Below are 511,232 nucleotides of genomic sequence, written 5' to 3'. Positions count from 1 at the left end.
TACACACCCAGGCGTAGCAACTGAAACTCAGGGCCCCAACAAAGAACCCAGGTCCATGCACATCATCCATCTTGATGTTTTTACAAAGCAACCTGACAGTCTGGGACGGCATGGTCCATTGCTCCAGGTGCACTTTAGTTAGTCACTTAAAATTGTTAAGTCACTTTAAAAAAAGCATTCTAATGGCCATATTGCCAGGGGTTCCCCAAGGGTCAGTAGTAGCTCCAGATTCTCTTGGAGATAGCAAGGAACAAGCAACTGGGTCTGTAAATGTTAACTCTTCCCACAACGTAACCATTTCCTCTAGCGATTGTAATAAGTCCACAATCGCCCTAGTGATTTCAGGTACCATTTCTGGATTTTCTGCCCTGTAATAGTTTTTGTGTCAGCTTGGTAATCTCTCACCCAGGCCACAGCCTGATACCCTCTCCATGGGAATGTAACCTATTTGATAGCTATATAAAGACATTGTGAATAACTCTCTTTTTCCTCTTCCAACTCCCCTGATTCCTGCGATTGGCTTCCTAGGACTGGGGAGCTGTTGGAGGCCTGCCAGGTCCCTTGCCTTGGGACCACCAGCCGGTGATCTTCCTGTTTCATGTACCTCATTCATCAGTTAGCAGCTCTCTGAGTGAAGAAGTGTCTTCAGTTAGCGTCTAATTCACGGACTAAAGTTGGACTGGGCTTGCCCACTCTGCAGCGATGGGGGCCATTTTCTTAAAAATACATGTCAAAAAAATACATTTCTTTCTTAATATAAATTTGTTTTATACCTATATGAGTGCCTTGGTTTTGTTTCTCTAGAAAACCTAGCCTAACACAGTCCTATTTCTGGTTGGCACACATGACATTTTAATTTGATAGCCTCTCTAGTGTAATGTTTGGAAGGGCTTGTCCATCCTGGTGGCATAGTGGTTACACATTTGGCTACTATCCACAAGGTCAGAAGTTGGAAACCACCAGCCAATCCACGGGAGAAAGACAGCTTTCTACCCCCGTGAACAGTGACAGTCGATGGAGCTCACGGGCAGTTCTGCCCTGTCCTGTAGGGTTGCTATGAATTGGCATTAACCTGATGGCTATGAGTTTGTTTTGTTTCGGGTCCATCCCTGTAGCTTTTCTTCTGTAGTGTTTTACTGGCTAGTCTTGCAGATTTTCTCCCTTGAGTTAAGCATCAATTTGTCTATTTCCATTGAAAACAATGTTAAGTATGGGAACTCTTCAGGACTGGATCCAGAATCTCCCTGACCTCCGTGGTATGTCAATAGCAATGACTAATGGCCTCTTTTCTCTAGGCAGCACCTCTTTGACAACAGTCTGGGAAGGAACTGATGCTTCAGTGCACGGGAAGAATTTCTTCTCCCCCAGTGTAACCTCAGTTTGGGTCTTAGGCTTCTCATCTCATTGGTACATTCAAATGATCCAAGGGCAAGCTCTTTTACTTAAAGTCAGCTGATTCTATATTTAATCACATTTTGCACAACACCTTGATTAATATTTGATTGAATAACTGGGTACTATACCCGGTCCTTGGGTGGTCACGCAAATGGTTTGTGCTTGCCTACTAACCTGTAGGAAGCAGCAGCATTGAGGAAGAAGAGCCTGGTAATCTGCTTCTGTGAAGAGTACAGCCAAGAAAATCCTAGGGTTGTGTGTGCCCTGTCTGACCTTCGCCTACCCTACACACACACACACACACACACACACACCCCACCCTACCACCCCTGGGGTCAAGCACATAGGGAACACAATAGAGCAGCAAGGGAAGCAAAGCAATGAAGTCCCTGAGGTATCTCAAAAGCAGACTTTAGACTTGGATGGCAGGGCTAGGCACCTCATCAGACTCAATCAGAAAATATTCATAAGGGCCAGAGACAGAACTGGAGCTATTTATAGACCCCCCCCCTTTTTTTTCTCCTTGTCTATCCATATAAGGTAGGCAAGATAAGCAATCCAGAGGAGAAAACAATGGGACCAATGGTTCAAGGGAGGGGGTGAGGAGGGGGAAGCCAACAAACCCAGAGAGAAGGGAACAACAGGAGATCTAAAATTGATGGCAAGGAGGATGTAGAACAATGTAGCTGAAAGGAATAACTGAAAGCCATTTGAAGGTTCAACATGATAGTGGAACAGGAGGAAAGTAAAATGAGATAAGAGGAAAGAACTAGGAGGCAAAAGACATTTACAGAGGTATAAATATAGGCATATATGCAAATATATTAATATATAATGATAGGGGTGTGGGAAACAGATTTCTCCCAAGGTGTCTCCCCAAATACATGCCGAACTTAGCTGTTTGCTACATATGGCAAATGACTATACACTTGGAGGTCAACAGAAGAATGTCAGGGGTTATTCTCACTCTAAGGGTTATCAGCCATTTAGAGCAAGCAGGCAACACTGTTTATCCCACAAGTAGGGCCCACTCCCTTCTGACAAGGATAGTAGTAAATTGTTTCCCTGAAGGGGTACCCTGGGAGGTCAAGCCCACCCAAGGGTGACCAAAGTTAGGACGCCATCATGAATATACGGTCCGCCCTTCTTGTGACATGTATATCCCTAGTCCCTCCCCTTCCCATGCACACCCCTTCCTATGATGTGTATTCCTATTGTACTGCACCTTCCTGTGTTGTGTGTTTACCTGTAATCATGCCCCCCTAAGTAGATATAAGCCTTGGTTAGCAAGAAAAGGGGGTCTTGGGCCCACCTCACCTCTGGCCCTCTCAGCCCACACTGTGCGTGGACCTGGAAAGATCATGGCCATCCAGGAGGTGAGCATGCTACCATGAAATGTGTCTGTCTTTACTCTCTCTCCTATCTCTCATGCTCTATGACTTTATTGTAATCTTTATATAGCTCAACCATTCAACTGCACTTACTGAACCCATAATTAGTTGTGGCCTTTTCTCCCACATAGGGGTACAGGTCTATGTACATATATTTATGTATTAAGTATCAAGGTAGCAGATGGACATTGGGCCTCTACTCATGTCGTCCTTCAATGCAAGAACATGTTTTTCTAATAACCTGGCATTCTTTGATGCTCACCTTCCCCACATAATTGCTGAAGTCAAAATGGGTGCATAAGCAAATGAAGAAAGCTGGTGGTGCCAGGCTATTAAAAGATATAGTGTCTGGAGTCTTAAAGGCATAAGTTAAACAAACAGCCATCTAGCAGGGAAACCACAAAGCCCACATGGAATAAGCACACCAACCTGTGTGATCATGCATCAGGAAACCCAGAACAAATAATCATATCAATGCAAAAGAGAGGGGTTGGAGTGGAGACCTAAAACCCATCCAGAGCCAACTGGACAGCCCCTCACAGAAAGGTCACAAGCCATCAAGGGTGCAGCACAGCATGGATGAAACACACAACATTCTTCCAGTTCTTTAATGCTTCCTCTCCCCCTCCTCCCACCCCACTCACCACCACCACCACCACCAGCCACTATCATGACCCCAGCTTTAACTTATAAATTCAGCTAGACACTGGTACAGATAAGAGCTCTTGACACAGGGAATCCAGGCCCGATAAACCTCTCAGGAACAATAATAGGAGTAGTGATATAATGAGGGTAGGGGGAAGGTGGGAGGAGAAAGGAGGAACTGATCAGAAATGAACAATATATAACACACCCCCGGGGGACGAATAACAGAAACATGAGACAGTGGACAGTATTAAGATATGAAAATAAGATGCTGGGAGAGTGGAGGGTGAGTGGGTTGGAAAGGGGGAACTGATTACAAGGATCCACATGTGACCTCCTCCCTGGGGGAGGGACAGCAGAGAAGGGGGGGAAGGGAGACTCCGGATAGGGCAAGATATGACAAAATAACGATGTATAAATTACCAAGGGCACATGAGGGAGCGGGGAGCGGGGAGGGAGGGGGGAAAAAAAAAGAGGACCTGATGCAAAGGGCTTAAGTTGAGAGCAAATGCTTTGAGAATGATTGGGGCAGGGAATGTATGGATGTGCTTTATACAATTGATGTATGTATATGTATGGATTGTGATAAGAGTTGTATGAGTCCCTAATAAAATGTAAAAAAAGAAAAGAGGAGGGAAAAAAAAAGAAAATGATTAGGGCAAAGAATGTACAGATGTGCTTTATACAATTGATGTATGTATATGTATGGGCTGTGATAAGAATTGTATGAGCCCCTAATAAATTGTTTTTAAAAAAAGATATGAAAATAATAATTTATAATTTATCAAGGAGTCACAAGTATGGGTGGGTACAGAGGAAGGGAAAAAATGAACTGATACCAAGCTCAAGTAGAAAGAAAAATTTTTTTAGATGTAAGAGATAGCTTTATATAAAAGAGTAAATGTATATTAAAAAAATGTCCTCGCCCAGTCCAGATCAAGTCCGATATTAGCCCATGTGTCCAATACCAATCTCTAAAGTCCTCTTCAGACTCACGAAATACATGCAATGACACTGAATCCTGGAAGATCACAGGCCAGTGTTTTGGAAGTCTTCTGGATCCAATGGTGCTGTAAGCATCTCAGCACTGGCAGGGGTCTCCATGTGGCTCCTCCAGTTTCCAGGGAATGGGGTCTATCAGCATGGTGCCATGTGTCTTGTCAGTAGAGCATCTCCAAGGGAGTGAGGAGAGAGAGAGAGAGAGAGAGAGAGAGAGAGAGAGAGAGAGAGAGAGAGAGAGAGAGAGAGAGAGAGAGAGAGGTGTCTCCTGCCTCCAAGGAGGAAGATGAAGAAAATGTTTTTAAAATGATAGTGGCAACATATGTCCAAATGTGCTTTACACAAATTGACTTATGGATTGTTTTGTTTTTGTATGGATTGTTATCAGAGCTGTAAGAGTTCCCAATAAAATGATTTATTAAAAGAAAAAGAAAATCCAATGGAATAGTTCTACTCTGTAACAAGGAGTTGCCATGAGTCAGGATCAACTAGATGACCACAGGTTTATTTTTCTGGTTTCTATGGCCTAACCAAGTTGACACATAAAACTAACCATCACTCCATAGAACTGACAAAACCTGTCACTATTTCTGTTTACTACTAAAGTGACATTACTCAATGGCAGTTATACAAGTTCATAATTTACTCAACTTGTCCGGTTTGAAAATGTAGAACTCTTGATTCTATTATTTTTTAATTTGGAAATTTTCAACAAACCATACTCTTCCACATAAAGTATATGACTGTATAGTCATATACTCATAGTATATGACTTTAAAATTATATACATAACATGCACAGAAAATACACAACTGACCCCCCTGTGCCATATTGTTCTCATGTCATGAGAGTATATGTCATGACAGTATTGAAAAGTTAACAGCTGTGACTTCAGTGTTGTTATGAGCCGGGTCGTACAGACTTTACCTTTGAAAGGAACTAGCTCTCATGTCTACACCTGTCTCTTTCCATCTCCCTGTCATGGATTGAATTGTAGGGTCTGCCAGTTATGTAAGTGATGCAATCAGCCATTTGATGTGATCATTGGATCTGATCCAAGGGAGTTACCATGGGCTGTGGCCTGCATCACCTTTTATCTTACGAGAGACGTGAACAGAGAAAGAGCACCCTCGGCACTACCAAGAAAGAACTTCTTAGACCAACTGGAAGATTGATGCCAAGACACAGCGTAGCTCTCTAAAGGATGCTGGGATCACAGATGTTGAAAAGAGACAGGGACCCTCCCCTAGAGCCAACACAGCTCTCCCTAGAACTGGTGTTTGGCCAGCGGTATGATCATAAGGTGTCATGAAGACTGGGTAACAGGCATCAGGAGATCCATAACAAACAAATAAAAACATTATTGAGAATGAGGGGGGTTAGGGTTAGGGTAAAAAAAAAAGGAAAAAAAGTAGAGAGAATGAGGGGGGTCGGAGCAGAGACCCAAAGTCCATCTGTAGACAAGGGAACATCCCCCACAGACAGATCCCAGGGAAGGGATGAGTCAACCAGGGTTCAGTAAAGCACCGATGGAACACACAATATTTCTCTGATTCCTTGAGGATTCCTCACACCACCCCCCGCTATCATGACCCCAGTGCTGCTTCTTACTCTGGACCAGATCGGGGCATGTGCACAGGTATAGATAAGAGGAAAAAACTCACAACACAGAATCCAGGAACAGGACTGGGAATAGTGATACCAGAAGGGTAGGGGGAAGGATAGGAGAGAAGAGAAGGGAGAGCCAATCCTAATGATCCACACATAATCAATCACACAGTTCCCTCCAGGGGAAAGAACAACAGAAACCACGGGGGGGGGGGGCGGGGGGAGACAGTGGTCAGTGTGGGATATGAAAATAATAATAATTTATAATCTATCAAGGGGCCACGGGGTGGGGGGGAGCTGATAATCAAAGGCTCAGTAGAAAGTAAATGTCTGGAAAAGAACGATGGTAACATGTACAAATATGCTTGATACAATTGATGCATGGATTGCAATAAGAGTTGTAAGAGCCCCAATAAAATGATCTTTTAATATAAAAAAAATAGTACTGGTGTTTGGACTTAGAATTGGTGATGGCCCTGAATTTAGACTTCTCACTGCCTAAACTGTGAGAAAATGTCTGCTTGTGAAAGACATCCACTTGTGGTATTTTTGTTATAGCAGCACTACATAATTCACATGTTCTCTCTGACCATCTGCGTTCAATACTCCTAGCCCAGTCCCCATCTCCTTCCCTGTGGGATCTACTACCTTCTATTTAAGAGGAAGTACTTCCTTTCTTCCATTCCTGCTTGAATCTCCCCAGCTGCTTCATCTCAGGCGTGACAGACTTTTTGAATGACTGCAGAGTGGAGAAGTGGGCTCTGGTCAAGAAGCCGTGGGTGAACTGAATCTGGCTCAGTTTTTCCCAAACAAGAATTGATTGATTTCCTCATGGACTGATTGAAAGATGAGTTTGTAGAACTTGATTTATTAAGAAATAAGTACAAAACCCCAAAGCAAACCCATTCCCTTACAAGCCCATTTTGATTCGTGCTGGTACCATACAGAGCTCCTCTGCAGGGCTTTGGGGTTTGCTTGAGAGTAATCATTACAGGAGCTGCTTGATAAGCCTTTCTCTGTGACGCTGCTGGATGGGATCAGATTGCCAACCTGAAGGTTAAGTGCAAACCCTCTGTGCTACTCAAGGAGAAAGAAACAAATACGTCATTACTTTTATTCAAAGATAGTACAAGTTACCTCGATTGTGATTTTGCCCTCAACATTCTGATGAGGAGGGCATTGACTTGCAAGGATCATGTCACTAGGCACCAGGCTGCTGTCCGCAGCACAGTTGGAAGTTCATCCCCAAGATCCGTACCACGAGAAAAAGATGAAGCTGTCTGTTCCAGTAAATCTTTACAGCCTCAGAAACCCTGCATCTGATTGCTGAGAGTCCCAATGGACTTGATGGCAGTGGGATTGTTGTTGTTATGCTAATTAGCAAGGATACACTAAGGCAGTCTCCATAAATATTTGCTGAATTAACTGTAACTGACTTTCCCTTACAGGATGGAGAATCATGGAAGGTCTTTGAAGATCAGATGTCTATCTTGTGGCAATAGAAGATACAAGTCTTCAAAATAAACGTGCACATCTCAAAATAGAAAGTTCATGCATCCTAATGGAAAAGATCTTGGATGAAAGTGATTTTACACACACACACACAAAGCCTCAACTTTACTGCCAGCAAGTCACTGTCGACTCCTAGCAACCCTATAGGAAGGATAGCAGAGAACTGCCCCAGTGAGGCTTCCAAGGAACGCTTTACAGTGTAGAAGGGACCAGGTGTCAGGCATCAAAGAACAAAGAAAAACCATATAATTGTGTGCCCACCTTCCTGATATGATGGCTGAAGACAAATGTGTGCATAAGCAAATGTGGTGAAGAAAGCTGATGGTACCTGGCTATCAAAAGATATAGTGTGTGGGGTCTTAAAGACAAAGGCTTGAAGATCAGAAGAAACAAAGCCCACATGGAAGAATCACATCAGCCTGTGTGACCACGAGGTGCCAAAGGAATCAGGTGTCAGGCATCAAAGAACAAAAAAATCATATCATTGTGAATAAGAGCAGTGGGAACCCAAAGCCCATCGGTAGGTAATGGGACACCCCCTTACAGAAGGGTCATGAGGAGATGAACCAGTCAGCGTGCAGTGTAGCAACGATGAAAAAACCAACTTTCCTCTAATTCTTAAATGCTTCCTCCCCGCCTACTATCATGACCCCAATTCTACCTTACAAATCCTGCTAGACCAGAGGTTGTACACTGGTACAGATAGGAACCGAAACACAGGGAACCCAGGACAGATAAACCCTTCAGGACCAGTGGTGAGAGTGGTGATACTGGAGGGTGGAGGGAAGGTGGGGTGGAAAGGGGGAAACCGATTATAAAGATCTGCATATAACCTCCTCTCTGGGGGATAGACAACAGAAAAGTGGGTGAAGGGAGACCTCGGAAAGTGTAAGATATGAGAAAATAATAATTTGTAAATTATCAAAGGTTCATGAGGGAGCGGGCAACGGGAAGGGAGGGGGGAAATGAGAAGCTGATACCAAGGACTTCAGTGGAGAGCAAATATTTTGAGAATGATGAGGACAACGAATGTGTAAATGTGCTTGATACAATTTATGTATGTATGGATTGTGATAAGAGTTGTATGAGAGACCCCAATAAAATGGTTAAAAAAAAAAAAAAAAAGCCCCGTCGTTCTCCCGCGGAGCAACAGGTGCTTTCAGACTGCTGATCTTGCAGTTAGCAGCCCACTTTGTAGCCACTTATGCCACCAGGACTACTCAAATTGAAATCACGGTTATAATGCCGCAGCAACTAGCACCCACTATAGTTTTCTGCTAATGGGTTGATGCAGCAGACTCGTGCCGCTCGCGATCTGGTCGCTTTTTACGAGGCGCTCTGGAGGGAGGAGTCTCTCCCGCGGAAGCCCGCAGCGAGGCTCCTTTAAGACAGTCGGGCCCGCTGGCCCCGCCCCTCGTACCTGCGGCGCGGCCGGGCCAGGTGAGCGCGGTGGAACCACATCTCCCAGCGGTCCCCGCAGGGCCCCCGCGCCTGCGCACTGGCGGTGAAGGGCGGCCCGCCGCGGTCCCGCGCGATCCGGCCGCCTGGCCTCGCCTCAACTCGCCTCGCCGCAGCCTGGGACATGGAAGGGCTCGCGGCCGGCCGTCCGGGCGCCCCCGAGGTCGAGGGGGCCACCGCGACGCCGCCCCCGCCGGCCGCCTCCCCGCCGGCCCTCACCCCCGCGCCCGCCGCCAACGAGGAGCGCCCGCCGCCTGTCCCCGAGCCGGGGGCTCCGGGCTGCTCGCGCTCCCGGCCCCCGCAGCTGCTGCCCGAGCGCGGCCTGGGCCGCCTGCGGGGCGGCTTCGAGGATGAGGACGAGGAGCTGGAGGAGGAGCTGGAGGAGGAAGAGGAGGAGGAGGAGGAAGAGTTGAGCCACTTCTCGCTGAGGCTGGAGGGGGGCCGGCCGGAGTCGGAGGATGAGGAGGAGGTACTTAGGAGGTGGCCTAGGGGGTCTCCGGGTGCGGGCCCGCGCTGCCCACCATCTGCCGCGGGGGCTCCCTGCTCCCTCCCTCTGCGCATCGGGTCGCCGGGAGCCGGCGACCAGGACACTGTCCGCGAGCTACGGCCCGCTTCTGCAGGGTGTTAGGATGGTGCCCCAGCCACGGAAGGGTTGTAAACGGGTGTTAGCGCCCACTTCACACAGCCAGCTTGCATCAGCGTATTCAACGTGAGCACCAGTGTCTGGAAGCCACACACCCCGCCCCTAAACACCCAAACCCACTGCCATCTGGGCGATCCCCACTCATAGCGACTCTAGTCAGGCGTTCAACACCAATACTGACAGCCCCATCCCGAGCCTGAGCTGGATGGTGGGTTTGAACTCACCACGGTGCTGTTAGCAGCCCCGCGTCTCCACAGCACCACTACAAGCTCCATTGCCTTCGAGTTGATTCCGACTCACACCCACTCAATAAAGGGTTTATAGGAGCTTACAGCCTCATCTTTCTGTCCCTGAGCAGTGAGTGGATTTGAATCACTTGCCTAGTCCTGAGCACTCCAGGGTCTCCCAAGTAATTCATAAAATAGGAAGCCCCCCCCCCCCACTTCCTGGCACTATACATTATATCCTTGCAAAGGAAATCTTTTTGAAACATGTTACTGTAACTTCCGCACGGTTGAGGGAAAATACTATGTTTGCCACGGGAGTACACTGTTTCCCTGTGGCGAATTGGCAACACATTGTTAATAATGACTTTGGTAATGATGGTTTAGTCTAAGTCTCTCTCCATTGTCTTTGCAGCGCCTGATTAACCTCTCTGAGCTGACCCCGTATATCTTGTGTTCCATCTGTAAAGGTTACTTAATAGATGCTACTACCATTACTGAGTGTCTTCATACCTGTAAGCATGCAGATCATTTTCTTGTATATATTTTCTATTTTAGAAATGCCTTGCAAGCATCCTAATGAAAATGTATGTTTTCCCACAGTTTGTAAAAGCTGCATTGTGAGACATTTTTACTATAGCAACAGATGTCCAAAATGCAACATAGTAGTACATCAGACACAGCCTCTTTATAACATAAGGTAAGAGGACTATCGATGGAACAAGTTTTAAGTATACTTTTTCTGAATGCTTGCAGTTCTGTAATTGGTAATAAATTCTTGGTCAATCTTAAAATTAGAAGACAGGGTGCTACTTATTATTTTAAGAAATATGCATTGAGCACTTACTATATACCAGGCACTGCACTATTTGCTGGTGACTTACTATTATGGTTAAAATTATTAACTTTTATTGGATTAGGTGGAGCTTTGTAAGCTTTTTTTAAAACGAGGTACAGACCTTTTTTCTTGCGTATTTTAACTTCATCACTCAAAATAATAAGGCCAGTTTAGACTTGTCATTTGTGTATTAAACTAGTACTTGAAGCAACTGATTTCCCTTTAGAAAACTCTGTCATGGGTTATTGTGATTTAATACTTTTCTATTGCTGAGCATCAAGTGGTAAGTTTGTGGTTAAGGGAAGAAAAAATCCAACAAGTAAATATATTTCATTAATTCAGCAAATGCTGTTACATTTTTACTACTTACACAGAATCTACAGATATGCAAAGATGTTTAAGAGACAGGCTCCGCCTTCAAGCTCACCTTGGCACAGGGGCAGGTGGGGTGAAGCATAATACAACACAAGTGGAACAGTTGAGTAAACGACAGTATTCAGGGACCATCCACAATTACTTGCTAATTTTTAATTACTTGAGGTTCTCTGGGGTGAGTTATATTGTAGACCTGAGTGCATCCGAAAAGTAACTAACCAGAGAAATGAAAAATCCATTCTTAAGAGAAGGCATCATTTATTACCCACAAAAGCATCATTTACTTTGCCCAAATGCGCTTTCTCAATTCTGAGGTATTCTCCATCCTTTCCTTTTACTAGGTTGGACCGACAGTTACAAGACATAGTGTACAAATTAGTGATCGATCTAGAGGAAAGTAAGTTTATTTTACTCATAGTTGTGAATCCCAGAATCTCTGCTGGTTCCAGTAGTTACATTTTAAGTGTAATTTAGTCTGTGTTTTGTCATTTTTTAGGAGAAAAAAAGCAAATGCATGATTTCTATAAAGAAAGAGGTCTAGAAGTGCCTAAACCTGGTAAGTTTGGGTGTCTGCCATAACATAGCTACAGATTAAAAATGCTAATTTGTTAAAAGAAACAAAACTGATTTGATAAGGTTTCCTTCCTTTTGGGGTTCTACCTGATGATTGCTAGTTATTGTATGATCAAGAAGAGAGGTTTTGAAGATTCTGTTCAGGTGGATTATTTAATGGTGTACAGGAATTAAAGAGAGAAAGCTCTATAACTAGATGACCTGAGTTTGATCTCAGCTCTACCATTTTACTAGCTGTGTGACTTTGGCAAATTAATATCTCTGATTCTGCTTTTACAGTGTAGGGGTAATGGTAGGTAATTATAACACTTCATAAACTTGGAAAGCTATATTGAGTAACATAAGCACTTATAACAGTGCCTTGCACATAGTAACTGCTCAAACATTAGTTTTTAAGATGATGGTGATATCTCAGTATGGAAGTCAAATTCTACCATTCTGGTCCTTTTCTTGATATGTGGGTGCCTTTAAATCCAGTTTGTCAGTTAAAAAAGGCAGTGGGTGGGGCAGTAGTAGTACCACTTATGTGGAGTCCCTGGGTGGTATGAAAGGTTTAGAGCTCAACTACTAGCTAAAAGGTTGGCAGTTTGATTCCACTCAGAGCTACTTCAGAATATAGGCCTGGCAATCGAATCTGCTTCTGAAAGTTCAGCTGTGAAAACCCTATGTGGCAGTTACCTTATGAAGTCAGCATCACAGTCACGTGCACCCTAGCATGGAAAACCAACCAAACTCACTGCCATCAAACTTATCGGGACATGTAGCAGCACTACAAGGCAGTAGAACTGCTCCTTAGGGTTTCCGAGAAAGTATGGAGCAGACAGCTTCATTCTTCTCCCTTCAGGAGGCTACTTGGTTTAAACCAGTTTCCCAAAGTGGGTGATACTTCTGGAATGATCCAAAGGGTCTGCAAAAACAGTGATCTACACGTTATCCTGGATTATGGGCCAAACAGTACACAAGTTTTTAATTGCCTTTTCATTGTTCTTACTCAACAGTTTTTTAAATCATTTAATTAGGGGCTCATACAACTCTTATGACAATCCATACATGCATCAGTTGTATAAAGCACATTTGTATATTCATTGCCCTCATCATTCTCAAAACATTTGCTCTCCATTCAACAATTTTTGTTCTTACTCTTTTTTGGCTCTGAAATAGCTGTTCCGCAACCAGTTCCTTCAAGCAAAGGAAAATCTAAGAAAGCCCTGGAATCAGTGTTTCGTATTCCACCTGAACTTGACATGTCTTTATTACTGGAGTTCATTGGGTGAGTACCCTAAAAACCACCTCTTAATCTTCAAATAAACCTGAATTATTCTTATGTCCCTAGAAAAAATAACTATGAAATATTTCAGACATAGCAAAAGGTATAAAAAGAAAAACAATGAGGTTTGCATGTATCAAACTATCATACTCAGTGTCATCGAATTGATTACAACTCATAGTGACCTTATATAACAGGAGAAATTCCCCTGTGGTTTTCTGAGACTGTAACTCCTGAAGGGAGAAGCAAACCTTGTCTTTCTCCTGAGGAATGGCTGGTACTGTCATACTGCTGACCTTGTGGTAAGCAGCCCAACATGTAACCACTGCACCATCAAGGCTCCTACATAACAAGCGCTAGTTTTAAAGGATACGTCTATAGTTCACAGAATAAAATGCCTTTTTGGAAAACATAGCTAGCCTAGTTTGTGTCACTGAAGACTACTTCTCGAGTATTTCTTCCTTATTACATCTGGGTCGTGTATATCATTCATTGAATATCTCACTTGTGGCATGCTATATTTATCTCTTTACCTTTTCATCTTGTGGCAGTACTAATACTATGAACTCATAAGAGACAGGAAGCTTTTTGAACACTGCTATGGAGCCCCAGAATTTACTAGGTAGTGGAATATGATGATAATGAAATTAAGATCTCTTTGGAGGAATGAAAAGAAACTTAAGTAATTCCAAAATTTAAATCAATAAGTAGATTTTAATTTTTTTTAAATAATGACCTTTTCTACTACTATGTAGTACCAAAACCACAAGCCCAAACTTTTTGCCATTGAGTCGAGGCCAACTTCTGAGAGTTCCATGCTTACTGCCTTGGTTGAAAAGTGGCGTGCTATTAATCAAGGTTAGAAAATACAGGACAGCTGCCACTATTAAGTGCCCTAGTGGCACAGTGATTCAGCAATTACCTGCTAACAGATTGGTGATTTGAACTCACCGCCCTCTCTTGGAAGAAGATGTGGCAGTTCACTTCCATATAGATTTATAGCCTCAAGAACTCCATGGAGCAGTTCTGCCCTGTCCTATAGGGTCTATGAATCGGGACTTGGGTGCCGCTCATTTACGTCATTCTCTGAGCAGAGCAGATACCCATATTTAAGCATGACTGACTTTACTAATGAGTGAGTTCACATCAATGCTCAAAGAGTTATGACCACTTCCCAGAGTTGTTACATTATGAACACTGTCTCTAGGAGATTGAAACAGTAAGGAGATCTGTATTTGTCTTAGTTCTACTGTTTTTAGCTTGGCAACCTTGAACAAATTACACATTTGTTTACTCTTAAGATACTTGTTTCTGCCCTGCTAAGTGTAGTGCTCAGATTTTAGTTTCAATATGTCATTCATGGTTTCTGATAGAACTTTCCATATTCTCACAGCTTCAGCTTCCCTCTTTGTAAAATAAGAAGATTGTGCCTGACATGTGTGATGGATATTCTGTCTCATAATGTTGTCCATTATCTCTTTCCAAATAACGTATGAGGTAGGGGGGACTTTCTAATGGCCAGGAGTTATTTTGAAGTCAGCCCTTGCCAGAGTTAAATCCCCAGTTTTCACAGGCTGCTGGGGTCCATAGGAAGCTCTTTTCATTGCAGGATGAGTGGAAGACGAGCTTCAACCTGATGTGGCAATTTCAGTCCAGCTCATTATTCTGCATAAACTGGAAATTAGGGGGGAAATGAAGCAGGTTGAACCAGTGGAGAGTAATTTTTCACCCACTGCCATATGAACTTAGTTCTCCTCCTTTAGTTGGATATCCCTATTTTGTGATTTTGTGATAGTTTCTTCTTTTTGTTCAATTTCCCCATGGAAAGTAGAAGATTATAAAAGAAGTAACTGCAGACAGGTAATATAGTATACAGAAAGAGCATAGACTTGGAAGAGTCTAACTGAAGGTATATATACTTTGAGAAGTAGCTTACCCTTTCTGATTATTAGCTTCTATTTTGCTAAAATGGAGATTATAATAGCAACTCACAGGATTATTGTAAGAATGAGCATATACTATTCCTAAGATGAGTAAATTATTACCAATATATAAGTATTGAAATCTTTCAGGATTATTCAAAACCAATGGTAAAAGTAGGCCATGGTGCTATAGTATATACACAATTATCTGCATATGAAAGAGAATAGTTTCACATGAAATACGGCTGCCAAAAGTTGAATGCAATCTTCAGCTCAATATTTAGTGAACTGAGGAAGCAACACCCCACTATTCTGTTTTTGTCTGACTAAGGTATTGTACCTTATTCTGAGTATAACATTTTATGAGCATACTGGTAAACAGATATATTTAGAGCAATAAAAGTCAGAAAACCATGTCGTCATAAGTGGTAATGGAAGGAACAAAACATCTTTAGTCTGGAAAAGAAAGAAATCATAAGCCCCTCAAATTAACATCAACTCTTTAAAGGATTATCACATAAAAGAAAGATTGTATTTAATTGACATTGTATCAAAATGCAAAAATAATACTAGTAGCTATAAGTTACAAAGAAACATTTGATTCAGTGTAGGCAAGTAATTTCTAACAAAAGTTGACCATAATGGGATGGGTTGACTTGCTTTCTCTCTAGGTATTCAGGCAGAAATTATATACCCATTTGTCATGTATTCTATAAAGATGATGCTGATATTAATGAGTGTTCTATAGCTAATTTGAATATTTATAGTATTACAACATGAATATTCCATTAACAAAGTGGTAGGAAAGAAAGCTTAAGGGCTTTGGTATTGAGCACAGCTGTTTCGATCCCATTGTTACCATTCAGTAACCTTAAGCAAGTTATTCAACTTATCTGAGCCTCATTTCCCTCATCTGTAGAATGCCTAATTTGCAGTCTGTTGTAGACTAAGGTGAAATGAAAAACATGCAAAATCTATGAACATCTAATATGCCTAGTATATAGTAGATTATAATAGCCCACCTTTTTTAATCATAATATCCTTATAAGAAATCTTACCTTATAAAGGAACTCTTTTAAAGGTTACTATAAGGGAAAATATGTTGATTATGATGTTTTTAAGAAGACACATTTTAAACTGGAAAAATAAAAAGAGGAGAATCTAAATATTAATATACTTTTGAATTCCTGAAATTCTTGAAACCCACTGTCATCGAGTTAATTCTGACTCATAGTGACTGTCCACGACAGAGGCAAACTGCTCTTCAGTGTTTCTGAGGTTGTAAATCTTTACAGGAGTAGACACCTTCATCTTATGGTTAGTGGATTTGAACTGTCAACCTTGCCAGTAACAGCCTAGTGCTTAGCCCAGAGTGCCACTGGGAGTCCTAAATATTGAAAACTAAGTAAAATATTTTAGGGAGTTGCCTTAGTCTTACCACTAGGTGGCAGAAATGACAATTTTAGTTCATAAGGAATTTTATGTCAGTACCTGAAAATTTTCAAATAAATCAATATTCTTCAGATCTTTATATTATTTCCCCATTACATAATTGAACATAATTAAAAATATTAAATATGGATTAATTTTCTTCTCATTTTTCAGTGCTAATGAAGGCACGGGACATTTCAAGGTATTTTTGATTTTCATTTTTATTCATTTTACAAAAGGATTGTATAACACAAATGTTGAGTCAGATTAACAATCATAAGGAGAATGTCTTCAACTACAATAAAGACTATTATGTGCATAGAAGTTATTGAATTAAGAATTGAACTTAATAACATTCTCTTGTAATAGGTTTATAAGGAAGGAGATTTATTAAATAAAGGTTTATTATTAACTCAGAACAGTGAAGAAAAGACATGAGAAACTTAAAGCTCTAAAAGTCAAATGCTGTTAATTTGGTGATAAATGTTTCAAAGCATTTTTATCTAATCCCCATTTAGAGTTAATAAGAGCTTAAAAATTCTGTTTGCATGTAATATTTTTGGCTCAGGGAAACCTGCCTAATTTGTTATTTCTATAACTTACTGAGATTTTAGAGGTCAGAATGAACTTTGTAACAAACTTAAATTCAGAATTGTCTGAAAGTCACAGCTGCCTTTGTGCAGTGTGGCGACTATAGGATGAGCCACTCAGGAAAGGGTGACTTTTTAAGGGGGAATCAGGCTATTTCACAGCTACTTGAGATTGGAAATATGTGGTATAAGGAGTTCAGTAGCTGATCTTTCAGATTTTCAGTGGCTTTGTCCAAGTGCATGCTAAAAATTGGGTGAATTTTATTTGGGTATACTGTTTTTTGTTTTAGAAATAACACCGGTTTACAGATATGAATTAAAGCAGAGAGAAAGATAGATACTTCTTTGGATGAAGTATGTTATAGAGCCCCCCAGATATCAGTATGATAAAAGGAAAGCAATGTTAAGTCTCTGGTTTTTGAACCCTTAAAGTGTAAAACATCAAACTAATGGGAGAAAAAAGACTTTCTGTTTCCAAAAAGATTTTCAGTCTTGGAAACTCACAGGGGCAGTTCTACCCTGTGCTACAGTGTTGTTAGGAGTTGGAATTGACTCCCTGGCAGCGAATTTGGGAGTTTGTTGGTGACAGACCTTAGGAACCCTCCATAGTCTTATGGTGGGTGGGAAAGTGACAGGTACATTTCTGTCTGGTATAGCTAGCTACTGAGTCATAGGCTCCTAAAACCAAAGTGCTTGACATGATTGGAAGTGCGCCTCAGAAATATCTCCCAAAATCTTCTTCAGACCAACAAACAGATTGGTTTAATTGGTAAATGATGTTTACTCTGAGCATTGTGCTCTCTTTGTAAAACTATAAGGGATGACACTGACAATGGCATCTCAAAGGATTAAACAAAAAACTTAGTGAGCAGTGGGTGTTTGTGAGTGGAGGAAGAATAACTCAGAAAAGGAGAGTGAAAATAGTCATACAACTTGCAGTTAATCAGTGTCACTGAATTGTATGTGTAGAACCTCTTGAATTACCATGTTGTGTTGAATTATGTTTTTCTATATATATTCTTGACAGCAACAAAAGAAAAAAATGATTAAGATATAAGAAATAAGGAATGAATCCTAATGCATGCAACCATATGAGTGAACTTTGAAAACCCAATGCTAAGTGAAATAAGTCAGAAACAAAGGGGTAGATATTAAATGATCCCACTTCTCTGAAATGTCTAGGCTAGGCAAATGCTAGCACCGACACTAAATTCGTGGTTACCTGAGGCTAGAGGGAACAACCAGGAAATACTGCTTATCAATACTGAGCGTCTGTTTGGGGTGATGAGTAGTAATGGTGGTTGTGCATGGTGAATGTGATATGGATTTTGGGGGCGGTTTTTTTGGAGTTGTGCATTAAGATGGTTAAAGTGTCAAATTTTGTTATATTTTTGCTAGAATAATTTTTTAACCGTTTTATTGGCCCTTCTACATAACATGTCATTCAGTAGTTCAGTCATATCAAGAAGAGTTGTACAATCATTAACCACAATTTTAGAACATTTTTTTCTTGTGCTCATTATGATTTTTGTAATTAAAAAAAATTATGGCAAAACCATACACAACACCCCTACCTGTGAGGACATGGTGTGGTCCAGACACTTCCTCCTCATTGATGGAGCCGGTGAACCCTCCTGGAAGAGCTTGGCTGGGACTGGGGTGGGGGTGGGTGAGCGTGGGCAGCCAGACTGCTGACCCCAGAGCCCCAGCAGGAAAGCCTGGCCTTGCCCACATGTGGGCTCCCCTGAGTGGTGGCAGGGGCCACCTCTCAGTGTAATGTCACAGACAGTCCACCAGGGGACTTTCACCATCCTTACCTGTACCTGACAGGGTCAGAACCTTCCTGGGCACCTGACACAGGCAATGGTTCCTCATGCTGTGATGTCCCTTGAGGGGACAGGGCTTTGCCACTGTCCCTCTGTCTCCTGCCCAGGGGTGGAGGCAAGGCTATGGTCTGGCGGAGGTGTCAAGGGCACCCCAGCCTGCACTCTGTACCTGGTAGGACACTGAGAGCAGGCCTGAGGACCAAACAACCAGTGTGTGGGTGCTGGCCCGTGTGCCCATGCCCGAGAGCTCAGCCTGTCTGGTTGTAGCCCCATTTGTAACCAAAACAGATGCTCCCAGCTGTTAAAAAAAGATAGACAAAAACATTTTCACAATAATTTTAAAAGTGTATATAAGAACCAAGAATGTCATCGTGAAAGGCAGCAGAACTTTTAGATTAAAAGCATTGAAAGGGACATGATAACTAAATGCAAAGTATGGTTTTTATGATCCTGAGTTGAAATAGAACAGTTTATAAGTTCTTATTAGAACAACTGGAGAAATTTAAATAATGACATATATAGTCGCTAATTTTAATTAATGTTAAATTTCCTGAATACTTATATAAATTGATAATTACATATGTGGTAGTTATGTAGGAGATTGCACTTTTTCTGAGATCCCTGCTTATGTATTTAGGCAAAAAATATATCAGTGTCTAGTAATGACTCTCAAATGTCAAAAGGTTAGAAGTGAGGACTGAAAGAAAAATAATTTTTTATCAAATATATAGTCAGTGTTCAAGCTTTTATTTGTCATAATTGGTAAGTCTGAACTTGAGTCCTTTTTTTCCCATTGTAACTGAGCTAGTTGTAGTTTTTTACAGATTAGCGTTTGCTGTTGCATCACCTGTGGTGTAATTTAACATGTTCTATCTTCTGTTTTTCCCACAAACTGGTAGTTAAGCCTGAGTGGTGGTGAGATTCAGGTTTGATTTGGGAGGAGCCAGACCATTTCCTACGTGGTGGTGGTTTATTCTATCAACGTTGCTGTCAAGTAGACTCTGACTTTACATGCAGCACAAAGTGGTGCTGCCTACAGCATTCTCTAGCATTTGCCTCAGACTGTACAAGAGACTGCCGCACCTTTCTCCATGTAGCAGAGCAGCTCATGGATTCAAACTGTTAGCTTCTTAGCTAGACTTTATCATGACTCCTTTCACCAGAAAACACATTGTAAGGTTAGCAGCCATGGGTGCGCAATGTTAAAATCCATCAATAAACTGGGGCGTGGAAAGTGTTGCTTGAAACATCACTTCATCTCTTTAGCTGCTTAGTGGTGTGCTCATAGAAAAGTCAGGATAAATGTTTCCGTTTCCCCTTGATGGACCACTTCAGTGAGGTAGTTCACTAGCATACTCCAGTTGCAGCCAATTAGGTTTTCGTTGCTGTTTTGATTTAGTTTATTGTGAACTCATGGGTTTGAAGATATTTGTAGTTTAATCAGTGTGTTATTATCATTGTTCAATTTACTCTCATAGTTTTTTTGGTTTTTTAAATTCATTTTATTAGGGGCACCTATAGCTCGTATCACATTCCATCCATTCATCCATCCATTGTGTCAGGCACATTTGTACATATGTTGCCACCATCTTTTTCGAAATATTGTCTTTCTACTTGAGCCCTTGGTATCAGCCCCTCATTTTTTTCTCTCCCCACCACTCCCTCCCAAAGCCTTGATAATTTATAAATTTATTATTATTTTTTCATGTCTTTTTAAAAATTAATAAATATTTTTATTGGGGCTCATACAACTCATCACAATCCATACATACATCAATTGAGCAAAGCACCCTTATACATTTGTTGCCCTCGTCATTCTTTTTTTTTTCTTTTTTTACATTTTATTAGGGACTCACACAACTCTTACCACAATCCATACATATACATACATTAATTGTATAAAGCACATCCATACATTCCCCGCCCCAATCATTCCCAAAGCATTCGCTCTCCACTTAAGCCCTTTGCATCAGGTCCTCTTTTTTTTTTTTGCTCCCCACTCCCAATGTGCCCTTGGTAATTTATACATCGTTATTTTGTCATATCTTGCCCTATCCAGAGTCTCCCTCCCCCGCCTTCTCTGCCGTCTTTATCCCAGTGAGGAGGTCACACGTGGACCCCTGTAATCAGTTCCCCCTTTCCAACACACTTGCCCTCCGCTCTCCCAGTATCGCCCCTCACACCCCTGGTCCTGAAGGTATCATCCACCCTGGATTCCCTGTGCCTCCAGTCCCCATATGCACCAGTGTACAACCTCTGCCCTATCCAGCCCTGCAAGGTAGAATTCGGATCATGGTAGTTGTGGGGAGGATATTTTTTCATGTCTTACACCTTCCGATGTCTCCCTTCACCCACTTTTCTGTTGTCCATCCCCCAGGGAGGGGGTTATATGTAGATCATTGTGATCAGTTCTCCCTTTTTCCCCCACTTTCCCCTTACCCTCCTGGTATGGCTCCTCTCATTATTGGACCTGCCTCATGATAATTCTATGCACTAAATACCTGCATTATCTATATTTTTCCATTAGAAAGACAAAGGTTTAGCAGTACTCACCCCAACACTTGTAGCTAGAACATGCAGAAGTGGAGTGTGAACTCAAGCAGCCTGTCTCCAGCAAAGTATCATGTACTTAACACCTAGGCTGTTTGCTATGTGTAGGACTACAGGATAGCTCTATATGATCAGGAAAGGGCTTAAGAAACCAAACTACATATTAGTAAGCTGAGTGCTATTATCCGGGGGAAATTGGTACCCTTTATGGACTCTGCTTTGTCAGTGTTATTAGTTGCTGTTAAGTCAGTTGTCTCTGCTAGTGCTAGAAAACATTGCTCAAGTTTTCCTAAAAGGTAGTCTTTGTTTAGGATGCAAAAAAAGACTTGTTTTAGGGTACAGTCTCAAATATAATTTAAGAAAATTTATTTTTTGTTTTAATTTTTACTAAATCATTTTATTGGGAACTCTTACAGCTCTTATCACAATCCATACATCCATCCATTATGTCAAGCACATTTTTACTGTGTTGCCATCATTCTCAAAACATCTGCTTTCTACTTGAGCTCTTGGTATCAGTTCCTCGTTTTTCCCTCCTTCCATCCTCCCTCCCTCTATTAAGTCTTTCAAAGAGACAAAGACAATACTAGGACAAAGACATCATCTGGATGAGGGAGGCCATTAGTACAAGGTCATAATGGCATTCAGGGATTCTCTGTCAGGATGATAGTTAAATAAAGCATGGAACAAAGGAAACTCACATTGATTCATTAATTAGTGGCAGATCAATACATGACAGTTACAGGTAGACCTGTAGTATCTGAACCAGGACTGTGTTTGGGACAAATACATTGTTAGATAAAACTTAGAAGATTGGACCGATGCAATCAGGACACAACTTGACTCATGATTATGTGACCCCCAGTACTGTCCATCAAGGACACAACCAGGCATGCCCTAAGGCAGCCCCTCCCTGGGTTAAACAGGGGCTGGAGAAAATGTACTTTCCAGTGCATTCTATGTGGGGTCTCAAAGGATTTTAGGTTTCCACAGTCATCCATAGCCTCCTACAAATGGGGTGCTCAGAATTTAAGCTGTAGGCTACCTTTTAATTACCCTAATGGCCTCCAATTTTCATTTGTATTAGATATTAGTATCTTAAATTGCCACTGGGAAAGAGTGGCTGGATAAGCACTAATGTTTTATTTAAACTGAGTTTGTTGCCAAAACCAGGTTGTTTTAGGTATCTAATATTGTATGTTCTTTTTTTTGTTTGTTTGTTTTTGTTTTTCTCTCTGTTTTACAAGTGTAAATTCATTGCTTGGGTTGAATAAGTAATTTTTATTCTGAGCTTTGTTTTGGTTGCGGTACTAAAATAAATCATATTTGTGTTTATAAAGATATATTGATATATTTCTCAAAGAAAGGAAGTTAATTCAAATTTCATAGTAAATTTTCTTTCATAAGCCTCCCTGCATTATCTTTTTTTTGCATTATCTCTTTAAATAGTTTTATTTCATGGCATTATCTTTGCTATACTACTTGACATATAATTTGTGCATTTAAATTATATATTTAATCTGAAAATAGTTTTATCTATTAATTTTGTAGCCACTGGAAAAGAAGTTTGTCCGAGTTTCAGGAGAAGCAACTATTGGGCATGTAGAAAAATTCCTCAGAAGAAAAATGGGTCTTGATCCTGCATGTCAGGTACAGTACATAGATGGAAAAGGTCAGCTAGAGGTGTAAGATTCCCCTTACCATGTTGACAAAATAACTGGGGGAGCTCACGCTGCAACGCTTGTCTTCCGATACTGTAGACATTGTAAATAGAATTGAGTTCTGGCACAGGTTATTTTAACCCCCGGCTCTGACTTCTTGGCTACTTTTCACTGCCACTGATGGCTAGTGAGTCAAAGAAAAGTTTGAGTTTTGAGAAGTAATAAGGAGCGTCAATGGCCACAAGTTCCGGTTCTTTCTCTTTTGATGAGAAAAGTTGGAGTAAAAGATTATTTGTCTACTTCTCTTTAGGAGCATACTTGCCTTATTGTTGGACTTGTTCACATGTAACAAGCAAGCTCAAAGATCTAGAAAAGGGAAATTATTTCTGTCTTTATATAGAATCTTTTTCTTTTCTTTTTTAATCATTTTATTGGGACTCTTAAACTCTTGTTACAAGCCATACATCAATTGTATCCGACATATTCGTACATAGATTCCATCGTTCTTTTCTAGACAGTTACTTTCCATTGAGCCCTTGGGATCAGCTCCTCTTTTTTTCCCCTCCCTCTCCCCGCCCCCAATCCATTTTTCTTTAAGGATTGAAAAAGATCTGCTATTCAGATATATATCTTGTTGCTCTAAGACAAACCTCAAACTTCATAATTCTGGTTCTGAGGACCCAGTGAGAAATGACTCATTTATATATATGTACTTTTTCATTGGTTAAATTTAAAATGGGTTGTTATTCTCCATCACTGTAAAATTTCTTAGGATAACATAATGCCATGTTTGCTTTGATTAAGTAATGTTTAAAAATAAGGAAAAAAAGAAACAGCAGTCTTGGGGTAGGGGGTGGGGTTAAATAATGGGAAAAAATTTAATGATGAAAATTAAAAAAAAAAATAATGAACATTTGTAGTTTTTTTTTTAGTACCAACATATATTGGTGCTAATTATATATTAGATATGAGAGGGTTCAAAGGTTCGTGGATAAATTGAATTAAAAGATCATAGAATTCTTCTAGGAACATTTGGAAGCCGCCTTGTATATATTAAATTCAATGAAATTGACTTCTTGGTGGACTTGAGATAATGCTTGTACTTCATGGCAACTGAAAATTAATCTATTTTGTTAGGCATAGCATGTCATTTTGGAATATGTGTATGTGTTGTACCTGTACACATACATTTCAGAGCCACGTAAATAATGAATTTGCCTATAATGTGCATAGCACATACAGAAACCTAATGCTCAGGGGGTTGTGTAGTTTGAGAGAACCATGCTGTTTGTATGAGACTGTGATACTTAAGGATAGTCTTAGTCTTTTGGTTAGAAAGAGATTACTGTTTAGGGAGACCTAGACAAAGAATTGTGAGCAATCCCTTAACCTTAACCGTCTGCCATTGTTTAGAATAACTAAAAAGTAGTACTCAGGAGGACCCCCTTTAGGTTATAGACTACTTTCCCCTGTGACTAGATATGAGGGGACACCAAAATGTTTCTGGGAAAACCATTATTTTTGGATAGCATTTTCCCCACGAACTCTTTAAAACCACCTTCTATTGATCAGAACACTAATAATTTACATTTACAACTCTCACTTTGTTTGTAAGCTAGTTTTATTGTGTAATAATACAGGGTTTCTTTATTCCTTATATCAGAATCCCAAGGTGTCGAGCATTTTGAAGTGGAATTTATCTCAACTTTCCATTTTCTTGTGTCGTTGCCTTCTCTGTCATTGCTCTGAGTCAGTAGCCCTCCTCCGATCAGCTGCTTGAGGAGCCCTGGTAGATTATTTGTTGGACTGCTAACGGAAACTGAAAGCAGCTCTGCTGGAGAAAGTGAGGCTTTCTACTCCCATAAAAATGTGCAATCTCAGAAACCCACAGGGGCAGTTCTAGTATGTCCTATGGGGTTGTTATGAATCGGAATCAATTAGATGGTAACTGAATTTCCAGGCACCTTTCGTTTTGGAATGCATGCTTTGAGGAGTCACATAGCTGTTGTACATTAACTCACGTTAATACAAAAAACAACTGTTGACCATGAGCCGGCAAACAGCACAGTAAGATTCGTTAAGTTTTAGGCCAGTCTCAGGATGCCTTGGTTGACTAACAAGATAACAGGGCCTAGTTTTTAATCACCAACAGGTATATAAGAAGACTCAGCATTATCTGGCCCTTTTTAGGTGACATCTGCACCCAACTTGCCTGTGTTTGAGCAATGTAGCAAGTTATATAAATTTTGTAGAGACTACATTCATAAAGTACCTTTGGCTAACTGCATTTTGCAACGGGGATTTTTCTAACTACAATAAGGAAAATAATTTGGGTTACCCATTCCTCTCCAAAATTCACTGCCATCAACTTGATTCCAACTCATAGTGGCATAGTTGGGATATATGTCGAACTGCTAACTAACTCCAAGGTAAGTAGTTCGAAACCACCAGCCACTCTGCAGGAGAAAGATGAGAGTTTCTACTCCTGTAAAGAGTTACAGTCTCTAGCTTTGCGCAGTGGCAATATCGTAGCCAGTGAGGTTTATCCGAGGCGCGATTATTAAAAAAAAAAAAAAGAGTTACAGTCTCAGAAACTCACAGGGGCAGCTCTGCTCTATGAAATGATGTATCCCTACCATTCATTTATTTATCACTCATTGAGCATCTGTATTCTTGGCCTAAAGAGTACAAAAATGAAACAAAATTTGTTCTGTCAGAGGACTCCCAATTTTTATAGGGAAAATAAATGACAGACATGGTGGGTACAAAAACAGAGAGAGCATAAGAATGAATGCTCTGGGGGAGTCAAGGGACATTTGTAGATAGGAATTTGCCAAATGGACAACAGGAAAAAAGAACTTGCTGGCAAGGGAAAGAGTAAGTGTGAACAAAGTAGAATATACTAGTGTGGTTTATAAAGCACATTCAGTGAAGAAGTCTTTCTTGGAAGCTCTACTGTGATCTTGCTTTTTGAAAGATAAAATTTTCCTTCCTTCATAAGACCACCATCACAGTCTGGTTCCTGCTGTGAGATCTGGAAATAGCATAGTGTGCCCTCAACTGGGACTGACACTGTAGTTGCAACAATAGTCTCAACTGGCATGGTGCGGGGTGGTTTCAGTGGTTCAAGCCTAAGGGTAGCCAGCACTGGAAACGATGCTATGGATTCAGATAATATGAAGAAAGAAGCAGCAGGACTTTGTAACTGATTCCATGTGAGGAGAAAGGAATCGGGCTCTATTCTAGATTAGAAGATGGAGAGGTTTCGCCCTAAGTAGGAGCCCAGGTGAAGCAGAGCCAGAATGGTTTCAGCTGCTAACTGAAAGGTCGGCATTTCAAACCTACCATGACAAAATCTCCATGACAAAATTCTACTCTGTCCTTAAAGGGTCACTATGAGTCAGAATCAACTTGATGGCTGTGGGTTTGTTTTGGATTACTAAATAAAAACATTAGGAACTTCAGGTAATTAAGTGATTGATATTTGTAAGATTTTGAAGACCTGGCCCCATTTTAAGTGCGTGAGAGGGAGTGCTTTGTGTGAGAGGTTTGCATTTCTACCTTAATAAGTAAGTGCACTGGAATTGTAAAAAATATACGACAATCACATTCTTCCTGGAGAATATTATTTAGAAGTGGTATATCTCAGTGCTTTGGCATTTCTAAAGAGCTGAAAAGACCTTATGATTGTTTCATTCATGAAGAATTCCTTCAGTGTGAGCTTTAAGGGAGTTTAATGCTTTGACTGGTGTGGCGTTGTTAGAGAATAAAAGCTTCCCCATTGGATTTTTTTTTAAGGCATGCATGCATGCCTTTTTTTTTTTTTTCAAGAAAGAGAAGTTTATTAAGGAACTAGACAACTAGCAAAAGTAAAAGCAAACCCGGGTTTGGGCTACAGCATGGCCACGCAGGGTCCAACACTGCAGCCGGCATGCATGCCTTTTAAAAAAACATTTTATCACAAAGCTTTCTTTTAAATCTACCTTCCTGTGCCTTGTATGTTGGGTATATTGAATGGAATTTAACTTGTCAGAGAGTCAAGGAAATGGTATCCCTTACACTCTGCTGTTGTACTGCTGTGTCCTCTAACTTGAATTCTCTTTCCACTTTGCCTTTCTTCATGATATTTTTTCAAAACCTCTTGAGAATTATAACCTAGAAATAATTGTGCTAATTTTCCTTCTTTTTTTTTCAGATGAGCTTTGAAGCAGAAGTAATATGACTTCTGTGTTTTCCTATAGGTAGATATCATATGTGGTGATCACCTGTTGGAGCAGTATCAAACTCTAAGAGAAATCCGACGTGCAATAGGTGATGCAGCAATGCAGGTAGGTCTCGGGCCTTTGCCTGACAGGCACCTTAGGCAACAAAAGGGAAAAGTTGCATCACATCATGATTTTAAAATAAATATTTCACATTTCCTTAAATTATCTGGACTATATATAAGTATTTCTAAGATACTAATATTTATCGAGTGATTACTGTCTGCCAGCCCTGTGTTAAGTGGTTTATATGGATTGCTTGCCTAGGGCTGGGGCAAGTGACTGTTACTGGGTATGGGTTTTCCTTTTGAGAAGATGAAAACGTTCTAAGCACTGATTATGGTGATGATAACAGAATTTTGGAAATACTAAAAAATAAATAATTGAATTCTATTCCTTAAATGGGTGGTTGTATGGGATTTGAATTATATCTCAATAAGGTTGTCATAAAAAATAAATAAAGAGCCTAATCTTTGTTGGAAAAAATTAAAACAGTGGTTGCTTTCAGTGGTGGGGACAAGTATTGACTAGGTAGAAGCAAATGGGAATTCTGGGGCCGGGTGATGGGAGTGTTCTATCTTGATAAGGTGTTTGTATTTAAGCAGATATATTCATTTGTTAAAGCTCATGCATTTCATTATATGTAGATTAAGAGTACGTTTCAGATTTCATGCTGATAGTTCATCATCTCTATAACTAGCCCAGTTTCTAATGCAAACCAATTTGGAAGGCTAGGAGTATAACCATTATAACCGTCATTGTGTATAAGTCACTGTGAAAATTATTTTCATAATTTTTTCTGATACTTAAACTTTTTTTTTTAATCTCAGTTTTTATCACTTTGGTAAAACTTGTCTAATTGAATATTCATTGGATATGTTGCTCCAAGGCTAATAGTCTCTCTGACCTGTGAGACTATAGGTTATAATAACTATCAATTTTTATAGTAGCAAAGGTAATTGGCAGTAAAATAATTAAGTGCTTTCAGTTTTTAAAGATCCTGTCATGATTTTTTATGTGTCTTTTAAAAACAAGGAAAGAGGTTGTTGGTAAAATTATTGGTGTCTGCACTAAAGTGTGAAATGTTCTGCAGTACAGGCCACCTAGACAGAATGAGATGAGTGAAGTGGGTTAGAATTTAGTGAAGAAAGAGTCTTCGAACTGTTTAGCAGAGAATCCAGGACAGATGATCCCTTCCAGACCAGTTCTGAGAGTGGTGATACTGGGAGGGTGGGGTGGAAAGGAGGAACCATTTACAGGGATCTACATATAACTTCCTCCCTGGGGGATGGGCAACAGAAAAATGGGTGAAGGAAGATGTCAGACAGTGTAAGATATGACAAAATAATAATTTATAAATTATCAAGGGTTCATGAGGGAAGGGGGGGCTAAAAATGAAGAGCTGATGCCAAGGGCTTAAGTGATGCGCAAATGTTTTGAGAATGTTGAGGGTAAGGAATGTGCAGATGTGCTTTACACAATTGATGTGTGTATGCATTGTGATAAGAGTTGTATGGGGCTGGGCGGGGCGCGGTGAAAAAAAAAAAAGAGTTGTATGAGCCCCCAATAAAATGACTTAAAAAAAACTGTTTAGATTGGAAAGTGAACCAAAAACCAGGTTAATTGAGGAACAACACATTTATAATCAAAATTGCTTGGAGCTAACCGAAAGACAATAATAATGAGCATTTCTTGAGCTCTTACTATGTGACACATACTATATTCTAGGTGAATTTGAACATGTATAAGCCTCAATAACCTTAAGAGTGAAAAACCGCCTTGATCCCCTTTTTTTCTTTAAATTTTTTTTCTTTTTCAAACTAAGGCTTACAGAAAAATTGCAAAAATAGTACAGAGAGTTCCTGTATAGATGTCACCCAGCATGCCCTTATATGCCACACATCCTGTGTTGTCAGAATGCAGTTATCAAATGTAAGAACTTAGTGTTGCTATATATTACTAACTAAACAACAGGCCTTTTTAGGATTTCACCAGTTTGCTCCATAGTAGCCCTTTTCCGAGCTGACTTGAGGACACTTTAATAACAACTCTGGACAGATTCTGAGAAGACGCCAAGTTCTGGAGCTAAGGTAGTCCACAGTGCAAACACAGCCCTTGTTGATAACCTAAGTTTCACGAAATATCCTTTCTACATGAATAATTGTCCAAGACCAGGCAGACATTATAGGCTATGGCAAGAACTTGACATTTTAATTGAGTGAAATGGGATGCATATGAATTATAATATTTCCAAAGAATATTTAAAATATGACGGACTGCCAGAAGAACTATCAAATCTGTCTTAGAGAAAGTATAATGGTGCCAGAACATTCCTTAGAAAAGAGGATGATGAGACTTTGTGTCATATGCTTTGGACATATTATTGGGAGGGACCATCATGCTTGGTAAAGTAAAAACCAAACTCAAACTTGTCATCGAGTTGATGCAATTCATAGTGACACTGGGATAGGATGGAGCTGCTTCTTGTGAGTTTACTGTAAAGCAGTGGTTCTCAACCTTCCTCACGCTGCGACCCTTTAATACAGTTCCTCGTGTTGTGGGAACCCCCAACCATACAATTATTTTTTGCTACTTCATAACTCTCATTTTGCTACTGTTATGAATTGGGCAACCCCTGTGAAAGGGTTGTTCGGGGCCCCCCCCCCAAAGGGGTCGTGACCCACAGGTTGGGAACCACTGCTGTCAAGGGTTAGCAAAAAGGATGAAGACCCTAAGGAGATGCTTTGACACCGTGCCCACCACTATGGGTTCAAACACGACGGTTGAGAGGATGGCAGTGTCTCGTTCTGTGAGTCCAAGCTGACTCGGCAGATCCCAACAACACAGGTGAGAAGCTGAAGTGACAGGATCTGACCCACTGACTGCTTACAATTAAGAATATTACAAATTGAAAGAGAGAAAATAAATATACACACACTGCAGTGGGTTAAGTATTGGGTTGCTAACCAAAAAGGTGTGTAGTTCGAATCCACTAGCTGCTCTGATAGAGGAAAATGAGATAGCTTGCTTCCTTAAAAATTTATAGCCACACACACACAAAACAATTATAACCTCTGAAACCCTATGGAACCATTCTATACTGTCATATCCTATAGAGTTGCTATGAGTCAGAATCATCCAAACGGCAGTGGATTTTGGAGTAGAATACACACAAATAATTTACATAGTCATAAGCATTATTTAAAATAAATAGACATTGAGATATAAACTTATACGTAATCTCATTTCATAAAATGTGATTTTATATATGCTTTGAACTGATTCTGAGACCTTGGAACAGTTTGTAATCTGTTTTCAGTTTTTTATATCTCTGCATGTCAATATACCGTCTTAGAAGTATTTTTCCTTTTGGAAACATTTCAAAATTTAACTTGTAAAACAATTTGTATGTTTGTACAAAGGTTAATGCAATCTTTCTATTTGTGTTATAATAAATTAACTAATTTTGATTAGGTCAGTCTAGAACAGATATGGCCCATAGGCTAAACATGGTATGAGATAATACTTTGCTGGGTTTATTCTAGGTTTCAAATATTTTTCATTTAAATTCTCGTTGATTTACCACTAGTTGCCAACATTCCATATTGGCTCATATCCTTACCTCATGTATTCACTTACTATATATTAAGCATTTGGATTCTAGAATCTGGCAAGCTTCCTCTGGAGTTGCCAAGAACAGAAGCCAGATTGCAGTGAGTTGAGTAGTGAATGAGAAATGAGGAAGTGGAGCCATGGAAAAAACTTTTTTAAAAAAAGAGAAAAAACAGGAACAGCTAAAGCTGGATTAGAAATGCTAGGCTCCCTTCCCGTGTAGTCTAAGTCAAAACCATTGCCTATGGCAACTTTTCCAAATTTGCCTTCCGTGTTAGCTAGTTTTCCAGTCCATATGAGATAAGAATAAAAAACCATTCCTTAAAGAGGTGAACTGCTTGCAAGATGCAACCTTCAAAAGAGCACAGAGAATTAAAACCTGACACCAAGAGAGGAAACCGAAACTCACAAAACCAGATTAGAGGGTTCAAATACAAAGCATCTGGAGACATTTAGTAGTAAGTTGTCCTATAATCCCTGAGAATGGCACTGTGATAGCATGTAGTCACTATAATTACTATTCTTAATTATGTGCTGAGTCATCAAGGAAAGGCTAAATTGTATTGAACAATCTTTACAGAGAAAAGAAATAAATGATGTATTATAAACTTTCATTAAATAGTCAAAAGTTTCAAATTGTCATCACTTAGAACAGTAGTGAGTGGCATTTGCGTGGAAATGAATACGAGTGGTACCCCAAAAAACCCAATTTTTTTCCAAAACTATGTATTTAAATTTTTTTACAAAACAACCTTATTACCATCAAAGTACTCTCCATTAAACTTAATACATTCATCAAATCTGCAATTAACATTCTTGGAAATATTTTTCAAACTCATCTGTTTGGGTGGCTGGCAGCACCTCCCTTGTTTTTTTTCTTCACCTTTTCTATGTCATCAAATCGCTGTCCTTTCATGTTCTTGTTCATTCCCAGAAACAAAAAGAAGTTTCATGAAGGGATGGCAGGTGAGTCAGGTGTGTGGGCCAAGAGAGGCATACTGTTTTTTGCCAAAAACTGGGGCACAGAGATAGCTGCCTGAGCAGGTACATTGTTGTGGTGGCAATACCTGTGCCCCGTCTACCCCAAAGCAGGACTTTTTTGTTGCACACTGTTAGGCAATCTTTTCAGAACTTCTAAATAGAAAGCCTGATTAACAGTCTGACCTGGTGGAACAAACTCCAAATACATTAGCCTCCTCATATAAAAAAAACATGAGCATCATCATGATCTTTTATTTTCGCTCAACGAGGTTTTTCTTGGGAGGTGGGGGGTGAGGTGACAATGGTTTCTTCCACTGGCTTGATTGATGTTTGCTTTGGGGGTTAGAAGAATAGCACTCTGTCTCCAGTAGTGATTTGTAAAAAAAAAAAAGTCTGGGTCACTTTGGAGCTGTAAGTACAGCATGTTTCCACTGGACACTCTTTCCTGGCCAGTGAAAACCCGAGACACAAAGTTTACAGGGACCCTTTCCATTCCAAAACCTTCTATTATATTTGCTGAACCAAACTCCAGATTACTTCCCCATCTCTTCAGTGGTCCGTCCTATGTCATCAAGCACAGGGTACAAATTTTGTCAACATTTTCTCCCTTTTGGCAAGTTGACAGATGTCTAGAATGAGGTTTGTCATCAATTGACATTTTACCTTTTGAAACCAGAAAAAACACTCATACACTTGGGTTATTCCCCTAGTGTTGTCCTTGTAAAGTGTGTTCAGCGCACAGCATTTTCTGGGACATTTTTCCCGAGCAGGAAACAAAATTTCATAGCTGCACACTGTTCTCTTAAATCGGCCATCACAAACAACAAGGTTCGAGTGAAACTTTTTATGAAAAAATTCCGTGACCAGAGAGAACCTTCCCAGGTGACACCACTGGGTGCGCTAACTCAGAGTAGGTTGCATAATGTTCCCCTAGCGGGGAAAAATGCGTACTGTGAAAGCTCTGCTGGGTGGAGCTTTGTTCTGTTTTTTTTTTGGGGGGGGGGCGTGGTACCCTCTTATATTTAATTTTTTGTGGATCCCTGATACTTTATGATAATTGAGTCTTCTTCAGGAGAATCCCGTGTCTTGGTAGTCTGTTACGAAAGTAGTCTGAAGAAGTGAAGGTGTCTTTCTTAGTTTTTATGGAGAACTGTCTAATCATAAATTACCCTGGCAAATATGGTAGTTTCAGAACTGATTCCTGAGAATCAATTAAAAAGATACATTGACAAGGAACACGTTTGGTGATGAAATGTGTAAATAAGTAAGTATACTTATTTCAGAATCTTTATTTAAGTAAAATTTCCCTTCAGCATGGAGCTATAAAAATGTAACTAGTTTTAACTTGATCCTTTACTAATTGTTTTTCAAATAACTGAAAAATACTTTTTTTTTTTTTTTGCCTCCTCAGGATGGTCTACTTGTCCTTCATTATGGTCTTGTGGTTTCTCCTCTGAAAATAACCTGAAAATTCTAGAAGTATTTTGAGGAGGGAAACAAAGTGAAGAGGCTTCTTCTATAGAACTGCATCTCACCAAAGATTTTTATGAAATATGTATTGCTACCACTTTGTGCTGTTTGAGTTAGAGTTTACCTATTTTCAGCACCAAGAACAATAGCATTTATAAATACAACTTAGACTTTGGAATGCACTATTTTACTACAGACTGTATATAAAAAAATATCCATAGCTCAGGGGTAAAATTTTACACATTGCATTTTAAAATTATATTTGATTTAAGAAATTTGGCATTGATTTTTGCTTCCTTTTCTCTGAGGCAGATCAGTTACTGTGTTCTTCATTGAGCCATAGCCCTTTCAAGTTGGTGACTGGGATTCTGCTCTCAGGGATGGTATCACTGGTCAGTCATCCTTTGGAAAGAAGTATGCTCTGGAGCTGGATATGCTAAACCCTCTTTAACTCCAGGATATGATTTCAGACAAGATCGAAACTATTTGCCAATTTTGCATTTTTTCTATCTTAGTTTCAACTTAAAAAAAATGCCAGCAACACTACTAAATGACTGTTACTGAATTCTACGATGAATGAATTAGCATCTTGTGTGAAGAGAATGTCTCCCTTTTTTTTTTTTTGAGGTCTCCCTTAAGAAGACATATGCACCATATTAGAAGTTTTCAGTGTAGTAGGGCTTCTTTAAGATTCCCTACACCAAGGTGACTCTGCTCTATGTCAGTGTGGTCACCACATTTTGAGTACACAATATGGTGTGGATCCCTTGTAATGGCACAGATTCTTCAAGTAGTAAATGATAGATGAATCTGAAAAGTATACAGACTATGTTCTTGTTCATTTTAATAATTTTCCCCCAGTGGCGTATAGAAGAAGGATGTTTGTGAGCCCCCTCTCTTGCATGCAAATATTTATTGTAAACATTATTTTGCCTAAAGTAATTTTGATGGGTTTCTTTTATGCTTTCTAAAAGAAATATTTTGTAGGCCCTATTTCACAACAAAATTTTCAATGGTTATGAAACTGGACAAGAATTGGCAACTGTTTTATAAATTTGTTAATTGTGTATAAATCTGTTCTAACAGATAAAATTATTTTAACCTAGTTTGAAATACTAGTTTTTACTATTAGTTTGTATACAAATAACTAAAATTATTTAAAAGTCAGTTGTCTGCAGAACTTCCAGCCAAAACGGCGTTTTTGTTGTACTATGCTATGCCTCTACATCAAAGATCTGAGAAAAGGAGTTCTGGAACCCTGAGCATCAAGTAAAGGGATGAAGAATTAGATTGAATACTGATTGGAAGAAGAAACTGAATGAAAACAACAAGAAAAGATGGAACAGAAGAACATTGCTAGCTGTCCCAGAACAGCAAGGCCATCTTGAGCAATCCTAGGTGAGGAACACAGAAGCAACTTCAATGCATGTCTAATAGGACATAGATGATTGACAGTGTAGAAATATCTGAAGTCGAATAAGGTCCTAATAGGTGGCTGCAGCCAACAGGAAGCATCCAGGAGCCCTTGTCCAGTGACCAGAGAAGCAGGTTCTCTCTACTCAATGCTCCTGGCGCTAAGCTGCATACAACCCCTCATTCCTGTAGTGCCAACTGCCAGGAACCAAGGTATGACTCTTCTAAGCCCCCAAGTTTTCTTCCTACCTAACCCCAATTACTACTCCTCCACTTCTTTTCTGTCCACCAACCCAGCCAAACTTCCTCTCCTTGCCCAAGAGACACCACACACAAACTTGCACTAGACTGACATTCACCTCCCCCTCTCCCTTTACTGTGTGGAAGGAGACAAAACTATCCTCACCAACCAGCCCCATCTAACATACTACATCACCAAATGCCACTGTGTAGCATCACTGAATCAGTGACAAAGAGCAACCAATGCTTGTCCAAGCCATCCTTAACCACCTGCAGTATCAGTGAAACATGTCCACATACCCTGCCACTGTCCCATACCTGTATATTGAAGCTAGACTGTATGTTTGGATGCATCACAAACATTTAAAAATCAGGACACAGAAAATAAACATATGAGGGTAAGTAAAAAGTATGTATCTCTACAAAATCTTAAAACTTTATTATAAAACTATGAAGCTATTCTTGACATATTCTCCATCTAAGGGTGAAAAAATTTTAAGGCAGTGTTTCCAACTTTTCCAGAGAATTCTGTCCTTTCAGTGTACACCACGTCAAAGCATGGTTGGGCATCCTCAAGGCGCTCAAATTGTATTCTTTTGATAATATCTTTGAGCTTGGGGAACGGAAACACATCTGCAGGGGCATCTTCAGGGCTGCAGGATGGAGGGTAAGGCTCCTCCAGTGCAGGTACGTAGGACCACCACTGCTCCCCTCGGAGAATGAGCCAGGCATTGTGGTAGTGGAGAAAAGGTTCTCATCACGCTGATCTGTTCTTAATGCAGTTTTCATTTTTCCTAAAAGTTCCTAATAAGGCTTTATGATTGCCCTATGTCCTATAAGAAAATCTATTAAGAATTCTCCCTTTAGAATTAAAAAAAATTTTTTTTTTCAAAAAACCAATCAGACTACCCTGAGTTGACCTTTCTGCCCTCAATTTAACTGGCCTACGAGGTCGTCCTCGGAAGCCACTGTTATGATTGGACCTTTTTTTCTTGAACGCATCCTAGTGCGACTAAGACAAGTGTATTGCTGAGGGAATCTCTGCAGTTATACACTGATGCCAGAGGCATGTTTAAAATTTTCTGTTTGAAATAAACCCAGGCATGTTTGAGCGTTTTTTTATCTACTCACATTCCATAAATGAATATAATAACACCCTAATTAATATCTTGGAAGCAACAGGCAACATCAAATTGAAGAATCAGGACAAAATGACCAAAATAACTAGAAAACCATCTGAAAGAAGAAATGGTAGCAGTACTACCTGTTAATAAACCCAGAAGACAAAGAACAAAGATAATTGGAACTATACAGAAATAGTAACTAGAACTTAAGAAGGCTGACACTAAATGGTTTTAAACAGAATGCATTGGAAGTACAAAGTGTAACAACCTGCAAGTCAGAATCAGTGACAGGACAAATCCCTAGGCACCAATCTGTCAGAGGAACAATGAAGAGGGTCCAGGTACTATATGGGATACCATAAAAAGGAGTAATTTACCCCCTAAAGAAGGAACAATGCACATTGATTGATCATTCCAGAACAGGAAGAGAACAACAATGAAAAAATCCAGAGAATCTTCAAATATTTTCTGGCAGAAAACATCTTTAATATGAAAGATGAGATGTTCATATAAGAAGCTCAGTAGAAGGAAGCACCGTGTAGTCCTGCACCATCCTCACAATTGTGTGCTTGAACGCATTGCTGCTACAACCTGTGTCCATTTCATTGAGAGCCTAACCTCTCGCTGACCCTCTGCTAAGCAGGATGGATATCAGTTTTATATGTATAGGTCCTTAAGCCAGGAGGTCATGAGAAATGGACGCTACCCTTCTCATTTATTTATACTTCTGTGCATGGCATACCAGGTGAACCTTACGTGAGTTGGATTTGTTTAGATAGGCATGTCTAAGAATCTGCTGCTGAAGAAATCCCAAAACTTTAATCCTTATACAAATAATTTTCGTTATACTCTGCTGAGCAGTTTATAACTAAAGCATGTCATTGAACCAGAAGGACATATCTCAGACTTACATGGAACCGAGACCACATGCCTCATTGGGAGAGAGAGCCATGTGTGGCGGTCAGTTAGTAATCAATGAGGAAGCAGGCCTAGAGACCCCTGGAAGTCTCGAAATTTTTCTTTGTAGCCTCAGCTTTCTCTATTTTGTTACATTCAGGATCACCAGGCCATAGAAGCGCATCCTGCAGTGTGACTCACTGTGGTTTTTTTTATCATTCCTGTGTGTGTGTGTTTAAATGTTTGCAAGAAGATTACTATGCCCTTGGCTTGTCCCCCACCTCTGCTTAGGAAGCTTGAAATAGCAGACCATAAAACATGAGGACAATCAGATCGTTTTCTAGGAGATCAATAGAGGAGGACAGCACCCTCGTGATCTACATATTAATCACTTTATCCTGTAAGGACACGCAGCAGAGCATGGCAACGTAATAAAAACAGCCTTTTGTTTGGCTGGATTCAGGAGCATTCATCTGATTAGCAGGTGGCAGGTCCATTTGTAATATTTGAAAATAGTTAGATACAGGATGACATGAGCCTAACCTGTGCGTTACATCTGACCCGGCAGCAAAGTCAGCAGTGTATGTCTTATAAAGGAAAGTAAAATTTCACCTATGAGCTCTGTTTTAAAGGCCTGCAATCTCTGTGTTTTTTTTTTCACTTTTATATTACTGTATTACCTTTTACTTACACCCAAGTAAGCGTTCTTGGGTAAAACCTCAGATGTTTTTACCCAAGCTCTTAAAAGATGTTTTGATAATACAGTCATAAAAATAAAATAAATATTAATAGGAAATCAGTGAAGCATGCTCATAAATAAGCAACATTTCCTGCTCTTTCTTTTCCAGGGAGACTTCTGACTTTTTTTTTCTCTGGGCTCTGTTTTGAAATCAATACCTCGCTTTGTTAGAGCTGGCTTATGATGTCCTGATGAGACTTCTAACTGGGATAGGCCCCGGGTGATTGTACACAGCAGCCTCAGATGAAGCAGAAGGCACAGGAGACTTCTGGAATTCTATTTCTCTGATAGCTTATTATAAATTCCATACCAATGAATTTTTAAATACATTTTAAAAATGGTTTCATTTTTGCCCTTTGAACCATGAATGGTTGCCTAAAGATGAAGCTTTCTGCTCCCTTAAAGGTGTGGTTTACTCTCCTATAGTGTCTCTGAGTTGGAATCCATCTTGCAGTGGGTCGGTTTTCCTGACATGGCTGAAATCCTTTCGCCGGTGCTATAAAATGAACTCTGAAGCAGCCCGTGTTTATCCCTTGAGAAACTGTCCATTCCCTCATTTTTAGGCCCTTGATGCTGTGCTACAGAATTTCTTTGCAAGAATGTAAGAGAAACTCCCCCTCCTGTTTCATAACATGGAAATAACACCCTGCTCCCACCTAACTTTTAGCAGAAGCAGAGGTGACTCGTGGTTGGATAGGCTCAGAGCCCAGTTTTGAGTTGCCTCTGCCTCTGCAATGCAGAAAGACAGAAGGTGCAGGAAGCCTGCAAAGCATAACAGCTTGCTTGGACTTGGCATTGCCAAGAGTTTCTGGGACACAAAAGCTTTAAGGGAAACCTATTGAAAAACAACACGAAATTAAATGAGCTGGTGCCAGGGGCTTAGGTGGGAAACATTTTTTTTTTTAGAATGATGAGGGTAATGAATGTACAAATGTGTTTTATACAATTGATGTATGTATGGATTGTGACAAGAATTGTATGAGCCCTCAGTAAAATGATTGAAAAAAAACCAAAATGAAAGATTTCTACTGCAAGTGAAGCAGCTTTGTTTTACTTACAGAGGTGGGGGCAGCACAGGGAGAACAACAAATCCTGTGGAGTCAGATAGGATTTCAGATTCGGGTTTAACCTTGTCCTTCTGAAGCTCTATTTCCTCATTTGTGAAATACAAAAACTACCCTCATGGAGTGGTTGTAAGGTTGAAATAGTGTTTACTGCTTATTATAATGCCTATTACATAGCTAGTAGATACTGAATAAATTAAAGCTGTGAAGCCCTATAGGTTAGGCATTGGACTGCTAACTGAAAGGTCAGCAGTTCAAAGCCACCAAAAGAGGTCTGCTTCCATAAATATTTACGAGCTAGGAAACCCTACATAGGATTGCTGTTAGCATTGACTAGATGACCAGTGTTTTTATTGCTGTTAATAAATTTTTTTTGCTGTTAATTTTTATGATGCAGAGAATCTCATTGTCTATGAATCCGAGAAGTTGAACTTCATGTCATTTGAGTTCTGTGTAATGAGCTTTCCCACAATTTAAGGGGCTCATTTTGTTGTCTGGTTTGATCACAGTACTTGATGCTTTCTCATAATGCGTCTTCTATGCTGCCAGTTGTTCCGACTGTAATGATTTATCAACTCGATAAGAAGCTTTCAATATCTTTTATAGATGATTTCATGTAGTGATGATGCAAGAAAATAGGAGAAAGATACAAACGAGCCAAGTTACAGGAGGGCCCATAAACCAAGTAGAATTATTAGAAGCAGCAGCCAATATATGTACTCAAGTTATGTATTGCGATGATTGTTCCAAAGAGGTCCTAAAAAGAGCCAGTTTTCTAGTGCAAGACTCACATCTCTTCTTACTAGTGGTACCATCAATATATCTGAGTGTCTTTCGAGTACTCAGCTAGTTGAGTTGAAGAGCACGGTACTGTATAGGATTGAACAAACCCAGCCTCAACCATCAGCTGTGAGTTAAATCTGTCTCATTTTCAGTCTCTATTTTTGGAAACTGGCCTGGCCTTAAGGAATTTCAGCTTGACACCCATGAACTTAGGGATGTGTGTGTGTGTTCTTTTCGGAGGAGAGAGTTCATAGCTCTCTAAGGGATCAGTAACCCGAAAAGTTTGAGAATAACTTCATTAGGGAAAAACTATCATTCCTGCCCATGATCTGGGTTCTCCAGTGGTAGATCTCATTTCCAAAGAAGGAAAAGATCCTTATTTTGAATTCTGTCCTGTATCTTCTGCCAGTGCGTTCTCATATGGTGTGCTTACAGCCAAGGTATTTTCAGTCACCTCATACACATATGAATGTTGGACATTGAATAAGGAAGATGGAAGAATGGATGCATTTGAATTTTGGTGCTGGTGAAGAAGACTGCAAAGTACCATGGACCGCTGAAAGGACAGGTCTGTCTTGGGAGCGGTATGGCTGAGCACCTTAAAGGCAAAGACAGCAAGACTTGGTCTTACATAGTTTGAGTGTATTGTCAGGCAAGATAAGTCCCTGGAAAAGGACATCTTCCTTGAAAGAGGGACAGAAAAGAGCAAGGCCCTCAGTGAAAAGGATTGACAGTGATTACAGCAATGGGCTCAAGCATAGGAACAACTAAGGATGGCGCAGGACCAGGCAGGGTTCCATTCTCTCGTGCACAGGGTTGCTACTGTGGGTTGGAACTGACTCAATGACACCTAACAATGAAATCATGCTGCAGGTGCATAATGGACTGCCCTTCATACTTTGAATGGCTTCCTGCTTCCCTTGCCATGAGATTAACTCACTCTGCACTGCGTGCTGCCAACAAGACTATCTGAAACCAATGCAGGCAACAGCCCCAAGGCACAATCCAGAGAACATCTACAATCCAGGGAACATCTCCTATCTGTGGGAAACAGACCCATGAAGAGAGTGTATGCCTGCAAACTTGACGCGCATAATTAAGGAGTTTGGGAGGCAGATTCTGGCGGAAAAATGCCTTCACATTAGGGAGTTGGAGATGCATCCCAGTCATTCTGGGTTATTCCCCACAATGCCCCCCCCCCATAGTGATGCCAATTGTTACATGACTGTACCTGCCAATCATGTATGCCTCTAATACCTCCCTATTGTGTGCACACCCTGAGATCGTCGCCCTCCTAATACGTGTATTCCTCTAATACAACCTCTTACTGTTAACTGTGTGTGACGTGGCTTCCATGCCTGAGATTATATAAGCTTGCAAAAGAAAATGTTCCTCCCTCACTTTGGTTCCGGTGGCCAGGGGAGAGGTGCACACTTGCATGCTTTGTCTTGTCTGATGTTTCCTTACCCCTGTTACACCACCACCCTCTGGAACCCATTGGAATGTGGAGGCTGGTCCCCAAATATCTGAATTCTTTGGAGGTATAGTTCTTTGACCCAAAGCAGTGCCTCCCTCTGAAACCACAAATCACAGAACATACGTGTTGGTGAGATTCGTGTGACTTTTATTTTTACTAATGTCTTACAGTATGAGTGAGGAGTAAAAGAGATGGGGCAAGGGGAGAAAGTTTCTTTCAAGTTCCTTTAATTATTGAGGCATGTGCTAGAGGAAAAGCATCCCGCCCGTTTCCCCAGCTCTCCGTGGAGGTGTGTAAAGGACACAGGAAACTAACGGGTGGGAGTGACAGCTGACAGAGGGCAAGCCCTGCATTGATCTTGGCACGAGGAAGACTGGGCAATGCAGATGCCATACAGCTGGGGCGATGAGGTGGCTCTCCATAAGCTACTTCCTAGCAGGTGAGCAGGGACCTCGGCAGCCCTGCTTTGTTCTTAGCGCCGCCTCTTCTCTGTCAGAGGAGACCCCTTCAGTAATGCTGCGATGTGGGAAGTGTTGGGAAAGGACTCTTAGAAGAGACTTCATTTTCTGTATCTGCTGGTGCTATTGACTGACCCGAAGTGGTTTTATTTTTTACTTTGGGGCAGTAGCATTGTGTCCTGGTGATAAACATCCTATACTTTTTTAAAGGCGCAGGAGAGTGAAGATAGGGCCTTGACTAGTGGAAAGGGGAGAAGGTGGCTTCTAAGGGTGAGAATATGAACAAGCTACTTCTACATCGCCACAAATGAACTAACACAGATAGGTAAGTAAGACATTGGCCTTTTCCATCCATAGAAATACTCCTAACTACTAAACCTAGGATCAGCTTAATCATCGCTAACTATCATTGTGCTAACTTTACAGTGAAAAGCTATATTAGTCGTCTTTTTTCCCTCTAATTAAATGGATTTAAATAAGCGGAAAACCTAAGATCTAGGTATTCTTTTAAGAATTTCATGTTTGAGGACAACCCTTAAAACTCATCATTGCCATTTTTCTTAACCTACATGATTGGAAGGATATGACATGGGCAGGACTAAGTCATTACACGAATCAGAGAAATGGTCAACATGCATCTAATTTTACCCACTGAGTGAGGAGCACTCAAGGGGGTGGGGCTTAAGCTCTTGTTAACCTAAATGTGTTCAAAGGGGAAGAAATCTACAGGGTCCCCACACCCCCCTCTTCGTTCATTCTCTGAGTAGAAGTAAAAGGTATACAGAATTGAGGTGGGGGTGGAAGGGAAAATGTCCATTAAGCAAACACCTTATTATTTGGGAACGGGTTCTATCAGAGTGGAGTTGGGTGTGAACCATAGGTTTATCTTTGGCAGTGATCTGATGTTTTAGGTCTCTAAAGTGAGGTTATAAAGCAGGGTGAACGGCTGGGTATAGTGAATGAATGTAGGTTATAATTGCCATTCGCAGCAAATGACTGATGATCACAGATTTAGCACCTGGGTTTGTACTTCCTCTGCACCTGAATCATCTAACGCTGTGAAGCCTGAGCTGGAGGTGAGATTGTGAGATTCTTGGGGAGCTCTTCTGTGATGCTCCAGTGCTACAGCTTGCTCCAATCTAGGGGAGAGTTTTCTACTAGAGAATGTATTCAATACTAAGTATGAAGCCTCGAAGACGTTTGATAGTGGCGATAGGTGTTTTGGATCAAGAACAAGCTGTTTAAAGAGTCAAACGCATATTCCCTCTTAAGCATGGACTTTTGTTAAAGCAAATGAATTATATTTTTTGGTCTGAAATGGTGCTTTCTTCTATATTTGATTTCTCGGTTTTCTTAGTAGCTATGACTGTCTCCTCCAATATTTCTTCGAAACTTTCCCCTATCTGGGAGGTTTTCTTTGAGGCCACCTTAGATGCCTCCTCATCTTCCTTCTCTTTCTTAGTGGATGAGACCTTGGAGGTTGCAGAGCTGAGGATTCTAGGTGGGAGCAGATAACTTGGATTGGGAAGCGGATTCAGCCCTGAAATGCTTAAGCCACTGGTACTAAAACGGGTCTCTTCACCTTCCAACAGTTTCCTGTAAATCCAACAGAGACAAATCATCAGGAAGTCAACTTGCAACGTTTTAAAAGTCTCCTCCACCCTGCCCAAAAAGTTCCCATGTATACATGTGTAGGTACATACATTCCTAAGTGTACACACACATAGCCATCCTCAGCACCATCTGTATTTAAGGCACTGGCAAAGGGAAGCATTACAACTCCCCTTGGCCACATCACACCCATAATTGGCACTTAAGAGTCTCAGAAACTCCAGGGAGAAGTACTTTTGCTAATTAACACCTTAAATGCAACAGGGATAAGGAGGGCAGAAGTCCACACGGAGGGAGAAATCGCATCCTTCTTGATTTTGAGACTGGTACTTTTCGATGTAGAGTGGAACAAAAGGAAGGGAGCCAACAATAGACACTAGAAAATGACGCTGTTACACACAGTAGGCTTTTCTCAGCCTGGCCTGGACACAAAAGCACAGTCCCAATACCTGCTGCTCATATCCCATTTAAAACATCAGAATGTGCCGGGGAGTGTAAGATAAGATATAATAATTATTTATAAACTATCAAGGGACCAGGGGTGGGATCGGGGAGGGAGGGGGGTGGGGGGAAAAAACGGGAAAACGAGCTGATTCCAGGAACCCAAGTGGAAGGTGAATTATGAGAGTGACGAGTGCAACGAATGTATAAGGGTGCTTTGCTCATGTGATGTATGTACAGATTGTGATAAGAGCCTTATGAGCCCCAATAAAAAGATTTTTAAAAATAAATAAATAAATAGAGATTAAAGTGTTAACAATTAAAAAAATAAATAAAAATAAATAAATAAAAAATCAGAATGCATACAAGAAAAGAAGAAAATGTTCTAAAAATTGATTAGCATGATGTCTGCACAACTCTTTAATTTTTATTTCACCCTCTGGGTTTAAGCTATTTAATTATATGATATGTAAATTATGTCAATCAAACTTGAAAGTAAAAATAAAAAATTATTTTTTTTTAAAATCAGAAACTCAAGACTCTTAAATAGGTCCTAGAATTTTGTGTTAAGAAGTAATCATATACATATGTTCTTGACACAATGGATGTATGTAAGGATTGTGACAAGAATTGTACAGAGCTACCCTACAGGGCTGTGTAAATGGTTCCTGTGAGTTTCCAAGATTCTAACTTTTTACTGGGAGTAGAAAGCCCTGTCTTTCTCCCAAGGAGTGGCTAGTGGTTTCTAACTGCTGGCCTTGTGGTTAGCATCCCAATGAGTAACCACTACACCACCAAGGGCTCCAGCACTGTCCCAGGTAAATGGATCTACTTGGAAGGATAAGCATGCCTTTTGCGTACCTGTAGGCTGCTATCTCAATGTCAAGGGCCATTTTGACATTGAGCAAGTCCTGATATTCCCGAAGGTGGCGAGCCATCTCACTCTTGGTGTTCCTCAGGTCATGCTCCAGCTGCCCGATGCTGTCCTGGAAAGTGACAATTCCAAAGTATTTAGGCCAAACGAGCGGAGACCATCATGATTTCCCCAAGGCAAGGGTTTTCAATCCTGACCACACCTTAAAACTTAAGGAATTTATAAAGTGCCCCTGGAGTGTGGTGCCAGCATCTACATTTTCCCATGAAGGTCGCTAGGAGATTCTGATGGAGGGGGAGGGGTGGGAAACACCGTGTCTATCTTCTCAGCTGAACAGCAGGGCTATTTTTTAAAATTTTATTTCCTTTCTCCCGGCTTGTTGCACTAATACTAAATAACTCAGTTGCTGCCCACCCTTTCAAAAACCCAGGGCCTCCACTCAGGGCCTGGAGAGCACCGCAAGGACAGCAAGTCTGTGCCTCCACCTCGCCTGCAGGCTCTCCTGGAAGCCTGGTTGGTCCTCAAGGATTTTATCAAACGCCTTTTACATGATGACTTACGGAGGCAGCTAACCAGCACTACAGGGCTGTTTTTTTTCTTTTAAAGTATTCAAATGGCCAGCTGAGGATAATTAAAAAAGAAGAAACTGGGTCCATATAAGGCTTTTGCCCCAAATTCTCCCAGGTGTAAACTCTGGCATGAAAAAAGAAAGAAAAAGGCTTTCCGTCCCTGGTCCTAGAGCAGCCAGAACATTTCTTTTTACAACCAAGCAGATCCTCTCGAACCTGCTTAAGCCCTTCCAACGACTTTGGGATAAAATCCAAACTCCTTAGTAAGATCTAACCACTGCATCCCTCCCACCTCAGCCTGCTTCACCAACCCTGAGGTCTTTCGAATGGAAAACAAACCAAGTTCCAAGTTGTCCCAGGCCCTTTGGGTTTGCTGTTTTCTCTGCCTGGCCTGGGATATGTAGTAGTGTGTCTTAGTTTAAATGTTCTTGCCTCAGGCTGATCTTTCTCCAAGACCTTCAATTTAAAGCACACACCTCCCACCCCCACTCCCATCAGATTATTTTTGTCTTGAACCAAGGCAGCCGCTAGCCAGCACGGGGCCTCTGGGCCCATTGGAAATCTGTGCTCCCACAGGAAGACAAATTAGAAGGCACCCACTGGCCAGGGGTCACTTTGTTCTTAGCGCTGATCCAAGATCTGAAATCATTTTGTTCCTTGTATATTTTCTGCTGCCTTCTTCTAGAACCTAGTTTCTTAATGTCAGCACTGTTCTTGGTTGGATGGTGGTGTCCTGTGCATTGTACCTTGTTTAGCAGCATCCTGATTCTCTTACTAGGTAGATAACAGTAGGACCTTCCCTACCCTGGCCTCCAGCTGTGATGTCCACAAATGCCTGCAGACCAGACATTGTTAATGTCCTCTGAAGGACCACAGCCATTCCTGGTTGAGAACTTCTGCTCTAGAATGTTCATTAACATGGGAACAGGGACAGTTTCCGTCTCAGGCATCTCTGGAATCCCAGGATCCAGCACAACACACAGTAGCTGCTGAATGAATAGTTGAGTGAATGACTGGTACAACCTAAACATTTCCTGTGACCTGAAAAGGCGGGCGCAATTAACTCACATAATTGAGCTGCATGTTGCATAGGTGAAGAGCATGGTGACTTGGAAGTAGGTTTATGAAATAGTGGTGCAAGTAAATATGTCAGAAACTTCCAGAAAATAAGTCCTCGGGAGGTAAGAGGTAGGGAGGCCTTGTAATGCCCATTGTGTAGACCTAGATTCGACCATGGTGAAGGGCAGGGCTGATAGATCATGGGGTAGAAGAAACTCCCAACTCAAGATAATTGCAGAAAGAATTAAAATTCATACCACCTACCTGTTCCATAAATATCAACAGGAATGCAGCAAAGGAGAAATTCAATTGACTGATGGGAAGAGTGTAGGGGATGGCAGGAGGTGGTGAAAATGCATTCTGCTGAGATGGAAATAGTTGCTATGATAGAAATAGTCCAAGTGTCAAGAGATTATAGGGGGCTTAAAAGGATTTTCATTAAGACGGTTTCCATGGTGGCTGCTAGTTGAGTATAAATTAACCTCCAAACAAGCCTATTCTTTTTGGAGTAAGGCAGGAGAAACAGTATTTGAGAAAAAGAGAATTTCATCATGATCTAGGGTTGCATTTCTTGCCCTGCCTCCAATCATCAACATACCTCAGTTTCCTAAAATTTAGTTTCATTAAACCTTACATTTGTGCATATGGAAAAGATTTTGTTCTTTTCTAAGGTGCTCTGACACGTTAGGAGTCCATTGTCTCGTTAGATAAATCGGGATTAGAATAGCACTGACAGGGTGTGTTCAATAAATGTGACGTTTATCATTGCAAATATCATATATGTGGTTTTTGCATGATAGGGACAGCCTTCTGGACACACACTTGTGAGTTAGCGGATTCCTAGTGATCCTGGTCCTTAGCCATCCTCACAGTTATGTTTGAGTCCATCCGTGTAGCCACTGGGTCAATCCATCTTGTTCAGGCAGGGCCTTCATCTTTTGCACGGAATCTCTACTTTACCGAGCATGATGTCCTTCTCCAGGGACTGGTCTGTCATGATAGCACAGCCAAAATACAGGAGACAGAGTCTCACCACCCTTGCTTCTAGGGAGCATTTTGGCTGTTTGTTCCTTTGGCAGCTCTGGGTACTTTCTTTTAAATATGGAATGCTTCACGAACTTGCGTGTCACCCTTGCACAGGGGCCAGCCTAATCTCTGGATCGTTCCAATTTTAGTCTAGGTGCCACCGAAGCGAGCACCCAGGGTACTTTCTATGTTCTTCACCAACACCACAATTCAAAGAAAACTCAAAAACGCAACACAGAATAAAATTTTAATATTGGCTCCCATTGCCAAGGGGCGGATTTCAACAGTGACTACTTTATAGGGGCAAGTAGAACTGCCCTGCAGGAATTCCAAGGCTATGATCTTTAGCCTCTCTGCCAGTAAAAGTGGTGTGTACTACTCTTACGCAGTGCATTAAACACACTGAAACTTTTCTTAGCAATTCCAAGTAACGATATGATCAATATTTTTCCCTATAGTTTAATGATGTCTTTTTATGTCAGCTGTAGCAGTATACTGAAAAGTGTACTAAGCTGACATTTCTGCCCTACCCGAGGGCCATGTTTGTGGTCACGTGCCCAGCGGCGCCCTTTACTTTGTCATGGACAATGGTTATGAATTGGAATTCGATTTGCAAGGTCAATAGTTGGAGACCACCAGCTGCTCAGTGGGAGAAAGACTGGGGGCATTCTACTCCCATAAGCAGTTACAGTCTCAGAAACCCAGGCTGGCTGTGTCAGCATCAACCAGATGGCGGCCGGTTGTTGTTTTGGGCGGTGAACTGGTCTGAGGTACTCCTTCCTGTCAGTGTGATTCAAAGGTAGACACATTCCATCTCGTTGGCAGGTTCATTCGGTCCTTGTTCAGAAAGTACGCTGGCTTCAGTGCTGTTTCCTGGGGAGCCAGTTCTATCTAGCTAGGTGAAATGTCCTTGAACTTCACGGTACTCATTTCACTAAGCCCTTAATTTGTAGATCAGAACGAACAAAAAGCACGACTTTGCCCTTTTTAGAAGGCGCTGGTGCTGCCCCGCAGACTACAGCTCTTCAAAGTCTCCTCTCTTTGTTCTCTCCTCCCCAGCAGGCCTGGCCTACCATGCCCTTCCCAAGTCCTGCCCAAGATGGCCTCCGGCTGAAGCCAGCCCCGCCCCGCCCAGCTCAGGCCGGGCCCCAGGGACTGCGGGAGGGATGCTGCGAGGCCCACCCCAGCTGGGGTCTCTCCGCCGGCGAGCGCCTAAGCCCCACTGCGGAGCATCTGCTGCCCTTCCTTCAGCTGCAGGGAGGCAGTCCTGGGGGAGGAAGCGGCCACGCCCGCGTCTGCCGTGGAGAGCAGCAGGACCTGGGTGGACCTCATCATAGCACTGAGGGGGCCTGCAGCTAGAAGACACGGAGTGCCAACGGTCTGCGGGACAAGGGCATCCGGACTGCCTGCTCAGAAGAATGAAGGGGGGGGGGGGTGCGGAGAGGTTTCCCTAAGAATCTACCTGGTGGTCCCTTGGTATACCTTCTTTTTCTTCTTGGAGCTCCAGTCTTTGTTCCTGGTTTCCTCCATTTCCCCGCCCACTACACCCCCACCCCACCCACCACTTCACTTTAAGAGGGTGCATTGTCTGAATTCCTGACAGCAGTTTTATAGTAGAAAAGGCGTTTTAAGTCAGAGCATCCCCCAAATCAGGCTGCAGACCAGCAGGGATCTAGTGCTTTTTTTTTTCCATTTTAAATGCTTATCCCTGGGTCCCACGTGTAAGTGAGTTGCAATCTTTGAGAGTGGGTTGGGAATCGTTTTTTTTTTTTCATTTTGTTGTTTTTTTTTTTTAAGCCCAAGAGCTCTCGTTGTGACACTGTGTTTAGGAATTATTCATTGTAGTGCAGTTTAATTGCAGTACAGGTGACACCCAGTAGCTAGAGGGGTAGAAAAAAGAAAAACAATCCCCCTTCCCGCAAAAAAACAGATGAAAGTTAAAAATAATTAAAAAACAAACAAACATGGCTTTCCCCCCGCTGATTTCTAATTTCAGACAGGGGTCTACCAAGCAATGGATTTAAAAGCAGCCACTGTCACCCCCCCCAGTCCCCAAGGGGCAAGATCCCTCCTGCTATTTAATTAGGTTGTTCGCCAATCTCATATTGGGGAGAAGAGGCCAGACTTGGCTCGGCTCCCAGGAGAGCATTAACCAACAGTGATCTTGATTGCTCAGCAAGGTCTTTCATGGAAAGCTGCAGCTTTCTAAGACCAACTACAGTTCGTGGGGTGGGGCCCACAAGCCCCCAGTGAACCTCCACAAAATGTCTTTAGGCATCTTTTCAGAGATGGGGCTTTAAAGGCAGTGAGGTGGCCAAGCAAGGTTAGTAGCCTCCAGCTTCGGCTGGCTGCCTCTGACTTTTGAAGACAATAAGCTCTACACCATTTCTCCTGATTAGGTCTCTCCCAAGCATCATGGTGTATTTACTATGTCACCTTGAATCCCTCACCTCATGCAGGCTGTTTGTTCTCTGGGGCAGGCGGGGAGGTGGGAGGTATATGACTTTGATGGGGCCTTCCTCTGCCTCTTAGAAGGTGGCAACCTTGTAAAGAAACACAGGTCTCCGAAGCAAAAGAAAGAACAGCCTACTGCAGTGCAAGGGGCAGGGGTGGGGTGGGGTGAGAGGGCAAAAAATCACTGGCTGGATCTCCTCTGTTGAAGGTTTTTAGTTGAGTTTAGCTTTTTTGTTTTTAACCTTGGTCAGCATGGCTGGAATTACCAGAGAACAAATAGAAGACATTCCTGTGGCTCAGACCTTCAGGATGTTGGCTGAGGTGGTGAGCCCCACTTAAGCCTTAGCTCACAAGGGTTATGAAATAACTGAGGGCCTCTTCCTGTCCTACCAGCAGGGCCACCAGGCTCCACCTAGCTTCTGCTGGGAGCAGCACTGCAGAGGTGCAGATGCCGCAGTTGGGGTTTTTTTTGTTTGTTCCCTGCAGACCATGACTCAAAAGCCCTACTATTGTCGGACACTAGAAAGCCTTTTAAAGCAAACAACACAAGCCAGACAACACAGTCCCTACCTTTTAGCACGAAAGAGCTGTAACAAGCGAATAGAGGACATGGCAAAGTCCTCTTTCATTCTCTGCCATTCAGATGGCAGATATGGGCCAGGTATCCTTTTTGTAGAAATACTGGCTAGCCCTCCAGAAGACCACCTGGGCTCATCCTTCCAGAGGCTTCCAGAAGAAACCATGAGAAGCTTCAATTACGCAAATGTGAATCCTTGGGATCACCCAGGGGATAGGCCACATAGCACAAAAGCTTGGGTTACACATTTGGAAGCAAAATAAAGGCGTTTAGTTGAAGGACTACCAAACTAGCTAAAACAAAGGGTTCAAAGCAAGCTTTCTCCCTTCGTAAGGAACAGCAGATCTGCACACCAATGATAACTTGATAATTGTTTAGCTCTTGACTAAAACACTACTCTTGAGATACCACCCCCTTGTTAGTTCTGCTAATGGTAAGTACCCCATCTTATTAATTTCATCAAATGTTCACCCTAGTGAGAGTGAATTACTGCAAGTTTCTGAAATCCTGGCATCTTATCTAATGTAGCTTTCAGTTCCAATGTCTCCCGCTTGCTCTTGTGCCCTTGGTGGCCATGAGCCTGGAATGTTCTACAATGCAACTGATGATATATGGGCCTTTGTTGGGAAAGGAAAGGGGCGGAAGTGTCAATCAATACTGGCACAGTAGCTTAGAACACAAAGATGGAAGGAAAAAGAAGTGGCCTGTAACAAAGACTGACTCCACCTCTGTGATTAATCGCATGCACTTAGGATGGAAAAATGTTTAGGAAATGGGAATTTTCAGCTGCTGCACAGTGTAAATGGTTTTTGTTAAGTGCTAAGTCATCCATGAAAGTGAACATTGCTGCTGTCCACCAGGTGACCTTTGATTGCAGGTAGCCGAGGCTGATGTGTTCATATTGCAGCAGGGGAGGGAAAAATCAAAGCAGTTAATTGTCTAGAAAGCTGTAACTGGGACATGGCACTGGAGAAAGATGGAGAGGGAAGGGAAAATGGTGGGGGGGAGAGTAAGGAGGAAGGAAGGGGAGAGGGAGGGGGCGGGGGTGCATTTGCGATAGAAAGACCAGAGGGTGGTTCATTAGGCGATCAGCACCATGGACAGTGCCAGGTGACTTTCACTGTGATAATGCAAGCACAAGCTTCAGTGTCGGTGTGGGTGGGCGCTGGGGGACTGCGGGGGGGGGCGGGGGGGAGAGAGAGTTTGTCCCTTTAATGCCAGTTCCAGGTCCCAGAGAAAACATTGCATGATCCATCCAAAACGCCACACAACCCAGATAGCACCGCTGATCGCGGAGTGGTTGCAGTCTGACTCGGTTGGGCTTCCTGGCACTTTGGGTGGGTGGGGGGCTGTTCCCCAGGCCGCCAATGTGTGTGCACGCCCACCTGCTGCCGGGGAGGCCTGGGTTCACACAATCGTTCTCCATGATTCTGAAGAGCAGGGGTCCTGGCCTCTTTGTTACAGGGGCACAGATAGGGGCGCCAGGAACAGGGAACAGAGCTCTCCAGCCCCGAAATGAACGGGGAGAGACTCCAGGTCCTTTTGTTGGCCAACACCTCCCATCAGGGATCCTCCCAGCTTCTCTCCTCTCCCTTAGGTTCCCGGGCGGAGGAGACACGCGGGAAGGGGCCGGAGGACTGGGCGCCTTACCCTTTTCCTTGGCAGCACCGCAGCGCTTACCTGGTAGCCCACCACCTCGGCGCTGTGCCGTTCCTCCAGCTCCAGGATCTGCCGCTCCAAGGACTCGTTGGCCCCGCGTAGCCCCTCAATCTCGATGGTGCGCGCCTGCAGCTGGCGACGGTATTCATGGATCTCCTCGCGGCTGGCCCGGATGGCCTCAGTGCTGCGCGCCGCCTGCTCGTTCAGGTTGGCGAACTTGGACTTGTACCATTCCTCGGCGGACTGCAGGTTCTTGGCGGCCAGGGACTCATACTGGGCGCGGATCTCTCTCAGTGCCGAACTTAGGTCGGGCTTCGCCACCGCCACGTCCACCTCGGCCGCGGCCTGGGACGACGCCTGCAGCGTTGCCAGTAGCTCGGCCACCTCTTCGTCGTGCACCTGACGCACGAAGGCCAGCTCGTCCAGCAGCGACTCCACCTTCTTCTCCAGGTCTAGGCGGGCCAGCGTGGCGCCGTCCACGTCGCGCTGCTGCGCCTTCAGGGCGCGCTCGGCGCCCTCGCGCCCCCGGCTCTCCTCCTCGCAGCGCGCCCGCAGCCGCTGCACCTCCTCGGCCAGCCCGTCGCGCTCCAGCAGGGCCTGCGCGCGCGCCGAGCTCGCCTCCTCCAGCTGCGCGCGCAGTTCGCGCAGCTCCCGCTGGAAGAGCTCGCCGACGCGCGACGGCTCAGCGTGGCGCTGCCGCAGCGCGGCCAGCTCGGCCTCGAGTGCGCGGTTCTGGGTCTCTAACTGGTGCACCTTCTCGATGAACACGGCAAAGCGGTCGTTGAGGCCCTGCAGCTGCTCCTTCTCGTTGGTGCGGATGATCTTGTACTCGTTGGTGCGCGCCGCCGCCTGACTCAGGTCCAGCCCGTCGGACGCCGGCGGCCGGCGGTAGGCCAGACCCAGGCCGAGCGAAGAGGCCGACGAGCAGGGAGCCGAGGAGGCCACATTGCAGCGGGACAGCGACTGCGAGCGGAAACTGCCCGCGCCGCCTACCCCGGAGAGGCGCGCAGACAAGCGGGAGCTGTCCCCGAACACCTTGCGGTAGGAGGAGGAGGCGCACAGGTAATGCTCGGAGCCTGAGCCGAAGCTCATGGTGCCGGGATCAGGATCAGGATGGGACTGGGCGTGCGGCAGCAGCCAGGCAGGGCGAGGTGCGCAAGGCGGGGCGAGCGGCGCGGGGTGCGCACGCTTTTAAGGCGCGGGGTAGAGGGTGGGGGACGTGCGGCCTGGGCGGTGCGTTAGAGGCGGAGCTCCAAGGAAGATGGGGGCGGTGCATCCCTGAGCGGGGGCGGGGAGGCGCAGAGACTACCGCAGCTGCGCGCACGACCGACTTGGGGCTCTGGGACCCGGCCTTCTGCGGAGGAGCTATCCTGTCCCCAGTGCCGGTCCCCAGGAGTCCACGAAAATGGACTGCTCTAGAAGCCAGTTGTGCAGAGAGGTGTCAAACGACCGAGGTTTCCCATATGGACACCACAAAGTTCTGTCACCGCCCTTAACCCTGGCCTCCCTTCTCCCCTCCGTCCACTGGGAGGTTCGGGTTTTCTGGGAAGTAGCCCCTCTCGCCCATCCCTACCTACCCCGGAGAGAGAGACCCGAGTGAGACCCTACCCCACTTCTTCAGTCAAACCTAAGGCTCCCAGGGCGAAGCTTTGTCTTCAGCCTCTGCAGGCTCGGGCTTATGGGGCTGAGGGGAATGGGGCTTCATCAGAGAGCAGCTCTCCCAACGGTCCTCTGCAGCCCTCGCCCCCCTCCCACCGCCCGGGGTGCCCAGGGCGGGAGGCCAAGTGGAAAGTCCGAGATGCCCGGGGTGGAAAGAAAGGCAAGATAGGTAAAGAACATGAGTTGCGCAAAGTGGGGAGGAAAGGGGCCAGGACTGGAACCGGAAGCACCGAGGATGAACAGGGTTCCTTGCCCGCACTGCAAAGCTCGATGCAGAATCGGGCTGCAAACCGCAAACGGTGGCGAAATTGTGCAGGTTGGGGTTTGGTTTTGTGTGTGTGTTGTTGTTGTTTTAAAATATTTTTGTGTTTTGAAATATTTTAAAGTGAACAAATTTGGACCGCAAGGTCTCATCTAAGAAGAAACTAGATTTAGGGTTACTTCTAAAAAATGGGAAAAGCTGGGGTGACCACCCCGGGCAGAGCTAAGTCACCCCTAAGGAGCGCTGACAGCATTTGTAGAAGTATCCTCGCAATGGCACCGACGTCCCCACCATATTCTACTCATACTACCCACCTTCACATGGCCCTGTCGGCATTTGACAGAAGCCCTGGTGGCACGGTGGGTTAAGCTTTGGGTGGCAAACTGCTAGGTCAGCAGTTAGAACTCACCAGCCTCTCTTCAAGGCACAAGATGAGGCTTTCTGCTCCAGAAAAGATTCGCAGACTCTGAGACCCACAGGGCAGAGAGATCTATGGTACGCTATCCTATAGGGTTAGTAGTGAGTTGGTTTGTTTTGAGCCATTTACATTTCAGGTGAGATCTGGCTGTTTGTACAAAAAGAGGTTGGTGAGAACAGATTAAACTCTAGGACTGGGGAAGGGCCCTGGTGACTGTCCTTTATTTGCCCAGGTTGGAGAAGGGCGGGTCAAAGTATCAGGAGTGGAATGATGAAGACTAAGCAGGGGCTGGGAAGTGCTTGGTGTGGTGTCTATACTCTGCCTTGGCCGTATAGCCTAAACTCGTCCTCAGAATGTGGGTAGGGCTTTGGACAGAGAGCAAGGAACTCTTTTCAATAGATTACAGAATTCCAGACTGGAAGCCTTCTTTGGTTCTGGAATGTGATGGATATAGTTCCAGGATACATCTAAGGATGCTCTATTTCACTTCGTGGCCTTAAATGTCATCTAAGACATGCTATGAGAGGAAGAGGGAAAGAGAGCTCACTGGGACTTTGGTGCATGGCCCTTGTCCTTATTTTTGGTGTCATGGAAGGTGGCTGGGCCTTGCCACAGCCTCTCCCTTTGAGACCTCATCAGAGACCAAGGCTGGAGTTGGAGGGATTCAATTGTGAGGTCTTTTAGCCTCTTGTTAAAGACCAGGTGAAGTCAAGGACAGAGGGTTCAAATACTAGAGAACAACTGTTGAAACACTGCTAAACAATTCCTGCCGTTTTGCATAGACTTTTCTGCTTCTAGCCACTCTTCCAGGTGTCCTTTATGCCCATCTTACAGTTCAGAAACTGAGGCTCAAGTGTAGCACTCTGCACTAGCAAGCAAAGGCCAGAGCAGACATGCATCCTTTCCACCCACTACACAATTCCACTCCTTCGAGGAATGAAATTCTCCAGTCTCACTAATCTCTATGTGATCATAACAGGGTTTAGTGGGCCCAGAACAGTTTGGGCCAATAACAAGTTAGCAGGTTGGTTTGTAATTGAAAGAACACTGAACTCAAGAGTCAGAGGGGCTGGGACTGACTGACAGCTTCTGCCGCTTACTGAGCATATGGGATAACACCACCTTCCCCGCTGAAGTCCTGAGAGATTGAGCGGGCTGATGCATCTGAAGGTACTTTGTAAGTTGATCCATTATGAGTTCTTTTCATTTTCCTCATTCAGATAAAAGGACACTGGCCTGCATCCATCACAAATAGAAGATGAGTTGGGTTTAAAGTTGGGATTGCAGGAATCTGCCCGCCACAGCCTGGCCCAAACCTCTAAGCCAGTGGTTCTCAACCTTCCTAATGCTACGACCCTTTAATACAGTTCCTCATGTTGTGGTGACCGCCCCCAACCATAAAATTATTGTTGTTGCTACTTCGTAACTAATTTTGCTACTGTTATGAATCGGTGGACTCCTGTGAAAGAGTTGTTCGACCCCCAAAGAGATCATGACCCACAGGTAGAGAACAGCTGCCTCAGCGCTTCCTTGGGAGAGAACACAGCTCACGTTAATTATCTTAAGATTTCTTTTATGTGTAACCTCCTCTCTGGGAGATTGGCAAGGGGGAGGCGGGTGAGGGGAGACGCCGGGGAGTGTAAGATAAGATATAATAATTATTTATAAACTATCAAGGGACCAGGGGTGGGATCGGGGAGGGAGGGGGATGGGGGAAAAAAAGGGAAACCGAGCTGATTCCAGGAACCCAAGTGGAAGGTGAATTATGAGAGTGACGAGTGCAACGAATGTATAAGGGTGCTTTGCTCATTTGTTGTATGCACAGATTGTGATAAGAGCCTTATGAGCCCCAATAAAAAGATTTAAAAAAAAAAAAGAAAGAAAATGATTAGGGCAAAGAATGTACGGATGTGCTTTATACAATTGATGTATGTATATGTATATGTATGGATTGTGATAAGAGTTGTATGAGCCCCTAATAAAATGTAAAAAAATTAATTAAAAAAAAAAGATTTCTTTTACTTCTAGCCTATAGTTCTCAGGCAATTCTAATGTGGAACTTAAATAACCACAGGTAATTGGAAGATTTTTACTTATGAAGGGTTATAGTTCCAATCCCATTTTAACCATGCTACTCAGAATTACTAAAAGTCATAAAAAGTCCCACCTTTTTTCCATTCCATCGACAAGAGAAGCAGTACCCCAAAGGCAAAAGACACTGAGCAGAAGAAAATGAGAAGGGGGGAAAAAAAGGAAATGAGGCAAAAAGTCTGAATAATCCAATATAGGGATAATGGTCGTGGGTTATACTGTGCATTTTATGAACAACTTACCTGAGATTCCAAACTGAGCGTCCTTTGTGAGACCTATACCTACTTGCCCTCCATTGGGATCCCATTCCACAGGTGCAGATGTTTCATTTTAATAATTTTAGCACAGGCTGCCCTTTGAAGGAGTGATCTTGGCTGAGCCTCAGTCTGTAACTCCTTCCAGCTGGCTGGGTTTCCTTAGAGAGTGCCCTGCTGCATTGCCAGTAGTGTGCCTTCATCTTCCTCTAATGCCAGACTTGGGTACCACAGACACATGAGTCTGGCTTCCCAGTTTTCCCACATGCCACATCCTCTGTAGCCTCTGGCGTTACTGACCACCCTCTTTGCTTTCAGGGACACAGCTCTTAGCCTTCTGTTACTCTTCCCTCGTAGACTCTTGATTTTAAAGGATAAGGTCTCCCAGAGCCAGGAAAGCTTGTGGTAAAACTCTTTCCCCAAGAGCTTTAGTTTGACATCGTGGTTCCCCCTAGCCATGCAACCTTAAACAAATCACTTTTATTTGTAGAGAATTAATTTCTTCACCTGTACAACTGCAATACAATCATGTGTCTCATTGGTTCCCTAATTAGAATTGCCTAGAAAAAAAATTCAGGCCCAGTCTTAACTCCAGACCCACTGTGTTGAGACTTAAGAACCCTTGACCCATCTCTCTGGAAATTACTTTGGAGGATCAAATTAGATAATTACACAGTATACAAACCCAAGTGTATTTACTTAGAAAGGTCAATAGTTACCCGGTGATAATATTTATACAATGGGATACTACTCGGCATGAACACATACAACAACTTGGCTAAATCTGAAGGAAATCATTCTAAATGGGGAAAAAAGCACTAACCTCAAAAGATTACATATCATGCGATTGATTCTGACTTATAACAACCCTATATGAACTCCTAATATATAACCCTATATATAACTCCTAAGAATATTTGCCTTACATTGAAATGGTTTAATACACACAAGAAGGTGCAAAAAGAGTACTGAGTTCCCATGAATCCTTCTCCCAGCTTCCCCTGTGCTAGCATGATACATTATCTAAACCCAAGAAGTTGACATTGACACACTTAATTCCACTATATACCTTATTCAAATTTCACTAGGTTTTACATTCTCGCACATCCTCTTCTCTCAGTGTATAGTTCTATGCATTTTTAACAAATGAGAGGTTTGAGTAACTGGACTACTCCGTCATCACCCAAAACACCCTGTAATTCTTTTTTTTTTTTCTTTTAAGGTGTGCACTTTTATTGAACTGGTCAATTCAGTGTACAGGTAAAGCCCTGGCTCCTCCAGAACACCCTGTAATTCTTTACAGGAGCAGAATGCCCTATCTTTCGCCCTTTGAGTGCAGCAGGTGAGTTTGAACCGTGATCTTGCTGTTATAATCCAATGCTTACCTGACAGCACCACCAGAGCTACATTTATATAGCTTTCTTCAAATGACAAAATTAAAGTGATGGGAAACAGATGCATGGTGGATGGGTTAGGATTGGGGAGCGGGGGGGGGGGTGACTATAAAGGGGTAAAGGAAGGAGTTGGTTTTCCCAGGAGAACTCATTTGCTCAGCACGCTTCAGGACCATGGACAGCATTCCACCTCCTTGCGTGGCTCAGTCTGGTTGCCGATTTTTATACTTCACTGGATATCAAAACGGAAAGGAGTCTGCGAAGCCATTTGGTCCACCCCCTGCCTTTTGATGATGTCGGGAGAGAGGATCCCAGTCCTGCCAGCAAATGGGAAAAATAAAACAAAAAACCCACTGAAACCTATTGCTGTTCGGTTACTCTGATTCCTAGTAACCTGACAGGACAGAGTAGAACTGTCCCAGGTTTTCAAGGAAAGAATCTATGGAAGCAGACTTCCATATATCTTACATATTTTTCCTGCTGAGCAGCTAGTGGATTTTAACTGCTGACCTTTCAATTTGCTGCTTAACCCCTGCACCCCGGCACTCCTTTGATAACAGCCTCCTTTTCGTCTCCCAAACAGGCATAGCGAGAGTCACGTTCAAAAACTATTTATGTAATGATTTAGTACATATACCTTATTTATTCATAACTTAGGTTTTAGAGTTCCCATTTTGCAGATGAATAAATTGAGGCACAGAGAAGGTAAGTAACTGCCCAAAGAAACTCCGCAAGAAATTGGCAGCCATAGTTCTTGAACCTAGTTTCCTGGCTCCAGTCAGGTGTTCTGTCCATCACACTGAATTCTTAATAGCTCCTTGGACAGAGCTGCTGTCAGGGCACCAAAAGTAATGAGAAAGGTTAGGTAAGCAACGGTGTGTGGAATTAAGGAGGATAAGGAAGCCTGGTGGCATAGTGGTTATAGGTGGAGCTGCAACACCCACAAGGTCAGCAGTTCAAAACCACCAGCCAGCTCCCTCCGGAGAAAGATGGGGCTTTCTACTTCTGTACACAGTTACAGTCTTGTTAACTCACAGGGGCAGTTCTTCCTTGTCCTGTATGGTCTCTGTGAGTCAGTATTGACTCAGTGGCAGTGAGTGAGTGAGTGAGTGAGTGTGTGTGTGTGCGTGTGCGTGTGTGTGTGTGTGTGTGTTTCAAGCTCAGCCACATTGGGTGGAACTCTGATAATGGCCACATGCCTGGCCTTAGTGAGACCTAAGTACAGCTTGGAATATGATCAGCAGAGCTCCCCGACCACCCTTTCTCATGGCTCACAGTGGCAGACTGTGCTGTTTGCTGATAGGCAGCCATTATGTCAATTATGAATACACTGTTTCCACATCTTCTGTCTGGTCTGGCACCACCAACTAGCTCCCTACCTTATGGGGAATAACCTTCAGGCTTTGACTGACTCTGGATTTCTGTCATCTCAGTGATAGTCCATCTTTTCTCCCTCTGTGCCCTTCATCTCCAGCTTCCATGCCAGCTGTCACATGTCCTCTGAAAACTCCTGGTTCTGTTTTCTGATGGGCTATATACTCCCCAGTCATCTCATGTCACCCTACCTCACAAGCCTCTTGTCCACCTACATGCTGACTTCCCTTGAAGCAGGGTTCTTTCCCTGATGTGACCAGCTTTTGTCACGTGAGGTAAGTCACATGCCACCGAACACCCTTCCTGGTGGTGAAGACCTGTGCCTATTGGTAAATGGTTGGGAGCGTGGGAGGGAGGCAGGTCCCCAGAGAGTCATTGACTCCATCTCTGTCCCAGGCTGCTTTCTGGCTGCCCATGGTACCTCAGCCCTGTGGCCTGCATCTCCTTCGGTGATTTGTGAAGAACCTATGTCAGAGTTGTGTGTTCTACAGGGGTTTCTGCACTTATTTTTGGATTATGCAAATAATCATCATATGGTGGTGTGTAGTTTAGAGCTGCTTGAAAGATTCCTAGCTTGCACTTTCTGAATGGTGGGATTTCTCTCAAGTCTGAAAAAATCTGTTTTCAGTTCTCTTGCCAATTTTGCAGTCACAGGAAGACCAACATTCAGAATTAGTAATCACTGCATACTGAGCTCTTAGCAAATTCATGGCAAGGGTACCACCACCTGTGTGTTCTAGGAGAAAGGACTGCCCATTCCCAGGTCTCCAGCTGTGGCAGAGTGTGTGGTTGTTGTTAGGTGCTGTTGAATTGTTTAGCCACTGCATATGTGCAACACAACAAAACAGTGCCCGGTCCTGTGCCATCCTCACAATCGTTACATTTGACCCCATTGTGGCAGCCATCTGTCTCATGGAGGGTCTGTTTCCCACTGACCCTCCACTTTACCCAGCACGATGTCCTTTTCCAGGGACAGACCTCTCCTTATAACATGCCAAAGTATGTGAGACGAAGGCTTGCCGTTTTTGCTTCTGAGGTAACTGCCGAATGGATAAATGAAAAATATGGTCTACACATACAATGACATAGCCTTTAAAAAGGGATCAAAGGGGAGGGGGAAAACGAGGAGCAGATATTAAGGGCTCAAGTAGAAAGCAAATGTTTTGAGAATGATGATGGCAACAAATGTACAAATGTGCTTGACGCAATGGATGGATGAGTGCACTGTGGTAAGAGTTGGATGATCCCCTAATAAAATGATTTAAAAAAGGAATCAGATGCTGCCCCTTACTGCAGCATGCGTGGGCCCTTTAAGCACCAAGCTAAGTGAAAGAAGTCAGGCCCAAGAGGGAGGACACTGTGGTTCAATTATGTAAAGCATCCAGACTAGTCAAGTCCCTGGAGACAAAAATCAGACTAAGTGCCCCAGGGAGATGGTCAATAGGATCTGTTTCCATAAATTAACAGGAAGGTGTCTAAAGAGAGCCAAAGGTAGATTAAAAACAAAACAAAGAAACAAAAACCATAGATCCAGCAGGAGTAGGTTTTGGGCTAGTACTAAATCCCAGCTCCAATTTAAGAATATTTAGTTCTTATATCATGGCCCTGCTCAATATTTACTCGCAGGAAGGGAACACAGAAGACATGGGTGCTATAGCAAAGTGTGGTGAAGAAATCAGATGGTGCCCAGCTATCAGATAAAATTGTTATCTGGGGTCTTAAAGGATTGTTTCCAAACAAACATCCATCTAAATGAGATGACAACTAAGTCCAAATGAAAGGAGCACACCAACATCAGTGACTGAAGGATTGTAAATCATATAATCCGAAGCCGAAGGAGGGAATAGTATGAGAGCCTAAAATAGGAGAATCTGGTTTGCAGAAAGCTATGGGTGACAGTGGGAGCCCACGATACATTTGTGAGATCTACCTAGGAAATAAGCCTGCAGTGATTTCCCTCTATCCAAAATAGAGGGCTGGGGAGACACTGGTTACCAAACAGTTCATTGGAGAGATGACTATAGGAGATTAAAACGATAAACCTGACTTGAATGGTAAAACCTTGCCAGTTGATCTCCCCGCTCTGATGCACGTAGGGCCTGATCTGGTCTTAAACAAATTTTCTGTACTTTTTGCTATTGTTCATAGTAGGGTTTATTTCAGATGTATTTTGTCATTGCAGTGTGTGTGGGGGGCTCTTGATTTTGTTGTTGTATGTTTTCCTATTTTTCATTATATGAACCGCAGGACTGATAAACCTATAGAGACAGCAAGTCGAATAAGGGTTTCGGGGGGGGGGCGGATACAGTGTGGGGAGGCCTAAAAGGAAGCTGATGTCAAGGAATTCAAGAAGGAAGAGTGTTTTGAAACTGATTGTGGTAGCTAGAGTACAATACTGTTTGATGTGACTGAATTATGGAATGACAAGATATCTGAAGTAGCTCCCAATAAAATTTTGGGAGAAAAGTTCTAGAAAAAAAATAATAAAGTAGACTCCTAATGTTGCCTGGGGCTAAGAGGAATGGGATCCTGTGGGGGTGATTGCTAAAGGGCATGGGCTTCCCTGGAGGAGGGTGAGCCCCTGCTTGGCAGCACAGCATTGTTAATAGATGGAACATTATTGGGGTGTATGATTTTAGAATGGTGAATTGTGTGTTTTAAATATTTTATCTAAAACAAAAAGTCCAGAGATCATGTACCGCGTGGCATGATGCTCTCAGAAGGACCCTTCATCTCTGTGCTGGACCTGCCGCTCAGAAATGCATGAACATCAGTCTGGTCTGTAGAACGCCCTGGACAAACAAACCTAGGCCGAGGAAGGTCCTGCTTTGGCCCAGTAATCTTCCAAAGTATCCAGACTGTGACAGACAAGGAAACGCGGAGCAACTGTCACAGATCAGGAGGAGACACTTTTACTAAACACAATGTGGTGCCCAGGGTTGGCACCTGGAACAGCACAGGGACAGTACTGGAAGAGTTGGTGGAACCGGAAGCATGCCTGTAATTTAATTGATGGTATTATACTAATGTTAGTTACTTAGTGTAAGATCGATGTACATTAGTATTAGGGGGAGATGGGTGACAGGTATGGACACTGCCTTTGAAACTCTTCTGTAAGTCTAAAACTATTTCAAAATAGTCTTTTTGAAAACAGAACCACCCTGAAAGCCCGAGGTTAGCCACAGGGACCTGACTGGGTGGGGCTTTAGGCACTTCTCTAAGTGAAGACAACAATCCCACTGGGAACAGACTTTCTGTGCCCATTGTTGAGACACCTGAATCCAAGAAGACCTGGTGACTGCAAACTACAAGGTTGGCAGTTCAAAGCCACTAGCCACCACGAGGGTGGGGGGGTGGGGGGAAAAGAAAAACCAGACACCTGAATCCTCTTTCACCACCCTCAGTTATATCAGCCTCAGGCAGGGAAGGAGCCACCCACTGCTGCAGGGCAGGGTTATAGAATGGCATCTTTTTTTTTTTTATTTGCAGTGTAACAGAAGCCCAAAAAGGCAGGAAGAAACTAACACAGTAATAGAAGTAGGGATTGAGACGCTAACTCCTCTTTCAAGGTCACCATTATCAATGTTTCTCCGATGGATTGAGGTGGTCTTGAATAAGGTTCACTGACTGTCCAGGAGATCTAGAGGACCCACCTGGAGGAGAAGTGAAGCTGGGATTGGCCACCCCCTCTGTGTGTTGTTGGGAGGAGGGCTTGAGGGGGGGCCTGGCACCACATGGTGGAGGCTGGCATCCCTGCTGACACAGCCATTTCCACCCCACCCCAGAGCAGTTGCCAAGCAGGCAAGTGTGACCTTGGAATGGTGCACAGAACATCGCAGGGATCCAGAGCCGCAGGCCACTGCAGGACAGGCAGGATGTGTCGGGCTGTGCGGGGCTCATTTTCATCACCGCCCCTTGATGACAGAAGTGGCAGCTGCCCCAAGCAGGTCCTCTGGTGAATGGACCTGCCTTTAGACATTTGTCCTTGAAGCACTTGGAAACACAGTGGATTTGTTGGGGTGGAGTGTGCACCAGGGATGCTGGACACGTCAAGGGATGAGAATGGCGATCAGACTTTCTGCTCCCTGCCATATGGGGCTCAGGCTGGCTTTGTTTTGGACAGTGGAAGAGCTGTGACCTTGTTTGTGCCCCCGGCTGGTGATTCAGCTTGTTTCAGGTCGGGCTGGTTACATAAATCAAAACTGGGCTTCTGAGACACAGCTGCTTTGTGTCTTTTGTCCTTATTTCTTGCCATTTTTCTTTGGAGAGGGAGAGAGAATACCAAAGGGTTTTAGAAGGGCCCTTGTCCATCAGAGGAGACTACTTCTGCACCCCTGGAGTCTGTATTCTGTAGAACAGGACTGTCCTCTCCCAAACACTGCTGACGGGATAGTTAATGCCCACCCTCTCCTTTGTTGCATCTCCTCAAATCTTCACAGGTGGGCACAAGGACGGAGTGTTCTGGAATGAGTGGTTAGCTGTCCGTCATCGCTCCTGTTCAAATATCTTCACTGTAAAGAAGTTAACTGAATGGACAGTGCCTGCTCTGACTTGTCATTAATGACTTGGTGCATTTAAAGGAGTCCTTGACATCAGTATCAGGACATCAGTCAAAGGCTTTCCTTTCTCTGTCTCTTCATTAAAAGCAATGTACTCGCTCAAGTAAAAATAAGTTTAAAGCCATAGGGAGGTTATACCTACTTGTTCACAGACCTAGTTGGAGTTAGGGCTTTTATTGAGATTTAGAGCAATAAATCTCAGACCTAGCATCCATCTAATTTTGTAAAAAGCAGTATATTTTGTCCAAATTTTTTTCAGGGGTGTTGCTGATGCCATCACCAGAGTGAAGCAGCACTCATCTGACTAGCATCTCCCTGCCTGCCTGCCTGCCTGCCTCCTCCCTGGGAAAATGCTACCCTTAGGGTTTGGATGGTTGACTGCTCTGAGGGGGACATCCCAGGCATTCCCGCTCACCTTACCAGACCTGTCTATAGTTCGGCTGAAAGTTGAACCGTGGGGCAAATCCAGTCACAGGCCTGAAAGGTGTCCAAGGTCACAGTTCCTGAAGTTCCTTCAGTCTCTGTGAGGCCACTAAGCCTGGTCCCTTGTGATTATGAGTTTCGGTCCACATTTGTCTCTCATTCTACCCGGGACCTCCCTCCTGTCGGGGTCGCTTACGGAGCTGGTGGCGTTGCAGCTGGACGCCATCTGGGTCATGGACGCTGGGGGTGTGTGGTCTCCAGTCTTTTGGACAGTTTCAGGGGTCTGATTTTCTTCACTCTGCTCTGTCCTTCCCCATGTGGGGGCGGCAATTCTGTATTCCACCGTTTTAACTTTTATTTCACGTTTTTATGTTGTTACAGTTTTCAGGAAAGAAGTCTGGCGGCACCGTGGTTAGGCGAGAGTTGTGGCAGTCTGCTTCCATCGAGATTTACAGCCTTGGGAACCTCTGGGGCAGCTCTGCAATGTCCTGTAGGATCCCTTTGAGTCAGCACTGACTCAAGAGCAGTGAATTTGAATATAGTTTTCAGATATTTAAAAAATTCCTATGCGCAATTTTCACTCTTTTTAACAGTTGTCATTCTCGCAGTTTGATAGTTCAGTCCTTTCAAGAAGAGTCTCACAATCATCACCACATGGAAAAATTTCAAAACAAGCAATCAAATTGACGTGAAGGAGCTTAGGCAAAGTGGACACCCCACATCCACCCGTAAGATAATTGGTCAATTCCTCACAGAAGGGCCACACCACGGGAGGGATGGTATGTCCAGGGTGCTGTATAGCACTGATGAAACACATAACTATCCCCTAGTGCTTTAATATTTCCTCCCCTTACTATGATGGTCATAGTTTTACCTCGTTAATCTGTGAGACCTGAGCATATTCATTTGTATAGTATAATTATGGTCGTTCAGTGCATGAAATCCAAGATAGATAAACCTTGCAGAAACAGTAATGGGTGTAATGATTCCCTTAGGATATGGAAAGGGAAGGGGAAGGGAGTAAGGGGGGAACTGAAAGCAATGATGACTATATAACCCCACTTAATGGGAATGAATAACAGACTGGTAGGTGAATAGATATATTGGATGTTAAGATAACAGCTATACATATTATATAGATATATATGTATATCTATATAATATTAAGGGTTCCTGTGGGGAAGGGAGGAGATAAAGGAGAGCTGATATCAGAATTCAAGAAGAAAGAAAATATTTTGAAAATGATGGTAGCAGCAATTGTACAATTGTGCTTGATTTAATTCAACTGTGGATTATTATAATATCTGTAAGAGCTCCCAAAAAGAGTTTTAAAAAATTGGAACATTTGCTAACTAGAGCACGTACTTCCACTCCCACCTTTAAAGAAAGTTAAAAGATAGTTTGTTGTTGCCACTGAGCATTCCCGGCTTTTATTTTGAATACTTGTAACCTTCAAAAGGGTTGTCAGAGTAGCCCGTGAACCCCTGGAAGTCCTTCGCTTGGATTGAGCTTTGTCACTTTGTCACCATCACTTCAGCTCTGCATGGACACACAGATGGCCATGCCGACACACGTGTATGTCTTTGCTGAACCGTATGAATTAGCTATTGACTTCATGATCCTTAACAACTAAATACTTGATGGAGTATCTTCTACCAACATGGGTGTTCTGCTACATAGACCTAACTTATGATCACTCTTGGGAAGTTTAACACTGATAGGATGCTATATCTTAATTTGCGATCCTGTTCAAATTTTCCCTGTGCACCCTTTTAGTTGGTTTTCGTTGGGGTTTTATCCAAAGTCCAATTAAGGATCACATATTTGCATTTTATTTTATGTATCTACAGGTTGTTTTTTTTTTAACCTTGATATTTTTGAGGCAGCCAGTTGTTTGGCCCTATCTGAGTCTTTCCTCGGGTTTAGATTCAAGTGAAATATTTTTAGGAGAATGTTGCATAGTTGACATGCCTTCCTTGAGCAGCACAGTGGCAGACATCAGGTGCCAGCTACGAAAGCGCTACCTTTCTGGTAGTAATTCCTAGAAAGGACAGGTCCTACCAGCTACTGTCAGGGAAGAATCTGGCTGGCTGCTTTTAGGGGGACGGGAGAGTGACTCACACACAGGTTGAACACTTACTCTATTGCAGATATCTGGGGCTGTTACATTTCACGTGGATTCTAAGGCATAAGTAACTGCTCAGCAAATGAATTATTCAAGAAATTAGCCAAGTAACTGCTAAGTTTGTTCAGTAACTGGTAAAGCAAGAATTTAATAGAGGTCTTATTCTAAGACCCACTGTCATTGAATCGATTCTGACTTGCCTAGTGATGCCTATTGGACTGAGCAGAACTGCTCCTTAGGGTATCAGAGACTCTAAATCTTGATGGGAGGAGACAGCCTCAACGTCACCACCACCCCCCCAGGAGTGCCTAATGCAGTGGTTCTCAACCTTTCTAATGCCACAACCCTTTCATACAGTTCCTCACCTTGTGGTGACCCTCCCAACCATAAAACTATTTTTGTTGCTACTTCATAATTGTCATTTTGCTACTGTTATGAATCATCATGTACATAGCTGATATATAGTATAGGATATATTTTTATTGTTGCAAATTGGACATAGTTAAACAAAGTATAGTGACTAATCACAAAACAATATGTAATTATATATTGTGAAATATTTGTGTGTTTTCTGATGGTCTTAGGTGAGCCCTGTGAAAGGGTCATTCAACCCCCAAGGGGTCGTGATCCACAGGTGGAGAACCACCGGACTAATGGGTTTGAATGGCCTATTTTGCAGTTAGTTGACTGATGCTTAGCCCACTGTACTACCAGGTCTCCTTGTCTTACCCTAAAGTCCTTGCCGAGTCAACATGTGCTGAAAGCCATGCTCAGAAGAAGGTGGGGTATCTTCCCATAGGCCATCCAGCCTGAGGCCATGAAAATACAAGCCTGTGTGTCCCCATTCACTGAGCCCCACTCAGGGCACCTTGGCCCTGCACAGGTGATTTTAATTCTTTCTCAATCCATTCTTCCAAGCAGGCACTACCCACCTGCAGGCGCTGGCACAAAAGAAGAATTCTCCATTTTTATCAGATTCACCTGGGTTTCACACACTAGCTATTGGACCTTGGCCAAGTCACTTAACCTGTTTGGAGCTCCGTTTTGTAATTTATAAAAATGAAGTCATTTCTGAATTGTAGTGGAGTTGCATCAGGATTATCAGGAAGGTTAGCTGGGAGCATTATGAAAAAGTATCCCGTGGCCCGTTTTAAGCCCACTGCCATCGCTAGTAAGGGACCCATAGCAACTCTATATAGGGTTTCCGATACTCCTGCCCTTCTCCAGAGCAGTGGGTGGTGGGTTTGAGATTTGAACTGCCAGCCTTAAGGTTCCAATGCTTACCCAGGAGTGGTACATTAAAAACTTACTTCTTGCTCTGGAGACCATGGAAATTATTGAAAAAACCAGGAGATGACAAAACAAAACAAAAACCTCACTGCTGTGGAGTCCATTCTGATTCACAGCGACCCTGTAGGACAGAGTAGAACAGCCCCTTGGGTTTCTGAGGCTGTAAATCTGTATGGCAGCAGAAAGCCTCCTCTTTCTCCTATGGAGCAGCTGGTGGGTTCAAACTGCAGAGCTTGTGGTTATCGGTACAACACATACCCTCCAGGGCTCTGAAGCCAAACCCAACCTACTGTCATCGAGTCCATGCCAACACATAGCAGTTCTACCTAAGGAACCTATAAAAACTCTGCCGTAGGGTTGGTTCAGACTCATGTGACTGGACAGGGTAGAGTTGCCCCTGTGGGTTTAGAAAGCCTCATCTTTCTCTTGGGGAGCAGCTGGTGGTTTTGAATTACTGCCCTTTCAGTTAGCAGCGCAACAAGTAACCACAACGCTGCCACTGCCTGAGGAACCAATAGGCATACTATCATTTCGGACTCATAGCGACCCTATGGGCAGCATGTAATCAAGCTCAGGTCGTGAGTACCGAAGGAGATCTGAAAGGATTCCAAGTACGGGGTGGATTTCACATTGAGTTCCAGCGTGGTGCAAAGGGTTAACCCCATCTGCTAACCACAAGTTTGGCGTTTAGAGCCCTCCCAGAGATGACCTGAAATCAAATCCCGAGCCAATGAAAAGTCTCAAAGCACATCCCCCCCTCCCCCACGGGGTCACCGTGAATTGAACAGAGTGGACAGCGATTGGCAGCGGAGGCTGGAGGCCAGGCTTCTGCGCTGCTAGCTCAGGCCTATGTAGAGGGGTGGCCAGGGCAGGAGGTTCGGCACACAGGTAGAGCAAGGCTAGAGTGGGAGCACCGGCCGGTGCCTACCTGAAGAAGGCCCACAGGCCGCGCCCATCTCCGCCCCGGGTCCCAGCCCTGTGATCGACGCAGCGGGAAGGTTTAGACCAGTGAAGTGCAGGGACCTAAGGCGCACTTTCCTTGTATCAAATGATGATACCACGGAGTGGAATGCGACGGTAGGATCCAGGGAGGCCGGAGTTGGGCGGGTCTAGAACGATTGCGGTTTGAATGAGCCTCGGGTCCGGAGGCGGAACCGAAGGCTCCGAAGTCAAAGGTAGAGAAGGTCCACTGTCCTGAAGCGGGTGGTCCGGGCTGGAAAGAGTTCGAGATGACAACTGCGTTTGATGGGAAGCGGCAAAGCTCCCTGGGGCCAGGACCCCGGACTCTGCGCGGTTCCAGGCCCCGCCCCTGCCTGTAGCCAATCAGCTGTCAGGAGCGGCGGGGCGGGCGGCTCGCGGCCGCCAGGGGGCAGCACGGCACCGGAGCTTGCAGTTCCACGGGCTCATTCACGGTTTTCTCCGGTGGTGTTTTGAGTCCAGGAATGGTAAGTTTAAAAATAATAGGACAACCTGACGTTCTAATGTTTGTGGGGCACTTGTGTGTGTGTGTGTTTATCCTTTTTAAAAATCGTTTTATTAGGGGCTCATACAACTCTTATCACAATCCATACATACATCAATTGTGTCAAGCACATTTGTACATTCATTGCCCTCATCATTCTCAAAACATTTGCTCTCCACCTAAGCCCCTGGCTGTGGGCACTTTTTTGAGGAGCTTGCAAATGACTTCTCCATTAGTGATGTCATCTAATAATCTGAGAGCCTGTGGTGTTGCCTAAGAGCCAGACTTCCTCCTCCTTTGCCCTGAGCCCATCCTATAAAAGTCCTGCCCAATCCGGAAAGGCTGTGCCTTTGTCAGAAACCAGCCCACCAAGGGCTGAGACCATGAAGGGCTCAGTGAACCACGAAGGACGCCGACGGAAAATGACCACCCGGAGCGTTCATGATGCGGATAGGTCGAGACCTCGGCGTGTGTTTTCCACCCCAGAGGGGCCAAACGCATTCCCCATTTCTGTACATTATTGATAATTAATAAAAAGCAGTGGTGGAAGCCAGGTGGCAAAGTGGGCTGTGTATACACTGAGTGGTTTGAACCCACCACCTGCTCCACTGAAATAAGATGAGACTTTCTCCTTTGTTCTTTGGGTCGTTATGAATCATGATCAACCCGGTGGCAATGAGTTTGGTGATACACGTATATTTCAAAAAGTTCATGAGCACATACAGTTTAAGAAAGCAATGGTAACGACTAACACTTTTTAATAACGATGTTAAATATTCATTGTGATCGTTCTTTGATTTCAAGATAGTGATGCCACGTGCCAGAGTAGAATTTAAAAGCTACTTTTTCAAAGCGTTTACAATTTCGTTAGTCATTTAATCTAATTCTTAGACTCACCAGTGAGGTAGGTACTATTAGTATCCCATTGAACAAATATTGTCATCACTTGGTCTTTCCCCTACTCCGCTACCCCTGGACACGATGTAGGCCATGGCCTTTGCCTAGCCTAGTCCTTGACGTCCCACAGAGTGAAGCAGGATGCCTGGAAAGACTGAAGGCTTTGGAATTTTCCTGGAGCTGATATGGGCACTGTGACTTATCAGCTGAGTGTTCTTGGGGCAGTTGCTTAGGCATTAGTCAGCTTTTTCATTCTCGAAATACAGATAACCATTGTCCCTTCCTCTTGTTGGATACAGTTGAGTTGGTTTTCGATGCATAGAGATCCCTGGTGACAAAGTAGAAGTAGCCCGGCCGGTTTTCTGGGCTGCTTCCTGGCGGCAGATGGCTGCTAACTGAAAGATTGGTGGGACCCACCAGCCACTCCCAGGGAGGAAGATGCAGCAGTCCACTGCCATCCAGGTTCTCAGCCTTGGAAACCCCATGAGGACAGTCCTACTCGGTCTTGTTGGGTTGCTATGAGTTGGACTCTTCCTGACCCAAAGGGCAACATTTGCCTAAATGCCGAAGCTGGTAGGCAGGAAGGGGCAGGAAAGAAGGAGGAATAGACTCGGGCAACCACGGAGGAAGTGGGCAGAGTGCTTTTATTACCCAAAGGTTTGCACCTCATGTTGCAAAACCGGTTATGTGTAAATTGGTAAACAGAAGCTAATTTGTTCTGTAAACTTTTACCCAAACCACAACAAAACAAACAAAGAGATTAACCTAGGATATGGCCCTGCCATGTCCTTGAGAGCCCTCCTGAGTTCCAAGTTAAGGGAACTGGTGCTGTCAGTCCTTGCTCGTGGGATCAAATAGGTGGGTCTTAGGCTGGAAGTTTCTCTTTCCTGTTGAATTGTTTAAACTTGAGCTGTATCCAAGCAAAAATAAAATATTCAGCTTCTTAAAAAATGATTTGTTATTATTTGCACATAGTAAGGTGCTCGGAAAATAAGTGAATGATGAGTATATCCTGAGGGGCCTGGACGCTGCTTCTGGCCCTGGGGTGGGTATGGGGAATGAGCCGTGGGGACTGGGGGCGGTGGTGTATCCTGCCTCTTTCTTCAGAGTTCACGGACTGGTAAGATTCCTTTGAGTACAAGTCCAGAGGCTTACAAAAGAGGAAGCAGAAGCCAAGGAGAAGTAGTTTGTGCAAGGTCGCTCCTTCATATCCATCAACGAGGAAGTGACCCTGCCAGTCAGTCAGGTGTGGCAAGGGCCCCTAGCAGAGTCAGGCTTGGGTGGTTGTGTGGACATCTGGGTAGCTGGTCCCAGGCCCCTCCCAGGAAAACCATCAACTACATCAAGTCCCTCCCATTCCCAGGCGCTCACCTCTGCCCCTTTTTCTGCAGGAGGGACCCAGAAGCTCTGGAAACTGAGAAATCAGCATTTTCCACCAGCCACTGGGGCAGGGGGCAGGGGGCAGGGGAAGAACTGTGGCATCCTGCCACAGCTTCGCCTTTGGTTAATACTTACTTTTTCCCTTTCCTGAGTCTGGAGACCCAGGGGAATCTGGCAGCAGCGGGCAAGGCTCTGGGGTGGTGAGGAGCCTGTGCCGGTTAGAGATGACTCAATACAGGTCTGGAGCCTCAGCGTCTGAGCAGGCCATGAGCCGTATCACCTGTCTGTCCATGCCCTCCAGTGAAATGTGCTTCCCCAGGGTTCCAGGAATGTCTTGGCAGCCCCCACTTTGCTTGGGGTCCTTGGTATTTTTTTTGGGGGGGGGGTCCTTGTTGCTTGCGCTTTCCTCTGAAGGATCCCCTCATGTCCTGCGTAGGTTGTCAGACTGTGTCAAGACTGGTTATTTGGCTCCTTCACTTGTTGGTAAACTCCATAAGGACGTCGGATGTTTTGTTTTTTAATTCCCAGGAAGAAGGCATTGGTGATACCAGGAAGGTGGAGCGAAGGTAGGGTGGAAAGGGGGAACGGATTATAAGGATCTACATATAACCTCCTCTCTGGAGGATGGACAACAGAAAAGTAGGTGAAGGGAGACGTTGGACAGTGTAAGATATGACAAAATAATAATAATATAAATTATCAAGGGTTTAAGAGGGAGGGGAAAATGAGGAACTGATACCAAGGGCTCAAGTAGAAAGAAAATGTTTTGAGAATGATGATGGCAACAAAGGTACTCAATTTGCTTGACACAATGGATGGATGGATGCATTGTGATAAGAGTTGTGTGAGCCCCCAATAAAATGATTTGGAAAAAAAAGAAGGCATTTCCTGCATGATGAATGGATGGATGGATGGATGGATGGATGGATGGATGGAGGCCAACCCCTCAGTCTAACCCAGAAAAGTCTACTTAAGCCACGGGTAGAGCCAGGATTTATCACATGGGTTCCTACTTCAGTTTTCATCTATTCTGCCAGTTTTGTCTTCCTTTACTAGTTTGGCAATGGTGATGATGGAGGTTAGCTATGAATTAGGACTTGAACATATTTTTAAAATGTATTTCTGTGGGAGGCTGAGGAACCACTTTCTCTTGACCTCTTTAAGGATAGACCCAACCAGACTTATCCCCTGAGGATCAGCCTTCTCAGAATTCTTGCCATCTTATCTCTAGTGACATCATTGTCTCCTCAGGTCCAGCTCCTCCTGGAGCGATCCTGACCCTTGTCCTGGCTTTTCCAAGTCAGAGATGCCTCTAGGCCGGCACTCCTTGTCTTTACTGCTACTCCCTGCCATCGAGTGGATTTCCACTCCTAGTGACCCTGTAGGACAGGGTAGAACTTCCTCCGTGGGTTTCCAAGACTTGTAACTCCCTGCTCTCTGACATCATGGATCCAGAGCCCAGGAGTGGTCTTTTTTCCTTCTGGCCACGGGGAGGTATCTTCCCTCCTGTTCAAGGCCAGTTCCTCACCTGGGCACTGGGCTCTATCCCTTCCTGTCCCTTGGCACACTGCACCATTATCATCCACTCCCTGCCCTCTCTCTGCAGTCTCCTCTCTGACTCTTTCCCTGGCACACATAAACAGAGTCATAGCTTCTCCCATCTCAAAAAGGCACGTCCTTTAGCCACCAGCCAATCGTTGCTTCAGGTTTCCTTCACAGCCTAAGGTACATGAGTGGTGCAAACAGTTTGCACTTGACCACACTCCTAAACATTGGCAGTTAGTACTTAGAGCCCATCCGTGGCTCTGCAGAAAGGCCTGGCTACTTGCTTACATAAAGACTGTAGCCAAGAATATCCACTGGTTCTTTCTGTGGCCAGTTAAAAATTGCAATTAATAGTGACCTTCTAATTGCAAAACCCAATGAACAGTTTTCAGTTGCCGCCTTGCTCACCCTTCCTGTGGCCATCGGACCAGTGGAACCCGTGCTTCCTCTGATTGCGAAGCTCTCTCTGCTCTGCCTTCTTCCTCTGCTTGTTGTCAAGGGTCAGTGTTTCATACATTCCCATGAGCAGCTCTTCTCTTGTCTTATTTATTCTCTCTGATGTTTCATAATCTAAAGGGCACCGCGTCCTATGTGAGACTACAGCATCTCTGAGCCTTAGTGAACTGGGGCGGTCACAGAAAGTGGTGAGTGCATTCAAAGGGCCCAGCTTGGAACAGGGCACTCTGTTTTCATAAGGGGTGGTAGTGGTTTGGCATTCTGCCATCATCACCTTCCTTCGGGGCCCTGGCCAACCTCAGAATTTATCTAGACCGCCAGGCCTCTTGTCTATAAAATTAAGCACTTGTATTCAATGTATCAGAAAGGACATGATTTTGGTCACCATGCTCCTATTCCTCATTAGACCTGGTCAGTCATGACAATGCAGTTTGCTTACAGAGGGTTTATACATCCTGAGAGATTATTTCTCAAAATGACATTTCAGACTAGTCTTGATCAATTGACCAGAACAGGAGTTGGCCCAGGAAAAGTGTCCCTCAGGGCACCAGACAAAGTGGTGTTTGTTAGGTGCCATTGAGGCAATTGTGATTTATAATGTCCCCAAGTCACAATAGAACTTGACACTACTAAGTTCTGGGCCATCCTCGCAGTCACTGCTTTGCTTGAGACCCTTGGGCCATTCTATCTTATGGCAGGTCTTCCTCTTTGGGCTGACCATCTGCGTTACCAAGCACAGTGACCTTCTCCAGGGGCTGATTCCTCCTGATCTCCTGTTCTCTGCTTGCAATTGTGATACATCTGGCATCAGCAATGGTATCTCGTGTTTCCTATCTGCTTCTGAATCAGGCTTCAGTTGGATTTTTGGCAGTTCCCTGTTGATATGCAAATGCAACTATTTTTAAATGACCTTAAGCAAACATTTACTTGTGTGTGATATTAATGAGATTGTTTAACTGTTTACAGTCCAGGGGTCCTCAAACTTTTTTTGGGGGTGGTTTCCTCAAACTTTTTTAACAGGGGCCAGTTTGCTGTCCCTCAGACCTGTTGGAGAGCCGGACTATAGTTTTTTAAAAAAAAATATGAACAAATTCCTATGCACAGTGCACATATCTTATTTTGAAGTAAAAACATAAACGGGGCAAAAAACACCTGGTGGGCTGGATAAATGTCCTCAGCAGGCCGCATGTGGCCCATGGGCCATAGTTTGAGGACGCCTGGTTTACAGTCTGTTGGATCACCCTTTTGGGAATAGGCACATGGATGGATCTCTCCCAATCTGTTAGTCTTCCACCTTTCTTGGTCTAGATCAGTGGTTCTCAAACTTCCTAATGCTGCGGCCCTTTAATACAGTTCCTCATGTTGTGGTGACCCCCCCCAACCATAAAATGATTTTTGTTGCTACTTTTTAGCTATAATTTTGCTACTGTTATGAATTGGGCAACCCCTGTGAAAGGGTTGTTTAACCCCCAAAGGGGTCGTGACCCAGAGGTTGAGAACCACTGGTACTACAGCTGAATGCGTGCTTCCAGCATCGCATCTGTTTGCTACAACATCTCCACTGGTATTTGGTCAACTCCTGAAGCCTTGTTTTTCAGGAATGCCTTCAGTGCAGCTTGGACGTCTTCCTTCAGTACCATCAGTTTGTGATCACACACTATCCTGGAAAAGAGATGGTAGGAAAACAACACGTCTCTGTAAAATTCTGTTTTTCTCTGTCTGTAAGGTGGAAGTACTTGATCTTTATTTAACTGGGCTGTACATCGGAATCACCTGGGAAGCTTTCCTAACTACTGATGTCTGGCTCCCCCCCCCCAAAAAATAAAACACACACACACACAAAGCCCGATTTAATTGCTCCCAGGTACAGCCTGGGTGTTGGTATTTCTTAAAAGCTCCCCTGGTGATTCTAATGTTCAGCCAGAATTGATAACCACTGGTCTAAGGTTTCTTCTTGATGTAACACAGTAGAGAGTTGAGCTGCCAGGATTCCCAGGAGGCCGGAGAATGGAATGTCTCCCAGCATTCTTCTGTCACCCCTAGCTTAGCAGGGAACAGTTATTGACCACTGACCACGCTGCCCTCCAAACCTGTGCGCGGATTTCTGTGTGTTTAATGCTTAGGAGCACACTCGTCCTGCAGTGACCTCAGGGGACAAGGTGCAAAGAAAGAGAAAACCTTGGCTCTCTCTCACCCCTCCTGCTCTGACCTGAGGCTCCGAAGTCTAGGTGCCCTGCAGACCGACTGAAAGAAAGGGTGGACGGAGAGACCCTTGGCATAAACTGACCAGGGCATGTGGGGCCCTGATTGGAACAGTCCTGGGCTGAGACTGACAAGTGCTCCTTCCTTTCTTACCCTATAAAGGTGCTTTGAAATGGACAGATCTTTAAGGGGACAATAACACTAATGAGGTTGAGTAATCAGCCATTTGAGATCAAAAGGGACCATTTACCCAAGGACATGGAAGGGTTAGGAAAGCAGGAATGGAACCAGGAAATGGAAGAAGGAAGTGGGATAAGTGATGTTAGTTGTGGAGATCGCAGATGAAACAAAGTGTGTCTGGATTGTTGAATGAAAACTGACTTCCTCCACTAATCTTCACTCATGTCACACACACCCATAACAATTTTTTTAACTCATTTTAGTGGGGGCTTGTACAATTCTTATCACAATCCGTACATACATCCATTGTGTCGAGCACATTTGTACATTTGTTGCCATCATCATTCTCAAAACACTTGCCTTTCTACTTGAGCCCATAATATCTGCTTCTCATTTTCCCTCTCCCTCCCCACTACCCCCCACCCCGTGAACCCTTCATTGTTCATATATTATTATTATTTTGTCATATATTACACTGTCTGCCGTCTCCCCCCACCCTCTTCTCTGCTGTCCCTCCCCCAGGGAGGAGGCTATACGTAGATTCCTATAATCAGTTCCCCCCAAAATTTCTTAATTGGGTCACAATAACACTGCAAAGTATTGTTGTGAGGATACGATAAGATAGTAAATAAAGTAAAATATGCCTGACCTAAAACTCAATAAATAATAGCTATTGCTTTTCTTTTTTTCTTTAGATTAAAAAAAAAAGTGCTTTGAAACCCCCTTCGCGGCCATTACTCAGTTGATTCCCAAGACAACTGGGGGAAGCACAAAGCAAGTGCTGTGGCTTGGAGGGTCACGACTGCAAACCAAATCGCTGCCCTCGGGTAGATTCCGACCCGTAGCAATCCTGCGGGACAGAGTGGAATCACCTCATAGGGTTCCCAAGGCGGTCCTCTGTTACGAAGCAGACTGCTACAGCTCGCTCTCTCTCTCTGTCTCTGCCTCTCTGTCTCTCTCTCTGTCTCTCTCTCTCTCTCTGTCTCTCTCTTGGAGCAGCTGGCTTGAATCACTCCCCTTGAACTTACTGGTTCAGCACATAATAGCTTAGAGATCCCCAGGTATACAGAAGAATTACTCAGACTCTGATTCAGTGGATCTGGGTTGGAAATGCAAATTCTCAGCTGGGTGGCAAACTGGAACAAACTAGTTCAAAGCCTTATTGCAAACCAAGGTAGCTCAGAGTCCTTGGAATTAGAATCAAAACTCAAAATGGCCCCATAAAGAGCTAGGGGAACCACTAACATACCTTCTTCCAATTCCCACCTACATGTCACCCTTCCACCTCTGCTCTGGGATCCTTAGCAAACGCCTGCCGCTTTGCTGGGTCACTGGTGATGGGGGGATTCCGGTCCAGCCTCACCCTGGTACTGAGAGCATGGTGCCTCCAGGAACATTCAAGAAGGGTCTATAGAGCAATGATGGCCAAATGCTGGATCATAGATAGGACCAGCCCTTGTCTACCGGCTCAAAGTGAAATGAAAAGCAAACCAAAAACAGATGGGGTAGTGAGTTTTTTGGGGAAGTCAAGCTGAATTAACTTTTAAAAGCCCTGCTTTTATTCAGAGATTTATGTCCTTCCTAGTTTTATTTTGGACCTACAACACTCTTTCATAAGGAACCCACTGCTAGCCAGTCAGTTCCACCTCACAGTGACCCGAGTGGAGTCCCAAACCAAACTCTGCCAGGGAGTCGAAGTCCCAAAGCTGCTCCACAGGGTTCCCAAGGCCCTAGGTCTTTGTAGAAAACCAACACATCTGTTCCTGAGGAGGGGCTGGTGGGTTTGAACCCCTGCCTTTTGATCAGCAGGCCAACACTGAGCCCACTGTGTGTGTGTGTCAGGAAACCCAGGATAAATGGGATTCCCTGGTGGCACTGTGGGTTAAGCATTGGGCAGCCAACCCCAATGGCAGCAGGTTGAACCCACCAGTGGCTCCACAGGAGAAAGATGGAGCTTCCTGCTCTGGTGAAACCCTCAGAAGCAGTTCTGTTTTGTACAGTTGGGTTAGCTGTGAGTTGGACTGGACTCAATAGCAGTGGGCTTGGTTTGGGTTTCCATATAGCAGTAAGAGTAGATGATAGCGTCTCTTCCTGGCTGAAGTGGTAGAGCTGAAAGAGGACCTCATTATCTCAGTCCCCCAAATAGCTTTAGACATGTTATCAGTCCTGGGACAGACCCCCCACTGACCACTTTGGGGGCCAGGAGGAAATCCATGTGACCCAGGCTCCTCAGAGGAGGAGGCCACAGAGCGAGCCTCATCTTGAGATGCGAGCTTTGCCACCCTTGAGTTTTGAGTGGCCGTGAAAGTGCCATTGCTGGGGTCAGCTGAGGGACTGGACGAGAACGTCACGCAGCTAAGTCCTCTGTGCGCATCATTGCGGGTCTGGAAAGCCGACTCCGGTGCGGGAAGACCCTCACCATGGTTATGGGCTATAAGGAAATCTTGATACACATTCTCAAGACTGAACACTGTCCCTCCAAAAAAACCCCATAAAGGAAATGTCATAAAGTTGCTACCCTATAAGATGAATCATTCCTCTGCCTGGCTATTCCCTGCGCCTGGAGGTTTTCTGTAGATAAGATCAATCAGGTTCTGTAGCCCAAAATCCACCTAAAAATGTTGAAAACCCTCCTCTGACATCTCTTGCTGGTCCTGATCATAGATTGCTCCTCTGGGGAAGGCTCAGGGGCATTCATTTGAGGTCAAGTAGCACTAGGTCAAGATGATATTTCACCTAATTGCTTGATTATTTTGTTACCTGCTTATGATGTTACCCATTGACTATGTGTAATATGTCCATTGTATGATGTGTATGTCTTTTTAAAGAAATGTAAGCCCCATTATATATACCTATTGGAAAATACATTCAATCTCTTGGCCCTGACACAGGGGCAAGAACCCTCTGTGCTCTGCTGTCTGTCTGTCTGTCTGCCTGTCTTATTTTCCATAATCGCAAAGTCGCTCCTGAGGACCCGTTCGACAGTGGGGACCCCCTTGTCCCACACAGTGCCACTTGGTTGTATTTAGCAAACATTTCTCTGGTGATTCCCAGAAGCCCAGCACTGACAAGCAGGGTCTCATTTAACTCTCATCAAGCCTTTGACGTGGATGCTAGTTTCCTCTTGACGCCCATTTTAAAGACCAGGACACCAAGGCACGGAGCGATTAAGAAACTTGCCCAAGGTCACAGCTGGTTGGCAGCAGAGCCAGGAGTTGAAATCAGGGAGAACCTGGCTTTGGAATCCATGCTCTTAATCCCTGCACCCTGTTGCCTGCTTAGAAGCCATTTAATACCTCCATGGCATGTCATGATCTATTTTCAGCCTCTGATTCCAGAGAGAGAAACGGCCTGTGAACTAAGCTGCTGTGAGTGATGCCTCTGCAGGCCTGTCCACACCACCTCTAGGAGGACCGGAGGGGGCAGAGTAGCCCTTTGGCAGAGCCTGCCAAGGCAGCCACAGTCAAAGCAGTGAGCTTTGAGGTTAGCAAGCTTGGAACCTGAGGCCCTGCAAAGGCCTTTGGAGAGGCTGTTGTTTTTTTTTAAGACCGGGCGAATAGAAGCGGAGCCCTAGCTGTGGCAGTGTGTGTTGAAGCAGAAGTGAGTGTGGGGCCGGCCTTCCCCTCATCCCTCAGGCAGTGTCCCGTGACAGACCAGGGTTTCTACAGAATCTTAATTTCAAAGGTGCTTTGTAGACAGAAAAAAAGAAAGTGTCTTGGTTAAGTCAATGTAGGCAAGCGTGGGTGTGCTATCTCCTCCTGGCTCTGTTGGTCACGGTTGTCTGTTAACATGAACAAGGTCTCTGGGAAGGGTGGGGAGGGGCCCCCCTTTTTTCTTTTTAATCATTTTACTGGGGGCTCGTACAACTCTTACCACAATCCATACATCCATCCATTGTGTCAAGCACATTTGTACATGTGTTGCCATCATTTTCAAAACATTTTCTTTCTTCTTGAGTCCTTGGTATCAACTTCCCATTTTTGCCCCCTTCCTCTCACCCCCCTCCCTCCCTCTCTCCCTCCCTCATGAGCCCTTGATGATTTATAAATTATTATTTTTCATGTCTTATACTGACCTGACCAATGTCTCTTTTCACCCACTTTTCTGTTGTCCATCCCCCTGGAAGGGGGTTATAGCTAGATCATTGTGATCAGTTCCTCTAGTCTTTTTCCCTGCTGGTATCACTACTCTCAATATGGTCCTGAGGGGTTTATCTGTCCTGGATTCCCTGTGTTATCAACTCTTATCTGTACCTTTGTACATGCTCGGGTCTAGCCAGATTTGTAAGGTAGAATTGGGGTCATCATAGTGGGGAGGAGGAAGCATTAAAGAACAGAGGAAAGTTGTATGTTTCATCGTTGCTGTACTGTACCCTGACTGGCTCATTTTCTCACTGAGACCCTTCTGTAAGGGGATGAAGGAAGGGCCCCTCTTAACCCTTTTCTTTTTTGTCTTTTCATTTTAATAAATCACTTAATTGGCGGCTCTTACAGTTCTTGTAACAATCCACACATCCACTGTATCGAACACATTTGTACAGATGTTGCCATCATCATTTCCAGAACATTCTTTCTACTTGAGCCCTTGGTATTAACTCTTCTTTTTCCCCCACCCTCCCACCCTCTTGAACCCTTGATAACATAAATTATTTTTATTTTTCACATTTTACACAGTCCACTGTTTCCCTTCACCCACATTTCTGTTGTTCGTCCCCCTGGTGGGGTGGGGGGTGTTGTATGTCAATCATTGTGATTGGTTTCCCCTTTCTCCCCCTACCTCCTCCCTACCCTTATAATATTGTTACTCTCATTATTGGCCTGGATTCTACCTTACAAATCTGGCTAGACCAGAGCATATAAACAGGTACAGATAGGCGCTCTCAACATACTGTCTGTCCCCCAGGGAGGAGGTTATATGTAGATCCTTGTAATTGGTTCTCCCTTTCCAACCCACGATAAATTTTATTTCTATGATTTCCTGTTCTATATATTTAAGTGGAATCACACAGTATTTGTTCTTTGAGTCTGACTTATTTCACTTAATGTAATGTGTTTAACGTTCACCATGTGGCAGCCTGTATCAGAACTGCATTTCTTTGTGTGCATGAAAACGATCGTGTTATGTAAGCCCCATATTTTGTTTATTCATTCATCTGTTGTTTCATTGCCATCATTCTGACCCTGACTCTTCTGCCTCCCTCTTTCACATACAAGGACCGCAGTGATTATATTGGGCACCTGGACAATCTAGACTTCTCTTTCTTACATTCAGATGACTAATAAAAACCTTAGTTCTACTTGACCTTTAATTTCTCTTTACCATGTAAGGCAGGTGTCCTCAAACTATGGCCCATGGGCCACATGCGGCTTGCTGAGGACATTTATCCGGCCCACTAGGTGTTTTTGCCCCATTTTGTTTTTTTTTACTTCAAAATAAAATATGTGCAGTATGCATAAGAATTTATTCATAGTTATTAAAAAAACTATAGTCCAGCCCTCCAGCGGGTCTGAGGGACAGTGAACTGGCCCCCTGTTTAAAAAGTTTGAGGACCCCTGATGTAAGGTAACATGTTTACAGGTTCTGGGGATTAGGCCATTGGTCTGTTTGTCACACCTTGCTAAGGAATGAGGTGCAGATCCTAGAACTTAATCAATCCCTCGTCCTATTAGAAGGGGCTTTCCTTCAGCAAGGGGGCCATAGTGACTCAGGGGTAGGTGCTTAACTGCTAAGCAAAATGTCAGAGGTTCAAATACACCAGCTGCTCCATGGAAGTCTGATTCCATAACGCTTTACAGCCTTGGAATTTCTATGGGGGAAGTTCTCTTCTGTCTTAAAGTATCTCTATGAGTTGGGATTGACTTAACCAGCATGGGTTTAGTTTGGTTTTGGTTCCTTCAGATGGTTAGTATTTGACAAAAGAATTAGTTGAGAAGAACCTTATGTATTTGCTAAAAGTAAAAGTAATAAATTCAACTACCATCATTGAAATGAGAGATTAAAAAAAAAGAAAAGAAATGAGAGATTTATTTATTTCCAGGAGGATACTTGTGACAATAGGAGAGACACAGACCTCAGACAAGGGAGACTCGTGAAACATCCTGGCTCTCAGAGAGGGCAGCATATTTATGCCAATGAAGTACAGTCGGTGAAGTCTAGCATTTGACACCTGATGCGGGGCCAAGAAAAGAGATTAAGAGGCCTGTGCTCTGAAGGCAAAGTGACACAAGATTTTTAATACCTTGTCCTATAATCATGAGTCAACTGGATAATTTTGCAGTACTCAAAGGTGTGGTCCAAATGGCCGCTGGCATTGACATGTCAGACAAGGGACTAATCTCTAAAATCTATAGAACACTTCAACACCTCAACAAGAAAAAGATAAATAACCCAATTAAAAACAAATGGGCAGAGGACATTGACAGGTCACCAGGGAAGAAAGGCTCCAGATCCCTGGCCACCTGAGAGAGGCGAATCAAAAAGAGGACACCACTTCACCCCAGCCTTGATGGCCAAGCTGAAAGAAAAAGCAAACCACAACATAGCAAGTGCTGGCGAGGGTGCAGAGAGATTAGAACCCTCATCCATTGTAAAGTAGAACGAGCACTGTGGAAAGCAGTATAGCGCTTCCTGAGAAAGCTGGGGAAAGAAGTGCCATCTGACCCGGCAACCCTTTACTTGGTATACACCCTAAAGCAGCGGCTCTCAACCTTTCTCAGGCCGCGACCCTTTCATACAGTTCCTCATGTTGTGGTGAGCCCCCAACCATAACATTATTTCCGTTGCAACTTCATCACTGTCATTTTGTAACTGTTATGAATTGGCCGACCCCTGTGAAAGGGTCATTCAACCCCCCAAAGGGGTCGCAACCCACAGGTTGTGACTTGCTGCCCCAAAGGAATAAGGAACACATCACACGCAGATATATGCACACCCACGTTCATCACAGCACGATTCACAATAGCAAGGAAATGGCAACAGCTTGAATCGTGGAAGAATGGGTAAATAAACTGGTACATCCCATTGTGTAATGGGACACCACGTAATGTTAATGAATCATGATGGCTATGGAACATCTCATGACGTGGATGGAACTGGAGGACATTACGCTGAGTGAAATTGGTCAATCACAAAAGGACAACTATTGTATGAGATTTCTGTTATTTTTTTAAAATCAAGAATGGATTTTTATACCAAAAGAAACAAGATGATAGTTACTAGGGGCAAGGATGACAGGGAAGGAAGGGGAAATACCAGGTGGGGAACCTTCTTTCTGCCCAGGGACATTTGGAAATGGGTAACCTCATTCGTGGGCTATACGGATCAAACATTTAATTAACCCACCCTTAATGTGGTGGCTGGGAAGGCTCCTCTTTGGTGAGGCGTGTAATGTTAGCTGGTATACATGATTTCAAGGGCCTTCTGTAGCCCCAAGGCTGGATGCTCCCCACCCCTGGGTTAGAGTAGACATTAACTTTGATGAAAGGGAAGATATTACCTGACAAAAGGGAAAAAAAACTGGTGGAAACAGGGTAAACCATTGGGTGGTGTAATAAGTTTTTGAATACCAAAATGATGGATCTATAAACCGTCATCTAATACATATGTGCGTGCGCACACGTTAAAAAAAAAAGACCCTGGAGTTTAACCAAATAGGAAGAGATAAAGGAAGTCAGTTGTTGCCTGGGCAGCAGCAACAGGGGGGTGGTTCGGATTGGTTGTTGCCATGGTTACATTGATTGCTGGCACTAGCAAACAAAGTCCACAGTTAGCAATGTCGGAGAACACATAAATCAGAGCTTGTCTAAAACGCCAGTTTCCAGGCCCTGGGTCCAGAGGCTGATTCAGAATGACGGGACTGAGTAGGGTCTGGAATCTGCGTTTTAGGAAACACCTCAGGTAACCTTTATGCCCAATGGAGCCTGAGCACCATTGATTTAATGAAAATCCCTGGTTTATTTTGGGTTGAGACATTAGCCTCTTTGGCTAAGGAACCAGGCTCATTGTCTTGCTTATAAAGGACCAGTCTTAGAAGGATAAGTAGACATACTGTCTCAGGAATTTATAATGCAAAACTCCCAAGTTTTGTATGTTCTAAGTGTTCAGATAGGCCTTTTAAGAGTAAAGATTTCTTATTTTCAAGAAACAATTATTAATGTCTCAGCAGTATATAGTGTCATTTTATACTGTAGATATTGTACTGAATATCTACCCCTGGGAGATGTGAATCTATATCTTTGGGAAGCACAAAGTTGATTTCTCAAGATTATTTGAAAGACTGGAGTAGGACTGCAGGAAGAGGTTGGCATGAACTAGGATGAGAGAGGATGGCTAAGCAGTCCCCCCACCCCCAGTAATGCCGCCGGCACTATGAAGACATACCCTTTCCTCTTGAGCATGGAGGGACTGCCGTCATACTGGACCAAAGCCACCGAAAGACCACTGGCGAGAATATAGGCTTCTTGTATTTCCTTGAGGTTGACCAGTTTGTTGTTAGGAGGTGTTGAGTTCATTCTGACTCAAAGGGGCCTTACGTAAAATGGAATGAAACACTGTCTAGTCTTATACCATCCTTATGATTGTTGTTATGTTTGAGTCTACTGTTTCAGCCTTGGTGTTAATTCAGCTCATTGAGGGTCATTTTTCCCCTCCCCTCCCCCACCCTATCTCTCTCATGAACCCTTGATAATTTATAAATTATCATTATTTCATGTCATACAGCTACCTCTGTCTCCCTTCACCCATTTTTCTGTTGTCCATCCCCCTGGAAGGGGTTATATGTTGATCATTGTGATCGGTTCCCCCTTTCTCCCCCTACCTTTCCCCTACTCTCCTGGTATTGCTATTCTCATTATTGGTCCTGAGGGGTTTATCTGTCCTGGATTCCCTGTGTTTCCAGCTCTGATCTAGCCAGATTTGTAAGGTAGAATTGGGGTCATGATAGTGGGGGCGGGGTGGGGAGAAGCATTAACAAACTTCAGCAGTGGTCCTCAACCTTCCTAATGCTGCAACCCTGTCAGACAGCTCTTCATGTGGTGGTGACCCCCTCCCCAACCATAACATTATTTTCCTTGCTACTTCATAACTGTCTTTTTGCTACTGTTATGAATTGGGTGACTCCTGTGAAAGAGTCATTCGACCCCCAAAGGGGTGGCGACCCACAGGTTGAGAACCACTGTGCTAGAGGAAAGTTGTCTGTTTCCTTGGTACTAGACTGCACCCTGACTGGCTCGTCTCTTCCATGTGACCCTTCTGTGAGGGGGTGTCCAGTTGTCTGCGGGTCTTCTTCTTCACTGACCCACCACCTTACTAAGCAGGATGTCCTCCAGGGACTGGAGTGTATCATTGTTCTGCACCTGGGTTAAGAGCTAACTGGTAGATTCTAGTGTATGAAATCACATATTCAAAGTATTGTTTTCAGATGAACTCAAAGTATAGGTAGATAGTGACTTACTACTTGTCAGCGGACACTCGACTGCTTACCTAGCATCCTTCATCATTTCTGTCTAAAACTCCAGTTTTGTTCAGGTGTTCTCACCATTCCCACCCCAGGGACAAAATCTAAATCCTTGGTACCCAGTTTTTCTCCCTCAGAGCTGGTGGTTTCGAACTGCCAATCACGTGGGTTGTAGCCCAACGTGTACCCACTACACCACCAGGACTGCTTTCATACTCACTAGGCTGCTTCTAATAAAAGGCAATAGCAAGTGCTGGTGAGATGTACACATATGAATCCTCACCCAGTGTTGGTGGGAATGTAAAACAATGACGCTGCGGCTGCAAGCAGGTTAGTGGCCCCTCAACAAATTCAACCTAGGACTAGCATATGACACCACAATTCTTCTTCCAGGCATATACCCCAAGAATGGAAAACAGGGACTTAACCAGAAACATGCATGCTAATGTTCATAGCAGCATTATTCACAATATAGCCAGGAGGTGGAACTAATCCAAGTAGTCACCCACAGAGGAATGGATGAACCAAACGTGGCCTTTACCTACAATGGAATAGGAATCAACCATGGGAAGTTCTAATACATGTTATCAGATGAGCTTTGAGAACACTGTGCTAAGTGAAATAAGCCAAACACAAAAGAGCAGATAGTGTATGACTCCAGCGATGTGACGTGGAGAATTGGCAGTTTCAGAGACGGGAAGTAGCTTAGAGGTTACCAAGGACTGAGTGGAGGTTTGAATGAGAGTTGTTGCTTAATGACTAGCTTCTGTTTGGAGTGATGCTGTTGGAAATCGGCCATGGTGATGCTGCTTCCCTGGTAAATAAACGCGAGTGACACCGCTGAACAGCATGTTTAAAAATGACTAAAATCGCACATTTTATATTAATACGTATTTTACACCAGAAAAAAAAAGTAAAGCAAAACAAACAGCCATTGCGAACAAGTTGTGGTTTTTCTCTGAATTGTCCTATGCCTTTCAGTCCCACAAGTGTCCATATCCAAAAAAACCCCAATTTTGTTAAATCAGTTTCTGTGTGCATTTCTTGTCTGAAAAACAATGTTTGCTTACCTTCCTGTTAGCACCGATTGTTTACTGCGGGTAATGTGGAATTCCAAGATGGGAAAATAAAATTAGGGACTCTTTCACTGACTAATGATAGAAAAGCCCAAACGGACACGTACTTATGGACACACACTTATCCAAGAACCGGCTTTGGGAACAGGCCTTGAATTCTGACATTAGTTTGCTGCCCTCTTTGGTCCTGACACAGGAGCGACTTGACCTGTGGGATGCTCAGCCAGGCTGGGTTTTGATGTCACAGTGAAGAGGCGTTCTCAAACCAGGCTGCTGGTTTCCATTTGAAGCCCTACCATTTTAGCACTTGCTTTGATGAACCTTTTGTGTGCTGAAATCGACTCTACGGCAAAGGGTTTGGTTCGAAACCTCGGCTAGGTTGGTTGGTGATATATCGGGCCGACCCAGAATCAAATGAGTGGTGTTTTACTCAGGCTCCTGTTCCACGAGACACAGACGATTTCTTACAAGGTTCGAAGACAGGGGTGTGAGGATGAGAGCCCAGGTTTGTTTCTTAATAATTCAATAAAAAATAATTCAATCAAGGGAGAGTAGAGGGAGGGTGGAGTGGAAAGGGGGAACAGATTACAAGGATCCACATATAACCTCCTCCCTGGGGGGGTGGACAATAGAAAAGTGGGTGAAGGGAGATGTCGGACAGTGTAAGATATGCCACAATAATAATAATTTATAAATTATCAAGGGTACATGAGGGAAGGGGGAGTGGGGAGGGAGGGGGAAAATGAGGAGCTGATGCCAAGGGCTCAGGTAGAAAGCAAATGTTTTGAGAATGATGATGGCAACAAATGTACAAATGTGCTTGACACAATGGATGGATGTATGGATTGTGATAAGAGTTGTATGAGCCCCCAATAAAATGCTTTTAAAAGAAGAAGAAAACAAAATCCACTTATCATCCACATATCTCTGTCTTTTCAAAGGGGTATAAGGACAGTGGAGGCCCCACAATGAATCAGACCTGGGCTCGTCTGTGTGCCTCCCCGTGGGCAGTACAGACACTGCTGCACCCCTCCGCAGCCACAGCCTAATGAAGAGGGGCTGTCACACCGACACTGACGGGGTGTAGCTGGGGGGCAGGGGGGGAAGTAACTGATTTAGACTGAGGAGATGTGTACTGTCTGAGCTGAGAGCTTAATGGCTAGGAATTAGAAGGGGAGAGAGAAGCAAAAAGAGCTTTTCCACTTTAGAAGAAATAGTACATGCAGGGCAAGAAGGGGACTCAGTTATCTTGTGAATTGGAAAATGGCAATTTAGGGGGAGACAAGCGAGCAGGGAGGAAGTGGTCTGACCCTAGCCTTTCTGTCTCCTCAGGAACCCAGTGGTCTTGAAAGCCTGAAGCTCTTTGTGGGTCACTCACTGGACATGGGGCTTCTAGTGATCCACCTTGTGTTTTGATTGACTGGCTAATTGCCTCAACAGATGTTCAACAACTCGAAGAGAAAGAATCTCTAATGTGTACCATCTGGTAGGTGTTCAGTAAATGATTGTCCTGTAACACCAGTAACCCAAACCCCACTGCTGTGGAGTCTGGAACTAGAGTGTGGGAGCCAATGTATTCTCCGACAGGCTTATATAATCACCGGGCAGGCAGGCCACGTAGTACACATACACAACAGGAAGGGCATGTACTAGAGGCATACACATGACAGGAAGGCACATCTATTGTTAAGGTGGGCAGGTTCTAATGTAAAGATGGCAGCTTAACCTTGGATGTTCCTGCGCTCTTCTCCAGGGGAACAATCTTTGATCCTTATCAGAAGTGGGGGGGGTGGCTCTAAGATGGAAGTGGTGGTGATTGTACAACTCCCCTTGATGTGATTGAACAATTGAATTGTTCAATTGTATGATATGTGAATTATGTGCAAATAAAACTGTTGGGGGAGGGGAAGAAGGGAGGAGGCCACTCTTAGGGTGGGCGGATGGAGAATAGGGTCTGATTGCTTTGGGCCGCAGACAACCTTCAGGCAGGGAACCTTCCTTCAAGCACATAGTTTAAGCAACCATGAGCTTGTAAGAAGCATTTTAAGATTGGCACTATTATGGGGGGACATTGTGGGGAATAACTGTCAGTCAAGAGAATGTGACTCGAATTCATCTCCAACTCAGGAGCGTGAAGGCCTCCCTCCACCAGAGTCTAGGCCTCCCAGACTCCTTGCATAGGACCACAGAGAATGTGTCCAAATACACTTTCTCTCCCTTTCTCAATGTCCCACACCACTTAGATATAGGGACTGAACTATTGGACACGAAGGGGAAGGACCATCATCCTGGGGGCATCTAAGGTCAGTCGGCAAAACACAGTTCATAATAATACTGTTGTACATTGTCATCTGGAGAGAACTGCCCGGGGCACTATGAGCTTGTAAATGGTCATCTAAAAAGCAACTATTTTATTGGTCTCTTCCCACCTGGAGGAAAAAAGATTGAAGAAATTAGTCCAAAGGACAAATGGCCCAGATGAGCCACAGCCTCCTCTAACCTGAGACCAGCCTGACTACTGTTCATGTTGACCAGAACCACAAAAGAAGGTCTCAGTTGCTATGAGTAACCTGAGGGACAAAATGCAAATTTTAAAAAAAGACCAGACTTCCTGGCCTGAAAGAGACTGGAATAACCTCTGAGACTACTGCCGTTAGCCAACCTTCTACCTTGACACTCAAGATGCTCATAGGCGCCATCTCTCAGCCAAATATTAATAATGTGCTCCTACCTGCTTGTGTGATCAAACGATGAAAATAGCAAAATTCAAATATGATGGAAAAGCATCAGAGCTAAAATTGTGAACACCCAATTTACACCTGTAGAGCACAGTGGGAGCCCCAAACCCATCTGCAGAGGATCTAGTCAGATATCTGTTCAGATTAAGCCATTGGCAAATCCCCATTAGCCACAGGAACAGCCTTAATATCAAACATCGATCACTGTAATCCTGATAATGCTGGATCAATCTTGATACTGGGTTAGTTGACCTCCTTCTAGACCCAACCTGAATTCGTTCAAGGTGCAAGTATCTCTTGCTTGTTTCATGACAAAAATTTCTTCCCTGGCTTTTAAAATATTGATGGAGGTCTTTTCTTTCTTACTCATTGTGTGAATGTTTATCTTGATATTACTATTGTTTTATCCTTACCGCTTTATTTCATTTTTGTTCTTTATTGTTTCTGTTGGGTTTACCAATTTATGAAGCACAAAAGGAGTGGAAGCATAAAGATGCGAGGGTTTGGTAGGGGATGTAGCGGTAGGGGGATTTCGGAAGCAAACAATGAAGGTGGGAGGGGCAGGGAGCACTAAAACAAAATATGATTACACAACTCATTTTCAAGGCGATTTAATCATGGGGGGAGAGAAAAAGTTCTAAAATTGAATGTGGTAATGACTGTAACATTTTTTATGTGATTAAATGATCGAATTGTATGATATGTGGAATTGTGCCAATAAAACTGTAAAACAAACAGACTATGCTCAGCTCTACAAGAACCAAAAAAGGACATTTGCCCCAAACCAAAATGAGAAGGCAGGGAGGAAGAGGAAAACCGGGGAGGCAATGGAGAGTGCAGATGCATTGCAAGGATCACAACCAAGGGCATAGATTAGTGCGTGAATTACCGTTTTTGCTAATATTTTAAAATTGTAAAATTCTCTCCCGCCGCCTCCTTGCTTTCTCTCCTCCCTCGTGTGGACTGCTTTCTTTCATTTCAACATATGCGTGCGTTGTGGACTGGAAAACGAATGCGAGGTGTAAACTTTCACCCGAAGCACAAGAAAATGTTCAAGAAGTGATTAAATGGTTGTGATAAAGGTTGCAGATCTTGCCTCGCTCACACTCCAAATTCCTAATGGCGCATTTTCAACAGGCATCCAGGAGGGTTTCCACTTGACTGTGCGGCACTCCTTTTCACGAATGTACGAGGTAATTGAGTGGCTAGTTGCATTCCATCCACTCAGACTGTGACTCTGCTTACTGCCCCAGGCCTGTGTGACCCTCTCCCGACCATAAAGGGGACCTACAACACCCTGTCACCCTTTTTGCCACATTCTCCCCTTTGCTCTATGCTCTTTCCAGTCTTCAGATACACAACAGCCAGCCTCACTCAAGACTCTTGCTGCACCCACTGCTCCCACTGTTAGAAATTTTCTACCCACCAGACAAGACCCTCCACATTTTGCCCCAGTCCTTTTGGCCCTGCAGGTCTCAGCGGAGAAATGTTTCCCGATCCCCGCCACACGCGCCCACCCCTGCCCTGCCTACCACACCCCTTCTTCTCTCTTTCATAGCCTCTTGTACTTTTCCTGCATAGGGCTTATCAACATTTTCATAACAATTAAATGTTTATTTAAAGTTCATCTACCCAAGCCATTAGCAAGCTCTATAGGGGCAGAAATTCCTGTCTGTAATGTTCAGTGTTAGTCACGTGGTAGAGATCAGTGCACATGTGTGCTTATGAACAAATGTCGGTGCCCCCAAGTCTTTCGAAGCCACCCTGAATCAGATGTTTTGTAGACAGAGATTCCCTGATGGTCTTCACAGCGTCTGCACTGGGATTACATCGCAGTGCATTTTGACCCAGCGATGCTGGGGAACAGGAAGGTGAACCAGTGGTGGGACCCTGACCTGGCTGATGAAAACTGCGACAGAAAACGGCCTTGGGGAGAGATTCTGGGGAAAGAAGAGGATGTTTCCAGGCCCTGGGGCAGGGCATTGAGTAACACTTGTGTTTCTCTGAGAGCTTCTGCCAAGAAACAGAAAAAGTGACTGATGAGTGACCTGTAAATGCTGCTCCCATTCTGGGTGACTCAGAGTGTATGAGATTCTGGGGAAAACACTGTCGATCAGACAAGTAGAGCAGCCATGTGGGTGTCTGCACCGGAAATTAGGTGAGAGGTCATCTAGGACCACAGTGGGCGACCTTTCTTGCCAAGCAGTAGTCAGGTCTCCAACTGATGTTGAGATAGAGACCCCTAACAATCCCCCATTACCTCCTCAGGCTCCCCAGACTGATGAGAAAGTTGTTTCATAAATTGTCCTGCCTTAGTTTATCCGTGAAAGTTATACCACCAAATGATCTGTCCTTTTGCTTGCTTTAGCATTTTTCAAAAATAAGTTTTGGTTACAAAAGTAATAAATGAATACATTTATCTCCTCACACATTACAAATAAGCCTAATACTCCCTTTACCATGAACCCAGTCCAGCCTTCACACCTATCCTGAGATAACCTCTGAAATGCGTTTGGCACGTTCACTTGCAGATGTTTCAAAAACTCTTTTACAAACTTAAATGCATGATTATGTTAGTCTGGGTACATTAGAGAAACAAATCCACAGAAACTCATATGTACAAGAGAGAGTTTTATATAAAGTGTAAGTGCACATTAAGAAAACATCCTAACCCAGTGCTGCCCAAGCCCACAAGTCCAACATTAGCCCATATGTCCAACACCAATCTACAAAGTCCTCCTCCATCTCACAAAACACACGATTATGCTGACCTCAGGAAGAAAGCCGATTCAGTGAACATGTAAGCATCTCAGCGCTGTCAGGGGTCTCCACACGGCTGCTCCAGCACCCAGGGCTGTATCAGGGTAGGTCCATGTGGCTTTTACTCAGGGTTGCCTTGCAGAAGTGAGACTTGCCAGTTGAAGTAGGGAACTGGTTAAGGCAGCTGCACCTTGGTCTGACCATCAGAAAGCAAGAGACCTGAGAACTGGAAAGGCGAGGCTCACAGCCATTTATCTCTCCACCCTCCTATTAACCCCACAAGTTTATTGGCCAGGTTGGCACAATAAACTTTAACTATCTCAATGATAGAAGATAATAGTAGGCTAAGTCTAGGCTTTAATTATTTTTATTGAGATAATTTTAGATTTACAGAAGAGCTGCAAAAATTGTATAGAGAGATTTTTTTACTATATCCTCACTCAGCTTTCCCTAATATTAACATCTCATATAACCATGGCTAAATGATTAAAACTAAGAAGTGGACTGGAGCTTAAATTCTGAGACCCTCCATTTGCAAAAGGATATGAATGGCAGCAACAGCCCCAACACTTGTAGAGGCCACATGTAGATTAAGCCTTTGTTGAAAGATTTCTGATCATTAATCAAGGATGTTGATAATTTTGCCCTCAGGCCGAATGCTTTGGGGAGTAGATTTGCCTCCACCTATCCTAGCTAGTCCAGGGAGGGTCAGGCTCTCTTAGGGACTTGTCTAGGTGTGTCCCTGATGCAGGTCATAGTACTGGGGAAGGTACAGTGAGTAGCATAGTCATGTCCTCTCAGTTTGGCCCTGACTGCCTTGGTCAGAAAGCCCTGGGACCAATCTTGCAAGCCTTTCTTGATGTATTGATCTGCCACCAATCATGTTTTTGTGACACTTCCCTCCCCTCTCCTCCTATAGCCTATTTATCTAGTATCTCAATTGTGACCCTAGGATGCCACTCCAACCTAATGCGGGTTGATGGTCTCCCTCATCCAGATATGTCTGTCTTTGTCTCTTTTAAGATGTAATAAAGGCAAGCTTTCAATTATATTTGAATTGGGATCTCTTTTATACCCTAAAACAGTAATCAACACTGGTACAACACTGGTACCACTGAATTGCAAGTCGTTATTCAGATTTCACCAGGTTTCCCAATAAGGTCCTTTTTAAATCCAGGATACCACATTGCATGTAGTTTCCTCCCACCTGTGACCCTTTCTGTGTCTTTCCTTGGCTTTCATGATCTTGGCACTTTTGAAAGGTATGGGTCCAGTATTTTGTATAGTATTTTGCTTCAATTTGGGTTTATCATATGTTTGCTCCTGATTAGACTGAAGTTATACATTTTGAGGAGGAATTAAAAATACATAGTATGCATACATATATGATATACATATATATCTATATATATCTGAGGGGGGCCAGCCTCCCTACAACTGAGTGGGCCCAAGGGGCAGTTGTGTGATTGAGGGGTAAATAAAAGAGGCATCAAACAAGATAAAGCATGTAAGGGCTCACCTCTCAGTCATGACTTCAGGGGCCAGGTCCACGCAGAGAGGACGACTAATGGAATCTCCTGCGTTTATGTAATCTGGGGCACGCAGGCCACAGTAAGCACCTGCGTAACAGGAAGTGGGTGTGCAATCGGCACACGCGTAACAGGACACAAACCTTAGCTCCCCCGTCCCTGCCAATGCACTTGGTTTAAAAGGTAGGATACATACAATTTTATGATAACTTCTAACTTCTATTTCCTTTTTCTATATCCCCTGACACATGTAATAGATGAGAGGCTCAAGACCTCTCCTTAGCTGACAGGGCTGAAACTGGGTCAAAATCACCAGAGGGTAGTAATTCCAGAGCACTTACTAAAAAGACTGGAGTTTTAGTTGACTGCAAGCTCAGTATGAGTCAGTAGAGTCAGTGCCAGGAGCTTTACTGCAGGATTGCAAGGCAATTAAGTCCCATAACACAGTGACAGTATTGCTTTTGCTCTGAGTCACCATGCCATTTGGGTAAGGCATGGGACACATGTGCTACAGGAGTCTTAGTAACCCTCCAGGTGGAGGTTACCCCAAACTGGCTGATAGCCAGTTGATTCTACCCATAGGACAGAAAAAAACAGCCCCATAGGGTTTCCAAAGCTGTACGCATTATGGAAGCAGAGGGCTGGTGGGTTTGAACCCTGACCTTCTGGTTAGCAGGCAAACTCTTAACCACTGTGTCAAGAAGGCTCCTTAGGAGGAGGGCAAAGACCTTCAAGACCAGGGCAGAGGAACAATAATGGAAGGAATGGGACACACTGATCGCAAATAAAAGAAAACCTTAGGCAGACACAGGGGCACATCTAAGTTATGGTAGGTATGGCATGTGTCGCCCTGGGTGCCACTTGAATGGGACTGAGTAGTTTCTGTTAACCCTGCCCTGCCTAAAGCCCTCCCTCAAGCACCAGACACATCCACTGGGCAGTAGTGAAGGGGAATCTGAGGAGGGAGCTTTCCCATGTCTTAGTCCAAGGGGGTTCCAAAGGAGGCACAGCACCAATACAAGGTGCCTGGCTGAGGCAGCCAGACCAGAAGGAGTAAGATCTGGGGCACCAGGGGCATTTTAGAGATTGTTTCAGAAGCTGGCTGTTAGCTTTGCTGGGCCCTCTCGACAGAAAGGACAACCCAGAACTCCAACCCATGTTAACTCTTAGTGACTGTGGGAAGTAAAACTGCTCTTTAGGAATTCCATGGCTGTATGTAAATCTTTAGGGAGCAGAAAGCTTCAGCTTTCACCCACGGAACTTTAGGGGATAAGAATTCTTCAAATATCTGAAACTACAAGGTTGAAGAGAGATTATACTTGTTTATTCTCTAAGGCTCAAGAAGGCTAGGACCTGGGCCAGGAAGTAGAAGCTTAAGAAATAATCTCTAACTGGTCAGATGTCATCAAGGAATTCCATGTTCTGGAAACAGTGGGCTTTCTGTTATTGAGGAGTCTGCCCACAGATGGGGTTAGTGATGGCGGTAGTAGAGGGTATTTAAAATAAAACAAACCAAAACAAAGCCATTTGCTCTCCAGTTGATTCCAACTCCTGGCAGCATAAGGATACAGAGTAGAACCCTCCCTAAGGGTTCAAGGTTGTGACCTTTCCATAAGTTGATTGTCTTTGTTCTACCTAGGGGCCTATTTGGGATCGTTCAACTAGCTATTTTTGCTTTAATAATCAGGTGCTTAACTGGTTGTTCCACCCAGAAGCTCCTCTCTATAATGGAAACTAACATTTATTGAATGCTTACTGTGTCCTAGGACTGTGCTAAGCGCCTTACCTTGTTATGTACACCCTCTGATGTAGGTTCTCTTGTTAGCTATCCTGTGTGTGCCCTGGTAAGGGAACCTGGGTATAGTGAGGTTAGGTAACTGGCCCCAAATCCCGCAGTTGAGAATGGCTGGAGATGGAATTCTACGCTGCCCTCCTGACACACTCCAGTGCTATGAGTCAGAATCAACTGGAAGGCAATGAGTTCGGGAGTTTTTTGGAATGAGATTCAAGCGGGATAAGGGGTCTGGACGGAGAGGTCCGGAGGTCCCGCCATCCTTTCTCAGAGAAGGGAGAAAGGATGGATGCTCCTTCCCCCTAAGGGAAAGCTGTGGGGAGGGAGCACAAACACCCCTGAAGTCCCTGGGCAGAATGCCAAGGGCTGGAGCCCTCACAGACACGGAAGGGTTGTCAACTTGCGTCACCGCACAGCTCAGCAACCACCGATGTTATGTCGTCTGACAATCCCCAGACCCCTTCCAGGGACCCAGGCGCCAGCCGCGATCGCTCCGCCCTTCCGCAGCGCAGCTAGGGAGCGTTGTCGCGGCCCCTCTCTGCGGCGGAGCGAGGGGACGGAACAGCGCGCCGGTCCCTGGTTGGGCGCGAGCTGGGGGCGGTGCCCGGGCGGCGGGGGCGGTGCCCGGGCGGCGCGGGCGGGGAGGGCGCGTGGCGCGGCGGCTGCGGCAGTTGCGCGTTGGGATTGCAGCCGTGCGGTGGGGCCGGTGAGTGCGGCGGGCCCCGCGGGCGGGCGGGCGAGCTGACGGGAGCGAGGAGGGGGCGGGCGGGCAAGCCAGCGAGCTGAAGAGGGAAGGAGGGAGCGCGGGCAGGCGCGCGACCCCGAACTGGAGCCACCCGCCGCCGCCGCCCCCGCCCCCGTCCCGCCGCGCTCAGCACCTCCGGCCCTCTCCTCAGCCGGATCCCCCTCCTGCGCGCCCGCGGGCCCGCACGACCCCGCTACCCCAGGGTCGCCCCCGCCCCGGGGAGCCCCTTCCTCCCCGTGATGGCGACGCCCCCGGCCACGTCACGCCCGCGCCATTGTCTCCCGGACGTGGGCTCGTTCGGAAGCTGCCTTAGCCTGGGGAGCGGGGCTCAGCGCCGCCTGAGGACCCCGCGGCGGACGCTTCCGCTCGCCCCTCGCCCCTCGCCCCTCGCCCCTCGCCCCTCGCCCCTCGCCCCTCCCGCTCGGCCCCCGCTCGCCGGCGGACGCTCCCTCCCTCAGCGCGGATGCTTTTAGCGGCCCGCAGTCGAGCCCGCCTCGGCACGCCTCTCGCCGGGCCCTGGCTCGGCTACCCTTTCCCGCCCCCCGTGCTTTCCCGGGGACTCTCGGGACCCCCGGGTGCCCTGTGGGAGGAGGCAAGGTTGACAGCGAATTAGGAGCGCACCCCCAGAAACAGCCGACTTGGGAGCTCACACTCGCCGGCTTCCTGCACTTCCTCGAATTGCGGGCGCACGTCGAGTTGCCCACGACCCCCCCACCCCCCCGAGTGAGATGCGGATCTGCGGCCTGAACCGCGAGATCCAAACCTAACGTTTGGGGGTTTGACTCCGGTAGGCCACCACGTTCCAGAGCAGTCGCTAGCTTTTGGTGCTCGGTTCCGTGGGGGCTCCCGCATTCTTGCAGCCTGCGTGCGTGGACGTGTGAGAGTTGTACGCTGAAAGGATTAGTCACCATTTTGCGGGGGGGGGGGCGTGCTCGCCCGCCCCCGGGTGCACAGGTTCTTGGTGCGTGAATGGCACTTGCGTCTTCAGTGTAGGGAGAGCGATTTACCCCTTTTGCTGTTTATAGGGAGTGAATGCAAAATCTAACCATTGTGTAAAACAAACTATGAAACTGGTATTTATCACGGACACTTAAATGAGGAAGGGTTTACGTCTTCAAAATATCTGCAACCACGCCTTCACCAGTGATTCGAACTCGTCCCCAGGAAGAGATTTGGCCTCAGGAGAGGCCACATCCAGTTAGACACAGCTAGCGAGTAATTGAAATCCGAATTTCAGGTGTTGGGCTGACGTGAGCCACACTCAGACACAGCTAGCAAGTAATTGAAATCCGAATTTCAGGTGTTGGGCTGACGTGAGCCACACTCAGTTAGACACAGCCAGCAAGTAATTGAAATCTGAATTTCAGGTGTTGGGCTGACTCAGACACAGCTAGCAAGTAATTGAAATCCGAATTTCAGGTGTTGGGCTGACGTAAGCCACACTCAGACACAGCTAGCAAGTAATTGAAATCCGAATTTCAGGTGTTGGGCTGACGTAAGCCACACTCAGACACAGCTAGCAAGTAATTGAAATCCGAATTTCAGGTGTTGGGCTGACGTGAGCGCACGCAGGCTTTAGGTGGGAACTACAGTTCATTGCAATGGCAGCCACTCTGTACAGCAGTATAGGTTGTGGCATTGATTGCACCAGCCCAGATATTAGAATTTAATCTGTAAAATGAGGAAATATTTTGCAAGGTTTCCTTCCATCCCATATGAGAAATTGGATGATTCCGTGATAATGAAAGTTTACAATCACCTACAAGTTGCCAAAAGTGTAGAATTACAGGGTGATGGTATGATATTCTGGAAGCCTTAGGATTGATACCCAGGTGCATCTTCTCAAAGGAAGCCAAGTGACAAAGGAAAGGCACTGCTCCAGTTTCATTTTCCTACGATTTCATGAGGAAAGAGAGGAGAGCATAGTACTTAAAAAAAAGAGTTTTTATTACTCAAATAACTTACAAAAAGCTCCATTCAATGAAATAGTTTAAAAAAAGATCCCAAGCCATAGCTCTTTTAAAATGATTACACACATGCTTTTTAATAGTTATAATTACTGCCCGCAATACTACTTAGAACTTGCACTCACATTTATCTGCCATCCACAGAGCTGTATAGTTTTTCCACTTTCTGTTTATGAAGACCCTGCTACTGCCGTTTTATTGATTCTGATGCATGGTGACCACATGTGTAGAAGTACTTGGTCTTGTGGAAGCAGATTGCCAGGCCTGTCTTCCAAGGGGCATTTAGTACTCAGCCATTTTCACTACTTAATTGTTTATGCCCAGCAGTCTTCAGTAGTGCCTGAGACACAGGCTCTCAGTAGATTTTTGTTGGAAAGATGTGATATTCTGAACAGTTTTGATAACCCCTAACAAAGGTTAAATCTCTCCAGCCATATGTTAAGTGACACCTGGGCATTAAAGGTAGTATTTAAGTCAGGAGGTAACCATGCAACCTTGTAGGATTTAAATGAAGCCTTAGAGAATTTCACTGTTTTCCTTGAATAATAATACAAGTTTCACAGTTTTTCTTGAATATAATACAAGCTTCACAGGTCCGTGTGGAACTAATCTCAAGGAAAAAATTGGCACAATTACTAGCATACATTTTTTGTTATTTTCTGTTGCTTTTTTGGTTCCAGAGGGGAGAGATTACTATAAATTGAAGGATCAGGGAAAACAAGGGGAAGATGATCCTGGAAAGTAAGGAGAATATAAAACTATGCTAAAGTATATATGTTAAGGGTATAATGAATATACCTATTCCTCACTATCAACTAGTGTGTTATCTGACATTTTACATTTAAGACTAGTAAAAAGATCTTGTGTAACTCTACATCTGGCAGTAACAAATACTGAGATGCTAGGCTGTGATGGTTAAGATTATGTGCCAATTTGACTAAGCCTGGAGTCTCAGTGATTTGGTAGTTTTTTAATAATGTAGCCATCTACCAATTTTGGTCTCATGCTGTCATCCTTCATTTTTGCACAATGCAGATTTTCTTGTTACATCAGGTCTTAGAAGCTGACCTTGTTGGTAAATGAGAACTGGGTAGATTTTACTCTCACTGTAGGCAAGGGTTTGGTGGAGAAGAATGATGTAATAAAACTGAATAGGGAATTTTTGTAGGTTGCTTATAAGATATGTTCCCTGGATTCCTAGCAGATAAAGCAGAATTAATGAACTTTTTAAAATGAGTTTTTTTTTTTAGTGAATATTTAGTATTTGGGGGGTTTAATTGCTAGGAGGGTGGAAACCCCCTTCTCCTCCTCCCTGTTTTAGACTGAATACTGAATTAACAAAACCTCCTGCCATCCAGTTGATCCCGACTCACGTCTGCTTGACTATGTCTGCCACACACAGTGTTTCTATGGCTGTAAATCTTCACGTCAGCTGCCAGCATCATTTTTCTCCTAGAGTGGGTGGTGGGTTTGAACAGCAGATGTTGCTATTAGCAGTCAGACATTTATCCAGCAGCAGCACTAGGACTGCTTGAATGCAGAATTAATTGGATTCAATTGGAGAGCGAGGAGGAGCTAGCTTTTGAGGCCTCTGTTTATTGGGAAGCTTTATCAAGAGAGTGAGATGAAAAACTCTGCTATGTCAGAGTCGACTTAGAGAGACTGAAATCTGTTTTCTGAAATGTAAGGGCTTTGTTTTTTTCTAACAGCATTAAGATGTTGGTTATTACCATGTTTTCATTTCATTTGGCCCACTAGAATATATATTTTAAAAGCTCCTTGGTTCAGCTTAAGTTTATTTAAATTTTAAAAATATTATGAAGTATTTTAAATATATAGAAAGCAATATAGTGATCAGTTAATGTATCTACTACCCAACTTCTTTATCAAATCTGAACAGTTAAGATTGCCATATTTACTTTGGATTTGGGGAAGGATATTTTTTAATTATTGTGATCTTAATATTTTCAGGTTTTAAAATTAAATTTTATATTTTTCCAGGTGACATTTTTAGTAGTCTAGTGTACAAATCAGTCACTATAGAGTCCTATCAACACCACTATACCACTTTTTTTGACTATGCCATTTCTAAACGGTTTTAATCACCTGAAACAGAAACAAGGCATTTTTTTTTCAGCAGTAGCTCTTGCTGAATTGTATGTTAGTACTGTTTAATTTTTTTTGAAGAATCACTGAACATTTTTTATAGGCAGCAGTGCCATGTTACATTTTCAACTACAAGAGGAAACCACGCTGACTGCTTGCTATCAAATCAATGCTGACTCATAGTGACTCTGTAGGACAGTGTAGAACTGCCCCTGTGGCTTTCTGGTAACATCTTTACATGATTAGACAGCCTCATTTTTCCACCAGGGAGTGGTTGGTAGTTTCAGGTTGCTAACCCCCCTCTATTCTAACAGCAGTTCTAATTAAACAAACCTGCTGCCTTCCAGTAGTTGCCAAGCAGAATTTTACCCCTATGACTTTTCAGAAGCAGATCGCCAAGTCTTTCCTACAAGACACCTCTGGGTGGCTTCAAACTGTGACCATTTGGTTAGCAGCTTAGGCCTTAACCATTTGCACCGCTGAGCTCTCAATTTCTCCACATCCTCTACGGCACATCAATCTTCATTTTTTCGAACGGTAGGGTAGCCAACCTAGTGGGTATGAAGTAATAACTTCATTTTGGTTTTGATTTTCATTTCCCTGAAGAAAGTGTCCTGGTGATGCAGTGGTTAACTACTTGACTGTTAGCCGAAAGGTTGGCAGCTTGAACCCCCCATATGCTCTTCAAGGGAAAGATGTAATCTGCTTCAGGGAAGATTTAGTCTTGAGAACCCAATGAGGCAGTTCCACTCTGTCCTGCTGAGTTGCTACTAGTTGGAACTGACAATGGGTTAATGATTAATGATTGACTATTTTTTCATATTCTTCCTGGCCATCGGTGAATCTTTTTGGGAAATATCTCTTCAAGTTCTTTGCCTGTTTTTAAATTGGATTTTTATTGTTGAATTTTTTTGTTTTAATTTGTTACTGAGACACAATGTACAGCAAACACCAATCAACAGTTTGCACATGTAGGATCTAGTGACACTGAGTTCATTTTTTCAAGTTATGCAGCCATTTTCACACTCCATTCTTGCATTGGTCCTCCCCCACTGATACAGCTTCATTGTCCTCTCAGGTTTGTGAGGATTCTGCATAACTAGGTAGTGGTTCATTCATTCACCAGCACCTTGTGAATCAGAACTAACTCAGTGGTACCTGACGACAGCAGCACAACTCAGGCTTCTTGTTGAATCCTTCATATATTCTGACTGTTAAACCCTTACCAGATAAGTAGTTCTCAGATATTTCCCTCCATTTCCATACGTGTGCCTTTACTTTCTTGATCAAGCTTTTCCATTCATAAAAATTTTTATTTTGATGTTCAATTGATCTGTTTTTCTTTTGTGGTTTTAAAACAAAGAATCCATTATCAAAAACAAGGTGTGGGGTTGGTGGTGTGCCCCCACCAGCTGCCCCTAGGGGATCCACATGAGGCTTTCTGTACCCTTACAGATGTTTAGCCTTGGAATCCCACAGGCTTCCCCTGATTGTTAGTGTGTGTTATGGGTTGTGTCTATACTTCAGATGTGTGCTGTAAATCCTGATCTCTATGTTGGTGGTTATGATTCCATTTGCAAATAGGTTGTGTCTGCTATGTTACTGAGGTAGAGTCAGTGTAGGGTGTATCTTGAGTTAGTAGCTTTTGAGATATAGTCTAAGCCAGCCAGTAAGCACAGGTGGGGTAAAAGATGGCATGCCTATTTATTCTAAATTGGCTTTCAGTAAATTGCTTATATCTTTAATTTGTTTTTCTGTTGAGCTTGCCTCTTCCATCATTGATTTATGGCTCTTTATATACTATATAATAATCTTTGAGTTGCGGTGTTGCCAATATGGTTTTCTTTTTTTTTTTTTTTGCCAATATGGTTTTCTTATGTAAAAGTTGTACATTTTTCATCCCAATGTATTTTGAAGACATTCCTACGGGAATGTGTAAAGCTCAGTGACTCCTTGTTCCAGTTCTACCTTTTTCAGAGTAGAAGAAATAGAAGTGATTATTGTATTTTTACACAAATAATGTGCATGTTATGCATTTTCCAACATATAAAAACTATAGTAGCATGCTTATGAAAGTACTTTGAGAGGAGGGCATGGTTGGCCAAAAAGATGTAGTGTTTGTATTTTTTGTATAAAAATATAGTATCTCATTTACTCAGCCATGAAATTACTTGTTGAAGCTATGTTTTGAACTTAGGCAGTGATGGCTTCAGAATTCACACTCCTTAACAAATGTAGTCTTTACTGTCCGTCAAAGTATTTAACCTTTCTGTTTCTTTCTTTGTAAGATGTGGATGATAACATCTAGTTCACAGATTATTGTAAGATGCCAATTATTGTATATACTCGAATATAAGCTGAGTTTTTCAGCACATTAAAAACATTTTTTATTATGTTTTTGTAACATTTTAATTATAACATAAATCCGTGGACGAATGTGACAATTTGGTTACATTTTAAAATTCAGCACATTTTTAATGCAGTTTTTGTGGTAAAATTAAGTGCCTCGGTGGATATTCAGGTTGTCTTATACTCAAGTATATACGGTAGTTAAGATACACACATACACACACATACGTGCATATACAAAGAAGTTTCAGAAGTTCATGGTTAAAAGGAGTGAGAAGATAATGAAATGTTTTCCATGAACTTTAAAAACAAAGAAACAATTTTTTGTTGTAAACTGGGGAGCGGGGACATTTAAGATCAAATTCAACAGTTTAAACTACTAATCACACTCCCTAATAGTCACCCTTCATCTGCTCCTTGCTTTTTCTTCTCCCTCTTGCAGACTAGCTTCTGTTTCACCTTAGTTAATATCTGCCCACAGTCTAGCCCATTGCTTTATCTTCCCTCCCTTGCTTTGTTTCCTTGGCAATTTCCAAAGTCTTGCTTTTGGTATAAAAATCTTTATTTATCCGCCCTCCCCCATAACAGACTACATCTTTATATAACTGTCAAATCACATCATTATATAACTACCAAATTATATAACTAACATAACTTCCAAATTACATCATCGCCCTCACTTTGGCAGCACATATATAAATTAATTTACATCATTACGTAACTGCCATACCATCAGACTCATACCCCATTCAGGTTCACACATAATCTTAGCCATCATAGTCCATGTTACTCTCACTTGGCACCTTTGCTTTCATTTACTACCAGATCTACATTGTTAATGCACAAAATATCAAGTAGTAGATTTTTATTTAACTCTTAAAATTAAATGCAAAATGTTGGAAGCAATAATTGATAAATGAGTAGGTGTAGTGTTTAATATGATGCTTTCCATATTCTCTGTCAGCACTATAATTCAGATGCATCAACTCTTCAGTTTTCCTTATTCAGTGTCCACATACTTAGGAAGCAACTTAACATCTTGCTTTTCAACATTTTAAACAAATGTACAACTTTTCAACATTTAAAAACAAGTCATATTTACCCAATGCAGTGCATTGTTTGTTCTTTTGACTGCTGCTTCCATGAAAATGAATTGTACCAAGAAAACCCCAAACATAGGTATATTGGAAAAAGTACAACCAGACTGCTCTTTAGAGGCAAAGAAAGGGAGACTCTCTCCTATACTTTTGACATGTTGACAGGCAAGATCAGTGCCCGGAAAAGGACGTTATGTTTGGTAAAGAAGAGGGGTAGTGAGAAAGAGGAAGGCCCTGGACAAAATTAATTGACATAGTGGTGGCAGCAGTGGACTCAAACACACGATGCCTTGTGAGGCTGGTGCAGGACCACTCTGTTTTGTTTTGTGTAGGTTAGCTGCAAGTCAGAACAGACTTGTCGGCACAGTACCTAACAACAACGGTGTTTACCTGAAAGTGCGCTTTCAATAAATGGTACTAGCATTTTGCTACATTAGCATTATTAAGGCATGAAACCTATGTATTTAAAATTAAGTAAAGTATTGCTACTAGACTTCCAGTTCATAAAGATGTGGAATTATTCCAAATAAAATGCGTTTAAATTTATCTCTGGGAGCAGTGAATGGCTACAGCCAAGTTCTCTCAGAAATACACTTATTTTAATCTCATTATCAAAGCAAAACCAAACGTATTGCCATCAAGTGAATTTCGATTCATAGCAATTCTTCTAAGAAGTTTCCTAGGTTTTATAAACATCTAAACATCTATGGGAGCAGACAACTTCATCTTTCTCTCTCGGAGTACCTGGCGGGTTTGAACCACCATCCTGTGGTTAGCATTTTAATGTTTACACAATCCCTTTTACCTTAAGGGAATAAAAAATCCAATAGAAATGGTAGCTTATGGGGGGGGGGGAATCTACTGAAGGGGGATAAACTTGATCAATTTCCTCAAAGAACACAGATGATGATGGGGACTGATTAGGAAGAAGTCTTAAGATAATTGAAGGGGGACAGGGGAAACCAACGGCAATGATCCACACATAACCCCACCCCACCCTCTCCAAGGGGAAGAACAACAGAAAACATGGGAGAAGGGAGACAGTGGTACGTGTGAGATGTGAAAATAATTATATTCTACCAAGGGGTTATGGGGGAGGGGGAGGAGCTGATGTCACGAGCTCAAGTAGAAAGAATGTTTTAAGAATGACAGGGCAGTGTATGTACGAATGTGCTTGACACAATGGATGGATGTATGGATTGTGATGAGTTGTACAAGCTCCCAATAAAATGATTTTAAAAAGTAAATGTCTAGAAAAGAATGATGGCAATATATATGCAAATATGCCTGGTGCAATTGATTTATGGATTGTAATAATAGTTGTGAGAGCCCCAATAAAATGATCTTAACAAAAGAAATTGAAAATTGCATTGATTGAAAAAAGGCCCGAAAAGTGGTACCAGAGAATTTTTTCCCCATCATCTCATGACAATGTACCTGCTTATTCTTTGAAGGTAGCAAGGGTTGCCTCTGAGAGAATTTCCTCGAGAAATCTTTATCCACCCCACAGCCCTAATAGTGCCACTCCATGCTTCTCTCTGTTCTCCAAACACAGTTAAAAGGGAACTGAGGTGAGTCCTTCGGAGATGTCCAAACCTGTTAGGACAGTGGATATGAAAGAGTCCATCATTCTGCAGACGAGGCTTTAAGAGAAAAGATAAAAACTAAAAACCAAGTTGAACCAGCAGGAACTCTTTGGTAAAAGAATGAAATAAACTTTGGTAAAAGTTTTGAAATAAAGCAGAGTTTTTTTTGGAATCATTTTACTGGGGGCTCATACAACTCTTATCACAGTCCATACACACATCAGTTGTATAAAGCACATTTGTACATTCGTTACTCTCATCATTCTCAAAACATTTGCTCTCCACCTAAGGCCCTGGCATCAGCTCCTCATTTTCCCCTCCCTCCTTGCTCCCCCTTGAAATAAAACAATTTCACCTGGTTTTTTTTTTAACAATAGGAATATTCAGGATGATTACAAAAGGAAGAGTATTAAATGTCGACCGAGAGTAAGCACTGCTTAGGGTTTTTTTGTACCTTTATACTTTTGAAAGACCTAAATCAAACACACTATGAGTCAATTCCAACTCAGAGACACCCCATATAGGACAGTCAAACTGCCCCTCTGGGTTTCCAAGATTGTAAATCTTACAGGAACGGAAAGCCTCATTTTCATTTGTTTATTTAAGCCACTTGATTGATGGCTATTAAAGCTCTTATAACAATCCATACATCATTTGTATCAAGCACATTTGTACATATGCTGCCATCATTTCCAAAACCTTTTCTTTCTATTTGAACCCTTGGTATCAGCTCCTCTTTCCCTCCCTCAAAAAGCCTCATCTTTACTCTTCTAATCATTTAATATATCTATCTGTATTTTTTACATGCTTTCATTCTATTGTTTCATTGAATATATTGTTTGAAGTATGATATTTTAAAAATGTACAATTAGCAGTCTTAATACACTGATACAGAACAAATATATAACATTCTTCTGTATGAAATGGCAGAAATAAAAATTATTGGAGCGGTATCAGCAGCATGCTCAGAGAGCACAATTTAATTCGGGTTACTTTTGTATGCTTTCCAATCTTTAGGAACAGGTTAAATTTATATTTTTAGTTATAGTTTCAGACCAGAAGAAGGAGCATGTTGATTCTTGAGGAAGAGAAAACATTGTCAAGGCAACAGGTACTGCATTTCTTGACAAGATCTCTTCTCATCTGTGTTATTTTCCACTGGAGAACAAGGAACCTTTTGTTCCAAGGCTTGATGTTGAAATGTGAGCGAAATATTACAGGAATTAAGCCAAGAATCTTAGGTTTTTTTTAAACCTAGAGTAAGATTTCACAAAAATTCAGTTAGATCTCTAGAAGAAACTTGTGCAGCTGGACGTTTTTAGGCTTACAGAAAAATTAACTTAGTAGACCTTCATTTAACTAGTATTTTAAGCACTGAGTGTATATCACATCTGTTGGGGGTAGGAATGTAGCAGCAAATTAAACAAAGCATTATCTTCCTGAAACTTACATTTTAGCAAGAGGGACTTACGGTATGCAGACTGTCAAATATGTCGGGAAATGATAAATACAATGAAGGAAAAAACTGGATATCTGCAGCTGTCTGTTGCCTTTAGTATGCAAACTGAGTGCTGGCCTTTGACAGGAAAATAGTACAACTTGGGACAAATGATTTAAGAACTCTGGTGAAGATGAGATTGAAAAATGGACAAAAACTTCATCATGAATTATTTTTTAAAAAGTGAATCTTTCAAAGCAATCTTAACACACTTGTTTTTTTTAATTGGGGGTTCATACAGCTCTTATTACAATCCATCCATCCAACCATTGTGGGAAGCACATTTGTACATTTGTTGCCATCATCCTCAAAACATTTTCTTTCTACTTGAGCCTTTGGTATCAGCTCATTTTTTTCCCTTCCCGGCCCCCTCTCCCCCATGAACCCTTGATAATTTATAAATTATTATTTGCAATCTTAACACAGTTTTAAAGAGTTCATTTTTTGGGGAAAATGAACATTCCTTCAACTTGAAATATATAATTATTAAGTTACAACAAGGAGTCTTGGTAGTGCTATGGGATAGGCATTGACCTGCTGACTGCATGGTTGGCAGTTCAAACCCACCAGCCCCTCAGGAGAAAGTTGAGGTTATCTGCTTCCTTAAAGATTTACCACCTTGCAAACCCTGTATCAGGTCAGTATGAATTGGAGTTAACTCAATGACAGTGGGTTTGGTTTTAAAATTTGAGAGCAGTAAGCTTAGCATGAGAACGACTGAGTGTAAAACATGCATTCTAAGTTTTGCATTTCAGATGCAAGAGAAACATTCCAATGAAGTAGTAAAACACTTTATATTTAAAAAAAACACTTTATATTTACTTACTGGCATTATTACCCTGTCACCTCTGTCGACTTACATTAGTGGAGCCATTGAAAGTCATGTGCTGAGCACTTTACCTGACTCTTGCTGTGTACTGTGTTATAAAGTGTTCCTCACTTTTTCCCAAGTGATTTACTGACATGATTTGAAATAAAAATTTATAATGGATTTGTAAGAGCGCCTTTGTCAAGAGATAAATCTCATTGCATTTTGTCTTATAAAAATAAATCCTAAAAAAAAAAAAAAGTCCTAACTGCTGTTTACCTATTTTAACTTGGGCGCGAAGGCTATTACTGTTGTTAGTTGCTATGGCCCATACAGAAAAATACAGGTAAAGGAATACGATTTTCTTAAACTGTTACTGACAAACAATTCCTTGTACGAGCAGAGCTTTCCTTTGCTCTTGTCTAGTCACACCAGCATTGCTATAAGAAACTTTTAATTCTACTCGGAGAATTTCTTGAAGTCAATCTAATTAGTGCTTAACTGTGTACTTCATAGTGACAATATAATTAAGGATGATAATTTCTAAAAGTTCCAATAAATAAGTAAGCATTTCATTTATCACATCCTTGCAGTGTCTGAATTAATAGTTTTTCCAGTTCAGCAGTGACCAATTCTGTATAAAAACTCAAAGCCTTTATTCCTTTCTTATAGTAGGGGTACAATTGGAATAATTATTTGTTCCCAGTATAAAATATTCAGCCTGCAAGTTGTATCTACTGATTAACAACTGATATAAACTAAAAAAGCATTTAAAATGTTATTTCACACTTAAAAATATTTCAGAGTCAATGAAACATACAACTTTCCTCTAGTTCTTAAATGCGCCTTCCCCACCCACTATCATGATCCCAATTCTACCTTACAAATCTGGCTAGACCAGAGGATGTACACTGGTACAGACAGGAACTGGAAACACAGGGAATCCAGAATGGATGATCCCTTCCAGACCAGTGGTGAGAGTGATGATACAGGGAGGGTGGGGTAGAGAGGGGGAACCGATTCCAGGGATCTACATGTGACCACCTCCCTGGGGGACGGACAACAGAAAAGGGGGTGAAGGGAGACATCGGGCAGGGCAAGATATGACAGAATAATAATTTATAAATTATCAAAGGTTCATGAGGGAGGGGGTTGCGGGCAGGGAGGGGCAAAAATGAGCTGATGCCAGGGGCTTATGTGGAGAGTAAATGTTTTGAGAATGATGAGGGTAGCGAATGTACCGATGTGCTTTATACAATTTATGTAGGTATGGATTGTGATAAGACCTGTATGAGTCCCTAATAGAATGATTAAAAAAAAGACCCAAAAAGAAAAAAAATTTCAGAATCAAAGCATATACAGTGGCCTTTACCACTACCATTATCCTCCCCCAAAGAACGGAAACTTAACTACAGGCACCTGCCCCAAACAGGAAGCAGAGTAACAAACTGTAGGGAAAGTTTGGTTAGCAATCTGCAGTGGATATCCTTTCCCTTGAAAATGTGCATCAGTGAAACAGTGGTCACCTGTATTAAAGCCACTATTTTAAAACCACAATCAAATGAAAGATTTTGCCCCTTCTACACTTAACCTGTTAACCCAAATATTAAGAAGTGCTAAGAATCAGACATGCATGTCCTTTTATCATGACTTTTACTCAATATTGTGCTGGATGTCTTTGCCAAAGCTATCAGACAAGAAGGAAATTAGAGGGAATCAAACTGGCAAAGAAGTAAAACACTTTTTATTTGCAAATGACAAGATCCTATAAGTAGAAAATCCTAAAGACTGCAAGAGCATTGTTGGAACTAATTCAGCAAAGTGACGGTACAAAATCAACATACAAAAATTAGTTGAATTTGCTTTATGCTAACAACTCTGAAAAGGAGATCAGGAAGACGATACCATTTACAATATCTGAAATGAAGTCTCACCATCAAAATACTTAGAAATAAACCTAAAAGATGAATTACTTCGAAATAAATCTAACCGGAGAAACAAAAGGCATGTACACAAATAAAACACTACTATAAGAAACTTACATAAATTATGAATATACCTGTTCATGGATAGGAAAACTTAATATTGTGAAAATATCAATGACTGCCCAATCTACAGATATAATGAAATTCTGAACCAGGTTCTAATTTGGTGTATTAATTCTTTAAGGGGTTGGAAGAACTAATCACCAATTTTATGCAGAAAGTCAAGAGACTTTCCCCTGTATAAGCAAAGCAGTACTACAGAAGAACAAAAGAGGAGGCTTCTCACTTTCTGATCTCAAAACCCTACTGCACAGCCAAAGTAGTCAAAACTGCTTGGTATCCACTTACAAAGAGATCTTTGACAAAGGACTGAAACATTAGACAGGGATGAGACAGTCTCTAACATGGTGCTGGCAAAATAAGACTCATCTCACACCATTTACAAAACAAACTCCAAAAGGTGGTCAAAGACCTAAATGTAAACCCTCTAAAAACCAAACTCCTCCCATTGAGCTGTGCCTATGATGTTTATTCATAACAACCTTACAGGAGAATTGCCCCTGTGAGTTTCTGAGACTGAAATTCTGTGGGGGTGGGGTGGGGTAGAAAGCCCTGTCTTTGTCCCTTGGAGCCACTGTTGGTTTTGAACTGCCAATCTTTGGTTAGCAGCCAAACTGTAACCACTGCACCACCAGACCTCCTTATATAAAGCCTCGTACTATGAAGGTCATCGTGAAAAAACGGACAAACTTAAGGACCCTTCATACAAGGCATAAATACACGGTCAAACATGGAAAGTACTATTTCCCTGATGGGGAACTGGACACCGGTCTCCCATGTGACAGGCAAGGATACTCACCACTATACTAATGAGGAAGAAGAAAATTAATTGAACTATGGTGTTGGTGAAGAATATTGAAAGTTCAAACCATGGACTGCTAAAATTTGCACAAGCAGATCTGTCTTGGAAGAAGTACAGCCAGAATGTTCCTTCAAGGCAGGCATGACTAGACCTTATTTCACATACTTGGGACATTTATCAGGATAGACTAGTCCATTGGTAAAGTGGAGGGACTCCAAAAAAGACGGCTTTCCCCAAGATGAATGGACACAGTGGCTGCTACAGTGGGCACAGGCACAGTTGTGAGGGTAACGCAGGACCAGGCAGTTTTTCATTCCGCTGTACCCTGGGTCACTGTGAGTCAAAATGACTGAACTGCACCTAACAATAACAAACATGAAAACCAAACGGCTGGACACAAAATAGACGATGGACCTCCTAAAAATTAGACAGTTACAGGCACTAAAGGGATAAAAAGAGAGTCCACAGACTAGGTAAAAAACCTTGACTGACATGCCACACAAGGGACAAATTCAGGAAAGAACCACCTCAACAAGAAAAAGACAACTGCAATTGAAAAATGGGCAGGGACAATAACACACGTCACTAAAGACATTCATGCAGTCAGCAAACATAAGAAAAATGTTTGAGATCTTTAGCCAGTCAAGAGACGCAAATCAAAACATCTCCACCACATTCTAGCGTTAATAGCACAGTCCAAGAAAACAAATGCGAGCTAGTGTGGAGAGAATCATGCAACCACTGGAAAGTGGTGTGGCTCCTCTGTCTCAGCAAAACTTGTATTTAGTATCTATCCTAGAGAAACAGAGCCATGACAGGAGTTGGTATATGCATCAGATTCATAATAGCAAAAAGATGAAAGCTACCTAAAATACCAGTGGGAGAGTGGACAGGTAAATTTTGATACACCAAATTGAAAACCATGTAGTGTTAAAGAATAAAGAATCTGAAACACCTCATTACATGGATGAGCCCTCAGAACATTCTGACTGAAATTAGTCAATCACAAAAGGACATATTGCATGAGACCACTATTAAGCGTCAAGAAAAGGTTTGCACACTAAAACATACGTTCTGTGATGGTTATCAGGGATGGGAGAACAAGACAGGGAGAAAAAGGCACTGGCTAGAGGTTAAATTCACTCACTGCCATTGAATTGATTCTGACTCAGAAACTCTAGGAGACAGCAGAACTGCACCTGTGAGTTTCCTGGACTGCAAATCTTTTGTTACTAGGTGCTGTCCAGTTGGTCTGAACAACCCTATATACAACAGATAGAAACGCCGCCCCGTCCCATCCTCACAATTGTTTCTATGTTGGAGCCCGTTGTTGCAGCCACGGTGGCAATCCATCCTGTCGAGCACCTTCTTTTGCTGCTCCTCCTAAAGGAGTGTCGTGGGTTTCAAACTGCTGGCTTACTGTTTGGGAGTCCAACACCGAACCACCATGCCACCAACACACTGCCCGATCTTGTGCCATCCTCACAGTTGTTCCTATGCTTGAACCCATTGTTGTAGCCACTGTGTCGGTCAGTCTTGTTGACCTTCCTATTTTGCTGTCCTACTTTACCAAGTATGATGTCCTTCTCCAGTGACTAGTCTCTCCTGACCACATGTTCAGAGTATGTAAGATGACCTTCCACGTTCTTTGCTGCTAAAGAGCACTCTGGACATAGTTCTTACAAAATAGATTTGTTTGTCCTTTTTGCAGTCCATGGTACTTTATTCTTTGCCAGGACTACAGTTTAAACTCATTCTTTGATCTTTCTTTTTGAATATCCAACTTTCATATGCATATGAGGCAATGGAAAATACCATGGTTTAGTCCCTCAAATAACATCTTTGCTTTTCAACACCCTAAGGAAGTCTTGTGCAGCATTTAACCCAAGGCAACACCTCTTTTGATCTCTTGACTACTTCCATGAGCATTGATTGTGGATCCAAGAAAATATCCTTGACAACTTCAATCTTTTCTCCACTTATTATGCTACCAGTTGTGAGGAGTTGTGTCTTTTTTACATTGAGTCATAATTCATACTGAAGGGTGCTTCAAATCATCACTGTCAGCCATCAAGGTGGTGTCATTTACATATCTCAGGTTGTTAATAAGCCTTCCTCCAATCTTGATATAATTCAACTTCTCTGATTATTAGCAAAAGGCTAGAGTTTAGATAAGTTAATTTGGCTGAAGGAAAAGGCAGCATACAGTAACAGGGAGCTATCCAAAAACTGATGAAAGCAGAGCAAGGCATTGGGAGGTCTGCAAGAGTTCAAAGCCACCCAGACTAAAGGAAAGGAGGGGGGAGAAAGGAGGAACTGATCACAATGATATCTTTATAAAACCCCCTCCCAGGGGGGATGGTCAGCAGAAAATTGGGTGAAGAGTGACATTGGTCAGTGTAAGACATGAAAAAAAAATACTAATTAGAAATTATCGAGGAGGAGGAGTGAAAGGGGCGGATGAGAAGCTGATACCAAGGGCTCAAGTAGAAAGAAAATGTTTTGAAAATAATGATGGCAATAAATGTACAAATGTGCTTGACACAATGGATTGTGATAAGAGTTGTACAAGCCCCTAATAAACTGATTAAAAAAAACTACCAAGGGAAATATTGTTATATACATAATCTTGCAATAAGTGGATAGAAACATAGGCTGAGTGGGATGTACAAGGGTGTTTTTTTACCCCCAAAAGCTATGTATTTTAATTTTTTTTTTCACAGAACAACCTTATCACCTTCAAGGTACTCTTTATCACACTTAATACATTTGTCAAATCTGCGATTCCATTCTTGGAAACATTTTCAAACTCATGTTTGAATGGCTGACAGCACCTCCCTCATTTTTTTTTTTTACCTCCTTCATTTTTTTCTTCACCTCTTCTACGTCCTCAAATTTCTGCCCTTTCATGTCCCCTCTGCATTCACAGAAACAAAAAGAAGTCACAAGGAGTGAGGTCAGGTGTGTGGGGTAAGAGAAGCATGCTGGGTTTTTTGCCCAAAACTGGTGCACTGAGATGGCTGTGTGAGCAGGTCCATCGTCGTCATGGCAGAACCAGTGCCCCATCTGACACAAATCAGGCCATTTTTTTGCACAATATTACACAATCTTTTCAGAACCTCTAAATAGAAAGCTTGATTAATAGTCTGCTCTGGTGGAATGAACTCCAAATTTACTATCACTCAACATGTCATCCATTTGGGAAATTGACAGACATCCAGAATGGGGTTTGTCATCAATCAACATTTCACCTCTTTTGAAACGAGAAAACCATTTGCGTTTCTCCCTCAGCGCTGTCCTTGTGAGCTGTGTTCAACCTCACAACAGTTTCTGCAGCATTTTTTCCGAGCCAGAAACATAATTTCACAGTCACACACTGTTCTCTTACATCTTAAGCCATCACAAAAAGCGAGGTTTGAGTTCAACTGCTTTTATGAAAAAAATTCACTGTGACCAGAAAGAACCTTCCTAGGTAATGCCACTGAGTGCATTAACTCAGAGTTGCGCGATGCTCACCTAGCGGGGCCAATGTGTACTATGAAAACTCTGTCCAGTGCAATTCTTTTTTTTGGTATCCTCTCATATATACCTGACTACATAGAGATTTGGCAGGGCATTTGTATACTTGTATTTTCCTTTGCTAACTATATCCAGGAATGTGGTAGAGGATACGAGGGGCAAAGTTATGAAAGTTTCTTAGATGTAACCAAGCATATTGAGGCAGTGAGTTGCTGGGCTTAGGGGCTCATGATTATAGTTTCTGGGGACACTAAGGTTAATGGTCATGGGTATAATTCACAAAGACAATCTTCTTCCTACTTTTGTGAGTAGTGACAGGTTTTAAAAACTCATGAGCAGTCATCTGAAGCGCAACTATTAGTCTTTTCCCTTCCAGAGGAGAGAATAATGTTGAAAATGGAAAGACATAGGGATACAATATATTACTATAGCTCAGTTATCAAGTAATTGAGCTTAGTATGTTGGACAATTGAAGAGGATGCATGCATTCAAACTTGTGTTTTCACAAACTTGCGTGGTTTCAGCCCCTTTTTGAGAACCTAGGGCTAAGTCAGTAATTATCGGTAGTCATGCTTAATGATTTGGAAGTGATATATATGACTCTGGATAGAAGTTACCATATGTGATTTCCCCTCAATTTACATGCTTAAAAATGTAATATTTTTAGTATACTGTATTCACTATATTTTGTGGACAATTATATCAGGCAGCTTGCAAACTTTGTATTTTCCTAGTGTTTTTAAAAATTGATTAACACTATACACATATAAATATTAAGCTAGCTAAATGCTTTTCTTTTCTAGAGTTCAGCATACATTTAAGATAAAATGACAACCTCCTGGAGTGACCGGTTACAGAATGCAGCAGATATGCCTGCTAACATGGATAAGCATGCCCTGAAAAAGTATCGGCGAGAAGCCTATCATCGGTAAGTGTTTGTCTGTGTAATCCTCAAATGACTCTGTGAAGGTGGTACTTACTGTCTTCATTTTACAGGTGATGAAATTAATTGTAGTTCAGGGAAGTATTTTGTCCAGGATCATTTTAGCTATGTTGTGATTCAAACCCAATCCAAAGGGTAGACTTGTAACCACTGACCATTAATCATTATATGATATCGCTGCTTTTATCTACTGTAAAGTCCTCAATAGCAGAAAGTCTTCAGCTGCTAAAAAAATTTGCCCCTTAATTAAATAATTTTTAAGCAGACTTTCAAGTTGTGCCTATTGGCTACTGTGTTTTCATTGCGTGTTAGATTGAGTGTGGGTAACTGGATGTGTTATCAACCTGTGGGTCACGACCCCTTTGGGGTTTGAATGACCCTTCCACAGGGGTCGCCTAAGACCATTGGAAAACACATTTCTGATGGTCTTAGAAACTGAGACACCGCTCCTCTGTCCCCAGGTGAGTCCGCTCACATGCAGCTACACACACATATGAGTGTTACCCATGCTACACCAGGCTTCATGACAAAATTTCATTTATTTGTCATTAGAAATATTTCACAATATATAATTACATATTGTTTTGTGTTTAATCACTATGCTTTAATTATGTTCATTTTGTAACAATGAAAATGCATCCTGCATATCAGATATTTACATTATGATTCATAACATTAGCAAAATTAGTTATGAAGTAGCAGCAAAAAATAATTTTCTGGTTGGGGGTCACCACAACATGAGGAACTGTATTAAAGGGTCACAGTATTAGGAACGTTGAGAACCACTGATTTAGATCTTATGCTCCCTAACTTATTTGACTTATCACCTCCCCTTTTCAGGAGAAAAAAAACATTCAGCACCCCATCCTGGCAATTAAAAACTTTTGTTCTGTAGTCCATAATCCAGGATAAAGAATAGGTTTCTGCTTTTGTAGTCTTCTTGGATTTTTCCAGCACCTACCCTTGAGCATCTCCCACTTTGGGGTAACATGCTATAAAATTTCTTTCGAAGTTTAAAATGTGTTTTTATTAACTTAATCTTTTAAAATAGATTCCGTTAAATGCCTACTTCTGCCTAAATCTTAAGTAGCTGAGATAGTTGGAGGTGAACATTATATTGCTTATGGTGCCTTTGAGTTAGTTCCTACTCATAGTGACCCTGTGCACCACAGAAGGAAACATTTCTGGTTCAGTAACATCCTTAAAATTGTTATGTTTGAGCCCATTGTAGTAACCATTGTGTCAATTCATCTTAAGGTTCTTCCTCTTTTTCGCTGACCCTCTACCAAACCTGGTCTCCTGATAAAATGTTCAAAGTATGTAAGGCAAAGTCTCACCATCCTTGCTTCCAAGTTGCATACTGGCTGTACTTCCTCCAAGACTGATTTGCTTGCTTGTTTTTGGCAGTCCCTGGGCTCTTCAATATTCTTTGCTAACACCATAATTCGGGTGCCTTAGTTCTTCACAGGTCTTCTTGATTCAGTGTCTGCCACTTGCATGCATATGAAGCAATTGAAAATGCCATGGCTTGGGCCAGGCGCACTTTAGTCCTCAAAGTGACATCTTAGCACTTTAACACTTTGAAGAAATCTTTTGCAGCAAATTTGCCCCATGCAATGTGCTGTTTGATCTCTTGACTGCTGCTCCCATGAGCGTTGATTTTTTTTTAGGCTCAAGTAATATGAATCTTTGATAACTTCAATTGGTAGGCATTGTTTCTTTTTAGGCAGAAATGAGAAATTGACATTTTCATTATATATATACAATAGAAAGAATCGGTCTGTACTAGGCCCATTTCTCTCTTCCACCCAAGTGGAGTTGCTAGTGGTTTTGAACTGTCGATTTTACAGTTAGTAGCCCAATGTTTAACCCAGTATGCCTCTAGGGCACTTTCGTTGAAAACACACTCTCTCTCTCTCTCTCTCTCTCTCTCTCTCGTTTATTGTATCTCAACCCTATAGGACAGAAAAAACTACTCCATAAGGCAGGCGTCCTCAAACTGTGGCCCACGGGCTACGTGTGGCCCGTTGAGGACATTTACCTGGCCTACTGGGTGCTTTTGCCCCGTTTGTTTTTTAACTTCAAAATAAGATATGTGCAGTGTGCATAGGAATTTGTTCATAGGTTTTTTTTTTTTTTTAAAACTATAGTCCTGCCCTCCAAGGGGTCTGAGGGACAGTGAGCTGGCCCGTTTGAAATGTTTGAGGCCCCTGCTATGGTTTCCAAGGCTGAAATCTTTATAGAAACAGACTGCCGTATCTTTCTTTGCCAAAGCCTTTTGTATGTTGGAACCACTAGCATTTTGGTTAGCTGCCCAGCATTTAATGCACTGCACCTCCTTAATAATAAGTAGCATTAAAAAGTTATTTGGGGGGGAGGTCGTGGGGAGGGAGGGGAAATTGAGGAACTGATGCCAGGGGCTTAGGTGGAGAGCACATGTTTTGAGAATGATGAGGACAATGAATGTACAAATGTGCTTTACACAAGTGATGTAGTGTATAGATTGTGATAAGAGTTGTATGAGCCCCGAATAAAATGATAAAAAAAGTTATTTAGGAATTCCTGAAAGTTGGTAACAACTGATAAATGTTCTGTCTCTGGCTTTATAGGAAAGAGAAATGGATAATGCTCTTAAAATCTTAACTGGATAGATGGCTAAATTTACTTATATAGGAAACTACAAGTCCTAAGTACTTACATTAAAAAATAGTTAATATTGTTTTGAAAGTTAATACATCAACAGTGGGTTAATAAAGCAGACTGGTGATGTTTTCCTGGAAGGAGGCATTCCTACATATTAGGCTATCGTTGCTCTTTAAAAGACATTATAGCTTTCCATCAAGGTGTGAATGCCTCAAAGGCAATCATTGGTTGCTGAGGATCCTCTAGCTACCTCAGTGGTTCTCAACTTTGCTAATGCTGTGACCCTTTAATACAGTTCCCCATGTTGTTATGACTCTCCCCCCCAATCATAAAATTATTTTCATTGCTATTTCATAACTGTCATTTTCCACTGTTATGAATTGGGCAACCCCTGTGAAAGGGTCATTTGACCTCCAAAGGGGTCGTGACCCATAAGTTGAGAACTGCTGCTCTACTAGGTGTACGACATGTTACTAAATATAGCATGTGGAATAGAATTTAAAACAGTGTTTACACAAATTAAACACATGACATATATATTTTGAAGAAACTATTCTATATATGCTGTTTTGTTAACTGCTGTTGAATTGGCCCCAAGTTCTGGTGCCCCTACCCATAATGGAAAATAATGTGCAATCTTGTGCCATCCCCATAATCAGTTGTGAATTGGACCATTGTATAGTGGTCTCACTGGCTAAATGTTGAGGGTAGATTATCAGGCCTTTATTCTTAGTCTTAGTCTGTAAATTCTGCTTAACCTGCTCAGTATCATAGCAGCATAAATCATTGCCAGAAGTGAGAGCACCGTGTGAGGCACATTTACCAGGAATTGAACCCAAGTCTCCCACATCTAAAAAATACACTTATTTCCATTGAGTCAATTCTGACTTACAGGGGCCCCATAGGACAGACTAGAACTGCCCCTGTTTCCAAGACTAGCTGTTCATGAGAGTAGAAACTACTTAATCTTTCTCTCACATAGAAGGTGAGAATTCTAACTACTGAACCACCAACTCTTAGCTGTAATTTTTATCATTTTTAAGTTCAATTCTTTGTTTAGTTTTTGTTATTAAAAAACATTTTGGGAATGGAAGTGTTGTTAACAAGTTCAGGGACAAGGGAACAACAAGTGATTCAAAATCGGTGGCAAGGAGGGTGTAAGAGGCCTGTAGGGCTTGAGCAAGGGTAACTGAGAGGAAATGCTGAAATCCAAATCGAGGCTGAGCATGATAGTGAGACAAGTTGAAAGTAAAAGGAAATAGAGGAAAGGACTAGGAGGTGAAGAGCATTTATTGAGGTCTAGATGAAGTATGTACATATGTAAATTACTTATTTATGATAATGAGGAAATAGATCTATGTGCATATGTTTATAGGTTTAGTGTTAAGGTACCAGATGGACATTGGGTCTCCACTCAAGTACTCCCTCAATGCAGGAACACTGTTCTCCTAAACTGGCATTCCATGATGCTCACCTTCTGGACACAATCGCTGAAGACAAATGGATGCATAAGCAAATGTGGTAAAGATAGCTGATGGTGCCTCGCTATCAAAAGATAGCGTCTGGGGTCTTAAAGGCTTGAAGGTAAATAAGCGGCCATCTAACTCAGAAGCAACACATCCCACATGGAAGAAGCACACCAGCCTGTGTGATCATGAGGTGTCAAAGGGATCAAGTATCAGGCATCAAGGAACAAAAAAATCATATCATGAATGAGGGGGAGTGCAGATTGGGAACCCAAAGCTCATCTGTGGGCAACTGGACATCCCCTCACAGAAGGGTCCCGGGAGGAGACGAGCCAGTCAGGGTGCAGTGGCGACAATGAGGCATACAACTTCCCTCTGGTTCTTAAATGCTTCCTCTCCCTCACTATCATGATCCTAATTCTTACTTTACAAATCTGGCTGGACCGGAGGATGTACACTGGTACAGATAGGAACTGGAAACAGGGAATCTAGGACAGATGAACCCCTCAGGACCAGTGGTGAGAGTGGTGATACCGGGAGGGTGGAGCGAAGGTGGGGTAGAAAGGGGGAGTCAATTGCAAGGATCTACATATAACCTCCTTCCTGGGGAATGGACAGCAGAAGGGTGGGTGAAAAAAACCCCCACACATTTGGTTAGCACTTAACATTTTTAAGAGAGGAAACAAGGGCTAGAATTATGTAGTGAAAAGATAGCATCTAATAAACATCAAATGTCCTAATTTTATTTAATGTATCATAGTCTGAAAGCACTTCTAACTTGTCAGGGGAGCCAGCCCCTAGCAAATAATCATGGGTCCGATAGGCACAATTGTATAGCTATATGTAAAGATTATTTTAAAAATTACAGTAAATAATAAGAGAAATAATAAGATAATAAGAGATAATAAGAGAAATAAAAGAGTAAAATAAAGGAGTCAGACACATTTCATGGTCGCATGCTCACCTCAGCCATGCTTGGTGGTCCACTTGGGGATGGGAGAAGAGAGGAGGAAGAGGAGGAGGAACATGGAATGAGGGAGAGGGAATGAGAACTGGAGGGGAGAAGCATCTTTATTTTGGGGGCTTTTATAAGTAGCCATTAGTCATGCATATTCAGGAGTTACATATGTCACAAAGTGGGTGGTAATCACAGTAAAGCCCCTAAGCTCACAGGTAAGGAAATGGCAATACCTGCTTTGGGGGGACAGGCTGAGCAGTGGCAGGAGATAATCAGGGACATCTGTCTCTAGTCTACAGGGAGACAGAATCAACCCTGTGCCACTTTAAAAGAATCTGGGGAAAGACATTTAAAGCAGGATAATCTGCTTGGACCTTACCTCTAATTTAGCTTTCCAGATTCTGTTGTAAGTCACGGAATGCAGTCTTGGGCATGTTTCCCTCAGTGCTGGTCTCCCACACGGACTCACCTGGAGTGATAGTTCCTGGAAGATTGACTCACCCCCTGCATTCTTCACTTAGTAGACCGAAGTCAGAAACAGTAGAAGCATTATTTTCAAGGGTTTGAATCTTTAGGTATTCTTAAAATAATTTTTTAATGTAAAATTTGAGTCATTAAACTCACATGTGTTTGAATCTTTTAAGTAAATGGGAACTAGTTTGAAGAAATCAGCATTATATTCAGTTTTAAGGTTTTCTTTGGTGGTAAAGTGTGTGTGTGTATATATAATATCATTTTCCTTTTCAGTAATTTTTTATGTACAATTTCATGACATTTACATTTGCCATGTTGTAGAACTATCTTGGCTATCTATTTCCAAAACTTTCCTACCTTTAACAGAAACTCAGTGCCCACTTAAGTAGTCACTCCCATGTTCATTTCCTCCCTGCCCCTGGTAACCACTAATACACTTTGGTCTCTAGGCATTTGCTTCTTGTAAATAATTCATGTAACAGGGACTAAATACTGAAGGGGACACTCTGTCCTTCATCATCTGACTTAATACTCCATTGGATATATATACCACATTTTGTTTATCCTTTCTATTATTGGACACTGAGGTTTCCACTTTTTAGCTGTTATGAATAGTGCTGTACCGAACATTTGTGTATAAGTATCTGTTTGAGTCTCTGCTTTGGAATCTTTTTGGGTTTTTCTCCAGGAGTGGAATTGGTAGGTCATTCTGTGATTGTTCATTTTAGCTTTTTGAGGAATTGTTTTCCATGGTGACTGTGCCACTTTACAATTCTACAAGGGGTTAAAAAAATTTTTAATCACCTTATTGGGGGATTGTACAGCTCTTATCACAATCCATATATCTATCCATTGTGTCAAGCACATTTGTACGTATGTTGCCATCATTTCAAAACATTTTCTTTTTACTTTGTGGTAGTTTATTGTGCCAACCTGCCTGAGAAACACATGTGGGGTTAATTAAAAGGTGTAGGGATAAATGGCTCAGTGAGCCTTGACTTTCTAGTTCTCAGGTCTCTTGCTTTGTAATAGTCAGACCAGGGTGCAGTTGCCTTGGCCAGTTCCCTGCTTCAGCTGGCAAGGCTCACTTCCTGCAAGACATCCCCAAGGAGAAACCACATGGACCTACCCTGATGCAGCCCTGGGTGTTGGAGCAGACATGTGGAGACCCCTGCCAGTGCTGAGATGCTTACACATTCACTGATTCGGCTTTCCTCCTGCAGTCAGCATCATAGTGTGTGTTTTGTGAGATGGAGGAGGACTTTGTGGATTGGTGTCGGACATATGGGTAATGTTGGACTTGTGGGCTTGGGCAGCACTGGTTTGGGATGTTTTCTTGATGCGTGCTTTTATGTATAAAGCTCTCTTGTACATATGGAGTTTCTGTGGATTTGTTTCTCTGATGTACGCAGACTAACACATACTTGAATCCTTGGTATCAACTCCCCATTTTTTCCTTCCCCACCCCACTCTTCTTTCCTCCCTCATGAACCCTTGACAATTTACAAATTATTAGTTGTTGTTTTTTCATGTCTCAAACTGACTGATGTCTCCCTTCACCCACTTTTCTGTTGTCTGTCTCCCAGGGAGAGGGTTACATGTAGATCATTGCAATTGGTTTTCCTTTTCTCCTGCCGTCTTCCCCTTACCCTACTGGTATGGCTACTCCCATTATTGGTCCTGAGGGGTTTATCTGTCTTGGATTCCCTGTGTTTACAGATCTCCATCTATACCCATGTACATGCTCTGGTTGAGCCGGATTTGCAAGGTAGAATTGGGTCTTGATAGTGGGGAGTTAGGAGGAACCATTAAAGAACTAGAGAAAGTTGTATATTTTATTGGTGGTATACTACACTCTTCTCTTCCTTGTGACCTTTCTGTGAGGGGAGGTCCAATTGTCTACAGATGGGCTTTGGGTCTCTGCTCCCCACTCCCCTCATTCACAGTGATAGGAATTTTTTTGTTCTTTGATGCCTGATACCTGATCCTATCAACACCTTGTGATCACACAGGCTGGTGTGCTCCTTCCATGTGGACTTTGTTGCTTCTCAGCTAGATGGCTGATTGCTTATCTTCAAGCATTTAAGATACCAGACGCTCTATCTTTTTTTAAATCATTTTATTGGGGGCTCATACAACTTATCACAATCCATCCATCCTGTCAAGCATATTTGTACATTTGTTGCTATCATCATTCTCAGATGCTATATCTTTTTATAGCCGGGTGGGCACCATCAGCTTTCTTCACCACATTTGCTTATGCACCCACTTTGTCTTCAGCGATTGTGTAGGGAAGGTGAGCATCATGGAATGCCAGTTTAATAAAACAAAGTGTTCTTGTATTGAGGGAGTCTTTGAGTAGAGGCCCAATGTCCATCTGCTGTCTTAGTACTAAACCTATAAATCTGTGCACAAGGTTCGATTTCCCCATCCCCAAATATAAATATATCTACATGTGTACATGCTTGTATTTATACCTGTATAAATGCCCTTTGCCTCCTAGTTCTGTCCTCTATTTCTTTTTACTTTCATCTTGTCCCACTATCATGTTGGGTTACATTACCCTTAAGCAAGCCTTACCAGGCCTCCTACTACCCTCCTTGCCATTGATTGACATTGATTTTGGATCACGTGTTGTTCCCTTGTCTCTGGGTTTATTAACACCCATTTCCTTTCCCCATCTCTCCCTCTATTGTGGTTCCCTACCTCAACCACCAGTCCTGTTGTTGTTTTCTCCTCTGGATTGTTTATCCCGCCTGTCTTATTTAGATAGACATGCAGAGACAATTATAAGCACAAAAACATGACAGAACAAGACAACAAAAGAAAAAAACAAAACAAAACAATGACACCCCCCCCCAAAAAACGCCTATAGTTTAAGATTTGCAAGGGTCCCAGGGAATGCTGAAGGTGGACTTTGGGACCAGGGCGTGGTACCCCAACAGACTGGACTAGAAAACACTACGAAAGGTCAACAAATAATCCTTGAACTAACTACAAGCTTTTCTGGTTGTGTTTTGTTTTTTGCCAGTGGTTTGTTGTTGTTTTGTTGTCTGTTGTTACTTGGTTTTGCTCTGTCTTGTTTTTGTGCATGTTATTAACTCTGCAGGTCTGTCTAAGTAAGATAGGCTGGATGAACTATCTGGAGGAGAAAACAATGGGACCGACAGTTCCGAGGGGACATGGGATGGGGGTGTTGGGGGGACAGGAAGTGGTATTAACAAACCCAGGGACAAGGGAACAAGTGATCCAAATTGGTGGTGAGGTGGGTGTGGGAGGCCTGGTAGGGCATGATCAAGGGTAATGTAATGAAGAGGTATTGCTGAAACCTAGGTGGGGACTGAGCATGATAGTTGGGCAGGAGGAAAGTCAAGGGAAATATAGGAAAGAGCTGGGAGGCAAAGGGCATTTATAGAGGTCTAGATAAAGACATGTACGGATGCAAATATATTTATATATGAGGATGGGGAAATAGATCTATGTGCCTATATTTATAGGTTTAGTATTAAGGTTGCAAAAGGACATTGGGCCTCCACTCAAGTACTCCCTCAATGCAAGAATACTTCTATTAAATTGGCATTCTTTGATGCTCACCTTCCTGACACAAACGCTGAAGACAAAGCAGGTGAACAAGCAAATGTGGTGAAGAAGCTGATGGTGCCCACCCGGCTATCAAAAGAGATAGCGTCTGGGGTCTTAAAGGCTTGAGGTTAAACAAGCAGCCATCTAGCTCAGAAGCAACAAAGCCAACATGGAAGATGTACACCAGCCTGTGTGATCACCAGGTATCGAAGGGATCAGGTATAAGATATCATCAGAACAAAAAAATCTTACTATAGTGAATGAGGGGGTGGATTGCAGAGTGGAGACCCAAAGCCCATTTGTTGGCTACTGGAGATCCCCTTGCAGAGGGGTCTAGGGGAGGAGATGAGCCAGTCAAGGTGTGATGTAGCAATAATGAAAAATACAACTTTCCTCTAGTTCTTAAATGCTTCCCTCTCCCCCCCACCCCACTATCATCCGATTTCTACCTTGCAAGTCTGCCTACACCAGAGGATGTACACTGGTACAGATAGGAACTGGAAACACAGGGAATCCAGGGTGGATGATACATTCAGGACTAGCAGTGTGAGTGGCGATACTGGGAGGGTAGAGGGAGAGTGGGTTGGAAAGAGGGAACCAATTACAAAGATCTACATGTGACCTCCTCCCTGGGGGACGGACAATAGAAAAGTGGGTGAAGGAAGACGTCGGACAGGGCAAGATATGATAAAATAATTTATAAATTATCAAGGGCTCATAAGGGAGGGGGGAGCGGGGAGGGAGGGGAAAAATGAGAACCTGATGCCAAGCGCTTAAATGGAGAGCAAATGTTTTGAGAATGATAAGGGCAATGAATGTACAGATGTACTTTACACAATTGATGTATGTATGGATTGTGATAAGAGTTGTATGAGCTCCTAATAAAACGATTTAAAAAATAGTTTAAGGTCTGTTTGTTGACCTTTGGGAATGTTTTCTGGTCAAGTCTAAGGGTATGCTAGTTCCTGGCTCCAAAGTCAATTTTTGGTATTACCGAGGGACTTCATTGCTCCCCTTGCTGCTCTGTTGTACGTCCTTAGCATTTCAACCTGGTGTGGTGGGGTCAGATCGGGCATAATTCATGTGCCTCCTAGTGCTATGGGTCAGTGAGGGCCATCAGGTCTCATGGTGGGACCAGACCTATTGTCCTCTGTCTTCATTGGCTGCTCTGAGCAGAAATACTGTTCTCAAAGTTTGGTGGGCCGGGACGTGTTCTACTCCCTCTCCTTCCCTCTTCGTTCCAGGGTTTTTAATTAATGACATTTATTTGAGTTGGTAACTTACTGTTTATCATTTACCATAAACTATACATATGCGATGCTTTAGAATGCCCTTTTCAAAGAGACTAGTCTTGCTTAATAAATAAACATTTTAGCACCCAGCTTTTTTCTTGCTTAATGCTAGTCTCCTAAATTCTAATATGGAAATTCAGGCTCTGTGTCATTATTTAGAAACTGGTCTTCAGAATGTATGACTCTTGTTCCTCCTCTATTTCCTTATTGTGGTTGTTGAGCTGTCTGGGTTGAGAATAATCATCATGTCAAACTCTTCCTTGGAAGATGCCTAGCTGATTGGTCAGGAAATGGGCTGAGCTATGCAGGTGTCTTAGTGGCTTGAAGGAAACAGGCTAGAAGTTACTCTCTATGAGGATACTTGTTTAACACCTAGGATCGGATAGTGATCAGTATAGATATAAATTTGTTAATAGCCAAATCCAAAAATGGAACAATTAGATTTTTTATCTCTTCTCCCTGTTGACTGTGCTGAGGCTGCTGAAACCAGGTATTTGGTTTTACCATTTTCAAGTTTGGATGATTATAATACAACTATTGGCTTTCTCTTTATGAATACAGCTTGTGAATTTAGCAGTAATAACATGTTGAACAGAATTTTGATATGTAACTGGCTTGTGAATATTTTGTTAAGCTGTCTTTTGTCCAGTTATGAAAAAATTATAATCGCTTTGTATTTAGTTCTGTGTGTGTCTCAAATTAATTTTTAAATTGGAATTTAGGTCTCCAATGCCATACCAACCTTTATGTAAACCTATTAAATAATAACCTCGTCTCAAATCAGTAGATTCATTATTCTTACGTATGAAGAAAACGGAATTTATATACCTACATTATTTTATATATATTTTTAAATACCTGTAGCTGGCACACTAGAGTTAGAAATGTTTATGTTTTTTTAAACCTTAAGTTAATAGTGGGGCCAAATTATATATGAAGAATAGCCAGATTAGTTAACTTTAATATTTTCTGCATTTAAGTGCTTTGGGATGTCACATGAATACCATTCAGCTTTTTAGTTGTATCATCACTCAAACCGATTAACCTGTTATTTTAGTATGTGAACAAACCCTCAGAAAAGTTGTTAAAATTCCCATGGTGTTTGTTTTCTATTGTGGTATTTAAAATATTCGCAGTTCATTATCTATAGTGATAATGATTACATTCTTCAAGTTAATATGCTTTCCAAATTATTTTACCATTGCTAACACAACTTGAACGTAATTCAACAACCTCTAAAGAAAAATTACTCCTTTCTTCCTCTTGACCACTAATTAGCTTAAGTTTCTGTGTATGTGCTTGTTCTGTATAAATGAGATCCTATAGTATTTGTCCTGTATCCTATTTCATTCAGTATAATGCTTTGTAGGGTCATTCATGCTGTAGTTATGTATCAGGACTTTATTTCTCTTTATGTGCACATATTACCCCATTTTGTTTATTCACTCATTTGTTGATGGACATTTCAGTTTTTTTTCCATTTGTCTCATAGAAAGTGCTGCAGTGAACATAGGTGTATAAATGTCTGCTTACATTCCTCCATTCTCCTTTTCTCGGTTTGGGATTGCTGGATCATATGTTCTATTTGCACTATGTCCAAATTTTTGAGGAACAACTAAACTGTTTACCACTATGAACATTTTACATTGACACCAGCAATTGTTAAGGCTTTCCATTTTCCCACAATCTTGTCAACACCTGTTATTTTCCTTTAAAAAAATCATTGCCATTGTAATGGGGGGTGGGTGGGAAGTGTTTACTCACTGTAGTTTGATTTACATTTTTCTAATAACAATGGAAGTTTGGTGGCATGGTGGGTTAGTGCTCAATTGCTAACAAAAAAGTGGTTTGAACCCTCTAGTGGTTGACTGGTACAGGGAAAAGTGTGGAAGTCTACATCTATAAAGGTTACAGCCTTGAAGAGCCTGTGGGCAGTTCTACTCGTTCAGCCTGTAGATTCACTGAGTCAGAATTGACCCAATGGCAGTGCTTTTTTTAATGACTAAGGAGGTTAAACATTTTTCATGGGCTTGTTGACCATGGCCAGATCCCCAGCCAATATCCTCTTTGGTGAAATATCTGCTAAATCCTTTGTCCATTTTCAATTGAATTCTTTGTCTTTTTATTGTTAAATTGAAGACTTTAAATGTATATATGGGTGTGTGAGAGTAAATGTATCAGACTCGTACTGTATATTTGATTCTTGAAAAAATTTTCCCTAATCTATAGGTTGTTTTTCACTTTCTTGATAAAGTCTTGATGAACAAAGTCAATAGCTATTTTTTAAGTTTAAAATCGTGTAGAAAATACAGGTCCTCTTTTGAAAAGGATGATGGCAACATATGTACAAATGTGCTTACACAGTGGATGTATAGATTGTTATAAGAGTTGTAAGAAAAAAAAGTAAATAAAAATTGCTGTAAGAGCCCCCAATAAAGTGATTGGCAAAAAAGAAAACACAGGTCCTCAGGAACACGAGTCATGTTCCTTAAAGAATGTGCAACATATGAAGCATAAGCGTAGACGTATCAGAACGGTGTCAATGTGCCAGTCCGATGTCTTTATTGGGGTTTCACTTTGCTAAGGAATGATAGGTGAGGATTCAGGGACTGTGCAGATTATCCTCTTACCTATTATTTCTCAAGATATTCTATCCATTGAATGCTGTTCAGCAATAAAGAAGAATGATAGGCTGGTATTGATATGCTCAGCAACTTGGATGGAACTCAAGGAAATTATGTGGAGTTAAAAAAAATCCCATAGAAATTGTTTTGGAAATGTTGATGGCAACATATATACAAGGGTGCTTAATACTATTGAATGATGGATTGTTGTAAGATTTGTAAGAGCCTCCCAATAACATGATTAATTAAAATAATAATACAGCTCTGTCTAGCTCACCTTAAAAAATCCTTAAAGGTTACATATTCTGTATGATTTCATTTTTGAAAAGACAAAATTAGGGCATTGATAACAGATGAATGGTTTCCCAGGGTAGGAACTGGAGTGACTAACGGGAGACTGGTATGGCTGTAGAGATCTATGTAGTGATGGAATTGCTTTTTATCCTGACTGTGGTGTTAGCTTTATGATTCTACATACGCACACACAACCATCCAAGAAACACACGTGTAAAACTGGTGTTATCTGAGTAAAATTGATAAATTATATTAATGTCAGTTTCCCCATTTGTGATATTTAGAAGAAACTGTTTAAAGAGTACAAAGGAGTATTAATTTAAAAAATTTTAGACAGTTTTATTGGCACTTAATCCACCTCTGACACAATTCAATATTCTAATCACGTCAAGAAGAGTTGTACCATTATTACCACAATCAATTTTAGAACATTCTCTCTCTCTCTCTCTCTCTCTCTCTCTCTCTCTCTCTCTCTCTCACACACACACACACACACACACACACACACACACACACACACACACACACACACACCGCCCCCATGGCTAAACCATTTTTAAAATAAGTGTGTAATCACCATTAGCTATGGAGAGTGCTCCCTCCCCCCTTCCACATACATTGTTTGCTCCCCCAACTCTATCACCCTCCCGTCTCCCACCCCACCCCGACCTCTACTATAAACACTTGCATCAGTTCTTATCTTGCTGCTCTATTCCTGTGTTTCAAAAACTGGAAAACTCAACAGAAACCGAAAACAATAAAGTGGTAAGGATAAAATAATAATAATAATACAGAGATAAAAATCAAAATAGTGGGTAAGAAAGAAAGACCACCGTGAATATTTAAAAGGCCAGGGAAGGAATTTTTTTTTCTTTTGATAGCTGGGCACCATCAGCTTTCTTTCTTTTTTCCCCCCCCATTTTATTAGGGGTTTTTGGTCACAAAACAAGCAAGAAATACTCTTACTTGGGCTGTGATAATTTTTCTTTTGTCATGTTTGAATTTGTTATTGTCTTCTTTGGATCACACAAGCTAGTGTGTTTCTTCCATGTGGCCTTAATTGACTCCTCCTCGCGTAGAGGGCTGCTTGTTTGAAGACAAGCTTTAAGAGCCCTGACATCATTCTGGGCACCGTCTGCTCTCTTCACCACACTTTGCTGGAGCACCCTTACCTTCAGTGATCATTTCATAAAGGCGAGTATTGAGCAGGGCCATGTTATGAGAACTAACCTCTTGGGTTGGGGCTACAGTCAGTGGGGGTCCATAATCCATCTGCTTGTCCCTGGGATATGCATGACTCCAGTTTATTTAGGCGATTGTATTAACATATTGCGAACAGATCCTGAGTTTACCCCGTGTTTCGCGCGTCATCTGTTATGGACGGATTACGAGATAACTCGTGAAGCAGCACGAACCTGTGTTCATTTCAAGCAATAGAAAAAAAATTTCCTACCAGAGCCTGTAGAGTTTGCGCTGCCCATGGAAAAAGAAGTGAAACCAGGTATACGTGCAAAATTTTCAAGGTACCACTTCACAGAGAAAAATGTTATACAAAGTACCATACATTAAAAAAGTACTAGTAACCTTTGTTTATAGGTCCTATGCTAATTACAATATATGAAATAATTGTAACTGTTTAGGATAAGGTCTCCACATCTAATCAAACCAAAGGGCTAGGACAAAATTTTTGCCCAGTGTTTCAGGGATGTGTCTGCATACTGTCTTTGTTTCTCAATGTGGTTGTCTAGTATAGTTGTAGAGTGTAGTAACAATAGTACATTGCATGACAAAGAACATAACAAATGAACGCTGGGGAACACAGAATATATTTTTTGTTTGATATACTGTATTTTTTACTGTTTTTCAAAGTAATATGGATTATGTTGATTATTTTTACAAGAAGTTTATAATTTCATGAAGATTATAGTTCATAAAATAATGTTCCGCATACATTGCAAAGTATTGTCTCATAATGTGAGACATTTTATATTCAAAAACTGAAAGTTATAAATATCATTAAGAAGTTGATGAGATATAAATCCATTTATGGTTTAATGCAACAACAAAAAACCTAGCAGCTGAAAGAATACCCGGCCACTTGGGTAAGTTGGCAAAACAATATCCGGTCTTTAATATGTAGAAATTCAAAATCCATAAGACCCACTACCCCAACAACAGCAACAAACCAACCAGCAGAAAACAGGAGACAAACAAGCAAAGTAAAGGCAGGGAAACCCAAACCCCATCAGAACAGATACATAAATCATTGTCAATCATCCCCCTGGGGTGTAAGGCAATTGCACTTGTAACATTAAATCTTTTCGTATTATTTTAACAATATATATATATTTTTTGCGTCTACTCCAGAGCCTGATTTAAAACATACTGTGAAGGACTGCTGCCATCAAATCAACAATATATTTTTATTTCTTAATTACTGTATGTGATTCTGGAATTATCTCAAAACAAAGTTTAACAATTTTGTGTTTATAAACTTTTATATCACATATATTCATTATCTTAAATACAAGTTCTTTATGATATGCAGCGATAATCTCTGTGGAGCTGCTAGTTCCTTGAATTTTATTGTTCAGAAGGTGGCTGTCCTTACTGTTCGCTGCTTTCAAGTTGGCCTCCAACTCATGATGGCCCATGGACACACACTGCCCATGGTTGCAGGTGACAGTCACGCTCCATAGGGTTTGCACTGGGTGAGTTTTGGAGGTAGATTGCTAGGCCTTTCTTGTAAGTTTGTGTTAGTCTGTAAATTCCCCTGAAAGCTGAAAGGAAGGTGGTGACTGTGTTAGGTGTGTTGGCTGAGAAATGACTTGACTCTCCCACTTGAAAGTCAAGACTTCTACTACTGAACCACCATGACCCTCAAACCAGTTACTGTCAACCCTGACTCATGGTGACTGCATGTGTGTGTCAGAGTAGAATTGTTTTTCATGGAGTTTTCAATGGCTAATTTTTTGGGGGTAGATCTTGCTTGTCTTTTTTTCTCAGGCACCTCTGGATGGCTTCAAAACTTTCAACCTCTGATAAGCAGCTGAGCACTGTAACCATTTACATCGCCGTGAGATTCCCAAAAGAAGTTAGGAAGAGAGAGAATAGAACAATTTAATGAATTCTTCCTATAAGTACGAAACTTGCTTTGAGGAAATTCATATCTAGACAAACCACAGTCGTGCTAGGCAGAGCAGAGCTTTCGTAGGCACATTTTCCTGCTAGGCGAGCACTGAGCAACTCACTCTGAGTTAGTGCACCCAGTGGCATCACCAGGGAAGGCTCTCTTTGGTCACAGTGAACTTTTTCATAAAAGCAGTTTGACTCGAACCTCGCTTTTTGTGATGGCTGGTTTAAGAGAACAGTGCGGCTGTGAAATTTTGTTTCCTGCTTGGGGAAAAATGCCACATAAACGGTTTTGATGTTGAACACAGCTTACTAGGACAGCATTTTCTCATTTCAAAAATGAAATATTGATTGATGACAAACTGGACATCTGTCAACTTTCCAAAAGGACAAAAATGTTGAGTGGTAGTGCATTTGGAATTTGTTCTGCCAGGTCAGACTGCTAATCAAGCTTTCTATTTAGAAGTGCTGGAAAGATTGTGTAACAGTGTGCAACAAAAAAGGCCCGATTTGTGGCAGACAAGGCACTGGTTGCGACCACGACAACATACCTGCTTACACAGTCATCTCAGTACACTAGTTTTTGGGCTAAAAAAACAGAATAGCTCCCTTGCCCAACGCACTGACTTGCCTGACCTCACTCCTTGCAACTTCTTTGTTTCTGTGGATGCAGAGAGGGGACGTGAAAGTACAGAGATTAGAGGGGGTGAAGAAAAAACAAGGGAGGTGCTGTCAGCCATCTAAGCAGATGAGTTTGAAAATGTTTCCAAGAATGAATCACAGATTTGACAAATGTATTGGAGAGTACTTTGAAGGTGATAAGGTTGTTTTGTAAAAAAATTTAAATACTGAGTTTGGGGAGTGGTTGGGGTTTCATTGGGAGGAGGTACCTCCTTGTATACGTTGGACCTTAAGGGCTCTTTTTTGGTATGGCTTCTTATAGTCAACATACTATCTTAGAGATTCATCTATATTTTATATCACATTCAATTTTATTGCTCCATGGTATTCCATTATATCAATATGATGCAATTTATCTATTTTCTGTTGATGAATTTTGTTCTTCCCTCCACATTTTTAGTTATTAAAGTCATATATATTTAATAAGTACTCCCAGAAGACCAAACAAACCTATCTTGGAAGAAGTACAGTCAGAATGCTCCTTAGAAGCATGGGTGGTGAGACTTTATCTCACATACTTTGGACATGTTTTCAGGCGAGACCAGTCCCTGGAAAAGGACATCATGCTTGGTAGAGGGTCAAGAAAGAAGCAGATCCTCGGAGATGGTTTGATACAGTGGTTACAGCCATGGGTCCTGACATAACAACTTTGAGGATGGTGCAGAATTGGACAGTGGTTCATTCTGTTGTGCATTGGATCCTCATGGGTCAGACCCAACTTACTGGCGTCTAATAATAACAACAACATCCTGAATATATACAGAACCTTTAAAACCCAACAATGTAGAAACAACCCAATTAAGATATGGGCAAAAGACATGCCACTAAAAAGGATCTACAGGGTGCCTTTGAGCACAGGAAAACAGCTACCTTCATTAGCCTGTGTTAGGTGCTGTTGAGTTAGCTCAGATCCATCGGGACCGTCTGTACAACAGTGAAACACTGCTTGGCCTTGCCCCATCCTCGTGTTAGGTTTGAGCCCACTGCTGCAGCCACTGTAGCTGTCCATCTCCTGAGGTTCTTCCTCTTTTCACTCTTCTAGGTCACCAAGTGATGTGAGGGCGGTGTCATCTGACCTGCCGACGATGTAGTGAGGAGGAAGAGGAGGATCATCAATATTAGCTGCCCAAGGCTTATGCCTTTGAGGCTGAGGGTATACTTGCCTCCAACCTCCAACCTCCAACCATCCCTCACATCACACTCTTCAGCTGTGTTCAATAATTCATTGAGGTGGTAACATAGAACTCACAGGCAATACTCATTATTACAGAGTTTATTAAGGAAGTTAACATTGTAATTTAGGTGAGAAATGCCTTAGGGTGCAGTTTCTTAGTCAAACATTTTCTTTGCTGTGCCCACACACAGGCCTCTTTCCCCTTCTTGACCTCAGCTACATAGTCCTTGGCCTCTGCCCTGTTTGGACAATATTATAAAGCTCTTTCAGTGCTGCCAAAACATGCTGTAAAGGCACAACACTCTGCTATCAGCCTCAACTGGGGAGCAATCAGCTGTAGCTCCGTGAGTCCTCACAAGCCCACGTCACAAGTCTTGCCTAAAGACACTCAGCTTTGTTTGTTACCTGGGCTTCTCATGCAACATCCTCTGGCTCTTGTCATTGCTGTTGCTACTTCAGTGCTGCTCCTCTGGTGTCACAGCTCTCTTGGATCAGGGAAGTCCAGTGTGCAGGGATCTTGAGGTCTAAAGGACATGCTCCATTCCTGGTTCTTCCCTCTTGCTGGTAGTGAGATCTCCCTTCCTGCTGCTGAGATGGTTGGTTCATCTTATGCCCAGCAGGAATGCAGTCATTACTAACCTTGACTGTCAGTATCTTCCTCTTACCTTCTCTAACCCAGACCTGTGGGGAAAAAAGTCATTTGGTTTGGTGAGTGTTAAGTTTATCGTAAAAGACCCATATTAATAATTCTCTGCACTGCACCAAGCATTATGTCCCTTTAGTGAAACACAGTTTAAAACCATGTTGAGATGTTACCATATGGCAATTATAACAGCTGAATAAAGAGTTATGACAATACTAAGTGTTGCCAAAGATGAGCAACGAAAAGATTCATGTATTGCTGGTGGGCAGACAAACTGGTATAGCCATTCAAGAAAACACTCTGCCAATGTTTTTAATAATGTTGTACAGATTTACTATGTAATCCAGCAGTCTCATTTCTAGATATTTATCCTAGAGAAATAAAAACATGTTCACCCGAAAACTACAAAAATGTTTGTAGCACCTCTAGTCATAATTACTGAAAATAGAAACAGTCCAAATGTCTTTCATTGAGTGGAATGCATTAAGTAAAACGAAAGATATTCAGGGGGAGGGAGGTGGAAGAAAGGGGTATCTGATATGAGGGGCTCAAGTGGGAAGAGAATGCTTTGAAAATGTGCAAATGTGCTTGACGCATTGGATTGTGGTAAAAGATGTAAGAGCCCTCAATAAAAGTATTAAAAAAAGACATGCAGATTATGGAATACTATTCAGGAAAAATGAACAAATGGCTGATACACATAACAACTGGATGACTCTCAAAGCCATAATTCTGAGTTAAAGAAATTCATCTCAAAAGGTTACATACTGTTATTCTATTTACAAGACTTTCTTAAAAGGATAACTCTTTATGGAGAACAGATCACTGGGGACGAGAAATCAGCCAGTGGGTGTATATGACTACAGAGAAATTAGCAGGCAAGTTTTTCCAGGCTATTGAATTGGTTAGATTATAGTATGTCAGGATGATGGTTATTACATGGATATAGAAAGATATTAAAATTCATGGAACTATTCACCCAAATGTGAATTTTACTTAACTTTAGTTATGAAAAATGATTGCTTTTTAAAAAATAAACATTTTTAGGGGGAAGGTGGGGGGAGGAGGATAGGAAGAGGGGACCAGTTAGGATGATCAACACATAACTCACCCCCCACCCCACGACGAATGACAGAAACCATGGGGGAAGGGAGACAGTGGTCAGTGTAAGATATGAAAATAAAAATTTATAATTTATCAAGGGGCATGGGGTGGGTAGGGGAAAAGGAGCTGTTATAAGGGCTCAATAGAAAGTAAATGTCTAGAAAATAATTATGCCAGCATGTACGATTGTGCTTGATACAATTGATGTAGGGATTGTTACAAGGGCTGTAAGAGCCCTCAAAAAAATTTTAAAGAATAAACTTCTAAAAATCATTTTTGGGCCTCCTACAACCCTTATCACAATCCTCCGTCCATTATTGTATCAAGCACATTTGCACATTTGTTGCCATTTTCATTTTCAAAACATTTTCTTTCTACTTGAGCCCTTGGTATCAGCTTCTCATCAACCCCCCTCCCTCATGAACCCTTGATAATTTAGAAATTGTATTTTTTTTTCATGTCTTACACGGCCTGATGTCTCCCTTTACCCACTTTTCTTTTGTCCATCCTCCTGGGAGAGGGTTTTAGGCATATCATTGTGATCAGTTCCCCCATTCTACCTCCCAAATTCCCCTAACCCTCCTGATATGGCTACTTTCAATATTGGTCCTCAGGGGTTTATCTGTCTTGGATTCCCCGCGTTTCCAGCTCTTATCTGTACCCTTGGTCCAGCCGGATTTGTAAGGTAGAATTGAGGTCATGATAGTTTTGGGGAGGAAGCATTAAAGAACTAGAGGAAAATTGTATGTTTCATCGGTGCTGTATTGTACCCTGACTGGCTCATCTCCTCCCCAGAATAAACCTCCTTAACTTTTTTTTTTTTTTTTTTGGCATATACACTAATTTCTGTTGGTTTCTGTTGTTAGGTGTTGATGAGTCAGTTCTGACTCAGGGACCCTATGTACAGCAGAATGAAACACTGCCCAGTTCTACACCCTCTTCACAATTGTGTTCGAGCCCTCTGTTGCAGCCACTTTGTCAGTCCATCTTGTTCAGTGTCTTCCTGTTTTTGTTTTTGCTGATCCTGTACTGTACAAAACCAAGCAGGATTTCTTTTCCAAGGGACTGGTCCTTCTTTCCTTTTTCTGCAAGTCCACACACAGTATGCCCAATATTCTTTGAGAATACCATAATTTTATTTATTTGTTCATTTATTTATTTTTTGAGAATACCATAATTTTAAACGTATCAATGAAATATTTCAATCTTTTATTGTGATGATGTCTATTGACCTAGTTTTGAGGAATTTTTTTTTTTCTATATTGAGTTGTAATCCATACTGAATACATCAGTCTGATGTTCATCTTCAGGTGCTCCAAGTCCTTTTGACTTTAGTAAGCAAGGTTTTATACTGGTAATAAGTGTTTTTCCAATCCTAATGTGCATTATTCTTTATATAGTCCAGCTTTTAAAATTATTTGCTCTGCACACAGAAGTATTGTGAAGGGATACAACCTTGATGCACACTGTTCTTGCTTTTAAGCCATGTAGTACCCCCTGGTTATTTTCAGACAGCTGCTGCTTGGTGTACACAGGTTCGTGAGTGGTTTCTACCTAGGATTGGAATTTCTATACTATCAGGTAAGCATGTGCTTAGTTTTAGTAGACACTGAAAATAATTTGCACTGATTTAAAATTCTGTTAGCAATATATTTTAAAAATGTGTTTTTGGTGAATGCTTACATAGCAAGTTAGGCTGAGATTGTACTGAGATTGTTCAGTGACACTGGTTACATTGCTTTTACAGGTTCAACATTTTAATTTTCATTCTGGTTCCATTTGCATTAGCCTAGTTTTCCTGATACCCCCTTACCTTCTCATCTTTGGTTTAGAATAAATATCAATATTTATTGGGAAAATTATGATGAATATCTAGTGACTTCTCCTTTTGGCTTTAGTTTGCATTTTTATGATTAATTATTAGGTTAAACACCTCTTAATATACTAGCTAGCAATTTTGATATCCACTTCTGTGATCTGCTTAAGTAGTTTGCCGATTGGATTACCTTTTTAAGTAACAAACTTGTGTAAACATTCCCCTCTAATTTCAGGACGTATGCAGGACCCTTGTGTCAGTCTGGGTTGACTCGAGAAATTTATACACCATTAGGTGTAAGAGAGAAATTTATATCTAAAAGAAATTTATACGTTAAAAAATGTCCAGCCCAGATCCATAAGTCCAATTTTAGCCCATATGTCAATACAAATTCATAAGTTCCTCTTTAGACTCACACAACCATGCAATGACATTGAATGCAGGAAGATCACAGGCCAGTGGGTAGAAAGTCTTGTGGATCCAGTGGTGGTGGAAGCAACTTAATGCTGGGGTGGGTCTCTAAGTGCCTCCGCCAGCTCTAGGGCTCTGGCTCTATCAGCATAGCTCCATGTGGCTTGTTCACAGGAATGTCTCAATAGGGAATGAGTGTATATGGTTTCCAGTGAGCTATTTTTCTCTGTGGCGCCTCCAAAATGAGGTCATGAAGCTGCGACCCTATTGACAGGCTAGACTCCACCCCTTCACAAGTTGACAGGAGATTGTCACAATTCTAAAAGGAACCCTGTACTGATTAGTAGTCAGTGTATATTTTCCTGCCTTTCTGCCAGAACCTGGTAATCAATAATCTATTTTCTCTGTCTATGGATGTATATATTCTGGATAGTTCACATAAATATAACATGTGGCCATCTCTGTCTGACTTCTAGCATAATAATGCTTTCTAGTTCATTCATGTTGTAACTTGTGCTAGTACTCCCATTCCCTTTATTTCCCCCTGTCAAACAATCCGTTGCATACTACATTTTGTTTTCTTCATTTATTTATTGATGGGAACTGCTATAGTTTATTGTGCCAGCCTGGCCGATAAACACAAATAGGATTAACTGAAGGGCTGAGGCATAAATGGCTCGGTGAGCCTCACTGTGGTTGTTCTGTGCCTCAGTTTAAAGGGGTACACTACCTGTGGGATGCCTAGCCTGTGGACTGTGTCGCTGTAAGTTGAGGTCCCTCTAAGCCCACACGATTGGAATGTTCATCTCTGGAGCTGGGGACTGACAGTTGATGACAGTTGGGGACCTTCCTTGCTGTTTGCTGCCTGGGGATATATAGCCCAGCTCTCTCTACAAAAGGGGACTGGCAACTGGCAGCTCTCAAGCCTTAAAGGACTGCTAGTGTCTCACTGCTTTATAATTTAACTGTTAATTTCTTGTATTATCTATCTGTATATAATTTAACGGTTCATTTCTTGAATTATATATCTATCTTTATAAATATATTTATATATAATTACTAGCAATCTGGTTTGTCTCTCTAGAGAACCCTGTCCAATACAGGAACTATGATAAGTTGCTTTAACTTTTTGACTATATTGAGCAATGCTGCTGTTTTGAGAGTGAATGTTTGGGTAATGCTGCAATGAACATTGTCTGCGGATCTGTGCTTTTCCTTCTTGGGTATATGACCAGGAGAGGGATTGCAGGGGCAAAGGACAACTATGTTTAATTTGTCAGAGTTAGAATTTATGTAAAAGGTATATCATAAGTGTTCCGCCTTGTTCTTTACATATTTCTCCCAAAATTGGTCGGTAATTAACTTTGTATTTCATTTTGGTTACCCTGTTTGGGGCATAGTGAATTTCTTGATTTCTGGACTAATCTGTGATTGGTTTTATAATTTTCATATATTGCCTGCGCTCTAGTCTTTTCTGAAACTCTAATATGCATATGTTAGACTTCACACTTCAGTGTCTCTACCTCTCTTCTTCCTTTTGTATTTTTCATCCTTTTTAAATTTTCTTCTCTCAATGTCACATTCTGAGTGGTTCAAACACACCCAGAGGCCCCTCAGAAGAGAGACCTGTCCAAATGCTTCGGAAAGGTACCAATAACCCCGGGGAGCCGTTCTCTGCACACATGGGGTCACCTACTCAACGGCAACTAACTATAACCTTACAGTTTACTAAGCCTCTTTGCAGTGGGTCTGACTTTTTTAATCTTTCCATCAATTTTTTTATTTAACAGTTTTAAAAATTGTGAATCAAGTAGGGTTTTTATATTTTAAATTAACAATTTCATCTATTAATGTCTTCAACAGTTTAAACTACTTATCAACCTCTTCTCCCCCAATAGTTTACCCTACAACTTTGGTTTTGTAATTCATCAATTTGGAATTTTACGGCGTCTCCCCCACGCCCACCCCCAATGGCCTTCAACATAGCAACAACTGTAAGGATGACACAGGCCTGGGAGCACTTTGTTCTGTTATACATAGGATCCCTTGAAGTTAGAAGTGATTTGACAGCACTTAACCAACAGTAACAATACAGTGATTTGCCCCAGAATTTAATATCTTTATTTTTTCATGGCCAAAAGTATTTAGATAGTACATGACTAAATCCTTAGTGTACAATATACAGGCAATACAGAAATCACATTGTGTGAAAACTCCCCTTTATACACCTTTCTACTATTACTCTCCTTCCCCACAGGTTAATTACTCACAGCGATTTGTGATTTGGAGATCATTCTTCAGTTCCCATTATATGTATTGAAACACCACACACACACACACACACACACACTTTAATGTAAATCTCCTAATCATTTTTTTATTCTGACACACATAGACACATATACATACACACACACACGTTTCTTTTAATTCATGCTATAATGTCTTAGACCTGTGTCTAACCTAATAAATCATTACGGGTCTGGTAGGTGCAATTGTACGACAATAATAGTAAAGATTATAGTAAAGTCATAGAGAAATGGGAGAGAGAGTAAAATGAAGAAGTCAGGCACATATCATGGTAGCATGCTCACCTCATCCCTGCTTGGTGGTCCATATGGAGATTGGAGACAGGTAGGCAGGAGAGAGCAAGTTACTGCTAACCAAGGCTTATATATTTTTAGAGGTGTGCGTGCCTCCTAATTATAGGCAAAGACATATGTCACAGGAAGGGGTTGTACAATAGGCAATACAAGCAATAGGAAGGGGATATGCAATGTACATCCGCGTAACAGGAAGGGGATGAGCTATGGGTGTACACATGATAGGAAGTGGAGGGACTAGGGTATACATATGACAAGAAGGGCAGATCCTGGATTCATGATGGCAGCCTCACCTTGGTCACCCTTGAGTGGGCTTGACCTCCGTGGGCTCTCCAGGGAAACAATTTACTACTATCCTTATCAGAAGGGAGTGGGTCCTACTTATTGTGGGATAAACATTGGTGTCTGCTTGCTCTGGATGACTGATAACCCTTAGGGAAAATGACTCCTGACTTCTGCTGACCTACAAGTCTATAGTCATTTACCATGTGTAGTAAGCAGCTAGGTTTGGCATATATTTGGGGGATACAACTTGGGAAAAATCTTTGTTTCCCATAGAGCAGGCCCTCAACATCACTGTCTTGGACAAGTACGGCTCCTTGCTTCTATCTTGTTGTCTCAAATTAAAATTTTTTGTTTATATCTTTGTTTTATTGACTATGTCAAGGCATTCAACTGTGTGGATCACAACAAACTGAGTAAAATTGAGAAGAATAGAGATTAAAAACCCATGATTGTGCTATGTGAAACTTTTACATGAACAAGAGGCAGTTTGAACAGCAAATTTTTAAATCATGTATTACTCTGCTTAAAATGCTTCACATTGAGTGTGGTGCAGGGTAAATGTTAAGTCCTTTAACATAGTAAAGATCCTCTTGAGACTGCAGGGGAGTTTGGTGTTGGTTTTGAAGGGTTGGATTGCTGACCTCAAGGTTGGTGACTCAGGCCCACTGTACCTCTGGTAGAAAGACGAGTCTGCCTGCTCCCATAAAGATTTACAGTCTCAGAAATCCTAAGGAGCAGATCTACATTTCTTTATAGGGTTATTATGAGCCAGAATTGACTTCATGGCAGTGGGTTTAGTTTTTTGGTCTAGGACTGATCCTTCCTTTCTGCTTTCATCTTGAGCCTTTCTTTTCCCAAATTCTGTTTCATCATCTTTGAACGGCATCTAATATTTTCTTACCCAATGTCATGTCTTCATGTCTGTGTTTGCATTTTGTACATACTTTCCACCCCTATTACCCATGAGCCAGATTAGCACCTGCTAGTCCATTTAACAGTGTTTATATAAGTCAAAACCTAGGGGGTTAACATTTTGAATTATTCCATTTAATTTCTTTAGAATCATAGAAACTTCTGTAGATCACCATTTTCTCATCTATGTGATTGGAGTAATTTCTACCTCTGATTTCATAGTTACTGTATTAAATGTAGATATGTAAGTGTCAGCTTTAAAGCACTGTGGGCAGCTTAAAAATAACCCCAAACTCGGACATCCTGTTTTTCACTAAGTCTTGGTTGAGAGGCTGTAGACCTGCCTCTCTGCTGTGCATCTCTAATGTTTCAGTTACAACTTTGTGAATGGACTTCTTCCACTAGATTTAGAGCTTCTTACTGTCATGTTTATCTACCAGGTATCTATGCATCTGGTTTGTAGACATGTGGGAAACAAAGATTTCTCCCAAGTTGTCTCCCCCAAATGTATGCCCAAACTTAGCTGCTTGCCTACCCATGGTAGTACACTTGGAGGTCAATGAAAATAGGTCAGAGGTTATTCTCCCTAAGGGTTATCAGCCATTTAAAGCAATCAGACTGTATAGTCTGTCACACCCTAACTAGGGCCAACTGCCTCCTGGTAACGATAGTATTAGATTGTTTCCCTGAAGGACAGCCCAGGGAGGTCAAGCCCACTCAAGGTGACCAAGGTTAGACTGCCATCATGAATCTAGGGTCTGCCCTTATTGTCACATGTCTACCCCTAGTCCCTCCTCATCTTATTACGTGTACCCCTCCCCCCAGCTCATCTCCTTCCGGTCACGCTTGTGCCTGTTGTACAGCCCCTTCTGTGACGTTTGTCTTTACCTGCAATCAGGCCCCAGAGATCTATAAGCCTTGGTTAGTAACAAATCGCTTCTCCTGACCGCTCATCTTCCATCCCCACATGTATCACCAAGAGGAGCTGAAGTGAGCATGCTACAACTACTATGATATGTGTCTGACTTCTTTAGCTTACTCTTTCCCATTTCGCCATGACTATACTATAATCACTGCTTTTTATCGCCCCACAATTGTGCCTGCTGGGCCTGTGATGATTTGTTAGGGACTGGCTCCCCTGACACGGACACTCAGTCACTACATGTTGGGTGGAGGTTGACAGCTAATCACCTTCAGGAAAATGCTTTATTTTTGGTGTAGGACCTCCTAGAAGTGTGTGCCCTGTATGCTCAAATGAGAATTTTTGTCTTTTTTATTGCAAGGAGTAAACTCATTAGTAATTGTATTTATCCCCTCTGTACTGGAGGCTTCTTTCCTGATGCCCTGAGGCTCTGGAACTGTGATGTCATGAGCTGAAAACCCAGGGATACCATGGGAAATTAATATGCTTGGAGTGAGACAATTTTTAAAAATACTGTTTGTGTTCTTGTAGGTAATGAGTTTAGACAGTCAGTAATGGAAGCCCTTCAGTTATGTAAAATTTGAGATTTGGATTTTTAAAAAGTATTTCCCAAGAGTATCAGGTAGGAGGGTGGGTTGGGGGAGGGTCAAAAGGGGGAAGCACTAGGCAGAGGGTAGACAGTGATAACTTTGGGGATGGGAAAGGTGGAACATTGCTAGAGGGAGATGGAAAAAGGAGTGGGAAGGGCAGAGCATTAAAAGGGTAAATGCAGAAAACAATAAGTTCTCCTGATAAGATGACAATAAAAAATGGTAAACAAAGAAAAGAATGAGGGGGGTCAGAGCAGAGACCTGTCTGCAGACAATGGAACATCCCCCACAGAGGAGGCGGGTCACAGGGAAGGAAGGCATTTGTCAACCAGGGCGCAATAAAGCACCAATGAAACACTATTCCTTTGGTTCCTTGAGGTTTCCTCACCCGCTACCACCATGACTCCAGTATGCCTCTCACTTTGGACTAGACTGGAGCATGGACACAGCCGTAGATATGAGATATGAGCTCTCAACACACGCAAACCAGGAGTAGGAATGGGAAGAGAGATACCAGATGGGGAGGGAGCAGGGGGAGGTGGGAGGGGAAAAAGGGGGAACTGCTCATAATGATCAACACACAATCACACCACCCCTCTAGGGGGAAGAGCAAAGGAAACCGTGGGGGAAGGGAGACCATGGTCGGTGTGAGACATGAAAATAGTAATACTTTATAATCTATCAAGGGTCACGGGGGGGGGGGGGGGGGGGGGCAGGGGAGGGGAAGAGGAGCTTGACACCAAGGGCTCAGTAGAAAGTAATTTAGAAAAGAATGATGGCAACACATATACAAATGTGCCTGATATAATTGATATATAGATTGTAATAAGAATCGTAAGGGCCCTCAATAAAATGATTTTTAAAAGACTGAGTTTAAAAAAATGGTCAAATGAACAAAAATATGGAAAAAGACAAAATTAAATTCATAAAAGAAAAAATAATAATTTGATATGTAAACCCCTAATTCACAATTAAAAAAATATTGTTCAGGTAATGCTTGATGATTCAGTCTCTCACCCTACCTCTCCCCTTCTAGAGATAAAGAACTCCAGTAGTAAACAAACACACACACTGCCAGGTTTGTAGTGTTTAAAGAGTTTTACTGCTTACCAAGAGGTTATCAGTTCAAACTCACCAGCTGCTCCACAGGGGAAAAAAGTTAGCCAGTCGGCTTCTGGAAGATTACAGTTTGGGAAACCTGTTGAGGCATTTTAACTCTGTCCTTGATGGCAGCGAGTTAAAGATGAGAGAATCCCAGGTGTCGGTTAAAGTCATTATTCAGGTTTCATAGTCAAAAGAAGAGGCACTGGTATTTAAATCTAGCTCTGTCTTCCAGTGGCCATGGTACATCCATTACATCATACTATTCAAAAGAAGCTGAAAAGACTTAGTTTGATTTTATAGTATTTATTTTAATTCCTTTATGAACATGTGCATATTTTAACCAATAGAAAGCATTATGGTAAGATGTTTAGGTAATAACTAAAGGGAAAGGACTTTTAAGATTTAAATTTTGACTTTAATAGTATTTCTTTGAAGTATGGATGTTTTATTTTCAATTTTAGTCACCACCAGGAGGATTATCTGCCATCTCCATGCTCCTAGACTTCAGCAGACTTGTTTATTTCTTCCCCATTGCATAATCCCTATGCATTATGTTGGTCAGAAGGCAAGAATGCTGCAGATGTTTTTCTTCCAAACCTCAGCTTGCTCAGAGATTTTAAATAAACATTTAGAATGTTCTGTACTCAGCCCTCATAGCCAAAAGATTTTCACATTTCTTTTCACAGTTCCATTTTTCTAGTGATTGAGTAAAACATATTTGTGAACACAGATGTTTTCCTTAAAAGCAGTTAATGAAATCAGGGGGGAAAAGACTTCAGTGTGGAAATACTTTAGGTTCCTCCTGTAATATGATAATCTCAAAAATACTTCCTTCTCATGTACTTCATGCTGGTTTTTTTTTTTTAAAGGAAGGAAATAACTAAACTGATCATTAAAATATCCTGTTGATCCCTCCCATTCCCTAAGAGTAAACTAAAAATGATTTGGGCCAACTAGGACTGCTCGACCAACGGACCGCTCGATGCTGTGAAACTCACATTGTTTGCGTACTGGTGGAGGGCCTCATTAGGGGGTAAATTTGCTTTTTCTGTGCGTTTGCCAGTAGCGATTCCTGTCTTTTACAGGAACTTGCCATTTGGATTGTCTCCTTTAAACAGTGCAAACTATTAACTGTTTTTTCTTACTCTCCATTAAAAAGAATACTCTTGAGTTCTAAAGCATTTGAAGCTGAAGATATTGGTCAGTGAGATATTGCCTGGTTAGGCTTCGGCTTTGTGCCCGATTTGTTGGGCCTCTCAGGGCCCGAGTTCTCTGTGCTTTAACAAATGAGGTACAGTTCTCAAGAGGATCAGTGAAGCTTGCTTGTTGATCCTGTATTCTCATCCAGAGGAAGTAGATCTCTAAGCATGTCTAAGGAAGGGTAAGTGAGTTTATTATTTTTTCTCCTCCTTTCTAAGCCAAGAGAGGTGCGCTAGTCATGAGTGAAAATTAATATGCAAGGCTGCCAAACAGAGTGGAGTCAGAGGCAGAGACGGAAAGATATTTAGTTCAAAGTTTACAGTGTTTCATGTGTAATCTCTACAGTTAGGATTGCTATTTTGAAAAACAGCATCAAGGAATGAAAATGTTCTTATTTGGTAAGGGAATGTTTATGAAGATTTGTAGGAAATGGTGGCTAACTAGAGGATTTACGTAGAACTGAGAGATGCTTAAAATTCTAAGGCATAATCTTTATAAATTGTATTTATAGAAAACAATGAGAAAGATCTAGGTAAAAGCAGCATGTGATTTTTTTGTTGTTTCTTTGGGCAATGGAGGGAAAAAATAGAGTAGAATTCCCTGTTCCCCTTGGCTTTAGATTTTATTTATTTATTTATTTTTACATGATTTTCTCCTGTGCTTTACAGTCTGCATTGTTAACAGGCTCTCTTTTTGGCCAATATATACAGGGTCATTATGCTCTGGCATTGATTTGATGACAGTGAGCGTAGATTTTTGGTTTACGTAGGTGGCGACAATTAAGCTAATGATTGCATACTGCTTATTACCTATTGCCAGCCTTCAGATACCACTAAATTGGATTAATTTTAGAGAGGCATTCCCTTGGTTAAATAGGACATAGATCCCTCAAATAAAATATTTTAAAAATATGGTAAATTTATATTTTCATTTCAGGAAGCTCTACATTTTCTAGTTCTTTTGTTGTACAAGAAATTTTAAAGTGGTTTCAGAATTGAATTTACAATGCATTTTAATCTAATCATAAGTTGATCATGAGCAAAGTAAAATTAGTCTAATTTATTGAGGTTCTTAAACTTCATTTTTGAATAAAGAGGTCAGGATACTAATAGTCTTACATTTAAGTTTCAATATCTTATGCAATCATTTAAAATTTGAGGTTTCATTTAAATATTACAAAAGGACTATCTTAAAATTTTTTCTTTGTTTTGTAGAGCTTATACAAAGCAATCCAGCAGTTTCTGCAGGTAGAATATAGTGACATTGATGTTGTTCTTCAGGTTGTGCAACTTTTCTCACGCTTCTAAGTTTTCCATCCTTCAGTAAAACACCCACTGTTCCCTTAAGGTTCTTGTCTGATTTTTTAAAAATCATTTTACTGGGGACTTATACAGCTCTTATCACAATCCATACATTCATCCATTGTGTCGAGCACATTTGTACATTTGTTGCCATATCATACTCAAAACATTTGCTTTCTACTTGAGCCCTTGGTAGCAGCTCTCCATTTTTTTCTCTCCCTCCCTCATGTCTGATCTTTTGAGTTGCATTTGCCAATTTGATTTTATATAGATAATTCTTAAAAGCATAATGCTCAAGAAGACTTTTTCACAAGTTAAACTAAGAAGGCTTCAGAGGGTATTTTTGGTTTAAGGTTTAAAGATAATCTCAGGGTAGTAACTTCAGGGTCTCTCTACTTCTCGCGACTCCAGAACGTTTTAAGAGTCCATGAAAATTCAAAATTCAGTTTTACATTTCTTCCCTTTTGATCAGGATCTTCTATGGACCTTTTAACCAAATATTCAATAATGGTTATTGATTATGATTCAAGAGTTTTACAAGCCTCCAATAAAATGATTTTTAAAATATTCAATAATGGTAGCTGGGAATCCATCCAGTTGTTTTCATTTTTCAATTAATTACCGTATATTCTCGTGTATAAGGCGAGTTTTTCAGCACAAAAATGCCGAAAAACTGGGTTTCGGCTTATTCACGGGTCAGTGATACCTCAGCGAGGTGTAACATCTTGCGGGTGATTACTGTTCCTTCGCTGTTCATTCAAAGCCTCGCTGACACTGCAGGGCTTTGAATGTTTGTTTACTCACATCTAACCAATCAGAGCTCCAATTCGCAGAAGCATCTGTAGTGATTCACTTACGCCAGTAGCTGAACTGGTAAGGATGTGTGTCTTTGGCTGCATTCAGTCTCTCCCCTCTGGTCTCTGTGTTAATTCACATACTGCATTTCTCACCCTAGGCTTATACTCGAGTCAATCAGTTTTTCTGGTTTCCCAGGTAATAATTAGGTACCCTGGCTTATACTCGGGTCAGCTTATATTTGAGTATATACAGTAATCTTTTACATTTTATTATCACAACTCTTATCAAAATCCATACATGTACATACATCAGTTGTATAAAGCACATCCGTACATTCTTTGCCCTCATCATTTTCAAAGCATTTGCTCTCCACTTAAACCCTTTGCATCAGGTCCTCTTTTATTTTCCCCTCCCTCCCCGCTCCCTCCTCCCTCATAATTTATAGATTGTTATTTTGTCATATCTTTCCCTATCCAGAGTCTCCCTCCCCCCCCCCTTCTCTGCCATCCATCTCCCAGGGAGGAGGTCACATGTGGATCCTTGTAATCAGTTCCCCCTTTCCAACCCACTCACTCTCTACTCTCCCAGCATCGCTCCTCACACCCCTGGTCCTGAAGGTATCGTCGTCCACCCTGGATTCCCTGTGCCTCCAGCCCCCATATGCACCAGTGTACATCCTCTGCCCTATCCAGTCCTGCAAGGTAGAATTCGGATCACGGTAGTTGGGGGGAGGAAGCATCCAGGATCTGGGGGAAAGCCGTGTTCTTCATCGGTACAGTAATCATTTTTAACAGTTTTATTAATACATGTTTGTTTTGGCTTTTTTAGGAAAGGAGACAGTTTTTCATGGAGGCAATTAGCCTTATATACTATATCCTGTTTTACGGCTCTCTTTTTCTTCTGAGCCTCCAATTTTTTTGTGTGTGCCTTTGATAGCATTGCAAGCTTTTGAAGTCCCTAGAGCAGTGGTTCTCAGCCTTCCTAATGCCTCATGTGGTGGGGACCCCCAACCATAGAATTATTTTCGTTGCTACTTCACAACTGTAATTTTGCTACTGTTATGAATCTGGCACCCCCTGTTAAAGGGTCATTCGACTCCCCCAAAGTGGCCATGACCCACAGGCTGAGAACTCCTGCCCTAGACCATTCTGCAACATTCTTGGAGGGTAGAACAAAGTATTAACACATTACTAAGTCAGTTTATTGGATAACCCATGAAATCATGACCCTAAGCTTCCGAAACAAGGAACCAAATGCCGTGAAGTGCTAGGCTATACATGAGCAGCCTCAGCAGTACCCTTTTGTTGCTAATGTATCACACTGCTTTGCCAATCAACTTTTTTCACACATACAACTTAACAACAGCAATTACAGTGATTAGCTTACAGTCCTATCTTAATCAATGCAATTTCTCTGTCAATGTTAACCTTCCTTTTCCTCCTCTTTCTATCCCTAGTAACCATGAATAAATTGTGATCTTTGTACATTTGACTTTTTCTGTAAGTAACATCATATATTTCTACCACGTTTTTTTTCTTCTTCCAGCTCAGTGGTGTTTCATTATATGTATGCACCACGTTTGTTTATCCAGTCATTCGTATGTAGGTGGTTGCGATAGTGTTGCAGCGGACACTGAGGTAGAAGTCTCTTTTTGTGTGTCTGCTTTCAAGAGCTAGGAGTGGAATTGTTGGGCCATATGGTAGTTCTATTTTTAGTGTTTTGAGGATCCGCCACACCGTTTTCCACAACAGCTGTATGATTTTACATTCCCATCAGCAATGGATAAGGGTTTCACTTTCCCTACATCGCTGCTAATATTTATTTTCAGTTTCTTTTTATCTTAACCATCCTAGTATGAATGAAATGGTATGCATCATCATAGTTTATTTGATCTCTCTGATGGCTAATGATGTGGAGCATCTTTTCATGTCTGGTGGCCATTTGAATCTCCTCTGGGGTGAATTGGCCATTCAAGTCCTTTTTAGATTATTGTTGTTGTTAAGTTTTATATATAAGGGGATAAGTTAAAAAATATTGCTACAAAATCATAGTTTTACCTTTATTAAACAAAAATAAGTGTGAAGCTCATATCTTTTGATTAACAAAGTTTTTAATTTTCATGAAGTCCTGTTTGTTTATTTTATCTTTTGTTATTTGTGTTTAATAGGTTACCCATTGTTAAAAGCTAAGCCCGACAGTTGTTTAATCTTGTTTTAAGAATTTTGATTTGCATAGTAATATTTTTAATCCATGTTGAATTTGGTTTTGTATGTGGTATGTTATAAGACATAAGTCCTGTTTCATTTTCTGCATGTAGGAATCCAGTTTTCCCAGCATAATTTATTAAAGAGGTGCTTCTTTCCTCGTCTAATAGGCTTAGCACCCATGTCAGAAATTCACTGACTGAAGATGTGTGAATTTATTTCAGTATCCTCAGTTCCATTCCATTGGATTATATGTCTGTTTCATTCCTGTACCAGTCTGAAAATAAATGAAACCCACTACCAACAAGTCAGTGCCAACTCAGAGCCACCTGGATAGGGTTTCTGAGACTGTCATCTTTATGGAAGCAGACAGACAGCCTCATTGTTTGCCCTCCGAGCAACTGGTAGATTTGACCGTGTGAGGAGCCCAGTGCCTAACTGTACCGTGCCATTATGTTTTAAAATCAGAAGTGGGTGTCCTCCTTGTTCTTTTCTTTCAGTATTTGCTATAATGACTTGAAGCCTCTTGCCATTCCATATAAAGTTGAGGATTGGACTTTTTCTGTTCCTGTAAAGAAGGCTATTGTAATTTTGTTTGGAATTACATTTACTATATAAATAATTTTGAGCAGTATTGGTTGACATTTTAATGCAAAGTTCTAATCCACGAGCATTGAACTTTCTATTTAAAATTTCTTAAATCGCTTTCAGTAATGTTTTATAGTTGTTTAAATTCTTCACATCCCTGGTTAAGTTTATTCCTAGTTAATTTACTCATATTGGTGCCAGTGTGAATGAAATTGTCTCCTCAGTGTCATTTTAGGTGTTTCATTAAAGGACTGTCTTTTTTTTTTAAGGACTATCTCTTTAGGTTTGTATGTTTTCTTTCCTTCTAGCACTGGCTACAAATCTACAATTTTTCAACATCTTTTTGTGTTAGAAATTTCGTAGACGCTGGTAATTTGTCAGCCTTGTTCATTTGTAAAACTGAAAGATTTTAAGAACTGTTTTCCTAGAAGTAACCAAAATTCTTGGAAACTAATTTTGTTTATGTTAAAGGCTATGTTAAGATTCTTATAGGCTTATCTTTAGGGGCTCTTGGGGCTATTCTTACGTTGTTGGACTAGGTAATGAATAAGTGCATTGGAAGTACGTGAGCTATGTAAGTCATGCCAAATCGCTTTTATTCCCTGTGCCGTCTCTAAAAGAAAATAAATAATATTCTTAATAATCAAAAGAATTCATGTATTAAATATCCATATATAGACACTTCGAACAGTCTGTCACCATTTGATAGCTATGAAGTATGTCCCTAATAGTAATAAGAAAACTTAAACTCTAAAGTTTATATTTGAAACTTAAAATGTAGGTAATTGAGAAAAAAATGTAGGTAATTGAGACAGTGTTATGTTAGCGTAGAAAAGACATTACAAAAATAAACAAAATGTTCATAAACTCATACATTGTTGGGTGGAAGGGCTTCAAAAAGTTTGCAAAAAAGTATAATTAAAAGAGAATGGAAAGCTCCATGGACTTTTTGAAGCTTCCTAAGTGTTTATTGACTTTTAGCAGTGCCAAATGATTCTCAGTGATGAAAATAAGCTCAGCACATTGAATCGATCCCAACTCATACAGTGACCCTGTAGGACTGAGTAGAACTGTTACTTAGGTTTCCCAGACTTAACTCTTTATGGGAGTACAAAGCCTCACCTTGGTCCTGCAGAGTGGCTGGTGTTTTTTGAACATCTGACCTTGCAGTTAGCAACCCAATGTGTGTTCTGTACCACCAAGACTCCTCAGTAATGTGGCCAAGGAAATTCAGTGGTGAAGGGACAGTCTTTGTTAACATATATGATGATAAAACTGGATATTCATATGAAAAAATATGAACCTTGACCCTTACTTAGCTTACACTGTACACAAAAAGATAATGGAAAACACAAGAGATAAAGTTTTCTATATAAAATGCAAGAATCATGGAACACAAAATTGATAAATTAGGCCTCATCAAAAAATATTTTGAAGTTTCTACTTTTGAAAGACATTAAGAAAATGCAAAAGCAAGCTACTAACTGGGAGAAAGTGTTCATAATTGTTATATATCTGATAAATGATTTGTGTCCAAAATATATAAAGAAGTTTAAAATTTTTATTTTTTAAGAACTTTTATAATATAATAAAACAATCCATTTTAAAGATGGGAAAATATTTGACTAAGTACTTCATACAAGAAGATAATGGCAAATATTTGAAAAGATGTTTGACATCACTAGTCATTAAGGAAATAGAAGTTAAAATTACAATCAAACCACCTCACACTGACTAGAATGACTAAAATCAAAACCTTTGACACTGTTAGGCAACTAGAACATATACCTTATTGACGAGAGGGTAAAATATAAAATTATTTTGATTACTGTATTTTTATTCAAACATCATGTATTTTTTGGTTAAATTCCCTTCTCCCCACAGTATTTTCATAAGCACATTATGCTAAGCATGTACAGTTAACAAAATGCACTTAAAAATTTGAGGGGATCCAGAGTTAAGCAATGCATAGCATGAGTTATTTTCATTAAAATTCATATACCTTTTAAAGTTAAAAAATATATGAGGGGTATGGTACCCTCCCCCCCTAAAAACAACCAAAAAAGCTCTGTTGGGTGGAGCTTTCATAGTACACTTTTTTGCCTCACACCTGGTTCTGAGGTTAGTGCACCCAGTGGCGTTGCCTAGGAAGGCTCTCTCTGGTAATGGTGAATTTTGTCCTGAATGCAGTTTCGCTTGAACCTCATTTTTTAATGATGGCTGATTTAAGAGAACAGCATGCGGCTATGAAATTATGTTTCCTGCTTGGATAAAATGCCACAGAAACTGTTGTGACGGTCACCACAACTTACAAAGAGAGTACTATGGGAAAAACTTGAGTGTACAAGTGGTTTTGTGTTTCAAAAAAGGTGAAATGTTGATCGATGACAAACCTCATTTTGGAAGTTCATCAGTGGTCGAAAATGTCGACAGAATTCAGGCACTTGTGCTTGAACACCAATGCAGGACTGTTGGAGAGATGGAGGAGTTGTTTGTACTATTCTTGGAGCTCGGTTTAGGGAAGTGTAACAGAAGATTTGGGAAAATGAGAAAGGTCGCTGTGAAATTTGTGCCTGGTCTGACTGACCAGGAAAAAGAGCATCCAGTGGAAACCTGTGCTTTGAAAGGACAGCTCCTAAGCTACCCAGACTTTTTTTTTACAAGGTCATTATTGGTGAGGCGACATGGTGCTATTCTTACGGCCCTGAAAGCAAACATCAGTCAAGCCAGTGGAAGACACCATAGTCACCTTGTCCAAAAAATGCTCATCAAGTGAAATCAAAGATCGAGACGCTCATTTTTTTTTTTTTAATGTGATGGGGATAGTACATTTGGAGTTTGTTCCACCAGGTCAAACTGTTAACCATGCTTTCCCGTGTTTAGAGGTTCTGAAAAGATTGCATAACTGCAGCAAAAAAGGCCTGCTTTGTGGCAGACAGGACACTGGTTTTGCCACCGTGACAATGCACCTGCTATGCAGCCATTTCAGTGGGCCAGATTTTGGCCAAAAAAACCAACATACCTCTCTTGCCCCACGCTCCTGACTCACCTGACCTTGCTATGTGTGACTTCTCTTTGTTTCAGTGAATGCAGAGGGACATGAAAGGACATAGAAGTGAAGAAAAAAAACAGGGAGGTGCTGTCAGACATCCAAACGGATGAGTTTGAAAATGTTTCCAAAAATGGAATGGCAGACTTGACAAATGTCTTAGATGTAATGGGGGAGTACTATGAAGGTGACAGATTAAAAAAAATTAATACATAACTTTAAGGAAAATATTCATTGGGGGTTTGTTTACTCCTCATACTTAGCATATGACCTAGCAATTCCTGGTAGTTACCCAAGTGAAATGAAAACATTTCCCGGGGCGAGGGACTAGGGAGGGACTTGCAAAAGGATACTGATACTGAAGGCATTTGTGGGCTGAAAGAAAGACTGTGGATCTAGATTGGGGTAATTGCTTAATACCAAACTTTATACTTCAAATGGATGGTGTTTAAGTTAATTATTCCAAATAAGGTTGCCTTAGAATGAGACTTGAAGCTCTTTAACTTGCTGCTTGAAATTTTGTTAATAAAATAGTTATACGAAAAAAAAAAAAATAAAATGGTTATACCCACATTTGAGGAACATTTTTGGAAAATACACGTGTTCTAGGCCCACCCTGTAATGCAGGAAGAAGTGCATACTTTTTAAAAATGACATAATTGAATTGTTTGGAGCTTTCAGAGTGCCTTTTATTACTGGAGCTCCTGTCTTTTAAAAATTATTATTAGTCATTTTATTGGGAGCTCTTATAGATGTCAGAACATTCCATAGTTCAATCTCATCAAACATTATTGTACAATTGCCATCACAATCAGTTTCAAAATGTTTTCTTGAACTTCTTGATGAAGTTGCTTTCTTTTAGATAAGAGACCAAAAGTGAGTTTTATTATTTACTTTTCTCATGAATTCTAGATTTTGAAATCTCTTTTCCATTATAGAAACAGTATGTTTATTAATTTGTCCTAATACTAATATTGATCATCATATTTTCTTCTCCAATTTCTATTCCAAAGTGTTCAACCTCTGAGCTTTGCTTTAAATACCACTTCTATATTACTGTTTTTTAGTTTCAAAAAATTGGGGGAGCAGGGAGGGAGGGGAAAAATGAGCTGATGTCAGGGGCTTAGGTGGAGAGCAAATGTTTTGATAATTATGAGGACAGTAAATGTACAAATGTGCTTTACATAATTGATGTATGTATGGATTATGATAGGAGTTGTATGAGCCCCTAATAAAATGATTTTTGAAAAATTGGGGAGAATAATAGGAAAGGCATATAGAGGAAAGTAGGAAAAAGGAGATTGGGGAAAAAAACTAATTATACTGAGATATTAGGATAGTAAAACCATATTCAGAAGTGCCAATATTGTCTCATTTTTCTCCCTTTTACTTATATATTTCTCATTATTGGTTATTCATCTCTTTAAAACCATACAATCCTGCTATGATTACCTTGGTTTTCTTCATTTAAGGCTGAAGATGAAAGGTATTAAATTCCTTTCTTAAAAATTAAAAAATATATATTTTATTCAAGGAACTATTCAGGGACTGAGCTGAGCACTGAGCCCCTGAACTTCCCAACTCAGCCTCTCCTCTCAACCCCTTCATTATCTTTTAATTCCATTTCCACAGACTTTTTGAAGCCCCCTTGTGTGTGGTTGTACATGACTTATTTTTAAAATTGTTAGCCTCACAGGAAAGCTGTAACAATATAGGAAACTCTCATTTATCCTTTACTCAGATTCATCAATTTATGTTTTATCACTTGGTCGGCTGCTAACCCGAATGCCTGCAGTTCAAAACCACCAGCTGCCCCTCAGGAGGATGACAAAGATTTATGCTTTATTAAATACACTGTCACACAGGGGCAGTTCTCTCCTGTCCTGTGGGGTCATTATGAGTTAGAATCGATTCAGTGGCAGTGAGCTTGAGTTTTGATTCATCATTGCCACATTTTTGTGAGTCATTTGAGAGTAGGTTGTCTGTATCATGCCTGTTAACACCTGAGCCCCAATGTCCTCTGGGCTTGATTGCTGTCTTCACCTTCTCTGTTTTACTCAGGGACCTCTGAAATTCTTAAATGCTTTTGATGACTCAATAAAATGTGCTTTGAAATCTTTGTTGGGAACATAGAATGCATTATCAGCAATACTCTTAATATTTTATCACAATTAGATGAACATTTCCTACATTTAGATGTCTCTGCAATTGGGCTGCATCTAGCAGAATGCCAGTTAAAATTGAGTTTTGTTAGAGGGAATTTGCTTTTGTCTGTCACCTGGAGCAGCATCAACCATATTTGTAGTTTAAATTCTGACCACAAATCTACACGAGAGGGCTCCAAAAAGTTCATGGAAAAATCCTATTATCTTTCCATTTTTCCCACAAACTCTTAAAGCACTTCTGTGTGAATGACTTGCTCATATTCTCAGAAGGAGGGTCTCTCTCCCTCCTCACATTTGAAAATGTCAAGACTAAGTGTACACATTTCTTTGGGCTTTTTTTTTTTCTGTTAGAGATGGAGTTCTCCTTTATCTTTTTTTTAAAAAACATTTTATTAGGGGCTCATACAACTCTTATCACAATCCATACATATATCAATTGCGTAAAGCTCATCTGTACATTCTTTGCCCTCAATCGTTTTCAAAGCATTTGCTCTCCGCTTAAGCCCTTCCCATCAGATCCTCTTTTTTTCCCCTCCCTCCCCGCTGCCCTCCTTTATCTTGATATTATGCTCATACGGCTTTGATAGCTTAGCTTTCTGTGAAACCCCAGATTCTATATTTGGACGCACACTCCCTTTCTTAGTGATGCACATTGTAGCTAAGTTTTGCAGTTATTGGTATCTAAAACAGATAATCATTGTTAATTTTGTTCTGTATGTGCCTTCATACTCCCTTTTCACTGGAACTTTTTCATATTGAGTATTTGAGAATATTCATGTTTCATATTAAAATGAGAATCTGTTTGGTGTTCAGACTTTCAAAACACAAGCTGTTGTTCTCTACACACAATCTGACAAATGAGATGAATCACTCTGAGTGTTCCACAGGGAAAATGTAAGACAAATTAGTAAGAAAGTTATTGGCTCGAATTTATGAAGACAATAACTGTTACAAATGGATTTTGCTTCTGTAGTTAAGGCCAAAATCTTTCTTGTCATGCCTCTATACATGGATGTTTTGCATGAAATTTCAGCTTTAAGATACAGTTTCACAAAGTAGAAGTTCATGTTTGTAACATTTTCGCTCACTATACCTTTTACTCAAGGTGGTCTTGGCTTTAAGTTTAAAAAAAGAAATAACATGGTGATATATGGGTGCAGTTTTTGCATGTATTAAAGTTTACTCTTTTAAAGCATATAGCTCAGTGGGCTTTAATATATTTGCAGATGTATGTGCAACTAACCACTGATCTTTCAGAATATGTTGATTATTTCAGAAAGAAATTTTGTTGTCATTCATGGTAACTCTCCATTTTTACCTTATTCTGGTTTTTGGTCAGGACTTCAGACTGGTTCTGCCCCGTTCAATCGTGGCCAAATTTGTGGGGTGGGAAATACAGAATGAAAACCAGAACAGAAAAAGTACGGGTTGATGACCTGCCGGAAACATTTCCCACCCTCGAAAACAAGGCCACCGCGTGTATGTGCTGCGTAGCAATCGAAACAGAGCTGAGCCAGCAGAGTTGGAAACGCGTGCCCGGCTCAGAGATAATGGCACTGCTGCATCTCTTTCCATGTGTGTTCTCCACGTTCCTAGGAGTAACCCAGTCTCTTGCATCAGACTCCTGAAAGGGCGCAGTATGCCTCATGGAGGTCTTCAATTCCAGAGCTCCAGCCAGTGATTATTCCAGCACACCTACATTTTGCCAGTTCAAATCTGTTCCAGTTTCTTTGTATTGCCTAGGACTGAATCGGTTTGAAGTTCTGCTTCTGGCAGCCATTAATGCTATTAAGTTATTAGTTTAATGTGTTCAATTACATATTGCTAGTTATAGGCCCTCAGCTAGGTAACTGCCAGGTTTGTGGTTGAAGCTCACCAACAACTTTGTGAGAGAAGGAAGAAGAGTCTGTCTGCTCCAGTGAACATGTCTGAAACCCAAGGGAGCAGTGCGACTCTGCCCAAAGGATGGCTAGGTGACAGAAGCAACTTGACAGCAGTGAGTGAGGATAGGTGTTGAGAAAGCTATAACTTTATCCTCAAACGTTATAATCCTGGAAAGAGAAGAAAACCACCCACATAGCATATGTATGTGACAAAATATGGTGTCAAAAGAAATGATTATGAATACCCAAACTTTATTTTGGATTATAACTTTAGAACATTTTAAATTATTAATAAAATTCCCCTTATTCTATGAAGATGTAATCTGAGACCCACAGGCATTACACTCTCATAGGGTCTGTAGAGTAGTCAGAAGTTTCTTGAAGAAAACCTCAGGGCAAGTTTAGGAAATAACCAGGTATGTAATTTAATTAATTGATTGATTATATTAATTTTGCTATTGAGAATATACACCAATTCAGCAGTTAGACATTTACTATATAGTGACAATTGATTAGTCTTTGAATTGTGCAGCCATCGTAACCCTCCTTTCTGACTTCCTCTCTCATTAATATACAGTCACCCACCCCCTATGGCTCCTATTTAATCTTTTGAGTTGCTGTTAGCAGTTGAATCCTATATAAGACCAAAGTCACTGCCATCAAGTGGCTGCCAGTGAGACGAGTGTAAGTCCTTAAGGGAACAGACAGTCTCGTCTTTCCTAGGAAGGGCAGCTGGTGGGTTCTAATTGTTGACCCGAGTCTAGCAGTCCAGCCTCTAGTCCATTGTGCACCAAAGACAGAATCCCACATAGATCTTAAAAGAGCATAGTGCTCAAGGCAGCCATTTTTTAACAAGTTAAGCAAAACTGTTGTTGGTTTTAAGAAGACTTCAGGGGATATTTTTGGTTCAAGACTTAAGGATTATCTCAGGACAGTTAAGGAGCATAAGAAAAAACTGATTTTGACAATATGGTGAAAAGTTTTGAACTAAGAATTTTAAATTTATTCCTTTGGATGAGTCAGGATGGGAACTGAACCTTAGAACCAAACAATAAACCAAACCTGCTGCTATTAAGTCACTTCTGACTCATAGCCACCCTATAGGACAGAGCAGGGTCTCCAAAGCTTTCGATCTTTATGGGAACAGAAAGTCATCTTTTCATGTGGACTAGCTGGTGGCTTTGAACTGCTGGTGTGTGGTTAGCAGCCCAGCTCACAATCCACACTACTCTACCAGATCTCCTTGACTTTAGAACAGTTCGTTCCAAAATATCTTATGATGATCCAGATTTTTAAGTGTTCAATGTGTTTTAAATAGATGCTTCTATCAAATATAAAAATTAATTATTTGAAAATGAGGCATATAAGATAATAAGCCTTATATGTAATTATTATTGCATTCAACAAATACTTTCTCTGTAGAATTGCAAGGAAAGTTTCCAAACATAGTTTCTGTATATATGAGGGGGGTTATAAAAGTTTGTGGATAACTGGAAACACAGGGAATCCAGGACAGATAAACCCCTCAGGACCAGTGCTGAGAGTAATGATACCAGGAGGGGAAGAAGGTTGGGGGGTGGGAGAGGGGGAACCAATCACAATGATCTACATATAACCCCCTCCCAGGGGGAGTGACAACAGAAAAGTGGGTGAAGGGAAACATTGATCAGTGTAAGACATTAAAAAAAATAAATTATCAAGAGTTCATGAGGGAGGGGGAGGGAGGCGAAAAAAAATGAGAAGCTGACGCCAAGGGCTAAAGTAGAAAGAAAATGTTTTCAAAATGATGATGGCAACAAATGAATAAATGTACTTGACACAATGGATGGATTGATGGATTGTGATAAGAGATGTATGAACCCCCAATAAAATGATTTTTTTTAAAGTTTGTGGGTCTTGAGGCTGCCACTGAAGCTGAACCTGTCATTCTCCTTTGTATCACTATTACTGTCAATAAAGACTGTGACATTAAAAACTGAATGCCCCTGACTTGGGAGCAATTTGTCCTGTCTGTGGGTGACGAGTGCTGGAAAGTTACTGAGGACCTGGATAGGCTGCTAGTATGAGCTGAGAGGAAGATCTGCATTCCATCCTGACATAATGGAAATTTAAATGACAGCACAAGGGATGGTTGAGTGTGGGTTTGAGGGAGAGGAACGAGTAAAAATGATAGCCTAGATGTTGAGCTGGAGTGGGAAAATGGGAGTACCAGTAGCAGAAATAGGAGATAGAAAGGTGCTGAATTAGGTTCAAAATATTTTTCTATTAAGTAGACACACATTTACAGCCACATACATCCACTCACCTACTCATTCTCTCTCTCTCTGCTCATTATCTTAATTACTTCCTCAAAAAAGTACCAGATGCTTTTTTTCTTGGATTGTAGCAAAATTTGTATAATTATGCAGATCTAGAACCAAAACGAGCCCTGGAGGAATAGTGGTTATTTATTTGGCTGTTAACTGCAAGGTCAGTTAACAAGTTTGAAATCACTAGCTGTTCCACCTGAGAAAAATAGGACTTTCTACTCCCATAAAGAGTTAATCTCTTGGAAACTCACAGGGGGAGTTCTACAGGGTCACTATGGGTCGGCATCAACTGAATGGCAGTGTTTGTTTATTTGTTAGCATGGCCAAAAACAAATGTCCAAGATGATTTTATGCTTATGTCCTTAGTCTCATTTGTTGTCGCAGTTACTGTTGTTAGGCATTTGGCCAGGAAATTGTGACTCCTAGGCAAGGGGAGGAGTTAGGGATAGAGTGAACCTTTGCCAAAGAAATTCTATTCCAAATGGATTTATATGGAGCAACAGTGAGATCCAGTGACAAGTTAAATTCGCCACTGAGGTGTTTTCTCCAACACTGTCTTAGAAGATAACCGCTATTGAGGGAGCTGGCTCAAGCTAAGTAGATTTTTTTTTTTTTTGAAGCTCGGTCTAAATCAAAAGAGAAAGAAAAACTATACTAGGGACTTTGAGAAGAATTTCGTTATGTGACTTCAGAAACTCAGTGACACAGATAGTTTTACGCTTTGTAAAACAGCAACCAGTGACAGATGAGGTAATGCTGCTTTGAGTTAAATTTTCCAAATCATTAAGAGTTTGCTACTTGAAGATTTTCAGATGTACTTAGATTGCATGCTCATGTCTCTTTAAGTGTGAAAATATTGGATCCCTAATCTTAAAGCACATTTTATTAGTGGTCTTTTTCTTATGGTCGATGCTACCTATATCTATATGGATAGAACGTTTTTTGGATTTCGTGCCTACTACAGCAGAATATGAGCTTAGAAGTTACCGTGTCTCCTTGTTGAAGTCTGTGCCTGGTTTTACCTTATTCTTATGTCTGTCTCCTCAAATTTTTTCCTCTTTTTTTACTGTTCAAGTCTGTATCTTATAAATGACTTAGTGTGTAGAAATTTTTGGCTGGTCAATAGTGTAAGGTTGGATGCTTAGTTAAGTCATGCTTTTCGAGGGCAGCGATTTTGTGCTGCTTTTCAGATCAAACTGTGGCAGGTTAATTTCACAAGTAGTGAAGTTCTTCTGGGTCAGGTGTAGTATGTTCCCCTGGTTAATGATTTAGAAAAGTGACCTAAATAACCGGACACTGGTAAAAGTACAATCAAGCTCATGGGACCAGTAGAAATATTTTATTTCCTAAAGTAGGTATATTAGCTTTTTAAATTCCTTTTCCTGTGAATACTTGTATGTAGCACCTTTGGTTTTTACCTCATGAAGAACAATAGTTAGCCTGAAGCCAAGAAATTAGTTTCTCCTTAAGAAGGTATCCAGGAGAGTGGTCTTTCTTGTTCAACTCTGCCTTTTGCCTGAGGCCGTGCATACGTTCAGCCTTTGGCCGGTTGACTGCCTTTGTAAATTTCAGTGGCTATAGTTCTGGCTCACTGCAGCTTCTCTATAATGCAGCTGTTCTGTTTTGTCAGTATAGCTTTCCTCCACTTCAAATATTTGAACACTGAGTTCACTTGAATTCTCTTGATGCTATTCCCCCCCCCATCCCCCATGTTTTGTAGCAAAAGCTCTGGAAAGAAAAGGAGAAATGAGTATATATGAAGTGTGTTTCCTGAATATCATAATAGGAATGAATTAGAGGAAAAGACAGAAGTAGCAGCTTTTGTAAATTCAGGAATTACTTCTATAAGTGAGGTTACTTGCTTGAATAAAAATGAAGCGATATGCGCCGGGCCCCTCTATTTGATGGAAGATTTTCATAGGAAACCTCATTATTTCCTAATTTGAGGTCCTTAATAAGCTCTGGTGGTGTAGTGGGTTCACACATTGGGCTGCTTAAGGTAAGATCAGCAGTTCAAATCCATCAGCCAGTCACTGGGAAAAAGATGAGACTGTTTCCACTATAAAGATTTACAGCCTCTTAAAAAAAAAGATTTACAGCCTCCGAAGTCCTAAGGAGCAAGTTTACTCTGTCCTGTAGGGTGTTGAGAGTCAGAAATGACTCGATCGAGAAGAGTGGGAAGCCAGTCTAATAAACCCATTTTGGATACAAGAAAAAAAAAGAAATGACTCGATGACAGGTTTTTGTTTGTTTTTAGTTTATAAAGTCTTTCCTAACTTGAACATAAGATGGTGCAGGATCAGGCAGTATTTTGCTCTGTTGTACGTAGGGTCACTATGTGTCGGCATTGATTCATTGGCACTTAACATCAGTTTTCTTGGGAAGACAGCTGCTTTATAGTAGGTATGTAGTAGAGATATAGATTGAATACTTATAGTGACTAGTTAAAGAGGATATAACTTGAATGGTTATCAGTGATCATTTTTATAGAAACAGAAGAACTTCATATTGCTGAAACATGTCATTCTCAGAGTTTATATGGTTAATAAAGGTGTACTGTTATCTTTATATCCTTGAAGAATATGATTTGATAAACTTGTATCACCATACAAGCTCAGTGTCTCTTCTGGCCAAGGAAGAAACTGCTAACTCCCTACTTTACTGGATCTACTGATAGTTTCATCCCACCAACAATTTGTACCTTTTCCTGTGATTTCAGTTGTGCCTGAAACCAGTTCCCATCTTTCTGCTATCAGAATCAAAGCTGTTATTATGATTCTTGGGTTCTACATAGCTGTCTCTTGGATTACATTACAAGGAAGAAAATTTTTCCCTGATCCATTTCTGCTTGTATACCCATGGAATTTTTGGATATGTCACTGTTAAGTTTTCATCAGGGATTTGATTCAGTTGTGCCCCACCTCCCACTAGTCTGAATTTAATTTTAAAGTTAGAACTGTGCATTCATAGTTTTCATCTTTAAAAAAAATCATTTTATTGGGGGCTTTTACAATTCTTATCACACCCCATACATCCATCCATTTTGTCAAGCACATTTGTACATTTGTTGCCATCATCGTTTTCAAAACATTTGCTTTCTACTTGAGCCCTTGGTGTCAGCTCCTTATTTTTTCTCCTCCCTCCCTACTCCCCCTCCCTTCATGAACCCTTGATAATTTATAAATTATTATTATTGTGTTCTATCTTACACTGTCCCACATCTCTTTTCACTCACTTTTCTGCTGTCTATCCCCCAGGGAGGAGGTTATATGTAGATCCTTGTAATCGGTTCCCCCTTTCTACTCCACCCTCCTGGCACTGGTCCTGAAGGCTCATCCTTTTTTTTTTAAAGCTTCTTCTTTTTTAAATTAATAAGTAATTTCATTGGGTGCTCTTAGATATATAAGTCCATATATCCGTTATATTAAGTGATATGTACAAATACTGCCATCAACAATTTCAAAGTATTATCTTTCTTGAGCCTCTTGATATCAGCTCCTCATTTTTTCCCTCCCCTCCATCCTTCCTCTCTCCTTAATTCTTGATAATTTATAATTTTTTTTCATGTCTTACACTGACATTGGTAAGACATTGGTCAGTGCAAGACATATCTTTCAACTTTATGGTTCTTTCAAAAGGATTTCTGTATGTGAAGAAAGAGGCAATAATAGAATAGATTTACTTATCAGTAAAAACTGGGTGAAGTTTGAAGTGGTAGAAGGCTCATGGTGTTATGTTGGACTTTGAGATGTTTACAAGAGTAATGTTGAAATGGATACTATTTATTCCCTAGTGTCTTGTATTGTTCATTTGTCCACTGTTTTCTTTCCATCTCATCCCATGTGAATTCAACAGAAAATAAATATAATTTTCCAAAAGACCAGATGTTCTTATGGAAAGAAGGTGTAAGTATTTTATATAATCCCTCTCAGAAGCTCAGTGTCTTTTTAGCTAATAGTTTTGTTGTATGTAGGATTACTATGGATTAGAACCATACCTAGTAACAACAACAATGTAATGTGCGTGGCAATTATGTCAGTGAAATAGGTGATGATTTTCAAATGTTTCAGAGAAATGGAGATAACAGCTTTGAAATCAAGGGCCTATTGGTTTGAAGCCCTTGGCCAAAGTATTTTTAAGCAAATATTTGAAAATTTGTCTTCATTTAAGGTTGGTGCATATAAAGTCATCAATGGTGTTTCCAAATTATTGAGTATCAGTAAAGGAGTGCAATGTTTATCTCTGCATATGCTTATTTACAAGTTACCTGTAATACGTTATATTTAATGTAAAATACACACTTGTATTGTTAGTTGTCATTGAGTTGACTCTGACTTGTGGCAACCTAATGAGGTACAGGATGAAATTCTGCCTTATCCTATGCCATTTGCATCTTTCAGTGCCTTCCAATCTGATGGTCTCATCTTTCAATACTTTAATTGGCTGGTTTTCAGAAGAAGGCCAGGCCTTTGCTCCTGGTCTGGAAGTTCTGCTGAAATCTGCCCAGCATGGGTGACCCTGTTTGTATTTTAAGAATTAATGCTATATCTTCCAGCATCAGAGCAATATATCATGATGAAAAACTGACAGGTGGTGGATACTCAGATTAAACTTTTCAAAATGATTAAATGTCCTCGAAATCCCAGTGGAATCTGCTACATCCCTCGGTGCAGTTGCTCTTCTTTCGACCTAGATGATTTATTCTTAAGTTTCTTAGATGATTTTGATTTTGATACACATAATAGTAACTTAATACAGGCAAAGAAAGGTTTGATAATAAAAAGATAAGATCCCTTTGTGTTTAGGACACCAAGCTCTGGATCAGGTAGAGAGTGTATCCTTATTTTCAAGAATGATTAAAACTTAACTTTCCGAAGCCATTTTAGTGATAATCTACCATACTGAGATGTCAAAACAACATATTGCATTGGGCAAATGAGCTGCAAAAGATATCTTTAAAGTAATGAAGAGCAAAGATAATCACTGTTAGGACTAAGTCTCCCCTGACCAAGCAATGGTCATAAAGTGACCCTGTCACTTTCCATCTCCAGGAGAGCTGGACAGTGAGTTAGGAAGACCAGGGCAGAATGGGTTCATTTGAATGATGTTGTTGGAGAAGAATATTGACTGTATCATGGACTACCAGACAAACAATCATACCTGTTTGGGAAGAAATATAGCTGGGATTCCCCTTAGAAGCAAAGTTGGCAAGGCTTTACCTCATGTATTTTAGACATATTTTTAGGAAGAGCCAGCCCTTGGAGAGGGACATCAGGCGTGGTAGTGGAGAGGTTCTGTGAAAAAAGGGAAGACTCAGATCGACCTAGTGGCTGAAGTGATGGGCTCACTGATAGTGAAGCTGGTACAGGGCTGGCGGTGGCTCCTTCTGCTGTGCCGCATTGGGTCAGAAACGACTCAGACAGTGCCCAACAACGGCACATGCTTTGTTTTCCCAATGTCTGTTGGTTTCCTTTTGACATTTGAATTTGATATTTCATTTCCTCCTCAAAATCTGATTACTTGTTCTGCCTTGAAGTGTAAAGTTCAAAGTTCCAGCTGTAGCATACAAAATCTTGATTTTTTTTAAGCTACATAACTCTTATCTCTCTCCTCCCCTTTTCCTAAGAGCCTCCTGCAGAAACAGAAAAAGAAAAACTTTAATTTGCTTATAAGCCCTCCTTCCAAGGATAGATAAGAAGTTTGAAATTAAGTTCCCTGAGGGCAGCCGTTCTTTGCTCATTGCCACTCCTCAGTATCTGACTAGTAGTCGTTCCTCAATAAATATTTGCTGCATGATTATGCTTTTGTCTTTTGTGTCTGGCACAAGATAGGCTTTTCAATAAACTTTTGTTTATTAAATGAAGTATAGCTGGAGAGTAGATAGATAAGAAATATCCCATAAGTAAACTCACTTCATGGGGTCAGACTTTGAAAAGAGGAGTATGTTTCTTGAGTCTTAATTACATGGCACGGCTAATGCCAGCACAAGGGAAATAAAGTCACATGTTTTTACATAATATTTCAGTTCACTTATGATTTACATAGGAATTGGGTAGTGTTTATTATGAACCTTAATAATGGTACTTCAATGTCAAGGAAAACAGACAAAACAACTTCCTTATAGTTTAGTTTTTGTTTGTTTCATGTTAATCAACATGTATACTTTACTCCTTTCTACAGGGTGTTTGTGAACCGAAGCTTAGCCATGGAAAAAATAAAGTGTTTTGGCTTTGATATGGATTACACACTTGCGGGTGAGTGACATTTCTTCATTGTTTCAGAACGGTTCTTTCAATATAGTACAGTGGATCCACAACAAGTACTTTTTGGTTTAATCATATTCACTGCAGAAGCTCTTACTATCAAGCTATTTCCATTGAAGATTGTAAACATTTAAATCACCAAATATCCTTGAAATTTAGCTCACAAGTTTAAATGGATAGGAAGAACGGGTGCTAAACTATTTAATTTTTGAGACTCTGATAAGAATTATATATATATATTCAACATTAATGTTTGTATTTATTTGGTCATGTTTGGCTTTTATGCTATTAAGCTATTCTTCTGGGAATGACTTTTTATATCTCACTGTCACAAAGTACAGCTTTCTCAGTTAAAAAGATTTTAATCTCTTCTTAACATAAATAGAAAATGTATTTATTTTTCATTGACATTGCATATATATCAGGTGAAAATCTATTAAAACTAGAAACATTAACTTTGTTCGTTATCAGCTGAGCAAAGCCCTTAACTACTAGAGCTTGTGCTGTTTTTCTTGTCAGAGGGATATATTTAGAAGAATCGAAGTATTAGATGTGCGCCTCAGAATTTATGGTTTTAATGAAAACACTGTCATCTGGGGAAATGTCATTCGACTTAAAGAGTTGGGATAAAGGCTTGCATGTTGTTTTTGTGTTGTTTGCGTGGCATATGCATGACTACTGACACTTAGAAAACGATCTCACAGTTTTTGTCCCTAAAACCTGTATGAATTGATTTATCGTCAGGAGCAGTTTATATAGATAGCCACATTAGAAAACGGATTTCCATCTCAAATTTGACAAATCTCAATTTGATGTGCAACTTGGTCTACAAGTAGAAAAGAGTAAGTGTTCAGAAACGAACAAATCCAAGTGTTTGTTGGAACTTCCCACACAGATGTGAAGTATGGTTCTTACCCTCCAAAATATATTTAAAATAACATAAGGTGACCCTTGACTTAAGTTCTCTTTATTTTTTCTATATTTATTGTTAATTCATTTTTATTTATTGACTAGTAGTTGTTTTTGCAACATTTAACTCTTCACATTTTCCAAATTACACATAGACACTTAAGGGAGCCCTTGTTGGAAAGCTGGCTGAAGTACGATATTTTCTAATGTAGGTCTTGCTGTCTAAATGGGGAGAAAATCTTTAAATCTCTTGCTCTGGAATTTTAGCTGTCCAGGGAAAGAAATGGAAGATGATTCTGGAAATAAATTTAACAAGTTTTATTATCTCACTGTATTGAAATAGTTCAGTAGTATTTATTTGACACCGTGTAATGTACCTGGTGCTTTTTGTTATAGACCATTAAGACAACCATTCCCACAGAGGAAAACAAAAAACATGGAAATCTTAGTTTCTAAAGACATTTTCTTTGCTTTTTAAAAGTTTTTATTGTTTTTACTTCGCAATTTAATGATTACGTTTAGTCTGAACACTTACATACTTAATTTATATTTTAGGGTAACAGAAATTACTAATTTTATTAAGTGCTTATTTTGTGGTAGGCCCTGTTGAGTGCTTTATATAATCTCGTTTGGTTTGTGGATTATCTCATTTTTTTTAATGATCTCATTCACATCTCCATTTTACAAATACCTCAGGACACTGCGATAATGAGCACATTTAGCTAGCTGTAGCTGAACGTAGGCATATATGTTGTTGCTAGTTGCCGATGACTTGTCTGTGGCTCATGACAAGCTTATGTACAGCAAAAGAAGTGTTGTCCAGTGCTGTGTCTTCCTCAGCATTGTCAGTGTTGTAGTTGTTTGTTGCAGCTGCATTGCCAGCCCATCTCACTGAAGGTCACCAGCTCTTTACTGTACCAAACACTAGCAGTTGACCCCTCCTGATGACATGTCTAAAGCAAGCCAGTCAGACAATGTTTTGCTGTGATCCATAATATTTTTGTTGGCTAAGTGTTGGGAGGAGTTAATTAGGCCTTTTTCTCTAGGATGTCTTAGTTTGGAAGCTCTGTTGAAACTTGGTATTTGAAATAACCAATGGCATAGCTTCCAGTATCATAGCAACATGCCAGCCATCACAATATGACAAACTGACAGATGGTAGATATATACACATAATGATAATGTATATGTATTATATATATACATAATGAATAACCATAACTTATAATGAGGCCTAGAGGGAGAAAGACTGGACTTTCTACTCCTGTAAATAGTTACAGACTCAGAAACCGAGTTGACTCAATGATGAATGAGACAGAGTATAATGAGGCCAATTTCAAATTCCAGCCCTGTCCTCTTTTCAACAAACATACAGGGTCTTAAGAACTCAAAAGGTCAAAGCCTTTTAAAATAGTCTCGTTGAGTGGTTATTTATATATATTGTTCAAGCAGGCTTTACTTTACAGACCACGTATAAAAACAAATTTGTTGAGCCTATATTCACAACCTGGTTTCCAGAATGGTATTTACTAAGTTTAGCTCTAAAAAACTTGGCTATTTACAAAAGCAACCACCAAGCAAACTGTACCTTTGAAGTGCTGAACATTGTTACTGGAAAGGAGTAAGAGTTGCCCATCCATCCTCACTCTCTCAGGGTGGCCCCCGTGTGTCAGAGGAGGACTGTGCTTGCCATGGCTGCTGTTTTGCAAGTAAGTCTTAGGTGCTTCAGGGTGGACCAAACCTCCAAGCTTTCTCTGAGCATTGGAGTGGTTAGTAAGTATTTTCTGTGGTCATCATTGGTACCATGCAAGAACTTCTCACTAGAAATATGTCATAAAATGAGACAAGAATAAAAGAAGCCAGGCTTTTTATGTTTTTCTTTAAAGAAAAAAGAAAACGGTATCTGGAATAAATGTAATAGCTTTACAGAGTATTTACTCAGAAAGGGACGGCATTCTGTCTGAAGCCCTCTCTGGGACATTTTCTTCTCTGTCCACTTTGAAAATCTTGTACATATTGTCTCAGAGAAAGTTATATGCTGAAATGAAGGTGGTAGCATCCATTCACTCACGTTCTCCCCATTCACTTGAGTTCCTCCAGAGCAAAGGTTTTCTCCCTTCACATGTGAATCCTGGCATAGAGCCTGGTATACTGTCGATGCCCAGCCAATATTTATTGAATGAAATGTGGATGCATAAGTTTTACTACATTAGTTTAAAAGTCCATCATGGTTCTTTAGTTCATCCAGTATAGACTATACACTATTTATTCAAGTGAAATGCTTCAAAGTATGAATTTACTTAAAAAATTTTAAGAAACGTTTGAATAAGTTCTATAACAATAAAACACATATTGTACAGACTGAGCTTTACAAAAATATTTTCAGCTGTGTGACCATCATCACCATAATCAAGATACAGAATGCTTTTCCCCAATCACCCACATTTTAATACACTCTTAAAATCAATTCCATCCCAGCATTCAATCCAGAATGTTACATTGTGTCTAGTTATCCTGTTGCACTGACTAGTGTTACATTGTATCTAGTTATCCTGTTGTTGCGCTGACTAGCACCGTTGTACACTGTTGGTTGGGGGAATTCAGGATAGACCTCCTTGCCTTGTTCTTGATCTTGGGTAAAGAAACTATTTAGTCTTTCATATAAAGTATGATGTTAAGTTGTACGCTTTTCATAGCTGCCGTTTACCAGGTTACAAGTTCCCCTCGATTAGTTTTCCAGCCTTTCATTTTTAATGTTACGTGGTGCTAAATATTAAATGTTTCTGCCTCTATTGAGATTATTTTTCTCTTTCGGCTTTTAAAATGTTGAATAATAGTGATTGATTTCTGAATAGTTAAACAATTTTGCCCTCCTATGATAAATCTGGCTGGCTTGTGTTTTAAATTATATATTGGATTCAATTTACTGATACTTAGTTCAAGATTTTTGTGTTAGGTGTATGGAGCATATAGGGCTATATTTATTTAATTTGAACAGTTTGATAGGTAATTTGCATATGCAGTTAAATGCTTTAAACATTAAAAAGGGTTGTGGAATTATCACAATCAGTATTTTCTCAATTTTTATATGCATTAATATTAGCTTCATATCCCCTAATCTTTTCTGCCATAACCCCAATTGACTATTAATCCACTTACTGATTTACAAACCCACCAACCATAACAAAATAAAACATAGGAAAACCTCAATTGTGAAAAAATAATGGAAAATAATAAAAACCAGAACACTGGTGGCATAGTGGTTATGCATTGGGCTACGATCTGAAAGGTCAGCTGTGTTAGTCTGGGTACATTGGAGAAACAAATTCACAGAAACTAAGAGTTTAATATAAAGGGTAAGTGCACATCAAGAAAACATCCACCCCCTCCACCCAAAAAAGAAAGAAAACATCCCAATCCAGTGCTGCCCAAGCCCCCAAGTCCAATATTAGTCCCTATGTCCAACACTAGTCCACAAAGTCCTCCTCCATCTCACAAAACACACGGAATGACACTGACTGCGGGAGGAAAGCGGAATCAGTGATTGTGTAGGCATCTCAACGCTGGCACGGGTCTCCACACTGCTGCTCCAGCACCCAGGGCTGCATCAGGGTAGGTCCATGTGACTTCTCGTCAGGGATGTCTTGCAGGAAGTGAGCCTGGCCAGCTGAAGCAGGCAACTGGCTAAGGCAGCTGCGCTCTGGGCCCACCATCAGAAAGCAAGAGACATGAAAACTAGAAAGGCGAGGCTCACAGAGCCATTTATCTCTCCGCCCTTCCATTAACCCCACGTGTTTCTTGGCCAGGTTGGCACAATAAACTAATTATCTTATCACCTGTTCAAAACCACTGGTCACAGCATGGAAGGAAGATGGGACTGTCTACTCTCATAAACAGTTACAGTCTCGGAAACTACTACCATGTCTTCTAGGGTTGCTATGAATTGGCATGGACTTGATGGAAGTGAGTTTGGTTTGAGTTTTGGATGGAGAACAAATTTAAAATGAATCAAAGGGGAGAACAAATGATAAGGTGTTCAATTTTAATTTAGCTACATCTGCATTAGTCCACTTTCCAGTGCACTATGAGAGCAAGGCTCTTCACATCCCTGGTCAATGGTCAGTGGAATTCATTAGAGGTTTAAAACAAGTGGGAACCCTACAAATGGATTTGGGGCATTCACTGTCAACTTCTGTAAACTGGGTGCTTAGAATTTAATCTCTAGTACTGTTCCCTCTTCTAGGCTTGGCTTTTATTATTTATAATCTTTGGAGTTAGAGTTTTTTAGCTTATGGTTAGGGTAGGTTTAGATTAGGGATAGGTTAAGTGTTAGGATTAGTGTTAGTGTAGGGTTTGGTTTATAATCTTTGGATCATATAGGCTGATGATGTGCTTTTTTTAATCGCTTTATTAGGGGCTCATACAACTCTTATCACAATCCATACATACATCAATTGTGTAAAGCACATCTGTACATTCATTGCCCTCATCATTCTTAAAACATTTGCTCTCCACTTAAGCGCTTGGCATCAGGTTCTCATTTTTCTCCCTCCTTCCCCGCTCCCCCCTCCCTCATGACCCCTTCATAATTTATAAATTATTATTTTGTCATATCTTTCCATGTCCAATATCTCCCGTCACCCCCTTTTCTGTTGTCCATCCCCCAAGGAGGAGGTCACATGTAGATCCTTGTAATCGGTTCCCTCTTTCCAACCCACTCTGCCTCTACCTTCCCAGTATCGCCACTCGCACCACTGGTCCTGAAGGTATCATCCGCCCTGGATTCCCTGTTTCCAGTTCCTATCTGTACTAGTGTACATCCTCTGGTGTAGGCAGACTTGCAAGGTAGAATTTGGAACATGATGGGGGTGGGGGGGTGGGAAGCATTTAGGAACTAGAGGAAAGTTGTATTTTTCATCGTTGCTACATCGCACCTTGACTGGCTCGTCTCCTCCCCTAGACCCTTCTTCAAGGGGATCTCCAGTGGCCGACAAATGGGCTTTGGGTCTCTACTCTGCACTCCCCCCCTCATTCACTATGGTAAGATTTTTTTGTTCTGATGATGCCTTATACCTGATCCCTTCGACACCTTGTGATCGCACAGGCTAGTGTGCTTCTTCCATATGGGCTTTATTACTTCTGAGCTAGATGGCCGCTTGTTTACCTTCAAGTCTTTAAGACCCCAGACGCTATACCTTTTGATATCCGGGCACCATCAGCTTTCTTGGCCACATTTGCTTATGTACCCATTTGTCCTCAGCAATTGTATCGTGGAGGTGTGCACCCAATGATATGATTTTTTGTTCTTTGATGCCTGATAACTGATCCCCTTCGGCACACAGGCTGATGTGTTCTTCCATGTGGGCTTTGTTGCTTCTGAGCAGGATGGCCGCTTGTTTACCCAGATGCTATATCTTTTGATAGCCAGGCACCGTCGGCTTTCTTCACCACATTTGCTTATTCACCTGCTTTGTCTTCAGCGTTTGTGTCGGGAAGGTGAGCGTCATAGAATGCCAATTTAATAGAAGAAAATATTCTTGCATTGAGGGAGTACTTGAGTGGAGGCCCAATGTCCTTCTGCAACCTTAATACTAAACCTATAAATATAGGCACATAGATCTATTTCCCCATCCTTATATATAAATATATTTCCATATATACATGTCTTTATCTAGACCTCTATAAATGCCCTTTGCCTCCCAGCTCTTTCCTCTATTTCCCTTGACTTTCTTCTTGTCCCACTATCATGCTCAGTCCCCACCTAGGTTTCAGCAATACCTCTTCATTACATTACCCTTGATCATGCCCTACCAGGCCTCCCACACCCGCCTCACCACCAATTTGGATCACTTGTTGTTCCCTTGTCCCTGGGTTTGTTAACACCAATTCCTTTCCCCCCACCGCCCCCATCCTATGTTTCCCCGGAACTGTCGGTCCCGTTGTTTTCTCTTCCAGATAGTTCATCCAGCCTATCTTACTTAGACAGACCTGCAGAGTTAATAACATGCACAGAAACAAGACAGAGCAAAACCAAGTAACAACAGACAACAAAACAACAACAAACCACTGGCAAAGAACAAAACAAAACACAGTAAGAAAGAAAAGCTTGTAGTTAGTTCAAGGATCATTTGTCATGATGTGCTTCTTCCATGTGGACTTAACTGTCACCCCACCTAGTTGTGTGTTTGCTTTAAGACAAGCATTTAAGACGCCAGATGTTCTTTTTCACAGTGGGGAACCATATGAGTTCTTTAGCACACTTTGTGATCGTACCCATGTCTTTAGTGATCTCTTCATAGGGCCGATATTGACTTAGGGCCACATCATAAGAACTAAATGTTTTTAGATTAGGGCTATGATTAAGGGCAAGCTCAAAATCCACTCATATATCTATGGTTAATATGTATATTCCTGGTCCACTTTAGATACATCATCTTTTTATTGGAGAATGTTATAAATCATCCCTATGGGGCATATGACAATTTAATCGAAAGTATTGTTAGTTTAGACAGTGTTTTAAAATTTCAGATATCATTTAGAAAAATGGGACAGATTTTTAAACCAAAATAATGGAATATTGACCGGTACAGATAAACTCAAGTTATTTATGTAAACAATGAGAGTTGGCGCTAGGACAAAACTAGTTCTATATCTTTATTTTAATAGCTGTTGAATTCTGTTATCTTAGCCTCATCAATAGTTGAGAACTACTTACTTCTATTTACCCCAAGTTTGTGTGGACTTGATATTCAGAACACCTAGCAGCAACAATAGTATTGAATGTTTTCCTTAAGTGCTTAATGAAATTCACCAGTAAAATATCTAGGACTGGAGTTACCTTTATGAGATCGTTCTAAACTATACTATATTCAGCTTTTATTTATTTATTTATTTTTTGGTGGTTAGTTCAGGGATCTTTTGCTGGCCCTTAGGAGCGTTTTCCAGTCCAGTCTGTTGGGGCACCGTGCCCTGGCCCCAAAGTCCACTTTCAGCTTTCCCTGGGGACCTTGCCACTCCATTCCCTTGCTGTTCCGCTGCATTCCCCCAGTGATTTGGCTCGGTGTGGTGGGATCAGGTCAGGTGCAATTCCCACACTGTGTCTCCGGTGCTGTCCCCTGTATCGCCCTTAGTCACTGATTGGCATCATTTCTCATAGTGGGGCCAACCATGTTGTTCTCTCTGTGGACTGGCTGCTCTACTCAGGGACATCATCCTCACGGCCTGGTGGGCCAGGCTGTGTTCCACTCTCTCCTCCTGCCCCTTCGTCTGCTCCCGTGTGCTCTGATCAGATATGTCTATCTCCCGGAGCTGCAGAGTCAATGTCGTCCTTTGGAACAAATTCTTTTCGGGGGAGGGGCAGGAATCCACTTTATTTATGGTGCTGGGGCCAGCCTCCCAGACCTCTCCACTGGTTCTGTACTCCATGCCGTGTATATTCAACTTTTAAATACGATAATTATTAAGGAATTGTTAAAGAAGCTGGATTACATGAAGAATACAGTACCAGGATTGAGGAAGGCTTATTAACAACCTGTGATGTGCACATGGCACAACCTTACTTGCTGAAAGGGAGGAGGATTTAAAGCACCTGCTGTTTGGGTGGCTGAAAGCACCTCTCTCGTTTTTTTTTCTTCACCTCTTTCTACAATGGTCAAATCACTGTCCTTTCATGTCTTTCTTAATTGGAGGAAACAAAAATAAGTTGCACCAAGTGAGGTCGGGTGTGTGGAGCAAGAGAGCCATGCTGTTCTTTTTGTTGTTGTTGTTTGTTTTTTGTGTGTGCCCAAAACTGGTGCACTGAGATGGCTCCATGAGCGGGTGCATTGTTGTGGTGGCAAAGCCCCCCATCTACCACAAATCAGGCCTTTTTTGTTGTACCCTGTCACATAATCTTTTCAGAACCTCTAAATGGAAAGCTTGATTAACATTCTGACCTGGTGGAACGAACTCCAAATGCAATTTTTCGTCCATTTCGGAAATTAATGGATGTCCAGGATGAGGCTTGTCATTAATCAGCATTTTACCTTTTTTGAAACAAGAAAACCACTTGTACACTTGAGTTTTCCCATAGCGCTCTCCTTGAAAGCTGTGTTCAACATCACAAGTTTCTGTGGAATTTTTCCTGAGCAGGAAACAGTATTTCAGAGCCACATGCCGTTCTCTTAAGTCGGCCATCAAAAAAAAAAAAAAAAAAAGTTCAAGCGAAACTGGTTTAATGCAAAAATTCACTGTGACCAGAGAGAACTTTCCCAGGCAATGCTACTGGGTGCACTAACTCAGAACATCTCAGAGTGAGTTGCTTGATGCTGCCTAGCCGTGGAAAAAATGCATCTTATGAAAGCTCTGCTTAGTGGAGCTTTTATCTACGTGAGTTTTTTTTGGGGGGAGTAATACCCCCTCGTATAACCACTTTTCAGTTTAGGGTTGTTCTCATTCTGTGTTTAACTCTAGTAGCACCACCAGTATTTTTTCTTATCCTTGTTGATCCCTAAACTCTTGTGTCATGCATCCCTTTATGGGAAATGGTGATTTTCTGTACACAGTAAAATTGCAATGTGCTCATTTTTCCCATTTTCCCATATATTTTTACTCTAGAAATTAGGAATTCAGAGCGGAATTGTTTCCTTTGTTAGTTCAGCATATACTAAGTGCTTAGTACATAGATGTTATTACTAGCTGCTTTCTTTTTACATGACTTTCCGTTGTAGAGAAGAATTAAGTGAACTTTTTAATTATTTTACTGGTAGAGAGAGGAAGGATAACACAATCAAGTATTAATTTTACCAAAATCAGAATGGTTAGACAGTATAAAACTGCTGTCTAGCATAGACTGAAAGATGCCCTTGACGCCACAAAGGTTGTCTATGGGAGAAAATAGCTGGTGACCTGCCCTGCAAAGACTACAGCAGAGCATGCCATGGGGCAGACCTGCTCTGTCATATAGGGCCATTTAGTCTTCTTTTTATACTGTGAAACCTGTGAGAGTTGTAACTCAACGAGACTACCTTATTTTTCTGAGTCCTTGTAGTTAGCAGTCGTATGTGTGTGTGTGTGTGTGTCTGTGTCTCCAATCTCAGGGTATGGTTTGGTTTGGTGAAGCTTAGGTTCATTGATCCTAAAAGGCATTTTTCGGTTATTATTTCAATATTTTTGTTAGCACTTTAGAACTAGTGGATACTATAGCCCTTGTTCATTCTCTTCTGTTTCTCTGAGCAGTTCTCAGGAGGGACTGGAATTAAGCTTTGTGTCATTCAAACCCAAACCATCTTGTATTAACAAGTGAGGGGTGGGGAGAAAAGGTAGACCACAGTGCAGACACAAAACTAAACTCTAAACATTGAGGAGGTTGCTATTCATAGTGACCCTCTATAGGGTTCTGAGACTATAAATCTTTACAAGAGCAAGCAGTCTCAGCCTTTTCTCAAGAACTGGTGGGTTTGATCTGCTAACCTCACAGTTAGCAGCCCACCGCTTAATCCACAGTGCCACCAGAGCTTCTTGGACCAGGAAATAAATGAAGAAAACGTAGCTCTTGGTGTTGGGAAATCAGAACCATCTCAGGACCTTTGACCACTATTCCCTCATGCACAGTAGTTGCCCTCTGATCTTTTATTGTTACTGGAATTGACTTAACTCACTTGACATGAACATTTTTTGCTTGCTGTGTTTACTTGGACTAGAGTCCAGGGCACTGAGATCAGGTTTCTGTCAGTAGTTATATAGCTACACCAAACTTACTGACGTTAAGGCACTTTAAAAGAGATGAAAGAAAGCAATCTAAATAAAGTAGTATAGTGCTGTATTGATGTATTGTTGCTGTAGACCCTCCCCTAAAGAGAAAACTGGGATTATAGTTGATAAAATGATTAATAAAAACAAATTGGAAAACACCCTTACAAAAATCCATTGTTCCTAGGGAGATGCTGGTTTAGGATCCTATGTGCGAGCCTCTGGGCACAAATGTAATATAAATATAAATTTACATCTTCATCAGTCACAAATTGACGTTTTCATCAGTCAATAGCTTTGCTTCATGTGTTTCCCGCTAAAGCAGCGGTTCTCAGCCTGTGGGTCACTACCCTTTTGGGGGTCGAAAAACTCTTTCACAGGGGTTGCCGGATTTATAACAGTAGCAAAATTACAACTATGAAGTAGAAATGAAAATAATTTTATGGTTGGGGTCACCACAACATGAGGAACTGTATCAAAGGGTCGTGACATTCAGAAGGTTGAGAACCACTGCTCTAAAAACACTTAGTATGTATAGGTATATTTTTCTGTTTATGTAGGTAGATTTCCCTTAGCTGTTTGTATAGTGTCTGACAACATAAGCATTTAATGACCCCATAAGGTTTGTTTTTCATTTTTATAAGAGAAAGTTCTCCTCTTGCCTATTATTTAAAGACCCCAAACCCAGACTCTTAGTAGTAAGTGGCCCCTGGGTGGGATACAGGCAGGTGAGTCCCAGGCTGTGGCAGAGGAGGGCTGCTGCTGCTGCCCAGGCAGGAGGATGCTCCGGGGCTCGCCCTGCATGGCCTCTTCGTGCACTGCTCCTGCGGCCCTGCTGCCAATTCCTCCCAACTTCACCTGCAGTGGTAGCAGCTGTGACCCTAGGTTTTAATAAGGTGTTTGCACAGTGTCCAGATCACATAAGATCTTATTTCTTTTTTTTTAAATTTTATTTATTTTTTAAAAGCAATTTATTGGGGCTCATACAATTCTTATCACAATTCATACATATACATACATCAATTGTATAAAGCACATCTGTACAGTCTTTGCCCTAATCATTTTTTTTCTCTTTTCTTTTTTTACATTTTATTAGGGACTCATACAACTCTTATCACCATCCATACATTCCCTGCCCCAATCATTCTCAAAGCATTTGCTCTCCACTTAAGCCCCTTGCATCAGGTCCTCTTTTTTTTCCCCCTCCCTCCCCGCTCCCCCCTCCCTCATGTGCCCTTGGTAATTTATACCTCGTTGTTTTGTCATATCTTGCCCTATCCGGAGTCTCCCTTCCCCCCTTCTCTGCTGTCCCTCTCCCAGGGAAGAGGGCACATGTGGATCCTTGTAATCAGTTCCCCCTTTCCAACCCACTCACCCTCCACTCTCCCAAGATCTTATTTCTTGAACAGTAAGTGACAGAGACATGTTGTGTGACTTTTATTGAAGTCACACTCATAGCAGATCACGCTTGCTGAACAAAGTGTATTGAAGACACAGATTTTCTCTAGAAAGCTCATTCTGGTGGCACGGCAGCTCTAATGCTCAGGGGCCATTTAAAATGGGGATGCCCCCTCCCTTCCCTCAGTAAACATCACAAAAATGAGGCTCTGAACAGATGAAGAAAAGGATACTTCTATGAAAACAATAATGTATAATTTATTAAGGGGTCATGAGGGTGGGTGGGTGGGTGGGTAGGAGAGGGAGGGAAAAAAAGAGGAGCCGATACCAAGGGCTCAAGGTAGAAAGCAAATGTTTTGAAAGTGATGATGGTAACATATATACAAATGATGGTAACATATATACAAATGATGGTAACATATATACAAATATATACAAATGTGGTAACATATATACAAATATATACAAATGTTTTGAAAGTGATGATGGTAACATATATACAAATGGTAACATATATACAAATGTGTTACATATATACAAATGTAACATATATACAAATTTGATGTATGAATTGTTATAAGAGCTGTAAGAACCCCCAATAAAATGACTTCTTTTTTAAAAAGTCACTTCTTTGTAGTCTCAGCTAAAACAAGATGGCAAAGTAGTGCATTGTTAGACTTCAGTTGGAAATGTGTGTTGAGTGACCCAAATATTCTGCTCTGCAGCACACCCACAAATGACAGCATTACTTTTATTGAAACTATTAGTGAAAAGTTTTATTGAGTACGAGATTCCAGAAATACAGAATCTTGGCAATAACGAGGATCAACTCTGACTGAAAGCATTGCATGGATCTAGTCCTTTTCTTTTCAGTAAATTAAAATTGAGGTGGATTTTAGAAATTCCCAGCAATTATTTTAGATTGTGAGTAGATCATTTTAGATTTGAATAAAGATTAAATTATTGCTGATGCTTGTGTATTGTCTTAGAACTTTTAGTAGTTTGGGAAAGTAAAAAACTACCTCTGCTCTCTATTTGTATCAACATTTAAAAGATTTTATTTTGAATTTTAATGAAAATTGTTTTTCGGTGTTTTTTCCCCTTCAGCTCTCCCTTGCATGTAGTTTCTTAATTCCCTGAGAATCAACACCATTACTCTATTAACCATGTCAGAGGATGGCGTTGCTCATATTTGCGGCATAAAGACAAATGACTTCTTTGGTAAGGAGTCCTGGTGGTGCTGTTGGTTGAGCATTGGAACTGCTAACCACAAAGCAGAAGAAGTTCAGATCCACCAGGAGAGGAAGCTGAAGCTGTCTGCTCCCGTAAAGATTTGCAGAGCCTCTCCAAAAATCACCAACTCACTGCCATGAAATAGATTCCTACTCAGTGAGACTGTAGGACAGAGTCGAACTGTCCCTGTGGATTTCCCAGATTGAGATTCCTTACAGGATTAGAAAACCTCATCTCTCTCTCTCTCTCTCTCTCTCTCTCTCTCTCTCTCTCTCTCTCTCTCTCTCTCTCTCTCTCTCTCTCTCTCTCTCTCTCCTCTCTCTCTCTCTCTCTCTCTCTCTCTCTCTCTCTCTCTCTCTCTCTCTCTCTCTCTCTCTCCTCTCTCTCTCTCTCTCTCTCTCTCTCTCTCTCTCTCTCTCTCTCTCTCTCTCTCTCTCTCTCTCTCTCTCTCTCTCTCTCTCTCTCTCTCTCTCTCTCTCTCTCTCTCTCTCTCTCTCTCTCTCTCTCTCTCTCTCTCGGCTAGTGGTTTCGAACTGTTGCAGCTAGCAGTCTGCAGCGTAACCCACTATGTCTTTAGGAATTCTTCAGTACTAAACTTCAGAGATCCGATTTAGAATCGCGGAATCAAAATAGACTGAATGGCTGTGGGTTTGCTTTTTGGTATTCTGGGGTGGTTGGGCCTGAGTTTTGTTTTTAGTGATCGTTAAGCACTGACTTCTTTTCACCAAAAGGCCAGGAGGTGGAGGAATCCAGCCACATGTTTCAAAACCCTGAAAAAGACTTCCTATAATAGGAATGCAGTATACGTTTTTTATAGTTGTCAGTATAGCCAAAAGACATATCTGTCTTTAACTTGACGAAATAGTCTATTGTAAAGTGTGCTAACTTAAAAGTAAGATGAGACTGCCCCAGTTTATTCTTGTATCCTTTAGTTGGTTTCACTATAGTTTAACTTTAAGATACCATTAGCAGCTGCATTTGATTTTTATTATATAAAAACTTTAAATATGCCTGAGAAAACAAACTAGAACAAATTGGACTTATTTTCCATTTACATTTCAGTGTCCGATTCCGCTTGCATTCAAGACTCGGGTGCCAGAAGAGTAAATGCAGCACAATGCTTAGGCGCGTCTCCAGCACTCTTGTTTGCTTACGGCCACATAGGCCGATTCTCGTGTTGCTCAGAGGCTCCTAACCCAATAGGAGGACAGTCACTCCGCAAATACCAGTTTCCAAATGGCGTCTCTGCTCCAGCCCATCACAACAACTTTAAAACCAGCTTTTCTGTTTGGTTTTGTTGTGTTGCTTTGTTTTTGTTTTTTGTTTTTTAACAGGAGAGCCAGTGTAGCTCCTTCAGGACTGGAGTGGCACTCTGCAGCCGCATCTGCCGCATGGGAGTTCTCGTTCTGGCAGCACTGCTCTGCTGGGCTGGGACCTCTGTGGAGGTTGGCCTGCGCTTTTTTGGAAATCTATAAACTGCTACACAGTGTGCCTTGGTGGCAAAGGTAAAAAAAAAAAATGCATAAGAGTTCCAAACGTCCCTGTCGAGCGTTTTTGGTGCCTTTAAAGGGACTTTCTCTGCTTAAGTCCCAGCTTGTATGAGCAGCATCCACTCAAAACAAACCCCAGAGCTTTCATCCCCACAGCACTTGGTTGTTATTTTTTGAAAAGATGTTTTTTCCCTTGCGGATTATGGAGAAAAGAATGTCTTTAAATGCTCTCAGTGGCTTCAGCTTTCAAAGGCTTGGTTGTTCTCCTTATAGTCCAGTTGCGTAACCTGAGAACACTGTGTGCTGCCCTAGTGACTAAAGCAGTCCTCTGGCCCTGAAACAACTTCTTTTGTCTCGGATAGTGGGCAAACTGGGATAGACCTGAAGACTCACGCAAAGAAGAAGTAAGCTGTGACTGTGTGTGTGGTGGTGTTTACTCAGAAAGCTGTTGGCTGAGTTTGGGAACCACAGAGAGGCAGTTGTAGGCATTGAGCTCGAAGCAGTCCGTGACGTACTTGCCACAGTTTTACAGAGAGAAACTGAAATGAGAGCCTCCGCAGCTGTGGGAGGCATCTGCGCCCTAGGGTCTGTGTGGCCCCTGCACATGTCATGTCGCAGGCTGGCTTCCAGGGCTCGCCTGGTGGGTCTAAAAAGTTCACTTGGCATTTCATACTGAACTCCTTTAGGGGATGATGGTACTTTATACGTGTCAGGAATGGTCATTTTTGTCCCCGTATCTGAACAAATTGTGATCATTCCCGGGGATACTTAGACTAAAATGTCTACATGAAGCTCTGTACAGAGGTGATTACCCATCGCCAGACAGGTAGACTGTGTGGTTTCTAGCAGATTATTTAATGAGCTCGGGAGTTCGTGTTACTGAAATGATTATCCAAGAAGCTTATGAGAAAATGTCAGTAGTTTGGAAGTCTCACTGATGAACACAGAGCCTGGTGTAACAGATGGTGCTGGCAGAGTGGAACTGGGACTCTGTCGACTTCATTCTCACCTGTGACTAGCATAACTTTCCTTGGTTGTTTGTTAAAAAGTTGGACTAGTTAAAAGAGAGCGAGCAGTGTGATTCAACACCCAGCTTAAGTTTTGATGGCTTATATAAACTAGACATTTTTTTTTTGACAGAGAGCTATGGATAGGACTTGGGGAGACTTACATTCTGGCTTTAGATGATGTTTATACTTGCTTTCTAAATTCAGGTCAGCAGATAGGGAAAGTCCATGATATTTTAGAGAAGATGCTGAATGCATTGAGGGAAGGGAAACTGAAGGCATTTATTTCTAAGCGTGGAATTTAGAAAGTCCCATCAGTTGAACTTTTAGGAGATTCTACTCTAGTGAATAAACACACATTGTGGAACATGTGTAGTATTTTTATTTGCACTGTTGTAGGATTTTGCTGACAAATGCGAATTTAAGATACTTCCCACACCCCACCCCCATACTATTTTCTTTTCCACTAAAATTTCTGAATAAAGTACTTTGGTGTCCAATACAAATTGCTTCATAGGCTTCATAGGTTTCACCAATTATTTCATCACTGCAATTACCTGTTTAACTAGGGAAAATCGCTGAGACTAGGTAAGAATGGTGAAGGTGTATTTTTATTACCTATTCTTATATTTCTGGAAAAATTAATGAAATTGTAGCCAAATCCTGTATGAATGAAAGAATGTCAGTGGATTATCCAAGTTACACCACCATACTGTAATTTTGTTTCATTAAAGATGTGTAAAATAAGTGGGGCTATGGGTAGGACTGAGGAATCATTTTTGTTTCATGGAAATCTTATCAAAATGAGATTTACTTGCAATGGGGTGGGAACAGCGTGATAGGAAAGGGTGGTGGAAAATGTTTGTTTTATTTTTAAATGACTCAACATAAGTAGATACTATGCTTTCATGAGACAATACCAGTTCTTACTCCAGCCAGTGGGTATAAGGATATAGCACTTTTATCACTGTCTACATAGTCAAGATCTAGGAGTTCCACATTGTGTGTGGTGGCGATGGGGATGAGACAGAAGCTGAAGGAAGGAAAAAACATAGCCAGAGTTGAAGATGTTCGCTGGGGTTATTATTAGCATTAAATTATTATTCTAGACTAACCAAAGAATTAAAGGAAACCTATTGAGAGCAGCAACTTTTTTTTTAGTGTTGAACTGCTGTGACTTTTCATTATGGAACATTCCAGACAGATCATACTAGTAAGAATAGTAATGTGAACCCTTGCCACTGTTATCTCTAACTCTTTCAGGGTGTTCAATTGACAGAGGAGAGATGAATATTTAACACATACACTTGAACACACCTATCACTATAGTCTAATAAATTAGTCTGCATTTTTTGATGTCTAATGCCCAGTTCAACCCAAATTTCCCTAATTGCCTCAGAAATGTCTTTTTATGATTGCTTTACAACAGTAACTTTACAATGCAAATTTGGTGGCTTAGAGCATCATCACGGCTGATAGAAACAGATTAATTCTGAAGAGAATTAAATGTACTGATTGAAGAATGAGTGTAAAACCACTAGCAAAGCCAAAGAGAAAACCCCAAAATAGAGAATTTCTTTAAAAATCTACTTTTGGATGATTCCTGTACTAATGACACAACAATGGGGCATTCAGTCAGTATAGACCTACCTCTGCTACCCTCTAATGGAGCCCTAGTGCGTAAGCGTTGGACTGCTCATCTAGTGCTTCAAGCCCAGGAGCGGCTCTGTGGGAGAAAGATGAGGCTGTCTGCGCTTGTAAAAATGTATCGCTTCAGAAACCCCAGGGTAGCGATTAGTTGGAATCCACTCGATGACAGGGGCATCTTTACTCTTTACTAGTTTTTTGTTTACTTAAATTCTGATATTTAATATCACGATTATTTATATTCATTTTTTCCTTCCTTTAGATTGTGCAAATGAAAAGTATTTAAAGGGGAAAATTTGAGGAGGAGGAGAAGGATTTTCCTAAGAGTGAAGCAGCCATTCTGGAGTGTTTGATCTTGTTGCTGTTCTTGACCTATGACCAATCTATATAGTTTAACAATTGAATTCTCAGATGACTCACCCTTTGAGAACATGGAGCATTTGAGAGGGAAGAAGAAATAATGGCAAATTTAGGAGCCAGAGGGCTAGGGAGAGTAGAAACCTCATTTACCTCTGTTTGAATTGCTGTTCTTTTGTGCTGACTGATGTGAGCCTCCTCTTTGTGCAGTGTACAAGTCCCCAGAGTACGAGTCCCTGGGATTTGAGCTGACTGTGGAGAGATTAGTGTCTATTGGCTACCCTCAGGAGCTGCTCAGCTTTGCTTATGATTCTACATTTCCTACCAGGTAAGCTTCTAAAATCTTTTGGGATTAATGTGTTTCTCACTACCCCCCAAATTAAAAATTCCTCGCCTTTAACCTTCCTCCACTGAAAACAAACACACACAAAAAAACCCAAAGTCTGTTTGTTTTTGGTTGATAATTGATTTTTAAAATTACCACGATCCTTTTATGTACTCCGTATCTTTTGTGGTCTTGAATTTAACTTAGGTTATTGCTATTGAAGTGTCCTGGTCATGCAGTGGTTAAAGCACTCAACCGCAACCCCCAAGATTGGCAGTTAGAACGTCAGCTACTCTGTGGGAGAAAGATGTAGTAATTTGCTATTGTGAAGATCTATAGCCTTGGAAATCCTGCGGGGCGGGCGGTTCTGCTGTGTCCCATAGGGCTGTTATGACTTAACAACAAAGGGGCAGTGGAGTTTGGGTTTGGGGCTTTTCTCTTAAAGAAGACCCAAACTAAAAAACCCAAGGCCCACCCCAACCCCCTAACCCCACCCCCATTGCCATGGGATTGATTCGGACTCATAGTGACTCTGCAGGACACCAGTGCCCCTTTAGGCTTCTGAGACTAAATCTTTACAGGCGGGGGAGACAGCCTCTCCTTTCTCCCACAGAATGATTGGTGGTTTCAAACTGCTGACCTTTCAGTTATCAGCTCAGGGCTCCTGGAAGAAGACCCATTAAGGTGGAAAGAACAGGGATCCTTGAAGCTGATGGGCAGTAATCACAGTTGCTCCTACCTGTGGCTGTTGGAGAGCAGTACTTGCTTTTGCTAATACATTTGACTTGCTAACACACTTCGCCTTCTTGGCTGCTTGCATTTATGGATTTGATTGTATGGGAAGATTAAGATTTGGACGACGTGTATTTTAGATACTATCATGCATCTCATATATCATCTAATAGAGGGACTTGTGAGTCTAACACAATTGTCCAAGGACATTGTTAATGTTTTACTGTTTACAGCCTGTTTTATTAAGCTGTTTCATTCTTGACAGACAACAGTTGTAGTGATTTATCTGGGTAGAGTAAACCTTTTTCATTGGCTCTGGGATTAATTCTTAAGATTGTGTTCGTGTACTTTAACTGCTAAGACTATACTGTTTTGATACATACTGGAGTTGCGACATAGTTTGAGCTGATGAGCTTGGTTCCTGGTGATGGAGTAGAGTGAGCACTACATGAAATTATATTACCCTTCTGGTCTGGAAGGAAATTCACTCCTGTGATAGGATAATAAGCCTTTTAAGAGCAAAAGGGCAGCATTTATCCAAAGGCAAATTTCAGAGGGTTAGGAAGGAAATAGGAAATGTTGGAGGAAGAGGAATACGTGATGGTATGTTGATAGGATTTCAATGGATGAGTTGACACAAAATGTGTATGAATTGTTCGATATACTGATGATTTGCTCTGTAAGCTTGTTCTTGTTAAAATAAAAAACATTTCCCCTGTTACGTTGCTTTATCAATAGTTTCTTTATTTTCCCATAGGGGACTTGTCTTTGATACTTTATATGGAAATCTCTTGAAAGTTGATGCCTATGGAAACCTTTTGGTCTGTGCACATGGATTTAATTTCATCAGGGGGTGAGTACAAAGAACTGTTAGCCTCTTGTTATTTTCCCCAAATCATTTTATTGGGGGCTCGTACAACTCTTATCACAGTCCATACATACATGCATGTGTCAAGCACATTTGTACATATGCTGCCATCATTGTTTTCAAAGCATTTTCTTTCTACTTGAGCCCTTGGTATCAGCTCCTCATTTTTTGTCCTCCACCCCCCCCTCCCTCATGAAACCTTGATAATTTATAAATTATTATTGTTTCATGTCTTACACTGTCTGATGTCTCCCTTTACCCCCTTGTCTGTTGTCCCTTCCTCCTGGGAGGGGGTTATAGGTAGGTCACTGTGATCGGTACCCCTTTCCCCTTCTTCTCCTGGTATGGCTACTCTCAATATTGGTCCCGAGGAGTTTATCTGTTCTGGATCCCCTGTGTTTCCATCTCTTTTTCTGTACCGGTGTGCATGTCTCTTTATAGTATAGTGACTTATATAGTCAGTGTGAAGATGACACTGTCTCTCAAAGATGTAGTGAACTTTCCCGCTCCCTCCCTCCTGGCAGAGCAAGTCCTGTGCATAAGGGTAGTTAAGGGCTAATGGCAGTTAGAACCTGGACTAAACTAACTTGTAAAGAAGGTTACAAAGTATAGTTTGTTGAAATTAATTGCCTTCTAAGTTATATCACATCCAACAGTTAATCTTGAAATTTAGTAATAAAGAGCTATCATAGCTTTGATTTATTTGAAATTCTCAAGATTTTAATTTTCTCCTTTTTAATCTCAGGTAGATGTTCAAAAGAAGTATATACATGAAAGTGCTTTGCAAACTTAAATAACAAAAGAGTATTAACGTCTAATGCACTATTCTCATGAATAACTTCAGACATTTGATTGTGTGATTTTTAAAAATTTTAAACATAATGGTTAAAAATGAATTCAAAATAATATTTGAAACAAATAAGAATAGCTTTATTTCCATAATCAGAATATTCCACTAATTTTAGTTTTTCCTTACTGATAAACAGCAGATGAAACTATTGTTTTGTGAAACTTATCAGTTATTTTTTAAAAACACAATCCCACAATTTGACTATTTCTTTTTTTAGAAATCATTTTATTGGGGGCTCATACAACTCTTATCACAATCCATACATACATCAATTGTGTAAAGCACATTTGTACATTTGTTGCCCTCATCATTCTGAAAACATTTGCTCTCCACGTAAGCCCCGGGCATCAGCTCATTTTCTCCCTCCCTCCCCACTTCCTCCTCCCTCATGAACCCTTGATAATTTATACATTATTTTGTCATATCTTACACTGTCCGACATCTCCCTTCACCCAGTTTGACTATTTCTCAATTGATGAGGCACAAACTAATGTAATACAAGTGCCGCTTTTAAGCCTCTGGTCACAATCGGAGACAAGGCCTTTTAGCTGGCAGTACAAACCTCTGATAGACTCCTGAAGTGCCGACTTATATCAGAGAACAATGTGAACTAACCACCCCTGCTTGACACATCTGGGGAGGCTTTGGTTGCATCACTTTTCTTTTCCTCTTTGTTTCATAGGGGGCTTTGTCAAGATCCGTGACTATCAGTCGACAGGCCTTATGAAGTAAAGTGATGACTGGTAATACTAGTAACCCAAACTATTCTGTGTGCATATACTGCCACTTTCAATTCAGGACCCGGCCGGAGATGGAACAGACTTCCATTTATTAATGCCTGAAGTGGAATTTCTATCTTTTGGTCTAGGTTATAGGTATGTGAGGTAGGCAGAGAGGGAAACTAAGAAAAGCTGTCTTAAAAATTAGCATTGTTGCTGTAACCCAAATTAAGGCTGAGCATGATAGTGGGACAAGAGGAAAGAGCTAGGAGGCAACGGGCATTTATAGAGGTCTAAATAAAGGCATCTACATATGTAAATATGTACATATGAGGATAGGGAAATAGATTTATGTGAATATAGTTACAGGTTTAGCATTAAGGTAGCAGATGGACACTGGGCCTCCACGCAAGTACTCCCTCAATGCAGGAACACTTTGTTCTATTAACCTGGCATTCCACGATGCTCACCTTCCCGACACAATCGCCGAAGACAAAGCAGGTGCATAAGCAAATGTGGTGAAGAAAGCTGATGGTGCCCCGCTATTAAAAGATATAGCATCTGGGGTCTTAAAGACTTGAAGATAAACAAGCAGCCACCCAGGTCAGAAGAAACAAAGTCCACATGGAAGAAGCACACCAGCCTGTGTGATCACGAGGTGTCGAAGGGATCAGGTATCAGACATCAAAGAACAAAAAAAACATTGTGAATGAGGAGTGGAGTGAGGTCCCAAAGCCCATCTGTAGGCAACTGGATATCCCCTTAGGAAAGGGTCGCGGGGAGCAGATGAGCCAGTCAGGGTTCATTGTAGCAATGATGAAACATACATCTTTCCTCTAGTTCCTAAGTACTTTCTCCCCACCCACTGTCATGATCCTATATCTACCTTACAAATCTGGCTAGACCAGAGGATGTACACAGGTACAGATAGGAACTGGAAACACAGGGAATCCAGGACAGATGATCCCTTCAGGACCAGTGGTGAGAGTGGCGATACTGGGAGGATAGAGGGAGGGTGGGGTGGAAAGGGGGAACTGATTAAAGGGATCTACATATAATTTCCTCCCTTAGGGACGGACAATAGAAAAGTGGGTGAAGGGAGGTGTCGGACAGCATAAGATATTACAAAATAATAATTTATAAATTATCAAGGGTTCATGAGGGGGGCTGGGAAGGGAGGGGAAAAATGAGCTGAGCCCAGGGGCATACGTAGAGAACAAATGTTTTGAGAATGATGAGGGTAACGAATGTACAAATATGCTTTATACAATTGTGTATCTATGGATTATGATGAGTTGTATGAGCCCCCAATAAAATGATTTTTAAAAGTTAGCATTGTAATCAAATTTACTGCTTTGAGATCCACAGTTCTCCACCCAAATAAACTCCTAAAATTTCCAAATAGTTCCTTTGGAGAAAGGCATGTAATAATGCTTCAAAAGTAAATCATGTATGGGTAAGTCCAGAATCACTCAGAAAGCACTGAGCACCATACAGTCTGGAGTCTACAGGAAAAAACCATGGAGGAGAGATTCGAGTTGGCAGGTGCTAGGAGAGCTCATTGAAGTATAGTGGTGGAGGAGGCATTCTCTGACACACATCGCCTACATTGCCGCAGGACTCAGCTATTTTGGACAGTGTTAGAGGCTTTTAAAGTTAGAACAGAGCAGCAGTGAGGCCGCATCTTTATTCACAGAAAGCAATAATCTGGATTATCACTGTTTTCTTTCCAGCTCCAAGCCTACCATTCCTTTATGGCATGCACACTGCCTCCACCTAAATTGTTTTTTTAATTTAAAATAGATAATAGCATAATTAGGCACTTAATTTAAACAATCAATAATTGCTAACTGTGTACATCACTCGGAGTTCTAACTGTCTAATACCTGCTAATCATCCTTAAAGGAATTGCCCTTTAAGGATAGAGGGGAATTAGGGAAGTGTAATTTCATAAAAGGAGAATAGTGTCTTCTTACTAAACTTGGCAGGGGAGAATGTGTCTTTAGTACTCTCCCCTCTACCTTACTTTTCACTACATAAAATAGTAGAGGGCCAGAACGTGAACTATTCCACCAAGTTATTCTTTACTAGGAACTCTTATTTTTGAAAAACCACTAAAAGAGGGAGCTGATGTGATTTCAAATTCCTAACTGGAGTCCATCCCGTTTGTAGTTAGTTAATTGGAGCAGGAAGTTATCCAAATTGTTCCCAGAATGAACTTGACATTTTCTTTCCTTTATCTTGGCTTTTAATCTCCATGCATTCAGTATGAGAATTGTGTATTTTCAAGTCCTCCTTTTTGGTTTCACTTGTATTGCTGATGATTCTCTTCCCTTTCTTGGATCATTTTATCCCACTTTCTGAAGTTCTTGTGATTCCCCGACACTTCTTTTTTTTCACTGGCTCTTTTCTCAGTCTCTGCCTTCTCTGCACTCTTAAAGAGTTTCATGATCTTATCTGTAACCTGTGTGTACATGATCCCAGTTAGCTCTGTTAGAATCTAAGTTCTTGACGTATGTTTCTAGTTACCTGCTTAACATCTATTTGCTTCACACGTAGTGCATGCAAATACCGTGTGCTTCCACATGGAGCCTGACTCACAGTGACCCTTGTCTTGCTGGACAGAGTAGAGCGGCCCCAGCAGCTTCCCTGGGATGTCATCTTTGTGGGAGCAGACCACCAGGTCATTTTCCTGTGGAGCTCCTGATGACTGTGAGCTGCAGGTCTTTTTGCTGGCCGCTGACTCTTAAACATTGCAGCACCGAGAACTCCCCACGTGCACAATCGAGTCCAGCTAATTTGTGTCTTCAGTTTTCATGGTCCTGGGGATGGTACCAGCAATCTCTTAAGCGACACCACGGGGAGAGCCGGGGCACTGAGTGGTCTCTCTGGGTTCCTTCATGTCCGCGTCTATGGTTGGCAGCCAATCAAGAGCAGCCTCCCTTCAATGGCGGGCACTTGGCAGGCTACTGGCTGGAACACTTTATTCTTCTTGTCGCTTTTTCCTTTCTGGCAACCTCGCTCCGTTCTCAGGAGCCCAGTGGTTTTGAGGTTTCAAGTGCAGCAAGAGAAGGCAAAACCCAATACACCAGTGTTTTCCAGGTGCCCGCTCCGTTCCCATTCATATTGTTCAATCCGAGATTCAAAGGCTGGAGAGGAAATAAACAAAGCCTCCTCTTAATGGGGGGAGCTGCCATGTTTCACTGCAAGGAATGGGGAGCATTTATGGTGATTTTTCTAACACATCGCCTTTTATTTTTCAAGTTTATCCTGATTGTGTAACATCCCCTTTCTGATAGTTTTAGCTCTTTGTTTTAAAAACTGCTCCTGCCTTCCCTTTACCCCCAGGGAAGCGTAAGAGCCACAAGAGTGATGCTTTGCAACCCGTCTGTCTCTAAGTTTCTTCCACTCCCATTTCTCTAGTCCAGTTGGACTAGTTCCTTAGCTCCACACCCACCTAGCCCAGGGCTCAGCTCAGGTGCCACCATTTCACGACTCCTAGATGTTCCTGTCCGCACTCTTGACATTCATTCACCCTTCTTCCCCTCAGCCTGACCTGCTTCCCCTCATAGCTCGATTTTCTCATAGCTCTTTGTACTTTTTTTGGATCAGTAACTATGATTTTTTTTAAAACCTTATTATTACTTACTGTGTATATGACCCAGTGTCCCCTACCAGGATGAGAACTTTTTTTAAGACTGGAAGCGGAACTTGTACATCTTCATGGTTAGGCACATTTAAAGTCTCTGAAGCCTGGTCTTGCATATAGCCATCATAGTACTGGAATGAATTTTTGAGTGATGATTGTATCCCGTGATTATTTTGCTAATTATTTGACCATCAGTTGATTTTACAATTTTTCTTTCAGACCAGAAACCAGGGAGCAGTATCCAAATAAATTTATCCAACGGGATGACACTGAGAGATTTTACATTCTGAACACGCTGTTCAACCTGCCAGGTAGACGCCGTCTGTGCTCATAGATACTGACGCTTCCTCTTCTCTTCTGACCACGTGGCTTTGCTCAGGGAGATGCGGAGATAACCTGGGCTTGTTTTACTTAGAGCTTATGAATATCTATTTTTCATTTTTCAGAGACCTACCTGTTGGCCTGCCTAGTAGATTTTTTTACTAATTGCTCCAGATATACCAGGTATGTGTATACGACCTATAATTTTCTTTCTTTCCAATTGCTATTTTAATGAATTTACAGGGTCTTAGAGAACTGGCCATTGTAGGTCTTTTCTGCTTTTCTGAAGTGAATGTAGTGCTAGTGAGAGATGCCACATTGCCAGCCTGAGGGATGGGACGGCACCAGCAGCCACATGCAGGCGCTCACCTCCCACACGGCCCTCTCCTTGCCGCAGCCATGGTGGAAGGGACCACTTCTGATTGGCTTCTCCTGGGGATGAAGACGCCAGCAGAGGTGCTAATTGTGACAACTGAGTGGGAGGTTTGTGTGATGATGATCTGTCCAAGCAGAGTTACACTGAAACCCCCCAACTCATTTCACAGCAGCTCCCAGGAGCCAGTCAGGGATGGTCAGGTTCAGCCAGAGTGACTGATTGAGGAGTAAATAGAACTCATTTTCCCTGAAGTGAAAATGTGCCACGTCCTGAGCAGGTTATTCTCCCCTTGTGGGGAGACGTGCGCAGTGGGGGCTGCAAGTGCAGCCATGTAAGTCAGAGTGTGCTGACTGCTGGTCCTCCTAGGCTGTAGCCACTTGAGGGCACAAGATTTGGTGGAGAGCTGAGTCACGAAGCTGAATGGAAGACAGGCTATACCTTGACAGCTAGGGACAAAAGGATGGGAAATCCCAAATTAATCATTTTGTTCTTAAATGTTTCTTTGATGGGAGTCTTTGGGTTGGTTTTTTTTAATGAAGAATTTAAAAAGCCTGATATTAGGAATCTTGACCTTTTAGCGTTCACTTACGCATTCTTCTTTCACTTTGTACTTACTCAAAACTGTAACACTCTAGCCAGTTTTGGCAGTTCAAATTTGGGTTTTTCAGTAGGGAATATTCATTTTCCTAATCAGACACAAATTAGCCCTGTGATACAGAACCTTTGACCCCGGGCAGTTTTTGATACTCCTTGTATTTACCCTCTTTTGGACTCCCTGTCATGGCCCTTGTCTCTTTCTGCAGCTGTGAAACAGGATTTAAAGATGGGGACCTCTTCATGTCCTACCGCAGCATGTTCCAGGATGTAAGAGATGCTGTGGACTGGGTTCATTACAAGGTACCTGAAAACTGCTCTTTACCTGCTCACCCCTGCCGTGTGTTTTATGATCTGACATTTACTTTCCCAGGGCAAATGGATCCAGTAGTTTCCTTTGCCTAAAAAGGATTTCCTCCTAATAATTGGTCTTCAGAATCTATTTGCTCTTGCCTTTGGCCCTCTGGCTGTAGAGGCAGTGCTGGTTTCTCCTCCACAGCAGTGCTCAGCTTCCAGGTCTTTCTTGTATTTTCGTTTACCTCTCCCCAGGCTTTCCTGGCAGAGATCTTAGTGTTCAGCACTAAGCTAAACACTGATGTGTGAATGACTGTGCCTGGTTTGTTTTGTTCAAGAACTTCTCTCCAACTAATAACAGTAATTAACATTAAATTTACTATAAACATTACTGAGTAGGAAATGTCTTTTGATTTCTAGTGTAAAATAGAACCAGTTTTAAATTTTGGAGGCAGAATTGCACCAACCCATACTTGCCATCCACTTTTCCCGTTTGGTAAATGCTTAAGACAAGCACTTGGGTGGACAGTGTGCAGAACTTTTCCCAGGAACCAAATGTTAACAGCAGATTTTGTTCTGACAGCTCTTTCTTCTCCCCCCTAGGGCTCCCTTAAGGAAAAGACAGTTGAAAATCTTGAAAAGTATGTCGTTAAAGATGTAAGTAATTTACCTTCTTTGGGAGGAAAAGAGGCCTGCACTGTAGCTTGCTGTACTTAGCAGGGGAATCTAGTATACACCTCTTATAATGAAATGGCCCCGGAAGGTATTTCTTTGTCTCAACACATGCCAAGTATGCAGTTGCCAGGCGTTTCCAGCCCTGGGTTTGGTGTTTGCATCAGGCTGCCCGGTGCCTCCCTGCCTTCAGGACAGAGTAGAGGGACTCAGGGCCTGTTCTCCTCAGGGAAGCACATTGCCAGGTCTTTTCTTTCAGAGTTGCTGGTGGTCGAAGTTTTTGGCTAATGGTCGAGTTTATAACCATTGTGCCACCAGGCTTCCTTGTGAGAGTATAGGCCTCAGTCGCGTTTCTCCTACTTGTAGACACAAGACGCCATATTTCATTGGTCCCTGTAACTAATTATAATGCTAGCAGAATGTGTATCACTGTGCATATCTATAACTGTCCTGACTTCTACGCATTGTCCCACTTAATCTTTCTCTTAGCCCATAACTCATTCTTCTCTACTCTCATGGATGAAGAGACTGAGAAGTAGAGGGGACTACCTTGACTTGTCCGAGATGACACAGGTAGTGAGTAGAGAAGCCAGGATTCACTGGAAGCATCGCCAGTGTACTTGACCATCTCAAAAGTGATGTGCCTGTATGCGGTTGTTATTAAACTAGCTTAACATATCAGCAGACGATATCAAGGAAAGCTTAGAAGATATCTTAATTCAGGACTGTGGTAAATTTCTAAAAATTAAAAGCTACTAAAATTTCCAACAACAAAAATATCTATAGTTAATAGTTCTTATCCCAACTTAGAGAGGTTTGATTACTGTAGTTATATAAGATGCTAACATTAGAAGCTGGGGGAACGGTATGGGGAAACACTGTACGATTTTCCCTTACATATAAAAAATACACACACTGTCCCTTCTTCCTATAGAGTATAAGTAGCAGTCCACGATATTTTCTCAAAGCACCTTTTTTGGTAAAGCTGCTCTGTTTTCCGTCTGTGTTTCTAGAGAAAGCACGGAGTGGGGAGGGCTCCTGCAGGGCTCAGTGAGTCTCAGAGGGGGAGTGGCGTTTCTCTCTAGGGATAGCGAGTTGACATCTCTTCCTTCATGTGTAGGTGCCGGCCTGGGCAACCCTAGACACGGCACTTGATTCACTTCCTGTGTCCACTTTGGTGGTTTGGGTATCTACTCAGGGCACTGGAACCAATTCCCCTTGGACTGTATTTTTTACTGGTGATGCTTAAAACCAGATTCTTCTGATCTGGAGCATACTGCCTCCCATACATGATAACACTGTCTGCCGTCAGGTTGGTCATAACTCGTGGCAATCTTAGGGGTTCTGAGGGTGGAGTGGTTTCGGGAGCAGGCGGCTGCAGCTCTCTCTGGAGCAGCTGCTTGGTTTGCATGGTGGACCTTGCCTTGTGCAGCCTGCTGTTTAACCCACCGCGCCACCAGCGGCTCCTTTGGAGAGGTGGCCGTTTAAATGCTTTTCGGAGGCAGAGATAGTGAGGGCTTGTTGTTCACAACCCTATAATGAGTGTGTACATGCAATTTGCAAGTCTGATGTACACTGGTGTACTGTAGATGCTACTACGTTCTTCATGCATACAGACAGATAAGTATGGAGTTTTAGCTGTAAAATTGGAACACACCGGACAAGGAATCTTCCTATTTCCATGGACATAAAATGCCATTTTGAGTGCCTTACTGCTGCCCGTATATATCTCAGCCTCTGTCGGTGAGTTTCTCTTACACGTTTCTTCTTACATTTCAGGGGAAACTGCCTTTGCTCCTGAGCCGGATGAAAGAAGTAGGGAAAGTGTTTCTCGCCACCAACAGTGACTATAAATATACAGATGTGAGTGTTGAATATTCATATTTATATGTCTGTTGATACTAAGGAACTCTGATTCTTTGACCTAAAAAGAAATGATGACGGTAATGGGGAGGAGAGTAGTTTATTAAGTGAGAGTAGTTTTTGCCCTTTCACTATGGAAGGAAGCAGCGTGGGACCTCACGTTTGTCTAAGTACAGGTACCCCCTCCCCCAAGTCTCAAGTGCTGTAAAGCAGTTGCCATTAAAATAGCTGGTGGGAAATGAGCTACTAACAGTGAGGACAAGGAAGCGGAAAATCAGCTGTGGTGATGACCGTGCAACCCTTCTTACTGTGACTGAGCGACTGAAATGTGTGTGAATTAAATACCAACAAAACTTTTTAAAACAAGAACACCTTCCCAAACCACCCAAAACCGCATCAACCCTAAAAGAACCCAACACAGTGTGTCCACAGACTCAGTCTGAGCAGAGATGCTGTGTGTCCGTCTCCGCAGCAACAGCACAGTGATGTCGTGTGTGCGGTCTCTCTAATGGCTTGTTGCTAAAGAAATGAATGCTGGTTTTACTTTCCACCTTTTTCCCCCCTTCATAAAAGCAACAGTCCACTTCAGGTTTCTTGGAAACTGGTACTAATGTGGGTGTTCAGTAAAAGGGGAAGTGTCGTCAAGTGAGCTTTCAAAAATAGGAAGAACCCTCATTTTTTAAATTACAATGTTATCCCTGGTGACAATTGGCTACTTAGAGGATGTAAACTTTGGGCTACTGAAAGCATTCATGGTGACCAAGTGGCTGCCTGTCAGCTTGGAGCATCGCCTACATAAAGCCCAGAGATGATGGCGCTGAGTGTGCCTGCACTTTCCCTGGCTCCTCTGAAGAGCCCCAGGACAGGCGACGTGCAACGCTGTTTGACTCTCAGCCAGCAAAATGTACCACTGCAATTTCACTGTATGATTGAAGCGATAAGAAGATACTCATTTAACTCCTTATTTAAAAAAGAAAAACCTTTTAAAGTTGTGTTTAGTGAAAGTTTACATAGCAAGTGGGTTTCCCATCCAACAATTTACACGTGTTTTGCTGTGTGCTAGTCCTTGCCATCGCTCTTGTTTCCACTCTCCACCGTCTCTGCCTCTTCCTTCCTCTGAACTTGGTTTTGGGCCAGTGTCGCCTTTTGGTCTCTCGTGTTGGTAAACGGTATCACAATGTTTGCTTTGTAGGCGTGTTTATTGTTTGACTAAAGGTACTTTCTCGGAGAGGGTCAGTTCCTGGGTTGGAGGGTCTCTGAAGGGCCTTAGTGTTAGGCGTTTTATCAGTCTTTTATCAGACCAGTAAATCTGATCCTTTTTTGTGATATAAAAATTTCGTTCTACATTTTTCTCTCCCTGCCCAAGATCTCCTGCAGTGTCCTAATGAGAGTCGCCGTAGTTGTGACTGGGCACGATCTAGTTCTAGTCTACGGCCAGAGGCGGCTGTGGCTCACTAGTCCTGGACTAATTGTTTCCTGGGGCCTTTCGTTTTCTTTGCCCCTCTGCTCCAGTAGGAAAGGAACAGTAGTTGTGTCTGAAGTGGCTACCTACAAGCTCTGAGGCTCCCAGCTGCTACTCATCGAGACAGTCTGGGTGCATTTATGATGTGCCGCTCCGCTGTAGCCCTAGACCCCAAGACAGCTAGTTATTCAGCCCCTTAGGGTATTTGGTTTTGACTAAGAAGTTTGCATAACTTTACCTTTTGGATGTTCTGTGTGCCTGGATATATTGGCATCATGTATGAATAATGTATGTGGAAATACCCTCTGCTAACCCTGTACCCTCGGATGTGCCCGCGTCTGCTCAGCTCACGCATCCACCTGTGTATTCTCTCCTATTTATTACTGTTAGGGTAGGATTTGTATGTCATAGAATTTACCTTTGTTGCTTTTAACTCTTAGACAATTCCTAGTCCTAGTGCCCTTTGCCACGATCATATTGTGCCGACACTACCCCCCCCCTCCCACCCCCTTTCCTCTTCACCTAAGTTGGTGCATGTCCACGATCTAGTTCATGATCCCTAGCCCTACCATCGCAGTTACCACCAAAGAATGTTTCTTCTAGGGTAGAAACCCTTTTCTTGACTTTTAATCATTGTAGTCTCTGCCCTTTTGTGATCGACTTAAACTTTAGTTAGCAAAATGCTTCCCAGGTTCATCCATGTTGTAAGATGCTTTTGAGATACATTGTTATTATTTCATGCTGTATACTATCGCTCTGTGTGTTTGTTTGTCCAGTCATCTGATGATGGTCACTCAGGTTATTTCCATCAGTTGTGAATCTTGCCGTCATGACAATGGCTGGATGCACCTCTGTCAGCGCCCTCAGTTCTCTGGGGTATGAGGACGGGTCAGAAAGCACTGCAGCTCGGTGCCACGGACCCCCAACACCCAACACGCCCGACGTGCCTCTGAAATCAGAGGGTGCTTGGCTTCAGACAAGCACTCTCAGTAACACTTGCGTCTTAGTCTTATTAGAGCATCTGAAATATATATACACACACATACATATATATACATATACACACACGCGCACGCATGCATGCATGCCACGGGCAGAAAGCTCAAGTGGAGAATTTCCAAAATCATTGACACGAGAACGTTTATAGGCATGCTACCCCACATAAAAGAGCTAGTTTTGAAGGCCGTTTGGGAAGACCTCAGAGGTGGTTCAAGAGAGGGAAGACCACTAACTTCGACAAATGAAGAAGTGAAGTCCAGAATTGGTGGAAGACGTTTATAGAATCACCATTAAATGTGGCAGCTATTGAAGTTGGGATCTCACACGGTTCAGGATTTTTAATTTTAAGTAACAGTGACTTCAGTAAGCTTTCAACTTGACAAGTTCCCAACGTGGGTGAAGATCATTTAATTGAAAAGCTGATATATCCACTAGCAAGAACAAAAGAAATGAAGACAGTTGTAACCAGGAATGTCTTGGATTGCCAATATGATCCAGAGAGCAAGGTCTGATCAAAAGAACAGCTTCTGAGGGGCCTACATTAGTATCTGTTCAGTTACGAAAACATACTAATGTAGGTCCTTCATAAATGAAGCCTTTTGTAGAAGCAAGGTCGCCGTATATATTTGCGTTATTACTTGGGGCCCCTGAGATTGCTCATACTACTTCCTAGTTTAAGGTTTTACATTTAGGTCTTTGATTATATTGAGTTTTTATATTCAGTGTGAGGCTTTACATAGAGATTGATTTAATCTAATACTTTGCTGTGTTTATAGTACAAACAAGTAGCTCAGCTCTACCCAGTCTATTTATGTAAAATACTGGGTGATTTTGAGTAAGTAGTCATCTAAAACTGCTGATTAGCTGGTTTGGTGGGTCTCGAACTGGTGGTAGTGGGACCAAGGTAGTGGTGGGTTTTCTTTCGCCCTGACCTTCAGAGGCCACTAGGAGAAGGGATATATGGATGAATCTGTACAAAAACGTCTCTTAAGAGTGCAGTGTGTGTCCTACCTGAGACCATCAGAAGCATTCTTTTTAGGGGGTGGATGGTGGGGAAGGTATGATGCGGCTTTGCTTTCTGGCTTCCTGTGCTACGATTTCACGAAATTTAGGAAAAGCACGACTAGGGTGAATTGAAAGACATGTTTTATAAAAAGCTTATTACGTATGCCTTTTTAAAAATTAGATGCTGTGTGTCTTGTAGTATGTGAACTTTGTTGCTTTTTTTCCCTCCTTCTAGAAAATTATGACTTACCTGTTTGATTTCCCACATGGCCCCAAGGTAATCTATGAGCTTCTAGACTGCCTTGATAACAATGGATGCATTTACTTATCCTGGGACTTTGAGAGGAAGGAATTGGTCAGCATTAAAGATTCCCATTAACATTAGAAGTAACCTAAGCACCAGTAGAATTTAAAGTCACTAACACTTTGAATACTTTGTAGACAAAAATGAAAGCAATATTCATGTGGTATTTAGTGGGGTGGGATCAGAGTAATATGTTCAAGAAGCTTGAAGCAGCATTGTTACATTTTCACAGCAACATAAAGGAATCTCCCAGGCCGAGGAAGACATTTGATTAAAAGCAACAGAACCCCTGAATGTGTGCATCTGCTTCGTTATTGCCCAGTCTGAATGCCCAGAGGGCAGATGTAGCTGAGAATCCCTTATTGCTGCACCCAAACTGTGAAAAACCATCCTCACGATTGTGTTGCATATTTGTGGGGTGTTGGCACCCAGTTTCTGTGAATAACTGTCAGGTTGAGAGCACTGCATGGGGGGCTATGCTCTTCAGTTCGGTGGTAAAAGTTTATTGCCATAAACTTCTCAGGCTAGAAATCATTCTGAATCCGTGTTTACAATGCAAGCCAAAGGCCAATATGAACTTAGAGATGGCATTCTGAGAACAGAGCTAGTGAAGTTGTCTGATAGTAATTTCATGTTTCTTTGTACAAATTAATTCTAATGCTGCATCTCCCCCAGCGAGCCTGCTTTCATTGTTTACTTTGCTACAGGACCGATGACTGTCCTCCAGTAGCAGATAATCTAAGACGCAGATTAGTCACTTGATTTTCATTACCTACCTCTTAACCTGCTTCTAAAGATGTGACTTACAACAGAACACAATACATTCTTTGACTTTTTAAAAGGCGGGGTGGCAGTTGTGGCTGTACCTGAGTGTTTTTACATTCCTCTTTCTGGGTATTTTGCCTTAAGGGAGGGCGTGCTATGTCAGCTTCTGCTGTTTGTCCTTCCCCAGCCCGGGAGCTCCCATCGACCGTGGCAGTCCTACTTTGACCTGATTCTGGTGGATGCACGGAAACCACTCTTTTTTGGAGAAGGCACAGTATTGCGCCAAGTGGATACCGTAAGTCAGGGTGTGCCGTCTTTCCTTTTCTCCTTGCCCTGCTCAGATTCTCCCCGTGGGAACAGCGTTGTTTGAAATGAATTAGCTGTCTCTTTCTTTGGAAATAGGCTTTGAATTTTAACCAAGATAGTCAAACAGGCTGCTCAATCAAAACAAACAAACAAGTACCATCCATTTGGCTTTCTGACCATGTCATACTTTGGGTGGAAATTGTGAAAGAATGGTGTTACCAAGCCCATATTCTCTTTACCCAGAAAACCGGCAAGCTGAAAATCGGCACCTACACCGGCCCCCTCCAGCATGGCATTGTCTACTCAGGAGGTGAGTCCCAGCAGCCTTCACTGGGTGTCGGTCCTTTCGGATCTCTCGGTGACCGTCTTGGTGCCCTCCTGGCAGAGTGCCCCATAAACTTCCAAAGACGCTATTCACCTGTGGTGCAGTCAGGGTAAGGGAGAAGCTATCAGCATGTCCTCATGACTCTCCGGCCTTCCCTGAGGAGGGCCAGGTTCTCCCTTCTACCTACTAGAGATTTTTTCTGTGTCTTGGGGGCATTTGGGATGACTCACAGGTTTTCACAGAGCTTCCATGGACACATTAGAAACCATTGAGCAAAACCACTTTAATGGCAGTTCCGTGATGGGAAGTGGTGGAGGTACGGGCTGCAGTCACAGAAGCTGAGAGAGTGTTGTTGCTCTTGGATTTGGTGACCAAGAGTTGTTAGTACAATGAAGCTGAAGACCTTGACTTAGAGGTGATATGAAGGATAGTGGGTCTTTGTCTTTAGAAACAGTGACTGTTCTTCCAGGCTCCCTCACCTAAGAATCAAGTGTCCTATCTTTACAGCTTGTAATGTGATGATTTTAATACGGAGACGTCTGGGTTTCCTCATTGTTCATTCTGTTCCAGGTTCATCTGATACAATCTGTGATCTGTTGGGAGCAAAGGGCAAGGACATTTTGTATATTGGAGATCACATTTTTGGGGACATTTTAAAATCAAAGAAACGACAAGGGTGGCGAACATTCTTGGTGATCCCTGAACTTGCACAGGAGCTGCATGTCTGGACCGACAAGAGTTGTAAGGAACCACTACATCTGACTTGATGTTTGGGCACAACTAGTTTATATCTAAACAGCCAGTCCTCACATTATGATGTTTGGGGGTGGAGGCAGAGGTGGTCAAATATGAGCCCTATGCCTAAATACCCCTTTCTAGTTGAAGAGCTACGTTTCCCAGAACTTCACAGCCTGAGAACATGAAGGGCTTTGGATAACCACCTCAAAGCCTTTTAAGGTTAAGTGTAGAGTCAAGTCTTCCACGGGCCTCTTCTGGCCCATGTTCTTCCACCACACCTAACAGTCCCAGGCTCTCTGCTCCCAGCTCATCCCTGTGATTCTAGGGCAGTGACGGCTCTGAATGTTAATCACCGCCCAGTTGTCTTCATTTGTTTTTCTGAGAAGTAGCGAATGAAGCAAAATTGCCTCATGAATTGAGCCCCACTGTGCACACTGAGCTGAGTTTCGGGCTTAGGTATGTAGAATCGTTGGGTACAGCTCCAGTGTGGTACAAGAAAACTTGACCCCCCTGAGGGGGAGTCCTGGCTCCACCACTTAGTCTCCATAGGCCTTGGAAAAATTAACACCCAATAAAGTCGATGAGAATTCACTTAGGCAGTGACAGCCCTACCTATCTATGTTAGAAGACAAGCTCATTTATCACATTCAGTGACTGTTTGGGCTCAATTCTCTTGGGAAACCTGGGCAGGGACACAGAAGGTATGCATTCAACCTGGCTGTCCGTACTCAACGGTAGGATTTTCTTCTGGTCAGCTTTTCACCCATTTTCTGCATTGCAAGTCAAATCTAATGGATCTGGCTTTGCTATTTCCTGGACCTGTGATTATGGGCAAGTCTCCCAATTCTCTTTTCATCTGAAACCGGGACTTGCCCTGCTGGTCGGGCCTGAGCATATGGGTCGGCATTAGCTAGAAACCAGCCTGCGTTGGCAGAGACTGTGGGTAGGCCGCCGTTAGAGGAAAGGCAGCTGTTCTAAGAACAAACCTTTGCGGGGGGGCTTGTCCACAGCTGGGGGGACGGGGAGGGAGGGCTGTGTCCTGTGTGCCTCCAGCACATCAGGCTTTACTTTTCTGTTCTGGCTGCCACCTCGCCAACATGTAGTTTTGGTAACAATTAAAAACTGGATGCGTATTATCTAAGATGTTTTTCTTTTCCTTCCAAATCCTAACTAGCACTGTTTGAAGAGCTTCAGAGTTTGGATATTTTCTTGGCTGAACTTTACAAGTAAGTTTCCTAATTCTAAAATCGTCCTCCCTAAAAGCCTTTCGGCAGTCATCTAGCTATAGGAGGTGCCCTCGCTAGGGGCTCACTGGAGTTGTCTCTGCAGGCACCTCGACAGCAGCAGCAACGAACGTCCTGATATTAGCTCCATCCAGAGACGCATTAAGGTATGCAAATGGGCTTCTGGGGAAACTTGGGGAATAAGTTCAGTTTAAGTGATGCACACAGCCAGCGTTTGGTCCCTAGGTACTCGGTGAGCTGAGACCAGTCTTGCTTTGCTTTGTAGAAAGTAACTCATGACATGGACATGTGCTACGGGATGATGGGAAGCCTGTTCCGCAGCGGCTCCCGGCAGACCCTCTTTGCCAGTCAGGTGATGCGCTACGCTGACCTCTATGCAGCGTCCTTCATCAACCTGCTCTACTACCCCTTCAGTTACCTCTTCCGCGCGGCCCACGTCTTGGTGAGTCACCGCAGCCTCGGTTGCAGTCACAGTGGGCATTTGATAGACGGCACCTACTGTGCACAGCCCTCCTCTCTGAAATCCACTCGATTGAAAGTTGTGCCTGGGTGTGTCAGCACACATTGAGAGAAGGTGCATTTAAAAGTCCGGGTGCTGATTAGATTGCACGTTGCAGTAAGCTTCCTTGGTGCAGGGGAGGGAAGAGTGTGGTAAGCCATTCTAGGGAGGAAGGGGCCCGAGGGCGTGGGAAGCAATCACTTCACCTCTGCTGAGCTGCTGCCTTTGTCCTAGATGCCGCATGAATCCACGGTGGAGCACACACATGTTGATATTAACGAGATGGAGTCGCCCCTTGCCACCCGCAACCGCACCTCCATGGATTTCAAAGACACCGACTACAAGCGGCACCAGTTGACACGATCAATTAGTGAGATTAAGCCTCCCAACCTTTTCCCACTGGCCCCCCAGGAAATTACACACTGCCATGATGAAGATGATGATGAGGAAGAGGAGGAGGAGGAGGAGGAAGAAGAATAAGAAGGAAAACCAAACCTCAACACCCATGAAACAAGTTCTGGCAGGCCTCACAGGAGCAGAGGCTGGCTGGGTACTTGGGGTGGGTGAGTCCATCAAGGGATGTGGGGCGGTTGTTGAAGACTTTAAAATATGCTAATCATAGAGAGATACTTGTTTTAGTTTTGTGTCCACTCTTGGCAGATGGCTCCATATTGTAATGAAGAAAGTAAAGTCAGGCTGAACTGCATACAGGTGGCTCCCATCCTGTGACACTTGTGTCCTTGTCTTTTCACACCATCAGTCCATTGTAGTGAGTGACCTGGGTACACACTGAGGGTGGCTGGAACAGGGAGGATGATGGGAAGAGATGATCTGGAAATGCTGTAATGTTGCCGTCTTTTTCATTGATTACACAGTATTGTCTATCCCTGGAGAATGTAGATTGTTTCCATTCTCACATGGTCTTCGCTTGGGTCGCCGTCATTTCCCTTGAGAAGCCTGTATGAGGCACCAGTCCAGCTTTGCCCATTGGTGGCTGTGCAGAAGCTTCTCTTGCTTCAGGGCTGGGCTGCGCGCACCAGTGCTACCAGGACTCTTGCTTTCCACTGTGGTAAAACCGTAGAAGAGTTTTTGCTAGAAGACAAAGGAGCAAGCCCCAGGGAAGGAAGGCACCTCTTTCTTACGTTCCTGCATAGCTGAATCGACCGAGCAGTGGGCCAGAGAGGTGGCCTGAGCTGCTGGTTCCAGTGTTGAGCATGAGGGGGAGAAGGCGCTCAAGGGACTTCAGTACAAAGGAGCAAGAGTCACTCTCCAGTGTTCTTGTTGGGAACAAGGGTGACTTGCTACTGTAGAGTTCCAGCTGCATCCCCACTACAGAGAGTGGTGGTGGCGTTTTCAATGGTGTAGCCACTCTGGCTTTTTTATATTTCCTTTCATTCTTAAGGTCATTGGTCAGGAGGGGAAGGTTATGATAGATTGATTAGCTGTTCTAGGGCTCAATAAAGTATAATATTTCTAATACGGACTTTGACCCCCTTCCTGTAATAGGTACTAGTCACCAAGTGGCTCAGTGACATCGATTTTAAATATTTATATTTTTAAAGGGCCAAATGTGTGCCCAGATCCCTTTTGGTTAAAAAGAATTATTAAATTATAATCTGACTCATTAAAAATTATACACATGGCACTTCATAAAACCACCACTGCTGTCAAGTCCCATGGCTGTGCACCGGCATAGAAGCAGACAACTGCATCTCCCCGCTGAGTGTCAGGTCGTGGCAAACTCTAGCACTTTGTCCGCCACAGGTTTCCCACCCCCTCCCCCCCCCCCAAAACACAAACAAACAAAAACAAACCTTTCTGGCACCGCACTGCGAGTTCCGGAGGTTTTCCTTTAACACTCACTAATAGGTAGGAAAACAGGTCAGTAACTCAGCCAAAGACACTCCCTCACCACTCCTAATGTACGTTGTACCAAGAAACGCATTCTAATTGGTATGGGGAATAGAGCTACTTTAAAGGATCAGAACTGCTATTACAGATTAAATACTATCTGTCCATGTTAAACACTTTAGGGGACATGTGGTCACCCCAGTTATAATGACACACCTAAGCCGGAAGCCTTTCCAATCTTTCATTTTTATGTGGTTTATCACAGCTACAGTTAACTTACAATCGTTTGTTTCCATGTTTTAACCCTTCAGAGTGAGAGCCAACAGGAGTGTTCTGCTGCGTTTATCCCAGTTGTTGGTCCTGGGCCTACATAAGCTTTTCTTTTGGGCCGAAGACTGCTGGGGGCAGATGCAGAAAAGCAGAGTACTGGCATAAGAACTGACTCCAATCACAGCTTCCCCACAAACCACCCAGATGGATCTGCACAAAGCCAGGGCACCCAGAGCAGTGCCTACTCCCCATGTGCGGGTCTGGATACTGGTTAGAAGGGTGTGTGAGCAGGTCCCCATCCAGGTGCTCAGCAGCACGACTGTAATGGGGTCCTAAGGTGACTTCCTCTATGCTGCAGATAGGTCAGCTGAACCTGAAACATACTCTTTTCCTTTTTTAAAACTGAATTTTCTAACATGAATCTAAACCTGCATCTATAGGCATCTTGAAAACCCACGTACTTTTGGACTTTGTACCAGGTACCCTTGTTGGGCACTCATTGATCAGGCAGCACCGGGATGCTGAGCCCCAGGCTTGGCCCAGGACAGAAACCTGCTCCGAGGCAGGCCTGGCACTGGAACGCAGGAAAGCTGTTTAAAGCCAAGAATGCATAGGGTCCTGCTAAGATTTTCCCACTAAACACACAGCTCCGCCAGACCTCAGCGCACAAGTCCGCCCCTCCAGCTGCCTTCTCTAAACCCCGAGAAGTCGTTTTCAGGAGAACTACTCACTAGGACCAGAATAACTCGGAGCTACAGGCGTTTCAATCATGTTGGTGTGATTTTTAAGAAACTACTTTAAAAAGCGACATTTAGTTCCATGTCAGAATTAAAAATACTTTACCCATGTTTAAATATTTCTAAGATTTATTGATGGAAGAAATATTTTGTCAACAGCTTTAAAACTCCACAGCACTTCCAGGCTGCCGGGGCATTTAAAACTGCTTTTCGCCACAAATAGCCCGAGACAAACAACCGCATACTTCAGTCTGCCTTGGGGTAGCAGCCTTGTCCACATTCCATGTTATGGAAACTATTTAACCTCTGTTTGATGGTGGGAAAAATGGTAACTATAGGGATCCAGCTACTACTGCCAGTTAATTGGCCCGAGTCCTCCAGGAGGGAAGAAGATGTTGACAGTCACTTGGTTTGGTAAGAGAGCACAGTACTGATGTTTCTGACAATATTCTTTCTTATGACTAACACACACAACTCTCCTTAAAGACCTGTCCTCAGATGGAACTATTTTAGATGGTGCACAGCTTCTGCAGTGCCCCGAGAGTGACCCCTCTACCTCAGGGCTACTGGAGCGCCCATGACAAAAAGGTGTGGCCTGCTACCACAGAGCCAGGGCACCATTCCCTCCACGGCCAGCCTCATGCCCAGGAAGGAGCCTGGCTGTTCGTCCAGCAGGGCGTCTCCTGGTTCTCAGTGCTGGGTGGCGACAGTAGCATCTACAGAGCATGGGTTTGTTTACAGGCTGAAGAACAGCCCGTTCTTCAACCCCGATGCTCTGTTCATCATTCCTGCCCCACCCACAACTAGTCATCCCCTTCAAGCCCCCCCCCCCACTTAGACTTGCTCCAACACAGGTGCACAACGGAAGAAATAAAAGCTATGCAGAATTTTGATTTAAGGAAGGAAAACAGGTATTTCCAATTGACCACTTTGAAGCTTGCCTTCTCTGCAGTGCTGCTCTAGGGAACCTGTTTCTCAATTTCAGACAAAAAAGACCAGTCTGTGACCAGATTCCTTTGCGCCATTTAAAAAAAAAGTGGGTACATGAAATAAAGTCAAGTACAACGTCATCCCCAAATGCTCCACTGCCTTAATGCTTTTGAAAGCCAGCCCTCACCGGGGATGTAGAAGGGGCCCAAGAAGTCTGGGCTGAGAAACCGTCCCACTAGAGCCTGGGAAGCCCAGGGCACATTCTTCCCATGAAAGACGGCAGTCGACCTCCAAGTTGCTCAAGTGCTTGAGATACTTGGAAAGAGGATTTGCCGAGCAAACCTTCGCGCACCGGGAAGTGTTAGTTAAATGGTCTGCCTTTTGAGGGGGGGTTCTCACCAGATAGTCTTTGACTTGTGGGTCCAAGTAATTTGAGTGGCTTTTTTGGGGACTTGCTGCCTCAAGTTGATGTAGATGAAGGCTGGCTCAAGCTAAGACACCTGTCAGTCCTCTGTCCGAGCTCCATGAGCAGATACCCTCGCAGAAAGGGCACTTGGGGATTCCCCTCTAGCCATCCCTTGTCCTGAGACTTCTTGACGGTGCAGATGTGAGGCCCTTGGAAGGAAAATGAAACCATCAAAATACAAGAAAGCGGGACAGTTTATTTAGTTATCTAATTCAGCTTTTTTGGCTTTAAAGAATCATCTCTATTAAATTTAATTGTCTTTTAAAAGTGTAAGTTTCTAGCAATCAACTCCAGACTATAAAAAGTTCATTCCGTTCATCGCACTTGGTCCACAAAACCCTCATTGATGACTGTGCCTCGGAAGTGCGCGTTGAGAACTCGCGACCCCAGAGTCCATCACAAGAAAGCCTAAGGAGACACACACATGCCCATCCACGTGGACGGAAGAATCTCACGCCTGCAGTAGAAAAGTGTCACTTTCCTCAGAGCATTTCCTGATTCAAGCTCAGAACTCATTTAGTGGCGCAGGAAAAACCAAAGCCACGCCACAGCTGGGAGTGGATGTGCTGAAAAGTGATTGCCTTCTCCACCCTCGCTGCTGCTTTCTCTCCTCAGTAAAGCAAACAAGCTCCCAAGAAGGTAACGCTTTCCTGGAATAGTCATAGACCTCCCTCCACCTCCGCTCTGGAAACGGGCAATGACCGGGTGAAGGTACAGGTGGGAAGAGGCCGGGTCAGACAGTGTACCAAAGCCTGTCTTCACCGAAATGTCCCCCATGGGACAAGTAAAAGATGGCAAAACTTTATCAGCTAAACTGATAGAGTTGGAAACGGGGATTAGTAAGAGGCTTGATTCTTTGGAATGTAAAGGAGGAAGGAATGGTCCCAGTAAGATGTAGTCAAGGGCTGGGACGGTGAGACCTTCAAGACCCTGTCACAGGCCGAGGACCCCGAGTACAGGGCTGAAAGCTGTGGAAGAGGAAGGAGGCCCTGGTCCTCCCAAGTTTTTAAACAGGGCCAGTTCACTGCCCCTCACACCTGTTGGAGGGCTGGACTATAGTTTTAAAAACATTCCTATGCACACTGCACATACCTTATTTTGAAGTAAAAAAACAAACGGGGCAAAAACACCCGGCGGGCCTGATAAATGTCCTCAGCGGGCCGCAGATGGAGGACACCTGCCCTACACGCTGACTTACCGGAGAGCATCTGCGCACACCACATCCGTGCCAGGTGGTTTTAACTTCAGGGTGAGCCACCAATCCTGCTCTGACCTTTGTCCAAGGGCTAGTGTAACAGGTGAGCAAACTTGGCTATCTTCAAGAGCCACGGAAAGGCCTGAATGAGGCCTTTGGGCTTATTGCAGAAGGTAGGAGCCGCTGGTGCTCCAGCTGAACTGTCGTGAGGTGATGCAGTCAGGTCTTGGGATAAGCAAAAGGTGAGGGCTACAGCCCTTGTGCAGAATGCAGTCACGTCTCCCACTGGCTTCCCCAGCCTGTGACCTGGAGGCACCGAACTAGAACCCACATTTAACACATGACTCGGGGGTCAATGTCTGCAGGAAAAGCCCTGCGGTGCTGTCTAATAGGACGTGCCCCAGTGAAGGAAGCCAGGCAGTTGGGCTGAGGGCTCAGGATGAACAAGGTAGGGGGGTGGGGGGGTGGTGTGTGTGTGTGTGTGTGTGTGTGTGTGGTGTGGTGTGGTGTGTGTGTGTGTGTGTGTGTGTAGAGAACGGCCCCCCGCCCCCTGGGGTGTTGCCCCGGTGAATTGTGTTGAGAGTGAACACAGATCTGTTAGAAGGCGGGCAGAAATCCAGCCTAAATCGAAATTGAATGCTAGAAAACCTTTGAAACAGTCACATCATTTACAAGTAAGTTGGTACAAACTAAATAGATTGTAAATCTACAGCATCATTTGAATTAAAGATGCACTCATGACAATCTGCTTGTGAAACCTACACATGCCCTGTGCTTATGTAGGGTCCCATACACTGCTCTGAATACTGTGCTCAGAAAAGTTCACTGAACAAAAGCATGAGAGGTACACTAGAGTTCAGTGAATAAAGACTACGGAGAATGAAAGCCAAACGGCAGATTCTTCGGGAAGTCGAAGGCAGTGTTGGCACAGGGCTTCAAACCCAAGAAAAAGCGGACAAAGCGCAGAAGGGCAGGCAGTTTTTCACTATCCGGAGCAGGGACTCAAACTCAAAAGTGGGGGTGGAGGCCAGCAGTGTTGGGTCTGACAGGAGAGCGATCGCAGAAGCGTTCCACCATAGTGGACAAGAAGCGCCCCAAGGCACTTCCTCATCCCAACACGAGTCAGCAGGAACAGGTGGGCCCAGGAACGAGCTGGGAGTCCTAGGCTGATGGCAGCAGCAACCTGTTATGCCACCACAGCTGCCCTCTCACCGCACCGAGGGGAAAGAACCCCAAGGTCTCATGCATAAGGGATTTCAAGAAAAAAAGAAAAGGTGGTGTCCTAACAGACATCTATAATAAATAGTATAAAATAAAGCATACATTTTATAGATTTAAAAGCCTTCCTCCCAGACACAAGAAAAGTCAAAGGACCGATAACACTCCACCTTCACAGTAGACTTCAGGTGTGGAGACACTTTCGAGGGAATGAAAGCTCTAAATCGCCAGACTTGCCCCTATTTCCCTCACCATTGGCTCTGGCACCTAGAACACCAGCTGTTCACGCACAAGCGGCCCTCCTGCTCCCACCCAACTGCCAGCTCGCCCTGTGGTTCAACCCCTTCTAAGAAAAGCTCTTCTCCAAGACCACAGCTGAAGAGCTGTGCCCTTGCCCACGCCACCTGGCTGGCCTTCCCTGCCGGGTCCCAGGGAACTCGGAGAGCCCCTTCGTGCATAAAAAGGCAGGCACACATGCCTAACCGGTGCATTTGGAAGAGTTCAATGGGTGAATCTGGAGAGGCATTTGACCAAAGCATAACTTCTTAAGTTAGTCCTTGTTGATCAGAGGTGGGTGAATTCCGGAAAGCACCCTTCTCAGCAAAACAATGTGCTTATGGTCCTAGTGGGCACCGACACTGGGCAAGTGTGTACTCAAGTCTGCAAGTATGGCGCCTGTGCGTACAAGCTCTGGAGCGTTCCACTCTTGCCACTAGAACCTGTGTTTGTGGTGGTTCAATCATTAAAATAAATTTCCAGTAATTCTTGGAGAGTGTCTGCTGCTCCACCACAGTGAGAGCCTTTTTTTGAGCTAAGCCAACCACAGAAGTCTGAAAAGGAAAAGGTCTTCTGCCCAAGATGGGAGAAAAGCTGTCCCAGGCTTTCTAGTTGCCGTGACCCACCATCTCTGTCTGTAGGGCTGACCAGGGACTCGACTATGAACCTTAGTTAGGGAAGGAGGAGGCAGCCAGTCGGCACTCATGATAGGCAGGAGGCTCGCAAGTGCTACAGCACACAGATGCATTCCTCACCGCCCTGGTGGCCAGTAACAGGACGCAAGCCACTCCTGTCCTTCAGCAAGCCTGGCAGAGGGGTGCCCCCTGCCCCTCAAATGGAGGAAAATGAATCTCAATTTGGAAGTCTGAACTGCCTATCAGCCTGCTTGAACACAAAAGGACCACGAAAAGTTAAACATTTTCAAATGGCCCTGAGGTATAACAATCCACTGAGTAGGTTACATCAGAAAAAAAAATTTTTGAATCCTTCAATTCACTTTCATATTCAATCTAAAATCGCTCCTAGGTCTGGGTTGTCCTACAGCTCACCCTGAAACCGTCGCTGGAAGAGAAGCACCGCCAACCAGGAGCCCACCCAGGACGTGAGCTCTGGAGCCTCAGAGCCCAGTGCCACCGCCACCCCATCTGGGCCTGTGGCTCTCAACTCTGTAAGAGCAGCTCCTCTCCAAGGTCACAGCTGAGGAGCTGTGCCCTTGCCCACACCACCCTGCTGGCCCCGGCTTGCCGGGGCCCCAGGGAACACGGAGAGCACCTTGATTGCGAGTCCAGGGGAGTCATCTGTCAGGGATTCCTTGCACCGGCCCTTCCTCGCTGGTCCTCAGAAGGGTTTAGTTCAGTCAAGAGCTGACCTGTAAGCTCGGCAACCCGCGGAGAGAAATGGCGGGCTCAAATGCCGCTGCTCCTTCCTGGGGAAATGCCACTCCACTCCACTCCACTCCACTCGTACCCATCACGATCTTCCTTGGGCGGCAAGGCTGGCCCTTTGGCTGTATGGTCCTGTGTGGCACAGCACAGCTGCGTGGGTTCACAGCGCATGTTCCACACGGGTGAGATTCTGCACCCAGAGTTGACGCCCAAGTGACTGGCAATCGCATCCCTAAGCGGAGAGCGGCCCTCCAAGCCAGGGCCACGCGGTGAAGCCCAGCGGGCCTGCGGGGACACGGGACGAGGCGGCGGGATGGCCTGCCGTGCCAGAGCCACGGTTTACACGCCCCATTAGCACTCCAAATACCCAGGTCCAAGCCTGGCCTTTCTGTTTCCCCAACACTTGACACGGATTTTAAACTTGCCTGACCAATCTGGAACCGTGCGGAAGTGGGTAGACGTGCAGCCCGGGACGCTGTGGCAATGGGGAGCACTTCCGGCGGGACCTGGGGTGGCCTTCGCCGCTCTAGAGTTGAAGGCCTCGACGTGTCCAGCGTGGGGGGTAGGGGTAAGGGTGGTAGGGGTAAGGGAGGGTAGGGGTAAGGGTGATAGGGGTAAGGGAGGGTAGGGGTAAGGGTGGTAGGGGTAAGGGAGGGTAGGGGTAAGGGTGGTAGGGGTAAGGGGGGTTGAGTCTGGCAGCGATGGCTCCACCGGGGTTCAGGGCTCGCGGCCACTGTCCTCCGGCCAGCAGCCCTGGGAGGTGTCAAGCCCTCTCCAGGCCGTCTGCCGGGGCCGACCCACTGGAGGAGGCCCGGCAACCCACCAGGCCCGCTCCCGGGGGAGGTGGGGGCTTTGAACTCTCCTGAGGCCAGCTGAACCCGCAGTTAACTGTGGGACCCCTCAAGTTCCGGATCCCTCGACGCCTCGGAGCAGTGTGGCCAGGCAAGGAGCTGTTCACACGTGACCGGACCCGCCCGGGCCAGCGCCCACGGCCGGCTGCCTCCCTGTGCCGTGCTCCGCGGGGCGACGTAAGCTACTGGGCCCTGTGCACTTGGGTGGGCTTGTCACTAAAGGGGTACGCATGGTTCAGGACTCCCCGAACTTCGGAGGACAAGGTGGGGGACTCCGTCCCAAGGTGACAGGTCAGGGCAAGGCCACTCAGTTTCTGGGGGGGGGGCACTCCTATGCCCCACTGTCAAGTGACGCGACACTCCCTTCACGAGGGGGCATGATCCCTTCCGACAAGAGACCGCGATCTGCGCGCCGGCGCAGTGGGTGCAGTGATGGGGGGGCGGGGGGGCGGGGAGGTCGTCTCACCGCTTGCAGGGCCAACACTTCAGAATGGGCTAATCAGGCTGCAGTCACGCGACGGATTTGGTATTAAAATCAGACACACACAGACACACATACACAAAATGGCCACAACACACATTTGGTTTCTGAATCCCTGTTTGGGGCCACAGGTGGCCCTGGCCGCAGCCGAGGGAGGCCCTCGGCAGGGGACGCAGCACCGCTGGCCCCACGGGCACGGGGAAGGAGGTCACCTGGCTCCCTGGGAGAGGGGCAGGGGCCGCCCTTCCCCCCCCTCGAATTAAAAACCAGGGTCTGGGACTGGCCGGCTGACCGGGAGCACAGAGCCCAGGGGCGCGTCCCGCTCCTGGGCTGGTCAGGACGAGGGCCAGCGTGGGGGGTCTGCGACTCCACGGGACACGCTGACTGCAAAGCCGGCCGGGGGCCTCCTTTTGGCATCTGTGTAGCAGCATGTCGGGCAGGCGAGGGCCAGGCCCCGGGCTCAGGTCGGGGGAGAGGGTGGCTGAGCTGGAGCTCCGGGCGGAGGGATGTCCGCATAGTCAACTCGCCTCTTGCCAATGACAAATTGGGGGTTTAAAATTCATTGAAATTCATTTTGGTGACAAAAACTCCTTAGAGCGGGAGCAGAGAAATCACATTCCCGAGCACGTGTCACGCCGTCCTGAGGGCGGGGGCACAGCCAACGTTACATTCTGAGGACCACGCTGAGCCCCTCGGGGGCTCCTCCAGGAGACAGCAGGTCTGCGGCAAGGGTGCTCCTTCATTCATATTTCAAGGTCGACAGCGACACCCACCGGGAAGGAAGGGTACCCTGGGAAGGCCACGACGGCCCCTTGAGGGGCAAGGCCATCCTACTGGGGTCACTGCAGAGTCCAGACAGAACGACTGCCAACTCCGCAAAAGACACTTAAAAGAAAACCACCAAAAAAAAAAACCATGATCTCTTGAAAAAATAAATCGCAACACTTTTCAACTTCATGCAAATTGAGGGAGGGGGACAGTGAATGGTGCCCGAAGGTACGGCTGAAAAATAAACATGATTCCATCCGGGTGCAGGAAGTCCGTCTCCAGATTCGTGACCGCCATGCCCCAGCCGTCGGTTGCCCGGCCCGACCTGGGTCCAGTCTGGCCCTCACCGTGCTCCCCGCTGCTCTGGGAAGGGAGCAAAGTCTTTGGTCTCGGAAGGTTGCAGGAGGCAGCACGGCAGACAAGCGCACGCTAACGGTGGTCCTGGCGGCCGGGCGTTAGATGGCGCCCTCGTTGTGCAGGCTGTGGTTGGCTTTCGTGTGCGTCACACAGTTCTGTTCATTGAGCAGGTTGGCCGTCTCGTCTGGCAACCCGTCGTGCAGCTCCGTAAGAGTCAATTCGATTTTAGTGTTTTCACTGTCTGACGACTGAGGCGTTTTGTCCATCCGGGATGCCATCAAGGCATTTTGGTATTGCTGCCGGGAGATCTGGGGCCAGAAGGTGGCACAGAAAACAAACGAAGAGACTTATTTTTACGTTCGCTTGTCTCTACAGCATGTCCAACAACAACAACTCCTCCGGGATGACCCCTAGTCCCTCTCCAGGAGGAAACCATCCTCCAGCTGAAACGGAGCCACTCTTTCAAGGTCTTGGCAGACTCTGGCCAACAAGTCAGTTCTGACTTCCAGGAGCCCACTCCCCAAATTTTGTCTCCATGTGTCAGGAGGACTAACAAATGGCACGAGGCCTCCATGGGCTAAGGCTGGCTTGTTCTCCAAAAACTCCTTGATTCAGATTAAGTAAGAAGCTTTGTCTCTGCAACAAGAGGAGGCGGGGCCTTCCTTAGCGACTCTCCTGACCTCTGCCCTTTCAGGAGGGTAGTGAACTCCAGAAAACTCTGGGGAAGCAACAGCAAACTACTTTTTTTCCTCTCCAAATCCAGCTCTTTAGGAGGGAGTTCAAAAAGTTCATGGAAAAGAAATGGAATGACAAGACAATGGAATTTTTCCATGAACTTTTTCAAGCTCCCACGCATTTCCAGAAAAAAGCCACATTTGATCTGAGAAGTCATTTGCTAGAGCTGGTCAGTAAAACGCTTCTTCCCAACCTAAGCCTTCCGAAGAATGGCTGCAGCCAAGTGTCCTGGCAGGAGCTGGAGGCGGCACCCCCTGCGTGACACAGGGAGAGTTTGCTGGAGGGACCCGGGCGGTTGAAGGGGGCCTCTGGTGTCCAGGCGCGTCCTCGCTCCTCTTACCTTAACAAACTGAAGGTCAGAAAGGGCCCGCACAGAATAGTCAGGGATGTAGACGTGAAGGAATGAAGAACTGAGCTGGCTGTTGCTGCTCCCCAGCGCTGGTGTGATTGCATCCATCCGGTCACTTCGACTGAGAGAGTCTGAGTGATTCAGGCCACATGGGCGAGGAGGTGACTTATTTTCACCTGGAAAAGGGAGAGGTGGGGGAAGGCCCCACAACCTTTTAAATGAGGTAGAGACAGCCTCCAAAGTCAGCTCTACGTTTCCAAGTGGGGAGCAGGGACTGAGGCCATTCCTCAGCGCAGGTGCCTCAGCCACACCGCTGACAACACAGGGTCTCCTGGCCTGGTGACAGACGGCACTTCCTTCAGCTGTTTGGTCCTGTGGGTCCCGCACCGACACAGACTCGCCAGGTCCCTAAGACTGGCACCTGTGGCTACCGGGCCAAGTCTTTCTTGGACCATTAGGAAGTGCTAGGAAATGCCCGGCCACGGATGGATGAGCTGGGCCCCCAGAAAGCTGCACTTCCTTATTTTGGCAGAAACAAAAGCAAAGAACTCCTGAGAATGTTCACAAACCAGTACCTGTTTCTAAGGGTTAACCATCCTCCCCAGCCAAACCATCTGTCTTGCCACTGCCGCCCCCCGAAAAACAAAGCACAAACTCAAGTGCCAGCAAACCCCCTGGCAGGCAGTCTCAGGGTGCCCCAGGATCAAGAGCGCCCAGTGGCCCCATAGGGCAGGACAGAACGGTCTCTGGGGGTCTCGAGCCTCTGACTCCTCACAGGAGTAGGAAGTCCCGTCTTTTCCCTCCAGAACACCAGATGACCCCCAAACTCAAAACCCACTGCTATTGAGTCGATCCTGACTCAGTGCTCTGTGACTATTTCCCAGATTGTAAACCTCACAGGAGCAGCTAGCCTCGTCATTCTCTGGGGGAGTCACGGGTGGGTTTGCAGTTAGTAGCCCACGAAGCCACCAGGGCTCCTTACACCAACTCTAAAAACGTTTCATCCCCTTACCTGAGGGCCTAGGTTCCCAGCAGTCTGATCATTGGAATCACCAGGGGTCTGATGACATTACAGATCCCTCTCCCTAGAGATTCTGATTAGGTTGCAAATGGTGGTCTGGGAGTCTGACGAGTCACCAGATCCCCGGTGATCCCAATGATCAGCCAAGCAAGGGAACCTGAGATCTTTTGTGAGATTGGACTATTCTTTCATTGAAACTAAGTAAAAGGAAATTCAGGTGCGTGGAATATCATTCCCCTGGAAAAGAAGCTCAAGGCCTCATCTGAGTTTCAGGAAAACTAAAGCCCATCCTCTTGCCAAGGGTTCTTCCAGTTTTCAGTTTTCCAACCAAATCAACGGCACCAATATTAACTGATCCAGAACTGCCGAATGCCACAAAATCGGAGGGGACCTAGTCTCCATCTTCTCTTTGTAACGTGTCACTGACAGATACCTTCCACAGAGGAACTGGCCCTTGGCTCCTCCTACCCTTGAACTGTTGGAAAGTCTGCTACGAGGTCCACTCAAAACCAGCCCAACTTCTGATGACGCTCTGAGCGCCACTCAACGGAGGTCTTTTGAGAAACTCCGTTCCTCTGCTGTTTGCAATTGCTCTGGACTTTCTGAAGTTGGTTATCAGGTTTCTCCTCCGGACGAAATACTTCAAGCTGTCCTTCCTGAGATGTGCTACCAACCCTTCCCCCAATTCTGACCATCGTCTTCGATGCCACGTGGGGAATGCCCTCTTAAAATGTAATGACATCCAGAGACAAATGGCCAAGACCCAGGGGAACTGCACTGTTCACGTCCTCCTAAAACCCCTGCCCCCGGCCATTCCCGTGTCCAGAATCAAGTTCCCACTGTCACTCAAAATTAAATTCAGAGTAACAGTAAGGCAAATTAAAAGTTTACCCGATGTTTTTTATATTTAGCAGAATAGAATTTTAAACAGATTGCCCAACTAGAGTAAATTTCAGGTTCCTTATCTGTAAAATGAGGGCAATCATCACGTCTACACCTCATAATGATGACAATTGAAAGCGAGATCACATATTAACGTGGGCAGCACAACATCCGGCACCCCACAAAGCTCAGCAACTCCAAACTGCCTGCCATCGAGTGGGTTCTGATTGGACTGGACAGGCCAGGGTAGAATGCCTCCACGGGTCCCGAGACTGCAGCTCTTCGTGGGAGTGGAGTCTCCTCTTTCTCCCAAGCTACAGCTGGTGGTTTCTAACTGCTGACATTGCAACCCAATGCAAAAGTCCACCACCACCAGAGCCCGACACCCCCAAAGCACTTCATAAACGAGGCTTGTTAACGTCATTACAGTCTCCCCGCTAAGCCTCTCCCCTTGCAAACAACCCGCATGACAAACTGATCAGTGCTTTTAAATAAGGGACAGTAGTGGGTGCCTCTAGGCTGTAGCCCCTAACCCTTTCAGCACAGGCCCCCAAGCGGCCAGCAAGGTTGGGTGGGGCAGACCCTACAATGCAACCCTTTCAAATGGGGGGAGATTTATGTGATCCAGAGTGGCCCCACCCCCTCGCCCAGAGGCCCAAACTTTTGATAATAATTATTAGCTTTTCTGCCTTCAGATTTTTTTTCTTTCTGCTTTTTGTCTTGGGTTATATTTCATCAATCCTGCCTTGAGTAGTGGTTATGCATTGGGCTGCCAATCACAAAGTCTGCAGTTCAAAACCACCAGCTACTCTACAGGAGAAAGACAAGCCTTTCTACTTTTGCAGAGTTACAGCCTCGAAAGCTTAGTGGGGCAGCTTTATACTGGCCGGTAGGGTCACTAAGAGTTGGAATTGATTCAGCGGCCTAAGAATCCTTCCCGTTTGCTAGCGAGCTCGAAAGATACAGTAGAGACATGCCGCCCCCCCCCCCCCCAGCCTCCTCCCTTGGGACCACAAGGCATCTCTCAGCATAGGCTGGACATCACTGGCTTGGTCCCACCCCCCACTTAGTAGGCATTCTATGACTGCAGTGCCCAGCATCCCAGAGCCCTGGCTGCCAGATGAACAGTTCTCTTTTATGCCCCAGTCAGATGGACTGGGCAGACCCAAGACATCTCTAATTCTACAAAGAAGGTAAATTACAAACAGCATTTCCATGAATTTCACCCGAAAGCCCCTCTATTTCTGGTTTCATTAGGCTGTCCATGGGGAGCAGATGACAGCACAGAAACACACACCTGTGCGTCTATGTGCTGCTTACCTACATATAAACCTGCACTTGTATCTGTACGTACATGGCGATGCACTGTCACGCTACCTGTGTGCTGTTGATTCTGGCTCACAGTGGCCCTACAGCACAGAGCAGAACCGCCCCCTGGAGCTTTGGAGGCTGGATCTTTATGGAAGTGATGGCCAGGCCTTGCTCCCCACAAAGCTCCTGGGTGCGTTTGACCCACCGACGTTTTGGCTAGCAGTCAAACACTTAACCATAGTTATCACCAGGGATCAAATATGTACGATTATCTATATTTCATATGCTACATACATGAAATCACATTTTCTGTCATTCTACATTTCCATGAGCTTTTCCAAGTTCCCTCGTCTATAGCCTACCAGTTGGTTTGATTCGAGTAGCTTTCTGAATAAATCTTACCCCCTAAACTGGCCAAACTTCTCCAAAAGCAAAGACCTGAGAGAATATCAGCTTCCTCTGCCACCTATCAGCATGTTAGAGGGTTCTGGATCCTCGATTATGAAATGCAAATTTCATCCGATTTAAAAATAAATGCTCTTATGGAACACAAATAAATATAGGAACACCAGGCTACCAGCGAGGAAAGCCCAGCACTTTTAATTAAAGAAAGATTAAGCCTTTTTCTTTCTTTCCAGCAGCTGGACACTTCCGCTGGGCATGCCCCCACCCCCAGGCCCCCCAGGGAGATAATCAGCAGCTGGTTAGGAATGTGCCCAGCACTAAGTTCAAAACAAGGAGAGGGAGACAAGGAGAAGGGGGCCACAGGCCACCTGGCCGATGGGGGGCAGAAATGCTTGTGCCACGTGGCCTGTTCACATAGACGTTAGGACCAGGACCATCAGTCAGCAGCAGCGTGGGCACGTTCTTCCAGTACCAGGAAACGTCCCTGTGTTCCTGGGTCTGGACTGAACCAGTGTGGTGGAAGGGGCCTTTGCACAGCCCCATGCCCCCTCAAATCAGGGACCTCTTGTTGCCCTACCCCATCCACCTCAGATCCACTCCCTCCCCCATTTTCACCTTCCATCTGTGTTCACGCTCCCAAAAGTCCCTCTGCTCCTCCCTCCTCCAACTGTCTACTTTCCGGGGATCTCATGGCCCCTAGGTTCTAGTACTCTGGGGTGCAGGGCCCCAAAGCAAAGAGAGGGGACCTCGTCTCAATAGGTTGCAGACCTGGCCCACCGGTTTTTATGGAGTCAACGGAACGACAAGCCCACCACCACTGAGTCTATTCTGACTCGGAGCCCCCTGTAAGCCAGGATTGAAGGGCCCCGGTGGCCCTCTGAGACTATCACTCTTGGCAAGAGGAGAAAGCTGCCCATCTTTCTCCCGTTCCTGGAGTCAAGGGGGAGGGGGTGGGGGGGGTGGAGTGAGGACTAGGAAAAGTAAACATGCAGAATTACCTGGAGAACCTGCTGCTAACAATTCTGTTCTGCTGACAACAAAGGTACGAGACAGGGACAAAGGAACTGAAAATGGAGAAAAACAGGGTGAGAGCTCGTCAGAAGGCAGGGAAGACGAGACCCGGTCATCGGGAGCGAGCGGACACCTTCTCCACCACGGGCTGCCAGAGAACCAGTGCCCAGGTGAGCCCAGGCCAACCAAGAAGCAGGAACATGCTGCGCTCCGGGGGAGGGACCCAGCGGCTGGACATGGGCTCTTTGGCAACCTAGACATCACTTGAGCCACTCACATGTGATTGGGGTCTCTGGAGGACTTAAACCCAAGAGCCACACAAAGGGGGTGAGCTCACCGACCACTGGCAGAGTAGGACCCAAGCCCGCGGGGCCTGCACAGCATCCGGGGCGAGCCATTAGCTCTTGAATTCATTTCCATTTCCAAATGACATGTTTTTTGTGGATACAGCACATGGCATAGATGTGGGGGGAAATCCAGCCACGCCCCTTGTCATTCTCACCCTAGCAACTGCCACACACAGGTTTCCTGGGGAGGGTCTGCCAAAGTCACTCTCACCACTATGCACGAAGACAGGGAGACCAACAGGGCCCTCATAGACCAGAGGTCATATCCTGGGCCCGCCTGGAGAAGGGTCTGTGGTGGGCTTCCTCTACACAGCTACCATTCACAAACACAACCTTGATCTTGAGACCCATGCGCTAATTGCCTCGCTCAACGCATACATACAATCACAAGTCCTGGTTGCACACTCAGGTAAAATACCGGGCTCTAGAGCGGGTGGGATGCTACAAATGAAACCTCCCCTCTTTCCTTGCGTCTTCCGTGCCCGTGGGTGGGCTGCTGCCGCCCTGCAGGCTTGCCTAGGTGGGGTGCTGCTCTTGAGTCCTGCTCTGACTCGGGCCTGTCACTGCATGAATCTCTATTCAATGCGAATTGGCTCATTATTTAGGTTTTAGGAATCAATAATCAAAAACGAAATGCTTTGCTAGTTTTCTTTTTAAAGCCACCTTCTCAGGCTGGCTCCACTGCTCGCTGCACGGAGGCGAACAGGAGGCTGGCTGGGAACACCCCATAGTTACACCAACACTGGCCTTTGATGAAGCACTTGCGTGGGTCACGGGAGGTAGAATGATTGCGTTTCCTTCTGAGTGAGGACCCCAGGTCTTTGTTGAAGCCGCACAACTAGGGGATGGAGCTGCAGCGGTGTGTGGCCCAGGCCTGCCTGGCTAACAGCTGCCCTCTCTCACGAGCAATCACCCAGCAGGAGGGGGTGGTGGTGGTGGGTGTGTAAGTGAAAGAAACCCACCGGCTGGACAAGCCCTTGTTCATGCCGGGAGTTAGGCAGCAGGACTCAAAACCTGCGTGTCGGGGAGAAGAGGCATCTGGGACAGGAGAGGTTTAGAAGTATTTTGAGAACTCTTGTCACATCCCAGGTTTTCTAAGTGACAAAACCTTGGGTGGTGCAGTAGATGCGGCCCGGGTCACAAAGGAAGCCAGGAAGCGGCTGGAGGCACTCCTTTAGGGTGGGCATGGTGTTGCCCAGCGTGGCCTGTCGTTCGGTGTTTTGGCCACAAGGTGGCACTCTAGCATCTCAGTTGACTTGTCTGGCAAGTTCCCCTTTGGAAAGGTAGCAAAATCAAGCAATGCAATGAGGGGTCATTCAAGTCCGATTCCCAGAAGTCAAAGAGCATGACGTCAAGGGTCTGTACCCCGTGGTCCTTGAAGGACAGACACGGCTGCGGGCATCTTGAAATCGTGTGCTCAGATTAGCCTCCCTGACCTGGGTGACTCAGCAGGCCAGCTCTCTAGAGAAAAGACACTGGTTATTCGCAATACCTGGTACCCACCTCATTTTCCCTGGAGAATATGAGACCATCCCCCAGAACATCCACCACTGAAATGACTCAACACTCCCGCGTGCTGGGTGCAGGGTAACTGGTACTATCCTTCCGCACAGAGAGTGGGGCCCGCTGCTCCCACCACACAGGAAAACTGCTGAAGCTGGAGGTGCACTTACACCACCGCCCTGGCCCCAGCAGTCCCAGCCCCAGGGGTATGTGTGCCCCATAAATGCACGCGCACTCGGGAACCCATAAAAAGGCACGCACAGGGTGTTCACAGCAACACCGCGCATTCATAACGCAGCCTCCCCAACAGGGCACTGCCCAGGTACCCCCCAAGGGGAAATGGGACAAAGGGGCTGTGGTACAGGCTCACAATGGAACCCTACCTAGCAACTCACATGACCACCCAGATGAAGTGTGCGAGGCACGGCAGTGAGAGAGAGAATCCACACTGGGTGACTCCGTGTCGAGAAAGCTCTAGGCCAGTGGGTCTCCACCTTCCTCAGGCCGCAACCCTTTCATACGGTTCCTCATGTTGTGGCGACCCCCAACCATAAAGTTATTTTCATAGCTGTCATTTTGCTATCGTTATGAACCGGGCGACCTCTGTGAAAGGGTCGTTCGATTCCCAAAAGGGTCGCAACCCACAAGTTGAGAACCGCTGTTCTAAAATCTGTGGGACCAATCTCTGCTCAGAAGCCAGGAGAGAGGCCACTTCTGGGAGTAAGTGGCTAGTGGCAGGTGTGAGGGGAGTTCCGACTGGTAGTGGTGTCTCGAGCTGGGCACTGGTTTACACAGGTAGGTTTAGCTCGTGAAAATCATGGCTGTGTAAGTGTGTACACTTATGATTTGTGTAGAATTTTTTTTGATCTATGTGTTCTACTAAAATTAAAAGCTCAAAAAACCCCACAAAACTACGGTTAACTGGCAGGTAGAGGAAAATGAGGGTGTCACTGGAAGAAACAGAGCCCTGCTCCCAAAGGCTGAGAACCCCACTCACCTGGTGAGGCTGTGAGGGCCATCACACCGTAGTATGAAAAAGCACTCGCTTCAAACTTCATCCCTTCTTTCCCAGCTTCCACTTCGACTTTCCCCTGCAGGGAGGACAGGAGAGGCAGGTCTTTTCAGTGTGAGGACCCAAGGCCATTGGCAAACCCAACACCAGGCTGCTTCTCTCCCGGGGGTCTTGCTCTGGAATCTCTGCTCGGTGATCCCGAGGAGCGGAGGGCAGAGGCCAGTGCATCTTCCCAACGACAGCGGGAGAGGCAAGCAAAGGGGGGAGGCGATATTTCTGCACAGCCACTTCCTATTTCCCCGTGGCCCAGTCCCTGGAACCCGGGGCCGCCCAGTGGTAGGGATCTGGTGCTCCAGCTCCACCACAGGGACAAAGCCCGAGAAGATGCTTGGTGACAGTCGCCCGAGGGGACAATCACCTGCAAGAACAAGAGTCCCAGCAGGTGGAGGGTCAGTGGGTTTGGGGGCCTAGGAGCACAGGGAAGTGAACTGGCTGTTGGGGTCAGTGTCCCCTCCTCTCTTGAGGGACCCAGTGTCCTGGACACCTGAGGAGTTACTCCTAGGCCAACCCCTGGTTGCCCAGATTCCAGAGGCCCCTCAGTGAGGTGGGACTGTCTCCTCAGGGTCTCAGAAAGCTCGTCCCATCAGGACCAAAGCCTGCCACCCCCACCCCCATACATAGGGTTTCCCTTTCTCCCCTTTCTCTGGCTGGACTAGAGCTCTCACCCTCCTCCCTCCAGCGAGGACCAGACTGGACCTTACTCTCAGCGTGCACTCTCTAGGCTACACAAACACCTCCACTTTGATTTCGCAGGTGAGGGTCCGAAATGCCTGTCTGCATGTCCTACAGCTTCCTCTCCAGTGCAACACCCGGTGTGGGTCCTGTCCAAACGGCAGCGGCCTTCTGTTGAGTAGGTATGGTGCTCACGCATTGATTCGTGTAATACTCTCAACGCCTGCGTGAGGTAGACACATCCCTCTCGGCTCATCACTCCGGGCCGTGGGCGTCCGGAAGACTGGGCACAAGAACAAGCGCCGACTCAACAAGCAGCGCCCCACACGGGGCCCGAGGAGTCGCTTGCTTTAGTTCGGCCGTCCCCCCGAGGCAGTAATAGTCTCGGCTATGCAAGACTTCCCTCAAATCACTTCTCAAAGCCACCTGGTGTCCCTCTCTTGCCGGCTATCTGCTTCAGAGTGAAAAAGCTGGTTTTATGAGTCTGTAAATAATTCTTACTATTTAAAAGAAGAGGAACTTAAAACACCACCCACAAAATAAAAGCAACCTGCCATGAGGAGGTGCTGAAAGTCCTTGGCCACAGGGCGCTACAGCAGAGGCTGTGGGCGCCCTGGCGGAAGGCTGTCCTGCCTCAACCCAGGAGGTCCAAGCAGCACATGACAAGCCAGGGTAAGCAAAGCTCCACAGAGAGAAAAGGCCGACAGGAACCTAAGGTGTGCAGAGAACAAACCTGCTCTTTGCATGAAAGGCGACCCAGACAGAAGGGCGGGGAGGCTTAGCTGACCCAGGAGAAGGGAAAGGTGAGGGAGGAGCTGTGGCGGGAGCTTGGCAGAGGGCATCTCACCCCCCACCCCCAGCCCCCGGTTTCACAGAAAAGCAAGCGACAAGAAGGAGTGGGCAGTGACACCGCGGGTGGCCACGGGGCAAAGCTCTGGGAGGTTTGAGATGAGGTCACTGAAGGAAAAAATGATGAACTGCTATGCAAGCCCATACCTAATTCATAAGAAAAAGGCTTTTTTCTTTTTTTAAATTAGAGGAGACCACTGATTTGGACAGGCAGCGTGGTGAGCAGGTGAGACTCGCCCAGAGCAGGAGCGGAGCTCCTTGAAGGGCAGGCTGCGGTGTGCAGGATCACATCCAGACTTACGCTAGGGTGGCAGTCACGGGCCGCACAGCAGAAGCCATGAGCGAAGAATCAGCTTAACCGGGTGAGACACTAGGGAGGGGGGGCATGAAGGAGCGAGGGGGACAGCCAATAATCACAGCACAGTGGGAGAAGCACAGGACTGACGGGGACAAGGTGGGGAGGCGGCGAGTTGGAAGCAGGGGAAGGAACAAGGGGATGGGCTCCAGTTCGTAGCAGAGCCACTGAGAAAGCCTGCAGGTCAGGAGAAGGTCAGAAGTGGCCGGGGAGTTCTGAGAGCGGCTGGGAGAACTTGAACGGACAGAGCAAAGAGCCCACCGACAGGCAGCAGTGGCGAGTCAGAGGAGACCAATGGGGGCCAGAGGTCAAAGAGGTGGCAGGGGAACCACGGGGAAACTAGGAGAGGCGATGCCACCAGTAAAGGGGCGGCAGCTGTGGCAAAGGCTGGGCGAGCCGTGGGTGCAGGGAGCAGGGAGCACGCACAGCACCGAGCCTGACAAGAGGGCAGTGGAGGAGAGAGGGCGTGGGGGTCGGTCCAGGCTCAAAGGCTGGCTGTCAGGGACCCAGGTGTACAGGCCCAGAGAGCAGGGGGAAGACAGCGGGCATGGAGAGGAAGGGGGTGGGGGTGGGAGGCGGTAACTGAAGCAGCAGAAGGCCAAGGCTGGCAGGCACGAATGCAGGCAGGCACAGTGGCTGGCCTTCAAGGCAGCGAGCTCCGGAGTGAGCTGGGGAAGGGAGAGGATGCAGAGAGACAACCTGGAATTGCCTAAGGGCCCCTTCCTCCTTAGTTATTTCTCCACCGTTCACGCAGACTGGGGAGTTGGATTTGGGTCTGAGAGCTAGGATGCGGGTAAACACCACTTGAAAACGTCTACCTCAGAGGGATTGGCAGGACCATCTCTTCACATGAATGTTTACGGTGGGAGACTTGCGTTTGTGCGTGTGTCTCGGGTTCACCTCATAGTTTCTTTTGCACGTGACAAGGCCTATGGTGTTCTGTGTCCCTGCAGATGGGTGTCCCGTCTGGCAATTCCTTTGGGCGAAAGTGTCCGTGGCCACAACCTGGCAAGACCCTGGCAAGGGCACCCTCAGAGAGGGGGCGGTGCCGGGCTATACGTAGCTGCATTTCACTGGTCCATGCGTGGAACCTCTACCCAGGGAAACTCACACACTGTGGTATATGGGTGTCATCTGGATATTTATTTTAAAAACAAAAAAAATCCAGATGCCTGCGGGGAAGGCAGGAACAGAGTCTGGAGTTCTCGTGGACTGCGTAGTGCCTGTCTGGAGCCGCGTCCAAGGCTGGGTGAGCCCCGGAAACTATTGTCTGGAGCCCAGCTTTAACCTCAAGCCAAAACCACCCCTGAAGTCTTCTAAAACCCGAGCCACACAGTTCAGTTTACCTCATAAAAAAAGGTCTGCTTTGAACTTCTTGTTCTTTCACGGCGTGTTCTTTTGACTGGCTATCTATACGGATCACACAGACCACAGCAGCTCGGCGCCTCAGGGGGCAGGGGGCTCATGTCCGTGAGGGGGTCTGAGGGACTGCCTAACCTGAAGAATGCACTCAGTGTGCATGCAGAAACTGTCCAAGCACTGCACAACCTTCTCAGCAACAACAACATGCACACAATCGGTGATTCCCAGGCATGGCATTAGTCTGGGGAGGGAAAGGGGATCCTTTTCCAACAGCCTGCGCATCAGGACTTTTAAAAGCTCTCCAGGTGGTTCTACTGTGCAGCCAAGTTGGGGGGCGGCGGGGGGATCACTGCTCTAAGGATCAGCTCCTGAACAAAGGCCCCAGCTCTGGAAGCCCTGCGCAGCTTCGCCTCTCAAGAGGTTCCTCCCAAGTCCCCTTTGCCGCACAACTACTAGCTAATGAAGGCAGCTGCTGCGGACAGAACCACAGCCCTCCGCTCAGATGGGGCTGAGCCACATGCAGCTGAGCCCGGACAGCAGAGAACCGGGCGCTTCCTCCTTGAGTCCAGCTAGTCTGGGCCCAGGAGGCCGCAAGGTCGATACACAGGCCCCCAGCAGAGTGTCCAAGTTGAGACAGACTAGGCACAAGGCCTGGTGCTCTATGACCACAACCACCCATTTGGTCTACAGCCGATCCAGAGGGTGGCCCAGGGCCAGGCAGCTGCGCCCTCTCCTTGTGCCTGGGTGCCCCAGGGGCAGGGGTTAGAACCCTAATGACTACACTTTGGGAGGCCCAGAAAGAGTAAGGTACACCTCTACTTCCCAAACTGCGGGGCTGATATAGGGCGGACACTCTTTTTTAATTTTTCAAACATAAAGATCATCTTTTAAAGCAACAGCAACCATCAAGTGTCATCGTTTCATAAAAGACCAGACATGTTGGCCCCCCAAATACAAAAACGCATCACCTCAGAATGAAAGACAGACCTTTACAGGGAATGTGCGCAGCCTGAGGAAAGTCACCCTGAAGTGGTCTCTGCCTCAAACTGGTGAAAGCGTGCCCAGGGCCGACGCTTCAAACCCAGTGCACTCACTCACAAGCCACTGGGGCAACGGTTCTCAACCTGCAAACGACCCTTTCCCAGAGGTCGCCTAAGACCATCAGGAAACACAAATATTTCACAATATTACATATTGTTTTGTGATTAATCGCTGTGCTTTAATGATGTTCAATTTGTAACAATGAAAAGACATCCTGCAGATCAAATATTTACATGACGAGTCATCACAGTAGCCAGACGACAGGAATGAAGTAGCAACGAGAATACATTTCATGGTTGGGGTCACCGCCACAATGAGGAGCTGTCTGAAGGGGCCTCGGAGAGAGGAAGGGTGTGAACATTGTCCTACGCGATCGGGGCTCTTTTCAGCTCTCTGGAAAGCAAATTTTAAAACACCCAGCAAGGGCATCTTTGAGCCATCTGTATATGCCAATGGCTGTAAAACATTTTTTTTTAAAGGGCTGGGGGGGAACCCTTTCCAACAAACCGACCTGTACACAAACTGGGGCCACCCTCACAGGGAGGACATGCATTCCTTGCCTCCAATCAACTGCAGGGTCCGCTCAGATAACGACTCTCCAGCAAGGGAAGGAGCGGCATCTCAAGCTTTCTTCTGAAAGCTTCACAAACTGACTGGTACCTCAAGGCGGCCGGGGCAGGGTGAGGCAGGACGGGCTCCAGGTCTCCTCAGAGGAACTCGGGCTGCGTGTTTATAACCAGGTAATGTCAGATGCCCTCGAAGTACCAGGCCAAGTGAGCTTCCTGAGTCCACTTCCCATCACAGAACCCTTCCTCTCAGAAGCTAGTTGGTGACGTCATCTCCACGCTTCTGACCACTCACTCCTTACCGCATCCTGTGCTACCCTTGTCCGCAGGAGGACAACCAGGTGATGGGGCCGATGCTGCACATGCACTCCCAAGACTCCCAAACGCCTTAGAGCCACCGGAGCATCTTCTTGGTCTCTGGCTTACTCTCAAGGAGTGTTTTTTGGCTGCTGCTTGGGTTTTTAAATCACCGCTACAACGGGGTCGGTGGACCAGGGGCATCAGCAGGCAGAGAGGGAACCCCAGATACCAACCCTCCAGGGGCATCTGCCAGGGCTTTGCAGACTCAAGGGCTGCCTCATTCTCCAGCACTGTCTCTGCGGGTAACCCTGACCCCCTGCAGGACTGCCTTGGGCTTTTTAATTCTCAAACAAGTTTCAGGGCTCACGCAAAAATCAATGTACATAGGGAACCAGTGGAGAGGTCTGGGGGGCCGGACCCAATCCCAACTACTAAGTGGACACCTGCCCCTCCCCCTGAGAAAAGTTTATTTCAAAAGATGGCATTGAAACTGCGGCTCTGGGAGAGGGACATATCTGATAGGAGCACACGGGTGCCGATGGAGGGGAAGGAGGAGAGAGTGGGGCACATCCTGGCCCACCCACCAGGCCTTGAGGATGATGACCCCAATTAGAGCAGCCAGTCCACAGAGAAGACCACATGGCCAGGTCCACTATGAGACACGATGTCCCTCACTGACTCACAGCTCTACAGAGGACAACACCAGAGACACAGAGTGAGAATTGCACCCGATCTGATCCCACCACACCGAGGCAAAACACTAAGGGGGTGCAACAGAACAGCAAGGGAACGGAGCAGCGAGGTTCCCAAGGAATGCTGAAGGTGGATTTTGGGGCCAGGGTGTGGTGCCCCAACAGACTGGACTAGAAAACACTCCTAAAGGCCAACAAACAATCCTTGAACTAACTACAAGCTTTTCTTTCTTCATGTGTTTTGTGTTGTTTTTTGTGTCATTGGTTTGTTGTTTTGTTGTATACTGTTGCTTGTTTTTGCTCTGTCTTGTTTTTGTGCATGTTATTATCTCCGCAGGTACGTCTAAATAAGATAGGCTGGATGAACGATCTGGAGGAGAAAACAACGGGATGGACAGTTCTGGGGAGATATAGAAGAGGGGGAGGTGGGGGGAAAGGAAGTGGTGTTAACAAACCCAGCGACAGACAAGGGAACAACAAGTGATCTAAATTGGTGGTGAGGAGGGTGTGGGAGGCCTGGTAGGGCATGATTAAGGGTAATGTAAAAAAAAGGAATTGCTGAAACCCTGGTCGGGACTAAGCATGATAATGGGACAGGAGGAAAGTCGAGGGAAATAGAGGAAAATGCTGGGAGGCAAAGGGCATTTATAGAGGTCTAGATAAAGACATGTATATATGCAAATGTATTTATATATGAGGATGAGGAACTAGATCTATGTACATATATTTATAGGTTTAGTATTAAGGTAACAGAACATTGGACCTCCACTCAAGTACTCCGTCAATGCAAGAATACTTTCTTCTATTAAATTGGCATTCTATGATGCTCACCTTCCCGACACAACCGCAGAAGACAAAGCGGGTGAATAAGCAAATGTGGTGAAGAAAGCTGATGGTGCCCAACTATCAAAAGATATAGCGTCTGGGGTCTTAAAGGCTTGAAGGTAAACAAGCAGTCATCTCGCTCAGAAGAAACAAAGCCCACATGGAAGGAGCACACCAGCCTGTGTCGAAGGGACCAGGTATCAGGCATCATCAGAACAAAAAAATCTTACCATAGTGAATGAGAGGGGGGGTGTGGAGTGGAGACCCAAAGCCCATTTGTCGGCCACTGGAGCTCCCCTTGCAGAGGGGTCTCGGGGAGGAGATGAGCCAGACAGGGTGTGATATAGCAATGATGAAACATACACTTTCCTCTTCCTACATGCTTCCTCTCCGCCCCCCTCTCCCCGCCCCCAACTATCATGATCGCAATCCTACCTTGCAAGTCTGGCTAGACCAGAGGATGTACACTGGTACAGATAGGAACCACAAACACATGGAATCCAGGGCGGATGATCCCTTCAGGACCAGTGGTGTGAGTGGCGATACAGGGAACATGGAGGGAGGGTGGGTTGGAAAGGGGGAACCGATTACAAGGATCTACATGTGACCTCCTCCCTAGGGGACGGGCAACAGAAGGGTGGGTGAAGGGAGATGTTGGACAGGACAAGATATGACAAAATAATAATTTTAAAATTATCAGGGGTTCATGAGGGAGGGTGGAGCGGAGAGGGAGGGGGAAATATGAGGAGCTGATGCCAGGGGCTTAAGTGGAAAGCACATGTTTTGAAAATGATGAGGGCAATGAATGTACAAATGTGCTTTACACAATTGATGTATGTATGGATTGTGATAAGAGTTGTATGAGCCTCTAATAAAATGATTTTAAAAAATCAATGTACGTAGACTCCGGATCATCTGGGAGAGTGACCGGCTTCTAACCGAGTGCTGCCACCAGATGTCAGTGCCAGCACTGGCAGTCCTGTGTTTACAGTCACGTTACAAAGAAGTTAAGCTGCATTCATTCACGGCCAAACCTTCACTTTTAATAGGCTGACAACCAGCTAAGAAATACAGAACCCGAGACCCACCACCACCCTTACCAGACTACCAGAAACAGAGTCTGCATTTTAACAAGCCTCCCAGCTGAGTCCTATGCACATTCAAGGCCGAGGGGTCATAGAACTAGAGAGAAATAAACCAAACAAAAAAACAAAACCTGAGCTCCCGATCATCGAGTCTGCAGGTCGGGGTAGAATTGCCCCTGTGGGTCTCTAACACTAACTCTTTACAGCAGAAAGCCTCAGCCTTCCTCAAAGCCACTGGTGGTTCTCCAAATCCACTGTGGTTAGCAGTCCCACGTAGCCACGCAGACACGGCACCGCCTCAATCAGAGCCAGTGGACACCGAGTAACAGCACAATGTAATTGCACACACGTCCAGGGTCACTCATGTTAGGCACTGGGGCTGAGGGTCCAGATGACCCTGAGTGCCCACACGTCTATGAAAGACCTGCATCAGAACATGTCAGCCAGCGCACTGGGATCCTTTACACAGCTGGATTTAGCTTGCAACTCTGTTCTTATTTGCAGTTGCATATAAGAGTTCTAGGTAAAAGGCACTCAGACTGGGTTTTATAGTGACACATGAAATTGCATAGTAAAAAGTACCAAGTCAACATTGAGTCAACCATCTTCTTTTTAAATGGCTGGTACCAAGTACTTTATTCAAGGTTGAGACTCCATTATCACACTGGGGCACTACACCCGGTTCTGGACCATCTGGGAATGTAGCAGACAGCGAGTGCAAAGGTATTCCCATGACCCTCCACATCAGACCCATCAAGGCAACCCTGACTCCTAACCCAGCACCACCACCACTGCCGTCACGTCGATTCTGCGCCGGAGCGACACTGCAAATCCAACGTCCACGGGGTTTCCAAAGCTATAAATCTCTCCTCCATCTTTCTCCCAAAGAGTAGTACCTGCTGAGTTTAAACCAGTTTTTTTTTTAATAACTGATTAATTCGCCCCTGTACTACCCACAGTGTCTTATAAATCGTGCCACCAAAAATTCACTGCCATTGAGCCAATTCTAATTTTCAGGGATCCGATAAGACAGAACAGAACTGCCCCCACAGGGGTTTCCGAGGCCATGAACCTTGATGGAAGCAGCAGGCAACTTTTCTCAAGGAGCAGCTGGTGGGTCGGAACTTCTAACCTCTAAGTTAGAAGGCAAGTGCTGTAACCACTGTGCCACCAGGGCTTCGTAAGCCTGGTCAGCGGTTGTGTAAACTCACAAAAGAGGAGAATCCCATCTAAATAGGGAAAAATCCCTTCTACACCAGAAGTCGTGTGTGTGTGTGTGTGTGTGTGTGTGTGTGTGTGTGTGAGAGAGAGAGAGAGAGAGAGAGAGAGAGAGAGAGAGAAAGAGAGAATGGGGACACGTAGATGAAAAAAAAAAACCAAAAACTAGTATTAGCCTGAGGCAGAAAATCAACAAGGAGAGTTTACCACGGAGGTAAAAAAAAAAAAAAAAAAGTCTTCCACCCCATTGGTTTCAGACATAGCAGAGGAAACAAGTCATTCACTGCAGAAGGCAGTGGAGGACCATGGGAGCCCCAAACCCATGTGCAGAGCATGTCGCCTGATTAAGCGGATGGCACATCCCCACAAGGTTCTTCTAGGCGAGTATTCTTTGCTTGTTCCATGACAAAAATTCCTCCCCTGGCCTTTTGAATATTCACTGTCCTCTTTTCTTACTATTTGCATTTGTATCTGTTATTTCATCCTCACCATTTGGGGGGTGGTGGTTCTGTTGGTTTTTCCAGTTTGTGAAGCACAGTAGTAGAGTGGAGAGATAAGATGTGGTAGGGGTGGGGGGTGGGGAGTGGGATGGGAGATGGGGAGGGTGATAGGGGTTGGAGGAGCTTACAATGGATGCGGGAGGGGGGAGGAGGCACTCTCCAGAACTGATGGTGATTACACACTCATTTAAAAAAATGATTTGGCCATGGGCCATGGTGAGGGGTGGGGGAGAGAAAATGTTCAAAAACTGTAATGATTGTACAACTCTTAAAGTGATTGAACTATTGATTTGTGTGATAGGTGAATTAAGTGCCAATAAAACTATTAAATAAACAAAACATCCACTCTCTTATTCTTTATATTCACTAACAATATGTTTATATGCTATGGAGAATCATCATTTCCTTACACAGCCACACATTTTACACACAATTTCTAGAACTTGACACACATATGGGATTTGCATGGCTTAATATTAGTTTTCAATGATATTCTACGTATGTTCCCCCTACTCCAGTTGCAACTTAGGGTAATTTTTAATGTGTCATGAATTCTATTTTTTAAATAATTATTTGCTTAAATAGGTAGCATTTAATGGGTAATTACAATGGGTACTTACAAGTACCTGGTAAGAAATTCAAACCACACAAAGGGTAACTTAAGTCTCCTTTTGACGGTTAATTCCAATCCTCCAAGTTTCCTTCCTTAGAAGCAGCATTGTTACCAGTTTCTTGGGTAGCCTTCCTTAGAAGTTTCACGTAGATAAGGGGGACAGGGAAACTAAAATCTTCATTAAAAAATGCAATTAAAAGATCATGGGCTTTTGTGTGAACTCTTTAAAGTCCCTAGTTTGTGTGTCTTTTTCTCTTTTACACCAGAGAGCATGTTGTATGTTCTGCGCTGCATCTTGTATGCAAACGTGTGTAAGCGGATTTAGCAGTTTAACACGGCTCAGTACTCGCATCACCGCGAGACCAGTCCCTGGAAAAAAAAGAGCATCACGTTTGGTAAAGCAGCATCAAAGGCAGCGGTTCTCAACCTGGGGGGTCGAACCACCCTTTCACAGGAGTCGCCCGATTCCTAACAGTAGCAACATGACAATGATGAGGTAGTAACAAACATAATTTTATGGTTAGGGGGGTCACCACAACCTGAGGAACGGTATGACAGGGTCGTGGCATTCTGGACAAGGTGGACTGACACTGCGGCTGCAGCAACGGTCGTGAGGATGGGCAGGGCAGTGGTCTTGTTCCGTGGTCCGCGGGGCGGCTACGAGGCAGAAGCACCTCAAGGGCGCCTGCCGATAATAATAATTACTTCTCAATTATGGAGTTTTAGTCCTATGTCAATGTGACCTTTGCAGCCGGCTGTATGGAACTTCTATCGGTTTGTATTTATTTTGTGACATAGGAAGCAATCACTTATGAAAGTCACATAAAGTTTTTAAGGAATATTTTTCTTTTATGTTGAATTTTCTTCAAATATTGTACAATTTGAAACAGTTTTCTGGGGATGCTTGCTTTTATTATAACCCAAAATACCCCCAAACTGACTGTCACCGAGTCGCATCTGACTCATAGCCACCCTACACCGCGTTTCTGAGGCTTTGTAAATCTCGACGGAAGCAGACAGCCTCAACCCTCTCCTGTGAAGCGGCTGGTGGGTTTGCACTACTCACCTTACTGTGGACTCACGTGCCAGCACCACCAGGCTCCTTTCTCATTATGATAGCAGAGAGCTGGTTCTACCAAAATTACATTTCTATCCACTTCTTTTTCATCTCTTATTATACAAAGGTCAGCAGTTTGAACCCACTAGCCGCCCCATGGACACAAGACAGGGCAGTCTGCTTTCAAAATGAGTTCCCACCTAGAAAGCCCCAGGGGCAGGCCCTCTGTCAAACATGGCGACAGGATGGTTTATGGGTTTCAGTTGTTTTCATGACTCATTGTACTTTTATGATTACCCGTAGTGAACCTGCAATAAACTTTAAAATTAACTTTTTCGGCTATAACTTGAGGTTCTAGCCTTTTTATATCTCTGTAGTGGGAGGTAAAGGCGCCCTGGTAATGGTTTACATATGAGGCTGCTAACCACAGGTCAGCGGTTCAAACCCACCAGCAGCGCTCTGTTTACAAGGTTGGGGCGCTACTTTGTCTATAGGCCACGACGAGTTGGACGGACTCCATGACAACAGGTTTGGATTTGGTTTGGAGTGGGAGGTGTGTGCCCCAAAGCCTCTATTCTTTTCCTTTTTTGTTAACTTAAAGCTGGTTTGGGGGCAAACACGAGACTTTATTTCATCTAGGGTAAAACTGAAAAGTCATGGGTTTCTATTGCGACCAAACTGCATCCACCCCACCCCCCATTTCCATGACCTCAGTAGGAGTTGCTCTACAGCCTCTCTGGCTCTCAGGCTGACTGTGCCGATACTGCTGCCCTCTTCTGCTCCCAGGCTACAGAACGGGCTGTGTGCTCCGTGACCTGGAAGATGTCCCAGCGTGGGGCGAGTGGTATTTGATGGGGAAGGCTAGCTACACTTAAGTCAGGATGGCCATGCTAGATTGACTGAAGGCAAGATGGTATTTCAATCCGCAACATTCTGCGTCAGCAGCTCTGGGAGTGCAAGGGTTAAGTACTTGCTGACTAACTGCAAGGTTTGTGGCTCGAAACCATGCAGTGGTGCTGTCGCCAGGAGGAAGAAGTGACCCTTTGCTCCCATGCAGTTGACAGACAGCCTAGGAAATCCTTCGGGGCAGTTCTTTACTCTGGCACATGGGCTCGCTGTCCTTGAGAGCTTTCTCTGGAAAATCCACTACAAAGTCAGGGTGCTCTTTCCAGCGCAGTCCAGCTGGGTGGGCTTTCACTCACCAACCACTTGTGCCACTGAGGCTGCCTTGCAAAAACCACCATTTTTACCAAGCTCTAGTTTAAACTCTCCTGTAAAGTCCCTTTCACCAAGCACACGACACTACTGATACAACTTCCGTGAAACCACCTAGCTTGAAGAGTTCAAAAAACTTGCCATATTTACAAAACATTTAATATGACATGGGTATTCAAAATTCAGGTACATATGCCTCATCTTAAATAATCTCTTAAAAGTTTACTTCTAAACGGGCAGGGATCATGATGAAATCCCTCGTCAATAAAATTTATTGTTCGATCCAACCATCGGGAATAGCAGGAACTCCTACTCAGCAACGGGGCAATACTGAATCACAACTTCCCACATGCTACCAATAAGAGCATACAAAACCACTTCTAGCACTGCCACTGGATTTATTAAAATCATTTTATTGGGGGCTCGTACAACTCTTATCACAGTCTATCCTTCCATCGTGTCAAACACCTTTGTACATTCATTGCCCTCATCATTCTCAAAACATTTGCTCTCCACTTAAGCCGCTGGCATCAGCTCATTTTTCCCCTCCCTCCCCGCTTCCCCCTTCATGAACCCGATAATTTATAAATTATTATTTCATCATGTCTTACACTATCCATTGTCTCTCTTCATCCACTTTTCTGTTGTCCGTCCCCCAGGGAGGAGGTTATATATAGATCCTTGTATTCAGTTCCCCCTTTCTACCCCACCTTCCCTCCACCTTCCAGGTATTGTCACTCTCACTACTGGTCCTGAGGGGTTCATCTGTCCTGGATTCCCTGTGTTTCTGGTTCCTATCTGTACCAGTGTCCATCCTCTGGTCGAGCCAGATTTGTAAGGTAGAATTGGAATCATGACAGTGGATAGGAGGAAACACTACAGAACCAGAGGAAAGTTGTATGTTTCATCTTTACAATACTGCACCCTGACTGGCTCATCTCCTCCCCACCACCCTTCTGTAAGGGGATGTCCAGTTGCCTACAGATGGGCTTTGGGTCCCCACTCCACACTCCCCCTCATTCACAATGATAGGATTTTTTTGTTCTTTAATGCCTGATACCTGATCCTATCAACACCTCATGATCACACAGGATGGTGTTCTTCTTCCATGTGGGCTTTGTTGCTTCTCAGCTAGATGGCCGCTTGTTTACCTTCAAGCCTTTAAGACCCCAGACGCTATATCTTTTGATAGCTGGGCACCATCAGCTTTCTTCACCACATTTGCTTATGCACCCGCTTTGTCTTCAGCGATCGTGTCAGGAAGGTGAGCATCATAGAATGCCAACTTAATAGAAGAAAGTGTTCTTACACTGAAGGAGTACTGGAATAGAGACCCAATGTCCATCTGCTACCTTAATACTAAATTTATAAATATATGCACACAGATCTATTTCCCCATCATCATATATAAATATATTTACATATGTACATGACTGTATTTAGACCTCTATAAATGCCCTTTGCCTCCCAGTTCTCTCCTCTATTTCCTTTGACTTTCCTCTTGTCCCACTATCAATGTTCAGCCTTCATTTGGGTTTCAGCAATTCCTCATCGGTTACATTGCCCTTTATCAAGCCCTTCCAGGCCTCTTACCCCCTCTTTGCCACCAATTTTGGATCACTTGTTCCCTTGTCCTTTGGTTTGTTAACACCACTTCCTTTCCCCCACCTCCCCACTGCCACCGGATTTTATAATGTCAATCTTCAGAGTTCTCCAAAGAGTCTCGAGTGGAATTCAGTTTCTCTGGGGTTAAGGAATCTTCACATCCAGCTTTTGTTAGTTAGGAGAAACAAGAATGTTTTGCCCCCTAGCTGTAGTCAATAAGATAAATTACTGACGGTATTCTAAAATCCCAGACTTAGGTCTCAAGAAAAAACAAAATTACAATCCAGAGTTAAAAAAAGACCGAGGTTGGTACAGTATATTTGGAGTTGAGTAAGACTGAGATTATAATTCAGAGCACGGAATTACAGTAAGCCTGCAAACAGAAGCCTCAGAGACAGTATGAGCGTGGTGTGTAACCAGTTAATTCACGGCATTTTCTGCAGTCCCTCACCCCTGCTTCCAGACATCACTGCAAGGCTCACACACTTCAGAGTTTCTGATAGCTCATCTGATAAGAATTATTTTCAAATAAAACGAATCTTCTTGATTCATTTAGGTCAGGGGTCCTCAAACTACGACCACGGGCCACATGTGGCCTGCCAAGGACATTTATCTGACCCGCTGGGTGTTTTGCTCCATTTTGTTTTTTACTTTAAAATAAGGTATGTGCCGTGTGCATAGGAATTTGTTCATAGTTGTTGTTTTTTTTTAAACTATAGTCCGGCCCTCCAACGGGTCTGAGGGACAGTGAACTGGCCCCGTTTAAAAAGTTCGAGGACCCCTATTTGTGGTGATTGGGGCTTTGCTGAACTCATTGTAAATTATAGGGGAGGGCTACCAAGTATGATGCATACTCTTACAACACTCCAATTCACATCTAGGAAGTAACCAAGAAATAATAAAAAATCACAAGGGGCCAATATTCTTGTATTGACAGAAATGTGAGATTTCTTGTAAAAGTAAATTCTTCAATAGAAATGCCCAAGAAGTGTATATATTGTCATGTTGATCATCACACTTTACAGAGAGGCCCTGCTGCAGTGAGAAAGAACTGGCTGTGGCTGTCATGAGAGGCTCTGATGATCCCATCAGTTCCTTGTAAAATCAGGTCTCAATAGCAATCAGGAGTTAAAAACAACAATAAAATTATTATTTTGATGGTGTTAAAGGAAGAGATACCAAGCTCTCTCTAGGAAGTGATATAACGCCAACTTCGTAATGAGGGGTTGAAAAAAGAAGACTCAAAGAAATCCATGACACTTCAATTTCAAAGGCACTTCCCAGGTTGTCAACAAAACACTCGCCATCAAATTCACCACTCTTCCCTTGACTCAACACCTTAGCAATTATTAAGTCCATTTCAGTCTTAAAAATTAAAGAACAGTGTTGCTGTATCTTATATTTATTTTAACATAGGAAAATGAGGGGATTAGATTCTCCCATGCATGAGGCTAGCAGAATCAAGTATAAAATCTTTTGACACCCATCCACCTATACCAAGCCTCCTCAATGAGATCAAACAACTATTGAATAATTCTCCTGACCTGCAAAATGAGAACGAAGTAGTCTACAGGTTTGTTTCGCTGGTAGAGGTAGCACTCTGGGGCTTTCTTGTTCTTCTCATCGTACTTCAGCTCCTGGATGACATTGGGGTGCTTTAGCAGCCTTAGAAGGATCTTCTCTGACATCTGGGATGGGCTAAATGCTTCTACTTCTATAGATATAAACACAACTTGATATTACACTTCAAATGGATAAAAAAATGAAACTAGTAATTAAGGTCTTTAGATAAAAAGAATATTTGGAATCAAAATGATACAATATGGATTAACAAGACTTCCATTTGGTGATCCATTGTGGGGCAGATTACCTGAGAGAAATTAGAAAATGCTGAAATCTCATTTTTGTTTAAAAATTTTTTTCTTTTCAACCTGTCATTAATTGCAGTTCTTATAAAAAGTGTCCTAATTTTCTGACTGAGAAAGGAAAATCAACCAGAAGCACTCGTTGACTGCCAGGATGCCCTTGAACAAGCCACCATAGTCTAACTGCCCAAAGTCAGACCAGGAAGAAGCAAGGGCCAGGAAGCATCAAGGTGTGGGTTAGTATCAGGTGCACAGACACAGGGACCCCACGTCTCAGCCTCCCATTGCAACTACGCTGAGAAACTCTGGGGACAAAGGAAGGCAGAGTTGAGGACAGAAGCAAAGCACGTGCACACATCAACATGCGCTCCAACGTGCTCACTGGGAAAAAGAAAAAGAAAAAAAGAATGTTGGTCCATATTTACAAAGTTGTTGCTTTTATTTGAAATGATAAAAACCAGAACGACTAACTTATGGGTGTTATACTGAAACTAGACTTTAATCCTTAATTTTACATTGTAGTTTCTTAAATGATTAGAAATAATATTTCTTCAGAGTAAGAAAAAGAATAATACAGATGCTAGAGATTTTTAAAAATTAAATATATCATATATGAAAATAAATTCTGTATTAGCTTCTCTGTCTTTAGTGCAATTATGAGATAATACATTGTAGTTCTTTTTTGGAAGCCACCAATAAAAGAAAATAAACGAAGAAAATCTAAGTTATCTATAAACCAGTGATTCAGAAAACCATTCTTAGCTATTTGGAGAGTGTTTCTTTCCAGTAGTACCTTATCTAGGCACACACACCTGTGTGTGTGTCTGTGTGCGTGCACGTGCTCACAAAAACCAGAACTCTACCCAAGTGGTAGTCATAGCTTTGTGTCCTTTGCCCCAATTACATTAAATTATGTGCATTTTCTCATGTCAGAAACTGTATATTGTGAGCATTCCCATGTTTGTGAAAGCATGACCTTTAAAGAGTGTATCATATTCCATCATGAGGTTGCTCTTGGCCTTCTTCTCAAGCACGCTAGGAACACAGCATGCAGTTGAAAGGAATGAGCTGCCCATCGTGGACACAGGCGTCTTCTAGAAGCCATTGGGTCCTTGACATTTTCTTACACTTCGTCTGACCAATAGAGCTCACCCTTCCCCTAAAGAGCCACCTGGGGATATGACAAGGGTCAGTGAGTCTCTGATGTCCATTCAACCTTGACCTCTTTGGAACAGTCAGGGCCGGCTGGGTTGGTGGTTTTCATCATGTGAACGCTTGCCTTCTGGCTTGGGCTCAATTTAACGATCGGATTTGAAGGGACCGTCGAGAAATCCAAGTCAACGTTAAGAGTCTCTGATTTAATGAAAACCATAAAAGATAAGAGATTTAATTTTGAAACTCTTTTCTTCTTTGCAAATTGTAACACCCGTGTGACAAGGCATGTCCACCTGTCCTTCCAAGGCAAGTTGATGAGAGAACGTCTCGACCGCCCCCGTCAGACAAGGGGGTGCTGTCTGGATGGCACGGGAGCAGACTCCGCCAGCAGCTCTACACCACGGGCTGAGCTGGAAGTTGACCTGGCCGACGGTAGACATGTACACGTGCAGTGTGGCACTAACATTCATCCTTACCTTTCAGACCAATTTTAAGTTACTGGTCCACCCCTGGCAAATGTCTCAGAGGGTTCATGCCGACACTGAACATAGGAGAGGAGAGAATTTAAAAAGAAAACAAAAGAAAACAAAAAATAAAACAAAATAAAAAAAACAAAACACAAAAGTGGCATTACTTATCACCCCATTTCCCGGTCTCCGCCCCCAGCCCACCCCAGTCAGTGGTGGGTGAGAAACACGCTCCAGGACTGGCAGAGATTTCAAACGATGATAAGCTGCACTTGCCTGTTGCTAAGAAACGGTGCATCGCCAAGAGAAGCTGTGGTGATATTTTAACCTTCATCTCGCTGTCTGTCTGCTTAAAGGCAGAGAAATCTTGTTTCCTTTCACGGTGGACAACTTTCTTTTTTGTTCTGTTATCAGCTGAGGGAGGAACAAGAAAAGCAACAATGTAAAAAAGACACATTCCTTCAAGTCAGGGCTCTCCTGGAATGAAAGAGACACACAGTACTAGAGGTGACCCTCCCTCTCGACACAGACACCACCTGGAAAAGGACAACGCACTCCGTGGAGATCTTCAAAGAGCCCCTTCCTTACCAAGTGGACGATGGGCAGAAAACCAAAACCAAAAACCTTCATCGAATCGATGAGGGGGCTTTAAAGAGCTATTGGAAAAATGGAACTAAAAGATCATGGAATGTTCACAAACTTTTGGAAGCCCCTCCTATATAGCCACAGAGCAACAGACTATGCGTGCTCCGAACCCCAATCGAACCCAAACCAGGTGCCATCCTGCCACTGCCAACCCACGGTCACCCGGCCCAGGCAGAGCAGCACTGCCCTGGCCTCCCCGCCACAGGGTTTTCAAGGTTGCAACTTCCTGGAAGCAGATCACCCGTCTTTCCTCCTGACTGGCCTCTGGGTGGGCTTGACTCACAAACTTTATGGTCAACGCCCAGGACTTAATTGTCTGTGTTCCCCAGGCAGTCCCTGGTGCACACACCGTCTCCTGTCTCCTCAGTTCACACCTGAGTGGAAAGCAATTGCTATGCTAGAGAGGACACAGGGACGGGTGTGTCCCATCTTTAAGAGACAGCTACGTTCTGCTGCTTCTGGTGGCACTCTGGATCAGGCACTGGGCTGCAAAAGGCAACACTGGCAGGTCACACCCACCCCAAGATAAGGCGGTCCGCTCCTGATGAGGTATGGAGTCCCAGAAACCCTAGATGGAGTCATAAAGGGTCAGCATTAACTCACTGGCAAGGGGTTTGATTTTGGTTATCCTCTCTGGAAAAGAAAAATCAAACGGAATCCCCCAAACCAACAGGAAGACTGATTTAGGAGAATACTTAAATATGCCTTGGCCTCATTTCTACGCAAGAAGTCGAGGTCAAGGTCCTAGGGAGATGGTGCTCTCACACGGGGCTGGCACGCTCCCTCTGCAGAGGGCCAGCCTGGAAAGGTGGCAAGTTTTGCAGCAACTACTCAATTTGGCTGATGGAGCAAGAGTAGGCAAGGCCAATCCATGGATGGATGGGCATGCGGTTTCAATAAAGCTTCATGTACAGAGACGGAAACTTGAGTTTCACACAATGCTCGTGTCACGGAATATTATTCTTTTGATCTCTCCCCTCCAAACACTTACAAACATAAAAATTTAAAAATCTTAGCTCATAGGCCACACTACCATCTGCTGAAGCCTGAAAAGGGGCACTGAGGCAAAAGCACTTTCTCCAGTATTTTTCTAGACAAAGTAATGATCAAGGAAATAAATCAACTTCAGTGCTGACCCCAACCACCGGACCCTGCCCAGGAGTCCCGAGTCTGCCCTCCACAACCAGCCCCGGGCTCTTCCTCAGGAGAATGTGCAACATTGATGATACCCCTGTGCCGCCAGTCTTTGAGAATGGCGCGCTTCTGAATCAATACAAGACTGGGAAACTCCCTAACAGCAATGGCGGCACCCTTCCAGATCCTACCCTCTGTAAATAAGTCATTTCCAAAATACGCTCAAAACTATGCGTTCAGAATTGTGCACCCATCACTCGAGTTTAGCAACACCTTCAGTGGGGTCAAGGCTTAGAAGAAGTAAGACAAACATTTATTTGGAACTGAAGCATAAACCTAACATCTCATAAACGGTGAAAGACAAGCAAGCATACAGAGGCCCACTTGGTGTTAAAGCATCACTGGTGAAAAAGATAATCAACGCAAACAATATTCTCTCTCCCAAGTCCTCCAGCTGACTGCTCTCCAGAAGTCCAAAGGGTGAAAGAGACCTTAAAGACAGCCAAGTGCTGGGTGACTGACTGGAAAGTTGGCGGTCCAACCCCGCCAGTCCCTCCAAGCGACGAAGACCAGGCTGTCTACTCCCATAAAGATTTGCAAAGTGTCGGGACCCCCACATGGGTTGCTGTGAGTTGGAATCGACTCAGTGGCAGTGAGTTTGGATCAGGTGATATGGACGTGTCAGGATACATTTTCAGAAGAGTCATTAGCTACATACAAAATTTCTTCTTTTAAGGGTATCTGGAAAATATTCTCAGTTATATATAAAAGAGAAGGTGTCTCTCTCTCTCTCCCCTCCCCCTTTGAACAAGGCAGGCTTTGTCCTCAGCCTCTAGTCCATCAGAATGGTCCGTTTCCCCGGACAGGAGAATCAGAGCTCAGATGCGTCTCTGTGTTACCTCCATTGCCGGGGCTCCAACATCTCAGGCCGTGGGCCATCCGTGGTGCGATGGAAAGCTCCAGTCTCGCACAATGAGTGAGGCTGAGAAAGAGGATTTCAACCCCCTGGGCTCAAGCTCCAGTTGTGCACATTGTTGAGATGGATTTCAGGTTCAATGCTCACACCAAGTTCAAGCTTACTGCTGGGGCCAAACAAGGTTTGACAACTGACCTCTCCTGCCCTGACCCATGCTTCCACCTCTGCCACTGAAAAACAGACGGCAGAGAGAGGAAAAACACATTTTTGCTCTGTCCTCTACCCCGTCCTGCTTGACACCACTGCCCCCAACCCCTTATCACCCAGGAAAACTACACACTTACGAACCTCACCTTGACGCCTGACCATGGAGATTTAAGCAAACCCCAGCCCCGATTTATGTACCGAAGAATATCCGTGGAAACAGAAATTTAAGTGGGATTAATTTACCTAGACGTGTCCAATGAGAATGTGGTAAAGAGCCCTTGGTTTGCTTGCGCCCATAAATCAGACTGGTGGCTATGGGCGCGGGCGGGCTCTGCTGCTTACGCAGGTACCGCCCACATCACGGATGAAGCAGCCAGCTTTGCAAGAAACATTGCCACATGCTATTGCATGACTGCCTGTGCTTCCTCATCTGATGGAGCAGCAGATACACTGGTGGGCTGCATTCCAGGCCACCTTCCACATTGTCTAGTTACTGGCAGGCACAAGCACCTGGAGAGATGTTGGGTGACTCACAACAGCCTCAGGACAAACATGCAAAACCAGGTTTGGGGAAACTGAACTCTGACAGGGCTACTCACTGTATAAATCTGTTTCGTCTAGGATTTCAGATTTGATGATCTCTTCAATCACATCTTCCAACGTGACGATTCCCAGAACTTCATAAAAGGGATCCCCTTCGCCCTCATTGTTTACTCGTTGCACAATAGCCAGGTGAGATTTACCTTCAGAGAAAAGGAAACACAATTTAAAAGGGGATAGTCTGCATGTCTTGAAGTCATATATAATTCTGGTTTCAAACAAAGTAGTAAACACAAATGCCAGGTCATCAGCCAAGTCTCAGTTTTTGCCTCTGAGAATAGTGTGGAAGTCTCACAAATGGACACGCTCCCCCAGCCATTGAGCGCAAGACAAATTAGGGTAGAAGGGTACCATCACCCACATGCCCTGAGCGGCATCAGGGGCTTTGCTTCCTGCGCGACATGGTCCTCGGGAAGGTCCAGTCCGTAGCCTTTCTAGCAACAGCCTTTGGGAAAGCAGCCCTCAAAGTGGGCTTCATGGACCCCCGACACATCCCCAAGACACTTCCATGGGGCCAGTGAGGACAAATTTCTTCATAATCATAAGATCCTACTGCCTTTTTCAAAGACCCTTGGTGGCATCTTGGGCTGCTAGCAATCCACCATGTCAGCGGTTTGAAGCCATCAGCTGCTCTCAGGGAGGAAGACTGTAAATCTCGAAGACCCAGAGGTGTCTTTCTACTGTCCTGTGGGGTCGCCATGAGGTGGGATTGACTCAGGGGCAATGGGGTCTTGTTTCTTTGGGTGGGGGTTGTATTTGCTGTTTTCACTGTGCGTTGATATTTGAACCGATGTGCAGAAGCAGTGGTGAGCAAAGCTACACAAATCGAGGCAGGGACCTCAAAGGGCACTCACTGCTACACCCCCCAGAATACGGGAGGAAGTCAGATCGCTTCAGAATGGCTTGGTTGAAGCAATCAAGGTTATTAATTTTATTAAATCATTACCCTGAAGTGTCCCTTTTAATATCCTGCATCTGGAAATGGGAAGTGCCATGAGACATTTCCAGTACCTTCAAAAATGTGATAGCTGCCTTGAAGAAACGCACTCTCTTGGGCTCAAAGTTTGAGTTGCGAGCTGAATTAGCCATTTAAAAACCATTTTTGTATTTGGGAGAATGATGAATGAATAAATCATAGCCATTAAAACCTGGGCTTCTGGCAGACGTTTTCTCAGAAATGAAAGGCAGCAGTCAGCCCATGCCATCAAGGAAAACAATGAGAAGCCCTTGCTGCCAGTGAGAACATTACAGCTTTCAAAACAAAACTCAGATTTTTGGAAAACTTGTATCTGCCAGCATTAGCTTGATGGCCGCTCAGTAATGACTTTCCTGATGAGACGGGTGATACAGTTAACAATGTGACTTTTTGATATTGTACATTGAAAAGATGCCAGCACTTGGAAAACCCAAACTGAACGACCTGGTTATTTTCCAAACAGCTATTGCGTCCTGTGACAAGATCATGTATAAGGAAATGGGTCATGTGGAGTACAAGACAGATCAGTGAGTTAAAAAAATTACGTTTCAGTTGGGACTCATTTTAGATTTACAGCATAGTTGCAAAACTAGTCCAGAGAGTTCCTGTATACCCCTGACTTGGCAGTTAACATCATGCATTTCCCGGATACACGTATTTGTCAAAACAAGGAAATGGACATTTTTGCACTGGTCAATCAACTCCAAACTTTTGTTGTTGTTTCTGGACAAGCCCAGGAGGCCACATTGTATTCAGATGCTGTGTCTCCTTAGTCTCCACCAACGGGTGAAGGCTTCTCAGCTTCCTCATTTTTTCTGACCCTCACAAGAAATCCTTAAGATTTAAGGCATACTGGGCCAAGTGTCTTGTAAAACGCTTAGCTGACATTTCCCTTGTGAGACGGGGCTATAAGGTTTTGAAATTCACCACTCCAAGGTTTCACCCCGGGCACTCACCTTTCTTACGTGGATAAGGTATTGTTTCTCAGTTTCTCTTGCTAAACTGCTGCTTTTTTTAAACTCTTATTTGAAAGCAAGTTCTTAAGGAAAGTGGAGAGCAAGCTGAAAATACAGTTTGCTCTTTGTTCCTGGAATATCTACATTGATCATCTGGAATTCTTCTATAATGACTTTTCAGACCAATGGGTTTCAAAATAGTTCAATGTATGGCTTCAGAGTCTCCATTAAGAAACTGCCACTTGAGGAAAGCAGATGGTGACCGGCTATCAAAAGATATAGTGTCTGGGGTCTTAAAAGTCTTGAAGTTAAATAAGCGGCCATCTAGCAGAGAAGCAACAAGCCCACATAGATGAAGCATACCAGCCTGTGCAGTCATGAGGTATTGACGGACTGGGTAACTGGCATCAGAAGGCACAAACAAAAACCAGGGGGTTCAGAGCAGAGACCCAAAACCCATCTGTAAACAATGGGACATCCCCTCACAAAAGGGTCCCAAGGAAGGGATGAATCAAGCAGGGCCCAATAAAGCACTGATGAAACACACAATATTCCTCTGGTTCCTTGAGGCTTCCTCACCCCCCACTATCATGACCTCAGGACTGCCTTTCCCTGTAGCCTAATCTGGAACAAGTATACAGGTATAGATAAGAGCTCTTATCATGGGTGGTGACACATGGAATTCAGGAACAGGAATGGGAGTAGCAATACCAGGAGGGTAGGGGGAAGGTGGGGAGAGGAGGAGAAAGGGAGAACCGATTCCAATGATTGGCACAACCACCACCCCCTCTCCAGGAGGATGAACAACAAAAAAGGAGACAGCAGAAAGGAGACAGCGGTCGGTGTAAGATATGAAAATAATAATGTATAATTTATCAAGGGGTCACAAGGGTGGGGGGTAGGGAAAAAAGAGGAGCTAATACTAAGGGCTCAATAGAATGTAAATGCCTAGAAAATAATGATGGCAACATATGTACAAATATCCTTGAGGCAACTGATGTATGGATTGTTATAAGAGCTGTAAGAACCCCTGATAAAATGATCTTTCATTAACAAAAAAAATTTTTTTAAGGTGGAATAATCCATGGATTAGCAGAACGAACAAGCCTGTCTTGTAAGAAGCGAATCCAGAATGTCCCATGGACGGCGGATGTGCTCATGTTAGCACTTTAGATGGAGTCACCAGGAGGGACCCGGCCCTGGAGAAAGACCTCGTGCTTGGAGAAGCAGAGAGTCAGCACAAGGGGATGACTCTTACGGCACACAGTGACTACGAAAATGGGCTCCAACCTTCCTGTGCAGATGGCGCAGGCCGGGCAGTGTTTGTTCTGTTGCACGCGGGGTCCTTACGAGCCTGAATCTACTGCGTGGCACATAATGACAGAAACCCCACCAGGTTGGGTGGACACCTCCCTCTTCGTTCCTCTTTGTCAAGACTGCTGCACCTACCCCAGCACCTGGGCCTTTCTATAACAGTTTGAGAATGGGATGTGGTTTATCTACCACGTGCTTGCTGGGATTCGGAAAGGGATTTCAGTAAACCTGTAGGATTAATTTGGGGAGTACTGACAACTTTATGATGATGGACCCTTCCATTCCGTAAATAAGCTCTCTCCGTTTATTTAAGTTTCCTTTCATCAGTATTTTCTAAAACTCTTGTGCATGCTTTATTAAGCATGTACTTAAGTGTTTAATTTCCTTTGGACCATTATGATGGCATTGTGTTTTAAATGTCAGTTTTCATGTGTTTATTATTAATATTGTATAGAAATTCCATAGATTTTGGTGTGTTGATCTTGGACCCAGTGTCTTTGCCAGACACACTTATTAGTTCAAGGAAGTTTGGTTGTTTTGTTTTGGCAAATTATTTGGGATTTCCTACATTGAAAATTGTATTATTTTGAAATAAAACCAACCTTGTTACTTAAAAGAGAAAGAAAATACCACTTGTGAAATTTTGGCGTAGTGTCCAAGGAGAACGTCTTGATTGTTCAAAAAGGCTATTCAAATACGCCTTTCTTTTCTAAATACACATGTATGTGTGGGGCCAGCTCTTCTTTATACTCCAACCGAAGCAGAGTGCATGCAGGAGACGGTGTATGAACGCCAACAATCCGTTCAGCTACATTACAGATAGGCAAAAATCTCAAATGATGACACTCGCCAAACTTTGTTTTGGCGAATCATTTTTACAAAACTAGGTGATTTCTGCTACCGTGAATGGACTTACCATTGTGTTACCAAGATAAGTTGTTAAGCTTTACACGGCTCAGTTTTCATTTCAATTGTGGCACATAACAAAAGACACAACCCACATGAACAAATGCTCAAGGGTCTGCGACATTTTTCCTCAAAGTTAACGGGATCCCAAGCCAAAAAAGTGGAGGCACCCCTGCTTTAGGAGCTGGCAGGAGGGCAGGGGATGGGTGAACAGCCCCTCATCTGCACTTGAATGCTAGCAGGGCCATGCTCTGGCTACTTACCAGCCCTGAGGCGCTAAGTAAGCTGCATAACCTTTCAGAGCCTCCTCCTCTCCTCTCTAAAACTACCACAGCGCCCGCCGCCGTGCTGTTGTGAGGATCCGAGAGCACGCTGGTGCCTCACAGAGTGACTGGCCCTCAACTCCTGCTGTTTCATTAATATTGGTCCTCAATTTCGTAGCACCAGTCAAAGATTGTCAGTTTAGTCAACGGAGAAGAAACCCACTGCTGTTAGTTATGTAGAACGACTAAAAGATACATCCCCCCCATCACTGTATGGGGGGGCTCTTACAACTCTTATAACATTCCATATATCAACTGTATCAAGCACATTTGTACATGTTGCCATCATCATTTCCAAGATATTTTCTGCTTGAGCCCTTGATATAAGCTCCTCTTTTCCCCCTCCCCCCACCATTGTGAATCCTTGATCAATTATATATTGTTATTTTGTATCTTACACTGTCCTTTTGTCTCCCTTCACCCAGATTTCTGTTATTCATCTCCACCCCACTCTAGTGGGGGGGGGGTAGTCTATATATCCAATCTTGTGATGGGTTCCCCTTTTCTTACCCTTCCCCCTTCATCCCCTTAGCCTCATGATATTGATACTCCCATTACTGTTTCTGAGGGGGTTATCTGTCCTAATTCCCTGTGTGAGAACTCTTACATGGACCAGTGTGTGTTAACAGATGCATTTTGAGTTCACTGTTAAACATATCACTCCAGCTCCAATACGGATTTCTTCCCAACCTGAGGCATCTATGAGCTATCCAGAAATTACTAAGTCCAATGCATGTGACTACAGACTTCATGACCCATGAACAACATTTACACTGCTTGTTTTGAATCACAGATATTTGGGGTGGGGGTGGGGTGGGACAAGGGGGTAGTAGTTCTTGAGAAAAATACACAACCAAGCAAATAAACAAAAACTACTCCCCAAGGGCCAGTTCTGATCAAGTTCCCAGAACGCACTTTGAAACTAGCTTTGGTTCCGGAGGTTGGTTGGCCTCTTCAGGCCACTGGCGTGTAAATCCCTTTAGGCTGCTTCAGCCCCTGCATGGACAATGACGTCGGGAAACCCAGACGCTTAGATTATCAGACATTGTCATCCCTGGCCTGCTCACGCTCAGAGAATTAAAATATTTTGAACAAATGAGACCAGGAGGGAAACATATCAGCAGTCGCTGTAAACACTGCAGCAGGTCAAGTCCATGCTGGCCCAGGCCATGCAGTCCTGTGCCTTTCTCTCCCATCTGCTTTCCCAAGGACCCGGCATAAGCAGTTAAAAATTCTTGGTGAATGCTATCTGTCGAAAGTTAAATTCTTTTGCTATTCCCAGCTTGTGATCATTTAAAAGGAATTTTCCAAAGCAAGGTCTAATATTAGACTCAAAATGAAGTTTCCATTCCACTGAGGCGCTAGTCTCACCAAAGTAACTACCGCGTAATCAGATTGTCTTGGAGCAATTCGATTACATGCAGATGGACATACTTGGAATACCAGCTCACAGCCCCAGCAGATCTGGCTGGAAAGGGCCTTACTCCAGGAGAAAGTGTGCATGTGTATTAGGTTTCTAAGGCTGAAACTGAGTCAATATCTGTCGATAACGAAAGCCTGTTTTCTTTGGAGCTCCTCTGTAGCCATCCACACCCCGTTAGAAACATCACAGTCCACCCGAGAGCCACCTTCGTTACCTGTTTGGCTCCTGGGTGGGGCCCCGTTCACTGGGCCCCCTTCCCCGAGCACAGGGAGGCAAGTGACCACTGTGCCCCTCCAGAAATCAGTGACACCACGCACCTGTCCCGCATACCTGGCAGCTGAGGAGGGAGCACAGACAGACCTCAGCAGGGATGGATTCTGAGGACAATGTAAGCAATTTGTCTGTACAGAACATTTTAAACTGAGCTCAATGGAGGGATTCAGTCAGGATTGAAAGAAAAAGAAAAACATGGCTATCAGAAGACATAAATATAAGCATTAAATAACACTAAGACTTTTTAATAAACAGATTAAGTAAATGTGATGAACTACACATGGAACAAAAAATGCTGCCATTCATTAAAAGCTCTTCCTAAGTTCCTAAACAAACGTCATCTACAGATCCCATTTTCAGAAAACATTACTCCGTGCCCTCTTGGCACTTAAAAACTTGTACTATAAGCCCATCACCATCCAGGTAAAGTGTAGGTATCTGCTTCCCCCCAACACACACCCAATACAACCATCCCCCAAACCCCGCACTGCTCTAATGCCCCTTTGAGAAACAGCATTATAATATTCCAGTAGCTTTGGACTGACCCAGCTCTGGTCCGAGAAAGAGCAGAGAAGGAGTCACTTTGGTGATTCAATACCCCGACCCCCACCCCCAGCAGCTCCTCTGGAGAAAGGCCTGGAGATCTGCTTCCATAAAGAGCACAGCCTAGAGACAGAAACAAACAAAAACCCTATGGGGGGGGGGGGCTCCACTCCATCCCATAGGGTCACAAAACTCAACTCTTTGGCACTCAACCACAGCAACAAGGTGCGAGGCTAGGAGATTCTAATCGGACCTGATTCCAGAGCACAGTGTATTCAGCACATGGAAACATCCCAGTTCAAAGTCAGGCTCATAGACCAGGTATTATGAAATGATTACCCAGGTTGCTCTTATTCCAATCACTGCTGTGTGCTCAAGCAGGGTCCTCGCACACATCGTTTACAGGAAGTCTCTCTTCTTTGTGATAAGGCTAAGACAGATCATCGCTGCAAGGTACAACTGAGATCAGACGTCTGCCTGTTGGCTTCCACTGCTCCCCAAATCAGAGCCTGCTATTTGCACCTTCTTCCTGGCTCGGTAAGCCAGCCCAGAACTGCAGCGGGTTAGGGTCTTTACTTATTTCCACCATAGGACATTCCTCGGCCCAAACTGTGAATGGTAGATAGCATCTATATTTTGATGGGACTAATCAACAGGATGGAGATGAAACTGACAAAGGGTGCTGTAACTGCCTGATGAAAATATGGACTCTTGATATCCATGAGGTGAAGTTAAACAGACAGACTTGTTGAAATAGCTGAGAAAGTAAGCCAAGAGGGTGGATTAAAAAGAGTTGAATTAAGAACAACTTAACACAGCTGTACTAAAAAAAAAAGAAGAAAAGGCAATACACAGTAGTCAAAAGACCGAAGAATGGGTTCATAAGACAAACAGAGGCCGTGAGTGAGGTCCTCAATTGCCACTCAGACAGCAGGAGGAAAAGAAATGGAGATGCAAGCCAACATTTTATAGTCACCATTACTGCTCCAGGGGCCACGATAAGGATAGAATGCAGTGTCTAATGGTCCCCAGGAGATGTCAGAGCATTGCACAAGGACAGACAACTGAAACTAGTTGATAGCTTTGTTTTTTGAAAGGACTTCAGTTTATCTAACAAAATTTACAGTAATTGTTCATTAAGTGGGAATAAAAGTCCTAGGAGGGAGTTCTATACAATTAGTGATTAAAAAAGCAAAACCACTACAAATCAGAATGTAGGTCTCATACATGGACCTACATTAGATGAAGAATGTATTTTAATGACCATTCTTAAAGTCCCCCAAGGAAGTCAGTTTGCATATTAATAGTCAAAGACATCAATGCAGTTAAGAAGCTTATAATGATAATTGGATTTTGTCTGATTTACGAAAAGCCAGCAAACGGATCCAGTGAGATAATGTGCATGAGCACGATTTTAAGCCATCAAATAGGACACTACATAAGTATCAGTGAGTTACAGACACACTGTTTTCATCCTTCAGTCCACAGTTCAAAGAAATGCCTACTAGACGCCAGGACCGTATCACCGGGAACAAAACCAAACAGCCCGTCGAGGGGCTTACCTTCTGGACAGTGAAAAGGCAGGTCGAACTGTTAAATGTGCTAGAGAGAACAACAAAAGGGCGGGCGGGATTACATTTAATAAGAAGAGTCCGAGAAAGGCCTGCCTAATAAGGTTCATAAAACGCAGTTTTCAATTTTTAAACGTGTACACAGCTGTGCAAGTGCTAACCCAGGTCAAAAGTTAAATTCAGCATTCTATGATTCTCTCATGCGCTTTCATACTTAGTGCTTGTAACTGCAGCCTCAAAAAAATAACCACTCTTTTGACTTCTATCACCATAGATTAGTTTTGCCTACCCTATAAGTCATATAGGAGCCCCGGTGGCAAGTGGTTATGCTTCGGGCTGCTAACCATAAGGACAGCAATTCAAAACCACGAGCAGCTCCCTGGAAGAAGGATGGGGCTTTCCACTCTCAAAGAGTTACAGTCATCTGAGAGAGAGCAGAGAGGAGAGAGAGAGAGGCTAGAAAACTCACAGGCGCAGTGCTACCCTGTCTGATGGAGCCATTATGAGTCAGCATCCACTTGGTGGCAGTGAACTGGACTGTTTGGGGATAAATCATCGACTTTAGTACAGGGGCGAGGAATGTCCTGCACATGGGCCATGCGTGGCCTGGGAACTCACAATACCAGTTAACATATGTATCATCAAAAAGAGCAGGGGTTCCAAGCCTCACACTAAACATAACTCCCTGCCATCGAGTGGATGCTGACTCATCCCTGTGAGTTTCCAAGACTAACTCAATAGAAGTATAAAGTCTTGTCTTTCTGTCTTGGGCGGCTGTTGGTTTTGAACTTCGAACCTTGCAGTTAGCAGCCCAATGTACAGTGTAACCATTATGCCACCAGAGCTCCCTGAGCCTTGACGTTAGGGTAAGCTAAATGCTTGACCAGTGTGGTCCAAGAATGATGTTATAAATATCCAGAGGGCCTTTGGCAGAAAAAAAGGTCCCCTGACCCTGCTCTAATGTGTGGGAAATTCATCCACACGATTGTATGAATCATCGTTTGTTCTTTCTTATTGTGGTAGAGTATTTCATTGAATGAATTTACCCTAATTTACTCATCCTCCTGTTAATGGACATTTAAATTACTGTATACACTCGTGTATAAACTGAGTTTTTCATCACATTTTTAAAATGCCGTTTTTGTGGTAAATTAGGTGCCTCGGCTGATATTCAGGTCGGCTTATGCTAGAGTACATATGGTATTCTACTTTTGGGTTATTGTGACTAAAGCGGTATGAATCTCTTATAGATGTCTTTAAGAAACCAAACACAGTGTAATTTTTCTGGGAACAGGATTACTAGGTCATAAAAAAATCGACCACCAAGTAGATTTAATTATCTTATACAGGGCCTTAGAGACTGACATCTTTACAGGAGTAGACAGCCTTGCTCTTCTCCTGCCCATCAGTGGGTGGGTTTTTGAACCACTCACCTTATGGCTTCACTGGTGAATGAATTTAGCTTTAATAGATATTAGCAGTTTCCCAGAGCAGTGCCAATTTATACTACCGCCAGCAACATCTGACCAACTTGGTGTGCTCAGTCTTAAATGTTAGCTTGTTTTCTTGCTCACGCCCACATGCAATGAAGTCTCTCTCTCTCTCTCAGCCTCCACTGAATTGATAAATTCTATAACTCAGTTCTTTTAAATGCACTCCTTTGCATCCCACATTTCTGCACAAATTTGCTACCTTTTAATTATGCATCCATTCTTTTCCAGCCATATGCCGGTGCTCACATGGCTCCTTTGGTCTTCACTACCCTTCTGGTTAGTCTCGTTCTTTGAATATGTGCTCGGACTCTCTCAAGATACCTATGATTTTCTACTTCATGTTATAATTATCGGTTGTGCATGCTTCATTTTGTTTTAGCCAAGTGTCTTGTACGCGGTTTGTTACAGCAGCAGCACATTCCTTCTACCACAGTAGGCGGTCCACTAATGTTGGCCTGGAGAGCAGAGAGGACAGAGGGTGTCGGTCTGCGCTAAAATCATAGCAGACTCTGGGAAAGCGCGTGTCCTAGAATGTGAGGGCCATCGTGAGGGCCGGAAAGAGATGAGCGGAGACTGTGGTGGGGCTGAGAGCAAGAAGAAGATAAAAGTCCCTCTCTGCAGCAAGCCCTTGAATTCGGGAGGTGATCTCCAGTAGGAGCCCAAGGGGGACAGTATGATGGGGGAAAGCCAGTGTAGCCGCCAAATAAAGGTCCTGGATGATCTGCTGCAGGGCCAGCAGCAGTGGTGGGGGAGCGGGGGGGGGGGGGGGAGGGGGGGAGAGACACTGACAGCGGAGCGAAACAGAAGCTCAGACAACTGCAGGAATGAAGGAGCAGAGGCTGCGGTTGGGAGCAAGAAGTTGAGGATAGGTAGGGAAGAGAAAGGGCTTCATAGGTTAAGTAGACTTCAGGTTCCAAAAGGAATACAGGCCTACTCCATGGATTTTTCTGTACGGCCTTCTCTACTCTTCCCAAACCCTTCCTTCCTTCCTTCCCTTCCTCCTGCTCTCTCACACACAACTCTTTTTCCTCCCTCTCTCTCCCACTATTCCTTGTAACCATTCCTTGACTTTGGTTTCTGTATCTTAGCTTATTCTACATATTTCATATAAATGAGATCTTATGTGTCTTCACTTATTTCTCTGAGCATAATGTTTTCACCCAATCGACATTTCATTTCTTTTTGGGAGAGTGGCACTCCATGATATGAATCACATTTGATTTATCCATTCATCTGATGGGGAACCTTTGGGTTATTATAAACAGTGCTTCGATGAACACTGGTTGGCCCAACACTTTCTCTCAGGCAGCAGTAGGCCCCTAAAGCAGGGGTGAGGATGGCCATAGAAGGCCTGTGAAATCCTCAAACCAAGCTAAAACCATGCACACCTCACCAAAGAGAGGCAGTCCCAGCCATCATCACATTAGGGTGAGTCGTTAAATGTCTGACCAGTGTAGCCCAAGAATGATGTTATAAATATCCAAATAGCCTGACAGAAAAAAGGTTCCCCACCCCTTCCCTTAAGGACAGAGAGGGCACATGGTGGTCCAGAGGAACATAATATCTGGTGATGACTGGAACGAGGTGGTATTTCAAAATGTTCATGGAGCATTCCTTTATCTTTTAATTCAGGTTTTTTGTAAGTCTTTGAAGTCCCTTTTTAGTTAGTCTTGTCTGAATATTATGTTCAGATTCTAGGCCTTGAATTTTAAAAGAAACAAATGCTTAAAGAAGATGTATGGACTGAAAGATGCAAACATTATGTCAAAGTATAATTAAGGCAGATACATTTAACTAGAAGACAAGCATGTACAAAGACAACACCTTCCAATACCTGAAATGAAAAGCAATCGCTTAGTTCTCTGTGTTAGTTACCCAGCACTGCTATAGCAGAAACATCACAGTGAAGGCTTCAAATACCACTCATTTCCTCACAGTTTAGGAGGCTAGAAATCCGGCTCTAGACGCCAGCTCAAGGCTTTCTCTTTCTGGCTCTTTCGAGCATCTGCTCCTGTGCTATCTTGCCTTGGCACCGCATCTGCTGTCCTGTTCTCTGCTTGTGAGCTTGTGCTGGATCTCGTCTATGTCAAAGGAGACTGGTTTACAAAGCACACCCTTCATCCTCCTGATAATCTTCTCATTAACGTAAAAAAGATAACCCATTCCCAAATAGGATAACAATCTCAGGCAAAGAGGTCAGGATTTACAAAACATACACTTAGGAAAAAACTGAGCTCTGGCCCCAAAGCCTATGAATCAAAACCAACAGCTCCTTCCACAAAGAGTTAGTCTCGGAAACCAACAGGCCAGTTGTACCCTGCCCTATAGGGTCTCTATCTACGAGTCGGCATTGACTCAATGGCAATGAGAGTTGAGATATTCAGCAGACAGAGTTCATGTCATAATACTATCTTAACACAACCCTGGCACTGCCCTGCCACCACCATACCAGGATCCTGGGAGGTTCTTGGGCTGTACACCCCTATTAGTCTCAATAGTCGGTAAGCCCTTCCCCTATCCATCTCATTGATTTAACAACTGCAAAGTTAAAATGAAATTTTATTTTATTTTAGCTTGGATTACAAGCATTCATAAAGTTAAAGTTCTCACAGATTTTTAAAATGAATACATGGATGAATTCTTACATATACATCGTGGGTTCTTCTACTGACTAAGATGGCGATAGAGGTAGTGTTCGCTACAATGGCTAAACCTGATTGAGAAGATGCTAGGCCATTTCCTTTAGCACATGACCACTTAACTACTTCTGTACTATTTAAAACTAAAATGAAAAACAAAACAACTTCATGTTTTTGTTTTTAAGTGCTTTTTTTTAACCTTACCATCCCCACTAGAACCAAGTACATTTTTTCCAATTGAATTTTCCCACCATAAAATACACCAGGAAAATGTGACACAGATCTTAAAATAGTTCTATGTAAACAATACATGAGTGTATATATAGAAGCATTTGCTGTATATAGAAATCACTGGTTTTTTAAGTGCTGATAAGTGTTGCTATTCTGGGATACAGAAATCCCTTTTTACCCAAAGCTTTACTACTTCTAGAAATTGCGATGGCCCACCAGTAATGAGTTTGGCCAAATCTCCCTTGCAGGGCAGGTTCTCTGCTCCGCACATGTCCGCCATCAACATCACTCTCAGGTAGGCCTGCTGGGGTGGAATAAAGGGTGATGTTCTCCTAAAGATAAATGTAAAAAATAAAATAAAAATGGTAAGGGCAGGAGTTTATTTGCTACAGACAATTCTTCCCCAATGGGGTAATTTCCTGTATTGAACCCTGAATTTACTGACTTTAGTACATATACTAGCTTTCACAGAATGGTCTTGGAGAACAGAAGCCATTATTAATATAATTCAAAAGACACAGTGAAAAGTGAGACAGACTTTCAATGTGGGGTCCGAGTAGGGCCTGTGAAACGTTACATGCACACTGGGAAGAAGTCTACAGCGGGTGGCTACAGAGCATGATGAGTGTAATGTCATAGAATTGTGCTAAAAGGGTCATTTTTCTGTTACATTTTGTTAAAAGGACAATCGGCAGCAGCCAGGGCCCCTCTGGTGGCCGCCATTTGAATTTCCCCACACCCAGCGTCCCGCGGTCCATCTCCTAACACCATTGCAGGTGTTGAAACATTTGCTGAGCAGAATGAAAGCTCTGAAAGCTAAGCGCATCGGAGGTCACGTCTGCACCTTACTGGGGGTCAAGAGTTCCTAAAACCCACTGCCAGAGTCAGCTAGAGCTCTGAACTACCCTGCAGGACTCAGAACTGCTCCACAGGGTTTCTGAGACTGGGGATTTTTATGGGAGCAGAGAACCTCATCTTTCTCCCGCACAGCAGCTGATGAGTTTGAACAGCCAGCATTGTGGTTAGCAACTCAATGGATAACCCACTGCACACCACCAGGGTCCTTTTATAGGAAACTTAACTGGGTAATTTAAGATTTATCCCAAACCAATAGCTAGACCATAAAACCTCAAATATCAAACCCAGTGCCCTCTAGTTGATTCCAATTCATAGCAATGACCCTACAGGACAGAGTAGAATTGCCCCTTTGGATTTCCAAGAGTTTTAAAATCCTGTGGGAACAGACAGCCAGCCTCTTCTCCTGTGGAGCTACTAGTAGGGTTGAACTGCTGCCCTTGAGTGTAAGCTGATATTCCATTCAGGACTCCCTAGAGTCTGATAACTAATAAACCAGGTCTTTTGACTTCCTATTTGATTGAACTCATTCGGGACCTACGCTTTTCTATGAAGCAAACTTTCAAATATATGCCAGCTAGTCCCAGCACAGGGCTAAGAATACAAAGGGGTTTCAAAACTCTCAGGGGAACATTCCAGTATCTTTTCATTCCTTCTTTCCACGAACTTTTTGAAGCCCCCTTGTATATACATATAGATGTCTTTCTCCCTACAAAACATGAATTAACAATTATTCACATTGTAACTAAAGATCCTTTCAAATTAAGGGGGTTTTTTTGCTTGTTTTTTCACTTTGAGGTAATTTTCACGTTCACAGAGTTGCAAGAAGTATCAGAGACCCCATCCCATGTACTCTCACCCGGTGGTAACATCTTACAAAACGGTAGCACAGTATCGCAATCACAATATTGGCATTGATACATTCAAGAGCGTTTCCATCACCACAAGGATCCCTCTCACTGCCCCTGTCACCCCCTAAACCGGGACCATTTGAATTGCTTTCCTGGTGAAATACTCAACTTTCCGATGAGCAGTGGCTCATAAGCCCTAACTGGAAAGCTTAAACGAACATCTAGGAGCTCACAAAATAGCAGACCAAAGGAAAACGTTTTGTCAGCTAACAAGAATTGGTTTTACATGAAACTTTGGAAAAACCCAAGAATGGGGCCCACCCTCACAAGATCAGTGAATCACCCTTCCCTGTGAGGCACACGGGGAAGTTACAGAACTGAATGCAGGCTGTTTTTAGAGGGCCCGGCCCGGCAACCTCGCCGCACAAAGGTCTGCTCAACAGTCTGCTGGGTGGGGTGGCTCTCTAGTGTCTCAGTGTGATGGCTTTTTTTCAGTTTTTAAAACTAAGGTGAAATTTGTATCACAATTAAGCATTTTTAAGTATACAATCTAAAAATAATTAGTATATAAGGGGCTTCAGAAAGCTCTTGGAAAAATGGAAAAAAGAATGAAATCTTTCCATGGACTTTTGGAAGTTCCCTTGTATTTACAATGTTGAGTATATCCATCAGCTCCTTTCATTTAAAAACGTTTTCATTACCCCCAAGACACCCTTACCCAGTAAGTAGCCACTCTTCATTTCCTCCTCTCGCCACTTCCCTGTAGCCTCTCATCCACTGTCTGCGTCTACGGATTCACCTCCTCTGGACATTAGGCTGGTTTCTAATACATCAGCTTGGATAGGTGACAGTCCTCAATAACTTTAATCTAAGCACTGGGTGAAGGGGTTTTTATCAATGTAATTGAAATTCCTAATCAGTTGGCTCAAAGATAAACCATTCTAGGTGGGTCTTGAACTTGTCCAGGCTTTTGTGATTCCATCTGCTCTGCTCTTTCTGATGGTCTGCCCCGGTGACTTGGGATTTCTTAGAATGTCCTCACAGTCACACAAACCAATCGTTTATGCAGGGCAGGGAATGATCTCATGAGGCTCTTCTAGCCCCAGGTCTCCAACTCCCATCAAATGACCTTTCCCTCCATGGGTCTCATAAGATGACATGGGACGATACTGATAGGACTCATCTGCTCACCCGTGACTATGATTTCCTGGTATACACACTGCTGTGTATAAAATGACCCTCTGAGGAGCAGGAAGGGGGATCCCAAGAGCCAAAAAAAAAGGAGCGTATCCTCTGGCCCCAGATCCCTGCTCAAGTGAACCTCCTGGATCCAGAAGACGGCAATGACATCAGAGGTGCAGCAGCAGCAGAACCAGGTCCGAACATGGGACAGAGAGATACACTTCCCAGCCCACAGAGCAAGTTACGATGAGTGCTTATAGAGTAGGGGGCCTCTGGGCACTTAATTGGGAAGTTGGACAAGCTGAGCCAGGGAAGTGGAGCTGAGTGCCTGTGAGCTCAGGTTTACAGGAGCGAGAGGCCTCTGGGCACTGAATCAGGGAGCCAAGTTCACTGACCCATGGAGCTTAAACTGAATGCACTCAGGTTGAGGCTCACAGTAGAGTGGTATACCTCTGCGGCATTTATTAGCAGACTGGACTGAGCTTTGTAACACGCCCTGATAAACAACTCAACCCTGAGCATTTCTCGCTGGCATTCCAACTTGCTAACTTCCTTAATAAACTCTTTAATCATGACTTGTGTCTATGAGTTCTGTGTAGCCATTGCAAAGGATATAAGAACCCAGAGGTAAAATAGAGAACACTAATTTATAGATTTTAATCTGTATCTGTACATATGTGTGTGTGTAACCTGTGTTGTGTATATATGTATATAGACAGAGATGTGAGCGCTGCTTTCCTAACTGATACACACCCAGGATCCACACCTCAAAAAGACCGAGAAAAGCCGATACCAAAGAAAACTAGGGTTAGAATAAGTTTTCACTTTCCAAGTCCAACATGGTGGGGCTAGATTGTATACACGTTCTGCAACATACACCTGCTCAATGAAGGCCCTGTAGAAATAGAAAGCATTTCAAGTAAAACAATCTTCTGGAACAACAACAAAAAAAACCTAGACTAATCTGTGGTTGGGTTTAAAAGAAGCCAAATAAGTTGTTTCCAAACATTCAAGTGAACTACCCTTGTTAAAGATAAACCTTTTGACCCTCCCACCTCCATTAGGGTCCCAGTCCACAAACAGTGGGTGGGTTCCCGTTCCCACTGCACCTTCTCTTTGGCTTGAGCTTCAGTCTAGCCAGAAATCTAAAGCGAGGCCTTAATACAAGATTCCAGTCATAATGGGACTTACTTCAGGGCCCATCCAAATGATTTGTGAGAAAATCTCATGAACCAATAGAACAGAAACTAAGTTTTTTCCATTATTCCTCTCTCCCAGAGTATTTAAAGACTTGGATTTTCCCATCTTTTTGGGGAAATATTTTCTTATAAATAGTGAGGCATGCTGGGCATCTTTTTTGGTGGTCTGTAACACTTAGCATACACTCACTGGAATGTTTTCCTAGTAAGTGATCAGCAATGGAAAACATGGCTAAGACAAAAGATGGCTTTGAGGCCGAGACGATGGGAACCTTCTCGTCTTTCCCAGGAGACAGGTAGTCCTTCTATAAAATGGAGGGGTTTATTTTGGAACCAATGGGTCTATTTTTGTCTTTACTTGTAGCCTACGTAAGGATGATTTGAGGACCAATTATACCAGTTAGGTAATAGCAACAGATCAGCAAAAGACCAGTGTATCCCAAAACAGGAAATTTCAAAGAGAAAAATATTTCCACGGCTCACACAAAATGAGTGCTTTACTTTCATGATCTTCCCTTCCATTCTTCCTATGTGTCTTCATATTTTAAAATAAATACTCACTAGACTAGTTGATATCAAGAGTTTGGATCAGAAAACAAAGTTCTAACTCTTTTGAGTGATTTTCTTCACCACAGGTATAACAAGACCAGGAGTCAAAACGCATACACAGAAGCATCGTCCTCTTCTGATTCTCTTAGAGAACAAATCTACCTAACCCAAACAATGTGCTACAAAACACTGCAGATCACGTCACACTGTACGCTTGCTTTAGCATCAAGCATGTTTAGGAGAGAAAGGTGAGTGTCAGAGTTCATTCACAGCTTCCTTAAAGGGGGAAACCAAGGGCTGGTTTTATTAGAAGAAAAAAGATCTTATCGCTTTCTCATTTGAGGGTAAAGAATTTAACTTTGCCCAAAGAAATTAAGTCTTTGTCCTAGATTCCTAAGAAAGATAAACCTCTAAAACCTTAGATTCTAAGGCCTAGAATTTCCCCAGGACTGAAGTGCTTTAAGGGAGACCGCCACGCCACACTGTACACTTATACTCATGGCGCCTCAGGGGAGGGCTGGCTAGGCCTGAAGGACCACAGAAGGTGATCCGCTGATCAGAGGGGGTGTGGGTCACGCATGACTCAGTCAATCCTATTTGCGTTCGAGGGCCCAATATGGGATCTGGCTATGGAAGGTCCACAAGCTTCCTGGTTGGTGACAGACATCAAGTGCCTGTGGGAGGACAATGGGTCCTTTGGGGGCATAAAAGCTCCATATTGAAAATTCTTTCCAATCATTGTCCCTGGAGCTGTACCTTCATCTGTATTCCTTGGCTGTAATGAAGCACAGCATTTTACTTCCTATGGGAGCCATTGTAGTCAATGATGGAACCCCAGAGGGCAGTGGAGCCAGCAACTCTCAGGGTGGATGAGGCTCCATTACTTAGGGCTGCTTCCAGGAGGCTAGAAAGGACTCCTTGCTTTGCTCTCACCAGGTCAGAGTGAGGGCGACTTGAAGACCCAATGATCGTGTGAGATGAGGAAACAGAGCCACGAAAATGATCCAAAAATCACTGAATAATCTCCGTCGGAAAGAAAATGAAAAACCATCTACTTCAAATTCCCATTTTAAGGTTTTTCCTCCTTGTCCTCAAAGAAATTTCAATCTTGTCCTTTATGCTGGTTTCTGGTCTCCAAAAACGTCAAGAACTTGACTGCCATAGTACAGAGAGGAAAAGATACACGCAGATGACAAGATTTTTCCCCTAAATACCTTTTCATCATTCCAGTTATGTATCTCTTCCCTCAGTATCTCCTATAAAAAAATGTGTAGGAGTTAAAAGAAAGGCATTTTTCTATTGAGGCAATATCACTCTCTACACGTCCATTAAGGAGGCCTGGTGGTGTAGTGGTCACATTGGGCTGCTAACCTTAGTGTCAACAGTTCCAAACCCCCAGCTGCTCCAGGGGAGAAAAAAAATGAGGCTTTATATTCCTGTAAAGAGTCATAGTCTTTAAAAAAAAAGTTATAATCTTAAAAACTCCGGGGTAGTTCTACCCTATCTTATAGGGTTACTTTGAGTCGGCATCGCTTGTTTATTTTAAAATATCCATTAATACAAGGCCAGTATAATAATTCCAGGACATCCATACAATGAAATGCTGTAAGCTATCAAAACCAATTACAGTAAATCTACAAAAATTGCTACAAAAGTTACCCAAAATACATTAACAAAATGAATACTATACATAGAGCAATTCCATTAGTATTAATTATACATACATACAAATTCTAGAAAGAAATCATTTAATAAAACAATCATTTAATCGTGGGATGTTGGCTGAAATTTGATTGAGATATTCTAAGTCTTTGCCCTATGAATGATGAAGTAATTCTGATCAATTCAATTGCATGCTATCATCAACTTAAAAAAATAAAGTTGATATGTATAACTGCATACACAGTATTGCTAAGGATAATCTTAAGAGGAGGGAATATTTACTTTGACTAGAAATGAATGAAAATCAAATGCTACTATCAGACCCTTCTTAAGGTGCTACCTCCAGTCCTCTAGTCCCATCTTTTGCACCAGCCACTGCCACAGGGACCAGCTCCAGGTAGGCCGGGGAGGTGTTTTGTTTACATAATCAGTGCACTCACACATCACCTCATCAGTCTGGCTCAATTGGCCACTCATTTCCTGCCTTGGGACCTTTTGTGAACATTATTCTACAATTATGCATGTGGAACCCAGAAATGCATGCCTGTGGGACAAATACGTCCTCCTTTTTGTGCGCCAGTGAACTCTGAGAACATTTCGTAAGGATTCTCAAAAACAAGTTGGAGACTGAAGATTGGTGTGCAGTCCATAGGTTCCCAGACTGACTGGGTTTACCACTCCCTCCCTTTCCACACGCACACAATTACTCAGCAGCCCCTTGGCAAGGTCAAACTTTTCGCCCATAGTCCAGGATGGAGTTCAGGTATTCTGCCTTTGCAGCCCCAGTCCCTGGAATGGTTCCGGCGTCCCCCAGCGGGCAGTATCACCCACTTTGGGATAACCTCGAAGTTATACCCCAATATGGTATCACCACTTCCTTGAATTTTCTTCTCTTCCTCGCCATTCCACTTCCCTTATTCGGAACTCCTGTTCCCTGCAGTCACATTCCAAAGACATTCCCTACACACCAGCCTCAGTATCAAGACTTTCAGGCTAATCCAGCATCGGATGAAGAGGAAAGTTCTCTACCAACTACTCTCTGCTTCACACATCTCATCCTCCTCTAACTCCCAGCACCACAGCGCCAGGTGCATTAAGACAAATTCATCTGATACAATGTCGGTCCCCGCACTTTTACGCCGCAAGCCTGGAGGAGCTGGCACAGCGAGTCGAGGTATTTCTGGGTATAATTCTTACACTAGAATAATGGAATATATCAAAGTGACTGCAAACCCCAGACATAAACTCTCCTAAACCCAAACTAAACATATCCACAGGTCAACTTCATGACTAGACCCCAAGATGCACTCCAATCTCACCAAGCACAGCAGAGGGAAGAAGCACAGGTGAAATGGAAAGAGTAACTCTGACCAATTGTACTGAGAAAATCGGGCTGGTGCAGGTTTCACAATGTATGGATATGACCAGATGAACCCATTTGCTTGGAAGCGGTCATGTGGATGAGAAACACATACGCTGCACCTGATTCGCTGTTACCGTGAGAGGAGATTGCTTTCCTGCCTCAGACTCGACGCTGTTTAGTGAAGGCCAATGTCTGCCAGTTGATTCTAATTTCAGCAACAATTTCCCCCAAGAGTGACCAACTGTTGCTACTTAATCTAAGGCCTTGTACATAAAAGACACTGAGATGTAGAAAATAGCATGGCCCTTTTCATCCTAACTCAAGTGATGTATTATAATTCTGGCTCTGTGCCTGTGGCCATCACCCCTGTTGTGGAGTGGGTGGGATGTGCAGGGGTGTTCTCTAACGGCAGGACTGGGGTGAGAGTAAGACGTTAGAGGGGGGTCTGGACAAGCCACACCCTGCTCCTTAGAGGTATCTTTAGACTGCACCTCAGTAGAGGGGTGGACCAAGCCACACACCCTTTGTTTCCTTCGGAGCAAGGCTCTAGACTGTCCTAGAGGGTGTGACTTTCGACACCATCCTTTGTAACATCTCCATCAAAGCCAGTCCTCGGTGTATTAACAGTCATCTGGGACATATAGCAATCAGAGGACCGCTGTCTGAAGTGCAGTGGAGGCAGCCGAGATAAGATGCACCCAGAGCCCGGCACAGAGGCTCAGAGGAATGACATTAAGACTCTTGGGTACCTTCTCCTCATCTGGCTTGAGACTGGAATTATGGGACAGAGAGAGAGGTACGTGGTTTCCTAGCCTATGGAGGCAGAAGCCAAGGGTCCGTGTGGCTGAGAGAGAGCTGCGGGCTGGGGAGATGTTGCTTTGGACCAGTGCCTGTATCCCATTTACGGATCCCGACTGGCGGTTAACTTCTGTGTGGCTATTGCACCGAATTCTCGAACGCAGCATAGATGTAGAGTGGCGTGGGAGGACTGAGTGGGGTCAGAGGTAAAGAAGAGTGGACAGGGGAGGCTGTGGGACCTCCGCCTCATGGCAATGGAGAAGCCAGAGGTCAGGTTATGTCCATCTCCACTGCTATTTATTGCAGATACTTACACTTCCTACGTAATTGTATTGATCTTGTTATTCCTCCTAATAGCACTAAATTCTAGAAAAAATTAAAATAGAATTTATCCCCAGCTGAAGGTAGCTTGAATAAGAGGTAAAAATTAAAGCCTGCAGGTCAGCTTGAGAACATCTTCTAGGATTTTCCTTGTCTTCAGCCTGGAAACCCAGGGTCAGATATTCAAGTACAATGGCTTGTCAAAGAAAAAGTTCTGCCCTTAGTTTACTGAATATAATAGTAAATGAGCCAATCCGTGAGTGAATGGATGGTCACAAGAATACTACATTCACTTGCTTATATAAAGATTCTTAAGACATGCCATAGACCATCTTTTTTAAGAGATTTGTCTCTCAATAACTATGGTAACGATGTCTTGTTTGCTGGCAATGCACAGACTACACTTACCTGACACTGCCATCACCTGGTTCCTGACACAACATTCAGAAGGTCCAAGTCTTCATTGGTCACTGATCTCACAATTAAAAAGTCACAATCTTTGAGCTCACATATCTGTGACAGAGCTCTCAGGGACTAAGAGCTAAAACTCTAATTAAACTTTGGTTTGAATTATTTGGCTCTGCTAAACACTACCTGTGTGACCCAAGGTAAGTCATTTACCTTCTCTTGCCCTCTCGTTTTAATAGTCTCTAAAAACAGAAAAAATTCTCAATTTATTTTCAAAATGGGATTAAAAAAAATTAACCCGGTGTCGGGCACAGAAATGCTCCTATCATCATGAACTTTTCCCTTGTTCTAGATGCTAAAAATAATCTCAAATGTACACACATTTTAACATCTAGAGAAGCAAGATGCTGAGATCGTTGTGATTATTCAGGTACAAGTAGTTTCATTAAAAATACAGAGTATAAGTATTTATCCAAGGGTATAATTTATAGAGCCTGGGCATTCAGTCCTACTTAAACTTCTTCCATATGGAAAACCTACATCCTGTTCATCCTGTTGCTCAAAGTCAAAATCTTGCTGGTCGTTGGGTCAAATGGGTGATGGAGACTGTCCTCCCCTCTCCCCTCCAGAAGTAGTTGCTCCTGCTTACTGGATGAGGTAGTGGGAGGGTGGCCCATGAAGGAAGCTTGTACAGCCACTGCCTTTGCCACATTTCCTCTGTGAAGAAACAGAAGCCTTCAGTTCCTGGGATTGGTCAAGCTCTAGAACAAAGAACGAAGGAACCACCTTTGTGTTTTCCTAGTCATCCTCGTCTCTACTTGTGCATGGCTCAAACGCACCAAATTGTTAGGACCTTTTGTTTCGCTTGTTTCCGCCTCTTGATCTTGAAACTGCAGGGATAAACAGTGGAGCCTTACAATACAGAATAAATGGAAGGCGGTCTGACAGAGCAAAGACAGACTCAAAGACTGAGAGAATGAGGAGAGAAACCAATGCACAAGTAAGTAATACACAATGACTAGACCAGCCCTGGCATTTGCAGATACATCCCAGAAAGTACACTGCTCACCATTAGAATTTACTGGTCATCAGTACGGTTTTCTCTGGCGCCAGCCCTGGATCTAGTCAAAAAGCATTTTTACTGAGCATTATACTGGACACTATGCGAAACACTGGGGATTAAAACAACACACACAAATGCAACTAATCCTGATTATCAAAGAACTGAGAATCTAGCAGAAGACAACGTGAGTAAAATTTCAGTAAGGTAGGTCTCCCAGAAATGGCCTTCCTCTAACAACTGACACTTGATTCTCCAGTAAAATACGCCGAGGCCCACAGCACACTGAACGCTTTTGGCAGGCAGGTTATTATATACTACTTTGCATACTCTACACTCTGATAGATTAAGTATCATCCTTAATAAGAGTTTAGTTCTATTCCCAAACTTGTTGTGACATCTGCACTTGATCCTGCAATTATGTAATTTAAATATGATATACATTTATGATATAATAGTAACTGTGATGAATCTGTAGGGGCTAATCAGTGAAAGCAAGTTGTAAGTAAGTAAATCAGTCAGTAAATCTGTGGAGCTTCCAGACTAAGAACGGCTAGGAAGAAGGATTTGGTGATCTGCTTCTTACGAATTACAGCAGAACACTGTCCCTCTGGCGGCACGCACTCAAGATACTGTGGGAACAGAGCTGCCTCTTTAAAAGTAGAATGGATGTGAATGGAACAAAGCTGTGCAGACATTCATTTGTGGAAGGAGCACAACTCAACCATGAAACAGCTGCAAACATCTATTAATAATCAGACCACAAAGTGTACAAAGAATGAAGAGAGAGAAATTAGAACTTTTCAAAAATGAAATGGGAACATCTACAGGCTGATATCCCAGGTGTCAGTGAACTGAAATAGACTGGCCTTGGCTTTTTGCATTGGGCCATCGTATGGTCCACTATGCTGGGAATGACAAACTGAGGAGGACGGCATCCCTTTTCATCATCAAAAGGAATGCTTCAAGATCTACCCCGAAACACAGTGCTGTCAGTGGTTGGATAACTCCCATGGACCTACAAGGAAGACCCGTTAGTCAATACAACTATGCACCAACTACTAATGCCAACGAGGAAGAAATAGAATATATTTACCACCTTCTGCCATCTGAAGTTGATCATACATGTAATATTGACACACTGATACATACTGGTGATTGGAACGCAAAAGTTGGACAAAAACAAGCACTTTTAAAATATGGTCTTGCTGATAGAAATTATGCTGGATAGTGGTCTTGCTGCTAGAAATTAACATAAGAGATGGAATTTTATAAGACCAATAACCTATCCATTGGAAATATTTTTCAACATAAAAGGTGATTGATTATACCTTCATTATACCTAAGACCTCACCAGATGGAATATACAAAACTCAAATGGTCTATATTTGTGGGAAGGGACAATGGAGACGTTTAATACCATCAGAAAAGAGCCAGGGACCGACTGCAGAACAGACCGTAACTGCTCATGTGCAAGCTCAAGTTGAAACCAAAGAAAGTGAGTATAACTTAACAAGAACCAAAGTACAACACTGAGTATACGCCCCACCTGAATCTAGAACAGATTAGATATCTGAACACGAAGAACTGAAGGCCCGATAAGTTATGCGATGACATCCAGGACATCCTACATGAAGAAAGCAAATGGTCATCCAAAAGACAGGAGAGAAAGAAGCCCAAAATGGATGGCAGAAGAGACCGAACCTTGCTCTTGAATACAGAGTAGCTAAAGCGTCTAGAAGAAATGACAGAGTAAAAGAGCCGAACAAAACAATTCAAAGGTCACTGCGAGTGCAAAGACTTGGAGTTGCTGCGATTGTGAGGTGCCCGAGTGCGTTCTCACTCAGTGACCCACGTGCGCAACAGAACCGAACACAGCCCGGCCCGTGCCGTCCTCACAATTGCTCCTGTGGCTGAGCCCATTACCGTAGCTACTGTGTCGAAGCATTCAGATGAGGGCTGCCTTCTTTTTCCTGGCCCTCTGCTTTACCAAGCATGATGCTCTTCACCAGGGACTGACCATAATCTATCCAAAGTATGTAAGATACAATCTTGCCAAGCTTGCCTCTCAGGAGCACTCTGGCTGTACTTCTCCCAAGACAGACCTGTTTGCTCTTTGGGCCGTCCGTGGGACTTTCCGACGTCGTCACCAACACCAAGTTCAAATACATCGATTTTTCTTCAGTCTTCCTTATTCAGGGTCAGGTTTTCACATGCATATTAGGTGACTGAGTCACCTGGTTCAGGTATACCTCAGTCCTCAAAGAAACCTCCTTGCTTTTCAACACTTTAAAAGAGGTCTTATGCAGATTTACCCAGTAATGCAGTTTGCTACCTGGACTTCTGCTTCCATGAGCATTGATTGTGGATCCGAGCAAGATGAAATCCTTGACAACTTCAATCTTCTTTCCATTTATCATGATAGTATCTATTGGTCCAGTTATGAGAATTTTGGTTTTCTTCAAGTACTCTTCACTTTCAGCGCACAAGGTTATGGTTGTATCTAGGCATCTTGCAAGTTGTTAATGTCTTCTTCTGATCCTAATGCTGCATTCTTCATAACATCGAGCTTCTCCAGTTATCTGCTCAGTATACAGATTGACTAATGTGGCAGTTACATAGTCCCCTGTCAACTTGTGAAGGGGTGGAATCTAGCCTGTCAATCAGGTCACAGCTTGATTACCTCATTTGGAGGTATGAAGGAGATACATAGCTCACTGGAGGCCATATACCTGTACTCTCTTTGCTTGTCTCCCTGTGAGACGTTCCTGCTGACAAGACACATGGAGCTGCAGTGATAGAACTGGAGCTGGAGGAGCCACACGGAGATCCATGCCAGCCTAAGATGCTTCCACCACCACTGGAGCCATAAGACTTTCCACCCACTGGCCTGTGATCTTCTTGCATGCGGCATCATTGCATGGCTGCATGAGCCTAAGGACGAATTTATGGACCAGTATCAACGTGTGGGGTAATATCAGATGTATGAACTTCAGCTGGACTGGACTGCGATGTTTTCTTAATCTACAATTGCTCTTTGATATGAAGTTCTCTCTTACACACGAGGGTCTCTGGATTTGTTTTAGTCGACCTAGACTAACACAAGTATGATGAGAAAACAACCTTGACATAGATCATTCCTGATTTTAAGCCATGTAGTACATTGCTTTGTTCTGTTCAAATGGCAATCTCTTGGTTCATGTCAAAGTTCTGAAAGAGCACAATGAAATGTTCTGGAATTGTCATTCTTGTCAAGGACATCTGTAATTTTTCATGATCCACACAGTCGAATGCCTTTGCATAGTCAATGAAACACCAGTAAACATCTTTCTGGTAGTCCCTGCTTTAAGCCAAGATTTATCTGACATCAGCAATGACATTTCTTCGATGTTTACTTCAGGTTCAACTGCCCGAACCTCCGGCAGCTCCCTGACAACGTCCTACTGCAATCATTGTTGGATGATCTTCAGCAAAATTTTACGTGCATGTGATCGCCGTTTATTATTTCAAAATAATAAGTCTAAGGTATGCATAGCTTTAAATTATTCTATACTTTGGCTAATTTTTCCTTTTAATAAATTATTAAAGGCCAAGAAGGGCAGAAAATCCCAATAGCGAAGTGTTGGTAAATGTTTAACCCTAGCTCTGGGTGGAGAAAGGTCCAATCTGTAGCACTTGCCAATTTCCATGGTGTAAATGTTCTAACTAGGCTGATTTCAAGTTACCACCATGATATCACCCAACACAGAGTTGGAGCGAAATGTGTACAATCAATCTTTCAAGCTGGTAGGAGCCATCTCCAGCACAACACTGGATGCAGATCATAACCGAGGAGACTTCGGCTGAAACAGGAGAGGAGTCTCAGTTACGAACAGCAAAATCAGAAAATTATCCACCACGGGAAGAGGGCAGGAGGGATGTCAGAGCAGAGAAGTAGCTTCCTCAGAGTTGTTGTCGAGACTAATTAAACAAAACATGTAGCACAATGCTTAATAAGCAATGGCTAACTTACTGAACGCCTATTCTTATTTCCTAACCTGAGCCAAAATCTAAAAGGTCATCTTGTCACTTTAAGAAGTCATAAAACAGTTGCCCTCCACCCCCCACCCCCAGGGGTTGGGGAAGAGGAGCAGGCACAGACTGGTTAGGCAACTTGAGATCAGAGGTGCGAGGGAGACAACTACCATTTCAAGTCTTAAGTTTTGAGCAATGTGAATACCGTATAGGTTCGTGTATAAGCCAAGTTTTTCAGCACATTTTTAATGCAGTCTTTGTGGTAAAATTAGGTGCCTCAACTGATATTTGGGTCAGCTTATACTCGAGTATATATGGTATTTTTCTTATGTAAAAATTAAATGAACCTCATAAAAATCAAACACTTTTGTTCATCAAAGACGTCATCCAAAAAGGGAAACGACATTCTACTCATTGTGAGAAAATTATGAGGAACCATATATCTAATAAGCTCCTAATATTGATTATATATGTATATATTTTATATTAGATATTGAATTGATATTCAATGTTATCTATATATCTGCAACTTAACAACCTCCCCCCCCCCCAAATAACAACCTAATCAGAAAATTGGGGAGAAATGGTCAAATAATTTAAACAGATACTTCCGTCAATAAGTTATTACGACGGCCAGCAAGTGCAAACATATCTAGGAGCATGGTAGCGCACACGGGGGAACAGTTTGAAAGCCTCTTAGACGTAACCTAACGCTAGAAGGTGAAGGAGTCGCTGGGCCTGGGAGACATAGGTCAATTGGCGCAACCTAGTCAACAAGGGCCATGCTCAACATCCTATCTTGGGGAGCAGTGATGGGTCTTTAAAACCTTGTGATGAGCCATCGAAGGTGCTACTGGGCTCTCCCTGGAAGGAAGAGTGGTGAAAATTGAAGGCACCTGGAAAGAATTAGTCCAGTGGACTAACGGGCCACACAAACATCAGTCTCCGTGATCCTGAGTCCTGAAGAACTAGATACTGTGGCTACCTTATCAATTGTTCTGAAAGACCACGTTACGGTCTCAGATAAAGTGGAAGGGAAAGAACCCTCATAGAGACCAGGCTTACGGGTTGGATAGAGACTGTGGAACACATCCTCACACCCCTAGTTTCACGTCAGATCTGAAACTCATCCCAGTGGCTTGATTTTCAGTCAAACAATAGCTAAGTCTGTAAGGCAGCAGTTCTCAACCTGAGGGTCGTGACCTCGTTTTGGGTCAAACGACCCTTTCACGGAAGTCGTCCAATTCATAACAGTAGCAAAATGACAGTTATGAAGTAGCAATGAAATAATGTGATGGTTTTTGGGGGGGGGGAGTCACCACAACATGAGGAACTGTATGAAAGGGCCGCGGCCTGAGGAACATTGAGAACCATTGCTAATGTGATCAATAACATGTGTGAGGTACATACACCTTAAAATAAGCAACCATTTGAGCTCAAACGGGCAGTATTTGCCGCAGGGCAACGTTCAGAAGGGTTGGGAAAGAATACGAAAGGAAAGCTAAGTGGTACTCCATTGCGAGGGTGGCACTGGATGAGATGAAACAGATGTGTGGACTGCTAAATGTAACTCTGAGGACCCGCTCTACACATCCGCCCAATTCACAAAAATGGTTAAGAGAATTTGAATTTTAAATAACCAGCAAGTTCCTGGAAAGATGTGCATTAGCCCTTACAGAGATGCAGATTCAAACTATAGTAACGTACGCTGATAAGGATGGCAATGTAAAACAGCTGCAAGGACAAGTGGAAATCTTCCTCTGGTGGTGGTGGGAATGTGAATGGTCAAGCCACTGTGGAAAACGGTTTGGTGGTTCCTGAGAAAGCTGAACATAAAACAATGACTCAGCGATTTAAATCTTCAATGCATACCCGAAAAGAACACAGAAATACAAAGAAAAACTTGTACACCAAATGTTCACTGTAGCACCTCTCCCAATAGCCATAGGTGGAAAGCCCCAAACTGTCCACCAACAGATGAATGGAAACAGAAAACGTGGTACACAGCGGAATGTTACTATTCAGCCCTAAGGGGATCTGAAATCCTGCTACACGCCACAAACATGGATTAAAAAAAAGTTTCATGCTGAGCCACGTAGTTACAAAAGAGCAAATACTGTATGACCCCTTTATAGGAAATAAGCAAATATAAAGAAAACGGATTTGGAGAAAATAAAGTTGCTGTTCTTAGTAGACAACTTGGTGATGTTAAGTAGGCAACTGGACATATAAGCCTGGAATTCAGAAAAACACGATGGAGACATACTAGGTGTCACCAGCAGATAGATATTTAAAATACTGAGATTTAATCGGAGTTTCTCAAGAGGAAGTGTAGATAGAGAAGAGATCCAAGAATGAAGAGAGATTACTTTGGCTTTTAGAGATTCAGAAAGAAACAAGCAAAGACAATTGAGATGGAGTGGTCATGACGCTAAGGTTTCCACAGACCATTTACTTTCCCTAAAAACTACTTTATACTTTCTTTCCTCAAAGCTACATGTCCTACCTGGACCTCATACTCTCAAGACGAATCACCTTGCTTCTAATTCCACGGGGAAATTTGACACTACTGTATATAAAGAGAACTTGTTTAAGCTCCGATCATATCTACCCATCGACCTGCATTTATTCACTATAAATATATATCGAAGATTGTGAAGATGGTGCCGAGCCAGGCACAGTTCGGTTCCTTTGTACAAAGGGATGTTGAGTCAGAACTGACGTGACAGAAATGGATATATTGCTAGCTACTTTCCCACATAAGTCTTGAAAATGCTTCACATCAACCAACATTGTTGTTGTTCGTTGTGTAAAGTCAGCACCCAATTCATGGCAACCCCCCAGAACAGCGAAATAGAACATTGTACAGTCCTGTGCCATCCCCAAGGATGGTGGCAGATCAGACCGCTGTGACCCATCCAGATTTCATTCGCTGCTATCTTGGAAGTAGATGGCCGGCAAGCCTTTCCACCCAGCTCCCCAGACGGTCCTAGTCTAGAAGCGTCACTAAATGTAGTCTGCCCAGCACTACAGCAACATGCAAATCCCCACTGATGGATGGGTGCTGGCTGTATCTGCGGTGCACTGGCCAAGAACAGAACGGGGTTCCTCCTATGAAAGGCCCGAATTCTACATTGAGTCAGTCATCCGTCATTTCCCCTACTCTCTTAAAATTCAAATGCAATCAGAAATAAACTTAATTTTGAAAATAATTTTTTTAATTTCAGACATAACAAAACCTCTAAGGGAAAATCAAGCATTCATGCATCAACAACTGCTCGGCGTCAAAAAATGAAGCTTGCCATGGGAATACACACTCTACTTAGGAAACTAATCAGGTAAGAAGAAACTTGAAAGAGAGGAAAGTAAAAAAAATAAATAAATAAAATTAAAAAAAACAAAAAATTTTTTTAAAAATTTTAAAAAAAGAGAGGAAAGTATTTAATTCACTTGCTTTCTCAAAGGCAGAAAACAAAGCTGACCAATCACTGCAAGTACAAAAAATTAAAATTTCCACACGACAGTGAAATTGGAATCTTTGCTAAAGAAACAAAAGGAAGAGAAACCACAGGGAAAAGGACACAAGTAGCGAGGACCTAGTGGAGGAGGAGACTACAGGTTAAGAGCAAGGTAGTATGAGGAAGCGGGGATTGACTAGGCCGTCTTCTTACTGAACACATGAACACAGGTGCTAGGCAGGTAGAAAGAATGATAATTGCAGCAGGATGAGGAACGAAGACCTAATTGGGCACACATCACCTCTCCGGCAGGGAGGGTGTGGATCTAACCTATACATGCTCTTAATAAGGGAATTTTGTCAAATGTTTAATCTAATTGGGCACCAGCTACAGAACATGCAAAGAATGTATTTTTTAATATTAATACACAAAGTACATTTTCCACTGGATTTACTGTATTTTAAATTGTGTTTTATTGTTTCAAGAAGAATGGTACTTAAAAATAATGCTTTTAATAAGCTGAACTCTGTTCAATGCCTAAGTAACTCAGGGACTCTCATCCAGCAAACTCGGGAGCCTCCATTGATTTTTGCCCTAATATTCAACCTCTGGCAAGTTACTTGAACTTTTGTGCTGTAGGGCCCTGAAAAATTAAACAATGGTACCTCCGTCAGTCTTTATGAAGCTTACCATACATACTTGATTATAAGATGACCCGAATATCAGCCAAGGCACCTAATTTCACCATAAAAACATCATTGAAAATGTGCTGGAAAACTCGGCTTATACACAAGCATATACGGTAAGTGAAATATATATATGAAGCACTTACAATTACAGAACACACTGCAAACGTCTATACACATTAGCTACTACGATCATCATTGTTTGGATTATAGATTGGTAACACCTGACAAAACGGAATTCTTTTGAGCGCAAGGGCAGTATCTTTATGTGTATCCATCGCCCCCCGCATTTAGGACACTGCCCGCTACCACATCGGTAACTCAAAAATGTTGCCTGTATCAGGTGACTAGTCTACAACTCCAGCTACTAGGTTGCAGGCTTTAAGACACGATGCAGCAAAGGGACTGAACATGCTGCAAAACCCGAACCCATTACCACAAGGCGGGTTCTGCCCCGTAACAATGACAGAGAGCAGCCAGTCCTGCCCCTTGGACGGCCGCATCTGCCATCTTTCGGCCTTGGTGCAGCTGGTGCTGCGGCTCGAATGTCGATCTTTCGGTTAGCCCTTCACCACAGCACCACCGAGGCTCCTTCGGAGAGATACAAGCCCCCTTACATTTTCTACCAGTCAAAAAGGATTTCTTCCTTCGTTTTTGAGTTTTTCGATCTCCAAGGGGGAATTTCTCAATGTTGAAGGGCATTTCTCTTAAGGGTTGGATGGTAATAGTTGTTCTAGATTTGAAACTTTAGATCTAGAATTATTCAGATTTAATAGAGAATTTGAGAATCGTTTCAATAAATTTAATGTAACAGTTTACTCTAGAAAGCAATACAGACTTTTACAACCACCAAAACTTGCTGTTGTGTTAAAGTACAAGACAGCCATTAACCCATTCCACACAGGACGCCCTTTTGATTTTCCATTGCCCTGCAATTTTCCAGCAGTTTAGTCTCATTTGGGTTAATTACCAGTACTCCACGAATGGAAAATGTTCTTGGTAGGTCGTTCCATTCACCACCATTAGAAAGCACCGCTTGCGTCACGCTCGTATCTGCGTGGATAAAGGGGTTGTTACTTCAACCTCCAATTTGTCCTGCCATCCTGCAGTCACACCTCATTGAGTGTACCCTGAGCTCACCTTCCAATGGCCTTTCACAGCAAAATGCTGTCTCTGACCCGCAAGCTTAGCAGAGTTACCTTTCCCAAGAGTATGGATTAAGACACCTAGTGGAGCAATGGCTAAGAACTCAGATCTAAAGGAGGGAGTGCGAGGGAGGGGGGAAATGAGGAGCTGATACCAAGGGCTCAAGTAGAAAGAAGATGCTTTGAAAACAATGATGGCAACATATGTACAAATGTGCTTGAGACAATGGATGGAAGGATGTATGGATTGTGATGAGTTGTATGAGCCCCCAATAACTTTTTTTAAAAAAAGAACTCAGATCTAACCAAAGGGCAGCAGTTCAAGCACACAAGAGATTCCACAGGAGAAAAATATCTGGCAATATGCGCCCATACAGATTCATAGCCTAGAAAACCACATGGCTGGATCTACTCTGACCTAGAGGGTCACTAAGTGAGCTGTTTTAGGTGCAAGTGCAATGTATTAAAGATGCTGATCTCTTAAGAAGCGTGGCCATAAGTGATGCACTCTTCCAAAATGTGAATTCTGCCAAGAGCTGTCTGTGGCTGTTTCTTCATTGACCTCTTTAGACACTCCTTGTGCACTGGTTAGACACCATCTTTATCACCTCTCTCCTCTAATCTTCCATTCTCCTAGTGCACGTATACTTTTTATTACTAGTTGAACATTCTTTATTACTTCCATGACTTTAAAATAATGATATATTTCTTTTTCATCAACTAATAATGTCTTTTGACTTCCTACCCTGAGATAAAGAGTATAAAGTCCTAATTTTCCCTTTGGTGTACTTCCCTGCCACTTCTCCCTCGTCATGCAATCGGCTCATGTGTAAAAAGAGTTAACAGCATTCATTATGTTTGATGGCTTCATTAGTTTCTACTTGATGGAAAATTTTGATTCCGGTGGGCACCTTTCCTTCCTGGCCTGCTTTCCTTTCTTCACTGGGATCACTCAGAACGGTGTTCTCTGCTCAGCAGTCAGGCTTCGGATAAAGTGTTGCTCTTAGTTCTATAAAGTTGTGAACATAGCTTCTAAGTTTCTGCAGGAGCTCCAATCAGGAGCGGGGGATGGCAGGGTGGGGGAGTGGTCTTTGATCTTGTCCGGAGGTGTAACCTTATCATATTTTTAAAGTACTCGAAATAAAAACTGCAAGAAAACTAAAAGTATTACAGAAGGATAAAGACAACCTGAATTAAAGGCTTTACCATGTTCACAAAATTGGATATTGTAAAGACAGCATCTTCCCCTAATTCACCTATAGATTCAGTATAATCCCAAACCAAATGCCTATAGGTTTTCATGTATGTGGATGTTGATGCTAATTATAAGATTTATATGAAAGTGCAAAAGACCAAGAATAGCCAAGATCATCTGAAGAAGAAATCCAAAGTTCAAGGACTTATGTTATAGACATCACGTCTTAAAAAGCTAAAATAATTGAGGACTGGGTCCAGGTTCATTGTGGGTTGGCTCTGTGTTGGGCTGCTAACTAAAAAGGTCAGCAGCTTGACCCCGCGAGCTGTTCCTCGGGAGAAAGTGGAGGCTTTGGGGTCCAGTAAAGATTTTCAGCCTCAAAAGCCCCTGTAACTCCAGGGAGCTCTACTCTGCCCTCGGGGTCTCTACAAGGCAGTCGTAGGTTGATGGTGGTGATATGTGCAAACAGAAAAACTGATCCATGACAACAGGAAGTCCAGAAACAGATTCACCTATACATAAAGGAAGCTTTCATACATTGTGGCAAGAACATTGTGATGGTTAGGGTTATGTCAACTCAACATAAATGAAGGTCGTGTGAAGGTGGGGGTGGAGCCCAACCTACCAGTCAGTCACAGCCTAATATCTCCTTGGGAGTGTGGCCTTTTGTATAAGCAGAGCCTTTGTAAGAGCAAGACTGAGCCACCTTGCTCCTTCGCCTTCTGTGGGAAGTGGATCCTACACTGGGTTCATTGATCTCCTGTTATTACCAGGAAACACCCTTGCCCACCTATTACTGCCTTTAGAACTCTAACAGTGGGTCCGTGAAGTCCAGAGGGCGACTCAGGAAGAAGTGTGCCGATTCCTGAAGAACTGCTAGAGTGTTCTAGTGTGTGCAGCCAAACCCCTGGAGAACGCATGTAGAAATAATGACTAAGTGTGCTGTTGAATACTGGTGCAAGGAACCTAAGCTTGCATCAGTCTGCGTTGATAGAATGGGTCCACTAAGCACAAATTCTTAGTTCAATGGTTCAGCTTAAGAGGTTAGAAGAGGATCTGATATTTGATTGGTTTGCTGAAGCATGAGTTGAAAGACGGCCTACACTAAGCTGAAGTATTCTACATTGGTATACTACAGGAGATATCAAAAGGCTTAGGAAAATTGGCATGTTAAGAGTAGATTTATCAACAGAGATTCTTAGACCTACAAAGTGAGGGCCCCAAGGACACACCTTCTACCAAGACAGTAAGAAACCAAACTGTGAAGGCAGGCCAAGCATCTCTGAAGTCTGTGATTGCTATTTTACGTCAGGTAGGCTTCACCATGGGAGCTAGCCTCATTGAATTAGGACATTTGCCTGCAATGAGGTTGCTTAAAACCCATGTGGGGTGGAGGGAGAGTGGGTTGGAAAAAGGGAACCGATTACAAGGATCTACATGTAACTTCCTCCCTGGGGGACGGACAACAGAAAAGGGGGTGAAGGGAGACGTTGGACAGGGCAAGATATGACAAAATAATAATTTATAAATTATCAAGGGCTCATGAGGGAAGGGGGAGTGGGGAGGGAGGGGAAAAAAGAGGATCTGATGCAAAGGACTTAAGTGAAGAGCAAATGCTTTGAAAATAATGAGGGCAATGAATGTACAGATGTGCTTTACACAATTGATGTATGTATGGATTGTGATAAGAGTTATATGAGCCCCTAATGAAACAAAAAAATTTTTTTTAATCACACTGAAAAAAATTAAATTAAAAAAAATGTGACACTAGAGGCCAAGTGGCAGTACTCAATTGACAAACACAAGGTGGGCACAGTTAATGGAACAGGGAGCAGAGTCCAAGTAACAAAAAGAACAGCCCAACTTGTGTGGACCTATGACGCTGGCTACTTAACCAAGGTCTCCTTAGGAGTGCAGTAGATGGGATTACTTACTGAATATTTACGAGACCTATATAAGCAGAAGCATTCTACATCAGGTGAATGAGTTTTACTCATCATTAGAATAGAGAATCACGATCCTTCAATCAATTCCCAGACTTGAGTCAGTTTATAGACCCTACACTCCCTTTAATGAAGGAAGGGAGGCCAAGGAAGGATCTCACTACATGGACCACAGGTTTATACTGTTACTTTTTCTCCCACCCTTCCCCCTGCAGAGGGAAACGCAGCCTTTCACAAGAGTGACAGTTTATTGGGCTAAATAATCACACTTTTGAGGAGTTACTGGACACTGGATCATAATTGACACTAATTCCAAGAAACCCAAAATGTTTTAAAAGCACGCCAGTGAGAGTGAGAGCTTATGGAGGCCAAGTTCCTAATGGAGTCTTAGCTCAGGTTTGTCTCACCGCAGGTCCAGTGTGTCCCTTAACCTATATTGTAATCATTTCCCCAATTCTAGAATACACTCGACACACACACGCAGACTCAGCAGCTGGCACAACCTCCTCCATGGAATTCCTAGGGGTTCAGAGTGAAAGTGTATAGTCGTTATTAATGGAGTCTTAGCTCAGGTTCATCTCCGTGGGTCCGGTAGGTTCCCAAATCCATCCTGAAATAAGTCCCCCCTTTCCAGAATACATTATTGGAATAGAAATACTTAGCAATTGGCAAAACCCCTATATTGGATCCCTGAAATGTGGAATATGGGCTATTAGGGTAGGAGAAGCCAAATGGAAGCCATTAGAATTGCCTCTGCCTAGGAAAACAGTTAACCAAAAACAGTCCCACATTCCTGGAGGGACTGCAGACAGGGCGACTCGAAGTTCTGTCTATCAGCTTTCCCTTCACCACCTTCCCACTGCTATCCTACCCTTTCAAGTGCCTCCTGCCAGGTCCTGCCCTAGCTTGATCTCATCTACATTGACATCTCATGATGGAGGCATGCTTTGCACGACCAGCTTTATGGCTGCACAGTTCAAGATGGACAGTTCAGACTGCACGGTGACTTGGTGACCCATGGTGAGATGTTCAGTCTCCACTAAGGACCAAATGACAGGTCAAAAGCTATTTTTCAAGGGGAAGTAGTTGTCCCAGCAGGCACTGTGCCTTTTTGTTGTAGGAGGGGCCACGTGCAATAACTTACCTTTCACTTTAATTGGAATATGCTGACATACCCCCCCCCCACCATACCACTGGACCCTCTAGGAATTCCACTGAGGTGGTTGTGCCAGCTACTGAGTGTGTCTGTGCCAAGTGTACTCCAGAGCTGGGGAAATGATTGCGATATGGGTTCAGGGACGCATTGGACCTACTGTGAGATGAACCTGACCTAAGACTCCAGTAAGAACCCCAGCGTCCAGTAACTCCTGTGAAGTCCGATTAACTTCCCCAGTGAACAGTCACTTGTGAAAACCTGAAGATCCTTTGGGGGAAGGCTGACAGTATTTCCTCAAGGAAGGTATGCAGGTTGTACTTCTTCAATCTGTAGGCTGAGCAGTTGGACTACAGGAAGAAAAACGTGGCATTGGGATCACAGGGAGGCTTACTAACCTGTGGTAGGCAGACGACACAGCCTTGCTTGCTGAAGGTGACAGGACTTGAAGCCCTTGCTGATGACGATCAAACACTCCTGCCTTCGATATGGATTGCAACTTAAAGAAAACAAGTAGTCTCACCACTGGACCCACAGGTCTCATAATGATTAATGAAGATTGAAATTGTCAAGGATTTCATCTTGCTTGGATCCCAATCAATGCTCAAAAGATTAAAGGCTGCATTGCACTGGGCAAATCTGCTACCTTTTAAAGTGTTGAAAAGCAAGGATGCTATTTTGAGGACTAAGATGCACCTGGTCTAAGCCATGGTATGTTCAAGTGCCTCAGATGCTTGGGGAAGTTGGATGTTGAATACAGAAACCTGAAGAATCGACGCATTTGGATTATGGTGATGGTGTATAAACACCGTGGAATGCCAAGAAAGCAAATAGGTGTGTCTTGTAAGAAGCACAGCCAGAGTGCTTTTAGAAGGAAGGGTGGAGGGACAAAGTGGACAAACTCAGGAGCAGCAATGACAGGCTCGGACGTAACCGTGAGGAGGGCATGGGACCAGGCAGAGTTTTGTTCTGTGAGTCAGAACTAACCAGCTGGCACCTACCACCACCAAGAATGTAGACCAATGGGCTTCAAGAAGTTTTCAGGAAATGTCATTATTTTATTTCCTTGTCCCCACCACCTTTCTGAAGGTCCTCTGTGCTGGTGCTTTTGTACTCTCCTACAGGGTTTTGCTTCAAGTAGGAAGCTCATTCATACAGTGGAGGGACTTGGGGCCACGGGTAGGAAAAGCTGGGGGTGTGGGGGAGCAAATAGCAAGGAGCACAAGAAGAAAATGTTCTATAACGGATTGTGCTGATGACTGTACAATTCTGCTTAATGTGACTGAACTATTGAATTGTATGAGATGTGGATTATGTCCCAATAAAATTGTTTTTAAAAAGGGTAGAGGGAAACACACCAGCATCCTAAAAGTAGTTCTCTCTCGGAGTTGAAATCCACAATGACTTGTTTTCTCATGTTTCTTCAGTTTTTCATTTCATATCTTCTACTTCTATGAGCACAACTTTTGTAAATCATTTAGCTTTCTGTGGCAGAAGTCTGACATTACCTCTAGCAAACACCTTACAACAAGGGTTTCAGGGCAACTTCTGTCTGAGACAGGAGAACTAGTCAACAAAACATGCACATTCTTATCGCATCTGCCTTCCAAATGCTGCAATTTATAGCATGTGCACACAGGCTAATGAAAACGAGCCGGTTCTGTGAATTACTATGTCTTCTGGTCCTTAAAAGAGCTCCTAACGAGACTATATCTAGTTAGCTGAGGTGGGGAAAACGCAACAACAAAAATTCAGTGTCTCACGTTGAAGCCTGTGTGTTTGAAAAAACTAGGAATATCTATCACATTTTACTTCAGCTATACGTGCATTTCCAAAAGTTTTATACCTACCTTTTTAATGGCCTTTTTGAGATATAATTCATGGATAAAACTCATAAATTTAAAGGTTACGATGTTTTTTAGTATACTCTCAGAGCTGTGCGCCTCTCACCATTGTCATCGAGTTGACTGACTCACAGTGACCCTAGGGCAGGGCAGGGCAGGGCAGAGCTGCCCTGCAGCAAAGTCACGAAGTAGCTGCCCAGTTTGAACCACTTGTCTTCTGGCTAGCAGCCAAGCAAACGCTCCACCACGGCGTCAAACCCACATACCTGGTGAGTATTGTCTGAGTTCTGTGTGACATTGAAATGGAATATTGAGCCCATCAGAGAAGGCACGTTTTGTGGGAGGGATGGTTGGTATCAGGACAGGGCAAGGTGGAGAAAGGGTGGAGTCACGTGTGACCTCTGCTGGGCAGATGTCAAGTTGGATCGCCCTCCCGCTGTAACCAGAGAGTTCAGATGCGGCCCTGCTCCATCCTGCAGTGGTACCGCGACGCATCCACACCTTTTTAAGTTACCAGGCAAACGGTTAGCCCACTTTGCCAAGGCACCTGTTATTATTGCTTTCTTAATTATCGGGTTTGTTTGCATATACACATTTTTTGTACGATTGTTCTTTTACTCTGCACTCCTGCTAAACTAGTTTATGAATTCTAATCATTTTATAGATTCTTCAGGATTTTTTTCTATAGAGAAAACAATGTCCTTTACAAATAGAGAAAATGAACCTGAGCACCTACCCATATCCTATTTTATGGGCCACATATTAATCATTCCACTGTAATCACATCGCTGCTTTAAAGACCACGCCGCATCCAGGCTTAAAGGAAAAGCCAATGTTTCAAGTTCTTTGCATTTATTTATTTAGCTTAGAATTAAGTGTGTGCTCATGAGGGATCTGTAACAAAATGGTAGTCAGACAATAATACATTACACAGTATAATGCTCACCTGGAGTTACATTTGATAGCTAAAGAAACGAGAATGGAAAGTACTTATCTTTTAAAGTACTGAGTAGCCTGTCAATTATGCATATTGATGTGCTAGCCAGGCCGTTCTAATTTCCGCTGCCACAGTACTGAATGAAGCTCTGAGGGGCTTTCTTGCCCTACATGCAGATAGAACTGCTCTACAAATAAAATAATGATAAAAATAAAATGAGACCAAGCACACTGCTGTCCAGTCAATTTTGACTCGCAGCGATCCTGAAGGATAGAGTTGCTCCATCGGGTTTCCAAGGCTGTAAAGCTTTAGGGAAGCAGAGTGCCTCGTCTTTCTCCTGAGGAACAGCTGGCGGATTTGAACCATCACCAGTGAGCACCCAACCTACTGATAGAAGTCAAAATCATCTGCACACAAATAAAACCACATATTTGTTTCCATATGTTTAACTGGGGACCTACAGTAATTCTGCTTCTGGAGCCCTGGTGGCACGGTGGTTAAAGCGTCAAATGGTTTGGCAGTTCCAACCCACCAGCAGTTCCTCAGGAGAAAGATGTACAACCTTGAAAACTCCCTGGAGCAGGTCTACGCTGTCCTTCAGGGTCACTATGAGTCGGAACCAACTGGAAGGAAACGGGAACCCTGCTTGTCCAGGGCGGTGGTGCTCCCTTTGCTTGCAGAAGACCAGGTTTATACATGGCCACTGCACTTTCAGCACAAGTCACCGCGGGCTTGTCAGGGGGCGCTTGCATGCTACCATGATGCCCAACAGGCTTCAGCAGAACTGAAGGGCTGAGATGGACTAAGAAGGGCCTGGCTATCTACTTCCAAAAAGCATGCAGTACTGATCCTGTGGGTCATGATGGTCTGATCCTGCTGTGCATGCGGTCAACATGATGGAGGGCCACCAACAACACTCCTGCTGCTTGGGAGTCCTTGGGAAGGGCAAACCAAGCCCTCAAAAACCTCCAAACTGCCAACACTTGCCTACAGTGATATCAATAACCTGGCAGCTCTGTAACAAAATTTCACCGCAGTTAAGAAGCTTCCGGGGAGGAAAAAGAGTTCAGATGCAGATGGTTTCACTGGTAAATTCTACCAAATACTTAAAATATACAAAACACCAATAATATACAATCTTGCAGAAAATAGAGGAGAGGACACTTCCCAATTCATATTGTGATGGAACTATGAGATTAACTCATCCAACTAAAAATATCCAAAACTAAAATTCACCATCATCAGGTCGATTCTGACTCAGTGACACGATCAAGCCAGGCACAAACACTGTATGGAATGACACTTCAGTCTCTCTCCTTGTAAGAGGGCCCAGGAGTGTAGCAGGCTATGCACTGAGTGACCAGCTGCAAGGTCAGCAGTCAGAAACCACTGGCCTGGGGAATGGGGGTGCTGGAATGAGGTGGTTCCTACACCCATAGTGTGTTAGTCCTGGAAACACACAGGGGCAGTTCGACTAAAGATTGCTATGAGTTAGAATTGACTGAGTTTTGTTTTGTTTAAGAATTTTCTCCCTTCCTAGTGGCACTGTTGGGTCAACATTGGCTGCTAATCCAAGGTGCATGGTTCAAACCCCGCAGCTGCTGCTCTTGTAAAGATTTACTGCCTCAGAAATCTTACATGGGATCTGTATACGTTGGAACCAACTCAATGGCAAGTGGGTTGGCTTTTGTTTGGGGTTTCTCCCTCACTTATATAAATACAAAATTCTTCAACCAAATATTAACAAATCACATCTAGCAATAACAGTAAAATACCATGACCAAGTGAGTCTTATCCCAGGCATGCGAGGCTTGTTCAATATTTGGGCAGGATCAATTTAAGCTATTATACTAGTGATCTAAAGATGAAAACCACATGATCAATAAAAGCAGAAAAAAGAGCTTGACCCCCAAAAAAATTCCTGATAAAAACTCACAGCAAACTAATATAAGGGAAATTCCTCAATCTCATAAATGGCATTTACAAAAATAAAAACCATATTTAATGGTGAAAGACTGAATGCTTTCTTTCTAAGACCGGGAGCAAGACAAGGATGTTCATTCTCAATGCGCCTATTCAAGATCGTTCTAAAAGTGCTAGTCAGTGCAATAAGCCAAGAAAACTGACACAAAGGGGAAATCAGTTGGGAAGAAAATTAAAACTGTCCCTATTCATAACATGAGCATCTATGTAGAAAATCCCAAGGGCTCTTAGTTTTTTAAAGGCAACAACAAACCAACACACAAGTCTAGAAGCTTAATGTTAATTATACCTCAGTGGTCCTGGAACTTCTAAATCATGAACTTAACAACAAAGGATACATCCTCGACCAGAGCTGCTTGGGATTATTCCGACAGAAAAAGTTCTCTCGCAGGCAAAACCAAACAAATCCCTGTCACAACAACAGGAGGAAAACATCCTAAGAGGCAATAGGCAAAACCAACTAGATTCCGAATTGCTCAGATACTAGAATCCATTTTAGGAAAAAGTGATACAAAAGTTGCCATCTAAAAGACGTGATCAATTAGACGGAAATCAGACAAGCCTCTTGTTCCACTTTTATCATTACTGCCCAGTTGATTCTGACTCATATGGACCCTGTAGGACAGCGCAGAACTGCCCCATATGATCCCCAAGGCTGTACACATCTTCAAGGAAACAGGTTGCCACGTTTTTCTAGGTGAGAACACAAGGTTAGAGATTTTCATTTGATTTCCTTTGATGGATCCCACAGCTGGAAAGTGGTAGATACAAATCCAAGTGTAACTCCCAAGTGCGGCCTTTGAACCAACACCAATGTAGCAGGTTTGAGAAGTCGGGACAGCTACACAGCTCTCCTCAATCACTCGTTTTCCAAACAGGAATTGGAGCTGGGCATGCTCTTTGTGAACAGCTGCCCTGTAAGGTGAGGACTACTTCAGCAAAGCCTTTGGCAAGAATGTTTAAATCTGGGAGCAAGCAGAGAAGTGCTAATATATGTGTTTATTTATCTGCTCAAGCTGCCCACAAATACGTGGTATGTTCAGGGACTGCAATACATATGCATAGTATCATAAATACAATAGTCACATAAGTGGGCATGTACATGGAGAGAAAATCTGTTCATTTTTATAAAAATCGTAGTCCTCATAGCTCCAGTCTACCTACTATCATGTGTATATAGGAGTTGAACTAAAGTTTACCTTGGCCATATCGAGGGGACTCCGGGTTGCTAAGTAAATTTAAGGGTATAACCAAGACTTCAAAAGTTACTGGTTAAACTATTAAGCACTCTTTTCAAAGAAGCCTCAAGCAATTAGAAGCATCTATTTAAATGGAAAGCCAAGGCTCAGAAATTGCAAATTCCTTAAGGGCCAATACTAAGTAACATATTGTGGCTCAAGTCTTTAATGTATACATGCAGGTGTGGTGGACTTGGGCTTGGGCTGGTCCTATCCTAGCAAGCCAAGTGCTGGCTTTGTGCCCGACTACTTAAAAGCTTGTTGCACCGCCACCGCTGCTGCTAGATCCCATCATTGAGTGGTTTCAACTCAGAAACGCCATGGGACAGAGTAGAACTGCCCCACGGGTTTCCAGGCTGAATCTTAATGTACAGGATTGTTACTATTATTATTATTAAATGGTACTGTTCACACACTAACCTAATCCACATTAAAGAAACAAGAACCTTACAACATAACAAAAGGGTGAAAAGGACACCCCCCCAAAAGAAAAGCATTTTCTTAACATGATTAGTGATGACCCACTTTAACTCAAAGCCTACAAAAGCACTAGCTTTTCTCTTTTAAAAAAGACAAAAGTTCCTCTCTGAATGAGTAATTTAACCTTGACTAGTTAAGGTTCAAAAACATGTCTGAATTCTTCAGAAACTGTTCAAGATGGCTGAAAAGATAATGTAAGGCTCTGTTCATCCTGACATCTTGCCAGGACTCGAGCAACTGTAGTTTGCTTATCTTTATGGGCAGAAGGTTGCTTGTGAAGGTGGACTGCTAATCTTATTCCTGTTTACCTAGTGGAACTCAATATTAAGAATTAAAATAGAAACTGCCCAATGCATAAGAAAATGTGTTGGTAAAGCACAGGGCTAGCGAAAACAAGGGAAACCCTCATGAGATGAATGGAGGCAACCAACCGCTGCAAAGGGCTCAAAGATACCACGGATCCTGAAGATGACAGGGCTGGACGCTGTTTCAGTCTGTTACACATAAGGCTGCCAGGAGTCAGGGCCCATCCAAAAGCAACTAACAACAGCGTATAAAGAAAATCACACACACAGTGACTCAAGAAGAGCAGTACCTTAGTCATAGAAGTCAGTGGGTACTGGATTTTTTTCCGAATCACACAGGTCAGGCCTCTATAAGGGTCAAAGCTGAAATTTTTAGGCACTACCACATCACCCCTTTGAAAGGACTCAACAATTTTACAAGGGATTCCTGGAGCAATTGTGGGAGATGGTAAATGGTCCGCAAAGGTCTTTAAGCCTCTTTCAGGGCATACAATCTCATGATCAGAGCACCGTAATGGTCTGGGGTTGGACAAATCAAACACCCAAGAATTATGGATGGGGGCGATTCTGTTCCTCAATGCCATTTTTAAGTACAGTGAGAGTTTTATGAAGACAAAGCAGACTAAAACTATACAAGAGACATTCAAATCAAGCAAGCAACTTTGGCAGACTTCCGAACCTAAACATTTCCTCAAACTGTGTGTATGCACATGCGCATTTTTCTGAGAGAAAGGTCCACAATTTGCGTGGCCAAGGACAGCACTTTGGCAGGCTGAGTGCCATTTCCTTTGCATTCACAGCTTTCACGTCATAAGTGTCGATGCTGGTCTTTGGGTTTAGAGCCGTCTTTGTCCAATGCCTTTTCACTTTTCTTTATCAAGGAATCTGCGGGAAAACTTAAGTAATCTGGGTATATTCTGTGGGTTCTTTACAATAAGTCCCCAGAAGGATCCAGTTTCAGAATGCAACCCAAGGAGCGCTGGCGGTGAATGGGTAAGTGCGTAATTAAGACCCACTAGGCTCTCCAGGGCGAAAGATTCCCAAGTCCGCTCCTATAAAGATTACCAACTTGAGAAACCTGTGGGGCAGTTCTATGCTACGTTACAGGGTTTCCCTGAATTGGAACGTACTTACTGGCACCCCCACAACAAACTTCAGCCTTTACAGAGGAGCTTCACCAAGCCCGAGACTCTGACCACAGGCTCCTTTCAGTCTACCTGCGGCCTTGGTTTCCTCTATCTTTGAAGGAAAATGGTGCTATCTGCCCCCAACATCTGCAATAACTGTTGGGAGTGTCGATGCTAGAGAGTTAATGTCCACAACATACCAGGGTCACCTTGATGCCAGTTTCAGCGCAGAGTCAAGTGGCAGTGCCGTCTCTCCACCTCCTCACAAAACCGAACTCCACGCCTGCTTACAGAGGACCTCCTAACCAGTCAAGGGAGACCCAAGAATACCCGCTGCACAGCGTAGATGCCAACTTCTTGTGACCCTCAGGGCACTAGAACCTAAAACTCTTTTTCAAATAGCACCATCCCACTTTTCAAGGTTATCGCTGCTCATTTCGTCCCCTTATCCCATTCCAGGGGCATCGCCCACTCTCTCTGCCTCCCCGCCCCAAGCACGGTATTCACCTCACTGCTTTATCCAAGGTCCTCTTTGTATTTCACTCACCACTAACTAGACCCCGTTCCATTTCCTTAGGTAGAAGAGGAAACTTCTACAGACCAATAATTTTGTCTTTGCTTTCAAAACCCTGTCACGTGTATACGGGAAGGCTCTTTCATCTGGTGACACACCATCTGAGTGGTAAGGCCAATAATCACCATTTACTCATGAATTCTAATAATGGTCTCCCATCGAGACACTCCTCACTGACACGAGAATTAATTTTGCACTTGAGTGACCAGAAATAGTTAAAAGCTCAGCAGGTAACTAACAAGGTAAGGGGTTCAAGTCCCTCAGAAGCCTGGTGCTCTAAATCCAACAGAATCAGCCACTGAGTCCTCCTCGGAAGCACAATCCTGTGTGTTTCATGTGACTCAGGATCAACTCAATAGCTAATGGTTTCGGTTTGTTTGGGTTTGGATTTGCTGGTTTTTTAAAAACCAGAAACTTTCAAAATAGAGTTTCAGGACAATATTCACATGTTTAAGTAATATTCATGGGCCCCTAATCATTTATCAGATAAACCCTGTAGACTACTCTTTTTCAAGCCTCTAATCTATAGTGGTCTTTTCCCTTTTTTAAAAAACAAAACTTAATTATGATTTAGGTGAAACTTTACAAAGTGGAGTATTTTCCATTCAACAATCCAAAACACATTCACTCTTCCCACTTCCTCCCTCCCTGTTTTACCTTTTCCTTCCTCCTCCCCTCTCCTAGCTCTTCCTACCTTTTCCATTTTATCTTTGTGAAAACCCTGGCTTTTGATCACAGGTGGTTGATTGTTTTAGGAGCTGCACTGCCTTGGCGCTATTGCTCACCTCAGTCCTAGAGGCCTACTGTTGGGCTGAAAATTGAGCCACAGGGCAGTGAGTTCAGTTTTAGGTCAGAAGGGTGACTAAGGGTCACATGCTCAAGATTTCTACCTGTCACTAGAGGCCAGTAAGACTCATCTGTTAGGATTGGGTTTTGTTCCACATTTTCTCCCACCATCCACGGGTTCCTTTTGTGATCCCTTTGTCCAATTCTTCTGGTCTCTGGATCATGAAGACTAGGGGTTTCATGGCCCACTGGACATTGTTCATGCGTCTTCGCTCTTTTGCTCCAAACGGGAAGAGCTCTATGACTGCACCTTCGACAGTCACTCAAACCAAAGCAAATCTAAATGGCTGTCATGTAGTAGATTCTGACTCATAGTGACTCTATAAAAGGTTTAAAAAGGGGGGAGGGGTTTCCAAGGCTGTAAATTTTTATAGGAGCAAATAGCCTCATCATGGAATGACTGGTGGGTTTGAATGGCCACGTTTACTGTTAGCAGACCAAAGTTTACTCCACAGGGCCACCAGAACTGAAAATACAGATCAGTATCGAAACCATCACGCATCCACACACACCCCTAAATGACTGCAGTAAATGCAAACCTATCCGTTACTGCACCGAGTTGAAATGAATTAAGTGCACCACCCAGAGTCAGAGCACAATAGATAAAACATTACACAGAAATATATGGTCTATAAGAGACATCCTCAGACACTAAGGCCAAAAAAAAAAAAAAAAGCTAAACTTGCTTTTCCCATCAAAAGGATAGAAAAGCATAAAGCAAACATAAAACAGAAATATAACAAAACAGACGTGGAGATATTAAACTCTCACGTTCACACCCCCGACACGCGACACAGATACCATACTCATCTTTTTCTAGTGATTTCTTCAGCTCAGACCGCCCCCCCCAACTCAGCCCTATCTGGATTCACCCAGTGAAAGCGCTTCCTTTTCGTCTTAGAAGACACCCTCCTTCCTGTAGCCTAGTACTCAGTGCACACTCCGATGTTGGAGTCCCTTCAAGAGGTCTGGATTTAACTTATCCTTACCGCCCTAGCGCCTGACACAGGCAGTCATTCCATGTGTTGAGGAAATGTTTGTCTGCCGACCACTGATACATCAGTTCATTACTGATCACATTTTTTTTTCAAGCTTTGGCTCCCAATTCAGTGGCAAGGCATGAGGACTTTCTTCACCTAGAGCACTAGAGCTGGTTCATATCCTGTACACTGAAACAGTCAATCAACACCAGAGGTTCATCAGGGTCAGCACAGAATAAATGCTCGAGGGTTTATGGCAAGGTTAGATAAATAGATGACAAACCAGACTGAAAATACCATGGTGATGATGGCAATATATATACAAATGTGCTTGATACAATTGATGTATGGATTGTTATAAGAGCTGTGAGAGTCCCCAATAAAAGTATTTATAAATTTAAAAGAGAAAGTACTGTGGGTCTCCAAGCCAATGGCTAATGCATCACACAATATGAGCATGCCATATTGTGGCATTTCAGAAGGCCTTCCTCAGCTGGCAGGGCTGGTTCACTCTCTTAAGGGCTTCCATGAGCCCAGTTCTGCGAACACTACAGTCTCTTGGAGAGCTGTTGTTACAGACTACTACTCTGTCACCTGAAATCTTTGTGTTCAGCTTGATATGATAAGAAAACAATACAACCAGTCAAAAATGTGCTCCCGGGCATGAGAAACTTCTGGTTATTCATCAGTTTCTTGGTGATGAAGCTGGAGGTGAAGGCAGTTAGGAGTAGTTGAAATACAGGCAAGGCCCAGAGCCCCTTATTGAAGGACAACTTCGTTGCCTTTCAATGTTATGTAAATATGCTCTCACTTTGAAACAACTGAGCCCAAACTCTACCTGAAACACAGTCCTCCTTACCTTCATCTGCTAGCTGCAGCTTCTGATCACTGGAAAGGTCTCTCAAGCGTTTTCTTGCACTAACACCAAACCAGCAGCCAGAGTCAATTTCAACTCACAGTGACCAAGTAGGACAGAGCAGAGCTGCTCTTGAGGGTTTCTGAGACGTTACCGGAAAATCTCTACGGGAGCAGGCAGCTTCATTTTCCTCCTGCAGTGGCTGGTGAGTCTAAATCCACTAGCTATGTGGTTAGCAGCCCCACACTTAGTCCACGATGCCAACCTGGGCTCCTTTTTGTGTACTATATACACCTGTTCCAACTTACCTACAGAGTCAATTTAAAGACTTCCTTAGACTTAATGAGTTGGGCTGCTAACTGCAAGGTGAGGAGTTTGAAACCACCATGATAGAAAGATGAGGCTTTCTAATCCTCTTTATAGTGTTAAGAGTTACAATCTCTGAAACCCACAGGGGCAGTTCTCCTGTCCTACAGGGTCCCCAGGAGTTGGCATCAACTCAATAGTGACAGTGAGAGATTAAAGACACGTAGGAATGAGTCTCATTTGTAAACCAGGGATTGTCGGCACAGCTGCTGAGAAAAGCACAAACAGCAACAACAACAACAAAAAGACTAAACGAGAGCTTTAAAAATGTTTTAAAAACAAACAGACAACGAGGGAGGAGTGGAGAGGGAAGAGAAAAAATGAGGAGCTGATGCCAGGGGCTTAAGTGGAGAGCAAATATTTTGAGAAAGATGAGGGCAATCAATGTACAGATGTGCTTTTCACAATTGATGTATGTATGGATTGTGGTAAGAGCTGTATGAGCCCCTAATAAAATGATTAAAAAATAAAATTTTAAAAAATACTTTAAAGAAAAAAAACAGACAAAAAGTGTTAAAAATTAAAAACCTCTGTACAGCAGCAGCTAGTAAGCAGTGAAAGCAGACATGAAGTAGCACAGGGTCAGTTGAGAGCATGCCCAGAGACTACACATGAACCTGTGGGCTTCTGGCCAGTTTAGGACCATTCACTGGAAGCAAGGATCACAACCACCTCCCGGAGCGAGCTCTGCTGAGGAAGGAACTTGAGGGGCGAAGGGATTTTGAGAGTTCACAACTGTCTTTTCAGAGGAAAAAACTGTGGCTATCTCAGAATAGGACAGTGCAGAGGCGGGCTCCTACTTAAGTAAACAGGAGGATAAGAAGGGAAAGAAGAGGCTGCAGATGAAAAGGGGGGGAAAAGTCAACTACTCAAATTGCTTTGGAAAAAACAGACAAAACAAACCAGAACAATTTAGATTTCTCAAGGCCTCTAAGAGTTTCCTACAAATTTTCCCTTTCATGTTTGAAAATACTAGCAAAATTGTTCTCTGTCCATAACGTGGACTGTAATTCAAAACAATAATGACAAGATTCACACACGATGACATTTAAAAGTTATATTCTGCGCTTGAATTGACAAAGAAAGACCATGTTCTAGAGAAACTATTTTCTTAGCCTTTTATAGACAATTCTTTAAAATAACTGTCATGACATTCCAATTTCCCTGCAAATTTTCCCTTCCTTGTATAGTGTCTTGAAGTCACTGCCATAACAAGCTTGAAAAATTAGAATGATTAGCTCTCTTATTTAATGGTTACTATGGCTAATAGACATTATTTGTATTGGTGTTTCTTTGATTCTACTGACATGCATACAAAACACTTCCTAAAGTCATTTTACTCCTCCACTTTTCTTAAATTCACCAACATAGTATAAGTCATCCCATTGATTGCAGGACTACAGAAGGGTTTTCAACCTCTCCAGGCTTCAGCAGTTCTGTATCCATAATATACATTTATTCATTCATTTATCCACTCATTCAACAGATCACTACTGACGGTCACTAGCAAGCTCACAGAACTTACAATGCAGTCGCTACATATAATGAAAAGGTTGGATTGTGGTTATATTGTCCCTTGAAGGTCTAAATAATTATGGGACATAACATGTAAAACCAGCCTTCAATTGGTACACCCCAAAGCAAACAGCTTGCCACTAGTAAATACAAAGATGACACAACTGAACAAGGTGAGTTCTAACCCTGGAAGCAAACTTCTAGAGCTGTCCTGTGCTGATGATCAAAACCAAGGAGCAGGACCTGAATATTCAGATGCCAAAACTACCCACCAACATCATATGGTGCAACGCAATCCAAACAAAAATCGCAGTCCTCTGTATAGAAATGGCAAAGGCAATCCTCCACATTAGATGACATGGCAAGAGGCCCCAAATAGCTAAAGCAATGTTGAAAGAGACCAACAAAGTAGGATGATGCACAGTTGTCGTTTTAAAACTATATTATCTAGCTACAAGAATCAAAACCATCCGAAAATTGTATAACAATAGACATACAGACCATTGAAAGAGAACTGAGGAGTCCGGAAATGAACACACATCTATGGTCAACTGATTTTTGACAAGAGTGTAGAGTCTACTCAATGAAGAAAAATAAGTCTCTTCAATAAATGGTGCTTACAACATTGGATTTCCACACTTTAAAAACTGAACCAGAATACATGCCTCGCGCCAGACACAAAAACAAATTCAAAAAGGATCCAAGACCTAAATGTGAAACTAAACTCACAGAATTCTTAGGAGTAAATGCAGGATAATCAACTTTGGCTTAGCTTTTAACAATGGATTATCTCTTACAATAAAAGCACAAACAGCAAAAAAAAAAAAAAAAAAGCGCAAGCAGCAAAAGACAAAACAAATACGTAAGATCTCAAAAATTAAAAATTCTGACTCAAAGACAATTAAAATGAGAAATGACAAGCTACTGACTGGGAGAATATCTTCAGAAACCATACAGCCAAGAAAAATCTAATAACCAATATATACATTAAAAAGCCTCAATTTAACCACAAATGACCCAATTATAAAAAATGAGCAAAGAGCTTAAATAGGCATTCTACCAAAGTGGGACATTCAGATAGCCACCAAACCTGTAAGATGATGTTCAAAGTCAGCCGCAGCCATTAGAGATGTAAATCAAAGCCGCCATCAGATGCCCTTCACTCCCTGAGCACGGGCCACTCGCTGCATTGACCAGCTGGCAGTGTGTTTTTGGAGGATGGCCAAGATTGGAAAAGGAAAGAACAAATGTTGAGCAAGGATGCAGGGCAACTGGAACCCTCATCCACTGCTGGTGGGAACGCTAAGGGGTCCAGCTGCTGTGGAAACAATGCGGCATTCCTTAAAAACAACAGCAACAAAAAACCAGTGATTCTACTAGGTAGAGACCCAAGGAGCTGGAAGCAGAGATCCAAACACACACTAGCACACCAATATTCGTTACAGCACTTACCCACACTCGCTAGAAGGTAGACACTTAAATGTCCATCCACAAATAAATGGATAAACAAAATGCAGTACATACATAAACAATGGATTACTACTTAGCTAGTACAAAAACTGAAGACCAGATACATGCTACAATATGGACAGAACTTGAAGATATTAGGCTGAATAAAATGAGTCAATCACAAAAGAAAATGGCATGACCATATTTACATAAAAAGAAAAGCCAAATGCACACAGAGGCCAAAGTTTATTCATCACCATGAGAGGGGGAGGGAAGGGAAGAGCAATACTGATGCAATACCAAGTCTGGTTCACAATGATGAAAAAATGGCACTGATTTATAGTAGAGCTGCACAGTCAATTAAAGTAATTGTTGTTAATAAGCTGTACATCTGTAAAAAGATTAATTGGCAAAAAAATTCATATATTTAAAACACTGACCTCTCCCCCACCCCACACACAAAAAAGAGCAGCATCTAAGACTGTTTCTGCCAAACACCTCATGAGAGCCGGCTCCTTGGTTTGGATTTCAAAATGGTTCTTCCCAGTTCAGTCATGGTCAATGAAGTGAAACCAGAACAAACTTGAATTTGTAAAATGCAGGTGAACCAGAATGATAACTGGACAGAAAAAATATGAGTCAATGCCTGCTAGGAATTTAATCTTCCTCTTAAGACAGGAAGGGCAGCATGCGTGTTAGACAGCAACTAAGTCTCTACATTGGCAGAGTCAGAAATAACAAACTCCACTCAAAGATGGTGGCTAACTATGCTGCTTTCGGTGTTTGTGTCTCTCCCCGGTACTGGTACTAACCAATCTACCAGCAGCAGCTCTGGAAAGGGCTCGCTTTGCCTCATCTGAACCTCCCATTCCAGGGCTTCAACCCATAATCCTTCCTGTTATGGATGTTACTCATGTCACTCATTCTTTTTCAATGCACATCTGTTTATAGTTTTCACTTTTGTTGGCCGTGACTGAACTGCTTTGAGGCCCAGGTGTGGAGCGTCAGGGTTATGTTTAATGGAATCGCCTAGTCAATCAGCCTAACATGTTTACTGTTTCTATTCTACCTCTCAGTTCTTGTGCAATACCTGGATTCTTAAAAGCTTGCAAGTGGCTATCCAAGGTACAACAATTTATCTTTATTTTTCCAGAGCAACAGGAGAGAGGAGAGAAATATGAAGAGGAACTGGAATATGTGGCTAATTGCCTCCATAAACAGCTACCATATAGACTCGAGTGTAAGGCGACCCAAATATCAGCCAAAGCACCTTTTAACCACAAAAACTGCATAAAAATGTGCTGAAAAACCTTGGCTTATACTCGAGTATATACGGTACCCCCTTTGCTGTGACATCCTAAGAACTGGATGGTGCCCAGTGAACACTCTGTTCCAAGACTCTAATGAAGAATCCTGGAAGAAGAGGGGATTTCAGAATCACTTTAAATTCTTATGGAATCTGGAATTCTGGAGCTATGGAGGCTGAATGAATTCCTAAAGCAATTATTCTGAGATCACCTTTGAACCTTAAACATGTCTCCCGAAGTCATCTTAAAAGCTAGCTGAGAAACAACAAAGCCCATGTGGAAGAAGTACAACCAGCCTATCCAGACACGATCGCTGAAGACAAAGCAAAGCGGGTGCATAAGCAATTGTGGTGAAGAAAGCTGATAGTGCCCGGCTATCAAAAGATACAGTCTGGGGTCCTACAGGCTTGAAGATAAACAAGTGGCCATCTAACTGAAAAACATCAAAGCCCACATAGAAGCAGCACACCAGTCTGTGCGATCATGAGGCATCAAAGATCAGGTATCAGGCATCAAAGACCAAAAACACCATAGCACTGTGAATGAGGGGGAGTGCAGAGTGGGGACCCAGGGCCCATCTGTGGGCAATTGGACATCCCCTTGCAGAAGGGGTGTGGGGAGGAGACAAGTTAGTCAGGGTGCGGTGATGAAATATATAGATATGTTTTTATAACATATATAAATGTTTTATAACATGTTATATGTTATATAAAATTATATATAATTAAATATATAGCAATGATGAAATATATAATTTTCTTCTAGTTCTTGAGTGCTTCCTCTCCCCCACTATCATGATCCCAATTCTACCTTACAAATCCAGCCGGACTGGAGGATGTACACTGGTACAGATCGAAACTGGAAACACAGGGAATCCAGGACAGATGAAATCCTCAGGACCAGTAGTAAGAGTGGTGATACCGGGAGGGCAGAGGAAAGGTGAGGGAGAAAGAGGGAACAGATTACAAAGATCTGCATATAACTTCCTCCCTGGGGGACGAACAGCGGAGAAGTGGGTGAAGGGAGATGTCGGACGGTGTAAGCTCTGACAAATAATAATTTATAAATTAACAAGGGTTCGTGGGGGAGAGGGGAGCGGGCAGGGAGTGGAAAAAATGAGGAGCTGATACCAAGGGCTCAAGTACAAAGCAAATGTTTTGAGAATGATGAGGGAAACAAATGTACACATGTGCTCGACACAATGGATGGATGTATGGATTGTGATAAGATTTATATGAGCCCCCAATAAAATCATTTTTTTAAAAAAGCAAACAGTAGTTTGGCTTAACTATCAATAATGAATATCTACCTTGAGCATTGTACTTTCAAAAAAATCTATCTATATGGGACCAAATTGGCACCAGCAACCCAAGAGATTAGGTAGGAAAAAGTGGGCAGTGAGTTCATGCTAATGAAGCAAGAACAACTGATAGGAGGGTAAGAATGCTCACACAACTAGAATGCAGTCATTGTCACTAAAGTATACACGTAGAAATTACTGAGTTGGTCTGCTGTGTACATTAGAAAACAATTTTTTAAGTAAGCCAATATCTGAGTTGAATACTGGGTCACAAAATTAATAATCACTTCCCAAATTATGAAAAGGCAGGAATGAAAACTAGGTTAACATTCAGAAGGTGACTTAAAGTTATTTAAACCTAAATAAATTCATGCTTGCAATTCCTAGAAAAGGATGTCATATAACTGGTAGAGGTCAGTGGAAAAAAGGGAACGCCTCAATGAGCGAGAATACAGGGTCTGTTACAGTGTATGCAAACACGTACAGCAGTGGTGAGGGAGCTGGTGCAGGACTGGGCGGCAGTCAGCGCCAACAGTGACAACTGCTGTCCGATAGCCAACATCACCACCACGCTCAGGCTTTGATATTTCACTCGAGTTCATCTATAGAACACAATCGATACCTATGTGTGTTTAATGTGAGTTCAATGCTGCATTTCCAATGACTCACAGGTTTATACTGTAGTTTAAGTTAACTGAATGCAATACCAATCACAAGAGCGCAGCACAGTCCCGGAGTTTATTCTCCAAACCATGGAAGTACACACACACACACACACATACACACATACACACACACACACACACACGTGCACGCCTTTCCAGTTGCTATAAGATCCAGAATCATCATTAATACACTGAAAGGCCTAGAGCCATAAAGAACTAACTACTAATTAAAACCCTACAGCCTTGATTACACAGGCCCAGGAAATAGCCCAAGGGCAAGCTAGCTTATCTCTCCAGCGAATTGGTAATGGGTCCATGTTTTTTCCCCTCTTCCCTGCCAAGTCCTTGAGGGGGGAAAAATGTACTTTATATTACAAAGAGCCATTAAAAAGAACCCTTTAAAAATACTTCATATTCCCGAGATTTAATCATTTCCATTTCTTTGATAAACATTTTTTTTGCATACTTAGTTCTTCTGCAGTTTATTCTTAGGAAAGATGTAGTCCCTGTCTTCTTATAAATTGTAGTCTAGAAGGTTACATAAATAGAAAACAAATAACCAGTTGATGAGTACTGTGAAAAACGCAATAGTGGGGTGCTAAATAGGAATTGGGATCAGAGGAAGGCTGGCAATCAGATGACACAACCTTGGTAGGCTGGAAGTGAGGGGGACCTGAAGCACCTGCAGACAAAAATCAAGGACTGCTGGGTTACAAATCACCCGAAGCCTCACAACTCATAGGTTCATCATGCTGATGGAGAAATCATTGAAGTTGTCAAGGATTTGGTCTTGCTTGATCTACAGTCAATGTACCTGGAAGCAGAAGTCAGGAGACTAAATGACACACTACACTGGGTAAATCTGCAACACAACTTCTTTAAAACTGTTGAAAAGCAGCGATGGTACCTTGAGGACGAATGTGCGCCTGACCCAAGGTTGGTAGTCTCAACGGCCTCATATGCACATGAACGTTGAACACTGGCTAAAGACCAAAGAAGAATCTGTGCCTTTGAATCACGGTGCTGGTGAAGAGTACAGAAAGTACCATGGACTGCCAAAAGAACAAACAGAACTGTCTTGGAAGAAGTACATCCCGAATTCTCTTGAGAGGTAAGGATGGGACGATTTCCTCTCGTGTACTTTGGACATGTTATCAGGAGAGACCAGTCCCTAGAAAAGGACATCGTGTTTGGCAAAGTGTAGAGTCGGCCAAAAGAGAGGGAGACCCTCAGCAAAGTGGACTGACACAGTGGCTGCAAGGGTGTGTTGAAACCTAACAATCGTGGGGATGGCACAGGGCTGGGCAACATTTTATTCATTTGTGCACAGAGTCCCTGTAAGGGGCCTGATGGTACCTAACGACACAGCTGGTGTATTAAGAATATAGAAAAAAGTACATGTGAATTTCTCCTTGCACTCTTGCCCTCTGCCCTCACCAGGAGAAGAGCACACCTTGGTGAGACCACCGAGCCCAGGAAAAGAGATGCGGAGGTAGGTCACCCCAGGCATCCCAGCCAAGGCCGTCGCAGATCCGCCAGAAGCCAGTCAACCCCGAGCCAAAAATAAAGAGGACCCCTTGCTGACACCGAGACATATAGCCAGTACATACTGTTATGTGCACCTGAGGTTTGCAGTTATCTGTTACAACTCAGCATTTTCATGGCAATAGATAACACGCAGATGTAAGTAAGTTAGAATTCTTGCATTTTTTTCTCTGGAAACCATTAGAGGATGTGCTCTCCTAGTACAAAGGAGCAAGTAAAGAAGTATTTGGCTATATGACGAAGAAAAGGACTTGGCCTTAAAAAAAAGAAAGTTAAAGTTCTTAGGATAATTTATGAAGATCCCAGGCAACAACCACACAATCGGTTGTTCATTCTAAAAAAGGACAAAACCTCCAAACACCCTGAAGAGCCGGTCGATAATCTGACACATGTGACTTAGCATTCTGCTGAGGAGTTTGGGGGAGAAGGCAGGGATGTGAACAAGACTAAACAAACAAAAATACTATCACATCTTGGAAATTCGGGGGGGGGGGGCAAGTTGTGTAAGAAAAGATGTGGTATATTGATGCGAACGAGGGGGGTTGGAGTTGAGACCCAAAACCCATCAGTAGACATTTGGACATCCCCTCACAGAAGGGTCACAAGAAGGGATGAGTCAGCCAGGGTGCAGCATAGCACCAAAGGAAATACACAACATTCCTCTAGTTCTTTATTGCTTCTCCCTCCTCCCCACCCCCCCCCACTATCATGATCCCAGTTCTACCTTACAAATCCGGCTAGACCAGGGCATGTACACTGGTACAGATAAGAGCTCTCAGCTCTGGACACATGGAATCCAGGACAGATAAACATCTCAAGAATAATAAGAGTAGCGAGACTATGAGGGTTAGAGGAAGGTGCGGGGGGGGGGGGGGGGGGGGGGGGGGGGGAAGGGGAAAACTGATGACAATGATCGATGTATAACCCCCCCCCCTCCAGGTGTACAAACAACAGAAACATGGGTGAAGGGAGACAGCAGACAGTGTAAGATATGAAAATAATAATTTACAATTTATCAAGGGGTCAGGAGGGTGGGAGGTTTGAGGAGGGAGGGAAAAAAGAGGAGTTGATATCCAAGGGCTCAAGTACAAAGAAAATGTTTTGAAAATTATCATGGCAACATATGTACAAATGTACTTGATACAACTGATGTAAGAGCCCCCAATAAAATGATTTTTTAAAAAGATGTGGTCATAATATATTACTTGTCTAATAGTAAATAATCTTTAGACAATTGTGACAAACACTGAACATAAGTTTGATTTGAGAAGTTAGAGGACATTTTCCTGAAGAAAATGAAATCTATACAGACATCTACAAATATGCTTAAGTTTTTTATAATTATACTGGAAAGTAAAGAGAAATATGGGGAAGAAGGCTAGTATAAAAGATCTTTTTTTGGGGGAAAGATCTTTGTTTTCCAATGTAAGAAGACAAGTAATATCTTGGATGAAAATAAGTATTTTAGCTGCAAAGTTTAGAAATATTGAATTCAATACCATCAGACACCACTAAAAGAGGAGCAACTTGGGGAATGGGGAATGGAAGGGGGCGCAGTTTTCATTTTTAATTATTATCCTGGGTCTTAAGCCGTCTTATCATTTGGTAAGAAATTAAGTCAACTTCGATCAATTTTCACTTCATCTGTTACTTCCATTCTCAAATTTCTATTTTCATTGCTTATGAAACCACAATTTGAGGCAACACTCTGACTACATTTTACATAATGATGCAGCAGAGGCTGGACACAAAATATTACATAAAATGTTACATTTATATACAGTATCAAATAATGCAAAGTTAATCTATGCTTTTTAAAGTCAAGATAGTAAGCATCCTTGGGAGTATGGTGAGTAAAAGAGAAGGTGAGTGAGGGGGTTGCTGGTAATGACCTTGCTCTGGTTACACAAGTGTGTATTATGTGCTATCAAGTCAGTTCCAACTTAAAGCTGCCCTGTGTACAACGGAGAAACACTGTCCCTGCCACCCTCACAATCATTGCTGTTTGAGCCCACTGTTGCAGCCACTGTGTCAATCCATCTCATCAACGGTCTTCCTCTTTTTCCCCTCACTAACCTACTAGTAGTACAGATGTGTACTGGTTTGTGACAAGTCACCATAAACCCTTACTAGGTGCACCTTTCTGTGTGTTGAAAAACATCAATGAAAAGCTATCTTGTTCTAAAGACCACTGTGACTGCTGTACCGATAAGAAGGCAAGGACGAAACAACAGGGACCCTGTTAGTCAGCTGATATACTAGACCAGGACAAGCTGATGGTACCCCCAATAAAATGCCAGCGGTAGATAGAGATGGTATAAAGTGACCACATTCTGGAAATACTTTACAACTAGAATCAGTAGGATTCCCTAAAAGAGTAATCTACACTAAGATTTCTACCCTGACAAATGGAAAAACAAAAGTGCCACTGCTGAAGTGGGGAAGATTGCAGAAAGGATCGGTTTAGAGAAGGTGGGGGAAATCAGGTGTTTACTTTTGAACCACATGGAGTCATTGAACATATAGTTAGATAATAAATTTGGGAGTTGTCAGCAAAAGCATATACCAAAAATCAAATGCAACGGCCACCAAGTTGATTTATACTCAGTGACCCTTTGGGGCAGATATACTCTGAAGGTATAACGTTGTCATGGGAGCGGACAGCCTCATCTTTCTCCTGCAGAACTGGTGGTTTCTAGTTTTAGAACTTTTGCTTAGCAGCCCAAAGTGGAGCATGCTACACCACCAAGCTTCCCTCAAAAGCATATAGTTAATTTTCTTTCTTGTTATAGTTTTTTAATTGACATATCCTACTCATTCCAATATATCCATTCACATACAGCTCTGTTGTTCAATCTCATCAGATGGCATTATACAATAAGACGTGCTGATGGTATAGATCAATCTTTCCCAAAGTGGGTGCTATCATCCCCACCCAGGGCCCACCTACACTTTAGCCTGGACTGTGGGCAATATACAAAAGTTTTTTAATTGCCGGAGGCACTGAATTTGTCATCTGAAAAGAGGTGGTAGGACATATAAGTGTGGGAACCTATGGTCCTTGATCTGGGGGGTCAGAATGGCACTTTACCTTTTGGTCTTCCTCCCCAAAACTCATGACTCCAGACCAGGTGTCCTCAAACTATGGCCTGCAGGCCACATGCGGCCCTCCAAGGACATTTATCTGGCCCGCCGGGTGTTTTTGGCCCGTTTGGTTTTTTACTTCAAAGTAAGATATGTGCAGTGTGCATAGGAATTTGTTCATAATTTTAAACTATAGTCCGGCCTTCCAATGGGTCTGATGGACAGTGAACTGTCCCCCTGTTTAAAAAGTTGGAGGACTCCTGCTCCAGGCAAAGCATTGAACAATGCATTTAATAAAAGACCTTCTCAAAAAATAAAATAAAATACCTTCTCCACACTGTTATGGTCATCAAAAACTGTCCCGGCCAAAAAGGGCCTAAAAAGACGACACCTAAATGTAATGTAGTATCTTGGATGGAATGTGAAACAGCAGAAGGACTTCAGGTAAAACTAAGGATAGATCCATAAAACATGGGCTTTGGGTAATAATAATCGATCAATATTCTGGTCCATTCTCCACTGCCATAGAGTAGACAGACTCCTCTTCATGGTGACTCTCTATAAGGTTCTGAGGAGCAAATAACCTCAACATTCTCCCTTGCAGTCAACACTTCAATGATTACTCAACAGCACACAGGCTTAAGAACAGAAGAAACTGAATGGGTGTCTGGGAACTCTCTATTAAAAAAATTTTTTTTAATTGGGGCCTCTTACGGCTCATAACATTCCATACATCAATTGTATCAAGCACATTTGTATGTATGTTGCCACCATCATTTTCTAAACATTTACTTTCTATTTGAGCCCTTGGTATCAGCTCCTCTTTTTCCTCTGTCCCCCTCCAAGGAATTCTGTACTTTCTTCCCAAGGTTTTTCTGCGCAAACCTAAAGCTATTCCAAGAGAAAAGGTTTACTACCAAAAGAAAACCACATGGGACTGGATAAGATAACCTAGGTAGTGAACCAAACCTACTGACATTGAGTTGGTTCTGACTCAGGGACCTCTAGGACAAAGCAGGGCTGCTGGTGTGAGTTTCCGAGACTAACTGCTGATGAAAGGACAAAGCCTCGTCTTCTTCCCGTGCAGCAGCTTGGTGGTTTTAAACTGCTGACTTAGGAGTTAGCAGCCAACTCATAGCCCAGGACCCAACCAAGGTTCCAACAAAGAGGAAGTATCCGAGAAGACCACAGAGTACTCCGGAGATTCTAGTAGCATCATTCTTCCTGTCCACCCATTTTCCCTCAAGTCTCCTTCCTTCCTTCTCTTCAACACCGCTTTTCAATCTGCAGTGACATCACTGCCATTCCACTGCTCTCTAGAGCAGCGCAGTACAACGGAACTTTGTGTGCTGATAAAAATGGTCTCCATCTGCTCTGTCCAAGGCCACAGTCACATGTTACTACCAAGTTCTTGCCATGGGGCCAGCTGGACTGCGGAACTCAATCCAGTTTAGTTTTACGCCGTTTTCATTAAGAGCAAATCAGATGGAATGAAACACAGCTACTGGTTTTTGTGCTGGACAGCACAGCTCTAGAGTTCCGGGTCTTTTATTGGATCCTTTCTTTTCCTGACACTCCCACAAGCCAAGATTCTTCTAGACTTCCCGTATTTCATTATCTTGGATCCAGCACACCTCTAAACAATGCCCGAAACCAGATTTGGGTTAGCTCTGACTCTTATCTCTCTACATTTACACAGTATGACTGGAAAAAGGAACTCCTATCATGACCCCTTTAGTCTCACACAAATGATCTCTTCATTAATCAGCCTGTCACTCATACTCCTTTTAATTCAAGGGGAGATTGCTCAAAGTGGGAATTTTTTAAAAAGAAAAATACTTTCCCAGTATGAACTGTGTATAAACATAAAATGAGATTTTAAAACTCATACAAATATAATTACAAAATCAATTAAGTCAAACTATGTAATTAATGAAACTATGTAATTAAGGGAAGTGGTGTTATTCTGCTGAAACAAACCACTACTCATAATGTGAATATGGAACTAACCTACAAAATGCATACCTCTAGCCATTTTTCACTAGTCAAGCACCTGGAAAATGCTTGTACAGCATGTACTTACAGTCACTAGCATGAAGACATGATTCTAGTAAGCTCTTGTATCAATCATTAGCACTCAACAATCATGGGAGCATAACCTGGTGCTAATCTAAAAGTGTTCAGTGATAATCAGGCATTCAGATGATCCAGAATCTCTTTATATTAATTTGAAGATTACTGAGTTAGACAATTTTAAAAGAAACTCTTAGGGAATTTAAGGATATTGAAAATAAGTCCCAAAATCATCAGAGAATTCCAGTTTGTAAAATGAAATAATACCAATTAAAATGTTGGGTAGCCAAAACAGGGACTAAGAGAGGTTATCTACCCAGATACCTACATTGGGTCATAACAGAGTGGTTGGAAAGAAATCAGGCATCCATTAGCCGTACCTACGGAAAGATCCAAACTGAGCATGCTCAAACACAAGCCCCCTACCTCCAGGTGGGAGGTCCACTTGGGTGCAGACTAGACCTGGCCACCTGACATCACCCAGGTGCGCTTAAACTCAGTCAATACCTTCAACCACGTCTCCCCAGCTGGAGATGTGAGCCTGTCCCAGGAGGCCAAGCCTACTCTCTTTGACTCCTCTCTTGTTTGGGCTCCTTCTCAAGGGCTCTCTCTCAGGGCACTCCTTAGGGATTGGCTGCTCTAGGCCCCTGGGATTTTCTGTGACTACCTGAAACTTCCCTTTTCCTCATAAAAATCATTTGTATTTACAAACGTGCCTCTGCTGGGTGAATTCTTCCAGCGTTGCAAAGCAAGAACAGAGGTATAAGCCAGTCCAGAAAGCTAACAAAAATACAACCCCTCTAATTAAAGCTAACTCCTAAGAGCTTGTCATAGTTTACGATGTGATGCTTTCTATCAATGAGAACAGCGCTGGAGAAAATGACTTCACAAATTCTATGCCCTCCCCCGCCCTCCGAGAGAGAGAGAGAGAGAGAGAGAGAGAGAGAGAGAGAGAGAGAGAGAGAGAGAGAGAGAGAGAGAGAGAGAGAGAGAGAGAGAGAGAGAGAGAGAGAGAGAGAGAGAGAGAGAGAGACACCAATTAGCCATTTGATTATGGAGAGAATAAGATAGCAAGGCCCCTGTACCCATTATGCAACTTGGCCAATTGTGAGCACACACAGGTTAAGGCTTAGTAATAGCCACAAAGTGCTTGCATGATGAGGTTACAAGCAACAACCTCGAGAAAATCCGGATGACGAAGGAACAGGGTGCAAAAGTAAAAGGGTTCCAATTTAATCAGTCACTTATGCAGCTACAACGTCACCAGCTGCTTTCTACTCCCATAAAAATTCAGTCTCAGAAACCCAAAGGGACCTACCCTGTCCTACTGGGGTGCTGGGAGTCAGAATGGATATATCCCGAGCCAAAGAGCCAAAGACACGAACACGGACCCTGGTCGAATTCTACAAACCACAAATGAATTACGAAGCAGTGCAATACAAGAGGGACTTCAAAATCTCAGGGGGAAAATTGAATTATAATGGAAATTTTCCACAAATGTTTTTGAATCTTCTTCTTTGTATAACAGGCAAAGTACAGAATCAAAGTGGGGCACCTAACCAAGGATTTCGGAAAGGAGAAAACAGGAAGTGCTCCGTATCCCACAACACACTTTGAATTGCTTTGTCTCCATAGCACACTGTTTCCCTCTCCCCCTACTTGCCAGTAGGGCTCTATAATTCATAAAAACCACCACAGAGAACGCACAGTACTCATGATTATGGAGCTCATTCGGAGAGCTAGCAGGTTACAATTCAGGTGAGAAATACTTGGATACAGTTGTAGTCTGGACAATCTCTGCTGCGCCCTTAGGCAGGCCTCTCCTCTGGCCCTCAGCCTCTGGGTCGGCTTCTGCCCTGCAAGGGTTACGTTATAAAGCTATTTGAGGGCTGCCAATAAATGCCCAAAGAGCATGCCACTCAGATATACAACCCAACCGAGGGCACTCAGTTCCAGCTCCGTGGGCCAACAAACCTAGCTCCCCCAATTAAGTGCCCAGAGGCACTCCATCCCACCAGTCAGACTCCTGTCCCGAAGCACTCAGCGTTACTTGCTATGTGAGACGTCCTCTGAGGTAGCTCCTGCTCTGGTGCCTGCTCCTGCTGCTCCTCCTCTGGCTCTCTCCTGGCGTCACGGCTGTCTCCTCAATCAAGGAGGTCCAATGCACACGCATTTCTGGATCCAAAGGACATACTTCCTTCCTGCTGGTAGTGAGCTTCCTCCACCTTCCTGCTTCTGAGATGGCTCATTTTAAACCCGGCAAGATGGCACTCGCAGAGAACCTTGTTAACCACCACCCACAACTGAATCTTATCAGTGTCTTCCCCCACCGTCTCTTACCCAGACCCATCAGGAAAAGGTGGTTTCGTGGGAGTTACAGAGACTGGCAACAAGAGCCACATTAGAAAACTTTCTTCTTTCATTAATCTTAAGTCTGTATGCGTTTTGCTTTCGCTCCACAGATTTTTGAAAATCTGAGGGATAAACAGTACTGATATCCATCTATTTTGACTCATATTCTCTCAACTTATGAACCCTTCCATCTACTCAATGACCTCATTTATAGCTGCCCATCTTAATTTCATTAATTGTTTTGTTCTTTCAAATGTCCTCTGTGTTTAAGTATGTAGAGGTTTCTCAGCTGAGCTCGTAAGGTTCTTGAAAGACAAGGGAGTAGAATTTCACTTAAGAGTGAGTGCCGCCAGGGGGGTTTTACCACAAGCGGAGTCTCTTCTCCCCAGTGATGAAACCGCACCCAAACTGCCGACTTCACTGTAATTACGATGATTCCCCAAAGCTGGGCCTAAATCCCAGAGGGGCCAATAGTAATCCACCTAAATGTCCTCCTGGCTTAAATTGGCTATGCTCTTGTTACTTCATAACCCTAAGTGACTGCCTTGAATTTATTACACGGTGACACACCAAATAATCTTACAGCAGGACGGAGTCCTTAGAAATCAATCATTTCATTCACTGGTTTACTGACCACATTCCAGAGAAGTGTGTGAACAGGTCCTGCCAATACAGACATTCACTATAGAATTCACCGATTTTGCTTTCTCAATGAACATACACAGTGAGAGCCAGGAGGGCTAGCATTTGACAGGACACCCTCTTAGAGCTGCTTTAGTAGAAACGACTTTTGAGTTTTCCTTCTCTCACAGAGTTGCAGCTTTCACAGGTGTTAATTTACACACACACACACACACACACACACACACATTCTGTGACTGTCTTGGAAACCCACTGGCAGTTATACCCTCTCTTATAGGGTCATTATGAGTCAGAACCCCTCAGGACCGATAATGAGAGTAGCAATACCAGGAGGGGAAAGGAAGGTGGGGTAGAAAGGGGGAACCGATCACAAGGATCTACATATAGGTCCCTCCCTCAGGGACGGACAACAGAAAAGTGGGTGAAGGGAAATGTCAGACAGTGTAAGACATGACAAAATAATAATTTATAAACTATCAAGGGTTCGTGAGGAAGGGAGGACAAGGAGGGAGAGGGAAAATGAGGAGCTGATACCAGGGGCTCAAGTAGAAAGAAAATGTTTTAAGAATGATGAGGGCAACAAATGTACAAATGTGCTTGACACAATGGATGTACGTAGGAATTGTGGTAAGAGTTGTATGAGCCCCCAACAAAATGACTTTAAAAAATGAGTCAGAACCAGAATGAAGACTGAACATGGCAGTGGGACAGGAGGAAAGCTTAAGGAAATAGAGGAAAGGAGGAGGGGGCAAAGGGCATACAGAGAAGCCTAAATACAGACATGTACATATGTAAATATATTTATGATTATGGGGGAAATAGACCTAGGTGCATATATTTACAGGTTCAGTACTAGGGTAGCAGATGGACATTGGGCCTCCTCATGCACACTTCCTCAGTACAATAGCACCTTGCCCAGCTAAACGGTCATTCCATGATACCCACCTTCCCGCCATGATCACCGAAGACAGATGTGTGTGTAAGCAAACGTGGTGAAGAATGCTGATGGTGCTCGGCTATCAAAAAGATATAGCGTCTGGGGTCTTAAAGGCTTGAAGGCAAATAAGCAGCCATTTAGCTCGGAAGCAACAAAGCCCTCATGGAAGAAGCACACAGCCTAAGCGAATATAAGGTGTTGAACGGACCACGTAGCAGACACCAAGGAACAAAAACCATCATTGTGTGATCACCTTCCTCACATAAACACTGAAGATGAATGTGTGCATGAGCAAGTGTAGTGAAGAAGGCTGATGGTGCCCAGCTATTGAGAGATATAGCGTCCGAGGACTTAAAGGCTTGAAAGTAAACAAGTGGCCATCTAGCCCAGAAGCAACAAAGCCCACACAGTAGCAGCACACCAATATGTGTGATCGTGAAGGGCAGAGGGGACCAGGTCTCAAACAACAAAGGCAGGTGGGAAAAAAATCACATCACTGTGAATGAGGGGGAGTGCATGATGGGGACCCAATGCCCATCTGTAGACAGCTGGACATCCCTTGCAGAGGGGTAGTGGGGAGGAGATGAGTCACTCAGGGTTCAGTGTAGCAACAACAAAACTCAAAACCTGCCTCTAGTTCTTGAACGCTTCCTCCCCTCCCAATTATCATGATCCCAATTCTACCTTGCGGACTTGGTTATACCAGAGGATGCACAGCGGTGCAGTGGGGATCTGGAAACACAGGGAATCTAGGATGATGAACCCCTCAACACCAGCAGTGAGAGTGGCGACACCGGGAGGGAAGGGGGTGTAGAAAGGGAAAACCGATCTTGGAGATCTATGTGTAACCTCCTCTCTGGGAGATGGGCAATGGGAAGGTGGGTGAGGGGAGATGCCGGGCAGTGTAAGATAAGATAAAATAATTATTTATAAACTATTAAGGGGGGAGGGGGGAGCGGGGGGGAGGGGGGAGCGGGGGGGAGGGGGGAGCGGGGAGGGAAGGGGAGGGAAAAAAAGGAAAACGAGCTGATTCCAGGAACCCAAGTGGAAGGCGAATTTTGATAATGACGAGAGCAATGAATGTATAAGGGTGCTTTACTCAATTGATATATGTATGGATTGTGATAAGAGTTGTATGAGCCCCAATAAAAAGATTTATTAAATTAAAAAAAATTAGTCAGAACTGACACAACGGCAGCGAGTCACTGTTAATCTATATGACTAAAAATTGGAATCTCTGTCGTAAAAGGAGATTGGAGACGTAAATTAATGTTTCATTCAAAGGGTCTGGAATGTTAGCTATTACGTGTCATTGCATACAGCGGTGAGTTAGTTAGAATCAGTTTGGAAGTTTTCATGTGGCAGTAACATGTACGAGTAATTACACTAAGCCCTTTTCTGTGAGTTGATTCCGACTCACAGCAACCCTGTGAGACGGAGTAGAACTGCACCTTAGGGTTCTTAAGGCTGTAGCTTTTACAGACGCACACATTTTCTCTCATGAAACATTTTACCAAGCATGATGTCAATCTCACTAGATAAATGCAAATTGTAATAGTGAGCAATTTTTCACATAACAAGCAAAATAGTAAAGATGAATAATTATAAGTGCTGATAAGGCTCATTCCAGCATAGGAGCATTCTTTATGCAAGCAAGAACCTAAATATTCATCGGTAGCTAAATTATGATAGAGACATGAGAATGCTATGTAGCTGCTACAATTAGGCAAATTGACAATTATGTTCATGGAAAATGTCCACCACATTCTACCAAGTTTAAAACAAAACTTAATTTTAAAGCAATATACTTAAAATACTAATTTTATTTTTGTAAAAACAAAAATCAACTAGGTAAGTTTTCATTGTATATTTTACTACATTATATTTTATTGAAGTAGTCCAAGTACTCAGTAACGATGACGAGTGAGAGGGTGGTGAAGGGGTTCATGGTGAAGAGAATTTATTGATTGTTTTAATTTTTACAGTGCACATTTGTTTTTCCAATAAATTAAACCTATTTGCCACTGTGCTGTACAGTACCACCTCCTAAACTTGGTAAGAAGAGTTAACATAAGATCTTCATTTATAGAAGTCCCATTTTCTTCCCTTTCTTTTCTGGGGTCTTTTCTAAAATGGTTCCAAAGTCTGGCCCTGATCCTTCTGATCAGAGCAACTGGCCAGACCAAAGTGGGTTAGTCTTTCAGTATCTTGGCCTGTTCTCTTCCAAGGCATTGGTGAGAAAGGAACTTGGGCTTCTCAGTAAAACAAATGAGGGAATCAATATAAGAACTTAACACAGTATAGGTGTCTTTTTTTAGACTAGACAATATCTGTGATAGGTGAGAAAGAATACAGGTTGGCAAACCTTTACTGTAAAGGGCCTTAGGTTTTGTGGGCCACATGATTGATTACCTGTTGCAACTACTCGATTCTGCCATGAGAGCACAAATGCAGCCAGAGACAAGGTATAAACAAACAAGCAGATGAAACGAAGAAGTGACTTTGTCTCCCACGGCACTCTACTTTTCTGCTTCGTCTATTAATTCATTGAAATGACTACACAAAACTCAGACAATCCTCACCACTACTCAGGAAGTGAGCAAGTGACAGTTCAGGAGAGAAGTGCTCAGGTGCAGTCACTTTGAAGAGCTATTTGGAAATCTCTCTCAAAGTTACATATAAACTTGTGATAAAATTCCACTGCTGTTGCACTAACTCCCAACTCATAGTGACCCGGGAGGGCGGACACTAAGGAGTTCCGTGACAAAGGCAAACTGCTGCATCTCTCTCCCGGGGCGGCTAGGGGTTCTTCTGGTTAGCAGCTTGAGCACTTAACCACTGTACCAGAAGGGACCCTTAAACTAACTGTATAATCGAGCACATTCACCCCTAAGTACCTACCTAAGAGACACATAGGAAAACACATGTCTACGCAAAGACATACATGCAAATGTGCATCACTGCCTTAATCTTAATAGCTCCAAGCCTGGAAGCAATACAAATGCCATCAACTGGTAATGGACAAGTGTGGTTTATCCATACAATTAATCAAGATAAACCCCACAAAACTACAACATGTGCAATGCTACAAAATGACTGAGCCTCCAGAGCATTATGCTAAGTGAAAGAAATAAGACATTTTTAAAAAAGCACCTATGATTTCATTTATGTAGACTTTCTGGAAAATACAAATGCTTGAGACAAAAGGCAGAGCAGTGGTTGAGTGCGGCTGGGAATGGAAGCGAGGACTGGCTATAAAGCCACACGAGGGAAATTTGGAGGTGGGTGGGGGGCATAAAGTAATCAGAGGGGTCCCTGAGTAAGTGCGTGCAGAGTTAAAGTTTAGACACCTGACATTTAACAAGAGAGGTTGGAGATGCAAGTCCACCGAGAAGTACCTTGGAAGAAAGGCACTGACTTCACTATGGAAACAAACAAGCCGTCTGAGACTGAGCTGTGGTGGTGGCTGCACAACTCGTGCACTCAACGTGGCTGGATTTTATGGGGCATACATTAGACTTCAACAAAACTGTTTTAAAAGGGGAGGATCCCAGCAGTGCAGAGGACCTCTGAGTGCTCACTGCTCGCAGCGTTCCTCCAGGCACATCTCGGGATCTGCGCCCTGGGCTTAGCAACTCCAGGACTATTTACACCTGTCCTCCTTCCCATCTGACCTGACTGAAGAGAAGAATGCTTTTTCCTTTGACCCTTTCCCGTCCTCTGTACCCAAGGCGTTCATGCTCTTCTCCTGCTTCTGTAACCAGTCCCTTCAGGAGAGAACTGTGCATTCCTCTTCTACCTGTACTACACGCATAGCGGACACTCCCGCACTTCAGTCACAAATCCACAGGGGATAGGCACTAGCCAAACAAGACCCTCTCCTACTACGTTAGCACGGCCAGTGGCCACAGTCTACACTACTGAAACTCACATCCCGCCACCTCCACTTGCCCTCCTTAACAAACCGGTATCTAAAATCCCTTTCAGTGTCTCCGAAAACATTTCTTGCTTATTCACTTGTGGTTTTCAAAATTTGATCAGGCAGATACAGAAATCACCAACCATGTTTTTCAGGACTGAGCACCACTGGTACACTTTGGACAATTGTGTATGAAATCCACAAGTACAAAAAGACAATGGAAATTGAGGGGACACCTAAAATAGAACTCCTACTACTTCAACTAACACCAAATTTCAAGCAGCATAGACTTCCCGAACCAGAGGGTGTAGCATCTCTCAAGGGCTTTCTAGAAGAATTCTAGAGAAGATCCTTAGCGCTGACAAAAGTCACCGTTCCTCCTCAAACGGGTTAGTAGTACTGGCCTTGCTTGCCTAAAATAAAGGACAGAGACTCTGAAGCTTAGGAATGTTCCAATAACTAGAACGTGTGAAATGCTGAACTTCAGTTCCTCTACTTCTTAAATAAGTGATTTCTGAAAATTATCTGCTCTTGTTTTCACAGAAGGTAAGACAATGCAGTTCATTTTTGAAATGACAAAGTGCGTCAGATGGAATTTAACGCTCTCAATAATGATTCACAGAGACAGAGCATGTAAAGGCCAACGCTGATAGGTTGACTGGAGACTTTGGAAAAACAAGCTCTGAACCTGGAAAGCAGACATGACAGGGAACTAAAGTCATCTTCAATGGGAGAAACACCGAGACTTCAGTAAGTTCACTTTTAAGTGAGCCAGCAAGCACATGAACCCATTAGTTAACTGTCTGAACCAATTTCCTGCCCCGGGATGGGGCACACAACAAAGTGCATGCCACTTGCGTTCTGATTAAGACTTTCAAATGTTTGCTGGACATGCACATAAAACACCTGAGGTTTTGCTTAGAAAAGATAAGCCACTCCAACTTAAGAGACAGAGGTTCTTGGGGAGGGAGGGGAATGGCGGGAAAAAAAGGGAAACCGAGCTGATTCCAGGAACCCAAGTGGAAGGTGAATTGTGAGAGTGATGAGTGCAACGAATGTATAAGGGTGCTTTGCTCAATTGATGTATGTACAGATTGTGATAAGAGCCTTATGAGCCCCAATAAAAACATTGAGAAAAAAAAAGAGACAGAGGTTCACCTCAAGAGGGAAGGGAAGGGGGTGGTTATTGAGAGCATTTTAACTTTTCATTGTTTAATGAAGGATCCTCCAAACATGCCAAGAAACATCCTAGGAAGGAAACATCACTTATTGAGAATCTACTGTGGCCCAGGTGCCTTACCTGTGTCTCATGAAATCTTTAGAAGAATCGTATGAGGTGTTTTGAAGATGAGAAGACTTCAGAGCCAGGGGGGGCGAAGTAAATTTACCAAGGCTCACTTTTAGCAAGAAGCAGAACCAACATTGATGTTTTCCCCCCACTATACCAAAAGGAGTCCTGGTTGGGGTCGTGGGTTACCCGTTAGGCTGCTAACTGCCAGGCCAGCCATTAAAAAACTACCAGCTGCTTTGCTGGAAAGAGAGAAGGTTTTTGACTCCTGTCAAGATTGGCCGTCTCGGAAACCCACAAGTGCAGCTCTCTTCTGCCCTATCGGGTCCCTATGAGTCGGAATTGACCAATGGCAGTGGGTTTATTTATTTATTTTAATAGCACATCACCTCTGTAGGCTGCTAGGAGTCAGATTAGCCGGATGGCTGTGGGTGTGGTTTTTCAGTATGGGTTCTAAGCTAAGTAGCTTATCCACTTAACTAGCTCTTTACCAGTGAACTAATCATACCTCACACCTAGACTATTACAGTAATTTCACCATTAAAAAATAACTACTAGTTAACTGAGTATTTCTAAATACATTGCTCCTTAGAGGCACGGATGGTGAGATTTCATCTCAGGTACTTTGGACATGAATCAGGAGAGACCAGTGCCCGGAGAAGGACATCACACTTGTTAAAGTGGAGGAGCAGGGCCTAAGAGGAAGCCCCTTGTCAAGATAGGGTGACACAGAGGTTGCAAAGATGGGCTCAGGCCTAACAACAATGGTGGGGAAGGCGCAGGGCCAGGCAGTGTTTCGGTCTGTTGTGCACAGGGTCGCTATGAGTAGGCAGCAACTTGACAGCATACAACAAAAACAGTTTTTTGTGTTGTTTTTTTAAATCATTGTCTTGGGGGCTCTTAGAGCTCGTCTAACAATCCATCCATCCACTGTGTCAAGCACATTTGTACATCTGTCGCCGTGATGCTTTTCAAAACCTTTTCTTTCTACGTGAGCCCTTGGTTTCAGCGCCTCATTTATTTCCCCTCCCTCCCTCACCCTCCCATTCTCACGAACCCTTGATAAATTGTAAATTAATATTTTCATATCTTACACCATCCGCTGTCTCCCTTCACCCATGTTTCTAACAACAGTTGCTAATATTACTTTATCTGGTGCATGACATTACAATTCGTTTTAATTAGTAGACCGCAATCTCCTTGAGGGAGCATTCAATAAATATTTGTAAAAAAATTTTTTTAAGTGCTAACAAGCCATGCTGAAGTCCATTACTTGCCCTAAAGATTGGTGTCCAGAGTGAGGGAAAAAAGAGGAGCTAATACCTAGGGCTGAAGTAGAAAATTGAAAATGTTTTGAAAAGAATGATGGCAACATATGTACAACTGTGTTTGATACAACTGATGTATGGATTGTTAAAAGGGTTGTTTAAGAGCCCCCAATAAAGTGATTTAAAAAAATTGGTGTCCAAAGATTTGCCTCTTTCTTCCATGTGTCCTTAATTAAAATACAAAATAAACACACAATATGTTTACACGGGTTGCATTATGTAGATCATGTATGTATATATACATATATAAATGGTTCATGTGTTTAGTTTTTAAGATAATCTAAAAATATGGTTCCCCAGACTGAAAATTATTGCTTTTTACATACTGTGTCATGTCCCTTTGGTATTTACCATCTTATATTTGTATTAAAATTATTTCTGCTCATGCTTAATCTTCTCTACCAGACTTTAAGCAACTTTATATACTACAATGTATCTAAGATAACTGGTGCTCAATAAATGGCTAAATGAAGCAAATAATTTCTTTGCTGTATCCTCCGTGGGGTTAATAAAAGAAAAAGAAAGAAATCCTACAATAATAATGAGGTTCTCAGGGAACAATCAGCCTTGGATCGAAGTTGATTTCTGTCATCAGGTTCTAATTAAGAACGGCAGATAAAGCAAATGGAAAGCAGCTTTAATCTTCATGCTAAGTTGATCCTACTCTGGTGAAAACACAGAAAAACTGTTTGGACAAGCCAACTGAACAAACATGATATTGGATGTCTAGAGGAAAGTCATTCTTAAAGAGTCTTCTTTCCATGAGATGGCTATCTGAGCTGTAACTGGGTGGTTGTCCAAGGGGAAGGGGTCACTTCATGTTCCTGTGATAGACCAAAGAGAGGACAGTGGTAATGGGGAAAAGGACGCAAATTCAGTCAACCGAGAGGCCTGGTTGGCTGTTAGTTTTCCTCCCCTCCTTTTAAAAAGGTCTCTTCTTTAGGAACTACTCACTCAGTCCTCTTCCCATGTCATCGACTGAGCACCACAGACACATTTTCATTGAACCAATGAAAATGTGCCAACGTTCTTCTCAAAAAAGTTTAAGTTCACTCAAACGAATTTGCCATATAATTTCAGAAGAAAGCTATCTGGACTTCATTTGGCTCATTAAAATTAGAAGTTGAACTACCTGAAATAATTCATTATTTTTATGAACAACACAATGCGATGAAGGCAAACATTAATTATTTAATGTTGCCTAATACTTTTCCACTAAGTACAATGTGTTGGGATCCATATATTTGACCTTTTATTGCTGACACATTTGAAGTGAACTATTTAGGGCTATTTTCTGAAAATCACTATTTTCCAATAATGCTCATTTGCTTCTTTCTGATTGTAAAATAAAAGTACACGGTAGAAATTTGGGGAAAATATGAAAATATCTGTTTTTTTCTGGTCTTTTACAAACATTTTAATGAAAATATATGGATTATCATAAAATTAGCATACCACTGCCATGAGTAATGTACATCACATTGGGAGAATTTTCTCATGTTATTAAATGTTTTGAAAGCATTATTGTAAGCTTTAAAATATCATCACTTGGATATATCAAAATATATTTAACCACTGTCCTTTTTGTTGGACATGAAAATTATGTCCACTACTTATCTTGTATAAGCAATATCTGGATAAACTCCTGGACGTCTACACGTTTGTGTCTGAAGGAGAACGTCTCTGCAGCAAAGGGAACGAGTGGAATCAGCACAAGAACCCCAAATCAAAGGCCTACCCGACAAAGTGCCCCTCTGAAGGCACAACCCGTGCCTTCTGGTTTTAGCATGCATTCTTTTATTACTGAGGTGACACTTTAATTCACTTTAAAAAGTTTAAGTAGTTTAAGTCAGAAAAGCCTGTCCTCCATGAGAATAATTAGACAACCTTTTCTAAAACTTTCTAAACCTTTCATCACGCTAAGCACTTTTATTAGACACTACAATGTCATCCATCTGGCTATTTTCAAACACATTAACTACTGCAAAGAAAGAGTAATATAATTTGAGCTTCTTGTGATTTAGGTTAACTTAAAGAGGACAACCATATAATTAAAATACTAAGTTAAGAACACTATTAAATCAAAAACAATGCAAAATTCTCCATTCTAAAAGAAAAACATGTCATTAATTTGTCTTTTGTAAAAGTGTAAATATTTCTTTCTGTAAGACAAAATGCAAAATAAGTTATTGGAGAATCAGCCTCACCACTGCCAAAAATATAGACTTGGGCCAGGCCCTCCATCCTTGAGCACACTTTCTCTTCCTAGTCCGTTTCTTAGAGATAGCTGTTAAACAACGGTTGATCAGTTGAACAAGTGTCAGTTAAAACGACAGAACGACAGTGGTCTATAGGTCACCACAGCATGGTGGCACCTGCTTTAGGTGAGATTCTTTGATGAAGAGAGAATAATCTGCTCCGATAGGATGTTTTTGTTCAATCATTTAAAAGTATCTTGAATTTTAGATCTGGGAGCTGATACCAAGCGCTCAAGTAGAAAGCAGGTGTTTTGAGAATGATGATGGCAACATATGTACGAATGTGCTGGGCACAAATGATGTATGAGCCCCTAATAAAGTGATTTTTTTAAAAGTGGTAGTGTATCTTTTTTATAATAAGTAAATGTCATTGTCTTTGCTTTATCTTATTGAGGAGTTTTATGTCTGTTTAAAATGACAGTATGTGATATAATGGGTGTAATATAAATTATTTTAAAGAAAAACGTAATAAATATTAACTGAAATTTTCTTACTCAAAAAACAAACAACAAAAAACTCCTGACCTTCTCTAACAAAAAGATACAACTTGATGTAATTTCACTCCCTTTAAAGTAAATAGATAGAAAGATGCACTAACGGAAGAGGAGCTGGGTCAATATGTTACCAGTAGCGTTACTTCCTTGTGGGAAAAGCACAGATAAAGAAAAATAGCATGACTCTCCACAGTTAAATGTCACTTCTCTTGCAGCGGTAACATCAGGCACTGCTGTAAGGAGCAAAGCTGCCACAGTGCTCCCCTGACTGTCCTCCCAGGAAGCTCTGGGTCACCAGTTAGGCATCAGGCAGTGGTGAGACTTTCACTTAACCCTGTCACAATGCTGGAAGATACTGTTTTCTTTGAAGATGAGGAAGCTGAGGCTTACAAATAGGCTAACTTTTCAGGATTCCAAAACCACACCTGTTGCGGTGGAATCGGTTCTGACTCAGGGCCACCTAAATGTGCTACAGAGTGGCACTCTATTGTTTTCTTGGCAGTAATCTTTTTGGAAGCAGATTTCTTTGGTGGCGTAGTGCGTGGGTTTGCCTGACAAACTAGGTGAGCAGGAGTTGAGAGTAAACTGTGTATGGCCCTCCAGAGCTGTGCTCGGAGGAGCCTGAACTCAAAAGGCAGAATCCATCTGGCATCCCGGCTCATGATGTTTTGTCTCCATTCATAACCAGACAGCCCTGCGAATGTAAACTTACATAACACTCCAGATGTATATTTCACCAGACACATAGCATCCTGGTTTACAACATAACACCATTTACTATTAGACCGATAGCTTGAGAATCCCACAGGAATGAAATAATGGTAGTGTTTGGTCCATTTTTCATGTGTGGTTATATTGGTAAATGTGGCATTTAACAATAAAGTGATTCGTTTAAAATTGCTAAAACCTGTTACGAGGTTTAGGGTCCTGGTTTCATGGGAATTGTCAATCAGTCTAACAACATTCTGTTCTCATCTCCTAGTTAAGTGTGTAGTTCCTGAGGTAGCAAACTGGCAAGGGGCCATTCAGGATACAGTTATTAGTTGGGCTGCAATCTGAAAGGTCAGCAGTTCGAAACCACCTGCTGCTCCACAGGAGAAAGACAGGGCTTCCTACTCTGGTAAACAGCTAGTCTTGGAAACTCAGAGGCAGTTCTACCCTGTTCTAGAGGGTCACTATGGGTTGTCACTCATGGCCACTCACTGACAATGACTTTAGTTTTTAGTTTATCTGCCTGGAGCAACACAAGGAGAAGGTGAGACAGAAAGAAACAGGAGACAGTGGAACGTGTGGCAAACCAGGAACTGCCTCTTTTGCCATGAGACCAGAACTGAAGAGTGCATGATACCATTACTGACATTCCATAGAAAAATCCTGACCAAAGGCAGGAAAATGCAGAACAGAATTTCAAATTCTTATGGAATCCAGAATTTCTTGTGCCCTGAAGAACAAGTGAACCCTTGAAACTACTGCCCCAAGATCATCTTTAAACCAAACATATTCCTTGAAATGTTCTTAAAACTTAGCAGTACTTTCCTTTAATTAGTAACCAATGTCTGCTTTGAACACTGCTCTGAGAGCTTCGAAAAGAGAGCTTCGAAAAGTTCATGGAAAAATTCCATTATCTGTTAAATTCACTTTTGGAAGCCCCAAATGGAGAACAGCAACTCCAAAGATCAGACAGAAAAGTTAGGGAGCGGTGAGTCTGTGTTAATGGGGGAGGAGCAACTCAGACGAGGAGGGCAAGGAGGCAGACACTACTCACAGAATGTCCTCCATGTCACTGAGATGAAGACCAGGAGATGGCGGAGCTGGTCTATGCTCTGCTGTCTATTCTCAAAAAAAAAAAAATAGTAAGCAATAAATAAAAGTGCCCAGGCCAGAATAACCATCTCCGCTTCACAATCTGAGGGCACGTGGTGAAATCTGATTATCATCTAAACAGGGAGCTGAAGTACAAGCACCAATCTGAAAGAGCTAAAAGTCCAAGTTTCCCCCCAAAAGGCACAACACAGTACACAATTCAAGGAAATCACATTTAAATGCAGTTTATATCAGAAAAGGGAACAGTCTTAAGATGAGGACATGCTAAATATCATCCTATTTCAAACCTTCACCTAATTCACAATAAAAAAGCATTGAGGTAAAGGCTGACCATGATAGTGGGACAAGAGGAAAGTAAAAGGAAATAGAGGAAAGAGCTAGGAGATCTGAATACAGGCATGTACATATGAAATATATTTATATAAGAGGATGTGGAAATAGATCTATGTACATATATGTATAGGTTTAGTATTAAGGTAGCAAATGGACATTGGGCCTCTACTCAAATACTCCCTCAATGCAAGAATATTATGTTCTATTAAACTGGCATTTCATGATGCTCACCTTCCCAACACAATTGCTGAAGACAAAACGGGTACACAAGCAAATGTGGTGAAGAAAGCTGATGGTGCCCGGCTATCAAAAGATATAGCGTCTGGGGTCTTAAAGGCTTGAAGGTAAACAAGCGTCCATCTAGCTCAGAAGAAACAAAGCCCACATGGAAGAAGCACACCAACCTGTGCGATCACGAGGTGTCAGAGAAATCAGGTATCAGCAGAACAAAAAAATCATATCATTGTGAGTAAGAGGGAGTGTAGAGTAGAGACCCAAGGCCCATCTGTAGGTAATTGGACATCACCTTATGGAAGGGTCACAGGGAGGAGACCAACCAGTCAGGGTGCAGTGTATCAACAATGAAACATAAAATTTTCCTCTAGTTCCTAAATGCCTCTCCCCACCCCCCACTCTCATGATCCCAATTCTATCTTACAAATCTGGCTAGACCAGATAGAAACTGGAAACACAGGGAATCTAGGGCAGTTGATCCCTTCAGGACCAGTGGTGAGAGTGGCAATACCAGGAGGGTGGAAGGAGGGTGGGGTGGAAAGGGGGAACCAATTACAAGGATCTACGTATAACCTCCTCCCTTGGGGATGGACAACAGAAAAGTGGGTGAAGGGAGATGTCAGACAGTGTAAGATATGACAAAATAATAATTTATAAATTATCAAGGGTTCATGAGTGAGGAGACAGGGGGGAAAAATAAGGAGTTGATGCCAAGGGCTTAAGTGGAGAGCAAATGTTTTGAGAATGATGAGGGCAATGAACGTACAGATGTGTTTTACACAATTGATGTGTGGATTGTGATAAGAGTTGCATGAGCCCCTAATGATTTTTTTTAAAGCACTAGGGTTTATTTTGTTTGTTTTTAAGTCAATGCAAAATCTGTCATATATGACTGCTTGGAACAATCCAAAACAGAAGAAAAAAAATCCTACTTCAAGTTGTACTACCTTAATTCACTTACCTTTCATACAATATTGTTTTTTGAAACTAAATGTAAAGAATAATCTCAGATAATTGAACATAGGAAGAAAAAAATGAAAAGTACCTTTTTTGAGATTCTTTACAACTCAATACAGTAGCCCAGAGGCATTTGCAGGTTCCGTTCCTAAGCAATGCAATAAAGCAAACATCACAATCAAGTCAGTCACATGAATTTTTGCCGGTTTCAGAGTGTACATAAAGCCATGTCTGTACCCTCATCTATTAATTGTACGATAGCATCGTAGAAAAGTTTAAGATGTGGTGAGAAGGATCGCCACGTGGCCCAGGCACACAAAGCGAGCTCATGCTCTTAGGAAAAGGCAGTCAACAGCCTCGCTCAACAGTGGCCACAATTCTTCAATCTGCAAAACATGCAATATCTGAAAAGCGCAATATAGCAAAGTGCAATAACATGAAACAGGCCTGCACTTCCAACTTTCTAAGAGCAATTGCTATTTAGAACTGTATTCTACATTATGTAAATATGGGGATTTATTACACAGCTGCAAACAAAGAATGCCAAAGTGCACAGTCTTATCAGCCCACGGAAGAGGGAAAATTACTGTATTTATAGACCTTAAATAGTCCCAGAATCTAATTGCAAAAAGATGGCTTTCTTTTGTTAGGGCTCAACTCCAGTGACATAAATCAAGACCTAAGATTGTTAAGGTATGCAGATTAGCGAAGGCTATTAACTCAAAAAATATGAGCGCTGTCCTTCCAGAAACCAAATCTGAACTCACTGCCATCAAGTCAATTCCAACTCATAGCCACCCTTCAGGACAGACGAGGGCCCTTTGGGCTTCGGAGAGGGGACATCTTCACGGGCGCAGAGAGCCTTATTTTTCTCCCATGGAGAGTTATCCTTAGTGAGAAAAAGGCAGTATAACTCTAAAGCCAAATTTGTCGATTTCCTAATGTCAATCAGTGGCTGAATTAGAAAGCACCAAGTCCACACCACTTTGCACTCAGAAACTTTCTCACTTCTGGGCCAAGTTCTGCCGATACTCTTCCCTACCTGTGTTTGCACTCCTTTCCCTCAAACATCTGTGACTCTCCCATCTCTGCCTCTCTTGTTAAGGCTTTCTACTCCCGCAAACAGTCTCAGAAACTGTGGTTATGAGTCGGCATCAACTTGATGGCAGTGAGTTTGGTTTTGTTTGGTTTTACGTATTTAACGCAACTCTTTGAAAATATAACTTTGCACATAGGGCGGTGGTTAAGTGACTGGGAGTTTGAGGTTCAGTTCCCCACTCTGCCACTTACGCTCTGAGAAGCCTTCAGCAACTTACTTTCCCTGTCTCCCACAGCACACTCTTCAAGTGGGTTGAAAAACTCATTGCAATGGCCACTCAGAACTCACAGACAATGCTCACAGTTACTGGGTTTATTAGGGAAGTTAGTGGGTTACCACTCAGGAGACCATTGTTGAGTCAGGGCAATTTCTTCTCTGCCTCACCCTCAGCCTGTCCGCCTGGCCTCTGCCTGCTGGAGCGAGGTTTCAGAGCTCTTTGGGGCGGCTAGTAAATGGCCAAAGGGTAAGCCATCCCGGATAAGCCTCAACCTGAAGGCGCTCAGCTCCATTTCTGTGAGCCAGCCAAACCCATCTCCCCAATTATGTGCCCAGAGTCACCCCACTCTCCAAGCTAGCACTCAGCTTGACTTGTTCTGTGGGCTGGGAGGCCCGTCTCATGCTCTGGGCTCCTGGTTTGGTCGCTGCTGCTCTGCCACTCCTCAGGTGTCAAGGCTGTGTCCTGGGTCAAGGGTGTTCAATATGCAGGGATCTCAGGGCCCAAAGGATGCATTCCACTCCTGGCTCTTCCCTGGCTGGTAGTGAGATCTGTCTCCTCCCGCTACCCCCCTACCTGCTTCCGAGACAGCTGACAGCTCATTTTCTTCCAACAAGATGATAATCACAACTAACCCTGTTAACAATCACACAGCAGGCGCTGAACCATATAACCCACCCCCACCCCCATCTTCTTACGCAGGCCCAACAAGAAAAGGAAAGTTATTTCGTCAGGGCAGCAAAGGATATGGCTAGAAGAGACATATATAATAACTCCCTACATTGCTTACAGCTACTGTGTCCACCCTTTCACTGAGGGCTTCCCTTTTTTATTTTTATCATTTTATTGGGGGCTCTTACAGCTCTTATCACAATCCATACATACATCCACTGTGTCGAGGGGTTTCCTATTTTTGGTTGAGCTTCTACTTTGCTAAGCATGATGTCCTTTTCCAGGAACCAGCTCCTCAGAATAACATGCTCTCCTGATGAAATTGAGGCGCAGTCCCTCGGACTGCTTCTAGAGAGCATTCTGGCCATACTCCCTCCCAGGTGGGCTGGTTTGTTCTTCTGACAGCCCTCTGTAGCTCCAGGAGGCTTCACCAATGCCTTAATGAAATGCTTCCATTCTCCGGTGTTCACTGTCCAGCTCTCTCAAGTGTAAGAGCTGATCAACACAAGGGCTAGATAACCTGGCAAAGCAGTGCTAACTGGAATGGTGTCACTCAGATGATAGCTAAATTCTCCAAGCTGACGGTTGTGTTCCTAAAAATACAGAGTACCATAACAGAGCAAGCAGTACACTGAAGATCCAAGCACCGGCCTGTAAGCCCCAGGTCTGCTTCCACTTTCCACTCTCATGATCTTTGTGTGAACCTCTGTAGGCCTCAATTACAAAGATACTACCCATATCTTGCCTCTTTCTCAGTATTCACGAAAAGAAGTTAAAATGGCCCAAAGAACAAAACTTTGAGAACCAAACTCCCTTTCTCCATTCAAAGCACCATCACTTTACACCAGTGGTCTCAACCTGGGGGTCGAACGACCCTTTACCCAGGGGTCGCCCGATTCATAACAATAGCAAAATGACTGTTATGAAGTAGCAACAAAAATCATTTTATGGGTGGAGGGGGTGGTCACCACAACATGAGGAACTGTATGAAAGGGTCGTGGCATTAGGAAGGTTGAGAACCTAGTTGATTCCTATTTATCTGTCAGATTTCAACTCAAGTTATTCAAAAGCCAATTCCTTCCCTCACCTCTCACCTGCCCATATGCTCTTAAAGGACAAAGTGCTTTTCCCTTCAAACACATCTCATGATGCAGGGCAGTGTCCCCAGTGGATGGCACTGTACCCTGGAGGGGGGCGGGGCTGAAACAATCCAGAAAGGCTAAAAAGCAGGTTTTATTCTGGATGATGATCTATAGTACAAACATTTTAATTACCCCAAGGGATGCCAAGCACATATTTTCACCCCAAAGATGGTGGTAAGCCAAATCTAAGTGTAGAAATGTACAATGTAGAGTGCCTTTAATTTTTGTGATTACTGTATATACTCGAATATAAGCTGACCCGAGTATAAGCCGAGGTACCTAATTAGTACCTGGGAAACCAGAAAAACTGATTGACTTGAGTATAAGCCTAGGATGGAAAATGTAGAAGCTATTGGTGAGTTTCAATAATCAAAACAAATGAAAATAAAATTACTAAAAATTGAAACATCAGTGGGGTAATGTATTTAAATATTTATTTTAAACAAAACATAAATAAAAGGACAACAAGTCATTTAACATTAGTAAACCAGCATAGTAAGTGGAAAATAGGTTCAACAAAAACAATAAGGTATCAACAATGATACCTTAAGAGTACTATTCCCTGAGCTCAATCAGCAACCAAGCTAAAATATAAAGAGTTAAAATCCTTGAAAACTGGATTCCTCATCATCATCATCCATATCCCAATGCAGAGCTTCAGCTGGTGTGAGGGCCTCATAGACGCTGTCCTCACTGAGATCCCGTCATCACCATCACTGCTGTCATTTTCATACAAAGTGCAGTCTTCAATGCCATCCATAGCATTACTAATACTACATTTCTGGAAGACACGTCGCACCATGTCTTCTGGAATGTCTTCCCATGCATCTCGAACCCACTTTGCTATGATCTCTATGTCAGTCTTCATGAGATTTCCTCCTTTTGTTAGTCGGGCTTGACCAGATGACATCCATTCATGCTGCATCCTTCGCACACGGTCTTTAAAAGGCTTATTCAACGATACATATCATAGGATGGCTCTGATTGGTTAGATGTGAGTAAACAAACATTCAAAGCCCTGCAGTGTCAGCGGAGAAACGGCAATCACCCGCAAGATAATGGTACCACTGACCTGTGTATAAGCCGAACCCCTGTTTTTCAGCACTTTTTTTTGCTGAAAAACTCGGCTTCTACATGAGTATATACGGTATTTAATTTGTGCCTATCTACCCACCTGAGCTACAGCTCATCAAGGATAGTGGCAGACTTTTATTTAACAACACAAAATGCAGTATCTGTTTCAAAAGAGAGCTGATCTTAATACTATTCAGACAGGAAAATGAAGTCTTGATTTGTGTGACAGTAGGATGGAGCTTGAAGATAGTAAACTGAATGAAATAAGCCAATCACAAAAGAATAAATAATGTATGCTCTCACTTATATAGAAAGACAAAAAAAAAACAAAACCAGCAGATGTACAGAGACCAAAGTTTATTAAGGGTTACCAAGGGCAGAGGGGGTGGTGGTGGTAGTGGTGGTGATGGTGGGAGTGTGTGTGTATATGTGTGTGTGTGTGTGTGTGTGTGTGTGTGTGTGAGTCGGGGGAAGGGGGATTACCAGTGATGAAAAAAATTAAGGAAGGGTAGGGTTTTGCAGCTTATCATTGTAATTGTGGTCAATAAGTACACCTGTGAGACATTGAATTGGCAAAAGTTGTGTGATGGACACACTTACAACAAATGAGTAGCTGCTAGGGCTGCTTATGACGAAGCAAACGTCTCACAGGGTTTGGTTCCTTGGTTTGGGGGTTTAGGGTCATGGTTTCATGGAACAGCCCAGTAAATCGGTGCAGTAACACCCTTCGTGCTTCTGTCCTATTTCCGACTTCATTGTGGGGTCTGAAACGTTGGCAGGCAGCCAGCTCAGGCACAGCAACTGGTCTCGATTCACCTGGAGCAGCAACAGGAGGAGGGTAGAAATGTGTGACAACTGCCCCCTCGAGACCAGAACGGGGTGGTGCCTGGCTACCATTGGTCAAACCTTTTGATCAAAAATTCTACGTAAGAGTCTTGAACAAAAGGGAGAAACATAGAACAGAACTTCAAATTCTCGTGGATTCTAGACTTTCTGGAGCCGGGGAAGGTAGCCAGACCCCTGAGAAAATCTCTAAGCCTTAAACAAAAAATAAGCCCTTAAGTTATCTGAAAACCAATAGTGTAGCTTAACTAGTAAAAAAGGTCTGGGGAGGGAAAAACCAGGAGCCAATGCCAGGGGCTTAGGTGGAGAGCAGATGTTTTGAGAATGAGGAGGGCAATGAATGTACAAATGTGCTTTACACAATAGATGTCCGTAAGGATTGTGATAAGAGCTGTATGAGCCCCTAATAAAATGATTAAAAAGGTCTGCCTTGAGTGTTATGCTCTTTTACGAACTAGCTATCTGGGATCGAGCTGACAACAGCAACTTGAAATGCTTGATAAGAACCTTAGGAGCAAATGAAAATAAAAACAAACAAAAGAGCCTTAGGGGCAGGGAGTTTGTATGTAGGAGAGGAACAACTCAGGAAGGAGGGTGAAAATGGTGTGCGATTCGAAGAACGAAGAACGCAGTCAACGTCACTAAATTGTACATATAGAAACTACTGAATTGGTGTGTGCTTTCTTGTATACAGTCTAAACGACAACAAAATAAAAGGGGCCAAAAACGAGAGAGGTGATCTTCTGAAACATGTCCTGGAAAATTACCAGACAGCAATGTGGTCACCTGTAAGTTTTCAGTGTTGTTTTTTTTTTTCCCCATAATCTTTTTTCCTGTTTAGGTGTTTCTAAATATTTTTTAAAACTCTAGACAGTATTTAAAACCACCACAATGTGAAACACTGGAAGACTAATACATTTTCCAAAACATAGAAACAAAGGCATTCCCAATCAAAAGCGTTTGCCTGTCTGAACCTTGGCATAGCTTTACAACACTGTGAAACAAAGGTATTAAATACGAAGCTGAACCTTTTATAGGTTCATATTAAAACCTACGAAGCTATAAAAGTATTATAGCACTAGGAAGCAATAAGAAAACAATTAAGGTGTATGACACAGAAGGATATATGGGGGATTTGTGGCAGTGAACTTAGAGACAATAAACAAGTTCAGAGTGAGTCAGAATTTCGAGGAAGGGAAAAAGTCAGTTCTTAAAGGTTCACCAACACTTACAGGAGCAAACCGTTTTTTGGCACATCGTAAACAAAGTAGCAGCTAATGGAGTAAATACGGCATGTGTCCTCCAACATTCCCCACAATATTGTTTTTCTCCAAGTTGTTACCTAATATAAGTATGTTGCAGGTTTGTCTCTTGATTTGAAAAGTAACTTAGTTGGAAAAGAAATACTGAGTTTAAATTCCCCCAGCCCTTTCTCAGTGGTACTTGAAGTCCTAGCCCAGTTGTAAATCAAAGTAATTAAGTAACTCTTTTCAGGCTACAGAAAACACTGAAAGTACAGAACAGACCCAGTAATGCCACACGGGTGTTCAATTATTAATGTACCTCCCCTAAGGCTTCACCTATCTGCACCTAGGAGTGAGGAATTTGGGCTTGGAGAAGTTGCACACGCGGTAGAGAACGTACCTTTAAAACAATGCGACCTGTGGGAACAATAATGGTCACAAGTGCTTTAAAAGGGCCTCTAGGAGACTGACAAGTGTTGACAAGAATACGGAGAAAGTAGAACCCGTTCTCACTGATGAGAAAATGTAAGATTGTATAGTCTCTGGAAAATAGCTTGATGGTTACTCCAAAGTTAGGCATAGAATTAATTACCCTATGACTCAGCAACTCCAGTTCAAGCTCCCACTGCCATCAAGTCAATCTGACTCATAGCAACCCTAGAGGACAGAGCAGAACTACTCCTAGGGGTTTCTCACATTGTAAATCTTTATGGAAGTAAAAAACCTCCTCTTTTCTCCCACAGGAGTGGCTCATGAGTTCAAATTGCTGACGTTGTGGTTAGCAGCCCACTCCTAGACACAGCCTCAAAAAACCTGAAGCCCAAAGCCAACATAAGCTCACTGTTGGCAAGCCAACTCTGACTCACAGTGCCCCAACGGGACAGAGTAGAATTGCTCCATCAGGTTTCTGAGCTTGACAGTCTTTATGGGTGCAGGCTGTGTCATCTTTTCTGGCTGGGGTGGTTTCAAACTGCCACCCCTCTAGTTAGCAGCCCAACCCTTAACCACTGCACCACTGAGGCTCCTTAGAAACTTGAAAGGATCAAAAGATACTTGTACACTGATGTTCACTGTACCACTGTTCAAAATGGCCAAAAGGTGGAAATAACTCATGTCCACCACAGATGAAAGGATAGATAAAATGTGGTAGATAGATAAAATAGGAAAGAACCTAACTGAGCCATAAAGATAAATGAAGTTCTAGTACCTAGAACGACACAGATGAATCTTGGAAACAATGTGGCATAAAGAGTAGAAGGAAATTCATGTGTACTATTCTTTCAACCTTTCTGCGTATGGATTTTTTTCAAACCAAAAACTTGAAGAGGAAGTATAAGTGGGAATTAGGCAGAGAACAATGTGAATTTTCCAGATACATGGTATAAGAAATGAAGAAGTAGCCATCTGAAATAAGTAAAACAAATCAGTTATGGAATTATAAATATAATATTGTCCCATTTATAGTAAATACCTAGAAAAGGCAAACACTTAAAAAACAAGTCTGTTAGTGGTTACCAGAAGCTGAGGGATGAGGAGCTATGGGAGTGATGGTTGAAGGGGTACTGACTGAGTTTCTGTTTGAAATGACACAGAGACTTTGGGGAGATAGCAGAGGGAATGTATTTATTGTCACCAAATTGAACACCCCAAATTGCTAAAATGGCACATTTTTTGTTTTATATATATATATATATATATATAAAACACAAAATTTTTTTAAGTTGGAGAAGTTACACAAGAAGTGGAAAATGTACCTTTAAAAAAATGTTCATTGGTTAAAGGCTTGAAAGCAAACAAGCGGCCATCTAGCCCAGAAGCAACAAAGCCCACATGGAAGCAGCACACCAACATAGGTGATCGTGAAGGGCAGAGGAGACCAGGGCTCAAACAACAAAGGTGGGGTGGTGGTGAGAATCACATCACCGTGAATGAGGGGGAGTGAGTGATGGGGACCCAATGCCCATCTGTAGACAGCTGGACATCCCTTGCAGAGGGGTAGTGGGGAGGAGATGAGTCACTCAGGGTTCAGTGTAGCAACAACAAAACTCAAAACCTGCCTCTAGTTCTTGAACGCTTCCTCCCCTCCCAATTATCATGACCCCAATTCTACCTTGCGGACCTGGTTATACCAGAGGATGTACAGCGGTGCAGTAGGAATCTGGAAACACAGGGAATCTAGGACAGACAAATCCCTCAACACCCGCGGTGGGAGTGGCGACACCGGGAGGGAAGGGGGTGTAGAAAGGGAGAACCGATCTTGGAGATCTATGTGTAACCTCCTCTCTGGGAGATGGGCAATGGGGAGGTGGGTGAGGGGAGACGCTGGGGAGTGTAAGATAAGATATAATAATTATAAACTATCAAGGGACTGGGGGAAAGGGGGAGCGGGGAGGGAGGGGGAGGGGGAAAAAAGGGAAACCGAGCTGATTCCAGGAACCCAAGTGGAAGGTGAATTATGAGAATGATGAGTGCAACGAATGTATAAGGGTGCTTTGCTCAATTGATGTATGTACGGATTGTGATAAGAGCTGTATGAGCCCCAATAAAAAGATTTATTAATTTTAAAAATGTTCATTGGAACAACAATAACAGTAAGTGCTTTAAAACGGCCTCAGTGAAAATAACAAGTGTTGGCAGGGATATGGACAAAGTAGAAGCCTTGTGCAGCCATCTGTATCCCTACAAACTTTTCTGTCTTTCCCAGCCAATTAGTATCAATAAACGTTCCCTGAGGACGGCCCAGGACTAGGTGGGTGTTTCATTCTGTTGAACATAAGGTGGCTTCGATTGGAACCAACTCAATTCCACCTAACTACAACAATCAGTATCCTTGAAAGTAAAACTCCAAACAGTGTTGGGACAACAAGCAATATGAACGAAGTCCCGACAAATACAGGACAAGGAAGCCTAAGACACGGTCCAAGTCAACTGTTCAAAATTTTCTTGAACACAACTCTTCCGACTCTGCTTTTCTCAGCACTGTTCCTCCATCGATGTCCCACCTCTGCCTCTGGCTTCCTGCAAACTGCTTCTGTCCTCTTGAGCATCCGACTCCCTATAATACCACATAACACGCTCTTTCGCATCTAGAGTCAGGACTTGTCCTTCGATGATCTATGATGAAATTCCACACTGCCTTCCTTGTACATTACAGATCAAATATTTATAAACGTTAAAGTGTTAGACTAAAGGGATGTGGGAGGTCTGAATCTCAACTTCCTCTTTAAGGTAAAGAAATCAATGCCTGTAGAATTGAAATCGTTTCACTGGTAAAACAAAAACGTATTGAGCACCAGTGATAAACTGAGCAAAATCCCTGACCTCACAGTCCGTAAATAATATAATTATAGACAAGTACCAAAAAGAGAAAGAGGATAAAAATATATATACAGTGATATATGAAGTGCGAACAAGATCCTCAAACAATTCAAAAAAGGGCACCTAATTTCACCTGAATAAAATTAGCTAAAGGACTCTGCTGCTGGTTAGTCTAGAGATCAAACTATCCAAGGGCCCGTCAGCAGATGAACAGACAAATGATACATGGTATATACACACAATGGAATCTTATCTAGTCATAAAGAGTAATGAAGTTCTGATACATACTACAAGGAGAAACCTTGAGAACATAATGCTGAGTGAAATAAGACAAGCCCCAAAGGACAAAGACTGGGGGCCCCACTTCCATGGTGTGTCTAGAATAGGCAAATGCAGAGTCAAGAGTTCGTTAGTGGTTACTGGGGGGTTAGGGGGAGCGGGTAGAATGGGAATTACTGCAGAAGAAGTGCTGAATTTCTGTTAAAGGTAAAGAAAAGAACTGAAAATGGATAGTGATGAAAAATAATAATAATTTATCATTTATCAAGGGCTCATGCGGGAGGGAGGGTAAAGAAGGGAGGGGAAACAACGAGGAGGGCTCAAGTAGAAAGAAATGTTTTGAAAATGATGATGGCAACAAATGTACAAATGCGCTTGACACAATGGATGGATGGATGGATGGATGGATGGATGGATGGATGGATGGATGGATGGATGGTGATAAGAGCTGTATGAGTCCCCAATAAAATGATTAGAAAAAGAAAATGGGACATTGGTGATAAAGTAGTACACATAATTAATGCTGCTGAGCTTTACATGTTGAAATGGGCAAATGTCTTATACATACTCCCCCACAGTAAAATAGAAGGCGAAGAGAAGTACTTAACAAGCTCAAACAGCCCAGCCAAAGGCAGCATGGAGGGCCGAGTCTGCAGGGTCCCGGAGGGTGCGGGAACACCTGGCAGACTTGCCACTGTATGGAATCAATTAATAAAGGAGGGCATGCTAAAGGAAATAAGAATATATGCCTTCTACACATAAAGCATTCCCATTCTGTTTCAGGTAACAGAGTCTCTGTGGAATGGCGTGCTTTAAGGGTAGATAGAAGGTTGCTGGAAATAGCCCCAGATTAAAAAATAGGAAATCTGGTTTTATTTATTTATTTAGAAATCTGGGTTTTAGTCCCAAGTCTGTCACTAACTATATAATTGCTCTTGGGTAAATCACACTCATAAGGAAAATTATATGTTTAGACTAGATTCACTAATGTCTGTTCTACCTCAAAGGTCTTTATGTTAAAATGGAAGACAAACAAGGGAGGCTTTGCAGGGTGATGGACAGATTTTTAAAGGTGGAGCAGGATGCCAAAACCATCACACAAATATTTGTTGAGGTCCATGCTATGTATAAATTTCAAAACATCACCCCACAGCTTACTCATTAATTACCAAAGGAGGGAGGTACTTTACAATGCAGTATTCTTGCCAAAAAAATGTTTAACCCTGAATCTAATTATGAGAAAACAGACAAATACAGATTGTGGAACATTCTGCAAAACAACTAGCCAGAACTCTTCAAAAAATATCAAAGCCCTGAACAAAAAGGCAAGAACACTGTTCTAGGTTAAAGGCAAAAAAAAAAGACACGGCAAGTAAATGAATATAGGCTGAATATTAGATGTTATTTATGCTTCTGATATCAAATCTCTTGGGTGTGAGAATCGTATTGGGATCATTTGGGACAAGAACCCTTATAAGATACATGTTCAAATATTTAGGGGTGAAGTTAGATGTCTGTGCCCTACTTTCAAATGATCGATGGGTGGGCGGTGGGTAGCACACATACATCTATGGACACATGGCCAAAGAAGAGAGTCATGGGTTATGTTGAAGGAAGATCAACCTGGCTGAGTCATGAGTGATGAAACATGACAGAAGAAATAAAGGAAACATTGTTGGAAGTGTTACAATCTTCCTGATTGATTTATTCATTCAAAATGCCTTCACGGGAGGCTATGGAGGGCAGTGGGGGCCACAGTCTAGGGACACGAACAGTCTTGCTATAAGAGAGATCATTATAAACTTGATTATGGTAGTTGGAACAACAACAGAATATGATACTTGGTCAGTTGATCTCTCTCTTGACCTATCCTAAATTTGCTCTAGGTTCAAATGTTACCTGCTTGTTCCATGACAGATATTTTCTTTCTGGCTTATTTTAATAATGCCAGTGGTTTTTTCCTTAAAAAAAGTTAATTGTCAAAAAAAAAAGTTAATTGTTTCTATTCTCTTTCCCTGTTTATGAACTATGGAAGGAGTAGATGCATGTATACAATAACTGATGTCATAGCTTATTGGGGATGAGGGGGAGGTGAGGAGAATTGGGGAGCAAATAATGAATTCAAGAGGAGGGTGCACTAGAACTGACTGTGATGATATACATACAACACTTTTTAAAAGCAACTAAACTATGGAAGTGTATGATATGTGAATTCAATATCAATAAAACCAATGGGGGAGGAGACGCCTTCATGGAATACCTAAACATTATAGGCACTGAGTTAAGCACAAATAGTAGTGGATAAAGAGGTAGTAGAAACAGGAAAGAAAGACTATAAAAAGAGTTTCCAAAATTTGTATGTTTTGAGACAGGAAGTGTGACTGATTTATTTTCACATTTCCTAGTTTGAGCATTGCAATGAATTAATGGTTAACTACTTAGTTAATAATTAATGAATCAAAGACGGGTCAAAGAAAGTTTCCTCAAGATGAAAAAATAGTATGGGGCGGAGGGAAAATCTTGGGGGATGTTCCCTTACAAAAGGAAGGGCAGAATCAGGTAGCTAAACAGGAAGGGGAAGGGAGAGAGAAGGAGAAGGAAAATCAAGACATGTAGCACCGTGCTGCAAGAGCCAAGCTTGAGAGAAGACCAGGCCCGCCCCCCCCGCCCCCCCCGCCCCCCCCCCCGCCCCTGGTTTCTAACTTGCAGCAAAGAAGCTAAACAGGACGATGCTCAGACCTGGGTTTGTCAGAAAAGGAAGTCCTTTGTTGTGACAGTGGGAAACCAGATGGTAGGTAGATGCCTGCAGATCCAGGAGGGCTACTGAAAGGGAAGTAACTACCTCTTCCTCAAGAAAGCTTTCAATAATGGTAGCAGAAAAGATGCCCTAGAACCTAGAATTCTACCAGAAAATGCCTCCCTCCATTTGCATCTTAACGTTCAGTGAGGCTAAATAAGACTTGAGGACAGGTAACCCTCCACCTGGCTGGGATTCCCACACTAGCAGGTGGGGTGACTGACTACAAGAAAGCTCCTCTCCACGCCACAGACAATGCAGTCCCTGGATTACAAACAAGTTCCAGTTTGAAAGCTGTCCAGTGCAAAGAAGAGTGAAAACCAAAGAGATGAAAATCAAAGATACCTGGAAACAATTAGTCCCCGTGAATCACTAGAAGTCCAGCCTCCATGCCCCTGAGACCAGGAGATGCTGCCCGACTACAGGGCTGACAACTCTGATATTACTATAGCATAATAGTAGGCCCTGGATAGAGTGGGAGAAAAATGTGGAACAAAACTCAAAATTTTTAAAATATCTGAAGGCCAGGCTTACTGGTCAGATAGAGACTGGTAGAACCCCTGAGACTATGACCTTTACACATGTCTATAAGGTGAACAGTAACACCAGGGAGGTACTCGAAACTTAGAACACTCGAGTATACGAGATCAAAAGGGCACATTTGCTCTGGGATAAAGCTCAGAAGGTGGGAATGGGCAGTGGGGGAAAAGATGAATGGAAACAGTAAACAGAAGGAAGAAGTGGGAAGAATGTTGTTACATAGTTGGGATTACAGTCAGTCACAAAACAAAATGTGTCGGAATTATTGAATGGAAAACCAATTTTCCCTGTAAACTTTCACCTAAATCACAATGTAAATTTTGTTCGATAAAACTTAAAAGGGGGCTCACAGATAAAAGGAATGGAGGCAAAAATCCATAGCTACTGTTTTATACATTTTAAAACAGACTTGAGGGAAGGGGCCTAAAAATTAAATTACCCTATAAGTGTTGTTGGTAAGTGCCATCAAGTTGAATTTGACTCACAGAGACCTCACTCGACAGAACTGAACTGCCCCATAGGGTTTCCTAGGCTGTCAGCTTTCCAGGAGAGGTCCTGATGGTGCTGTTAAGCACTGGACTGCTAATCCAAAGGTCGGTGGTTCAAATCCACCAGCAGCTCCCCAGAAGAACGATGAGGCTGCCTGCTGCTATAAAAAATGTATAGTCTCAGAACTGCCCCCGTGGGGCAGCTACACTCTGTTCTACAGGGTCTATGAGTCAGAATCAACTCAACAGCAGTGGTTTTCTGTTTTGAGTCTCTGTACGGAACAGATCACTACACTGTTCCCTGACAGGTGGGGTTAAATCATCGGTCTTCTGGTTAGACATCTCAGTGTCCTCTCAGTAAGTCAGTCACCAGGGCTTCTTGCCCTAGAAAGAGTTAAGGATAATGTTTCTCTGGCTTGTCAGAAAGACAAAGCACATATTTTTACTGGTCTGAAAAGATGTACAACCTCAAAGGACTAAAAGAAAACAACAAAAAAAACCTTTGGCCCTTACCAAAGTCAGAAAGCATTTTTATTTCAGCAAAATGTATACAACAGCCTAGTAACTGCTAACAAAGCCCCAAGCCTGGATGGTCCCAGAACACTCGTCATATTCTTTTGCGTCCTTTGAACAACCACCCTTAAATTTACCATGATCTTCCTACAGACAAAAGAGTCATTTCCAGAATCTCAATACTGCCCTAATGAAATACACCTAGGGACTACAGCTTTATGCTAAAAGGATAAATCCAGTTGAAATCAAACTACTTCCATCAACTTTCCCACCTCCCCCCCCCCACACCAAAATCAGGTAAATCACATAAACATTAAAAAATTTCATTCCAGGCAGGCCAGCTATAACTCTAAACATCTGTCATTTAAACTGTTTGGAAAACAAAGGCAATTCAGAAGACCCCTTCATTTCACACAAAATTAATTTCACTGAGCTGCAGTTCACACTCACAAAATTCCTGTGCACTTGAAAATCTATTCATCTTTCACTCCAAACACTACAGACTCAGATGTGAAAAATGAAAAAGCTTGACTAGCAGAATAAATGCAATATGGTCAAGAAAAGGAGGATGAATTTCAGCTAAATAGACTGAGTAGATAGCAACCAGTGGCTCTAATTATCAAATGTGTACTTTTAATAACAATTTAATAATATATTTTGTTTCCCTTAAACCACTACAAAATACATGCTTTAAGAAAACACATAAACAAGTGGCCATCTAGCTCAGAAGCAAAAAAGCCCACATGGAAGAACACACTAGCCTGTGTGATCACGTGGTTCCGAAGGGATCAGTTATCAGGCATCAAAGAACAAAAAAATCATATCATTGGGTGCACACTTCCATGATAGGATCGCTGAAGACAAATGGGTGCATAAGCGAATGTGGCGAAGAAAGCTGATGGTGCCCGGCTATCAAAAGGGATAGTGTCTGGGGTCTTAAAGGCTTGAAGGGAAACAAGCAGCCATCTAGCTCAGAAGCAACCAAGCCCACATGGAAGAAGCACACCAGCCTGTGCCATCATGAGGTGTCGAAGGGATCAGGTTTCAGGCATCATCAGAACAACAAAAAAAATCTTACCAGAGTGAATGAAGGGGGAAGTGCAGAGTGGAGACCCAAAGCCCATTTGTCGGCCACTGGAGATCCCCTTGCAGAGGGGTCTAGGGGAGGAGATGAGTCCGTCAGGGTGTGATGTAGCACCGATGAAGAATACAGCTTTCTTCCAGTTCCTAAATGCTTCCTCCTACCCCTCCCAATCCCCCAACTATCATGATCCAAATTCTACCTTGCAAGTCTGGATAGAGCAGAGGATGTACACTGGTACAGATAGGAGCTGGAGGCACAGGGAATCCAAGGCGGATGATACCTTCAGGACCAGGGCTGTGAGTGACGATACTGGGAGGGTAGAGGGAGAAGGGGGTTGGAAAGAGGGAACCAATTACAAGGATCTACATGTGACCTCCTCCCTGGGGGACGGACAACAGAAAAGGGGGTGAAGGGAGACATCGGACAGGGCAAGATATTACAAAATAATAATCTATAAATTATCAAGGGCTCAAAAAAAAATTATCAAGGGCTCATGAGGGAGGGGGGAAAGAGGACCTGATGCAAAGGGCTTCAGTGGAGAGCAAATGCTTTGAAAATGATGAGGGCAAAGAATGTACAGATGTGCTTTACACAATTGATGTATGTATGGATTGTGATGAGTTGTATGAACCCCTAATAAAATGTTTAAAAAATCTTTTGAAGAAGCTCGGGGGTGGGGGGGAAATATATAATATATATATATTACAGTAAAGTATTTGTGAAAAGTTCCTTGCTGCTTAATAAAAACAAGAACCACAAATAAAAAAAGAAAACACATATAGAAAAACAACTTTCTTTTCCCATAATCCCACCATCAAAAGTCCCTGCAGTCAACACTGTGGAAAGCAGCTATCTAGGCTTCACAGGTCAGTATCTGCATCCATGAATGTACATGTAAGGTTTTAAAAGAACAAAACAAAGCAGATAGCTATCATAATACGATTATGATAGTACTTTACCTAACTGGCTTGCATTCTGAAGAATCCATTGTCCCACCCCAATTCCCTGTCCTGGGGTTTTGTTACTAGAGTAACAAAAACCTCTCTGCCCTGTAATGCACTCCACAGAAACCCAACTAATTTTTGCAAAAACCTTCTTAAATAAAGGAGGCAACAAGGGACTCAAGGAAAAGGTCTTAAAGGAGATGAGGGACCAATTGTCTTCTTGTAGTTTCTCTCCAAGTTAACTTTCTTTCGTGACACCTATTCAAATATGTGCACCTCTTGCAAGACTCTCAGGACCCAGGTTTTAAAAGAAGCCCCCAAATGTCATTCTGCAGAGGCTCCAAATGGAGTTAGCACACTGGTTTTGACTGCAGATGGGCAAATGGAAAAAAAACTGGGCTTTGCCCACTGCCAGAGAAATGAGATGATGGGAAACACTCTCCCCCTCGGTTACCAACGCCCTGAGCTATCCTCATTGCAACACCCCCTCACCCCCCACTCCAAAAAAAAGAACAGATATTTTCATTTTGTCTCTTCTGGTTACCTAGACTCCCAAAGCCTCAAGGATCATACTGATGATGGCAGTATGAAATGCAGAGTAACTGAAAGTCAAGGTTCTGTCTACTGTCTGCAAAAAGCATGGCCCTTGGCAGGATGGCCTGGAGAGTCAAGCTCTGAAAAACCGATTACATTTTAGGCAAGCACGGTCTTCCTTCTGTGCTCAACTCAGACCACATCCCTAGACCGAGACAAAACCACTCTGAACATCAGGGAGAAACAGATTAACTTACATTTTTCTAAACACCAGCCAGGCAAATTTATTTTTCTCCTGGACTGACACATTTCATAGGCCCTCATTTCCTTTTCTTCTGTCACTAATCTGAGAGGGAAATTTGACTTCTTCCTATCAAATTTCTTTTAAAAAGACAATGTCAGTAGCCAAGAGGAGTACTTCATTGTACCAAAAAAAAAAAAATAGAAGTGAAAAATGCCTCAACTCTTTTAATGAAAAAATATAATCCCCCTACATCAAATGAAACAAAATTCAAGATAACCCCGACAACCACATTTTTAAAAAATATTTTTCTATTTTATGAACCATTTGTAAACTAATAAAAGAATGCTGCAAGGTTGCAAGATACAAAATCCGCATACAGCTATAAATTATGCTACTATAGAACAAGGATGGGGAACCCAGGTGTCAGGGTTTTCCAGGGAGAAGCCCTGGTGGGGTAGTGTCTGCATGCTGGGCTGCCAGCCCCAAGGTCAGTGCTTTGGAAGACCAGCCACGCCTTGGGAGAAAGAAAGACGCAGCTCGTCTATTGTAAAGACCCATGTGCTCAGAAACCCCTGAGGGCAGTTCTGGTCCAGTAGGGTATCTATGAGTCAGAATCGACTTGATGGCAGCGAGTCTGGTTTTGTTATAGCAAGGATGAACTGAGAACAACATTTTTAAAATCCAATTTCATTTACAATAGCATTTTGAAAAATAACACACTTAAAAACAACTTTAACCAAAGAAGTAGAGGACATTGAAAACCAGAAGTAATTGTTGAAAGAAATTAAGAGAAAGGAAATAAATATAAAAACATCCCATGTTTGAGGATTGGAAGACATTGTTATATTGGCAACACTCGCCCCCCCCAAATTGATCTTTATTTTAACTCTTTTTGAAATACTAGCTGTATTTTCTTTTTGGCAAAAATTGACAAGCTGATCATAAAAATCAAAGGACTCAGAATAGCCAGAACAATTTTTAAAAAGAACAATACATGAAGACATACTTCTCAATTCCAAAAGCTAGAGGAATCAAAACTATGTGGCATTAGGGGAAAGAGTGATATCAAGCAGTGGAATTACACTGAGAGTCTAGAAATAAACTCACACTTGTGGTTAATTGACTTTTGACAAGGATACCAAAATAATTCAAGGAGAAAAATTGTCTTTTCAACAAATGATGTTGGATATCCACTTGCAAAAGTATCAGCTTGGATCCCTACAAAGATCGTGATTGCGCAATTCATTTTAAAGGTAATTTAAATGTGGGGTGGTTTGGGGGAGGAGAGGCTCTAAAATAGATGTTTAGATGTGGTGCTGCTTGAATGATCCCCTTGATATGATTGAATGACTGAACTATTCAATTGTCTGATATGTAAATTTGTGCCAATACCTGTTGGGGGGAAAAAGAAATTAAATTGCGCACCTAACACTAAAAATAAATATTTAAAAAATGACCAAAGACCTAAATGTATGAGCTAAAACGGTAAAACTTTTGAAAGTAAAAGAATACATTTTTGTGACTTTGAATGTGACACTAAGAGCATAAGCAACCAAAGATAAAAACACAAACTGAAAGACAAAAAGCCCCACAGATTGGACTGCACTGAGTTTTGAAAGTTTAAGTTTCAAAGGATGCCAATAAGATAGTGAAAGCTTTAATCCACAGGATGGGATAAAAATATTTCTGATCATATATCTGACAAATGACTACTATCAAGAATATATAAAGAATTATTATAAGTAAATAATACAAAAGATGACATTTTAAAGTGGACAACGGATCTGAATAGATGTTTCTCAAAAGAAAGATATAAAAATGACCAATAAACACATAAAGACATTCAACATAATAAGATATTAAGGAAACATAAATTGAAACCCCACTGAGATGCCGCTTGCTTCCTATTTAAAAAACAATTCATTGCCATCGAGTCAATTCAGACTCAGTGACCCTGTAGGACAGAATAGAACTGCCCTCAGGGTTTCCGGGGATGTTACATCTTGGGAAGCAGATGTCTCATCTTTCTCCTTTGAAGTGACTGTAGGAGTCTAACCTCTGACCTTGCAGGTAGCGACTCAGTGTGTAAGTGACTACATCACTGGGCTTCCTTCTCATTCCAGCTAGGATGGCAATAACCATAAACCACCAGACAAAAACACGTGTTGGCAAGGATGTGGAGAAAGTGGAAACTTCATCCATTGTGGGTGGGATTGTACAATGGTACCAATGCTTTGAACATTGTTTGGCAGTTCCTCAACTGTTCAATACAGGGTTAGAGTTGGGATGAGAAATTAGCATGAGAATTGACTGTTAATAAACACAGGGCTTCTTTCTGAAGTGCTAAAGGTGTTCTCCAATTAAATAGTGGAGATAGTTGTACAACCTTGTGAACATACTAAGAACTACTGAATTATATTCTTTAAGAATGATTTTTAGGTATTTAAACAATATTTCAAATTTAAAAGGTTTTAAGGAACAGTTTGTTTCAGCAACAAAGTGCTCCTAAGGAGAAGTAGTATAGGTTTCTTAATATGAGTAGAGGTAGCTTTCCAAAGACCAGGTACCAGAATGTACTCAGTAGATTTCCATGGTTGCCAGGTATATTATTGTCTCAAACCAAAACTCACTACCACGGAGTGGATTCCAACACATAGTTACCCTGTAAGGACAGTGTACAACGGCGCCTTTGAGTTTCTGAGACTTTTTTAAAAAATCATTTTACTGGGGGCTCATACAACTCTTATCACAATCTACACATCCATCCATTGTGTCAAAGCACATCTGTACATATTTGTTGCCATCATCATTCTCAAAGCATCTGCTCTCTACTTGAGCCCTTCATATCAGCTCATTTTTTTCCTCCCTCTCCGCTCGCCCCTCCCTCATGAACCTTTGATAATTTATAAATTATAATTATTTTGTCATGTCTTACACTGTTCAACATCTCCCTTCACTCACTTTTCTGTTGTCCATCCTCCAGGAAGGAGGTTACATGTATATCCTTGTAATCGGTTCCCCTTTCTGAGACTTTTTTTAAAGTATGTATTTATGGGAGCAGACAGTCTCATTTTTCTCCTGCAGAACTACTGGTGGGTCCAAACTTTGAACCTGTGGTTAGCAGCTCAGTGCTTAGCCCACTAGGCCACCAGAGCCACCAATATTACTGTGCAGGGTTAATAAAAAGATTTCTACAAAGACGGTCTACGATTCTCCCCATCCTGACACATCATTTTCACTTTGTTCATGTTTCTTTCTTGCTCCATCACCATGTATGTTGTTCCATGTCTATAATCTGTGTAACCAGGGGTCTTTGAAGTTATCATTCAATGTTTATAATTAGTTGATATCTGCCATTTTCGTAACTCCTTCCCTTCCATCCTCTTTCTTGAAGTGTTAGATACTTAGTTCCAACTTTCAACTACTATATATAATGTTGACATATACATTTAGCATGAGAAGCCAACATGGCTCTTTCCTTCTGTTGATTATATCACTTAGTTAAGATTTCCAGGGAAAGAATTACTATACCAAAGGGTAGGAGCCATTTCTATGACTCTTGGTTGCCTTCCAAAAGTATTACAACTGTACACTGCTAACAGCAACATAAACCGGCTATGTTGAAATCACCTCTTTTTAGCCTTTGACAGAATTACTGTCAAATGTTTCTTCTCCAGTAATTTTAATTCTTCCTTTATGCTCAAATCATTGATTATTTAAGAAAAACATGACAGGGCTTCCAAAATCCATGGCCACTTCTCTATTTCTTTACCTATTTCTTTTTTTAAGTTACCTACGGTGAAGGTGAATAGAGTTAACTTTTAACTCTGTGTACTTACAGTAAGGAAGGCAGAACACAGAATAAAATGTCTGGCTTCCAAAAGATCATGGAAAATTTCATTATCTTGTCGTTCCTGTTACCATGAACTTTTTGAAGCCCCTTCGTGGAAGACTTAAAGCACTCATTGATGAAGATCAAGGATTGCAGCCTTCATTGTGGAGTACACCTCAATGTCAAGACCAAAATCCTCACAACTGGACCAAAAGGTAACCTCATGATAAATGGAGAAAAAGTTGAAGTTGTCAAAGGTTTGGTCTTGCTTGAATCCACAGTCAGTGCTCATGGAAGCAGAAGTCAAGAGATCAAATGAAGCACTGCAGTAAGTAAATCAACTGCACAAGACCTCTTTAGTGTATTAAAAAGCAGGGGTGTTTTTCTGAGGATGAAGGTGTGCCTGACCCAAGTCGCAGTATTTTCAATTGCGCCATATGCTTGTGAAAGTTGGACACTGAATAAGGAAGACCGAAAAATAATCAGTGCATTGGAACTGCCAGCCTGGACTCCTAAAAGGGCAAGCAAGTCTGTCTTGGAAGAAGTACGGCCAGAGTGCTTCTTAGAGGCAAGGATGGCAACACTTCGTCTTACATACTTTGGACATGTTATCAGGAGAGACCAGTCCCTGGAGAAGGGCATCATGGGTAGTAAAGTATGGGGGCATGGAAAAGGAGGAAGGCCCTGAATAGAAGGACACAGTTCCTGCAACAATGGGCTCAAAGGTAGGAACAAGTGTGAGGATGGCACAGGACTGGGCAGTGTTTCGTTCTGTTTTTATAAGGTCAATGGCACCTAACCACAACAACATGTATGTATGCATATGCCCATCTTGTCATATAATGGTAAACGCTAGAAAAGTCAGAGTCTAGAATTCAATCATAATTAAAAGGAAAACGTACAGTAAATAGCGAGCCATAACCCACAGCTATCCAGGCAATTCCAACTCACAGGGTCCCAAAAGGGCAAAATAGAACTGGCTCCATAGGGCTACCCAGATGGTAACGTTTCATGAGAGCAGAGCCTCTTTCGCCTTTGGAGCACCTGGTGGGTTTGAGCCTCCTATCTTACTTAACCCACTGTGCCAACAGAGCCTAAAGACTCATTCTAAAACGGTGAACCCTGTGAGAGGCAGACCTTGACTGCTCTGCTTTGTCTTTCTGGATCTGCCAAGTTGCTCACGCTTGACAGAATAGTCTTCCCCACTCTTCGACCATTCCTTTGGGTGGGAAGTATCTGGGTTGTCCTTCTCGGACAGGTTTCCACATTACGTAGGTTCCAGCTCTTGCAGATTTTACTGTAAAAATAATGGCTGATGGGACTCTACGTAAGGATCTGTCACGGCAGAACGCTAGCAGGCAGCTCTACTTTCCTATTCCACCACCTGGAGCTGCCATGACTCAGAAGCCCACTCAGCTGTGGTGGGTTTTTGGTTGTTTTGCTTAAAATTAAGTATGTCAAATACTATTGGAAGCATTTCTACATTCTCATCATTTTAATTTTTACTCAGAACTATGCGTTAGAAAAGATCCCAATTTTACTATGAAAAAACCCCTGAGACTTAAAGGGTAAGCAATTTGGAACAAGTGCATCTTCCCCAAGCATGTGAATTCAAAATGAATTAGCCCCACTTTGGTCTCACAGCAAAGAGGCTGAAATGTGGAGAAGTGAGGATCTCACCATTGCTATAGCATTACTGATGACTAATAGGGTGAGGGGCTTGATACCCCAACATACCCATCAGTCCCCAAATACACGTATGATCTAAAAATGATACTTGCTGGCGTCAGCAGTCCCCTAGCTTCTCCTCGCTCAAAGCTTGCCACCCCTATGCTTCTCCTAGAGGGACACTCTGGAGGTGCCGGATGTGATAATGGAAAAAAGAACACTTCCTATTGCTCCTCCTGTTCCGCTTTGGTAGGATTTGGGGTTTCTTATCTGCGTGTTCTGAGGAAAAGAGAGTGGGAAGACAATACTAAAATTGTCTTAAATCCCAGTGACCTATTTCCATGTATTTAAGCTAGTCCCATAAAGCGTTACAGTCTGGGATAGCCCGAGGGGCAGTTTTGCACTGTCCTATGGGGCCACTCAGGAGAAAGTCAGGGCTCTCTACGCCTATACGTAGAGTCATAGTCTGGGGCAGAAACTCCACCTGTCCTAGGTCACCCAAGTAGGTGTCGGCTTGGAGTAGAGTCTGATTTCCTTTACGGGGTCCCTACGAGTCAGGTTCAACTAGACAGCAGTGGCTTGAGACATTCACTGTGCCAAGAAAATCTTATAAGGATCCACATTTACTACCAATGAAATGTGTGCATTGAGAAGGGCCCCTTGGAAAGAAATATACTACTTTATACTTAACTACAGTAAACATAAACGCAGAGCCCAGAGGTTTAGTCGTACAAGTTGGAGTAGTTAAGAGCAGAGAACCATAAGATACTCTCTTGGCTCAGTCATAAAGAGCATTGTAAATTGTGCCTGGATTTGCTAATCATTAAAATTCGTTAACCACGATCGTTTAGACTGTCTCAGAATGTAAACAATTCTGAGGTGCTCTGGGAAAGGGGCAGGTGGTAAGTACTCCGCACTTAAAACCAACAGAAAAAGCAGAAGCAGGTCTTTTCCTGTTTTGTCCAGATCATAGCAAGTCAGAGCCAGTATGCAACCATAGTCTCTTCTGATCTAAAGACCTAAAGCGCAGGTTCTGGTGACCCCATTAACTCAAATGACCTCCACACCTCAGGAAGGGTTCTCTGCGGAAATTCAGCTCCTTCACAAACACTGAATCAAGGAACACCGGGCGGCATGAATGGAACCTGGGCTTCAAATGTTTTGGTGACGTTAACTTGTCTGGGTAAATTTCACAGGCTTGTGCTGTGAAATGAAAAGAGCTGAAACTGTTCCCAAATCTCTGCTCCCATAGAAGGAAAGACCAACGGGAAACTATCATTAAGGGATACTCAAAATTAGTGTAACAAAGTTAAATCAAAAGAATTCACTTGGGGAACCCATTACAGGGATCTACATATAACCTCCTCCCTGGGGGACGGACAACAGAAAAGTAGGTGAAGGGAGAGGTCAGACAGTGTTAGATATGGCAAAATAATAATTTATAAATTATCAAGGGTTCATGAGGGGAGAGGGGAGAGGGAAGGGGGGAGGGGTAGGAGTAGGACATGGGGAGCTGATGACAGAGACTTGGGTGGAGAGCAAATGTTTTGAGAATGATGAAGGTAACGAATGTACAAATGTGCTTTATACAACTGATATATGTATGGATTGTGATAAGAGTTGTATGAGCCCCCAATAAAATGATTTTTTTAAACCAAGAATTCACTTGTATGTAACTATTTGAGCTTTCAAGCACGTGGTTATTCCATACCCATTCTTTAAAGCCATCGAGTCAATTCAGATGCGTGGCAACCTTATATGACAAAGCAGAAGCGCCCCATTGGGTTCTCGGGCTGAAATCTCTACGGGAACAGGTCACCCAGTCTTTTCTACCGCAGCCAGTGAGTCCAATCCAACCAGGACTTTCAGTTAACAGCCAAACACTTAACCTTTGTGCCCCAAGGCTCCCAAGTTATATGGGGAGCCCTAAGCAAGTCAGTTACTTTCTCTCCTCTCTCCTACAGTCAGAATGCTCCTGAAGTGAGGATTGTGAGACTTCTCAGGTACTTTGGATGTGTTACCGGGGGAGAGGGGAGGGGAGACCAGTCCCTGGAAAAGGACATCATGCTTGGTAAAGTGGACGGGAAGCAACAGCAACTCGATGAGATGGACTGACACCACAGCTGCAAGGACAGGCTCAAACATAACAACTGTGAAAACGCAGAGTTTCATTCTGTTGTGCACAGGGTCGCTGTGGGTCTGAACCAACTGGACGGCACCTCATGACCACCACCCTCTCCTAGAGTTTATTTTCCTTTCCCTCTTTAAGAGGCTGACTAGGCCAGCATTTTCTAAACTCCCCTACCCATAAAACTTGTCTGAAGGAAACTGTTAACAATCTGTATTTCAAGGACTGTCCCTGGAGATTGTGGTGCAGGGCATTTCTGAGAGAGGCTCAGGGTCTTATTCTTCGTACGTGGCGCAAGTAACTCCTATCGTTTGGCAAACCTGGCACACTCTGGACTAGATGGTCCTCAAACTACCTGTCAGCTCTATTCCTTATACTATCTGAATACTTTGTAATGATGTTCCAAACAGAGCAGGCCTACAGGACCTGCCCCCCAGGGTCCCAAGGCTGTAATCTTTACAGAAACAGGCGGCCGCATCTTTCTCCAAGAGCTGACATTTTGGTCCACAGTAAAGTCCTTACCCACTGTCCCAAGGGGGCTTCTTCACACAAGAGTAGCGCCCTGCAATGTAGCTTTCCCTTTTCCTACACTATTGTGCCTTAGTATGTCTAAGACCATCCTAATCCTTTAGTAGGATTTACTATCTTATCTCTGAACCCTGGTGGTGTGGTGGTTATGCATTGGGCTGCTAACTGCAAGGTCAGCAGTTCCAAACCACTAGCCACTCCTCGGAGAAAGACAGGATTTCTACTCCCACAGAGTTAGTCTATCCTGTCCTGAAAAAGGGGGGGGGGGGGACAAAGAGAAATGATTGCATGGCATACACAAGGGCAGAGTTGTAAAGGACGCTCATTAGAAAAAAACAAGATAAAGGCATATCTTACAATAGGAAGAAACAGTTGTAGAATAGCTCATCAAGGCTATGCAGTATAACGTAAGCATAAAAAGGTCTGAAAATGAACCTTCATGTTATAACTTGCAAACACTGGTAATAAAACGCCTTTGATTGTGGATCAAAGTGGCTGAAAAAGTGATTCGTTACCATATATACTCGTGTATAAGCTCAGTTTTTCAGCACATTTTTAATGCTGTTTTTGTGGTAAAATTAGGTGCCCCGGCTGATATTCGGGTTGGCTTAAACTCGGGTATATACGGTATGTGGAAATTTCACAGAAGCCATGGGTTTAAAGGTTTGACTACATTTCTGTGTAGTCAGTAAAACAGAAGTATATCATGAGGAGCAAGGGGACCAAATAGAAGATAGAGGTGAAGAGCTCACGTTCTGATGTCAGACATACCTAAGGTAATGCCCCAAATTTGTAACCTACTATGCGACCTTGAACAAACATTTAACCTAAGCCTCAATTCCCTCATTTATTATGAGATTTAGCCACGGCAACTCAAGGAAGACACTCAGTCGGGTACCCGACACACAGTGTCCACAGTCAGAGGAATAGCAACATGCTTGTTTTAAAGTTAGTACACCTACTTTCTTTCAAGCTCAAGGTTTGCTCAGTTCCCTAGTAGTCAGGCAAAGAGTTCCAATCCTTAGAAAAAAGACAGGCGCGCATACTTGAATCAAGGTACCGTTTCATCTCGTTCCATAGTGTACTCTCCTACTCCCCCCTCCTCAATAAAGAATAACAAATTAATTATGCATAGCTGTGGCGTAGTGGTTACCTGTGGGGCTGCTAGCTGCTAGGTTGGTTGTTTAAAACCACCAGCTGCTCTGAGGGAGTAAGACAGGGCTCTCTACTCCCATAAAGAGTTCCACTCTGGGAAACTCACAGAGGCAGTTCTACCCTGTACTATAGGGGCGCAATGAGTTGGCATCCACTCAGTGGCACAAAATTTTTCTTAAGATATCTGGAAATGAAGACCTGATGGTTCAACCGCTAAGTGCTGAAAGTTGGAGGTCTGAAGCCAACCAGTGGCTTCATGGGAGAAAAGACTTGGCAATCCGCTCCCAGTAAAGATTACAGCCCAGAAAACCCTATGGGCAGTTCTATAGCACAATGAGTCCCAATGAGTAGGAATCGCCTCAACAACATAAACAGACAAGAGTTCCTGGGTGGCATAAACCCTTAAGCACTGACTACCAACCCAAAGATTGGAGCCTATCCAAAGGCAACTCAGAAGAAAGTCCTGGCCATCTGATTCCCGAAATTCACACCCTGGACAACCTTAGTAAGTGCAGTTCTACAAAGAGTCACTGTGGGTCAAAATCGACTGGGTGGCCTCTGTACAGAAAAGGATTCAATGCATTCTGAATTCGGAAAGTTTATTCTCAATGAGATGGGGATTGATGATAATACCAATTTGGAGGAGTTCAGGAGATACTGTAGAATTTATTTTTGTTTTTTGGAAATGGAAAAGTTGGAAGAAAGAGGGAAGAAGAGAAAGAAAAAGGTCTTTAAATGTACACACCATTATTCTTTGGAGAAAAACCAGAGAAGGCTGGCCAACCACATTATTTCATAAGTGAATAAGAAAGTGAAGGGGAAAAATGGGTAATAGTCTAATTCACACATATAAAATAACCAATGTAGTAGTTAGTAAGGTTAAAGTGATGAAAGAACCAAGAAAGAGGTGACAAAATCAATGATGCTTATAGTTTAAGTAATGAACTTCATCCTTAAATTTCCCTTATGCACCCAACTTTCTTTGCCACTAAGGCCCTAGCTATACATTGGATTGCTAATTGCAAAGTCAGAGGTTCAAACCCACCAGCAGCTCCAAGGAAGAAAGATGAGGCAATTTGCTCCCCAGAAAAGCTATATAGAGTCACTATGAGTCCCCATTAACCTGATGGCAGGGAGTTGGGTGGATCTTTGTCATTACTTTGTTTCAAATTCAAGTGTCCCTTTAGCTTACACCATCTTTGAAACTAAATATGTCTTTCTGAAAAAGGAGAGACTAAAATCTTGTCCAGTACCATCTGTCAACAATTCATGGGAAAACATTACTTAGAAGACAATCACTGTTATCAAGTCAACCCTGACTCATAGCAACACTATAGGACAGGGGTCAACTGCCCAAAGGGATTCCTGAGACTATAAATATGTACAGGGGTGGAAAGCCTCATCTTTCTCACAGAGAAGGACTGCTGGGTTCCAACCGCTGACTTTGTAGTGAAGCAGTCCGGCGTAACCTGCTATCCACCCGGTTCCCTCACAAGATACAGTTCAGAGAAATGTTGTGAGCAAACTGGAGAAGGGGTTTCTCTTAAAAATCAATCCATCACAGGGAAATTGTTCAAGAACAATGAAAAGCAGATTTCAAAGTAATGTAAATTGTGCTATTTTTCATTCAGCCATGATTAATGAGTAGTAAGGTGAGTGACTAAATTCTAAAAGAAACACTTCAGCAAGGAGCACAAACTAATGTTATCAATCCATCTATTAGATGCACAAAACTTCTGAGTAATAATAATGTTAAGAACCATACAATGAATTGTCCGTATCAACAGTAGGAACTTGCAATAGAAATACAGCCATTTAGAAGCATGTTCAAGCATCTCAAACTAGCTTCTACTATTACAGCTATTACTGCATATTAACAGAGAGACTGGTTAGTGCTCCAATTAGCAACTTAAGTAATCAAAGACTAAGGATACAACCTAAAGAAGCTAGAGAAATGGACATTTTCTTTTTACTGCTTAAGAACCCCAGAAGAATCTCATTCTGCTTTTAAATGCTAATCACCAAGCTCCAAGGCTCTATTGGGCTCAATTCCTTTATGTGAAAATTACTGCAATGAGATCCTGTTCTCGAGAGGACATCAGCCAACCAGAAAAATGGAACTGGGGCAATCACACATCTGTGAGTACATTCACGTCCTCACAGTCACTGACCCGTCACCAGGTATGCCTGGCCTGTTTCCATGAGGAGGCCGTGCTCGGTGATCAAGAATCTATTGGAAGGAAAACTTAGTTTTGATGGGCTATCGGGTCACTACAGGTGACAGACACGCTGCCCGAACATCATAACAATTATAAAAAGCCAAACTCGGCATCCTTGGTTTTTCGAATCATAACGCTGGCTATTTACCGGGGACTTCTTCTTGGCACAATATCAGGAACAGCAGTATGAGTCGTTATTTACATGGTTGTTGCGTGACCAAACTAATCCCAAAAAGCTGAATGCAGGACCTGCATCAGTGAAAACACCTTGGACCAGCCAGAGGTGACATGGCTAATATACTTTAATTACCAGGTGAGCAAGTTTCAAGAGAACACTTTGGGGCCGAAATGGCTCAAGGAATGAATAAAGCACAACTCACCCGGGGATTTGTCCCATTGGTAAAATCAGGCGTTGGGGAAATGTTTCAGGTAAATTTAAACAGATTGAGGAAGCGAGTTCAACAAGCTACAACTTCACAAAAGGTGAACTTACCTACAGTCTTTCCAAATTATATACTAATCACTAGCCTAAATTACAATAAACTTTTAAGAAACCAACCACCTCTTTCCCAGGTAACGCCAATCACATCCAAATGAGGGAATTATTTTGGCGGCAGCCGCCTTACCTCCCGCCACACCACCGCAGCCCACCCCCCACCGGCAGAAGGTCAAACAGCCCCTCACCCCCGCACAGGCAGCCACACAACCAGGGGCAGAAACCCTCGAAGATGCACTTTGAATCTCTCAAACCACGTCACCGTAGACGTTCAAGGAGGAGGAAAACGAGTGTTCTAGCTAGTTCAATGTCCCAGAAGCCTGCCCTACAGCTTGTCCGCCCAACGGCAGCGCGGGGCAATCAGCCGGCTCCTGCCTTCGCCCACCCACCCGGCGAACCCAGGCGACACACGCAACAGACCTCTCCAAGCGTCCACACGCCCAGGACTGACGGTGTCTCCGTTTGATACGGGGGGAGGTGGGGGTGGCGGAGCGCGGGGAAGACGGAGAAAGAAACCCCGCCAGTGACGGCAGGAGCGCTTCCCAGTTCAATCCGTCCCCAAATCCACGCCGCCCTTTCAGCTTTACAATTAAGAGAGCCAGGGAGAAATTCCGGTCAACTCGCCTTGGGGGGTTGGTCGGAGGGGTAGAGGGCTCGAGAAGGGAGGAAGCGGGAAAGAGAAAGAGCAAGCCAATGCGAGAAACGAAAATCTCCCACCTTTCTTAAACTCTTCCAGCATAGCGTCCAACTTAGTGTCGTTGAAAACGAAGTGCAAGGGGTGGTTATAAAATTTGGTGATGGTTTTCAGGGGGGTACAGTCGTCCGGATCCACAAAAGCCAGGTCTTTGACGAAGAGGAGGTCCACGATGTTGGAGCGCTCGCCCTCGAAGACGGGAATGCGCGTGTAGCCGCTCTCCATGATCTCCGACATGGTGTTGAAGTCCAGGATGGCCTCGCCGGTGATCATGAAGCAGTCCCGGAGCGGGGTCATCACGTCTTCCACCGTCTTGGTGCGCAGCTCCAGCGCTCCTTGGATGATGTTCAGCTCCTCCTTGACCAGGTCGTTGTAGGGGTCGGTGACCCGGAGCATCTCCAGCAGCTTCTCCCGGTTGTAGACGGTGCCGATCTCCTGGCCCAGGACGCAGTCCAGCAGCTTGCTGACCGGGTAGGAGGCAGGGAAGGTCATCATCATGAAAAACTTGGTGAGGAAGATGGTGTTGGCGCCCACGGCCAGGCCGTGCCGCGAACAGATGGCCTGGGGCACGATCTCCCCGAAGATGACGATGCCGATGGTGGAGACCACCACCGCCACGAGGCCGGAGCCGGCGATGTCGTCGAGCAGGATGGTGAGCGTGGTGTTGACCAGCACGTTGCCCAGCAGCAGTGAGCACAGCAGGTAGTTGCCCTGCCTGCGCACGGGCTCGATGCGCTTGGCGTAATTCTTCTCCTTCTCGGTGCCGCAGTTCTGCACGATGCGCAACTCCATCGGGTCCAGCGCCATGAGCCCCAGGTTGAGGCCGCTGAACATGCCCGACAGGCACAGCAGCAGCGAGATGAAGATCACCTGCAGCCAGAAGGGCAGCAGGAACTTCTTCTCCTCGCCCACGATCATCTTCGTGTCCTCGCCGTCGTGGTAAATCCAGGTGGTCTCGGCCCACGGGGGCGGCGGGAGCCCGGCCACCCCGGAGCCCCCCTTGCCCCCGACGGCGCCCCCCGCGGAGCCCGGGCCGCCGGCGCCCAGGGCGGGCGTGGAGAGCGAGGTGCACAGGTAATAGGACTTGCTCTTCTCCATCTTGCGCAGCGGCTTGATCTCGATCTCGATGATGCCCGAGGTGCGGCGGTTGAGGATGATGTGGGGCAAGATGATGATGTCTGAGGTGCGGATGCCGCAGCGCTGGGGGCCGCTGTCCGGCTCCGGCGGCGCGGGGCCACCCAGCGCGCGCTCGCCGGGGCTGTGGCGCCGCCGCTCGTGCTCCGTGAAGGCGATGCGGGACCACGTCTCGTTGTTGATGTTCTGCCCGTACACCCGCAGCTTGACCCGGGTCCGCTCGCTCACCCGCAGCGCCCCCCCTTCCATGAACGACACGTCGTTCGTGTCCTCCAGCCGCAACCCGATGATCACCGTCTCCTCGCTGTCGCTCGCCGTCGCGCAGCCGCCCGCGCTGCAGCAGCAGCTCAGCAGTAGCAGCTGCAGCAGCCGGCCCGCCGCTGCCTGCAGGACCCCCCGGCCGCGGGCGCGGAGGCTGCGGCGTGCCGCCATCTTCCTAGTGGGCAGTGCGGCGGCTGCCTGCCCGCCCGCCATCTTTACTTCGGGTTCACAAGCACCACAGCCAATCATGGGGTGGCTGCTCCAGCTGCGGCTTCATCCTTCCCACCCGGCGGCACGAGGGCAAGCACCGGGCCCTGGGCGAAGCTGCAACGGAGCGTCGCGCCCAGTGCTCAGCGGTCCGCCTCCCTGACTGACACTGGCCCGGCCTCGGCCGGCTGAGGAACCCTAGGGTCGACGGAGGGGGGGTGGGGAGGGAGAGGAGGGCCAGCGGCTCCCGCGAGAGGCAGTCCGGCGAGCCAACCACAAGCGGGGGCCCGGCCTCCCAGCCAGGGGGCTGGAATGGAGGCGTGGCCGCGAGCGGCGCCGCGGACCAATGGCAAGGGCAGTGGGTGGGAAAATGGGTTGCCACCGTCCTCAGCACGCCAGGTTTCCAACTGAAAAGCGCGTGACTCTTGTGTATGTGCGAGGAGAGGAGGCGTGGCCAGCAAGAGCTCGATGGCCAATCAGAAATGAGAGCTCCAGAAAGGGGGCGGGGTCGCAGGCCCGGTTGCCAATGAAAAGAAGCCGGCCACGGGGCTGGAGCTCGCCGAGGGGACTCAGTAGTAGATCCCCCGCGCCCGCTGTTGGCCTGGTTGGACCGATGCCCTGCAGCGCGAGGCCGCCTGTTCTCGCTGCGCGGAGTTGCTGGCCACCAAGGGCTCGACGCGCGTACAGAGGGCTTGTGCCCTCCTGCCCCACGTGCCCGAGAAGCTACGTTGACTGAAGACGGCTTAAGGCGCACGCCAATTTCACAGGAAGCCCAGGCACCCGCCGCGGCTGCGCGCGCCCCGTGCCACCACCTGTGTGCGCGCGCAGCCGCCTCCGGGCTAGTGGTGGTCCCCGCACCGCGGCCGACCGGCTCTCGCGCCTCTGTCCCCTACCTGGCTTGCGATCCTCGACTTGCGGTCACGTAGCGCCACCTGCCGGCCGTCCAGCTCCGATGGAAACCACCCCCCAAATTGGGAAGAAGTGGAACAATTCCCTAAACTTTCTAGCCCCAAGACGCATCGCACATTCGTGTTGAACGTACACATTCTCTGCGTCCATTCCTAACTTATTACAAGGTAGAAGGCCAGAAGTCTGTTTTTAACAAGCATCCTGGTAAAGTTCGAGATATGGGAAGGAGTAGGCATCCCAAGCCACTCCATAAAGGTACATTCTCAATTACACGGACAAAGCCCTGCCAAGTTCATAGTCCACTCTGGAGGGCTAAAAGAGTCCGGAGGTCTAGTTCCCCGTGACAGAGTGGCTGTCAGGTTGAACGTTTTTCTCAGCATAAGCATTGAAAAAATAATTGGCTCCTTTACAAAAAGAGTCTACAGGCACGTTTTCTTCTCTTTTTTGGAAACAAATCAAATGTTTCTGATGCATTTCTATTAGGTCTGGCTGCAGTGGCCGTACTTCTACACCTGCGCCTGATCTTAATCCAGCATCCAGGCTGAGTTTGGTAAATCTACATCTTGCCACTCTGGGATTGAAACCCGCTGGGGCTTCCCACCCCATCACAGCAAAAGCCACTAGACAAAGACCTAAACTTTAGACTCTTTAGGGCCTAATGGGTCTGCTCCCTCCCCTTCCATCTCTGACCTCATCAACTGCGGAACAGACCTGCACTTTAATTGGTTCCCAATCATCACTCTGAGCAATGGGGGAGGAAGGAGCGCATTGCCTTTGCCCAGGCTGGGTTTCCTGTGTCTGGACCTCTCTTCCCCTGGTTGTCCACATAGTCGCCAGTTCAGCTCCTTCAAGGCTTTGCTCTGTGGCCAGTTTAATGTAGCCTTGCAAACATTCCCAATACTGCACGTGTGATTTTTGCTTTATCTTCAAGGCAAAGATCATGTGCTAATATACCAAATCAATTATTAAGCTGGCGTATTGTCTGTCTCCTTTCAACTAGAACATAAACTCCTAGAGAACAAAGATGTTGTTTTCGCAATGACTCTACCACCAGGACCTACAACAACTGTGGACATTCAAATCGGTATTGATAGATGTTAAACTATATTCTGAGTATTTCAAATAATGTCCCTACTGCTTCTAGCCTTGCTTCTCCCACTGCCACCCCCTTAAGACAAGGCTTTCCACCCCCGTCAAAAATTAGTCTCAGAAACCCATAGAGGCAGCAGCTCTTCCCTGTCCCAGAAGGTCGCCACGAGTCAGCAATAAGTGATGGCAGTGAATGAATGACATTTGAAAACGATGTTCAGATGAAGAAAACCTGATTATGTTCCAGGGCTTGGCTTACATTTGTAAGAGTAGCAGTATGGAAATTTCTCTCCAAACCAAACTCACTGCCATCTAGTCTATTCTACCTCATAACAACCCTGCAAGACACGGTAGAACTGCCCTCGTGTGTTTCGGAGACTGTGATTCTACAGTAGAATGTCTCATCTTGCTCCCTTGGAGCAGCTGGTGGTTTTGAACTGCTGACCTTGCAGTTAGCAACCCAATGCATTAAAAAAATTTTTTTAGGAAAAAATGATAAATGTTAAGACTAGACATAGTGCTAAGTCAACTGATTGGAAATGAGCCCATTTTACCTTCAAAAGTAAAGTCCGAAGGGGAAAAACAAGTAAAGTCTGAATGTGTTTAAGGGAACAGAGGGAATATGATTAAAGATTCCCAAATGCTGAATGAACACTTTCCAAATAGAAGTGTGGAGAAGAGGGAAGGGGGAGGGAAGAACTTGCCAGAGAAAGCTGGACCAGTCCAGGAAGTGTGACACTAGGCAATTCAGAAGCAAGTCAGACGTTCAGGACGTCACAGTTAACTGTCCTCAAGGCCCCGCCCAGCCAGTTTACAATGAAAGATAAACCGAGCTCTGCTCGCACCAGGGACAGCAGTGAGGTTGATCCTGAGGAGAGTGGGGAGGTCAGGTTCCTTATGTACACCTAAGACACACACATGCCCGGGCCCACATTTCCTGGCCAGACAGATCTTCGTTCCCTCGTTCATGAGGGTAACTAGTCCACGCTCTGTGCAAAGCAGCAAAATCTGTAGGTGCTCTTAAGGGTCTCTCAAAATCTGAGAGGAAAAGAGTCAGCACCATCCTGTGCTCCGCTCCGCTCTCATGTGCACACTAGCTGCACGTGGCCCGAGGTTGCTGAGTAGCTGCTGCAGGCGTCTAATCCTGTTATGTTCTGACTTGGTCTCACTTCGAGCACGTCATTTAGAGAAAAACCCAATCCTTCTAGCAAATCCTTACCCTACCTAACCATTTCTTGCCATAGTCCCTCCCGGACATCCGGGGTGGAGGAAGGGCGGTGGATAAATGCGCCATCTACAAAGAATAACCTCGGACATCTGGGAGATTTGAGGAACTCGGAGACACCCTGTCCAGGCCGAAGAGTAAAACACCAAAATAGCTCCCTACACGTGTTGGGGGGCGGGGGGAAGAGTCAACAAAACCCTGAATTCTGAACATAGTTCTACAGAAGTTCTGGGTTTGTAGAGACGCTTTTTAGTTCCCCTCAGAAAAGTGCCTAGTGATAGAAAACTGTTCAACACGAATCGCTTCCGTGTTGTTACTGTCAAAGGTCAGTGAGTTGCTTCCAAGGCATAGTAACCGATGTCTAACAGAACGAAACAATGCCTGGTCACACACCACCTTCACCATAATCAGTCAGTTTGAGTCCCTTGGCTAGTGTGTCCATCCATCTCATTGAGAGTGTCCTTCCCTTTTGCTGACTCTCTCTACCTTATCCACCAGGACAGCCTCTTTTTACTGATTGATCTTTCCTAAGGACGTGTCTAAAGTGGGCAAGCCAAGTGGAACTTGAATCAGTCGGAAGCACAAGGACTTACCCAAACTTTCCAAAGGATCGCATCCATTTGCCCTGAGAGGGATTTCTCAGAAGCAACACTGCCCACTTGTTTAAATACACAAAATTCAATTTAGCGAAAAGAGGCATTTGTCCTAACAGTTAACCCAAAACAGTAAATAAAACAAAACCGGCAATGTTGTTTCCATTCTCCAGAGAATGTTTCCGGAAGCTTTGCTTGGGGCTTTCCTACTTGCCTCCTTTTCTAGGTATGTTTTGGACAGGGGTATTGGGAAAGAAAGACACAGCTTTTCTGAAAGGAAAGCTCCCTCCTTTCACAAGAGCTGATGCTCCATGAGGGCTTCCCTCCCTCTAGGGAATTTTGACTCTTGGGCTCTGGAGCACCTGAATGGAAAGTAATCACGAGGAAGCCTCCCAGTGGGCAGCCCTTCTCCGCCACCCTATGATTGGCTGTAGTCCTCCCCCAGCTCTGCAGGAATGTGCCTGCTTCCCCTCCTCCCTGAAAACTCCTGGTCCCCACAACGCCTGGCCTTGGGATCACAAGAGCATCTTACATCCCAGTCCCCCTTTCACCAGGCACCCTCTGCACCTCCAATGGCAAAACCCAAAGCGGTCTCCCCAGCACTGGGTGTCACCCTCTCCATCTCTTCCCTTTCCTCCGGAACCCCTTCTCCACCAATCAAATAAGGGCATTTCTGCACTGAAAAGGCTACTGCTTACTCCATTAAACGATGGCCCGGGAGCTGTGGGATTGTCTAGAATCTTCTAGAATGTTTGTTCAGTCCCCTTCTCCCTCTGCAATACCAGCTGTAGTCTAAGAGAGGTTCTGCTCACTGTGACCGTAAAGACCACTCAAGACAGGTCCCGGTTGTGAGGAGACCTTTCACTTACTCAGCTTTCAAATTCAAACCAGGTGGACATTAAAAATCATTTAAAGTCTAACTAAAAAGTTTAAAAAGAAACACATTTCAGGGGAGGGATGATCAAGAGGAGGGTGAGACGACTCCAAGAGAGGGCAGTCCCGGGGATGGAACATGGGGAGGAAGAACCAGTCCAGAGCCAGGTCGGCTTCAAACCTGCACGATGCCGCCCTGGCAGGACTTTCATTTATGCTTACCACTCTCGTCAGAAATACCAGGGCTCCCATACCAGCGGAGCTTTTTCCCAGGCTCTTTTTTTCCACATCCTCTGGAGCTGCCGCTAAAATCCTATTCCAATCATCCCGTGCATAGAAAAACAATGTCAGACCTCAGTGGAAAAAGGCTGCGCCTATTTTTAGTTCCTCTGAGATAGCTATTGTTTGTTTGTTTTATTTTTAAAAATCCCGAAACAGCGGGTTTCGTTCATTTCTCTGCACTTCCGAATGCCACATCATCGCCGTTTCTTTATATTGTAAACACAAAACTTGTGCTTTATTTGTCACCCCGTCCCCGCTTGTATGTGTTCGCTTCTTCGGCTCACATAGACTGTACGTTGCAGACATGGCAGTGGGCGCGGGGAAGTGACATTTGCAGCCAGAGTTACAGCGAAAACGTCCCCTTAAGGAGGTTAGCCAGCCGTGCGCATAAATCACACTGCTGTTTTCTCATAGAACACACTGAGTGGAGCCAAGGCCAAGGGCACCACTGTGCGCAGATGGCTGTGTGTCTGCTTGTTGTTTGCATTTAAAAATTGGGTATATGATATGGGATATACGAATAAAGGGGTGTGTGTGGGAAACTTCATGGTCTTTGAATTGGCTCCTGAAGCCTAAGTAGGATTTAGATACGTATAGATGTCAGAGCTATTCCAAGGACTTGTGAGATAAAAGGGGGAATATTCTGATGGAAGGAGAGGGTGAGGTGAGGTGGGAAACGGAACAGCATTGTTGAAGCAAAACATAGGTGAAGATGGCTTTTCAACCCACAAAGGCCCAGATGTCAAAGACCGAGTGCCCGGCTTGGTTCGAACACTGATGAGACTATTTGCATTATGTGGCACAGTGTTCTCTCCCAGGAATTTCCCAACATTTACCAGTGTGAGGGAGGCTAAGGGAGCTATTTTGGTCAAGGAACAGCTCAGGATACCTGGCCTGGTCTGTATCCACAAAAGCAACGCCTCCCCTCCTCCTCATAACCACGAGGAACCCCCGTTTTGAAAGAACTGCGCCAACTCCTCCTGCTCCCTGATTTCAACACAAAAATAACAAGACCTGCTTCACAGCCCTCTGAAAAGTACAGGAAGGTTAATGAGAGAGAAACGAACAATAGTTGATCAAAGATTAACGCCTGGGCTTGGAAGCCGCCCCAGACCTTCTGCGCCTGCTGCGTCAACCTTTCCTCTGGCTTCCTGACCTTTGGGGACTTTGCTTCCCGGGGAGGATGCTCATGCAATATTCACAAAGAAAATCAGGTGATGGAAGCTTGTCAACTCTGCCAACCGAGGATAAGCTGTCCTGGTCAACACGCTGGACACAATTAGGCTCTAAGTTGTATGTCAAATTACCATAAGCAGCTCTTACCCTCCTTGGTTCCCTCCTGTGAGCTTCCCTGCAATTTCCCATGTGCCTTTCTTTGCTACTGCTTGTGATTAATTAATTATAGAAGTCATAGAGCCATAGGGGAGGCCATAGACTGGCCGTTATTTGATCTACAATGAAAAAATAAAGAAACACCTCCCTTGCAAGTCTGATGAAATGGTGTTAACTGTCGCCCTAAATCCAGGGTCACAAACTCAAAGCTTATTGTGAAGCTGACTGGATAGGGGCCTGGGGACAGTGATGAGCTGCCCGGGGGAGCGCGCCCTGTCGGAAGCGGAAGCCAGGGCTCAGTTTGGGACACCCCAGTGGGGCAAAAGTACAGGCCTCATGTTGTCAACATCTCCTATCTGGTTGGATTTTCAAGAGAAGCCAGAAATCCTTATTTTATGTGCAATTTCCAATTTATCAATGTGGTCAACTTTTTTTTTTTAATAAATACCGTGACCTCCACAGAAGCTGGACCCTGTATCTGTTTCTAAGCTTGGGAGAGAACTTCAAGTCTGTCAAATCCAACCTCCTCATTGTACAGGTGGAAAAAGCAAATCTCCAAGAGGGCCAACAGTTTCCCTGTGGGCAACTAACAGCGAGGCCAGAAGACTCACCTGCTTCCTGGCTCTGGCAGCAGCATCCTGTACTCCACAGGTGACTGGCTTGAGGTCTCACAGCAAACCCAGAGCATCCTCCACTTACTGCTCGACATGGTTAGTGTCTCTGGATCCTGAATCCTGAGACAGGACCCTAAGACTGTGCGGGAGCCTGTGAGGCAACGGAGTGGTATATGGGCAGGGTGTTTTGGTTCCGAATTGATTTTCCCCTCACCTGAAGACTATCCCGCAGCATAGCCCTGCCCCAGGAAAGGAGGGGCTGCTGTGCTCTCACTGGGGAAGGGGTCAGTCCAAGACAAGCAAGGCTCCCTCAGCAGGAGGGATTAAGTACAAAACTTACATTCACAGATCCCGCCCATTAACCTCAGTGGGAGCGCTGACCGGAATGGCAGTTAAATAGTTTGGAAGGAAGCCGTAAAGTTCAAGCCATAGGTTATACCCCCAACCCCAAAACAGGTTATATTTAGGATTATACAATTCCAGCTTCACTTTTGCAAAAGAGAGTTCATTTTTAATCTGGTGAGGACGCCCTCTGCTAATTCTCGGAGCAAAGTCTACAAGATCCAAGAAGTGATCATTTATTTTAAATTTTTTTCATGTCTTACACTGACTGCTGTCTCCTTTCATCTACTTTTCTGCTGTTCATCCTCCCATACGTCAATTATTGTTATCAGTTCCCCCTTTCACCACCCTTCCCTTACCCTCCTAGCATAATAATTTATAAAGCATCAAGGGGACATTGGGGAGGGGGAGTGGGAGAGGGAGGGGAAAAATGAGGAGCTGATACCAAGGGCTTAAGTAGAAAGAAAATGGTTTGAAAAAGATGATGACAACCTGTATACAGGTGTGTTTAACTCAATGGATAGATGTATGGATTGTGATAAGAGCTGTAAGCACCCCCCAATACAGTAAAATAAATATTTTAAAGATCAAAGATGTGGTTGGGGGCTGAAGAAACTTGGCAGATATAGAAGGTAGAACAGGTACCAACAAAGTCTAGAAAACACACTCAGTTGTTTTTCTCCTGTCGGCCCACAGAGTCGATAGTCTCCCCCTGTCAGTGCCTAAGACAAAGCCTGGCTCACAGTTGGCACCTAACGAATACTTGGTGAATGACTGAATGAAAAATAGGATCGGTGGGGCCACAGTCCTTGCCAGGTGCATTTAGTGAAATTTCCTACCAACGGCGGCAGGATTCATCACTTTCTTGACTGCCCCCATTGGGGCCATGCAAAGAAAGACCCACAATCCATGAGAGGAGCATGACCTGCTGCCGTCTTGGCACCAAACCATGTCCTTTTCAGTGATGCATGGCTGTGGGGACGGGGATGCGGATGCTGATTCAGGCGACAACAGCAGCCACACAGGAATGCCTCTGCAGGCTTCATGATTTTTTTAAATAGTCTTCTCCTGTGATCCTGAAGGTTTGAAATAGTGTCTTTGATACAAGAGCCAATTAAAAGAAAGGCCATCCCTTCGACTCTTTAAGTCTCTGACAAAGCTTTTTGGCCAGAGAAGAACTGGGCCCTTTTCTGTGCCTCTGCTGCTCAGGAGGTTCATGTTGAAATGTATAAGACGTCGAGAATGGAGGCACATGGAATTTTGAGTCTCTGGGTGGCACAGTCTAGTCCTCGACTACTAGCCAAAAGGAAGGCGGTTTGTGCTGGCCCAGAGGAAAAGCCTAGGGACGTGCTGTCCAAGGCTGACAGGCTTGACAACCCTGTGGGGTCACAATCAGTATAGGCATATTGGTGACAACGCCATCAACTCTCCCATCTGTGTTTACATGATCAGAGTGAAACGATAGGGGAAACATCACCCGCTGCCAAAAGCCTTAACAGACAGCTCCCTGACGCTGGTCGGGCAGCCAAAGCAGAACCAGCCTTGGGCTGGTCCTGACATCACATAAGCTTGCAGCAGCCTTAGGGAGCCAGTGATCTGAGCCACAGGCCAGGCACACTTTCAAAGGACGTCATACAGATGAGGAAGCAAAGGCACAGCCATGTCATTTTCTCAAGGCTAAATGCTTGGCACAAACTAGGGGCTGGGAGTGGGGGAGCTATGATGTTTGGCATCAGGGGTTTGTTCCATTCCACCGACCAATCCGATGTCACTATGAGTCAGAATCAACTTGGTGGCCATGGGTTTGTCCCCTAGGAGGCCCCAGTATTAGTTGGCAGGGCTCCTGGGCTCGTGGACAGGCTCCTCTCAACCGTGCCAGGCGAATACTGCCGTTAACACAGGTGTGCTGGGTCAAGAGCTGTAGAGCCAAGAAAGTGCCGTTTAGAACAGAATCAAGGTCACAGAGAAGGCGCTTAAAGCACCAGGATAGCACCTAGTGCGCTCCTTCATCGCTCATCTGTCAGGCTGTCACGCTGTGGTGGCTTACGTGTCACTGTGAGGCTGGAAGCTATGCCACCAATACTTCCCACACCAGCAGGGTCGCCCCGAGGGAAGGGATTTCAGCGTTTCCAAACGGGAAACTGATGCGGAAGAAGGACTAGGCCATCCACTCCATGAAAACCTCATGAAGAGCAGTCCGTTGTCTGACATAGGGTCAGAAGGGTCCCTCAGGTTGGTCTCAAAAAGAAACTCAGCCACCGAGTCAAATCTCATAGTGACCCTGTAGGACAGGCTAGACCTGCCCCTGGGGGTTTCTGAGACGACAGCTCTTTATGGGAGTAGAATGCCTCCTCTTCGTTCCACCCTCGGGTTGGAAGGCGCTCAAAATACGACTGGGGAACATTTGCCTCCTCAACGTTAAGTCTCCCTTAATGCTGCAGATCGGTGTTTCCCAAAGATCCAGAGGGGCCGACAAAAGCAGATACCGATCCTTTATCCTGGATGCTGGGCTAGAGCGCAAACGTTTTTCATTGTCGCTCTTTTGTCTCAGCCACCGACATGCCTTCCAGACTGAGGAAGACCCAGAGACTTAGGGGCCACGTGAGCCACGGCCACATCAGCAAGCACCGGAAACACCCAGGCGGCCGGGGTAATGCTGGTGGCTTGCATCATCACAGGGTCAACTTCGACAAACACCACCCAGGTGACTTTGGGAAAGTCGCTGTGCAGCATTACCACTTGAAGAGGAACCAGAGCTTCTGCCCAATGGTCAACCTTGATAACTGGTGGACCTTGGTCAGTGAGCAGTCCAGGGTCAATGGTGCCAAAAGTAACACTGGAGCTGCTCCCGTCACTGCCGTGGTGCGGCCGGGCTACTACGCAGTCTGCGGAAGGTAAACGTCCAGAGCAACCTGGCATCGTGAAGGCCACATCTTTCAGAAGAGCTGAGGAGAAGATTAAGGGGGTTGGTGGGCCTATGTCCTGGTGGCTTGAAGCTGCGTGGAAGTTTAGTTGAAAGTTAAAAATGGCAACAACAACACAAAGTTTTTAATGGTCAGTGGAGCGCTGAGTAATATTTGTTTTTATTTATTTACTTATCTGGAAAAAGTGGCAGTAGGGCAAAGAAGTCTGGGACCCCATGATGTAGATGGAGCCAAAGCTTTTGGAACCTTCATTTGCTGACGGGGCTGACTCAAAGTGAGAAGAAAGGGCTGAGTGGGGAATGACAGCAAAGACATCATACGCGAAGAAAACAAAAGGGCGTTAAAAAGACAGGAGAGAAAAGGCCAAAGTGGAGGTCAGAAGAGACTGAAGAGAAATTCTCAAGAGGCAGCTTAAGAAGACAAAGTAAAACATCTCAGTGATCGGTGCAAGCACCTGGATTTAGAAAACCACGCGAGGAGACCAGGTTCACCATGTTGCGTTGCAATGGTGATTCTCGGGGCAAAATGCGGACTGATGCGGGAAACATCGAAAGAAGATGGGAGGAATACACAGGGTCACTGTACCGAAAAGAAATGGTCAATACTCAACCACTTCAAGAGCTAGCATATGACCAAGAACTGATGATATTGAAGAACTCCAAGCTGCACTGAAGGCATGAAAAAGCAGGCTCCAGAATTGATGGGACACCCAGGGCAAGGTTTGAACAAGCCGATGTTGTGCTGGAAGCATTCGTTTGTCTATGCTTCCAAGAAACTTGGACGATAACTACCTGGTCAACCAACTGGAAGAGACCCGATTTCTGCCCATTTTAAAGAGAAGTGGCCCACTAGAATGCAGCAATTAGCTAACAGTATCATTGATATCACATAGAAATAAAAATCTGTTGAAGGTGATTCAAAAACAGTTGCCGCACTACATTGACAAGGAGCTGCCAGAAATTTGAGCTGAATTCAGAAGAAGACGTGGAACAAGGGAGATGCTAATGTCAGATGGATGTTGGCTGAAAGGAGGGACGATCAGAAAGATGTTTACTTTGGCTATTCAGCTGTGTGGATGATTAAAATAAAAAATATATATATATATGGAAAACATTGCAAAGAACTGAAATCTGAAAACACTTCACTGTGCTCATACAGAAGCTGTACATAGACCAGAAGGCAATTCTTTGGACCAAACAGGGGACACTGCATGGGTTAGAGTCGGGAAAGCTGTGTGTCGGGGTTGTATCCTTTTACCATCCTTATGCAACCTATATATTGAGCATGTAATCTGAAAAAGTGGACTATATATTGGAGAATGAACCTCAGGGTCAGAGGAAGGCTTACTGACAACCTGCACGATTCAGATGACACAGCTCTGCTTGCTGACGGCCAAGAGGAGTTGAAGCGCTTACTGATGCCAACCAAAGACTACCGTCTTCATTATGAATTACAGTTCAACGTAAAGAAAAATCCTTACAACTGAACCAAGAGATCAATGAGAAAAATAAAAAGATGTCACTTGTCAAGGATGTCATTTTCCTTAGACCCGTAATGAACACTCGTGGAAGCAGCAGTCTAGAAATCAAACGGCATCTCACGCTTGGTAATCTGTGGCACAAGATCTATGCAAGGCGTCACGGAGCAAAGCTGTGACCCTCAGGACTAAGCTGTGCCTAACCCAAGTCATGGTATCTTCAGTCGCTCCATGTGCATGTGGAAGTTGAACAAGGCGTGAGGCAGAGCAGAGAAGAGCCGATACGTTTGATTGACGGTGTTGGTGAAGAACACTGCAAGAAGCATGGTCTTCCAGAAAAACAAACTAACTGGTCTTGGAGGAAGTGTCGTCAGCGTCCTCAGAAGAATAGTAAGACTGGGATGCATGGACATTGGACATGAGCCCCTAGGGAAGGATTTCGTGTTTTGTAAAGTAGAAGGGCAGTGTAAAAGACGACCCTCGACAACATGCAACGACATGGTTGGTGCAACCATGGGCTCACCTGCAGCAACGGGCGAGGCTGCCTCAGGTAGGACGGTGGTTCCTCTGGGTGCTCAGACTTGCTGTGCGTTGCAGCTGCCTTGATGGCAACTAAAACAATAGCTCTTTCTTGTCTATAGTTTCAAGTCAATGTCTACAGCTGAACTCACTCAAAAATCAGATGATCTTCCTATTTTTCACAGCCTCCTTTTCAAAAGGAGGCCTATGGAGTCCACTCCAATGCTTTACAAAGCCTAAGGCTTCTCTCCCCCCTGATCCCCTTTTGGCACGGAGTTGAGAATGGATCCCCGTGCTCCTATGGAAACTGTTCAGGGTATGGAGCTTGATGCTGAAAAGTTCACCTCTAAACTCTTAGGTGTCAAGGATCAAGTCTGCCCCCCCCCCAAAAAAAAATAAAAATCTCAACTACAACTCAACTTTATTCATCTTTGAACTTTTCCTTTTAAAAAGTTTATTCAAATGAGGAGCTGATACCAAGGGCTTAAATGGAGAGCAAATGTTTTGAGAATGATGAGGGCAATGAATGTACAAATGTGCTTGACACAATTGATGGATGTATGGATTGTGATAAGAGTTGTATGAGCCCCCAATAAAATGATCTTTTAATAATAATAAAACCACTCCTCTATCTTTTTAAACCATGGAGCCTCAAACTGAGCCCAATATTTTCCCCAAAGTTGATCCAGGACCTTTTATACCAAAACAAAACACTGCCATCAAGTTGATTCCAACTCAGTGATCCCACAGGATGTCATAGAACTGCCCCTGTAGGTTTAGGTGACTATAACTCTTTACAGGAGTAGAAAGCCTCATCTTTCTCCCTTGCAGGGGCTGGTGGTTTCAAACTGCTGGCCTTGCAGTTAACAGTCCAGTTCATAACCCACTACACCACCAGGGCCTTCCTTGCCAAGTGCTCTGCTTTCTCCAGTTAGGCTGTGCTACAGACGGCCACCACAGCTACTGTTGTCCCTTACAAGGGTGCGCTGAGGTCAGAGACATTTGTTATTCATTTGTGGGTTTAATTCAATTGCCTCACCCCACCCCTAAAAAAAGTTGAGTTTAAAAGACCAGTGACCTGAAGAGCACCTCTACTACATTTGATTTCAAAATCTTGGAAACACAGAATTAACTTTATTTCAGGAGGAACTTTGTTTAATGAGCAAACATGGCAACAAAAATAGGGTTTTTTTTATGTCAGAAGCAATATTTTTTTGTGTGTGGTAAATCTTTAAACCATTTTATTGGGGACTCGTACAACTCTTATCACAATCCACACATGCATCACTCATGTCAAGCACATTTGTACATTCATTGCTCTCCAGTTAAGCCCTTGGTATCAGCTCATTTTCCCCCTTCCTTCCCCACTCCTCCCTCCCTCATGAACCCCTGATCATTTATAAATTATCATTTTGTTATGTCTTACACTGTCCGACGTCTCCCTTCACCCACTTTTCTGTTGTCTGTCCCCCAGAGAAGAGGTTATATGTAGATCCTTACATCGGTTCCCCCTTTCCACCGTACCCTCCCTCCACCCTCCAGTGTCTACACTCTCAGCACTGGTCCTGAAGGGATCATCTGTCCTGGATTCCCTGTGTTTCCGGCTCCTAGCTGCATCAGTGCACATGCTCTGGTCTCAGTCAACAATTATTCCTAAAGCCTTTATTGCCATTGGCCAAGGCTTAAATGAGTCGCTCAGTTTCACTTCTGACCACTAAGTGGCGACAGAACTTTGGATTAGTTACAAAGTAGAAAGATGTGATCAACCAGTTCCTATGTATGTGATTTGCTGTGAATCTTTAATACCTTCTAACCATCATGTGTCCTTATCAGTGAGCACGATTGTGGTGCCTTCTTGCCACTTATTCTTTCTTATGGTCTTCGCTTTGATAAAGAGCAGATTCAAGAGCAGCAGCAGCAGCAATGTCTATTTATATACGATAGTCAGGATGATGAACAATCCTGAGGAGAAAACCACAGGCCCAGCGGTTGGGGGTGGGGGTGGAGTGGGAAAAAGGAGGAGGGAGGAAGAGCCAACAAACACAAAGATAAGGGAACAACAAGAGATCTAAAATTGATGGTGAGGAGGGCGTGTAGTGCCTAGTGGGGTTTAATCAAGAGCAATGTATCCGAGAGGAAATACTGGGAGCCAAATGGAGGGTGAGCATGATAGTGGGATAGGAGGAAGGAGAAAGGAAACAGAGCAGCGGTTCTCAACCTTCCTCATGCCGCGACCCTTTCATACAGTTCCTTATGTGGTGGTGACCTCAACCATAAAATTAATTTCGTTGCTACTTCATAACTGTCATTTTGCTACTGTATGAATTGTCATGTAAATATCTGGTATGCAGGATGTATTTTCATTGTTACAAATTGAACATAATGAAAGCATAGGGATGAATCACAAAAACAATATGAAATTATATATTGTGAAGTATTTATTTCTAATGACAAATAAATTTTGTCCTAGATCATGATGCAGCATAGGTCACAGTCTTCACGCCAGGTACTTGTCTGTGGGCGTATCTGCATGTGGGCGGACCCCCCCTGGAGACAGAGGAGTGGTGTCTCAATTCCTAAGGACCAACGGAAATAATGTGTTTTCCGATGGTCTTGGGCGACTCCTGTGAAAGGGTCACTCAATCCCCAAAAGGGTAGAGACCCACAGGTTGAGAACTGCTGAAATAGAGGAAAGAAATAGGAGGCAAAAACTATTTATAGAGGTATAGCTATAGGCATGTACATATGTAAATATATTAATTTATAATTCAAGGGATAGAGGCCAATGTACATAAATTTATATGTTAAGTATTAAGATAGCAGACAGACTTTGAGACTCTATTCAAGGCCTCCCTTAACACAAGAACACTTTATTCTAATAACCTAGCACTCTTTGATACTCACCTTTCAGACATGATCGCTGAAGACAAAGTGGGTGCATAAGCAAATGTGGTGACGAGAGCAAATAGTGCCCAGCTATCAAAAGATACAGCGTCTGGGGTCTTAAAGGCTTGAATTTAATCAAGTAGCCGTCTAGCAGGGAAGCAAAGAAGCCCACATGGAAGAAGCACACAACCTGTGAGATCATGAAGCGTCAATAGGATCAGGTACCAGGTATCAAAAGATCCAAAACAAACAACTCTATCAATGCAAATGAGAGGATTGGAATGGAGAACCAAAACCCATCTGTAGATCATTGGATATCCCCCACAGAAGGGTTGTAAGAAAGGGATTACTCAACTAAAGCACAATATACCATCGATGAATCACACATAATTCCTCTAGTTCCTGAATGCTTCCTCCCTTGCACTACCATGACCCAGTTCTACCTTACAGATCCTGCTAAACCGGAGAACACACATTGGTACAGATAAGAGCTCTGGACACATGGAATTTGGGACAGATGAAATTCTCAGGAACAGTAGTGGGAGTAGTGATATCATGAGGGTAGGGGGATGTCAGGGAGAGAGAAGAAAAAGGGCGAGTAAGTGGGAACCCATCACAATGTTAGACATATAGCACCCCCCCCCAAAGAGGAAGAATAACAGAAATTTGGTGAAGGGAGACAATAGATAGTTTAAGATATGAAATAATAATAACAAAATATAATTGATCAAGGATTCACGAGGGTGGAAGGGTAGAGGAGCGAGCGGGCAAAAGAGGAGCTGGTATCAAGGACTCAAGTAGGAAATGTTTTGGAAATGATGATGGCAACATACATACAAATATGCTTGATACAATTGATGTGTGGATTGCTATGGGATGTATAAGAACCCCCAGTAAAGTGATTTTTAAAAAGAGCATATGCAACTCATTCTCCAGCCTCCAGCCACACTGCTAGTTTTGCTATCCAGGCAGTTGTAGACTTAGCAGCCTCTAGTGCCGCAGCAGCTTCCAGCGTCACCAGGGGGACATGGGGACTTGGTGGTGTAAGACTCTTCAGCAAACTTGAATGGATCTGAGATGACAGCCTGTCAAGAAGCAAACCCAGTGAGAAATTAAAGGTGTGTGGTGTATCCAAACCATGATCAAAACCAGCAAAACCAGCCCTCCCATCCAGGCCATGCTGGCTCAGAGCCACCCAATAGGACGGAGTAGAATTGCCCCTGTTGAGTTTCTGAGACTGTGGCTCTGTAACTCTGAACAGGAGTACAACACTCTGTCTTTCCCCGAATGGTTTCATACTGCGGGCTTTGAGGTGACAGCCCAAAGCATAACCACGGCACCGCCAGAGCTGCCCCTAGGTTGATTTGATTTTGATGGCTTCATTTGGGAGGAAAAGAATGTTGCACCACTCCATGGGGTCCGGGGGGAAACAGCAACCAGTCTGCAAAAAGGTGCCCCTCTCTTCCTGAAGCTTCTAGTCAAATTATGGCTCCTTTCGAAGCAAAGTTCATTCACAGCTTCATCAAGGTAGTCCCTGGCTGGCCAGAAGACTGGATTTTGCTCACCCCTCCTATGAGATTCTCATTTGTATGAATGTGCCATTTAGCTCTCTGGAAATGCATACTAACTTACCGACACCTCTCTTCTCCCATCCTAATCCCCCCAAATATGTGCACAGGACAAGAAGTCCTAGGTACCAAAGCGAACATTGACGATGGCCGACATGCGCATGTTGAGATGGCTACTAGTCAAGGTGAGCCAGATCTCAGGACAGAGTAAGGATATTTTTCCAAAAACAAAATAGCAAAGACAATTTCTCTTCCTTTCACCCGACATCAACACCCTGACACCATGCCAATATCAATACCAAATCCAAAGAAAAAGCAGGAAATCAAAAGTATGAATAAGTTAAATAGTGGCAATGGATTCTTTTTTTTGTGAGAGTGAGTGAGAGTGAGTGAGTGACTGTGAGAGGGAGTGAAAGTGAGTGAGAGAGTGAGAGAGTGAGTGACTATGAGAGGGAGTGAGTGAGTGAGAGAGAAAGTGAGTGGGTGAGTGAGAGAGTGGGTGAGTGAGTGAGAGTGAGTGAGAGCGGCAATGGATTCTTTCAACATAAATTTACACTCTATTGTTGGCCACTGCCAATAGAGGAGTGTGTGGCAGTTACATAACTTCATGTCAACTTGATAAATGGAATGAAAGGGTGGGGTCTAGCCTGCCAACCAGGTTACAGCCTGTGGTCCCTCCTTCTGGGGGTGGCCTTCTCATGAAGCTTCTGGGACTTCCTCTCTGGAGGCGGAACACTCTTTGCTTCACATGGAGCCATGCTGATGGCAGCCAGAGCCCCGGAGAAGTGTCCACTGCCACTGGATCCACAGGACTTTGCACCCAGCAGCCTGTGATCTTCCTGCATTCGGCATCGTTGCATGTGCTGTGTGAGTCTGACGAGGAATTCATGGGCTAATATCCAACTGATGCACTTGACCTGGACTGGGCTGGGCTGTTTTATTGATTCACAATTACTTCTTGATATAAAGTTCTCTCTTACAACATATATATGTCTGTGGCTTTGTTTCTCTAGTCAACGTGGGCTAACACGAGTATATAAGACCCTAGATGCAGGAAACAGGGAAATAGAGTAGTCCCTTTGCTGAGGTAACTTCCTGGTGGCCCTGGTCATTCAGGCTCTCAGATTTTTACCTTTCTAAAATGAAAGGTTTGCTGGATCTGGGCTTCCCGATCAGGTGGGCTAGCATCTAGCGCATCTCCAAGCCACCCTGGGGCCCCCCTTCATTGCATTTCCTTGTCTCAGATCCACGGCTCCTTGCAGCACCTCAGCAAGAGGGCGTGAGATGGTGGTTTGCTTCTGGAAACCCTACGAAGCAATTCCACTCTGGCCTATAGGGCCAGTATGATTTAGAATCAACTTGATGGCAATAGTTTTAGTGCTGAAAGGCCTGGTGGGAAGGTGCAGTCCCCCCCTCATCTAGGTGCAGGCCTGGTGGGAAGGTGCCGTCCCCCCTCACCTAGGTGCAGGCCTGGTGGGAAGGTGCCGTCCCCCCTCATCTAGGTGCAGGCCTGGTGGGAAGGTGCCGTCCCCCCTCACCTAGGTGCAGGCCTGGTGGGAAGGTGCAGTCCCCCCTCATCTAGGTGCAGGCCTGGTGGGAAGGTGCCGTCCCCCCTCATCTAGGTGCAGGCCTGGTGGGAAGGTGCCGTCCCCCCTCACCTAGGTGCAGGCCTGGTGGGAAGGTGGAGTCCCCCCTCACCTAGGTGCAGGCCTGGTGGGAAGGTGCCGTCCCCCCTCATCTAGGTGCAGGCCTGGTGGGAAGGTGCCGTCCCCCCTCATCTAGGTGCAGGCCTGGTGGGAAGGTGCCGTCCCCCCTCACCTAGGTGCAGGCCTGGTGGGAAGGTGCCGTCCCCCCTCATCTAGGTGCAGGCCTGGTGGGAAGGTGCTGTCCCCCCTCATCTAGGTGCAGGCCTGGTGGGAAGGTGCCGTCCCCCCTCATCTAGGACCTGGGCGGAGCGCTCACATTATTCTCGGTCCTCTTCCTCCTACCAACCAATAGGAGACCGGGTAGCAACACCCCTCCCAAACGTACTCTCCCAGTCCTATGAGATCTAAAGGCTTAGAGAAATAAAAACAGGGCATGTGGATGAACGGTCCCGTCCAGTATTGATGTTCTTGATTCGATGAGGAGTACGTAAGTGAGAAGCCAGACTATGCAAAGAAGGCGGCGGCTTCGCGGCTGAGGAAGACTCATGAACAGTGCCGGCATGACCTTTCTTGCCCAGAGCAAAGAGAACCTGAAACACGGATGAGGACTGGAGAGGACCGCTCGGATTACACCTCCATATGATGAAATCAGAAACCCTCACCAGGACCCGATACACCGCACGGCGCTACACAGAGAAAGCGTGGGGTTGTCAGGAAATCCTTTGTCATTCGGTTCACAACCGATGCCCACGAATGAACGCAGCAGCAAGACCTGCCGCACCGCACGGGGCAAAGCTACTCCCACCAAAGGAAGGGGCACTTTAAACAGCGAAGCGATGCCACGGAGGGCAACGGTCTGCCTGACTCAAGCCATCCTGTAGTCAATCGCCGCAGAGGCATGAACACTGAATAAGGAAGGCCACCGACAAACGCGCTTAATAGCAAGATCCGTCTTTGCCGTCAGGATTGAAAGGAAGAACACAGAGCGCGCCCCAAAGCAGTCTTCACTGGGTCAACCCTCCATCAAAAGCAGCGCCTTGGCCCGGTCCCTGAGCCGCCGCCCACGCCTCAGCAGCCTCTCTGTCCCCTCTGTGCCCCCTGTCCGCTTCTGCAGGCCGTTTGCACAGAGGAAAGGGAGCGCGTTGCATGGCCGCAGTGCAGAACCTCCCCTATCCACTGCTCTGCTGATGGAAGTCAGGGTGGTGACCGGCTGCCTGCAGGGACAGAGGGTTTTATCCATACAAGAAGAGAATGTGATGGCAACTAATGTGCTTGACACAATGGATGGATGGATGGATTGTGATAAGCATTGTACGAGCCCCCGATAAAATGATTTAAAAAAAAAAGAATTCAAGCACACTGGCAGGAAGAGCCTTACCTCTGTTTAAGGCAGTGGTTCTCAACCTTCCTACTGCTGCGACCCCTTAATAAAGCTCCTCATGCAGTGGTGACCCCCAACCATAAAATTATTTTTGTTGTGGGGAGGGGAGAGCTGAGAGGGAGGGGGAGGGTAAAAAGGAAATTGAGCTGATTCCAGGAACCTAAGCAGAAGGCAAATTTTGAGAATGATGAGGGCAACGAATGTATAAGTGTGCTTTACACAATTGATGTATGTATGGATTATGATAAGAGTTGTATGAGCCCTAGTAAAAATTTTAAAAATGTATAATTTCTATCAAAAAAATTTTTGTTGCTACTTCATAACTATCATCTTGCTATTGGTATCAATCGTCATGTAAATATCTGGTATGCAGGATGTATTTTCATTGTTACAAATTGAACCTAATAAAAGAATAGTGCTTCATCACAAAAACAATATGTGATCAGTTATGTATGTATATAACTTCCTCCCTCGGGGACGGACAACAGAAAAGTGGGTGAAGGGAGATGTTGGACAGTGTAAGATATAACAAAATATAACTTATAAATTATTAAGGGTTCATGAGGGAGGGGGGAGAAAGGAGGGAAGGAGGAAAATGAGGAGCTGATGCCAAGGGCTTAAGTGGAGAGCAAATGTTTTGAGAATGATGAGGGCAACGAATATACAAATGTGCTTGACACAAGTGATGTATGTATGGATTGTGATAAGAGTTGTATGAGCCCCCAATATATAAAACCAAAACACAATATGTAATTCTATATCGTGAAATATTGATTTCTAATGACAAATAAATGAAATTTGTTTGAAGCATGGTGTCGCATGGGTCAGTCTTCACTCCGGGTACTGTCTGTGGGCGTAGCTGCACGTGGGCGGACCCGCCTGGAGATGAGAGAAGAGCGCTGTCTCGGTTCCCAAGACCATCGGAAATATGACCCTGTGAAGGGTCGTTCGCACTCCCAATGGGGTCGCGACCCACAGGTTGAGAACTGCTGGTTCAAGGGCTCGCAGATGATTATGACACAAAGAAACTAGTGAAGGTGTTTAAGAGGAGATTCGCCTGCAGTGGGACTGTGACTGAGCACCAGAGTGTGGGGCAGTGATTCAGCCACAGGGCGGCCAGCGCAGGAACTTCTGACAGCCCTTGTAGACATTGGCCTGGCTGAGGACCGCCAGCTGAAGTGGGTTTTAAGTGCTTGTGGCTCATGGAAGCTTAAGTGAGCATTTCCTGGCAACGGATAGTAAAATTCCCTCTGTCCCTTGTCACAAGTTTAAAACCTCGCAGCTTGTATGATGGAACCATTTGGGTCCACGTTTAACTTGGACTAGTGTACGTCCTTCAAGCAATAAACTGAAAAGAGCAAAAAAAAAAAAAAAGCATCTTGCTTTCTTGTGTGCGGCCTCTGATCTGGAAGACAGTCCGTGCACCTCCCTGCCCACCTGGGTTGTGCCGCGGGGTTTATCTTAACGGTCTTCCGTTAACAACAAAAGAAGAACGTCATCCCACATGAGCACAAGGTTATAGTTCTAGGACACACAGCTGGTGGATTTTCAAATCCTCCTGAGCTGTAAATTATCCCAGTTCAAAAACATGGACTTGCTCTCAAGAAGCTGGCACATCTGCAGGCTGAAAGGAGGCTTTGTGCCGGGATAAAGGAGTTTGCATACGTAGACTATGACCGTGCCCCGCTGAGGTCAAGGGCCCTCCGGGGCTACAGCTGCCAGCGTTAGCAGGAGGGAAACAAAGCCCCGTCTTCTCTGTAACACACTTGTTAAACGACACGCACGCACGCACGCACGCACACACACACACAATCTAGTAAAATACACAGAGAGCGGAACATTTGTCATTTTACTGGCAGTGTGGTGCCTGCAGCAGAGGTCCAAGGGCTTGCAGAGGGTGGGGGAACCAGGCCACGGAAGAATTAGATGGATGCAAATGTGCTTCAAAAGAAAGAGTATGTTGAGAAAATAAATAAAAAAGAAAGATGATGTTATCCGTGAACCCCCAAGAATGAAAAAACATCATTATTTCAGCAAAATGTTGAATGAGATGGAAAACTCAGAAGTCCCATATCCCGACCCAAAACAACAACTGAATCACCTTTTGGGGGGAAAAGGATAGTTACAAATTCGGAGTGGATTAAGGGAGCTGAGCAGAGGTAACCTTCCCCAACGACACACTTATCTCTTTGGAGAGGACTCCAGGAACAAGCTTTACTCTCAGACGCTGGTTATAAGGTAGCCAAAGAAGGAGGGAAAGGGAGGAGAGTCGAGTGATGTATCCACAATTGCTACAGAGACATAAACAACAGAAAAGAAAGATACATTAAAAGTGCAGTATTTCTGAGACCAAGAATGAGAAGACGAATCCTTCAAAGATTACTAGGACGCAAAACACTTAGCGCACAGTCCCACACAATTAAGACTTTTAATGAGCCCAAGTCCATAATTATGAGTGCCTCTATTTCTGGGGTATGTATTATGGCTCCAAGCCACCAGCTGCCGTGCCAGAGGAAGAGAAGCCTGTCTGTCCCCAGAAAGCTTGCCAGTCTTGGAAACCCTAAGGAAGTTCAACTCTGTGCCTTAGGGCTGTTTTGAGTTGGCATCAACTTGATGGCAGTGGGTCTGGATTTGGTAATTATGAGTCAGGCTAAGCATTTCATCTAAACAGCCAAGCATCTCCTTTGATCCTTCCAATAGAGCCCAAAAATACCTTCCCATCACAGATGAGGAAACTACAGTGTAGGGAGGTCAGGCCACTCACCTAAGATCACATATAAGTGACAAAGCCAAGATCTGAACCTACTCGTTCTGCCCCCGGGTCCTGAATAGTTAAGCCGCATGTTACACCGCCATCCTGTCACAGTAGCATCGGACTTCCCTGAGCTTCCCCTATTCAGTGTCATGAAGTTATCACTTTCTTAACTTTGGTGAATGTTGGCAAGAGTCGACATCCATCACTAAGTTTATTCTAAATAATACGATGTTAAGATGACTTCATCAATGAATGAATCATAGAATTATGACCACATGGCTCAGGAGAAATGGCAAAGACAGATGAGGAACCGTAAGAGATATCATTAGCTGCCATAAGTACCCTCAGGAGCAGTCGTGGGAGCACCCATCTCATGAGGAGCAGTTGTGGGAGCACCCATCTCATGAGGGCAGGGGGATGGGCAGGGAGGGCGAAGGGGAGAAAGGGGGAACCCATCCCAAGGTTGGATATATAACCCACCTCTCTAAAGGGGACGGATAACAGAAGTGTGCGTAAAGGGAGACAACAGACACTGTAAGTAGGAAATAATAATAATAACAATAATAATATATAATTGATCAAGGATTCACGAGAGTGGGAGGGAGAGGGAGGGAGAGGAAAAAAGAATAGAAAATATGTTGGAAATGATGGCAACATATGTACAAATATGTTTGATACAATTGATATATGGAATGTCATAAGAGCTGTAAGAGTTCCCAATAAAATTATTTTAGAAAGGAAGGCAGGAAGGAAGGAAGGCAGGAAGGAAGGAAGGCAGGAATTCCTCGGGCTACAGTTCTTCAATCGGGAGTGATCCTTCACAGCTGTGCCCACAGGCATGCCTAGCCCTCAGCTTCAGGGCTTGCTTAGACAGATGGTCACAAAGCTCTAAGCTCTGCTGATTAAGTGCCTACTCGGCAGTCAGGCTAGATGAAGATATTTTAAGAAACAATAGCTTCACACTTTGACATTTTAATTTAATTAACAGTTATATAGTTTTGTGTGTGTATATATATTTATATATATATATATAACAGCCTATACGCATAGCCAAAAAGGACATGAAAAGGCATTCAACATCATTTATCGTTAGTGAAATGCAAATCAAAATCACAGTGAGATATTATTTCACACCCACTAGAATGAATATGATGAAAATAAACACTGAGAACGTGGAGAAACTGGAACTCTCGTCAATGATGGCATTGTAAAATGCTATGACTACTGTAAGTTCAGTAGTCCTCAAAAATGTAAACATAGAATTATGATTTGAAAACAAAAACCCAGCCATCACCAAACTCAACTGCTATTGAGCCAATGCTGACTCACAGCGACTCTGTGGCACAGGGAGCTGTGCCCCGGGAGTTTCTGAGGATGTACTTTTTACAGGAGTACAAAGCCTGAGCCTTCCAAGGAGCCCCTGATGGTTTCCGAACGGCTGACCTTACAGATAGCAGCTTAATGCCTAACAATTCTACTCAAGAGAATGGAAAATAGTTGTTCAAATAAAAATCTGTACATGAATGATTATAGCAGTGTTATTCGTGATAGCCTCTGAAAGAATGAAGTACTGATGTATGCTACAACGTGGACAAGCCGTAAAATCAGGGTGAGTGATGTACACCAGACACAAAGGGCACCTGCGGCATGATTTCATTTATAAGAACTCTCCAGAACATGCAAATCCACAGAGGCAAAAAGACTGGTGGCTTCTAGAAGGCTGATGGAAGCAGGGTGGAGGAAGGAACCGCTTAGCCAGGTTTCTGGTGGGTGATGGGTGTCTTCTGGAATTAGGCAGTGGTGATGGAGGAGTGCTGGTGGCACAGCGGTTACCCTTTGGGCTGCTGGCTGAAAGGCAGCACTTGGAACCAAGCATCCCTCCAGAAGAGAGGGCAGGCCTTCTAGTCCCGTAAAGGATTTCAGTCTCAAAACCCCTGGGGCAGTTCTGCTGTGTCCCGCAGGCTCACTCTGAATCAGGATCAACTCCATGTCAGTGAGTTTGGTTTTAGAATGCTCAAACAACACTGCAGATGTACTAAAAGCCATTCATTTTTTGTCTTAGAGAAGTTAAGATGGTGAACTTTAGCTCAATAAAAAAGCACTAGAAGAAAATACAAATTTATAATGTTGACTTGGGGCAAGTTTTTCTAAGCATACTATCAAAGGCAGAATCAGAAAGGAAATGACTATATCAAAATTAAGTCATGTATCAAATAATAAATCAAAAGATAAACAACACCGAGAAGAAATTGTGGTTTTCCTCTCAGAGAAGCAGAGATTTTAAAAAGAAAAAATAATAATATATAAATGATCAAGGGTTCATGGGGGAGGGGAGAGTGGGGATGGAGGGGAAAAAATGAGGAGCTAATAGCAAGGGCTCAAGTAGAAAGCAAATGTTTTGAGAATGATGATGGCAGCAAATGTACAAATGTGCTAGACACAATGGATGGATGTATGGATTGTGATAAGAGTTGTAGGAGCCCCCAATAAAATAATTTTCTTTAAAAAAGAAAATACAAAAAACCCCCACCAAATAAATGTACATTAAATCTTGAAAGAAAAAAAAAAAACCCACCGATACCCTATATTGGCAAGAGTTTCAGGAAAGGTAAGCGGTACGATTTTTCTAGAACGATGTGATCAGATGTATTGAAAGGCTTTTAAAGATAGGTGTGCACAACCTCTGTCGTTGGAGTTCTACTCTGTAGTGGGGTCATTGTTGACAGTAACCAACAATCACTTCCATACTTTCTACAGTAACTCTTAACCTTCTCTGTTTGCTTGCTGGTTTGGTTTTAGACCCCGTTGAGATCCTGATGAAATAAGACCATCTCTTAAAAAAAGAAAAAGAGCATATACACATACACAATTTCTTATATAACTGTAAAGGCTCAGAAATGCCTTAGAGCCAAGGATATGACATAGTGGGGATCTCTGACTTATTGTCAGGATTGAAAAAGTGGAATTAATTCAGGGCATTTAAAAATATCCATTTCATAGGAAAATATGCTATCAATACTGAGTTAGAGGTGGCCAACTGCAAAAAAAATTAGTGACCCTTATCTTACTTTAGTAGACTATGGTTAAGGATAACTTAAAATGTGTTATTTTGACAATTTTTAAGTCAGTGACATTAACAACATTCTCAATATCAGGGTGAGGAACTACAGAAAACAGATATTTTAAATGGTTGTCTGAGATTATCGAATTGAAAGCCACCAGACCTTTGCTTTGAAAGTAGAACAACTTCCAGGTGATGGCGACCACTCTCCAGTTGGGCGGATCAGGAAACTGTGGGCAAATCGTGAATTCTTCAAAATAGCTGCTGTTTCTTCATCTACTTCAACAATGTCACCTTCCTAAAGAGTACAAGGCAGTTTAGTCTCAGGAGAATAAAAATGCCCACACATTTCACTAACGAGTGACATCTCCGAATAAAAGATCTGACTTTCTGGCAGGGCATATTATCATGGTCATGTTTCAAAATAAATTTTCAGGTTTCTTTCTTTTGGAATTGACTGGTATCGCATTTTTACTTTGGTGACAATTCTGGGGAAAAGGACACTCATTGTTCTAGTTTCTGCCCACGTGTCCCTGGGCAGCATAAGTATACAACTGCCAGCCAAAGGGTTAGTAGTTCGAAGTCAGAGGCAGCTCACAAGTCAGGCAATCTGTTTCTGAAAGGAAAGCCCCCGTGAGCAGTTCTATTTTGCACACATGGGGCCGCGGTGACTTGCACTCAGTTTGACACCAAGATGGGCACAGTGGCTGCAACAGTGGACTCAACCAATTGTGAGGCTGGTGCAGGACCAGCAGGATTTCATTCGGTTGAGCATGAGGTTGCTATGCGTCCAACCAACTTGATGGCACCTAACAACAACTTAGACCAAAAGACCAGATGAGGGAAACATTTCAAGCCTTCCACTTTAGGAAGAGGGAAACATTTCAAGCCTTCCACTTTAGGAAGAGATCATGATTGTATCTAATACTGTATTCTAATACTGAGATCCTACTAGCCCCGGCGGTTTAGTGGTTACACATTGGGCTGTTAAACCACCTGGTTAGCAGTTCGAAGCCACCAGCTGCTCCTAGGGAGAAAGATGAGGCTCTCTTTTTCCTTCAAGAGTTGCAGTCTCAGAAACCCACAGGCAGTTCTACCCTGCCTTATAGGGTCACCAGGAGCCAGAATCAACTCAACGGCGGTGAGTTTTTTTTTGTTTTTACTATTTACCAAGTGTTATACTATCTTGCTGCTAATCCTTAAGAGAAATTCTGCAAAGTAGGTATGATTGTCCTTACTTTTACAATGGAGCAAATTGTATCTCAAAGGGTTTTTAGTGACTTACCCAAATTTACCAGGTAATGAATAGCAGAGCCAGACCTAGGTTTCTCATCGATTGACAGTTCACCTTTGTTGAAATGAAAAAACTGCTCATACACTTGGGGTTTTCCCATAGTGCTGTCCTTCTGAGCTGTGTTCAACATCACAATAGTTTCTGTGGCATTTTTCCAGAGCAGGGAACAAAATTTCACAGCTTCACACTGTTCTCTTATATTGGCCATCACAGAAAATTATGTTGGAGCAAAATTGCTTTTACAAAATAATTCCCTGTGATCACTGGGTGCACTAACTCATAGCAATTCGCTTGATGCTTGCCTAGCTGGAAAAATAGGTACCATAAAAACTCCACCCAGCAGAGCTTTTTTCTGTTGTTTTGGGGGGTACCCCCTCGTATATATTCTGTAAAATAAACTAGCTCTTTTCATCTTGATTTGAACATGGGAGGTAAGCCCCTGTCTTATTTTTCCTTAATCGCATACGGCCGCTCCAAAGGATCCGTCTGATTGTGAGGTTGGATTCCACACTTGTTGCAGAAACTTCAATGATTTGAAGATGTCCATTTGGATTTTTAAAATTTGATATTAGCCCTGATCTCAAAATCATTTTTCTCCCATGACACTAAAAAGTGTCCTTCACAAAGACAATGCTCTCCATTGACTGAGGTCTTAAAAGTGGCCATATTTGGTCTCTCCCTGTATGGAGGAAAGAAGCATGGAGAAAATGGGAGGAGTGGAAATGGTCAGCCCTAAGACTAATGGACCACAAGAACATCGACCTCTACTCTCGTGAGACGGGAAGAATTAGATGGTGCCCAGTGAGTACCATCAACTGCCCTGAAAAGGATCACAGGGGAAGGTCTTACATAGAGTAGGAGCAAAATGTGGAACAAAATCCAAAACCATAAAAAAGTCTTACTGGTCAGATATGGCCCTTACTCACCTTTGGGGTCTGAAACAGAACTTAACTCTGTGGTTCAATTTTCAGGCAAAAACAAAAACAAAAACCCAACCCTCACTGCCATTGAGTCAATGCTGACTCACAATGACCCTTTAGGATGGTGACCAACTGCCCCTGTGAGGTGCCAAGACTGTAACTCTTTAAAGGAATAGAAAACCCCATCTTTCTTCCACAAAGCAGCTGGTGGCTTCAAGTTTTGAACCTGTAACCACACCACCACCAGGCTCCAGCCTAAGAACAGAGGTCGTGAACAAGAACACAAGGGAGACGCTCCTTAGAACCACCAACCATTAGAGATGCGAGAGGCAGCATTGACCCAAGGACACAGTTCAGCAGGGTTAAGAAAGAAGACAAGATTGTGAATGAGGGGGAGTGCAGATTAGTGACCCAAAGCTCATCTGTAGGCAACTGGATATCCCCTTACAGAAGGGTCGTGGGGAGGAGACGAACCAGTCAGAGTGCAGTGTAGCAATGATGAAACATACAATTTTCCTCTAGTTCTTTAATGTTTCCTACACCCCCAACTCCCCCCACTATCATGATCCCAATTCTACATTACAAATCCAGCTAGACCAGAGGATGTACACTGGTACGGATAGGAACTAGAAACACAGGGAATCCAGGACAGATGATCCCTTCAGGACCAGTGGTGAGAGTGGCCATACCTGGAGGGTGGAGGGGAGGTGGGGTAGAAAGGGGGAACTGATTACAAGGATCTACATATAACCTCCTCCCTGGGGGACAGACAACAGAAAAGTGGGTGAAGGGAGATGTCAGATAGTGTGAGACATGACAAAATAATAATTTATAAATTATCAAGAGTTCATGAGGAAGGCGGGGAGGGAGGGGGAAAATGAGGAGCTGATACTAAGGGCTCAAGTAGAAAGCAAATGTTTTCAGAATGATGATGGCAACAAATGTACAAATGTGCTTGACACACAATGGATGGATGTATGGATTGTGATAAGAGTTGTATGAACCTCTAATAAAATTATTTTTTTTAAAGGGAAAGAAGACAAGAATGGAAACACAGGGAGGAAGTGAGGCAAATGACATAACATTTTGGGGACTTCAATCAATGGCATGAAACAAAATGCATATATGGAAAACTGATCTGCTCTGTAAACCTTGGCCCAATTAACGGTACACACACACACACACACACACACACACACACACACACACACACGAAGATAAGCAAAGCAAGGGCAGAGGTAAGAGAAGGAGGCTTTCCAGAACTCCTGGAAATTCTAACTTACCTTAAATGTGAAATTTGCATCAAATATTAGCTCATTTTCATGTCCTGTGATTCCTCCATTATATATAACCTGGCATCTTTCAGCTGGCTCCTTCTTAGGGAGTTTGAAGAGGCGAAATGTTGCCGAAACAAAACGACAGTCACCTATAAACAAAATTGACTCCTGGTTAATCTCCAGCACTGTCCCCCACGCTCAGCAGATGAAGAACAAACAGATTATTCCTTTTATTTCCTGAGTGACTGAGGAGTTTTCTTAATAGCAAACTTTTGGGAGACTGTCATTTTACAGGCGACAAGACAGAGATTTCCAGAAGAGACACAGAGCCCCCCTCAGTGAAACCCACTCGGTAAAAGTTACTAGTCAACAAGTCTGACCCACTAAGGTTAGCTACAATGGTCCCTGATGTTGTTTCTTACCAACAACTCTTTCTAAATCCTTGTTTTGAATTGTAATCAGGTTGGCATGGACCAAGCGTGGAGCACAGAACCCAATTTTTTGAGCAAGGATGGCAAGGTCCTTCCAGAATAAAGCACCACCAAGACACTCACCTAAAACAAAAACAAACAATAACACAGTCTCATAAGCCAAGCGAGACAAGTAGGTATTAAGAGCATGACTCCCCCCAATAAAATGATTTTTTTTAAAAAGAAAGAAAAAAAAAGAGCATGACTCTTCTATATACTGTATCGCATATGACATTGGCAGCTGTTCACTCAGAACAGAACACCGCCCTGTCCTGCACCTCGCCATGATGGTCTGCCGGGGTGGGGGGAGGGGTGGAGCAGACTGTGGGGATCCATGTCTTTGGCGGACTTTTAGAAAGAAATATAATCATTCTGCCTATTTCGTTTTACTCTGGAAGCCTCCCTGAAACCTAGTCAGCCCCATGGTACATGCAACTTTCCAGTGAGTAATGAATGGTGGCTACAGGCGAGGTGCACTGGTGAGAAAGGACCCGCAGGTGTGCACTTATGTAAATATATTAATTCAGAAAAATAGAGGTACTGGTACTGGCTTAGGTACACACATTTATATGGCAATACTTTGAGTAAGTAGATGGACTTTGGGCCTCTGCTCAAGCCCTCCCTCAACGCAAGAACACTTTGTTCTAATAACCTGGCACTCTGTGATGCTCACCCTCCCGACACAATCGCTGAAGACAAAGAGGGTACATAAGCAAATGTGGTGAAGAAAGCTGATGGTGCCCCGCTATCAAAAAATATAGCATCAAAAAAAGGCAAGAAATATATAGCGTCTGGGATCTTAAAGGCTTGAAGTTAAAAAAAAGCAGCCATCTAGCAGAGAAGCAACAAAGCCCACATGGAAGAAGCACACCAGCCTATGTGATCACGAGATGTTGACAGAATCACATAACAGGTACCAGAAGACCCAAATCAGACGCAAAAACATATTGTTGAGAAGGAGGGGGTCCGGAGCTGAAACCCAAAACAATGGGACATTGCCTCACAGAAGGGTCACAAGAAGGGATAGTCCACCAGGGCGCAGGATAGCACCGATGAAACACACAATATTCCTCTGGTTCTTTGAGGCTTCCTCACCCCCGAGTATTATGACCCCAGTCTTGCCTTTCAGTTCTGGCTAGACCAGAGCATGGACACTGGTACAGATAAGAGCTCGCGACACACAGAATCCAGGTCAGCTAAACCCCTCAATAACAGGATTGGGAGTAGCAATACCAGGAGGGTAGAGGGAAGGTGGGGGAAGGAGGGGAGGAAGGGAAAGCTGATAGTAATGATGGACGTATAGCCCCACCCTCAGGGAGATGAACAGCAGAAACGTGGGTGAAAGGAGACAGTGGTTGGTGTAAGACATGGAAACAATAATAAGAGAATAATGAAAGTGTTTAATAATCATAATAATAAATAGTGGTGGGGGGAGTCCTGCATGGAAAGGGAGAATTCTAGTGCTAACTCACAAATGCCCTCAATGAACCATGAATGCTAAAAAAGAAGGTCACCTGCACCTGAGCATCTCCCTAAGGAGTCCTTGGTAAGACTGGGAAGCACTCTTCGGGACAGGCACTCAGGTATTACTTCCACCCACCTGTGATCCTAAGACGCATGTGTGTATTTCTGACTTAGCAACCTTGTAGCACAGGGCAGAACTGTAACTCTTGACGGGAAGTAAAAGCCTCCTCTTTCTCCCAAAGAGCAGCTGGTGGTTTCAAACTGCTAACCTTCCAACACATAACCATCATGCCACCACGGCTCCCACCAAGATGGTTGCTGTTGTTGTTAGGTGTTGAGTCAGTTCCGACTCACAGCGACCCCTGTGCACAGCAGAACGAAGCACTGCCTGGTCCTGTGCCATCCTCACGATTGTTCTTGTCTGAGCCCATTGTCGTTACCACACTGTCAGTCCATCTTGTCAAGGGCCTCCCCCTTTCTTGTTGTCCCTCTACTTTATCAAACATGATGTCCTTCTCTAGGGACCAGTCTCTCCTGACAACATGTCCAATGAATGTGAGACGAAATCTCGGCCTCTAAAGAGCATTCTGGCTGCAATTCTTCCAAGCCAGGTTTGTTGCTCTTTTGGCAGTCCGGGGCACTTTCGCTGTTCTTCGCCGGCACCATAATTCAAGTGCATCGGTTCTTCTTCGGGCTTCCTTATTCAAAGTCCAACTTTCACAGGCATCTGAGGCGACTGCAAATACCATGGCTTGTGCCAGGCGCACCTTAGGTCTCAAAGTCGCCTGCCTGCTTTTAAAGAGGTCTCGTGCAGCAGGCTTACTTAATGAAATGAGGGTTTGATTTCTTGACTGCTGCTTCGGTGAGCATCCATTGACTGTGGGCCGAAGCAAAAGTAAATCTCTGACAACCTCAGTCTCGTCTCCATTTATCACGATGTTACCTACTGGTCCAGTTGGGAGCGTTCTGGTCTTCTTGACACTGAGATAACTCTCCCCCAAATTTGCTACTACGGCAATAACTATTAGTGTTTATATAAGACATTTCACTGGGATTGTAATTGTTTAAGTACAAAGAGGGTATTAGTTTTATTACATTGACAAATTGGAAACAATCTAATAATCACCGAGAAAGGACCAGCCAGATGTCGTACAGCTGTATAATAAAACAAACCCAAAAAAGCTCACAGCTGTTGAGTTGATGCTAACTCACAGTGACCCTATAGGCTGGCATAGCACTGCCCTGTAACTTGATATGGGAATAGAAAGACCCGCACCACCAGGGCTCCTTAGCTGTATAGGACAAACCTTAATAAAACTTTTTAAAAAGGTTTCTCAAAAAACAAACCCATTCACTGCCATTGAGTAGATTTTACAACATATTTTTCCTCTGTACTCACTGTTTTTGTGTAAATTTGTTTCCCATTTTGGCAAAAACATAAACAACAAAACATTCACCAATTCAACAACTCCTATATGTACAATTCAGTGCCACTGATTAGACTCTTCGTGTTGTACAACCCTTATTGTTCTCTCTCCAAATTTTCCCACCATCGTTAAAATGAACTCAATAGACCCCAAGCAAAAACTTCCTCCTTCACCCATGGTAACTAGAGGTCAAGTTTGGAGACTATAAATCTTTACAGGAATAGAAAGCCTCATCTGTCTGCTTCAGGAGTGGCAGGTAGTTTTGAACTTCTGACCTTGAGGTTAGCAACACACACACACACACACAAAAGAAAAAAAAGACTAAAAAGAAATATACTAACATGCCATAGAGGTTATCCCTAGGTTATGATTATGATTGTTTTCTTTTTGTATTTTCCAAGTCTTTAACAATATCCATTTATTGTTGTCTAATAAGCACAGGAGCCCTGGTAGTGGAGTGGTTGCTTACACATTGGGCTGCTAACAGAAAGGTCAGCATTCCAAAACCTCCAGTTCAGGGAGACAGGTGAGGATTTCCAGTCCTGTAATGAGTTACGGTCTCGGAAACCCACCGGGGCAGTTCTCCCCTGTCCTGTAGGGTCACTGAGTTGGAAATGACTCGAGGACAGTGAATTTGCGTTGTAACAAGAACAACGGTCACGTAATTCATTTCAATAGATTGTCAACACACAAGCATGTATCTCTTCAACCTTCAGAGACTTCACTAAACTGCCAACAGGGGAATGAACAACACAGTGACGATGCACTTATAAGGGAATTTAGAGGACCTCAACTTCAGAGCAATTGTCTTCGTTTGCACATTATAGTTTTCAAAGTGTTTTCCCCAAATGTTGCTCCATCTCTTCTTCCTAACAACACGGAGGCAGATGATTGCATGATTTGTCTACATTTTACGTTTGGAAAACAATGGCAGATTAACTCAATTTCCCAGGATCATAGCACTCTTGAGTGACAGGAAGACAGAACCTGAGCCCGTGACATAGTCTCATGTGTTCCCGTACGTTTCATCTTACCTTGGCTAGAGGCAGAGTGGGACTCTGTACAGAAAGAAGTAATCCCTTAAGACAACACAGTGGGAACAAGAGATCTAAGAGATCTAAAATTGATGGCGAGGAGGGTGTAGAACACGTGGTGGGGTGTGATCAAATGCAATGTAGCAGAAAGGAATTGCTGAGAGGTGAATGAAGGTTGAACATGATGGTGGGACAGGAGGAAAGCTAAAGGAAATAAAGGAAAGACCTAGGGGGCAAAAGACATTTACAGAGGTCTAAATATAGGCACGTATATATGTACATATATTAATATATAATGATAGGGGTATAGATCTATGTACATATATTTATAGGATAAGTATCAAGATAGCAGATGGACATTGAGCCTCTACTCAAGTCCTCCCTCAATGCAAGAACACTTTGTTCTAATAACCTGGTATTCTGTGATGCTCACCTGCCCGACACGATCACTGAAGACAAAATGGGTACATAAGCAAGTGTGGTGAAGAAAGCAGATGGTGCCCGGCTATCAGAATATATAGTGTCTGGGTCTTAAGGCTTGAAGTCAAACAAGTGGCCGCCTATCAGGGAAGCACAAAGTCCACATGGAAGAAGCACACCAGCCTGTGTGATTACCAGGTGTGGGATCGGGTATCAGAAGACTCAAAACAATCATATGGATGCAAATGAGGGGGGTCAGAGTGGAGACTCAAAGTCCATCTGTAGACAATTGGACATCCCCTCACAGAAGGATCACAAGGAAGGGACGAGCCAACCAGGGTGCAGTTTAACAGGGACAAAACACAAAACATTCCTCTAGTTCTTTAATGCTTCCTCCCTCCCCGTACCCCCTTCCACTACCATGACCCCAGTTCTACCTTACAAATCTGACTAGACCTGAGCATGTACACTAGTATAGATAAGAGCTCTTGATACAAGGAATCCAGGACATATAAACCCCTCAGGAACAATAGTAGGAGTAGTGATACCCTGAGATAAGGGGAAATGGGGGGGGAGAGAAGGGAGAGAAAGGGGGAACTGATCACAATGATCGACATATAACATCCCTCTCCAGGGGGATGAACAACAGAAACATGGGTGAAGGGAGACAGCAGATTGTGTAAGATACAAAAGTAATAATAATTTTTAATTTATCAAGGCTTCACAAGGGGAAAAGGGAGGGTAAAAAGCTGATACCAAGGGCTCAAGCAGAAAGATGTTTTGAAAACGATGATAGCAACACATGTACAAAAGTGCTTGACACAATTGATGTATGGATTGAAGTAAGAGCTGTAAGAGCTCCCGATAAAATGATTTTTAAAAAACAGCACCAAAAAAAATCCTACCCCATAAAATGTTGTGTGTCCTGGTTTCTTCTGACAAGTCAAGGCTAGCATAGACGTCACTGAAATATAGCTCTCCACCATGCTGAAACAGACAATCCAAGTCCAAATGAAGTTAAAAAGATTACTTCAGAGCAAAGAAAGGGATAGAAATATGAAACCAATGGGTGGCAGGGGGTACTTAACCTGAATTTTTAAATTATTATTGTGAATTGGGAGGGGGGGCTTACATTTCCGATCACCATTTTTATAATCAACAATTTAAATAATTGATCAAACCTCCCAATAGCTGTTCTCCATCATTCCCGCCTGCCCCGCTTTCCTCCCTTGTCCAATACAATGTAACTCTCACCTTGGTCAGCACCTGTCCGCACTCTAGCCTATTGCTTCCCCTTCCTGCCTTCCTTCCCTTACCCTCCTGCCTGGGGTGACACATCTGAGTCTGTTTCTTCTGCTATGCTTTATTTTTCCTTCCTTTTATAACAGTGGTCTTATTTTTGAAAAACAGTGATGATTGAGTAACTTCACTCAGCTATTATGTCCCCTACATCCATGCAGGCCATGAGGTGGTTCAGAGCCTCGTGCTTATTCTGTAAGAAAGCAGAATAGGCCAGGTGTGCAGGCACCAAGGGTTACTTAGCCATTCTTTCACTGAGGGGCACTTAGGTTAGTTCCATCTTCTCGCTCTTGTGAAGACTGCTGCCATGAACATGGATGTGCATCCATCAGTTCACGCCACGGCTCTCCCTCCCTTCTTTACGGTCTACACCAAACAAAAGGATCGCTGCCTCATATGCTCTTGCTACTCCCAATTGTGTGGAAAGCGCCACACTGCTTTCCAGAGGGGTTGTTCTGTTTCACAGGCGCACCAGCAGTGTAAGAAAGGATCCAATCTCTTAAAAATAACAATAACAAAGTAAAGCGGATTTTAAAAAAGCAACCAAAAAGACAGAAAATATTAAGAACTAGAATAAATTCAAGACGAATCAAAAGGGAGAGCAAATGATAAGATGCTGACTTTTAACCTAACTGCATCTGCAATGTTCAACTCTCCAGTGCGTTCTGCATGGTCCCAAGACTATTCACATCTCTGATCCATGGTCAGAGGGGTTCACTAGAAGCCAAATTCGCATGTGTGTCTTCCTCGCGGTTTTAAAAAACTGGAACTTCTTTAAAATGGGTCAGAAGGAAGATCAAATGATAACATATTCCATCATTGGTCTTCAATGTTCTGTGTCTCTAACAAGGCTGTTCCCTTCCCTCCACGGTGATTAGAAGAGACACACTGGTGGCTTCATCCACGCGTGGACCTCACACGTGGACTTTGAGCACCCACTGCCATCCGGAGCTTTCTGCAAACCAGGTCTTTGCAATGTAAGCTCTAACACCATTCCCTCCTTCCGGTTTGGTTTTTGTTATTTACAAGCCCTGGCTCACACGGGCTGGTGTGCTTCTTCCATGTGGACTTAGTGGACGCCTCGCTTGGATGGATGCTTGTTTAAAGACAAGCCTTTAAGACTAGAGATGCTAGCACTCCTGAGAGCCAGGCACCATCTAGTTTCTTCACCACACTTTGCTGTATCACCCATATGGTCAGTGATCTCTTCGTTAGGTGAGCATGAAGCAGACCCATGGCATAAGAATTCATTTGCCTTGGACAGGGCTAGAATTATGTGCAGGCCCCCAAACTATTCATCTATCTATGGTTTAGTTTACACATGTCTCTCTGGCTGACCTTCAAGGCATCATTGTCATTTTATATTAGAGAACGTTGTCCATTATCCCCCTGGGGCACTGGCTGTCTTCTTTGGTGAACTGTCAGTTCGTGTCCTCTGCTCATTTTTAATTGGGTTATTCATCTTTTTCGTGTTGCAGTTCTTCATATATTTTCAAGATTAACCTCCTGTCCAATATCTCATTGCCAAATGTTTCTTCCCAATCTGTGGGTTCTGTTTACTTTTTTGAGCAAGCATTTTGATGCACATCCATGTCTTGTTTTAAGGAGGTGCCGGTCATCTTTTTCGTCTTCTGTTATGTGTGTGTTTGTTACATTTAGTCATGCTTTTATGCCAGATATTAGCACCTGAAGTGTGTCCCTATTTTCTCATTCATTATCTTTATAGTTCTAGGGTTTACACTTAGGCGGTCTTTATTCCATTTTCAGTTCATTCTTGTAGATGTAGTGAGGTATGGGTCCTGTTTCAGTCTTCTGCAGATGTAAATCCAATTTGGCTTGCACCACTTGCTGAAGAGACTCCCACTTTCCTATTTAATATATTTCAGCCCTTTGTCAAAAAGGGCTCTACTTGGTTTCATTGGTCTATCCACAGTATCGTTCCGTCAGGACTGGGTCGTTCTGACCACCATACCTGTGTATTAGGTTTTGAGGTTGGCAAGTAAGCGGCTTCTTTGTTCTTCTTCTTAAGTAGTGCTTTGCTTCTCCTGGGTCTCTTTCCTCTCTCTGTAAAATTAGTGAGTAGTTTTTCCACTTCTTTAAAGAAAGATGCTGAGATCTGGACTGGAATTATGTTCTATTTATAGATTTAAGCTAAACCTTTGTGAGCAAATAACAGCCAACTAGCTACCTCACTTGTCAGTCTATTTACAATCAATAGTCAGGTGCCAAGAATTTTGTTGTCTAGTTCCTTCCTTACCCTTAGGGAGTCAAACAGATTGACAAGAGTGTCTCTTTTCTAGTAAAGATATGCAGGTGGCTGTATACTTAACATATGCTGTAAACAGATAGTCATACACTCCTATCCCTTAAAAGTTATCCGAAGACAATTATCTGAAGGAATTGTGGGTAATTTCCTCCAAGACCACACCATTTCTCCCAAAATTGTTTGTACGCTTGTTTCAATCAGGAAGATACACATCACAAAATACACATGAAAAATATGGAGCTCCTGCTGGTTTTCCTTTCAGAAAAGGGGTTAAAGCTCATCTTCTTTAACTTTCCAATGACTTGGAATCCTGACAGCTAAGAAGTAATCCTGGAAAATACTGTGGGCATTAGAAGAGAGATTATTCACAGCAACCTTTGGTAGTCTGTCCAAAGTCCCCGCTACTTTGCAGGAGCCAGAGTAGCATCCTGTGCCCCAGTAAGCAGGAGAAATGAATGCCAACACCGCAAACATTTTCACGTGCCCAATAACAGTGCTAACTCTCAGGCTTATTGTCTTTTGCCACCTGAGAAGGTAAAGAACCACCTTTAGGGTATTCTTGTCATGTGAACACCCGTTTGAACCATTCTTTTTAATTTAGTGGGTAAATTAGAAGCGGGCTTTCAGCTCAAAGAGGCGAGAGCAGGACAGATCCCATCACCCCTCACTAATGATGAACAAGATTTAAAGGTCACTTGAATTGTACTTGCACTCACCTTCAGCACCCGATATACCTCCTGCAGCACTTGTTCTTTGTCAGGAACAAGGTTAATAACACAATTTGATCTGGGAAAAAAAGATGGAATGTCAAACCAATCTGCAGACTACTCCAATAATCGTAATGTTGATTTGGACATGGGTGACCCCTCCGCGTGTCAGGGTAGATGGAGTTTTCAATGGCTGGTTTTTCAAGAAGTAGATTGGTTGGCTTGACTTAACTATTAAAGCATGAGGGGACCTGAACCTCTGATCTTTAGGTGAACAGCTAAGCTCATTAATGAATGCATAACACAGGGGCTACACACACTACCCGATCCTCCAATCCTTTAGTTCCTCCCCTCACCATGTTTTGCAATCACACTGCTCTTGGGTCTTCCCTCCTCTGTTTCCCAGCACTCACTTCCCCAAAGGTAAAAAAGACATCAAATCTCAACACAGTTTAGCAAGTTTGAGGGTCGGGGGGGGGGGGGAAACTGAGGCTTGATTTTTATTTGTTTATGTCAGTGACAAGATGTATCCCCGAAAGAGGGGGAAGTGGGGGGAAAGGAAGTGGTGCTAACAAACCCAGGGACAAGGGAACAACAAGTGATCCAAATCGGTGGTGACGAGGGTGTAGGAGGCCTGGTAAGGCGTGATCAAGGGTAATGTAACTGAGAGGAATTACTGAAACCCAATGAAGGCTGAGCATGATAGTGGGAAAAGAGAAAAGTAAAAGGAAATAGAGGACAGAGCTAGTAGGCAAAGGGCATATATAGAGGTCTAAATAAAGGAATGTACATATGAAAATATATTTACATATGAGGATGCGGGAATAGATCTATGTGCATTTATGTATAGGTTTAGTATTAAGGTAGCAGATGGACATTGGGCCTCCACTCAAGTACTCCCTCAATGCAAGAATACTTTGTTCTATTAAACTGGCATTCCATGATGCTCACCTTCCTAACACAATCGCTAAAGACAAAGCTGGTGCATAAGCAAATTTGAAGAAAGCTGATAGTGTCCGGCTATCAAAAGATATAGCATCTGCCTCTTCCCTGGGAGAGGGACAGCAGAGAAGGGGGGAAGGGAGACCCCGAATAGGGCAAGATATGACAAAATAACGAGGTATAAATTACCAAGGGCATATGAGGGAGGGGGGAAAGGGGAGGGAGGGGGGGAAAAAAAAGAGGACCTGATGCAAGGGGCTTAAGTGGAGAGCAAATGCCTTGAGAATGATTGGGGCAGGGAATGTATGGATGTGCTTTATACAATTGATGTATGTATATGTATGAATTGTGGTAAGAGTTGTTGGAGTCCCTAATAAAATGTAAAAGAAGAAAAGAGAAAAAAATGATTAGGGCAAAGACTGTACAGATGTGCTTTATACAATTGATGTATGTATATGTATGAAATGTGAAAAGAATTGTATCAGCCCCAATAAATTGTTAAAAAAAAAAAAAGATATAGCATCTGGGGTCTTAAAGGTTTGAAGGTAAACAAGCAGCCATGTAGCTCAGAAGCAACAAAGCCAATATGGAAGAAGCACACTACTATGCATGATCACGAGGTGCCAAAGGGATCAGTTATCAGGCATCAAAAAACAAAATAATCATGATTCTGTGCTCACCTCCCCAATACGATTGCTGAAGACAAATGGGTGCATAAGCAAATGTGGTGAAGAAAGCGGATGGTGCCCGGCTATCAAAAGAAAGAGTGTCTAGGGTCTTAAAGGCTTGAAGGTAAACAAGCAGCCATCTAGCTTAGAAGAAATAAAGCCCACATGGAAGAAGCACATCAGCCTGTGTGATCATGAGGACATCCCCTAACGGAAGGGTCACGGGGAAGAAATGAGCAAGTCAGGGTGCAGTGTAGCAATGATGAAACATACAACTTTTCTCTAGTTCCTAAATGCTTCCTCCCCCCGCCCCCACTATCATGATCCCAATTCTACCTTACAAATCTAGCTAGACTAGAGGATGTACACTGGTACAGATAGGAACTGGAAACACAGGGAATCCAGGATGGATGATCTCTTCAGGACCAGTGGTGAGAGTGGCAATACTGGGAGGGTTGAGGGAGCGTGGGGTGGAAATGGGGAACCAATTACAAGGATCTACATATAATCTCCTCCCTGGGGGTGGACAACAGAGAAGTGGGTGATGGGAGATGTCAGAGAGTGTAAAATATGACAAAATAATCATTTATAAATTATCAAGGGTTCATGAGGGAGTGTGGATCAGGGAGGGAGGGGGGAAAATGAGGACCTGATGCCAGGGGCTTAAGTGGAGAGCAAATGTTTTGAAAATTATGAGGGCAATGGATATACAAATGCGCTTTACACAATTGATGTATGGATTGTGATCAGAGCTGTATGAGCCCCTAATAAAATGATTAAAAAGAAAAAACACACACAAAGATGCATCCCTGAACCTCTTGCACATGTCAACAGGCCTCTTGAGAGGCAGTTACTAAAGCTGTGACTTGGGAGTTTGACCACACTTCGGGGGAAAAAGAGAAACACTGAATCCTAGAATTTGCCATGAAAACAGTCCTAACGCTATCATGTCCGTGTGTTTTGGAAGCGCTCTCGGGGAGAATGATCCGCTGCTGATGGGCTACAAGTGCCACAGCCCACATCCTTCCCGCACCAAGTCCTGTTAAGTGCAGCTTTAATGCCAGCCAGCAAACAATGGTGACACTCGGGTGTTCCATGTGAATGGGCTAGGTTCACGACCATGTGGGAAAAGACCTACATAACAATATCGTAACTCTCGTTCTCGATTCCAGCCTCTCCCAGGTTCTCGAGGTAGCCATGAACAAAAGTCACATTGGGTGCCTGGAAGCCATACTTTTCCATGTGATAGTCAATGTACTCTTTGGCCACTTCTACCTAGAGGAAGAAAAAATATACATTTATTTGATAATCAGTATTTTTAAATCCACTATTTTCCTCCCCAGATGTTCCTATTACTAATGGAATACACTTCCTTCTGGACTATTTTGAATAAGTATAAAAGGTTCCTTTGAACATGCAGTATCAGCTACAGCCTAGGAAAACTCCAGGGAGCCTATTCGCTGCTTGATAGAGGCTGTGCTTGAACAAACTTCTAATTCAATAACACAGTCTTTCAGGATAGATGGCGTAAGGAAGAAAAAGATCAAAATCCATGAAGTCATCCTGATATCCATATGTCAAATGAAACCTCTGACTCTGTATTCTCCAGGAAGACCCCCCCACCTATTCATCAAGTTCTCAGCTTTCAACAGGAAGCCTGAATGATACCCATGTGCATTGCTAAATTTCAGCCTTATTCAGTTATCCTTGCAGACTCGAAAAGAAAACTACTTATCTCTAAAGCAATGGTTCTCAACCTGTGGGTCACGACCCATTTGGGGCCAAATGACCTTTTCACAGGGGTCAACCAATTCACAGCAGTAGCAAAATTACAGTTATGAAGTACCAACGAAAATAACTTTATGGTTGGGGGTCATCACAAATGAGGAACTGTATGAAAGGGTCGGCATGAGGAAGGTTGGGAACCACTCCTCTAAAGGAACGTTTTTGAGGATTTTTTCCCCTTCTTTGTCCTCCAAATCGTTGCCTCACCTGACTTTCCGTCATATCTATTCCACTGACGTGTCCTTTCTCACCAACCAGCTGACTGAGTGCATAGCAATCTCGGCCACTTCCACTACCCAGGTCCAAAATCCAGCAGTTTTCCAGGCATTCAGGAATGACCAGGCCACAGCCATAATACCTGAGAAATGGAAACACACACACACACACACACACTCGCACGGGTAAGTAAAAAGCATTGCTACTGGGCTCCAACATTTGCTCTGGTTTAGTCCAACACGTGAACGGCTGCAAACATTTCTCTCAGTAACACACTTATCTTGGTTTTAGTAGGCTATCTTTTAAAAACGAATACTTTTGTGCCACGGCAAAGCAAGTATTCTGAGGTCAAGGCTAACACCAGATTTTTAACAAAACTATAGCGGATATCTTCCCAAATCATTGAAACCGTAACAAATTTATGTGACTGCCGTTCCCATAAAACAAGAATTTTTAGATGGATCAAGCACTTTATGGGAGGTCAGGAAGACCTCCAAGAGGAGCTAAGAGCTGGCGGGAAGACTGCCTCTTCCCGTGATGAATACAGAAGCAAGTTGAAGTCTACAGACTGGTAGGAGGAGAATTACCATGAACGTGATAGCTACTGAGTTGAAATCACCCAGGACTCTGCATTTCGGTTTTTGTGAACATCTTGGTTTCAGCAAGCTCTAGGCTGGATGGATGCCAAAGCATGGGCCGAGATCAGCTAGCTTAAGATTGATCTTTCCATCAGCTTTTAGGAAAGACTGAAGTTAATGGCGACCATCTGATGAAGCAAATCATGACCCAGGACAAATCTTGGATTTACCAATATAAGCAAGAGAGCAAGGTCTAGTCAAAACAGTAGCTTCTAAAGGGATCAGCTGGGCCGGTTAAATTCAAGTCAGTTCCGAAGATTGTGCTGGTTTTTGTTTGTTTCAGATTCCAAAGGGGTAAGCCTGCTAAGATTTTCTTGAAGGGCACCTCAGGATGCAGAACAGTCGCTGAAGCTTATTGGGAAGAAGTCTTAAGAAAATGGAAACCTGCAACGAGGAGAAAGGCCCTGAAAATAGCATCACAGCCTTGTTTCCTGGTCTGACAACACACCCACTGGCCACACTTCAAGGGCAGTAAAGCTGTCTTACCAGACTTTTGTTGGGAAACTGTACCCCATTCACCCACGAGCGCTGACCTCGCCCCTTCAGACTTCCTTTTGCTCCCCAAACTCAAAGAACATTTCAAAGGAACATGATCCGAGTCCCTGGAGGACGCCAAGGGCTTTTTGGTGTGCTGTATGCAAATCAGAGAGCCCGCAATTCTTCCAGGCAGGGTGAGAGATGAAAATGCCACCTTCAATTTAGAGATCTACACGGAGGATGTGCCAGGAAACAATAGCTTCATTTTCATACTTTTATTTATTAAAGGATTCTGTGATTCTGCCTTGTTTACCACTGTAGTCAGAAATGAGCCATTTGAAATACTTGTCCAATGAAGAACGTTCATTATTACCGGAGCATCTGAAAAATTCAGGCTCTGGCCCTGGGCTCTGCATACGATGAAGGAGGAAATCTAAGACAAGATTTCTGGTGTCGTAGCGGGTTACGAGTTGAGCTATTAGCTCCGAGGTCCGAAGCTCGAAACCACCAGCTGTTCCACCAGGAGCAAAATGAGGCTTTCTACTCCTGTAAAAAGTTCTAGCCCAAGTAACCCACAGAGGCAGGTCTGCTCTGTCCACTCGGGTCGCTGTGATTAAGAGTTGACTAGAAGGCAGCGAGGTTTTTGTTGTGATTGTTTTGGTTTAGATTCAGTCACTTAACGTTAAACACAGAAAACATTGCCCTTGATTTCTGGGCAAATAAAATGGCAGGGACAGAGAGGTGCAGCAGTTTGCAGAGGGCAGTGTTCAGATTGGGGAAGGTTTTCTAAGCTGGTAGAACATCAAGGAGGCAGTGAAGGATGGGCAGGGCTTTTATAGGAAGAAAGAAGATGGGCAGTCTCAAATGTTAGATCCAAGGAGCGTGCGTGTAACCGAGGCACAGGGTTGGGTGGTGAGGGGCCACTGGACTTCCGTTACCATCGAATGGATTCCAACTCAGTCACCCTTTCTGTAGAGGCCCTACGCAGGGGAGTCAGATGATGGGGCTGGGCTTTATTTAGGTGGCCAGGGTAGGTTGCAGCCAGGTGTCTCCTTGCCCCTGGGGTCTGCACAGGGCCCTCTACCTTGAGATCACCTCCTCGTGGACATTCTGCAGGGCTTCCCGGATGTGCCTGGGAGTCGGCCTGGCTGCAGTGACGCAGGCGTTGGTCTGGAGGTCCGTTGATTTCTTCAGCACCTGCCCATAGTAAGTCTGACCCAGGGGCCAGGCAGAGTAAGGGGTGGGGAGGGCAAAGAAGAGGTCGTAGCAGCTGGGGTCAGCATGACGAAGGCTCCCCTGGGCGCCGCCCCACCCCCAGCCTGCTCTAAGTCCAGGTCCTGCTTTGCCCTTGGGGGCAGGGGCAAGGGTGAGCACAGCTGGGCTTCTGCAGGCCTCACTTCCGCCATCCCAGGCCCGGCTGCTCTCACCTGCACGTTCTTCCAGATCTCGGCGTCGCTGATGGCGGCCACTGCAGAGAAGCAGAAATGGGGGAGGGGGGAGTCAAAGGGCGGGGGTGCGAAAGGACTAGCATGGGGGTACACACGGATAAGAGGGGCCATGGGGGAGGGGAGTACTTTGCAGGTGGGGGCTACAGGGAACCGAGAAGGGGCAGTAACCTGCCCTGTGGGGCGCGTACTCACTGTCTCCACGTCTTCTCTTCAGGATTTGGGCGTCACGCACAGTCCTCAGGCCCCGCCCCGGGTGGGCGGCTCCCCGGACCCCTCCCTCGGGTGGGCGGGCCTGATTCCCTGCAGGTGTTCTCTGTCCTCCTGCTTCCACTCCTTCGGCCCGCCCAGCAGTGAAATACGACGCCCCAGGGCAGTCCAATCACCTGTCCCTGCCTCTCCAGCCCGGCAGGGGCTCCTGGTAACTTGGTTCCCTTTAGCCTGTCCAACCAGCAACAAGGTACTTAGCATCCTCCTTTATTTACTACACGTTGACACGGAGCTGCCTGGGATTCAAGCCAGATTCAGAAGCGGAATGAGGGATACCATTGCTGGTGTCAGATGGATCTTGGCTGAAAGCAACTTTTTATAAAATTTTCTCTGTAGAGAAAACACAAACACACGCACGCACGCACGCACGCACACACACACACACACACACACACACACACGAGAGTCCTGGTGGCATGGCATAGTGGTTACAAACTGAGCTGTTAGGTTTTTCAGGTGGGAAATACCTGGGTTCTTGGCTTCGCATTACGAAGAATTCACGCTGAAGCCAGGTTTGTGATGAGTTTCCCCCCCTCTCCCCCATGTCGTACACTGACCGCTGTCTCCCTCCACCTGCTTTTCTGTCGTCCATCCCCCTAGGAAGGGGTTATATGTATATAATTGTGATTGGTTCCTCCTTCCTCTGCCCACTGTCCCCTTACCCTCCTAGTATCTCTATTCTCATTATTGGTTTATCTGTCCTGGATTCTCTGTGTTGCAAGCTCTTATCTGTAGCAGTATACATGCTCTGGTCTAGTCAGATTTATAAGGTAGAATTGAGGTCATGATAGTGGGGTGTGGGGGGGCACGGAAGAAACATTAAAGAGCTAGAGGTAAGTTGCATGTTTCCACAGTGCTATAGTGCACCCTGACTGGCTCATCTCTTCCTTGTGACCCTTCTGTAAAGGGATGTCCAGTTGCTTACAGATGGGCTTTGGTTCTCCGCTCCACAATACACTCCCCTCATTCACAATGATACGATTTTTTTGTTCTTTGATGCCTGATACCTGATCCCATCAACAGCTCATGAGCACACAGGCTGGTGTGCTTCTTCAATGTGGACTTCTTGCTTCTCAGCTAGATGGCCGCTTATTTATCTTCAAGCCTTTAAGACCCCAGATGCTATATTTTTTTAATAGCTGGGCACCATCAGCTTTCTTCACCACATTTGCTCATATCTGATCAGAGCACACAGGAGAAAAGGAAGAGGGAAGGAAACTGAGTGGAACACATCCTGGCCCACCAAGCCCCAGGAAGATCTTCTGCTCAAAGCAGCCAAGTGAGTTTTTATAAAGCACAGAAGAAGTTTCAGGTTTTACAGCAGGGGCGCTCACGCTGTTTCAGCATGCGAGCTACTTATAAAATCATCAAGGCAAAATGACCTACCAACTACAAAAATGCAAAACATATATTTTTATTTATTCATAAATGCATTGAGAATTCTTTATATGTACAATGTATGTTGATGTACCTTGCATAACCATACAAGTCCAAATTGCACAACACAATTAGCTATGTACATTTTTTGTCATTATCTGAGTTTACTCTAATGACTTACACTGAATGGAATGAGCCAGGGATGCACAGTCCCGACAGTGGCTGCGGACAGCCAGCCTCAAGCACACTTCCGAATGATCATCAGTCATGGCGGAATGGTACTTGGACTTAATCATCTTTATGTGGGTAAAGGCTGACGCACATAAATAAGTAGAGCCGAAAACGCAGTCAAGGAGGTAGCACATTTTCTCCTATTTGGGTACTTTCCTTCTGCGAGTAAATTCCAGAACTGTTCATGCGCTCTGGACTTCAGCTGAATGTCGGCTTGTCGTGTCAAAATCTCCCATTCCGTATGAAAGTGATGTTTTTGTCTTCTTACTTGGTCCAGCTCCCCACTCATTTTAATACCCATTCTTATGCTTAAGAGAAAAACCCAAGGTCTAAAAATTGGCGATAACTTAGTTTTGCTGCACTTAGCGCAGTGTTTGTGCATGCGTTTGACACCTAAGGTTGCATCTGGTTGGCTGCGCTGTATATCAATTAAGTGATGGAATTGATGATAAACTAACGTCTATTTTTTTAAATGCCATGCGATATACCCACACTACATTTGAGATCAACTAATAGACCGCGATCAGTGTACTGAGCACCCCTGTTTTACAGTCACTGAACACGGGCAATGTTGTGGACTGCACACGCACACGTGGCGGCCTGAGGCCAGACAGACCGAGGCACAGCCCAGCGGAAAGCAAAGAAGTAACAGAGGGGCCAGTCTTGAGTTCCCGGTATTTGGGGCCTTCGGCTGGAAGACGCGGTCGGTCGAAGGTATTGGTTGACCCCATTGGCTGAATTAAATCCACCTGGGTCTGAATTAAGCCCACGTGACTAGGGCTTGAATTGGCGCACGCCCAGTAGTCTTTATGGCTGGCTGAGGCTTGCCTGGTTCACCTCCTGTAAAGGTCCTCCAGGCATGGAGAGGGACAAACCCCTGTCCCTATCCTGCTACCTAGCATAACCAGTTCTAAACTACCAACTGCTCCTCAGGAGAAAGATGAGGCTATCTCATCTTGCAGTCAGGAGTTGCAAGGTTGGAAACCACAGAGGCAGTTCTACCCTGTCCTAGAGGTTGACTCTGAGTCGGCATGACTCGATCACAATGGGTTTGCAGAGTTTCTGATTGTGGTCTTCAGTTGATTAATTGTATTGTGACTTATGGGAGCACCCAAGTAAACAATGATCTTTGTCCCTCTGGAGAATGAAATCACCTTTTCTTAATCTATTGTTGTTTAAGTCAGGCTTATTGAGCTATGTTTTACATTCAGTAAAATTAACCTTTCTTCAGGGTACACTTCGAGACCCCGGGGACGTAGAGGTTCAAGGTGGGCTACTCACTGCAAGGTTGGAAGTTCAAAACCACCAGCAGTGCAGGAGGACGATGGAGCTTTCTACTTCCGCTTTGGAAACCCAGAGTCCCTATGAATCGGTATCAAGTCAATGGCAGTGAATGAGTGTATGATTCTATGCGTTGTGGAAAAGGTGTGCATCAAAATGTGTCTTCTCAGGCCCCTTTGTGGTCATCTTCCTCCCCTTCTCTCTAGCTCCTAAGCACGAACGCTCCGTTCTCCCTGAGCCAACTTACCTGTGTTTCAGTTATTTGGTCATTTCCTCTTGCAGAGCGTGTATTCATAACTTTTCATCTGCTACATGTATGTCTTATTCCTTTTGGAGTTGCAAAAAGCATTTGTGTTCACTAGGATTTTGAGGAGATGAAAATGAAAGAATATATAAAAGGAAGAAGTGCCTTCTTTACTAAATCATACTCAATTTTTCACTCAATCTGCCAATGGCAGCCAGCTCATAAGTTTCGACCTTTCCCGATAGAATTACCTAAAACAAACGCAAACCGATTGAGTAGATGTGACTTAGGGTGAGCCCCGAGGACAGAGTAGAGTACCCCATGGAGTTTCCATGACTGTAAGTCTTTGAGGCGGACAACCTCATCTTTCTCGCTGTCAGCAAGTCCGTGGGTTTGAACCCCAATGCTGAAGCCATAGAGCCACCAGGGCTGATGTCATCAGTTATTGGTAAAAACTCACAAGATGGTGATGTTTTCATAGAGTTTTAGCAAATTAAACCCATAAAAAACAATCCTTATTAGAATCTTTTTTAAAGATCTTTTTATAGATTGGAATCTTCCCAAGTTCCATGTGTAAAAAAATGAGTTTTCTGTTGGAAACAGAGGTTGGGCAATGATGAAAGCACACCTCCTCGTTTTCAACGCTCTCCACGATGGGGGTTCCTTTCCAAATGCAGTGACTCTCAGTCACTGTTTAAATCAGCGGTTCTCAACCTCTGAGTCGCGACCCCTTTGGGAATCCAACGACCTTTTCAGAGGGGTCCCCGATTCATAACAGTAGCAAAATGACAGTTATGAAGTAGCAATGAAAATCATTTTATGGTTGGGGGGGCGGTCACCACAACATGAGGAACTGTATGAAAGGGTCGAGGCCTTAGCAAGGTGGAGAACCACTGGTTTAAAGGGCCTATATCCCCAGAAAGGGCAGGGTGAGGAGATGGCTCTTTCCCCATTTGCTTTTTCAGTCTCTTCAGTCTGGAGTTGCTTTACATGAATCATCTGATCATTCTTTCTTCTTTTTTTTTTTTTTTAGTGTTCAGCAACTTTATTTGTAAGAAACTACTCAAATGTCAACAGGTGAATGAATAACATATTGTATAACTATACAATGGACTAAGACTCGGCAGAATAAATTGATACAAACAACAAGGACAATTCTCCACGACATCATGCTAGGGAGGAGGGCAGAGTAAATCCCAAAATGTTACATACTATGCAATTCCATTTATATACCTCTCAGTGGTAAAGAAGGTTCAGTGGAGAACAGAACCAGTGTTTGCCAGGGACAAGGCTTGGGTGAGGATGTAACTGCTAAAGGACAACAAGGAGGCATTTCTTTGTAGGGAGGAAACAAGCCTGTATCCTCATTGCGGTGATCCTCAAACTCCAAAATCACTGCCACTGAGTTGATTCTTACCCATAAGGGCCCTCGAGGACAGGGCAGAACTGGGCCTGTGAGGTTCTGAGACTGTAACTCTTTATGGGAGTAGAAAGCCTCATCTTTCTCCCTCAGAGTGGGTGGTGGTTTCACACTGTGGACCCTGCAGCTCTCAGCTCAATAATGTAACCACTACACCACGACTCCCTCAGTGTGATGAGAGATGTGATAAAGTCTGGTAGAATTATGAACTCACAGTACTTGTACTGGAGTGAGGAGCTTGTCAGTTTCCTGATACTGATCATGTTCTATGGTAATGCCAGGCATTGCCATAAAGGGAAGCTGTGAGAAGGTATGTGGAACCTGTTATTATTATTGCAACTTCTTAAACAATTCAAAACTAAGGTTTTCATTAAAAAACAAACAAACAAGGGTCAGCCACCAAATATCTATCCACAGACAAAAGGGGAAATTAAATGTGGTATATCCTCACAAGGACCACACACATATGTAGCCATGAAAGGAATGAAGTACTGATACATGGTACAACATGCATAAACCTTGAAAACTGAGGCTAGGTAAAAGCCAGATGCAAAAAGTAACTTACTTCAGAGATAGTTCGGATTTTTTTTCAACTACCATAAAAAAGCAATTTCACAATAAAGCACATCAGATGGTTCTGTTTGTTTTGTGTTTTCTCCCCCCAGAGCATATAAAAGTTATGTTTGCATTAGAGTATAGTCTGTTAAGAAGCCCTGGGGGCATAGTGACTTACAAATTGGACTGCTAACTGCAAAGTAAGCAGTTCAAATCCACCAGCCTCTCCATGGGAGGAAGGTGAGGCCTTCTACTCCCATAAAGATTCAATCTCAGAAACCTGCTGAGGCAACTCTACTTTGCCCCATACAGTCGCTATGAGGCAGAATTGACTAGATCAGCAGTTCTCAACCTGTGGGTCACGACCCCTTTGGGGGTCGGTCAAACAACCTTTTCACAAGGATCATCCGATTCATAACAGTAGCAACATTACAGTGATGAAGTAGCAATGAAAATCGTTTACGGTTGGGGGGGGGGTCACCACACCGTGAACTGTATGAAAGGGTCGCATCATTAGGAAGGTTGAGAATCTCTGGACTAGACAGTAGTGATTATGGTTTATTAAGTATGCAATAGCACTTTGAAAAGGTATGAAATATTGTGAGAATGCCCACAATGTGGCAGAGACAAGAAGAGCGCCCATGCTGTTAGGGAAATGGAGCTGATACACTTGTTAGATGCAGGAGGCCACACACCTTCCATTTGTAAAAAGCACTATGTCTACTATAGCTACAGGTGTGATAAAAAGGAGGCGCACTAAAGTGAGGTGCCCAGAATCAGCACGTCCGTTGCTTCAGAAAGCTGGTCAGTGGGCATCAGGGTTAGACACAAAGGGCAGCAGGCAGAGCACTGCACCGCACACACAGGTTTCGCCTTCAGAGTGATGAAAATGCTCTGTCAGAAGAGCTGATGCTGCACGCCTTCATGAATGTGCTCAACAACACTGAATTATACACTTTAAAAGACTACATTTTACAGCCTCAGTTATGCCTCCTTAAGAAACACTGCATGCAAAGGAGACTTTTTAAACATAGCTAAGTGTACTCATGTCACAAGGCAAAATCTATGGCAAACTATGTAATTCCCATGATCTATGACTGACTGACTCTGTGCTGCCCGGTGCACAAGAGCACAATTAAATTCAACAAACTTAAACTCTGATGAGGTGAAAAATTTGCCTCATCTAGCAGAAACATTGTAATCTTAGTCTTGATGATAACAAAATCTGGTATCCTAAAAAAGTAAACCAGGAGCCAGGTTGGCAAGATAGTGCTGCCGACACGATTGCGCCCTTTCTTCTGGCCGCTGACCCTGGCCTGGCTCCAGAGAAGTCAGCGAGCTCAAAGTTTGACATTCGGAGCAAAGAGTAAACCTGACCGGCTGCAAGATGAGCTGCCCTTGGGCACCAGACTTCCGGTGGGCCTATCTCAGCAAGCAACATCGTGGGGACGTCCTAGAGAAGAAGAGGTGCAAGGGGTTGGAGTAAACTGCTGAAACACTGACACAAAGTGCTCCATGTGGCGATCCCAGGAACGCTGGAGACACCATCTGTTGAAGGCACCTGAGAGAGCGCAGTTACATGTGAATATATGTTGCTGGCATTTACGTGTTGCTTCCAGTGAAAAATATAAAAGCATGCCTGCGTTCCTCGGATACTGCACATTGTGCTGCCTTGGCAGAAAGTGTCGGCTTTAAGGTATAAGGTCAAAAGGGCTTCCGTTTAGGAGGTCCGCTGTGTGAAATACACAAGTTGAAAAGCAATAAACAGTCGGTGCACATTTTTAAAAGAAAAAGTAACCTAGAGTAACCTGGCTCAATTCCTAAAAGCTCACAGAATCGAGTGGAAACAACATTTATGAAGAGCCAGTTTGTATATGCAAGTAGCTAATGACAAATGTGGATCACATGACATCAGGCCAGGACCACAGAGCCGTATCATCTGATCGTTCTTAAATCCACTTAACCACACACAGATAAACTGCAATCAAGGGAACCACCATTGAGTTAAAAGCTGTCTGCCCTCAGAGTGTCTGCTGTCCAAGGCTGATGGTGGACCAGATTACGGCTGGCCATCGCAGATTCTGATTGGGCAGTGCCTCAGCCACTGCCTTTTGGTGGCACTGTCGTTTAGGAGGGTGCTCTGTAGACCCAATTACTCACTGCCATCAAGCCACTCCGACTCAAAGCGACCTTCTAAGACAGATAGAACAGCCCCTTCGGCTTTCTGAGACTAGAAATCTTTACAGACAGCTTCAACTTTCTTCTGAAGAGAGATTGGTGGATTCGAACGGCTGACCTTGTGGTTAGCAGCTCTACGTAGCCCACTCCTACTAAGCTGTATTTTAAATACTAGCAAAAACGAACTTTTTCCTATTTTTTAAACTTGTTAGCGTGCACTGGGTGAGGGCTTACAGAGCACACCGGTTTCCCATTCAGCAATTCATACACATTTGGTTTAATATCATTCAATGATGGCAATTGCCACGATGTCACATTACATATCCCACTTCCATCCCGGCTTCCCAGTTCGCATTCTTCCTTCGTTCCTAACCTTTCCAACCTTCTGAACTGTTGTCTCTGGGCAAAAGCTGCACTTTTGACCTTGAGTATTTAATTGTGTACCTCTTCTTCTTGTTCACCTATAGACCTGTTGTTTGGCTGAAATTTAAGCCACAGGGATGAGTTCAGTGCCAGGCCTGGAGAACCAGAATCTCCAGAGTTTCACATATATCTATAATTAGCAAGGCTGCTCTTAAGATTTTGAGATGTGCTCCCTATCTTTCTCCTATTCCAACCAGAACCTTCTCTGTGATCCCTTTCAGAGCAGTTGGTAGTGGTAAAACAGCACAATTCTAGTTCTTTTGGTCTCGGGGTTTTGCGTGGTCCGTTAGTACTTGGGACTCATTGTTTCCACACACCTTTGATGCTCTGCTCTCTGCTGCAGATGGGGAGAGAGCAATAGTTAGGACCTCCACAGTCACTACTCACCAAAGGAGGATGAGGGACATTGTCTGTGTAGACTGCTATGCCAAATTGACCTGGCTGCTTGGTCTAAGAATGCGATAATCCAGAGGCTATGATCCTGAGCCGCAAGGCCCTGCAACCCGTTCCCTCAGGGTGTCTGCTTTTTGTCTACAGAGCTTTCTGAACTTTGCTCCCTGTGTGCTTTCCTGGTATTTATGAATTCTTTGCATTGCCTGTGAGTATGCATGTATCTATATCTTGTCAAATCTATTCCTATTTGTGGGGACAGTACTCTTCCGGCCCACCCCTGCACAGCTTGAATGCCTATCGATGCAGACACTTGGTTATTGCAGGATTGTGTGTATAATAGTACTTATTTCTGTTGCCTTGAACTCTTCTGCTGCTCCAAGTAACTTCCTTTGCCTTGATCATTTTTTGCTGAGTTCCCCCATTGTATATTGCCCTCCCTTTCACCCCCCAAAGCTAAATTTACACACACAAAAAAACACAGAAGAGAATTTCACATTTTTTCTCCTTGCCTTCAACCTCTGCACAATCTCCACATATCCCACTTGAGAAATGACTGGTCTGACGACTCCAAGATGATCCAGACAGGCAGGGTGGGATTAGATTTATAGACCAAAAAGAAATTTATAGACCAGATTTCAAGAAATAGAGCTTTACCACCTGGCCAGCATTTTAAGCAAAGGTTTCCCCAATCAGTAGAAGCTTTGGAGCAGATGTTAAGATGATCAGGTGACTGATGACTTGCCAGAGATGCAGTAAAGGGATAAATTGACTGGATTCAAACACTTCCAAGATCCTTGTCTTTTTAGGAACTTTTTTTCATACTATGGTAAACACTAGAAATGACAGATGGCAACTTTATTTCTATTTAAAGGGAAGTAACAGGTAAGAGAGAGCTAGGCCAGTAATTGGAAGACCAACCATTGGCCTTGGATAAGTCACTTCACAGAGCTCTGGTAGCACAGCATGCTGGGCTGCGCTGTTAAGCAGGGTTCTCTAGAGAAACAAACCAAGCCACCTAGAAATTTATATCTATATTCCTTCATGCTGTATCGATAGGTTTATACAGCATGAAGGAATATAGCAGCTAATTAGTCCACACAGTAGTACAGAGGGCTCAGTTCAACTCAATATACTATAAGTCCTTCAACTTACGAGGGCTGCCGGTCCACGGTCAAGGTAGCAGACAACTGAGTCTTCCTTTGGCCAATGCAGGCAGAGTCCGCCCACAGGCAGCAAACAGCAGGCGGGTCACCAACAGTCAGCAGCTCAGGAGCTGAGCCAAGCAGGCCCCGTTGGGATAGCGAACTCAAGCAATGCCAGACGACAGGATCCGCCAGCCTCAAGCTCGAGCGATGTACACAACAGCAGTGTGGCGAAGCAGGTCTCAAAGGAACCTCAAGCTCTAGCAACACCATCCATGGGTTGACTTGTCCCACAGGTGTAGCTCACAAGTTGAGGCAGAGAGCTAGCTAAAGAAGCCTCACGCTAATGGGGTCACCAAAGAGCAAGAGAGAGCAGGGCAGGCTTTGCCGAGCTATTTATTTCTTTGTCCTCCAATCAAACCGCCACCTGATTAATCCCACATGTTCCTATTGGCCAGGTTAGCACAATAGACCTATTTATCACAGCTGCTAACCACGAGGTTTTCAGTTTGAAACCACCAGCCTACTCCATGGTAGAGAATGAGGCTTTCTGCTCCTTTCAAGATTTGCAGCCCAACTAGAACCCCCTCCCAGGGGGACGAATAATGGAAAAGTGGGTGAGGGGCGACAGAGGATGATGTAAGATACGGAAATAATTATAATTTATCAAGGGTTCGTGAGGGAAGGTGGGCAGGGAAGGGGGAAGAAATGGGGAGCTGATATCAGGGGCTCAAGTGGGAAGAGAATGCTTTGAAAATGATGATGGCAGCATATGTGCAAATGTGCTTGACACACTGGATGAAAGCATGGATCGTAATAAGAGATGTAAGAGCCCCCAATAAAAGTATTTAAAATTAAATTAAATTAAAAAGATTTACAGCCTGAGAAACCGAAGGGGCAGTTCTATTCTGCCCTATAGGGTTGCCAGTAGTCGGAATTGACTTGATAGCAGTGAGTTTGGAATCATTTCATCTATCAACCTTGGGGCTAGAATGGAATGATTTCTGAGGCCTGCACATCTCTAATATTCCAAAAGATTATGGCTCTAATTCTTCTTTTCCAAAAAAGCATATTCATTTAGATAAAAATTCTGTTTTGGTCTTTTTAAAGAAGTGTTCATTACAAATAATTGTGCCATTTTTTCAAGTGCCTTTTTAGTCGACATTATATAGATATAAGTGTATTGTTTCTTATTAAAGAAATATAATTCACAACTATGATATTAACTTTGTAATCCTGGATGAACGTTACCTGAATAATTCAACATATTTCTGTTAAAGTTTTCTGAAATTTTATTGTTTGTTAAATCTGTTAATAAATAAAAATATCTTACTTGCATGCCATTGGTCTTCCTTTTTATCTTTTAACAAGGAAAAAACCTTACTTCACCAAGTAAATTAGGTAACTTATCATCATTTTCTGTATGTTGGAAGTACAGGCATATATTTTATTGTGCTTCACTTTACTGAACTTATCAAATACTGTTTGGTTCTGGTTTTTGTTTTTTGTTTTTTACAAATTGAGGGCTTGTGGCAACCCTTCCTTAAGCAAGTCTATAAGTCCATTTCTCCAATAGCAGACGCTCACTGTCTGTTATATTTTGAAAATCTTATAGCATGTGTTAGTTTGGTTAGACTAGAGAAACAAATTCATAAACATGCTTATGTATATAAGGGAGAGGTTTATATACGAGAGGAGTTGAACATTGAGAAAACATCCCAACCCAGTCCAGTCCAAGGCCATAAGTCTGATATTAGCCCATATGTCCCATACCAATCTATAAAGTCCTCTTCAGACTCATGAAACACATGCAATGAAGCCAAATGCAGGAAGATCACAAGTCAGTGGGTAGAAAGTGTTTGGGTCCAGTGGCGTTGTAAGCATCTCAGCACTGGCAGGGGTCTCTCTCTGGCTTTTGAGGTCTGGTCGCATCCATGTGGCTTGTCTTCTGCAATGTCTCCCAGGGAGTAGCAGAGAGAGAGAGAAATGTCTTCCATCTCCAAGGAGGAAGTACCAGACTTCCCAGAATTGTCAGGAGAAGGCCATGCCCACACTGAAGTCCCATTGGCTATCTCCAGACTGACAGTCTAGGCTCTACCCCTGTACTCTTAATCCTAAATTGACACCAAATTAGGTGACTACCACCATAGCATGTCAGATTTTTTTCATATTTTACACTTAACAGACTATCAAACAAAAATTCAAATTCATTACCATGGAGTCGATTCTGACTCAGCAACCCTGTAGGTCAGGGGGACTGCCCCGTGAGTCTCTGAGACTGTCATTCTTTACACAAGTAGAAAGAAAGCTTCATCTTTCTCCTGAGGAGCTCAGGGTGGTTGAGAACAACTGGTCTTGCCACTAGGCCTTTAGGACTCCTTAACAAACTCGGGTACAGTGAAAAATAATTTTCATATGCACGGGAAACCAAGAATGTCGTGACTCGCTTTTTTGTGACATTCACTTTATTACAGTGGTCTGGAACTAAGACCATAGCAACTCCAAGGTACGCCTGTACAGGCAGGCACGCAGTACTTTTTCAATATTTGTTCCAGCGCCAAGAAAAGGAAATGGCAAACAGGGCAGACGGGAGAAGGGGGCTGTCACACTGTGGGGAATGCAATCAATGTCACAATTTGAAGTGTGTATGAATTGTTGAATGGAAAGTCAATGCTTGGTAAACTTTACCCACATCACATCATCAAAATATTTGGACATTAAAATTAAGTTAACCCCCTCAGGACCAATAATGAGAGTAGCGATACCAGGAGGGGACAGGGAAGGTAGGAGGAAAAGGGGAAATTGATCACAAGTATCTACATATAACCCCTTCCTTGGGGGGATGGACAACAGAAAAGTGGGTGAAGGGAAACATCGGACAGTGTAAGACATAAAAAATAATAATTCATAAATTATCATGGGTTCGTGAAGGAGGGAGAGGAAAATGAGGAGCTGATAGGAAGATGTAGGGCTCAAGTAGGAAGATGGTGAGGGCAACAAACGTACAAATGTGCTTGACACCATGGATGCATGTATGGATTGTGATAAGAGTCGTACGCTTAAGTGGAGAGCAAATGCTTTGAGAATGAATGGGGCAGGGAATGTATGGATGTGCTTTACACAATTGATGTATGTATATGTATGGACTGTGATAAGAGTTGTACGAGCCCCTAATAAAATGTTTTAAAAATGCTTAAAAAAATTGTACGAGCCGCCAGTAAAATGATTTTAAAAAGAAGGGAAAAAAGAAAATATTTTGGGAAGACTAATGGCAACATATGTACAAATGTGCTTGAAACAACTGATGTAAGGATTGTTATAAGAAATGTAAGAGCCCCCAATAAAATGATTAAAAACCAAGGTTACAAAACTTTTAAAATAAAGTACTTGCTTCCTAGATATATGAATGATTACAATGTGTTCTTTCCTTAATGGGTGGTCCTTTTTGTTGGTAAATTGAGCACATTCACATGCAGCAATTAAAACAGACTTTTGTGTTATGAATGCATAAATTCTCAAATACTTCACACCTAACTTTTTAACTTCAAGCAAATGTTCAAGTATGATGAGAATTGGATGCCACCTTATTTGCTCAGTTGACTTGGTGACACACAGTCTGAATTAAATTGGATTTTATTTGTATTCTCAGTTGTCCGTGGCAGTACAATTCCTACGTCAGCTTTGTCGGTGCCAGACTTCCTCCTCAGCATTAAGAAGGACTGAACTAGAAGAGGATCCTGTTTCATTTCAAACTCAAACAAGGGAAAAAAAATCCAGACTTGACAACAGGCTAGTGGGGAAGGCATTTATTTAACGAGATGAATCTAATAAACAGGCAAATGTCTATGCAGATAACATCGTCACAACCTTCGGACACAACCTGATGCCACACAGTGAACTCAACTACCTTCATGTTGGGCAATAATGTCATACAAATCAATGTGTTGATGATAAGGAAACTGCAAACGGAGCCCAAGGCCACTTAATCTTAAGAGTCACAACAACAAAAAAATCCTCGGAATGCAGGTCAAGGCAGGAGGTTGCAGCTGGCCAGCTTGGAGACCATGAACCTGGTTCTCAGCTAAGCAAACACTGTCAAAATTTGCTGAAACAGATAAAATAAGTATCTTCTCTGAATTACTTGATCTGTGGCCACAAAATAAAAATATCCCTTGAATGCACAATGAAAAGAAATAATCTTTGAAACAAACACCTACATTAAGTATCCTTAACAAGTATCCTTACTTGTTCACATTAAAAATTCTACTTCTCGATTATAAACATGGTTCAGTGTTTGCTGATAATCACATTTAGACAATAGGAGTTTCAACATAGTAACAGTTCAAAAAGACAAATGAAGATGCCTTTTAATTCTCTTTTAGTATCACAAATTAAACAGAGCAACTTAAAGTGGGGTTGGTCCAGTTCAAGAAGTGCTTCCCAAATCCAGCCACCTTAGCTCTGTTCAAGAAAAACCTGTCATTATCACAAATCTTTGCTAGCATAACGTTTGGAGAAGAAGGTGGAAACTCAGCCCATGACATGACGGCTGCAGTAAGGTTTTTCCTCCTTGGTATCAGGCAAAGTTACATGCTTGCCTATTTCAGCAGGTGCTTCAGCTGGTCCTGGAGATCTGATGACTGCTCAACACTAGAAATAGAACAGGGAAGAGGATTGATCTGGAACGGGCAAAGAACAGCTCCTCGCACAAGTTTTTTTAATTTTAAAGTAGACATACTATGGACGCTACATCAAAATGTAGGTTGCTCCATTTGTGTCCCAGAGGTTTGGCAAAGTAATTGTGCAAACAATATTACAGGGGACAAATTTAATCTAAGGAAACCGAAGCTACATACTGACTCTAGCACAGCTTCCTCAACAAATGTTCCCCGGGTGAAAAAGCATGGTGCACGCTCAGAAAGCCTGTGCTGGCAGTGAACCGCACAATACGTGCCTTTGCGGGACCGCACTGTTCATCCCAGCACAGGTGTTGCTAAACGCATAAGCCAGCCACAGGTACAAGCTGCTCCTTCGGGCAGCAGCGCAATCCCCCCAGCTTGTCTCGGTTAGTCCCCACCGCCCCCGCCCGGGGTTACTTACTTCTTCTGAATAGCTTCTTGCCTAAATCAGAAAAGGAAAGAAGAAATTAAACTCGGTGACTGAGTCAAAGTTATTCATGACCAACTACCCAGACACAGAATACATTTCTAGTTTCTGTCACCTGTCAGTCCTGTCCTAAGACTGGGCCCAGGGTAGGGTTTCTTATTTGAGCATAGAACTGCTGAAAGGATGGATTCTAAATCTTAAACAAACAAACAAACCCAAAACCTGTTGCTGTGGTGTCATCTCAACTCAGAGTGGCCCTACAAGACGGAGGACATGGAAGGCTATGGATCTCAGAAGTAGTGCCTCATCTTTCTCCTGATGAGCAAGCAGCTGGTTGGTTCAAACCACCAACGTTTCAGTGAGCCTACCCACTGTGCCACCAGGACTGGAATCCAGACGTAGAGGTGTATGAATACTCTCCCAGGGCAAGGGATGAAGTCCGGCATACCACATGCATGGCTCAACTTCAGGCTGGGTGTGCGAAGTCAAAGGATCACATATCTCACACGCACACTCTTAGAGTGGCCATGACAAACACTGGCTGTTTAAATATCAAGCGTCAAATGCCCCGTTGGACATTTCAAACAGAAATACAAATAAAATACTAACTATATAAAATATAGACCAAGATGAAATATGATTTTTTAAAAACCTAATTAATCTATACTTCCTTCAGAAATTATAATAAAAAAGGCCTTCATGGGTCAAAGTCTTTTTTTTTAAACGTTTTATTAGGGGCTCATACAACTCTTATCACAGTCCATACATATACATACATCAATTGTATAAAGCACATCTGTACATTCTTTGCCCTAATCATTTTCTTTTCTTTCTTTCTTTTCGGGTCAAAGTCTTTATGGTTCACAATCCCCTGGATAACTCGGATATGCAGCTAGGCCCCGGCTATACCTGGGAATGTAAGTCAGGAGTAGCAATTCCATCTGGTCACGGTCACTCTGTATGTAAGGTGTATGATCCTTTGATTTCACATACCCAGACTGAATGTGAACCATGCAGGGTATGTTGGGCCCCTCACTCTGGTAGAGTGTTAATACACCAGGGGGCGGAGCAGCCTCCTCAGGAGGGACCTTGGGCACAGTCAACCATACTGCTTACATGCCTGAAAGGTACCACGCACTGGGCTGGCACCGTCCTGGCAGGATGCCTACTCTTCATGAGTTTTACTTCTTTCTCTCTCTCTCTCTCTCTCTCTCTCTCTCTCTCTCTCTCTCTCTCTCTCTCTCTCTCTCTCTCTCTCTCTTTCTCTCTCTCTCTCTGAGGGTCCTCAAACTAGCACAGAGGACGCTGTCTGAGGGGCTCGTGCTGCTGCTCGCCTCGCCTCACCTCACCTGCAGTCTCAGGCACCTTTACTGCCAAGGGGACATGACACCACTCTTGCCTCCACTGGAGAGTGCACCGACGCACGAAGGCACTGGGAGGCAGGCTGAGGACCATGGGAGAGGTCATACTTACTGGTACTGAAGATGTGTGGTTATTATGGCCATTTTCCTTAAACTCTGCATAAAAAGAGAGGGGAGGGAAGAGTAATAGAACATTCCACTTCTCTGTAGGCACACCAATGAGGCACACAAAAACCCAAGTCATAAAAGAAATTGTTTCTTACATCTTCTGAGTGCAAGATAGCATCCTCCTGTAGTACCATGTTTCGAGCTGCCTGACCTAGCAGCTGGAAGACAAAAAGAAAATGGGGGTAATCAAATTTCCCAACTTCCTGCGATCTCTCGGCAGCTGTTAACCATCACCCACTCCCCTCTCCCACTTCCCCACCGTTTACGACCATAAGCACTGCAAATGCAATGGAGGGTAATTTTCCATTTGTTCGTGTTGAAAATCCATTTCTCTTGCACAACTGCATTCCTGGCAGGGGCTCCCCATCTGCTCTGAAGGCCACCGCCAGAGCAGTCAAGTGCTTGTAACTGCTGAGCTCTCTACACGGCTTATTAATCAAGTGCAAAAAGTCTCATTTGTAAAGAAAGGCTGGTTTGACAGCTTCCCTGAGAGGTGAGATGCGGGTGGCTGGACAGGAGCATTGGTGTTAGTTACCATGGAGTCAGTTCTGATACTTGGCGACCCCACGTGCGCAGACTCCAACAGCTCTACCGGGTTTTCAAGGCTGCGATCTCTAAGACGCACCCTGTCAGACCTGTCTTCTAAGGCACCCCCGGGTGGGTTAGAACTGCCAACCTTTCAGCTAGTAATCTAGTACCTGTGTGTGCCCTCCAGGAAGAGGAGGGAGAGCTGGGAAGAGGCATGCAGCTGCTTTATGATAAGCCTACTGTGGTGGGGGAGGAAAAGGCTCAGATGAGGGTGGGTAGAGAAAGGAGGGAGAAAAGTGAAGGTTGATTCTAATGAGCTCACTGACAGCTGGGCCCTAGATCAAGAGAAGGAAGGAAGGCACAGCTCTGATTCACTGGGTGGCCTCGGGTCAGGACAGCAGAGGTCAGCAGGGACTTCTGGTCCGATGCTGCATGCAGCTCCTAGTACAGAAGTTCATGTGAAAAATACACAAGGAGGGGGACCAATTACAAGGATCTACATGTGACCTCCTCCCTGGGGGATGGACAACAAAGTGGGTGAAGGGAGACATTGGAAAGTGCAAGATATGACAAAATAATAATTTATAAATTATCAAGGGTTCATGAGGGAGGGGGTGTGGGGAGGGAGAGGAAAATGAGGAGCTGATGCCAGGGGCTTAAGTGGAGAGCAAATGTTTTGAGAATGATGAGGGCAATGAAGGTACAAATGTGCTTTACACAATTGACATATGTATGGATTGTGATAAGAGTTGTATGAGCCCCTAATAAAATGATTTTAAAAACAAAAATACACAAGGAAAGGGAGAGCGCAAGTCAGATCAGGGCGGACAATGGTGCATGGAGGTCTCTTTGCCACTCAATCCGGCTAGCATATTAGTCAGCGTCCAACAGGGAGGGGCAAGAACCAGTCTGCCTAGCTTCAAACCCTAACTCTACCACACCCTAGGCAGTATGCGACCTTAACCCCCCTCCACCCCCTGCACAAACCAACCACCACCACCAAATCCTGCCATCAAGCCAGTTCCAACTCCTAGCGCGCCTGGGGGCCGAGTAGAACTGGCCTGTGGATCTGAGGCTGTAGATCCTTAGGGGGCAGAAGTGGGCTGACGCAGTGGTTGCAACAATGGGCTCAAACACACCAACAACTGTCAGGACGGCACAGTACGGGGGAGTGTTTCACTCTTTTGCACACAAGGTCACTGTGGGTTGGAAGCAGCAACACTTAACACACACACGTGCAAACGTTAGGTAGCAAGACAGGGGCAGGGCTGTCCCTCCACATGCCTGAAGGCCCCTACAGGAGGCTGGAAGGGAATCCGGTGAGCCTTTGCCGGCCAGAAAGACTAACTGGGCATGCGCCAAATCAGCACCACCCCACCCCAGCCAGGTGGGCGGTACACCTGTGGGGCGCAAAATAGGCCCAGGTGGGCTTAATTCAGCCAATGGGGTCAACCAATACCTTCGACCATGCCTCCGCCAGATGCCTCAAATACTGTGAACCCCCAGACCCCTTTTTCCTCCTCCCCCCACCCCCGTTTTGCCTCCCCCCTCGGCTTCTGCCCCGCTCTCTTGGCAGTGCGGCGGTCTCTCTGGCCTCAGGCTGCCACGTGTGGGTGTGCAGTCCCACCAGGAGCCCCAGCGCAATTTACACGTGGTTTGGCACGCTTCCCAAAGTAGCGTGTGCTCTTTGAGGCGGTAAAACCTGAAACTTCTGTCCTTCATAAAAACTCACTTGGATCACAAACCAGGCTTCCGCGTGGCTTCTTTTCTTGTGAGGCCAAGAACAGCGGTATTGCCCGCCTGAGAGACCTCACACAAGCACGGGCAATGGCTACACTTGTTCCATTATGTCAGCATTCTGATGCCAATCCTGGTTGTTCTGCTGCCATTCGTCTAGCTTCTTGGTCCCCTGGCCATCTTATCTTTGGTCTGAAGTGGACTTTAGGTTTCACTTTGTTTCTGCTCAGAAGATGTTCATGAGCCAATCTTTGGCTGAGAGGTGATCACCAGGAGGAGTTGGAGACCAAGTTTAAGGAACTTGTCGAGAGTCTTAGGGCTTCCTCTACCCGTCTACTAAGTCTGGCCTTGTTTGAGAATGTGAGTTGGCTCTGTATTTCCCCCATTCTAATGGGGCCTTCTATAACGCCCCTGGTCGTAACGGTCGGTCGAGGCGGCCACCACCTAGCTCTTCAGGGCTCAGAGCAGATGAGGCGGGTGGTTCTGGACACTGCTAGTCCTGCAGCCTCCTTTCTGCCAGTCTCGGCGTCCTTTCTTTTGGCTCCAGGCGCTCAGAGACCAAAGGCTGTATCGTAGGTGGCTGCTCACTACTCTTCAGATCTGAGATACTATTTCAAAATGCACCGCTAGCTCTTATTTTCATTTTTCCACAAGTCCTTTGGAGCCTCCGAATAGGTGTGGAGATGATTGGGGCACACACACACACACGTTCTTTTAAACAGGCATGGAATCTAAAGGGTTACCATGTGAATGCCTACCACTGAGGCTGAAACTAACTTCCCTGCCTCCAAGACCAAAAGTGAAGCGTGGCTTCCTCCAGTCTAAGCTAATGGATCTCTGTTATGGCGTTCGGTTACATCTACCACTCTGCACTTACTGATTCCAAAGTCTCTTTTTAAACACCGTTTTACTGTGGGCTCTGACAGCTCTTACCACAATCCATCCATCCACCCATGGTGTCAAGCACATTTGCGCATATCATCATTTTCAAAACATTTTCGTTTTATTTATCTTTTTAAAAGATTGTGTGGCCATGTCTTTGGTGAGTATTCTAAGGCAAGAATCCTTAATTTGAATGACAAATTCTCCAAAATCTTTGCATTCTGTTTTCATTTTGTACAGTTCATTTTGTTATATTTTTACCTCTTTTTTTTTTACAGTTCATTTTAAAATCCATCTTCTTCCTCTCAGATTTGACTATGAGTAGCACGGAGAAGTCACACAGACCCTTAAAGATCTTGCTTAGAACTCCCCTCAGCCCGAAACTGAAATCATCGCTCACCTGTTCTACCTTCCACCAAACAGTTCTTTGCCGTTGCATGACAAAGCATCCCCTCCTCACTGTCCAGTCCCATGTTCATTGTTTTCCTTCACTTCCTATTGCCAATTGGATGATGCTTTACAGGGACAATCACATTGCTATTCAACAGTGCATACACATTCTCTTGCATGCCATGAACTGCAACCTCCATCATGGAACATCACTTCCTCCCTGTGTTGCTCATCTCCAATCCTTTGTGCCTAACGACTCTGAACTTTGTCCTTGAGAATTGCTGCCTTTTTTTTCATTCCAAATGGTTGATTTTCCTAAGGCGAGAGACTTCCCCAGTTGCTTCCGGTTGCTTGGATAAAAACTGAGCCACGGACAGACCTGAATGATGAGTAAGAGCTATAATCTCAAGAATTCCATCAGTCTCAACAATAAGCCTGGTCTTATTTTCAGTTTTGTTTCTGATTTACTCTCCTCTATGAAAGACCTTTCAGGGCAGTTGGTAGGGATAGCCAGGCGTCATCCACTTCTTGTCTCAGGGTAGTATACACTGATGTTCATGTGATCTATCAGTCCCTTGGACTAATTGTTCTCATGTATCTTTGATTTCCTTTACTCTTCTTTGCTTTGGAGGAGGAGAGGCCAAGATTTGCGCTTTAAATGGCCACTCACAAGCTTTTAAGGCCCCAGTGGCTACTCATCAAAGAAGCATGTAGAATGATTGTCCTTGGGGTCTAAATTATGCCACGTGATTCTGGTGTCCCCGAGACTATGGTCCTAATCCCGGAGGTCCATGAACCATTCCTCTGAATGTTTCATTATATCTAATTAGATTTCATAACTTTGCCCTCTGTATGCCTCGTTGCGTTCATGGATATAGTAGCAGCATAACTACAGATGTAGAAATAACCTCTCTCAAGCCTATATATTTTTGTAGGCATGTGGTCCCCTTCTCCCTTCCACACCCGTTCAGCCTGTGTGTACCCATGTCCACTAGCTCATCCTACTGCAGAACTGCGGCTCTAACAGTATTTGCCTCTGTTGTATTTACTTCTTGCACTTCTCCCAGTGCCTTCCCCTGCTGCCATCATTTGTTACGCTTTATTAAACATCTTAAGATGTCATATGCTGGGTCTGGTTACATGTTTTCTTTTAAAAATCATTTTATTGGGGGCTCGTACAACTCTTATCACAACCCATCCATCCATCCATGGTGGCAAGCACATTTGTACATTTGTTGCCATCATCATTCTCAAAACATCTTTCTACTTGAGCACTTGGAATCAGTTCCTCATTTTTTCCCTTCCCTCTCTGCTCCTGTTCCCTCACCAACCCTTGATAATTTATAAATTATTATTTTGACATGTCTTACACTGTCCGACGTCTCCCTTTACCCACTTTCTGTTGTCTTTCCCCAGGGAGGGGGTTATATGTAGATCATTGTGATCAGTTCCTCCTTTCTACCCCACCTTCCCCTTAGCCTTCTGATATTGCTACTCTTTTTTTTTTTTCTCTGAATGTCTGTAACAAAATTTATCCCTGAGCCTCAGCAGAGGAACAGGGCCCATGAGTTACAGTGTCTCTGTGGCAGCCTTTTGGGCCAGTGCCAGCCATGGGCGGGGCCGGCACTTATTGCTACTCTTATTATTGGTCCTGAGGGGTTTGTCTGTCCTGGATTCCCTGTGTTTCCAACTCTTATTCGTACCAGTGTACATCCTCTGGTCTAGCTGGATTTGTAAGGTAGAATTGGGATCATGATAGTGTGTGTGGGGTGGGTTGTGGGGGGAAGAAGCATTAAAGAACTAGAGGAATGTTGTATGTTTCATTGGTGCTATACTGCACCCTGACTGGCTCATCTCCTCCCCTAGACTCTTCTGTAAGCAGATGTCCAGTTGCCTACAGATAGACTTTGGATCTCTACTCTGCATTCCCCCTCATATGATTTTTTGCTCTTTGATGCCTGATACCTCATCCCATTGACAACTTGTGATCACATAGCCTGATGTGCTTCTTTCATGTGGGCTTTGTTGCCTCTCAGCTAGATGGCTGCTTATTAATCTTCAAGCCTTTAAGACCCCAGATATTATATCTTTTGATAGCTGGGCACCAGCAGCTTTCTTGACCACATTTGCTTATGCAGCTGCTTTGTCTTCAGCAATTGTGTTGGCAAGGTGAGCATCATAGAATGCCAGCTTATGGTCGTGATTATTCCATGCATCCAAGGTAAGCTCGCCTTACTTCCCCCAATCTAACGAGTTTACCTGACATGCGTTGAAACACTTTATTGGGAAAGGTAGGTGTTTCACCAAAACTTCCCATGAGGGATTGTTTTTATTCCCTTTCAATTGTGATTCAAGCAGTTTCACATATCTCAGCTCCAAATGTATCTCCAGGAGATTCATGAGTATAAAGGAAGAGAGAACCATTGTGGTGCTCTGCCTGCCTTAGTAAAGGTGGCCTCAAACAGTTTTACTTCCCTCAGCTCAACCCTTAGCTTCTCAACTTGCTTGGATGTGAAGGAAAACAGTGAATCCTGCATTTCACAGGCTGCCCTTCTGTGTTGCCTCACCCAGAGTTATGTTTGTCATTTCCAGAGTGCCCCCAGCAATTGTTTTTCTTTGGTCAACAAGCATTATCATTTCCCATAGTCAGTAGTTTATGGGAAACTTCTGAATCCTTCAGGTTCCTTTACATAATAATTACATTAAACAATGGAGCTGTATGTATCTTCCTGTTTTTCACAACGGGTTATGTTCACTTAGATTGTTAGCTTATCATCCCAAACTGGCCAATAAGCACAGGTGGTATTAATTGAAGGGCGGAAGGATACATGCTTTGGTCAGCCTAGCTTTACAGGTTCTCAGGTCTCCTGCTTTGTGAAAGTCAGTACAGGGTGAAGATGCCTTAGCTAGTTAACTGCTATTGTTTCCAAGGCTCACTTCCTCCAAGACATCTCTGAGCATAAGCCACAAGGCCTGACCGTGATACAGCTTTTGGTGCTCGACAGCTGTGTGGAGATGCCGGCCATTCTGAGATTATTTCCCTTTTACTTTCATGGGGTTTCCAGGCAGTCTCATTTCATCTCTTTTGAGAGATGGAGGAAGACTGTGGATTACGAGGGTGGGGGACATACGGGATAATATTGGACTTATGCGACTGAGCACCTCTGGTAGGGAAGTTTTCTTGATGTGAGCTTAATATTTAATTAGAACTCTCTTTTGTACATGAGTTTCTGTGGATTTGTTCGACTAAAGCTCACAGATGAACACATTCCTGTAGCTGGGTGAACCTCCCTCCAGTCATGTCTTTAGCCATTTTTACTTCCTTGAGCTCCACATTTTTCCCAACCCACAACATTGCCAGGTGAGGATACTTGACTTCGCTTAAAACACTTTAAAGATAAAGGCAGGTGTTTCACCACACCTTTTCCAAAAGGAAATACTTTTATATCAGTTCAGTGGTGCTTCAAGCACTTTCACTTACGTGAGGTTCAAATTTTCCGCCAGGAGGTTCATGAATATAAATGAAGAGGGAAACCTACTGGTGTGTTGCCTTCCTCTATCTATTGGGACCTCAAAAATTTTCACTTATCTGACCTCACCTCTTACCTCCTGGACTTGCTTGGATGTGAAGGAAAACAGTGAATCTTGCATTTTCTTGGGTGCCCTTCTTGACTTCCTCACTTATAGATACCTTTGTCATTTCAAGACTATCCCCAGGAAATATTAAAAAAAAGAATGTCAGTTTAATAGAACAAAGTGTTCCTGCATTAAGGGAGTACTTGAATAGGGGCTCAATGTCCATCTGCACCTTAATACTAAACCTATAAATATATGCACACAGATCTACTTCCCCAACATCATATATATTTACATATGCACATGTCTGTATTTAGACCTCTATAAATGCCCGTTGCCTCCAACTTCTTTCCTCTATTTCCTTTACTTTCCTCTTGTCCCAGAACACGCACATTTCTAATAACATTCTGTTCCTGTACCATAAATATTCTCTAAGATGACAAAGCCTTTCTCTGTAGTTCTGCTCACTCCATTCTGAGTCTTCACCAGAACTGTGTCATCTATAGTCTACCAATAATCTCTTCATGGAATCTAGACTTTTACTATTAAGCACCTGAAGACTCTCTAGCCTCCACTCGATAACCCACTTCCGAAATCATTTCCACATTTTAAGTATCTGTTAAAGCAGCCCCTAACTCCCGATACCAAATTCTGTCTTAGTTATCTAGTGCTACTGTTAGGTAGGTAGAGGCAGAAACCAGGTGTGGTCCCTCTACAGGACCAGGTCTCCCTGCCCCCTTACAGGAAGTTGACGGTGTGTGCCAATTCAGGCCTGAGCCCAGGGACTGTACACCTAGGTGGGCGGTACACCTTGGATGGGCCCTAATCTAGACCAAGTGAGCTTAATTCAGCCGATGGTGCCCACCAGTACCTCCGACCACGCCTCTCAGTGGAGGGCCTGAAAAGCCAGAACCTTGGAGGCCTCCACCCACTTTTCCAGCTGCTCCTCAGCCGATCTGCAGTTTCTCCTGCTTCAGGTTTCCAAGTGTGGGTGTGACGTGTCCTGAGAGTGCCTGTGTAAAACCTGAAACTCATTCCATCCATTATAAAAACCCACTTGGATCACAAACCAGGCTTTGGTGTGAATTCTTTCCCAAATGAAGCCCAAGGACCAAGGTATTTCTGACCCGATAAACCTAACACTACTATTACAGAAATACCCCAAGAGAATTAATTTAGCAAACCACTTTATCTTCTTACAGCTTCAGAGACACATAATTCTTATTACTTGGCAAAAGATAATAACAGTTCTTTACAAGAGTTAAACTTGTGTCTGATTCTGAATTCTAAAATGAGAGTATATGACAAAATAATAATAATTTATGAATGAATAAGGTTTCATGAGGTAGGGGGGAGTGGGGAGGGAGGGGGAAAATGAGCAGCAGATATTAAGGGCTCAAGTAGAAGGCAAATGTTTTGAAAATGATGATGGTAACAAAGGTAAGTATGTTCTTGACACAACGGATGTATGTATGGTTTGTGATAAGAATTTTACGAGCCCCCAATGAAAATGATTTAAAATAATAAATAAAATGAGAGTATAAAATATATAAGCTCTCACACAAAGCCCATTTGTGATCATCAAGTCAGTGACTTCAACTGTGGGAAACAGAAAGGTTCTTCCCCAGGTTGTCCCCACCCCCATATCATATGTCAAACCTAAGATGCTGCTTGCTAACACATGGTCAATGACTGTACACTTAGAGGTCAACTGCTTAAAGGTTAGCTCCCTGAGAGGTATCAGCCATGTAGAGCAATGAGACCCTTTAGTCTGTCCCACCTGAAGGAGGGCCCACTCCCTTCTGATAAGGATAATGGATTGTTTCCCCATAGGAGAGCCCAAGGATAAGGTCACACCAACTCAGGGAGGACCAAGGTAAGGCTGCCATCTTGTTACTTGTATAACCCTAGCTCACCCCCTCCTGTTGCACGTATGCCTACTGTACAACCCCTTCCTGTTACGATGTAATTAGGGGGGCTTGCACATCCTCTAAGTGTATACAAGCCTTGATTGGAAATAAATTTGCTCTCTCTGCTCGGACCTGGCTGCTGAGATCATGGCAGTCTGGGAGGTGAGCAATCACATGCTTCATCTTGTCTAATGTGTCTTTAATTTTACCCCTCAATTACACAACCGCCCCTTGGACCTGTTCAATTGTGGGGGCTGGTACCCCACATTTAACAATGTTATAGTAAATGCAAGCACAACCTTAACACTGTCGTCTTATAGAGAGACAACCCTACTGGGCCCAAAGCTAGTAGGAATAGTTACTGTGAAGAGTCAATAAAGAAGTCTTTACATGGACATGTATTTTCTTGGGTCAATATTTATGAATGGAATGATTGGGCCACCAGTTACATATTTTGTATGTTCATTCATCTGGTAACCCGTATTTGGATTATTTCCAATTTGCACACATAATAAATAAAGGAAGCACATGCATACACAAATCTTTGGATGGGCATATGTTCTTATTTCTCTTGGATAAATACCTAGGAATGAATGGGGGGGGGGCGCGGATATCTTTTTTTGTTGACAACCAGGGTATACATATATAAAGCTTTCTGGTAAAAAAAACCCAGAAGGACTGGAGAATGGGGAATTGGAAAAGAATGCCATTAATATAAGAAAGAGGAAAACCATAAAAGGAAAAAGGAAAACCAAGAACATAGACAGAAAGACAAACCAGCAAAAAGTATGTCCATAGATGATGGACCAGGTGTGAAAAGAACTTGGGGTGTTGAGGCAAAACTTTGCGGACTGTGGGAGCTGAAAGGGTCTGATCATTGAAAAAAAAGGCAAAAAACAAAACAAAACAAAACCTGAGAAACAGACGAAAACTTGGTTAGGACTACTAACTCATCCACCGCCTGCTGTAAAGCACAGATTCCTAATCATTGTGCTACTTTCGGCCCTACCGCTCCAGTCCCACGGAGCTGTGGTGGAGCAATCGCTGCTAACTGAAAGGTCAGCAGTTCAACCCACCAGTAGTTTTGTGGGAGAAAAGACCTGGTGATCTCCAACATTAAAACAAAACAAATCGCACTTCCACGGCGTTAATTCCAACTAATATAGACTACATAATGCCGAGCAGAACTGCTCCCCGCTTCCAAGGCCTTAAAATCGTACAGACGCAATCATAAGCGTTCGAAACTCAGACTGCAGTCCGGGATAACTGGGGAAGCTCTGAATGCAAATCCACCAGCTAACAAACCACCATCCTATCTAGGGACTACACATCCCAGAATGCAAGCCGCGCCCTCCGCGACGAGGTCACAGCCTACAAGTCCCAAGATGCAACGTGCCCCACCCGTTCGGAACGACGACAGGAAGGGAGTCTCGCAGTGTTAGTCCCGGAGGTCGTGCCTTTGCCTCTCACCTCCGAGCTCCGGGAGCCTTTCAGCACCTGCTTGGTAAGCGCGATCACGTCCGTACCGCAGGTGTTCACCTTCTCAGTGAGGAGCCCTTTCACCGACTGACCGAATCTCGCTTGCGAATCCGGAGCCCCCGTCGCCATCACCTCAGCTAGCCACCGGCTCCGCCTGCGTGATGGCAAGTCACGGGGGCCAAAAGACTGAACGCGGAAGGCAACGTGGAGGCGGTCCCCCCCACCGTGGGAACAGAAAGGGCGCATGCGCTTAACGGAGGGTGACCATCGTTAGGTTTAAATGAACTTAAAACACTCCGTTAATGTCCTGAGGAAGACGAGACCCTAGCAAGCGCCTCCAAAGGAGAGGGAGGATCAGTTTCGCTACTCAGGTCTCAGATTCCTCGTTTGTAAAACGCACCGTTAAACTCTCCCAAATCTATCCCGACTCACAGTGAGCCTATGGGATAGGCTAGGCTGCGCCCTCCTGAGCCTTCGGGAACTTTACAGCCTCATTGTTCTCCCACGGAGAGGCCGCTGGGTCCCACCTGCTGACCCTGAAGTTCGCAGCCCAGTGCGCATCCCACCCTGCCACCAGGGCTCCTCCCGGGGCGTAGGAGGATGAATTAAATCCGTCCAATTCAGGGAACAAATGTTTCGTGGATTACATTTTAAACACTATTAACCAACATAGAGCAAAAAAAAAAAAAGATAACAATCCTGGTCTCCAGTTGAGCCCTGTTCCTAAGACAGACAGCTGAGCAAACAAATGAACTAGGAAGAGCAATCCACTAGAATGCAAACGGCCATTCACATAGAACGACATGTAAGTGTAAAATACTCCATGGGAAAAATGCTCAAGAGGACTCAATCTATTCCATAGGACACTAATTATCACCTTATAAATGAATAAAGGTATAGAATGTTTCCAGTAGTTCCTTTTTTTGATAATGCACCAGAAAGATAAAAGGACATTCTTTTTCAAATTGTATTCAAAATTGCAGTACATCTTATAAACATTTCCTTTTCTAGATGTCTAATTCTTGTTTTCATCAACTTTCTTGAGGGATAATTTAAGTAAAAACCTGAATTCTTTTGAAGTGTACAATTTGCTGAGTGTGACAGATGCCTGTGAACCACCTCTGTTAAGATAAAGAACATTTTCATCAACCCCAGAAGTTTCCCAAGTGCCCATTTCTTCTTCAACATTTTATATTGAGATATAGTATCTAGATAGAGATATATATTTTAGGGGGAACATAATCCAAATATACAGTTCATTAGGTTCAATCATATAAAAATGTTATCTAATCATTAGCTATACTTTTTAATAAATACCTTTTGCCATTAATCTGACTTTTTTTGTTTTGTTTGTAAATAGTTCAAGGTCTGGAGTGTTTTCCATGAGTCTGATGGGGTGCCACGCCCTGGCCCGAAGTCTATTTTTGGTACTCCCTAGGGACTTCCTTGCTCTGCCCCCCTTGCTATGCTGTTGTACGCCCTAGTGTTTTGCCTCCGTGTGGTGGGGTCTGATTGGGCTTAATTCCCACACTGCGCTCCAGTGTTGTCCCTGTGGGGCTGTGGGTCATTGAGGGACATCGTGTCTCCTAGTGGGGCTGCATTAATCGGATTATTCTGTTGCTTATTTTACTATTCATCTTCATGTCCGACATTATGTTTCAAAGAATTTTGGTTTTTTTCCTACTGTGGTACAATGAATTACTTAATATAGCCCCTCTAACTAGTCTTTTTTTTCCAATCGTTTATTAGGGGCTCATACAACTCTTATCACAATCCATACATACATCAACTGTGTAAAGCACATTTGTACATTCATAGCCCTCATCATTCTCAAAACATTTGCTCTTCACTTAAGTCCCTGGCATCTGCTCTTCATCTTTCCCCTCCCTCCCTGCTCCCCGCTCTCTCTAACTAGTCTTTGTAATCCTTTGTGACCCACTAAGATACAGCTGTCCAGCTGTATCTTACACCATTCAGTATATGCATTCACATTACAATTCTGTTATTCACTCCCCTCAGTAGGGTTATACAGTCATCAGTGCTGCCAGCTCCCCCTTCCCTTCTTCCACCCCCTCCTCTCTTGCCATACCCTCGGGGCTATAATTCTGATGTTTGGGTTTGGAAGGGGATATGAAGGCTGAGGACATCCTCTGAAACTGACAGCTCAGGATCCATAGCCAAGAGAAGACAAGAGCTCTGCTCCATATCTCGAGCATTCTCTGGATCTCTCGCCTGCTCATGGGTCTATGGCCTGCTATGGCTCCCTAGCTAGCAGCCACATTCTCTTGAATTTCTGATCTAACAACGGGACCACAGAGCGAGTGTTTCTCCATGGCCACCATCTTCCCGGAAATTCCATCCTGTCTTCTGAGGACCATTCTTGCTCTATTTCCAAGACTGATTTGTTTGTTCTACTGGTAGACCATGGTATATTTAATATTCTTTGCCAACACTATAATTCAAATGTATCCATTCTTTTCTGGCTGTCCTTACTCATTACCTAGCTGTCACATATGAAGCTATTGAAGTACCATGGCCTGCATCAGGCACATCTTGGTCCTAAAAGTGACCTCTTTGCTCTTTAATATTTCAAAGAGGTTTGTGCAGCAGATACTTTGGCCCTTAGGGACCTTTGGGGTTAGGGTACAGCCCACTTTGTTACCTATGTGGTTACCTGTAATTAGGGGGGCTTGCACGCCCCCTGAGTGTATACAGGCCTTGGTTGGAAATACATTCTCTCTGTTCAGACCGGGCTGCCAAAGTCATAGCTGTATAGGAGATAAGCAATCACATGCTTTATCTTATCTGATATCTCTTTAATTTTACCATTCAATTACACAACTACCCCTTGGACCCATTCAGTTGCAGGGGCTGGTACCCCTACATTTGTCCAATGATAAAGTCTAGAAGGTTAGGAAATAGTGAGGAATGTAAACAGAAAGTGGGATGGTTGGTGGTGTGTGTGATTGCAGTCAATGACATGAAACAATGTGTATGAATTTTTGAATGGAAAATTGATTTGTGAACTTACCCTAAATTTACAATAAAGTTAGAATAGTTATTGAAAGCAAGAACACAAACATACTCCAATGTTCACAATAGCCAAAAGGTAGAAGCAACCCAAACATCCATCAACAGATGAAGGGATAAACAAAATGGGATATATGAGGTAAGTCAAAAAGTATTCCTAGAGAATCATAGACACCTTTATTAAACAAATAAACAAAAATGTGAAGCTCATTAATTCAGAACATGCACACTGCTACAGATAAGAGCCTGCAACACAGGGAATCCAGGATAGATAAACCCCTCAGGGCCAACGAGAATAGCGATACCAGGAGGATTAGAAGAAGGTGGGGGTGGAGGGGAAATCGCTCACAAGGATCAATACATAACCCCCTCTTAGAGGGAAGAACAACAGAAAAGTGGGTGATGGTTGAGAGGACAATGTAAAATAATAATCTCTAACTTATCAAGGGTTCATGAGGGAGGGGGGGGAAATGAGCTGATATCAAGGGCTCAAGTAGAAAGAAAATGCTTTGAAAATGGTGGCAGCATATGTATAAATGTGCCTCACACATTAATGTATGGATTGTGTTAAGAGTTGTAAGAGCCCCCAATAAAAGTATTTAATTAAAAAAAAGTGAAGCTCTTGTTTCTCAACATCCTCGGTGTTGGTCTATCTATGTTTCTGAAGGTAGTGTTCCCAGCTCTCCAACCCCTCCCCAAAGAACTCTGCATCTTCAGTTCACAATACGTCAGCATGCTAGTTTGAGCATCCTGAAAGGGCTCAAATTGTGCTGACATGTTCTTTGAGTTGGAATAGAAAGAACTGTGAAGAGTCCATATCTGGGTTGGAGGACACATGAGGTAAGTTTCCCAACCGAATTCCCCTAGGACAGCCCTCACTACCCTCTGAGAAGGAGCAGGTGTGTTGTTGGGACAGGGAAAAATCCCTTCACAGGTCTCCTGGCCTTTTTCTCTACAGTGCAGTTTTCAATTTTCTTAAAACTTTATCCTAATCAGCTCCAGAGAACATTGTGTGCCCTTGAGAAAAAGCCATCAAGATCGTTCCTTGGGAATCTCCTCAAAGGAATTTTGCCCCTAAGCCCTGAGGAATTAACCCGTGCCCTCATTTTCTTCTTGTGTGTGTCTGTGTTTTTTACTTTACAGTAAAAATCAAATACCTCTAAAGGTTTATAATTTTATAAATCATGCATATATTCAGTTGAATTTTCATGTAAACATTGATGTGCATTGAAATGGAATGGAATCATATCACAAAAACTTGAGTCACAAAAAGTAAATTGTTAAGGAAAAAAATAGTAAACTATGCCAAACATCAAGATCAGCGCCATCTTAACAATGGGTCAGAACATACATTTCAGTTAGCTTCGTATTTGGCTTTCATATTTTCATACTTTACATCCCCTTAGAGTGTCTGTTTTTTCCTGAGTGCACAAAAGTAGCATGTAATGTCGAATTACCTAAATTAACATCAAGATTATCAGTGGCTAATCAGCTACTTCATAATGGCCCTTCATTTTCTTCTTGAAGACTTTTTGCCCTAGTTTTATATTGTTGCTTTTGTCCAGGTTTATAGCTATGTCCTGAGTAAGCTTATTTCTGATATTTTAAATCTGGTGCTGGGCTACAGCCAACCCTGTGATTGGTGTGTATCTGGCGGGGATTGGTAAATAGACCAGGCAAATGAGGTGAATGTCAGTCCAACTGCACCTACTATGCAAATGAAGTGTCCGTGGCCTATTGTGAGGGAACTGGTCAGTTTGAAGATAAGACTTAAAATTGACAAAGGTGTGTGTGTGTATGTCTGTGTCCGCCTGAGGGAGGAGGAGGTTCATGAATTTATGGAAAATTGACTAAAAAGATCATGAATTTTCCCACAAACGAGTGTGTATGTGTGTGTTGTCTCTAGGGGCCCCAGAGCAGCTGAGAGCTCTGTCCTTCATGGAAGAAGTGGGCCTCCATCTATCTACTTTCTGATCATGATTCCTGAGGTGTTGCCTTCCCAAACCACTTAAACTCTAAAGTATGGTCTGTGAGTTCTGTGTGGCCCTTTCAAAAGATGATCAAACTACCGGCCAGTAGCAGTTCCTGTTCCCTTGAGCCAGTGCGGAAAACTGAGTAGCTCACAGGACATTTCACAGTGGACTCAAGAGGGCTTGGCCTCCGCTCTTGTTATGTGCCATCAATTCAGACAATGTAGACACTATATTATCACCTATCACAGGCAACACTGTAGATCTGGTAGATCTTGAAATGTCCCTTTTAATGATGAATGCAACCCCATTCCTCTTGACTGTGTCATCCCCAGCATAGTAAATCATACGATTTTCTGAAACAAAATGGCCAATACCAGTCCATTTCAGCTCACTAACGCCTGGAATACCAATCTACATGTTCTATTTCATTCTTTACTTCCAAGTTTCCTAGATTCATACTTCATACATTCCAGGTTACAATTATTAATTAATGTTTGCGGTTGTTTCTTCTCATTTTGAGTTATGCCCCCTGAGCAATTAAAGATCTCGGAGGCTCTACTCCATCCACGTCATTAGGGTCGACTCTCCTTTGAGAAGGCAACTCTTCCTCGGTCATATTTTGAGTGCCTTCCAACCTGAGGGGCTCACCGTCTGGCCCTCCCTCTGACCTCATAGGATTTTCAGTGGCTAATTCCTTGGGGATGGACAGCCTATTCCTTCTTTTATTGCATTAGTAGAGAGATAAAATTAGCTGTGGACTATATCATACTCAGGCCTCACCTAACAATTTAAAAGTAAGTCCCCAAAGTATCAAACCAACCAGGGCAATAAAATGCAATTATATCTAATCATATCTATTTAGAAATTGTGGTTCATTTAAAATAGCATTTTTATAAGTTCATAAGACTCTCTTAAGGATACAAATAAACGAGAACATTTTTAGTAGTCCAGATGACAGGTGTCTCACAGGTATTCAAGGATGAAAATGGAATGTACATGCAGACTGCATTGTGACGAGGACTGTGAGGGCCACGTCCAAGGTCCTTTCCCCCATTCCTCATGAGGCGGTAGGAGGAAGCTCTCAGAAACTGAGAATTGTTGAAAAATTTATTGCTCCTGGAACCCAATTCCCTTGACCCAGTTAGAGTTACAAGACAGTCGAAAGGTCTGCTGGTGGAGCCAGAGGAGTACCAGGAGTCGTCCACTTATAAACTCGGTTCAGGGTCCTGAGTCATGACAGCGCTGATTTGTTACATCTTGAATATTAGCGATAATTGAAGAAACCTTGAAAGTAGTGAAATCATCCGGGCGGAATGTAAATGGAGAAGGGCCGATGACCAACGATGGAGGAACCTTGACTTAGGTCAGATGGCAGAAGAATGACGAGGGGGAACAAAGACCCAGAACTGTATGTTCTTTCAGATTAGAGGGGTTGAAGATGGGCATGATCAGTAAGGCAAGTTCCCCTGAGGAGGCCTGGCAACAGGAGAGGCCTGGATGACCTTCTCACCGCAGTTCCAGTCCAGCGAGGGGATCAGAAGCCCAACTGCAGTGAGTGGGCCGTACCTTAAGGGGCAAGAAAAATATAAAACTGTCCATCAGTCTACCAAGATGTCTGATTAAAAGGGGAAGGACATAAAGGAAAGGAAAACCAGAGTAGAAAGTGACATCATCCATGGAGGATTTTTAAAAACATTTTATTTGAGATTCAGACCTTGAGCCTATTTACCAGCTAAGAGGAAGAAGCCAAAAGACAATGAGCTGAAGGTGCCAGAGGAAAATGGCAAATGAAACAAGAAGCTATAGGTGTGAGGAAACAGGCCCAAGAACGTAGATGGATAGGCTAGTTTTTAAAAACGCATTGGTTAGTACAGTCAAAACATATATTTTTTTAATACAGCACTTTTATGTCTCTTTACACAATGCCGTGCTGCTGGGGCCTATTGTTCACACACAACAGTAGAAAACCAAAATTTGTTGTGTCATCGTGTCATCTCAAAGAGTTGAGAATTGTGTACAGAAACCCCTTATATAAATTAAAAGAATGAGTAAATTTACAGGTTTAAATGCAAACCTTCTTCCAACTCAAGGCAAGTAACAGCCCCCAGGGGCTCCAGCAGTCAACATCAGCTAAAGAAAGGACACTTGGTCCCAAGGCTCAGATTCTTCCGCCCGCAGGCCGCACACAGCAAGAATTGGCTGCTTCTGGTCCCCTACTGGCCAGGCCTCCTCCATCCCGGTTGCCGGTGCTAGGGTTGAAACCAAAGGATGTACCGGGCATTGAACACAGACCAGGGGACCGTTCACCGAATAGAAGGTGGAGATCAGCAACAAGCCCCACACTCTGTTCTGCTGCCAGAGAGTCTTCAAGGGCAGTTCTTTCAAAGGCTCCTTCCAGTTTCACGAGGCAGCACGAGGGGCCCACCTGCCCTGTCATCGAGCTCAGGCTGCAGGTGGCAGCACCTGAGGGCAGCCTGTCTAGAAGTCTTGCGGTGGGCGATGGAGGAGCCTCACTCGTCGTACTCCTGCTTGCTGATCCGCGTTTGCTGGAAGGTGGACAGTGAGGCCAGGATGGAGCTACCGATCCACCCGGAGGACTTGCGTTCAGGGGGAGCAATGATCTTGATCTTCATGGTGCTGGGCGCCAGCGCTGTGATCTCCTTCTGCGTGCGGTCTGCGATGCCAGGGTGCATGGTAGGTCCCACCGACAGCGTGCAGGTCCTTCCGGATGTCCACGTCACACTTCATGATGACGTTGAAGATGTTCTCGTGGATGCCGGGAAGGAGGGCTGGAAGGGCGCTTCAGGGCAGCGGAAGCGCTCGTGCAATGGTGAGGACCTGGCCGCAGGGCAGCTCGTAGCTCTTGTCTAGGGACAAGGAGGAAGCGGCGGGTGCCATCTCCTGATCGAAGTCCGGGCGACGTGGCAGAGCTTCTCCTTGATGTTGCATACGATCTCCCCGCTCGCCGGGGGTGGTGAAGCCGTCGCCCTGCTTGGTCAGGTTGTGACCGGCCAGGTCCAGATGCAGGATGGCACGGGGCAGGGTGTAGCCCTTGTAGATGACCTGGTCACCGAAGTCCATGACAGTGCCCGGGGTGCGACCGGAGGCACAAGGGCAGCACGGCCTGGACGGGCACTTACACGACCGGGGTGTTGAAGGTCTCAAACATGATCTGGGCCATCTTCTCTCGGTTGGCCTTGGGGTTCAGGGGAGCCTCTGTCAGCAGCACCGGGTGCACCTTGGGGCGATTCGTCCATTGCAGAACGTGTGGTGCCAGATCTTCTGCATGTTATCCCAGTGGGTGATGATGCCGGGCTCGATCGGGTACTTGTGCGACAGGATGCCTCGCTTGCTCTGGGCCTCGTCGCCCACGTAGCTGTCCTTCTGACTCATGCCCACCACGGCACCCTGGTGCCGGGGGCGCCCGACGATGGACAGGAAGAGGGCGCAGCGGGAGGGGGGTCATTGCCGGCAAAGCCAGCCTTGCACATACCGGAGCCATTGTCAGTGAGCAGCAAAGCGGCAATTTCTTCTTCCACAGCGACAGGAGAGAGGACGATGGAGAAGCGGAGGAGAAGCAGCTGAAAGAGGTGGCGGCGGGGACTGAGCCAAAACATTTTCTCTGTTTTTTTTAATCTTCTATTTTTAAATTTTAAAATGAGTTATACAATCACGTGGTTCAAAAAGATTTTAAGATACAAAAGGATATAGAGTAAAAAGTGTTCACTCCACCCTAGTTCCCCGATTCCTCTCCCAATAGACAACCAAATCCATAAGCTCGTGCATGTCCTTCCAGAAATATTTTATGATAGTCTTCTCCCCGTTGGAAGACAACTGGAGAGATTCTGTTCGCATCATTCTTCGTTCCACTTTGCTTACCTAACAATGTCTCGGAGTCTTTCCGTATTAGACACATCAAATGGGTCTTCCTTCTTTTCCTGACTGCACTGTGCCCCTGTCTCCTATGGGGGGACATGCCACCCACAGCTAACTGACTTAAGTGGTTAGTTCTGTACACACACCTGTAGCATAAGTGATTCTGAGGGAAAGTTTATAGAAATGTTCCGTTCAGGATCTGAGTTGTAGAGAAACGTGGTAACTAAGAACTAGAGGCTCCCTAACTCCCAGCCGCATATGGACCAGCGGTATGACCTTGAGAAAGACTTTGTGCCTCAGTTTCTTCATCTTTAAAGTAATGATAATGTTAGCACCTACCTTTTTTTATTAGCACCTTCCTTATAGAGGTGTTATAAAGATTCAATGAGATAATACATGTACCCCATAGCAAATTCTTTTTTTTTTTAGTTCAAGGATCGTTTGTTGGCCCTTAGGAGTGTTTTCCAGTCCAGTCTGTTGGGGCACCACGCCCTGGCCCCGAAGTCCACTTTCAGCATTCCCTGGGGACCTTGCCACTCCAGTCCCTTGCTGTTCCGCTGCACTCCCCCAGTTATTTGCCTCGGTGTGGTGGGATCAGGTCAGGTGCAATTCCCACACTGTGTCTCCGGTGCTGTCCCCTGTATCGCCCTTAGTCACTGAGGGGCATCATTTCTCATAGCGGGGGCAGTCATGTTGTTCTCTCTGTGGACTGGCCGCTCTACTCAGGAGCATCATCCTCACGGCCTGGTGGGCCAGGCTGTGTTCCACTCTCTCCTCCTGCCCCTTCATCTGCTTAGCAAATTCTTAATAAAGTAATTACTCTTTTGTCATATTGTTGGAGAGGTTGGCTAAGAATAAAACCAAATTCACTGCCATCAAGTTGATGCTGACTCACAGTGACCCTATAAGGCAAGGCAGATCTGCCTCTGTGAGGTTCTGAGACTGTAGCTACTTATGGCAATAGAATGTCCGATCTTTCTCCCCAGCAGCAGCTGGTGGTTTCGAACTATTAACCTTGAAGTTAGCCGCCCAATGTGTAACCATTATGCCACCAGGGGCTCCTTTGGCTGAGAACAGGAGTAGGAATTTTTCCTCTCTGAGGTTGAAGGAAAAAAAGTGGTAAAGTGGAATTAAGGAACATTGACCCTAATGACCTGGTCCTCAAGCCAAGTATCCGATTATCTGTCAAGTATGAAAGGAATCAATCGAGTTGAAGTTTGGAAGAGCAACTAAAATGGAAGTGAGTGTGACGATCCTTAGATTGGAGGGGAGCAAGGAACCATTGGGTTGGGTACTGTTGGGATCACTCTATAGGCCCTAAAATCATGCAGGCCGAGAACAGGATGGAAAGGAAGGAGGAAGGATGTGTGTGGTGTCTGAAAGACTCCTATGGAACGAGCAGCAAGAGATCAATAGATCATGTCAACAGCTGTGTGAAACGGCAGAGGAGCAAGAATTTGTCTTTAAAGGTGCAGGACTAGTGGCCTGGGAGCTTGTGGGGCTGAAGAGAATGCTAACATCACTCTCTAACCAGGGGGTTCGGAGTCTTTACTCATGAAGGCGGTGGAAGGGCTACCCCTCAGAGGAGAGAACTGTGTGGGGAAGGCGGGCGATGGATTGAAGAGTCTACGATGGGTAAGGAATACAAGGAGGGATGTTTGACTGGGAAGACCGAAGCAAAACCCATGCATTTGAACGATGGTGCCGGCAAAGAGTATGGAAAAGAACACATGGATCTGCCTTGTAAGAAGTACAGCCAAATGTGTCCTGAGACACAACGAGGATGGCGAGCCGACTTCGTCTCATGTACCCAGGACATGCTATCAGGAGGGACTAGTCCCTGGAGAAGGACATCCTCCTTAGTAAATGGAGGGGCAGTGACAAAGAGGAAGACCTTCAATGAGATGGATGGACGCAGTGGCGGCCACCATGGGCTCAAACCTAAGAACAATTGTGAGGAGGGCACAGAACCGGGTGGAGTTTTGTTCTTTTGTACATTGGGTCAAAACCAACTTGACAGTAACAGCAGCCACAAAAGGTTTGCTCTAGAAAGAGAAGCCACCAGAGGGGAGAAGGGTGTGGAGAGGGAGAGAGAAACAGGAGACTGAATGGGGGAGAAGAATGGTAAGCAAGATGAGGAGGTCAGTGTGGACAAAGGAACTTGGAGCTTGCGATAAAGTCCCTATTTTGAGAAGTGGATGAAAATGATATAGATTATTTTTCCAGAAAAAAATGACATATGTATGCCTACCTATGAAATTTTGCATGCAGTCTCAGAAAGATCACAATCTCTACAGATCCAAGTTTTTTAAAATAAAATTTGTATACTGAAGTACAACATCTCACTCACTGCCATTGAGTCAACGCTGACTCATAATGACCCCTGTTGAGACACACTGTTTCTGGGAGTTTTCACAAAGTGAATACCTATACTATACAGGTGAAATGTAGACGATCTTCTGCACCCCAAAAGCCCACTTGAATCTCATTTCAGATACTAACTGCCCATCTCCCAAGGGTAACACCTCTTGAAAACAGGAGATCAACATGATGTTTTTAAAATGTAAATAAACAAAACCCCACACTATGCATGTGTGTCTGGCTTCTTCACTCAATCTTACATTTGTGAGCTTAATCCATGTTGGTACATGTAGTTGTAGTTCATTTTCATCACTGCAGTGTCTATTATATGATGTATGGCAATTTAGGCAATCTATAATCGATAAACCTATGGGTTATTCCTAGTAGGGGTTTATTACAAATTGTGCTACCATGAATAAGCTTGAACAGAGCTTTTGGTGAACATATGTACACTTTGTGTTGGTTATAGATGTAAGAATAGAATTTCCAGGTCACGTTTTATATTAATATTTAGTAGACAGTGAAGTTTATGTCTAAGACCAAAAAAAACTCCAACCCCAAACCAACAACAAGGAAATCAGGGCTAGAAGGTAATTTTCCCCACAGACACAGTCTTTGCTATGGAGTCTATTCTGCCCCGTCGTGACCTATAGGGCAGAGCAGAACAGCCACAGGGGTTCCTGAGTCTCACTCTTCCCAGGAACACCAAGCTTCATCCTTCTCCAAGGAGCAGCTGGTGGTTTCAAACTGCTGACTTTCCACTTAGCAGACCAGTGTGCAACCACCAGGACGCCTAATTATCCTTTCTCTCTAGAAGGCAAGTCTCTAAAAGTAGAGGGGCCAGTGAACAAGAGGAAGATGCCCAATGAGAGAGACGGACACAGGGGTGGCCACTCCGGCTCAAGCATAGCAGTGATGGGGAAGGTGAGGCTGCACCCAGCAGTACTTCATTCTGTTGTTCTGAGGAGACTGCCAGGGGCGCTGGGAGGGCCCCTAGCAGTCACATGTAACCCAGCTATTTATATAATCAGTGGTTCTCAACCTTCTGAATGCCGAGACCCTTGAATACAGTTCCTCGTGTTGTGGTGACCCCCAATCATAAAATTATTTTTGTTGCTGCTTCATCACTGTCATTTTGCTACTGTTATGTGTCAGGGGAGCCAGCCCCTAACAAATCATCACAGGTCCGGCAGGCTCATTTGTACAATGATAATAAATAAAGATTAAAGTCATAGCGTATAAGAGAGACAAGAGAGTGAAATCAAGGAGTCAGACACATCTCATGGTAGCATGCTCACCTCAGCCCGCTTGTTGGTCCACATGAGGATGTGGAAGGTGGGAATTGCAGAAGAGCGAGGTATTTATTACTAACCAAGGCTTATATATCTTTTGGGGTGTGTAAGCCCCCTAATTACAAGTAAAGACATGTCATAGGAAGGGATTGTACTATAGGTAATACAGTAATGGGAGTGGGACTATCAAAGGGTATACATGAAATAAGAAGGGGAGGGATTGGGGGTACACATGTGACAAGATGGGTGGATCTTAGATTCAGGATGGCAGCCTAACTTTGGATGTCACTGAGCAGATTTGACCTGTTCTCTGGATCTCCATGGAAACAGTTACTATCCTTATCAGTAAGGTGTGAGGCCCACCTACAGTGAATCAGACCCTAGTCTGATGGCTGAATGCCTTCAGGGAGAATATCTCTGAGCGTCTGACCTCCCACCATGTGCTGGCAAACAGCCTCTAAATGTTTGGCATACCTTTGGGGGAGACAAAGCTGGGGAAAAGTCTTTTTATATCCCACAGTTATGAATTGGGTCACCCCTGTGAAAGGGTCGTTCAACCCCCAACCAGGAATTCACATAGACCCTTGTCTGGGAATCCTTATATGTAGCAGCACTATTCACAACGGCCAGAAGGCTGAAGTAACCTAAGCATCCATCAATAGATGAATAGATAAATAATACATGGTAACATACAAAAGAGTATTGAGAGGTAAACTGAGGCATAAGGACGAAGAAAGAAAGAAAAAGTTAGAGAGGCTGTAACAGCTCTTTAACAGAAAAGAAGCTCCAGACAAGGTTCCATGGGCTAGCAAGTAGCCAGGAAGTCCGCCCAGCAGCCGGAAAGCAGGTTTTTAAAGGAGCGGTGAAGGATGTCCGGAGTGTGGGGCAATCAGCAGATGGGGTCTGGCCACTCTGAGACGTGTTGGTCGGCTTCTTGGATTTCCCTTGAACCCAGAGCATCTGGTCTCGGCTGTCCTATATGGCGTCATCTGTTCTATCTTGCTTTCGATCCTGTGGGGGTGTTCAGCCCTTGCTTTCCCGCTCCCATCCAGACAGGTATTATTGCCCCATAAAAAGGAACAATGTTCTGCGACATACTACAACATGTTTGAACCTTGAAATAAACCAGACACAAAAGGACACTTGGAGAAATCTATATACCAAACCAAAACTAAACCCACTGCGTCCGGTTCAATTCGAGCTCACCGGGACTCTTTACAGGGTTCCTGGGGCTGTATGTCTCTACAGGAGCAGGTCGCCCGCTCTCTCCCACTGAGCGCCAACTGATCTTGCGGTTCGTACTAGCATGCGTTCAGTACAGACTGTGCCACAGAGCCGAGTAGAACTGCCCCAGCAGGCTTCTGACACTGGCCACTTTTTAGCGGTAGAGAAAGCTCATCTTTCTCCCGCAGAGCAGCTGGTGGTTTCAAACAGCTGGCCTTCCTGTTAGCAGCCTATCATGTAGCCCACCACCACCTGGGCTCCAGGGCTCTGCACAGAATTCGTAAGGGCAGGACACAAATTAGAGGTTAAGGCCGAGAGACTTGGTAGTGTAGCGGGCTCAAGGTCAGCCGTTTAAAACCACCAACTGCTCTGAGGGAGAAAGAAGAGGCTTTCTATGCACACACATAAAAACTATCATCTTGGAAACCCACTGGGCAGTTCCACTCTGTCCTATGGGACCGCTAAGATTCTGAAGCTGCTCCATGGCAGTGAGTTTGGTGCGGTGAGAGAGGCTGGGGTGAAGGAGAGTGGGGAGCTACTGCATGATCTGAGAACAGATCATGCGAAATGGTTGTCAACACTGGCAAAGGCTGTGCAGCATCGCGAAGGTGCTTACTGATACTGAATTGTACACTTAATTTTATCTTATGGATATTTTAAAAGGATATATACCGTATACACTCGAGTATAAGCCACTCCAACTATCAGCCGAGGCACCTAATTTTTTTTTTCAGTTTTTATCTTTAATGAAATGACTTTGGGAAGAACATACATTTCTTTTGTTGTTGTTGTTGTTGATTTATTTTTTTCTTTTGCCCTAGCCCTAGCTGAGCATACATTTCTATGACACCAACAGTACAGTTTCCAAAGTCACAGTTAGACAGACAGAATTATATCCATTCCATAAGTAATATGATTGCCACCATCGCTAGCCATTCATTTTTGTTACCTGGCCAATAAAATCAAGAAAGCAACCATCAGACAAGAGAGACCCATAGGTTCAGACAAGGAAAATCCCAGGAGAACGCATGAGAACGGCCACTGCTTCAGCGCAGGGTTTCTGGCGGAACCAGTGGTGAGGCTGCCAAAGATGGTTCCACCAGCACCAGCACCAGCCACTCCTGCTGGTGCAGCACCTGCACCAGTAAATTTGGCAGCCGTACCAATGTCTCTGCCGATTGCACTGATCTGAAACCCCCTTGGCTTAGTGGAGACACACCAGCCTGGGCCCCAGTCAACACTGTTGTGCCTCTCCAGTTCTAGCCTCTGGTCCACATAACACGGATGATGCAGACATCAGTCAGTCTGTGTGTAACTCTGGATCCAGCTCGGAGCAGAGTCGGGGTGCAGGGGAGCTCAGTGTAGGAGAACATCTTAGAGTCTTTGGGGAGGCGTGGCTGGAGGACCTGGGTGACAGGCAGTGTGGGCTCCTCTCCCGCTTCCTTGCTTTCCCAGCGGTGGCACCGGCGGCAGAGATCAAAAGAGTAGGGCGAGTCACTAATTTTACCACAAAAACTGCATTAAAAATGTGCTGAAAAACTCGGCTTATACACAAGTATATACTGTGTGTGTGTTATTTTTTAAAGTCTAAGAAATTCACCCAAGGCCATCTGTCAGGCCCTTGCTCTCTATCCCTGGGCTTCCCCATCTCTGGAAAGTATAGAAAACCTGGAGGTGGGAGACCTGGACTCTTGGGGTCATTATCTCATGTGACCTTATGTAAACTTGAACTTTCACGGCCTCAGCTGTTAAATGACAAAATGAGCTATCTTCTACCGCCCCTGCTGCTTACAACCCTCCTGACTCCTTCATCTGTGCTTTGATGAGGGTCTTCAAACGTGGAAACCCCCAAGCCTTGACTCCTGACCCAGGTATCATTGGCTTTGGAGCACTCAAGGAGATCTGTAGCCCGAGAGCATCCCTCCCCTCCAGAGCAGGGGCCAGCTGTTCTCCCCTGGCCCAGCCACTCCCTCCGGGTTTGTCCTGGAATTGAGCCAGCCCTTGAGGAAACCTCCACCCCCTTTCTGGGAAAAGACTTGGACCTGGTTGTGTTCCAGTATAAACGTCCACAAGGCAAGAGATAGCACAAGTCAAGGCGAAGAGCAGAAGGGCCCTTCAAAAGGCCTCTCTGTACCCCCCCCCCCCTGTGGCTGTAGCTCTGTCTATCCTGCTTGCAGGCACCCAGCCACCATGTGGGAGCTCTTAGCTATCTTACTGCTCACCCTTGCTTATTGCTTTTGGCCCAAAGCAAGGCGCTCTGGAGCCAAGTACCCCAAGAGCCTCCCATTCCTGCCCCTGGTGGGGAGCCTGCCCTTCCTCCCTAGGCACGGACACCCTCACATCAACTTCTTCAAGCTGCAGGAAAAGTATGGCTCCATCTATTCCTTTCGTCTGGGTACCAAGACGACTGTGGTTGTTGGCCACCACCAGCTGGCCAAGGAGGTGCTCACCAAGAAAGGCAGAGAGTTCTCCGGACGGCCCCATGTGGTAAGCAGTACCCAGCCCTCTTCCTCGCCTATCTATCACCCACGGAGCATTTCAGTTCTGCAGGCAGGACCACGGCTGGAATGACCCTTCTGGCTCCAATGCCCTGTAATTCTTCCAAAGGCAAACTGGCAGGGGATGGGGCGAGGGGCCCTGCAGATCCCATCCAGACTCTAAATTGAGCAAGAAAAATTAAAGAAGGCTGTCTTTTCCAGGGTGCATGGGGGTGGAGGGGGCCTGAGGTCAGGGGGTAGTCCACTCACCCCTGAGATGGATGCTAATGGGTCGAGGCTGGTGTTTCCCCATGGGAGCAATTCTCCAGCCTGGGGTGGGTGGCTCTGGAATAATCCAGGGGCCGTGCCTGCAGAAGCAGATACCTCTACTTTATCCTGGGTTATGGGCTATAATTTAAAAGTGTTTCATTGCTCGAGATGGGGAGAGGACGCTGAGTAAAATTTTTTGTTTTGTCCCCCTGAAAAGGGAGTAGTAGTTTGGGAGCCTATGATTTAGACTTTCTTAATTGAATACTGTGTATAAAGCCCCTTTCCGAGTGCCGAGCACGGTGTGCTCCATAGAGAGCCATTATCAATGCTATTCCTTGTCTGGGGATGGAGTTTGTGACTGGCCTCCCTGAGAAGGTGCTGGGAGAAGTAGCTTGGCTCTTGCAGGGCTGACCTGGCATTTCCCTGAAGCGGCCCCCAGCTTTTCTAGCTCGTGGGGCTGCCCTGCAGTCATATTTTAAGGGTGCTGGATCACCTCGGTGGCAATGGGTTTGGTTAAGGTGGGGAGTCCTACTGAGCTGGCTGTGGTTGGGGGGTGGGGTGGGCAATGGGCATTAACCCTCCATTATCCACACTGCCAGCATTCCGCACTCCCACCTCTCCTGGGTCCGTTGCTCCAGGGCAGAGCATGAAGGCTCTTGGGGGCGATGGGATGGAAGAGGAGAGGCTTGAGACCTTTGTGCTTTGGGGGACACCTTGACAGGAGGTGGCTGGGTAAAAACCCCACATTGAGAAAACAAGGTGTTCACACTCTCCAAGTGTGGTGGGTGGACGGGTAAAGGCATTAGAGGGAGCGGTGTAAGGCAGAGGTCTGGGGCGTTCTCAATTCAGAGAGCCCATCCCAGGCAGAGCTGCCCTTGCCCGGTCAGAAACGGATAAAAGAGCACTCCGGAGCTCACTGCCTAAGCCAACCCAGGGCTCCAGCACAGTGGGATGAGGGAAGAGTAGGGAGTCTGATCTTGCCCCACCCACTCCTTATAGTCCTGGTGGAGCACAGCAGGATGTACCCACGTGGGAGTCAGCATGGCTGCCTTCTCCCTCTGAAATGGGAAGCGGTACAGGAGGGCCCAGGTAAGTGGTGCCTGATTCCTATGTCCTTGCCCGCTTCCAAAGATGACTCTGGCCCTCCTGTCAAACAACCAGAAGGGCATCGCCTTCGCCGACAGCGGTCCCCACTGGCAGCTGCATCGGAAACTGGTGCAGGGTGCCTTTGCCCTGTTCAAAGACGGCCACCAGAAGCTGGAGAAAATCAGTGAGTACAGGCTAGCCCTCCAGTCCCCAGGTGGGAAAGGTGCACCTGGGAGGGGGAACCGGCAGCACCGGCATTGAGTCGTTTTCCTGGCCACCACTGCCATCTAGTGGCCACATGTTTGTGTTTCTCGCCTTGGCTAAGATGCCCCGTTCTCCCCTTCAGTATGTCAAGAAATCAGCTTATTGTGTGATTTCCTGGTCACTCAGAACGGACAGACCATAGATTTGGAACTGCCTGTCTTCCTGGCGGTGACCAACATGATCTCCATGATCTGCTTCAACTCCTCCTACAAGTGTGATGACCCGGATCTGAAGATCATCCATGACTATAATCAGGGCATCCTGGACACCCTGGGCAGTGGAGGCCTGGTGGACATCTTTCCCTGGTTGACGGTGAGGGTGCCGTCAGGGCCACCTAGCCCTGGCAGAGTCCCGAATTCCTCCTCCTTTTTACTGCCCAGCTTGTTCCTGACCGCCTCAGCCATACTCTACCTTCTCTGACCTCCTAAAACCGTGGCCTCTTCCCTGGGAAGAATGAGCATTTGTAATCATGCATTTCAAGTCACAAGGAGTCTCCATTGTCGTGGGCAAGTAGTAAGGCCTCAGCATGCACTAGGTGCCGAGCTCCCCTGGAGGGCAGGTTCTGTTATGCTCACGGCACAGTAAGAAAACAGGCCCTGGGATGTGTGCCCAAGCAGAGTCTACCTACTAGCACTTGATGTCTAATTCGAATGGGAAAGGGTAATGGAGACCCTCACCCTTGTTTAGAATTTTCCCACTGGGATGGATGACCGCATCCTGTGTCTCCTCTTGCCTTCCACCTTGGCTGAAGGGGGGGTTAGGTAGGGTTTGGAATGTGAGTGCCCTAGAGTCCAGAAGGCTAGATTCTGCCTCCAGGCGGGATTCTGGGCATTGGAGAAGCAAGTGGGCATGAGTCTGGACTGGGTCTTTCTTTCTATGCCGCAGATTTTCCCCAACAAACCACTGGAAATTATGAAGAATGCAGTGAAATTACGAAATGAGCTGCTGAAAAGAATCTTAGAGAAATACAAGGTAAGTGGTGGAGCGGAAGGGAGGATGAGTTAGACTGAAATGTACTGCAGGCTCCCCAGACGAGCTGAATGCCTGGCACATGGGAGATGCTTAGTATGAATCAGTGAATGAGGATGGAGAAGTGAGGAGGATCCGAGAAGGGACCCACCTGCCACTGGTCCTACACTCTCCCCCTCTGCCTGGTCCTATCTCCTCCCTTAATGCTTTTCCGTATGTCCAGTCTGGGAGGGAATCATGGTGGGAGGGGCGCAGATGGCTCCCCTTCCTTATCACTGGCTTCCCATTTCACCCACACCAGGAGAACTTCAGTAGCGACTCTATCAACAACCTCCTGGACGTACTGATCCAAGCCAAGATGAACTCAGAAAACAACAATGATGGCGGAGACCAGGATTCACAGCTGCTGTCGGATGAACACATCCTGACCACTATTGGGGACATCTTTGGGGCCGGTGTGGAGACCACCACCTCTGTGATGAAGTGGACTGTGGCCTTCCTGCTCCATAATCCTCAGGTGGGTTCCTTCCTGTGCCTGTCTTCCCATGCGCTGTGTCTCCCTCCACCCCCCCACCCCCCACCCACCCAGTCAAGCTCAACTCTGGGTTCCAGAGAGGAAGGTGCAACGCCCAATACCTTCTGTGCAGGAGGGCTAGGCTGCCCTGGCTCTCACCCGAGCAGTGGCCCCAGGGTAGAGCTGCGTCCACTTTTGGGAGCAGGACCTGAGCTGCAGAGGCACCTCTTCCCAGCCTCAATCACCTACCCTGCTCCGGTCCTTAGCTGAAGAGGAAGCTCCAGGAGGAGATAGACCAGAATGTAGGTTTTAGCCGCACACCAACCATCAGCGACAGGAGCCACCTTGTCCTGCTGGAGGCCACCATCCGCGAGGTGCTTCGCATTCGACCTGTGGCCCCAATGCTCATCCCTCACAAGGCGTCCACGGACTCCAGGTGAGCCTCCCTTCCCAATGACGCCCAGCTTGACCATGTCGCCCGCACTGCGTGCCAGTCCACCGGCCTCCATCCTGCTGGTTGACCTGGCATCAGCCACGGCCGACTACTAATTATCCCATCCTGTAACCTACTAACTCGGTTAGGTACAATCTTGGAGCTGTGTTCTGGGATGGAAGACGGGGTTACTCTGGGCTCTGACCACGTGCACATACATCCATGTACCAGCTCCAATTGCACACCCACACGCCCTGACATGCATGTCCACGTGCCCAGGCGTGAAGACAGAAGTGCTGTCGGAAGGATAGTGCTGGAGAAGAGCAGGCTCACAGCCCACCTGGCCGAGGCTGAGGAAAAGCCGAGGCGTGGGAATGAGGGGGTATGGAGCGTCCCTTTGCTGCAGGAAGTGGGGACATGGGTAGGCAGGGAAGTGTTGCAACTCCCTCCCCCCCCACCCTCTCTCGGGCAGCATTGGTGAGTTCGCTGTGGACAAGGGCACACACGTGATCATCAATCTGTGGGCAATGCACCACAATGAGAAGGAGTGGCACCAACCAGACCAGTTCAAGCCTGGTGAGTCCCCGGCCTACCCTGCTCCCAGGCACACAGCCACCCCAGACTCCATGCCCACCCTCCCTGGACCCTCCACCAGCAATCCTTCTTCCCTGCCCAGCTTGCTCTACCTGAAGACCCTGGGCTCCCCGCATACCCCCTCCCCCGGGGCCTGCACCCGCATTCCTTCCTCAGCTTTCCCCACACTCTCCACCTCCTCCAGCAGATCTAGGTGTTTCCCCACCAAGTCGGCTTCCTGGGATGGCAGCACTTTGACTTGTTAAGACCATCTCTTTTCTACCCTTCCAGAACCTCCCGTTTCTCTCGGTGATTAAGGGCTAGCTGAGGGCAGGGCTGTTTCTCTTCTCAGGCTGGGGCTGCCAGGCCCTGTCTCCCTCTAGGTCAGGGGAGAGGCCTCGCCTCCTTCCTGCCCTAGACCCTTGCTGGTGCCTCTCATGTTCACAGAGCGCTTCTTGGACCCCACGGGGCGCCAGCTCATCTCGCCATCCGTCAGCTACCTACCCTTTGGAGCAGGACCCCGTTCCTGCTTAGGTGAGGTCCTGGCCCGCCAAGAGCTCTTCCTCTTCCTGTCCTGGGTGCTGCAGAGGTTCGACCTGGAGGTGCCGGATGATGGGAAGCTGCCCTCCCTGGAGGGCAATCCCAAGGTGGTCTTTCTGATTGACTCCTTCAAAGTGAAGATCAAGGTGCGACAGGCCTGGAAGGAAGCCCACGCTTAGGGTGGCACCTAGAGGCTGTACGTGGTGCCCCCACGATTCCACCCACTGTAGCCCGGAAGTCTCTGAATTAGAGTTGCTACCCGCGCCCCGCCCCCAACTTCCGCTCCCACCACCTGGCCCTCCTCCCAGCCCACCCTGGTCTCTTTCAGTGTCGCACTGGCGGTGATGTGCAGAAATGTCAGTCTTTGCCAGAAGCTCCCTGAGCAGCTCATGCATCTGTTCATTCATTCTTTCAATAAAGATTTTGAGCATCTACAATGTGCCCCTCGTGAAGGCTCTCGGCCCCCCACGCTCCCTGGTTTTGTGAACCTGACATCTTAGCTGACACATATGGCTGATACAATTCAGAGACCACTCAGTGTTTTGGGGGATGGCCAGAGATGGTGTGAATACCTGGGGAAGGCCGGGGGAGGGGAGTCCCCTGCCTGAGGGCACAGGGCCCGTGGAAGGGGTTAGCATGGTCAGTGCAGGTGAATGGAGGTCAGGGAGAAAGAGAGTCCTGTGAGGCTTTTGTCAGCACCAGGCAGGAATCTGGGTCTTACTCCACGTATGACGGGAAGTTGCTGGGAAGTCTGAAGCAAGTGGAAGGGTGTGACGGACATTTTAAATAGCTGGCACTGGAGCAGGAGGGGGAGGAGTCAGGGAACAGAGAGACCAGGTGAGAGAGATCAAGGGGGCTTACCCCGCGGCCACAGCGGGGGTGGGGGGTGGGGGAGGGCTCTCTCCCTGCCATCCAATGGATGCCAGAGATATTAGCCCACCCCTGCCCCTCCTCTCTAAGAAACAGTCTGGCTTTCCGAGACGGTAACTGTTTATGGGGGTTGAAAGCTCTTTCTCCTGAGGATGGGCTGGTGGTCTCCAACTCCCTGCAGCCCCACACAAAGCCTCCACCCACCGGGGCTCCTCCTCGCCAGCCATGCAGGCGACAGGCAATCAGAGGATGCAGTTGGTGCTTTGAAAGCAGAGCAGCGGATCTGGTCCCATGCCAGTCTGTATCGCTGCATGCATACCCAAAGGCTGCACTTTGGGAGAGCGTGTGTGGACCCCAAACGTGGCCCACCACTCCCCCCGCTTCTGTCTTGGCTCACACACTGAGACTAGCGTGCCACCTCCTACCACCTCCTATCCGTAAAGGCCTCCCTGGAAAATGGCGGCAGCTCCTTTAATCCAGCATCTTGGAACCTTGGCCGCAGGCCAGTCTGCAAGTGAAGGATGTGCTAAAATGGCCCAGAACAAACCGACCCTTGCCTTCGAGCCTGGAGAAAGGCCCCAGTCCCAGCTCCCTGGCGCCAGCCAGACTAGGGTCAGTTCATCAACAACCCAATCCTTCCCATCTGACGGACGGAGGGGTCTGCTGGAACCCTGGTCTGACCAAGTCCGCAGAGAAAAACCTTCCAAAGAGCGGCCACGCGGTTTTCAACGGCGGCAGCGGCGCTTTCTGTACTGTTCCCTCCCATCTCCACCACTCATCCTTTACTGAGCAGTGGCCCTGGGAAACTGCCCACCAGCCCACAGGAGGGTTTGTGGGCATCGGGGGCTGAGTCCAGTCCTCCTCACCTGTAGCTGAAAGATGCAGCCACCACAGGAAGCTGAAAGGAACAGGTTAGCTGGAGGTGACCTCCCTTCCCGCTCCCAGGAACCTCTGTCCCCACCAGCCAGCCGCAGGACTATGGCGCAGCTACCCCCGGCTCAAGACCAGGGAGCAAGGTTGGCGAGCAGGGAGTGGAGCATTTCAGATTTGCTCCATATTTGAAAGACATTTTGCAGATGGGTGAGGAACAGAGCAACCATTAGGAGGCTAGCTTCCCACAGAAGCCGTGGGCGAGTGTAAGGGGGATGAAAACATCCAACTGTCAAAGCTGACAGAGGAGGCCTGCTGGTGTAGTGATCCGCAGGGTTGGCAGTTTGAAACCACCAGCAGCTCCACGGGGGAAAGACTGGGTTTTCTACTCCCAGAACGTTACAGTCTCGGAAATCCACAGGTGGCAGGGAGTCAGCCTTGGCTATCAGAGTTGAACGTGGAATGCAGTGACTAGGGCAAGCCCTCCATTTTGAACACAGGAACTTGGTGGTCTGTAAGGGGAGGTGGCATGCTGAGTGAGGAGCCAGCCCTCCCCACGTGCCCACTGTGACCAAGCAGAAGGTCCTCAGGCCATCTGGTGGGGAAAAGGACACAGCTGAGTGTCCCTTCAGGAAATGGCCTCCAGATAGAACTCTGCCTGAATCCGGCTCTTGCCAACCTGGAAGACCCTTTCTCTCTGGGTCTAAATCTGCCCATCCTGAGTTCAGCATGCAGGCCCTTCTCTGGGATCCTGGACTCCCAGTCCACCAGGATTGGCCCCATTTAGCTCTTGGTTTCTGCTCCTTGGCACTGAGTCCTGGGGTTCACAGACATCTGCCGGGGTTTCAAATGGGCTTGGTTTCCCTCAAGCATGGTCGACTCTCTCTCTGGAGTTCAAGGGTGGGTCCTGTCTCAGACTGTTCCTTAACGAGGTTGTATGACCGGCACTCTGGGGGAGTGGGGGTGTCAATCCCCCGGACTACTGTCACTGAGTCAATTCCAAGACATAGATCCTATAGGATAGGGTAGGATGGGCTCCCCCCACCAAGTTTCTAAGGCTGTGGATCATTGACCGAAGCCAACCGCCACCACCTCTCTCCTGAGGAGTGGCTGGTGGATTCAAACCGCCAACCTTCTGGTTAGTAGCCAAGTGCTTTAACTACTGCCCCAGTGCTCCTGGGAGGTCCCCAAAGTCCTGAGTTATAGGGTTTGCTGATTTCCATGGTGCAAATATCCCCACTAGAATGGGGAAGACCAACAATAGACAAGTGGGCTTCAGAAAGTTCATGGGAAAATGAAATAAAAAGATAATAGAATGTGTTCACAAATTTTTTGAAGCCCCCCCCTTCCTATATATTCCTTAATAGATCGCTCGTTGCTAGTGCCAACGCATAGTGAGGCCAAGCATAACAGGACGAAACGCTGCCAGGGCCACCCCCACAGCTGTTCCTGGGCTGGGCTGGGGCCCACGGTCGAAACCACAGTGTCAGTCAGTAGAGGGCAAATTCCCTTAGATTGTGCTTCCCCCAGACACACAGCTAACCCGAGGGCACCGCTAACAATACTACCATAAAATAGCAAATGATCAGTTTTTAGTACTGATTTCCTCTCTGCAGAGAGGGGGAGGTTCTGTTCTCACTGCAGCGTGCAGAGGGAGTGTGGGTGAATGAATGTTCTGGTTGGTGTGGAGTGAGTGGGGGGTGAATATTCTGGTTGTGTAGTGAGTGTGTGGGTGGTTGTGATGGAGTGGGGATGGGTGAATGTTCTGGTTGGTGTGGACGGGGGCTAAATATCCTGGTTTGCAGTGGTGGGGGGTGAAGATTCTGGTTGGCTACTGGAGGCCATAAAGCCTAAAGCCCTTGGGGAGGCTACTCACTGGTATCAACACTCATCTGGGAGAAACCCAAGCAGAGGCCCTGGGCTGGGAAGCACACGGGAGAAATAGCAAGTTCTAGAGTCCTGGCCATCCAGTTTCCAAGTTGCGGGATCCTGGGCCCATAACTAACTCCCTAAACATAGGCATCCTTTAAGTGGGGGTGGTTACTCCCTGCTCTGCCGGATAGAGGCTCAGGTAGCAGCACCCATACCCTGGGAGTCACCCAGGGCAGTGGTCCCACCCAGCTCAGGCGGCTGGGCCAAATTCTCCTCCTGGACCAGTTACTTGGCTTTCTCGTCTGTGATGTGGGGGGAGGGTGCTGAGGTGTGTGCAGAAAGAGAACCACCTCGTGCTGCGTCTCATTAAATAGGCCCCAGTGCATCGGGTTTGGTGCCTTAATCCCTACTGACATTAGTCTCATTGCCTGATTCTGGGCCCAAGGAGCCCTCGTGGGGCAGGGATTGAGCATTAGACTACCAATCAAAAAAGCATTTGGCTGCCAACCAAAGTCAGCAGTTTGAGCCCACCAGCCGCCCCATGGGGTCCTCCATGGCAGTCGGCTTCCGCAGATTACAGCCTCGGCAACAGGCTCACTGCGTCCACCTCGGCTGGATGGCAATGGGTTACGCACAGGTGCACAAACGAAGTCCTTCGTGAAGGTTCGTGCACAAAGCTCCCCAAGGTCATCAGCTGGGTGGGAATGGGAGGTGGTGAGCACCCAGGTCCATCCCCAGGAGGCGGCCATCAGGAACCCACCCTCAGGCTTCCACCCGCAGCCCCTGGCTTGCTGCCTCGCTCCTTCCTTCCCTGGCCAGGGCAGGCTGACAGCTGGGAGGTGGGTGGAGGTTCCCAAGACAAACTCTTTCCATGGCTCCTACACAGAGGTTTTCTCATTTTTTCCAGTGGGATTGGGTTTCCTGAAAACATGAAAGAGGAGCTTCGAGTGAGGTGGGGAGCACATTACTCCAGAACTCGGGGGCATTTCTCCCCTCACAAAGCACCAAGGGCTTCTCGGCACTCAGCCGGCATGTCAAGGGAAAGGTACAAAGAGCCAGACAGCTAGAGTGAGTTCCGGAGACTCTGACGATGTTTCCCAGGGGTCAGCCCCCTCCAAGTTGAAAGTGACCACTGACCAGATGGTTGTAGCAGGCCGCCACAGCCCACCCCTGGCCTAAGGTCATTTCAACACTTGGGGCAATTGTAGGTGAAAGGGGGTAGGGGATCCCCCCCCCCCGTGGGGTGTTATGGCTTAGATGAGGAAGGGGGAGGTGATTAAAACTTTTTGAAAAAAATGGTACCTGGTTCATCCTTAACCCTGTCCCTCTTTTCTCTGGATCTCTTCCTGCCTTTGAAAGACACGTCTTCACAGGGCTTTGTGGAGTCACCATTGCATCTCTTCACAGTGCGGTCTACTGGCTGAGTGAATGGAGTTGGGGGTCCAGGGATCTGCATTCAAATCCTACCCTTTGATTAGCTGTGTGAGGTTGTATAGACTAACGCTTCTGAAGGCCTCAGCCCTACTAGTAAAACAGGGAGCATGACAGCTCGCCCCTCAGAGGGCTACTTAGAGGCAAAGCCAAGATCAACGTAGTAGGTACAACGTGCGTGCAGACCAGGCGTGGTGTAAGCTGTCAATGAGCACAACAGAGCAGACAAACTCAAATGAAAATCCTTTTATTGCCAGCTTACCTCTCCAGCTTCATCTCTGGTCACTCTCTAGGATGGGTTGTCTACCTAGAAAGATCAAATGACTCGCCGTTTTAGACAGGACCCACACCCTCCCCCATTTCAGAGGCCCCCCCACGAGGCTCTTCTGTGCATTTCAGCACTGGGCACGTAGCAGACATTCAATAATCTGCGGCATGAACATTTGCGTAGGACAGCGGTTCTCAACCTGGGAGTCGTGACTGCTTTCAGGGTCGAACAGCCCCTTCACAGGGGTCGCTGATTCCTAATAGCAAAATGACAGTGATGAAGTTGCAACAAAAATGTTATGGTTGGTGGGAGGGGTGTGGTCACTGTATGAAAGGGTCGTGGCGTGAGGACGGTTGAGAACGGCTGCCCTAGGACTCCCTCAGTGTGGTGACCTCCTTCAGAAAGCTCTGCCAGCCTGGTGTGGGCTGAATTCTCTTCCCTGGCACCCTGGCACCTACAGCATGGTATGCAGACTGTTAATGGGCCTTTCTGGCTCTCTTAACCATCAGTGCTTCTGAAGAGGAGCTGCTTGGCGATGTCATAGCTGCATCCTAATGCCTGGCACAGGGCAGGTGCTCTGTAAATGCTCAGTTCTTCAAAGTCTTGCCAGTTACTTGCCCCTGGGCTTGAAGCCTGCACCCCAAACCCCTCCCAAGATCCACAGCCCTCCGAAGCAGGTCCCCCAAGAAGCCAGCCAGCACACAGTGCAGCCCATTTCCTGCTCCTCCTCCTGGTCAAACCCTGGTTCCCCTCCTCATTCCCCCTCCACTGGCTGAAGAGAGGGCACATGGGAGCTTCCTGAAGTGTGTGCTTTAGGACATTGGGACTGTCTCCATCCGGAACGTGGTCATCTGAGCAACAGGAGCGGGCACTCTGTGGGTCAGTAGGCTGGCATACAGTGAAGGGGACGCTATAGACCAGGAATCAAGGCATGACCAGCCCACAGGAGCTGTGCTGCGTTTTGGTGTTTTGTTTCTCTCTCTGACCTTAGTGTAAAGGGGGAAGCAGGAGGTATGTACTCCCCTCCCCCATTCTCCCCCAGGGCTCCCCAAAGCATGAACACGGCTCCCCTAGGGCAGACTGGGAGATAATACTGGTATAGGAGGCTCTAGGCAGCTATCATCCCACTAGGTCCTGTAAGTGCAGGGGCCGTGTATCCCATCCAGGGTCAAACCGGGGTGGGGGTAGGGTGGGGGGGGGTGCTAATTTGCACAAGCCTGAAAGCCAGGAAGAACCACTGCCTGCTGCCAGGACACCAGGGAAGCTCCCCTCAGGGACAGAAGAGCTCCTTCTGGGATGAGAGGGGTTAGCAGGAGGCCCACCACCTTGCTTTGCCCATCTGAAGATGTCCCAAAGGTCAGTCTTACTGGGCAGGGGCATCCCTTCCTTGGGCAGAGGCAGCAGGCAGGCTGTTCCAGTCTCTGGTGTTTGAGTAGGGACTTCCATATGCCTCAGGCAGCAGCACTCTTAGTTCGAAGAGCACGGCCTTAGGCAGAGGGTAAATGAACACGCATTGTCCTCAGAAAGGCGGCAGTGGCCCGTCCGTGATGGCCCGTGCTGGTACACAAGTGGCTCCCCAACTGCCTAAAAATTCATCCAGAGGGTCCCTGCCGGGTTTCAAGATCTCAAACTACCCCCACTACTCAAGCTCCTCCAGAAGTGTCCCACTCGCGCATTCCACCTCAGCCTCCCTCACAGAGTTCATGACAATCGCTCCTGCCCCGCGGGGCCGCCCTCAGAGGCTCTCCTCTCCTGGGCTGTATCTTCTCCAGGGCGGTGACCTGGTCACGGACGTTTACTCCGCATCACCTTGGGCACCCCGCACCTTCATCCACAATCCAAGTGAGCAACCAGACCTCTCTCGGGATCGCTCGCCCGCTGCCTTTTGAAATGTCACGGTTTGGCTGGAGGGTACCCAACAACACCGGTTTCCACTTTAGGGGGGTGTCTGACTATAACCCATTTGTGGCAATTTACAAAGTGTGCCCAACATCAGAAATGAGGCCTCTCCCAGGACAAAGCGTGGCCTCAGCAGTTGGGCCCCCTAGCTGGCCTCACCCAGCGCTGCCCGTCTGGCCGAGGACTCTGCCCTCACCTGCTGTTTGAGCCGCTCTGTCCCTGTGGGGAGCAGGGATGAGCACTTGTGGTTGGGATATGGAGGTGCAACTTTCTGGGGGTGAAGGAAAGGGGGGAAAAAAGCGCAGCAGGATTTGGGGGGGATGGATTTTTTTTTATTTGGGCTTCTCACAGTGGTTAAAGAAAGCCACTCTGTCTTCAGAACAATCACAGCACAGGAAATGCATCACTGAGACTGCCCAGGAAAGTCTGACCAGCTGAGTCTTATTGCTTAAGATACACATATTCACAATAACTGACAAATGGTGACATGCCTCACACAGGAATGTGTTAGCGTTTGCAAATCGTCTGACAGTAGCACCGAACCCTCGACCAACCAACCCCTTTCTTCTCGTCCACCGGGGAAAACCAGCTTACTAAAGCTCCCTGGACCCTAACTACTCGGACAACGCCCCAGTTCCCGTGTCTCCTGAGGCAGGGCAGGCTCTGTGCAGGGGCCAGAACCGAGCCCACCTCCACCAGGTGCGTCTCTCCTTCTCATGCCTTTAGGGTCGACGCTGCAGGGGACCCGGCGGCCAGCACTTACAGGCTGAGGAAGCTTCCAGAGGCCCAGAATCCATCCGTTTGATCAGTTAACTGAAGAAGGATTTCTTTTGGTAAAACATGTGCTCCTTTGAGACAATTCAGTGAGTTGTTCGGGATTGAAGGGGAAAAAAAAGAAGTGGCGGGAAAGGCATCTGAGGGCTGGTGCTGCCCCCGGCCACACGGCAGCCTGCACGGTGGGAGCGCAGCCGGGGGTGGGGGGGTGGGGAGGGAAGCCCTGTGGCACTGTGGCATCTGCCAGCCCTTCCTGGCAACTGTGAGCAGCGGCTTGTCTGAGCGCGTCACTCAAGATCCAACCGAGCTTCTTCTGGAGGAAGTTCCATCTTCGCCTTTGGCCCGGCGCGTGCTTGTGGTCACCACCAGGGGACTGGTCCGCAGGGCTGGGAGCAGCCGAGGGAGGCAGACCCAACCGGAGTCCGGTTCCACGTCCAGGGGATGGAGCACGGGCCTCCGAGCGTCCACGGAGCAATGTGCAAATTGCAGTGAGGGGTAGAGTACAACCTCTACTTAGAGCACAGTGTCTGGCAAACACCGAGGACCGCCGTTGACAACGCTGCTGCATATGCCCCAGAACACGGTCAGACATCTGCGCAGTAAACAGTACATATGTAAAATAAGTTACCTTGAGAGGGCCATATGCGCGTCGTGGGCAGCGTGGGCAGAATGGCGGCTTCAAAGTAGATTCACAGGACAACAGGGCTTGAAGCTGACACACAATGGACAAGCGCACGCAGGTCATCCAAAAGCTCCCTGTGTTCAGATTTCACTTGGTTCAGCACGGACTTGGGTTTTGTGGAATCCAAACACAGACACTTGTTCTTCTCGCAGCCTTGGAGCTGCCTATCTATGTCTCTGTATGCCTATGCATAGATACGGATGCACTGTGTCCTTTCTGACCCTAACATCAACGCCCTGGCCCAAGACCACCCTTCAGGAGTGGGCGGTGGGGGAAGACCCAAACTCTTCGTCTCCGCAGCACGCTGGATAGGGACCGTTCATGTCGGCAGTTGGCACTCTCCATCCAGAGGGCTCCTAGCCACAGGCTGCTGCTCCTCGGGCCCGGAGGGCAAGACTACAGCAATAAGGATCCCTTGGGCCTTCAGGATGGCTGCCTTCACCCTTCTGCCTGGGCCATGTCGACTCTTTACATAAGAGATACCAAAACGAGTCACCTCATTCCAAAATAACAACAAAAAGGCAGGGGCTGAAAACCACAGATAACCAAGGTGTCTCTTCCAAGTGGTCAGTTATTTGTAAAAAAAGAAAACCAAAAACTAAAAACAAAAAAAACACCCAAACATTCAAAAACAAAGAAAAAATACTGTGTGAGAGCCAGACTGTGGGACTGCCTGGGGGCCCTCCATCCATCCGTTTGTTCACAAAGGGCGTGAGCTGGGAAGGCCTGAGCAGCCCGAGTCTTGGGGTGGCACCGGGTCACCTATGGGCCCAGGCAGACAGCAGGCCTCCAACTACCGCCATGGCCGAGCGCTTCCTGCTCACCTGCAGAATTCCAAAGACCACTCCCACCCAGGCCTTCACACAAAACAACTTCCTTCTGGCTCAGCGGCAGCCAGGCTCTTTGAAGGCAACTAGAGAAAGCGTCCAAACTTCCCTTCCGAAACAGAATTCTTGCCTGTCCATTAGGGAGGTTTTGTTTTGAGCTTGCCTTTGTTGTCTGCTTTATGAGAAGAAAAACAAAACAAAACAAGAAAAAGGTAGGATAGCCCTCATGGCTGAACCAGCCTGCAGCCGGCCAGAGCTCGGGGGAGGCAGGGTGCGGCCTCAACCCAGCCCCTGATATTGGAGAGAGCAATAGGCGGCCCACCCCTAGAAAATTCCACAGAAGTGCCCACTCACTCTCGGTCTCATCCCCGAGGTTGCTGGCAGCTGGGAGAGACCCTCCCTGGGCGGGTGGCTGAGACACAGCAAGGTTCTCTGATCTGAAAATTCGATAATAAATCCACTCCCCCACCGAGAATCATTTCCAGGTGCAGGCCCCGGACCCTCCGAGGGGTTTCCAGACACACCTTTCTCTGACCCAAACAGGTGGGCGAGGTCAGATTTGAAAAGGGGGAAAAGACGAGGTGGACGTGGGGGTGGGCCGTGAGGAATGAGTCACAGAACCAACTTCTCAGCCCTCTACAACCCTGTGCTTTTGTGGGGCAGTGCCACCCACACCCCGAACTGTACCTGGAGGTGTGGGAAACGCAGTGGTGGTGGGGAACAACAACAGAACACCGAGTGGCTGCACCCCCTCCTCTAAAGTCCGGTTAATGCTTCTTTCGTGACGGATGCCCCTACCCAGGTTGCTCTACCAAGTTCTCAAGCACAGGCCGGCCTGCTCTAGCTGGGGGTGCTGCTGCCCTGCGAGCTCGGGGAGTCCTGCTCATTGATGGTGTTCAGCAGCAGGCAGGCGGGCGGCTGTGGCAGGTGGGGGTGCCCAGGCTCTCGGGCCTGCCCCTCGGGAGGTGGGTACAGCCCTTCCTCCTCGTCGCTGGTGGGCCGCACGTGGCAGCTGTCGCAGAAGTCCAGGGGACCGTCCAGGGCGTCATCGATGAGCGAGCTGAACTCTTTGGGGTCGCCGTCCAGGCCGCGGTTGCACACACACACCTCGATGCCCGAGTCCCCGGTGAAGCGGCGGTGCCGACCCGGCGTCTTGTCTTTGTTGTCGGGGAGGGCGCCGCCCTGCTCCGGGCTGTACTCGCCCAGCAGCTCCTCCTTGCAGTCGGGACCCTTGTCCTGGAAGGCCCCCGGGTCCAGCTCTCCCAGGCCGGCCACGGAGCTGCTGGGCTCCATTCCAGGGGCTTTGGTGGCAGCGTGGTCGGTGGGTCCGTCCGAGGGCTCGGGGTCGGCGATGCTGGGGGGTCTTGTGCTGCTTCTGCTGGGCCCAGACAAGGGGCTGCACTGTGCCCCCTGGGTGCCCCTGGTAGGATCAGCAACCGGGGGGCTGCCCCCTGCAGGGCCGCCCTGTGTGGGCAGCTGCTGCTGCTGCTGCTGCTGCTGCTGCTGCAGCTGGAAGGCACTGTATGGTGGGGGAGGAGTTGGAGGTCGGTTCACCACTTCCTCATAAGGAGGTAGTAAATAGTTTGGCAAAAACCCTAAAATGGGGAGGTAGGGAGGAGAGATTACTGCTCTGGCCATTGATTTGAGGCAGAATGCAAACTCACACTGCATACAAGCACAGTCCCCCACCCCCTTGCCCGCCCCACCCCGGCCCAGCACACCTGAGCCAAGCTCCTGACTGTGGGCAGGGGAGAGGGCTGCAGGCAACTTTGCAGAGAAAGAGGGGCAGATTGGGAGTGACCCAATCCAGCTATCTGAAACCAGAGCGCTCCCAGTGCTGCCTCGGTGGCCAGGACTTCCTGCTGTCTGGGAGTTAAGGTAGAGAGAGGGCTAGGCCAATGTGGGCATGGCCAAGAAATGACTTCTGCCTGGGGCGGACCGTTCCCAGCGGCACAGAAGCCTCCCTTTCCTTGTCCAGTTGGCCTTCCCTCTGAGCCCATGGGCCTCGGGGTCTGGGATCCTCACTTAAGATTTCCTGGCCATTTTTCCCTCCTGCCAGCCCTTCCACATGCACCTGGAAGAGAGCCTGGTGCCAGGTGGGCAGGGGCCTGTGCTGTCTCTCTCCACGGGGTTGGAGCAGGTCCGGAAAGACAAGCTACCCTTCCTCCTGACACAGATCAAGAGGGCAGGCGTTCCAGCGGGGGGCTGGGGCAGTCTCTGAAGGCCAAGGCTTCTTAGACACATGCCAGCTGAATTCTTTTCAGAGTGGCGAATGCCTTAGGGCCCAGACAATCTATTTATAATATACCCAAAATGGCTAGCATTTACTGAACACTTACTATATGCCAGGCACTGTGCTAAGCACGTTACCCCTTCTGGACGTGGAATTCAAGCAATTATGACTACTTTGTTTCGCAAAACACGCTGCAGGCCTTCATCTGCCCTGTCCAGAGCCGTGTGTAAGGGACACCCTGAAGAGCCACCAGGTTTCCAGATTCTTAGGAAGTCCCACCACCACTCAACCATAGCTGCTCCGTCATGTGGCCTCGGCTCAGGTTCATGTCATTTGAGTAAGCGAAATGGGAGCAATAAGGCCACCACACTCCCACGGCTTGGTTCACTGGCATTATGCACCACCTGCCTATCGCCTCTAAGGGAGCGGAGGCCTGGCCAGACCCAGCCACGGGAGGCTCAGCATGGCCCCGAGGCATCAGGGCGCTGCCTCCACACCTGCCCCTCTATTCCCACACTAGCCAGCTCTTTCTTTGTGGTGGGTGAGGGAGAGGGGCACTGCCCCTGTTGCCCCCGGGGCCCGAGCTCTGTGGCGGCGCTTGGTGTACGTACTGAAATAGAACGGCAGCGCTGAGTAATTGTGGGCTTCTCGGTAGGCGATCAGGTTGATTTCATGCTGCCGCTGCTGGGCCTGGAGGCGGTGCTTGGCTCGGCGGTGATGGCAGACGCAGCAGCAGCTGAGGATGATGATGATGGTGCACACCAGCCAGAACCCTGCGTGGGGAGGGACGAGTCAGAGAGGCACTCGAGGGGTGAAGATCAGCCTGAGGAGGCCCCTCCCAGGGTGGGCAAGGAGGCCCAGGCAGCACCGTGGGTCTGGGACCTCCACTGTGGCGCTGCTGGGTGGGCCATCCTGTGACTGCTCCCTCACCTCCACCTCCACCTCCTGCAACGTCACAGGCAGAGCCGCTACCATGGGTGCCAGGTAAAGGGTGCACTGCAGAGGAAGATGGCTGCCCTCTGCGGCCAGGCAGAGCCACCGAGGGGTGGTCTGCTACTGCAGGTGGTCTTCCGCTTTCATGACCCCGCTTGACTACCCATGTCATTACCCTGTCCCCCACCTGTTCTCTAGACATACTACCCTATTAGCACTGAACCGGGTGGGGTGTGCGTACATTGGAGGTGGTGTAACATCACCCTGGGGTGGGAGCCTGGCTTCGGGAGCCCTGGCTGGTGACATGTGCCGGTCAAGGCAGCCATCCAGTTGACCCGTCATGGGTGCCTGTGACCCCCACCATGACAGCAGGATCTGGGCTGTGCGTAGGGCACGTTGCATTTGCCTGGCCGGGGAGCTCGTCAGTGCTGGGGCAGACTGGGAGCCAGCCACGTGGGATGGGCAAGGGCAGGGAGCATCCAGGGGCCTTGGGGGAAGGGAGTAAGTGCCAAGGCAATGCTCTAGCCCGTTGGTCCTCCAGGATTCACCTGTGTGGGCACGGCAGAGTACTTTCTAGTACAGCGCGGGCACCCTCCTCTCCTTAGCACTCAGAGAAACACGTCAGGTTTCCTGGCGTGTCTCCCCCCATCACCCCACTCACTCTCCCTTGCAGCCCTGCTCAGGCCCCTCGGGTCAGCCACCAGGCTACTTCTTGCTGCTCACTCCAAAGGAAAAGAGTCCTTCAAGCCCTCCACAGCTCAGACTTTTAGCAACTGGAGGGGGGCTTGAAGAGGTCTCCTCAAGCAATGGGCTCTTTTTTAGTGACAAGCGTCATGACAGTTAAAGGGGAGACAGTCTAATCGCCTCGGGTCTACCTCTTCCTTAGAGAGTGTCAATGACTTCCTCCGGGACAGTTCCACCTCCCACAGTCACAACCCGTGCCCCTCTCGCTGGGGGCTGTGGCTGGTTTACATGCAAGGCCATTAGCAGCCTCCCTCTCTTTCTCCCTGTTCTGGGAAGGGGTGGGGGTACCAGAGGGGACGGCCCAAAGTCCTCTCTCGGGGTGAACAGCTCGTTTTCACTTCCCGATTGGATCATACTTAGAGAATGCGAGAGAAGGCCCAATATCAGGCCCTCTCCCCAATCTTCAAATGCAAACAGGAAAGACCCCTAAACACATATAGCAAGATGTTTCTAAATTCAAGAGGACCCAGAAAGCTCTAATAGAGAAAGCATCAACCCAAGTCTCCTCAATGTGGGGGGCCAGGGTAGGCAAGGTGACAACATCCTTGAACGGTCTCACTCCAGACTTTAAAACCTGACCAGCGATAAAAGATATTACACAGCTAATAATATAGTGCTCAACCAGTTAAGGAGTCAGAGAGATGTTTCCAATATGGGAAGTGAACAAGCAAGAAATATGAAGCCCTGGTGATCTCACAGTTAAATGCACGGCTGCTAACCAAAAGGCTGCCAGTTCAAGTCCATGCAGAGGCTCTGAGGGAGAAACCCTGGCAATCTGTCCCCATAAAGTTTATAGCCTAGACCAGCCTGTGTGATCACGAGGTGTCGATGGGATCAGGGATCGGAGACCCAGAACAAAAAAATCCTATCAATGTGAATGAGGGGGAGTGCAGAGTGGAGACCCAAAGCCCATCTGTAGATAACTGGACATCCCCCTACAGAAGGGTCACAAGAGACGAGCAAATCAGGGTGCAGCAACGCACCGATGAAACACACAACTTTCCTCTAGCTCTTTAATGCTTACACACACACACACACACACACACACACACTATCATGATCCCAATTCTACCTTACAAATCTTGCTAAACCAGAGCATGTACACAGGTACAGATCAGAGCTGGAAACACAGGGAATCCAGGACAGATAAACCCCTCAGCACCAATAATGAGAGTAGCCATACCAGGAGGGTTAGGGGAAGGTGGGGAGAAAAAGGGGGAACTTATTACAATGATCTACATATAACTCCCTCCCAGGGGGATGGACAACAGAAAAGTGGGTAAAGGAAATTTCGGTCAGTGTAAGACATGAAAAAATAATAATTTATAAGGGTTCATGAGGGAGGGAGGGGGAAGAATGAAAAGCTGACACCAAGGGCTCAAGTAGAAAGAAAATGTTTCGAAAACGATGACGGCAACAAATGTATAAATGTGCCTGGCACAATGGATGGATGTATGGCTTGTGCTAAGAGCTGTGTGAGCCCTCAATAAAATGATTCTTTTTTTAAGTTTATAGCCTAGAAAACCCCCTGCTACATGAGTCAGGATAGACTCAATGGCAGCCAGCAATGTAAATATAGCTATAGATATTTAAGAATTAAAGGAAAAATATAAAATATTACTTAATTCGTAGGATTATGGAAATTAAAGGTTTTCTACTCTATTCTTTCAAACTATGAAGCTAGAAGTAAATGTAAACAATTTAAATGTCTGACTAATTATCTATACGGCTGACTTTTATCTTTAAAAATTCATGGATAGGTTCTTAAATTCTTCTGGGAATGCAGCCATACAATGAAACAGCATGAAATCATTCAAAAAATTTACAGGGTACTATTTCTTACATCTAAAGATGTGTATGACATTGAGTGCAGAAATCAGATTAACATACAACTTAAAACACAATCCATCCCAATTTTTAATGTTCAGAGAAGCAAACATGGGCATCCCTGGTGCTGGGCAGATCTGCTGCCTTTAGCTCCTCGGGTTTGACCCCACTGTATTCCTTACTTGTCTAATACACACACGCACTTCTCTTTGGGGGAAAAGCATATATATACACACACACATACATACACATACATACATACACATACACACACATACATACACACACACAGTTTTTTCTCCTCAAGGACAAATGATCAGAGGAGTCATTTTAAGGTCAGTTGTACGCTCTTAAGGAGCTCTGGGGGCGTAGTGGTTGCTGGTTGCATTGCTAACGACCAGGTGGGGGATTCAGAGGCACCAGTCACTTCTCCAGAGAGAGCCTTTCTGCTCCCTGGAAGATTACTGTCTCGGGAACCTGCAGGGCGGCTCTCCTCGGACCTACAGGGCTGGTAGGGCTAGGACTCGACTGGCAGGCAGAGAGAGGGGTTTTTGTTACTAAAGAACAGATTTTAATACTACCCATTCGCTCTCCATTCTTAAATAACTTCTAAGTCTTTCCATGACAAGTACTAGGTGCATTTTAAAAATCATTTGATGTGTAACTATAAATTTACATAAAAATCCTAAAATATTTCCACATGTATCTCTTAACAGATTAGTTAACTCAAGTTAAAGATGTCTAAGAAAAGGAGGGCAAAGTCCTCCTCTCCCCAAATAGACTTGTGAACGAATCCTTCCCTGATTCGGTTGTTGCACTTGTCCCAGAACACACGGTTCCAAAAGACCCACTGACACGTAGGGGGTGGCCCCTAGCTATGACTCTTTCTGTCCCCCAGAGGGGTACCAGCTGACTCTCCCCACAGAGAGCCGCCTCCTCCACACAGTGTGACAGGCTGAGGGAGCTGCCTCGTCCTGGCCACACCGAATTGCAGGGGCTCAGTGCTCACGCAAGCCGCATTACTGAGGCCTGGCAACAGGGCACAGGCACACGGTAACGACCAGTGGATGGAAAAACCCAATCTTCAACCAGAGAAGATCAGGAAAAAGATCCCTTTGGCCTTTCCAAATTCGCTTCTGCAATTTGCTTAACTTAATCTGTATTTCTTTCTTTCCCGACTGGTTTAGGCCGAGACACTGCGGAAATCTTAGAGAATGGTGGGGGGCTGGAAAGAAACTGTCAATCCACCTACCTTCCGTTACCCACCATCTCACCCATCCCCTAGGAGGCTAGACCCAGGATCCCTGTGCTTAGAAGCTCCTGGCCCTGGAGGGCGAGAGAGGTGGGAGAGGGAGCAGCAGGGCAGAGAGAGAGAGGGTCAGCTGAGGAGCAGTCCCAGGAGAGAGGCTTTCCGGCTCGCAGAGTAAGACAGTGATGGAAGTGGAGTGGGCTGAGAAAAAGGGGGCTTTGAAACGTTTGTGAGCAATGGAATTACATGACCATGAACTTTCCCCATGAGCTGCCCCTCCCGTACACCTGCTGCCGGTCACAGATGTTGACTTCTGTAGCACAACCTACCTATCCTGCCTGAGGGAATGTGCTTACGGACTTTTCTGAAAGAGAAGGCTTGCAGGAGTCACTAGGTTCTCAGAGTCTTTGATGCCCCAGTAGTAAGGCTGAAACCCACGGACCTAGAAATACACAGAGAAGAAGTCTCTGTAAAAAGGAAACCTTTGGAAATGAAAGGCAGGCGCCTGGGGAAAGAAATGAGAGTGTTGGAACAGTCGGCCGAGTTCCTCTCCTCCCTTCCGTGAGATGGCTTAGGCCTACTGTGGTGGCCCCAGGAGACTCACTGCTGACTCAGATTCTGCCAGCTCTTCTCTTCTCACGTGCCAGCCGAAGTAGGAAAACGGTCCCTACCAAGTAGTGGCTATATGATGTCATGCCAGCCTCAAACTGAATTCCAATCCCTTCCTCTTTCCTAATGGACTGAGAAGAGCTCTTGGTGTCCATCAAAGAACTCAGGGGCAGGACGGGTCTCTGACGTGATGCGGGGGTTAGTCAAGCGGCAAAGGCCCCAGACGAGCTGTCCCACTTGATGGAGAGAACGTGGGAAGCAGGGCAGAAGGCATCCTGCTCTGGCCCACACAACACAGGCTCTCTTGGGAGTCATTTCAGTCAAAGCCACGTCTTATCCCATTAAAAGGGGGAAACATCTATACTGGTCCCTGTGGAACTGTGGGGAAAATTTTTTTTTTAAAATCTTCAAGCTGGAGTTCACAAACAAGGAAGAAACTAAGAAAACCTAATTACAGAGGAAAACGATGACATCTCTCAATGACAACTTTGGAGAGTTGTGACCTTACTCTGGGCAGTGTCTGTCATGCTAAGCAAAATGGCAAACATGTTTTTACAAACAATCCGGGTCCAGTGTCGGGACTGAGTCATGTGCCCCAGAGTTCACTGTAAACTTGGGAAAGCACCCCGCCCCAATTGGCAGGAAATTCCACAGTAGGAAGTCAAAGCATATAGCAGGTCAGTTCTCCCTCCCACACTCAGGTAGGTGGGTGACTTGCTTAGTGGAAGGGTGGTACACGGCCCCTTGGAGCCCCAGGCAGCAGTTCCTGCAACTACTGGCCCTGTGGAAATGAGGACTTCAACAGACTTGCCACTTCATCTGAAATGCTGAACACCTTTCCTGGAAGCAAGTTCACCCACATGGGAGAGGAGATGCACACCCCTGAGTGCTCATTTCATTTCGCTTCCTCATCTGCCAGCTGGGGAGAAAGCAGCCCCTATCTCGATTGGCCACTGTGAGGGCTCACCAGGGCAACACTGCAGAGTATGCGCACCTGCACCTCACGTCTAAGTTCTCTAGCCTATTGCTTCTCTTGCTCGGGGCAGGTGTAAGCACTTCCTGAATTCTCTACAAATGTGTTCCTAAAAGACACACGATTAGGGACAAGTCCAAGATCCACTTCTAGGTTCTGTTCTTGGTTCTTGGATAAATCCATTGGCTAACCAGTCCATTCATATTCACGGAGTCCACATTGTGAATGAGATGTTATGTGTGCTGATAGCAGTCAATCTGCCATGGTTCAGAGGTCAGAACTGCCAGGGAGCTGGGAAGGAGACCCCGCTCCCTGCTGGCTCAGGTAGGCACCTTGTGGGCTTTCCTTAAGAGCAACTTACCATTGGGCGTCTTCAGGCAAAGTTAAAAGGGACAAAAGTCACAGGTGAAAAACAAGCTGGGCAGCATTTGTTGGGTTTGCCAACAGTCTGTTGTATTATGTCACCTCGGGGGATCCACTGTCCAGAACCACCATTCCTGGTTCTCCCACATGCCTGAGTGCAGTCCTCTCAAATTACTTCAGGAGCAGAAATTCCCAACTTCTACTTTCCCTGGAAAACTCAGTTTGGTTTGTAGAATGAGCCCGTGTTGGGAATTGGGAGATCTGGGCCCAAGTCTTTGGGGCTTGAGCACATCCCCAGCCTTCAGGGGGTCTCAGTTTTCTCCTTTAGTCCATCTGCTCCACTAAGGGACTCCTTGGAGAAGGAACTAAACAATGCACAGAGACGGTGTCTGACCTCTCATACAAACCCTGGGCCCACCTAGTATGGTAGGCTGGCCTTGGGAGGACATGGGTAGAGTCCTGGACACTCGACTTAACAGCTATAAGTGACTCAGGGAGTTAGTTCCTGCTACGATCCCCAAGAAACAGGGAGGATTCTATGCACCTGGTGTGGTGCTTGGGGTGAAGAGATGGTGCATACAAAGGCCTGCCCCAAAACGTGGCACCAGGAGAAATCCATGCACACAGGGCCTCAGCCTTTCCCCATAGAGTCTCAGCCATCGAGATGCCTCTGCCTGGGAAGTCTTTGCACCTTTCGGCTTCTGTTTAGTCCTAGCTACTCTGGAGGGTGCACTACAAATGCACCTCTCCTATGCAGCCTGCGCTGACTCCTGTCAGGCCCAAAGCAAACTCTCTCTCTGAATATTCCCAGCCATCATAGCAGGCCAGCGCCCTCTCTACACTACTTGTTGGCCACCTCGACGAGTAATGTACGGGGGGGGGGGGGGGGGGCAGTGAGTATGTGGAGTCGCTCCTTGGGAGAGAGGAGGCTCTCTGCTCTGGTAAAGGTTCAGTGTCTCAGAAACCCTTTATGGGGTCACTGTTAGTAGGAACCAACTTGATGGCAGAGGGCGTGGTTTAGAGTTCCACACATGTGCTAATTGTGTATTTTGACTTGTCTCCTCTCTCTGTGAGAAAACTGCCTTCTTGATGGCAACTATTATACTTCCCCTACAGATTCTAGAAGGATCCCTGGTGACAGTGGATTACGAGTTGGGCTGTTAACCCAGAGGTCAGCAGTTTGAGCCCACCAGCCGCTCAGAGAGGGAAATATGGGGCTTCCCACTCCCATAGGGATGTACAGCCTCGGAAACCCACAGGGACCATTCTACTCTGTCCTGTAGCGTCCCTATGAGCCAAAATCAACTCGATAGCATTGAGCTTTATTCCTGTTTCTAGCATCCCGAAGAAAAGTGGCCATACCGTGAACCTGGAACTTGGCTAGAATTGCAATTTGTAGATCTACTGAATCAGATTCTGAGTGGGGCTCAGAAATCTATTTTAGACGGCTCGCTAGCAAACGTTTGAGAACCAATGGAGTAAGGGTTTGTCGAATGAATAAATGACTGAGGCATGAGCTACAGTGCAGGGCCATTAAAACTTAGGGAAATTTAGTAGGATGGCCAGGTCTGTAAGCCTTCTGTTCTTCAAACAGGACCTCTGTCTGACTCCTGCCTCAGGCAGGCCCAATAAATCCTCTCAGCATAGGTTACAACAGACTAAAAAGATATGGGAGCAAGGTTGCTGGCTGAAGCTCAAGGTCTGTGTGTGCTTTTGTGTCTGTGTAAAGGGGGTTAGGAGTGTGTGTGTGTGTGTGTGTGTGTGTGTGTGTGTGTAAGAGAGAGAGATTGAGATTTCAGTGCATAGGAAAATTCAGCTTAGCAGAGGTAAAGGGGCTAGTGGGAATGGCAATTTCCCCTTGGAACCTCCTCTGTAGACAACTATGATTAAAGAGACACCTTGTCTGACTGGAACTCTGCCAAAGATTTTCTGGCTAAATTTTTCTTCCAGAGGGAATGGAAAAAAAAAATCCATTACTTTCACATTTCAGGCAAAGTCAAGAGGCAATTAAAGGGAGCAGGTTTTTAAAGCAACAGAACGTGCACATTTGACAAGAACTTCAGGAGTTATTCAGAATTTATTCCAGCACTCACCCTCCCTCTGCCGACCGTGGGGAGAGGCTGTGACCCCGGCAAGGAGGAAAACCAATGAATTCCTTAGAGGGTGGGGCACACATTGGGGATCTACTGACCAAGAACCCACTCTGGGCATAGATGGCAGGAAAGTTTTGTTTTATAGTCTCCGACCTTCCAGAACTTGGAAAGCACGCGCTAATTCATATAATGCAGAGTCTTTTCTCCTGGTTCAGCTTTCTGGTCTCTATTTGGCCTCCTCGCCTTCCTCCAGCTGACCATATCTGGCCAGATAATTAGCCCCTCGAGCAGGACTTCCTATTTTTGCAAGCCCTTACGGTTAAGATCCCTGCTTCCCACCAGACCGTCTGCCTGCCCCTAGATCCCCTGTTGCCCCCACCACCACACCCCACCTCCCACCGGTTCTGGCTTCAGAGACCCAAATCTGGTGGCTCCTGGGTCTGCTCAGCCAATGCCCCAGGGGGCTCTGTCCACCTGAGATGGAACCATCAGCCACTCCGATCCTTTCTGCAACTGATACCAGCTGGGCTGGGTCCCAGAAAAACAAACTGCAGCTCTCTTGGCATTTTAGCAGTCTGGCCCAGACTTTTGTTTTAACAAGGGGTGTGGGGGAAAGAATTTGAACCCTTCAACTATCTGCATTTTAAAACACTGAAACCCAGTCTGTCCACCTGCTTGACACTTGGTGTACTTTATTTGTCCTGCAACACCGCCCCTTTTAAAATAGCAACAAGGATTCTATACCCTCTTTTGCTACAGCTTATATAGACTGAGCGGGGGGCACCTTGAACCTTGTCCTCCCCTACCCTGCACCACCCCTGAATTCCTCAGAATTCTGACCAGCTAGCCCCAAGAGTGTGTGTGTGTGTGTGTGTGTGTGTGTGTGAGAGAGAGAGAGAGAGAGAGAGAGAGAGAAAGAGAGAGAGAGAGAGAGACACAGAGAGAGAGAGAAAGACAGAGACAGAGAGAGACAGAGAGACAGAGATCCTATTTATAGGACCATTCCCAACAGGATGACATTTCGGAGGGGCAGACACCTCTGGCCAGGCGTCTCATTTCCTTTCCACACCAAACAAGTGCCCTGTTGGTGGCTTGCTTACTGTCAGCGCTGTGTGGGGAATGGAAAGGTCGGAAAAGAAAAGGGGAAACAGGTGGAGTGATGCGGGAAGTAAGGACATGGCTCGACAAAGAAGCCTCAAGTTTGTTTTCACATCGTGCAGTGATACTCCCTGCTTCTGAGTCCATGCTGAGTCATCGTAACGGATCCCACAGGACAGAGGAGAACGGCCCCTGCGGGCTTCCGAGGTGGTAACGCTTTGCAGGAGCAGGAAGCCCCCGATCAGTCTCCCTCAGTGTGCCTGGGGGATTTGAACCACCGACACTGCAGTGAGCAATCAAATGTGTACCCCACTTCACCACCAGGGCTCCAAGGGGGGTGATGGGAGCTGGGAATGATCTAAGGGAGTTAGTCTACAGTTTCTTCTCCCAAAAGATGGTGGGAGAACCCCTGAAAATGCCGCTCACCTGCGGCCTCTCTGTCCAAGATGCCTCCAGCCTCTCGTGTGGGAGGGGGATAGTTTGAAGTTGGAGTCTACCATCCTACACCGTTTCACCTGAGCTCCAGGGAGATCAGAGCACAAACAGTGTTTGTGAACTCTTCAATTCTGGGTTACTCCCTGAAAGACTACGAGGTACTGCTACAAATCCACAGAAACCTTTACTAGACAGAAATACCACATGTGAAGCTATTGCTTCTGGGCATATCCTCCACCAAGGTCTCTGTGTGCTGAAGGCAGTGTTTCCACCTCTCATCATTCCCCGAGGACTTCTGTGCTCTTCGACTCACACGGTGTCAAACGGGCAGTGTGAGCATCCTCAAGGGACTCAAACCACATTCTTTTTAAATGTTCTTCCAATTTGCAGGACTGAAAACCCACAAACGTCTAAAAGGCTCAAGTTAGGGGATGTCAAGTATCCCGACAAAATTCTGGTAGGACTGCCTCGTTACCTTCAAAGAATAAGCAGATGCATGACCAAAATGCAAAACCAAACAAAAATTCCTTGGCACCTTCTCCTTTTCCTCACCAATGCAGGTTTGTTTTTTCTCGCCCCCTTTTCTAAAGACTTCCTTCATTGTAAGTCTCCACGATCATCCTGTGTCCTTTGAAAAGCTCTACCATGATTAATCCCCGGCAAAGGTCACCATAATCATCTGAGCTGATGCCTCTGCCTTCCTTAAATGTAATGGGTTCAGTAGGTTCCCCCCCACCCCCTAGAAGCCACTGTCTTGATTGGACCTTTTTAATTTGGAAGGCATCCCAATGAGACTGACACAAGTGCATTGCCGCGAGAACTTATCTGCAGCCATCCACCGATGACAACGAGCTTAAACACCTTTTCTGTTAAATAAGCCAGTGCATGTATGAACTGCAGCCCTGGTGACAACATTTTTGGAATTACCCTCATCTAACTATGTCACCGTCCTGAAAAGATCCAAGTAGTATCTTGTTCAAGATGCCCCACCAAACTGAGCAAGGCCTGGCATTGGGCTACCTGGAATTGGTTCCATATGCACAGGAGAAGCCTTCAGAGGCTGCAGTTTGAGTGATGGGGACAAAAAACAAACCCAAAGAGGCTGAGCTCAAGACTCCCCATATCTCCCGGGTCCATACGCAGGAGTCTAGGCCAAGATTATGTCTTTGAGAGGGACCCCCAGAGATATCTCCCTGGTATCCTACTGAGAATGCTGGAAGCCTCTGCAGTTCTCATGGGAACTGTAGCAAGGCTGCGGCCAACCTCTTTGCAAAAGTGCAAAGCCTGGGCTCCTGGGCTAGCCCAGGGAAGGACCTAAGGGTGCAGGAGGGAGAAGGTGTCGTGGGGGACTCACTCCAGCAGCATCTCATGAGGTCTGGCAACCGACCATGGTCTCTTCAGAAGGCTCAAACCACACCCTCCAAATTGCAATGCCCAGTGTCCAAAGAGCACCAGGCGCTCCCCCTCTGTCACGGAACTGCTTCCGGAACCTGCAACACCTCCACTGGCTGGCAGCAGCCTCAAGGAAATCAGAAAAGGGCCGGCAAGCACCCGGTTTCCCAGCACGCAGAGAGCCGCCGGGACGGGGAGAGGCCTGGGGCGCAAGGACTTACACCAGAGTTCGTAGTAGTAGTTGCAGCACTGAGACTGTCCACAGCAGTGTCCTGTGTCACAGGTGTAGCTTTGATTGTTGGTACCCACACAGGTTTCTTTATCCTAAATAAAAAACAAATGAAATCAACTCGAAAGGCATCTAGTGTAAGTTATAGCAACATTGTTTAATTTAGGAAACTCAATGATAGTTGGGTACCACCCTCACCCAAACCCTCTGCTTCCACCCAACCCCACACAAACAATGTGTCCCGTGTCCATCCCACTGTGAGAAAATAAAAAAGAACCACACAGTGACAGCAGAGCTAATTTTTTTTAAAGGTCAAGTTTATTAAACGTAGGGGACTCGGCACACAGACTCATGGGCACTTGGTCGAGTTCTACGCAGACAGGAGAGGGCTGCCTCTATTTCTTTACATCTGAGCAGAAACGTTCCAGGTTCCGGTGTTGAGGCTCAGCTGGTAAGAAGGCAACGATTCTCCTGTAATTAGCAGTTATGGTTTAAATAAAACAAGCTTTTCTCTGAAACTTCCTGGAATAATTCATGCTGTTCGTGTTCTGGGATTAGCATCTAGTCAGTCACTCCGTCCTTCCCTTCAAAACACATGGTGTCCCAGGCTAATTAAGTGAGATGTCTTCACTCTGAAAAAAGGTACCCCGGTCAGGCGACCTAGTCTGACTCTAATTGGTTAGGTCATCATTAGCTTATCCAGTGGTTTCTTCAAACTCTCGCCTGTATCCAGGGCTCCTGATCACTCCTGTTCTGACATAGCTCCGTAGAGGCGTGACTGGTGCCTGTCAATTTCAAGTCAGAGCAGTGATGGATGGAGATGGACGTAGATAAAAATTTATATTTCGCATGTTATTAAAATACTCCACTGGTTGACCGTAATCTCAGCCCGCCGAGTACTCTGGGATACTAGGAACACTCCGGGGCCCGTCAGTGGTCTGCTCTACCTGGCTACCAGTGGTGTTAATGGTTACGCGTTGGGCTCACTGCAAGATCCGCAGTTTGAAACCATCCACTGGCTCCTGGGGATAAAGGTGAGGTTTTCTACTCTCATAATAAAGAGCGACAGTCTCCAAAGCTCACAGGGGCAGTTCGACCCTGCCCTGTAGGGTCACTATGGGTTAGAATCGACTCGATGGCAGGGTGTGGAAGCAGCAGCATGCTCCATGACTGGATGCTGGCTTTGTGCCAGGCACTGTGCTGAGTGCAAGGGATACAAAGATGAATGAGACATTGTCCCTGTATCCTCAAGCAGTTCCAAGTCAAGAAAGAAAACCCCCAGCTCAGCAAAGAAACTAAAGCCGCGGTATTGTATTTGCGGCTGGGCAGGCTGAACCTGCCCACTGAGCACATCCGGGAGGAAGGCTGCCAGTGGAAACTTCAGTCACGTGGTCGGCTGCCTCCTCAGGACCTCACTTTACTCCACTGTCTACTTGGCCAACGGCATAAACAAGGCACTCCGGTGACCGTCTACTGGGCGAGAGGCCGGCTGGCAGCCCTGCTCCCTAGAGCCACAGGCAGTGCTGGGAGAAAGTGCCAGGATGAAGAAACCCAGCGCTCTGGCTCCCTCCTGTTTCCACACCAGCTCCTCAGGTGTTTTCCTAGTCTTTAGAAGCCCTGCTCGCCTTGGGATAGAGGAGTTCGGGAGAGACCTCCGTAAACTCTGACGGAGAAGGGTCCACAATATTGCACACAGAGCTCTTCTCGGCTCTTCTGTGCTCACCGTGAGCAGGAAGACACATCTAGTGGGTGGCAGCCTGGCCAGGTCTCCTCCGAGCCTGGCACATATGCAGAGAACAGAGTGGATTTTTCTGCCTTCACAGATCCCAAGCTCTCCAATCAAAGAGCAAGACACTGAATTCATGAGGACATCAAAAAGTGTCTCCCCAGGTGACATGACCCACGGCTGCCATTCTTCTGGCTCCAACTCACCAAAGCACAGTTCTAAGTGTCCACAGAGTGTCTACAAGAGGCCACGCTGCCTATGCGGTGACACATAAAAAGGCTGCAGGGATACTTCTGCCTCGGGGAAAATCTTACCAGATGAGGTCTAGGCTCTAGGCACAGAGCGGGCAACCGTTCCTAAGTGAGATGTGGAATGGAACTCGAAATCCAAACAAGCAGCAGCCTCATGACCAACAGGGGGTAGGGGTGGTGTGGGGTGTCAGCTTTTCTCTCCGCTCCCCCGAGGAAGGAGGCACAGGACAAACAGGAGCCCACTCCCTCCTTCCCCATCTGCCTCCACACGTCCCCAGCAAAAGCAGAGGTGCCATCAAGTCACTGAACCCAGAGCTCCTGGGGCAGCTCTTAATCCAGCATTCATTCCCTTGTCATGCTTGGTAGCCCCTCCTCTTCCCTGGGTACAGATTCTGGGATGGGCTTGGTTATGGGAACAGTCACTTTGTGACAGGACAAATAAAAGTTTGTGGGTAGATAAGACAAGAAGTGGTCTGTTTCACAGGCACTCAGTCCGGACGAAGTGCAGGGACAGAGGGAAAGTGAGAGATAGTGAGCTCCTCCAAGCATCTGCTGGGTTCCTGGAGAACCTCAAACCTTGACTGTGACCCCAGTTCTGACAGTATGGAGAAATGGGGCCTCAGGCAAGCTACTGAATGGTCCTGAGCCTCATCTATAAAAGCCTGTTAAGATTGTTTCTAAAGTTTCCATCTACCCTGGACTGCTTGCCAGCAAGTGGATTCCTACTCACAATGAGCCTCTAGGGTTTACTGGGCTTTGTACGTCCCGACAGGAGCACACAGCCTCATCTTTCTCCCAACAACGGCGAAGCACCGTCCTTGTGGTTAGCAATCCAACGCGTACACAACCAAGGCTTGACCTCTACAGCTTCATCACCCTATCGCCTCTATCGCCTTGGTCACAGGCACCTCAAGCCAGGGTGCACGTGTGCATACTATGCCACTGCCACGGAGTGGTAGAGGCAGCATGACCTTATATAGGTTTTCCAAGGCACACAGCCTCATCTTTCTTCTAGAGAGCAGCTAATGGGTTTGAACTGGCAATCTTGAGGTTGGCTGTTTAACCCACACCAGAGCTGCCTGAGCATGAGCTCCTGACAGCGCTCTCCCCTCTGAGTCAAACCCGCAGCCCAGACAGCAGTGGGGAAATGCTGCCCCAGGTTGTTCCACGCTCTCTTAGATGAGGAGCCTGTCCCTTGGTCACTGGACTCTCAAACACCGCCCTGTAGCTCGAGATTCCTAAGGCAGGTAGGGTGAGGAGCCAGCCAGACGTGGGTTCAAAGCCTAGCATTCGTGCAAAATAACTGAACCTCTTTGAACTGTTCCTGTCAACGTTATTCTGGGAGCCATTTTTGCTGGGCACACACGACCACTCAAACAGTGCTTTGCCTTCAATCAGAACAGTAGACAATGCAGGCGACTCGGGTAAATCAAAGACCAGAAAAAGAAACCGAACAGAGCGCAGCCGAAAGTTCACACACAAACACTTCTCAGCACCCACATGCTGCATACGAAGCTGCAGTGTCAAAAATTCCGTGGGAAAAATCCATTATTTTTCCATGAACTTTCTTAAGCCGCCTCACACGCTGGTCAGGGCAGGCCCGGAAGAGTGGGCAGACATGGTTCCATGCCCACCCCCTCCTGTCCACAGAATAGCCCCATCATACTTGGTGGAGTAGATGGGCAGCAAGAAGGAGAAAGACGCTCAACAAAGGCGACACCGGGGCTACCACACTGGACTCAAGTGGGGGAACCACTGTGGGGACGGCGCAGGACTGGCGGGCCTTGTGTGTTTTGCAGGCACCCCGGCATGAGTGAGGCCAGTGCCCAGAGAAACAGTGGCTATGTAACCCCACGAAGGCAGGGGGCGTGGAGGTGCGCGACAGCTCAGGTGTACTGCGGGGCACAAGGGCTGAGCGCTCAGCCACTAACCCAAAGGCTGGCAGTCCAAACCCGCCAGCGCCTCTGCAGGAGAAAGACCTAACCCTCCGTCCGCCTCTAGAAAGAGAGCACCCGAGAAATCCCTTTAGCGCAGCTTTACTTTGTCACAAAGGGTCACTTGGAGTGGAAAATGGACCTGACAGCATCCACCAATGCAGAACATTTTCTGGCTATGTGCCAGAACACCAGTAAGACCAATGCTGTCGTCAAGTGCAACTCACAGCTATCTGAGCAGACCGAGTAGAGCTGCCCAGAGGGTTCCCACGGCTGTCCATTTTTACAGAAGCAGACTGCCACATCTTTCTCCCGTGGACAGGGCTCTAGGTTCCAACCACTGGCCTTTCAGTTCAGTTAGCAGTCAAGCACTTGACCACTACGCCATCAGGACTCTTTCTGTGTGCCCCTCTTCTCAATGTTTTACATGCATTCGCCCATCTGAACACAGGGTTGGCAGCATCAAGGAATGAGGTCGAGAAAGCCTAAGACGTGTTTGTTCAAGGTCGCATAGCTAGGCCAGGGTAGACCATCATCAAATTCATAGGTTTCCAAGCTTATTTGGCCTACTGTGCCCTTTTCAGGAGGCGGGAGGTATTACTCAGCATCCTCTTGGCAATTAAAACCTTTTTTACTATAAGCCATAATTCAGGATACCGTATGGGTTACAAAACCCAAACAAACTCACTGCCATCAAGTAGATGCCAACTCACAGCACCCCTATAGGAAGGGGAGAACTGCCTCTGTAGGGATCCGAGACTATTAACTCTTTAAAACACAAACACACTGCAATAGAGTTGATGCTGACTCTCCGTGACCCTACAGGACAGCGGGACTGCCTCAATATGTTTCCCAGAATATAACTTATGGGAGTAAAAAGCACCATCTGTCTCTACAGGGAAGCTGGTGGGTTCAAACTGCTGACCTTGAGGTTAGCAGCCCAGCACATAACCCGCTACACCATCAGGGCTCCAAAGTGCAGGTGCCTATCTGCTTTTGCAGTCCCCAGGATCGGTCCAGTGCCTCCCCAGGGGACAGTGTTCCCTACTTTGGGAAACGCTGGCCCAGTTGGTCTGGATGTCTGACCTTTTAACTGTTAAACTATAACCGCCCTCATTCAGAGTTCTCCTCCCTTCAGCTGCTCAAATAAATCACCAGAAGCTCTATACCAAATCAAAGACATGATTCACCTTTGAAGAAAAACGTAGGGCCCTACACCTTACAGAGCTCTTAGACTTGGGGGCAGAGTCCTCCACCTTCTACGGGGCGAGAACCATGGCAATGTGCTTGAGACTTCTCCCTCCTTCGCTCAAGAGGGCCTACTTTCACAGCCTGCTTTTCTGAAGAGTAAACTACTCCATTTCACTTCCTGCCTTCCATATTTATAGATACTTACACATATATTGGGTGTCTCACAGTGGAACCCATGGGACGAACGAGCAAGAGCCGTCCTGTAACTGCTGCCCTCATGGAGCTCAGTGTAAGCGAAATGCACAACCATCGCAATAACTGCAGTTAGGACACATGAGTCCACGAGAGCTTGTAATAGACTAGACATTCAACAAGGAGCTGGTCACGAATGGGAGAGGTAGGCTTGAACCAAGAGATCAAATGGATGGCTAGAATGGCCAAAGGTACTAGATAACTAACCCAAAGGCCAGTAGTTTGAACCCAGCCAGACCTACCTTAGCAAAAGGCCTGGCAATCTGCTTCCAAAGGCCCCATGGATGCAGGTCTACTTTGCGCTCAGGGAGTTGCCTTGAGTTGGAATCTACTCAATAGCAATGGGCTTAGGAAAAAGCCAGGCAGAACACTTTAGGGATAGGAAATGGTACAAGCACTGAAGAGGTTACATAGGAAAATCAGGTAAATGAGAACCAGATTATGACAGGAGGTGAAATGATCGGATATGCATTTGAAAGACTTCATCTTTGTGGCAGTTCTTCATGTGCAGAAAATTTCACGATAAAATGTATCACCAAGGTGAGAATAATACATATTGTTATGCAGGGGCTTTTCACCCTGGCAATGACCACTAGGAGCAATTATGCCTTTGGACCTAGATGTTCCCTGTGATAGGCTCCGAGACTCAGGACACACAGGGTCACCAAACAAAAAGCATTGACACATGGGGAAAAAAAATGCAAAGACAGCACTGGCTGAAAAGAACTTCTTACGATGGAAAAGGAGAAACAATTTTGCCTTTTGCCCATATGCAGAAAAGCATCTCATCTCTCTGGTGGCTGCATAAACTGAGGGACAGTTTCTGTGTCTTACAGAGTTGCTATTCTTAGATGAGCCACCATAAAGGTCAGCTTAATCAGCCTAAGAAGTTTCTGAGTGCCAGCTTACAAAGAGACACTGGGCAGCCATGGCTTTCCAGGCCTGGTTTTCAGTTAAGAGCCTTTAGCTTCAGTTAAAGTACTTGGCCGTTAACCGAAAGGTCAGTGATTTGAGCCTTCCGGCTAAGAGAAAGCCCTGGCAGCCACCTCAGTCAGGTTTTACAGCCTTGGAAGCCCTAGGACATTCCTACTGTCACTATAAGTTGGAATTGACTTGATGGCAGTGGGTGACTTTTTTTGGGGGGGTGGGGAGGAGGCAGGTGGTGAGGGGTAGTATTTGCCAATATTATGGGGCTGGAAAACCATGCTACTAACTGATTAATGGAGACAAAAATCTTCATGTCTTGTGGAAAACAGTGAGGTTTTAAAGAGTGTTTGCGTCAAATGGGAGGAAAGTTCTGAACTTACATTATTAGCTCTGAATAATCTGTACTCATAGGTCTTCAACTAGATTTAGGATTTGAGCTGTTACATGATCTAAGAATCCTCAAGTCAAAAAATTAATAGAAAAAGTAGCCCACAAGCTGGAAATACCTGGAATATCTGGCAGAAACAAAGAAAAAACTATGAAGAGACCTACCCTCAATCAGGGCATGAAGAATTCCCACATAAAAAGCTCTGCTGAAGATGAAAGCATAATTGAAATTACAAAAATGTTTTAGACAGGAAAAACATCATAACAAGTAAGAATTGGGAAATTCAATGAATAGCATGGTAAGACGTCCTCTCTCCACCCCTACAAACCAAGCTAACAGAAGGATCAGATAATATAAGCATGTTTCAAATTATTAAAACCAGAAAGAATGAATTAAAAACATGATAAAAAGTCCCCTTTGATTACCCACTTAGAATTAAGGTGCATCTAAGTATTTATACCCTCTCCACTTCAATCCATTAAAAAAAACAAAAAGCATAGATCGTAAAACTACATTTTGAAAAGAAGACACGTGAAGTACACTCCCAGCCACATCAGTACCATTACTGCCAAAGCAGCAGCCCAACTGGATTCTCATTAAATAGGCCCCAAGCTGAGCAGGCTGCAAAGAAATTAAAATCAATTTCCTGTGTTGTTATTAGGAACCTGAATCATGAACTCAGAAAAAGCCACTTGACCCTGGTAGGAAAATCCCAGAGCCAAGAAGGGAAGTTGCAACATATACCCTGGCTTTCTGAAGGTCTCCTTGGTGACGTCCTAAGGCAAGTTGACTCTCAAGGTTTGGCTAGACACTGGGTTAATTTGATGTTCTTTCTCCCTGAGCAGTGGAGGGAAAGACAGTCCTGCTGTGAGGTATCCCCAGCAATTCCCTATCAGTGATCTTTTTTCTACCACATAATAAGTCCACTGACGTCTTTAGCAAGGGTGGTGCTGGGAGAGGTGCTGGCGCTGTAGAGTAGTGGGTTAGCTGGACTGCTAACTGCTAGATCAGTGACCCTAGAATCCCTTGAGTGCAGGTCCACTCTGTCCTATGGGGTCACTAGGAGTCAGAATTGACTCCGGTGACCAGCAAGCAGGTAGCACTCAGGCAGTCCGGAGGACCATCCAGCAGTTCAAGATCTGTCTCCAGCTGACTCCATGAGGCTGGTCCTTCCCCACTTGTGGCAGCACTGCTTCTCCACACCGAAAGTGAGGGTGGCCAATGGGCCCACATGCGACTTTCCTATGCCTGCATGGGACTGTTCTTTTTCAACGTTCTGAGAACAGAAATCAACTGTTACCACTTTGAAATGAGAAGAATCCATACCAAAACCACTATTTCCAGGTTCATTTGAAAAATCAAGGTCCACATACCCATAGGTCCATCAAAGACAGCAGCAGAGATGTACACACAGAGGCCGCCCTGGTGGTGTTGGGGTTAAGTGATGGATTGCCACCAGCAGCTCTGTGGGAGACCGAGGAGGCCATCCTGCCTGCATAAGGATTTAGTCTTGGAGACCCTATGCAGGCTCACTACTGCATAGGAATTGACGTGATGGCAGTGGGTACAGATATATGTGGACTCCTGCTTCAACACAGTTCCCCCCGCCCATCTCCAGCCCCCCACTGACCAATAATCCTATCTGCTTGACTCAGTCACTGCCTGCCCCCGTGGGCATGTGATTAGCTACTCTTGCTCTAGAGCAGTGGTTCTCAACCTGTGGGTTGCAACCCCTTTGGGGGTCGAAAAGCCCTTTCACAGGGGTCGCCTGATTCATAACAGTAGCAAAATGACAGTTATGTAGTAGCCACGAAAACAATGTTATGGTTGGGGATGGGTCACCACCACATGAGGAACTGTATGAAAGGGTCGCGGCATTAGGAAGGTTGAGGACCACTGCTCTAGAGTTTAGTGGTAGACCGATCCTCTCTTCATTCTGAGGTGAGTCCCCATAAAAGCCCCAATAAAAATGCTGTCACCTGTACTCTCTACAATAGGTACCTGAGCCAAGAAGAGGGGCCCTGCTTCATGCATGAAGGGAATACTATTCTCTCGCTAACCAGGAGAACCTGCTGCCGGGACGGCATTCAAGAGACAAGAAGGAGAATCACACTTTGCCTACTGCCTGGGTAACGAAGCACTGGCTGGGCCTTTTCACTGGTGCTGTGTTTTCTCTCTCACTCTCTTGTTTTAGGAAACCGAGAGTCAGTGTGGTTATATATCTAAAATGCATTTTCACGACTGTACAACTCTTCTCAATATGACTGAACTACTGAATTGTGTGATATGTGGATTCTGTACCAATAAAACTGTTTAAAAAGAAAGAAAAAAATTTTAAAGAAAGAAAGTTTTCAGTATCTAAATCTCAAATTTCTGTGGAAAGAATAATTTAATGTTTGGGGTTATCCTCAGCTTTCATGCTGACAGACACACCAAGGCCTGAGAAGAGATGGGCTATGCCTTTGAGGCATTTTGTAATAACTTATGTTAAAAAAATTTTTAACATTTATTTCCATTTGTAAGTTCATTTTGGGCCCTAATAAACACAGTCTTATTAACAGAATGTATTCTTCCGTAATATGGCAAAGCCACCCACAGGAGAGTCACTATTTGGAGCCATAATCATTGCATCGTAATAAAGATATCGTGTGTGTGCTATGCACACGAGAGAGCTTCAAAAATCATGGAAAATGGAATTGAAAGTCAATGGAGTCTCCCCCCACTTAATTTACAATAAAGAATTGGGGTTCACGAACTTGGTTATGAACCAACCAGGAGGTTGTAGGTGACAGTCTACTCAGAAGCCCCTCAGGTGAAGTCCTGCTGATCTGCGTCTGAAACAGCACCCCAAGAGCCCTAAGGGCACAGTTCTCTGATACACAGGGTCTCGCCAGGAGTTGGAATTTAGCTACAGCTTTCTCAACCTACATACATATAATCACAGACTACACATGCTCTTATGGTTTTTAAACCTCTCAGCCTGCCATCCTACAGAGATCAGGAGGTGCCAGTATCCCTCCCCATCTTCTGCATGAGAACACTTCGTCTAAGGCTGCAGAACCAGGTTAAGATCCTGGCCTTCTAATTTGGGGTTCGCAATTCTTTCTATGGCTGGGTTCCCACTCATTCAAGTGTTCCCTGTATCTTGAAAATGCGCTTAACTAAATAAAATACACACTTCATTACCAGGAAGAAGAGAGAGGTACTGTTTTCAAGGGTGTCTGAAATATCGACAGTACAAATTAGTTTGTTGTTGTTGGCTGATATACTTTACAAGAGAGTCATCAATATTTCTCCAGGGAAGATATTCAAATAGCCCCAAAACACATGAAAAGATTAACAGTGTCACTAGTCATTAGTGAAACGAAAATTGAAACCACAAGTGAGATACCATTTTATACCTACTGGGATGGCTATAGGAGCGCTGGGCTAGGCATTAGACTGCTAACTATGCGGTTGGCAGTTCAAGCCCTCCTGCTGCCCCAAAAGAGAAAGATGAGGCTATGTGCTCTGGTAAAAATGTACAGCCTTGGAAACCCTTTAAATGGGCACTATGAGTTGGAATCGACTAGATGGCAATGGGGTACGAAGGGAGTGGGTAAGATGATTTTATAAAACACCCAGCTGTAGAAAGACTGGAAGCCTCGTGCACTGTTAGTGGGAATGTAAAATGGTGGTCATTAAAAGTAAGCAAAATGTGGTATATAAACATAAAACAGACAGTTAAAGCTCACTCACTCACTCACTCACTCACTCACTCCCTCTGAGTGGATGCCATTCCAACTCCTAACTCTACAGGACAGAGCACATGACAAGTTGGACCGTGTTTGAAACCAAGGCTGAGCCCATGAGTCCCGGTTTGGTGAGAGTTTCTGAAAATATGTGCTTTAATAAGCAAGAGAATCAAACAATAATAGATGGATCAGCTTCCTTGATGCAGCATCCAAGGAAACTCATGTCTCACATCCAACTACCAGCAGACACTACGGAAAGAAGTCACTGGGTCACACTTCAGCCACTCCCCAACCACATCCCCGTCTCTCCTAAGATACATACAGTGGACACTGCCCCTCCTCTTTCTATTAGTTGGAAGAACAAGCTAGTTCAAGCAAGTCACCTCCCAGGACTGAATCCCCATTTCCAGCAATCAGCAACAGAAGCCACTTGGTATGGTCCAGGGTGCAAATCCATTTGAGGCCTGCCCAGCAAAATGATGGCTCCAGAGGGTCACAGATCAGGCCACCACAGGGCAACATTCAACGCACTCGTGTGACAGATTAGGAACACAGAGTGAGAAGTGCTGGGGAAGAAGAGTCAAGAAGCGAGGCTGCAAACTAAGGTATGAGGGCTGAAGTAAGCCCCAAACGATCCTGTTTTCCTGGACTAAAGTTTACTTCTTCAAGGAAGGGGCGGGAGGGGGTGGATCATACTCCTGCACTGTCACTGGAGGAAGTGACTGTTTTCTTTGGCTCCATCCGGGATTAAAGTTTCAACATCAGCAGACAGAGTCCCCGCCCCCTTCCTACTAAGTCCACCAATTTGTCTTTGCTGTAACAGCAGCAAGCTGCTGGGAAAAAACCAAAACACCAGGTTCCTTTAAAAAGGCAGCTTCTTTGAAGAAAGAGGGCTGGAGGTTCAAATAATTCATCTGAAAGAACTTGGGCCAGAACCATCTTCTCTCACCTTTCGGAGACCACAGAGGAGCTACCACTTAAAAGGATTTTACCCATCAGTTCAGAAAAGAATCACGGTTCAACATTTGGTAGTTCAAGCAGGGCTGCCCTAGTGTTTGCAGATTGTATGGCCAGGATCCCCCCAAGCATGCTATCACCCGTTGTCCTGAACCCAAGGAGCCCTGGTGGCCTAGTAGTTACCAGTTGGGCTGCTAACGGCAAGGTCAGCAGTTCAAAACCACCAGCTGCCCCTTGGGATAAAGACAAGGGCTTTCTATTCATATAGAGTCTTGGAAACTTACAGGGGCAGCTCTACCCTGTCCTATAAAGTCACTATGAGTTGGCACCAAGCAGATGTCAATGAGTTATTGAGAATTGTCCTGAACCCATGTGGTGTGATGGGTCACTTTTATAAGGCTTTTCTCACTATGGTCTTGTAAGTCCCACTAAGTGGGGTCTCACTGCCACCAAGTCAATGTTGACTTATAACGACTCTTTCAAAGACTCTGGTTAAGGGAGTAGAAACCTCAGGAGTTGCTGATGGTTTCAGACTGCTGACAATGCTGATCAGCACCCAATGCATAACCATTACACCATCAGGGATATACCACTATGTGGAGTGGGACTATGTAAATTAAGTGCTTAGAGCCTGCCAGGGGGTTGGATAGTGGGCTTATAATCCAAATATAGTGCAGGGCATCCTTGTGAAGGCAGAACCGTGCAAATAAGGTGGATGAAAACCTAAAAAGCACATTGCTCACTTTAGCCATCCAGTAGGCTTCAAATGAGCCCTGCTAAAGGTGGATGGGAAGGGGAGGAGAGACACACAACTCACTACCACCAAGAAGAGATGTCAGAGCACACCTTTGGATCCTGGGATCCTGTGCTGAGATCCTCTTAGACCCAAGTTAGAGAAAGAGAGAGCTTTAACACCAGAGAGAGTGCCTAGGCCCTAGAGCAGCGGTTCTCACCCTGTGGGTCACGACCCCCTTGGGGGATCAAATGAATCGGGGTTGCCTGATTCATAACAGTAGCAAAATTACAGTTATGAAATGGCAACAAAAATAATTGTATGGTTGGGGGGGGGTCACCACAACATGAGGAATTGTATTAAAGGGTCACGGCATTAGGAAGGTTGAGAACTACTGCAGTAGAGAGGCTCAGCATCTCCAGAAAGCAATGGTGCCTGAGAACCAACTCTTAGCCCTTTGCAAAGCACAGAATAGTAAGGAGAAGATGGGAAGGGGTCTGGCAGCAGACTTTTAATGTAGGTACCACCACACCAGAGTAATACAGCTATGTAATCTTGAACAGTTGGCTTCTTGAGTTTCCATTTTCTCATTGTAAAAAGGAAATCAAGCCCCCTAGCTCAAGAGTGGCTGTGGAGACCAAATAATAAACATCCCAGGTAAATGTTGACTATACTGAGCAGTTCAGGAGTTAGTTGATAGCAAGTCTCTCTTTCCTGTCCCCGTATCACTGCTCCCATGCTGAAGCTTGGTCAATGCTCTCCTCGTAAGATCTGGAGATCACAGAGAAATGTGGGTTCAACATTCTCATGCCCTGGCCACCATCAGCATCAGATCAATTCAGGGGCTGCTGGTGTGGCTCTCAAATAGCCCCTAGTGTCAGCCCCCCGTGCCTCTTTCCAATATGGACAAAGGACACAGCTTGAGAGGGTCTCAGACTCACCCTGGTGTTGCTGGACTATCTACTCATTTCTAGTATCAGGGATCATTTCAACTCACTGCAATGGACCATCTGAGGGAGAGTGGGTCTCCGCACAGAGAAGACAAGAGACAAGAGATGCAAAATGTAAATTGTTGTCTCCATGGATTCTGTCAACTTTTCCTTTCATGCTACTCTGCAAAGGGCCACCTGCTGAAGGCTCTGTCTTCACACCTCTGCGCCCCCTGCAGTACTCTGTCCCTCTCCAATGTCACTCGCCACCCCTGGAGCACTCTTCCTTTACTTGACCCAAATCCCTTAAGAGCTGGGACACAATTTATATCCATAGCAAACTTTGTATCCATAGCAAACTTTGAATAGAATAGGTACAGTGCACCTTTCAAATGACAGCAGGCCAATCCAGCGAATCCAGCAAAATCATCACTTTCTGAATTAAATATAAATTAGAATTCACTTAAAAGAGCATTCTGTTGTTAAGTTTGTTCTCTGAAAGTCAGTAATCCATCTGCTAATTGAAGGCTTTACCTGAAACCCACTCTCTGATCTTGTCAGATAATAGAGGGGTCGTGTGTTCTAAAGCAGTTCTGGTTGCTACCTGACAGACAGATTGGTGGTTCGAACCCACCAACCACTTGGAGAGGAAAAGATGAGGCAGTAAGCATCCATATGGATGGCCTTGCCTTGGAACCTCTAGGAGGCATTTCTACTCTGTCTTGTGTGGTCGGGTGAGTTGGAATCTGCTGGAAGGCAATGGGTGGCATTAGCAGCATGTCTGATTGTGTATTCCAGCTGAAACTGGGTATGCTGTTTCCCCAGCTACAAAGTTCAGCAAATGACTCTCTCCTCTTGAACATTAAGTGCTCTAAATACAAAAAGATTGCTCTCTAACCAAGCGAGTGGCTTACAGGGAGCTTTCTTAGCATATAAGACAAATGCAGCCCACAGTCAGTATGCCGCACTTGTTAGCTTGAAGGACGACTTTCTTCCTCCCCTGTATCCAGAGGGCATCAACCCCTGGATCCCTGCTTTGCCTCTGGCACACTCAATACTGTGGCTCCTGGGAGAGACTCTCCCTCTCCCCAGCAGGACTAAACAAAAACAACACTCCCAACCCGATTGGGCTGGAATGCTTTCCCCCCCAGCTCAAATGTCTAGGAAATTCCTACTCATCCTTCAAGAATCAGATATCACCTTCTCAGAAAAGCCTTCCACGCCACACCCTCCCCCGGCGTGATTCGTGTACTGTCCACCCTCTGCTGTCAGGTACCAGCAGATGGATTCTAACTCACAGTCACCCTATGTACAAGAGAAGGGACCACCGCCCTGACCTGGGCCCTCCTCACAACTGCTGTGAGGCCCGAGCTCATTGCTGTAGCTACTCTTCTTCTCGAGACTCTTTCACCTTGCCACTGACCCTTTAACTCTACCAGCCACTGTGCCCTTCTCTGAGGCCAACCCTCTTGATAACAGGTGCAAAGTATGTGAATCGAAGTCTTGTCATCCCGCCTTCTAAAGTGCATTCTGGCTGTACTTTCAAGACACCTTTGTACCTTTGGGAGTCCACAGTCACAGTCTTTGCAAACACCTTAATTCAAATCAATAAATCCCCTTTGGTCTTCCTTATTAATTACATAAGTTTCATATGCCACAGTAGTTAAAAGATTTGTTGTCATGTTGAATTTTATGAAAAAGTGTAAGAGTGGAGTCCAACCTGTCAATCTGCCTATTTGGGGGTGTGGCCTTTTATTAAGTGGGGAAACACAACCTCCGGGGCTGCAACTTTGTCTCCCTGCCTGATGGGCTCTGCCTGTCTGCCTTCAGATATGAGGCCTACCTGCGGCCATCCCCCAGCACTGTCAACACCCTGCCATGTTTCCATTGACCTTGAATCCAGGGGACCATGCGCCCAATGGCCACTGGTCTTCCTGCTTTCCCTGTTCACTTGTCTGCATCACTAGACTGCAGCTACTTGCATCGGAAGGAAGCCCAGGCTTGTGGACTTGGGTTAGACTGAGCTGGGATACCTTGTTTTGATATAAGATTACTTGTTGATATAGAGCTCTTTCTTTTAAAAAAAATACTTTTATTGGGGGCTCTTACATCTCTTATCATAATACATACATTCATCCAGTGTGTCAAGCCCATTTGCACATATGCCGCCATCATCATTTTCAAAGCATTCTCTTCCCACTTGATCCCCTGCTATCAGCTCCCCATTTCTTCCCCCTCTCTCTCCCGCCCAGCCTCCCTCACAAACCCTTGATAACTTATAGATTGCTTCAAGCTCTTTCTTATATACATATGAATGCCACTGAGTTTGTTTCTGTAGACAACCCGACCTAATACACATGCATATGAAATGAATGAAAATACTATAGCTTAGGCAAAGTACACTCAGATCCTCCAAGTGACCTCTTTGTTTAATATTTTAAAGAGGTCTTTTGCAGCAAATTTGCCCAGTTCAATACGTTTGCTGCTTCCATGAACACTGATGTAGGATCCAAGTAAAATGAAATCCTTGACAGCTTTAATCTTTTGTTTATTATGTGGCTGCCTGAGAAATGCCAAACGTGGTCTTTGCTCTTGATTGAGTCTTTGTATCTTTCATTATCATACTTTACCTTCTCCAGTCTTCGGTTGAAATCATATTTCAGCTCATTTTTTCAACGTGCTTTAATCATTCTACATTCGAGATTAAGCTTCAAAGTCTCTCCGACATTCATTTTGGACTTTTTGTCTTTTTAATGACCTTTCGCTTTCTTCATGCATGATGTCCTTCATTTCATTCTGCATCCATCACCTGGCGTCTTTGGTCATTAGTTTTCAGTGCATCAAATCTATTCTTAAGACAGTCTCTACACTCAGGTGGGCTACCATCAAGGTGATACTCTGGCCTCTGTGGACTTGTTTTCACTTTCTTCAGCTTCAACTTATGGCGTTGTTCTGACTTGAGCTTCTCCATCATCACATTGCATATATATATATATATATATATATATATATATATATATATATATATATATATCTGAGTTTATTCCTGTGTATTTCATCTGTGTACAGTCACCACTGATGTTTTAAAAGGCATTTGGAATGAATTAAAAAAACATTGTCTCACATCATTCTATCATATGGTTTCTGGCACTGTTTCTATCACCAACGCCTTGTTTTCCAACTGCTGATCTTTCTTTAATTCCCAACTTTACATCCCAACCAACAGTAATTATCAATGCATCTTGACTGCCATCGTTCATCAATTTCAAACTGCAGAAATTGGTAAAAATGTTGAATATCCTCATCTTTGACATTATTGATTGGTATGTAAATTTGAATAATAGTAGTATTAACCGGTCTTCCTTACAGGAGTGTAGACATTATCTTATCACTGACTGTTATATTTTAGGATAGATCACAAATGTCCTTTTTGACGACGCTACCTACACCTGAATTCTCTCACTTGCTCTAGTAGCTGGATTTGTACACAGGATGAACAGTAACGAGAGAGGCTCCCAGCTCTAAGTCCACACACAGTGGTCAGTCATGGACAACCATGAGTGTGAGACTTCATTCCAACTGCGGGGGTTTCAACCTGTTACCCTGACACCTCTCTAAAAAGAAACTGTTCACTAGTGCCTATCTCCTATATAACTGTGGTCTTAGCTTCTTTTAGGAATGAGTAGATTAAAAATTAAAATTACACTTGTACAACATGCCTTCTCCCTGTCAGGCAAGGTACTAATATCCTTTTGTGAAATCCTCCCCCAAACTCTCTGAGAAGGTGCCATGCTCTGCATTTCAAAGGTGAAGCTTGGAGCAGTTATATGCCAGTCTGCGAAGGAGCCCAGATGGAACTGCAGGTCTTTCTGGCTCCTAACCTTCACTGTCTGCTTTCCCTCTCCCCCTGCCTGGCTGACATAGCACCAGTTGTTTTTTTCCAGCCGATTTCCAATACTGCTCAAAATCTTCACTGGCGGACTTCTCTGCCCACTGTCTTTCCTGGTGGGGAGGAGGCTGCTAAATATGGGTGCCCCATCCTCTGCCCGCCAGCCGCATCCAAGGAACATTCTCTGAAGGATGTCTGGAGCTCCTCAGAGACACTTTCTTGGGAAGACTTCCCGACGGGAGACTTGCTCGCCTAGCACTTTTCTTGAGATTAAACGCATAGTTCTTAGCAGCACCCAGGAACCGGCAGCAGAGAAGGTGTGTGTCTGCCCCTACCCCCTTTTAGCTAGGGCAGCTGGTTACAGTTACACATTCCTATATGGACATGCCTCTCAGACCAAAGAGGGGGTGGGGGTGCCCAGCCTCAGAAGCCCTGGAACAAATCGTTGGCAACAGCTGCGTTCTCAGCAGACAGCAGTTGGCCGGTCGCTACCGTTTTCTCATTCCACACTGTTACTGGCTATAATTTAGTGCTCCTCGTTCAAACGGCCACTCACAGAGCAATCAAGTCTCTGCCACACGGGTCGATTTGCTTTGAAAAATCGGTCAGTGGGGCCTAAGGAGGGTCAGCCTCCCATCCCATCTCCCTGAAGTAGTCAGGACACCCCTCACCACACAGCCCCAACTGCAGGTCCTACCCCACTGTCCCAGAATCCCATCAGGATCAAAAGGCCATGATGAAAGGTCTGTCTAGCAGCTAAATCAAAATGCAGGGGAAGGAATAAAAGGGTTTTGATTATGAATCCCACTCAAGTCCCCCCCACTCACTCCTTACCCTGACCGCCTCCCAGCTGTTTCTTCCACCTAGCTTCAGCAACAAAATTACGATGCTTCATGAAACACTAGAGTTGAATGGCTACAGAGAGACAGAGACCACACACACACACACACACACACACACACACACACACACACACACACACACACGGGTGGGGGGGGGAGTTGCGGGGTTAGGAATATGGAGGGTCTGAAAGTCCAAAGCCACTGGCAAACAAGAAGAGAGGGCTGCAAACGGCTGGCCTGTTCTACAAGGCATTTTCGCAAAGACCCCTCCACCCAAAGCAGCGGTACCTAAACCAAGTTCCTCCACCCTGTCCCCTTCCCAAACCGGACCCACCAAGCACCCACCGTGCCAGGAATTACCTGTCTAAGACCCAAAAGGAAAGGCATTCTGCAAGAGCATCGTCCACACTGACGGGAACAAAGGGCCTTGAAAGTTAGGATCTGGTCACAAGCATATTCCCGACGAGGGCCAGCATGCCCCACAGTCCTGGATAGCCAGCCTTCCTTTGCAAAGAAGAGAAAGTAAACAGAGTCCAGGGACCGAGGCAGGCACTGGCCCTCCTGCTCGCCTCACTACTCCCCCCACCCCCACTGCCTGGCTACGACCCACCCCCACCTTCTTGTGACATATCTCAGGCGCAGCAGAGCTGAAGCTGCCTGCCAAGGGGGAAATGACATCAGTTCAGGCGCGGCAGGAAAAAAACTTCTGACAGCTGCTGTGCAGTGCTGAGAAGGATGTGCTGCAAACCCACGGCGACAGGCCCGGGCCCAGGCCACCCGAGCCCTGGCCGGCAGGGCAGCAGGGCGGGGGCTGCTGCCTGCTCCCACAGGCCCCTCAGCTCGGAGCAAGCTGGCCAGTACATAAATCAAGTCTCCCAGGCTGAAAAGAGCTTCCATTTCTCTGAATCATGACTGGGCTTTCCAGATCCCCAGCCATTGTTTCTTCTCCTTGGGAAAGAAAATAGAATCCAGGGACTGTCATTTGCATGAAAACTTAACTAACCTCCTTGTGGCTGGGAGCAGCCCCCACTCCCACCGTACCCCGGGTGGGGGTTAAGGGAAACCCACTGCAGTAGCTCAAGAAATAAAAGTCCAATCATTCTGCCTGGCTACCCCACATCTCTCTCTAGGGGGATCAAGGCAATTCACAGCGAGCACTTGGAGGGCCACCTTCCCAAGCCAAGGAAGGGCATTCTACCTTGGAATGCTGACACCCGTTCCCCCCTTCCCCGCTGGCCCTTGTTTCTACGGGAGAGTTTATATTTCAAAAACAAACTGCGCGTGTACAGGCGCCAGCGACTTTCCTTACTGGTCTTACAAAAGGTACAACAAGTCCCACCGCTGCCTCCAAGTAGCCAGTGAAGCACATCATCTATATTTAAACCAACTTCTGCTTCTGAAAAGTTCACCGCCTTCATGTGGTTGGTGGTGCCTGCTGCTTGTCGCTCAGAGGTCGGCGAATGGGGAGCGTGGGCCTTACACAGCAAGCTTCGCAGAGGCCAAGGGCCTGGAGCTGGCAACCTCAGCTCACTGCCCCTCCTCAGCCCGTAACAGCAGGCGTCAGCAGCCCTCTCCAGGCCCACATCCTCCACCCAAGAGGACACTAGCAAAGGACAAAAGGTCCAGGCTTGGAGCTGCACCGGCAGAAGTGATTCTTGGCGTGCCGTGTTCAGAGGATTATTATAAAGGCAGAGAGTGGCAACTATTTCCTTAGGCTGCAAATAAATTCATTAGCTTAGTCCGCAACTCAGAGCCAGTCACCTAGCTCCTCTATCTTTTTATTTTCAGCCACAACGTGATATTTATCAAAGGGTTCCCTGGCGAGGAGCGCTGTGTTGTCAGAAATAATTCAATGCCTGGGAGCGTCTGTAACCCCTACCTAAAGCAACAAATTAGCTGTACATTTTACTTAGAGAACTGAGCTGCTTGAGAACTTTTCAATTAGTGAACCCAGCCAGACAAGACACACAGTGTGCTTATTGCAGGTCCCCCATGGGCAGTCAAGGTCACACCGACTTTCTGGACAAGGAAAGGCATGTATGTGCCAGGGCAGCCAAACCATTTCCTCAAGGCTCACGGAGAGAACGGGTCATGGCCTCTTTGCTGTATTCGGAGAGGGGTGACACAGAAAGCTGTGGTTTCTGCTGCCACAGGGGCTTGGGGACAGGCAAGCATTCTTCAGTAGACATCCACTCTGACAATGTCACACTGCCTACCACCCATCCCACGTCTACCTCCACAAACAGACCAGGCTGCCAGATAACGGGGCTAGACCAAGGCACAGCTGCTCAGGGAAGGGTGAATCAGCCGCTCTCCCCACTCCTGTCATGTCCCTGGCTCCCGGGCACCCTCTGGCCATCACAGAACACAAGTTGCATAATTAACCTTGGGAGTCAGACTACAGGGAAAGAGCATTACCCCCGGTGCACTTGCCAACCTATCAAACAAGACAGCCTGGCAACAACAAAGACATCCTAGCACCGGCAGCTTTCTGGAGAGTCACGGCCCTTCCTCGCCTCCTGAAGCCGGGCGGTATGTGAGGTACTCTTCTAGGCAACAAGGTTACCTTCATGACCAAAATATCCCAGAACCTTCGCTCTGATGGGCTCTGGGGACGTTCCACTTTTATTGCTTCTTATTTTTTTATAAATCATTTTATTGGGGGCTCATACATTTCTTATCACAACCCATCCATTGTGCAAAGCACATTTGTACATTTGTTGCCATCATCATTCTCAAAACATTTTCTTTCTACTTGAATACATAGTAACAGCTCATTTTTTCCTCCCTCGCAAACTCTTACCAATTTATAAATTATTTTTTCATGCCCTACACTGACCAATGTCTCCCTTCACCCACATTTCTGTTGTCCATCCCCCTGGGAGGGAGTTATATGGAGGTCATTGTAATCAGTCCTCCCTTGCTCCCCGCACCTTCCCCTTACTCTCCTAGTATCACTACTCTAGTTATTAGTCCTGAGGGGTTATCTGTCCTGGATTCCCTGTGTTTCCAGCTCTTATCTGTACCAGTGTACATCCTCTGGTCTAGCCGGATTTGTAAGGTAGAATTGGGATCATGAAAGTGGGGGGAAAGAAGCATTAAAGAACTAGAAGAAAGTCGTATGTTTTATTGTTGCTACACTGCACCCTGACTGGCATGTCTTCCCCCGCCCCCCACCCACTCCCGACCCTTCTGTAAGGGGATGTTCAATTGCCTAAAGATGGGCTTTGGGTCTCCACTCCCCCTCACTCACAATGATGTGATTTTTTTGTTCTTTCATACCTGATCCTATTGACACCTCGAGATCACACAGGCTGGTGTGCTTTTTCTACTTTTATAGACAATACTCACCAGTGACTACTTCTCTTTTGTTTTGTTTTGTTTTTTGACTACTTCTTATGAAGTGAAACTGCAACAAAATTAGGGGGAAAACATTGTAAAAGTTTAAACAAACCTATGAAAATTGTATCCTAAGCTTCCTTATGATTTCCTCATAATGAATCAAACCTTTAGGGACGCTACCCAAGCATCCCTGGTGGTCCATGCAACAATTAAGCTCTCCGCTGCTAAAGTGAAAGGCTGGGGGCTGAGCCAAGCTAGCCCCTCCGCAGGATGAATCCAAGGAAACCTCTGCCAAGACTAGAGTCTAGGAAAGCCGAAGGACAGTTCTTCTGCCACATGGTGTCACTATAATCAGTCACCTTCACAGCACTGAATCTCCCTACCCAGTACAGTGTTTGCAGTCAGCATTTGTCTGACAACAATAAAAAACAAGTGACTACACAAAACACAGAAAAACCTCAATCAAAAGGAAAGCAGGAAATACTAAAACCTGAAGGGGAAAAAAAACGAACTTTAAAATGGGTCAAAAGGGAGATCAAATGATATTACATTTGAACCTAACCACACCTGCTACAGTCTGTTCTCTGTCTTGACAGCAAGACTGAAATTCACATCTCTCCACTGTGGTCGGAGGAGATTCACGGGAGGCTTGATCCATGTGGGGACCCTGCAAATGGATTTTTGGTTTCTCTCATCCATAGCCTTCTGAAAACTGGGTATTTACAAGTTGTTTTTTTTAATCATTTTATTGGGGGCTCGTATAACTCTATTTTTTTTTATTGTTAAATAGCTGTTTTACTGGTGTGTGGGGATTTTCTGGGAAAACCAGAAAACCTGCTAGACAAATTCTAAAAGAGCTGTTACACTTACTCGTACAGCTCTTATCACAATCCATCTATCCTTCCACTGTGTCAAGCACATTTGTTGCCATCATTATTCTCAAACATCTTCTTTATACTTGAGCCCTGGTATCAGCTCATTTCCCCCTCCCTCTCGAACCCTTGATAATTTATAAATTATTATTTTTTCATGTCTCACACTGACTAATGTCTCCCTTCACCCACTTTTCTGTTGTCCATCCCCCGGGGAGGGGTTATGGGTTATATCTCTATCACTGTGATCGGTTCCTCCTTTCTCCCCCACCTTCCCCTTACCCTCCTGGCTCAATACAAGTTTTGATGCCATTCCCATCTTCAGATTTGGCTTTTATTATTTACAATCCAAGGATTGCACAGGCTGATGTGCTTCTTCCATGACGCCTCACTTTGATGACTGCTTGTTTGAAGATAAGCCTCTAAGACTCCAGACACTACTCTTTCTGATAGCTAGGCACCAGGGTATCAGACCAGAAGTTACCGACATAAGAATACAGAAACAAGCAAGAGCTAGCTGAATGTTAAACAGACATGTATGTATGTCCCTGGGGGGTGATACAGAATCCTGTTTAGAAGAACTTGGCCACTTACGCTGGGTGACAATTGCAAGGTCGCAGTTTGAAACCACCAGCAGCTCGGTAGGAGAAAGGCGAAATGAGGTTTTCTACTCTGGTAAAGAGTTAGTCTCGGAAACCTACAACGGCAATTCTACTCTGTCCAATAGGGTCACTATATTAGAATTGACTCACTGGCAGTGAGGGGTGTGTGTGTGTGTGTGTTTTTGGTGTGTGTGCGTGTGTGTGTGCGCGTTCTACTTCAGAGGGCAGAGTGCTATGAGTTCATCAACGGGGATTGCTCAGAAGTTCTCATCGGTTCCTAGCACAGATCTTCCCAGGCCTGGATCCTCAGGCTCCTGGTGAATTGTCCCCACACCCATCCATGTCATCGGCTGACTGAGACCCAAGGAGACTAGAGCTGAGGCCCACGGGTATCTCATTTTGCAATCAAGGAATCTGAAGAAAGAGAGCTTTGTTAGAACAAGGCAGCAACTGACAGGCTCCGAGGGCCACTTTATATACAGAAGTGTGAGCGGAGGCTTGCTAGGCAGACACAAAACATCTAAGAGACCTTTCTAAGGTCTTGGCACAAGTGCTTTCAAATCTAATTAAATATAGTAGCGTTCTACCTCAAAAACAAAACAAAAACCCTGAAGTGGACACTGAGCCAAACCCCACACCATTGTGTGCGCCACAATAAAAGATACATGGAGACATCTTCATGTCAGCCCTGAAAGACACTGGGCATCGATGAAAGGATCCACAAGTCATTTTTCTGGGGAATGCCATGGGAAGGCTTCCAAATCCAGAAGGATGCTTTGCAGAACTTGGCCAAGTTGGAAGGCATCTGATGCTAAAGATTGCTCCGTTGCCAGAAACCAACAATCCTGGCTTATCTGTGTCCTGGGGCTGGACAAACACAGACATGTGGCAGGCCTACACAGCCCTTGACTTCTGGGCAGGACACAAAGCAATACACACCACGGGCTAGTTTCTTCTACAAGGTGGCCCGCCATCCAACGCTGTGGCTGTTTCCGTTAGTCACTGAGTCGTCAAGGGATGATGGTGGAGCAAGCCCCAGCTCAAACTGCTGCAGCACTTTATTACCTGCCAAATAAGGGACAACTCGGATGCATGTTGACATCTTCTATGTTCCAGATGAAAAACTTGAGCTTCAGTGAAGGGCACACACCTCGCAGGCAGTGGAGCCAGCAATTCGATCAGGTCTGGTGGTGGTGTGAGGTGCCATTGGGTCGAGCTGCCCCACAGTTTTCTTAACTCTATGGGGCAGAGTACTGATTCTTTCTCCCCTGTTGTCACTCCGTAGCTTCGAATCGCCAGGCCTTTGGGTTAGCAACCAAAGCCTTAACCAAGGCTCTGTGCCGCCAGGGCTCCAGAACCGGGCCTAGGTGGACTTGGACACACACTGAGCTAGTATGTCTTTATGAATTATCATTGCTACCTCCCTCCAATTTGTGACTTGTTATTCACACCCATCCACCCAAGATGTACCCTGGGAATGACAAAAATGTCCTCACAGAGGAACGTGCCTTGCCCTGGAGGAGTTCTTTACCCAGGTTGGGAGATAACCAACAAGAAATTCTAGAACAGCCAGGGAGGAGAACAGTATGAACCCCAGGGCCGCAAAGGAGGGGGAGATCTGCTGGGAGACAGAATGGCCAAGAAAAGATGGTAGCCACAGATTGAACCCCAATTGAATTCCCACCAACCACTGGCTGGGGGGTGGGACTAGTCTTGTCCTCAGACAGAGTACATTGGAATGTGTATTATTACTGCAGATATGGTGAGGTTAAAATTTTACATATTATCGTGTTTTCCCTGTTGACCCATTTTTATTTGCTCTTGTTTCTGTTAGCTTCTGATTTCACTTGGATTGAGGTTTTCTGTGTTTCATTTTGGGTTTTTTTGCATGATTTTCTTTAATATGAAATCCAGGATAGATATATCTATAGATATAGTAACTAATAGTTCATTAGGTTACGGGGGGGGGGCAATGAGGAGCTAATTATAACAAAGAGGACAAGAATAAAGAAAATGTTCTCAAACTCATTGTGGTGATGATGGCACAACTCTTTTGAGTATATTTAAACCACTGGATTGTAAGGGATGTGAATTATATGTCTATTAAACTGTTGAAAAATAAACTAACAAATAAAAATACTACTGAAAAAAAAGGCGGGGTGGGGGGCGTACTAAAAAAAAACAGACGGGAGTTGGTTGACAGGAGCCAGCCTGGGCGAAAAGCAGAGAAGGCCAGAGTGGGCTGGAGCTGCCTCGAGGAGGTGTGGCTCCTGTGTATTCACTGGCAAGCGCCTGTTGGACAAGCCTGGTTTTAGGGCAGCAGCTCCCAGAGTATCAAGAACAGATAGTCCTATTCAACTAAGGGCCAGAGGCTCTCATTTGGCTTGTTCAGTTCTATTCAGCACTAGGATGTGATAACCTTGGAGCTAGTTTTGTTCCGCTGTGGGGGAGGGAGGGCCCAGGAAATGTGGGGAGAAAGGGCAGCCTCAGATTTTTAAATAAGCCAGTTGCCATTGAGCAGATCCCAGGGAGCACTGGTGATTAGTAGTTCGAAACCACTGTGGTCTCCAAGGGAGAAAGACGAAGCTCCCTGTTCCCATAAGGAATTAACAGTCTCGGAAACCCGCAGGAGCAGTTCTACCCTGTCCTATAAGGTCACTAAGAATCAAAATCAACTCGATGACCATTTGGTTTTGGTTTAGTTGCTATCAGGTTGACACCTGCGCATAGGGACGCCCTGCCAGGGCGGAACTACACTCCACAGGGATGCAGGGCTCCAGGCCTTTCTTTCAGCTCGCGGATGAGCATGTTAAACCTTTGCATTACCAAGGGCCTCCAACATATACATATAGATAGATTCATTTCTTACAGCTCTTGTAACAGTCCATCCATTGGGTCAAGCACATTCGTACATGTGTACATATGTAGCAACCATCATTTTCTATTTGAGCCCTTGGTATTAGCTCATTTTTTTGCTTCCCTCTCCCACTCTCCCTCCCGCATGAACTGTTGATAATTTATAAATTATTGTTTTTCTTACACCGACCGCTGCTGTCTCCCTTCACCCACTTTTCTGTTGTTCGTCCCCCTGGGCGGTGGGGGGTTAATATATTGATCGTTGTGATCGGTTCCCCTTTCCCCCACATTCCCCTACCCTCCAGGTATAGCTATTCTCATTACTGGTCCGGAGGGGTTTATCTGTCCTGGATTCCCTGTGTTGTGAGCTCTTATCTGTATCAGTGTATAAGCTCTGGTCTAGCCGGATTTGTAAGGTAGAATTAGGGTCATTATAGTGGGGGGGGGCATTAAAGAACTAGAGCAGCGATTTTCAACCTGTGGGTTGTGACTCCTCTGGGGGTCAAACGACCCTTTCACAGGGGTCGCCTAAGACCATCCAAAAACATTTCTGATGGTCTTAGGAACCGAGACACTGCTTCTCTATCCATCTCCAGGCGGGTCGCCCACATGCAGATATGCTGATGTGGTGAGAAAGAAGCTATCTCAACCTTCACACTGATGTTGGCTTTTTATGTATACTGTCACAAAATATAACAATGTAGTTTCCTGTTGTTATATTAGGACTGTGACCCATGCTACACCATGCCTCAAGACAAAATTTCATTTGTCATTAGAAAGAAATATTTCACAATATATAATTATATAGTTTTTGTGATTAATCACTATGCTTTAATTATGTTCAATTTGTAACAATGAAAATACATCCTGCATACCAGATGTTATGATTCATAACAGTAGCAAAATTTCAGCTATAAAGTAGCAACAAAAATCATTTTATGGTTGGGGGGGGGGTCACCACAACATGAGGAACTGTATTACAGGGTTGCAGCCTTAGAAAGGTTGAGAACCACTGACCTAGAAGAAAGTTGTATGCGTCAGTGGTGCTATACTTCACCCTGGCTGGCTCGTCTCTTCCTTGTGACCCTTCTATAAGGGGATGTCCCATTGTCTATAGATGGGCTTTGGGTCTCCACTCCACCCTCCCCTCCCAATATTTTTTAAAAGGAGAGAGCTACAAGGGGGCTTCAGAAAGCTTGTGGGAAAATTCCAGTATCTTTTCATTCTACTTTTCCACAAATTTTTTGAAATTTCATCCTCATAGAAGTCGCAGAAGCTAAACCAGGTTCCTAACAGCGTCCCTCGCTCAGAGACTTCCTGAGGCTTCTGCCTTTGGGGCCTCTCCGCCCCACCCCCACCCCTACCGCAGATCCTTCTGTTGCTGACCATCAACTGCTCCACACATCTTTATTACCGTCCAGGGAGAGTCGTCTGTGGCCATCCCCAGACAGACTCCAGAACCTGTGCAACTCGCCCCTGACAGCGGCTGTCACCGAGGGTTCACATCTCTCGCCTGATCTGCAGCTGTAGCTGATCAACTACAACAGCAGCCTTGTTTGTTTTTGTTGCACCAAAATGCTAGGTTCCTTTTTTCCGACAGTGGAAGCAGTTCAACCCAAACCAAAGGGGCATGTCGCCAAGAATTAAGTGAAAGCCAGCAGGCTACCGCGCAGGACTGTCTCCAGACACGCTCCCAGAGACTGGAGTCTAAACAGCAGGAAACACCAATGACAGGCTGCACGCCCAGAGGTCACGCTGAAAAGAAACTCCATCAAGAGAAATGAGACTTCAAGCTCTCCGCCAAATCTGATTTCATCTTTCACTTGTATTCACATTTGGGGCAAGATAGAGAAGAGGTGGAATGCAGTTGTGGAGGTGGCTGACCCAAGGAAAGAGCTAACAGCAAAGTTGTTTCGTTCAAGGACCCACCCTCCACTCAGGCACTGGTAGTTCAGTAGACGAAATCTCTCCTTGCAGCTGAATGATCCGGGTTTGACTCCCAGGCAGCCTCTAATGCACAGCCACCCCCTGGTTTACAGTTGGCTGTGAGTCTGAACAGGCTTCTGTAGTGCTTCCACATAAGACAGCCTGGAAAGAAGGTCTGGTGATTTCTGGAGGGAAAAAAATATCCTGCTAACTGATTTGAAAACTGTATGGCTCTCAATCAAACACAAGCGTGGCATGGGGCCAGGCAGCCTAGGGCCGCCGCCATTTGGGGCTGATCTGATGATAACTAGCAACCACAACTCTTGAGTCCATGAAGACAGCTCCTGGTCTTCTGGGTGGAAGGCCATCAGTCATGCGAGCTGTCTAGAGAGAGGTCCTCTTGGTTGTACTTTGGTAGGAAAATCATTTACTTCTCCATTTGCTCAGAGACTCAGCGAAGACTTACTTCACACCTCATTCTTTAGTTACTCACTTTCAGGCCCATTGCCTCACCTGAACCCTAGTGGTACAGGAAGTTGAGCATCACAGAGAGTAGGGGGTCTGCTCCCCGAAAGATTTCTACATGCCGGAGCAGCTCTCTTCTGTCCTGTAGGGTCGCTATGAGTCTGAATCGACTGGAAGGCAGTGGGTTTGTCATCTCAATGGCAGTATAAACAACTTTCAGGCCAGCTCCGTAACTCACTATGTGAATCTCATACTCCCAAGCAGGACACCTCCAGGAGAGACTGTGGCCTAGCTGATGGGAAGAAGACTAAATGACTACAGAGTCCGTCGCGCATGAGTGCGGGTGACATTTCCCCGGGCACAAGAAACCTGACAAGCAGCTGAAGGAGAAAGTGCTCCCAAGGTTTGATGCAGAGGCTGGGAAACCTCCTGGTGTCTAAAGAGTACATTTTGAATTCCTCACTTGAAGAATGTAAAGCCTTTCGGACATTTCAAAAGCAAAATTCCTTTCCTCACGGTAAGAGGGGTGGGGAGAGGGAAACACAAGGCCTTACCATGTCCCAGGGCAGCTTTCCTATTCTGGAGTAGAGGAGGAGGTTGTCTCCCGTTCAATGGATAATGCTGTTAGCAACACTTGAAAGTGGCCCTTTTTTGCATGAAGAATTATGACATTTAATAAAAGCTGGAAACACAGCCCAGGGCCTTTGCCACATTTTCTGGATCTTATGTACATCAAATATTGCCCCCACACCTTTTCAAGTAATGAAATCTCTCCTAAGTCTAAGATTTCACAGTTGAGAACACCAGAAGAAAACATTAAGATACTATGTCCTTCCCATAAATTGCAAGGAGCAAGGACACTCCTAGGACACACACAACCAGACTGCAAGGGAAATGGTGACTACAAGTGGTAAGACTAGGAGAGCGTGTCATACCAGATGCATACAGAAGAAATTCTTCCCTCATAGACCATCCAATCTCAGGCCACAGCCTGACTCCTGTACTCGCAGGCCATAGAGCGTGAGGCAAACAAGATGACCTGCTTCCAAAACACCCTGGTAAACACTGTAATCTCGACTATTAGGCTCTCTTAAAACATCACCTATACTAGACCAAACGTTCTGTGCCATTGAGTCAACTCTGATACATGGCAGCCCTACAGGACAAGGGAGCTCACCGTAGTTTCCAGGGCTGCAATCTTGATGGAAGTAGAGGCATGTAAGTGAACCATGCAGCAGCTAGCTGGTTGGTGGGTTTGAACCTCTGACTTACTAGTTCGATAGAGTTTAACTACTGTGCCACCAGGGTTCCTTAAGGCCAAACGAGCAACAGCTCCTCTGAAGCACAGATGAGAAGGCTTGGTATTTTAAGTGAGTGGGGGTGAAACAACTACAACAGAAGTCACCAAAAGGCTGACCCAATGTGAAGACTACATCACTGACTGTCTAGAAACGGCTGAGAAGCAACGGGCTTTATTATGTGCATGTTCACCAAAAAGAAAATACCATTAAGCAAACAACCACAGAAGATCCCTATGGGCTAAGGTCCACACGGAGAGGGAAGCACCAGAGCAGAACAAGTGGGCAGAGGGCAGCTCCTGTGCCTAAAGCTTAGGGAGGAAGAAGCTAACAGTGTTTTCCAGAAAGGACCACCCACATCACAGGAAGAAGGAAGCCACTGCTCCTGGGAGGGAGGGCGAAGCAGGTGCACTATCACCTGTTATCCACTGCACTACCTTGAGAGAATCAGAAGGACCCACACTTCTCCACAGTCTTTCCCCTGCCTCCACCGTGAGCAAAGATCCAAGCTCCGAGCACGTCTGCTCAGCTGCAGACCAAGAAGCTAGGGAGCAAGCAAGGCAGTTACGAAGAGCCCACCTTGCCCGTTAGTCAAGGCTAAGAAACTTCTTCCATGTCTATCTTAGCTGGCCCTTACATCTGCTGGTGATCCAGCTAGGCAGGTATTGCTGTCGCACTTGCCAAACAAGCATACTGAAGGTCGGACTGTGTAAAGCGCCTTCATGCCTTCCATGCAGTCTTGGTGAATGGCACCTGGGCAGAGCTGTTCCTCTGAGCCAGACTCCATCGGGGTTCCGGTTGGCTAGGCCTCGCCATGCAATTGCCTTGAGCCAGGATTTAAGTTCTCTGAGCCTTCCAGTTCTTCCACAGCTTTTCCCGGGGCCACTTCATTTCCTTGGGGTCTCCCAGTGGGTGTGTTCCATTCCACGGGAGTGTTCTGAGGAGTAGTACAAGTAAGAAGCCGGCTCCACCCAAAACCTGCTGCACTTCAAACAGCACAGGCTCCTTCTCACTAGCAACTCCGCACAGTAGCCTTCTCTCCAAGGCATCTTGCAACCTCTCAATTCTAAACTCCACCTCCCTCTCCCTCCGCAGTGCTGCTCTGGTGCCACGACACCCCAGTAAACTCAAAAACCGAACTCCCAGTCATCAAGTCGATATTGACTCATAAAGACCCTATAGGACAGGGCAGAATTGCCCCCTGGGAGTTTCTAAGACTGTAACTGATTATGGGAGTAGAAAGCCCATCTCTCTCCTAGAGGGGATTGGTGGTTTCAAACTGCTGACCTTCTGGATCACAGCCCAACTCGTCACCACTATGCCATCAAGGCTGCTGTGGCATCCTAGTAACATGCCTTAAAGGAAGGCATCGTCAGCCGGGTCTTGGGACAGAGATGCCTAGTTTGCGGCCCTAGAGAGCGGAAACAAGAAAATATGCGGATGGGGATCACAGCATTTTCCCGTAATTTTCTGAACATTTGTGCAATCTCAGGTAAGAGTAGGATTTTCCCCAAACTCCACTCTCTGCCTGCAATTGAGGGCAAAAAGTCAAAAGTTAATCTTTCACTTTACACACAGAAGAGGTCAGGAATGGATGCCGTGTGTCAAAGAAATTGGCAAAGGAAGTTTTGAGGGGGGCAAAAGGAGTCTGACAGGATTAAAACCATCAGTTGACCTATTCAAGTAAAAATGAGAAAACTGGAGCTCAAAGGGCACTTTTGACAGCTCATAAAATTGAGGGATTTTGTGGAGGCTAATTTTTATCCACACAGTGGAGCTCTGTGAGGTTTGGTTACCTAAGGAAACCGAGGAAGTGTGGTAACGCGCTGTGCTTTCTAAGAGTGTTCTACCCCTGGGTCTCTCAGCAGTTGTTGAGAACACACTGGAGCTTCAAAAGGAAGGTTTGTGGAAAATGGAATCAAAGACAATGGGCTTTTTCCATGAACTTTTACACTTATTTTTTTCCCCTGATGAACTTTTTGAAGCCCCCTTGCATCCACAGCTGGTGCATTGGGCATGTCGAACAGACTTCTTACTCCTATAGAATGACTTGGCAGGACTATGTAAATACGATGCTTGGGTCCTACACCAAGGGGATTGGACAATATGCTAATAATGAAAATAAGGTGCATGGTACCGTAATGGGGGATTGGACAGTTTTGCCATCTACTAGGCTTAAAAGAGGGTCAATCCCAGAGCAGAGAGGAGACCTCGTCACGACCAAGTTGAAGAGCATGGAACAGACGGCATCCTTTGGACCTGGGTTTCCTGAGCGGGGGGATTCCCAGATCCAGGAGACTCAGAGAGAGCAAGATGGCAAAAAGCGGTGGCAGAGAACAATGACAGCAGAGGTGGCAGAACCAGGAGACTGGTAAGACATGGCCTGGTGTGTGTGCCACCCCAGAGTGAGAAAGCTGAGCACTTTGGGGCAGAAGGAATGCGGGCAGTGTGGGGTACTTCCTGGCACTTGAGGGCAGTCAGCACCAATCCATGGAGCATAAGATCCCGGCCGGGGCTTCCAGAAAGTGGGGTGCCCTTTGGGCACTCAGTAAAGCTGAGTTGGTTAGAGTTTGCCTGAGCAGGGCAGAGGCTAGACCCAGGGGACAAAGGCCAGCAGAGTCCTGCCTGCAGCACAACTGAGAAGAGGCTATTCTGACGGGAGAATTGCATCCTGCATGTTCCTGAACCTGAATTATAAACTGCTATTTCCCTGATAAACTCCACTATTGCTCAGCACAGTCTGAGTTCTATGCGGCTATTGCAATGAATTCTTGAACCTGGCAGAGAAGCAGAAAATTCCATGGGAAGAACAAGTGATGTCAGAATTGGACAGAAGGTATGAAACTCAAGAGAACTGAAAACATATCCACACAAAAATGGGTATACCAATGTTTACAGCCATATTACTCCTAACAACCAAAAAGCAGAAACAGGGCAAATATTCATCAAGTCAGTGAGCAGATACATAAAAGGCAGTATGTTCATACAATGGGATATTACTTGGCCAAAAAAAGAACGAAGCATTGATGTATGCTACAACATGGGTGGGCCCTGGGAACGTGATGCCAAGTGAAAGATGCCATTCACATACGTGGTGTACGATTCTGTTTGTATGAACTGTCCAGAATGGACGCATGCACAGAAAAAGAATGCAGATTAGCAACACCAGAGACGAGGGTAGTGGAGAAAAGGGAGACTGAGCGACTGTTCTTGAGTCTGGGTTTCTTCTTGGGGTGATGAAAATGCTCTGGCTCCCAGTCAGCTGGTGAGGACGTACAACCTTGTGACTAAACAAGAGACTACCGAGCTGCACACTTGCAAATGGTGACTTACAACACGAGGATGGTGTGGAAAGCAAGCTTGGTTGATAAAATAAAGGACCTGTGAAAAAGAGCATGGGCTACAATGAGATGGAATGGACTCGAGCAGAGCCGCTCTGTAAAGCTGGCCCGGACCGGGCATGTTTCACTGTGGTGTACATGGTGTCCCTGTGGGTCTGAATTGACTGGATGGGACCTAGCGACAAAGCGGTTATATTTTAAAAAGGGAACCACACCCACCAATCTCGGAAGTCATTCCCACCTGTCTCAGTACAGGAAGTGCCAAGTGGAAGATGGGGACAGGAGTCAAGCTCCAGGGAGCCCCCTCATCTCCGTACAGGACACGATGTACTGAGAACAGACAGAGGTGGCTGCGGTTTAGCACTGTGGTCAGAACAGACGAGGACTCCCCATCTGAGACAAGGGTGCACTTCCTTCCAGGTGGAAGCCTCACTCTTCTCCCGCAAGAGTGCACCCTGAGACACAAACAAAACTAACAGGGCATACATAGTCCAATGGACCCACTCCAAAGATCCATCACTTCGCCCTTTATTATCCAAAAACAATAGCTGGAAAGCCACCTCTCAGCTGAAGGGCAAGGTTATGACACAGAGAGTCACATTCCTTTTGAACTGAGAGCTAACCAAAATATACTCCTAAATTTCTCCTCTAGAAGGTCTTGGGTCAGTCAGGAGGTATGGAAGCTGCTTCCCCAAAGTCCTGGTAATAATAAGAGATCACGATGAAGGCTGCCATTGACTCCACATTTTATCATGTGCCAGGCACAGTCCTAAAAGTTTATTAATTCACTTAACCCTCACAGTAATCCTACAAACTACGTGTCATCACAGGACACTATGTCACTCAGCTCTCACCAAGAGGTCCGTGATTCAAACCCACTAGTCACTCCCTGGGAGAGAGCTCTGGCTGTTTGCGGCCACAAACAGGGCAGCCTTAGAAACCCTAGGGGGCAGCTCGCCTGTGTCTTGGGGTCACTATGAGTCAGAATCTACTTGAGGGCATTGACTTTTAGAGCTTTTTAAAATTCCTCAAGAAACTGGATTAACTTACGAAACCCACTGCCATCAATTCTGGCTCACAGTGACACTCTATAAGATTTCCTAGACAATATATCTTTGGCCAGGCAGCTTACTTGACAGAGCGGGTGGTGGGTTTGGGGCTGTTAGCCTGTGGTTAGCAGTCCAATGTCTAATAATCATTAAAGCAACTAACTAGCACAAGGTTCTATGAAGTAAATGTGGGAGTCAAACTTGGGCAGTCTGCTTAGAGGCTACACCCCTAACTGCTGTGCTTTGTTACTTCCAACTTCCCCTGATTCTGGAAGGACTACTGCAGAAGTTCAGTCACAGAACGAGACCTGCACCCCAAGCACAGCAACTTCCCCTAATTCTGGAAGGACTACTGCAGAAGGTCAGTCACAGAACGAGACCTGCGCCCCAAGTACAGCAACTGGCCAGCAGCTTGCTCACGGCCACCTGCCCAACACCTTCCAAAGGGCTGCAAACCACTTCCTTTATCCCAGGAGCAGGCATTCCGCTCCTTCTCCAGCCACAGGCTCTGTGCCCTATGGGGGTACCGGGCTCCACAGCAGAGAGCTACCCAGTTTGCCATGGGGAGGCTGAAAATGAAGCAAGCTAGAAACCGTAAGCCTTTGAGAACGAGAAGGCCCGTGTTAAAGAATCGGCAGGCATCACCGTTAGAGGGTGTCAGAGAGAAAAGGTGCCATAGTGGCACAGTGGTTATGCTGCTAATGGCAAGGTTAGCACTTCAAAACCACCCGCAGCGCCATGGGAGAAAGATGAGGCTTTCTACTCCTACAGAATTACAGCCTCAGAAAGTCACGGAAGCAGTTCTTCCCTGCCTTGTAAGGTAACCGAGAGACGGAATCATCTCAATGGCAGCGAGCTTGGTTTGGGTAGGAGAAAAAAGGCGCCCTGGTGGCAGAGTGCTTAAGTACTCTGCTTTGAACAGAAAGGCTGGCAGCTCGAACTCACCAGCCGCTCTGCTCTACAGAGAAAGATGTGCAAGCCTGTTTCCATAAAGCAGTACTGCCTAAAGAGCCAGTTCTGTCCTGCCTGCAGGAGGGCTAGTATGAATGGGATCTGAAGCAGTGGCTTTGGTTTCGGTGGATGGGGGAACACAAGTTGCTTGGTGGTGGGGATGAGCCCCAGAACACCCTCTTGATGAAATGGAAGCTTTAAATGTGCCTACCCTCAACGCCCCCATGCCTAGAAATCCAGTACACATAACTGCACACAGCACCACACTCACCACAGCACACGGAGGAAAAACACACACCCGGAACACCCTAAGTCCAGCGAAGAAGCAGTGGTTACACAATTCACAGTAAAAAGCAATACCATCCAGGGAGGCCGGAGAGAACAATTTTCTTTCTTTTTTAATCAGAGATGTAGATACCAATAGAGGAAGAAGTCTACAATAACATCGTTGGGGCTAAACTAAAAAACAAAGGGAGGGGGAAAAATGAGGAGCTGATGCCAGGGGCTTAGGTGGAGAGCAAATGTTTTGAGAACGATGAGGGTAACACATATACAGATGTGCTTTATACAATTGATGTATGCATGGATTGTGATAAGAGTTGTACGAGCGCCCAATAAAATGATTAAAAACAAAATAAAAATCACATGTTGTAAGATACAACATATGTTATCTTTTTTATTTTAAAAAACAAATGAAATAAGTGATCTGTGTATGTGTGTACATCTACATATTTAAGGGGGCTTTCAACGAGTTTGTAGAAAGATTCCATTATTTTTACATCCCATTTTTCCATGAGCTTTTGGAAGCCCTTTTGTATAGACACACACACAACCCACACACGGCATAAACAGAAAAAAACACCAAAAACATATGCCAAACCACAGGATTTTCCCTTTTCACTCTAAGCATTTTTAGATTTCTGTTATTATTTGTCATGGTTACGAGCACGTTATTTTTGTGTAATTAAAGCGTGCTGTAAAACGGTCACAGGTGTCTTAGGGCTGGAGGAAAAGCTGCCATCGGCTCTAAGGAGGACAGGGAGAGGATCTTGGGCCATCCTCACACTGGTACAACTTCTCTGCTCCCCACCGGGCAAACTCGGAGAGGGGATCTGCAGATTCAAAGACTACGGGTTAAGTTAAACAAAGACGGACCCCGGATGAATCCTCACACTTTTCAACTCAAAGCCCACTTCTGAGCTCAATGCTCTAACACGCCAGGGCAGAGCACAATACAGACTTCTTCCAAAACAACCTCTGAGAGAAAAACAGTGAGAGTCAATCAACAGACAGACTGCTTAGTGGGGTGGGGGGTGGGGGTTGTTGTGCCTGTGTTTGGTTGATGTTTAATACAAATGGAGTGAGCAGTCAGGTGGAAATTTAGACGGAAAGATAAATTAGGAAATGGTAAACCAAAAAAAGCAGCACATAGAATTCTGGAAAACACGCATATTTTCTCTGTGAACACACGCCTCTGGTCTGGCAAGGCATGTAGTAATAAAATGGAGTTACAACACAAGATTAGTCTTGCTTGATATTTAAAAACCAAGAGAGACTTGTTTTTATAACTCTTCGCCCTGGAACCCACCCTTCTAAAGCCAACCTACTTCCTGCAATGTTCTGACATTCATTTTTAACCTCTCCCCAATCAAATCATGTTTTAAAACACGGTGTCTGAGATCTTGTATCAAACCATAGCCTTGGTCCAATGTGGGCAGGATGGCACCAGAAACGGAAGACACACCCAATTAGTCTGTTTTCCCACAGAAGGGATTGTGGTAAGAAGAAAGCCAAAAGTAAATAGAGTAGAGCCGTGGGAACGTGCGGCGTATGCGGGAATATCCCAGAAGCCCTGTCTGGGCAAGGAGGGTGGCGATCCCCAAGTCCGAGAGAAAGACCCACTTTCCTTCCCGCATTAGGACAACCCAGGGTTGGATTAACAAGCCGCAGAATTCACTCAGGGCGGGGGGTGGGTAGATGTTTCCCCTTTCCTGACCTCCCAGGTCCCAAAGTTCTCCGTTTATTTGTATTTCGGTGCTGGTTTCCACGGCACACTCAGTTCTTAGGCCAGACTTTGCTCCACCTAGTGGAACTGCAGAGGATGACCCAAAACGCAGGTGGCCACAAGCCAGACCCCAGACTCTGTTATATGTTACCTGGTAGACAGAGGTTGCTGAGATCTCCCACCATTGTCCTGTCACACAATGGCTGCTCTTACTGGTGGTGCAGTTAATGAACCCACATCACTACACCACTGGGATGTGGATGGTCCTTCAATGTGAATCTGAGCAGAGGAAAGCAAGAAAGGACGAGGTCCTCTTAGGGAAATGGACAGCTGACAGTCAATAGTCAACTGGAATCTCCAGACATCCATCCACAGGATCCATAAGGCATTGCCTATGAGTGCCGAACACCTATGGAATAAACTGCATCCAGGGGGTCTGAAAAAGAGTCCAGGGTCCTCCTCTTCCCTTGTGGCAGACCCTGAGAACACACCTCATGGTCTTCGAAAGCTAAGTGTGCGTGAGAACAAACCACCGCTCATGGGGCCAACATGAAAATGAAGCCAAGGCTTGGAACAGGAAAGGGAAAAAGTTCTAAGAAGATGACTCAGTTCAAACTGGTTATGGGACCACGGAGGACACTGAGATGAGAAAGGAATTGGCCCTCATCAGGCTTTCACTGAGGGGAAAACAAAACAACAAATCTTATTCTTAAAATGAAGCTCCAAGGGTGAGCCAAAGCAAGAGGAAAGAAAGTTCAAGACTGGGTAAATAAATAAGGGAGGATCGTCTGCTTACTGAACCATGCACCAAAAAAAAAAAAAAAAAAGTGTTTTCCCAATGTTTGCTATTGGCTGACGAAATAGAACCGACTGGACACACCTCAGCAAATCTGAACATAATCAAGACCCGGCCTGCCGCAGGGGCTTTGAGACTGTCCCACCTGACACTTGTGGACAGAGAGGTGGTTTCATGCACGTCCCAGGCCATGTTCTCCTCTCACAGGAGGCTGACCTCAAACTCTGTGGTCCTGAGTAAGAGCTCCTGCGGGAAGGGATCTCTGGACACTGCAAAAGGTTTGTGCTCGACTACTGACCTAAAGGTTGGCAGTTCAAACCCAACCAGAAGCCTAGCAACGTGTTTCCACCGAGCCGACCGGTGAAAATCCCTAGGAAATGGTTTTACTCAGTCAGAAGTGACTTGCTGGCAACAGCCTTGGTTGTATATTTTTAAAGTTTAAGATAGCAGGCACCTCTGAACCAGGTTTTCTCAGCACTGCCGACATGGGGGCTGGACAATTCTGTGCTATAGGGGGTGGGGTGGGGGGTGATGTGCGCACTGTAGGCGGTTAAACAGCATCCCTGGAGTCCACCCAGTGGATGCCAGGAGCATCTCAAAAAGGTCTCCAGACGCAGGTAAATGTCCTCAGGGGTAAAAATGAACTCCGTGCAGTGACGTCCACTTCATACAATCCTATAGCACAGAGTAAATGGGTTCAGTAGGGTTTCTAAGGTTGTAAATCTTGATGGGTCACACTGCCACATCTTTCTTTCACCTGGGGAGTGGTGGTTGGGCTCGAACCAACAACCTTTCGGCTGACAGCTGAGTGCTTTAACAACTACCCCACCCAGAGTCCCTCCCGACAACCCTTTAAGGTACTACTAGTATTCCTATTTGGGAGACAAAGGGAACAAAGCACAAAGAGGTTAAGGAATTTGCTCAAGGAAAGTAAGTAGAGGAGCTTGGCTTAGCACTTAACTATGACCCGGAGCCCATCACTGCACCACTCAGCTAGACTGCACCTGAGGCCTACAGCTGGAAAGCTTTTAGATTTGCCTTGTCCACACTCAGCTATTCGTTACATGTAGCTATTTGCTTTCAATTAAAATTAAATATGCCTCAAAAAGGCTAGAGTTACCGTACCCAGCAATATCACTGCCAGGTATCTAGGCGAGAGAGATGGGCACGTTTATCCACACAAAAACGTGTACACCGGTGTTCACAACGGCATTATTCACAATAGCTACAAAGAGGGAAGAGCCCAGGCATCCACCAATGAAAGAACGGATAACTGAAACACAGTGCATCCAAACAACAAGCTGTTGTTGTTAGTTGTGGTTGTGTTGGTGGAAACCCAATAAAAGGCTGTGTACCACTCTGTCCTCTCCACGTTCTTCAGTAAGTCTGAGTCCCTTGTTCAGGTTACCATGGACAGTCCACCTCCTGGAGGGTGGTTCCCTCATTCTGGCTAACCCTCTACTTTCCCAGACATACCTTTTTCTAGCAATAGGTCTTCCCTGACGGAGTCCCCGAAGTAAGTGTGACCAAGTCTCGTGCTCCTCACTTCCAGGGTGCATTTGCATCATCTTTCTTCTAAGAAATAACGCTATTCATTTCCCTCCGTTTCAGCCCATTTACAGTCCTACAAATTACAAATCTGCATAGATATGCCCCACAGGATTAGCAGTTAGTATTGCGGTTATATACAATAGCGGTCCCAGGGCCTAGCAACATCCTGCTGCAAAGAGTGACATTTCAGCAAGAGTCTGCTGAAGGACTGACAGAAACTGAAGGTGACTTTAGACAAATGCTCTCTAAGAAAATAAAGGATTCGGATCTGGAAGTCTCCTGTACCCCATCCTACAAGAAATGGGGGTGACTGTACTGAAAATGTCACTTACAAGAAACAGGAGTAGCTCATCACCAACAACAAAAAACATTTTTCCCGCCAAAAGACACCCAAAGCAAACAATCGACTTGGTTTCCCGACAGTATCCAATCCAACCCTCACCTCCTTCAACCATCTGTCCAGATCACTTATATCCAAAGGACCTATAATAGGTTCTTTCAAACCTCTTCTCCCTGAGGTGTCCCCTGGTTCCCCAAAGGGTGTGAATTCCCTCCCCCTGCAGCGAGTGATGAACCAATTTACTCAACTGGGAAGAAAAGAGACAGAGTTGCACAGGGCTCCTAGGCAGAAAATGGGGGAGCAAAGGTAGGAAGCAGCAAGCAGTACCTACTGAGGGGTGTGGTGCAAAACCACGCGAAGCAGTTGGGGCTCCATCCAACTCAAAGTTTGAAGTTTGGGGGAAAAAAGATAAGGGCTGTGTTTCTGAAGATTTGTGCCATCTTATGAAAAAAGACAATTCCATTCAAACTTTGATCCCTGAGTAGGGCAAATGTGTTCAGTTGCTACCTGAAAGATGGAAGTCTTGTTCATCCAGAAGAATCTCCAAAGAAAAGATCTGGCAGCCTAGTTCCAAATTATCAGCTGTTGAAAAGCCAAGGGAAGCCAAATGCCACACACACACACACACACACACACACACACACAGCTGTTTGTTTTCCTGGGTTAAATTAGCACTTTATTTTAAACAAAACAGTTACACTCTGTGGTGAATGTGAAGGAACAATTATGAAGAAATTTGGTGTATGTGGATCATAATTTACTTGGAAGAGACAAATGTCAAGGCCTCACTTTTTGAAGATGCCACCGTGCGTTACTGATTCCAGAAATCATATCTGTGAGTCGCAGTGACCTTCTAAAAAACAAACAAAACCTCAAAGACTAACACGCTGGCATCAAGCCAATTCCGACCCAGGTACTCTATGCAGGGTTTCTGAGACTATAGATCTTCATGGGGACAGTCAGTCTCATCTTTCTCCTGCAGAGCAGCTGGTAGGTTTGAACCACCCACCTTGTGGTTAGGAGCTCAATGCCTAGGCCACAGCACCACGAGGGCAGCAACCTGTAGGAGAGATTAAGTCTAAATTCCTGATCCCAGAATGAGCTGGACCTGGATAATGAGAAATGGCTGTTCCGGTGGAGAAGTGGCCACGGACAAAACAAGCCGTCTATTGTCACCTATTTCTGAAACCAAGTGTGTAGCTAAAGGGCAATTGTACTGGACAAGGCCATTTCAGGAAGCAAATGCACTGAGGCATTCTGGCCATTTTTTGACACTGGAATGAGCTACCTCAGGGGTAACTGGAAGCCACTTGTTGAAATAAGGGCAGTGAATAACTGAAGTACATCCTATACCAAAATCGTTCCTAGCGTTTGTTTTTTTGGAGTGTGTGTGTCTATGTACATGTGTATGTGCTTACTGATTTCCACAAGCCAAAAACCAACTAAATCGTGAATGCTTTGGAGTTAATAATTATGTAGTAACTTTCATTCCAAAGGTTAAAATTCAAAACACAAAACTCACCACAGATATCCAGTACATCCTGAAGAGAGCCAGGGATAGGGGTAGATGGAGGGATCAAGGTTGGGGGACACACAGGGGGGCCAAGAAGAAGGAGACTTAATACAAGCACTTTCTCTCTGCTACAAGAACCGTAACCACATAACAGCTGTTGGTCAATGCTATCCATCCAACTGGAACAAAGTACAAAAGCCAATTTGTCCCCCCAAAAGTACTGGAAGCGCCAGAGAGAAAGCAGCCCAAGGCTGACAAACTACAGTGAGGGCGTTGGCGGGTGGGGATCTCCTTCCACAGCCCCTCACCACCTCCCAGGCCTCCACATTCCAGCCGGATCATGTTCATGCTTCCTCCTGCTGAAGAAGTGGGTCGGCTGCCCATCATTAACTCTGAGCCGCACTGAAGCTCTCCATCCGGGTACAGCAATCCATTGGCCCAGCCCACACGCGCGCATGCGCGTACACCACTACCACCACCACCCCACTCTACTTCCAGCTGCCTTGCAAAACCAGAAACACATTCCTACATCAACTGCCCTAACAACAGTATCCACTGGCTATTGGGGACCCAGATCTTTTAGAGGAATTTACAAAAATAAAGCATTGCAAGAGAAAAGTATCAGCTCAGGTCTGCTCAGAAGTACTTGAGAGAAAAAACCTGGTGCTCTACTTCCAAAACCATCAGCCCCTGAAAAGTTTGTGGGGCACAGTTCCTTCCTATCTGGCACCATGAAGACACTGGTCAACTCAAAGGCAACTAGTGAGCAGGAATCAACTCAAAGGCAACTAGTTTGGTTTATTGCTAAGATTTGTATTCCAGTCTATTACGTTCTACTACTATCCTGAACTTGGCCAGTGCTGAGAGTTATAACTTTTCTAATAGAAAAAGAAAATGGATTTTTCCTTCCAGTTTATGATTTTAACTAGGAAAACAAAGGACCTCCCCAACAAAAGTCGCAACTAAAGGATCACGGCCCTAGGAAAAGGGAATTTATGGGGCCAGAAAATGTAGTCCTTCCACATGTTATTTCTAAATAGATATAGATTCTGAGGGAGAAAATTGATATTTCCTATAGAGGCTGCTCCCCGGGGACACACACATGGTGGTATATCCATGCAATGGAATATTACTCAGGCATCTGAATGAAGGATGTGGATGTGACCATGTGGATGAACTTCTGAAACTGTATGTTACTTGCGAAAGCCCTACACAGAAGCTCACAGACCACAGGATCCCATTTAGAAGACATTAGCAGAATAGGTCAACCCACAGAGAAAGACATTGGTGGCTGCTGGAGGTTGGCATAGGTAGATGGACGTGGAGATTAACTACATAATGGGTACAGATTTTTTGGGAGGGACGGGAGAATGAAAATGTTTGACATTAGATAGAGGTGGAGGTTGTACCACACTGTGAAAGTCCTAAATGCCACTGCATTACACACTTTAAAAGAGTTTGCATTATGTTATGAGGATTTCACCTCATTAAAAGAGTGAGAGAGGGATACTAATGGACAAAGCAGGATGCGCTTATGAAAAGACAGCCCAAAAACTCATGAGGAAAGTCTCCTTGGCCTGGCACTCTGCTTCTATCTTGGTCACCCCATTGGGTTTAAGCACTAACTGCCCAGATTCTGCCGCTCTGCTCGGTGTGTATGGCTTTCCGAAAAGGCAGGAAAGGGGGCAGAGAGTGAAGAAAACAGACCGGTAGAGCCTTGCCAAATGCAAGGGAAGGAGGGGTGATTCCCACTTACTGCACCCCACCCAACTTGGCACGAGGAGCAAACGCTCCCATTAGGGTTTCGAAATGCCAGCCGGTGCTAGAATCAGCACAAGCCAGCTCTTGGGCTTGGGTAAAAAGCAAGCCACCCAGCAAGAAAAGCTGGGGTGCTCCGTGGGCTGCCCTATTTGGCATCAGCACCATCGTTTGCTCCAAAAGCTCTGGGCTGGCCCAGATCTGCCGCAGAGACTTGGTCTCCCAAACCAGTCTGCCTAACAGCAAGAGCTTGTTCCAGTTCTCGGGTGACCTTCCTCCTGAGGGGCTCCAGTCTATCACATTCCACCTGTCTTCCAAGAGTCCTGCCTTCCAACCACCAAGAGCGCCTGGCTTCACCCATTAAAAATGGAGCTCAGATGCCCTCAGAACTTTACCCCGTGCAGCTTGAAATAAATACCCTGGCACCTCTCCTCCCCGAGTCCAGCCCCAAACTTTCTATGCCTCCCTACATAGAGACAGGCATGTGGCATCGCTGTCTCACAGACCTGCCCCACAGGGGGGCACGAAGGCGCCCCACATGCCCCTGCACACCACCACTGTGCAGTCACAGTCACCCCAGCCCACCTGGCCTAACTGTCGTCGAAAAGACCCCTCGTTCGCTTGGCACCATGCCTCTTCAACCCCCTGACACCAAACGCGCCACAGATGGCCCAGCAGATAAACAACGGCGCCCCTTTAGGTGCCCCCGTCCCCCAACGCCAGGCATGAGCCCCCTTCTTGAGACCCTTCCACTCTTGGCGACGACATTCCTTCAGACCCCCTCAAGCCTGGTGGCGACGCCTTCTCCGGCCCTCCCCAGTCAGGCCTCGACGACCCCCGAGCCCAAAGCTGGGCACGGACGCCCCCTCCCCCTTACCTGTGGGGGCTCAGCCCTGGCTGACAGGGGGCTGGGCAGCGCCTGGAGGAGCAGGAGCGCCATGCCTCCCAGGAGCCTTCTCCTCTCCATCCCCCTCCTGCTCCTGCTCCTCCGCCACGGCGCCGCCACCACCCTCCTCCTCCTCCCTCTCCTCTTCCCTCTTCTTCCTTCTTCCAGTCTTTTCCTGTTTCACTCTCCCCTCCCGCTTCCGGCTCGGCTCCACCCCGCCCCACCTAAAAACCCTCCCAGACACAGGGGCGGAGCTCCAGTTCCAGCGCTTCATTGGCTCCTGCTCTTTGTCTATTGGTCAAAATAACTGTCAATCAAAGCGAAGTCCACCTATGAAGACAGACGACTAGAGCGACCCAGCCAATGAAAAGTAGAAGGAAGCCAGGCCGTCTTGAGTGTTGCAAGGCCCTATAAAAGGTGACCCGTTTCGCAGAGAGTGGCGGAAATAACTCATTTCAGAAGGCGTGGTCGCCCAGAAGGTGCAGGGGAAAGCTGAATTCTGATGCAGCCATATTGAGCGTGGCGGAAGTATTAGGTCACAGGGCAGCCAAGAAGACGAGAGTGGTATGGTATTTCCCAGGCGTGTTGGAAAGTTATTTCCAGAAGGTAATCGAATGTGCTTAGAAAACAGTTGCAATTTAAAGTCTTAGGGTTGCTTTTTTTTTTTTTGTCTTGAAGCACAGCTTCAGTAGGGTCTCTTTCGTTGTCCCAAACTGACCAAGAAGCAGCAGTTCAGGGGTCCTTTTGAAGTCCTTTACCCAAGACCCAGTCCTTTGTCACAAGTTACAGAGACAAAATTCTATGACTCAATCTTAACATCAATAACCCAGTTGATATCAATTATTAGTGACACGATGGTTTTCCAAATAGATTGTGCCATTTAGGGTTTTCAATGGCTGGTTCTTTGAAGATGCAGCACCAGACCTTTCTATGACCTGAACCCCCAACCTTTCGATTAGCAGCTGACTGTCAACAGCCCCAAAGCCCAGCTTCCATGATTGCTTCAATACATGCTCTCATCTTCTGGTTAAATAAAAATGGCCTCTCTGTTGCCAACTCCTCCCGCTCAAATTCTTTCCACATAGCACAGCAATAGTGCTGTACCACATAAAACCAATCATAATGCCCTGTCTTCCCCTCTTCAAACACTTCTGCAAGAATATATAGTCCAAACTGCTCTGTGTCCCTCTCTGTAACCTGATCCTTGATTTCTTTTTCCCACCTTCCACCAGTACATTGGCCTCCCCCGCCCCCACAATACACCACTCACTCTAACATGCTCTGCTACAACATACTTCCCTGCATTTATACACTTATCCTATCTTCCACCCTGTTTCTTCTTCTGGGTTCACACAACATTTATCACAAAGTACATTTTTTACTCACTACCATTGAGTCAATACAGACACTTAGTGACTCTATAGAACTGCCTTTTTCAGTTTCCAAGACTGTTAAAACTTTTTAAGAGTAGAAAGTCGTCTTTCTCTTAAGGTGGTTTCCAACTGCTGACTTTTCAGATCACAGCCTGATCCATAACCACTACACCACCAGGGCTTCTCCCACAAAGTGCATGTAATTCACTGGTTTATTATTTGCGTGCTTGATCCCTCCTATTATATT

The 511,232-nt window shown here is 44.5% G+C and overlaps 8 protein-coding genes, 2 non-coding genes and 4 pseudogenes across 12 annotated transcripts; 5 read left to right on the top strand and 9 right to left on the bottom strand.

Moving 5' to 3' along the window:
• The first annotated feature begins 9,099 nt into the window (after window positions 1-9,099).
• Window positions 9,100-35,782, top strand: PCGF6 (polycomb group ring finger 6). Of its 2 annotated transcripts, none has more exons than XM_075533548.1 (10): window positions 9,100-9,477; window positions 10,291-10,390; window positions 10,479-10,575; window positions 11,430-11,485; window positions 11,585-11,644; window positions 12,823-12,931; window positions 16,456-16,483; window positions 22,799-22,897; window positions 27,154-27,236; window positions 33,175-35,782. In XM_075533548.1, the coding sequence occupies exons 1-9, from the start codon at window positions 9,133-9,135 to the stop codon at window positions 27,196-27,198; spliced, it is 939 nt and encodes a 312-aa protein (XP_075389663.1). In that variant the 5' UTR covers window positions 9,100-9,132; the 3' UTR covers window positions 27,199-27,236; window positions 33,175-35,782. The 2 variants fall into 2 exon arrangements, with proteins under 2 accessions (XP_075389663.1, XP_075389662.1); XM_075533547.1 differs by having other exon boundaries at window positions 27,150-27,236.
• Window positions 25,415-25,471, top strand: LOC142429973 (U4 spliceosomal RNA; annotated as a pseudogene).
• Window positions 35,783-41,112: 5,330 nt separating the features above from the next.
• INA (internexin neuronal intermediate filament protein alpha) lies at window positions 41,113-52,847 on the bottom strand. The gene is made up of 3 exons (XM_075533546.1): window positions 51,720-52,847; window positions 44,342-44,466; window positions 41,113-43,024 (listed from the first exon to the last, which is right to left on the bottom strand). Exons 1-3 carry the CDS (start codon window positions 52,788-52,790, stop codon window positions 42,727-42,729), a joined length of 1,494 nt encoding a protein of 497 aa, XP_075389661.1. The 5' UTR covers window positions 52,791-52,847; the 3' UTR covers window positions 41,113-42,726.
• LOC142430018 (U6 spliceosomal RNA) lies at window positions 47,078-47,181 on the bottom strand. The gene has a single exon (XR_012780509.1). It is a non-coding gene; the product is annotated as a U6 spliceosomal RNA (small nuclear RNA).
• Window positions 52,848-95,641: 42,794 nt separating the features above from the next.
• Window positions 95,642-202,339, top strand: NT5C2 (5'-nucleotidase, cytosolic II). Its single transcript, XM_075534987.1, has 18 exons — window positions 95,642-95,724; window positions 114,344-114,468; window positions 164,871-164,944; window positions 182,934-183,051; window positions 184,538-184,633; window positions 190,086-190,177; window positions 190,313-190,370; window positions 191,367-191,460; window positions 192,055-192,108; window positions 193,903-193,986; window positions 197,688-197,729; window positions 198,709-198,816; window positions 199,071-199,137; window positions 199,723-199,893; window positions 201,065-201,116; window positions 201,220-201,280; window positions 201,400-201,576; window positions 201,868-202,339. The coding sequence occupies exons 2-18, from the start codon at window positions 114,368-114,370 to the stop codon at window positions 202,111-202,113; spliced, it is 1,695 nt and encodes a 564-aa protein (XP_075391102.1). The 5' UTR covers window positions 95,642-95,724; window positions 114,344-114,367; the 3' UTR covers window positions 202,114-202,339.
• A 9,875-nt stretch (window positions 202,340-212,214) lies between these two features.
• On the bottom strand, window positions 212,215-351,080 carry CNNM2 (cyclin and CBS domain divalent metal cation transport mediator 2). The gene is made up of 8 exons (XM_075534479.1): window positions 349,301-351,080; window positions 241,998-242,141; window positions 238,773-238,910; window positions 236,554-236,723; window positions 220,980-221,073; window positions 218,120-218,185; window positions 213,494-213,678; window positions 212,215-212,726 (listed from the first exon to the last, which is right to left on the bottom strand). Exons 1-8 carry the CDS (start codon window positions 350,919-350,921, stop codon window positions 212,517-212,519), a joined length of 2,628 nt encoding a protein of 875 aa, XP_075390594.1. The 5' UTR covers window positions 350,922-351,080; the 3' UTR covers window positions 212,215-212,516.
• Window positions 351,081-360,697: 9,617 nt separating this feature from the next.
• Window positions 360,698-361,154, top strand: LOC142428663 (large ribosomal subunit protein uL15 pseudogene; annotated as a pseudogene).
• Window positions 361,155-366,924: 5,770 nt separating this feature from the next.
• On the bottom strand, window positions 366,925-395,218 carry AS3MT (arsenite methyltransferase). Its single transcript, XM_075533458.1, has 10 exons — window positions 395,087-395,218; window positions 394,744-394,871; window positions 392,536-392,686; window positions 391,682-391,818; window positions 388,943-389,012; window positions 385,567-385,648; window positions 380,269-380,400; window positions 379,853-379,995; window positions 376,519-376,653; window positions 366,925-367,029 (listed from the first exon to the last, which is right to left on the bottom strand). Exons 1-10 carry the CDS (start codon window positions 395,216-395,218, stop codon window positions 366,925-366,927), a joined length of 1,215 nt encoding a protein of 404 aa, XP_075389573.1.
• A 13,191-nt stretch (window positions 395,219-408,409) lies between these two features.
• On the bottom strand, window positions 408,410-421,937 carry BORCS7 (BLOC-1 related complex subunit 7). Its single transcript, XM_075534407.1, has 5 exons — window positions 421,747-421,937; window positions 411,349-411,411; window positions 411,198-411,241; window positions 409,719-409,739; window positions 408,410-409,268 (listed from the first exon to the last, which is right to left on the bottom strand). Exons 1-5 carry the CDS (start codon window positions 421,882-421,884, stop codon window positions 409,217-409,219), a joined length of 318 nt encoding a protein of 105 aa, XP_075390522.1. The 5' UTR covers window positions 421,885-421,937; the 3' UTR covers window positions 408,410-409,216.
• On the bottom strand, window positions 416,304-416,428 carry LOC142430068 (small nucleolar RNA SNORA5; annotated as a pseudogene).
• Window positions 421,938-429,139: 7,202 nt separating the features above from the next.
• Window positions 429,140-430,375, bottom strand: LOC142428660 (actin, cytoplasmic 2-like; annotated as a pseudogene).
• Window positions 430,376-437,701: 7,326 nt separating this feature from the next.
• Window positions 437,702-442,924, top strand: CYP17A1 (cytochrome P450 family 17 subfamily A member 1). The gene is made up of 8 exons (XM_075534343.1): window positions 437,702-437,998; window positions 439,390-439,528; window positions 439,691-439,920; window positions 440,494-440,580; window positions 440,879-441,094; window positions 441,358-441,527; window positions 441,997-442,100; window positions 442,545-442,924. Exons 1-8 carry the CDS (start codon window positions 437,702-437,704, stop codon window positions 442,814-442,816), a joined length of 1,515 nt encoding a protein of 504 aa, XP_075390458.1. The 3' UTR covers window positions 442,817-442,924.
• Window positions 442,925-450,143: 7,219 nt separating this feature from the next.
• On the bottom strand, window positions 450,144-509,797 carry WBP1L (WW domain binding protein 1 like). Of its 2 annotated transcripts, none has more exons than XM_075534930.1 (4): window positions 509,604-509,797; window positions 466,301-466,403; window positions 454,975-455,136; window positions 450,144-453,725 (listed from the first exon to the last, which is right to left on the bottom strand). In XM_075534930.1, the coding sequence occupies exons 1-4, from the start codon at window positions 509,691-509,693 to the stop codon at window positions 452,971-452,973; spliced, it is 1,110 nt and encodes a 369-aa protein (XP_075391045.1). In that variant the 5' UTR covers window positions 509,694-509,797; the 3' UTR covers window positions 450,144-452,970. The 2 variants fall into 2 exon arrangements, with proteins under 2 accessions (XP_075391045.1, XP_075391046.1); XM_075534931.1 differs by lacking the exon at window positions 509,604-509,797 and adding an exon at window positions 484,422-484,588.
• On the bottom strand, window positions 488,211-488,271 carry LOC142430039 (U7 small nuclear RNA). Its single transcript, XR_012780528.1, has one exon. It is a non-coding gene; the product is annotated as a U7 small nuclear RNA (small nuclear RNA).
• Window positions 509,798-511,232: the final 1,435 nt, after the last annotated feature.

Source organism: Tenrec ecaudatus, chromosome 16, assembly GCF_050624435.1.
Source record: "Tenrec ecaudatus isolate mTenEca1 chromosome 16, mTenEca1.hap1, whole genome shotgun sequence".
Classification (NCBI taxonomy): Eukaryota; Metazoa; Chordata; class Mammalia; order Afrosoricida; family Tenrecidae; genus Tenrec; species Tenrec ecaudatus.
Note: the sequence above shows the minus strand (reverse complement) of the source record. Positions and strands in the feature narration are given on the sequence as shown.

What these genes read in the sequence shown, in the direction of transcription:
- PCGF6 (XM_075533547.1), top strand. Translation starts at nt 9,133, where the DNA reads ATGGAAGGGCTCGCGGCCGGCCGTCCGGGCGCCCCCGAGGTCGAGGGG. An exon ending in AGTCGGAGGATGAGGAGGAG is followed by an intron (nt 9,478 to 10,290) that starts GTACTTAGGAGG and finishes TTGTCTTTGCAG; the next exon opens with CGCCTGATTAACCTCTCTGA. An exon ending in TAGGTGATGCAGCAATGCAG is followed by an intron (nt 27,237 to 33,174) that starts GTAGGTCTCGGG and finishes TTGCCTCCTCAG; the next exon opens with GATGGTCTACTTGTCCTTCA.
- INA (XM_075533546.1), bottom strand. Translation starts at nt 52,790, where the DNA reads ATGAGCTTCGGCTCAGGCTCCGAGCATTACCTGTGCGCCTCCTCCTCC. An exon ending in CCGAGGTGGTGGGCTACCAG is followed by an intron (nt 44,467 to 51,719) that starts GTAAGCGCTGCG and finishes GTCACTTTCCAG; the next exon opens with GACAGCATCGGGCAGCTGGA. An exon ending in ATTGAGATAGCAGCCTACAG is followed by an intron (nt 43,025 to 44,341) that starts GTACGCAAAAGG and finishes TTGGATTTACAG; the next exon opens with GAAACTGTTGGAAGGTGAAG.
- NT5C2 (XM_075534987.1), top strand. Translation starts at nt 114,368, where the DNA reads ATGACAACCTCCTGGAGTGACCGGTTACAGAATGCAGCAGATATGCCT. An exon ending in CGGCGAGAAGCCTATCATCG is followed by an intron (nt 114,469 to 164,870) that starts GTAAGTGTTTGT and finishes TCCTTTCTACAG; the next exon opens with GGTGTTTGTGAACCGAAGCT. An exon ending in TGGCATTGTCTACTCAGGAG is followed by an intron (nt 199,138 to 199,722) that starts GTGAGTCCCAGC and finishes ATTCTGTTCCAG; the next exon opens with GTTCATCTGATACAATCTGT.
- CNNM2 (XM_075534479.1), bottom strand. Translation starts at nt 350,921, where the DNA reads ATGATTGGCTGTGGTGCTTGTGAACCCGAAGTAAAGATGGCGGGCGGG. An exon ending in GCTGGAAGAGTTTAAGAAAG is followed by an intron (nt 242,142 to 349,300) that starts GTGGGAGATTTT and finishes TTTTCTCTGAAG; the next exon opens with GTAAATCTCACCTGGCTATT. An exon ending in CTGACCTTCAGTTTGTTAAG is followed by an intron (nt 212,727 to 213,493) that starts GTAAGAGGAGCG and finishes TTCTGGCCCCAG; the next exon opens with ATCTCCCGGCAGCAATACCA.
- AS3MT (XM_075533458.1), bottom strand. Translation starts at nt 395,218, where the DNA reads ATGGCCCCTCTTATCCGTGTGTACCCCCATGCTAGTCCTTTCGCACCC. An exon ending in AGATCTGGAAGAACGTGCAG is followed by an intron (nt 394,872 to 395,086) that starts GTGAGAGCAGCC and finishes CCCCTGGGTCAG; the next exon opens with ACTTACTATGGGCAGGTGCT. An exon ending in GAGAGTTACGATATTGTTAT is followed by an intron (nt 389,013 to 391,681) that starts GTAGGTCTTTTC and finishes TTTTTTTCCCAG; the next exon opens with ATCAAATTGTGTTATTAACC.
- BORCS7 (XM_075534407.1), bottom strand. Translation starts at nt 421,884, where the DNA reads ATGGCGACGGGGGCTCCGGATTCGCAAGCGAGATTCGGTCAGTCGGTG. An exon ending in CTATCTTGCACTCAGAAGAT is followed by an intron (nt 411,242 to 411,348) that starts GTAAGAAACAAT and finishes CTTTTTATGCAG; the next exon opens with AGTTTAAGGAAAATGGCCAT. An exon ending in CAAGAAGCTATTCAGAAGAA is followed by an intron (nt 409,269 to 409,718) that starts GTAAGTAACCCC and finishes TTCTATTTCTAG; the next exon opens with TGTTGAGCAGTCATCAGATC.
- CYP17A1 (XM_075534343.1), top strand. Translation starts at nt 437,702, where the DNA reads ATGTGGGAGCTCTTAGCTATCTTACTGCTCACCCTTGCTTATTGCTTT. An exon ending in CCAGAAGCTGGAGAAAATCA is followed by an intron (nt 439,529 to 439,690) that starts GTGAGTACAGGC and finishes TCTCCCCTTCAG; the next exon opens with TATGTCAAGAAATCAGCTTA. An exon ending in ACATCTTTCCCTGGTTGACG is followed by an intron (nt 439,921 to 440,493) that starts GTGAGGGTGCCG and finishes TCTATGCCGCAG; the next exon opens with ATTTTCCCCAACAAACCACT.
- WBP1L (XM_075534930.1), bottom strand. Translation starts at nt 509,693, where the DNA reads ATGGAGAGGAGAAGGCTCCTGGGAGGCATGGCGCTCCTGCTCCTCCAG. An exon ending in CCAGGGCTGAGCCCCCACAG is followed by an intron (nt 466,404 to 509,603) that starts GTAAGGGGGAGG and finishes TTTTTTATTTAG; the next exon opens with GATAAAGAAACCTGTGTGGG. An exon ending in CTACTACTACGAACTCTGGT is followed by an intron (nt 455,137 to 466,300) that starts GTAAGTCCTTGC and finishes CTCCCCACGCAG; the next exon opens with GGTTCTGGCTGGTGTGCACC.